This window comes from Zalophus californianus, chromosome 1 (genome assembly GCF_009762305.2).
Source record: "Zalophus californianus isolate mZalCal1 chromosome 1, mZalCal1.pri.v2, whole genome shotgun sequence".
NCBI lineage: Eukaryota > Metazoa > Chordata > Mammalia > Carnivora > Otariidae > Zalophus > Zalophus californianus.
The window spans coordinates 111,111,322-111,688,037 of record NC_045595.1 but is presented as its reverse complement, the minus strand read 5'-3'; the positions used below and the strand labels follow the sequence as shown (position 1 = coordinate 111,688,037).

At 39.7% G+C, this 576,716-nt stretch overlaps 3 protein-coding genes and 1 pseudogene across 9 annotated transcripts; 2 read left to right on the top strand and 2 right to left on the bottom strand.

Moving 5' to 3' along the window:
- Positions 1-192,474: 192,474 nt before the first annotated feature.
- LOC113917900 (V-type proton ATPase subunit G 1-like) lies at positions 192,475-212,705 on the bottom strand. 5 transcript variants are annotated; one of them, XM_035722214.1, is made up of 4 exons: positions 212,583-212,596; positions 208,542-208,583; positions 195,716-195,882; positions 192,475-193,823 (listed from the first exon to the last, which is right to left on the bottom strand). In XM_035722214.1, the coding sequence occupies exon 4, from the start codon at positions 193,789-193,791 to the stop codon at positions 193,405-193,407; it is 387 nt and encodes a 128-aa protein (XP_035578107.1). In that variant the 5' UTR covers positions 193,792-193,823; positions 195,716-195,882; positions 208,542-208,583; positions 212,583-212,596; the 3' UTR covers positions 192,475-193,404. The 5 variants fall into 5 exon arrangements, with proteins under 5 accessions (XP_035578107.1, XP_035578110.1, XP_035578113.1 ...); XM_035722217.1 differs by lacking the exon at positions 208,542-208,583 and having other exon boundaries at positions 212,583-212,662; XM_035722220.1 differs by lacking the exon at positions 208,542-208,583 and having other exon boundaries at positions 195,716-195,885; positions 212,583-212,647.
- Positions 212,706-267,879: 55,174 nt separating this feature from the next.
- On the top strand, positions 267,880-497,404 carry VEPH1 (ventricular zone expressed PH domain containing 1). Of its 3 annotated transcripts, none has more exons than XM_027586347.1 (14): positions 267,880-268,111; positions 276,269-276,564; positions 294,267-294,482; positions 306,401-306,575; positions 330,842-331,008; positions 344,251-344,460; positions 371,861-372,081; positions 391,790-391,999; positions 392,829-393,226; positions 450,740-450,879; positions 453,938-454,072; positions 478,185-478,302; positions 491,324-491,460; positions 495,841-497,404. In XM_027586347.1, the coding sequence occupies exons 2-14, from the start codon at positions 276,367-276,369 to the stop codon at positions 496,075-496,077; spliced, it is 2,562 nt and encodes an 853-aa protein (XP_027442148.1). In that variant the 5' UTR covers positions 267,880-268,111; positions 276,269-276,366; the 3' UTR covers positions 496,078-497,404. The 3 variants fall into 3 exon arrangements, with proteins under 3 accessions (XP_027442148.1, XP_027442150.1, XP_027442149.1); XM_027586348.1 differs by lacking the exon at positions 267,880-268,111 and adding an exon at positions 272,074-272,223; XM_027586349.1 differs by lacking the exons at positions 371,861-372,081; positions 392,829-393,226; positions 450,740-450,879; ... (2 more) ...; positions 491,324-491,460; positions 495,841-497,404 and adding an exon at positions 345,682-345,763 and having other exon boundaries at positions 391,790-391,855.
- On the bottom strand, positions 316,629-323,036 carry PTX3 (pentraxin 3). The gene is given in 6 exon segments (XM_027586350.2): positions 316,629-317,848; positions 321,899-321,995; positions 321,997-322,128; positions 322,130-322,302; positions 322,753-322,834; positions 322,836-323,036. Coding segments are annotated over 6 exon segments (1,146 nt in total). The 5' UTR covers positions 322,884-323,036; the 3' UTR covers positions 316,629-317,234.
- On the top strand, positions 484,200-484,638 carry LOC113918140 (annotated as a pseudogene).
- Positions 497,405-576,716: the final 79,312 nt, after the last annotated feature.

The following is a 576,716-nucleotide window of genomic DNA, read 5'->3' as shown; positions in this document are numbered from 1 at the left end:
TTAGAGAACTTTAGGGCAGAATCAGTAGAATAGGATTGGAGTGGCCTGACAGAGATGTCACTGTGTGGGGTGGGGAGGGGTTGGAGAAGGGAATGGTGATAATCAATTGGAGGTGGAGGGGTCATTTGCTCCCAAAGTTTGGCAGGGAAATAAAGGAGATACGGAGGAGAGGAGAAGCAGAGTTTCTGTCCATTTTTAAATTCTTGTTTTTGAGATGAGGAAAACCAGGGATCATGGATAAGTCCCCTCAAAATGTAGTTAAATATTATGCCTACATAAGGCCAGACATTCAGACATTTTTTGACATTGTGCTATCCACCTTTACCTGGAAAATCCCCCTCAGGCACAAATTAGAACTGAATGTGGTAGAACCATATTCCCTCATGAGCTATGACTAAATGCTCTGCCAATAGTCAGTCTAAGGATTATTTTAACCTAGATGGTAACTGCAAGTTTTAATTTATTATTTATGAACCTTTACAGCTGTATTTCCACAAGAATGAATTGCTGGTTCATTTATCAGGTGTGAAGGAGGGGATGTTAACAGGTAGGCCTGAAAACTTGGGAGAAGGGATAACCTATTTAAATCATTGCTGGTGAAGGTGTGGAGAGGTTCCTGACAGGACAGTGAGGTAAGGCGGAGGGAAAGCCAAAAGTTGATTGATGTTCCTCCTTTGGGTCAGAAAGTATAAATTTCTCCCACAGAGATTTTGAAGTTGACAGCATTTGCCCCTCCAAAACTTTATTGGCATGTATGTGAAAATAACTTTCCATTTTGTTCCAGTCAAAATCTTCCAATGCCTCAGGTATACCTGTGCTCAGATTTTCAGACTGATAGACTCCTATCTACCTTCCAGGACCTAGTTGTGGGGCCATGTCCTTTCCCTAATTCTCCCAGGAGAGTCAGTTGCTTCCTTCTCTGTATTTCGTCAGTACTCATGTTGTGTGTACTCTGTGGGATCATAATTTATTTTGGACACAATATCTATTCTGCTAGACTGAGCTCTTCTAGGTCAGGGGTCATGTTTTATCCTTAGCATCCAGCACAATCCAGCCAGAGCAGGCTTTTAATAAAGAGTCTGTTAAATGAATGAAAGAAATGGCAGGGACTCAGCCTGATACAAACTTGGATTATTTTTAAACACACAAATAGTTGATCAATTTTGTTTTTAAGACCACCTGTGTTGAAACACAAGAGGCAATTGTGGAGTGAAGATTAAGGGGGGGAGGAGATAAAGAAGGCAAGCAATGATGCTGCTGGGGAGTTTCAGAAGAAGGAGGCACCAGAAGGCTTGTGGAGTGGGGTGATGGAGACAGAAGACTGGCCAGTGTTTGTTGGAACCCTAGATGGTGTGCCAGGGAGGAATTTGCATGGAGCAGGGATGGGGAAGGCTCTTTCCTGAAGCTGAGTCAGGCACATGCCCACAATACTACCTCTGATGTAAGAAAATGAGCTGTGTGGGAAAATAGACAAGAAAAAACTTGTCTCATTCAGAACAAAACTCTGATTTTCAGAAGACCACCAAAAGATGCATAAGAAGCTTCTGAAAAGCAGATATTTCTTGTAGAAACTTCTGGATAGTAGAAGCTGATCAGATATACTTGCATGTGACAACAACCTCATTCAAAAAATGTTTTTCTTTCTTTTGTTTTCCCTGAGCTCTTTGGTTAAAACTATGGTCTCTCTTCTGTCCTATACTGGAGGACTCTGCCCAGAAAATATAATAACCTTCTGTGTTACTGGAATATAATATTTCATTTGTTCTTAAGAGTTTGCCTGCTTCTCAAAAATTCAAAATTATGAAAACCAGCTAAATTGTTTAAAGGTTGGCAATATAATATTCCCTTTATATGAAAATATAATACACTTAAATGTAAATTCAATTAACCCATCGAATTGTTTATTTGAACAACAACGAAACCTAATGATTTTGTGAGCAAATCAAATTACAATTGATATATTTCATGTTTCATAAACTAATGAGTACTTTTACATTCCTAAAGGCTTAAAAAAGTCTTTTAAACCTTAAATATAAGGTTTACATATATTTTCTCTCTCCAGTTCATTAAATTTCACCATTTCTTGAAATTTTCAGGAGATTTGTCATCACTAATGGGTGTGAATTGAGAAAGGCTGACACATAATTTAGGTGTGGGTTAGTGAAAGAAAGCAGTAAGAATTTCCTGGCCTTGCTAAGGTATTTGCATTGGACAATGAGATCAGGAATTTGCGGACCTGTGACCTAGGAAATCTTTCTACAATGGCTTCTCTGAAGACCTAGGTGTATTTCTGTGTTTAGATGATATGTGGTAAGTGACTATCCCAGCTTCTTGTGGCTGTTCAGAGGCTCCAGGGCAGAAAAAGCACTGGACTTGAGTCCTAGCTTTGTCACCTAGACCCTGGATGACACTAAACAGATGATTTAACCTTTTCATGCCTCAATTTTCTCATCTCCAACACGGGGCAGCTAATGCTTGCCCTACTCACTTCACAAGTATGAAGTCATAAATGTTACCAAATGCTATAACTGAAAGTAAACATATCCTTCAAACAAACTCTTCACTTTCTGGGTCAGGAGTCAAGTGACTTTGGACTAAAGAAAGCAAAATGAGACTTCTCAGCACTCATACTGATCAAAGGTGCATGGCTTCTTGCCAAGGAGGGATCTAGGTACAGTATTTCCTGGACTTTGAGTCTCTTTCTCTGTGGAGCATCTTCTGGGTCTAGTGTTTCAGGTAATATGCTTTGGGAAATGTAAGGGAACTCCTAAAAATAATGGAGGACACTTTGAGAGAAACTAATTTCTGAAAAACAGGCTAGTGACTTATTTGATACTCACAAATGGATGAGGACTGGGTTGTCTGCATTATAAGATAAGAATATTTTTAGTATTAAAAAAAGATTTTAAAAAAGAAGCATTTAGCCATATCTGATGACAACCATCTCCTCTGAATTTTGTGGGAACACAATGGAAAGTATCAGAAGAGCCTACTGTACCATTTAGGCTTTTAAACTGCTGAGTAGCATTTTAATGTTTGAAAAATGCCATTTTTATGGTTTAATGCCATACTCATGGTTACTCTTTCCCTCTTTTTATATGATGATGTCTCCTACCTCAGAGGGACATCTCCGCTCCTTGAACAGTTCTTTTACCTGTCACCATGTGGTGACTAAGCTTGTGAATGGTGGTGATCATGTCTATAAACACTGGATGGAGTCCCCACTCAAAACTCACTGCTCCCAAGGGTGCGGAAGAATAATTCAGTCTTCTATAAGAAATCCATTTAAGATAAAGTTGTTGGCAGTTTGTGTCTTTATATCTAAGACATTTGGAAACTAGGACTCTAGAGAAATGTTGAATTTCAAAAATTGACTTTATCTTTCATTGTTTCAGTTAGAAGGTTGGGTGGTGGTAGTTGAAGAATCCACCTTTGGAACAGGGAAGGGGCTCTTTAATTTTATTCTAGAGCCCATTTATTCTAGAGCACCATTTATTCTAGAGCACCGTTTCCTAACTTGTATTTTTAAAGATGTATCCCTTTTTGATTCTCTTGGAAGCCATGCACCTTCTCCATAGAAAAAAATGCATAGAATTAGTAGAATCTGGTAACTCATAAAAGCCCTGTTTGTGTTTCCTTTTTGTTGAAAGCTGGAGCCCTTTGCATTTAGAAATGTTCTTTGTGTTTCAAAACTCACCTGACTTGTGTTTTATTTTTCCAAAGAGAACTTTAGAGTTTGGCATTAGGAAAATAGTTTGTGGGAATACTGGGGTCCTTCCCAAGTCACTTCTGTTAACTGTATATTGGGACTAACTACTTCATACATGTTCTGGTTTGGACTGGATGCTTGTTTTTGGGTAAAGATAACTTCTTTCCTTTTCATGAGAAAAGAAAGTTTCCCATTGAAAGAAATACCTCTGAGAAAACTTTGGTTGAGGGTTCATTTGATTTTGTTTATTTTATTTTATTATGTTATGTTAATCACCATACATTACATCCTTAGTTTTTGATGTAGTGTTCCATGATTCATTGTTTGCGTATAACACCCAGTGCTCCATTCAGTACGTGCTCTCTTTAATACCCATCACCAGGCTAACCCATCCCCCCACCCCCCTCCCCTCTAGAACCCTCAGTTTGTTTCTCAGAGTCCATAGTCTCTCATGGTTCGTCTCCCCCACCGATTCCCCCCTTCATTTCTCCCTTCCTACTATCTTCTTCCTTTTTTTTTTTTTTAACATATAATGTATGATTTGTTTCAGAGGTACAGGTCTGTGATAGACATTGGGGAGGGTATGTGCTATGGTGAGCGCTGTGAATTGTGTAAGACTGTTGAATCACAGACCTGTACCTCATTTGATTTTGTATTTGCAGGAATAACCTAATATATTCCAAAAGAGAAGATTTGGATTCACCTGTCAGAACAAGGCTGAAATGCTAAATAGTGACTATGTAGGTTTGAAATCATACCATTCAGTTGTTTCTGAAAAGATATATATTAACCATTCCTTTCAAAGAGTCTGCCAACAAATGGCAGGAGGAGCTATAATTTACAGGACCAGAAAATGTTTTAGAAGTAATCAAAGCATCACAGTCAAGGAGAAGAATTTTTGAGATGTCCTTGAGCCAGCATAAACTTTTCTTTCCTCGGCAAGTTAGGATCTCAAGACCACAGGATCATGTTAAACCTCATAGTTCCTGGCATACACCTGGTGTATGTACATTCTAAAAATGAGATCTACTTATGATGTAAAATGGAAAATTTAAGATAAATGTCCGATGTATGGTAATGGACATGGTTGTTTCAGGTGCCACATGTAACTAAGGAAGCATCAGTATTTTACAATATGTTAATACCTACCCAAACTTGGCAAATTTTAGATATAAGAGCATATCATAGCACAATGTGGGAAAGCAGTGTAAGAACTCGGTGTGCTAGGTATGAACTGAGCAACATTACATTAGTGTTGGAGAGACTGAAGAACCCAAGACACATAAAAATGAACTTGGGAACTTGAAGTTAAGTCTAGTTTCAGATACAGCACGCTATAGACACAGAACTAAGATGCAGACCAAGACATTTCCTAAAGTTTTGCTTAATTCTGGGAAAAGTGAAATGTAGAGGCCATTGAGAATTCTTTTTAGGCTTCTCAGTGAACAAACTCCTTTTCTGTGTGAAGAATTCCCCACCTTATGAATCTTAGTGGGAAGTAGAGAACATGTTCCACTATGGGCATAGAAGATGCCAGATGAAGGCTCTGCCAGCGTCCTCGAGAGCCAGCGGTGGACACATGACCATTGTTTGCTGATTTAGATTCAGTGAGTGGTGACACAGAAGCAGGGACTGCTAGAACTCCATTCTGGTGTGGATGATGGACAGGCTCCTTTCAGTAGGACTCCATTCAATGGAACTAGGATTCCATTCTGGCACGAGTGGGGAGTTTAGCTATATATCCCCTGCATCCTGCACTGGGGATGCCAAAAAGTGTAAGGAGCTGGTGCATGGCCAGGCCTGTGCCCCAAAGCAGCAGGGCTCTCACAAGACAGTCATGAAGTATGTTGGGCCGCTGTTCCTAGTTTGTAACCTCAAGTCTGGTTTTTGACTTTCTAGAGAGTAGCCTTTTGAGAATTCCTTTTCTGCCTAAATTAGTCAGAGTTGTTTCTGTTGTTACTAAGGACTCAGGCAAACACAACTCATATTTGATTATGTCATATTTTAAGTTCCCTGCCGAGAAGCCATAAAGCCAGGCTTTTTCAATGCCCAGTACTTAGCATAATTGTCTATCACACAGAGAAGACATTGGAAAACATTGAAAACTTGATTGTAGTGCTTAAGATAACATATCTCTGACTTATAATTTTGACATTATCTCATGTTTGTGTGCCAACATTTCTATTTTGAAGAATATTAGGCAAGAACAAAAAGTTATACTCACTTCCAAGAAAAAGATACACACTTACCAATCAGCAAAAACCAGGACCAATTAATGGCAAAAAAAAAAAAAAAAAAAAAAAAATTGCCCCAAGGTCTTTCCAAACCAGAGTCTTCAACACTGGATGGCCAGTAGAAACCTCTGAGACAGCTTTAAAAAATCCTCATGGCCAGACCCCAGCCCACATCAGTTAAACTGGAATTCCTGGTGTGGGGGCCTAGGCATCGGTATTTTAAAGTTCTTCACATGATCATGGATCATGATCACAGCTAGGACTGTGATCCACTCTACACAGAACCTTTTCCCTAACCCTAGGCTCTGGATGTGGTGTCAATATCATGTGTACAGAGAGGAACTATCGACTTCTCTGTAACATATATTCCCTGAAATAGCACTGACCCTTTTGACTTCCATATCATATTGCCCTGATATCAGATTCAGTGAAATTGGGCACTATCCCTGATATGTCTCCTTTTACCTTGGCTGCTTTCTAGGTTTCTAGGTATGCTGAATCACTTGCTATGGATGCTTATCTGCATATAATAAAATTCAATTCATTTTTTAAACTATATTCCATGGGGTCATTTTCCATATACATTTGTCTGCCTTACCATTTCAAATTTTTCTCTTTGAGCAGTTTAGATAATTGTGTGTGTTTTTTTAAAGGCACAAGAGAATATATTACTGTGTTTAATTTTAGATATCTATTCATTCTGTGTGCTAATAGGGTAGTCTTTTAAAATGTGTCAATCTATCTTTTACAATGATTGGCTTTAGTTGGTTTTCCACTTCAGAGTTTATGTTTGGATTAAAAATTAAATATGCTTTAATTCTTCTCATTATACCCCTTTGCATACATCCAATTAAATTTTACTAATTAGCTTTCTACCATCATTAATGTTTAAATGTTGTGTGTTTAGGCAAAGTCACTATTAACTTCCAACTATTCATATTGCCAATTATCTACAATCAGATTTAATTTCACTAGGTGTTCTTTATATATATATACATATATATATATATATACACACACATATATATGTGTCTGTGTGTGTATTAGATTGGATATTGGGTTGTCTCGACTGTAACTGGAGTGTAACTTGATGTTGAAGCTACATATATAAGATTTATCATTCAATTAGAAATTTTAGAGGGATAAAGATAATGTATCTTAATCTTTGAATGATGAAAAATAAAAATCTCTTTATAGTTACCATTTAACAAAATCAGAAATTTTGACTCAAATGACTCATCTTCTCTATATACATGTACAACACTAGAAGCTCAAGAGAAATTTTATTTTTCACTCATATTTAGAGTTTCACAAAATCTATGTAAAATTTATCTTCTTCTAGATACATAAAACCCAAGGAGTCAAATTCTCTTTCCAACATGGGATACTTTTATGTGGGATGGCTTTTCTCATGCCTGCTTAAATGTTTCAATAAAGCAACAGATTTTACTGATGGTAGGAGCTCTTCAGTAATAATTGAGTGCCAGAAATGAAAATATTTATATTTTTCAGAAAAAAATGAGACGTAAGAGAATGCTCAGTTGGTATTGTGGTGTGTCTTTTTTTCATAGAAAAAGAAAAGCTTTTTAAGTGCAGGTTTAGTTTTAGTCTTAATATACATATGTGTGATAAATGCATCTCGTTCTTTGAGTAATTGCTGGGCAGTCAATTCATATTACAATGCCATGTGATCATTGAAGTTGCAACGAGATGATAAGCTTCTTGAGGATTCAGACTATGTCTTCTCTTTTGCATTTCTTCATCTGTAAAATAACCTCTTATGGTCAAGATGATGGCTAACATCTTGCCCATCTTCACAATTTGAGTTCTTGACCTTGCCCTCCAAAACCTAGCACCAAATTGAACTGTCAATAAATACAAACATAGTGATGTGAATGATGTTACTGTATTTCACTGATTCAAAGATGGACTTTTTGTTTCACATTTATCATCTCTGAAATCAGGATGCATCTTATAATCGATGATGTGTCAAAGTTCAATTGGCAGTGGGTTTCTTGTTTGTTTATTGCCCCCTGTTAGTGGCATAGACACTAATGATGCATCTTACAATAAAGGGAGACAGACTGAATGAGATAGGGCATTTATTCCCACCTTCATAAGGAATGAAATAGGGCATTTATTCCCACTTCTGTCCAAAAATTTGAAGCAGCTTTTCAAAATACATAAAATAAGGTAAAATGAATAGATGTAATATGAAAAAATGTAAAAAGCTGAGATAAGGTAGATTGAAAAAATTAAAAAAAATTTAAAAATCTTGTAAATTTTTAGCTGTGAGCCCCAAATTTAGTTCTGTTTTTTTTTTTTTTTTTTTTTTTTTTGGTATCCAAAGCAAAATGAGAAATAAGAATGATACTTTCTTCCTAGCACAAGCTTAAAGTAGTGGTCTGTATAATAATCTTTAAAACACAATAAATATGCTCTATGGAATCCAATTTCCTGTATCAAGATTTTTTAGAATTTCAGAAACATTCCTTCCCTCTTTTCCCATGCCCTGGCAACATTTTTCTTCCCTTTATAAATTTCTTATCCTGACTACACTATGTCTCATTTGTCACTTCTTATTAATTTCAGCTTATCAAAAACCCAATATTTAGTGTTTTGGAGTAACAAAGCAGTAATTGGAATCGCATGTGCTAGAAGAGCAAACACGTCCCTGACTTTATGGTCTTTTTCTCAACCTCAAATTGATAAGATTAGGATGATGCTATTTTAGGCCTAGAACTCAAACAAATGGTTAATGTTTAGAAATACCTTGACATGTTGCATTTGTTGTAGAGATTATCACAGCAGTAAGTCTATTTAAAATTTGTGGTTATTTTCGTTTCTTTTCCCCCTCCCATCACAGAGTATATTGATATATGTGCCTAGGTTTTGGTGTTTATCATCACCTTGACAATGTCTATTAACAGGCTGTGGAGAAAAATATCCATCTGGATAAAAGTGACAGTGTCACGGGCTCGATCGTGTGGCTCAGTTTTATGATGGAGCAACTGGATTGTTGTAGTGTCGCTTCGGTGAAGCAATCTTTTACTTGCTTAGTTAAAAAAATAAATTTTCCGTTTTCCATGTTAACTGTAATGGAATGGTGGGCTAAATTTATTATTTTGCTCATAGGATTTTATTTGCATTGACATATTTTAAACACCACAAGTAATTTTAAATATTTCTATACAACTTTTGTCGCATCTTTATTTAGAACGTTGATTAGATTTGTCTTTATTATAATTAGATTTAACATGTGACATATTTAAATGCACTCATGTTTTTGTAATTATAACTAATTATATTTCATGTGTACTTTAAAACTTCTTGTGAAGTTTTATGGGAATGCATGGGAAGTTGGTGATGCTGAATGGTACTTAATAAAACTCAACACAAAATAATTGCAACATTTAAGTCATTTTCTTCTATTTCCACAAGGCTTTTTCTGTAGTCAGGATACAATCTGACTGTGGACAACTGTTTCATTCATCTTGATAATAAAGAAATTGAAGCTGCTTTCCTATAGAACAGTTAGTTCTTGTAACAGAAGTATGTGTCAGTTGAAGTACATGGGTGACACAGATCCCGCTTCTGCTGAACATAAGGTTATCTCTGAGTTGTTTTAGCTGAACATGAAATGGGATGTCCATGACAATTCAAGGCCAGCGGTCCATGTGATTCTATAATTACTTTTGCCACTTTGCTTTTGTGGAGTCATTCATTATGAGGGTGGGCTTATCTTGTCTTACCTCCATGTCATTAGGAATGTTTTAGTGTATTAGTGATCAAATGCAGGTTTAACAGTTAGTGATTAGAGTGGGCCAGCTGCCAGCAGAATGAGTGGGCTCTGAAACTTGGTGATTGTTTAGTGAACTTCTATTACTAAAACAATAGTATTGGAATGGTGATAAATGAACTTGTTTTCTTATGAGTAAGTTACATGGAAAGGAACGTGTCCATATAAAAAAATAAAGCCAATAGGATGGTTAACAAATTATAAATTGTTGATATTTTCCAAGTTAAAATAAACTGATGATTTAACATTACCCTGACTTCTCATTGTAAAAATTACCGATCTGCCTAGTTTCAGCTTTCAAAGGGGAAGAGAAAGAAAAAGGAGCCTGAACAAAAACTCAGTGCTAAGATATGATGATTTGATGTGAAATAGCCTCCGTTTAGAGCTCAAGTGTTTTGGATCAGTGGTTCATTTGTGTGAGCTTAGTGTTTTATCCAGTTAATGTTCCTTAGTTTCTCATCCCCCATCCCCTATCTCCATCCCTGCCTTCCCCCGCTCCCCACCAGCCCAACACTTATTTCTCAGTTTGGTCTAACTTTCCCTGGTGAAGGTCAAAGTCATGGTGACATGTTGGGGACAAGGTTGAATTTGAATGACATTTTCTGTTACAAAAATAAGGGAAGTTTCATTTTCTTTTTAAACACAGTTTGTCTTTTTCTGTATAGCAATTGCATTTTCCATCAAATACAAATGATATTATTTGGTCAGGGCTTAAAAAACCCTTAAGTTAGGATATCTCCTCAACTGAATTAAGCATCTTTAGATTCATTTGTTTTTAATGCGATGGATTGTTTTTACTTATGGGTTGGACCGTAAAATATGTAATTAGGTAATTTCATGGTAGCATATTTACAACTCCTTAAAAGATTTATGAAATGTTAGGCCTTTGGTTTCACAATAAGTTATAGGAGAAATAATCAAAATTTTAAATTTAATCATAGGTCAAGAAAATAAACTTAAGCATTCTATGACAACATTAATAAGGTGTTTAAATTGCATGAATATAAAATTTGGAGTGTTAGACATGGAAATGTGAACTTTACTAACCAGCTTAAACAAGATGAACATGTTGCCATTGCAAGGAAAATCAATTCTTCGGTATTTGGGGCTTTTTGTCTCCATTGGCATCTATGAAATCAGATGTTTTCAGGTCACTGGTAAAAAATGGAAGCATTAAATTGGGGGGAAAGAATCGAGTTAGTTCAAATTGAGTCTTAATTAACTTGAAAAGATATGTTAACCCTTTTAATCCATCCCCAACTAAGGATTGCATGTTTTACAGCGTGACTGTAGATTTGAAAGCATTTTAAATTGATGAAGTCATTCCGTTCCATTTAGGAGTATATATCTAACCACAAAAAGTTGATTTAGAATTATATTTTATAAGCTCTTTTTTTGGTAGGAGAAATAAAACACTTAAATCTTACATGAAAGAGGTAGAATCAAATAAGAAACAGTATTTAAAATTTTTGGCTAGAAAAAATGGTTAGCTTTTGCCTTTCTTTGTCATGTCCCACAAATAACCATGAGGTTCACATAAGAGTTTTGACCCTTATGTAATCTAAAATGGAAAAGAATTGACTCAAACTAGTGTCCTGCTGAAAGCAAGTTGCCCTAAATAAAGGCTAAAATCTTGGGGATTTTTATGCATGTAAAATCTCTTAAAGTAAAATCATGTGTTGCATTAAATTAAATGGATGTTGTTTTGACCATTTTTTACATTGGTGAATTTACTGAAAGTTTTATCGTTAAGTATAATAAATGCAATAAATGTTACATCATTTTTCATAGAAGACATTTCAGAGAAAGTTGAGTCCAAATAGTGTAATAATAAATCAAAATGAACAAAAAACACCAAATAAATCTTACATATATAATCTAGATCCAGACTGATGTGTAAAAAGAAAATTATAGAGACAGTGCAATGGGACCATGTAAATCATTTTTAAAGAATCAAGTTCACAGCTGGCTGTCTGGACTTGGGCCATACTTTATTATCTGAGAATGTTCTCTTCTTCTTTCACCAAATTTTGCAAATATATTGCATTTTATTTGTCATTCCTAATCCTGAAAGGCCATCTAAGCCTTGAAATCACCCACATTCTGTCTTACAAATACTATAGTGTGAGTGGGCAAAAGTCTCTGCCAGCAGGTCCCAAACCATGTGTAAATAAGAAAGCAGCTCATTAATAAATAGTGCTTAATTCAAAGGGAGGGTCATGTGTATTAAGGGAAAGTAGTTTATATAGGAGACCCAGCTCTATGGGTTTTGGTGGTACTTTTAAATATGCACACCTGAGTTTAAACAGTAAATAAAACATCTAGAGTTACTTAGCTAGAAGTCTATTTTTATTATTCAAAAATGTGCAGGACTTCCTTTCCTTCCTTTCCAAAATTTATCTATGGGGCTGCAGACATAGTTACGGATTGAACAGAAGGCAGAAAAAAAAAAAAAAAAAAGCAAACGAATAGCAACTTGTACTGAGTTAAAGTGACTGAAAATGTAAAATAATAATAAGGGTAACCGGTTTTTTAGCTAATAATATCAAGTGCAATATTGAGAAAATTAAGTAGAGAAGTTTTTTTTTCCTTATTTAAAAACATTTGTGAAACATACATGTGTTACTAAGAAAATGGAACAGTTACTAAGAAAAAGAAAACTAAGAACAAACAGGTATTCAATTTTATTTATTTATTGTACCAAATTGTATTGGAAATTCTAACTCACGAATTAAGATTATATTTAAAAACGTATCATGAACAATCTTGAATTTATAACCAAACAAATTCATTCCTGAATTATAGCCAAATGTTTGTGTTTAACTTTGAGTAGTTTTTCCAAACCAAACCAAATTTAACAAGGATGATTATCCCTATTATTGTTCTAACATTGTAATGTCCACAAGGGAGGAGAGTTTACTTCATTATAGGGAAATTATATAGAGGAAGTGAATGCACCTGTTAGGGGAGACTGTAAATCTTACTTATCTCTTCGTTTTAGAAGACAGGTACAATGTATACTAACAATTCTCAAACTCAAGAATGTATCAGAATCACTGGGAGGGCTTGTTAATATACAAGACCCATCTTTGGAGTTCTGATTCAGAAGGTCTAGGATTGGGCTGAGAATATGCATTTTTAACAAGCCCCCTGTGATGCTAATTCTGCCGGTCTGGGGAGCACTGATTTATTCTAACTCCTTCACTCTGCACCCTCCTCCCCCCCAAAACAGCGTATTTTTTGGTTATTTATTTATTTATTTAAGTCAAATGATTATTGTTTGAATCTGTCTCTTATGAACCCAGGTCAAGGGTTGGGACTCAATTTAGAACTTCAATTGGCATAATGATATATTGATGTAATCAGGCTTTGCCTGTGGAAAGGGTTCCACAGAATATGAATAACTGTATGGTAATTGTATGTGGCTTTCCTAATTCCTGGGAAGATAATTTCCTATGGGAGATTGCCCATTAAAATATTTTTAGCATGAAATATTTTGTAATAATTCAGTGGATATTTATTGTGCTTACGCTATGTCTCTTAAGTATTTTCTAAGTGTTGCTCAACAAAGCTTCACAATTGTAGATGAAGTAAGTAGTGCACCTCATAGAGGTGAAGTAACTTGTGGTTAGTACATGGCGGGGCTGGGGCTTCTAGCCATTTTCTAATAATGTCTCCATCTCCTTCTGTCTTGAGAAATTAGGTAGATGTGTCTTGGGAAATTACTTAAAATCAATCAAGGAGACCTTGTATTAAAGGGAGTGTATATGCTTCTAGGCTGACTTCTAACCCTCTTTACTAGAGCAGTAGTATTCAAATTTGGGGCCAGCACTAGGTGAGTCACATGAGGCATTGGGAGGTAGAAAAGATATATTAACATTTATATTAATTTATATAAAGAAATTAAATCAAACCACCAGTTATCTAAGATATGGACTTCCCCACCCCACAGCTGGTGATCACGTGACTCCCAAGCGATGGACCAGAAGAGGGCGTTACAATGTTTCCCCCGGGGTGGATGGAGGGGCATGTGGGGAACCCTGACACCTATGTTGGTCTTTAGATGCACTGCTTTTTATGTGTCATATGTATTTATGAATGCTATCTTGTTTTGTTTAAGCCCTCACTTAATAAGTAGTTTAACCAGATTTCTGTAAAGGAATTAGTTTTAATCTAGTACTAAAAATGCACAAGTAACTCACAAGAAAACTGAAGAGCTGACCTCTTCCTTCCTGCCAGATGGACTCTTCTTCAGTTACTTCACACAGTAAAATTGATGTTGAACAAATCATACTCTGACAAGAGGTTTAGCCAAAAATATTCAAAATGATCAGGAAAGCTTGTCATATGATTTACATCTAGTATTTTAAAACCATGAACCTTGCCCTAAGCTGATATTATGTCTTGAAATATTAGCTATTGACAGCAATATATATCATATATTACATAATTTATAATAAATAAATATGTATATATTGTGGGTGTGTGCACAAGAATTTTTCTTTTTTTGTGACTAAAAAAAAAACCTGGGGACCATTGATTGCAATAATGAATTTTGCAGCTAGCGAGCAAAAATTTTCAAGCGTCTGATGTTTCTGGAACTCTATTGATTTTGCTATCTGATAGCAACTATACAGTTTTTTGGCGTGACTGAAGTTACACTAAAGTTGGTTCTGTATGGAAGTCTCCTCCTCCGTAAAATGGGAATCTGCATAGGGCTGTTGCTAAGATTGAATACACTAATGCATGGAACAGGCTTAGCACAATGCTAGCCACATGGTAAAGATGCAATAAATTTTAGTTCCCCTATATCCTCTGTTATATCATTAGAAGAAGAACAAGTTGTATAATTTGAGTAGGAACCTAATAGACAGGTTAGTGGTTTCCATGCTCCAATATTCTTGGGACACCCAGATAGGCTCTGGGAACAAGCCCTTTAATGACTGAGAGTGCTCTGGGTTACCTTGATCAGAGAATTTGTTTGCACTCTCTAATTCTCTGTTTTTACTTATAAAAAGAAACTCCTGAGATGCCCAACATATCCTAACATAGTAATATGTAAGAGAAAAATAGAATATGGAGAACTCATTTAAAGTTATACTATACTTTAAAAGAAATTGTTTCTAGGGGCTTAGAAAGATCTAAAGGGTTATTATTAAATTTCAAAATGGCTAGTACATTTCCATTATGGAAAGGCCTTTTGACACAAGTCTAATAGCTGTCTTTCTTTCCATCAGTTTTAGATTCGCATAATCTGAAAAAGATCAGGTTCTTGCAGAGTAGGAGAGTCCAACACATTGCTATCACATTTGCAACAACCTTGGTGCGAGACATCTTTGCTGATATCAGCCAGACTTAGCTCCATCTGCCGACTTTCTTTTTTTCCTCCCCAGCTTTATTGATAACATTGTACAAATTAAAGGTGTATGGGGCGCCTGGGTGGCTCAGATGGTTGGGTGTCTGCCTTCGGCTCGGGTCATGGTCCCGGGGTCCTGGGATCGAGTCCCGCATCGGGCTCCCTGCTCCTTGGGAGCCTGCTTCTCCCTCTGCTTCTCTCTCTCTCTCTTCCTCTGTCTCTCATGAATAAGTAAATAAAATCTTTAAAAAAAAAAAAAGGTGTATGGTGTAATGGTTTGATGCATGTATATATTGTGACATGCTTAACACAGTTCAAACATCCTTCATCTCACATTATTAACTTTTTTTGTTATTGTTATTATGGTGAGAACATTTAAGATCTACTTTCCTAGCAGCTTTCAAGTATACAATGTATATAATACAGTATTGTTAACTGTGATCACCATGTTGTCCATTAGATCTTTGGAATTTATTCATCTTATAGCTGAGAGTTTGTACCCTTTGACCAACATCTTCCCATTTCCCCCACCCCTGGTAACCATTAATCTACACTCTGTTTCTATGACTTTGACATTTATAAATTCTACATGTAAGTGAGATCATACAGTATTTGTGTTTCTCTGTCTGAATTTTTTCACATAGTTTAATGCCCTCAAGTTCCATCCATGTTGTCACAAATGGGAGGATTTCCTTTTTTAATGGCTGAATAATATTTCACTGTGTGTGTGTGTGTGTGTGTGTGTGTGTGTGTGTGTGTGTGGCATCACATTTTCTTTATCCATTCATCTGTCAATGGATACTTATACTTAGGTTGTTTCCATGTCTTGGCTATTGTGAATAATGTTGAATGACCATGGGAGTATAGACATTTCTTTAAGACAGTGATTTTATTTCCTTTGGGTATATATCCTAAGTTAGGATGGCTGGATCATATGGTAGTTCTACTTTAAAATTTTTAAGGAGCCTCCATACTGTTTCCATAGCGGCTGCACCAAGAGCTTACTTCTTGAGTGGTTTTGACACCTCTCTCAACACTGTGCCATATTTTGTCATAGCTTTTGGAATTTTTATGTGTCACAGCTTGATTGCTTTTATTTCTCATTTGAACTTTAAAAAAAATAGGAAGGCTGTACTTTATTTGCTGTTTAATCTAATACATGTATCTTTCCCTGTCTTTTATATTTGCCTCCAAACAACCCAAAATATTTTGCATCCAAAGAACCTTAAATATTTACAAATATAAGAACTATTGAGAAAATAACTTCGTCACTGTTTGCCTTAAGTGAGCCCTTCCTTTCTGTAATGGATCAAATGCAGGCAATTGTTAACATTTAACATTGGATTGCACTTCAGTGAGTTTACAGCTAAACAGCATAAACCATCTTGTGCCCTACTTAATAGTGTACTGCTGCTTTCTAACAATTTCTCAAATAGTCATATTTTCTTCTATAGCCATGCATACAACTTCTATGCTGGGGTTGATTTTTTTTTTTTTTTACTTCATTGTAAATAGCAAGATAAGAAACCTGTGGACTAAATTCCATGTAAGTGTGCCTACTTAAAGTAGGGTTAAAGAACTCCTTAATGTTGATATTTCTTTAGCTTGGCAGTAAAACAAAATCAATGCTAATTTAATAGGAGCTCACAAACCAAGTTTTGCTTTCATTGCCCTTTTAAAAAGAGTAAAGGGCTGTAGTTATAAACAGAATTAGTAATTGCTTGATTGTTATGCCTGTTGAATAGCAGATGATTTTTATTCAATCTATTCCTTTTAAAATCCATTACCTTAATTTTAGATAGATTATTTGATAACAGGACCGTTGATCAAAATGGTTGCATTAAACCTGTTTATAATTTTGCAAAATGATTTTTAATTTTCCCTAAACACCCTTCCTCCTGGCAGAGGAAAAAAATTGCTTGTGGGTTGTTCAAAATTGGCTCTGTTTTTCTTAGATGATCTTTAATTACACTTTAAAGTGGGATTTCTTTATGGGGAATTGAAATTCTGCTTGTTAGAAAATTACAGAGGGTATTTGGGGATCTGCTATTAGCTGCAGGAACAAATAGAGAGATTAGTAAGACAAATGATCAGTAGCCTAAAAAAATTACCTATGGGAGACAATTATTAGCCCAGGGAAGATCTGGCTGTGGTCATGAAGGTTGCCTAAATGATGAGTTTATCAAACGTGTTTTAGAAGCTGCTGAGAAGAGAACAGGAGGTTTATATTAGCCACTAGGAGTCAGTGGAGGGGTCATCTTGGAGATTAATACATTTACTGTGGTGTGTTTTCAGACCTCGGTCTATACCATCAATGATCGAGGCTGGAGTTAGAGGTAAGGGAAGAGGAAGTAGAAGCCGATGAGCCCAGGCCCATGGAGGAGAAAAGGAGAGAGGTTTTGTGGTGATATTTTGGAACAAGAAGGTAGGATGGAAGGTACACAGAGAGGGTAAAACAAATGGAATGCTCTGTCTCTTTTAAGGAATCCACCCGTGATCAGAATTTGGGGTAACCATCTTGTCACTAGTAATCTTACTGAGAGTCTCCCATGTCACAGTGGCTTAGGACTGAGAGACGAGAGAAATCAGAGCTCATATGCCAAACATGTTGGCTAGCAATTTTATTGAGACAAAATGAACATTTCATAAACTGATTCTTTAGCTTTCTTTACAGATGTAGTATTTCTAACATGAAATGTGAATAATCTCTGGGCATATACATAGAGCTAGAGAAAAAGGAACTGCATGTGAGTTAAGGTGATAAAGCCATTGAAAAAAAGACAAGGAATCCTAGAGTAAGTACACAGCCCTGTTTTGTACCTGACATTTTGACCTTCTGTAAGGTTTCACTCCTGTGCAGCAAGCACAAAGATCACTCAGAGACAGGTTTTATGTCAGACAACCTATCCATCCCTCTGTATGACCATTTGAAAACTTGACACCTTAGTAAAAGATCAGCACATAGTAGGTGTTCAATAAAAATGTGTCAATTCAATGAATGAATCAGTATGTTTATAGATCATTTTGTCAGATGATAGGTATTATTTATAAATTATTTATAAATGGGTTGATTTTGAGAAGTTATGTGTTGAATTTATGTATGTATGTATTTATTATTGTGTTGAATTTTTTGTCCACAGTTTTTTTTTGTCTTAAACTACAAATGGGTAAACCTCTTATTACACAAGAGCTTTCCTCCTAAAATTTGCAACTTTTTTAGTTCTTGTTTAGGTATTTTGGAAAACTCTGAATAGATCCAAGTCAATTTAACTGCTTGTTAAGCAATTCCTCTGGGTAAGGCACCTCATTAGTCATGGAAGGATGTAGAGAAAATAACACTGTTCTGTGTTCTTAAAAAATACACTAGTAATATTTGTATTCCACTTTTTAATTGGAATCATAGCAACTGATAACAGATAAGGCTATGGTGAAAGGTATGGTGAAAGAGATAGACATCGTTCCAGCTATGATCAGGTCAAAAGAATCAATAGTCTTTTTTTTTTAATATATTTTTTTAAATTTTATTTATTTATTTATTTATTTATTTGAGAGAGAGATTGAGAGAGAGAGAAAGGTCAGAGGGAGAAGCAGACTCCCTGCTGAGCAGGGAGCCCAATGTGGGACTCGATCCCGGGACTCCAGGATCATGACCTGAGCTGAAGGCAGTCACTTAACCAACTGAGCCACCCAGGCGCCCAAAAGAATCAATAGTCTTGATCAAAATAATGGTTGATAATGCTTGAGGTCACACACACACACACACACACACACACACACACACACACACATAATCACACCAATACATAGAAGAGACAGAGCAAGTAATGGGGGTGGTGATGGTGATGGTAGAAAGCTGTTCAAGTTTTTTGGGACACTTCTTGTATCTGAAAAATTGCAGTGTCCATGTTTGACCAAGGCCATAATGGTACCCTAGTCCCTAATTGCCAGGTTTATCATTTTATTTTTGAATGGACTTAACTTCTGAATTGGTCAACTGGATAAGCCATTCCTGAATAGGAATAGTCTTACAACCATAACAAGCAACTTGAGCCTCAGGAATTTCAGTCTGAATAGCTATGGGACATTTTCTTTTATGTTACTGTGCAGGAGAACAACAAAATTTTAGTTTAAGCTGTAGCTGGGATTGTTCTTTAAAAATATGACAGCTATGTGCCTACAAATACCTTATTTTAAAGAACCTTGAGACTTAGTTCTATCATTGTTCACTTATTCTGTGCTATAAAAAATTGGACAAATCTAGGGGTAGCAAAATATTATGCTGACAGAAGGCCCGAGACATGGAGTTTCTGGCACTATGTGGTTATGTTATGATACCCACAAACTCTAGTCAAAGGTTCACACTTGAATAACATTCTATTCAAAGTAACCGGAAACAGTCTTAGTTTGGCAATTTAATGACCCTCCAGCAGAGCACCTTCAGATTGACCATGTACATTTCCAAAGTTTGGCAGGAGCTAGAGCTTTGAAGAATCATCTAAAAATATTGAGTCTATCTCCCTGTGAGACCACTATGCATTCATTGTTTCCATTTTTTTTTAAATATCCCAATAGAAACATACCATCTCCAGAAGGCTTTGAGAGTCTTCCTAGCTTAAATGGTAGTGGCAGAAGGGAAAACAAGATACCATGTTTACCATTGGTGATTTCCAAATTGTTGTGTCTTCCAGATGGTTTAGAGGAATTAAATTACTACAGTGAATACCATTTTGAAAATGTTTCTTTTGGTATACAAAGGCATCAAATTAAAATCTTCATTTTGTGGAATTTTAACATAACCCACATTTTGGTGCTGCAGTCTGTGGGGAGGGCATCACAAAGGGTTTTCACTTACTGTTATCTCCAAACTGCAATGGTAACTGGCTGCCTGTGCTGTTGTCTTGGGGAAGATAATGTTTCCCAGCTGTCTCGTTACCACTTCTTCCTTGTTTCTCTTATTTGGGACACCACTTGCTTTCAGTTTAACTAAGCAGTTAAATCCGCGTTGACTATATCACTAGATGAAAAAGAGTAGACTGAGTTTATAGTATGTAGCATCTCTATCAATTAGAAATCAACTCTGAGCTTCAAGGTGACTGTCATCAAGGCCTAGAGGAAGAGAACGGCCACTAAGCCAGCTGCAGAGAGGCATAAGTCTTTTCCTGAAATGTAAAACTCTCATATATTAGTTTTAACCTGGCTAATTAATTATTTATTATTAATGTAGAAATGGAATTATAGCAAAGGCAGATGAGTGCATAGATTCTGATACTGGCCTCCTTTACTCAATGTAGAGTCAGGAAAAGGGACAAGTGCCCGTCAGATCCCCATACTACAAAGGAGCTTTCACATGCACCCGTAAGGGCAGCCCTCCCAATACTCATATTGGCTTTTAAAATATGTCTTCTTAAGGTTCTCACAGGTTTAATAAAACCTCCATCAAATTTTGGTGTTGCAGGAGCCCCAGTCAAATTTTAAGGACTTGCGAGGTCTCACCTGGATTTGCACATCCCCAGAGCCAGACGGAGTTTTTATTAAATCTGATCTCACACTGTTGGAGATGCTTGTGGAGTCAAGTGAATGAGCAAGTGGAATCATTCCACAGTGGGGCAGATCCAATCGGCAACCCTCCTTGCAGGCATCCCTTCAGCATTGCTTTCCTGTTGTATGTTGCAGTGTTTAGAGTTTTCACAGAAGGATTCATTTAGGATTAACCTAATTGAATAAACACAAAGCTGCATAATTTATGGACCAAAATAGTTTTTCCTGGTTGGGTTGCTGACTAGCATTTCCTTTCTGCCTAATGGAATATTGCAAAGCCCCCATATTGTTATAATCAGAACTTCATCTTTGAGTCAATCCAGTTCATTTGCATGATATGATTTTATTATAAGCCAGATGTATAAATAATTGCTCATGAAGAGAGCCTTTTCTTCAAGCGAAGTAATGGATATATATACATGTATATATATATATATATATATATCTCCATCCATATCCATATATATATATACATATACATATATATATATATATATATATATATATATATATATATGTTCTTTCTTTCCCCCAACAGATATGGCTAAGTCCAGTAGCAGAACCTATCATTATGAGAATTATACTGAATTCTTGTTACTGTTTCCAAATAAAGATAACTTAAGAAAATAATAAATATTGTGGCTTAGCTTTGCTAATGAGATAGGATAGAGATAAATAAAAGGGTACATACTGGGAAGATGTGGTAATTTATTTAAGATCCTAGAAAATTAGCCATCATAGTACTTCCCCATTTAAAAATGCACAAGGATTCCCCATTGCCTGTTAGATCAAGTTTGGGCTTCTTATGTTTCAAGAGCTTGCATAATCTGGCTCCATCCTAACTTCCCAGCCTGATGACCTTGCTCATTACTACATGCCCTCCATCAGGGATTGATGAGCAGTGATAATCACTCCCCATGGGCCCCACATATGGCCTCATGCCTCATTTGCTGAAAACACATGATGGCCTTTGCATCTGCTGGTCCCTCCACATTGAATGCCCACCTTCTTGTGCCTGCCAGTTTAAAGCTTAGCCATCTTTACAGGTGCTTCTCAAGACCCATCATCTCAGCAATAAGAAGCAAATGCTGACTATTCTTCCCACGGTAAACTTTTGCTTTTGTGGGTAGGCTGAAAAATGGCCTTTCAAAGATATGCCTGCGTTCTAATCTCCAGAACCTGTAAATGTAATCTTATTTGAAAAAAGGTCTTTGCAGATGCAATTAAATGAGGGATTTTTAGATGAGGAGATTATCCGGAATTATATAGGTGTGACAAGGCCATAGCCGGTGTCCTTACAAGAGGAAGGGAGAGGGAGATTTTGATATACACAGAGGAGAGTGTGGATGGGGAATAAAGCTCAACATCCTACACTGATAGTCTTCTGACAGCCTTTCAAAATGATTCACTTACAAGAAAACTGAATTTTCAAGAATTAATTCCTTAAAGTTCAAGGTTTTGGGCCCCATTTTTATTTGGCCACTCACTGTAACTTTTATTTTGTCACAAATGTAACTCTAAGGGTAGAAAGTATGGGCTGGTTCTATCATTTCGAACTTGAGAACCTTCTCTGAGGTGCATAAACATTTAGGAATCTGAATCGCAGAGGGAAAGTTCGTCTAAAGATTTATCTACAGAACATCTAAACTAGAAAGATTGGTTCACCACAAGACTAATCTCTTGAGACAGAGATGAAAACATTTGATCAAATTAATCGACAACTGCAATTTAAGGATGTTAAATAGTAACCCACACGGTTAGTCTACAGGGAACTTTAATAATGTCTCCAATCAAAAGACTACTAGTATTAAAATAATAGTGACTTCCCATCTGTAGGACAGTTTCGTTACTGTAAAAAAAATAATCACATCCCCTTACTTTGCTATTTATACTGCCCCCTAGTGGGTCCTCTTGGTAAGCCAGTGTGTCGGTTCTGGGATGTTCCTAGCATGGCTTCCATGAGAGTAATCAGGTAAACAAAATCCCCTTGATAATGAGACAGTTTTTCCTGATTTACTGATGCCACAAATTTACATATTTAGAACTAGGTAAACCTACTTATGTAACACTTGTTAATTTCCCTTACAATGAAGAAAATCATTGTAGAGGGAGGTCTTTAGCTGTAAAATGATTTTAATCCCTTTCTGAGTTGATGGCCCAACTCGATTAACTTTTCAAGTGTAGTTAAGGTAGAATGGACACAAAGAGTCAACTTAACTTACAAAGAGCAATAATTTATGGCAACCAGAGTTATCCAACTGTCTTCTGAGTGTGTCCTCAAATATCTAAATTAACTTCCTTCTCAACAAACTACAGGTCTGTTGTTCTATAGGAGGAAGAGGTAGGCTATAGGCATAATAATTTTTGCCACTAATCAGGACCATATTCAGTATAACTCAATTGAAAAAATTAAAAATAATTTTAGACACTTTGTAGCATTTATTGGCTTATCAATGGCCTTTGATTCATATACAGGGACTGTCATTTAGGCATGCCATCTGATCTTGATCTAGCCTTAAGTTTTTTTATAGCATTTGTCAACACACCACATCAAAAATCACAGTGGGCAAAACAAATTCCATTCTTAAGTAGTACAGGGAAGGGCTTCCTGTGTGTATAGTCATTTCTAATGATTTTCTGTGGTTCTAAGATGAATTGGATGCCCACTACTAAATGCAATATATACTTTACTTTGTGCTGATTCCAGAATGTCACCTAGATTTAACATTGCCTTAGGACTCAGGGATGACTTCATAGAGGAGGTGATACTTGAAGAGTGGCTTTGCCAGACAGATGAAGGGTCAGAGAGAACTCTGGTAGAAGAAACAGCATATATATATATATATATATATATATATATATATATATGGAGAGAGCCTAGAACCTTGGGACACTTTAAGTGGTTCCTTATAGCTACAGCCCATTGTAGTCCTGAACTGTAGTCCCAAGCTTAGCTTTGGAAGATCTTAGCCTGCAGCTTTAGCTTTTTAAATAAGTGTTACAGTCACTTGCTTTTTTTTTTTTTTGCCTTTCTTCAAAATTTATTATTATTTTTATATATATATATTTTATTATGTTATGTTAATCACCATACATTACATCATTAGTTTTTGATGTAGTGTTCCATGATTCATTGCATATAACCCCCAGTGCTCTGTTCAGTACATGCCCCTCTTTAATACCCATCACCAGGCTAACCAATCCCCCCACCCCCCCCCTCTAGAACCCTCAGTTTTTTTTCTCAGAATCCATAGTCTCTCATGGTTCATCTCCCCCTCCGATTTCCCCCCTTCATTTTTCCCTTCCTGCTATCTTCTTCTTCTTCTTCTTTTTTTTTTAACATATAATGTATTATTTGTTTCAGAGGTACAGGTCTATGATTCAACAGTCTTACACAATTCACAGTGCTCACCATAGCACACACCCTCCCCAATGTCTATCACCCAACCACCCCATCCCTCCCACCCCCAACCCCTTGCTTTTTAGTTCAGAGAATTGCTTTGGTCTCTGTTGCTCATTTTATGTCCTAAACCTGACTTCACTTTATTTATTTATTTATTTTTGAGATGGGGAGGGGCAGAGGAAGAGGGAGAGAGAGAATCTCAAGCAGCCTCCATGCCCAGTGCAGAGCCTGACATGGGACTCGATCTCATGACCCTGAGATCATGACCTGAGCCCAGATTAAGAATCAGAAACTTAAGTGACTGAGCCATGCAGGCACCCCAACCTGACTTCACTTTTATGTGGGTTCCCTGAATTTTGTTCTTTTGCCTTCAGACAAGCTCATTTCTCCTGCCAGCCTTAGGGACAACAGCTAGCATGGAGGTCTGCCAGGATTTTGATCTAGACTTTCCTTCAAATAATCTCTGGTTTTATTGAGTTCCTGTGGGGGCTGTCTGTAGGTAAGTGACATCAGCCTTGTAGGCTCTGGCCAGGACCTCACCGCTGGTGTGACTGGGATAGAGATCCAGTACCCAGGAAGTAAAATTGATGGAAAAGTCAGATTACTGAGATCCTTTCTTGCTAGGTTAAGGTATTTGGAGTCTATCCATAGTGATGGTGAGCAACTGGGTGAATCTAAGCAACATAGTGAGGAGCTCAATATCCATTTTAGAAAGATGACATTGGTGGTTTGGTAGGTAGTGGATGGGGGGGGGAGAATAGTTAGGAAGTCGTGTCAATACTCAAGTGTGTGTCAATGCTGAAATGAGAATGGAGAAACAAAGGTAATGGCAGAGAGAATGGGAAAAAAGAAATTAAAGAGATCTTAAAATAAAACGTCAATGAGAATTGCTGATTTGGATGTTAAAGTGAGAAAATGGGAAAGGGGGCAAGGCTAAGGGAACTTGGAGGGTAATGGCACCATACTGTAGCTGGGAACCTAGGAGGATAATCAAGTTTAAGAGGACCTAATGGACTTAGTCATATACATTTTGAGTTGAAGATTCCTATAAAGAACCATGTACAGCAGCCCAGGAGACAGCTGACCGTTTGAGGAGAGAAGAGTAAAGGTATAAGTCTATGAGTTGTCATTGGCAACCATATATTTTGGTGGAATGTTTTTCAGTCCTTAATTTATAAAGGCTAAGTAGCAACATTAGAACATGAAAACAGTAGCATATAAAATTGTTTCTATTTTGTGATTTCAACTATGTAAAATTATGTTTGTAAATGGATAAAAGTAAGAAGGGGAAATGGAAAAATTAAACATAGATTTGTTAAGATGGTGGGTTCTTTTAAAATTTAATTATTTATACCCAGCCTCTTTCCAAAAAGAATTTGTGATGTCATCAAACTGTTAATTTTATTTAAAAAATTGCTTCTGTTGTTATAACATTGTTTGTATAATACATTAAAAATTAATATGAGATATGAGAAAGAATTTTGTAAACTTCCATGTGAATTATTATCATAATATAAATACCACTTATTTTTGCTTAATTTTAAAGGAGTGATATTTTCATAATTAACTTCTAGTATTTTCTTCTAAATATTTGTGTTAGTATATGGATTCTCTATATCATTTTGAAGATCACAAGTCAGGGAATTTCCTGAAAACTCAGAATATGAATAAAGCTCAAGTTAAAAAAAAGTGTTGGATGAAATTTGTTCAGATTATAAGATCCATTTATTGAACAGTCTCTATATGCCAGGCATTATGCTGATGATACATAAAAAGAATAAAATATACTCCCTATCTTCATGCATCCTAAAGTTTATTGCAGGAGATGAGGAGTGAACAAGCAATTATTCTATAGTTAATGAATGAGACTGTAAGACCTTACTCATAATTCTAAGGGAACATATCATAGGGATACTTGAGGGCTCTCCCAGGAGAGATGGTGTCTGAATTGAGTCTTGAGCAAATAGGGAAATTGAGTAAAGGGGCAGGGGGAAGTAGTTTCCAAAAAGGGGAGAGCATCACGTGCAAACACTTGAAAGTAAGAAAGTATGACAAGTTAAAGGAATTTGTAGAAGTTCATTCTGATGGAGAGGGGAAGTGAGGCTAAAGGCAGAGAGTAGGTCCTGAATGATCTTATTTGCTAGGCTCAGGATTTTGGACTTGGTCCTGTAAGAAGCAGAGAGTCTCTGGAAGACTTTAGCGAAGGGAGTAACATGGTTAGAAAGATGATTCTGGATGCAGTGTGGCGAATGGATTGGGAGGGATTAGGAGGGGGATCACAAGACCTGCAGCCATTGCCATGATGCAGAAAGAGAAATTAGATCCTAATTAGTAAAGCAGGACTGGAGACAAGGGGGTGGGGAGGAGAGATATTTATTAAGAGGAATCAGCACTATCTGGTGACTGAATGTAGAAGGTGAGGGAAAGAGAAAAGTCAAGGATGACCTCTGGGTTTCTGGCTTGGGAAGGGGGGTTTCCCTCTCCCCTGAGATGGGAAGAACAGGGGGAGAAGCAGACATTGGTGGGAAGATGGTAAATTTAGTTTTGGTAACTTGTGCTGAGGGAGTCTGTGGCATGGCCATGTGATGGAAGTGTCTCATGGGTGATGATATATACCAATCTGAACTTGATGAGAAATATGGGCAAAGATTTCTCAAATGCAGGGGGCAAAATTGGAATTGGAAGTTGAAGGACAAATCAGTGGTGCTCTGTGTCTGGTACACATAAGCTGCAGATATAAATTTAGATGTATCAGCGAGTGAATTAAGGAATGGAGTCATGAATTCTTTGGAACTGGAGAGAACTTCAGGGACCATGTAGTCTATAAGATTACAGATGGGTAGGTGAGGATACTGAAATTACAGAGAGAGGTTTACCCAGTTATACAAGTTGAATTCAGAAACCTAGGCTTTATGAATGTATGTCCAGTTCTCTTTCTACCCTCTTTTGCTACTGGGTGTGGATCAAAAAGAGAACTGAATGAGAAAAATACATGAAGGAGGAAACTGGCTTAGCTAGAACAAGAAGCAAGAGTTTGCCGCCATGCAATGGCGAACGAGGCCACCATCCCTGACCCTCATACCCCATTCCTTTCCTAAAAGGCAGTCGTTCAAATTTTCATGGCTTGGGCACCATCTCGGAGCCCATATTTCTCCCCCTTTCCCTAAGTTAGGGGTCATTTTGCCTCTACCTGAAAATTATGAAGGTTTGCTTTGTTCTGGGAGAAATTTTTATCACCTGTGCAAGTCAAAAGCCATGACTTTCATTGCTCTGTGACCCAGGAAACCTTCGGATTTTCAAACAGAAAGTTGCAGTTGTGTAATAGCTTTTTCACTGCTGGGATGTTTCGGGGCAAACTCACTGTAATGTCATTTCCATGCTTCTGAATTGTTTTTATCGTAGATGAAATGAAATAAAGCTGTTAATGACAAGCCAAATGGGAAATGCATCTGGCAGCTCTGTGTGATACGCATTGGGCTGCCCTTTACTTCGTGAGAGCGACACCTTGCTTTTATTTTGCCCAGCTCTTCAAAGGGAAATGGTCAATAGCATTAGCAGATCAGGTCGGGAGGACTTAAGTCGGCTTTGTAGTGCAACTTGGTGTTTCTTTGCTGTTGGATTTGGCATTTGTGTGAAGTGCCTCGATCTGTTCAAATATCAGAGGAGGAAAGTTTGGATTTGGATAGTACTGACTCTCCCAGGTTGGTGGGCAGTTTGAAGGATAGGTCATTGTATTAAAGAAAAGCGGCCTTTTCTTAAGGTTGGTCTTGCTGAGAGGCCTGGGTAAAAGTTAGGAAGACAGATCTCATTAGGCTGGAAGGTGTTTTATATTATCAGAGCAAGACTTTCCCTACAAAGTTTGTCCTTTGCCCGGGGGGAAGATGAGTTTTCTAAATGACTTAACTAACTTCTTTTTTGGCATACTTTTGCAATTGGTTCATTTCCAGGTACCAGAAAGAATGTAAATATGGAATGAATCAACTTTTTCCACATTTTTCTCTAGCAGTTCTTTTATGAAGAACAGATTTTCCATAGAGGAAATTAAAAAATACATAAAACTGAGAAACTGTGGTGTTGTTGAGAACGGCCTCATTTTCCCCGTCACTTTGTAACTGGCAGTGTATTCAAATGGCATTAATATAAAGTACGGAGTTTGTTTCAATTAGCTTCATTTTTCCTTGAGATGAGGAATTATCATAAATCCCTGAAATAAGAGTTGACTCACAGAGATGCTTGTGTCATTGCATTGGGAAATTTTATGGCTTTTTTTCCTCACTACATCTAGTTATAAAAATGATTAAACTCTGGTTTAATGCATTTGATACGGGCCTTTTGCCTAAATTGGGAATAGGGAGAGAAGGGCAATGGTATAACTCATTTCTCAAAGACAGACAAATTATTCTTTTTGCAGTAAATTTGGGTAGAATGATTTTTTCCATTTTAGAGCATTTTTCTACATGAAACACAAGAATTTTCATTAGCATTTGGTTCACATTTTTTCTTGGATGCCATTCTTTTGAATGATTTGAAAATATTCTTCTGGTGCATCTGTAAACATCTGAAAATTAGATATTTGGTAAAAGACAATTGATCTGGACAGCTCAAAAAGCCAGAACTTTATGCAAAGCGGTATCTGGATTGCCATCTAAATGAAAACCGCATGTCAAACAGATGTCATAAATATAAATTCAGACAAATGCCCATTGATAGTTTTTCCGTGGTGCGTCTTAGATGGTTCAGCGAGTTACAGATCTGGCAAAGTGCAGCCTGTTTGGTATGCTGAAGGCAAGTTAAAGTTCTTTTCCTTTCTATTGTGACACTACAAGTCTAACCTTTATTGTCAGGGTCTCAGCTGAATTTTCTAACAGCAGATGAGTGGGAATTCATGGAAATAGCATGTGTTTCACCAGTTTCCTTTATTTCTCCCTCAGGACAAGCAGCTGTCAGGTCAGCCCCCCATCGCAGAGCTTGAAGCCATCAAGAGCAGGGATATATTTGCCTTGTTCTGAGGGCAGCCTTTCTGCCGACTCGGGAGATCACATAAATACCTTCAGGCCAGCATATCTGAGTCATCAGTGAGTGACCTCCCTGACAGGCTGAAACCACAAAATGCGACTTATGGAGCCGTCGGAGCAGGCTGCCCAGCTCTGGGTTCAGCTGAAGCAATAAACAGGAAGGGATGAATTCATTCATGTTCACACTCCCATTTTTCTACATGGTAGGAAACTAATTCCAGAGACTAATAGTAGCATAAAAATGCAGCCACATAACTTTTATAACCTCGTTTCCTCGAGTGCTTTACAATGAAATCCAGAGTCTTTGATAGAACTTGCTCTATATCCTAAGTTCTTAATGATTACAGCTAGGCATGGTTTCGGAGCGGAAACCTGACTTTTTAAAATATGAATTTGATGTCTTTTAATTAGCAGACCTCACGTGGGCAAGGCAAGGAGGGCCAATTTTGCTAGTAACCTACCTCCCTTCTCTGGGTCCTGGGAGGTAGACTTCCTGGGATGAGGAGGGAGGAAAATGCTAATCTTTGGTTTCAGGTATATGTCATTCTTATGTGGGGACAGAGAATTTATTTCCTTTGTGTCTTTTAAGAGTGTTCGTCCTTCCGTTTTTCTTCTCAATTTCTAACATTTATTCATTGCTAATAATTCACCTAGATCATCGCACTGACATCTTCAATCAACCTTATCAGATTGATATTAATATCAGTGGACTTGGGGTGAAACCAAAGCCAATGGGATAAAGCCAGAAGTTCTGCTAATAAGGAGTAAATGACCAATTTGAATCCTGACCATCTGACTGCAGAGCCTACGTTCTTATTCATTCCTTTACCAAGGCATGAAAAAATGTGTGAGCCAGCAGAGGGATATACTAATTCTCCTTCATAGCACAGGGTTATTAAATACCTGTATTTGTTATGTATATTTATTTAGTACGTTATCATTTAAGTTTTTGGTGCTTTATTAATTTATCCAACAAGTATTTATTAAAAACCTTCTATGTGTCAACATTCCATGAGGTGCTGGGGATATAGCTATGAATAAAACAAATCTAGTCCCTCTTTTTGGGAATTCACAGGTCAGTGGGAGACAAGTGCCATCTGCACTGCCAAAGAGGAGCCCCGAGGATGGGGTCCCTAACCTGGACTGGGGAGTCAGAGCTGGGCCTTTCAGGATGTTTAAGAGTCTGCTATGTGTTCAGGGTGGCAAAGAGCATTTTAAATGAGAGAGGACTCATTTGGAAACTATGAGGAGTTTGGGTAGGGATGAAGTGTAAGGGCTCCCAGAAGCTACCTACTTTTGCCCCTTAGTTTGGAATCTCCCTGTGCCATCCTCCCACAACACACATACTTTGCCCCCACTGCCCACTTACCTGGTGGATACTTCCATAGCCTTCATGTCTTGGTATAGATGTTACGTCACCTGAGAAAACTTCCCTACTTCTCCCAATACTAACCAGATGTTCACCCATAACAATCAATGCTTCTCACTATTCTAACACTGATGACACTATTATTTTAATTGCTTCTTTACCTAGCTGTCTGCTGCTTTAAACTGTAGACCTTTTGGAGCCTAGCACATAGAACGTCCTAAATAAATATTAGTTGATGAATGTGTATGGGAAGGAGATACAGATAAGGCATAAGCAGGAACAGATCATGAAGGACAGAGCAGAGCAAACAGGTGCTCTTCCTGTGTACACCCATGGCTAACCAACAGACATTCCCAACCCCTTTTCTTTTGCCACCTCTATTCAGAGGCTACAAAAGTGAAATATTCACTTTCCCTGCTTCCCTTGTGGCAAGGGATAGCTATATGACATGGTTCTGGTTAAGTCCTATGCAAAAGCCTGCTGGAAGGGCTCGCAGAAAGTGCTTGCCTTCCTGATAAAAAGAGAGTATTATATTTAGCATGGTCCTTCACTGCTTTGAGTGAAAAAGTAAGAGTTGGGGTTAGATGTAGCAGCTACCTTGTAGCTATGGAGGAAAGGCCAAGAGAATCACAAAGACTTTGGCTTTGATATCACTGAGCTGCTGAGCCAGTGCCAGAAACCTTCTGGACTTCTCCTTGTGTGAGAAAAATAATCCTCTGCTTCAGTTGTCTGTAACTTACAGCCAAACGCATTCCTAATTGCAATACTATAAAATGATAATAGTAGCTATATTTATTGAACACTTACTGATTATATCACAGTTTCAAATGCTTTCCCTATGCTTATCTCAACTAATCCTCACAACAAGTCTACATGGAAGGTACTATTATTATCATCAACTCCATTTTGCAGATGAGAAATAGATATATTCACCCATTCAAAGCTCACTAGCCAACAAAAATCAGAGCCAAAATTTGAACCCAGGACATCCCACCTTACATTTGTGCCCTTGACCACGGTACATAATGCCAGATCAAGGAGCTTGAACTCTATTCTGAGGTTGGTGAGGTGGTCTGGTAGGAGGAATACTGACTTCCCCCAGATGTCCATGTCCTAATTCTCAGAACCTGTGCCATATGTGGCACAGGGGAATGAATGCTTCAGATGGAATTAAGGTTGCTAATCAGCTGCCCTTAAGATGGGGAGATTATCCTGGGTCATCCAGGTGAGCCTAATGTAATCATAAAGGTTTTAGAGGGGGAAGAAGGAAGCAGTAGAGGAGGTCAGAGTGTGTCAGAGAACTCAATCTACTGTAGCTGAAGATGAAGGAAGGGGCTCTGAGCCAAGGAAGGCAGATGACTTCTAGAAGGTGGAAAATGCAGGGAAATGAATTCATCCTGGAGCCTTCATAAAGGAATAAAACTGCCAATTTCTTGATTTTAGCCCCGTGGGACCTGTGTCAGACTACTAACCTACAGAAATGAAAGATAGTAAGTTTATATTGTTTGAGGTCACTAAATTTCTGGTAATTTGTACTCATACAGGTAGCACCAAAGGATTTTCCACAATCAGATCTGCTGTCTTTGTGATATCCCTGTGTTAACTATGTAGAGTCTGGATCATTGGGGGCAGAGAGCTGAATTAGGAGGCATTGCAAAGGCAAAAGCAGCAGAGGGCCCAAGTCTACCTGAAGGCAGTGGATGAGGTTCTGTTTGCTTGTTTTTCAAAGTGTTTGTGGAGTAAATGTTGTAAAGTTGAAGAGAAGTCAGAGATGAATACACTTTTAAAATTTAAGGTAAAGAATAGATACTTGTTGGAACTCGGTGTTGGAACAAGTAGGAGAAGGGATGGATGTTGGCCTTTGGGATGGGAGCGATGTGTTGATAGGGAGAGTGTCACACAGTTTCTGGTGGTATCTGGGAACAAAAGTGGTTGTGGTGTGATGGTGGAGAGGACAACTTTGTGGAGATGGTAGCTTTGGGCACAGGTAGAAGGAAAGGCAAGCAGCCTGGCTTAACAGCTTCCATTTTTCTTTGTCGACAAGGAAGAGAATCCATCAGTGGAAGTCGGGTGAGGTAAGGTTCAAAAGAGTCCCTCTGCAGAATGGAGGGAGGGGCAGTCCAGATGGGATTAAAACTTTACCCGTTTATGGTACCATGTTTTAAGGTTGTGTTATATTTGGAGTTGGAGCCTTGGAGTCGGAACAGAGATGGGCATATTAAGGAGTGGGGATTTGGAAGAGGAAAAAGGAAAAGGAAAAGGAAAAACCATCTCATTTTGTCTGAAGCTGATTTCATGAATCCCCAGCAAGCACATCCCTCCTACCATTCTCTACAAAACCTCCCTCATTCAGTTCAATAATACCTCCTCCTAGTATTGCGGCTAGATCTTTCCTTCAAATCGAGGTCATTGTGTCCTGTTAAGGCAGATGTCTCAAAAAGAGGGGCATAGCAAGTCGTGCCAGCCTTTGTACAAATGAGTCAGCTCCTTTCCCGGGAAAAATGTAACTGGAGTAGGAATGAGGGGGAGGACCACAGTGAGTTGGGTGGAAGGAGGGCTTCCATGAGGGGGTAGGGAGGAGTGAATGGCTGGAGGTCTCAAGGTAAATGCTTTCTCAGCCACTTATGTCCAGCTTCCTGGTTTCCAAAGGGAGTGCCTGGGCCTAGATGGGTATAAGGGGATGGCAAGACCCTTTTTTCCATGGGATACATGGATAGTCTGTGCTCTGTCAAGGTTTGCTTACACTTCGAAGAGTGTCTGCAAGCAATATTTTGGCTTTTGGGAGGCAAAGGTGAGAAACAACAGGACAGGTACAGGGAAGGCACACACACTCCCTCTGGGTCTGGAAGCAGATGTCCCTCACACCTTCTGGCAATGGAGAGAAGGGATGAGCAGAACTAGTGCCATCTTATATCAGGCGAAGTCAGGGGGATGAGAAGATACAGCGTTCAATCCAAAAGGTTCCTTGAGGGCTGGTAAACCTCTTTGAGAGGAATATCCTACAAAGAATGCACAGCTTGCTAGGTTTAGAGTTCTGTTTATTATCAAAGGAAACCTTTCTCATCTTTGAAAAAATTTTTAAAAAGAGAGCCTGTAATCCCCAGGGCCTCAGATTTATGTTTTCCAAATGTGGACCTCTATTTCTCCATGTGCTCAATATCTTTTTAATGGACTACAAATATTTGAAATGTGTAAATACACCATGGGAGGATGAGTATTTTAAGCGTGTAGGGATGTGGCTGGATTAGGAGAACTAGAATGTCATTATGAAAAAGGGAAGCAGGAGATGAGATGTCCCAGCAGTCTGAATTGGTGGACTGGAGCATGCTTTTAGGGCAGGCAAACTGGAAACATTCTTGCACTTGAACTTTTAGACCAGTCACCTGGACAAAAACATGCAGCATCTTTCTTCTTGGAGGTATACTGTCTTTGGACTTTATCCTTTATCTGGGGGGAGAGGGCTTGTATCGCCCTTCCTTCCGTACTGGCCTACCTTCTAGTGGAAGTGGGGTCAAGTGTGTCTTGGAAATGCTCCCCTGGTAATGCTGATATACTCTTCTCTGCTTCCCCCCACCACCCCAGTCCTTCCCAATGGGAATTAACAGGTTCACAGCCAAATACTGACATGATCAGAAAAGATCGCTCGTTCTAAATAGAGTGATGTGTTTCCAGGCGGAATAATCTCTGGAGTCTTCTCTGTGGTTTTCCTTAATGGACTCTATTTTCCAGACATACCTCCACCGGAGATCTTCTGTTTCCCCAGGTGCAGAATGGGATGAGGATATCCTGCATGATGTTTTGGTGAAGATTAAATGAGATATTAATGTAGGTGAATCACTTGCAAATGGAGAACCCTCAATAAATGTCAGTTCCCTTCCTCATCATATCATCAGTTGATAATGAATTATTTTCTACTTCTCCTAATGCTTATTAATGTTTCCACGCATTTACGTACATATTAGAGAATTTAGAACTGGAATGGAGGTCCATCGGTCTCAGCTGTCAGCGTTTTGTTTGCTGACTTTTGGTCATCGAGTACTTGTTGGTAAGTGGCAGGATGGCATATGGTGAGAATATGGCCCCTAGAATCAGATTGACGGGATTTGGATCCAAGTTCTACCCTTTTAACTGCACCATCCCAGGCAAGTCTCTTAACTTCTTTGTGCCTCAGTTTCCTTATTACAGTGTAGGGGGGGGATGATAATAATACTACTTGCCTCATAGGGTTGTTCGGAGGATTAAATGAGCTAATATATGTGAAGGATGTGAATCAGGGCCTGACATCAAGTAAGACCTGTAAATTGTGATTGCTGTTACTGGTTTTTGGTGACTACATATAAGGCATTTATGATAGTGTTCAATACATGTTAGTTATTGTTTTTATTATTATATGGTCAATAAACATGGTCAGAGATCTGCAATCCAAGAAACTAAATTCCAGCTTGTTTTCTTTTCTTTTTAATTTTTTATTGTTATGTTAATCACCATACATTACATCATTAGCTTTTCATGTAGTGTTCCATGATTCATTGTTTGTGCATAACACCCAGTGCTCCACGCAGAATGTGCCCTCTTTAATACCCATCACCAGGCTAACCCATGCTCCCACCCCCCTCCCCTCTAGAACCCTCAGTTTGTTTTTCAGAGTCCATCGTCTCTCATGGTTTCTCTCCCCCTCTGACTTACTCCCCTTCATTCTTCCCCTCCTGCTATCTTCTTCTTTTTTTTCTTAACGTATATTGCATTATTTGTTTCAGAAGTACAGATCTGTGATTCAACAGTCTTGCACAATTCACAGCACTCACCGTAGCACATACCCTCCCCAATGTCTATCACCCAGCCACCCCGTCCCTCCCACCCCCGACCACTCCAGCAACCCTCAGTTTGTTTCCTGAGATTAAGAATTCCTCATATCAGTGAGGTCATATGATACATGTCTTTTTCTGATTGACTTATTTCACTCAGCATAACACCCTCCAGTTCCAACCACGTCGTTGCAAATGGCAAGATCTCATTCCTTTTGATGGCTGCATAATATTCCATTGTGTATATATACCACTTCTTCTTTATCCATTCATCTCTCGATCCATTCATCTTGGCTCTTTCTACACTTTGGCTATTGTGGACATTGCTGCTATAAACATTGGGGTGCACGTACCCCTTCGGATCCCTACATTTGTATCTTTGTGGTAAATACCCAGTAGTGCAATTGCTGGATCATATGGTAGCTCTATTTTCAACTGTTTGAGGAACCTCCATACTGTTTTCCAGAGTGGTTGCACCAGCTTGCATTCCCACCAACGGTGTAGGAGGGTTCCCCTTTCTCCGCATCCCCGCCGACATCTGTCATTTCCTGACTTGTTAATTTTAGCCATTCTGATTGGTGTAAGGTGGTATCTCATTGAGATTTTGATTTGGATTTCCCGGATGCTGAGTGATGTTTAGCACTTTTTTATCTGTCTGTTGGCCATTTGGATGTCTTCTTTGGAAAAGTGTCTGTTTATGTCTTCTGCCCATTTCCTGATTGGATTATTTGTTCTTTGGGTGTTGAGTTTGTTAAGTTCTTTATAGATTTTGGATACTAGCCCTGTATCTGATATGTCATTTGCAAATATTTTCTCCCATTCTGTCGGTTGTCTTTTGGTTTTGTGGACTGTTTCTTTTGCTGTGCAAAAGCTTTTTATCTTGATGAAATCCCAAGAGTTCATTTTTGCCCTTGCTTCCCTTGCCTTTGGCGATGTTTCTAGGAAGAAGTTGCTGTGGCTGAGGTCGAAGAGGTTGCTGCCTGTGTTCTCCTTTAGGATTTTGATGGACTCCTGTCTCACATTTAGGTCTTTCAACCATTTGGAGTCTATTTTTGTGTGTGGTGTAAGGAAATGGTCCAGTTTCATTCTTCTGCATGTGGCTGTCCAATTTTCCCAACACCATTTGTTGAAGAGACTGTCTTTTTGCCATTGGACATTCTTTCCTGCTTTGTCAAAGCTGAGTTGACCATAGAGTTGAGGGTCCATTTCTGGGCTCTCGATTCTGTTCCATTGATCTATGTGTCTGTTTCTGTGCCAGTACCATGCTGTCTTGATGATGACAGCTTTGTAATAGAGCTGGAAATCCGGAATTGTGATGCCGCCAGCTTTGCTTTTCTTTTTCAATATTCCTCTGGCTATTCGGGGTCTCTTCTGGTTCCATACAAACTTTAGGATTATTTGTTCCATTTCTTTGAAAAAAGTGGATGGTATTTTGATGGGGATTGCACTGAATGTGTAGATTGCTCTAGGTAGCATTGACATCTTCACAATGTTTGTTCTTCCAATCCATGAGCATGGAAAGTTTTTCCATTTCTTTGTGTCTTCTTCAATTTCTTTCATAAGTATTTTATAGTTTACTGAGTACAGATCCTTTGCCTCTTTGGTTAAATTTATTCCTAGGTATCTTATGGTTTTGGGTGCAATTATAAATGGGATCGACTCCTTGATTTGTCTCTCTTCTGTCTTGTTGTTGGTGTATAGGAATGCCACTGATTTCTGTGCATTGATTTTATATCCTGCTACTTTATTGAATTCCTGTATGAGTTCTAGCAGTTTTGGGGTGGAGTCTTTTGGGTTTTCCACATACAGTATCATATCATCTGCAAAGAGTGAGAGTTTGACTTCCTCTTTGCCGATTTGGTTGCCTTTGATTTCTTTTTGTTGTCTGGTTGCTGTGGCTAGGACTTCTAATACTATGTTGAATAGCAGTGGTGATAGTGGACATCCCTGCCGCATTTCTGACCTTAGGGGGAAAGCTCTCAGTTTTTCCCTGTTGAGAATGATATTCGCTGTAGGTTTTTCATAGATGGCTTTTATGATATTGAGGTATGTACCCTCTATCCCTATACTCTGAAGAGTTTTGATCAAGAAAGGATGCTGTACTTTGTCAAATGCTTTTTCTGCATCTATTGAGAGGATCATATGATTCTTGTTCTTTCTTTTGTTAATGTATTGTATCACGTTGATTGATTTGCGGATGTTGAACCAACCTTGCAGCCCAGGGATAAATCCCACTTGGTCGTGGTGAATAATCCTTTTAATGTACTGTTGGATCCTAGTGGCTAGTATTTGGGTGAGAATTTTTGCATCCATGTTCATCAAGGATATTGGTCTATAATTCTCTTTTTTGATGGGGTCTTTGTCTGGTTTGGGGATCAAGGTAATGGTGGCCTCCTAAAATGAGGTTGGAAGTTTTCCTTCCATTTCTATTTTTTGGAGCAGTTTCAGGAGACTAAGTATTAATTCTTCTTTAAATGTGTGGTAGAATTCCCCTGGGAAGCCATCTGGCCCTGGGCTTTTGTTTGTTGGGAGATTTTTGATGACTGCTTCAATTTCCTTAGTGGTCATAGGTCTGTTCAGGTTTTCTATTTCTTCCTGGTTCAATTTTGGTAGTTGATACATCTCTAGGAATGCACCCATTTCTTCCAGGTTATCTCATTTGCTGGCATAGATTTGCTCATGATATGTTCTTATAATTGTTTGTATTTCTTTGGTGTTGGTTGTGATCTCTCCTCTTTCGTTCATGATTTTGTTGATTTGGGTCATTTCTCTTTTCTTTTTGATAAGTCTGGCCAGGGGTTTATCAATCTTGTTAATTCTTTCAAAGAAGCAACTCCTAGTTTCCTGATCTGTTCTACTGTTCTTTTGGTTCCTATTTCATTGATTTCTGCTCTGATCTTTATTATTTCTCTTCTCCTGCTGGGTTTAGGCTTTATTTGCTGTTTTTTCTCTAGCTCCTTTAGGTGTAGGGTTAGGTTGTGTATTTGAGACCTTTCTTGTTTCTTGAGAAAGGCTTTTATTGCTATATACTTTCCTCTCAGGACTGCCTTTGCTGTATCCCAAAGATTTTGAACAGTTGTGTTTTCATTTTCATTGGTTTCCATGAATTTTTTTAATTCTTCTTTAATTTCCTGGTTGACCCATTCATTCTTCAGTAGGATGCTCTTTAGCCTCCATGTATTTGAGTTCTTTCCGACTTTCCTCTTGTGATTGAGTTCTAGTTTCAAAGCATTGTGGTCTGAAAATATGCAGGGAATGATCCCAGTCTTTTGGTACCGCTTGAGACCTGATTTGTGACCTAGGATGTGATCAATTCTGGAGAATGTTCCATAGACACTAGAGAAGAATGTGTATTCCGTTGCTTTGGGATGGAATGTTCTGAATATGTCTGTGAAGTCCATTTGGTCCAGTGTGTCATTTAAAGTCTTCATTTCCTTGTTGATCTTTTGCTTAGATGATCTGTCCATTTCAGTCAGGGGGGTGTTAAAGTCCCCCCCTATTATTGTATTGTTGTCAATGTGTTTCTTTGCTTTTGTTATTAATTGCCTTATATAATTGGCTCCTCCCATGTTAGGGGCATAGATATTTACAATTGTTAGATCTTCTTGTTGGATAGACCCTTTAAGTAAGATATAGTGTCCTTCTTCATCTCTTATTACAGTCTTTGTTTTAAAATCTAATTTGTCTGATATAAGGATCGCCACCCCAGCTTTTTTTGGTGTCCATTAGCATGGTAAATGGTTTTCCACCCCCTCTCTTTCAATCTGGGGCTGTCTTTGGGTCTAAAATGAGTCTCTTGCAGACAGTATATTGATGGGTCTTGTTTTTTAATCCAATTTGATAGCCTGTGTCTTTTGATTAGGGCATTGAGCCCATTTACATTCAGGGTAACTATTGAAAGGTATGAATTTAGTGCCATTGTATTGCCTGTAAGGTGGCTGTTACTGTATATTGTCTGTGTTCCTTTCTGATCTATGCTGCCTTTAGGCTCTCTCTTTGCTTAGAGGACCCCTTTCAATATTTCTTGTAGGGCTGGTTTTGTGTTTGCAAATTCCTTTAGCTTTTGTTTGTCCTGGAAGCTTTTTATCTCTCCTTCTATTTTCTTTTTTTTTTTTTTAAGATTTTATTTATTTATTTGAGAGAGAGAGAATGAGAGATAGAGAGCACGAGAGGGAAGAGGGTCAGAGGGAGAAGCAGACTCCCTGCTGAGCAGGGAGCCCGACATGGAACTCGATCCCGGGACTCCAGGATCATGACCTGAGCCGAAGGCAGTCGCTTAACCAACTGAGCCACCCAGGCGCCGCTCCTTCTATTTTCAATGACAGCATAGCTGGATATAGTAGTCTTGGCTGCATATTTTTCTCGTTTAGTGCTCTGAAGATATTATGCCAGTCCTTTCTGGCCTGCCAGGTCTCTGTGGACAGGTCTGTTGCCAATCTAATGTTTCTACCATTGTAGGTTACGTATCTCTTCTCCTGAGCTGCTTTCAGGATTTTCTCTTTGTCTCTGAGACTCGTAAGTTTTACTATTAGATGTCAGGGTGTTGACCTATTTTTATTGATTTTGAGAGGGGTTCTCTGTGCCTCCTGGATTTTGATGCCTGTTTCCTTCCCCACATTAGAGAAGTTCTCTGCTGTAATTTGCTCCAATATACCTTCTGCCCCTCTCTCTCTTTCTTCTTCTGGGCTCCCAATTATTCTAATGTTGTTTTGGCTTATTGTATCGCTTATCTCTCGAATTCTGCCCTCGTGATCCTGTAGTTATTTATCTCTCTTTTTCTCAGCCTCCTTATTTTCCATCATTTGGTCTTCTATATCACTGATTCTCTCTTCTGCCTCATTTATCCTAGCAGTTAGTGCCCCCATTTTTTATTGCACCTCATTAATAGCCTTTTTGATTTCGACTTGGTTAGATTTTAGTTCTTTTATTTCTCCAGAAAGGGTTTCTCTAATAACTTCCACGCTTTTTTCAAGCCCAGCTAGTATCTTTAAAGTCATGATTCTGAACTCTAGGTCCAACATCGTACTAATGTCCGTACTGAGTAGGTCCCTGGCAGACGGTACTACCTCTTGTTCTTTTTGCTGAGGTGATTTCTTTCATCTTGTCATTTTGTCCAGAGGAGAATAGATGAATGAGAGAACAAAATGCTAACAGGTTAACAACATCCCCAGCAAATATGCTGTATACAAATCAGAAGAGACCTGACATCCGGGGAAAAGAAAGGGAAAGAAAGAAAAAAGAAAGAGAAAAAAAAAAAAGAAAGAAAAAGATAAAAACAAACAAAAACAGAACAAAATAGAAAAAAGAGAATACAATCAAATATGATCAGGCTAGTGCATAGATCAGTGCCACACACTAGATTTGGGGCATATTTTGGTCTGTTAGAAGGAAGTGCCTCCTAAAATTTTAAAGGAAGAAAGACTTATATAAATACAAAATAAGGGTTGATAGAATGAAGGGATGGAAGATGATTGTAGAGATGAAAATTATAAAAGATTTTATAAAAAGAATTGATAAGATAAGAAGTTGTTTGAAAAAAGAAAGATTTAAAAAAAAAGAAAAAAAAGGGAGAGAATGTGTTCAGGCAGGAGACTAGAATAAAGCCATATACTAGTGATTTAGGGTATATTTTGATCTGTTAGAAGAAACTGTATCTCAAAATTTTAAAGAGAGAACAACTTATATATATATATGCCAAAAATAAGGGTAACTACTATGAAGGGATAAAATATGACTCTAAAAATGAAAAATAAAAAAAAGTTTTTTAAAAAGGGATTGATAAGATGTTGGTTGAAAAAGGGAAAAAGAAAAATTCAAAAAAAGAAAAAAACAGTTAAAAAATTAACTTTGAAAAACTAATGATTCATGGTAAAAAAGCCATGAATTCTATGTGCAGTATTCCCCTAGCGCTGGAGTTCTCCTGTTCTCCTTGATTGGTAAACCTGGTCTTGGCTTGCTGGCTGTTCCTGCTGATCTTCTGGGGGAGGGGCCTGTTGCCGTGGTTCCCAAATGTCTTTGCCAGAGCAGGAATTGCCCCACCCTTGTCGGTCTGGGCTAAGCAAGCTGCTCGGGTTTGCTCTCGGGAGCTTTTGTTCCCTGCAAGCTCTCGGTACAGCTTTGGAGGACGAGAGTGAAAATGGCAGCCTCCCAATCTCTGCCCCGGAGGAGCTGAGAACTCGGGGCCCCGCTCCTCAGTGCGCCCCCAGAGAAAAGCAGTCAATCACTCCCATCTCCCCGGTCTCCGGCCGCACTCCGTGCTCACCCGGCCTGTGACCGAGCGTTTCTATCTCTGGCACCCGACCGCGTGTGGAGTCTCCAAACCCAGCAGATCCCTGCGGTGCGCTCCCGCACCGCTCCTCCCTGGGGAGGAAGGGGAGTCTCCCCGGCTCTACCGCTTGTTGGGTCCCTGCTGGAGGAGCAGTGGCCCGACTGGTCCGCGGATCACACTTTATGGCAACCCCAAGCTGAGAGCCCGCACCTCGGCTCCGTCTCTGCAGCCGGCTTCCCCTCTCCAATACCTGGGAGCTCTGCTGCCCTCAGGCACCCCCAGTCTTTCTGTGACCCCGAGGGTCCTGAGACCACACTGTCCCGTGAGGGTTCCACCCCCCGCTGAGCCTCTGGAGCGACGTCCCTCAGTGGAGCTGACTTCTAAAAGTTCCGATTTTGTGCTCCGTGGCTCTATCACTTGCCAGAAGCGGCTGACAGAGGCCCCTCCCCCGCCGTCTATCCTCCCGAATATCACCTCGGATTCACTTCTCTGCACGTCCTACCTTCCGGTAAGTGGTCGCTTTTCTGTTCAGAGTTGTTGCTATTCTTTTCTTTGATCTCCTATTGAGTTCGTAGGTGTTCAGAATGGTTTGATCCCTATTCAGCTGAATTCCTGAGACCAGACGAAATCCAGGTCTCCTACTCCTCCGCCATCTTGCTCTACCCCTAAATTCCAGCTTCTTGAAAATAATGAGACTCAGAATGATTTCTAGGACCAGAACTGGGAATTATTAGTAGTAGTTAAGGTAGCAACAAAATACAGTCTGTAGAGGGGGATGGCCTGGCTGGCAGGGACTTCAAGGCCTTATCCAGAGCTCCCTGTGAACAGCAGAGGATTATTTGTTTCTGAAATACCATAAACTGCACTTGCAATCTTATGATCAATGGACACAACTGTACCCATAGACACAAACCAAATAAATTAGTTGCCACTATTGAAAATTTGGGTGAGGGGCACCTGGGTGGCTCAGATGGTTAAGCATTTGCCTTCGGCTCAGGTCATGATCCCAGGGTCCTGGGATCAAGTCCCGCATCAGGCTTCTTGCTCCTTGGGAGTCTGCTTCTCCCTCTGCTTCTCTCTCTATCTCCCTCTGTCTCTCATGAATAAATAAAAAAAAAAAAATCTTTAAAAAAAAAAAGAAAATTTGGGTGATTTCACATAAAACTCTGGGCTTCCTGCCTTTCAAATAATTAGAGGGTCTACAACTCTGGTCTTGCTCTCCTAAATGATGACATCTGCTTCATATGTGTAGAACTGCCCATTTTAGATTGCTCATTCACTTTTCATTTTTCCGCAAAACCTACTATTCCATATTGTATTACATCTGGCCCATTTCACTCATCAATGATATTGAGTAATCTCAGTAGGTCTCTAAATTTGCAACTCCTACTGTAAACTGATAAGAAAGAAGTGTTCCTGAGATTCAGGGCAGGTGGTACATTTCTACCATAATGTGGAAAGAGATACTGTTCATCTTGATTTATGACATGTTCTCTCAGCCCACAAATGGGCCACTTTATATAAACTATTACCAGTGCCTCTAAATGGAGTCAGTTCTTACATCTCAGGTGTGCTAAGTGTGCTTATTGATGTCCATCAGTGGCAGTTACTACCAGAAAATGTTCATCATAGATAGAAAAAAATCAAGAAGTGGTACCAAAGAGAGTAGCCTGGGTTAGCATCATATTTCCACAGTTACACAAAATACGTTTGAAGACAAATATTCTTTTTTTTTTATTATGTTGTGTTAAACACCATACATTACATCATTAGTTTTTGATGTAGTGTTCCATGATTCATTGTTTGCGTATAACACCCAGTGCTCCATGCAGCGCATGCCCTCTTTAATACCCATCACCAGGCTAACCCACCCCCCCACCCCCTCCTCTCTAGAACCCTCAGTTTGTTTCTCAAAGTCCATAGTCTCTCATGGTTTGTCTCCCCCTCCGATTTCCACCCCCCTTCATTTTCCCCTTCCTGCTTTCTTCTTCTTCTTCTTTTTTTTTTGAAAACATATAATGTATTATTTGTTTCAGAGGTACAGGTCTGTGATTCAACAGTCTTACACACAAATATTCTTGGTAATTATGGTTTTGTTACATAATTCTTCTGGAAACAATGGTTTTCTTGAATACCAGAAAATGAAACAAAGATATTTGAAATCCAACTGTGGAGACATCTTTAGAAGTTGGATATTTGAAAACTTGGGTACCAAGTTCCCATTTCTGGAATTAGAAGCAGGAAGACTAAAGAAGTAGTATGGTTATTTCTTTGGTATATCTAGGAGGATGGGGGATATATTTTAAATCTTACGTGTAATTGTGTTTACTACCACCAAACCATCACTCTGGTCCTGGCACCTCCTTTTGAAACAAGCCATTGAATAGAAGTGTATCTTCAAATTACAGTTGTACTGAAAGAAATATTCTATCATTTAGATTAGTCAGAAACCCACAGGTATGTGTCAAGTGTGCCTAGGTAAAAGATGTATTTTTCAGAAGTAGGTGATGTTCAATCATCAGATTGAAATTGTTTCTCCTTCACTTGCCAACAGGGAGAGGGTTCAGAAACTGTTGCCTCAAGGCTTTCTGGACCAAGTAGAAGACCATCACTGTCAGAGTACATAGTCATGTTGCATCATGCAATGCAAATTGCAAGACATGCTTCTTTATCAGCAGAGCTTTATGTTAATGTAACTGTCACATTAAATATTTGCTGCCGTGACTCAGTTAATGACTGTCATAAAAGTGCGGCAGTATCTGGCATTTTAAGTGTTTGTGGTGCCCAATGTACAGCTTACTATTGTAAATAGGTCACACATTCAGAACGAATTACATGCAAGCTATGGTAGCAGGTTTATATTTTACAACTATCTGAGCTGTGATCAGCACTTACAATCACAAAGCAAGGAAAAAATAGGCAGTGACAGCAATACCTTCATGTTGAAAGCAAATTCTTGTTCTGAAGTGTTATGAAGTATTAAGTATTTTTCAGTAGAAAGTGAATACGATTAGTCAGAAGCAAATATAATTATAAAATAACCTGGGTCTGGTTTATATACTATGTTTACATCCATACACATTTTTTCTTTAAAGATTTAGCCAGTCCAGTAAATAACCCAAATTGTATCATTCTTAAGGCAATATATATATGTTTTGTTTTTTTTCTAACTTCCAAGCATCAAGGAAAGGAAAGTTGCTGTCTGAGTCTCCATGATGTGTTGTTTTCTGTTTTCTGTGTGATTTTTAGCTGAAGCAGAGCTACAAACTGGGTAAAACATAAAGGAGGCTGATAAACTTTGGTTCCTCCTGGCTTAGTAATGCCTCGTATTTGGGCTGCAGTCCTGAGCATTTTCCAGTGCTATCCTCCATGTCTGAAATAAGAAATCAGAGGTTTCTAGAAAGTAGTTATAGACCAGGGAGTCTTAATATGGAATCAGTGGACTCTCTGGGGTCCATGGATGGGGTAGGGGGCTAGAGAAAAGCCGTAACACCCAAAATGCATACAAAATTTTACAGGTATGTCCCCCCCCCCCCCCCGGAGAGATTTTCCAGAGCTTTCTTCAGAGCCTGAGAAGGAATATTAAGTATCACCAATTTTTACAATTTGCTTAGACCACATGATGTAATGAAGAAATGGTTCTTGAGAGACCACCTGGTGTTTGCAGTCCTGAGGATGTTAAGACAAAGCAGCTTGTGATGATTGAGCAGGACTCTCCGAGTAACTGCCACCAATTTTTAGAAAGCCCCAGAAAAACCTGACTGCTGGGGTCCTCCTGAGAATGTTGGAATGGGTCCCATTTTCCTCTTCTCAAGCACAGTGCTGGGACCCCAGCAGGGGTATGAGAGAGGAGGTGGAGAGGAGGGAGGCAGCCATGACAGTGAGGTAACAGCCCCTATAGCAGTGGCTCACCAATCCCCCTTTGGTCCAGTGTCCAGCCTGGGAAACCAGTGCTTCCCTGGCTCTGTGGGAAATCTCTATGCAATCCAGTGGGAATTGTATAACTGACTATGCTGGGCCGCTTCTGGGTCTCAGGCAGATGGAGACTGGGGCTTGGGACTGAGGGGAAAGATTGTGGTCCAGGAATCAGGCCGGAGCTCTGAGGCAGGCTGCTGCCTGGCCGACAGGGATGGTGACAAAGGCCAGGCAACCCGCAGAGGATTGAATGGAGACCCCAAATCTCTTACATTTCCTAGAATCTACATTCCTTTCTTTTCCTATGTCTTCTCCTTTCCCCTTGCTGCTTCCTGTGCAGACACCTGAGCTCAATGCAAATGCTCCTCCCTGTTAATTCCCTGCTCTCCCTTTTCTGCTCTCCGTTTCCTATTTCTTTTAAAACATGTTCCCTCTGTCTTTCTCTCCTTTCACTCTCTTTCCTATTGTTGTTATATCTTACTAATATCCAGACCTTTTGGTTCTCCTTATCTTTTTGTCACCAAATGCAGTTTTTTGTTTTTTGTTTTTTTTCTGGTGCATTCTCTCTCCCTCTATCCCTCCCATGCTTCCTCCCTTCTTCTCTCTTTTTGTGTTTTTCATTCAGGGGAAGGAGCAGATGGCACAGATGACCTTGGGGGTCTTTGCTCTTTTAAAATGATCTGAAAATTTTGAGCACAGAGCATCCTTATTTTATTAGCATAAAGTCTAAAATATCCCAAGGATGATGAGATGAGAATGGTTTTTTTGGTCTATGGGGATCCCTCCTGGATAGAGCAGACAGCCCACCTTGTGAAACAGAGTCCATCTACCCTCTGCCCTGGCTCAGCAATAGCCACGGCTCTGGCTCAGGGTGATTTGGGGTGGCACATGGATTCCCTGGAACCATCACTGGGAACCCAATGGTAGACTTTATTGCTTGGTTGTCTTTATGCAAGTCAAAGAGTGACATTCTTTGTGAGCCTGAAATCTTCCACCTGCATTTCTACTGAAAACTAAGTTGTATCTTGGAAAGATTTGTGGGGACTTAAAGCTCTCTGGCTCAGTCTTGTTCCTAATTAGATTTCTAGCTACATTCAAGCCCATCTTCCCATCTAACTTCCTCTATCTTTGACTTTGTTCCTTGAAGCGGTCTCACAATTTCATCTTTTGTGCCTCTGCTGCTGGTCTTCTCCTCCATCCACTTTATTGAAACCCTTCTCCCTCTTCACCACCACCTGCTCCATGAGGCCTTCTTAAGTCCTCAGCCAGGATGAATGTCTCCCTTAGGCTCTATGCTCTCATAGACCCTTACCTGTGTTTCTGTACGTATTTATCACGGTTTCTTGAATTATAACCAGGTATGTACCTCAGGAAACAGAAAAATATGAGGGGAGGGACAACATCTTTTTTATCTTCACTGTGCCAAGGACCATACTTCGGTAAATCGTCATTGAACTGACTTGCAGTGTGGCCAGTGAGGACATTTATCAATACTCCTCTGCTTATCTTTCATGCATGTCTAATAGAGATTCTCTATGATAAGATTAGTGATGTTCACCACAATCATTAGTATATCTGTGATATCTTATGGGTTTCGATCCTCCCATTAACCCTTTGAGGGAGTGGATGGTCTCCACTGCACAGAGGAGGCTGGATGCTCATCATGAAGCCAGCATTCTCATGCTTGTCACTGCTCTCCGAAGTCCCTGCCCTTTCTACCTTATTCTGAGGTTTCTCTTGGGAAGGGAAAGCCCAGGAGGCATATTTGGATGGTCTCCACTTTCCTGTAGCCATTGTGCTGTCTGTGCTTCTCAGCCATGCTGCCTTCCCCTAGGAGGACATCATAGCTGGGTTGGGGCACCTTGCTTGGTTTCTTTTCTGCGGGAGCAGACACCAGTCCCTCTGTACAAGGCTCTGGGCTGGGTGTCTGGTGTTCTCTCTGGCTGAGACAGCAGCATGACCGTGCACATGGAAAGATCACAGTGCTTGTTTGCATACAGCTCCCGCTCTCAGGCTGCTCTGGGGCAGAAGCCTGCTTTGATCCCTGTAGAGGCCTGGGAGGTTATGGCCCTAATTAATTCATGCATAACAATCTGAATTTCTTTTTCATTTGGCAAATAAGTGTAATCATTTCAAAACTTTCATAATGCTGGAATTCTTAAAACTCTGATTGAATCTTGTTTTTGTAAATCTGGTCAGGGTGATCTACGGAGAACACTGAAACAAAAAAGATAATGGAAAAGTGTTTCCCTTAAATTACTGAAAACTATTTCTGTTAGAAGATAAGTTCTTGTCATCAGGCAAGATTTCAGAAAAAAAAAAAAACTTATAATAAGCAGTGGAATGTCAACAAACTCTTCATCAGAATCCGGTTTTGTTACGTGAATGCACCAGCTTACTAATCCACTCTGTTCAAGGGAAATGTCATATAAATTGAAGGAAAATAAAGAGTATGAGGGAGGCCATGGATATGAAAGCACTTCGTAAACAGCAATGTGCTTTATAAATGTGACATATTATTATAGCTCCACTTCTGCAGTTCCCTTCCCCATGGTTAGAAAATATTAGAGGTCCCCTGACTCCTGTCAGATGCCTTTTTAATGATCTTTAAACCTTATTCCTGAAGGCAGGACAGTGATAATAGCAGGAAAAGTGCTTAATAATTTGTTTATGGTAAAATGCTATCCTAATTAGTAGATCTCATTAATTTCAACAAGGCATCACCCAGCATTTTCTCTCACCCCCTGCAGTCAATCAGCCAGGAAGTCTTCCTGCCTTTGCTGAGATCCCCCTCTTACCTGTTTGCTTTGTCCCCATGGCCACCACTCGAGTTTGTGACCTCTCATGTCACACCTGGGCAGCAGCAATAACTCCTACACCCTCCTATATTCCACCCTCCCCGGAGTCCGAGGGATCCTTTAGAAACAAGTCGTGATGGTCACCCTCTAGCTTCAAACTCTGCTATGGGTTCCTTTACAGGGTCCACCCCTGGGTGCTCTCAACCTCTTCCTGTACCGCCTTCGTCCTCCCCACTGGTCTTATTTTTCCATCCCTCAAATACTCAATGCTTCTTTCTGCCCCAGGCTTGGCCTCTGCTATTCCTTCTGCCTGGAATGCCATTCTCCCAGATCTTGGTGCGGGCCGGCTCTTCACCTGTCAGTTCTCAGCTCCGCCGTTCCTTCCTCAGGGAGTCCCTGACCTTCCATCCCGCAGTGCCTGCCTGCTGCCACTAGCCTCCCTCACCTGATTCTGTCACCTCGAACTTTCCAACCTTGTCTTATTTATGTAATTGTTTATTTATTAGTCATCTCTTTCTGCTCAAATATATGTTTCACAAGGGCAGGAACTGTCTCTCTTGTTCTCTGCTATTTCTCCAGAGCCTAGAATAGGGCCTGGCACAGAAGGCCCTCCCGTTTATTTATTGGACAAATGAGTGCTAACTAAAGGCAGAAACTATTGAGTGAGGGGGGGGGGGGAAGGAATGTTCCAATAAGGTGATATGGTTTATGTTGACAGTATGTTAAAACAACTAGTGAAATTCAATTCCATGAAGAAAAATAGTCAAAATGACTGTTCTCACTAATTATTGATTAATTCAATTATAGAAGTAACTCATTGTTGATAAAATACAGCAGGTATTATAGAATTCGACAGCTATCCATATCTTTTGGTTAAACTAACCATAACTGCTTATGATGCATATGATTCTTGGGATGCTTCTCATTCAAATTTTAAAAATGAAAAAACTATAGGACTCAGATCATCTATTTTTCCAGAAAATAATTATTTCTGGGAAAAGTCCTAATGCCCAATCTGAAAGGTTTGAAATGATGATTTTATTCTTTTCATATGTCTTATTCATTTATTCTAGGGTGTATCACCTCATGATAGAGTGTGTTCACTCTACAAATAATTTTTGTGACCTTCCTGTGTGCCAGGCTCCTACCTCGGCAGTGGAGAGCTCGTTTGGAGCCAGACACATAATAATGTCCCTGCTCTGGTAAAGGTTGGCTAATGAGTTCCCCTCTGTAGGAATTTAGGATGAATACATACTGCCACGTGCTGCCACTTCCATGGAGTTTCAAGGAAGACAGACAGTGATAGTAGGATGGTCTAGAGGTTCCAGGAAAAGTCCTTGTCCTTACGAAGACCCAGTGGGAGAGTATCTGTGAAAGAGAAAGAAAGACTAGGTCAAACGTTCTTAAAATGAACTTTATAGTTAGGTCATGACAACAGTCATGCTCCCAGTAGAAGCCTGCCAAGTAGTCTGAGTTAAGAGAGAAATTTGGGGCAAATGTAGAGTCTTTTCAAACTCCCTGGGCTTCATGTCTAAAACCACATTTGGGCCTTTTCAATGTTGGTATCTAGTCACCGCTAAAGGAATGCCTAGTTGAAAGATAAATGAGTTTATAGAGTTTGGGTTAGATGGAAAATAACTGGAACTAAACTGTATTCTGTTGAATTTCAAAATGACTCAGGAACAATTGGACCATATTTTCCTCAAAATTAACATCAGTAAAACAGATTAAGCAAAATAAAACCCTCCTGGGGGAAAAAAAATTGTAAACTGAGATTTGCTCAAACCAAACTTCTTCCAGTTCTTCCATCCTTGGTTGACAAAGACATAAACTTGGGAGTGTGGGCAGATTTCTAAGCCTTTAAGATTATTATGAAATCAGAGTTCCAAGTTTTGGAAATGTTTAAAGAAGAGGTTTTTTTCTTGACATTTCTAATTTCTGCTAAGTATTGAAATATACCACCCATATAATAATTACAGGTCATTGGATTTCAGAGCTAGAAGGAACCCTGGAGACAATTTAGACTAGTCTATGTGTTTCTGCGGAGGTGAGGACAGACTCAGGGAGGCAAATGGACTTGCTCAAGGGTACACATGAGCCTGTGACAGAGCTGGGACCCAAGTTCCTTTCATCTTATGGAAATGCCCATATAGGACAGATCCAGCCTCATCCTCCTATTTAGGAAGCTCTGTACAACCCCTGGAATTTTGGTGTGCTAAAAATGTGAGATTTTGATGGTCCGATAACTTATGGGTCAATCTTACGATAGCCTTGCTTTTTCCTCTGAGATGTGGCTGTTCAGAGGTAATGGGCACTGAAGATGCTCGTTAGAAATGGAATGTAAAGACGTAGGGAGGTGGAATGGGACAGAATCAGTGTGTGGCATGAACAAATTGTGGTGGGAACCCATTCCTTCACTCTGCAGTTCCTTCACACTGTGATGCATGCTCTAGTCATGGTTAAGTTTTGAAGCCCACATTTTCCCCACTGCCTAGTGGGAAGCAGTCCACAGCCTAAAAGCAGAGGTGGCCTAACGAGTGAAACATCTTTGTGAACTTCTCTTTTTGTTAGAAGGGTGTGTGCAATTAGGATCCCTTAGTTTCTGATTTCATTGCATGCTCCTGACAGCAAAGAGCTATTTTTACACTAAACTGTAAGAATGGAAAGCAGGGAGAGAGTGCTTTTGGTTGCAATGGGACTGCCCCAAGCCTCTGTGATGGGGGTGAGGTGTTAATCATCAGCTTTCTTTGAATGCCAAAGTCATGTCACACTAATAAAAGAAGGATCCTATATGCCTTTAATACAGAATGACACTTCTTTCTCTTTCATCTTTTTTTTTTTTTAATATAGGAAGGCTCAGCTATAGATTCCTGTAACCTGTGCCCCTCACAACCCCCTTATATGACAGCTGTGTCCAGACAGAGATGGGTATGGATGTAAATGAGAATTTAAAAGGTACCAAGTGAGGAGGAACTTCGGCAGGGAAGGATGGGAAAGGGTTGTCTGAGTGGTGATGGTCTGACTCGGCCCTTTGAAAATACTTAGGAGTCACCTAGTTGCAACCAAAGTTTTGTTTTTTTAAACTGTTTTAACTGTTTGAGGAAAACAGCTATCTTGCTTGAAACACCCTCAGCACACACACAGCTTACAACTGTATTTCCTGAGGTTGTGAACTCCTCAGTTTTTACAAGCCAAGAAGAAATTTAGCTAGTTGGTAGTTGGAAGGCAGATCTGTATGGAGTAAATAGCAGGAGTAATGAGTGGGCCATATCCTTTTCCAAGATGTTTCCAGCTACTTTTGGACCTAGGCCTGGGAAAAAAATATTATGTGAATTTCCCTTGGAGACACTGTTAAAATGTATTTTATTAATTAGTGTCCACTTAAATTTGAGTCAATACCCAGGGAAATCAGTATTGTTCTTAAATCATACCAATACATAATGATGATAATAAAACAATACTTTAATATGTATAATGTTTATTGCCAAAAGTGCTTACTTACCTCTATTGGCTTATATATTGCCTTATATATACCTTCCAGAAGACTTCATTAGTCGATTTTTTTGATGATAACATGAAATTCACCATTTTTCTAATATTCAGATGTACTTATTAAGTACCAATTACTTATAATACCAACAATACCAAGCTCATTTGACTTAAGTGAAGAACCACAAAAGAAGCTTCTATTTCGATGAAGTTTATCTTTCTGACATTTTCCACTTTGTGTTTAAAAAAAGAATGGGCAAAACCATTTGGGTATCAGAGTTTAGCTGGATGATACACATTCCACTTGTGGAATTGGTCAAGATCAGAGAATGTCTTCATTTCTTGTCGCTTAGAAACTAACTTGTTAATATAGTTATTCTCTCTGGCATTTAGATCATGAATTTTTCACAGACCCACATCAAGGAGAAAAGAGGCCTTTTCTATGTTACATTTGCAGAATGACTTCAGATGTTTTGAATGGATAGCTGCAGAACAGAATGGAAACAGTGCAAGTCGTGTTGCCTTCCAGAATCCACTGGGCTCTGTTATTGTCAGTTATCTATTAGAGTATCACGCTATGGTCCTTAGCCAGTGTGGTTTGGCTTTATTATTCCTCTTAAGATCTTGTTAATGTTTAGTTGACCTGTTTTATATTTCAGCAGAGCCAGTAAGATCTCCTATCAGTATCTCCTATCTCAAGTAGGAAGAAAAAGTTGGTAGGAGTGGTCTTTTTTAAATTGGGACTTGTTTCATGTAAACATTCTACATGGAAATACATGTACATAACCATCCTCACTTTCTGTGGAGAGCATCAGAATTATCTTAGGAAGCTTGCCTTATGGGATCATCATGGCACCTACACATCCTTTTGATGAGCAGTGCTATAGCCTCTGAAAAACTGAGAAGCTGAGCAACTGTCCGCTCTCTCTTTATTCAAAAACTGTGGACAGAGCACCCGGTGGGTTGTGTGGAGAGGATATAGGGTCGGATAAAAGATGACTTCTGCTCCTCACTGATTTCCTTTATCTCTTAACTGCAAAGAAGTCTTGTCCTTGAGGAAACCAGCATTGTGTCGTATCCCAGGTTTTTCCAGAGAGTCTGTTCTCTGAGGTTAATTTTGGCTGCGTCCAGAGATATATTTGAAAGTCAATATTACTTAAATTTTCCGTATTGAGTGAAGACAGCTGGGGAGGTGGTGAGTAGGGTACAATGTGCCTGTATCAGCCAACATCAGTGCCTTGCAGAGCCACAAAGAGACCTGCTCCAGATTTTCTACTTTTACTTGAAATTCACAGTTTATTCACCCAGGCTGTGTGTATGAGCAGGGCCCTCAGATGGCTCCTCTTTTCCCACCTCATCCCACCTGAAGAGAACCAGCACCAAAGAATTGGCCATGATGGCCAGGCATTCCCTTAAAGCTACCTTGCTTCTTTGTACACACTCAGAAAACGGGCAGTGCCGAAATAGTATGTCTCTTCCTTCATCTCATGGGTGTTTTTTTGGGTGAAATAATCTTCCTACTGTTCCTTATCAGTGCCATTTGTATGAATATTATTAGAGTGTAGTCACACGTGGTTGTCTTATCTGGCCTGAAGGTAAGGCCTCATTCTCTGAGTAGGGAGCAGCAACATGTTCTCGGACAGAGATGGTCAGCTCAGGTTTTAGTCCCAGGGAAGAGGCCTAACCTGAGACTGGACACCAGAGCTCTGGACAATACTCTTCCTTCAGTTTTTTATCTTGGGTTTCTTCTCTCAGGAACTGAGATGTTTTGGAATGTACTCTGGGACGGTGGGTACAAAGATGGTGTCCAACACAAGAAGCCAGATCCAGGGCTGGGGTGGGATGGGTCTTGAACCCAGGAGATCTGGTTACATGTTTGAAGACAATAGTCTGTATTTAGCCTCTAGAGAGAAAGTGAACCCATAGCTCTACATGATCATCATAAATAGGGATATTTTTTTCTTAAAGACAAAAATTAAGAAAACATGTATTATATTGTTTGGAGACAAGGCAGATCATAGATATCTATCAAATGTCATCTGAAATGATGAAGTTGTAGGTCAAAAGAATAGATAATGGAGCTTTTTCTCAGCATCTATAAATATGACCTCAATCATAAGACCACTCCTGTCCAACCCAGCAGTATGTGGAAAGTTATCCATGATGGCTAATGTTTAGGCTGACCAAAATGATTCACTAACATGCCTCTAGGTCTGTGGTTTGAACTGAACCCAACACTTAAGTCACCCTAAAGTAATTCAGCTGCACAGCACCACCTGTAGGAAAACTATGTGTGGGTGTTGCACAACACCCCGACATAGGGTAGATTTCACTTCTAGAAACCTGATCATTTATTTTCTTTACTTTTTGAATTGAATGAGTATAGCATGTTCAAAACTTTTTTTTTTTGAGAACTTAATGATAATAATGCTTTCTAGGCATAGCACTGTGACTCAGAGTTTTGGGGCTGAATATGTCTCAAGTACTCTTCTTAACTGACCAGCAAAAAACAAAACAAAGCATATTACTAACACAGGTACTTACATTAACTGGCTTCTTTCGCTTTTTAAATTAAATTGTTTTTTTCTAGAGTCATTTCCTACAGCTTCAGTGAGGCATTAGATTTGGCATTTTTACGAGACCAGAAACTCTACAGAGATAGGACCAGATTTCTGCATTGTTCACCGATGTAGGTCTTGCACTGGGCACAGTGCTTTGCACATAGCAAGTCCTCAGCAGATATCTGTTGAATGAATGGATATACATTGTCTCTTCACCTGCCCCTATTTTAGGGTATGCCGATCATGGTTTCAGTTCCAATGCCCCTTCTTTGTAGAGCCTGACTTCCTAATACAGAATAACCAAGTACTGGTTATTTCTTTCATAGAAACCAGATTTCCCACCCCCCAAAGTACTTTTTACATTGATTTATTTGTTGTTCATTTATTTTATGAATGTCCCATCCATTTGACAGGAAGCTCAAAGAGAATGAAGCCCAGGCTGTTTTGTTCTTCATTCTAGCACAGTGCCTGACACAGAGTGGTGCTTAATAAATAGTAGATGACTGGATGTATGAGTGAATGTTGTCTAGCCACCTGCACATCTGCAGTGACAGTCGTATGATGGCCCTCTTTTACCCTTGAGTAATAAAGAACAATTAAGAACACCACAGAGAATGCCCGTAAACACATCTTATCTCAGCAAATTGTTAGAGATTGAGTAGCTAAAAAGGGTAAATTTTATCCTATAGTCAGATTAGCTGCAGGGTTATCTGGTTTGGGACAGAGAATGTGTCTGTTTCAATGTATCATAATATGGCCTTAGATAGGCCCTAGATGCAATTCTGTCTCTAAGAACAAACTGTGTGGTCTTGGGCAAATTACACAACCTTTCTGAACCTCTTTTCCTAATATGTCCACGTGGAACACAAAAAGTCCTGACACCCTGTGGTTATTTAGAGAATTAAACAAGATAAGATATGTTGAGGATGTAGTTTAGTGCCTGGCACAGAACAGGGAATAAGTACTGAATAAAAGTTATTATTAAATTAATAATTCCATTTGAAGTCCATCAGTGAGCTAGCAGTGTCCCAGGACTCAATTTTATTGTAATTAAATGTATTAAACAGTATCTTAGGCTCAACTTCAGTGAAAGGAATTATTGCTTTGCTTTTAATGGCTATAAAATTCTACTTAGCTAAATAATGGAATCAGATGAATTCTCTACAGTCAAGGCTAGATTTAGTAAGATCTGGAAGGTTATGGCACAAGGCACACAGTCACTGCAGATTAAACCATCTCTGCACCCCAACTATTACGTTATTTAATAGCATGTTGGATGGTCTCTTAAAATTTCTCTGACAACAAGAAAATTCAACCCCATAAGATAAGAGTTTAAAAGAAATCTACTTCCATAACCTCACCGAAGTGTGATATAAGCAATATCCTGTGGTAAAAATAATTATGTGAATATCCTTTTAAAAACCTTTTGTCCAAGTATTACCAATGTATTAGAGTTTTTTAGAAAATAAATATAGTCTTTGAATATAAATGTTGAAAAATATTTAGTCTTATTGACATGACATAATTTTTTGTATATATGTATGTATATATAACAATTTAGATTATTTGCATTGACAGGTAAGGCCTAAATTACAGGAACCAGAAACCTAATTATTTCAAATTGAATAATCTTGCTAACCAGAGTCACTCATTTCAAGGGAACAAAGGCAATGGCTTTTTAAAATTTCTTACTTATCTTAATAGTTCTGTTATAATTTCCTATTAAATTATATCAGAGTTCTTATACATCACAAAGGCTGCAGAAGCTGGGCATTTATTTTTTTTTATCAAATGCAAGAAAATGCATCCATTCTGCCTAGTCCCTTTGTGTATATGTGGGGATCAGTGGAGGCTCTTATTCTACAACAGTCAGCCTACAATCTTCTCATCACTTTTCAATTCGGACCAAAAAAAAAAAAAAATACTATTCAGAAAAAAAAAACTCTCACATTTCAGAAGTTATGGTAGATGTGGGTGGTATATTGTAAAATAGTTTTTCTCCTGGTTACTCATGCCCTCGAGTTTTTGACAGGATAAAGACTTTAGTAAGCCACTAATCTCTTGTGTTTGTCATCTCTTTCTTTTTAAGGGGTTGACAGGGTGTGTGTTTAAGAGGAGAGGGTTTAGGCTCTGGAATTCTAGCTCACAGCTTCTGAGGCATGTTGGAGAAACCACCTCACCATGCTCTTCCTTTATGTCTCTGGAACATCAAATAAGCAGGCTGTCTTCAGGGATGGCAGAGGGTAGTGATACCAACAGCTGTCTTTATTATTACCAGATTTGCTGCTACCCACACCCTGTGAAAAGGGCTATGAACTTAAGACATGGGTGAGAGTGATAGTGAAATAATTGCTTTTTTTAGATTGGGAAGATCTCCTTGACTGAACTTGTATTTTAATTCTATTCAGGGTAATGCCAGGCAGATTCTACCCTTAAAGATTATATATTAATGTGCTTTCTAAAACAGTTTAATATTAGGTAGGTTTATGCTTGCACATGTCTCATGCATAATCAACCTCTCTCTTCTTCTCTTTCTCTCTGTCTCTTTGACTCTCTCTCTCTCACACACACACACACTGACACACAATTTTCCATTGGCATACCCATCTAAAAAACAAAACAAAGAACGAAATAAGAACATAATGTTCATCAGATACTTCTCCATTCTCTTCTCATCCTAGCAAAACTCATGGAAAGAATTGTCTATATTTTGTGTCTCCACTTTCTCACCACTCTATCCCTTCCAAACCCACATCATCCTAGTTTTCATCCCTATCACTCCATTAAATTGGCCCTTATCAAGGTCACCTGTATCTGACTGAAGCCACTGGCCAATTTCCCCTTCTCATCTCACCCTTTCAATAGTAGTTGACCTTTCTGACACACTCTTCTTTCTAAACACACCCTTCTCTTCTCCGTCTTCTGTGGCATCATTCTCTTGGTTTTTCCTAGGTCAGGGGGTAGCCCTATCTCATCGCTATTCCTGGTTGCTCCTTTTCTACTAGACATGTAGGAGGGCCTGGAGCCCCGATGACAGCAAGCTCCTCTAGCTGCACCTTCTCTGGTTCCATGATATTAATACCTCCATACACTGACACATCTCAAATGTGTATCTCCAATCTAGCTCTAGACTATTTATCCAACTGCCTACTAAACATCTCCATCTAGATGTCTAAGGGGCACAAAGAGGAAGGGGAGATAAGGACCAAATTGCAGTCCTCTCTCTATAGATAAGAGAGAGTTAACCTTATTTCTTGAAACCAAGAGAAGAGTGAACTTGAGTGAATTCTTGAGATGCAGCCAATTGAACTATATTCTCAATTTCGGACACATTCCAGGGCAAAGAACAATTTATAGTTGCAAATATAAGTGACTCCTGAGAAAAGTGGGGGTTAGGGGTGCTGGCCCCCTGCCTAGTCAAAAATCCACTTTTGAGTCCCCCAAACCTTAACCTACTGTCATCTAGAAGCCTTACTGACAACATAAACAGTCTGTTAACACATATTTTCTATGTTATATGTATTACATACTGTATTCTTACAATAAAGTAAGCTAGAGAAAAGAAAATGCTATTAATGAAATCATAAGGAAGAGAAGATACAGTTACTGAACTGTACTGTGTTTATCGAAAAAAAATCTGTGTATAGGTGAAGCTGCGCAGTCGAAACCTGTGTTGTTCAAGGGTCAACTGTATATACTTAAACTGAAACACCACTTAGCTCCTAGATAATCTCGCATGCCCTGGACACCTCGGAATGCCTTGTCCTAAAACTGACCACTTACTCTTGGACTCACAGTCTTCCCTGGTCTCACCTCCACCCTCAGTGCCTAAACTTTCACATACTTCTAACCAGACTAACATTTGATAGTTCAGCTCTTCAAATTCTCTCTGTGTGCCTGTAGTAGCCATTAACCCCACTCCTCCAATGGTCCCGGCTTCACACCACTCAACATAATTTCCCCTCACTCTTATTCATGAGACAAAAATAGTGAATATTGATATCGTCCTAAAGGGCTCCTCTCAAATGATCCATTTTTCTACCAGTCAGGAATTTTAAACACATGTGAGAATCAAATGCTAAACTTATAGAGAAAGATCTAATTCTTTATTCCTTTTCTTATATCCAGTGATTGTTTCTGTCATCACAATTATTTTAAAAGCATCTGGGAGTTAGTGCTTTAAAGGAATTCACTCTGCCAGCTTCAGACATAGTATTCCGAATGGTACTGATTCACAGTTTTCCACATTCTCCGCTCCATCTCATGACCACCCAAAAAGAATATTTCAGTCTGTAAAGTGGTAGGGAGGGTCCTTTCTACCTCTCCTCATATTTCAGCCTTGTTCATGGAAGAAACTTCCACTTCTCCCATCCCAACCATCCATAACTCACTCTCCCTCAGTGGAACAGCAATGCCTTATCTGACTGGTAAGAGTCTAACATTCACTGGGCCACCACCAGTGGGTGGTGTCATTATGCTCTCAATGGCTACACGTCCCTCCTGCCCTTGGCAGTAGGAGCTTCTTGGTGGCAGCATGCTTAGGCAGGGCCATGGTCATGTTTTTTAGCCCTTTGTCCCCAGTTTCTGAAGAGCTGTAGGCCCATTCTCAATCAGGAAAGGAAGACATAGGATGTTCCAAGTTGGCCTCAAGTCTAAGCTCTATTCTTGGATATGAGCTTCTCAGGAAGCCCCTGCTTCTCCAGGGTTAGCAGTACTTGCCCAGATTAATAAAATAGCACTTCCTGTTTCATGTGGCTATCAACCCTTGGGCAGCTCCTCTGCCAGAAATGACCCCTGAGGAGGAAAACAAGAGAAGAGCCCTAAACTCCTAACATAATGATTGAAACAATTTAGAAATTAAAAGCAGAATCTCAGTTGAATCAGTTTTCTATTACCATTAGACCAAATTACCACAAGTTTAGCAGGTTTGAACAATACCAGCTTACTGTCTCTTGGTTCTGTAGGTTGCAAGTCTGGGCACAGCGCGGTTCAGCTACTTCTCTGCTTATAATCTTGCAAGGCTGAAGTCAAAGTGTCAGCAGAACTGTTTTAGTTTGTGGAGGCTCTGCTTCCTAGTTCATTCATGTTGTTGGCAGAATTCAGCACCATGAAGTTGTAGGACTGAGATCCCTGTTGCCTTGCTGGTTGTCATCCAGTGGTTGTTCTCAGCTTCTGGAGCCTGCCCGCATTCTTCTCTCATGGTCCCCTGTCTCAATCTTCAAAGCCAGCCCCAGCAGGTAGAATCCTTCTCAGCCTCATATTTCCTCTGCTGCATCTGTCTGCCTTCCTCTTCTCTTAAAGGTGATTAGATTGGGCCCATTGGAATGACCTGGGAAACGCCCTATTTTAGGCTCAGCTGATTAGTATCCTTAATTCCATATGCAATGCCTTTTCACAGCCATGGCCTAAGTGAGCGTTTGGTTGAACAATCGGGGGATGGAAGCAAATCTCAGCTCCTCTCACACTCTCAATTCTGACTAAATTTTCATGTTTGCCCCAAATGTCTAGGCATCAAATTTTACTCACTGAAACCCTTCTGTCCCAGGGGCAGCCACTCTCCAGCACTGTCTGTGTATCATCAGACAAGTCCCTAAACCTCTCTGAGCCTCACTTTCTTCAAAGATAATAGAGATTTCCTATACTACAGTATTGTTCCAAGTTTTAAAGGAAAATTTATGAAGTGAGTAGATTTCAAAAACTATAAAATGAAATGTGAATGTCTGTTGTATCACTCTATGTTCTAAAAAACATATTTTAAAAAATATTTTTAAAAAACACAATGGAAAGTTTTTTAAAAGCAACCAAAGAAAGTTTTTTAAAAGAAACCAAAGAATAATAACTGGACCAGCACATATATTTTGATATGATGATTTGTAAACCTAATTGGAACTGACATCAGAAAACATGGGCTAGAGCCCACTCATGAGCTGGGTGACCTTGGCCATGTCATTTAGTTTCTCTAGGTTTTTTTTTTTTTTCTCGTCTGTGAAATTAATGTGTTTAACAAGAGAACCTCCCCATTCAGTTCTGAAATTCTATGCTTCTATTTTATGCTCTCTCTTCCAGATGCACTAAGAATCAGAGTTGCAAGAAGCAATCTATTTATAGTGAGCTCTTCACAAGATGACTGTAAAATGCCAGAGACAAGCTCATAACACCTGGACTAGAAATCTCTTCTAGGATAACCTGAAATATGTCTGTAAATCCCCGCAGGTTTTCAGTGCTTTATCATTATAATCAAGCATGTCTTCAGCATCCAATGCCAAAATATTTCAGCTGAGGAACAGTTTCAGTTCAGAAATTCATATTGTTTAATTGACTAGATCCTATTGTTGTTTCAGAAAAATATGAACTATAAAGCACTAATGAAAAGAATTTTGTTTCTATAGGAAAAATCAAGCATTACAATAACATCTAATTCAACATTTGTGAAATTCTGGATTTCTCCAATTTTTCAAAAACTGCACATTAATTTTATAACTTAAATTGTAAAATCTGCCTTTTTTTCTCCATAAGAATTCTGCTTTTTATTTCAAACTAAACTGTGAAGATTGAGCTGTGTGTCGTCAGTGATGGTCTCGAGAGTCGCGAATGAATGCATTCGCTTTGCTGAGTGCTAGTCTATTCTACATCCCGGATCTGGAATAAAGACTATTTTTTTTTTTAATGAATTTTAGTTTTGAACTTTAAAAAGGAACCATTTTCTTCAAACTCCCTTTGGGTGGGTTTTCATTTCTATCAGGGTATTGGTGCAGCTCTGTCCCTGGACTCAAAGGAGGGGGCTGAAAGAGTCCCAGAACGAGGCTGTGAATTTTCAAGCCCCTTTTCATCTGATAGGAAACTTGGAGAGCCCCGCTCCCTGCGGGGGCCGGGCTGGAAGCAGGAAAATGACAGGATCGGCCGAGTGTGAGCACACGTCCTTGTCACATTTGAGTTAGTGCTTCTTAAGGGGGAAAAAATGAGTTATTTTGACCACACTGTGGTGGTCAACCAGCCTTCACTTAAAGAAAATAATTTTCTTTGCCATGGTAATCTCCTAGGTTGTTGTAGCTGGCTGGAGCTGAAGTTCCACAAGATGAATGTGGTGTGCAGTGTGTATAACTCTAATCAGTTGCACGTGTGTGATGGCTTCGGCCCCATGGCTCTGCCTCTGCCGCGGGTGTGAGCAGAGACGTCTGCCGGACCGCTGCGCCGAGCCACGTGGGAGCTTGGGTGGGTTCGCACACTGTCCTTGCAGTCTCTTAGCCAGAAGCTGGCAGACTTCACCTGGGGGTTTAGAAACAGCACAGAGAAAGAAAAGACAAGAGAGAAGTTGGGACTGTAAAAAGAGAGAGAGAGAGAGAGAGGGAAGGATGGAAAGGTAGCAAAATAGTAGCTGACTTTGAATTTGTTCTTGGAGTTGCAAGAAAAGAAGAGAGGAAAAAAGAGATGCATAGGATAGAGCACTTGTTGATTCGTTTATTATTCATTGTTGGTGACCCAACAATGAACAAAACAGACACTGTCCCTGCCCTTGAGGAGCATATGGTCTGTTGGAAAGGCCAGTATCAAAAGTGTATTCAAGTCCTACTTACATGCCTAGCTTTGCTCAGAAGGAGAACTCAGCTGACCAGGTACATCCTTCAAATCCTCCCAGAACCTATTCCTGTAAGCAGTGAGTGCTCCTCCCTGAGCCTAAGGTACTCCTGTTAGACCCACCTCACTCAGTTCCTCAACTGCAGAAGCTATGTGTTCGAGGAAGCACTTTCCAATTTTCAGTTTGGAAGACTGTTGGTAAGTCACAGTTTGTGGAGTTTTCTAGTAGACAGATTTGTTTGTGTTGGGGAAGAACAATTATGGAGTGACATATGTATTGTCCTTGAGTGGGGTTGGAATACTTCTGCAGCATAGTCAAAGTACTTAGTACCTGGCATAAGAATGGGTGAGAACAAAGCTGGACAAAATTGGGAAACAAGCTTTAGTGACTTTCTTTTTGCCCCTCTCTGGTCCTCTTCAAACTCCTACCCTATTGAGGGCCACATGGCGCTGCCCTCCGGGATCAAAAATCCTTTCCACAAGTCCAGCTTTATTTGTCCTGTATCTCAGTTCTGGATCTTGCTTGGCAACAGGAAGCATCAAATAAACTTATTCATCCTGAACTGTCTCTAGCAGATACCGGGCCAGGAGTAACTTGTCCCTCTACTAGCCAACCGTTAATGCCCGCGTGGCTCAGATGAGTTAGTGACAGGAGATTTCAGACACTCTGCCAGGGCCAGGGTAAGGGCAGGGCCTTTGGACTCTACTCAATTCTTTGCTTATCCTGAAAATGCATAAATCTACTGGGGAAGGTTCTGATGTCTCTGTGACCGATGGGGAAGAAGGTAGAAGCATCTGGGGGCAGTTCTGGCAAAGCTGCTCATTCTTCACACATGAAAAATCACTACTCAGATCTTTCCAGTAGAAATTCTAACAGCTTAGAACCAAATTCTGACTTGAATTAAAACATGTCTTTCATTCTAAGACTGGGTAAGTACACCTCATATGTAATCGCTTTTGTCAGATCTTCCCGCATCAAAAAGTGTGGCTTTTTAGGCCAATCCCTGGATGAAAATTGCTTTGAGTTTGAGACCCATCCCCCACCCCTTTCACCACTTTGCTGTTAGCTGCCATGAGAGCCACTGAATGGGGCAAAACATCTGCAGCTCTGTCCCTGGACTCAAAGGAGGGGCTGAAAGAGTCCCAGGTTTATTCTTCTAATCACACATTGTTTAAGCAATAAAGTTTTGCTTACTTATTGTGTATTTTTTAGTCTTTTTTTCAATGAAAAGATAAGAAATTGAAATTTGAAAAACTGTGTGGCAGTTGTGTTTATAAATCTATTTATCTACATGCCTATCCTAAATTTAATACGTTTAAATATTATTTTAACTGCCACTTATGGGGTATTTTACCATTCCCAAGGTCTTTCATAGACATTTTCCCATTTCTCAAAGTAGCTCTATGGAGCCCGTTACTGCCTTTCCCTTATCTCCCAGGAGGAAGGAAGAAAAGGTCCACGTACCTTCTCCCTGGATTGCACTAGTCACTTTTATAAATATCCAATTCATATGTATATTCATACCGTTCTTACTGTGAAGTAGGTATTGTTTATGTTTATGTCTTTGCAAGTGAGACTCACCCCGCTTTTAAACAGAGAAACCAGGTTTGTTGGGCCTCGAAAGCCCTGTGCTCTTTCTCTTCCTCCCCCAAGCTCCCCCACCGAGGGCTGGCATCGTTTATTCTGGCCCTGGTGGCTATTTCCTCTCCAAGCACCACTAACCTCTGTCTGCAGAAACAGCTGGCTTTGATCCCAGTCATGGTAGAGGCTCGGCCTGCTTGGGAGGGACACAGGCCAGTATGGCAGGTCCTGGGTGGATGCTTCTCCTATAGCACCCCCATCCTCTGAAATTCCGTGGTGGGGACAAGAAAAGGTGCTGTTCGATGCCTCACTTACCAAAGGCAGACATTGCTGATTTTACCCATATGCAATCAATTATTGCTTATTGCCCACCCATCACCTCCATCCCATTTCTCTAAAGTCACTTCACTCTGACCCAGCACCTGGGAACCACAGGCCTGGAAGCTGTGGATTTCCGAGTTACTCTTTTATGTCATTCTGTCTGCTTCATCCCACTTAGTAAAATGTAGATTTTGTGCTCCCCACCACACTCACGCATCTTGTTTGCTTCAACTCTTTTCTAAAACCTAGAAATGTTGGCTCCAGTCAGGATAGAAGGCAGGGGATATAAAGGGAAATAAAAAAAAAATTAATGCCAGCCTCTGGCTATCATTTAAACAAAATAGAATCAACTTCTGTGGTCTATGGCCATACCACCCTGAACGCGCCCGATCTTGTCTGATCTTGGAAGCTAAGCAGGGTTGGGCCTGGTTAGTACTTGGACGGGAGAATCAACTTCTGTGGACATCTGCTATTCTTATGCTAAATTATGGTGTTAAAAGACTTGAAATTGAAGAACGTAAATGACAAAATCTGTTTTATAAGTGATACTTCTGTGATTCCAATATTTAAAAAATACATTCAATCCCTTCTTTCTTTTCCCATTCTATAAAACTAGGAATAGCCTAGACCTGCTAAAAAACTCATAAAAAATATACCTGGATTAAAATGCAATAACCCATTTCAAAGCCCATGCAAGTAAAGGCATTTTGCCATAATTTTGGCTATTTCAAAACAAACTCTTGCAAATGTCAACTTCAGTCTTCACTGAACATTTCAACATGGCGCCCGGAAGGAGCTTTCCAACCTGACAACCATTTCCTATTTGTCAAGAATAAGAAGGAAAGGTTTTAAAGAAAACAAGGTCTCCTCCTTTCCGATGCAGAAATAATAATAAAAATGACTCTATATTCTAAAGGGTTGGCTGGGAGACACATCCAAGCAGAGGCAGTGTCAGGACCTAATAGGTCATGACAGCTCAGATATAGAAGTTATCTACCCGCGGTAGGGGTGGCCTCATTACCCACTTCTGGTTTAGTTTTGCTGCAGCAGAGATGAGTGATGAGGCCACCTTATCTCACAGAGATGAAGCCCATATTCTCCATTACCATGACATGTTCTTTCTGTGTAACTACTTATGGCACAGATTTCATTTCCCAACTACACATGTGCATCTCTCTCTCTCTCTCTCTTTCTCTGACACACACACACACAACCGAAGAAAGAACTGCCTGTCTTTAAGTGATGTTGAAAGATGAATGTGACACTACGGACATTTTGAACAAGAACTCCCCCTTCCCCAAAACTGTAGGCACTTGAATGACTTTCAAAAAAAACCCAACTCCCCTTTCTCCAATAACATGGTTTTCATACCAGTTCAGCTCCCTATGCCAAAACATTTTAGAAATGGCAGCAACACATATTAAAAGCCAAAAAGTGACACCACCTGTCTGTGCAGTAGAAAGCAAGCAGACTCCTTGTCGCTAAAGTCCCAGTGTATTGGATCATCCCTGTCCCATGAGTCATTGGTGTCATGAGGCTGACAAAATGTACATACTCAGGTCACTTCTTTTCTAGAGCGGGGCTCCTGGTGGGAGGCCTGGGGACATGAAGAGTAAGGCTTTGCCCTGCTTAAATCAACTGATCGTTCTATATTGTGCTTTCTCTTTTTTGTTTTAAATTATTTATTAAAAGACACAATGCCTGTTAGTGCAACCTCATCAGGATGGGGAACATGGATTCAGTGACTTGTGCATAAAATCTGCAGCTCAAGTGAAAACTGTGGGGAAACTTCAAACAGTGACAGAGAGAAGCAACTCGAAAGTAAGGTGCTCCCCTTTCTGATTTCAGGTCAGAAAAAGAGATGGCTTGTAAATATTTTGGTTTTATTCTCCACACGTCTTTCCCCCGCCTTTTAAGGGTAAAATGCTTTTAGAAACTCCCAACTTGGCTTTTCCTCGTAAAAACGCAGGGAACCCTGCTTGGCATTAGTTTTGTCCCTCCTTCAGGAGGAGGTGCATGAGGGTTGGTTGGGAGGTGAAGAAGGGCTCGCTGCTCTCTTTTTCTTTGCTTTGATGGATTCCTCCCCTCATAAACCATTGCCCAGCTCATAATTATAATGCAAAACAGCATCCCCACAGCTTGCTTGGTGCATTTCAAATCTGAAGTTCCTTGAAGTTCTAAGGATTTTTAAATATTGATACTCATTAATCGCATGGCTTTTTGTGACATAAGTGCACATTACATACTTTCATGTGCTGGAAACAGCTAAAAATGCCATGTCACAAATGTTTACATGGCTGTTATGGAAAAACGGTACCATGCTAATATATGTCTGCTTCTTAAATTCTGTTAGCAGTTGTAAGACAGTCAGATACCACCCGTGGGATCTTGTGCCCTCATGAAACACAATTACAATGAGAATATCTCATTATCTCATTGGCTTTAGCTTACTGCTCTGTTACCATGGTTTCAAATACACAGAGGAGTCTGAAACTAAGAGTGCTGCTAACAAAGAACATATCCTTGTACAATGACATCAGATCATGTTAGACAGAATAGACTTAATTAAATACCCCCTGATGGAGGCCAAAATACAGAAGTTGGGTCTACTTTTTAAAAAAGGAAGCCAGCCATTTCAAAACATTCCGCTTAATTTACTTGGGAATTTTACATTCACTTCTAAGAGCAACTGCAGTAATAAAAACAAACTCAGATCCCTTCTGAGTTTCACCATTCACTGCTGGTGATGAGAAGTTAAGGAAACGGTGAAGAAAAAGACAACTGTCAGAAGGGAATGATGTCAAATGCGTGTCTGGCTCCTGAGCCCGCCAAACCTCAGACTGAGCAATTGGACCAGTTCTTGAAGGTGCAAACTCTTGGCCTCGCCGCTGCTCATGTTGGCGGAATTCAAAGCACAAATTCTGGCCTTCCTAAACGAGAGATCTGGAACTCATGCCTGGGTTCTGCCAGAGCCGCCTATGGCATTTCACCCTCTCTTCTGACACACCGGGTGTCTAACTCTGCAGAACTGGAATTTTACTATTTTTCTTGATGGGAAACAAGTTGACTTTATGAGGAGACAGCAACTTCGGACTCTGGGATTTCCAGCTGCTGAGTAGCGTGTTATGCCTGGATAGATTTCCAGCCTGGGGCTTACTCTGCATTGAGGAAAGTGCCTCATGACTCTAACCAATGTGGCTTTTGTTGAAGCAAATCTTTAAAATACACTTTAGGACAAGAAATCATTTAGGCCTCCGAGTTAGGCTAGTGTATGACCATTTTTTACCCAAAGACCAGAAACAGGGGCTTGCAGATTTCTCTGTTGTGAAATTAATTTCCTTATAATAGAAATCTCCCTTGTCAGTGTGAAGCTTATCCCCCCTCTGTCCAACGCACACACGCACGCGTGCATGCACACACACACACACACATACACATCATAGCAGTAAGAAAAAATTTAAATCACTTATAGGCCCTGGAGACTATCGGGTGACATAATGTGACAATAATGACATCCCTAGTGGTGTTAATTGATTTTGTCCTGGTGGAGGGTAATTTGGCCTCTGCAGTGACTGCTGGATCATGGACTTACTGATTGGTCTGTCTAGGTAGTATTACCATTAATGAACAGAAAACACACTTTCCTTCTTAAAAGATACTGGTAATTATGGGGAAGGGAAGATGGAAAGCTGTAGGTTCTTAATCATTTAAGGAGACTTAATTCTGAGCTGTTTACATTAAAGGGGATATATGGTAAAAGACTGTGAATTAGCAATTCAGAGTCTTACTCCATAAAATCCAGCCGCTTTTATGCTACCTTAGGAGGATCTGTGAAAAAGTCAAATGATTTGTAAAGTGCGCTTTCCCAGAAAAAAATAGCAATTGGCAGCCGCATGTGCTGTGTGATTAAAAGTGATACATCATCTGTCAAACTGGCTTACTTTATTGGTCTACATTCCTTTCTTTATGGCTTCTAATTGGTGTGATTTTAAAAATATTTTAAAAATGAAAAACACATCTCATTCTAAATTGTGTGTGCAGAATAAGATACTGAGATAATTCTGTGATTTTCAGAAGAGTTGGAGAGATTTGGGAACCACTCATGCTAAAATCAAATCAAATGATCGATTCTGTAATAGAAATGATGTTACCCATATCAGTTAAAGGCACCGTTATTCTCCATGTCACTAAGCTTGGAAACTTTGGAGGGAGGCATGTCAATTAATTTCTTACCCAGTGGGTTTGGCCGGTTATCAAGTTCTAGCCATTCTCCCATGCCTGTTATTACTCTGCCTGTAGGCACTAGTCTGCTATAGCAGTGGCGTATGGCTGGTCTCCATTCTGATGGGTCAACATCTGTGCATACTAGCTGTTAAATATTTTGTATAGCATCCCTGCATCCTACCATTTACATGTCTTTGGAATCTGCCCCATTTTCTCTGCTGCTGTCCTAGGTCAGATTTTAGTTTGCTCTAACCTGACTCCAATAACAGACTTTATTGATTATGAGTTAGTATTTTTTTTTCCTCTAGGAATAGCCTTTCAATTGGTCCTTTTTTTACTCCAATCTCCCCCTACTGTAATCCATGGTCCACACTCCAGCCACAGTTTCTTTTTATATTTATATAAACTATTTTTTAAAAGAGAAATATGGAGTGCCTATAGAAAAGCACACAGATTGTCTACAGCTGTATTGTTTTAGAACAGGGTCCCTAGAAGCAGAGCGTGAGATAGGGATTTTTATGCATGTGATTTATTGAGGGAGTGCTCTCAACTGAAGCCTAAAAGAGAACAAGTGAAGCAGGAGAGGTGGGAGAAGATGTTGTAAAGAAATGTGAAGAATCTGAGATTAGACTCTGCTTGCAAGCTAACAAATTAGCCGGCCAGTTTCATGGATGCTGCATCAGATATAAAGGGCTTTATTCCTGACAGCAATAGCACCAGCAAGAATATCAGCAATTGTACTGGTTTCTGGAGCCATAATTCCCACAAAGAGATACAAGAGGGCCAGGTAATGTTGCACAAGTAGTGGATTATGTTACACAAGAGGACTCTGACCTCCAAATTTTTTATAATGGCCAGTAACCTGTCTGAACTCTGCCCTGGAAGGAGGCATTTTCTTTTTTATACTGGACAGTAAACAAACCGACCTTCTGCTCGAGGGAGATGGTATTTTTATCTTTCAAGGCTATTCACTATATAGACATCCTTGTAAGGATCATGCAGAACAAAGGCATTCAGTGCCTCTATTTTACAAGATGTGCAGAAATGTGGAAGACCCATAGGGAATTGTCTCCCAACAGAAGAATAGAGGTTCAGCTCAGGTCGAGCTTTGTCGTGATTCTATCGGGAGCTCCTTGGGAAAGGGGCTGAACTTTTGCACTTCCATATCATTGGACTGTGGATCACCCTGATAGTAAAGCATGACCTAGAGAATATTTCCGAGGGAAACCACTCCCTTTGGCCTAGGTTAATTCTCAGAACAAGGGTGCAGCTCTGAAGTGCTAGTAGCCGCCACTTAACAGATGAGGAAAGCATAGATTAAGTAAAGGGGATCTGGGTGAGGCATCAACAGGGTATACCACATTAATTATCACAAAACAAATATACTCATGTAATTACAATCCAAGATAAGAAATGGAGCATCACCAACTCTCAGAAGTCCCCTTTTGTATCTCCTTTTGGTTATTATCTACCCACTCCTCCTTAAATATAACCACTATCTTGACTTCCAGCACCATGGATTGGTGCCGGTTGTTGAACTTTTACACACAAAGTCATGCAATATGTACTCCTTTATGTGTGGTGTTTCTCACTCAATGTTATTTTTGTGAGAGTCATATTGATGTGCCTAGCATTAGCTCGTTCATCTTCATTGCTGTATACTATTCCATTTTGTGAACATACGACAATTTATTTATTCTTTCTTCTCTTAATGGGTATTCTTCTCTTAATAATTCATTCTAGGTTTTGTCTATTGTGAATAAAGCTCTACAGTATTCTTGTACATGACTTTTATGTTCACCTTTCTGTAGAATATATACTTTAGAATGGTCTTGTTAATTCATAGGCTATTCACATGTTCAGCTTCCATACCTGCTGCCAACCACTTTCCCAACATGGTTGTCCTAATTTATACCCCTACCAGTAGAGTAGTAAAGTTTCACTTACCCCACAGCATTACCAACCCTTCAGCTTTGTCAGTCGTTTATATTTTAGTCATTTGGGTGGGTATATAGTTATTTTTATTGTAGTTTTTACTTTGTATTTCTCTGATGACTCACAAGGCTGAGCATTTTTTCACCCTTTGGGTATCTTTTCCTTAAGTGCTTATTTCAAATGTTTTGCTCATTTTTCTATATTGTCTTTAGCTTACTGCTTTGTAGGAATTTATTATATGTTTTAGATGTAAGTTCTTTATCAGATATAGGTATGCAAATAGACAAATAAATGTCTACTCTCACTCTGTAGGGGCTTTTTCACATTTTCAGCAATGTCATTTGTTGAATAAAAGTTCTTAATTTTAATGTTATCGAACTTGTTAATCATTTTAAAATGGTCAGTGCTTTTAGTGTCCCATTTAAGAAGTCTTATCTACCCCAGATCATAAAGGAATTGTGTTCTTATCTCTGAAAGCATTATTGTTTTACATTTCACATTTAGATGTACAATTCATCTGGAATTGTTTTTTTAGTATGACATGATGCAGAACTCTGTTCATTTATTTCCCCATATGTGTATCAATTAACCCAGTACTGTTTTTGAAAAGACCATCCTTTCCCCACTTACACTTGTTGTCACCTTTATTGTAAGTCCAGTGACCATAAATGTATGATCAGTTTCTGGGCACTATATTCTGTTCCATGGATCTGTTTATCTTGCCTATACGTATCTGGCCAATTTCACATACTCAATTATTGTAGCTTTGTACTGACTTGATATTTAGTAATGTAAGGATTCTAATATTTTTCTTCTTTGTCAAGGTTATTTTGACTATTCTTTGCCCTTTGTATTGGCAAATAAAATTTAAAATTAGCTTGTCAATTTTTAATAACAAAACTGCTAAAGACAAAACTCACAAACACAACCAGAAATAATGTCTAATCTGACCAGCCTGTGGTCTAGTCAAGCTGATACATAAAATTAACCAATCATACATGGTATAGAGTTTTAATTTTTCTATCATTCTTTATTCTTTTGTTTAACATCTGTCATTTGTAATTCACATATAGTTACATTTTTATTCAGTCTGAAAAATTTGTCTTTTAATTGGAATATTGAGTACATTTACATTTGATGTAACTACTGATACAGCTGTATTTAAATTTGCCATCCTCCCTTTATCTATGTGTCATCTAGTTCTGTTTCTTTTTATCTTTTTTCTTTTTTATCTTCTTTTTATTAATCCCATATTTTTGTTATTCTGTTTCTTTCTCATTGATTATTTGTTTTTACATTCTTTTACTATCCTTTGAATGATTATCTTAAAATTAAAACATGTATTCCCAGTTTATAAATTTTAATACAAATTAGTATTTTTACATTTCCTGAAAAATGAAAGGATTTTAGAACATGTTAATTCCATCAACCCATGCCATCTTCAATCTGTGGTTTCATATTATTTTTTTTCTCTGAAGAACTCTTCTTTTTTTCCTCTGACTGACTTATTTCACTTAGCATTATACTCTCTAGATCCATCCATGTTGTTGCAAATGGCAAGATTTCATCCTTTTAATGGCTGAGCAATATTCCATTGCATATATATATGAATATATATGAATATACATATATATATATCATATCTTCTTTATCCATTCATGGACACTTTGGCTGTTTCCATAATTTGGCTATTGTAAATAATGCTTCAATATACATAAGGGTGCATTTATCTTTTCAAATTAATGTTTTTGTATTCTTTGGATAAATACCCAGTAGTGGAATTACTGGATCATATGGTAATTATATTTTTAATTTTTTGAGGAATCCCAATGTTGTTTTTCACAGTGCTATACCAGTTTGCATTTCCACCAGCAATAACTGATGAGAGTTCCCATCATTCCACATCCTGGACAGCATTTGGTGTCAGTGTTTCAGATTTTGCCATTCTAAAAGGTGTGTAGTGGTATCTCATTGTTTTAATTTTAAATTTCCTAATGATGTATGACATTCAGCATCTTTTCATATGCTTATTTGCCATCTGAATATCCTCTTTGGTAAGGTGTCTCTGCAGATAATTTGTCCATTTTTAAATTCAATTGCTTATTTTCTTATTGTAGAGTTTTGAAAGTCCTTTATATATTTTGGATACAGTCCTTTACCAAATATATGCATTGCAAATATCTTCTCCCAATTCTCTGCTTGTCTTTTCACTCTCTTAATAGTATCTTTCACAGAATAAAGTTTTTAATTTTAATGAAATCCAACTTTTTAATTTTTTTCTTTCATGAATCATGAATCATATTTTTGGTATTGTATCTAAAAACTCATCATGAAACCCAAGGTCAGCTAGGTATTTTTTGCCTTTTATCTTCTAGAAGTTTTATAGTTTTGTGTTTAAATTTAGATCAATGATTCTACTCAGCTTTTAAAATTATCTGACTACACAGCTTACAAATACCTCGACAACCTTGATAAGAAAGGATTTTAGACTATTGTTTTCACTTCTCTGCAATCCTCTTCTCTCCAGAATCTTGACCCCTCAAGTCTTGACTGCCTTGGTTTCCCTCAACTTCGGTTTTTGTCTCTTCAACCCTGTAAAAATGACTGAAAGCTGTGCTTAGTTTCTGTTTTTTAGCATCTGCTTTTTCCTCTTCACCCAAGATGTTTATGAACTGGAAGAACCTTGAGGGAAAGGGAAGTGTAGGCAATCATAGTCACCTCAATGAGTTTCTTTTCTCTTGACACCTTAGTTCTTCAAGTCCTCAGTGGTTTGGTAATTCCACAATGTGTTCAAAGTAAATTTAAAAAATACTAAATTTATCTTTTCAGCTGCTCTTGACAAAAGGGCTGATCTGCTATGAGTCAGTCTTCCAAAACTGAAAGCACGGTTAAAAACATAGTTCATACACAGCGTTCTTGTTTTTATTATTATGTTCAATTTGCCAGCATATAGTAGATCATTAGTTTTTGATGTAGTGTTCAACAATTCATCAGTTGCATCTAACACCCCATGCAGCTTTCTTGCCTAACAACCTCTGAAGTCTTCCCACTGCCCACAACCTGGCATACATGGGGTAGCATAACCTATTATCTTTATATTGTGGTTCATGCCTATGTTTCTGGGCCCAATCTCCTACCTGCTGTTGTCAAGCAATATCATAATTCACAGTGTTTTCCCATCCTTTGGGGCCTTTGCCTGTGTTCTTCCTTCTACCTATACCAACATTCTTCTGATGGTCCTCCAAATTGCCTAATTACTCAACTATGTGCCCCAAATCAAATGTCACCTTTTCTGGGGACTATTCCCTGACTTCTCTTCCTAGGTAGAATGAACAGTTTTCTCCTCTGTATTCTCACTGACTAGTTTACAAACCCCAATCACGGTACTTTTCACATTTCATTTGATTAATTTTTTGTGTTTCTATTTCCTACTTTTTAGAGCTTTTCGATCATCAGTGCTTACTCCACAGTAAGACATGGCCTATAATAGGAGCTCAATAGCTAACTGTGGAGTGAATAAGTATTCAAACTATTAAATCTTCTGATTTATCTCACTACCATTTCTCACTTTCTTATGTTTTCTCCAAACATTTCTCAGCAATAAAGTTAGTTCACTCATTTAATTTTTTTCATTTACTCATTCAACAAACATTTGCCAATCACCAATCATGTATCAGGCACTTTACCAGGAAGCACAGGAAACACAATAATGAATAAGATAGAATCAGTTATTGCCCACATGGAGCTTCTAATCTAGAGATGTTAAAGCATTTCTTTTGAAAACATGTTTCTCACATTGTTTGGTAAGAAGTAGTTTCAGCCAGAATGCTTCCTTCTTGGCTTTCTTTTTTTACTTTGTGTCCTAGATCTGTTAAGCTAAATGTCATTATTTGCAGTATTTCATACTCTTATCTATTACTGCACCCTATCTACCATGGAAAACAGAAGGGCTCACATGCTGAGACTTCCCATCTCAAAGAGCAATTAAAATATTTTAGGTAGATCCTGCCAGTCAAGTTACAGAGAGTGTTTCATTAAACAATATAATCATTTTATCTTCATTTTAAGTGACAAGAATGTCAAATCTTTGATGTTAATGATATTGCCAATTGAAAGGTTGTTAAAATCTTTCATTTGATGCCAAATAGCTATTTTGATGTTCGAACCTTTTTTTTTTCATTGAATTGATTCATTTTGTGGGGTGAAGGCTTGGAGGGTGTTGGATATCTGAACTCTGTAGTAAGTTCATGATATGTGGCAGCTGGAATAATATCTTGAACATATTATTTCAAATACATGATAGTTTTCTACTGGTGATATTGTAATTTTCTTTTTTCTATTTACTACATTTATCTTTATCCCTGGAAATGAAATAGTCCCTGGAAGTAAGGATTGTAGGCTATGAAAGAATTTTTTCTAAAAAGATTTTCCTAATGTTAAATTTAAAGCTCCTAAAATTTAAATTGTGATAAAAATTCTTACACTTAATAATTCTTATCCTGTTTTATTTAAATTGACCGACAAATTTAAAAATGATCATTGCTTTTGTTTTTTTCAGATCTCCATTTACCACATTTATAACACATGAAGCAAATAGAGCCTGGGAAATTTATAGTTTGGCTATACAAACTCGACATTGTCTAAGCTAAACTTCTCATTATTTAATAAAAATTATGCTTAGGATTTTCAACACTGTGAAAAAAATACTGAGAACTTTAAAAGATATGTTTAGTGTGAGTCAGCACACTAAAAGGGCACACAAAGGGCATCTTTTAACAGGTTGAGGAGAAGACAGTTGATCCTCGAGTTTGTAACATGTTTACTTACATTAAAATATTAAACAGCTGTCTAGGGGAGAAATAAAAAAGTGGATCAAAATATTTGAGGAACAGGGGGTGCCTGGGTGGCTCAGTCGTTAAGTGTCTGCCTTTGGCTCAGGTCATGATCCTGGGGTCCTGGGATCGAGCCCCGCATCGGGCTCCCTGCTCAGGGGGAAACCTGCTTCTCCCTCTCCCACTCCCCCTGCTGTGTTCCCTCTCTCGCTGTCTCTCTCTCTGTCAAATATATAAATAAAATCTTTAAAAATATATTAAAAAATATTTGAGGAACAGAAAATAATGGGTGTTGAGAAAGGAAACAATTCTGGAAGGAGTAAGATGTCTCTAAAACGCATACGAATAACACCTTTCTTCAGATTTTATACTAATCATCCAGGGTAAGTTAACAATTTGACAGTACATTTCCCCATGACGACACTTCAAAGAGGGGCAAGGAATGGGACCCAGTTATTATAGTGGAGGAGATGGACCTAGAGTGAGAGCACGTGAGTGTGTGTGGGGGGGTGCAATTCTGCATGCAGATGTATAAGAATGAGATCAGAGGGCAGGAAGAATACAACTTACACGGAGCACAGAGCAGTTCACTCCTCAGCTGCGAGACAGCAGCAAAGCCTGATTTGGCCACAGGGATACTCAGTACCAAAGAGCATGTGTAGGCCAGGGAAATCAACTGGCAAGCATTGTTTAGAAGCAGCAGAGAAGATAATAGACTGTGACTTCTGGAATATTTACAGTTCATCTTGGGCTTTCCGTAAAATATAAACTTTTCTCTGCTTGAACCTGGTGAGGGATATAAAGAAAGCACAAAATTCCAGTGGGATATTAGTTGAGAAGACTCATTCTCTCTAATTACTGGAGGGTAAAAAAGAAACCCCACAACTCAGGATCAGCTTTCTGGGAGGGAATAGGTATGTGGAAAAGTTTTAGAGTAGGGAGAGGATACTTTGCTGGGATAAAATTCAATACCCTTATTAACTTTCCTCCCAATTCAAACTAAGCTTTGTTCTGGGACATTAGGACCTGAGGCTCATGTTCTCACTCATGTCAATATTGCTCACATTTCCTGGCTTTTCCAGTTCTGGGGTTCCAGGCTACCTACCTCCTGATGGCCTTGCCCCTCCATGCCAAGCACCTCTGCTCCTGCCCCAAGGGTCTCCCTGTGAATTGACAAGCAGAATCTGTGCGCCTGTAGTCATGCTGCTCCTTCACCAAGCTGCTTTCTCCCCAACCCTCTGGAAAGCCACCCATTGTTCAATATGGACCTCACTGCCCTGTTTCATGACCTGCCACTTCCCTGTGTCTCTGAGTCTTTTGGGCTCCTATGGCTATGATCACATTCTGCTGTATTCACAGTCAGTTGTATGCACCTCTGACTCTCCTCTCAGATTGTAAGTTCCTTGAGGGTCTGGACCATGACTTGCACATATCTGATTCACTCATAGTATCCAGCAAACAACTACATTTATATGGCACTGTGTAATACATAGCACTCACATACCTATTCATTTGTGCTTTACAATGATCTTGTGAGGGCAGTAAGATAGACAGTGATTTCTGTAATTTGCAAATCTGAACTTGAGGTTCAAAAGATTAAGTAATTTATCTTCAGTCATGCAGTCAGGAACTGGAAGTTTCTAGACTTGAGTTCAAGTCTTTTGACTCTGCATTCTAATTTTTCCTTGCCCTATTCCACTTCAATAAATGACTGTGAAACTGAAGTAAAGGAACCACTGGCCTAAGCCCAACAAGAAGAAAAATAAGCTCCAAATAACTACTTATATGTATGGTCAAGGTGGTGAATGAGCTTGTGGAGAAGGGCCTTGCTTCATGGTTTGGGATTTGCAGCTGCCCCAAACCTATAACTGAATTTGACTTCGAATCAGTCAAAATGGTATTTTCAGCTTCATTTTGCTTGGGGTTTGTGTGATCGCTGATTAAACACAACCAATCTCTGCTTTTTTCTATTCATCTTGTCAAATCACAGGCTTTCCTTTTCTCCCTGAGAGGAACACTTGAATCTCATCAAAGTAAATGGCAGGGGTTTTACTTAACACACATGGCAAACCAAACAGAGAGGGCAGGAGATCTCCAGGAGTGAATCCAGAGAAGCTTCTAACAAAGAGAACAATTTGTGCCGGTAGGACTCGGGGAAAAATCTTCAGCAACACTGGCAGTATCAACTGAGAAAACACCTTGAAGGAGATAAGCTGTGGCCTCTTGGTACCTTGTAGCAGAATGTAGCCAACACAGAATTCAGGAAGAGGTGCCCACGATGCTCTTCCTGGGTGCAAGTGTGGCAAGACCCCTTCCTTCTCCGTGCTCCTTTGTATGGAGTTGGTAAAGCTAGAGGGCGCTAGAGGGCGCTCTTTTTAGGAACATATTTTGATCCCCTTTTATTGGAAACTGCCCTCAGACAAAAATAAGAACACATCCTCTTTTGATATTAAACATCTGACTTCTCCAGGATGTAGGTTCTAAGTTAGAATGTTATGTCTTTTATTTGCCAATATGAGTTTCTGTTGGGCTGATACCACATCAGTGAAGGCACAGTTGATGAAAAATTTTCAGCTAACAATTAGTAACAAAGCAATTTAGAATATTTGCTTCATGGCTCTTTGACCTTCGGCTTAGATCTGGTTTAGATACCACATAGAAACATTTTAGTAGTACCAGATACAAAGTTGCCAGGAAAGTTTTACCATGTCTGAATATCATCAATTAATTCTTTTTTTTTTTCTTTTGTGCCTATCATTTTTTCAGTCCTGGGTACTATCACAAAAACCCTGGGACCCCAGGCCACCCCAGCCTGGAGTTAAGAGGGTCATAGGAAGAATGACAATCTTGCCTCTCACCTGTTCATGCAGGACCATCAGCTGTCCACGAAGTCTGTTCAGTGATTTCCAGGAGGGCTCAGCTCTGTTCATGAATATTCAAAACCAGTATCACAGGGCATCTGCTGGGCCTTGCTGCCTCTTCAGGGCCTTATTTCATTGTGTACTGGTGTGTCTTGTTAGGTCTCCTGCTATATCTACCATGTAAATGACCATATCTTCTGGGCTCCACCATTTATGCCTCCACGAACCCCGGGCACCATGGCCCAAGTCACTGCCAGACATCTCTGCAGGCTTTCTGAGGTCCCACAGCCCTCTGCAGTCACCCCGTGGCTGGAGCACACAGTGGACAGGTCTCCGTGCCCTCCTGTGTTACACCCTGCTCGCAGGGCTCCGTAGCTATGCTTCTTTGCACCTGCTGCCTTCTGGTGATTTTCTTTATTGAAAACAGTTATTTCAATCATTACTTTATAACACCAAACAGCTCCTCCCCAGGGGCTAGACTGGGAACAAAAGCCAGGGACAAACACCACGTGTACTCTTCCTCACCTCTTCCCGCCTCCAGCCCATCTATAGTTCCATCACGAGGCTTACACGGAGCACAGAGCAGTTCTTGCCTGCCTCATTCCTAAAACACAAGTTCCAAACGTATTTAGGGAGATGTTAAGGATCACTTTCTTTGGGTAATTTGTTTCCTATTGCCATTGTAACAGATTGCTCTAAGCTTAGTGGCTTAAAACAACACAAATTTATTGACTTATTGCTCCAGAAGTCAGAAGTCTGAAATGGATCTAGTGGGTTGAAATCAGGGTGTTGGCAGGGTTGTGCTTTTCTGGAGGCTTTCGGGGATTTTCTTCTCTTTTCCCACATCCAGAGGCTGCCCTCATTCCTTGACTCATGGTCCCCTATCCATCTTCAAAGCCAGCAATGGATTTTCGAGTTTCTCATGACACTCTCTCTCTGGTTCTTTCTCTTCTGCCTCCCTTTTCTATTTTTAAGGACTCATGTGATTACAGTGGGCCCACCTGGATAATCCAAGATAAGCTCTCCATGTCAAGGTCAGCTGAATCCTTAATTCCATCTGCAAATTTAATTCCTCCTTATCGTATAACTGATTCACAGGTTCCAAGGATTATGGACATGACATCATTCATCATTCTATTTAACCCCAGGTAGATAGAAAAGCATAGTTTAGTAGTAGCTACTCATGAGGGCTATGTGCATGTGCAGTGGGCAGGATGTGCTGGATGAGTGAACATGGGTCAGTGTGACTTGGGGTTTCTCCGTAGATCTGCCTTTATCCCTGGAGCATATATCAACCACTACTACACTAACTAAGGTGGCCACATTTTGTTCTTGCAAAGACTCGTTGTTGGCACACATAACCTGCTCTTTCTTTCTTGGGATCTTCTATTCCCCCAAACCCTCTGATGCCATAAATCTAATTGGCTACTATCCTGATTGTGGTGGATCTTTGTCAAGACCTCCAGACCCAAACCGATACTCTCATCCACATATTAGATGCCAACAGGTAGGTCAGCATGTTTTAGGAACAATTATCGTGACCTGGAATTATCACATTAGTTACATCAAATGGTCCTTACCTTGTCCTTGCACCGACCTTTCTCAGAAAGCAGGCATAGCACTACTGGGGTTTCCATGCTTTCTTTCCATTGATTTAAAGACCTACAAATTTCCAGGCCACTTGCATGGACCTTCATCCACTCTCACCTCAACACAAGAGACCTTCATGGCAGAGGTTAACAAAGATGGTGCTTACGGAAACCATGACAGGTAGGTGGGGTCAGAGTTACAAGTCAGCGGGATTTCCCCCCCACAATCCCTGCCCCGAGCTGGAGATCTAGGTAGTTTACCTCAGTCCCAAGGACCATTCTTGAATCAGTGATATTTCATGAAATATTTATGTTGCTTACATGTACAGGCTCTCTACCTTTTGATGTACAGAAATACATTTTAGGTTTGGTTGATGAGGTACACTAACTGGCTTTCCCTTGCACCTTCCCTGAGATTTTTCATTTTGTTTCATTTCTGTATCTGTTTGGGTTTTGGTGTGCACACACACAAAACACTAATACCAGGGTTAGTCCTTGGTAGCATATGTTAAAACAAGCTCCAACCAAACAAAATACCAGCAAGTTTCCCCTGATTCCGAGATGGGCAGCTCATTTTCTGTGAAAGCACATGATATTCAGAGTAAGCATCTCTTGAGAATACCAGAAATCTTGCAGAAATTCCTATCTTGGTATAATTTTGATCTAATTTATATGGAAAATATGAGAACTTTAACTTAAGATGGAAATGTAACCCATTTACAATATCTGTACACCCTCGATGAATAATAAGTTGTCACTCTCATGTGGTGCAAATGTGTCCCCCAAGTTTGAATTTTGAGCATTTCTCATTTTGCAAATCCCTTGAGTAGGAGCCTCTCAAGAGGGAAGTAAGAGACAGCAAGAGGCAGCAAGTGGTCCCTGCACCCTGCAGCTAATTGAGCATCAGTGATAGCCTAAGCAGCATCCTGCTGTCACCTGTAATGAAGAACATGCTTATCTCTAATTTGTAGCATTTCTCCCCTTCCTGATTATACAAGATGGGTTCATTCATTATTAATCTGGTTTGTCAGACAGCATGGCCCTCCAAGTGTCAGGCTTCCTTGTTTCCAGGCAGTGAGTTTGTGTAGGAGCAATGAAATTTCAGAATGCGCAGATCAGCAAGCTCTTGTCTGCACCTGATTAAAGTTAGATAGACCAGCTTAACAACCTTAAAATAATTCTACATGAAGCAGCAGGATACCTTTCTATATTTGTCCTTATTATTGGAAAGGAAATAGACTAAAAAAATCATTACTTTCCTTCCAAACTGCACATTATTTGAAAGGGAAGTAAGGGAAAGAAAATGATCCCTCTGTCTACACCAAGTAGCCTAGAAATAAAAAATAGCAAAGGAGACATAACTCCAACTTTGCTGTAAAGACAGTCAGTGTCATTTTAGCACGCGCGCGCACACACACACACACACACACACGCACACATGCACACACGGACATTCACATACACACCATGGTCCTTGCTTTGTGGAGCTTATAACTATGTTAACCAGAACATGATGTCATGTTGTCAGTGAAAAGAGTGCTGGACTTGCCAGATGAAGATTTGGGTTGATATGATTCTCAGGGAAGGAGCCTGAACAAGCAATCTGGTCATGGGTCATATGACTGGGCTTCAGGGCACAGCTGGAGAGAAGGAAAAAGTAATGCATTATGGGAAACAGATACAGACACCATGCATTTTAAAACAGTAATTATAATGTAAAAGACTAAGAAGTGGATTCTAGCTGATTTCCAAGTCATTTGGATGAGCACTGGAATTATTTTTCTTTTGTAACCACCTAGCTTTAGAGGAAGTGGATAAATAAAATGGCAGGACAATAAAATCTTGAACTAAATACAATGAACACATTTCCATCTATGCCTGTTGAGAATTTTTTGATAAAGGTGTCTCTTGACCTTTTTTTTCTTTGTACTCATCAGAAATTCAGTACTTTTGTCAACCAAAAAATCTCTGGGCTGTTTTTTGCCCCTGGGATGGAGGTACCCACATATGTGGCAGGAAGACCATTCACAATTAGGACTTTTGGACTAGCAGCCCTTGCCTGGAGAGTGTTTGGGAAAAGAAGAACAACAGTGTGTGAGGGCTATGGGGGATTACTTGTATGGACTTGCCAGCCAGAAAAATTAAGTAGATACTAGGTAGAGCCTGAAGCTGGTACAGGGACAAAGAGGGCAGATTGCAAATGTTGGGGATATGCTGGAAGTCTCATTTGCCTAAAGAGTGTAACTGAGAAATCCACGACACAGGTTGCCAAAAATTTGATTCCCCAAATGTAGAGGAAATAACAAAAGTAGTTTCTACTTTATACCAGTGGTTCACAACGGGGAAAGGGGGAAATTTTGTCTTTCAGGGGACATTTAGCAATATCCGAAAACACTTTTGGTTGGCACAGCTGGGAAAAGGAGCCTTGCTCGAAGCAGAGAAGGAAAGAAAAAGGGGCTGGGGAAGCACTAGCTAGTCTTTGCCACAACCTCATTGAACATCAGTGCTCTCATCTTATAGTACTTATTTGGTTATTGTAAATATTAAATGAGATAATGTAAGTAAAGTACTTATCATGGTGCCTGACATAGTCATGCCTCAACAGATGATCACTATTATTATTAGCATTATTTTTTTAAGATTTTCTTTTTTATTTATTTGAGAGAGAGAGAGAGAGAGAGCGGGGGGAGGGGCAGAGGGAGAGGAAGAAGACTCCTCATTGAGCAGGGAGCCTGACGTGGGGCTCGATCCCAGGACCCCAGGATCATGAACTAAGCCAAAGGCAGATGCTTAACCAACTCAGCCACCCAGGTGCCCCTATTCTTAGCATTATTATGTATTTTTAGGAATAGAGTTTCATTATCAAACCAAGGGAAAATAACTTGAGAATTTGGGGGGATATTTAAAAAGAAATTTCTGACAAATCCCAAACAAAGGATGCCAGTAGAAAAGTAAGTGAGGAGGGTTGGTGTGCAGAGCTCATTGTGGCAACAGGGGAAGCTCCTGACTGAATTCTATTTCGTAGAACGCACACGAAGCATAAAAGAACATATTACAATGAAGTGTTTTTTAAAGGAATGTAAAACCGAGAGAACAATTTTAATGACTAAAGCCTGAAGTAACACTGTCCAATAGAAATGTAATGGGAATTCCACTTGCGATTTTAAATTTTTAGTAACTAAATAACATATTTTATTTAACCCAACATATAAAAATATTATCATTTCAACATGTAATCAATATGAAAATTATTAATCAGTTTGCATTCTTTTCATCATGAAGTCCCCAGAATTGAGTGTATATTTTAGACTTACAGCACATCCCAGTTTGAACTGGTCATGTTTCAAGAGCTTCATACCACATATGGCTAGTGGCTACCATATTGGACAGCAAATATATAGAAGATGGTTGTAAAAATGTTAGGAATGCCAAAAATAAGTCTTTAAAGCTATATCCAGAGTAAGGAGGGTAAGAAAGAAAATACAAACCTGCTGATATATGAAGATAATTTAATGTTAGCACCCCTCACTACTTTTTTTTAAAAAGATTTATTTGAGAGAGAGAGAGAGAGAGAGCACACAGCAGGAAGTGTCAGAGGGAGAGAGAGTCTAAAGCAGATTCCACGCCAAGCCTGACTGAGATCATCATCTGAACTGGAACCAAGAGTCGGAAGCTCAACTGACTGTGCCACCCAGGCACCCCTCAACTACTTTTTCACTTCCATCCTCTCCTCCATGAAACTTAATTCCTGGTACAGTTAGACCTCACCTTAGTATAAGATATTTAAAGGCCAAAGTATGTGATAAAATATGAAGAGATCGTTTTGAGTGATAATAATAAATTAAAATATCTTTTACTGGACTAAGTATGTTTTAGGGAACTGAGAGATTCTTGAAAAGTTGGAGGAATTGTGAGTGGCAATAGGAGTGTGGAGAAACTAATGTTAAAAATAAGCAAGTAATGGGGTGCCTGAGTGGCACAGTCAGTTAAACACCGACCTGTGGTTTCAGCTCAGGTCCTAAGCTTAGGGTAGTGACATTAAGCCCAATGTTGGGTCCTGCCCTCAGCATGTAGTCTGCTTGGGATTCTCTCTCCCTCTGCCCCTCCCCTGCTTGCACTCTCTCTCTCTTTAAAATAAATAAATCTTAAAAAAAAAAAAGCAAGCAGTACTTTAAAAGGAGGAGGGCCTGTGGGCTCCTGGGAAAACTTGATATACCCTTTTGTGAAAGCCAACCTACTCCAAGTTTGAATCAAATGAATTCCATGGTGTCTTATGTTCTAACAGCCTATGAATCTGTAAGATTATCCAGAGTTGGCTTTTGAGCATTGAGGAAGAAAAGAGATGATCAGTTGGGTCCAGCAATACTTGATGAAAAACACCAGCCTAACTTCATTTCCTCTTCTAAAAGGGTGTCTGGTTTTGCACTGTCAGGTAAAGGCTAGGGTCATAGCGCATCCGGATTTTAGCAAGAAGTGTGGATCATATGTTTAATGAGCACCTATTATTCATATAACATTAATTCAACAGATATTTATTGAGCATATACTATGTTTTAGACACTAAGGCTATGACAGTAGATAAGATATTTCTGAAGAAGTTAATTATACAAGGGGGTGTCTGGGTGGCTCAGTCAGTTGAGTGTCTGACTCTTGATTTCAGCTCAGGGCATGATCTCAGTGTCGTGGGATCCAGCCCTGAGATGGGCTCCATGCTCAGTGGGGATCTGCTTCTCTCTTCCCCTCTCACGGCCCCTCCCCCTGCTCCCACCTGTGAATGTTCAATCTCTAAAATAAATAAATAAATCTAAAAAAAGAAGCTAATTACACTAAAAAAAGAAACTACATCATGGGACAACATGGAAGATGCAAGGGACATTGATTGGAGGGGTCATTTAACTCAGCCATGAGAATTTACAGGAGGATTTCTCTAGAAAATGGCATCTATACAGACACATAAGGGTGTTAGTCAGAAAAAAAATTTGCAGTGTGAGATCAGGAAGAATATCTCAGGAAGAAGAAACAGTAGGTCTGGAGGCTCAAAAGTCAGGACAGAGCTAATGCATAGAAAAGCAGTGCTTCTCAAAGGTTAATGTGCACAGGAATCGTCTGAGGAATCTTGTTAAAATGCAGCTTCTTACTCCAAAAGTCTGGGGTGGGGTCTGAGATTCTTTTTTTTTTTTTAAGATTTTATTTATTTATTTAATTGACAGAGAGAGAGAGAGAGAGAGAGAACACAGGCAGGAGGAGTGGGAGAGGGAGAAGCAGGCTTCCTGCCGAGCAGGGAGCCCGATGCGAGGCTCGATCCCAGGACCCTGGGATCATGACCTGAGCCGAAGGCAGACACTTAACAACTGAGCCACCCAGGCGCCCCAAAGGGTCTGAGAGTCTAAATTTCTAACAAGCTCTGCTGATGTTGCCAGCCTGTGGACCTCACTTTGAGTAGCACCAGTGGAGAGTACACAAAGGGAGTAAGAGAGAGTACTAAAGAGGTGGGCATGGCTTGGACCATGAAGGACATTGTAGGTCATGTTGAGGGATTTGAACTAATATTTCAAGGGCATTCAGCAGAGACAAAACATGATGAGCTTTGTGCTTTTGAAGGATCACTCTGGCAGTAGTGAGGAGTTGAAATAAACAAATCTGGAAGCAGTTCTGTTGAGAGTTGAGAGGATCTTATGTGAACTCCTGGAGAGAAGATGGTGATATTTAGGAGTTGAGAAAGAATGATAGATTCAAGGAGGAATTTAGGAGGCAAGATCGACTGGACTTGACAAGGATAAACTTGGCATGGTAGCTGGAGGGACAGAAGGGATCAGGAACGAGATCCTGACAACCAGCAGGCTCAGCTTGGACAATGGGAAGGAGGTCAATTTACTGAATGGGAAAAACAGGAGAAGGAGAGGGTGTGAAGGGGACTGTGGGTAATCGTACTGAAATGGAAGTGTAACAGCACAACTACATGGAGATGTCCAGTAAGCAGATGAATATGCAGGCCTGGTACTCAGAAGAGAATATGAGTTAAAGATATCATTAAGAATCATTAGCATAAAATGAGTAATAAAAGACATAAAGAGAGAATGAGATTCCCCAGAGGAAGGGAGAATTTAGAGGCTGTCCTCAAATGCTGAAAGTGCTGTCATGTGTTTAAGAGTTATTCTGTGTGTTTCCAGATGAAAGAGTCTGGGTTAAAATGAGGATATTTACAAGGAGACTTTGATTCTTTATAGGGGCAGAAATTTCTCATGGTATTTGCTGTCCCATTAAGGCATAGGTGATCTTATGAGGTAGTGAGTTCCTCATTTATGGAGGTATTCAAATAAAGGATAAAAGTCCACTTCCTAGGAGTGTTGGAAAGAACATTCACATGTCTGCTAAGGGGTTGGACCAATGAAAAAGATATATGCACTCCCATGTTCATTGCAGTACTATCAACAATAGGCAAGATATGCGAACAACCTAAGTGTCTATAGATGGATGAATGAATAGTTTGTGCGATATGCATTCAGAAAGAATGAAATCTTGTCATTTGTGACAACACAGATGTACCTTGAGGGCATTATGCTAAGTGGAACAAATTAGAGCAAGACAAACGCTGTATGATCTCTCTTATAGTGGAGTCTAAAAAAGACAAAAATAAAAACAAAAACAAACCAAGCTCATAGACACAGAGAACAGATGATTGGTGGTTGCCAGAGGGAGGAGATGGAAGATGGGAGAAATGGGTAAAGGGGGTTTAAAAGTGTTTTAAAAAATCTCTCTAGATGATTCTATGTGCACCTGGGTTCTTAAACTTAGACTACATTGCCTCTCAAATCTGAATTTTTGAAGTAATCTTTTTAAAAAAATATCATACTCAGGATCCTAATGTGTACATTTGTGAAGAGTCAGCGCCCTCCCCCCAGTGTCATGATGAGACATTTCCTAGTTTTCCAGCTTCCACTTTGGGGCCTGGCTTTCTTTTGCAGATGCCCCCTAATGGGTAGCCAACTGTCTCATGTTTTCTCTATGCATATGAGTTGATGTGATGGGTCTTACCAGGAGGGCTTGTTAAATGGGAAAGCCATGCTATTAACAAGCACAAGACTCAGTGGCACAAAGGTCACCAGCTTTTCCTTAATTGAAGAAAAAGCAAACATGCATGTTTCTTATATAAACACTGATATTTAACATTTAACTCAACCCTCATGATTCATTAAGAAAAGGAAATTCAATAAAGTTGGGCAGATATGACTACAGAAAAAAAAAAACTATCCCGCTGTTTCTAGAACTTTGAGTAAAAGAGAAATCAATTTTTGAAATAAATGCTAATACAGACAGTGACTATCATTATAAACATTATTTTTTGTTTTTAGTCCTATAGTGACTATCTTTTATATCTTACACAACTGGGTTTCTTCATTCCCTTGGAATACTTATTAACGAATCTCATTGTATGCGAACTTTAAACTCTTAGGTCAGAAAGTGAATTGTGATAGCTAAGATCCTAGTTATTTCTGATTTCCAAAAACAAAAATTGATTTTTAGGAGACTCATTTTGTGGGTCAGAATTTGTGGGAAATGAAGTAGGCACAATAAATTGGCAGCAGAGAGGAGGCAGAAAATAATAGAAAACAGACATAAAGCCTGGAAAAGTATGGCCATCTGGGACCATTTAGTGAAGGGGTAGACAGTTCTACACACCTCAACAGTCCCTGGGGCATCCCTGGGGCAAAGGGCATAATCTATTTTATAAAGCTTTCCAACCAAATAAGTTTTAAAAGATGCCACTAAATAGTATTTGTGCCTATAAAGCATAAAAGATGCCTTGTAGGGAGTGAACAAGGGGTGCTTGGGAGGAGAGAGACATTTGGGGCTTAAAAAACCCAGAAATTTTCAGATGGAGATGGAAACAAGAAATGGTCCATGATGTTATTTTCCAAAGTCACACAGCTCTGGGCACACTATTTTGAACAATCAGTTGTGGGAATATCATAAAGAACATTTAAAAAAGTGCGATCACACACTGAAAAGTGGTAAAGTTTCAGTCTAACTTTCTGCCTGAATGGGACCTAAGAAACGAGAGTGGCAGGTTTCACACTGGCTTTCTCCAGGTTTCCCTTTGGAATTATGGCAGCAGCCCCACCACTTCCTCTGCTTGGCCAAATAAATGCCACTGAGGTCATTTTCTTTTTCCTTTACTCTAATGCAGTTAGGGACAAGAGGGTGTGAGCTTGGAAGATGAAGGCCGACAGCTGAAGTCTGAAGGACTCTGTCAAGACAATGACAGTGATGCCGGTCTACCAAAAAGCAGGTCAGAGACTTAATACAGAAATAGAAGCAATCCGCCAACTGACGGTTAAGGAAGTGACAGTGAATGGGGACCATGGCAATCGTCCCATCTACAACATGAACTCAAGGACCATTTAAAATAATGCTTATTGATTCCTCCATTATTAGATGGTTTTGTGCAAGTTGTGTCTTCCTAGCTAATGGAATAGGCAAATATTCTAAACAATGTGATTAGGATCATTATAGTTCATTGTAGTTAACTATTCTATTGTTTCCACCAGAGGCACATCATACTTAACAAAGTTCTTAGTTGCCCTAAGAAAATATATATGGTACTTTTGTTTAATTCTGGTTCAGAAGTTCAAAAACCATGGGGGCAAAATTGGAAGGGATCTTAGGACCACATGAACAGGAATATGGTTGAGTGCTTGATGTACCACATGCCCAGTGTTCCTGCTTTCTTTCTGCTTAATTTGCAGAGGGAACTGTTATAAACTGGTGTGTCAGGATTCTTTGTGACTCAGTTATGCAACAGTTAGAATATTTTAGTGAATTTGGGGATTCATTACTAGAGTAAAAAGAATGAAATCCTCTCTCTCATTCTCTCTGCCTCCTTCCCTCCTTCTATCCTTCCTGCCTTCTTCCCTTCTTCTCTTTTCTCCAATTTTTTTGCACTTTTGCTAAACAATATGCTCAATCTAGAAGCAAAAATCTAGGTCTCTGAGTCAAGATCCTGATATGATATGATCAGACTTGAGTTTCATGGGTTGTGGCCCTATAGGGGGTAAAGCTATAAGTTAAGCTGGGCTAAGATAGTCAGACCTTAATGCTATGCCAAGGAGTATGAACTCTCCCATCTAATGTCCAATAGGGAGTCATCCAAGATTTTTTATGCAATGCAAGTTATTATATTAGACTTAGATTTTATGACTTTTACTCTTGGAAGAAACTTAGAATCATATAATTGATGTTCAATTCATGCTTTGTTATATATGCTAACAAGAAATGCTATATACAAAGGAATAAAGCATTCTTTTTTGGTATAAGTTTTCCAAGGCATTTCACATTTCACCCATATATTGACATGCTCCATGAGGTTAACTATGGTAAAGTTAGAAAAATCTGCAGCAATTGGATTTTGTTATCAATGATTTACTAAAAAAATTGTTATGCATTTTCTCCAATGTTGAAAATAACTATTTCTCAGGGCATCATTAACTGGTTAGATATAGCTCTTTGGTTATAGAGAAGCAGCAAAATTTGGTGGGAAGGGCATGGGCTTTGGACTCAGCTAGACCAAGTTCTGAATTTTCTATTTGATCCTAAGTGAGTTACTTATATTATCTGAGACTTTTTTTTTTTTTTTTAGCTATAAAGCTGGGATCAGAGAGTCATTCTGAGGATTATATAAATTTATTTATATAAAGCACTTAGCACAATGTTTGGCATATATACTAGTGATGATGATGGTGACAATGGTAATGATGGTGAGGATGGTGATAATGTTGATGGTGATGATGGTAGTGATGATGTTAGTGAGGATTATGATGAATCTTCTGGGAGGTAGTGTGGTATCAGTATTTAAGAGCACAGATTCAGGAGCCATATTTTTTAGGTTCAAATTTTGGCTCTGCCACTTACTAGCTATATAAGCTTGGGTAAGTGTGTTAGCTATCTTTTGCTTCATAACAAGTTACCCTAAAGCAAAGTGCTTGAAACAACATATATTATCTCATGGTTGTAGGAGGTTAGGAATCAAGGAATGATTTAGTGGTGTTTCTGATCTGTTGTCTCTCAAAAGACTGCAATCAAGGCTTTGGCCCAAGGTCTGTGATCTCATGTGAAGCTTGAATGGGGAAGGATCTACTTCCAAGCTCAGTCATGTGGTTGTTGACAAGATTCCATTCCTTGAGAACTGTTGGATTGAGAGTCTAAATTCTTTGTTGGTTGTTGGCTGGAGGTTGTCCTCAGTTCCTTGCCCATGAGCATTTCCAACATACCAGATATCAAAGCCAGCAGAAAGAGTCTGCTGGTAAGACAGATATCCCAGACTTTTGTAATCTAGCCATGGAAGTGATGTCCGTATTTTTTTGTTTTTGTTTTTGTTTTTTGTATTCTGTTCATTTGAAGTGAGTCATTAGCTTCAGCCCACAACCAAAGGGAGGGAATTACACAGAGTGTGACTGCCATTTGGGGAGCATCTTAGAAGTCTGCCTCAATAGCAAGTTATTTAACCTCTCTGTACCTTAGTTATTCCATCTGTTGAATGGAATTAATAATCATAACTACTTAATTGGACTGTTGTAAAGATTAAACAAGTTAACAACTGTAAAGTACCTGTGTCTGTCACATAGTAAACAGTCAATAAATGACATTATTTTTCTAAAATATTAATTTACAGCTTTTTTTTTTTTTTACCTGTTACCAAAGCATTGGCCAAACCTGTTTAATAGCCCTTGTCACTCTGTGTCAAAAGGTGGTTATTGCATCACCAGTTTATACAGGGAAATGACAACAAAGTTCAGGGCAAAGTGTGAGAACACCAAAGGAGCACTGTGGAATGAGGATCCAGTTCAAGTTCTGTTTTTCTTTTAACAAGATGGGTAGTGAGGGGGCACCCTGTGGGCTCAGTTGGTTGAGTGACCAACTCTTGGTTTGGCTCAGGTTGTGATCTCATGGATCATGGGATGGGGCCCACCTGGGGTTCTACGCTCTGCGGGGAGTACGCTTGAGATTCTCTCCCTCTGCCCCTCCCCTCACTCTTGCTTTCTCTCTCTCCCTCAAATAAATAAATAAATCTTTTAAAAAAAGAAAAGATGTGTGGTGTGGACAGGTCACTTTATCTCTGGGTCACTGTGTGTTTATCTGTGAAACGAGTGCTTCAGGCCCTAACAGCAGTGATATTCATGATATTTAGCAACTGCTTGGGGTCAGGCACTGGCCAATCAAAACAGGGGTCTTCACAAGTATGGTATGGTTTTGCTCATGTGGACTGTTTGCATGACAGCCTCAAAAAGCTACCTTTACTGTCCCTTCTAGCCCCAGACATCTATGATCCCATGACCTATTTCCAAATCTCTTAATGATTTTGTGGTCTACACAGCCCTTTAGTTTTGTTTCTCTAACTTTTATAACTTTTTTTGCCAAAGTGGCTTATAAGCCAGGATACTAAAACAATCTAAATAAAAGGCCATTTAATGTGATATGATTACCCTGTTCTGTGGGTTTAAACAGTGTGAGTAAATGTATCTAAATATAATCACAGTATTTTGTTCAGGAGCTAATCCCATTAAGTGTGTTTTTAAAGCTCAACAAATGTTATTTCAGACTCATTACCAGAATGAAAATTTTAGTCTGTTTGTTTCTGGCAGACCTTCTGGATCCTCCTCAAGAAGCTCACATATGCCTTCAAACAGAAGTGTCACCCAGTGAGGTAACAATGTCCTTGCTCCTGTCTGTAGTTTTCCTGACTCCCTGTGTGACCTGCCTCTTTCTTAATGCTTGCTAAGTACCTGATACTTTCCTATGCAGGAAGCTTATTTGAACTAATTAACATTTAATGAGAGGAAACCAGCTGATTAGAATGCTTTTCGTGGTACTTTAGCTAATAAATGTTGTATATAGTTTTGACTACATCTAGGCAGCCTGTGGCTTCCTCCTCCCAGCTGTACCCCTTCTTTTTCACAGCTCTGTCACACTCTAGGGCTTTTTGCAGTAACCTGGCTGAACAGTTTGCCTTAGCTAATTTGAGGAAAGTTTGGACCAAATTATTGAGGTAAATATTTTGATTAAGTTTTGCTTAGAGCAGTAAGTGAATGAAGCTTCTGAATCCAAATCAAGACCAAATCATTCCAACCATGGTTGATAGAGAACAGCAAGAGTTTGATGAAAAGCAAAATCTGCCCAGCAGAGTCCCAGGCAGCTGAAAATGATTTTGCTTGTGTTTACGAAGGCAATTAGGGCTGCACTAGTGCAGCTCGGGAGGCCCAAAGGGAGGGGTGGGGAGGGGTAACTTCAGAGGCTCAAGCATTTCCCATGGAATATCTGGATCTAGCTGTTCAGTATCTTCTAGTCATTTCCGAATTATGGGAAGTGCCCTGACTGGGCCAGATTAAGGTCTCCTATATCAGGGGTGTCCCATTTTTTTGGTCAGGTGTTATTATCAGCAAAAGGTTGTTGAGCAGCACTTCCAGTATATTTATAAATCATCTACATGTGGTTCAGTAATTAGTTAATATCTCAGAGAACAACATATACTTGGATTGAGGTACATCACTGATGACAGTGGATAAATCCACATTTTAGAGAGTCTTGATGATTTCTGTTATATTTAAATAAATCCTCATGTTTTTAATTCTTTATTTACTTTCAATTTAGTTAACATATACTGTATTATTGGTTTCAGGGGTAGAATTTAGTGATTTATCAGTTGCATATAACACCCAGTGTTCATTACATCAAGTGCCCTCCTTAATGCCCATCACCCTGTTACTCCATCCTCCCACACACCGCCCCTCCAGCAACCCTCAGTTTGTTTCCTTGAGTTCAGTGTCTCTTATGGTTTGTAATCCTCATGGTTTTCTCATGAGGTGGCTGGGATCAAAGCAAATGTAAAGGGTGCCATAAGTAGGACATGGGTCAGCTCTGTCATTTTCTTGTTTGCCTGTGTTTGCCTCATTAGTATTATCATCAGCATTCATATACTTTGGCAGGAATATTTTAAGCCATGTGACTACTTTACTTTTTTGAAGATTGGTTCTGTTAAAGCCAGGTAGCAACTGATTTTGTTAAAACCAGTGTGATAGTTAATTTTATGTGTCAATTTGACTGGGCTAAGGAATGCACACATAGCTGGTAAAACACTACTTGTGAGTGTGTCTGTGATAGTATTTCTGGAAAATATTAGCATTTGATTTAATAGACTGAGTAAAGAGATTCGCTCTCACCAGTTTGGGTGGGCATCATCCAATCTACTTAGGACCAGAATAGAACAAAAAGGCAGAAGAATAAATTTCCTCTCTCTTTTCTTGAGCCGGGACATCCATCTTATCCTGCCCTCAGATTTTGGAGCTCCTGATTCTCGGGCTTTAAGACTTTGGGACTTACACCAGCAGCCTCTGGTTCTTAAGCCTTTGACCTCAGACTGGGAGTTACAGCATTGGCTGCCCATGTTCTTGGGTTTTCAGACTCACACTGAATTACACCGCTAGCTTTCCTGGCTCTTGAGCTTGCAGATGGTATACTGTGGGACTTCCCAGCCTCTATATCCCCATGAGCTTATTCCTATGTTAAATCTCCTCTTATATGTGTCTCTCCATGTCCTATTGCTTCTGTTTCTCTGGAGAACCCTGACTAATGCAACCAGATAACATATAAATCCACTTAAACAGGGCATGTAAGTTGCAATGTGTTGCAAAAACAACCAAGTGAAAGAATAAGGGCTCTGCTCTCACACTGCTATGCCATGGAACTGCCATTTTCCCTCAAGACATGGCAGATGTGATATTTGTCCTGTGTGACATAAGGAAGGAATGAAAGTGCTGGTATGAGCCTATTTATTAGGTGTTAGAAAACCTTAATTTCTTATTTTAAAATAGAATTACTACATTAAGAGAAGTTCTCATATTTTCTTCTCATTCCCCAGTAGATTTTTATGAGCATCCCCCTCAAAGACCATTGGTTTAGATTTATGCCTGAAGGCATAATCTAGCCAGTTCTGTTTATGCTGGAATAAGTCTCTAATAGTCTCATTTATTCCTGTCAGCTCCCAGGTCCTTGACCAAATTTTATAGAGCTGTGCTGGGCATTCTCCTTAGTTGAAAGTCTACTTATGCACCACATGCATAGCAAATGGTAGTTGTAGCCTCCACTGAGATGTTCAGTTTAGTTCTGATATCTCTTGTTTCCCAAAAACCACAAATGAACTTAAAGTTTAGCATGGCTCAGTACACAGTGGGACCTCTATGAATAGGTACCCTCTTATATGAGGTGATCTGAGAGCTCTCAACAAGTCTCTTTAGTGTATAGAAATCTAAACTTCTTGCAATTAGACATTTGGTCTTTTTTGCCATTGGTAAGGAGCATGATCCTGCAAAAAGGGTATGGATTTAGTCATCAGAAAAATGTGAGGTCCAGTCCTGGTTTTGGCATTCTAGCTGTGTGACCTGGCGCAAATCCTGACCTCTCTGAGCGTCAGTCTTTTTTATCTTTTAATGAGTATAATAATATCTACTTTCCTTGACTTTTGTGAGAATTAGGGATAATATATGTTTGATGGTAGGCATTTAGTCAATTCTAACTGTTGTTACTCATTATTATTATAATTATTTACATTTTTTTCTTGAAAAGAGAATGTTTTTGCATATATTAAAATGTTTGCCAGAAATAAATTTTATTTGTTAGATATTACTTACATCCTAACGCTGCTATAGAACACAGATCATATACAGGTATCTATAGGAGATTTGTGGGGAAGGACTGGCTGTGGTGTAGGTCCCAGGGGCTTGGGGGGACTCAGTTACTGAAAGGCATTGATCCAAGTGTCTGAACATAATCGAATAGAAAGTCACCAAAGCACAGAAGCGCAGCTAGGCTGTAAGGAAAGCTGAGCCTCATAAATTGCTCTGTGGATATAGAACTTAGTGCTTTTGGGGTGCTGTGTTATAAAGGAGTTGGAATAAGGCCAGAGGCAGGAGAATGGATAACCTTACTTTGGAGTTCACTCTTTTATCTGCCCCATGTTAGTTAGAATAAGCAAAACTAAGTGATATAACAAACAAACTCCCAGTATTGGTGGTTTGATACAAATGGTTTGTTTTTCACCCCTCCACAGTTCAGTGTGGCTAGATGAGTGAGCAGCTTTCCACATAAATATCCAGGGCCTCAGACTTCGCCTGTCTTGTAGATTAAATTACAGGTGAGGAAAAAGCAAGAATTATGTTTGGGAAGTTTTCATGGGAAAATTTGATAGTATGGATGGCACTTCTATTCACACTTCTTGGCCAAAATTCAGTCATATGGGTGCACCTAACCATAGAAAAGGCTTAAATGATCTAACCGTGTTAGGAGGAAAAAGGAGAAAATACAAATATTGATGAATACTTGTACTTTGCCTTAACTGGCTTTCAAATTTTTTGGATTACAATCCATAGAAAGCATATCAATACCCAACACACACACACACACACACACACACACACACACACACACACACACCCCACTTGTCAGAAAATACTTGATCCTATTATATAGGACATCCTTTGATATTTTCTATTCTGTTGTATTTCACTTAAAAATACTGATTGTGCCACATTAAATCAATTTCACAATCTGGCAGAGTGAAAAATACTAATCTTATACTAATTCGGGAACGTAAGCCTTAATATAATAGCCCACTAGTTATCACCAGAGCTATCACCAGGCCCTGCCTACCATGATCAGGATGTAGGGTGCCTGAGAGCACTTTCTGGTGGGCCCTGTGAAAAAAATCTGATCAATGGGTCCAAAGACAGCAGAACTCTGAGATAACACCAATGTAGTACAGGGTTCAATCTGGGATGAGACACAGCATTCAAATGTTTCCCTTTCAATACAACAGCCTTGAAATACAGTTAAAAATAAAGGGAGGACAAAACTAAACATAGAGCCCTGATGCTTGGTGAATGTTTCTCCTTATCTCCCCCAACATGTGCAAGTTGTGAAACAGAATGCCTTTCTCATTAGCTGTACTTCATAACCCCATATCTTCCCACCCCATGCAAGTAAAGAATTAGTATCTCATACTTTAGATACCACTATTTTAAGAAAGTGACCCATGGGCAAGTGAAACTGGAAAATTCCTCCCCTAGGGTGAATAATGGATATATATTATTTGTACTTGGATATTTGCATTGCTATATAACTATGGACTCCTCCATATCTCCTTGCACAGGACTGGCTTGGTATTACCGTGGTACTGAATTTGCACATGGGAATTGAGGTAGAGAGCTTTATTGATAAGGGAAGACCAAGTCAGGCATACTGAAAGACTTCATACATACATTTTTTCTCTATGCAGAGAAATTCTAGGAGGTACCAAGTGCCATTCACATCTCCAAATCATATAGTGCATGTAAAGTGAGTTGTGCGTAGCATTTAATCTAGGAATATTCTTTCCTAACCCTTCTTGCTGTCCTGACTCCATCGATTATAGAACAAAGTTTGTTTTTCATAGTGTGGCTACAGTTTATTGTTTTGAATATTAAAGTAACCTGGTTTTATATATGGGTTGCTGGATTTTCTAATATTTAGAAACCTAATACAAAATGAACTAATAGGTTAAGGGCAACATAAAATTGGCTGTATATTAAGGACAACAGTGTGTATAATGAGTATAAATTAGCTTTCATTCAACAAAATTTCACTTTCAGGTGTGTATTTAATGAGTAGATGCCTTATATCAATAGAAAGAATAAGAAGTGAAATTTCAAGTGACCAAGATAATCAACCCCCATGATCTGAGCAGAGTCCCCTGAGAATGCTGTGACACATCATTATAGGCTATGGGTTCCTGAAATGTATCACCAGGCAAATACTTGAGTTAGATAATTCTGATATCATTTTTATATTAGATTTAATGTCATTGCAAATTGGTACTAAATATTTTGGCCTTGGTAAACTCTGTCTCTCTGTAGGCTTACTTCGGTTGGACCAGGTTAAACTTCAATGCCTGGGACTTTGCTTTTATGATTAACAGTATTATATTCAGGGCTAAATTGGCCCAGGGAAAGCTTTCCCCAGTCCCTTCCCCCACTGAGAAGAAAAAAAACAACCACTGGACACTTGTTTTTATCGATGGCAACATAATTATAATGAGAACTGTGGAGTCTTCAGTTTAAGTGAAAACCACACAGACCTACATTCCCTTACTTTCAGAGTCTTCAAGGAAAAATAAAACAACTTGAAGGAGTAGCAGGTGATAATTAAAACTTCAGAGCTTTGATAAGTGAATGGTATTTTTTCCAAGTGATAAAAAGACGTTAATACATGCTTTATCAATGAGCCCTTCAACTGTCTGATTTAAGAAGTGAAAATGTATTAATATTGTTAAAGTTATATGTTGATATTTTATTATCCCTTTGTTTTCAACTATCTATTAATTTATTTGCTTATTTGACAAATACTTATAAAGCTTACAATGTGCTAGGCCCCACTCTGAGGGATATATCAGTGAACATATCAGACAAAGCCCTTGCCCTTCAGGACCTTATACTCCAGCAGGAAATAAATGAGCAAATAAAATGTGAAATGTGTGAGTGCTGAAAACTGAGGAGAATAATAAAGAACAGAAGAGGGAGAAAAAGTGGCAGGGTTGGGTTGCAATTTTAGACAGCATGTCCAGAGAAAGATTCACTGATAACATGACAATTAGGTAAAGGAGGTGAGAGAGCCAGCCATGTGATATCTGGGGGGACAGAGTTCTAGGCACAGGGAACAGCAGGTGCAAAAACCAAAATGGGAGGATGCCTACTGTGTAGAGGAACATCAGTGAGAAAGTGGTCAGGTAGGTAGAGTGGGGGGGTGAGTGGAATAGGTGAGTGTGGTAGCAGAGTGGTGACTGGGGCCAGACCACATGGGGCTATGTAGAATGGGGTAAGTGCCTTGGCTTTTACTGTGAGTGTGACAGGGAGCCAAGGGAGGGTTTTAAGCAGAGAAATAACAGAGATACTTAGTTTTTAAGAGTCACTCTGTCTACTTGTTGAGAATGGACCAGTTAGGATGTCTGTGCAGTAGTCTAGGAGAGATGATTATGGCTAGGACCTGGAAAGTGTGGATGTGAGTAGTAACTGGATTTTGGAGAAATTTGGAAGGTAGAGCTGCTCAGATTTGCTGATGAATATGGGCTGTGAGGGAACGAAAGGCCTTGAGCAAGAAGGGGGTTTTCTGGGTGGGGAGACTATGGGAGGAGCAGGTTTAGAGCAAGAGAAAAGCTCAGTTTGGGTCCTGTTAAAAATTGAGTGGAGATGTCAAGTAGGTGGCTGGCCATATATGAGTCTGCTGTTCAGGGGACATTAAGGTTTACCTCCAGGTTTTTCCAATGCTCCCATGTATTGGAAACAGAGCTGTCATAAATTAGGAGTGGGGCAGCTGCATCCGCAAGGAAAGATGGTCTAACCTCTGGTTAAAGGTCAGGTTTCCTTTTTATAAAGAATAATTGTTATGTAGGGTACTTTTCTTAGGATTCATCTTCATAGCAGCCCCCTGCCAGTTGCATAGCCATAAGGTTCTCTTTTTCTGCAGTCTTTCTCATGATCAGTGGGATTTGCTTCTGACCACAGCCAAATTAGCAATTACTACTTCAGTTATTGTTATAAAGATCTGTAACATACATTAAGCTCAGGGCATAGCCTCTTTGTCCATGATGTGATAATTATGCATTAGATCGTGACTTATCAGAACCTGTGAAGGGCTGTTCTTTTGGGTTTCTGCAGGGTTGTGGCCAACTGCTAATTGAAATATAGTTAGCACCCCACAACTTGTCAAGAAAAGTGTTCTGTTCTAAACTGAGCCAGTCAGGGCACCAAATGTGGGCATCTGAGGTGGCTGAGAATGCACACTCAGAAACATCAGAGAACCTGGGCTCAGCCTTGATGATAACACACAGCACCAAGCAAGCCTTGCTATCTTGGAGAGTGGATTTTTTTCTTTTGTGTATGATAGGAGGTTGATGGATTGTGTCTGTTGCAGAGACACAAGGAGAAAAAGGTGACTCAAATCCCAAAATAGCCCTTTTGAATGCATTAAGAAAAAGCATCCCTAACACAGACAGGAAGAAAGGAAAGAGGGGCCAGCAATCGGTGACAAAATGTTCATAGTGCGTTGGTCACCAGCATTGATTCATATTAAGTTATTGTCCTCTGCTAAGAATGACACTGTCCTTTGCTTTTATGTTAAATTATAAAAACCCTCTAAAACTGTACAATTGTCTGAAGATTAAATTGATTGTCCATTATCTGTATTTTAACAATCTACTTGGTAAGTGTTTCCTATCATTTCTTCATCACTTCACACCCGGTTGGGGTTTGGAGTGGGTCTTATGCATGACTCTATTTGATAATGTGGTGGTTACATATCTGAATTCTCTATAAAAGTAAGAACATCAGTATTGAAGTGAGACAAGGGAAAAGTCTCATTTAAGTTTGCTTTAAATAGACAAATAATATCTGAAAGAAACTTTAGTGGAAGAAATTATCCCATTCATAACAGCAGCAAAAACCATTACGCATCTCAAATTAAACACAATAAGAAATGTGCAGAAATAATAGTAAGGGACATGAAAGGAGACTTAGTAAATAGGGAGAAAGACTCAGTGATGTAAAGTTGCAAGTAATTTCTAAATTGATCTGTAAATTTGATGCAGTCTCAATAAAAATCCCACTTGAGTTTATTTTCTTGTCTTTGTTCATTGCTTGCTTATTTTGGAACTTGTCAAAACTAGTGAGAAAAAGTAGGAAAAGAATATTGAGGGACACCAACTTTACCATATATTAAAATGTATTGTAAAACTATAATAATTAAAACTGTGCAGTGTCAGCACAGACTAGAATGATTATACCAATGAAACAAAATTGAGAAATAGACCTAACTTTATATAGAAATTTCATATATGAAAACCCATGATTTAATATCAGTAGGAAAAGTGGATTTTTCAATAAGTGGTTTTAAGAAAACTAAACCTCTGGGAAAAGAACAAAACTGGAATTACTTAATCTTCCTCCTAATAGAAAGATGAATTGAAGATTTAAACATTAAAAAATGAAACCATAGGAGTACTAGAAGGAAACATGAGGCTTGTATAGAATTTTGAAGTGGCAAAAACCCTTTCTAAGGAAGAAAACAAACCCAGAAATCATAAAGTTAAAGGCTAGTAAATTTCACTATCTAAAAACTAAATGTTCTGCACAGCAAAAATACCATAAATACACTCAAAAGACAAATCACCAACCAGAGAAACATTTAGAATATATATTACTGACAAATGATTAATTTTTTCAATATATAAAGCGTTCTCTCAACTTGATAAGGAACAGGAACACAAATTCACATTTTAAAAAAAGGTTTATAAATACATGAAAAGATTCCCAATCTCACTAATATTAAAAGAAATTCACTTTAACAGTTAGATAATATTTTGCAATTTTCAAATTGAGAAAAAAAAAAACAAGGATCTAAGCATGTTCATTCACTGTAGATGGGAGTATAAATTGGTTTGCCCTTGCGATGGTCTGAATGTTAGCATCGCCCTCCCCACTACCCCCTGTCACTGCCCAAATTTGTATGTTGATAGCCTAATGCCCTATGTGATGGTATTAGGAGGTGGGGCCTTTGGGAGGTGATTAGGTCATGATGGCAGAGCCCTCACAAATAACATTAATACTCTTATAAAGCAAGCACCAGAGAGATCCTTTGCTTGCTTCTACCCTGTGAGTATATGAGAAGTCTAAAGTCTGAAAGGGGTTTCTCACCCAACCATGACCATGGTAGCACCTTGATCTTGGACTTACCAGCTTCCAGAATTGTAAGCAAGACATTTCTGTTGTAAGCTACATTACATATAAACATTCTGTTTATAAGCTACCCAGTCTAAGGTAGTTTGTTATAGCAGCCTGAATGAACTAAGACAGCCCTCATTCAGAGAAGGATTTGGTAATACCTACCAAATATAAGGTGCACACACCCTTTTAGTCCAGCGGCTAACACCTTGCGGAATTTGTCCCATGTTATATTCACACATGTGCAAGAAGTATGAGGGATATGTTTATTATAGCATTACTGGTCATAGAAAAAGATTGAAAAAATTGTCAACAAGTAGGCTATTTGTTTAAACAAATTATGGTGCACACATACAATGGAACACTGTACAGTTATAAAAAAGAATGATGTAGTTCTATTGGTAGCATAAAGTTCCAAGATATATTGTTTAGTTTAAATGCCAAGCAGTGTATGTAGTATGCTCTAATTGATTAAACATAAAACAGGTTACACATGTCTGTATACTTGTATGTATTATGTATGCATCACACATGCTTGTATATGCCTTGCATGCTTGGATATGCCTAGAACATTTCTGAAAAATGGTTCCCTCTGGGGAGGGGTGCTGAGGAACTGGAAGGGGTTGGTGGTAAGAAGGAGATTAATTATTATATATAGTTTTTGATGCTTGTGTCCTTTTTTCATGTACATATATTATTTTTACAATAAAATAAGTCTTGTAAAAATAAATTCTAAATATATGGAATTTTATAGTATATAAATGTAACATTTCAAATTAATAGGGAAAAGATGAACTATCCAATAAATAGCATTGGCCCAACTGCTGGCAATTTAAAATAAAGTTGGATACACCAAAATAAATTCTAGAGGGATCAAAGTTTTAAATGCAATAAAAAATAAAACCATTAAGGTTGTTGAAGAAGATGATGCTATTATTTTAAAAATGTTTGATTGGGAAACAACTTTCTTTAAAATTTTTTTTGTTTGAGTATAGTTGACACACAATGTTACATTAGTTTCAGGTGTATAACTTAGTGATTTGACAAGTTTATACATTATGCTATGTTCCTCACAAGTATTACTACCATCTGTCCCCTTATAATATCACTATTATAGTATCATTGACTGTATTCCTTATGCTCTGTGCTTTTTATTCCCCTGACTCACTCATTCCATAACTGGATGCCTATTATCTCCCTCTCCCCCTCACCAATTTTGCCCAACCCTCCACCCCTGCCCCTCTGGCAACCATCAGTTAGTTCTCTGTATTTATAGTTTTGATTCTGCTTTTTGTTTGTTTATTCATTTTTTTAGATTCCATTTATGAGTGGAATCATATAGTATTTGTCTTTCTCAGTCTGACTTATTTCACTTAGCATAACACCTTCTAGGTCCAACCATGTTGTCTCAAATGGCACAATCTTATCCTTTTTATGGCTATGTAATATTCCATTGTGTATAAATACCGTTTTTTCCTTATCCATTCATCTGTTGATGGACACTTACATTGCTTCCATGTCTTGGCTATTGTAAATAATGCTGCAATAAACATAGGGTGCATATATCTTTTCGAGTTAGTGTTTTCATTTTCCCTGGGTAAATACCCAATAGTGGAATTATTGGGTCACATAGTATTTCTACTTTTAATTTTTTGAGGAACCTCCACATTGTTTTCCACAGCAGCTGCACCAGTTTGCATTCTCACCAAGAGTGCATAAGGATTCCTTTTTCTCTACATCCTCACCAACTGTTGTTTCTTGTCTTCTTGATTTTAGCCATTCTGACTGGTGTGAGGTGATATCTCACTGTGGTTTTGATGTGCATTTCACTGATGATGAGTGATTTGAACATCTTTTCATGTGTCTGTTGGCCATCTGTATGTCTTCTTTGGAAAAATGTATATTCAGGTCCTCTGTCCATTTCTTAATTGGATTGTTTGGTTTTTTTTGGTTTTGAGTTGTATGTATTCTTTATATATTTTGGATATTAACCTCTTATTGGATATATCATTTGCAAAATCTTCTTCCATTCGGTAGGTTGTCTTTTGGTTTTGTTGATGGTTTCCTTCACTTTGCAGAAGCTTTTTATTTTGATGTAGTCCCAATAATTTATTTTTGCTTTTGTTTCCCTTGCCTTAGGAATCATATCTAGAAAAATGTTGCTATGACCAATGCCAGAGAAATTACTGCCTGTGTTCTCTTTTAGGATTTTAATGGCTTTACATTTCACCCTTAGGTCTTTAATCCATTTCGAGTTTATTTTTGTGTAAGGTGTTAGAAAGCAGTCCAGTTTCATTCTTTTACATTAGCTGTCCAGTTTTCCCAGCACCATTTATTAAAAAGACTGTCTTTTCCCCCCTTATATATTCTTGCCTCATTCCTTATACATTAACTGGCCATTTAAATGTGGGTTTACTTCTGGGGTCTCTATCCCATTGTATTGATCTATGTGTCTCTTTTCTTTCCATTTTTTTATTATGTTCTGTTAATCACCATACATTACATCATCAGTTTTTGATGTAGTGTTCCATGATTCATTGTTTGTGTATAACACCCAGTACTCCATGCAGAATGTGCCCTCTTTAATACCCATCACCAGGCTAACCCATCCTCTCACCCCCCTTGCCTCTAGAACCCTCAGTTTGTTTTTCAGAGTCCATCATCTCTCATGGTTCATCTCCCCCTCCGATTTACCTCCCTTCATTCTTCCCCTCCTGCTATCTTCTTCTTTTTCTTTTTTTTTAACATATAATATATTATTTGTTTCAGAGGTACAAATCTGTGATTCAACAGTCTTGCACAATTCATAGCACTCACCGTAGCACATACCCTCCCCAATGTCTATCACCCGGCCACCCCATCCCTCCCACCCCCACCACTCCAGCAACCCTCAGTTTGTTTCCTGAGATAAAGAATTCCTCATATCATACCATCATATGATACATGTCTTTCTCTGATTGACTTATTTCGCTCAGCATAACACCCTCCAGTTCCATCCACATCGTTGCAAATGGCAAGATCTCATTTCTTTTGATGGCTGCATAATATTCCATTGTGTATATATACCACATCTTCTTTATCCATTCATCTGTCGATGGACATCTTGGCTCCTTCCAGAGTTTGGCTGTTGTGGACATTGCTGCTATAAGCATCGGGGTGCACATACTCCTTCGGATCCCTACATTTGTATCTTTGGGTAAATACCCAGTAGTGCAATTGCTGGATCATATGGTAGCTCTATTTTCAACTGTTTGAGGAACCTCCATACTGTTTTCCAGAGTGGCTGCACCAGCTTGCCTTCCCAGCAACAGTGTAGGAGGGTTCCCTTTTCTCCACATCCCCACCAACATCTGTCATTTCCTGACTTGTTAATTTTAGCCATTCTGACTGGTGTGAGGTTATATCTCATTGAGGTTTTGATTTGGATTTCCCGGATGCCAAGCGATGTTGAGCACTTTTGCATGTGTCTGTTGGCCATTTGGATGTCTTCTTTGGAAAAATGTCTGTTCATGTCTTCTGCCCATTTCTTGATTGGATTGTTTGTTCTTTGGGTGTTGAGTTTAAGAGGTTCTTTATAGATTTTGGATACCAGCCCTTTATCTGATATGTCATTTGCAAATATCTTCTCCCCTTCTGTCGGTTGTCTTTTGGTTTTGTGGACTGTTTCTTTTGCTGTGCAAAAGCTTTTTATCTTGATGAGGTCCCAATAGTTCATTTTTGCCCTTGCTTTCCTTGCCTTTGGCGATGTTTCTAGGAAGAAGTTGCTGCAGCTGAGGTCAAAGAGGTTGCTGCCTGTGTTCTTTTAGGATTTTGATGGACTCCTGTCTTATATTGAGGTCTTTAAAGCATTTTGAGTCTCTTTTTGTGTGTGGTGTAAGGAAGTGGTCCAGTTTCATTCTTCTGCATATTGCTGTCCGATTTTCCCAACACCACTTGTTGAAGAGACTGTCTTTTTTCTATTGGACATTCTTTCCTGCTTTGTCGAAGATGAGTTGACCATAGAGTTGAGGGTCCATTTCTGGGCTCTCTATTCTGTTCCATTGATCTATGTGTCTGTTTTTGTGCCAGTACCGTACTGTCTTGATGATGACAGCTTTGTAATAGAGCTTGAAGTCCGGAATTGTGATGCCGCCAGCTTTGCTTTTCTTTTTCAACATTCCTCTGGCTATTCGGGGTCTTTTCTGGTTCCAAACAAATTTTAGGATTATTTGTTTCATTTCTTTGAAAAAAGTTGATGGTATTTTGATGGGGATTGCATTGAATATGTAGATTGCTCTAGGTAGCATTGACATCTTCACAATATTTTTTCTTCCAATCCATGATTATGGATGGGAGATCTATGTGTCTCTTTTTGTGCCAGAGATTGCTTGGATTACTACAGCTTTGTAGTATATCTCAAAATATGGAATTGTGATACCTCCAGCTTTGTCCTTCTTTATCAGGATTGCTTTGGCTATTCACAGTCTTCTATGGTTTCATACAAATTTTAGTATTACTTGTTCTATTTCTGTAAAAAAATGTTATTGATATTTTGATAAGAGATTACAATGAATTGATAGATTGCTTTGGATAATATGGACATTTTGACAATATTAATTCTTCCAATCCAATCCATGAGTATGGAATATCTTTCTAGTTGTTGGTGTCATCTTCACTTTATTTCATTAGTGTTTATTTTTTTTATTTTTTTATTTTTCAGAGTACAGGCCTTTCACCTCTTCAGTTAAGTTTACTCCTAGGTATTTTATTCTTTTTGATGCAATTGTAAATGGTATTTTTTAAATTTCTCTTTCTTCAACTTTGTTGTTAGTGTACAACACTGCTACCAATTTCTGCGTATTAATTTTGCATCCTAACATTTTACTGAATTTGTTTATTACTTCTAGTAGTGTTTTGGTGGAATTTTTAGGATTTTCTGTGTATAGTGTCATGTCATATGCAAATAATGACAGTTTAATGTCCTTTTTACCAATATAGATGCCTCTTCTTTCTTTTTTTCTTTTTTCTTTTTTTTTTTGTTTGATTGCTGTGGCTAGGACTTCTAGTACTATGTTGAATAAAAATGGCAACCTTAGAGGGAAAGCTCTCAGTTTTTCACCATTGCGTATGATGTTAGCTGTGGGTTTTTCATATATGGACTTTATTATGTTGAGGTATGTTCCCTCTAACCTCATTTTGTTAAGAGTTTTTTGTTTTTACCATGAATGGATTTTGAATCTTGTCAAATGTTTTCTCTGCATCTATTGGATGATCATATGATTTTTATCCCTGGTTTTGTTGATGTGGTGTATGATGTTGATTGATTTATGAATATTGCACCATCCTTGCATCCTGGGAATAAATCCCACCTTATCATGGTGAATGATATTTTTAGTGTATTGTTGTATGCAATTTGCTAATATCTTGTTGAGGATTTTTGTAACTATGCTCATCAGGGACATTGGCATGTAGTTTTCTTTTTTGTGGTATCTTTATTTGATTTTGGACAGGGTAGTGTTGGCCTCATAGAATGTATTTGCAAGCTTTCCTTCCTCTTCTAATTTTTGGAACTGTTTGAGAAGAATGTTATTAACTCTTCTTTAAATGTCTGATAGAATTCACTTGTAAATCCATCTGGTCCTGGACTTTTATATTTTGGTAGTTTTTTGATTTGACCAGTTCAATTTCATTACTTGTAATCAGTCTATTCAGATTTTCTATTTCTTCCTGGTTCAGCTTTGGAAGATTGTATGTTTCTGGGAATTGATCCATTTCTTCTAGGTTGTCCAGTTTGTTGGCATATAATTTTTCATAGTATTCTCTTACAATCCTTTGTATTTCTGTGGTATCAGTTGTTACTTCTGCTTTCTGATTTTATTTATTTGGGTCCTATCTCTTTTTTTTCTTGATGAGTCTGACTAAGGATTTTTCAATTTTTTTAAAGATTTTATTTATTTATTTGTCAGAGAGAAAGAGAGAGAACGTGCACAAGCAGGGGGAGCAGTAGACAGAGGGAACGGGAGATGCAGACTCCCTGCTGAGCAGGGAGCCTGATGCAGAGCTTGATCTCAGGACCATAGGATCATGACCTGAGCCAAAGGCAGATGCTTAACTGTCTGAGCCACCCAGACGACCCCGGATTTTTCAATTTTGTTTATCTTTCCAAAAAAAAAAGCTCAGCTCTTGGTTTCCTTGATTTTTTCCCTATTGTGTTTTTGTCTCTACATCATTTATTTCTGCTCTGATCTTTATTACTTCCTTTCTTCTACTCACCTTTGACTTTGTTTGTTCCTCTCTTTCTAGTTCCTTTAGGTGTAAGGTTAGATTGCTTATTTGAATTTTTTCTTGTTTTTTGAGGTAGGCCTATATCACTATATACTTCCTTCTTAGAATTGCTTTTGCTGTATCCCAGAGATTTTAGACTGTTGTGTTTTCATTTTCATTTGTCTCAATGTATTTTTAAATTTCTTCTTTGATTGCTTCATTGATCCATTAGTTGTTTAGTATCATGTTGTCTAGTCTCCATGTGTTGGTTTTTTTCTAGTTTTAATCTTGTGATTTATTTCTAGTATCATACCACTGGGGTCAGAAAAGATACATGGCATGATTTCAGTCTTCCTAAATTTATTGAGTCTTGTTTTATAACCTAATATGTGATCACTTGTGGAGAATGTTCCATGTGCATTTGAAAAGAATGTGTATTCTGTTGGTTTTGGTTGAAATGTTCTATATATATATCTGTTATGTCCATCTGGTCCAGTATCCAAAGACATTGTTTCCTTATGGATTTTCTGTCTGAATGATCTTATTCATTGCTGTAAGTGGAGTGTTAAAGTCCTCTACTATTACTGCATTACCATCAATTTTTCTATTTTTGTCCATTAATATTTGCTTTATGTATTTAGGTGCTCTAGTGTTGGGTGTGTAGATATTTTTCATTGTTATACCCTCTTGTTGGATTGGTCCCTTTATCATTATGTAATGCCCTTCTTTGTCTCTTGTTACAGTCTTTGCTTTAAAGTCTATCTGTCTCATATAAGTATTGCTACTCCAGCTTTTTTTTTTTTTTTGGCTTCCATTTGCTTGGTGACTGTTTTTCCATCCCTTTACTTTCAGTCTGTATGTGTCTTTAGGTCTAAGGTTAGTTTCTTGTAGGCAGAATATAGATGGGTCTTATGGGGTTTTGTTTTTGTTTTTGTTTTTGTTTTTTATCCATTCTACCACTCTATGTCTTTTGACTGGGGAATTTAAGCCATTTACATTTGAAGTAATTATTGATAAGTATGTACCTATTGCCAATTTAAAATTTTGTCTTCTGGGCGCCTGGGTGGCTCAGATGTTAAGCGTCTGCCTTTGGCTCAGGTCATGATCCCAGGGTCCTGGGATCGAGTCCCACATCAGGCTCCCTACTCCTTGGGAGGCTGCTTCTCCCTCTGCCTCTCTCTCTCTCTCTCTCTGTCTCTCATGAATAAATAAATAAAATCTTTAAAAAAATTAAAAAAAATAAAATTTTGTCTTCTGGTTGTTTTTGTAGTTCTTCTTTTTTCCTTTCTTCTTCTCTTGCTCTTTTTCTTTGAGATCAATGAGTATCAATAGTGTTTTGTTTGGCTTTCTTTCTCTTTACTTTTTGTATATTTATCATAGGTTTGGGGTTTGTGGTTGCCATGAGGTTCATATATAACATCTTAAGTAAATAGCAGTCCATATTAATTTGATGGTCATTTAAGTTTGAACACATTCTAACAAAGAAAGAAAAAAAACAGGAAAAGAGAAAATCTTTCTTTTTCTTTTTTACCTTCTCTGCCCTTTTTACTCTTTTCTCCACATTTTATGTATATGTTGTCATATTTTACATCTTATTAATATTTTTCTTATGTCTAATTATGGCCATTTCTTTTCCACTTAAAGAAATCCCTTAACATTTTTTTGTAAGGCTGGTTTATTGGTAATAAACTCCTTTACCTTTTGTTTGTCTGGGAAATTCTTTATTTCTCCTTCAAATCTAGTTGTTAACCTTGCTAGGTAGAGTATTCTTGGTTGCAGGTTTTTTCCTTTCAGCGCTTTGTTTATATCATGCCACTCTCTTCTGGCTTGCAAAGTTTCTGCTAAAAAATCAGCTTATAGTCTTATAGGTTTCCCTTGTAGGTAACTTTCTGTTTCTCTCTTGCTGCTTTTAGGATTCCCTCTTTATCTTTAAGCTTTGACATTTTAATTATTATGTTCTGTGGCGTGGACCTCCTTAGGTTCCTCTTGTTTGGAGCTCTCTGGGCTTTTTGGACTTGGATGTCTATTTCCTCCTTAAGTAAGGCAAGTTTTCAGTTATTATTTCTTCAAATAAGTCTTCTATACCTTTCTCTTTTCTTCTTCTGGGACCCTTATAATGTGAATGTTTGTTTGCTTGATGTTGTCCAAGAGATCTCTTAATCTATACATATTTTTTTAAAAATTATTTTCTCTTTTTGCTGTTCAGTTGTGTGCCTTCTATTATCCTGTCTTCCAGATCACTGATACATTCTTCTTCATCCTCTAATCTACTGTTGATTCCCTCTAGTGTATTTTTTACTTCAGTTAATGTATTCTTCAGCTCTAATTGGTTCCTTTTAATATTTTCTATTTATTGAAGGTCTCATTGAGTTCTTCCATTCTTTTCTCCAGCCCAGAGTAATCTTTATGATCATTACTTTAAATTCTTTATCAGGAACATTGCTTGTCTGTTTCATTTAATTCTTTTACTGAGGTTTTTGGTTATTGTTGTTCTTTCTTTGGAGCATTTTCCTCTGTCTTCCCATTTTGCTTGACTTTCTGTGCTTGTTTCTATGGATTTGCTGAAATGTGTACTTCCTCTAAAGTCAAAGGAGTGGTCTTGTGCAGGTGATCCCTATACAGACTGTGTTGACCTTGATGGCTGGCTGGAGCTCTTCCTGTATATACTTGTTACACTTTTAAATCATGGCTTTTTACAGAGAGAATAAAGAAAAAATGATAATAAAAGAAAAGAAGAAAAGAAAAAAGAAAAGAAAAAAAGAAGAAATGAAAAGAAAAACAGAACAAGAAAGAAAAGAACAAAATCAAACAGAAAAAATAAAAACAAAGAAGACAAGACAAATTTTTTTAAAAGATTTTATTTATTTATTTGAGAGAAAGAGAGAGGGAGGGAGAAGCAGTCTCCCTGCTGAGCAGAGAACCCAACTTGGGGCTCGATCACAGGACCCTGAGATCATGGCCTAAGCCAAAGGCAGACGTTTAAGTGACTGAGCCACCCAGGTACCTTGACAAGACAAATTTTAAAAAGTAAAGTAAAATAAGACAGTAAAATTTAAAAACAAAAATACCACCCACACACAATACCATGACTTGTCTTCTGTGCCCTGGCACCAAAGTGTTGCTGGTATGGGCTTATGGACCTTGGACTCAATGTAGTCACAAGCTCACTGAGTCAGACCCTGCTCCAGTCTGGGCATTTATGGTGGAAATGCCCAGTCTGGGCATTTTAAAACCTGGAGCTTTCCTGTAGCTCCTCCACTACTTGGCAGAGTTCTAGTGTTGTCTCTGTTGTATGCTACTTGCTCTTTTAAACACCAGCCCTTTTAAAACCTGACTTTTTTTCTGTGCCCCAGTGTGACCAAGGCTGGTGTGGACTTTAGGACCCTGGGCTTGCTGAGGTCATAAGCTCTCTGTAACAACTGGACCCACTAGTTATGGTGTTGGGACCCTCCAATTATGGCATCTGAACCCATCATTTATTACACCACAACTTTTTTTTCTGTGACTCTGTGGCTAGGGCTGGTGTGGGCTTGTAGATCTTGGGCTTGCTGATGTTGCAAGCTCCCTGTGATAACTAGATGCACCCATCATGGTGTCCAGATCCTGCTCCAGTCTAGGCTTTTAAGATGGAGTGGGAATATAAACCATGTCATTCTCCAACCCTTCTGACCCAGAGAGCTTTCATGTAGCTCCTCCACTACTTGGCAGAGTTCTAGTGTTGTCTCTGTTGTATGCTACTTGCTCTTTTAAATCATGTTTTTTTCCCTGTGCTCAGGGACAAAGAAATATGTTCCTAGTCCCTCAGTGCTATCCCTCCCCACTGGCATTGACAGCATCAGAACTGGGGATTCCCTTTGTTACCATGTCTCTGTCTATTTTGCTCTTCTCTTGCCCTTCTGTCTGTCTTTGGTTATTCAGCCAGCGCTCAGTTCTTCAGGAGGAATTGTTCTATTAATAGTTGTAATTTGCTGTGTTCTTTTGAGGAGGTGAATTCAGTCTTCCTACATCACCACGTTGAACTGGAACCAGGGAAGAACTTTCTAATTATGTAATGAAAACTCATAAAGTCAAGCAATTTGACTACATAAAGTAAACTTTGGCTCAGTTAAAAATATAAACAATGTTGAAAGACAAGCAAAATGGGAAAAATATTTGTAAGACAAATGATACATCACAAGTCAATATTATTGACTAAATATTCTTACAAATCAATAAGGAAAAACCTGAGAAAAAGAGCATATGATATGAACAGACAATTCACAGAAGTAAAACTTTCACACATGAAAAGATTTCAACCATGCTAGTAATCAATGGAATAAAAACAATAAATTTTGCTTTCACCCAGAAAATGGACAAAAATAAAAATTTTCGTTTTTTCAAGATTTTATTTATTTATTTGAGAGAGAGAGAATGAGAGATAGAGAGCACAAGAGGGAAGAGGGTCAGAGAGAGAAGCAGACTCCCTGCTGAGCAGGGAGCCTGATGTGGGACTCGATCCCAGGACTCCAGGTTAATAAAAATGTTGAGCAAGAGTTCTTTCACACACTTTTTGGTAGAGATAAAAACTGGTATCTTTCTGAACATCACCTTAATCATTAAAATGCACAATATATGTACTATTTATTCCAGCAATCCCTCATCTAGGGATTCACTCTGAAAAAATAATCATTCAAGTTCAAACTGAGAAAAATTTCAGTGATGTTCATCACAATGTTGTTTAGGATCGCACATACACATACACACACACACACACATGAAATAATTTAAATGTTCATCAATGGGGTATTTGTTTTGTAAATATTGGCACCTACTACAATGGAATGCAATGTAGCCCTTTAAAATAATATGGAACTACATGTATGGACTTGCAATTTTCTCCTTGACCTACTGTCAAGCAGATTACAAAACATCATGTAGACCACAATATACTGTACAGAAAGAAAGCTCTCAGGAAGTTTGTTCATACAAATAGTTACAGGGGTTTTTATTAAGTGGGAGGAATTTAGGTAATTTTTACTTTCTCTCTCATACTCTTTAAATTAAATCAGAGCATGTACTATTTTACCCCACTCTCTAATTAAATTAATCCTGTACAGACATTAAAAATAATGTAGAAAAAAATTGAATGGAATGAAAAGACGCTTACAATTTATTAAGTAGAGAAATATAGATTATAAACTAATATGTACAGCACTATTCCATGTTAGAATATACTGTAGAACTATACATCCACATTACATACATTTGTGACTGGAAAAATTAGTTCAAATATGTTAGCAGTGGTAATCTGTGTGGTAGAACTTTGGCTGAGTTTTTAGAAAATATTTTCTGTATTTTCTTCAATGAAACATCACTTTTTAATGGGAATTATTACAGTTACCTCTTTAAGAATGATCTTAGGGATGAAAATGTAAAAACCTAGGCTTAGTGAAAACAAAGAATCATTCTCTCTTTCTGCTTAACCCCATATTTAAAAGCCAGGTTAGAAAATGGGGAAGAAGGGGTTGAATGATATAGATGGTGAAAACTGTATGACTGAACGGCTGTCCATGATTCACGGATTCACTATCAGAAGATTAGCCATTATGGCGTTAAGCCTTTTCCATGATTATTTTTTTAAGCTACCTTATGTTATGTACAGATACAATTATCACTTGGATGAGCTCCCTTCCAAAATGGACAATCACATGTGCAGACAGACTTCCACCTGGGATTGCTGAACAATCAGATGTCTCTCAAAACACATGGTCACATGAGCCCTCCTCAACATCATGAACCAAGAAGAATAAAGGGTTAAATCTGGTCATCAAAACTGAAAAAACCTGGAGTTTGTTTTCATACCAGATCCTTAATCTCACTCTGTTGTAAACTGGCATTTGAGCAGTAGAAGCCCTTTTTCATAAAGAAGCATGGGTTTTTAAGTTCTGATTTTATTTCTGATTTGTTTTTCTTTATTTCCTGGAGCTATTGATGTTTCAGAGGCAGTGGAGGAAGTGAGAAAGCCCTGGGAGAGTTTCAGTCTTTGAATTTCGGAACTCAACCATTCAGAAGTTCATACTCATGTTCACAAAAACAATGTCACAGGGTCACTTTGGCCAATGGAGTGTTTTGTACGAGGGCTGGCGCTCAGGTCCTGTGCGTGTTTGCTGAAGCAGCCTTTCACCCCTTCTAAACTTCCCTTTTTCTCTTTCTTTTTCCCTTTATATCAACATGTTGTAGCCTGTGACACCAGCTAAATTAATCACTCACTGCACTCAGGGAAGTCACCGCAGGATATAGAATAACAAAGACAACAAAATTATTGCAAGGCTGGAGAGAAGGGACTGGATTGTGAATAGTGCCAGCACACCCTCACCAGCTGTGTCCTCACAGGGGCTGGAGCAGCAGATTAAGTTGGGACTGTTTTTTATTCAATTTATGTGGATTTGAGAATGGCTACAATACAGTGCCAAGGGCCCCTAGTGAAGGGAAATCCCTTCAGAATTCTCAGCCTACTGTCAGAGCAGAGGCTTAGGGCTTCAGCATTGCCCAGGGGTGTCCCCTTGGGCATGCTTTGCTTGAGCAGATCTAGCTGAGTGATTGCTGAGCCTCCAGGATGCAGAATATACTGGGTCTTTAAGTCAGAGCCAACAGAGAAATAAAATCTCCAGTAGCCTAAAGATTGTGGTTTGAGTCCTAGTGGGCCAACCATCTGCGTAATAATGAAGAAAAAGATGGAGAGGATGGACGCTGTCAGTTTCTTGACCCAGGGGATAAAAGAACCCCTGATGAAAAACGTCAGCTGAATGACAGGCAGTGTGGTGAGTTCACCAGTGTTCTATTCCATACCTAAATTCATGGACCAGCGTCAACCTACAGGGGGCTGTCCCAGAGTGACCTGGAGTTCTGTTGTTCCTTTCCACTTAAAGATGTCTTCCACCTTAGTTAAGGCAGAGAAGGCATAGTCATACATTGGACATAGAGCTGAGAGACCTCACAAGGTTACAGAATGACACCTTTAAGGTTCAGAACCTCTTTAAAGCCACAAACAAGAAGTAAAAAATAACAAGAGGAAGTATAATGAGGATGATAATAAACATGTATTTTACAATCATCAACAAAAACGAATGTAAGTATAAATGATTGCATTTGGGCTCAGAAAATCAACTGAATGAAGATAGAGTAAGATTTAACCTAACAGCAAAATCACCCCAAAGAAGTTCTAGGGTCATGAAGAGCTCGCTGAGTGACATAGGTGTAAGGTTAATGCCAGTGGAAGAATAGAGTTTAGAACAAGGGGAGTAAGGGTTGTATGCTCCTCAGCACTGCTCAGACCGTATCAAAAGAAGGCCTACCTCTGGATTACTAGTATGAGCAGGAAAGCATGCAACACATTCTGGGGACCAGAGAGAGCAGAACTAGGTCCAGTATAGGAAAACTGAGGAGAGCAAAACTGGGACTTGTCACAGGCTGAAATCTGTCCAAGTTCACATGTTGAAGCTGTAACTCCTAGTATCTAGAATGTGACTGTATGTGGAGATAGGGCCTGTAAAAAGGTGATTAAATTTAAATGGGCCATTAGCGGAGGTTCTAATTCAATCTGACTGGGTCCTTATAAGGAGAGGAAATTTGGACACACAGAGAGACACCACAGGTACATACACACAGAGGAAAGGCTGCAAGAGGACACAGCAAGAAGGTGACTATCTACAAGCCAAGGAGAGAGCCTCCAAAGAAACCAAACCTGCCAATACCTTGAACTTGGACTTTTAGCTTCCAGGACTGTCAGAAAATTTTTCTTTAAGCCACCCAGGGTTAAAAAGAAATAAATGTTTTCTAACAAAGTGGCAGAGATAATCTAGGCTGTGGTAACAAATGACAAGGACTCTTTCCTTGAGCAAACTTTAGCGGGCTCCTGAATCCTCTACTCAGCCGGACCTCCGCCTTGGCCCTTTGAGCCCCATTTTAGCAAAGAATCCAGCTAAGCCAGTTTACTAGGAATTCCGTCATCCTTGATATCTAATGAAGTTCCTTTTAGTAATTTTCCATCCACTGACACCTTCTCTGTGCCCACTGGTTATATATCCCCAGTTGTCTTTGTTGTATTGGCTCTTGAGTTCAGTTCTGTACTGGTCTCTTTCCTCTATGGCAGTAGCTCAGATAGAATCTGTCTTGCCATTTTTAACAAGTGTCCCAGACAAAATTTCTCTTTAATGCAAAGAACCTCAAAATGTCAGGGTCTTAAGAACATACGCTCAGTACACTTTCCTGCTACTCATGGGTGTGGACCAGCCATGGATTCACTGCCATCACTCGAGGAGCAGGGCTCATGCTGCCCCATGCTGAAGTGTGCTTCCATAGTCCTCATGTCAGGGGGCAGCACTGGGCTCTTAAAGGCTTCTGCCCAGTTGTGATCTTCACTTCTGCTCACACTTTCTTGGCCAAAGAAAGTCACATGGCCACACCTAACTTCAATGGGGTTGGGAAATAAAATTCTACCGTGAACCTAGAAGGAGGAAATTTGAAATGTTTTTAGCCCTAAAGTCTATAGTTTGGAAAAAATGAAATTAAGTCATGTTTTTTTTATGAATTCCTCTAGAAAGTGGTTTTATGAAGATAACTAAGATGTGATGATGCTTATGACCTAGTAGAGGAGACAGACATGTCTACTACTAACTTTGTCAATGTGGTACCTAGTGTTTTACTGTCAAACTTATCACCCTGTGTCACCTAGAGAATCTGTTTATTCCTAGGTCCCTGAAGAAATTGCCTTTGACCACCACTAATTGAGCCAGGAGTAGGCACCTCATGCAAGGTGACTTGACTAGACTTAGTCAATTAAATTTTTATTCTTGCAAGTTTGAACTAAAGAACAGAAAATCTAGCTACTTATTTGGGGGCTGTTTCCTTTTTGCTGATAGGGTGCTTTTGGGAACTACAATCCCTGGAGCTGGCCTCCATGGCTTGGGTCCAGAACCCCTTTCTGTGTGTGGCTCCAACTCCCTGGGCCCAGCCAGCAGGGGCCTGATCTGATTTGTGTGGCTTCAGAAAAATGCTACCAAATGATGCTGGGACAGGGCTGTTATAGAAAGTGTTCTTTAGTTGGGGAGGCAGTTGGAGGAGGCACTCTGAGAGTGTGGATACTATTACTCAGACCCATTACCAGAGTTGAATATGTGCTAAGATTAGATGCCCACATTTGTCAGATGGAACATTCCTCTAAATGGTATTCACTTCAAATTCTTATATTCCTATAACCTGGGTCTCTGTGTCTTGTCACTGGACTGAGTTACCTTCAGTAAAATATAGACATTTAACCCATGCAATGGGAACTTGGAGGAAGTTACCAGGTGTTTTTTTTTTTTTTTTTTTAATTTTCAGGGAGTATCAGGAATATTAATGCTCACTTTCCTGGGATACAGGCCATTGATCAGTCTGCACAGTGTGAAATGGTATTTGTGTGTGTGTGTGTTTGTCTTTGTGTGTTTAGCTCTGTGACTGTTTTGCCATCAACACCACCTCCCTCTCTCTCACATGGCTTGTTGGAGTCCTTTTATGTTAACCCTCCATAAGGAGCCTTCGGTTTGTCAGCACTGCTCACTCCTAAAAAATGCATCAGAAAATAATGCACATCCCTGCCCACTGGTAATCAGAGAAATTACTTAACAAGCACATCTCTATTTCCTCCAGGGTGGACTAATTAAAAGGCTTCCATGCTGTTGTCATGAATGGACAGCGAGTATTTTGTTTTACTTTTTGGAGAAGCTGAAAGCTAACATTGAGTTTTATATGGAAACATTTTCAGCATTACTCATAGGATTCCTCTCATCTCTGCCCTTCTAGGGAAGGCTCAATTGTTGGCCATTGATTGAAAAGGCAGGGCAAACAGTTTGTATGTGGCTTGCACCCGTTATTTTGAAGACAGGTGGTCTTGAGCTATACAGAGGTAGTTCTCAACTTCAGCACCCTTCAGAATCTCCTAGAAGGCCTATTAAAACACAGCCTCCTGGCCCTGCCCCAGAGTTTCTGATTCACTAGGCCTAGGATGAGACCTGAAAACTTGTACTTCTAATATGTTCCCAGGTGTTGATGCTGCTAGTGGGAGACTACTTTGAGAGCACTGCTACAGAGAAGATCTTTTCTTCTCCAGCTCCTACCACTCCTCAAGAAAGCAGGAATACAACTCCTCTAGGGGAGCTCATGGGAGAGAATCAGCCTTAGACACTGTTACTTTGCAAGATGGAATAGATGTTAGTGGACACTTGCTTCCAGTGGAAGAGATTTAAACTCTGGGTTCAAATCCCAGGTCTGCCACGTGGAAGTTTTGTGACCTTGTGAATTGATTGCTCAATTCTGTGATTCTCAGTTTCCTTCTCCATAGAATGGGGGCATGCGTATCACAAGATTGTTATGCTACATGGAGTCATTAGTGTAGGATGGGACATGCCCTTTGTGCCTAGTGAAGGAAAGGCCCAAGTTGGTTTCTTCCTCTCACCTCTTCCTGCATTTCCCTGGGGAGTTTAGAGTGATGTGACTAATTCCTCAAGGTTCACGTAATGCTCACGTGATAAATGTCAGGCATAGTTTACTTTGTGTGGCAGTGAGTTAGTTAAAAAGATTTGCTTAAGGGGAATCAAGTCTTAAGAAATAAAGGATAAACTCACTTCACCAGACTTTGCATGCAGAGAATTTTTTTAATAAACAGAAAAAGAAATAAGAAGCTCCAAAATTTACTTTCTTCCATGGAAACATGTTAGTATAGGGAGAAAAAAATATATTGATGTAGTGCTACCTTCTAAACTTGTGCATTGAAAGCTTAAACACAGAGTCAATTTAAGCCCAAAGACTACAGTAAAACATTTTAAATGCAACAGGCCAGTGATGAAGGAAAGTTCTGGAATGAAGACTGTGAAAGGGTATGGAGTCATCTAATTCTCTATGTTCATATCCTCAGGCTTCTTAAATCCAGTCAAGATTATTATTGCTGCTCTTGGTGCTGGTAAAATAAAATTATCTTAAAAAGAACATCTCTCAGGGCACCTGAGTGGCTCAGTGGGTTAAATGTTGGACTCTTGGTTTTGGCTCATTACATGATCTCAGGGTAGAGATGTTGAGACCCATGTCAGGCTCCACACTCAGTGCAGTCTGCTTGAGACTCTTTCCCCCTCCCTCTTCCTCTCTATCTACTCTTCCCCTCCACTCCCGCGTGTGTGCTCTCTCTCTCAAATAAATAAATAAATAAATAAATAATAAAATCGTTTTTAAAAAAATGAACATCTCTCATACTTACTTCCTACTGAGCTTACTCAGAAACCAGGACAGTTTTATAATCATAACTTTAAAGTCTTTATCAACAGCTCTATTTTACTGAGCCATTATTATGTACCAGACTTGGGGCTATGTACTTTGCATACATTATTGGATAATGCCCACAACAATCTAGTAAAGAGGTACTAAAATTTTCCCCAATTTATAGAAGAGAAAACAGAACCTGGAGATGGAAATGCTTTGTCCAAGTTTGTAAGAACTAGAGGGCTTGAAACTTGGGCCTGCCTGACGTTTGAACATCTACAAAGCCTTCCTAACCTCCTCTGATCAAAGAACGCCAAATGCTGAAGAGGTAGTTCTATAAAATTGAAACAAATCGCATCCACTTGTCAACTTTTTCTCTTAGCACAGGCGACCCAGTTTTTCATGAGTCTGGAAAATATGTCCCAGTGAAAACTGAATATGCCCAAAGGTTAGAACTGTATGCAGGGTCTGTTGGAAGAGGCATTAGATAAGAGATTTCTCATTCACACCTAACTATCTCCAATCTCCACCAGGGCAGTGCCTGGCATTTTCTGAAGAGAATACCAAACAACTGAAATTCAGTGGATCTCTTCTAGTCTGTAACTTCTTCTGTTAGGGAATCTAACTCTTAAGAGTCAAGATCTTGAAACTAAAGTGAAAAATGGAAGTTGATATCTAGAGCTACTTAGTATTCAGTGACATAACTTCCCCAATACACACAAATTTAATGCACTTTTGATTGAACCCATAATTACAAAATTTGTTTAAAGCTGTTATATTATCTTCTTATTTGACACAATATGGCACAATTTTGTTATAGGATTGAAAACCAAATAAGACAACTACAGTTGGTAGCATTTCAAAGAAATATTCCCTTTAAGATGAAATCAATCCTGTTTCAAGTTTATTCCCCTGCTTTATGGTTGAGGCTCTAGGGGTGTATTTTGCTGAAAAATGTCTTTTTGATTTTTTAGAAATTCTTTAGATTAATATGCAGCTGTCATTGCAAGGCAAATCTAGATCTGCTTTTATGTTTCCTCTTTCCCCAGGCTGCAACTAGTGTCTGCCTCTCCAGGAGAGACAGTCCACTCATTTCTGATTGGGGTTTGATATTCTGGGTCAGACAGCAAAGAATTCATCAACTCATCATCATTTAGATCATGTCACACTTGTCTATTTACATTGACTGAATACATTTCTTTGCTTAATATGTCCAATATCTTGGTCTTAACATTCTGTTGTTGTCTAATTTTAATTCCTGTTCACACACACACACGCATGTACACACATACACATTCCTACCCACTGTGCACCATACCATATTATCACAATTCTTAACATAGTAAGAAAAAATTCCGTGCTTTGATGTGTTTCTGAGTATGCTTTCTGCACTTATTTAATTTTATTCAAGGTTTTTCTTCCTGTTTTCCCTTCTATTCAATTAAAGGGCAATGGGCTTTCCTGCATGATTTCGATTCTCCCCCTCTCTAATTCCTCTTTTATAGATGTAAGCTTGTTTATCCACACATTTTAAGTGTATCTCCCATCGGTAGATTTGTGCCCTTGATTCCATGATATGAAAACACAAGGAGGTACAGAATAAAATGAAATTTTTCTGAAACCTTTTTGTAATATGTTTGTAACAAAATAATTTTTTAAACATCTAAACATAATTTAGCTGCCAGTCAGTTCCATAGCACTCAAAGAACACACATTTGTGTTGACTATTTAATGAGGGAGCATCTTCATCTTACTTCTTTAGCTTGAAAGTGGATGTGACTCATTGGATTGAACAGGATGTGTTGATGACAGAAAGATTACGAGCTTTGTTTGTAAGAAATGGGAGTGTCTTTCTTTGATATTAGTTACCATATAACCAGGACCAACTGTTTGTCTTTTGCTTCTTTTAACACTTGTAAAGAAATCTGGAAAATATGGATTCCATTTAGTCAGTTATCAAGAGAAAATATTAAAACACTGGATCTGGTCAGCACACTACAGCCCACAGACCAAATCCTGCCCTCCTACTTTGGTAAACACGGTTTTATTGGAGCATAACCACACCCACTGGTTTTCATATTGTCTGGATGCTTTTGCTACAGCAGCAGAGTTGAATGGTTGAAGCAGAGACTTTATGGCCCACAAAAGCTGAGATACTGATGAACTGTTCCTTTAAAAAAGTTTGTCAACTCCTGATATAGATGTTCAGAGGTGGTGATATTTTATTTATTTATTTATTTATTTATTTATTTATTTATTGAGGTGGTGATATTTTAAAGCCTTTCTTTCCTCAGAAGAGGGTCAGTCAGTTTTGTTCATGGGTCTAAAGAAAACATGGGTTATAAAAGATGTTGTTTTAAAGGCTCCATTACAAGGCAGACTATTCCCCCCCCAAAATGATTTCTGCCTGAAATTTATAAAGACATCCCATATTATTCAACCAGTACAATAAAATGTCTCTAAAACAGAGTAAGCATATAATTTATCATCCAAACCAGGATGCTTTAGAAAGTAAAAAGGGCTCTATTAATAATTATGCTGTCTGAGACAGCAGACATAAACTAGGACTGTCCCAGGCAAACCAAGATGTGTGGTCACCCAAAAAGTTCCCCAGATTCATAAAGCCATAATATGTAAGATAAATACATATGATTTTAAGTTCATTTCTTCCACTGAAGCATATTCATCATCAAAGCCTTCTTTGTAACTGGAATTTCTCCCTAACTGGTAGGAATCAAATGGGTGTTCCCAATTCATTTGGGGAGTTAACATAAGATCATTGGACCATCAGAAAACATTATGCAGTAATTAATACAGCTTTTGAGGAGAAAATTGAGCTTGAATAATTCTTGCTATGATTGCTCACCTGGACAACGAGGAAGTCACAGAAATAAGTTATCTCGATTTTTACTGACACTTTCAGTTGTGTCCTGCATGACTGGCAAGCTATAAAAGAATGACCTTGACCTTTCTCTCATGCTCTTCAAGGGCAATGTACTCAGATTCCACTGATCCATACCAGCATAGTATGGGAAGAAAGGAGAGAGAGTACAAAGATCCTCAGATTCATTGTTTAGAGTTCAAGATCGTAAATGTTTATTCCTTCGACACCTAAACAACTCGAAAGCAAATAAAAAGATCATAGCCTAGGACCATTATACTGATTCATTTGTATTTTACAGTAAGGTCCCTAATTAAATATTTATTCTACCCTCAAAAAAGGTAATAGAAGATATTAGAAACTACCATATGTTCGAATCTTTAAAATATCCTCTCTGATAATTCTATCCAATATCTGTTTGGATAAAGAAACTTAGAGTGTGCCTCTTACATGTGAAGATTCTAATAGTATTCATAACAAACCAAAATTTGTGTGGTGCTTTATCTCATACAAAGTACTTTCGAATGTATTCTCTTAACTGAGTCTTACTACATGCCAGTAAGTCAGTTAGGCAGGATTACTATTACCCCTTTTTGCTGTGGATAAAACAGTCTCATAGAGGTTAAGTGACTTGCTCTGAGTCACACAGCTAATGAATACTAGATCCAGGATTGGTCCAGGACTTCAAACTACAAGTCATAAGTCATTCACCTCTACCACATTATTTTCTAAGTTGTTAGGAATTAGTAATATTATTAATACCCCTGAAAAGATTAGTTCAAATGGAAATGACCTTGATGTGTGGGAGAAGAGGCCAAAATGAGCATGAAATTTAACACAGGCTAGTTACAAATACTAAAAGAAAAATATAAATATTACAAGTGAAGTGTAAACCATCACTGTAGTTTTACTATAGTCTATGTCAACATGATAACAGAGATGAAAGGAAGCATAATATATAAGTGATTAATGAATATACCCTAATTATTAATTAGAATTAAAGTTTAATACATATTTTGTTTACTTGAGGTTGTCTTCTGGGCCTGAAAAACACAGAATAAAAAGCGCCTAAGTAACAGTGGCTTAAACAAGACACATGTTCATTTCTCTAACAAGGAAAGCCTGGATGTAGGCAGATGAAGCCTGCATAGAACCTCAGCGAGTCACCCAAAGCCCTTCCAGCCTTCTATTCTGCCATCTCTACTGTGTGACCTGCATCCATGGAGTTCAGAATAGAAGCAGAAGCTCCAGCTATAACACCTATGTTCTAGGCAACAGGAAGAAGGAAAAAAAAGAAAGATGTTCATTCTCCTTTTGAGGAGACCTTCTGGTAGAAGTGACATGACCCCTTGGCTTATATTTATCAGCAGCTTTTTTTTTCATATGGCTATATATAGCTGCAAGAGAAGCTAGTAAATGTAGTCTTTAGCTGGGCCAGCTCAAAATTAGAGTCTTGTTATTGGAAGGGAGCAAGAGGAAGGATGCAGGTTGGGATAGGGAAATAGCAGTCTCTGCCATGCTCCCTTTTAAAAAGAATGGAGTGACTTGGAAGTTTTAGAGGATAGGAATACAATTTTGTTGTGTTTCAACTTACACCAGGCTTTTTACCTATGTTTTACAACCCTGAGGTCAGCTTCATTAGCCCATATTACAAAGAAAAAACTAAGCCACAGAGAGGTTAAGCAACTTGTTCCAGTTTGTAGAACTGATAGATGTGGTGCAGAAGCCATTTGTTTCCACAATACCTCCTTTCCTCCCGAGTTTTTATAATGAAGAATTAGTCATGTGAAAAAAAATTGAGGGAAATTTAATAACTCGGTCAAGAAACAGGATTTTGAAGGGGTTATGCATGCATTTGTTTACTTGTTCATTCAACAAACATTAATGGCTACTCCTCTATGTCAGGACTTTTGTTTTTAAGTAGAGTTTTTTGCTTTTTAAGAGAAGCCAAAATGTCAATGAACAGGAATCAGAATCTTTGAGGTGGAGGGTTTTGTAGATAATCTTGTCAGTCTTCCTCATTTTATAGTAAAAGAGATGAGGTTTGGCAAGGTAACATCATGGTCTTCTAGTTCTCAGAGGAACAAAAGACAGGAAATGGATCTGTCTTTAAGCTAGAACAGATGAATTGTGTCCCAGGATCATGTGATACTAGAATACGTTACTGAAGAAGGTTATGGGATCTCAAATCCGGGAGGTCTTCAAGAAAAGACTGGAAAAGTTCCTCTTCTAGAAGGTTCCTATTTACTTGGGCCAAATGAGTGCTTCAGACCACTTGCAATCCTATGATGCCATGAGTGTAGGAATTTGTGAAGGGACTAAAACCCCACTCAGGTTTAAACTAGGAGTTTAAACCAGGTCTTGGTGTATTCAAGGACATGACAAGAAAGATATTTTCAAATAGAAAAAGACCGAAGTAGGAATCACTTCCTTGTCTCATTTGTAACAAATACATTGCTGGAAGTGAGAAAACTATATTTTATGATTAGAATTTCACTCATTAGGGAGATTTCCTGACTCTTCTCTTTCTTTGCTTGGCTCTGTTTTTAAGCATTTAATTATAGGCTTTATTTTACTGTAGTTATCACAGTTGTTCAATTTAGACAGAAGTTGATGATCCTCTGTGTAATTCTGTGGCCCTGGGTATCCTATTACTATAGAAATCACGTCTGGAGCTGGCAATTTACCAAAATGTCTTTCCACCAAGAAAGGCAGAGCAGGGGTGGGTAGAAGAAAATTGTAGCAGTGGTAGGAACAGCAGCTGCTGCTAAAAGCAGCAGAAGGGTTCTGCCGAAAGAGGGGAAATTCAATCTGTATATTTATACTAATGGGACATAAGCAGGCCATGCCAAACACAGAGTCACCCTTTTCTCAATGTTCAAAATAGAGCATACTACACATGATGCCATGATTCGTATCTAATTAATAGATATATTTTAAGAAGTCCGATTCTGTATCAGTGTTCCTATTTATATACTTATGTTGTTTTAATTGTCCTGGCATTGGCTACTTTACTGTATAAAAATGAAGGGAGGGAAAGAAAGAAGGGGGGGAGGGAGGGAGAAAAGGAAGGAACAGGCAGAGAAAAAGTAGAAAAGACAGAACTACCAAAACATGTAACTTTTTGATTAGAGGTGTTTATACAGAACTGAATAATTCTGATTGTGTCTCTTCTTCACAACCCTTCTGAACCCAACAGCCTTCCTCCATAGCTGGAGCCACACAGGGAGGAAGACTGAGTGTGCATATAAATAGAGGCCTGCTACTTTGAATTTCGTACACAAAAGTAGTCCCCTCAAGTTCTTCTCGCTTCCCATCTATGTTCGCAGTTTGATTTTCCTGTTTCTCATCTTCCTGCCTTCAGGGCAAGCGCTGAGAGATGGTTGGGGCCATGACAATGCCATGTAGTAAGAGTCTGAGTTTAATGAGGTTTGAAAATTTGAATTTATGACAGGTGACATCAGCTTATGAAAACGGTGTTTGTTATTTTCAAATCACACTCATTGAAAAATATACTGGAGTCACAAGACATTGAAAACAAAGCGTATTTGATCCCTTTTAAATAGGAAAAAATGCAATCCTGGGCATTTTTGTAAACACTCCTTCAAAATCTGGTAAAATGACTTAGAATCCATGTGTCAAGAGATGAAAAACTGGAAACCACTTACTTTTTCGTCTTGGATGAGAAATATGTAAAATATGGCAGTTAAGTGAGCTGTTGATATTTATTTTAATTCCGGTCTAATATTGCTGGGAAAGAACGAGATGGTAAAATTGACAGTAAATATATCTATTCCTCCCTGCCACCCCAGTTGTTTCCAAGTGAAGTTCAGTGTTCCCCAAAACCCCATCACCCTTTCTTACTTCCTAAGAGAAGGTGTGACCACTCTCCCAGGAAATCACCATTCTGAAGCTCCAGGAGATATCTGCTTAACATGTTTATTTTTGTGTGTTGAGAAAAAAATACCTAGAGAAATGAACTATTGAACCAATCCTAAACTCCCTTACTTTTCAGTTCTTTTCCTTGCACTTTATCTGTTTGGATTAAGGAGGCAAAAACATTAGGGAGATGGTGTTACCTAACTGAAAGAAAGCTAATGGTGGCTATGTTCTCATATTACCAGAGGTTAGCAGAGAGCTACTTTAATATGACAGCTAGTATAACTCATTGATGCAATTACTCAAAAAGAAGAATGCCATTGGTGTCCAGTTACATCCCAGTGGTTACAATTAGATAGGCCAGATGGATAGGGTCCAGCGAGACAGACTGACAAACCTGCAGACAGGTCAGCAGGGACATGACTGGGGCAAGGTGGACTTCATGAATCAGGCAAAAGAAAAGGTGCTCTAATTAATTATAGGCTTTTTAATCCTGAGGTTCTTAAATAAGACCTGGAGAGAAAGGACTAGCTTTTGGGTTTATTTGCCAACTCTAAGCTAAATATTTTGAATAAGCAGTTTCCTATAATGGATGATGACTACTGACCATTAAAGTCATCTTAGGTTAACTTTAAAAATAATAAAATGTAAACTTAAGGCCTCCTTAGAAAAGCAGGTTACTGTTCTTTGAGCAAGTCTGTGGTTGTGAAATTACCCTGCTCCCATCAGCAAACATAGTCAGAAAACAGTAGGGCTGAAAGGGACCTTATGGTTCAACTTGTCTGAACCCTTTATTATACATATTAGACAAGCCTACCAGACAGGGCCCTCATAGGATGTAGACGGCAAACTGGAAAGGCTTACTTTAAGGGAGCTTTTGGAAGGGACTAATCCAGAGGTCTTGGCAGAATTAGGGGTATTGAAGCACTGCAAGACTAGCAATAGTGGGAAGCTTTGACCATTCCTCAACTGAAGGGGCAAAATGGGGGACTGCTTTTGAACCTGGCAAGAGCTGAAGCTGTGGACAGGGGTCTCCTAATGGGAGCAGAAGTCAGAGACACAGCCACTGGCAAACCATTGCCCTACCAAGAAGGAGGGAGAGACAGACAGACAGACAGAGATAGAGACAAGGACAGAGAGACAGAGAGAGAGTAGGGGTAATAATGAAATCTCTCTCCTTGCACCCTCTGATCTCCTGCAGGTGACTCCCTCTTGCCAAACCAAACAAGAAGCCACAGGGCAAGAAAGGTAATAAAAAGGGTCAGCTCCCAGAGCCCAGAGCAGGGAAGAGCAGGACAGAGAACAAAGAGAGGGGGAAATCAATGGATAATCACCAGCTCAGCAGCCAGAGAGGAGAAATGACCCCTCAAAGCCTACTTGGTGTATGGTTAAGACTAGAATCTAGTCTTTTGATCTTCACATACTGAAGTTCTTGGCATGAACCACCATACTTTTAGCTACAGATGTCCAGGCCCTCCAAAACTAAAATGAGTTGCAAAGAATAGGAGAGACTCTGCTTTGGATACTCTTCCTGAATGTAACCAGTCTGGGAAGAGCCTGGCTTGTCTAATAGCAGATATTTGAACCTTAGGCCTGAGAGGTGTGAGGGGTGTGTGCTCCCTGCAGAGCCAAGCAAGAGGCAGCTATTAGCAGCAAGGGGGGCTGATGTCAAGTTATGATTTAATGGAATTGCTTTTACTAATCACATACAAGGATCAGGATTTCCAAATGAGCACTGCACCCTTCTGTGAGGTTCTGTGAGAGACCAACATTGTCACACTGATTCTGCTGTTTCTCAAGTAGCTTTTGAGCCTTCTCCCTGGAAATGATCTTTGGAGCCAGTCTATGTGTCGCATAAGAAACTCAGGGTCTCGAGTCCCGGGATCGAGTCCCACATCGGGCTCCCCACTCAGCGGGGAGTCCGCTTCTCCCTCTGACCCTCTTCCCTCTCGTGCTCTCTATCTCTCATTCTCTCTCTCTCTCAAATAAATAAATAAAATCTTTAAAAAAAAAAAGAAAAAAAAAGAAACTCAGGGTCTCTTGGGTGCCTGGGTGGCTCAGTCGTTAAGCGTCTGCCTTCGGCTCACATTATGATCCCAGGGTCCTAGGATTGAGTCCCACATAGGGCTCCCTGCTCGGCGGGAGGCCTGCTTCTCCCTCTCCCACTCCCCCTGCTTTTGTTCCCTCTCTAGCTGTGTCTCTCTCTGTCAAATAAATAAATAAAATCTTAAAAAAAAGAAAAGAAAAGAAAAGAAACTCAGCGCCTCAAGATGCTACTCACCAGCTGCCTTGCTTCTTACTTTTGCTGGATTTTCTTACCAGCTTCAATATTATTTATCAAACTTGACACAATGTGATAAAGTCCAAAAATGAAAGCCACCCTCAGAATAAAGGACTTATCACGTGTGAGATAGATCAAAAGCATAACAGCAAGCTCAAAAGTTGTTGAACAATGACAGCCTTTTGGAATAATTAAATAATTGCTTCTCTAGGTATTTGGGTTGGAATGAGCAAGGTTAATTTGATTATAAGTAGCTCAGTATTTCGTGTAAAAATATGTAACAATGTTACATGAATACATGAATTGGCAAGATTTGTCTTAGAAGAGAATTGTAGCCATGTAAAATATTACATAGGCACATGGACAGAGATGGGAGGGAAAGGAAAAATGAAAGCATGATTTATTGAGAAGTGGAATTATGAATGGCTTTCCTTCTCTTTTGAAAATGTCTGCTATTGTTATGCTATTCCCAATACATGCAATTATAAAACCATAAAATAAAAAGAAACATTGTCTTATGGAGACATTTCATAAATGCTATGAAAGGAGATGAAAACAGTTAGAAAAGTGACCACATTAGCACAGAGCCTAAATGTGTATACTGCACACATTATGCTTATACTTTGCTCAAATATAGATATATCCTTATTCTTATTGATGTCAGTCATAGAAATATTGCATATGTTTGCTCTTAAGACCTTTCTTGTACTGGTGTGCCTGGGTGGCTCTGTTGGTTAAGTGTCTGCCTTTGGCTCAGGTCATGATCCCGGGGTCCTGGGATCGAGCCCCAAATTGGGCTCCCTACTCAGTGGGGAGTCTGATTCTCCCTCTCCCTCTGCCCCCCCACTCATGCTCTCTCTCTTGCTCTTTTCTCTCTCAAATAAATAAATAAATAAATAAATAAATAAATAAATAAATAAATAAATAAGGCTTTTCCCAACCAACCTTATGAAACAATGGAAGAAAAGATGCTGGAGAGTCTTTGGAAGGGGCCCTTGCATAGTGCGAAGAGATTATGGAAAGGATGATTTGGAAGAGGGAATAAATGGATGGTTGGAATGGATGATGACTAACTGAACTTGGGCATAGAACTCATTATGTAAGCACAGTTCCTAGAAACCCCATAAATTTGATAGTATTTATGAACTAGTGTGTTTTAATTACTATTACATGTTGACAAAGTCGACATTCATGCTGAACTTTTATCACCTGCCTTCAGCAAGTTTTGCACTTCATTAAATTGCTTAGAATTATTCTAGTAATCCCTCCAACGCACAACTCAGAGATATGGATATCGGTTTTATTGTTTTGTCATTTCTAAAGCCAGAAAAAGAGAGTTCAGAAGGTTTTATTTGTTTTATTTCCTTTTGTGAGCAGATGTTGCTGTGTTTTAAGAATCTCATTGTTCCTTTTAAAACATATGTAGCCTGACCTTCTAACTCAAAGATTTGGACTGTCTACAAAATTGAAATATCCCATTTTCCCGAATGGGCTAGGTTTAGCAAATCAATTCCCTATTTACAATGTAAATTAACAAATATCGGGTAAAGCCAGTAACTCAACATGACCCTTTGCCGAGAAAACTGGTGACCTGTCCCATATCGCTCCTTCAATTCTCCCCACTCATATGGAGATGCTAGAGCTTGAACTTGGGACACGTAAGCAGTGAGCGGAGGTTTACTTATAATAAAGTTAAGTGCAGCTCATGCCTACATGAGGTCAAGTAGGAAGAGATGAACGTGTTTAATAATTACTTTTTAGGTGATATATCCTTGGCAGATATTGACAGTGACTTTTGAAACACAAGTGTAAATGCTCATCTCTGGTTGGTTAGATAAAGTGGACCCTGGCAATGGCAGCAATGAGGGGAAGAGCCCACGTGGCTGGAGTGGAGGACTGGAGTCACACCAGGGTCCAATCCTGACACCACTGCTCACTAACTAGGTGCTCTTGAGCACAAAATCCCTCTGAGCCTGATTGTCTTCATCCATAAACATAGAAATCACCATCATAATACTTCCGAAGGTGGTTGTGAGGTTCAAAGAAGGTAGCTTGCATCAATGCCCTGCTATAGGTAGGTGCCACTAATCGTTTTTTAAATAAATTATAAACAGTATTTCTGTTCTTTCAGATTTTAGGCTTAACTAGGTGATTCCACATGCAGAAAGTTATCCCAACTAGTTTTCCAACTGGGTTTCCTAGAGACTACCGGATAAACACTGCATTTTTTTCTCTGCTACACCTGCTGAGAATCTATTCTGCTGTTGCCTGTATCTCAGGGAGGGTCAAGCTGGATACAGGGGAACTGAATCATTTCTCAGAATGATGCCAAACAACAGATATTGATCCCAAAATACTGGGGTGGAGGTGACGGTGGTCCCAAGATCCAGTTCTAAGGGGAAGCCATCAGAGCTTTTGCCCTTGGGAAGCTGTGTCCAAGGCACTAGCTGGAGAGGCTCCACAGGAATGTAGACGTGGCAGCCAGAGGGCTGGAACATAAGGGAGATGGGCAGGAAAGCCCTGGGGACAGACCTTCATGAGCCATTGGACCTTCATGAGATGAAGCTATGAGACGGGCACTACCTTCTCAGAGGATGCGCGCTGTCTGGGAAGACTGCAGAGGCCGGAACCACCCCCGGGCCTTCCACATCTAGGCCTCTCAATTCATTCTCATCTATTTTGAGTTGTCCATGCAAATGTCATGTATTTCCCAGTCACTAAACCTGCATAGGCCGGGGTGAAAATTGTGTTACAAAGACATAGTGAATAAAAGCTTTTATCGCTCTTTCAAAAGAACTCATTTTTGTACTCAAAAGGGAGTTTGATGAGATATTTAACAAAGCTGCAGAGATGATTTAGGAAGGCCTGGGACCTGTGTCCTATTGCTGCCTTGTACCACTCATGGGCAGAGGTTGCCATAGCCGAGCCTCAGTTTTGTTACCTCTAAAGTGTGGATAAACAGACAACCTACAGCATTAGGTTGTGAGGATTAAATAAATTAATATATTCTGTAGTGCTTTAAGATTCATAGATGTTGAGAAAAGGTAGAATAGTGCTGATAAGCCACTTCTCATGCCCTGCTCACTGCCGGCAGCTGATAGAAGGTGCTGGTGGCAGCAATGATATCTTGCACTGAACTGTCCCTATTAGCTCCGGTGCTATGTATGGCAGAGTAAAACAAACTAACTAACTAACCAACCAACCAGCTAGCGAAGTGCCTAAAACCTGACTTTTGCTGAGGAAGAAAGGAAAAGGTCCCTGTCCTTCCTGCCTTCTCCCAGAGCCCACACATATGCCCTTCCCGCTCCATACCTGGTGACTTCTCCTTTAGCATGGTTCTAGATCTGAATCTTATTCATGTGGCTGGGATCCTTACTTCATTGTGTTCTTCCCCTGAAGTCCAGCTTCAGTCTGAATATGTATTCTTGAGCTCTTCTGACTTATCAATCAATAAATGCATATGAAAGTTCAATTCTGCTCCAGACGAAGACCAAGAGGTAGAAGAGGCAGGGCCACAGTCAGGGAGCCTAAGGATGCTGAATGGCATTTAATCAGATCTACAAAGTGAATTAAGTGCTAAGAAAGCAGTACAGGTGATGCTAGAGGGGAGGAGGGTAGCTCTCTGTGTGGCAGAGTGGTCAGGGGGCTTCCACTGGTCTGTCTTCTGGACAGCCTCTCCCCCCGGGGCCAGTTTTAAAAGAAAGCAAAATCTCTGTGTGTGGGATTGTTTTAAAAACAAGCTCACCCTGCACCCTGGGTCTCACCTTCTGGGTGGACCCAAGGAGATGGGGCTGAGCACGGAGAACAACCTTTCTTGGTCCACATATCAGAGACAATAGCTTTGTTCCTTGTTTTCATATCTTGTGCCCTCCCACACATTTCTCATATAGCAGGATTCACACACTCACTTTGTTTCCAACTCTTATCCCTACATTGGATTTTACTGCTGTCACTTCGTTATTAAATCACTGCGGAGTTTGCTGCATTAGAGCAAAGGAGGAAATGGATTACAATGTAGAGGATAGCCTTGCAATTTCCAACAGGAGCTGTCTGAATGAACACATTGTTTCTTACTATTTCTCTGGAAAGAGCCCACATTATAATCACTATTTACAATATACTGTGTAAAATGATCTTCCTTTGTTTTCTACAATGGATATTGTGTCATTTAATTAATTTAGACTAAAGAAAAGCAATCGACATGCAGTAACAAATTCCCTTCGGGGATATAAATGAAAATTTTCCCATACCCTACACAGCAGTGCAAAAAAAGGAAGTGCTGATATTTATTTATGAACATCAGTGCTCATAGTCGCAAGCAACAGAACCCTGGCTGGTTTCAGCAGTGATACATGTATGAAAAGGATATCAAATACTTTTCAGATCACCATGAGGGCTAGAGAAACACACTTAAAGCTAAGTTTCCAGAGACAACAGCCACAATCATGCCAGAGAGCAGGCCTGAGGTGGAAAGTCCACCACGCACCTGATGATGCCATTTAAAGCACTTCAGCACCTAAAATGCGGTGGCATCGCAACCACCCACCACCACTGCCACCAGAGGAAGGATCCATGCAGTGCCCACTTCTCTCTATCTTTGGCTTCTCGTTCTGTTTGGTATGGTTGAGTTGACTCTCAGAGGCCAGTTCATGAGATCATGTCCTCTCTTGCAAGGGAGACCAGGAAAGTAAGGATGTGAAGGTTTTCACTTTTAGAGCTGGGGTGGACTCTACCTGTCTCTGAATCTTAAAAGGTAAGAAGTCTCCAAGTGTATGAAGCACTTGGCAGAAAAAAAAAAAAAAAGACAAATGATCCCCCCTAATCAGTATTGCCAGGAATAGGACCTCTAATGCCCTCAATCATAGCTACAGAAATATGTCAGGCCTTCTCCTCGAACTACACAGGTAGCCCAGCATCCTGGCCCTCCTTGGAGAAAGGGACGAACTGCCACTGGTAGGGAAAGATGCAGGAAGAAAATTTTTTTTTTACCAAATATTGTACTTGACCAAACTTAGTGGAATGGAGTCTGAGGTTCTCGTGTTAGAATTCTTCATTTTGAGTCCATCTTGATCAGATTTTAAATTGGGTGGAATTTCCTATTTTATGCCTTGTCTTTATTTACTAAGAACAGCATGTTCTTTTGATGGGCCCAGGAGACTAAAGACTTGGACGTGCAGCTGTGGTTTGAGAGAAAACTAAGAAAATGTGATTTTTTAAAAGAATATTTATTTGACCATTAGAGCTTTAACAACAATTGGTTTGGAACACCAGTGGAAATAAAAAATAAACACAGGGCAAAGAGAAATCCTGGCAGTGGGTAAAAGGACCCGATAGCCTACCAGGCATTTATACAGTGCAAGTTCAAGATTCCAAGATAGGGGATAATCAAATAAACAGCTGCCTTTTCCGTAATTGCATTTTAAAATCTCATTCTATCCGCACAATTTTTCCCCTCCTGTCTGATGCATGCCTGGGTTGATATGATTTTTTTTTATTAAGATAGATTGATTGGCAAAAGTTTTAATTTTAATCCCTGGGTTTATTTAAAAGAAAGCAATTTAGCAATCCATGTCGTTAGGGATGTTTATGGAAGATGAGGCAAAGGAGCAGAGATAGCCAGGAGAAAAAAACCTCTGCAGTTTAGCATTCTTGTCCCTGTAGGATCTTTTCTTATATTATGGAAATTTCTGCAGACCTTAGGCCATGAGTATTGAACAGATCTCACCCTTCCACAGCTTCTCATTGACCTACAGCACAATATAGGGTTTTTTGAACATGAAAGAATCATTGACAACCTCTATGTATATTACTCTAAGAAATTGTTCACCCATGTGATAAAAAAGCCTCTCAAACTTCCTTAATTAAAAGTATGTTACATCGATGACCCACCTTCCTGGTGGAGAAGCTGAAATCCACCAAGTCTCTTTCTCCCCTACCGGTTAGACCACTTCCTCAGTTTGTTTGCATCTCTGTTCCCACTAGGTGTGTGCTCTCACAGGGATGATGCCCCCCCCGCCCCCCCGCCCCGCACCACATGCTGACTGACTGTGGAGCCTTGAAGGTCTCTGGGCAGCTGAATATTTTGCTTTTGGGGTTATTAGTTTGTCAGCACACTATCTGAGAGGAGTTTGGGGGAGGAAAGAGTGAAGATATGTCTGTCTGTCCTGCTCTTTTCAGCCTACCAAGCTGGGTGGAGACTAATTTCCAAAAAGGGGGCAGACTTCAGTGTCCCTTCCTTTTATGATGCTGTGTTGGCTCCCACAATTTCAGTGTTCTTGCAAAGGATAACGTAAACATGTTTACAAGGGAGAGAAGCAAGAAAAGAGGTCGAAAGAACCAGAAAAGGAAAAGAAACCCTGCTGCATCCATCCTTGGGGAAGTAATGATCATTTTGCACAGATGTGTGGATTTCTTGGAATAGTCAGCCAGGCAAAGCTTTCAGACTGCTAGGAATTTGCAAGGTTGCTTTAATTTGAAAAACAATTAAAAATCAAAAGACAGCATAAAGAAGGCAAGCAAGAAAATAGCTGTTCTGTGCATTAGCATTACCTGACTAGTTGCTAGTGTCATTCATGATATTTCTCTTTTTACAAAGGCATTCAAAATTCAGTGAACTACAGTTGAATGTAGCACTTCTTTTAAAGGAAGAGATTTCTTTACATAGGGGCAGCAGAGAAAGAACTCAAAAATAATTGGATTATTAAATAATTTAACTACTATAAAGCTTAGTTACCAAGGGCTTATTTTAATTATACAAATAATACATCTTTTTAGACTTAAAGAAGTTTTATAACTGAATGGCTTTTTTTTTGTACAAGACCAAATTGGCAAAATAATAAGCATCCTGTTCAATAAGCCATCCAATCATCACCAAATATCTGAGTGTTTTCTCTGATCATGTAGATTGCATCCATTCATTTAACATTTAATGAAATAACATCTGTGTTCCAGACACCATGCTGGGTGGGGGTGTGGGATGCAAAATGAGGAAAGTATAATACCCCGGCACAACGGAGCTCCATCTAAAGAGAATTTGAATGCATTCATTTCCTAGGGCTGCCCTAACAAAACACGACAAACTGGATGCCTTAAAACAACACAAATTGATTCTCTTACAGTTCTGGTGGCTTGAAGTCCAAAATCAAAGTGTCAGCAGGGCTGGTTTCCTTTGGGGACTCGGAGGGAGTATATGTTCTAGCATTTGGTGGTTGCCCACAGTCCTTGGTGTTCTTTGGCTGGTGGCAGCAAAGCTCCAATCTCGGCCTCTGTCATCACCTGGTGTTCTCCCTGTAAGTGTCAGTGTCCAGATTTCCCTTTTCTTGTAAAGACACTGGTCACTGGATTTAGGGCCCACCCCAGTCCAGTATGATCTCATTTTAACCCGATTACATCTGCAAAGACCCTATTTCCAAATAAAGGCACATGGAGGTTGGGACTTCGGCATATCTTTTGGGGGTGAGGGCAGGAGGGAACAGATCACAATTAAACCCATAACACCATCCAGAAGACCCCATGTAGTGAAGAGGCCTCAGGTGAACAAGCCTGGAGGTGTACTGCCAGTGTGCAGGGACTGCAGGGGGGCATTGCGAGTGACCTGTCTTAGATGATGCAGGGAAATGGAAGATGGGGATGAGGGCCAGCCAAAAGAAAGAGTTCGCTTTAACCATCTGTTCCAGCAGGATGAACCAACGCCATTTAAAGGCCAGTCAACTTTCCTGCTTACTCTCCTCCAAGGAGTCAGAAACTGAGACCACCATACTGCATAAGGTGGGGAAATCGAGAGATAGACCACAGTCCTCTCTCTTACCACAGGTCTGAGATCTTTTGAGGGCTGAAGTGACCAGAGGATTTATTAGCCAAGAGCGGCCAGAAAAGTCATGGGCGTGGCCGTTTCTCATCCTGAGGAGGCGGCAGGGGAAAGAGCTGCCCTGCAGAGTGGGGGGGTTGGGCAGGCACGAGGAGCGAAGAAAGATGTTCTCAGTCACACCCGACAGAGCCCAGCTTGCTCCACACAAGCCGCACCACTGAAATGGGTGCCTGATGTGTTTGGGCAAAAAGGATGTCTTATGTCCTGAAATAGAGGTACACCTATGCCCTCCTATCTCCCACAAGGCTCTGTCAGTGCTGGGACCCTGGAGAACACAAAAAAGGTTTCCAGGACCACTGGTGATGGGCTTGAAAGGTAGTTGAGGTTTGAAGGAGACATGCTCTTCTTCATGGTGCTGAGCTGAGGTGGAGGCTCCCTGCGTCCCAGGCTATGGGGTGGTTACCCCGAGCTGCAAATATGATTGATGCTGACTCGGCTGAGCCTCAGAAGACCAGCAGCTGCAAAGGGCCCCAGCCAGAGTGGGGGGATGCCATGGAACTGATCTGCACATGGGGCCCCCTCTGCGCCTGTGATAGGGATTAGAAGTCCTCTGTGCTGACAGTTCAGTGACAGCAGGCTGCACCGCCTGAGAACGTCAGGACCAGAAGTGAAGCCTGACATCGGAAGGGAGGTGGATCAGGATGGACAATCCACACCACGGCGCAGTGTGAGGGGGACTGGGGAGGGATTAAGGAGAAGAAGCCTCACTCCAAAGTCAAGGCAGCCATCTGTAGTCAGACACTCACCCCCTAAGGAAAGAGGGGAAAATTTTGAGTTAAATCTATTATCTGGTCCAAGGACACCATCGGAAGGAACTGAGTTGTTCGACGATTAAGTCTTTAGCTGCACATGGAAACGTGGCTTTAAGAGGTACACTGAGTTAATTCAGAGAGAAACAGACTGTTCTATTCAGGCACATCTATGTTATGGTTATGTATTTTCATCCTGCTAACTGAAATACTTATTTTGCTTAAAGAGAGTGGGTGGAGCAGAGAGCGGCAAGTGGATTGAAGGGACACCCAGTGAGTGTGGGAGGGTGCATTTAGGACAACCCAGATCGGCATAGAACAGATTCGTTCAACAGAAGAAAATACTTTCACCGGCTAAAAAAATCAAAGTGTGGCATTAAAAAGAGACTTGTATTTCTACACTAGCAAAGTTAAGTGCATTATTTGCTCAAAAGCTGCAGGGAACTGTCATTTCTGACTGATACCAGATCTGTAGAGTTGGGCAGGCAATATGGATCATAGGCTACTCTAAGCTTCCCTGGGATGGGTGTGCCTTGTGGCCGTGGAAGTTGATCACAAACACCCCAGGAAACACCATGCAGATGCCAGATTTGCTGCCACTTGGCCCCCAATTGGTGTTAAGTATGTAGAAATGCAAACATGCGATTATAAGGTATTGGTATAAAAGCAGAGAAAAGAAATCCCTGGAATTCTCTGGGTCTTGGTCCCCAGGTTTACTCCTTTCAAAGGTGCATTTCACCAGTGTGAAAATAGTCATATTTTGAATGCCAGAATGAGACACTATAATTAACAAGTATATAATGTTTACTAGTACCAGGCACTAGTCTATGGGCTTTATATAAAATAACTCATATAAACCTTACACCAACCCTATAAGGTGGGTACAGTTATTATCCCCCCATTTCATGTATGAAGAAATGTAGGCACAGAAAAGTTAAGAGACTTGCCCAAGATAATTGAGCTCATTAAGAGCAGCTCTGGGAATCACACCGGTAGTATGATAAACAAGATGGAAACACAGACTGGTCTTGGGTAAGTGCAATTTGCTAATACTCTCTTCTTTGTGAATTGTAGGGAAGGGAGCTGTGACCATTTCTCCTCCTCCCTCCTTCCCTCTTCCTCTGGGAAGGGCCCACCTTCTAGAAGCTGAGTGCTGTGGTTGCTTAGCAGCCTTCACCTACAGAGGTCCATCTGAAGCTCTGACACATCATTTGTTTCCTGAAAGGATACTACAGAATAGGAAGGAAGAGTTTAGCATCCAGTCTCAGAAAAACACTCATCAATTCTTCCAGAAAGTACAGAAGAGAAATTAACAATGATAGCCGGATGTAGCTCATTTGCTATCTGCCTTTTAAAAAGCTGGTATCTCCATGGATTTTTTTCCCCCACAATTATTGAATGACCTGTGCTTATTCTTGGTGAGATGAGATGCAAGTAATGATCCAACTGGACAATAAAGTTAACTACACAGGCCAGGAGAGGCTGAGTCCGGGTGAAAGGAAAGTGTTTTAAAACTAATTGTGAAATACAAAAGAACAGTGTGTTATATGTATGTAGTTGCTCGTTTTTCTTTATTTTCTCCTCTTCAGGAAGACAAACTCCCCAGAACCATGGCTGTGGTTCCAGTCGGCAGGCCATCTCCGGGCTTCCAGGAACCCAAGGTTTTGCCAGGCTCGTCCTGGTCCCTTTCGGCTCAGAGCTTAGCCAGGGTAGAGCCGGAGGGCGGCCTTCCCATTTTTAACACTGAAGTACAATATTCATCAGAACAAAAGCTTCTGGTCTGCGTTGCTGGGTTCAATACAAGTGGTTTGCCTGACCCACATATTGCAGATCCCTTCATATTGCAATGATGCCGTAATAGCTCGTGTTGTACATTGAGGTCGAACTTGGCTATTGATCTATTTAGATATAAATACTATGATTAATTAGAGATGGGCTAGGACTAAAATGGCTGACCTTCCCGGGTTCTTGAGAGTATCACTGGGATAACCTCCAATAAGAGACAAAGAGTCTGAAAAGGGCATTTACCCAAAGAGGTTCTCGACAAATGACTCCATTGGGCTGGACCAAGGATTTGCTCCATCAGTATTCAGTGAATTCTATCGGCTTCGCCTGAAAAACAAAAACAAAACAAAACAAAAAACCAAAAGCAAAAACAAATGCCCTTACACCCCGGAGAAGCTCAGGATGGCTGAGGGACAGGCTGGTGAGGAAAAGGCTTGTTTCTGGAAATATATATGCTAAAGCACAGAAAGAAATACAGGCAGATTTTTCACTTGACTTCAAGCCTCCTGGAGTCTCTGTCACCTCCCAGTGATGGATGGCCACGTGGGGTGGGAAGATGGAGCTCCGTGCCATCCAGAGAGCTTCATTCATATTCTAGTTATCTTAGCAGAAATCAGGGATAGAACACAACAAAAATGAAAATGGACTCCAAGACCTTCTCCCTCAGTGGGAGAGCAGGAGCAGGCATGGGGTCTCCCAAACTCTCTGAGCACAAAGGAGTACCTGTGTGTGTTGCCCACAGTGGCACCTCGGGGCTTTTCACTGGACCGAGAGCTAGTTGACTTTCTCATGGCAGCCAGTGAGGCCCCGCACGATATGGCCCCAGTCTTTCTCTTCAACTTCATCTCATGCCCCCATGCTTAGCTCACACCGTCCAGTTCCACTCCCTGTGGTTCCTGTTCCTCAAATGTGACAGGTTTCTCCTTCCTCAGGCTGTGCTGCTGAGGTTGAGTGGGACCATGGGACACTCTGTCCGAACACTTTCCCCGCCTGGTCCCTCCTTTTCACCCCTGTCGCCGGATATCAGTTCACATGTCCTCCCTGGCCACCTTCTTTGATGTGGCCTTCTCACCCAACTGCTCTCATTTCCTGATGTTGTTTTCCTCTTGGCACTTTATTATTGAGCTTCTCCTGCTTGTTTGGTCCTTATTTCTTGTCTCCTTCCTCTATTCTGGATGAGACCTTGATGAAAATCGAGAATTTAACTCTCCTTTTTAGCACTGCTGAGCACATAGAAGGTTCTCAATAAGTACATTTTGCATAAAGAAAGGACTACTGAGTTTTAAGTGGTGCAGTGACAGTGGGATTTCCTTCTCAAGATTTCTTCTTCCTTCTTAACTTACCAGGCAGGACTGAACTGTAAGTCACCCAGCTGAGACCTGTTGCCCCGGATGATATGGCAAAGGTGATTCTAGCATGAGACTGGCAAGTGGGATAACACTTATATTTCAGAGTCTCTAGAGATGCAGGCCATCTTGGTGACATTTTGGAATCTCCTCCAGCTCCCAACCTGTCCATCGGGCAGCCAGGGCCTAGAGGCACCCAGATGGCCAGGCAAGGCCCCCGTGCTCTGGCTGCTCTGACCCCGTTATTCCTAAGGCTCGGTTTTCACCCTCGTTGTGGCCACCAGCCCGAGAGGCTCCCTGTCTTATGCTTGTACTAGCAGCACAAAACTGTCTTGGCTGTTTGCAACGATGTGGATGGAACTGGAGGGTGTTATGCTGAGCGAAATAAGTCAATCAGAGAAAGACATGTATCATATGACCTCACTGATATGAGGAATTCTTAATCTCAGGAAACAAACTGAGGGTTGCTGGAGTGGTGGGGGGTGGGAGGGATGGGGTGGCTGGGTGATAGACACTGGGGAGGGTATGTGCTATGGTGAGCGCTGTGAATTGTGTAAGACTGTTGAATCACAGACCTGTACCTCTGAAGCAAATAATACATTATATGTTAAAAAAAAGAAGATAGTAGGAAGGGAAAAATGAAGGGGGGGAAATCGGAGGGGGCGACGAACCATGAGAGACTATGGACTCTGAGAAACAAACTGAGGGTTCTAGAGGGGAAGGGGGTGGGGGGATGGGTTAGCCTGGTGATGGGTATTAAGGAGGGCACGTACTGCATGGAGCATTGGGTGTTATATATGCAAACAATGAATCATGGATCACTATATCAAAAACTAATGATGTAATGTATGGTGATTAACATAACAATAAAAATTTTTTAAAAATGTCTTGGCTGAGGGCCTGGCTCTCCCTTGAAGAGTACTGGCATCCAGGTGTCATTTTGAGCTAAACTGTGGTTGAAATGCTGGTTCTGCCACTTATGTGCTTTGTAACCTCAAGCAAGATACTTAACCTCACTAGATCTCAATTTTCCCCATTTGTAAAATGGGAATAATATAATAAAGTTGTTTTGAGGCTTAAGTGAGAAAATGATATATATAAATACTAGGAAGACTATCGGGTGCTGTGCGTCCCTTTGCATTCTCTCATCATTTAGCTTTAGCTGTGATGTCACCTCGCCCTTGAGGCCCCCTTGACCTTGACTAAAATAAATCCTTGCTCATGCTTCTCTAACCCAGAACCTGTTTTGGTTTCCTGGTAGCAGTAATCACCAGCAGACATGATCTGGTTGACTCCTATGTTTATAGTTTATGGTCTGTCTGCCCCCACCAGGATGAGAACAGGGTCCGTGTCTTTCATGCTTGCTGCCCTGTCTTCCGTGCCGAGAACAGTGCCTGGCTCATAGTGGATGCTCGACTAATGCTTGTTGAACAAATGACTGAATGTTCCAGCTGCTTCACATATGCCACTTCAATTAATCCCAACAATTCAGCACGATATATTGCCATTAAAGATAGTAAAAACAAAACTGAAATAACTTAAATTATGTAATCAGTACTATTTACTGAGTGCTCACTATGGGTCAGACACCAAGCTTAGGGATCTTCAGTGATTATCTCTTTATTAAGGAAGAGAGACAAATGAAGCAGGATGAGCCCAGAAGGACATCTAGGACTGACCAGTTCTACTCTGGGCTCAAGACTTGTTTTAAAGAAAATTACGTCAAGAATGGTGATCGAGTTTTCTTTGACCCTAAAATGTTCTGGAATCCCACCCCTACCCACATGGCAATTACTTTAACTGCAACACAATTGGAATGGACATCACTTGTAATTGTATCAGGCTGTCGGTAACAGAAACCCACTTCCAGGGCTTTAACGTACTTTTTATGTTTTCGGCTATTGGGAAGTCTAGGGGTAGACAGTGCAGACCTATTTAGCAGCTATGTGATGTCACCAATGTCTCAGTGTCCTTTTAATTTTGTGTTCTGTCCCTCTCGGCATTGGCTTCTTCTTCGTGCTTGCTGCCTCATGGTTGCAAGATGGTTGCTGCATCTAGGATTCACATCCACATTCTGGTAGCCTGGAACAGAGGCTGGCATATTGCATTATTTTGGGGGGCACGTTAGCTTGCAAGGAAGAAGAAGAAAGTAGCTATTAAGTAAGAAACCACAAAAATGATGACTAGTTCAGCTGACACGATGACAAATTGCTCTTTAATAAGTATATCAGATAATCAGAGATCAAAATGAGTTAAGGGAATATAGTTAGTTTTTGGCATTTAAAATCACCAGAGAATCAATTTGCATTGAGTCTCACAAAATATTCAGAGCTTTAAAAATATGTTGATGAGGGATGCTTGGGTGGCTCAGTTGGTTAAGCGTCTGTCTTCGGCTCAGGTCACGATCCCAGATCCTTGGGATGGCGCCCTGAGTTGGGCTCCCTGCTCTAAATGCCCTTTGAACCAGATACTCTCAGATACTTGCAGGATGGGAGGTAGGCGTTTTCCAAAAATGTGACAGACCCTACTCTTACCTTGTGCCAGCTACAAGGGCCATCCACCTGAATCTAGTTTACCCTAGTGAAAACTCAATATGGAGAGTGCCCCATGGAGAGTTTAGTCCAGGCCAAGGAAGGCCTGGAGGGGGTGGTTTGGTAGAGGTGACGTCAAAGCTGAAACTGAATGATGAGAGGGCACAAAGGGACACAGAGCAATCGGTAAATGGTCATTCTGGGATTTATTTACATTTTTTTCTCACTTAAGCCTCATAACAACTTCATTATATGATTCCCATTTTACAAACGGGGAAAATTGAGGTCTAGTGAAATTAAGTATTTGCTTTAGATTACAAAGTACAGAGGGGCACCTGGGTGGCTCAGATGGTTAAGTGTCTGCCTTCAGCTCAGGTCATGATCCCAGGGTCCTGGGATCGAGCCCCGCATTGGGCTCCCTGCTCAGCGGGCAGCCTGCCTCTCCCTCTGCCCCTTCCCCCATTCGTGCACACACTGTCTCTCTCTTTCTCTCAAATAAAATCTTCAAAAAGAGAGAGAGAGATCGAGATCACAGAGCAGAGCCAGCACTTGAACCAGGATTCCTCAATAGTCTCAAGTAGGTGGGGATGGGAGCTAACACCTGTTGAATTTGGCAGGCACTGTAAATTGCCTCCCCAATAGCCATCTCTATCCCTTTTTCCCAGTAACATAATCACAGTTTGTTCAGTTACTGAGTAGTTCAGTTACTTAAGCTCACAGAGTGTAGGTCTCCAACCCAGCTCCAAGGAGCAAATCATGATTAGTCTAAATTAGTCAATGCAAACTCCTTACCCCTCCCCCCCCCCCCCCCCCCCCCCCCGGACTGTAAAATGATCTGTGGCAGCCAGAGGGAGGGGTGTGCCCAGTTCCGGCCAATGAGAAGGAAAGTTTGCTGTGGTGGTAGTGCCTGTGGAGGGAGGGGACTAGAAGTGGGGTGGGATATTTCCCTTCCCCCAAAGACAAAGACTCTTAAGGAGGCAGTCCTTTCTCTCCCAGCTCTGAAGGTACATGTGTCACTGGAAATGTACCGCCATCTTGGGAGACATCAATTCTGGTGTTGTTTTGTTGCTGAATAAATCTGAGCAACTACTACCTCTGTATTTCTTGCATTGTGAGAAAAGGACATCACTATTTAAAACATCGGAGTTTTTTTTTTTTTTCCTCCTATTACTTGCAGCCATACACAATTCTAACTCACTCTGTGTCAGGCAGAGAAGTGGTGCTTTACCCCCCAGTTCTATGCTTTCTGACTGTGGACTTGACTTCAGTTTTCAGTTCTGTAAAACCAGACTAATAAAAGCAGCTGCGTCATCGACTGTAGTGAGGATGAAACGAGCAGCCCTTGTGAAGAGCTCATTGCTCATCCTGTCACACTATAAGCTGTCATAAAGTGCTAGCCGTCATTATTATTCAAGGGCATTTGCTTTTAAAATATTTTGGGAACTATACAAGGCTGGCTGGCAGAAAAGGAAAAGTAATGAGAGGGTCAGCAGTGGAGCTGCTGGGGGCCAGACAGGGCTGAAAACGTGGATTAGGAAACTCCATGAGATTGTAACAGCTATGAAGCCTGACTGGGAAGGCAGGCCCTGGGAGGAAGAGAGGGAGCAGAATGGCTGAGGCAAGGGAGAGAGTCACATAGTCTAGCATTGTGAGCATGTCAGACAGACCTACAAAATTGCCAAATAAGCAAAGGAGGGCATACGTGTATGTGTGTGATGGAAATGGGATCATGAGACAATGTGCTTGCTGCAGTCAGTTAGGACTTGGGATAAATAATATGATTTTTCTTGCTATACTTTTATTTCCAAGTGCTCTGTGTATGGCTAATAGAATGGAATATGTGCTAAAACAAAACATGCAAAAACAAACAAAAAACAGAGACAGAGAAAGGAAGTCAAGCCTAGTGGGGGAAGAATGGCATCATCTAGGTGGCAGAAAGGCCTCCTGGAGGCTTTGAATCATTTCTTTTTCTTTTTTTAAATTTTATTTATCTATTTGCCAGAGAGAGAGAGAGAGAGAGAGAGAGCACAAGCAGGGGGAGGGGCAGGCAGAGGGAGAAGCAGGCTCCCCGCTGAGCAAGGAGCCTGAAGCGGGACTTGATCCCAGGACCCTGGGATCAGGACCTGAGCTGAAGGCAGACGCTTAAGCAATTGAGCCACCCAGGCACCCCAACCTTTGAATCATTTCTTGTTGATGTTCTGTTCTGCCAGCATTTAGGGTTAATTCTCCCTGATCGGAATTACTCAGAAATTTTGACTCACCCTTAGGTTCTTACACAGAAGGCAATGCAACCTCTCAAACCGATCGTCCCCAGTTTTAGCTGATTACCTTGAACCACAGAGAAGCAAGTGTGTTCATCTTAAAGATGCCCCAGCTGAAAGTGCCCAGACAGTAATGCTGACCTCTTTCACTTTAGGGCTTTCAGCATAAATCCCCGGCAGATCTCAGACATGAATCAATAGTGCTACCAATCCCAGGTAGTTGGAACACACCCCAATTCTGACCTGTCTTGGGCACAAAGCATAACGGTATTTCTGCTGGATGTGCATAGCAACCTCATTTTCCCGTAGAAATCCTCAGGGAAAGCCAGTATCTTGGAACCAAGAATCATGTGTAAGTGTTTATGTGTACTTGAGTCTTCGTCGAAGGTTTAGTGACTGAAAGGACACCTATCATCACTAAAGTATTCCTTCGACTGTCTATTAGGACCTGAAGATGTTAGTTTCTCCTTTTGTTCCTGGTGACTCTGGGAACAAACCCATGACTTCATGGGAATTTTATAGGCCACAACAATTTTGTTTGGCAGATATGAGCCCATATTTTGTACATAACAGATTAACACTTGTGTCTATATGTGTGTGTATGTGCATGTGTGTCCAGCCTTCCATCTCTCATCTGGATTATTACTAGGAATTACGGTCTACTTTACTTTGCCAATCCATCCTCCACAGTATAGTCGGAATAAGCTTCCTAAAATGTAAACCTGCCTCTTCTCTGCTTAGGACTCTTCAAAGGCTTGTCCATAGGATAATGTCCATATGATGGCTTGTTAGTCAGATGACATTCTCCCTCCTCTCCCTGGGATAGTCCTGATTCATGCCTTATACTTATTAACAGTAAGTATTAACTGTATACTTATTAACAATGTCTCATTTCACTCCCCAAAGTAGTTAGGTTGGGTAAATATGGTGGAAGATAAAGTATGTGGGTACCCTATTTATCAGGCCCCAAACCTTCCAGCTTTAGTTACCCCTACTCTACTCTTCCATCTTCCATTCCATGCTTTAAAATGCAAATGTGTCACATTTCTCCTCGCCTAGGACCCTTCTGTATGCATTTTTTTCCTTGCATAAAACATTACCCCCTCCTCCATCCCCATCACTTGGCCAATCTCTACTCATTCTGGGATGCGTTCCCCAAGTCCCCACTTCTATTGGAGTTTTACGGCCCTCCTTTGGCTTCCCATCATACTCTAAACTTTCCTTACTTCAGCTTATCACATCATCTTGAGAATGCCCACTGTGGGACAAATGCTACTATCCCTCTCAGTTGTTCACTTGCCTCTGTATAAGGATTATATATATATATCCCTGTCTGTTGCCATGTAACTTGCCAAGTTTGGTGGAGGAGTACCCCTGCCTGTCCCATGGATGGCAGGTTTGGCTGTGTAACCTGTGGTAGCCAGTGAAAGGGAATCCAAGGTATGTTGTGTCTAATGGGGGCTTTTCAAGCCATGGTGGGCCTGCACCAGCCCAAATGCTTTTCCTTGACCACCGGGACAGTATATCTTATGTAAAGAGTTGCCATTCAGCCTGGATCTCAGAATAAAAAGACTGTGGGTTAAATCACAGCCAACATCATATACCACGAATGGAAAAAAATAAAGTAGTGATTGTAAGCCATCTGAAATTTGGGGGTTGTTACTGCAGAACCCTGTGAAGGCCAACTGCTCTGTGTAATCCCCTTCATCTCTTAGGCAGTAAACACCCTGAGGTCAGGGAGCATGCCTATCTGCCTTACTCTTATCTCACTGTTTCCTAGAGCAGCACCCAGCACTGGTCATTCCTCATCAGGTTTTGTTTAATGAATGTATGGATGTGTATCTTTGGCTTTCTGGAATACTAGATTGAAATAGTAACTCTTCCAAGGTCCAGATTGGTCACATCTTTAGAAAACAGCATGCTTCTCACACAACATTCCCATTTCCTACCTCATTCAAGTTCACATTCAATTCTGTGAAAGAAAGAGGTGTTACCAGTTTTGCAAATGAGAAAACTGATGCCAGGGAGATTTTTGCCTCTAAGATCACACAGCAATTTAGCAGCAAAGGAAGAATGAAAGTTTTGACTTTAGGGTGCCCAGTTTAGGGTTCTTTTCCATACTGTCCTTGACCCAATCCCAGAGAAGACAGGAAATAACTGTTTGTCTTCTCCCTAAACCTCCTTGGTGTCAGCTTTCATCCATTCACCATGACCAGTCTTATGGGGAGATACATCGAATCCATCATCCCTTTCTTTGTGATTAAGGGGGGCAGTTAACTAAAATGTCTTCTGTTTTAAAAAGAAAGCATTTGAAGAATAGAAAGGAAGAGAGAATCACCCAAATTTAGTTCCTGTCTTTTCTCTGTAGATTTCAGGAACAAATTCTGAGCTCCCACAGAGTGAATGAGGTTTTTTGTTCTCCACAAAGGTTGCGTTCAAGAGAACAGCCTCCAGTCTGCCTCACCAATCCACATTCTCTTAATATTTCAGTAAAGAGTAACTCTTATTTTTGGTGGTTTATTTAAGTCAAAGCTGATGTTTAAGTGTCGCATCTTCCTACAGCAACAAATATTTATTGATTATCTCTATGCACAAGGCATTGTGCTAGTGGGAGTTGAGTTAATTTTAAGTGCTTCCTAATTGCCCTCTGGCTGGCTGAGGTTAAAGTAATTCTTAATCAAAACCTTTGCATCTGTCTTTACTGAGGAAAATGTAAGGGCAGTGCTTCTCTAATTGGCCGCACATTGGAATCACCTGGGGAGCTTTTAAAAATAGTGGTGCCTAAGTCCCACCTCCTGTGTTCTCATTTAATTGGTCTGGGATGTCACCTGGACATTGGGATTTTTTAAAAGTTCCCCAAGTAGATCATATGTATAGGCAACGTTACAAACCACTGAGTTCAGGAGTCCCACCCCCAAATTGCTTCTTGTAGACCAGTGATCAGAATCATTAGCTCAAACAGTGTTATGTTCTGAAGATCTTCCTGACCCAATTCACCAGCTGGATTTGAGACAGGCTGGGGTGGAAAGAGACTGCACAGAGAGAGTGGTCAAGAGATCTGAGCTCCAGCTCTGGCTCTGCTGCTCACTAAAAATGTGTCTCATCTTGACTTGAGTGTTCTGGATCTCAGGTTTCTGGTCTGAGAAATGAAAGAATTAGACTAGACCAGTGTTTTCCAAATGTTATCCTCAATGGTCACCTTTTAAGCCCCTTCTTTCCAAATGGATAAAATGTTTTTAAAAACTCCATCTATCAAATTCCATTTATTATACTCCCTCCTCCAATTAAATAAATTGGAGATATTGTCAGAAGTTTAAAGAAGGGGTCTAGCGACTAAATCCTACTACCTACCATTTTTCTTTTCCACATTTTGGCTCACCCTGGATAAATGCAAAATACTGAGTTGAGTGGGTATCAAATGTCACCCTTTTTTTCATCTTAGAAAACATGACTGGGATGCTCACTCCCCAACCTGGGAACTGGGGATGGCTGGGCCATCCTTACCATCCCCACTGCCCGCCCCAACGTTTGCCAGTGACCGTCAGGGAAGCCTAAGAACAGTGGGACCTCTCTTCTTACCTCTTGGGGTAACACAGCAGCTCAAGAAGGAAGCACACATGGGATCATACTTGCAACGGTACAACATTTAATGCACTAACTCTGCCCAACAGAGAGAAGAGGCCCTGGAAAATACTAGGCTCCTGCCAACCTCATCAAACAGATTCCCCTCCCTCTTTCTGTGGAGAGGAATTAGTAAGAGGATGAAAGGAGGGATGGAAGGATGGGTGGAAGCTGCCTCTACAGCCTTCTGCAAGAGAGCTACCCTTAGCAGAAGGTCTTTTTTCTGGGGACTGAGGCAACAATGTGGGAAGGAAAGAAAAATTGGGGCTTCTTTGGTTATAACTGCTCACAAGATACTCTGATAAATGTAAAATTGTCAGTGTTATCATTGAGCAGATAATGTTTAAGCCTAAAGCAAAGAGAACTGGTGAGTTAGCCTGCTTCCGAGTTTTAATAGAGATAAATGTTGATTTTGGTTAGGGATTTTTAAACAATAAAAATAGCTTACAGATCCCCATGACTAGCTTTGAAATGAGGGGATGGCTGAGACTGCTGAATTCAATAGTTCTAAGATTCTTCTAACACTATAAAACAAAAATTCTATCATTTAGCAACATAAATAGAAGGGAGGGGTTTTTAAATTCTTGGTGGTGGTAAAGAGGGATCAATATTAAAGAAAAATTATAGACTTTGTTTTAACCAATATATATGCTTTGAAAGCACTCAAAGCCAACAGTGATTATAAGGGGGAATGTTTTGGAACTGGATATGTGCATTTTTTTTGAGACAAACCACTCAGAGAATCCCATGTATGTGGGAAAAGCATTGCGTTTTTAGCTGGCACCTTTTGTCTACTCACCTTAAGCCACCGAAATGGATGTTGAACAAACTAAACATAGGCATTACATAGTATTTTTGGTACTGCATTAACTTTTGATTATTCAATGGCTAATTATTTCATTAGACAAATGCCAGAGACTCCTGCTTCCCTCAAACCTTACCTGGCTATTATTTTTTAAGTACTATAAGCCTTCACTATTTCGCTTCTTTCTGATGAGTGGGAGGATAAATCCGAAAAGAGACTAAATGGATCCAGTGTTGATGCCTGTGGGCATCTCCACAGTAAGTATGTCTGGTATGCATGTGGTGGTAGAATGGGTAAACTTGTCATTTTTCCAGTCATGCTTGACTTCTCTTCTCACCCAGACTACCCTGTGTGCACGTGTAGGGCATCAGTCCTTCCTTATACATGAACAGACGGACCAGCATTGATTGCACCAAGGGAGGCAGTTGATTAAAGGAGAACAAAATATTGGTTGAGTTAAACCAGATTTTTCTTTATAATTTGAACCAAGAGACACAGAGACAGTAACTGAAGAGTGGTGTTCTCTAGATCTCAAAAGTCATATAGTCAGGGCCAAAGGTGACTCCAGTCCAGTCAAATTATGAGCTGAAGTCCCAAGGAAGCAGAAACTACAAGGCCTGCAGAGGAAAGCAGTGGTCAAGACAATGGAGCAGAAACACACAGAAAAGCAAAGATGAGAGATGATGTAGCCACACGAGTGAACAAATATTTAACAATCCACTATGTGATGGGGCGCCTGGGTGGCTCAGTCGTTAAGCGTCTGCCTTTGGCTCAAGTCATAATCCCAGGGTCCTGGGATTGAGCCCCACATCGGGCTCCCTGCTCCATGGGAAGCCTGTTTCTCCCTCTACCAGTCCCTCTGCTTGTGTTCCCTCTCTCGCTATGTCTCTCTCTGTCAGATAAATAAATAAAATCTTTAAAAAAAACAAAAACAAAAAATCCACTATGTGCTAAGAATCTTAAAATGAATAAGAAAATACCTCATGCTTGAAGGAGTCTATAGTCTGAGGAGACCACACGTACACTATTAACAATTATATTCATCAAATTCATCCCTCAAAATTTTGTTTAACCTCATTATGCATTCTCTAAATAGTCTGTGGAAAGTTCTTTGGGAACAGAGAGGACTGTGGTAATTCTGGCTGGCATTGAAGAAAGCCTCACAGAGGTAAGAACAAGCATTGAAAGTATGTCTAGTATACCATGCTTTCCGAAGTGTTCATGAGATGTAATCATTGTTAGTGTGGATGGATGGATGGGTGGATGGATGGACAGACGAATAACCAATGAACAAATAAGTTTCAGAAATGCTTAGTATTATATGTAAGTGATGAATCATTAAATTCTACTCCTGAAACTAATATGTGTGTTAAATAAAATTTAAATAAAAACTTGAAACAAAAAAAAAGAAAAAGAAATGTTGGGTTTAACAAAATTCACTGTTTGTTTATTCATTTATTTATTTAGTGTAAGCCTTCTCAGGGCCTTTAATATTCAAATGTGAATTCTGAATCTTCAGGAGAAACTTATATTACATTGCACTGCCCCAAATTACTGGTTTACGAAACTCTTTTTTCTTTTGAGCATTTTATAGGGACCAGGGTTTTGCAGGTATAGATGGAAAAAATGGATTTTGCCCACTTCTGGTTATTTCTGATCTTTATTATCTAGAATGGTTAGGATATAATTACCATTATGCAGTCATGACAACATTTTTTTTTCTTGTTTAGTTAATATTCTTTTTTAAAAATTTTTATTGTTATGTTAATGTTTTTACTGTTATGTTAATCACCATACATTACATGATTAGCTTTTGATGTAGTGTTCCATTGTTTGTGCATAACACCCAGTGCTCCACGCAGAATGTGCCCTCTTTAATACCCATCACCAGGCTAACCCATGCCCCCACCCCCCTCCCCTCTAGAACCCTCAGTTTGTTTTTCAGAGTCCATCGTCTCTCATGGTTCGTCTCCCCCTCCGACTTACTCCCCTTCATTCTTCCCCTCCTGCTATCTTCTTCTTTTTCTTTTTTCTTAACATATGTTGCATTATTTGTTTCAGAAGTACAGATCTGTGATTCAACAGTCTTGCACAATTCACAGCACTCACCGTAGCACATACCCTCCCCAATGTCTATCACCCAGCTACCCCATCCCTCCCACCCCCCCATCACTCCAGGAACCCTCAGTTTGTTTCCTGACATTAAGAATTCCTCATATCAGTGAGGTCATATGATACATGTCTTTCTCTGATTGACTTATTTCACTCAGCATAACACCCTCCAGTTCCATCCACGTCATTGCAAATGGCAAGATCTCATTCCTTTTGATGGCTGCATAATATTCCATTGTGTATATACACCACATCTTCTTTATCCAGTCATCTGTCGATCCATTCATCTTGGCTCTTTCTACAGTTTGACTATTGTGGACATTGCTGCTATAAACATTGGGGTACACATACCCCTTCGGATCCCTACATTTGTATCTTTGGGGTAAATACCCAGTAGTGCAATTGCTGGATCATATGGTAGCTCTACTTTCAACTGTTTGAGGAACCTCCATACTGTTTTCCAGAGTGGCTGCACCAGCTTGCCTTCCCACCAACAGTGTAGGAGGGTTCCCTTTTCTCCACATCACTGCCGACATCTGTCGTTTCCTGACTTGTTAATTTTAGCCATTCTGACTGGTGTGAGGTGGTATCTCATTGAGGTTTTGATTTGGATTTCCCTGATGCCAAGCGATGTTGAGCACTTTTTCATCTGTCTGTTGGCCATTTGGATGTCTTCTTTGGAAAAGTGTCTGTTCATGTCTTCTGCCCATTTCCTGATTGGATTATTTGTTCTTTGGGTGTTCAGTTTGATAAGTTCTTTATAGATTTTGGATACTAGCCCTTTATCTGATATGTCATTTGCAAATATTTTCTCCCATTCTGTCGGTTGTCTTTTGGTTTTGTGGACTGTTTCTTTTGCTGTGCAAAAGCTTTTTATCTTGATGAAATCCCAAGAGTTCATTTTTGCCCTTGCTTCCCTTGCCTTTGGCGATGTTTCTAGGAAGAAGTTGCTGCGGCTGAGGTCGAAGAGGTTGCTACCTGTGTTCTCCTTTAGGATTTTGATGGACTCCTGTCTCACGTTTAGGTCTTTCAACCATTTGGAGTCTATTTTTGTGTGTGGTGTAAGGAAATGGTCCAGTTTCATTCTTCTGCATGTGGCTGTCCAATTTTCCCAACACCATTCGTTGAAGAGACTGTCTTTTTTCCATTGGACATTCTTTCCTGCTTTGTCAAAGCTGAGTTGACCATAGAGTTGAGGGTCCATTTCTGGGCTCTCTATTCTGTTCCATTGATCTACGTGTCTGTTTCTGTGCCAGTACCATACTGCCTTGATGATGACAGCTTTGTAATAGAGCTGGAAGTCCGGAATTGTGATGCCGCCAGCTTTGCTTTTCTTTTTCAATATTCCTCTGGCTATTCGGGGTCTCTTCTGGTTCCATACAAACTTTACGATTATTTGTTCCATTTCTTTGAAAAAAGTGGATGGTATTTTGATGGGGATTGCATTGAATGTGTAGATTGCTCTAGGTAGCATTGACATCTTCACAATGTTTGTTCTTCCAATCCATGAGCATGGAACGTTTTTCCATTTCTTTGTGTCTTCTTCAATTTCTTTCATGAGTATTTTATAGTTTACTGAGTACAGATCCTTTGCCTCTTTGGTTAAATTTATTCCTAGGTATCTTATGGTTTTGGGTGCAGTTGTAAATGGGATCGACTCCTTGATTTTTCTCTCTTCTGTCTTGTTGTTGGTGTATAGGAATGCCACTGATTTCTGTGCATTGATTTTATATCCTGCTACTTTACTGAATTCCTGTATGAGTTCTAGCAGTTTGGGGGTGGAGTCTTTTGGGTTTTCCACATACAGTATCATCATCTGCAAAGAGTGAGAGTTTGACTTCCTCTTTGCCGATTTGGATGCCTTTGATTTCTTTTTGTTGTCTGATTGCTGTGGCTAGGACTTCTAATACTATGTTGAATAGCAGTGGTGATAGTGGACATCCCTGCTGCGTTTCTGACCTTAGGGGGAAAGCTCTCAGTTTTTCCCTGTTGAGAAAGATATTCGCTGTACGTTTTTCATAGATGGCTTTTATGATATTGAGGTATGTACCCTCTATCCCTATACTCTGAAGAGTTTTGATCAAGAAAGGATGCTGTACTTTGTCAAATGCTTTTTCTGCATCTATTGAGAGGATCATATGATTCTTGTTCTTTCTTTTGTTAATGTATTGTATCACGTTGATTGATTTGCGGATGTTGAACCAACCTTGCAGCCCAGGGATAAATCCCACTTGGTCGTGGTGAATAATCCTTTTAATGTACTGTTGGATCCTAGTGGCTAGTATTTGGGTGAGAATTTTTGCATCCATGTTCATCAAGGATATTGGTCTATAATTCTCTTTTTTGATGGGGTCTTTGTCTGGTTTGGGGATCAAGGTAATGGTGGCCTCCTAAAATGAGTTTGGAAGTTTTCCTTCCATTTCTATTTTTTGGAACAGTTTCAGGAGACTAAGTATTAATTCTTCCTTAAATGTTTGGTAGAATTCCCCTGGGAAGCCATCTGGCCCTGGGCTTTTGTTTGTTGGGAGATTTTTGATGACTGCTTCAATTTCCTTAGTGGTTATAGGTCTGTTCAGGTTTTCTATTTCTTCCTGGTTCAATTTTGGTAGGTGATACATCTCTAGGAATGCACCCATTTCTTCCAGGTTATCTCATTTGCTGGCATAGAGTTGCTCATGATATGTTCTTATAATTGTTTGTATTTCGTTGGTGTTGGTTGTGATCGCTCCTCTTTCATTCATGATTTTGTTGATTTGGGTCATTTCTCTTTTCTTTTGGATAAGTCTGGCCAGGGATTTATCAATCTTGTTAATTCTTTCAAAGAACCAGCTCCTAGTTTCGTTGATCTGTTCTACTGTTCTTTTGGTTTCTATTTCATTGATTTCTGCTCTGATCTTTATTATTTCTCTTCTCATGCTGGGTTTAGGCTTTACTTGCTGTTCTTTCTCCAGCTCCTTTAGGTGTAGGGTTAGGCTGTGTATTTGAGACCTTTCTTGTTTCTTGAGGAAGGCTTGTATTGCTATATACTTTCCTCTGAGGACTGCCTTTGCTGTATCCCAAAGATTTTGAACAGTTGTGTTTTCATTTTCATTGGTTTCCATGAATTTTTTTTTTTTTAATGTTTTATTTATTTATTCATGAGAGTCAGGGAGAGAGAAAGAGAGAGAGACAGAGGGAGACTCCCCGCCTAGCAGGGAGCCCGATGCGGGACTCGATCCCAGGACCCTGGGATCATGACCTGAGCCGAAGGCAGATGCTTAACCATCTGAGCCACCCAGGCACCCGGTTTCCATGAATTTTTTTAATTCTTTTTTAATTTCCTGGTTGACCCATTCATTCTTTAGTAGGATGCTCTTTAGCCTCCATGTATTTGAGTTCTTTCCGACTTTCCTCTTGTGATTGAGTTGTAGTTTCAAAGCGTTGTGGTCTGTAAATATGCAGGGAATGATCCCAATCTTTTGGTACCGCTTGAGACCTGATTTGTGACCTAGGATGTGATCAGTTCTGGAGAATGTTCCATGGGCACTAGAGAAGAATGTGTATTCCGTTGCTTTGGGATGGAATGTTCTGAATATGTCTGTGAAGTCCATTTGGTCCAGTGTGTCATTTAAAGTCTTCATTTCCTTGTTGATCTTTTGCTTAGATGATCTGTCCATTTCAGTCAGGGGGGTGTTAAAGTCCCCCACTATTATTGTATTGTTGTCAATGTGTTTCTTTGCTTTTGTTATTAATTGCCTTATATAATTGGCTCCTCCCTTTTTAGGGGCATAGATATTTACAATTGTTAGATCTTCTTGTTGGATAGACCCTTTAAGTAGGATATAGTGTCCTTCTTCATCTCTTATTACAGTCTTTGTTTTAAAATCTAATTTGTCTGATATAAGGATCGCCACCCCAGCTTTCTTTTGGTGTCCATTACCATGGTAAATGGTTTTCCACCCCCTCACTTTCAATCTGGGGGTGTCTTTGGGTCTAAAATGAGTCTCTTGCAGACAGCATATGGATGGGTCTTGTTTTTTAATCCAATCTGATAGCCTGTGTCTTTTGATTGAGGCATTGAGCCCATTTACATTCAGGGTAACTATTGAAAGGTATGAATTTAGTGCCATTGTATTGCCTTAAGGTGACTGTTACTGTATATTGTCTGTGTTCCTTTCTGATCTATGCTGCTTTTAGGCTCTCTCTTTGCTTAGAGGACCCCTTTCAATATTTCTTGTAGGGCTAGTTTTGTGTTTGCAAATTCCTTTAGTTTTTGTTTGTCCTGGAAGCTTTTTATCTCTCCTTCTATTTTCAATGACAGCCTACCTGGATATAGTATTCTTGGCTGCATATTTTTGTCATTTAGTGCTCTGAAGATATCATGCCAGTCCTTTCTGGCCTTCCAGGTCTCTGTGGATAGGTTTGTTGCCAGTCTAATATTTCTACCATTGTAGGTTACATATCTCTTCTCCCGAGCTGCTTTCAGGATTTTTTCTTTGTGTCTGAGACTCGTAAGTTTTACTATTAGATGTCGGGGTGTTGACCTATTTTTATTGATTTTGAGAGGGGTTCTCTGTGCCTCCTGGATTTTGATGCCTGTTTCCTTCCTCACATTAGGGAAGTTCTCTGCTATTATTTGTTTCAATATACCTTCTGCCCCTCTCTCTCTTTCTTCTTCTTCTGGGATCCCAATTATTCTAATGTTGTTTTGTCTTATCATATCGCTTATCTCCTGAATTCTGCCCTCGTGATCCTGTAGTTGTTTCTCTCTCTTTTTCTCAGCCTCTTTATTTTCCATCATTTGGTCTTCTATATCGCTGATTCTCTCTTCTTCCTCATTTATCCTAGCAGTTAGTGCCCCCATTTTTGATTGCACCTCATTAATAGCCTTTTTGATTTCAACTTTGTTAGTTAGATTTTAGTTCTTTTATTTCTCCAGAAAGGGTTTCTCTAATAACTTCCACACTTTTTTCAAGCCCAGCTAGTATCTTTAAAGTGATGATTCTGAACTCTAGGTCTGACATCTTACTAATGTCTGTATTGAGTAGGTCCCTGGCTGACGGTACTACCACTTGTTCTTTTGGCTGAGGTGATTTTTTTTCGTCTTGTCATTTTGTCCAGAGGAGAATAGATGAATGAGAGAACAAACTGCTAACAGGTTAACAACGTCCCCCGCAAATACACTCTATACAAATCAGAAAAGACCTGAAACCAGGGGAAAAGAAAGGGAAAGAAAGAAAAAAGAAAGAGAGAAAAAAAAAGAAAGAAAAAGATAAAAACAAACACAGAACAAAACAAAACAAACCAGAATATGATCAAATATGATCAGTTTAGTGCATAGATCAGTGCCACACACTAGATTTTGGGCGTATTTTCGTCTGTTAGAAAAAAGTACCTACTAAAATTTTAAAGGAAGAAAGACTTATATATGTACAAAATTGGGTTGATACAATGAAGAGATGGAAGATGACTATAAAGATGAAAATTATAAAAGATTTTATAAAAGGAATTGATAAGATAAAAAGTTGTTTGGAAAAAGAAAGAAGATTTAGAAAAAAAAAGGAGAGAATGTGATAAGGCAGGAGACTAGAACAAAGCCATACACTAGTGATTTAGGGTATATTTTGATGTTAGAAGAAACTGTATCTCAAAATTTTAAAGAGAGAAAACTCATATATATATATGCGCCAAAAATAAGGGTAACTACTATGAAGGGATAAAATATGACTCTAAAAATGAAAAATAAAAAATGTTTTTTTTTAAAAAGGGATGGATAAGATGTTGGTTGAAAAAGGGAAAAATAAAAATAAAAAAAACAGTTAAAAAAATTAACTTTGAAAAACTAATGAATCATGTTAAAAAAAAGCCATGAATTCTATGTGCAGTATTCCCCTAGCGCTGGAGTTCTCCCGTTCTCCTTGATCGGTAAACCTGGTCTTGGCTTGCTGGCTGTTCGTGCTGATCTTCTGGGGGAGGGGCCTGTTGCCATGGTTCCCAAATGTCTTTGCCAGAGGCGGAATTGCCCCGGCCTTGTCAGTTCGGGCTAAGCAAGCTGCTCGGGTTTGCTCTCAGGAGCTTTTGTTCCCTGCAAGCTCTCAGTACAGCTTTGGAGGACCAGGGTGAAAACGATGGCCTCCCAATCTCCACCCGGAGGAGCTGAGAACTTGGGGCCCCACTCCTCAGTGCGCCCCCAGAGAAAAGCAGTCACTCCCGTCTCCCTGGTCTCTGGCTGCACTCCGTGCTCACCTGGCCTGTGACCGAGCGTTTCTATCTCTGGCACCCGACCCCGTGTGGAGGCTCCAAACCCAGCAGATCCCTGCAGTGCGCTCCCACGCCGCTCCTCCCGGGGGAGGAAGGGGCATCTCCCCGGATCTGCTGCTTGTTGGGTCCCTGCTGGAGGAGCAGTGGCCCGACTGGGCGGCGGATCACAGTTTATGGCAACCCCGAGCTGAGAGCCCGCGCCTCGGCTCCCTCTCTGCAGCCGGCTTCCCCGCTCCGATACCTGGGAGCTCTGCCGCACTCAGGCATCCCCGGTCTTTCTGTGACCCCGAGGGTCCTGAGACCATACGGTCCCGCGAGGGGTCCACCCCTCGCTTAGCCACTGGAGCGACATCCCTCCGCTGAGCCAACTTCTAAAAGGTCCGATTTTGTGCTCCGCGGCTCTATCACTTGCCAGAAGCGGCCGACGGAGGCCCCCTCCCCCGCCGTCTATCCTCCCGAATATCGCCTCGGATTCACTTCTCTGCACGTCCTACCTTCCAGAAGTGGTCGCATTTCTGTTCAGAGAGTTGTTGCTATTCTTCTCTTCGATCTCCTGTTGAGTTCGTAGGTGTTCAGAATGGTTTGATCCCTATCCAGCTGAATTCCTGAGACCAGACGAAATCCAGGTCTCCTACTCCGCCGCCATCTTGCTCCGCCCACCCTCATGACAACATTTTAATATCAAGACTACATAGGGAAGCCTTGCTTATGGAGTCCTAAAAATATCTATCAACAGTTCACAAAATCTGTTTTATTTTGATAAGAAATTGACATATCTGATAGAGTATTCATAATATATAAAGAACTTATAAAATTGATCACCCAAAAAACAACCCCAATAACCCAGTTAAAAAATGGGCAGAAGACATGAATAGACACTTTTCCACGGAAGATATACAGATGGCCAACAGACACATGAAATGATGCTCAACATCACTCAACATCAGGGAAATACAAACCACAACTACAATGAGATACCACCTCACACCAGTCAGAATGGCTAAAATTAACAACACAGGAAACAACAGGTGTTGGCAAGGATGCAAAGAAAGGGGAACCCCCTTGCACTGTTCAGTAGGAATGCAAACTGGTGCAGTCACTCTGGAAACAGTATGGGGGTTCTTCAAAAAGTTAAAGATAGAACTACTCTATGACCCAGCAATTGTACTACTAGGTATTTACCCAAAGGATACAAATATACTTATTCAAAAGGGCACATGCACCCCGATGTTTATAGCAGCATTATCAACAGTAGCCAAATTATGGAAAGAGCCTAAATGTCCATCGACTGATGAGTGCATAAAGAAGATGTGGCATCTATCTATCTATCTATCTATCTATCTATCTATCTATCTATCTATCTATCTATCTATCTATACACACATGGAATATTACTCAGCTATAAAAAGAATGAAATCTTGCCATTTACAATGATGTGGATGGAGCTGGAGAGTATTATGCTAAGTGAAATAAGTCAATCAGAGAAAGACAAATATGATTTCATTCATATGTGGAATTTAAGAAACAAACTGATGAACATGGGGCTGGGGAGAGAGAGACAAACCAGAAAACAGACTCTTAACTATAGAGAACACACTGAGGATTGCTGGAAGGGAACTGGGGAGGCGATGAGTTAAATAGGTGATGGGGATTAAGGAAGGCACTTACTGTGATGAGCACTGGGTGTTGTATATAAAGTGATGAATCACTAAATTCTATACCTGAAACTAATATCATACTGTATGTTAACTAACTGGAATTTAAATAAAAACTTGAAAAGGGATGGGGGAGAAATTGACCCAATTTGACTAAGATGTTTTCTTCAGATTTTTAGATCATCTTCCTTCAGCAAGTTTCTTGAAACTGTCAAAATCACATTTCAAGGAAAGCAGTGGGAAGCGAGGTCCCATACACCTGGGCAGCTCTGGACCATGTCAGTGTGCAGCTTGGAGTGCACACACCTCCTTGCCTACCTGTGTGGTCAGGCTGCAGTTAGCATTCTAGTGTTATTCCTGCAACCATACAACTGACTCCAGGGGGCATCCTGCATGTTTTTCAGCTCAGACCAGAGAAAGTTGTTGCCTCAGAGTCAATAGAAATTTAAAGTCCTGACAGTCTTGTGTCTCAGCATGTTTAAGTCTGGCTACTTAATCTGAATCTTTAGTTTTCTTCAAGGTTGTGTTTGTTTTCCTTCTTGCTAATTTTAAGCTATAAAATCACCTCCTCAAAAGCCTTCATCTGAACGCTCATTAAAATTCTAGGAAGTCTTTCATTTTCTTACTCCTTCACAGACATTAATTTGCTTGGCCCATCATAATAAGAGGGTGAAGGAGAACTTGGCAGTACTTCATACAGCATTTCCCTCCCATCCATTGCTACTAAACAGGTCAAATCAGCTATGTGGGCCCATGCTACCATTGGCCATCAGGCTTCTTGTCTCTCTTGCCATATTTTGTGTCAGTTATTAAAGAGAACAAGACATGCTTTGGAAAAATCACTGTCTTCTTTGTTTGCTTGTTTGTGTTTTTTTGGTTTTTTTGCACATAAGACAGAAGGCTAACAAGGCAGCTTCTGTAGGAGCCTTGTTAGCTATTTGGTTTCAGTGAAACTTTATAGGTTTTATGCTTTTTACTTTATAGTTTTCAGATTCTCATCAGATCGGCTAGAGCTACCAAAGCAGTTGTTTCTTTCCCACTGAAAAATTGAAAAGCACTACACCTTGACATCTAAAGAGTCTTATTTTTTTATTATGTTTCCTATTCTTACTTTAGGACCTTTTATTGTTTCACAGATACAATTATTTCCTTTATCTCACTGGGGATATTAAACTTATTTTCAATTCTTGTTCTGACTATTTTATTGACTCTGTTTCCTTGTATGTAGGTAGATTCCTTTGTTTATTTGTTCTGTATATTCTCTCTTTTAAGACATTGACTTTCCTTTTTTTTTTTTTTTTTGGCCATAGATTTCTCCACTGACCAACCAGAATGGAAACTTCATGTTGTAATTACTTAAACTTGGTATGTTTTTCTTAGAGATCCTCGTAGTTTCTGGTCTGCTGACAGTCCTCCCTGTGGTTGAATGTCTGAAGGCATATATTGCAGTGTGTGCTCACTCTACCACCTTGTCCTAAAACCAAGAGTTATTTTCATATGGGCTCTTACTTCCCTGGGAAATCTTATGTAATGAACTTTAGAAAAACAGTTTTTTTAATTCAAGGTTTGCCCTATTCTGAAATTCTGTGGTCACCTTTCAGATTAGATTTTTGCTATGGCATTCATTCACATTTTTAAGCAACATCTGCTTATCGAAGCCCTGGTGTGTGTTTTGGAAGCACTGTTGACTTCCCCACTACCTAGGACATGTGGCCTTGAGCTCCGTAAGTCTGTTTTTTCTTCAGTGAAATTGGGATCTATTTCCACCTTTTAGGTTAATGTAAGGATATGAGTTATGTGTAGAAAACAACTAGCAGTCTGCCACACAGTAAATTCTCAAACAAAAAGAAAAAAAAGGACTTTACATTTTTTACCCATATATTTACCAGTTCCATTGTTCTTCATTTCTTTTTATGAACCTAGATTTTTACCTAGGAATGATTTTCCTTCTGCCTGTAGGATTTTTAAAATTTTTTTTATTTTTAAGTAATCTCTGCACCCTAGGTGGGCTTGAACTTACAACCCTGAGATCAACAGATGCATGCTCTACCAAGTGAGCCAGCTAGGCACTCTAGGATTTTCTTTGAACAATTCTTATAGAACAGGTCTGCTTGTAATGAATTCTCTCAGCTTTTGCATGTTTAAAAAAAAAAGTCTTTATTTCACCTTCATTTATGAAAGATATTGCTAGGTATAGGATTCTAGAATGATAATTTTTTCCTTTAATACTAATAGATGTTAATCCACTGTCTTGATTTGCATTATATGTAATTTGAAGTTTGTCATCTTTCTTATCTTTGTTCCTTCGTACATAACAAATATTTTTTCCTCTGGGTGTTTTTAAGATTCTTTCTTTATTACTATTTTAAGGCAATTTGATTATTATATGCCTTGGAGTATCTTTCTTCAAGTCTCTTGGGCTTGGGTTTGAAGGTCAACTGAGTTATTTGAATCTACAGGTTTATGGTTTAAAATTTTGAAAAATTTTAGCCATTATTTCATCAAATACTTTTATCCCCACCCCTCCTTTGGGAACTACAATTACATGGATAGCAGGCTCCTTGAAACTGTCCCATTGCTCATGAGACTCTATTGATTTCATTTTGGTTTCTTTCTGTTTTTCATTCTGCATAGTTTCTATTGCCATGTCCTCAAGTTCACTGATCCTTGCCTTAGCAAGACCTAGTCGGATGTTAATTCCATCCAGTGGACCTGTCCTATCAGACATTGTAGTTTTCATTTCTAGAGGTTCAATTTAATTTGCAGCATTTCTATATCTTCCTGTACTTAACATACTTATGCTTTCCTTTATTTTTTTGAACATATGGACTCTAGTTATAATGATTGTTTTAAAATCCTTGTCTACCAATTTTTAAGAACATTTTTTTAAAAGTAGTTTCCATGCTCAACATGGGGCTTGAACTCACAACCCTGAGATCAAGAATCACAGGTTCTACTGACTGAGCCAGCCAAGTGCCCTCCTTGTCTGCTAACTCTATCATCAGTGTAATTTCTGAATCTTTTCTATTGATTGTTTTTTTTTTTTTTTTTTTGTCCTTATTATGAGACTTACTTTCTTCTTTGCATGCTTGGCAATTTTTTGTTGGCTATCAGACATTGTGACTTTTACCCTGCAGCTTGCTAGATGTTTTATATTCCCCTAAACATTCTTGAGCTTTTTTTTCCCCCCTGAGATGCAATGAAGTTATTTTGGAAGCAGTTTGATTCTTCCAAGACTTGCTTTAAAGATTTGTTAGGCCAGGCAAGAACAGCCTTCAGTCTAGAGGTAATTTTCTCCACTACTAAGTTGATTGATACGCCTCTGAGTATTCAGTCCAATGCTCTATGTATCACAATGTCTTTCTACTCTAGCCAGTGAGAACATGAAGTTATTCCTAGTCTGTTCTTTTCCAATATTTTTTCCCCTCTTTGGGTGGTGTCCTCAGTGTGCACTGATGAGTACCTAGCTGAGGACTTTGGGGAAACATCTGCAGATCTCCAGAGAGCTCCCTTTTTGTGCAGCTCTCCCTCTTAGTGACTCTTCCCTGAGGATTATAGTCGCTTTGGCCTTCCTGAATTCTCACCCTTGTCTCTCAGAGAGACCTCTGGGTTCTGTTTGGGTTCTCCCTCCCTACACTGAGGCGTGGGGACTCTCTAGGCAGTAAGCTGGGCCAATCGTACGGTTCACCCGGTTTGTTTCCCTTCCCTTAGGGACTGTTGGACATGCAGCCTGTTGCCCAATCTCTGCAGATCATTGTTTCATATATTTTGTTTGTTTCATGAGTGGTTTAAGGCAATAGAGTAACTCCAGTCCCTGTTATTCCATCTTGGAAATCAATGGAAATGCTCAATAAATCATGGGTGTTCTTTCCTTGTTTGTTTGTTTTAATTTGTGTGTATGCAATTTTTTCCAGCTTTACTGAAGTGTGATTGACAAACAAAACTTGCATATATTTAAGGTATGCCAGGTGATATTTTGATATATGCATACATTATGAGATGAGTACCACCATCAAGCTAATTAACACATCTTATCACTTCACATGGTTACCATTTTTTGTGTGTGGTGAGAACACTTGAGATCTACTCTTTCAGCAAATTTCAAGTATATAATATCTTATTAACTATCGTCACCACACAGTACGTCAGTTCTGCAGAACTTATTCATCGTATAACCTAAAGTTTGTACCCTTTGACCAACACCTCCCCATTTCTCCTACCCACCCTCGCTGCTGACCCCTGGTAACTACAAGTCTGTTCTCTGTTTCTAAGTGTTCACCTTTCTTTAGAGTCTACATATAAGTGGGATCATGCAGTATTTGTCTTTCTGTGTATGACTTATTTCACTTAATATGATGTCCTCCAGGGTCATCCATGTTGTTGCAAATGGCAGGATTTCTTTCTTTTTTTTAGGCTTAATAATATTACATTGTGTATATGTATATAGACACATTTGTTCATTAATCTGTCAGTGGACACTTAGGTTGTTTCTACATCTTGGCTACTGGGAGTAATGCTTCAATGAATATGGGAGTGCAACTATCTCTTCAAGATATTGATTTTATTTATTCCTTTGGAGAGAGAGAGAGAGAGAGAGAGATGAGGTTGTTGGATCATATGGATTAAAACGGATAGGATATTGATTTCTTCAGGAATCTCCACACTGTTTTCTATAATGGCTACACCAAATCATGTTATTCTTATTTTTGACTTTTACTATTTACCCAACACTATATTTAGGTCCTATAGATTTGAAAAAGTACACAACAAAAATGGGAACTTTCTTTTTTTTTAAGATTTTATTTACTTATTTGACAGAGAGAGACACAGTGAGAGAGGGAACACAAGCAGGGAGAGTGGGAGAGGGAGAAGCAGGCTTCCCCCAGAGTAGGGAGCTCAATGTGGGGCTCGATCCCAGGACCCTGAGCTCATGACCTGAGCTGAAGGCAGAAGCATAATGACTGAGCCACCCAGGCGCCCCTAGAAAAGTACTTAGTATTATCACTAGCTGTTTGGTCTTTGGCAAACAACCCCTCTGGACTTCAGTTTACTTATCTGTAATATGATTATTTGATCCTTTTCTAAAATTCTACAAAGGCAATGAATTTTTTTAAAAAAGATTTTATTTACTTGAGAGACAGAGAGAGCACAAGCAGGGGGGAGCAGCAGAGGGAGAGGGAGAAGCAGACAACCCACTGAGCACGGAGCCTGATGTGGGACTCGATCCCAGGACCCTGGGATCATGACCTGAGCCAAAGGCAGATGCTTAACCAACTGAACCACCCAGGCACCCCTAAAGGCAATGAATTTGTACAAATGCCTACCATTGGTCTCACTGACACACTGAGAAGATATTTTAGAACCTCTTCAGAGCCAAGTAGTTCTCCTTCCTTATCCTTGATCTGGTCTTGAGCTTAGGCTGTTCTGAAATACAGTGGGGTTCTTCCTTACCTGGAAACCTGGAATTCATCAGGAAACTACCCATTGGCCAGTCATCCCTCAACAGCTGCCTAGAAAGTTGGGCATCAGCTTGGGAGAGCTAAAAGTTAACACATGAAATAAATAAAAAACCCCAGACATAAAACATTCTGTGGGTAGAAGATAGAAAGGGAGTCATCTCCTATAAGAATAAAAAAGATAACTTAGATATTTTTATTTTCTGAGTTCTAGAAGTAATTATTTTTAAAATTTCATAAAATGAGAACTTCCATACCCTACTAAATATAAGGTTCCTCTCCTGTGAGAATTTCTGGTGGTCAAGAAAGCAAAGAGACCAATAAGAACAGTTTTAGCTTATGTCAAGGCAACCTTTAGCATGGAGACCTCCCTTCCTGGCTGCTGAACATTGAGAGAAAGTTCTCCATTATTTCTTCCTTGTTAGCACACTTTTCTCTTTCCTAAATCCCATGCTCTGTGTTTTACAAATTCCAGGTACTTTGCCGGTATTATTGAGCACATAGACACTGGGAGATCTTTATGAATCACCAGATCCAACCCCTTTACTTTGAAGATAAAAATGCTGACACCCAGGTTTAATAACAACAACAAATAATAATGATAATAATAATAATAAAAAAACCAAAATACTCAGTACATGTGGCTAGAAAGAAGGAGGAAGGAAGTGAAAGCATGACTGTTCTTCTCTGCTCAGGATCTAACCATACTTAGGAAACATTAGTCCGATTTGTGAGCTATTGGATTTGTGCTGTCGTTAGGAGCAAAGGAGATCACTTTTCAGCATTTGGGTGAATCTGAAGTTTCAGACCAAGATCACATATTGCTAATTGCTCTTTATTCCTTAGAGGTGGGACTCAAGGTCTTTAACATTGCCTGCTATCCAGTTATACTGACAGCTTTTTAAAAGGTGAGTTTACAAACTCTTTTAAAAACTTACCTTAAATAACATTGTAACAACGAGTCAAACTGATATCACATGTCCCCTGATATGATGCCCTCACTTGGACATAACTCTACTTATGGAGAATTCCTGCCTGAAATGCATAACCTGAATCTAATCATAAAGACACATCAGACAAACCCAAATCAAGGCATAATATACAACACAACTGACCTATTGTTTTCAAAAATGCCAATGTCAAAAAAGACAAAATATTTAAAGGCTGAGGTACTGTTTCAAATTAAAGGAGACTAAAGAGACATGAAAACTAAATGTACTGCATGATTTGTGCTGGAAAAAAGGCTAAAAAGAACATTATTGGGACAATTAATAAAATTTGAATATGGGCTACGTTTATATAATAGTATTGTATTAATGTTAAATATCTTGAATTTAATAATCATACTATGATTATGTAAAAGATTATTCTTCTTTTCAGGTAATATACACCGAAGTATTTAGGGGCAGGGGACTTAGTGTATACAACTTACTCTCAAATGGTTAAAAAAGCAATTTTATGTGTGCATGCGTGTGTGTGTGTGTGTGTGTGTGTGTGTGTGTGTGTACATGTGTATATATATAGAGAGAGTGAGGGAGGAATAATAAAATGAGGCAAATGTTAATAATTGGTGAAGATATATAAAGGGTATACAAGAGTTCTTTATATTACTTTTGTAACTTTTCTTTAAATTTGAAGTTAAAATAAAAAGATATCCACATTCTAGCAATAAACAAGTAGAATTTGAAATTTAAACCACAATGTCACTTACATTTGCACCCCAAAATATAAAATACTTAGATATAGATCTTAAAAAATACAAGATTTTTATGGGGGAAAATACAAAATTGTTATGAAACAAAACAAAGAACTAAATAAATAGAGAGATATTCCATGTTCATGGATAGAAATATTCAATACTATCAAGATGTCAGTTCTTCCTAATTCAGTCAATAGATTCAATGCAATCTCAATCAAAATCCCAGCAAATTATTTTATGGATATCAACAAACTGATTCTAAAGTTTATATGGAGAGGCAAAAGGCCCAGAATAGCCAACACAGTACTGTAGGAGAACAAATACAGAAGACTGACGCTACTTGACTTCCAGACTCACTATAAAGCTACACTCATCCAGTGTGGTACTGGCGAAAGGATAGACAAATAAATCAGTGGAACACATTAAAGAGCCCAGAAATAGACCCTTATAAGTATAGTCAACTGATCTTTGACAAAAAAGCAAACGCAATATAATGGAGCAGAGATAGTCTTTTCAACAAGTAATGCTAGAACAACTGGACATCCACATGAAAAAAAAAAAAGAATCTAGACGTAGACTTACACCCCTTCATAAACATTAACTCAAAATGGTTCATAGGCCTGATTATAAATTACAAAACTCTAAGATTCCTAGAAATTAATAGAGGACAAAACCTAGATAACCTTGGGTGTGGACATGACTTTTTAGATATGACAGCAAGGCAAGATCCATGAAAGACAGAATAGATAATCTGGACTTCATTAAAATTAAGGCCTTTTTCTCTGTAAGAGGCACTGTCAAGAGAATGAAAAGACAAACCACAGAATGGGAGAAAATGTTTGCAAGAGACATATCTGATAAAGGACTGTTACCTAAAATACACAAAAAACTCTTAAATCTTAACAGTAAGAAAACTAACAATCCTATTAAAAAGTAGACAAAAGACCTTAACAGACACCTTGCCAGAGAAGATGAACAGATGACAAATAAGCCTATGAAAAGATGCACAACACCATGTGTCATAAAGAAATTGCAAAGTAAGACAATAATGAGATACCACTACACATCAATTAGAATGGACAAAATCCAAAACCCTGACAGCACCAAATGCTGGTAAAGATGGGGAGCAACAGGAACTCTTATTTATTGCTGGTGGGAATGCAAAATAGTACATCTACTTTGGAATACAGCCTGGCAGTTTCTTGTAAAACCAAGCATACTCTTTCAATATGATTCAGCAGTTGTGCTTCTTGGTATTTACCCAAAGGAGCTGAAAACTTACATGCACACAAAAACCTGTACATGGATGTTTATAGCAGTTTTATTCAAATTGCCCAAATGTAAGCAATCAAAGTATCTTTTAGTAAGTGAATGGATAAATAAATCCAGACAAACTGTGGTAACTCCAGACAACACTAAAATGAGCTATCAAGACAGAAAAAGACATGGAGGAATCTTAAATGCATATTACTAAGTGAAAGAAATTGATCTGAAAAGACTACATACTGTATGATTCAACTACATGTCATTCTAGAAAAGGGAAAACTATGGCGACAGAAAAAAAAAAAAAAACTGTGGTTTCCAGGGGTTGGGTTGATGGTTGGGTAGGGGGAGAGATGAATAGATGGAGCACAGAGGATTTTTAGGGCAGTGAAAATACTTTCTATGATACCATAATGATGGATACGTATCATTATACATTTGTCCAAACCCATAAAATGTACAATACGAAGAGTGAAATCTAATATAAAGTATGGACTTTGGATGATTATGATGTGTCAGTGCAGGTTCATCCTTTATAACAAATGTACTACTCTGGTGCAGGGTATCAGTAGTGGGAGAGACTGTGCATATCTGGGGCCAAGTTCATATAGGAATCTCTGTACCTTCCGCTCAATTTTGCTGTGAACCTAAAACTGCCCTAAAAAATAAAGTCTACCGAAGGAAAATTGAACTTAAACCTTTCAGTATCTTTCTAGGGTGGGTGGGGTCGGGAGATGAAAAGACACACATATGTACACGTGGAGATCATCGACTTGTGTCATGATACATCAGCAAGAGCAGGAAGAGGGGGGAGGTGATACAAGAGTGAGGTTGTTCCTCGTGTCTTTGGACAAATGACTGGGTAGCGGCTGATTTGCAAACAGACCCTTTCCTCTAATTTTATTTCACTAATATTTCAAATTACCTGCTGGAGTATCTACAAACCAAACGGACAAAATGGCCTCTTTGTTGAATTCCCCATCCTTTAAAAAGGGTCACATGTAATCGACACTCTCAGTACTGTGTGTCATGTGCCAGGCACATACCAACTCATAAAAATGTCCTAAGGCCTTAATTATCACAGCTAAGAAGAGTAAAGACAGCAGCTCCTGCTAATTGTCAAAATCCTCTCTGTGACTGCACACTGCCACACACTCAGTCGGTGCTTAAGAAACTCGAATTGGCAATGAAAGTTGCTATTCTCCTTCCTTGCAGGCCACAGCGGTGATTAAGGTGATTAAGTCGGGGCAGGGGAAGGTTCACCTCAAAATTCCTCCTCTGCCTGCTCAGGCTCAAACACCCCAGCAGCACTTGGATCCCAAGCCAGTGCAGCCGCCCTGCAATAGTGATCAGCGATTCGGTTTGATTTAGGAAGTGTTAATCAATAGCAAGTTCACCTTTGGGCACTGCACCGGCTTAATCATTTTGTATCTGGCACCCGGGACTGGCACACCCCAGCTGGAAGGGAGGGAGAATGACGGGGAGGGAGGGAAGGACAAGCCTGGGTGTGTGTGTGTGTGTGTGTGTGTGTGGTGGGGGTGTGTGGAATGAGAGAAAGGAGTTCATGAAAAACCCAGTAAACCTCTTTCTTGAGTTAAAAATCGTTTCAACTTTCAAAGGCGAAATCTCACCCCCAAGTGAAAGACATGACATAAATGCAAAGGCAAGTGAAGATAAACAAAAGGCCCCGCTCAGATGTTCCCGAGGTTATCCGTCATTGTCAAGGAATTCTTTACACATCATAATGATTCCAAGCACCCTGCCAGGTTGTCTCAAATTCTATTTCTATATCGTGCAGGAGTTTTTTTTCTTTTCTCCAGTAAACAGCAGTTTACAACATAAAGTTTGACTGTAATTTTCATCAAACTGCAAGTTGTGCAGGTTTGTGAGAGATGCATTATTACTTAAATCCAGCTGTAATGCTCTTTTACCTTCAAGGGCCATTCCTTTTATACATTCTGTCAGCTGAGGGTGGCCGATAACAATTAGCCTGAAAGTCTATCCACTGAAACGAATAATAAAATGCGGGAGGATTTCGGGCAAGGTGTGTTCAAACTCCCCTCTGGTGGATTCAGGGTGTGTCCATCCATCCCCCTCCCCCCCCTCGGGGCCCCATTCCCAGACACAGTGTCCCAGGAGGCTGGACTGTGAGTTTGATGATGGAAGGGAAGAGGCAGGATGCAGATCCAGCCCTGGGCTGCAGCCATGAGCCATCCATGAGCCCCCCACCCCACCCCCCCAACTTAAATCACTGCTGTGGTCTGCAAGAAAGAATAACAACTTTCATTGCCATGGAGGCAAATCTGCACTGGAAAACTAGGCTGATGGTCCAACCAGCTGGCCGTCTGAAGAAGCTGAGCACTGGCTGAGACACAGGCCCGTGGTGAGGCAAGTGGATGGAAAATTGAGAGCAGGAGACCTGAACAAGAGGGTTTAGAATGGAAGGCCAGAGGTGGAGCCTGGTCTGGTTTCCTGAGCCGCTGGGCCTCCCCCAGTGCCACAGGCTCATGTCACAGATGCCCCTGGCCACGACTGAGAGGAGGAAGGCAGAGAGGGTGGGAGGGAGAGTTTGTAAGGGCCCTGGGGAAGCCAGGATTCCGATGAAGACAAAACAGTAAACTAAGTTTTCTTGGCTACTTCAATGGTAATATTTGGGGGGCTGGCTAATCTCTCTTTGTGAAAATGAAAATGAACCTACTTATATAGTAATGATGCTTGTGACAGTTTTCTTAGGTTTTGGTCAAACTGGTTGTTTTCTTTTACTTTCCTCTTTTTCTTTCTTTCTTTCTTTTTTTTTTCTCAAAATTGATGACTTTCATGAATGAAAAGAAGACATAAACAAGTAGAAACAGCAGATATCATTGCTCACCCATCAGGTTGGCAATGGAGCTCTTACTCCCTGCTGGGGGAATATAAATTAGTCCCTCACTTGGAGAGCACCTTGGCAGTTCCCGTCACCACTAGTGGATCAAGTTTCATTAGTTCATTGAGATGTCTGGTCTCACTGGGTGATGAACATGGCAAGACTTTATTCTCTCTGACAAATGCCCCACTGTACCAGGCTGAGCCTCCCTGCCAGCTGAGGAACAGGCTCCCTTAATATCCTTGGCCAGTTGCTGCAGCTTTAGCCACTTTTACTTATTAGAATAGTCTCACTGATGTGTTTGAACAGTCCTGCTTGTTTTAAAGCTTCGATCTCTTACCTGGGGCAAAGCATTTTTCCTCCTCTCTCTCTCTTTCTCTCTCTTGGTAGAAGCTGTAGTGACAGAGGCAGAGATCACAGAAACTCTCAAATACCATCTTCTTCCTCCTCTCAAGTTGGGTGGGGAAGAGGAGCAAGAAAATGGCAGAGTTCCTTCTCGCATGATTGAGTGAGCGAGCAGTCTTCACTCTGTCAAATTATCTCTGTGGTTTCTGCTATTTCTCTGGCCCACAGCAAGGGGTTGATCTCCCCTCCACATTGTGGGGTCCAAATACTAGGCTGTCATGGGGCACATGTGTGGATTCTTTGAAGGGCTCCATGAGGAACTGTCATGAGATAGTTATAGTTACCTGACATGGGATTTAATCTGTCTAAACTTCCACCTGGCCTCAGTGTCTCCACAGAGCATGACCTTTCCCCAGAGGATGGCACTTCTGTGGGAGTACCACCAAGATGGCCCAAGAGCAGCCACCTTCTATGGCATCTCAGAAGAGAAGACATAGACCAACCATGGTATATTTGTCATGCCAAATGGTGGGACTGCCCACTGCCCCTTTCTCAGTTCTGCCTCTCCTTCTGCATCTTTCTATACACCCTGGCAACATTAGGCCTTCTGCAAGACCGAGTCCTCACCCAATTTCCATAAGACAGGACCACCAAACCCTGACTTAGTTTATGTATGGAAAGGAAGGGGCAGGATTCTGATAGGTGCCCAGAAAACTTTTATCATCAATTATCTTTGGTCTCTCTTCCTTGGCTTGCATGGCAAATTTTATGGAAGTGTGAAGAGACAGATTATCCTTTCTTCATGAACTTGGTATTCTCCAAAAGACCTCCTCCTCTCTGCCAGTTCTCCCCTTAGGTTGACCCTTGGGGGAGTGGTTAGAGAAGACTTATTCTCAGCATTTGTGTCTCCCAATATGCCTTCCTGGGAGGTAGCTGGTCACAACTGCTATGACATCATGGTGGTTATATGGAATGTGGTGTACTTAACATCTTTTGTCCTCAGCTTTAGGCCTTTGCTACAATTCTGATACAATATTAAAATAAAATAGAACATATGTGTAGCAGACCACCCATCAATTCTACTCCTAAGTGTGGATCCAAAAGAAATTCTCACAGATGTGCGTGAAGAGATGGCTATAAGAATATTTCTAGCAGTATTGTTTGTCATAGTGAAAAATTAGAAACAATTTAAATTTCATACTAATGAATGGGTAAATAGTGTGGAAGCTGGTTTGGTATTCAGCCAGGTACACACAGGGTACACTGAAGTAGGCATATGTACCCGGAGGTTCAATTGTTTATGATGAATACCCATGTATGTTGTTTGATGCCAGAGCCATGCCAGTTGTTAAATATTTTCCATATCACTTCCTGATCATTTGATTGACTACAATTATAGTAGCAAAAATGAATGAACTAGGCAAATACCAATCAGCATGGATAGATCTCAAATGTGGACTCAGAGGAAGAAGTGCAGAAAGAATAATGATACTATTTATATGCAACTTTAAAAGCATACAAAAGAATGCTATTTATTGAATATACAACATGTGCACATACATATAAAATATATATAAAAATATATATTTTTAAAGGTATAAAACATGGATGGCAAATGGAACACCAGATTTATGATAGAGGTAGCCTCTGAAGAGGAGGAAACAGTAGAGAGGAGACAGCAGAATTATCATTATATTCTATTTCTTATCTTAAAGAAGATCTGGACACCAAAAGTAAGCACAACAAAAGAAAAATACGTAAAGCGACTTCATCAAAATTAAAAACTTGTGCTTCAAAAGACATTGTCAAGAGAAAAAAAACCTTTTTACAGAATGGCAGAAAATATTTGGAATCACATATCTGACAAGGATTTTACATCTAGAACATATAGATAACTCCTATAGTTCAACAGTAAGAAGATAAAACCTAATTTTAAAAAAAGCAAAGAACTTGAATAAACATTTCCCCAAAGAAGATCTACAGATGTCCAATAAACACATGAAAAGATGCTCAGCATCATTAGTCCTTAGGGAAATGCAAATCAAGACCACACTGAAATACTTCACTTTGCACCTACTGGAATGGCTATTGAACAGCAAAAAAGGGAAATTAACAAGTGTTGGTGAAGATTCGAAGAAACTGGGACTTTCCTCCATTGCTCTTGGGAACGTAGACTGGTGCATCCACTATGGAAAACGGTTTGGCAGTTCCCTAAAAAAGCTAAATATAAAATTGCCTATGATCCAGCAATTCCATGCTTAGTTATGTGCCCAAGGGAATTGAAAACAGGGACTTGAACAGATACTTGTATGCCAGTGTTTGTTACAGTGTTATTCACAATAGCAAAAGATGGAAACACCCCAAGCGTAGATCAACAGATGAACGGATGAAAAAAAAGTGATATAAATATACAATGGGGCTATTACTTAGCTGTAAAAAGGAATGAAGTTCTGAAACATGCCACAACATGGATGAACTTTGAAAACATTTTGCTAACTGAAATAAGCCAGACACAAAAGAACAGATATTATTCCATGTATATGAACTATCCGGAATAGGCAAATTCATAGAGACAGAAAATCGATTAGAGTTTACCAGGGACTGGGGCGCAGGAGAGCGAGATTTATTGTTCCTGGTACTGAGTTTCTGTTTGGGGTGATGATAAAGCTTTGGACATAGATAGTGGTGCTCATTGTACAGCATCATGGATATAATTAATGTTGTCAAATTGTACACTTAAAAATGGTTAAAGTGGCAATTTTGTTTTAAATTTTATCACGATTTTTAAAAATGAATAATATATCAGAACCCACCAAATTGTACACTTTCAATGGGTGAATTGTATGGTATATGCATTATAACAATAACACTTTTTTAAAAAGATCTGAAGTAAATATGGCAAAATTTTATTAGTCCTTGGAAATCAGCATAAGGAGTTTTTTTGTATTGTCTGTATTTGTCCAATGTTTGAAAACTGTTTTCTAAACAAAACAAAACAAAACAAAGCAAGACAAAAAAACAGAAGACAAGAAGCAAGTGGGTGAAGAGTGATATCTGAAAGAGAATGTAGATAAACATTTAAGAAGAGGAAAATAAAACACGCATTTCCTCCTTATTGTGGTGATGTCATCACTCCCACCACTGCCCCACTGAGTATCCCTGATCTAGAGCAATGCTTCAGTGAGACTCAGCTCAGAATGTCAAATGCTAGTCCATAGACTATTGAAAAAAAAGGATAAATCTGCCTATCATTCTGCTTGGAAAGGTAGGGTGAGTGGGCAAAAAAATGGTGCTAAAGGAGAAGCTGTCTGAAAGGAGATACCGTCTAGTCAAATGCAGAGAGTCCATGGTACACATGAGAATGAGTCAGGTTTGGGTTTGGGATTAAAGGTTAAAAATGCTCTACCTCCGGTGTTCTTGTAGGATCTTCAGAAAACTCCTTTTGTGGAACCTGAGATCCTCTGAGCAAGTGCCATTCTGTTCTGAGACTACTACTTCTTCCTCTCCTTCCTCCTTCCTGCTTCCTTCCCCTCCTCCTTCCTCCTTCCTGCTTCCTGCTTCCTTCCCCTCCTCCTTCCTCCTTCCTGCTTCCTTCCCTCCCCCTTCCTCCTCTCCTCCTTCCTTCTTCCTTCCCCTCCCCCTTCCTCCTTCCTGCTTCCTTCCCCTCCCCCTTCCTCCTCTCCTCCTTCCCCTTCCCCTTCTTCTTCTTCTTCCCCCTCCTCCTCCTCTTCTTCTGTAATTTGCCTTTTTCCTAAAGCGATGGAAGCCTCCAGATCTGAAATATAGAGCTTGTTGATACAACCTGATTATGCTACACCAGTCTGAAGCTAGTTGCCAATGCTGTACTTGAAAAGTTAGTTTGATTGGTTGTTTTCTGTATGCCTTGAGAGGACTGGGATTTATTTTGGCCTAAGAATTCTCGCTCCCCCTGAGCCTCACTGATGGGCACGGAAGAACCTGGTTTACTTGGAGGTCGTGAAGCTGCCAGATGGGGGCTTCATCCTCCCCGCCCTCCGTGACCACCGCCGGACCCTGTCCCCTGGCAGAGTGGAGAGAAATCACACTCACAAGAGCCCCTCTGTGCTGGATCCTCCTCTGCCATCTCCACTGGCGCTGAAGTCAGCTCATGTGTCACCACGGCCCTGGGGCTGGGGTCCATCCTGTGGCCCACTCCTTGAGAAGAGAAACAGTTGACAGTATAGCAGCAAGGCCTGGAACTAAAAAGTCAGTCCTGGGCGCCTGGGTGGCTCAGTCGGTTAAGCGACTGCCTTCGGCTCAGGTCATGATCCTGGAGTCCCGGGATCGAGTCCGGCATCGGGCTCCCTGCTCGGCAGGGAGTCTGCTTCTCCCTCTGACCCTCGCCCCTCTCATGTGCTCTCTCTCTCTCTCATTCTCGCTCTCTCAAATAAATAAGTAAATAAATAATAAAAATCTAAAAAAAAAAGTCAGTCCTTATTTGTCGAGACGAAATGTTCTAAACTTCTTCAAATTTGGAAAAGTCAATGATGGCGCCAAAGGCCCACATTAAGTTTATTATTTAATGTCTAGCTGCTCCCAAATAAATTAACGTAATGTGTAAGTTACAAAAGCCTTAATTGAATATTAAATTTTTATGTGTGTCTTAGGAAACAAGAATTAAATCTTTTAAGAGGGGCAGTGTACACTGAAAATAAAATCTCCAACATCTGAAAGTAAGAATAATTTTCCCCGGCTCTGCTATTTGTCCCAGGAACGCAATGGGTAGAGGGCTCAGTGACAATAACAAACATCTTCAGAGGCCTCGTCAGAGGAAGCAAATTCAATTAGTCTAGCCAGTATATTTCAAATATTTAACTGATTCATGCATAATTTCACATCACTTTGCTGACATCAGGGACACTGCAGGATATGCCAGGAATTGCCCGCAGTTTATGGGTCTTTGTTATTTTAGGCACTGAGAGCTGCTCAGTGTGCTGCCTCACGGTCCCCCCACCTGTGGACACGAGGCTGTAACACTTACTCCCGCAGAGTTTAAACTACAGGGAGAAGAAATCAAGTTCACAAAGCCATGTGTACAATGATATGGCAAGTGTTAGGCAAAGCATACAGTTCCTAGTGTTGGACCTGGGTCTGAATGCGGCACTCATCGCTTACTAGCTAGATGATTGTGGGCAAGTTTCTGGTATAGAATAGAATTAATATTGTATCATTTCCTAGGGCTGCTATAACAAAATGCCACAACCCAGGTGACTTGAAACAGCAGAAATGTCTTCTCTCAGTTGAGAAAGCCAAAAGTCCCAATTAAAGGTGTTAGCAGGGTTGCTTGCTGACTCTCGCCTCACCTTAATCACATCTGCAAAGATCCTGTTTCCACATGGGTCATATTCACAGGTACCAGGGGGTTAGGTCTTAAAACGTATCTTCTTGGGGGACACAATTCAACTCACTACACCATGGACTTGTACTTAGTATTTTATTTGACAATTCAGGCAAGCATTAAACACAGTGCCTGGCTCACAGTACATACTGAAGAAATTCTACTTCCCTTCCCCTGATAATGTGACCCCCCTTTTTTTTTAAGTGCTTCTTTGACCTGCTTCAGCAATCAACATAACTATTAGTTTGTGTTTCCAAATCACAGGCATAAAACTTTTATTTGATTGGAAATCTGTGAATTTCCAAAGCATTTTTTTCATCTTATTCAGGGACTTATGGGAAAGCTACACTAACATTTAGAGAAATAGCTGAGACTCATCTATTCCTTCCAGTGGAAGGAAATTGCCTTCAACTTGGAGAAACAACATGCTACAAATGTTTATTACAGCAACCATCTCTGTCACGGGAACAAATCTGGCCCTCGGCGTCTGTCTACTTATTGGTAAATATTGAATGGCAGTTAGTCAATGAGACCAGTGGTGCTTTAATGGTAGTCAGGAAAAGCTACTTAGGAGAAACCGTAGAAAAAGCACATTTTTAAATGTTCATAAGGGGTTAAGAAACCTAGTGGAGGTATAAAAATTTCACAATCACACTTGATATTGGAAAAATATAGGCACCTTCTCTTAACATTTCAATTGTATTAATTCAAAACCTTACCCAGAATAAGAAGAGAGCAATATACCAGATTCTTTGGCTAAATCCTTCATTGTCATAGTCTTGAATTATTGCAACGATCTCAAGATTTCAGAATAATGATGATATAGAGCAGTAACTTTCTATCACTGCACAGAATGTACAGAGCTATAAATCTTATTATAATATAACATAGAGTTCCAAAAGTGCTTAAAATTCTAGTTGTTAAAACGTAGCGTCCACAATTTGCTGGTAGAAAAACTGAGGTGAATGACCTCACTATAATCACGGAAGAGAGAAGGGTGGATTTGCTTAGCTAATTACACTACAACAAGTGATCTGGTCTACAACCTCCTCTGTAATATTTATTTTTAATGAAATATACAAAAGTTTGCAAACATCTTGTCTGCCTTAAAAGTATTTCCCTCAGGACTATTTAAAGATCAAAAAGGAAATTTCAAACGTGAAATCTGCTTAAAAAAAAAAAAGCAAGCAAATAAACAGCAAAATAAGCTCTCTATCTTACAGTAGGCAACCCACCAGCTATTCCACACCCTTCACCCACTCCTTCTTTCATTAGGCCAGTTATCCAAAGGATACCTTGAAATGATGGGCCTGGGATAATCCACCTGCTCCTTTCTTCTTTTGATACTTTCTTTCCAGGCTCGTGAGCTCCCTCCGTTTAGCACAACCATTTATAAAGTTTCCAAACTACCCCATCCCTTCACATTCTCATCCTCACCCCTGTTCCTTAGCTGTCCAGCACCAGGTAGACACACAATCAATACCACTTATCAATGCTGATGATTCCTGGCTCTCTCAGTTTGTTCCTTTCTCTTGCTTGGAATACCACTTCAGGATACAGCTCATCCAGGGGAAATGTATTCGGCCTCTCACCTTGCCCTGCTCTTATTCAGACCAGCTAAAATCAATTTAAGATGATGGTGAGTTCGCCAAAAATTTGAAGACAATGGTTCCCCGAAAGGGAACCATTGTTGAAAAATCTTTGAGAATGAAATACAGCCAGCACAAGACGGCTTATCGTCACTCTTTACCTCGTTGCTCCCATCCCTATCTTTAAGGATCAATCCAATGGCAACAGAAAGTTTTTTTTGAAGGGGGGGTTTTCAAAGCCCAAGTCTGGTGATTCTGTCTGGTAGGCATTTTTTTTTTTTCCTGGGATTTCAGTTCATAAGCACAACATCAAAAACAACAAAACAAAAGAAGAAAACAGACCAAACCCACCACCACAGAAAAACTAGGCTCCTGGAGGCCTCACCTGACTCTGTGTGTGTGGGAGGAGAGTATCTCCCAGACATGAGTAGAAATCCCAACCACCTGTCTAGCACCAGCTTGGTCTAGCACCAGGTGTTGGGTAGCTGCTTGAAGGGGGCTGGGCCCGAGCAGCTGCCCCCGCTGTGCTTGGAAACGGCTCTTCCTTGAAGGTATGGCCTGGAATACTTCAAGTAGATATAGCCCTTCAGGTCCTGGAGCCTCAAACCTGAGTTGGGAATGAGGTCATGACAAAACTGAGCCCCGAGATGTGGGACATGAGTGAGGAGTAAGAACAGGATCAGATGACGGTGAAGTCAAACTCCTGGCTGGGGAGGGTTGGTGTGAAGGAGTCCATTTTAGGAGGATGACCTGGAGGTCCGGCAGTTTGCCCTGGCCAAGGGCTTGGGGGCCGTGGGGCGGGAGGAGTATGCTTCATTGCCCTCTTGGGTGGGACGCTGCAGTCCATCGCCCCCTTGGTGGGACACTGCAGTCCATCCCAAGCTCCCCCGATTGGGTTGAAAGGGAATGAGGGAATATCCGAATATGGAGTAGACACAGGAATGGGAAGAATGCTGGGGACCGGACGGGGCTAGGCCTCCGTCTCCTCACCTGCGTGTTAAGCAGGCTATGCAATGCATTAAGCTGTTATTCTGTTTCCTGATGAGAACGGTGACAGAGAAAAGCAAGCATTAGGAAACCAGAGATTTCTTTTAGTATATTCCTTTTCAGAAGCTCTGCCTGCCACAAATCCTGCAGCCCAGTGAATGGGACTATCCTCATGCATATTTTGCACCCAAGTTCTTGACATAGGAAGAAGATGCTATTCCCCCGGTGTCGATAGATCTATGTGTGTTGAGTTGTTTTTTTTTTAAAGATTTTATTTATTTATTTGACAGAGAGAGACAGTGAGAGCAGGAACACAAGCAGGGGGAGTGGGAGAGGGAGAAGCAGGCTTCCCGCTGAGCAGGGAGCCCGATGTGGGACTCGATCCTAGGACCCTGGGATCATGACCTGAGCCGAAGGCAGACGCTTAACACTGAGCCACCCACGCACTCTATGTGTTGAGTTTTTGTTGCGGATGGGGCAAGGAACCCTGATCACCCGTTTATACCCTCAATCCTAGTTCTTCTTGATCTGGGGGCCTTCATTTAAAAAGAACGTCTGGGGGTGCCTGGGTGGCTCAGTTGGTTAAGCGACTTCTTTCGGCTCAGGTCATGATCCCAGGAATCCTGGGGTCGAGTCCCACATCAGGCTCCCGGCTCAGCGGGGAGTCTGCTTCTCCCTCTGACCCTCTCTCCTCTCATGCTGTTTCTCTCTCTCAAATAAACAAATAAAATCTTTTTTTTAAAAAAGAACGTCTGGTTGGCATAAAGGCTTGTGAAATAGATTGAAACAAATTGTTTAAATATTTACATTGAAATTACTCCTTTGAACAAATTAACATATTCCAGCTAACTAAACTTATCGACCATGCGGTTTTACAAATGTATACTGTTTATAATGTTTTTTAAACACCAAACAGCTAATATCTTGAATTATTATACCAGACCGATGTTTAGCCCTCCTTTACTAAGGTTAATTGTTCGTTATTCCAAGGCAATTATTTATGTGCTTGAAAGTGGGTTTGCTAAGCCTGAGTCCTTAGCGCTATGTGTTATGATTTGTCAGAGGCAAATACACTTGCATAAAGGCAAATTAATTATTTAGGGAGGAAAGGCTTAATCAAGGCAGTGGGCCCCTATAATAATTAGGTTTCAGAAAGAGAAAGCAAACAGCAACACAATCCATGATTATTTATTATTCTTCCTCCTCTCCAAATATCAGAATTAGATCTCTAGGCCTGAAAATACTCAGAAAATAGCATATACACCCACGTGTACCTGCTCCTTGCCCTTCTGCACCACCTCTTTCCATTACTATAGCTGAAGGACTGTGAGAAACAGATCACTTACAGCATTTTAGAGCAAATAATCCACTCGGTCATTCCTCAAGGCTCCAAAAAATAGACCTTTGAACAATGAGAGCTGGAAAATCCTGAGGCATCAGACATAGCTAATAGAGGATTCCGCTCCTGTTTTCCAGAGTCTTTGAAAACCAAAAGGCATGGTCCGCAGCACAACATGTGACAAGGCATTTATTTTCATCTATTTGCTGTAAGCTGTTGAAAACTAGAAATATCAAATTAGATCAAATGTTTTAAAATAGGTTAAAATCGATCCTTTCTTGCATTTGGGGTTCTGCCCAAACAGTCCTCAGGTTAGGGCCTCTGCAGCATGAATATACATTGCAACATAAGAGGGAAAGAAAAGCCATGAATGGTGATAATTACCATTGCCAAACTAGAAGGCTAATTGTCAGAGGAGCTCCCTTCTGTCTGGGTGGGTGGTGGGATGTGGTTCCCTCTGCTGCAGGGCGAGGTGCGAACCAGCCGTCTCTGGGCAGAACTGTTTTTCCTTTCCGTTCTTTCATGATGTTTAAAAGCATTTCATCTCTAGCACAGCCCAATCAGGTAAAAATCCAGTGAGAATTTTGTCAAACAAAGGCTTTATTGGGGATTTTTGTTTGGTTTGGTCCCTGCCAACCCTCTTTGAGAAATGGAAAATGTGGAAGCCCACAGGACACAGAGCCCTTGTGACTTTGGCCGAAGTTGCTGGTGTGTATTTATTCTACTGATCTTTATGACTCTGATCCAAGGATAAGCAGCACCTTCCTTAAAGAAACTCCAGGCCCTTAACTGCTTTTCTCTCGTCATTAATCCTCACAACTTCCTGGAGAAGGAGAGAAGAGACAGCTCTCGGCACCCCCCTTTTATAGCCTGAGAAGCTGAGGTTTGGGAAGGTTAAGTGACTTGCCCAAGGTTATTTAGCAAATTAAGAGAGGCCACCTGGGAATAGAGCTCAGGGTTTGTAGGTTCTGGGGCTGCAGCCAGGAAACACCAGCCACAAAGAAGCTCTTTTGTGCTTGGTTTTGTTGACATACCTATTTGTATAGAGAATAAGTCAATGTTTCAGTTCTTCTGCTCTGTCTTCCCCTTTTATGCCACACCAACACACACTGCTCCCCCCTTGCCCTTCATTAGCTGCAGGGGCAAAAGTATAGCTCTGGATTAGAAGCTGCAAATAAGTTCGCTCATTTGCTGCAATGGTCTCAATGTAGTCTATTGTTTTAGGCCCTATTGCTTGGAGGTGTCACTCCTACTTCCTCTCCTCACTCTGAGGGCTGGGCTCATATACCTCATTATGGCCATATTAAAGAGCTCGTACAAGAACAACTACTCCATTGATATGGACTTTCTTTAAAAAAGAAAAAAAACAAACCTTTAAAGAAAATTTATTGCTATCATCATGAGGGAGAGTAAAGGTAATTCAGGGAGAAGAATGAATGTCCTACAAACCAAGGTGCATTTGAGGGATGTATCAGATTAGCATCCAGTCGTGGGACTTGGAGAAGTGGTGCCTTACTGCTCAGGAGTGAGTCGTGCCGAGGTGGGGGAAAGAAAGAAACCACATCTTAAGGAATCCATTTTTCTGCCTGGTCACAGGGCTCGGCATAGAAGGATGACTCGCTAGAAGTTTCAACGGGTGAACTCATACGGAGACACTGCCTGTGGGGAGAAATGACCTGTCCTGAGGAAAGAGGGAGAGGCATATCAAAGTCTAGGAGGAAAGAAAAGAATACCATCTTCAGGGCAAGCAGTGCCTTCTCATTTGCGTACCCGCTGGTTTGTAAGTACAATAGATCCTTTGGTAAAATGCTTGTACCTCCCGGGCTCAGATTTTTTTAATTTTTGAATTGCAAGTGCTCCATCTAGTGGTTAGTTTCTAGAACAACAAGCCCGTCGTGTTAACTGATGTCATCCTTTGGATGCAAATTATTTAGTTTAAGATTTTTTTTTTTAAATGACTAATGCCTGCATCAATCATAGCAAGCTATTGAGAATTTAACTTCCGGCAGGCACAGTTGGCAGTGGCTTCCAAGAACTAAAAGTATCTGTATATTGGCAATTTAAATCAAGCATTTTTCCACTGCTGAGATCAACTTCCCTGATTCATTATTATCTAAAATTTAATTATCTTGACATTGTTTCTGGGGTGAACAAGATAGTCCCTCAGAAAATTTACCAAAATTTATGCTTAAATTCCACATTTATTCTACCACGTAAAAGGAGGAGAGTCGGGCATTCATTTAGCATTGGGTGACCAGCAAATGCATGAAGCTCTTTGAGTGTCTCAGCCTTGAAGGACATTGCTGCACAGAGAGAGGGGAGGAGTCTGCTGACATCTAAGTCACAGAGGTCTGGTGTGGCAGCATTGTGGACCGCAACGGTCTCAGAGTGGGAGAATATCCTACCGATGGTATTTGAGAAAAATTCTTCTCGATGATATGAAGATGGCATTAGGTAACATCAAAATCAGATCCAGAATCCATTTCCAAGTGTCCTACTAAGGCTTCAGCACCTCTGAAGACTTGCCAATCATCCTTTATAATCAAAGAGAGCAGACTTCCAGCTTATTTTCTTTTCCCAGACAACAATACCTAGTTAGAATTCCATAGAATTACATTTCACGTTGTCTTAATTTATAGCTTTCTATCAATGGCAAGTGATACTTTTTCATTAGGCAATTATATAAAATTTCCCTTTGGGCTCCTGGGTGGCTCAGTTGGTTAAGCAACTGCCTTCAGCTCAGGTCATGATCCTGGAGTCCCGGGATCGAGTCCCGCATCGGGCTCCCTGCTCGGCAGGGAGTCTGCTTCTCCCTCTGACCCTCCCCCATCTCATGTGCTCGCTCTCTCTCATTCTCTCTCTCAGACAAATACATAAAAAAAAATCTTTAAAATTTCCCTTTAAAAGAAACTTATCTAAATAAAAATGTGACACAATTTGAAGAAAAAGTATTGGACAAACAATAATACAGGAGGTAGATGGATAGAAGATGGATATGAAGGTTGACATGGATGCAGGACGATTGGAAACATAATATGAGGACAGATCATGCTCTGGGAACACCTGGATCTGTTCTCTCATCTGGAACTGCCACCTGCCCTCTGTTATTACTTGCGCATGCTACTTAATCTCCTTTGACCTCCATTTTCCTTACCTGTAGTATGAGGGTTGTGTTTTAGGTGAACTCAAAGACACCAATCAAACTAGAGCTCCTTTAAGGAATTTTTAAAGTGGAATTATCTTTTACCTGAATTCAAAAGATGGGTGGAAGATAGGAAAGGAAGCAGAAAATCGTAAGAAAACCTTCATGAAAGAATGAAAGGGGACACATGGAAGACCCAAGAGTACAGAATGGTGGTGAATTATGTCTGGTGTCTGAGTTGTACTTAACCACAAGCTGCAAATTATAGTCATGTTCTCCAAAATTCTAACTCATGCATACTAAGGACCCATCAAATCAAAGAGCTATCAAAATATATCATTTCTTATTATAGGGTATCAGGAAAAGAGCAATATCTTGCCCCTGAAAGCCATGCAAAGGACTGTCCAGTGGGAATACAATGCATCTTTCAGCCTACTTTCAGACAGGCTTTTTAAAAATTTTTTTAAGATTTATTTATTTCAGAGAGAGAGAGAGAGAAAGAAATCACAGTGGGGAGGGGCAGAGGAAGAGGAAGCAAGAAACTTAAGCAGACTCCATGCTGAGTGTGGAGCCTTCTGTGAGGCCTGATCTCATGATCCTGAGATCACAACCTGAACTGAAACCAAGAGTTGGACGCTTAACCAACTGTGCCACCCAGGTGCCCCTCAGACAGGCTTTTCTTGATGCAGAGGGACAGCTTGCTGGAGAGTGTTGGGTCTAAGGGGAACAGCTAGGTCTGGAGACATGTAGCCTAAGGCCTTTAATAACAGAGAAGCACCAGGTGCGAGCAAGGAAATGTCCAGTGTGGGTTAACAAGGCCTCCTGGGGCCTGAGATGTGGCTCCTTCTTCTCCCAGTGGGCTGGGACTCACTGAGCACCGAAGGCTGGGCCCTGTGTTCATGGTCCGCATCCATCCAGTCCAGACACCAGCCCTGCAATGCAGGTGTGTTACTCCATATTGACAGATGTGGAAACTGGGGCTCAGAACCAGTAAGCTCCTTGCCAGAAACCACCTAGCTTTTAAGTGGCAACACCAAGTTTAGGTCTCTGTGATCCTGGGAATGCTGATTCCAACACCAGGCGGGACAGGAGGCCTGGATTCCACTTGGGGAAGCCATGGCTCCCCATCTTCTGTACAAGGGACAGAAGCAGTGGGGTGCAGAGAGACTGACCTTTCATCTCTCTGGGAGATGTAACTGTTATTAAGTTAATCAGTCCTGATTCTGCACTGGTCTTGTTGATCAGCCCAAGTCTCTAGTATTCATGCTGTGGTGCCCAGAGTTGTGTACTCTAGCCTTTCATTTTCTTCCTCCTTACCCTCCTCTAGCCATTCACTCCCATGAAGAGCCACTCCCTGCCTAGGTCTGAAGAACTGAGCTACTGGGTTATTTGCTGTCCTGGGTCACAGATGGGCACACGGAAGACTGACACATCCCATGAGGAGAACAGATTCCCTCCCCTTCTTCCCTGTCTCTCTCAGTTAGCCTACGTGATGTTTCCTTCTGCAAGGGCAGACGGGCCTCCTTTGTTCACCTCAGACCTAATCTGTGGAACATAAAAGACAAGCCACCAGGTGAGAACAATAGCTAATTGCAAGATAACACAATGAGCTGAATTCTCGCACCCCTCTGAATCATCACCCAATGTACTGAGCGGGTACCATGCATCAGGCACTGCACGAGGCAGGGTGGAGCAGAAGAACATGAACAGAATCCTCCTCCTGCTCTCAAGACCTATCAGGGAAGATGCAAAATGGATAGACTTACTACAGTAGACAGTGCAGTAAAGTGTCTTGTTACTTCTTTGTGTCTCCATGTTCTTCTTTCTTTGTAAAATGGGGATAGTAACACCACCGGCCTTGGAGGGTGGGTTTGAGGGTTAAGCAGAAAAACCCACACACTTAACACACTACCTGGTATGTAATAATCAATGTTATGCCACCAACAGCCTCCTCATCACCATCATTTGGAAAATGAGAGTGTCAGACTTCGGGTGACATTTGGGGTGAACTTGGATGGCTGGCTTTTGGCCTGTAGAGATCTGTGGGGCGAGCAGGGTGACATTCTACATGAGGTTGCTTCTCTGGAAAAAAAGCAAGGGAGTGAAAAAGCTCAAAAGAGAAAGGGTGAGTTTAGAGAACTCTAAGAAATATGGCTTGGCAGGAGGGCAGGTCTGTGATGGGAGGGTCAGCCTGTGGAATGGAGAGCCGGCACCTTGAGGCCAGAGTTGGTTTGAATTGGTAAGGGGAGACCTATCTCATTTGGCTCATGGATAGAGTGGGGTAGGAAACGCCTAAAGCCACAAGCCATCTTCACATCTATGCATTGGTTAATTTTCACTTGGAAAAGAGTATCAGTACCCCCCCTCCCCTGCTGGGATTTGAAGTCTAAAATAAAATGACAGCCAGCGATTACTTTAAATCACTGCTCCCCACCATTTCTGTCCGATAGAATCAAATACATGAATTGTGATGCCAGCCGATGTAGCCAGGGAGGGGCCCCTCACGGGCAGAGCTGGGGGCCCCTCGTCAGGCCATTTTGCCTTGGGCCTTTTGATAGGGGAAAGGGGACCAGTCAGGTGGCAATTACAACATCCAAATGACAGGTAGGCACATTGATCTGGTGTGTCCTGACCAAGGTGACTCAGGAATGTATACACCATTACTCCCTGGTCTTTCTCCTCTGCAGCATGGCTTCTACTCAAGCGGAGAAATGGGAATCCCCATCATCAGAAGCCCAACTCACATGCCCTTTGCCCAATGCTCCCCACAGGAGAAACTGAAAGAAAATCCAAGTCTATTCCTTTTAAGACTGTGGCTCCTAGCCCTTCCTACAGGCAAAGTTTGGATGAAGGTTTGTAAGCACTGTTGGCCTTTCCAAATGCAATGGGGATCTCAGTATAAAACCAACTCCTGGTCTGAGGACAGCCTGTCTCAGGAGACCCCCTTTCTTCCTTTCACCAGGTTTGGGATGAATGGGCACAGCCTGAGACATAGCTGGTTGGACAAATCACCTCAGGAGGGGATGGAGAGGGGCTTCTGGAGAGGCTGGTCCCAGAGCTGTCTCCCCTCCCAGTTGCCTCTCCTCTGGAAAGTCTGCTGGTCTCCCTCTGGCCCAGCATGGCTATTGAGATAGGGGGATGAGTCTTTTGACAGAATCCATCACAATGCTTACAACACATGGGTCAGTCAATGCTCTATGCTTCTAATATGGCTCATGAATAGAGTGGGCTAAGAAACGCCTAAAGCCAAAACCCATCTTCACATCTTCACAGCATTGGTTAATTTTCACTTGGAAAAGAGTATCGGCAACACCCCCCCCCCCCCCCCGCCCCTTGCTGGGATTTGAAGTCTAAAATAAAATGACAGTCAGCAATTACTTTAAATCACTGTTCCCCACCATTTCTGTCCGATAGAATCAAATACATGAATTGTGATGACAGCCGGTGCAGCCAGGGAGGAGCCCCTCATGGGCAGAGCTGGGGGCCCCTCGTCAGGCCATTTTGCCTCAGGAGTTTTATTTCTTCTTCTGCATGGCAATGGGGGGTCTGGGGGCCCTGACAGTCTCAAATTCAATTCCAGTCTTAGAAAAAGCAAGCGCCGGGCATAGTCATATGGTCAATGTTAGTCTTACCCCCAATCCTTTTCCCTTGCTGATAACTCTGGACAACAGATTCAGGACTGTGGGAAAGGAAAACATGAGTCAAGGGAACATGCTAGCTGGGAGCCAGGAGCTGCCCTTGGGCGTCTGGGGCTAGCACAGGCGGGCTTCTAGCAGACGGAGAGGGAGAGGCAGCTCCCTGAAGGGACAGCCAGTGGTCAGATGCCTTTCCTTTCTGCTTGATCCACAAACCACAGAGAAAACAAACCCTGTGACTCTCTGGGAAATTGTTTCCTGGGCCAATTATCATCATCATCAACATGTTTATCAAATAAAAAATCATGTTAAAAAATATCTCTGTCTTATTAGACTTTTATGAATATGTGGAGGATGGTGCCAGGAGCTTTTTATAGGGGCTGAGCCCAGAGGTGTCTGTGGCCACACACCCTTGTCTGGCCCTCTCCTAAGTGGTGGGAACAGTTCTCAGACTTAGAATCTATAGGGAATGTTGCTGGGGACACTTGGTCTGAGGGACACTTTCTCAGAATATGGCATTCCTGGGCATTCAGTCACATCCTGCCTGTCCTTCACCTAAGTGGAAAAAACAAACCATTGAGACATGATCCTGACCAGCCAGTAAGGCCCACTGACTAGCAGAGGAACTCATTCCTGTCTCTCAGCGAGACGGATTCAAATCTACCCCCCATCAAAATAGCCACGGTCCTTCCACAGTCCCTACTGTGTGCACCAAGGACCCGCTGCCCTGTCTTATTCCGTGGGGGGGTGGTGCTGCCAGGGTGAATGTCTCGAAGTCCTTCCCACTGACTCGGCCGAAGCCCCTTAGCTGCCTGGTCCATGCTGTGCAGGAAACATGGTCCACGCTCTGAGCGTTCGACGGGCCTGAGGCAGGGATGAGGGGGAGCAGACTCCTTAGATGCCCCATTGCTCCCTGGAGTACAGAGCAGAAGAGGCCCTACTCGCTGGGCTATAGCAGGTGGAAAGGAAGCCCACCTGTGAGCAGCCTGGGCCTGGACAGCGTTGCAGGCTCCTGTTACTCATAATCCTCTAGGAGTGTTGATCTCCTTCTGCAAATAAGCCTGTTTTCTGAGGATCAGTTCTGAGAGGGTGCCGGGAAGATTAGGAGAGCTTCCTTTCGTTTTCCTTTCTCCCTCAAGGCCGCCTTCTGGAACAAGAAGCTGTCACCAGCCTTACCTGGATTCCCCTCAAGAAGAAAGAGATGGGGTACTATTTCCTCCTTCAGGATAAATATTTTACCTGACGTATCAAAGCCAAAATCTTTGGCCCCTTCATCCCATGACGTTGAGCCAGGGTCTGTCCTTCGTACAAACCTGATACTGGATTTAAAGTTCAGCACGTCTTCTTTTGTGGTGAGGGCGTAGGGCTCTCGGACAGGAGAGTGAGAGAGAGAGAGGCATAGGGGCTATTTACTTCATATCCCCTAGAAGGAGGCTTTGTCACTACTCTCTAGAGAGTAATCACTATTGTTTTTACATTTGGGGCCTTAATCAGATGCTCCAGTATCTTTCTTTTATTGCTCGTCCCCTTGTCATCCTTAATTGAGCCTGCCATTGCATTAGATAATTACATTCAGCCTCCCCGGCTCCCCCTTCACAAGCCTTCTTGGAAGGCTGAGCTCATGACTCATCTTTCTCTGATATAAAGTGACTCTCTGAATTCATCAATACCTGACATGGGGCTGCCCCCATCCCCATTAGGCACCACATCATTGACTGGTTGGTTAATTTCAGGACTTGGTTCAGGGTCATAGGAATGGTTGCAAACTTTTTGTGACATCAGGCTCTTGCAGCCCATCAGCTCATACAGGACCCAGGAGTAACCTCCAATATTTAGTTTAGTCCTTGCAAATTCCTAGGTGAAGAGCGCTGGCCTGGGAATGAGCCACAAACAGGGCCAGTGCTCCTCCTAACCAACATCTCCACGTTGTCTTCATAGGGTCAGGCTGCTGCGTGTTCAGGGGGCTGTCATGAAACTATTGCCTGCCCCCTCTTCTGGAAATGTCTGTCCCTCTACTCTTACCTGCCATAAACCACTGCTACTGGGGTCCTCATCTGCCTCAGCTCTCTCTCCTCTTCTCTTCCCTTGGAAAGCCACAGAATTCTGAAGACTAGAGGTGAGAACCCCAAGGCTGACAGTGAGGACTTCCTTCTTGTTATTGGCAGAGCCTACACATCTGGGCTGTGCTGACCCCAGACCCTCTCGTCCCACAGGTGTGGTGTGGTGAATCTGGAGTCTCCACCTTTCCTTTCCATGCCTCCTGGCCTCCGGACCCTTCACACACTGGGGTCTCCATCCCGCACTCCTCCAGCCCCTCCCTGCAAGAGTCCCTGGATAAGTCAACCCTGAGGGATAAGAAAGTCTTATTTTTATAGGGGCCATGTAAGGAGCGAGTTGACTTTTCACTCCGTTCAAATTCAGAGTGTGTTCTCTCACTGAAGCAATGTTTTCAAAGGAATGCGTGTTGTTTATTACTAGGAGGAATATAGTTCAGCTCTGTTATGGTATCTGTGAAATGGTCTAGACAGCAATCCATTAGCGAGCTGAAAGCTGTCTATAACCCAGTTTTGCACGTGAGCCCAACATTCCTCCTGACCAAGCCAAGCTTCTGCCTTCTACTTGACAGAAGCAACCTTTGGCAGCACAGGGTATGGGCTAAGACACCCCCCTGGGACCCCCACTGCAGCAGAAAGGGTCCTGGGACCTGGTACCAAAAGTCCGGGTTCCACTGCTAATATGTCCACCTTGGACACTGCTGTCCTCTGGGAGACTCTGTCTTTCCTCAAGGGCAAAACAAGAATGGTATGAAGGTGAGGAGACGTGATCATTGCGAAGAACCTTGGAGACAGTAGGTGTGCAAGAACTGTTGGTTGAATATGAATTCCAAGCAGAATAATAAGAGATGCCATGAGCTCCTAAGGTCATTTACAGTTTGTGCAACTCTGTCATCACTCTCTCGGTTCCCAAAGACTGTTATCTCCCCCCCGCCACCTTCAAATCTCACTCTCTTAACTTCCAACATCGCCGGCTCCTCCTCATATGACTGGGGACATTCCCTCGCCTTAAGTCTTACACCTTTTGCTTTGTGTCAGAGACACTGGCATGCTGGAGACCAGAGCAGCCACTCCGCAGCCCCACCCTTGACTCAGAAAGGAGATGTGAGGAGCTTTGCTAGATTTAGCAAATGCAAATACAGGGCATCCAGTTAAATCTGACTTTCAGTTGAACGACAAATATTTGCACAGGACAGTCTTAGAATTAGAAAAATGACTCATTGTTTATCTGAAAATCGGAGTTAATTGGACACCAGGTATTTCATGTCAGCCATGACAGTTTGCACAGAGTGTGTTCGTATCATGTACGTGATGGGTCAGATGCCCTCAGGACAGCGTCACTGGGGCCGAGGAATGATAAAACTCTCTTCAACTCTGAGCAGATTCAGGATGTCTTGGGGGCCAGGCTTGTGTCTCCCTTCCCCCAGGGATAGCCCTCAGCCAGCGATGGGTGGAAGTTGGAGGATCAATATCTCAGCCTTTTCGTCCCTGGGTGAGGGCAATACATCAGAGGGGCGGCTTCTCTTCTACACTGTCCCCAAGTTCTGCAGTGGGACTGAGCCATGAATGCCCACAGGGGTAACCACGAGCAGTGAACCCCTTATAGGCTTCTCTCTTCCCTTCTCTGTCTCACTTCCTGACTCTCCTAACAGTGCTATCCGGGCCATCTCCCAAATAAATTCCCTGCCCATAGACCCATGACTCAAGGCTGGCTTTTGCACAACCCCCACCTAAGACAAAGCTGAATGTTCTTTCTCTCTCTCACGGCAGACTGTCCAGCCACCTCAGCCCTCAGAAATCACCAAAGGTTAAACTCATAGGGTACTTGCAGAAAATACAGAACCAGGGACCCAAGGATGATATGAGGAGTGCTAACACACTGGTTGGCGAGGTCTGTAGAGATGCCAACAACCAAAGGAGACACTTGTGGGAGAAGAGCTCAGCCCTGCTCTCCCGTTACCAGCCTACCACACCAGGAGCTGTGGAGTGGAAGAGCCAGTGTTCTGTGTTCATGGAAGAAGGTTGGCATCCCACTTCCCGTCCTGTCCTTCTGAAGTTAACCCTGCAGCCCAGTCACAGATTATCACTGCCAAGACCATATGCTCTCCAGGAGCTGTCCTGTGAGAAGATTCTAGGGTTTGGGGGTGGGGGTAGCGGGCGCGGGTCAGCTGTCCTAAGACACTGGGAAAGGCAAGGGTTTGAAGCCAGAGCAATCTGGGCTTAAATTGTGGTCTGCCTCTCCCTACCTGTGATCCTGGATGAACAGCCTGTTTGCTCACCTACACAATGAGAGTGTGATGACTCTCTTGGGTGAATTACATGAAATAATGTATGTTGGGGCCAAATGCTGTGTGGCAGTCAGTAAATTACTCCTTCCCGACTATAACGTACCAGCAAAACCAAGGGGACAAGAACGTGCTCTAGTATAATGCTGTCAGCGCCCCGGTAGCTTTCCAAAGCCCTGTCTCTCACTCAGGCTGGAAGTCAGGCAGGTATCTCGTTAATTGACTCAGCAGCCTTGTCCTGCTCAGCTCTTCCTCCCACCTTGCCTTTCTCCTGGCTATCAAGGAGGTTCTGCAAAGATTGCCACCAGCAAGGCTGTCCAGCCTTATTCTAGAGCGGATCCCACCAGTAATTTGCTGTGATGGATAGTGTGCCTCAAACTGCCCGTGTAATTGTGGAGAGCAGGCAGAGTGGTGGAGCCACCGTGTTTAGGAAATTCAGACTTGCAGGGAACACGGCGCTGCCTAAGCCACAGTCATTCCAAAATTAGACCTTTCCTCTACTCCATCATTACATGGGTAAGCAGTCAGAACACTTCCTGAATACGAACCACATATCAGAAGTGATTTATGGAAACATCCACATGTGTGTGGATGGCTGGCAGAGGGAGGGAGGGAGCCTTGGGGTTGGCCCCAGACCTCACCGCCACTGTGCACATCTCTGCTCAGACCAGGCACCAGTCGCCTCAGCTGCAGCCCTAGCAGAACGATGGCTGCCCCTCTACTGCGGGGACAGGGAAAGGCCACCGTCCACTGGGGACAAGAAATGAAAAGTCCTTTCAGTTCACAGACTGGCATTGCCAGACCATAAGCCCCCTCGCCATGCATGTTAATAGTTCAGATGCCCTGGGTCCTGCCCTAAAGGCATTGATTCAGTGGGACTAGCTTGGGGCCCGGGCATCTGTGCTGAACAGGGTCCCTCAGTTAGTGGTTCTCAAACCATGGCTGTACATTAGAGTCACTGGGGAACCTGCAACTATCTGGTTGGTGCCCAGGCCCCAGCCCAGACGGACGACGTCAGGGCTGCCGGCTGTGGGACCCAGGGATGGCGGCTTTTTAAAGAACTCCAGGTGATGGCAATGTGTGATCCAGTTTGAGACTCAGTGCCCAGATAATTTGTAAAACAGACACGTTTGGGAAATACAAGTTCAGGGACAAAAGCCTAACTAGGAGAACTGAGCGCTTTATTTATTTGTCATCAGCAAACTGTAATTCTCAGCCTCTGATGGCTTCAGCAGATAAAATCAAGTTGTGGGGGCTGATTCCAAGCAGTTGTTCTGAAACCGGGCTGATCCTTAGACTCACCAAGTTTATACATTTTTCTAATACAGTTCCCCAGATCTCAACTCCCATAGCTATATACATTTTAAAGGTCCCGTAGGTCATTCGGATGCTCCTCAGGATCTGGGAACCAGTGGCTTCAGAGAATCTATAAAAGGTTTAATCTTTTGATTTATAATTATGTAGGAGACATGAGGGTTTGAGCCACAAGGAAATTTAATGGTGACTGAACATTTCTAGACATATTATTTTTTAAATTTTTGTTAAACAAAAAGATGTTTGGTTGATGACTAGAAATCCTAAAATAGATGTCATGCTCTAAATTTCTAATTTGGTGTTTCCTTAATCTGGGGCCCTCAGATAGAAGCCGTGGTAAGGTAACTCCACTGCTCAAGTTGATTTTCCCATCTCGGTGCCAATTCTAGCCAAAGCAAGAAAAGGCTCGAATTTCCTCCCTTCCCTGTCCAATCGTCACAAGGGGGGGGGGAGGGTAGGAAATTACCGAATCCGGCGATCTGTGAGGTCCCCAGAATCATCTCCTGAGTGCTGTTGCAGGTCAGTTATTTCCTGGGGGTGCGCCCCCTGGTGACAGCGTGCGGGATAACTTCTGATTAGTGCACCAGGAGGGCCTTTGTGTGGCCTCCTCCAGGGGTCAGGGTGTGTGAGGCTTGGGTTTATCTCAGTCAGGCTTCTCTGAGCCACGCATTTCTCCGCGAGTCTCCCGAATTTTATTTTCAGCCCTGCCAAGGGCAGATTAAATGGCTACATGAATGGGAAAATGCAGGAGGCTTTGAAACAGATGGTTGGCTGTGCAGGCTCAGCGACTTGCCAGGCCCTGGATTGTGCTGCCATATAAATGAAAATCCCACCGTGGCTGGGTTTTTATTTCTCCAACCTATGGATGACAGCCGCTCCCTGGTCCCCCTGGCAAGGCGGCCTGCAGCAGTTACCTGCTATTATTTGCTTCCCAACAGGGCTCAGCTTCTCGCCTCTCTGGATTTTCCTGGTTCCTTTCTCTGAAAAGGAGTGCCATTCTAGACTAATTTCCTGATGGTGTAAATGATTTAGCAGGGCTGATGAATATCAATAGAGCTGCAGATGGGTTTAAGGCTCCTAATGAATGTGACAGTCACCAGTGCCAAATATTTTTCCAACTTGCATTTAGGATGAAAACAAGCTTGAATAGTGCCCACAAAGGTTACTTCTTTAATTATGCATTATACATTTTAAAGTCAGGAGACAGGTGTCAGCAAATTATGTCACAGATGAGAAGCTGGGTACAGGGCCGGGCGCTGAATGCACGGGAGCCACAGAGCGCTGGGTTCAAATCCCAGCTCTGCCGCTAACAAGCTGTGTGAATTTGAACAGGTTATGTAAGTTCTCAAAACTTGATAGCAAAAGGCAGATAATACTTGCCCTTAGGTATTTTAAAAATAATGAGCATGGGGACATGTAGCATGACTGGCATTCATAATTCAACAAATAATTATTATGTCCTACTATGCAGAAAGGGGTGCACTGCGTGCTGGGGAGTCAGAAGACTCTGGAAACTCATAGGTGAAGGAAACAACTAGATCAATGGTATGCCAAGGGCAGGACAGAGAGAGCCCCCCCCCGCCTCAGGCAATAGGGTGTGTGTTGTCTGCAGAGAATTTAAAAACAATAAGAGTTGATCTGCTTTTTATTATCAACATGTTCCAACAATTCTAAACAATATCAGTGATGAGATACTCTTTCCCGCAACAATTTATTTATTTATTTATTTATTTATTTATTTATTTATTTTTGTGGAAATGCATGACAAAGTCTTTACTTTCGGGGAGACTGGGTGGTTCAGTCGTTAAGCGTCTGCCTTCGGCTCGGGTCATGATGCCAGGGTCCTGGGTTCGAGCCCCCTCCCTGCTCAGCAGGAAGCCTGCTTCTCCCTCTCTCACTCTCTGAGCTTGTGTTCTCTCTCTCGCTGTGTGTCTGTCAGATAAATAAAATCTTTAAAAAAAAAAAAAGTCTTTACTTTCAAATGATTATCAGTACACCAAGTAAGAAATGCATACAAGTTCTTGAATTCTATCATCTAATAATTTTGGTTAAGAGAAACTAAGAGCAGCCCGAACAATATATACCAGTATGCGCTGTTCCACCCTTAGCCGAAAGGACGACTTAAGGCCGGCTGCTGCTTCACACAATTTACAGTAACTATTTACTACTTTTTCATAGAGAAAGCCCCTGACCTTCAAGAAAGCTTTAGGGGAAAAAAAAAAATTTAATCCCTTTCTTTCTTTAAACAGGTTTTTTTTTTTACTACATCTAAGAAAGAAAAAGTACTGATACATATGTTGCTTGAGCTAAAAGGCATAGGAAAACAGACAACATACACACATTAAATTTCTAAGAAACATGAGGTAAAAGGAGAAAATCTTTGGATAAGCTCTACGTTTGTACAAAGAAGCTAGATTTGCTATTCTCCAAGAAGTGAAGGGACCTACTACATGATATACAGAAATAATTTAATGCCTTTTCACAAGGATGTAACTACTCAAGCTTTGCTGAAGCTTCGTATTCCATGAAGGCATCTAACATGCAAATCTGCACGCAGAGCTGCTCCTTCCTCCCCTATCCATTTATGCAGTAGTTTTCATGGATTTCTGGCTGGATGTCACAGACAAAGGCCAGCAGGTTATCCAGGACTTCATCCCTGTTCTGCTGGAAGTAGGCCTGGAGGATGGTCATCTTCTCCTGGGTCTCCTTCTCCACTTCGGTGCTGCAGCTGCCATGGGATCCCAGAGCCACAGCTTCCTTGGCCTTGAACTCCTTCTCTCTTTGCAGGCGGTATTGTTCAATTTCAGCCTGAGCTTCTTCTTTGGCCTGCTTCAGCCTCCGGTTCTTTTGCTTGCGGGCCTCTGACACTTTCTCGGCGGCCTGCTTCTCGGCCTGCAGCAGCTGCTGAATGCCCTGCGACTGGCTGGCCATGGCAGTGGCGAATCTGAGACCGAGGGACATGGCCTAAATTGGTTCGTGCGGGTCCCTCGGTTCTGCAACAATTTAGACCAACAAAAAAATCACTTGTTGGTCTAAGTTCTAGAGAGCTATTGTGGTTATTACTGGGTATAAATACTATATATGTAAGCTTTGGAGTTTCTCGTTTTTAAAATTACTTATTCTCTAATAAACATTGTATTATATCTGGAAGTTAATTGGAAGAGCTGCCAATTATACAACGGGCCTCCCCGCCCTCGCCCCCCAACATACGTGGACTCAGCCCCAGAAATTGGTTCTAGAGCAAGTTTGCAACCATTGGAAACTGTTGGAGCAACTGGCTCTAGAACAGGTTTTGCCTCCGACCCTGGTGGTAGCATCTTTTCCTGCATTTAAACAGTAGATTTAAAACAAACAATAGCTGCTAAGTGATTGCAAAACCAAACATATAAAGATCTTTGACGTATATCGATTGTGTCATTTATGCAGAGATTCTGTGTTTTAAATTGAAAATAAGGAAACTGAACGGTGAGGTATGATATTTTGTTTGGCAAGTGCACATTTTAGTTCATACCTGACATGTACTGAATTCAAATTCTCTTTAAATTTGCAATTCACTCTTCTTTTTCAATTATTATTTAAATTATTAATTATTTGCTTTAAAATTAAAGAACAAATCAAGAAAATGATTGCAAATTATTGTGATAATTGCTGAAATTAATTACTGAAAATAATTTTATCCTACAAAGAAGGGAGTGTTAAGCAATGATTCACTCCAGATGTCAAATATGCAAGGTACCTCACTGCGATGAATTAGACGGTTCATTTTTTAAAGATTGTAAATTGACATAAATGATGGTCTTTCCTCTTCCAACATGGCCCTACTCAAAGACAGAAGTTCATGATGGAAGAACTAAGGTGTCTGTAGTCCTTCTGAAGATCTGACTCTGGGGCCTTTTATGTATATCAAGCCTAAACCTGGCATCTTACAGACATTATTTAGGCTTCTCAGTGGTACAGTGAGATGCGTATGACTATCCCGATTTAAACAATGAAGAAATCAAGGCTGGGAGTGACACGGCTGGAGTTGAGACCATGGATTACCTGGTTCTGAAGCTTGTTCTCTTAACCACCACGCCATCAAAAGGAGGGACGCAGATGCTAACATTTCATTTCTTGACTAGATTGCTGGAGAGGCTTTAGGGCAATGAGATGCTAGACTTTGCCTATCTAAACAACCATGCAATTAGACAAGACACTGATGCTCACAAATCAAATCAGTCTCCCAGCTGAAATGCCGCACAGAAATTATGGAGAACCTCTTCATTCACAGAGAACAAAGCTGAGGCCCTGAGAAATTCTTGCACTAACAATCACACAACTATTACTGGAGCAAGAAACCAGGTTTCTGTCCACCTACACCATGCTGCCTCTGGGCCTAAATTACACACAATAAGCTCTTTTTCCCTTTCCAATTCTCTCACTCTTATTTCCACAAGTTTGGGCTTGGGAAGGGGAGACTCTGGATGCATGACGCTTTAGCTTTGAGAGAGCAGGATGACAATGTTGCCGATAGAAAGGAGAGGTATGTGGACCAGAGTTACTGCAGCTACCTTGGCTGGGATGACTTGGGGTATCTACTACTCTCCTTGGGATCTACTCTTCAGCTTCTCAGACACTGCTTGATATTGATGGTGATAACCTGCTTACACCTGGAGAAAGCCTCACCTTTCCTTTCCATGTAGAAACATGGGAGGGGCTTATGTAGAACCATGCTCTTTCTTCTCTTCCTGAGTTGTTTGGTCCTAAGAGGTTTTACAACATTGTTGCAGCCCAGTTCATTGCCTGCAAGTAAGTTTCTCCATATAGAAAATATGAGCCCCTAGCTTAATCATTACAAACTTTGAATGCACATGATTATTGCTAAATACAAGTTCCCAAGCCTCACCCCAGATGCTCTGATTCAGTAGGTCTGAGTGGGGCCCTTGAATCTGCATTTTCAATGAAGGTTTGTTGCAGGTATTCTATAAACTCCACTTTGAGACGCTCCGAAACAATGACATTGTTCTTCAATTCTTCCCAGCTCTTTTCGAATGACGAGTCCTCAGTAAGTGTCTGCTGATTGAAAATTAAGGCCACTTTTATCCTTCTACTACACATATACACTATTTGGAAAATTTCATGACTACCTCAGGCTAAGCTTATTTTAATGAACACTGATGTTGATTCTAAAAACCATCACTCTCAGACATCATTCATAGTGGGCTTTTTTGTTGTTTTTTAAAGAATCCTAAGGTACTGTGTTAAAGGAGAAGTTGCTTAATCAGTAATCTGATTTAGAAAAGCATTGGCAACTTTTATTTCATTAACTGTTAGGAAATAGATTGAAAGATAGAGTAAGAAATCATAATCCACTTGTAGGTACTTTTAACAACAAAAAAGATTTAGCTTAGAAAAAAAAACAATGTATTTCCCTTTCCTGATAATATAAAGTCCTCATAATATTTGCAATGTCAAAAAAAGAACTGATTAGCAAGATTCAGAGAACCCAAAGTCAAAGGAAACCCAACAGTCATTTTTGCAATAATGAGACCTCCCAAGCATAATAGAGGTGGCAGAAATTGGAACCTGATAGAGTCTAGGAAATCTAGGATATTCTCTTAAAAAAAAAAAAAAATCCTAGGGTTCTTCTGCCAGTTTTTGTGAAACTCATTATTTTTACACTTACATCAAAATTTTAAAAGATGAGTAAAACAATAGGAAGCATATGTTTCTCTAACATTTGTCACCAGTTTGTGAGATGAGGACTTGGTGATTTGCTCTATAAGTTATTACAGGGCATCAGACAAGGTCTTTACCAATTATTATAACACTGCCTGGCTTTAGTGGACTGCTGGAGGGGTTTACCATTATTTTCAAGAAATTCTGGTTGGAAATCCATTTGTCATATGTGACTTCATAATCAAATTATTGTAGAACCTGAAATTGAGCCACTTGGAAGTTTGGTGAGCAAAGTAAACTTACTTCCTGTTTTAAAAGAATTTCACCTAAAAGCTAAGGCAAGCCGTTCTAAACCAACCATCTGTGTCTAATTTTAAAATAAGGGTAATTCAAAATTCAAAACTCTCAAGAGCCTTCTTTATCATGCTCTTCCAATCATGCCCTGTCTAAAGCTCTTTGAACTTTGCATCTAAATTCCTTAGAGGTGGGACGCCTGGGTGGCTCAGTCGGTTAAGCGTCTGCCTTCTGCTCAGGTCATGATCCCAGGGTCCTGGGATGAATCCTGCATGGGGCTTCTTGCTCAGTCTGCTTTTCCCTCTGCCTGCTGCTCCACCTGCTTGTGTGCTCTCTCTTTCTCTCTCTCTGACAAATAGATAAAATCTTTACAAAATAAATAAATTCCTTAGGGGTGCTGCTATCTCTTGAAATAGCAGAGACATGTTCCCTGGTCATCTGCTAGGCTCAGTCTCAATTTATTCTGACCAAGTGAGGAGTCAGCTTAGGACCAATAACATACCTTGAAAAGAACATCTCTAAATCCCGAGGTAAAAGAGTGAAGACAATATAACATTTTAATTTCCCTTGATATTAAAGAACATTCTGAAGATGCCGGTTTAAAAAAATTGAGCGACTAAAACTTAAACAGATTTACATTTTTCAAAATGAACCACAGTGGGAACAAAAATAGAAGAAAAATCAACTTCAGGACATAATCTCTTTGGCCCTCAATTTCTCTAGATCGGATCTCCTACAGAGTGGGGGAAATAGCTTTCTTCATAAGAAATGGTGGCTAACTTAATTTTTTTCCACAGTAATGCTGGATGTGAAGATCTCTGTCACCCACATTTTCAGGAAAAAAGAAAATGGAACACAGGAACATTATCTTGTGTTTACATTTCATGATGACTTGTTCTTCAATTTACTTGAATTTACAGACAAAACAGCCCTTCGGCAATTCATTCATCTAAAGCAATGAATTGTTCCCACAGTAGACGACCAAAAAATTAAGTGGTTCCAAAAGACTGTATTTTTATTCAGGCTTTTAAAATGAGCCCCAAATGGATGTGGAGTCTTATGGGGTGTGTCCCTCTTTCTTTAAGCTATTAAACCCAATCTTGCTCTTCCCTGATGTTTGCAGATATAAGAGCGTATCAGAGGCCTTGTTCAGACATACCTGCAGGCTCTCCCTGTCTGAAAAGTTCCAGACCTGGGCCGGTGGAAATCACAGCAGACTGGGGGTCAGGGGATTCATTTTAGGCCTTCTGCTTTATCTGTATGACTCTGTCTAAGTCATTTAACCTCAATGTCCACATCTATAAAACGGGGAGATTAGCTCAATCCTTTTAGCTCTAGCTTTCTAGGTTGTATGACATATCACTTGCAAAGTGCCTTCACTGGTCAAAATAAAGATACAAACCTCCAAATAACAGGAACCTGAATGATTGATAAAGATAATAGCTAACATTCACTGAGGCCCTGCGACGTGCTAAACAAAATGTTAGGTGCTTCGCACTTACCACGGTATTGGAAAATAAAAAGTTTTTGTTTTTTTTTAATTCTACACATTTCAGTGTAGAATGCTCCAGAAGATTTAATTGCTTTTATATACACTGCTTGACTCAGCCAATATAAAAATCACAGTTATGTTATGACATTTATATATCAACCTGACAAGATTGAAGGCATCTATGATCAAGGTAAATCTTCAAAGTGACTTATAAAAAGAAATCTCTTTTTATAAATATTCAGTGTAACATGGTATAAACACATTTAATATGCAGATATGCCAATTTCACTTATCTGAAGAATATGAGACATATAAAGGGTGCAGGGCCCCCACAAGTGACAGTCCAAACTTCTCCCTGGTAATGAATTTGTTGAGGTTAGAGCATCCTGAGAATGGGAATATTGATAATAAAATATCACCCAATGTTTACACTTCAATTTCAGTGAATGCTGGTTTCCATCTCAAAACAGAATACCAACTTGCAAAGTCTTGCCAATATTCCATGGAAAACTTGGTGAACTAAATTTGCTCAAGTCCAAAAGATCTCACCCTTTTGTGACTCTTTTGGCATCTGCACCTCCACCCACTTGAAAATGTGTACTTGAGGCAACCAGCACACAGCAGGATGAGACCAGCTAACTTTGCACATTTAAGGTATTTCTGGTAGCCAACATGTTGCTAATGGAAACTTTTTGATCCTTGAAAAGCAAATTAACAAGTTATAATAAATCATAAATACATGTGATGATAATTATCAATCAAAATTCTCTCATCATGAATTAAAGAAAATGTGTTGTAGATATAGAATGTTCAAAATTTTATAAGTTGTGCCTGAAATGTTGTCTTTTACACTAAAAAACAACAAGAACAACAACTAAAGATTGTGGAGTTCAACTTCATCATGAAAGAAAGTGAAATTCTATACCTAGAGGAGGCATTTAAGATCATCAGTGTTAATCTAGTTTCAAAATTTTATTAAGCAAAAAGCAATGTCTACATACAGGAGTATGAACGTGCCCCTCACCCCTGCCAAACATGAAACTTAACTCCCTACATGCAAAGCTGTAGTATAATGAAAAGGAAAAAGGTTAGAATTATTGTTATTCTTCCCAGAACTTTTAAACTTCAAGATATTTAAATTAAAATTCAGGTCTGAATGTCTCGGGGGCAGAATTGGGTCCTTTTATAATGATCCAATATAGTTGCATCTCCACCTTCTTCAATCTCTGGCAGACATGTGACCTTGCAGAAATATACTACAAAAGGGATGAAAATTATTGAATAGAATGTTTTCTTGCTCCTTTCCTTCATGCCTCACCTACACAATTCAATGACCATCTACATACCAAAACTATGTCAACTATTCACAAGAAAATATTTGTAGTGTCCTAACAGACAGAGGGATTGAGCCTACCTACTCAAAACTGGGCGGATACAAGCGAGCTTGGCACAGAATTCTTGTATCACACCAGTAAGGTGTGTAGTTTAAGGGATCTAGGGAAGGGCTCTTGCTCTAAGAATCGCCACTGTTAATGTACCTTTGTACAACTTTGTATACCTTTGTACTCAAACCTGACATTTTTCTAACAGTACTTTCAAAGATACAGGGTGAAAGTCTGGGAGAATCCATTCATTCATTCTTTTTTTTTTTTTTAATTTCAACAAGTATTTATTGACTGCCTACCATTCCTTTAGGAGGAAGTCCTGGGGATACAAGAAATAAACAACGAATAGAGAAAATGTTTGCCCTTGTGAAATTATATAACAATGGGGGAGACAAAGGTGGTATAGGATATAACCAATGCATTCATGTGAATGAATTTTACCAAGTTACTTTCTCCTATACTGGTAACACCTGGGATACAAAGAGAGAACTGGGCACTTGACTGGGGAAATGAAATATAACTGTGTCCTCATTCCTTAACTTTTTTTTGGTCTATGTCCTCTTCAATGGTGTCACTCTAAAGTTGTGTATTTGCCAGTAAGACATGTTAGAAAGACATTTAAACTTTTATGCAGAATAACAGTGCCAAGTATTGATCCGTGGTTTTTTTCTCTTGGTGTTTCCTTTTTTCACTAGTAGGGAAAAACTTGAATTCACGTTGCTCTTTAAAACTACTTTCATTAGAGTCTTAGAGTTTTTCATAAAGCTTTATGGGGAGGAAGCTAAGCAAAGGGCTTGATGTTTTTTTAACTAAATGAAGTCAAGGCTCTTATATAAGAGTAAAGTAACAGAATGAAGTTAGAGAGGCTACAGAGCTGGTGTGTACATTACAACTTTAGGTGAGTGAACTTGATTTCTAGCAATAAACATTCTATCAAACTCAATTTCCTTTCACAAACTTATAGCGAGTAAATGCAATTTCCCATTCCAAGCAAGTATGTCTCTGAGATTAAGGATATAGTCCAGAGAAGATAACAATAAAGTTTAGAGTCAGTATTTCTCCAAGGAAATTCTTGCAAACTAGTCAGAGAATGATTTAATGGCAACAAGATACGGAATAAATATAAACATGGGGGGAAAAGACGACCTTCACTCCAACCTTGCTGTTTATATTCTTAGTGTGTTTAAAGTAAACATCTTACATTTTCTGGTCATTATAGATTAAGATGTTCTGGCTAACTCAGTGCTTTGTATTCGCCAAGCACTGTGCCAACATTCTTCAAAGTTTTTCATTAAACTGATCACTAAAGCTTGTGATCCTCTAGCTTTGATCACAATTTCAGCCAAAGCTAAATCAAATAAGTTTCAGAGGTCTAACTTTCTATTTCCATTATTCCTTAGTGTCAACCTGATGCTTTCAGCTGGGTGCTTATTGCCTCGGGGAACAAGTGATGGTGCCTAAAGAGAGAAACAAGGCATTTTCTCTGATTTGTTCCAAGGTCCAACCCTCAAAGGAAAACCCAAAGGATGCCTGTGCAGAAACAATGTAACAGACTTGTGATCGTGTTTGATTCTGGAAGTACAGGGCTTACTGCCCCAGAGGTTGGAAAAGAGTCCCTGGAGCAGAGTGGGGGGGGGGGGGCAGTGGGGAGGAGATGCTTGGAGCGAGGGAGGGGCGCCTGCAATCACAAACACAGGGGAATGGAAGAAACCTATCCCTCCTTCCTGGGCACTATCTCAGAGTGGAAATGGCTACCCCTCATATCAACATAAATTTGCCAGAGGCAACCACAGGGTGTGCCCCTGCCCAGGGTGGGGTGGAAGCAGCAGACTCATGCCCTTATGCCCAGGAGATGCATGAATTAGTGGAGACACACGCCTTGCAGTGGGGTGTGAGGATGACATAGCAGCAAGGACCAGACAGGAATGAGGTCATTTCAGGGATGCCAGCAGGAACAGAAAATCTCATGGATAACCTCCTCGCCACGGCTCCATCCCTGCGCCTCGGTATCATTTAAATTCCCAATAACTTAGGGCAACCTCTGGGAAAGAGGTAGAAAATACTCTTTATTGACTAAGGCTAAGATTTTGCCACCCAATGGGATGGAGCATGAAATAGAAACTGAGTTGAGTTATAGAAAAATAAAGCTCCATTTCGTGCACACCTAAAGTTATGGACAGTATCCTCACCTGATATGTTTCTCATAAGGAGATCGGTATTTCAGCGGAATCAGGATTAGTTGATGGTGGTTCTAGGCAGAGACTTGTTTTAGTAAACGGATTTTCTGTCTTTTATTCACATGGTTTTGTTTTGTTCGGTTGGTTTGAAGGAATCAAGAGGAAGGGAAAGGGATCTCTTTAAATTAGAGTGGAAAGTAGGAGTGGCTTTTCTGAAGTTACCAGTTTGAATCTTAGATTGGCAAAGCTTTTACTAGATAAGCTAACAAAGTCTGATAAAATTAGAATCGTGGGGATTAAAATTCTTTGGTATCAAATTTAACCTTGCTCTCAAAACTGTTATAAAAGTTTGAAAAGTTGACAGTAATCAGTGACTTTGCAACCTTAGCTATACGTCAAAATCATCCACAGGACTTTCTGTAAATAGATATACCCAGGACCTACAGAATCAGAGTCTCTTGGTGGGGCCTTGTTCTTAACTAAGCCTTTCTGAGCAGCCATTTTTAAAACTGTCATAAGGCCCTAGAACAGCTAGTGTAGTGTCAATGGAGGTGTGAGAAACCTCTTCTGATCCAACAGGCTACAGGTATTATCAAAAGCCATGGAAAAGGACATTAGTGCATTTAATTAAAAAATTTATTAAGCACCAATAATCTGATGGGCTCTCTAGCAGTTAGAATGTACAGATAAATAACCTTTTAAGACTTGCATGCAAGATAAAATGCTTTCAGCTTCAACACCTCAGTGGGAGCAGTGTCACATAAAACCAAAGATGAGCTGAAGTTTAGTTTCCCTGCAAGAGTTGAGCTGGGACTCTCCTCAGAAGCCCAGAACCAAGCATGCCTCCTGAATTCTTCCACTCACGTGTCCATTCCCTGCTCAACTCAGAAGCAAATAATTGTCAAGAAGCCTGGCAACTCTCTGTTACTGGCAGGGGGTTGTCAGCGGTGTGGTGGTAAGAGCTGGAACTTCAATAAGCAGTGATGCTTTCTCGCTCTCATGCAGTGGTGAGTCCTGACTCTCTCCCACCAATTCCACTCGCCCTGAGTAGTATCGTCAGCCACGTCTGGGATCCCGTCATGCTCCTGATGCTGACGGACACAGGGATTCAGCAGGTGTCAGACCTTTTCTGACAACTGCGTACGAGATAACGTCTCCGAAGTGCTGCACTGACCGTGTCACTGTTCTGGAGCCTTCAGTGGGTCCCCACTGCCTGCAGATGACCCTCAAGACCTTGAAGATCTGACCTACCTGTTCTAGGCTGTCCTACTTCAGCCCAGCAGTAATACTCCCCTAGTCAGACAGTCCTATTATATCTCAAATACCTATTATATCTCAAATACCCACCTCTAAGCCTTTGCTCTTGCTTTTACATCTGCCTGGAATTTCCTTCCTTTTATCTTGGCCACTGATAAACTACCCATTCTTTCAAGCCCGTATCAAATGCTCCCTCCTCCATAAAGACTTCCATATTAGCTTGCTTGGGCTACTGTAATGAAGTACCACAGGGTGGTTTTAGAAATGATGTTTGTTTTCTCACAGTCCTGGAGGCTGGAAGTCTGAGGCTAAAGTGTCAGCAGAGTTGGTCCCTTCTAAGAGCCATGAGGACAGGCTCCGCGCTAGGCTTCTCTCCCTGGATTCTAGATGGCCCCTTTCTCCATGTCTTCACATCGTCTTCCCTCGGTCCATGTCTCTATCCAAATTTCCTCTTCTTATAAGGACACCAGTCATACTGGATTAGGGCCCCACTTTACTGACCTCATTTTGACTTAACTACTTCTTTATAGATGCTATCTCCAGATACGATTACATTCTGAGGTATTAGAGGTGAGGATTTCAACAGATGAGCTTTGGCGGCAACACACTTAAACCCCTAACAACTGTATTCTGGTTGCTTATTCCACCCAGAAGTAACCTGTCCTCCCATGTGCTGACTGTCTCTACTGCACATAACACTTAGCAGCAACTGGATTTTATCTTTGTTCCTCAACTAGGGACGGTCACATTATACTCTACACGGTGAGCATTTATTAGAGTAGAAGCTGCTTCACAGCCCCCACTCACAAATTCCACAGATGGGTGGTCCCTTACAGCCTCTGCAAGTATCCCCCTTCCCTGCCCCAACTCTGAGAGCTGGCAACGATCAGGCCTCTCTCTAGAACCAATGGGCTTCTACTCTGAGTTATGAGTTCACCAAGAATCTGTTGTTTTTGAGCCCTAAACTATATATGCCTTGTTGGGCTTCATCGACGTACACAATTTAAGAATTACGTGAAGCAATGAATTATGAATGCAAAGGGAAGGGAGCGTTTATGTGAAAATGAGTAAGCCTGCTTTGGAAAGGCTTGTCAAAAGGGAGCTCCGCAAAGTAGTGCTAAATTAAGCGTTGAGTGAGACAACCATAAGAGTCGAGGAAGAGGGGCGCCTGGGTGGCTCCGTCCTTAAGCATTTGCCTTCAGCTCAGGTCACGATCCCAGGTTTCTGGGATCGAGCCCCGCATCAGGCTTCCTGCTCGGCGGAAAGCCTGCTTCTCCCTCTCCCACTCCCCCTGCTTGTGTTCCCTCTCTCGTTGTCTCTCTGTCAAATAAATAAAATCTAAAAAAAAAAAAAAAAAAGAGTCAAGGAAGAAATAATTACAATCTCAAGGCCTCGTTCTCAGATGACAGTACGAGTTTTTAAGTTCTTGTAATTAAGACATAGCTTTAAAGAAGCCAAAAACTGGATATTGTAGATGGTGCATTATAAATGGGGTTTGTGAAAGACAGCTCCAGTATCAGACCCAGGTTCAAAAAAAAGACTTTCCTGCTCCTACATCAAATGATTCCTGAATGAATACACTAATTTATATTTTAAGTTGAAAGAAATGTTTATGGCATGTATGTCTTATCTTTTAAAGATGACTCTTCATTTTTTTTACTTTATTTTTTTAATTAAAAAAAATTTTTATTACGTTTTATTAGTCACCATACAGTACATCATTAGTTTTTGATGTACTGTTCCATGATTCATTGTTTGACTCTTCATTTTATGTAACTTTTCCAATCAAGGATACAACTCCCCATGCCTTTTGCACAAGCTAGGAGGGACTCCGTGTAAGCTGACTTGTCAATGAAGGATTGTATGGAGGTGTGGTTTTTGTAAACAAAGAAGGCACAAGAGCCACCTACAGGATTTGCTAAGCTTGGGGCTGCAGGTGATGGACCTCAGGCTTGAGGAATGACGTTTCTTCCCAAAGAGCTCAGGGCAAATGGCCTCAGAGGCAAAGTCCTAAACAGAGACACTGTCTGGAGACACTGCAGGGGTCATCACAGCCCATCACCTCAGGCTGGGGAGGAAGGTCTGCCCTGGGCTCTCCTCCTGGCCACACCCACGGGCACAGGTCAGTCCTCTCCACAGCGTTTGATCCAATGTTCATTAAACTCCTGCTCGCACCAGGAAATTCTGTTTCGAAAATGCTTTGCAATCTTTTCCACAACCAGTTCACTCCACAGATAATCAATATGTTCCTCGCAGCCCACAAGGAAATGGAACATTTTACAATTATCCACAGCAGAAGGCTAACACTCAACCCCTGTCTGCTTTAAGAGACCAGGGTATCACCCAGAACATACCTGAGTGGGTTTTTGTTGTTGTTGTTGTTATTCTGTACATTAAAGAAATAACAACCACTGCTGACTACTGAATGAAGTTAGGAATAGAGATAGTAATTCCTACAGATTTTCAGATCAAGTAAAATGTAGCCAGTTGCGAAAAACCTTGGCGGGAACCAGATTCTTCATTTTGTAACCCATTGGTTAATGGACCTGGCTGGGGCAGAACATAAGGGATGGTATGTGCTAAGATGAGCCTGTGAATTATATAAGACTGTTGAATCACAGACCTGTACCTCTGAAACAAATAATACATTATATGTTAAAAAAAAGAAAAAAAGTTAGTAGGAAAAAAGATATAGGAAGGGAAAAGTGAGGGGGGGGGGGAATCGGAGGGGGAGATGAACCATGAGAGACTATGGACTCTGAGAAACAAACTGAGGGTTCTAGAGGGGAGTGGGTTGGGGGATGGGTTACCCTGGTGATGGGTATTAAGGAGGGCATGTTCTGTGTGGAGCACTGGGTGTTATGCACAAACAATGAATCATGGAACACTACATCAAAAACTAATGATGTAATGTATGGTGATTAACATAACATAATAAAATAAAAAAACAAAAATGAAAACGCTGTAGGGAGGAAAAGGCAGGAACCTGTCCTTGCCCCCAAAGAGCGTCAACAAGAGGACGTTCCTCCCCACACCGTCGTGGACAGAGGCCGAGGGTCAGCTTTAGGCTTTCAGAAGTGGATACCTCTTCATGAACTAGTAATGGTTTTCCTTCCAACACCCCCCAACTGGGCTGTTGTGGTCTCTGCAGTACAGAATGAACTGTGCAGTCATCTGGAATGTTTTTCTTAAGGTAAAAGTTAAAAGGATTATTAATTTTGACACTACTTACAGAATTACACTGCAAATCATCAGCTATTTCCCCCTTGTATTAAATCTGAGATACGGGAAATTAACCCACCTCCCACAGTCCTGTCACCCCATTACTTATCTGTAAGCTTATTTCCTTTCATTCTTCTCCAAGTTCTTTCTCACTCTTATTTCCCCTTCCTGATGTTTGCCTTCCTCGCCTCCTTCCTGGCTCACTTGCTTTCCTTGATGTCCAACCCCCAAAGGAATTAAACAAACAAACAAAGAAAGGTCTTGAGTTGAATATAGAGAAGAGACAAAGAATTATAAAGCTGGAAAGGCTATTATGGATGTAATGGAACTCCTCCCATTATTGACAGGCACGTGCAAAGACCCTAAAGCCAGTTGAGGCAGAATCTTTGGTTCTACAGTTCGGGTTGGAAGCTCTGGGGGGGCCTTGTGCAGGGACTCGCTCAGGCAAAGACCATGTCCTGCTCTTTGAACCCCCCGAGGACCTTCCCTCAAAAGAGCAGCAAGTCGGAGATGCCATGTGTGAAACTGCTGTCAACTGGGAAACATTTTAAACGGTTCAATGTTTTCAAAACTCTGTGTATCACCAATAGACTGTAGTGACATATCACCCGCCTTCTGAAGTCACATCCAAGCATCATGAGGGCTGGGGTGAAAACCTCATTTAATTAGGTCTCTGGCTAGGGGTGCCTGGGTGGCTCAGTCGGTTAAGCATCTGCCTTTGGCTCAGGTCATGATCCTGGAGTCCTGGAATCGAGCCCTGCATCAGGCTCCCTGCTCAGCGGGGAGCCGGCTTCTCCCTCTGCCTGCCAGTCCTCCTGCTTGTGCTCTCTCTCTGACAAATAAATACATAAAATCTTAAAAAAAAAAAAATAGGTCTCTGGACTGCTCGCCCACTGGAAGGGCTTAAACGGACTTCTCTGTAGGATGTGCACTTAAATCCTCACACTTAAAATAGCCCAGAACTCTCAGGAGAGTGATAATAAAAAGAAGGGTACCACATGCTAGGACTGTGTGTTATTCTTGTCAGCACCTGGAATCACATGCGAATCCATTCTCTTATGGAGGATGGACATTTTTCTTAGGTTAAGCAAGAATAAAATTCATCTTTTGAATAATCTGAACATTTCCCATTTTTTATCTATTTATTTATTTATTTATTTTTATTTACTTACTTACCTACTTACTAATTTACTTCATATTTGGCCTAGTCACTTCCTACCTTTGTCACTGAAGTTCTCATCCAGGAGATATTCTGCCTTTGGCACAGGAGTTTGTAAAATGAAGTTCATGGCCGGAGTGTTTTTCAAATATAAAATTCTGTATTACGGCACAAGTAATGAAAACTACTAGAGCATGCCTCCCCCTTTCATCTGGTAATCACCCCCAAGGGATACTCTATGCATGGCTCTTATTTCTTTCACATAAAGGATACATTTTGCTATTAAATGCAGTGCCCTTGTACTAACTTCTCTTCTTTCTCTCTCATCTAGGTTCACATCAACCCTGGAGAGGGTCTATGCTCTGGCACCTCACATTAGTTTGGATCAGGATGACTCACTGAGAGCGAGTGTGAAGAAAGTCATTCCTCCAAGCCGGTACCTTTGGGGTCCTGAAATCCTTCTGCCCTTCCTTAGCGGGACCACAACACCCTGGCATAACATGGACCCCACAAGGGTCTCAAGACTCCCCAGGGCCAGGATCTACTTCCACAGAAGGAGGGCAGGTGGGGCACTAAACACAGGGTTCTGACCTAAAGATGAGGGAGGCGTGGAATGAACACCCTTCATCTCGGCCGCTGACTGAATCAGGAATCAAAGCAGAAAGAGGAGGAAAAGGAATCCAAATCTCATTCCTTTTCAATCCAAAAGAATTTTAAGAGAGTTTTCTAAGAGCAGAAACTGCCACCAAGGCTGTAGGAGTCAGGCTAGCTGTGGTCTGTGACTGGTCTGACAAAGGCTAACTCTTACCCAGATGTCCAATAAAAACACTTAGCAAGGATCATTTCCATAAGGCTTTGTCTACTCGAAACACAAGCCAATTGTTTGGGTCCAATTTATGAAGCAAGGTCTTTGGAAGGTTATGGGGTGAGGAGGCCTGATGACAACTAAATTGCCTTAAATGGAGCTCAAAATACCACCTTAAACATTCTCCTCTCCTAAGAAATGCTTCATCATAAATCAAGAGGCTCAAAACGTATTAAAAATGACAAATAGAGCAAGCACTTACATTTCATTTTTTTCTTTTAATTCACCAATGCATCAAAGATTTCTGAAGGATATTATTCCGCACAAAAGAGATGAAGTGCACCAGGAATGCAAGATTTCAGGGATAAAAGAGGAGATTAAAAATCAAATGGTGGACCAGACTTAATGCTGAAAATTATTCTGAGAATAGACATACTCATTTTAGCACCAGGACATGAGGATGGTCTGTTCCGAACTTGTAAGGCGTGGTGAATCTCACAATAACTGGACACATGTTTTTCATCTTAGAAGAACTTATGAATCCATTTTAACGCATTAAAGTTCATGGGTACTATTTGTCCACAAGTGAGCTTTCTCCTCCCTTTCCCCACCATGCATACTTTAATGGGGTTTTGATTCAATGGGGGGGAAAAAACCTTCCAAAACTCACTAATGTTTCCTGAATTGCCATTAGGCTAGCTTTATAAGGAGTTTTATAGCATGTGTTAAATGAAACTTTCTGGGCAAGAATCTTTAATATTCTCCTACTTTGGGATAACAATTTATTTTTTATGTGTCCCTTCCTCTATATATAGAAATTCATTCTCAGCAATGAGAATTATTAAGTGCCTAACATAGGATGCCAATTTGTCTTGAGCTAGAACAGATTAGGAAGTGGATCAGGCAGAAAAGCCCAGCTGGGCAAATCATAACACATCTCCTCAAAAGGCACTGGTTCTGAGCACTTGGAGGGTTCAGTACGGAAGGTGGGAAGGAGAAGAGCAAACTCCCTGAGAACAACTCTTATTTTGCCTCCCTTCCTGTTGATTACAAATACCTGAAAAATTCAACCAATCCTAAAGGCAGTGAACCTGATTCCCCCCCCCCCCCACAACTTTTTTCAGTCTATTTGGGAACATCTGTTTTTAATTGCATTTGGATTTGAAAACTAATTTCAGGTGAGATTGAGTTCAGGCTCCAGTCAAGTTGGAACCGAGAGATTATTGCTTATCCACGCATCCCAAAATTCAGGGAGGCTTGAGGCCAAGGATACCACAGTTTCTGAATGCATGCATGAGTCCCATATGTTTAGAAATGAAAAAGGAATGGCCTAATTCTCTCTGGGAAACTTCTTTAAGGCCATGATTGGGGGTTTTAGGTTACAGCTTTTAGATTCAGGATTCGATTTTGGGAAAGGTCATTGGGAGGACAATAACCTCCCAGGCATTCCAATACATAGAGCAGGAGATTAAGCATTCATATGATCAGTTCAAAATACAAATAGTATTTTAGGTTGTTCATTGAAGAGATCATAAATCCACCCCACACACCCAATATGAAAGAAAGTGAAATAGACATGATGCTCCCTAACCATAATTTCCCTGCTACAGTCTTGAAAAAGCATGGAGCCCCTCTCTGCCCTCCATCATATTAGAAAGGTGAAGAAAGGACTATGACTCAAGAATTCTTCTTTGTACAGGTTCTAGGACTGCCTTTCCCACTCCAGAACCTGCTGAGACCAGGGGCTTAGGGGCCGGTCTCAACCCTGTTATTTACTCACAGTGTATTCCTGGGCTCTCAGCCTCAAAGTAGGCAATTTTAAATGAGGCTCTTATTTCTCTGTTTCACAAAAACATTTTGGGAATACTCATTACTGGTCTGTCATAAAGTACTAAAAATCATATAGATCTGCTAAAGTGCAAGAGGCTATTTTGATTTTCTTTAGTGGCTGAGTCTAAGAAATAAAAGTAAAATTCATGCTTAGAATCCTAAAGTGATTGTTTGATATTCTGTATGACAATCCAGAACAGAAGACTTGGTTCCCTCACTTTGCAATATTCCAAATGACAACTAGTGCCAGTTTTATATAGCTGATTAACAAAAAACACCGTTTTGATTTTTAAAACTGAAAGTACCAATGAGTAAAAGAACATAGCAATCTATTTCAATTTGACTATAAAGCTATTATAAATTTTAGTAAGCTAAGATACTGAGAACACAGAGTGCCCTCATATTTGTTCCCCACATTCTAAGGATGCAGGTAGGCTTAACTTAAACACTATTGTTAATTTTCATTAAATTTATTAGGCAATTATTACAAATGTTTTACATACCATAAGCTATTAATTCGTAAGATTCACTTTTATGGATGAATGGCAGAGTACCAGTTACCATTTGTTAATTGTTCTAATGTTCTAATTCTGAGGGAGGATCCACCACAATTTTCCCTGAAAAAAGCGTTGTTTCCATGAAGCTTCTTTATTCTTATTCAGAGTCTATGATGTGCTTTTTTGTTGCTGATTATTGGTTTATTTATTTCTCTTGCTATATATTTATCGAAATACTAATACATGTATATGTTGTTTTTAAAATTTTACTTTTGTAATACTTCATATCAAATTATTGACATAGATGTAAGAATATTTGGACTCTGGAGATTCAAAGGCATTAGAGAAAAATATGATTTTACTCCCATTAAACATTTAGAAATTCAGTTGGAGGTTTCGATTTCTAGGACCTGACAGAAGGAGAAAATACAGTATCTGGAAATTCACAGAAATCATGGATGGCCAAAGAATCAGAAAGATAAAGTACACATCTCCAAGTTGGGTCCTCTCTAGGTTGCCACAGTAAAGTAGATTAGTTGCAAAGTGCAAGGAAATAGTGACTTTTTCACAAGTTGAAACAACCACAATATCTGTGGCAAATGCTTTGTATAATTTATTGTGACTTCAGTAAATTGATGTTAATATGCAAGCCCCACAAAACAGATTTAGCAAAAATGCTGGCTGATCTAATTCTGCTGCCTAAGCTGAAAGGAGTTTAACAAATAAATCTGAGCAAGAATCATTTCAGCACTGTGACTTCCATGTTGCTGGTCCCAAAAGTACTTCTTAGAATTCTAAAGCATCTTCCAAAAGCAGACAAAAAGACATAAGAAGCACTTTTGATTGATCAGAGCATAAAGAGCCAACAATGTACCTGCATTTCTATATAGTTGGGGGACTCAAGATCCTAAGTAGAATATACAATATATGTAGCCACAGATAAAGTCTGACATTCCGATTTGCTAGGAACGTCCTAAAAGCAGCAACACAGAAAGAATGAGAACATTAAGAGGCAATTGAAACATACCTTAGGATCTGAATATTTTAGGGGAAACTGGGAATTGTTAGAGAAAGCTGGGATAGAAGTAATTTTTGTTCTGTGTCCTTGTGAGTTTGGAGACCAATGAATATTAAACATCTCTTTCTAGGGTGGGTAGTGTCCCTAATCAGATAGCAAAATCATGTATCTATACAGTCAAATATGCTAAGAGGTTTTACATAATGGCAATATAAAAAACATTTTCTAGGGTGGCTCAGTTTGTTAAGTGTCCGACTCTTGATTTCGGCTCAGGTCATGATCTTGGGGTCCTGCGATGAAGCCCAGAGTCAGGCTGTGTGTGCAGCAGGGCATCTGCTTGAGGATTCTCTCCCTTTGTCTTTACTCCCGCTCTCTCTCGCTCTAAAATGAATAAATAAATCTTAAAAAAATTTTTTTCTAAATAACTTCAGTAGAGATTTATTTATCTAGTTTCCAGAATTTCTGCTTCAGCCCCACAGAACTCCTTCTCTGCACTAAGAAATCATCTGCCGCTACGAGGGGCCAAGTGGGATGGGTCTCCTCACTTTGAATCAGGCCTTTCTGCCCACCAGTCTCTGTCCCATGAGTGGAAAAGGTGCTTTCTGGATTTTCATGTACACAGCTCTTACCAAGCCCAGATCAGTTATGGAATGCTAAAGTCTACCACCTGTGAAATCCCAAAGGCTTAAAGTTTCTTAGATGTATTTCAAAAAGTTAATAAAAACACTTTCTTCAACTTTCTTATTGGGAGAACGTGGAGGGGTGGGGGATTGCTTCCTAGCACACTCTCATTTCTTTTTCGAGATAAATTATTTCCTAGACTAACATTAGCACATGGACACTATCTTTGTGAGGTTATAAAATTAGCAACAGTGAAAGACTCGACAAAAATATTTCTTAAGCGACCTCCCAAAATGGATCTAAAAGACAGAGTTTATTGCTCTCAAGTGATGATTACCTTTCTCAATTCTGTTCAAGTCCCACGTTGATTCTTCATCAGTACAAACTCCGCATTGCCCCGATGGCGCAATGGACACCAGCACCTTGAGCACGCATGCGCGTGCAGCACCCGCCCCTCCCCCCGTCCTGCTGCATACCAAACAAACAAGGCAACCGGGAGCAAACGCCACAAACGCCACAAACCCCTGAATTGACACCCACTGACACACTGAAAGAAATTATTGCGGCCGAATAGCACTTATTTGGTATTCAATCTCCCTAATACTGGCGTTTCTGGAATGGCTCCCCAACAAAAGGCACCAGGGGAAAACTTTGCCCTTTACTTAGAACTCAGCATCCCCAAGTGCTCTGAAAGGACCGCCACAGGTAGAGTCGGATGGACTGTGGCGACTGGCGGAATCAATTCTAAGACAGCCATGTAGTGTTTTCATTGCCACCCCCCACCCCCCGACATTGATAAGCTCAATGCGTCCACACCAGCGCCGGCCGACTTCAGGAGCGGACAGCCGACAAGAAAGAACACTGCAGAGATGAAGTAGGAAGAGACGGCAGAGGAGGACGGAGGAGATTAAAAGCGGTGTTAGCGGCAGCAGGAGCCAGCAGCATTAAAAGCAGGAACAGGGAGGGTGATCCAGGCCTCTGAGAGGAGAGAGGCAGCAAAAAGCCCTGCACCTGAGCCAGACGAAAAGCAGAGTGACCGAGAGAAACCCAGGCCCCACTGGAACGTGTCAAGCGAGGGTCCGGCGACGGGGAAAAGAGTTGTCATTTAATCAACACGTTCTTGATGAACACCTACATCTCTTCTATCTGCGTGTAGCAGTCAAGGTTAAGTCAGTAGTACCGGGCCAGGTACGTTTTGGGAAGCTCTCCAAGGGAAAAACAGAAAGCAGCTGGCCCATAAACCGTTGACTATGGCAGAGCAGAAGGGCTACTTCTCCCCCGGCATTGGCCGGCTGTATTCTAACTCCAGCAGTAGTCATAAAAGCCGGAGAACTTCCAGGAGTGATGATCAGACTGAACACTCTTGTTTAGGGAGCTAGAAATCCTGGGATGTAGAACCTTAGCAAATGCGAAAGGCAAAGCCAGAAACCCAAACGAATCATGCAAAAACCGAAGTGGAAAACGGGGTCCCGTAGGATTTAGATCATTGTTCGCCAGAGCAGGTGCGTGCAGTTTTAACCTCTGTATCCTATTTTTAATTTTTCAGTTATGTTGCATCAGCATGAGGGTTAGTAGTAGGGGACACTAGACACACAGACATCTGACTACAAGATTCTGGGTAAATCATTCCCACTTGTTTAACATCAAACTGATGAAGCTTTTATTTTAAACCATTTGTGGAGTTATAACTGCAGAGGTAGAACTCCGTTTCCTACACATTACGGCCACATGGTAAGACAATAGACTTCAATAAAAAATTACCTTCAAACACATTTCGTATTTGGGGGATTTGCTTTATCCTATAGTGTTCTGGGCTAGAGAGACCATCGAGCACACGTTCCTTTGCAAAACTTAATTTTCTTTTGAACCCTGCATTGACCTTAAGTTTAACATCATTCCAAATCCAGTCTACTTGGCCCACACAAGATATTACAGCTAAGCAAAACTGTTCCGGAAGCCTCATAAATTGTATGAGCTGCTCATTTTATCCCTGAGGGAGTAAATTGAAGAGAGCTAGTGTGTCATATTGTTTTAGACTGTTTGCCACAGAAATTCAGGATTTGTTCTAGATTGATTGAACGGTTATGGTGGCAACGGTGTGTGTGTGTATGTATTATAAAATATATACGTGGAATCCATATTCCATTATCGTAGTGACCTTTACCAAGTTGTACCTCTATTTTAGTTCTTGATGCCATGCTTTATTTAGCACACTTAAAGTGGGTTTGGTGTTGGGAGGGTAGGGGAGAAAACTGATTAAGGTGCTCCCCAAGTACCAAATCCTTCACTGGGGATGACCATATATTTTATAATTCATTCTATTCTACCACTATTTACTGAATGTCTGCTATGTGCTAGGTGCTTAGGACTCCTTATTGAAGAGACAAGCCCTCTTCTTATGAAGTTATTATTCATATGACACCAAACTTTTCATCAGTCAGATAAATTCCTGACATCACCTAATGTTGATTCAGAAACCTAATGACCTTGGTTCAGTTCACAGACACCTCAGTTTTATCATCCATACAATTGGGGCTGCTATGAGGAATATGTGAGCGAGAAGAGCACATATAAAGGGACACCACTGGGAGGTGTCCCCATTCCTTCTTCTCAACAGTACCCAGTGGGATTTGGAGCTGATTGTGTAGATTTGTGTAGCAGCCCTCATCCTTGTCATAGTTGCAGCCAGCAGGGGGCAGTCGGAAACGTGTCCCATCAGTGGTTAAAAAAGGAGAGAAATGGGGCCACTTTCACCCATGCAGAGCTAAAACCAAATTTCATTTTTGTGCTGGTTCTCAGGAGACAAATGAAGAAGCATACAGATTAAACAGTCTTTGAAGAAATGGTAATCAGAGCACAAGTAAAAAGAATGATACTCAGTTATTCAATAAATCTATGGTGAGGGCCTATTCTGTGCCAGCCTCCGAGGATAAAAATAAGACCTACCCTCTGGAGTGGTGCAGGGATTAAAGGCTAGTACTGACACACAGTACACATTGGAACTATTGGCAGTGATTAATTTGGGGAGGAGGTGTTTTTAGAGCAGCCAGGAGAGGAAAAGTGGAACTGTTTATCACCTAGGATATTTCACTTTCCTTGCCAATCTCTCCCTCACGTAGAGGGACCAAAAGTTTATAATTATACTTTCTGTTCACTTTTCAACCACACAGACCAATTGAAATAAAAGGTAATAACATGGCATCTGAACGTGCCACAATCAAAATTTCCCAAAAGACTCATTGGGATGAGTGGGAGAAATGTTAGGTCTTATCAAAATATGCCTTATCTCACTGAAAATAACGCAAAAATGTTCTGTTGGTTTTTAAATGAGAACACGTCAATTACAAATAGAAGTCTATTAGAATAAATGATTACCAACCTCACATTTTTCTTCTGATTCTTTAACTTGTAGTATATGAATTGTGAGAGCATGCTTATATCCACATTTATGTAAAGATCTAGAATGGTAAATGAGGATGGACATCCATGAATATAAAATCCAAAGCCACCATCATCCAACATTATAATGTGATGTATGAAGATGACCGAGTCATTTACATGTTTAAATACATTAACATGATATTTTAAAGCTTACAAATCTCCCACTTTAATTTTTTTTTCCCACTTGAATACTGTCACAGAGATGTTTGCCTGTGGCCACTGACTCTGTTCTTAATGATTACTCTCATTGTGGACTATCTGTCAGCATCTGTGGATCATTCTTCAACCTTAGTATAGAAAAGAATAAGATATCCTCCAATGGCAACATATCGTGTTCAGCTACCTTGAGGCAAGAAAATATTAAAAACCGGATGAAGACAAGAAATTAAAACTGGATGTAGATTAAAAAAAAAAAGAATATCTGAAAACAGACTGACCTCTCTTCCACTCTTTACCAGTTTCAACATGAATACAGACGCTGGATAAAATACAGGATTTTCATGCAGTTGTTAAGGCATGCCCGTACTAATCATTTAATCATCGTTTATTTGAAAACCACACTTACCTGGGTGTCCTGCATTTTTGTTTGCTAAATCTGGCAACCCTGCACATGAAGTCCCCCATGTACATATAACACAGAGCCCTCCTCCCCTCTTTGAAGATAATCCTAGGCAGTTGGTTAGTCAGGGAGCAGCCTATGAAATTTGCCAGGTCCCCACCTGTCCAGCACATCAGGAAGTCTGGAGAAAGTGCTTCAACCCCTGTTCTAGTTCTGGAGGCCATGCAGAGGTGGCTGCAAAGTGACAATTGACAAAAACCCAGATAACAAGACTTAAATGAGCCAACTTAGTACCAATTACAAACAAAACTGATGGTATAACAGCCATGAAACATGTCATTTACTCCCTAGTCAAGGCTCCTGGACTGTTCTCTAACTTCTCTTCCTTTATGGCGAGGAGCAAATACATTTAAGAGCTAAAAGAAATCCAGTGGCGGTCCTAAAAAATTAATCTGCCTCTTCTCTCTGCCTTTTCTTTGACCATTTATATGGAAGTTCATACACATGTCTTAAGCACATGCTGTGCTTTCTTGGCCTCATAATGGGGGAATTCATGAAGGCAGGGGATTAGAGAGACTAGACATGTCCCTAAAACATAAATAAGAGCACAGTTTCAAAATTTCTATCAGTGGTTAGATTTTAAACCAACATCTTTTTTACAAAATAAAATCACTTTTAATCAAATTGCTCATGTGCACTAGTGTAAGTAGGGAAATGAATGTGAAGATCTAGTTGACTCTTGTGTAGAATAGTAAAAAAAAAAAAAAAAGCTTAGGTTCTGGGGTCCAAAAGACCTGAAGCCATGACTTGTCACCTTTGGGAAACCAGACATCTACTTAACGTCTCAGAAGCTCAGTTTCTGTGTCTATACAGTGAGGTTAAATGATGACGATCATAAGCCAATGGTAGAACTGGGCATCACCCTATCTCCCGGCTCCCAGTGAATCTTCCAGTATGACAGAAACGAATGACCTAGCAGTGAACATTCCCAGCACACGGATCTGAGACCATACACCTCAATGCTGAGTCATGCCTCCACTGAGCGCTGGTGCATGGGATACCAACGTGATTTTCAAAATGCACTTCCTTCTGTTTTGTATTTCCAATGCATCTGAGGACTGACTCCATTGTGTACTTTTCTACAATATTTTATAAACAGATGACCTACCTAGGTATGTGTAACATTTTACAGCTTCCCTAGAAGCAGCTCTCACTTATTAGAGGTTTTTTCTATAGTAGATATGGTTGGTGTTTGACTTGTAATTATAAATATGATGGGCAACTTTGTTCTGCAGAGCTATCCTTCTCAGACTCTTCTTGAAAAGTACTCCCTTGGGGTGCCCAGGTGGCTCAGTCGGTTAATCGTCTACCTTCAGCTCAGGTCATGATCCCTGATCCTCCCAGGGTCCTGGTATGAAGCCCCGTGTCAGGCTCTCTGCTCAGCCTGCTTCCCTCTCTGCCCCTCCCTCCTGTTCATGCTCGCTCACTCTCTCTCTGAAATAAATGAATAAAATCTTAAAAAAAAAAGAAAAAAAGACAAGTACTCCCTTGTCCACTACAAGAGAATAGCATAATGCAATATCTGACCAAAGGTGATTTAAATTTTGCTCTCATCAAAGAAGACATTTAAAAGGAATTCAATATAGAATAGTGAAGAGATAAAGTACATACACTTTATTGTCATTTTTTTTTTACTAAATATAAAAGGTTGGTACTTCTGAATCAAGATAAAGGCAGTCAGGGGTGCCTGGGTGGCTCAGTCAGTTAAGCATCTGCCTTTGGCTCAGGTCATGACCCCAGATCTCTGGGATCAAGTCCTGAGTTGGGCTCCCTGCTCAGCGGGGAGCCTGCTTTTCCCTCTCCCTCTGCTTCTCCCATCTTCTTGTTCTCTCTCTCAAATAAATAAATAAAATCTTAAAAAAAAAAGAAAAAAGAAAAAAGGCAGTCAGTGCCTTTCAAAATGTTTTAGGATAATGTTTCTCTAGTACATTCAAAGTATACTATACAAATATAGAACCTTTGTTCAATAGCAAGCCCAATAGGAATATTTTGAATAAGACCACTTAAATATTTGAAAATATGTACAAATATGGACAAGAGTATTAACTTATGAACCTGAAATCCAAGATTCTTAACTCATGGTAGAGTAGCAAACAGAAAACAGACAATGGAAACCAGTCCTATAAATGTGCTCCAGTATTCCCAGGAATTGGACACACATTCCAATAGGAGATGTCAAATCAACGATTTGACATTCATACAACCCTTCCTGTTCTCTGCTGAAGAGATGCTGGCAGCAAGCAAGTGTCCTAGAAATTCCATCATTAAAGCATGGATAATTGATGGTTCTGTCTTCTAGAAAATGCAATTTTAATTTCAGAATGATGCCTTGCCTCCACAGAACTTGCTGGGAAGGTAGAAAGGAGCTAGGAAAGAATGCTATGGGAGAACTCAGTGTGAGCAGTTTACCCGCTCTGGGCCCAGGGAGTGAGACGGGGTGGGAGGGAGATGTATATGCAGGTGATATGGTACTTAGAAAAGGCTCTGCAGGTTCTGTGTCCAAAACACACAACTTTAACAAGTTGAGTGTAACTGCAGAAATATCTAAGCTTCTACTATGGACAAAACTCTGTGCTAAGCCCAGTGAGTGATAGGGATACAAACTGTCTACATAAATTGAATTATAAATTAAGTTTAATGAAGAATAGGCAATGGTCAAGCCTCTTAAAGAGACACAAATAAAATAATGTGGGAGTGAGGAACAGTGATCACAGCTTAGAGTTCCAGAGAAGAGGGAACAATGTAGAGAAAGAGAGCTCCATAAGTCTGCATAGGGGTCACCTGGAGTCTTTGGTTGATTATTGATTCAAAGTAGAGCAAGGCTCTAGGAGGCCAGGCCAAGAATAACTACTGGGGAAAGCAAAACTCCTGGAGCTCACGCAGGACTAGAAGACATTTCAGGTCTGCCTAGGCAGGGCAGAGAGACCTTGTTGAATACCAGGAACATTCAGTAGAGATCCCAGAAAGCCATGCCTTGGAAGTAGGGGTACCTTGCCTTAGAGGATGTCTAAAATTTAAAAGTTTGACCATACCAAGTTTCAGTGAGGTTGTGGAGTAACTGATTCTCATACATTGCTGATGGGAGTGTGAGATGTTTCAAGCACTCGAGAAAAGGTTTGGCTTTTTTTTTTTTTTAATAAACTTAAATACACATTTACTTCATGACCCGGCAATTCTGCTGGTAGGTATTTACCCAAGAGTGATGAAAACATGACCACACAAAGAGCTGTACAAAAATGTTTATGGGAGTGTTTATTCATGATTTCCAAAATCTGGAAACAGCCCAAATGTCTATCAACGGATGACTGCATTAAAAATTTGTGACTTAGTTGTACAATGAAACCTACTCAGGATTTAGAAAGAATGAATTACTGATACACTAACAAAATGGCTGTGCTGTGTAAACATTCATAAACATATCCACTTAAATTGAGTGCATTTTATTGCATGGATATTGTACCTCAATAGAAGTGTCTTTAATTGAGGTAAAATTCACATAATTAATTTTATATTAACTATTTTATTTTATTTTTCCCTTTTAAAATACTTTTATTTATTTTTTATTAAGTTTTTCAATTTTAATTCCAGTACAGTTAACATACAGTGTTATATTAGTTTCAGGTGTACAATAGAGTGAGTCAACAATTCCATACATCCTTACTCAGTGCTTATCATGATAAGTGGACTCTTAATCCCCTTCACCTATTTCACCCATCCCCCACCCTCCTCCTCCTGTCTGATATGCCTTATATTATATATGAGCTATTTTAAAGTGTAAAACGCAGTGGCTTCCAGCACATTCACAATGTTAAGCAACCACCACCTCTATCTAGTTCCAAAACATTTTCATCACCCCAGAAGAAATCCTCATGCCTGTTAAATAGTTACTCCCCACTGCTCCCTCCTCTTGGCCACTGACAACCACCAATCTGCTTTCTGTCTCTATGGATTTACCTATTCTGGATATTTCATATCAATGAAATCATACAATATGTGACCTTTTGTATTTGGCTTCTTTCCCTTAGCATATGTTCTCAGGGTTCATCCGTATTTCATTCCTTTTTATAGCTGATTAATATTCCATTGTAGGTGTATACCACAATTTGTTTGTCCATTCATCTGCTGATGGACATTTTGGTTGTTTCCACCTTTGGGCTCTTGTGAACAGTGTTACTATGAACATGCGTATGTATGTGTTTGAACACATGTTTTCAATTATTTGGGGTTTATACCTAGAAGTGGAATTTCTGTGTTATGTGGTAATTCCACATTTGTTTTTTTGAGGAAATGACAAGCTGTTTTCCAAAGCAACTTGGACCATTTTACATTGCCACCCCTAATGCGTGAGGGTTCCAATTTTTCCATATCCTCTCTAACACTTATTTTCCTTTTTTTTAATTATAACCATCCTAGTAGGTGTGAAATGGTATCTCACTATGGTTTTTTCTGCAGTCCTCTAATGACTAATTGTGTCGAGTGTCTTTTCATATGCTTGTTTTCATATCTACATCTGCTTTGGAGAAATGTCTATGCAAGTCCTTTGCCCATTTTTTAAATTGGATTGTTTGTCTTTTTGTTATTGAGTTGAAAGGATTCTTAATATCGTCTGGATACTAGACGCTTACTGGGTAGTATATGATTTGCAATACTTTCTCCCATTCTATGAGTTATCTTTTTACTTTTTTACAGAGTCCTTTGATGCACAAATGTTTTTAATTTTGATGAAACCCAATTTATCTATTTTGGTTTTGTTGCTCATGTTGTTGGTGTCATATCTACAAAGTCATTTCCAAATCCGAGGTCATAAAGATTTAACTTTATGCTTTCTTGCAAGAGTTTAACAGTTTTCATTCTTATACACAGGTTATTGATCCATTTTGAGTTAATTTTTGTATATGTGTGAGGTGAGGGTCCAACTTCACCTTTTGCATGTAGATATCTAGTTGTCCCAGAACCATTTGTTGAAAAGATTACTCTTTCCCTATTAGATGATCTTGGCACCCTTGTAAAAAAATCAATTGCCCAAAATGTATGGGTTTATTTATGGCTTTTCAATTCTATTCCATTAATTTATATGTCTATCCTTATGCTAGCCAGTACCACACTCTTTTGATTACTGTGGCTTTGTCAGAAATTTTGAAATTAGGAAGTGTGAGTTCTCTAACTTTGTTCTTTTTCAATATTGTCTTGGCCATTCAGGGCCCCTGGCAAGTCCATACGAATTTGAGGATCATCTTTTCCTTTTCTGCAAAAAACGGCTGTTGGAATTTCGATAAGGATTTCATTGACTGTGTATGTAGATTTCTTTGGGTAGTATGTCATCTTAACAATATTAGGTCTTCCAGTCTAGGAAAATGGATATTTTTCAATATATTTATTTAGGTCTTCTTTAAATTCTCTCAGCAGTGTTTCATAGTGTTCAATGTACACGTCCTTCACCTCCTTGGTTAAATTTATTCCTAGTTATTTTAGTCTTTAGGTGCTTTGTAAATGCAATTGTTTTCTTAATTTCCTTTTTGGATGGTACATTGCTGGTATATAAGAAACACAACAGATAAAAAAAAAAAGAAACACAACAGATTTTTATGTATTAATCCTGTCCCCTGCAACTTTGCTGAATTCATTTATTAGCTTTAATGGTTTGTTCTTGTTGTTGCTGTTACATTTTGTTTTTTTTGTTTTGTTTTGTTTTTGGACCCTTTGGGATTATCCCTATATAGTAATATGTCATCTGCGCCTAGAGATAGTTTTACTTCTTCCTTTCCAATTTGGATGTCTTTAATCCATTTGTTTCACCTGATTGCTCTGGCTAGAGCTTCCAGTACAATTACAAATACTAGTGGCGAAAGCGGGCACCACTGTGTTGTTCCTCATTTTAGGAAGGAAGCTTATAGTCTTTTACCATTGAGTGAAATGTTAGCTGTGAATTGATGTTTGTTGTAGGTTTCTCATAAATGCCCTTTTTCCCATTGAGGAAGCTCTTTCAGTTTCTAGTTTTCTGAGTATTTCATTATGAAAGGGTGTTGGATTTTGTCCAACATGTTTTCTGTGTCAATTGAGATGATGTGCTTTTTCTTTCACTCTATTAATGTGATGTGTTACATTGATTGATTTTCTCATGTTGACCCACTCTTGCATTCTTGACATAAATCCCACTTGGTCATGTGTATAATCCTTTTAATGTGCTGTTGGATTCAGTTTACTAGTGTTGTGTTGGTGGTTTTTACACCTTTATTCATAAGGGTTATCACCTGTAGCTTTCTTGTGGAGACTTTATCTGATCTTGGTTTCAGAGTGAGTAGTACTGGCCTCACAGAATGAATTTGGAAGTCTTCCCGCCTCTTCAATTTTTTAGAAGAGTCTGAGTAGAATTGGTGTTAATTCTTCTTTAATTGCTTAGTAGAACTTATCAGCAAAGTCATCTGGCCCTAGACTTTTCTTTCTTGGGAGGTTTGATTATTGAGTCAATCTCTTGTTATAGATCTGTTCAGATTTTAATTTTTCCTGAGTCAGTTTTGGGTATTTCTAGGAATTTGCCCATCTCATCCAGGCTATCTCATTTGTTGGCCTAAAATTGTTCATACTATTTTCTTTTAATCCATTTTATTTTCTGTAAGGTTGGTGGTAACAACTTACTTTCATTTCTGATTTTAGTTATTTGCATCTTTTTTTTTCTCAGTAAATCTAGCTAATGTTTTGTCAGTTTTGTTTTTCCAAAGAACTAACTTTGGGTTCACTGACTCCCTCTGTTGTTTTTCTATTCTCTAATATAATATATATATATTTTTAATGCTATGAAGGATATCGATGACAGAGAAATCAATTTTAATTAAGGACTCTTGGGAGGGTTTCTTTGAAGGGTTACAATAGAATTTGGCATTAAATTCCTAAAAAGCAAATGTATTTCACAGATCTTTCCCAAATTGAGAAAAAGGCCTGGAAACAATTTTCCCCTTTTGAAGAACTGCTGGTTTAGGGAAGGTGATGTACTTGGCAAACCTTATGTATTTATTTGATGTCTTATTTAGTGGCTTTTTGGGTAATGGTTAGCTTCTGCATGCTAATACTAAGAAAAAAAAATCATACAAGCAGCTTATCCTACTGTTCACTGCTTCTTCCCACTTCCTGATCCTCAACAGCCTAGAACATAATTACTTTGAAATCTGAAATGATACAGAGGTCTATCTTATTTATTAAAGCTCTACATGCTTAGATCCTGAAGAATGTGTTTTTTGAAAATGAATGTGATCCAAAAAAAGCTTAAAGGTAAAGCCTACCCGTGTTTCAAAATCAATGAAATGAGGGTGGGAAAAACAATTCATGTATAAGTATCTCGCAAACCTTCTCTTAGAATTTGGAGTTTTAAACCCCTTCTTTTTGGCCATTCCCAAACATGCCACTTCTTTAACATATACATTAAAGAAGAATGTAGAATAGGTAGGAAAAAAAATTGTTTTTTTTTCAAAAACAATTTTTTAAAAAATGTTTACACTGGGGTGCCTGGGTGGCTCAGTCGGTTAAGCAGCTGCCTTCCGCTCAGGTCACGATCCCGGAGTCCCAGGATCGAGCCCCGTGTCGGGCTCTCTCTGCTCAGCAGAGAGTCTGCTTCTCCGTGTCCCTCTGAACCTACTCTCTTTCTCATTCCCTCTCTCTCAAAAAGAAGGAAAAAAAAGGTTTACATGTTTCATCATTGTATTTCTCATTAAATTTACTCTCCCACACACAAAATGCAACAATAAGCCACTAATCACCTTAGAGATGCTACCAACTTTATTAGTATAAAAATTCAGATCCTATCTATAAAATCCCATAGGATTTCATTTGAAGCTAATCATCAACAGCTATGTTTTCTTTTGAGATCACATTTAGCTTTGAGATACGAACCCGCACCCCCTCCCCTGCTCTCCATTTTCCGCTTCTCAGTAATCTTCTATTGTAAAAACAAAACTGTTTGAAAATGGGAGTCTTCAGTGTAATCTTTGCAAACTATTCTAATTTGTCCTCTAAGAAAAGTACAAAAGGAGAAAGCTCACACACCTCACAGAGCTGCACATGGCTATCGATCTATCACAGCCGGTAAAGCTTAGTCACATGTGGCAAATACCACCCAGTATGTCATTAGTGGGCTCTTACTAATATTTCAAATGTGTGGCTCTAACATCATTCTCCTGTGCTCAGAAATAAATCCAAGATGGAAATTATGCATCAAAGAATATATACCTGTATTTAGGTCAGTCCAGCTTTCTGACTGACCAGCACTAAACTATAAACTAGGCAGCTGTCAGGTAGGGTGGCCCAACAGATTTTGTTGTTGTTATGGATACTTAATATAATCTATATAAAAGAACAAACAAACAAACTGCTGGCAGTTCAAGTGTGAAGAGGTTTCTGTAAATATCCTAACAACACTCTCTCAACAGTAATGTCGAGCTGTGACATCAGTATTTGCCCAGAGGTTTTAAACAAAACCCAATCTTGGCAGATTGCAATCATTATATGAGTGATCAAAGCTATTCAAACATCTAAAAAGTACTGTTCACTGGAAATTCTGCACTGATCCTTTTACCCACTTGAAGAACACACTTTCACAATTTCCTCAGACCAGATAAGCACAGTGAACTAGACTCCTTTGAATGGGAGATACCTATTAAGACAATTAGAAGTTTCAGGTAAAGAATTTCCAAAGCAAATATTTCACACTCTGTTCTTCATCTGCTCTATGCCAGTCAAATACTTTATCACACCCTTTTCTCTCACAGTGTCTGAAGTTAAAAATAGGGTACAGGCTTGAGACCTGGTGGTGTCTGATTCCCACGTACCAACTGCCAAGCAAACCGTCGTCATGGCCCAACAATGTGGGGCTGGCGTCGTAATGTTCCTCCTCCAGCACTTAGTGATGCCACATATAGGGCCACAGACTAGCATGAGGGACTCATCCGGACAGATGCCATTTTTTTCTCATTCCCAGGTGCCTTGGTACGTGCCTCACGACCACCACACAAGCTTCCAGGCTAGTGATTTTGGGTCTTGAAAGGGATATAAAGATAGCACATGTGCCTGAGAGGACTGTCGGCTGGCTTGTTGCTACAGGGCCTCTTCTAATGTCACACAAGTGGGATGGCTGCCTTGGGGCCCACGTTGGGTAGAAGGGGTGCTTGCAGACCAGGATCTGGGGCAAAATGTCCCCGACAACTGAGAAACAAGCACTGGTGGCCCCAGAAATCCCAGGCCATATCCCTAAGGTCCAGCCCTCAGCCTCATCCTTCTTGAACCTCTTCTACCAGCTTCAATTCCTTATCCATCTTCTAAGATCTATTTTGAGGGCATGATACCAGAGACCTGTGGCCAAATGTAGCCTGGAGCAGGAGAATTGTTTGGGCTCTAGACGTAAAATTTGTTTAAGTTGATGCCAACATTTAAAAACAAAAAGATTTCACATAAAAGTAGAGAATTTGAGCCTTTCTTAGAAATAAGAAAATTTGGCAACAGGAGCAGCTTTCTCCATGACAGTGGGCTGAGCTGAGGGGCGGCTTCACCCTCTAAGACAGGACAAGCACCCTATGCAGCTGTTGACATTTGAGTTTGCAACTCTGACTTTACAGCTCCCCACAACTTTTAAAGCATGCTCCCAGATTCTACAGCATGAATGCTGTGTTACTTTCTGAATGGGAGGCATGGTTTTGTGTGTGTCTGAGTAAAACTGGTCCATTATGACTCTCCGGTCTCCTGTTCCTTGTGTTTACTCGCTTAAAAAAAAAAATCTCTCTGCTACTTGCTTGAGGAGCATTTAGCATTTTTGAACTTTTTGCTCCTCAGTTCATTAAAGCCGTTTGTTAAATGGCTGCAGATACCTTTCCTGCTCTCTCTCTTGCCTCGAAGCTATAATACTACCTACCTCTGAGACATTCATTGTTGGTGGAATGAGCAACATCAGCATCACCTGGGGGCTTCTTAGATATGCAGAATCTCAGGATCCCACCCACACCTACAGATTTGGAAGCTGCATTCTTAACAAGATTCCAGATGATTCCTGTGCACATTAAAGTGTGAGAAGCACTGCCGGTAGCTCACATACTTGTCAATTGGGCACTTTATTATCTCTGTTGAGGATGTTTGTCGAGCACTTTTTATGTGCCAGGCTACTGTGAGAGATACTGATATTCTCGAATCTTCACAAAAGTAGGAATTATTAATGTATATATGCTCAAACTGAAGCTCAGAGAGTTTGAGTGTTTTTCCTAAGAAAGACAAGTCAAGAAGGATTTGGGGGGCGTCTCTCCAACAGGACTTTATCTCCTCAATTCTATAGCTGAGGCTTTCAAATGGGTTTCGGAGGCAGGGCCTGAAAGTTATGGTAATCACTCCGAAAAACACTTTGAAATATCAGACGTATAATTTTATCACATGAATGAGAAGCACCTCTACTAGCAGGATATAGGTCTAAATTATGTGTTTGCAATATAAAAATCACAAGCTAGAGCAAGGGATGGGGGGAAGCAAGCTGTCACACTCTGCAGTTAGCTGCTTCTGAATTTTGCCATTAATATTCATCTGCTCCCAGATCACTTACTTTGCCTTCTGCTCACACTCACAAGCCAACAAGCTGTAACAGCCACCAAAGCTTTAGAAAATGCATATGAGGAAATACTTAAAGATAAGACCATTTTGTTAAATTTTCCCCCTGTGATTTGGATGAAAACCGTGCCTAGCCCATTTAGGCAGTCAGGTATTGCCTGGTGTAGCTCCTCTTATTTGGAGGGAAGGAAGTTTGAGAAGTGCTGGTTGAGAAACTCTACTTAAGCAGTTTATGATACAGAGAACCAACCACACCGCCTCTTTGGTACTGGAAAGCCTTCCTCCCAAATAGATCCACACACAATCACCTATTTTCTGCACATCCCCATCCCCTCAAAGTACCCACAGAGACCTTCAAGGCCTCTTCCAAGGCCCTGGTACATGCCGCATTTTTTTTCCAGCCCATCGTTGGTGGATGAAATCTGGGCAATGGTTGCCACCGAGTGGAGCCGGATTTAAGGGATTGTCCAGCCCTTTTTTTTTTTTCCTCCTGGGCTAGCTCCCTGAACCCAGCCAGAAAACCCAGTGAGCGCTCCGCAGCCCCGCCGTAATCCCAGTCTATCTGTGATCCCCGCCCAAGGCCATGGCTCCCCCACTCCGCACCTGGACAGTGTGGCCGCTGGCTCCCTCCCACCCACCGGGGCTGGGGGAAGCTGCTCCTAGGCCCACAGATCAAATGGCCCCCAGAGGGCTAGGGAGTACAGGGTGGTGCTACGCTCGGCCTGGACAGTGACCACTGCAGGCGGCAGGACCACAACCCTGGCCGACAGCCAGTCTCCTGGCCCTCGCTAGTGTAAGGTGCTGCGCGCTGGGGTGCACTCCAGGCTCACACCAAATATAGGCACATGCACTTCCACAGGGGCACACACACGCACGGCCGCGTGTACACTGAACTCACACAGAAACGACACTCAAACGCACACAGCCACACGCACAAACTCAGTCACATGTACAGATGTGCACTCATACGTTCTTTCACGCACATGGGGGCACACACGGGCACTTTCTTACACCCACACCTATGTCCACACACAAACACATGGCAAGCACACACATATGCTAACATGTAACACACAGTTGCATGCCAACACACTTTTTACTGCACAAAGTAAAAAACTAGGCCTTCAGTGGGGTAGATTTAATGCCTACCCATCCCCACCCCCCAAGATATCCAGGTTCCTGGAACCTGTGAATGTTACCTTTTATGGCAAAAGAGGATTTTGTGAGTGACTAAATTCAGGTTCTTGAGATGGGGAGATTATTCTGAATCATCAAGTGAGCCCTAAATGCAATCACATGTATTCTTATATGAGGGAAGCAAAGGGAGATTGAACGTTAGAAGAGGAGAAGGCAATGTGAGCAGGAGGCAAAGTTGGTGATGTGGTCATATCCAAGGAATGCTAGCAGTCACCAGAAGCTGACAAAGTGAGGAAGCAGCAGAGCCTGGGAGAGGGAGTGCTACCTGGCAGACACCTAGATTTCAGCCCGGTGAAACGGATTTCTGACTTCTGGCCTAAAGAACTGTGAAAGAATACATCTGTATTGTTTGAAGCCACCAAGTGGCTATTCGTTACAAAAGTCATTGGAAAAGAGTACTCTTATTCATACCTCCCACCTGCAGTTCTGCATCCTGGAAACTCTGGAGTCGAAATCAGGATCATGCCATTTATAATAGTTCTTTCACTTTAGCCAAGTTATGGAACCTTTGGCAGTCTCAGTGTCCTCATCCTGAAAACCTGGACAGGAATGCCTACCGAAGGAGCTGGGTATTGTGAGGACTCACTCATACATGCATTCTTGCTTTCCTTCCCAACTAACCAGCCACTTTCTGCCTTGTGCTAGGCACTGCTCTGGGGGCGGGGTTAAGTGAGACTGCTGAATGAAGGTACAGGGCATAACAAAAGCTCTTGGAACCATACCTGTCTGGCATACAGATGTTACAGTCATCATTATCAGAGTCCAAACCCCCAGCCTCAGTTTAATGGGAGTTCACGCCAGCACCTATGGAGAGAGAATCTAAAAGTAACAGTAATGAAAAAAGCCCAAAGAGGCTTCTTACCCTCAGAACACAATAACTGTTCTCTCCGCTTTCCTTAAGTCCCAGTCACTTTGCGCCTTTCCTGCCAGCAATGCTACACATGCTTCCGTTTAAGACTGAAACATCTGGCGAGCAGGGTCTGTGATTGACTATGAGTGGCTCTCTCTGCCGAATAAGCTTCATTTTCATCCCTTATCATGAGCCCAGCCTATATCTGCACAGAGCTACATCTCTCCTGAGGGGACTTCCTCTTCTCTCCACAAGTGGTTATTCCATCTCAGACTTGAGCAGTTTTCATAACTGAACTTGCGCTAGCCTGGCTTGTAAGTGGCAGAACAGTACTCAGGCAGAAACCTTCCAAATCCAGAATTTATGCTCCATCGAAACTACTCTAATCGCTCATTCTTAGCACACAAGTCTTTTCTCCACACTGACATGTAAGCCCAAATAGAAGGGACAGCCTTAGTCTAGTGCCGCACAGGGACACCACTGGATTTTTGAATGGGACAATTCTTCATGGCGGTCAGGCTGACTTGGGCATTGTAGAACATCTAGCAACCCTGGCCTTAATCATTTAATTTGTGTGGTACCCCAGGATTTGTGACAATCAAAACTGACCACACATTTCCAAACAGGAGTGGGGAGGTGAGGCCATGTGTGTGGAACAGTCCTCATTTAGTTCAAATTTTTCAATGAATTTGGCCTTCATATTTTCCCCATTACATTTAATAGCTCCTTATTTAACAATAGGTATGCATAATTATAAACAAATATGCCAGAATATGCAGTAATTTTTAAAACAGAACATTTCCAAGGAGTACAATGTGCTCCACCACAGTGATCTCAGGCAAGTTGCTAATTTCTCTATGCATCAGTTTCCTCTGCTCCCAAATGGACATGATAAGAACATCTCAAGGACACACAATTCTAGTCCCCCTTCCATAGTGTAGAATTGTTCTGGGGAGTGACTTCCTGTGGCCCCTATTGTATCGAGGTGGGACTGTGAGGTTACTCAATAAAATGTGAGAAGTGATGTGGTTATTCAATAAAATGGGAAGTGATGTGTGTTGTCAATGTGCTTTGGAAATAGGTGCACCTTTGCACCTGTTTCCTCATTTGCCAGCTAGATGTCAGCATCCAGAACATCCTAGGAAGCCACACCTTGGAAATGAAGGAGCAACAATGTGGAAAGAGCCTGGGTCCCCTGCATCTTCATTTAGAGGATAACTGCCTGCCAATCAGGAATACTCATACTGGACTTGAACGGACAAAGAAGCTTCTATTGTGCTTGAGCCATAGTACATTTGGGATTTGTTAGAGCAGGTAACATCGCCTTAACTAATGCAAATACCCTGTTATGGGGGGGTACCAGAATGATTAGCACCCCCTTGACCTTGAAAAGTTTGTGGTAGATTAAATAATGTAAAGCACTAAAGAAAGCTCCTGGTATTTAGTAAACATTCAATAAAAGCTAGCTGTAGTTATTATAATTATTATTGTTGTCTCCCTATATTATTTAGTGGGTCTGAAGGTACTAAAGTCTCCTCCACTGATTGAGGGAAATTAAGTGTGTAGGATGCTTTTGGATGCAACAGAAAACTCACCCTGAAAATGGCTTAAATGATCATAGCACATAATATCTCTTTTTGTAAATTCTGGGTTGGTGGTTTCAGGATTGACTGGACGATATTGTCACAGACCCTGTTGTTTGTCTTTTTCCCTATCATCCTGGTGTGTGATGTTGTCTATCCTCATGGATGTCAGGTGACTGCCATAGTTTTGGGGATTACATGCAGGCAGAGAAATGGTCAGTGAAGAAAAGGGGATTTCCTTCTAATTAGTGAAGACCTTTTTCCAGAAGACCCCAAACTCCTTCCCCAGGATTGGCTTACCTCCCCATGACAAAACTAGTCACTAATGAAACCATCATCATTGGTCACCTTCCCTGAGCATATGGGAGGGTAAGAATTCAAGATAAATCGAGACTCTATAACAGATGTTGTAGGTGCCCTCCTCTTGCCCTTACCAATTTAGAGCATGCTAGCTTGACTTCTAACTCCTAATGCCTACATTTTGGGGGCTTTCTCTGGTGTCCAGAGCCTGCTTTACTCAAACTTTCAATAGGATGAAGTGCGAGAGGTTAACACTCCAGGAGCAGTCCTCAATTAATGGCTGATGGAGGTTGGGTGTGTAAATACCCAACTCCCCCTCACCTTTGAGGAGATAACTCTGAGGTACATGACTACCCCTGTTCCAGTGGGATTAAACTGTAGTCCCCCATGGTAGTAATCTTGCTAAATAACAAACTCATTATTAACAATTTTCCCTTCCTTGTCTTCCCCCAATTCCATATCTATGTTTTCTGGAATAACCTCCCAAATAATACTTATACCAAAGTTATACTAAAGCCGTTGTCATAGAATTTACTTCCAGGGGAACTAAACTAGGACAGCTTGAAAGAATAAGTAGGGGACAGAGCAATCAACAAAGTCTACTACAGTTAGCTTCTTCAAACAACACTTTCTTAATATCTCTCCCTTATTAAAAAAATCCCATTGGCTTTTTTGGTTGAATGGAGAACTTTTCAAGGTCAAGGAGGTGCTAATCATCCTGGTACCTCCAGTACCCAGCACAGTGATGTATAGGTAAGTGCTCAAAAATGTTGTTTATGGAACTAAATTGGTTTACTAGGTTGAGGGTGACCAACTGCCCTGGCTTACCTGGAACTGAGGTGTTTCCTGAGACGCAGAACTTCCAGTGTGAAAAGTGAGGATGAGTTGGCCACCCTATCTAGGCCCTCTGTAACCAGTTTCCACCCTACTTCCCCTCATGAGTTTATGGATAGGAATGATATATTTTCTGTTGAGCCTGTAAGTTTTGGTATAGTGGTTTGATAAAGGCAGCTGGTTTCATCTGAATGAGAACATTCATTTTTCTCTCATCATAACCACTCTGCCACTTGTGGAATGGTCAGGGGTAGACAACAGATAGAGCCACCTTCTGGGCCAGGACCAGTGCACGTGGACATCTCTAAGTGGCTGGCAGAGACTCGAAGGCTGATATGAGACACAGGCCTGGGGCTCTGGCTGGGGGCTCAGGAGGCTACGTGTCCCTGCCCTCTGGGTCTACAGCAGGTGTAATCTCAGAATGGTGTAAAGCTTGAAACTGAAAAGAATGGGATCCATACTTTATAGGCCCACATTTATTTACCTCTTTGATTGCATTTCCTTTTATTTTTGTCTACATTTCATACTTTGTCAATTATTTCTGTGAATTTCAGTTGATCTTGATGCATTAAAACAGAAGTTTTGTCTACACTTGGGCTAGCATTTTGAATTAGTGGAGGATTTTCTGGCTGGAAGACAATGGTAACCTACATAAGGGAACTCCAAGGGGAAGGGGGTACACCATGGGAAAGGTCAGAACTGTTTCACCAACCACCTCTTCCCATCGTCTAGGGCTAAACCTTGATGGGGTATGCATTTTGTTTTAATCCGGGTAACAATCTCCTATCCCCTACTGCTTAATAACATGGACTGTGGAGCCAGGTTACATGAATTCTTAGCTCATAACATACCACAGACTGGGTGGCTTAAACAACAGAAATTTACTTCTCATTTTTCTAGAGGCTGGGAAGTCCAAGATCAAGTTTCCAATAGCACTCAATTTCTGGTGAGGACTCACTTTCTTGCCTGCAGATGGCTACTTCTTGCCATGCCTTCACATAGCCTTTCTTCTGTGATGCAGCAGAGAGAGAGAGATGGGGGGCAGAAAAAGAGAAAGAGGGGTTTCTTTTGTGTCTCTTCTTATCAGGGCACTAATTCCATCATAAAGACCCCATCCTCATGACCTCAACTAAACCTAATAATCTCCCAAAGGCTTCAACTCCAAATACCATCACATTGGGTGTTAGGGCTTCAACATATGGATCGCGGGGTGGGAGGGTGGGCATAAACTTTCAGTCCATAACAAATTCAATTCTGGTTCTGCCATTTATAATCTAAGTGACCTTGGACAAGTTACTTAACTTTTCTCTATCTCAGTTTCCTCATCTATAAAATGGGGATTTTAAGAAAGGCCTCTTAAGATTATTGTGAGGATTAAATGATTTAATAGATGTAAAGCGTTTAGAAAAGTGTTAGTTGTTATTAACATTACTATTTCCCCAAAAGGACGCTTTATACTTCTAACACAAGACTATTTTACTCATCTTGCAAATATCCTTTATCACATTTACCTCTGGACCTTTGCTCATGCTCATCATGTCCCCTGGGATGGTGGGGAGGGGGGAATTGGAGGAAGGTGGTCAAAAGGTATAAGCTTCCAGTTAGAAGATAAATAAATACTAGGGCTACAATGTACAGCATGGCAACTATAATTAACACGGCTGTATGATATATAGAAATGTTAAGAGTAAATCCTAAGAGTTCTCATGACAAGGGAAACAATACATTTTTTCTTTTTTTTTCTTTCTTTCTCTTTCTATGGTATCTACATGAGATGATGACAGCAACTAAACTTATTGCAGTAATCACTTCACAATATAAGTCAAACCATTATGCTGTACACCTTAAAATTAAACAGTGATGTATGTCAATTATATCTCAGGAAAACTGGGGAAAAAAGAATATTGAATCTTCTGATCCATGAAAAAAATCCTCATCCAACTTCGTGATAGATATTGAGCAAGTTATTTAATCACTATAAATCTAGGTTTTCTTATCAATGAAATGGGAATAACAAATTGCTTTACAAAATTTACCTGCAATGGTATACCCATTTGGAAAACAAAGAATCACCACCACATAAACTTGATTTGTACAGTGTTCATCCATTATTGTACCTCAATAATCACTCTCAAGCACTGATATACCCCAAGGTGGCACCGCTGCACCAAGAATTTAAAAATGGCAGGTTCCCAGGAGGTAAAAGGACTCCCAGTCATTCTAGATTTCACCTGTAATCATGTATTTCCTTCTCCAGAAAAATGTGTCACCATTTGTCTCTTCTCTGCATAGAGATCCAGGGCATTAAGTCACAAAGGGGAAAAAAGACAGGGAGAGTGGATTTAGGAAATCACTTAGTAGTTGCCTTAGGACTTGCACATAGAATATACAAGATGAAAGAAAGTGAAGACACAATCACTTTTAATAGTCCCTTGGAAAAGCTCCATCCCCAAGTGTCTTTCATTCTTGTTTCTATTTGTTGAAGGTTTGCAAAGCTGACTCAGAGTGTTTTATGCTAATTGGCTTTATCTGACATCCCTTTATCATTTGAAATTAATAGACAGCCTAGTAGATACAAGGTTAATGGAATATCTTCTCCACCTCAGATTTGCAACTTGGCGTTTTCCCCAAAACACCACTTTCATCTTTGTATAAACGGTCGTGTCTATAAAGTCTTCTAAGAAAGGCATGCTGTCTAATCCCATCAACCCATTTGTGAAGTGTTCCAGTGGGAAACTGTTACACTGTCATTGTAGAAGCTGTTCTGTTCTTGGCATGCTCCTAAATGCCCAACAGATTTGACATTGTCTTAGCATGGTAGGGAGACAGTGGCCTGATGGGCCAAGCACTAAGCAACAGCTGGCCCTGCCGCAAAGCCTCTTCTTCTTCAGCTCTTTGGAATGATTGCCATCTGAGAAAAGGAACGCATAATGTGAAGTGCAACCAAACTCCACCCCAAGATGCAGAGATGGTAGATGCCCTCTCTCCTCTCCTCCTGCTTCTCCCTTTCCAAGATTCCAGGCTGAAGTGACACTTGGAGAGGAAGTATGAAGAGGTTCCAAGACCAGAAAGACTTTGGCTGAAGGAAGGCTTCTCTGAGTATCTGTGAGGAGCAAGTGCAGAGGAGAGGAGGGGAAGCAGAGAGGGTGACTGCTTTGCCCTTCCAGGGAGTCAAGAAAACCAGCAGGTTGATTTCTGTTTGTCCAACTCGGGTTAGCAAAGGGAAAGTAGAACCAAGGGAAGCGGATCAAATCCAGGGTCCATAATAACTAACTCTGTATGCTTTATGCTCCAGAGTCTCCAAAGTCTTAAATAGCACTATGCCGGTGTTTAAGACACACAAAAATGTATAAAGAATAAGGCAAAACAAAGTCAATACATGTTTATATGCGTCTCCTGTCTCCTCCCCCTGCATCCCACCCCAAAAGTAATCACAGTCCTGAATTTGTTGTTTACCACTGCACACTTTTCCACACCTTTGCTACATGCTAATTGCTTTGCGAGTTTATAAATCTTATTTACATCTCTATCAGATGTAATAGAAACAAATGGGTGCAGAGGATCATAGGAGAGGAGAGGAAAAAATGGAACAAGATGAAACCAGAGAGGAAAACAAACCATAAGAGACTCTTCATCATAGGAAACAAACTGAGGGTTGCTGGAGGGGAAGGGTTGGGGGTTGGAGTAACTGGGTGATGGACATTGGGGAGGGTATGTGTTGTAATGAGCACTGGATATTATATAAGACTGATGAATCACAGACCTGCACCCCTGAAACAAATAATACATTATATGTTAATTAAGAAAAAAAAAAAACAAATGGGTGTAACAGACAAAAAAATAAAAAAAGAAAGCTGCTTAAAAAAAATACAAGTTTATTCCTCTTTCATGTAAAAGAAATCTGGAGGAGGCTATCCAGGACTGATACAGTGGTACCTGGGAATCTGTTTCATCCCAGCTCATGCCTTCCATTTTCAACGTCACCTTCTAGTCTAAAATTAGCTTCTGGAATTTCAGCCAGTATGTTCACATTGCTGGCTAGAAGAAAGGGAAAAGGCAAAAAGGCAAGAAAGGGTCATTAACAGCTGAGTACAACTCCTTTAAGAAGTTCCTGGAAGTCATGATCATCATTTCCAATTACAACTCATTGGCCAGAACTAAATCACATGACCACACCAAGCTGCAGGGTCCCCTTTATTCCGAGAAACTATTGGCCAAGTAATATCGGTGTTCTATTACACAGAAAGAAGTAGAGAACGGCTTATGCAATTGTAGTTTCTGCAAAAGTCAGTGGTCTGTATATGCTTTTTTTGGCTTAGTTGCATTTGTTGAGATTCATCCACGTTGAATGTTATACTCTAGCTCATTCATTTTCACTGCTGTATATTATTTCATTTTGTGAATATCCTACAACTTATTTATCCAGGCTCCTGTTTATGCTTTTTTTCCTCTCTCTTTTTGGGATGGTGAAAAGAAAGGTATATGGAAGTAATGCTGTGAACGCTCTTCTATGTCTCCTGGTTCGTATATATAAGTATTTCTCTACGGCTCCTACTGGGGAGTGGAATTGCTAGGTCAGGGGTATTTACCTGTTCAACTTGACAAGATATTACTGAATTTTTCTCAAAAGTGATAACACCGTCTTATGCTCTACTAGCAGTCAGTGGGGTCCCTTGCATTCCACTTCCTCAGCAACATTTGGTAGTTTGAGAATTTTCAGATTTTTGATGAGTGTAAAATAGCTTTCCATTGTGGTTTTTTTTTCCCTTGCATTTTCTTTTGTTATTAGTGTAGGTGAGCATCTTTGTTGTGTTTATTGGCCATCCATGTTTTATCTTCTATAAACAATCCAACTTTTTTGCCCATTTTTCAAAAACTGGGTTGTTTGCTTTTTTCTTTTTGATTATTTATATGTCCTGGCTATTAATCCTTTGCCAGATATATGTGTTGAGAATATATTTTTCCCAGTTGGGATTTTTCCTTTCACCGACTCTATGGTATCTTTTGATTAACACAAATTTTAAACTGCAATATACTTGAATTTATCAAATTTATTTATAGTTTATGTTTTTTCTTTTAAGAAATATTTTCTACCACAATTCAAAATCTTTCTCTAATTTCTTCTAAAAATTTTTAAAGTTTTTTTTCACATTTTAATCTTTAATCTCCTGAAACATAAATTTTTTTTATGATGTGAGCTGAACTTCCAAGTTTGCTTTTGTTATCTGACTAATCATTAGTCCCAACATGACTTATTAAATAGTTCTTATTTCCTTCATTGGTCAGCAATGCCAGGTATGAAATACATTTTTTCCAAATACTGATAGGACTTCTTTTGGCTCTTTCATTTTGTTTACCAGTTTGCTTGTCTATCACAGTCAAGAAGACACTGTCTTAATTAGCACAGCCTCCACCATGAAGCTAGCATGGTATGAACAGAGTGTTAGACAAATGAAGCAGTGAAACAGAATGAAAGAATCGGTGTTCTTCTGTGTTCTCTGTTCTTCTAAGTGATGGTCAGTCAGGTGCAGCCAGGAGACATAGGAGAGCCTCAGAAACGCAGAGTTTATCATACTCACAGGTCCTAGAGAGGGGATCACCACAGCCCCCACCCCTCGGGTACTCAGTTGGCATGTTCTAGCCACCTTGGCCTCTCTGAACTATAAGCTCCATCTCCTGAACTCAGAGAGTCCACCTGACTCCCCTAGGGTTTTCATCTCTGCAACATGGTATGGAAACTCTCTCAAGGCAATAATCTGGGGCAAGCAAAAGGCTCATCTAATTTGTTTTCCATATTTCAGGAGTTATTGTCCTTCATTGCCTGGTCTTCAATGTCATGAAAACCATTTTTTCATATATTTTGTCCATTTTTTTTTTGTTTTTGTAGGTATAGGATGAATCTGGTCCTTGTTAGACCAGCCTGACTAGAAACAACAATCTGATCAATTTCCATTTTTGTCAACATCCATGAAAACACTAGTTAGGATTTTGATTGGAATGACAATGAATTGATACAAATGACACTATTGTGATACTGAGTCTTCTTATTAGTGATTTGAAATACATACAAGTAACTTCATTACAAACATGGTACATCTTTCAACTTCTAAAGATTTATAAACAAATTTTTATAATTTTATCCATTAAAGTCTTGCACGTTTTTGTTACATTTATTCTTAATACCTTGTATCTATCTCTACTATTATAAGAGCTATTTTAATTGTTTTTAAAAAATGTAATTCTGCATTTTCGTAGTTAATGTTTTGGAATACAGTTGACATATATATTGTTCTTAAAATCTAGCAACTTGCTAAATTCTCTTTTGAATTATATCCAGAGAGTCTTTTGGATTTTCTATGTAGATAATTGTGTCATCTGTGTAAATAGTTTTCTCCTTCTTTCCAATCTCATACTTTTTCTCTCTTTTATCTCTCCCCTTTCCTTCCTTCCTTTCTTCCCTCCCTCCCTCCCTCCCTCCTTCCTTCCTTCCCTCCCACCCTTCCTTCCTTTTTAGTGATTCCCCCCTCCCCTCTGACCCCCTGCCTTCTTGATCACATTGCACTGACTTAAATATCCACTTCAGTGATCAACCCTGAATACAAGTGGAGGTAGCAGGTCTTCTTGTCTTGTTCCCAATTTCAAAAGGAACTCTTTTTTAACATTTCACTAGCTTGAGGTTTGCTATAGGTTTTTGTAAAGTTTGTATTGGGAGTTTATTTCCCTCTCAGCTTTAATATCTACCAAACAGTTGCAACATGAAAGGAGCTGTGCTAGGGGCTACAAAGAGGACAAAGATATACAGGACCTGATTTCCACCCCAGGAAACTGACTGGTTCATTAGTGATAGGACATAAATTCAAATAACTTTAATACAGAGCAGGCTGAACAGGAGCAAATGAAAGATACAGATCAATAGTTTAGATGTTGCATCATCTCCTTGAAGGTTTCAACTCCATAAATAAATATTGAATACCTACTCTGTGCAAGAATTAGGGAGGCCTATATAAAGAGGTTATTTAAATCTTAGAAATCTTTCTAAAAATTAAGTGAATAAACTCTTAGGCTAGTAGTAAGAATCAATTTGTGTTCCGTACTTTATTTAATGATTCAGCTTTTAAAGCCCCAAGGTTTTAAAAAGAGAAAAAGATCAATTGTCTCCCCATGATAGTGCTAAACTCTAAAATGTGTACTACAAAAAGAAGAAAGACATCTTATATGTCAGTAGTATGGGAAATATTGAGTTGGGAAGAAAAAATACATTTTTGACACAAATTTAATAAATAGAGTGGAGATACAAAAGGTACAGTGCTATCTTCAGAGAAGTAGAGACAAAAAATACTGCCCATAAGTAATCGCTTTTAGTGCCTTTGGAACTTTTTTTGTAATTTTGGAGTTAAATCCAATTCAGTAAGTTGCAAGAAAAACATAACCTTCTAGGGCTTGGATAAAGCCAAGTATTTTTCAGTATATTTTTCAGTATATTTTTCTCCTTGTAAGTAGAAATAAAACATGATTGTACCCTCTTCTGACTATCGTAAAAAGAAGTCAATATTCATTTTCCTAAATCATTTGTACTTGGCAATGTTACATACATATTAACACATAGGGGAAAAAAGACTTATTTTAACATTTCCCTGTGCAAAACATACATCTCTCTTATTATTGTTGATATTTTCTAGCTAAAATCTTGTCCGGCTCAGTTGTGTATGAAAAGTCAGCAAAAGCAGTACCTACTTCTCTGGTGTAAAGTCTACTAATAATATTGGAGAAACAAAGAAAAGAATGGAGAGAGTGATCAACAGGTGCTTGTATCAGTGAGATGAAGAAAGATGTCTGAGAAGCGTCTGTTTGATGGGCTCAGTAGGGAGTCATTGGTGATCCTATCCACACCATTTTCGTTGAAGTGATGGGAGAGGGAGGACCCTAACCATGAAGGATGAAGGGAAGGTGAGGGAGAAGAAACAGCGAGTATCAACAACTCTTTCCAGCAGGGAGTCTGCTGCTGTATGTCAAATTGCTTCAAGGGAGTTGGAATCCCAAAATCAATGGCTCCCAAATACCAACTGCTGTTCCCATAAAGGGGCATAATAGAATTTTCACTGGTCCAAATCGAAGTGAGAAAGATATGGACCACACAGGAAGTTGTTCATAAAACTACACTTACTCAGTTTAAAAAACTGGCTCATACTCAGAGATAATGATCTACCAAAGTATCCCCCATTTCTTGGTGGAGATGGGGTGGGAGTAGAGGTGCAGAGATTGTGTGAAACACCATTTCTTCTATGAAATGTTGGGGAAAGTAGATAGAGATTTTTTACTTATGGCTTTCTTTTTTTAAAAGATCTTCAAAATTTCTTTTTAGAGGGGGGTTGGACTGGCAGAGGGAGAAGGAGAATCTCAAGCAGATTTACCACTGAGCGCTTACCCCATGTAGGGCTCAATCCCACAACCCTGAGATCACGACCTGAGCTGAAATCAAGAGTTGGACCCTTAACCCTACAGAGACACCCAGGTCCTCCCCCCACTTTTTTTTTTTTTTGTTAAAAATGTTCTAACTTAGTAAAAATTTAAAAGTTGGTAGTTGTATATTTGTTTTCCTTCATTTTTGTTGTTGTTTTGATTTTGTTTTGTTTTTTGCTCTCCTAGGATTTCGAAAGTCTTGGAATCAAATTTCTTTTCCTGGAAGAGGAACTGCCCTGGATAGACCATTACCACAGCAACCCACCTGGGATACTACCCAGGCTTCCTCTCAGATGCCTGTCTACTTTTTCCCCAAATCTGTTTCCTGCACTGCCCTGACTTAGGGAGCATACAGGGCCCCAAATGGAGGGCCACTTCCTTTTCTCCTCAGGCCAACTGCATGGAGCAGTGACATAGGAGAGAGTGTAACCTTACCTCTGTAGTTGTAATATTGTTAACTACCAATGCTGAGCATAGTCTTGATCAGGGCATCTGTTTATAGCAGTTGTGCCAGGTGTGATACTATTTTTAGTCATGTGCTGTGGGTGGTGAACTCCTACAGAGTTCACACTATGATTAGTTTGGTAGACTCTATAGGTTCTTTTATTTCTTCTCTTCTGCTAGATGATGATGATGACTGGAGTTCCATGGACAGAAAGTCCTTTAACTTTATAAATCATGCTTATTCCTCATTTACCAAAACAGTTTTGCTCAAGAATGACAAATAGCAAGAATAATGTGCACATGTCACAGCATTTGTCACATGTTGGAAAAGCAGTTCTTTTTCTGTTCCTGGCTCACAGAATCTCTGAGCATATTAGAACGTTTGTTGTTTTAAGCCACTAATTTTGGATGGTTTGTTATGCAGCAATAGTTAAATGGCAAAGAAGCTTGTTGTTTTATTATGAAATAATAATAAAAGCTAACATTTATTGGGCCTGGCAGCAGGTAAGTAATTTACAATACTTTCTCATGCAGTCTTCAAAATGAGCCCTTGTAGTAAGCATTACTTACTATTAATCCCATTTTATAGATGAGCAAACTGATACATAAAGGCATAGATGCAACCTCATGGAGACAAATATGTTTTATATTTTCATAAGTAGTGCTATGTTATTTCTCTATAAGTTTTTTGGCTTTTTCCTATGTGCCAGTGACAAGGGATCACTTAATGTGAAATCCTTCTCCTCTCTTTTTCAATTTGAACTACTTTTGGAAGACACTAAATTCTGGGTAAATCTTGAAGTAAATCTATGAATGCAACCTCATAGTTTGCATTGTCTTGTAAGAGAGGTTATAAAACAATTTAATGGAAGAATCCTGGCAAATACTTTGCTCATGGAGAAGATATTATAATAAACTGATTTCTGTAAAGAATCCAAGCCGTTATATTCTTATATTTTATTATAAGGAGCTCAAAAAACTGCAAAGTGGTTATCAGTATCTGTCAACCACATCAGCCATAATTCTGTCTCTATTTGGAAGGCTTAGAATAGTATAATTAAATGAGCTGGGAAGGGATCAAATGCTCAGCAGGAGGGTAGGGTGTAGGACTTGGACCTCCTAATTTGTGTTCTGGCCTCTCTTATTTACTCAACTGCAGCTTTCTGACATTGAGCACATATTTATTCAGTCATTCACTCATTATTAACTTTTAAATTTACAAATACCTATTCTACCCCAACAATGTGCCAGGCACAGTATAGTAGTGTGATGGAGAAATATTTTTGAACCATTATCTATTAAAAAAATGCTTTTCCCCTCCTCTTTTTTCAGCTCTTTCCCTGAATCAACCAGTTAGATTTTTCTGGGTTCATAGATTTAGGAAAGTGATATGGAAAAAAAAATTTTTGTCTGCTTTGAGTTTCAAAAGATTAGGCCCTTAGAGCAACACATAGGACCCTATATAGAAAAAAATGTTTGAGAAAGGGACTCAAAAATAAGGGCAAGGTTCTATCTACCCATCTCTTGTTCCTTCTAGGAAAAGTTTCTCTGAACTGAGACAATAGAGGAGTTGGAGGAAGGTAATAGTGCAGACATTGGTGGGTCCTGGAAAAGGGGCCTTGTGCCCGTCCCCAAGCAGGAGTGATTTCAGGGCCAGATTGAGACAGACCAAGCTTCAGCCAGCAGCAGACTGCCCAGGACCCAGCACGGTGTCAGAACTGTAGAATGACTCGTTTGCACCTAAAGAAAGCAGTAGTGAAAACCACTGGATGGAAGGGCCTTGTGTTTAGGAAAAGGAGGCCTCTCTGGTGGCCTTTGTGAAACACCAACTGGGGCCTGGAAGGACAACATGTGTGCGGCCAGATGTTAGTATGGACAGAGAACATGGAGATCTTGAGGGGCACCCATGTAATTCCTCTACAACTTGGGTACACCCTAGTGAAGTGGATGGGGGTCCACTTAGATTTACATTAAATTTGTCTATCTATCTTGGTAGAATGGGAATTTGTAAACAAAAGTGAAATATTTAGATAGTCCTATTTTTATACACCTATATTATGGACAGTGATTTTTATCGACTGAACCAGTTTTGGGAATTACATAGTTGGAGAGAGAGATAATAAATAAGCAAGCAAATAAATTAATAAAATAATTATAGGCTGCAGGGGCGCCTGGGTAGCTCAGATGGTTAAGCGTCTGCCTTCAGCTCAGGTCATGATCCCAGGGCTCTGGGATCGAGCCCCGCATCGGGCTCCCAAGGAGCCCGCTTCTCCCTCTCCCACTACTGTTACCCCTGCTTGTGCTCTCTCACTCTCGCTGTCAAATAAATAAATAAAACCTTAAAAAAAATAAGTGGGCTGGACTGTCAGGAAGAGGGACAAGAATGGAGTGGGGGTCCAGTGAGAGGTTCCTACAGTGGTCCAGGCCAGAGTCAACAGAATCTTGAACTGAAGTGGAAAATGAACTGGAAAGAAAACAGTAGAAATATGTAAGATATCTTTTCAATGTAGAATCAAGAGGAATGGCTGATGCATTCGAGTTTGAGGAAAGGCAAAGGTGGATGTCAGGATGACTCCACCCAGGATCTGGTTTTAGAAACCAGGTGGGTCCTAGGGCCATTTCTTGAACTTGGGGAAAAAGTGATGCCTTTTTGGGGGTTGTGGTGGGAAATCAACTGTTCCGTTAGGACTTGTTCAATTTGACGTGGCAAGAAGCTGTCCACATGGAGTTGTCAGTTGTCAGGAAGGTATTTAGATGTGAATTGGGTTCAGAGGGGAGGCCTGGGGAGATAGACGTTTGAAACTCATCACTCTACAGATGGCCTTCAAAGTCATGAAAATGGACAAGATCTATTAAGGAGAAAACGTGATGGAGAAGAAGAGAGGGCACAGACAGTTTTGCTTCAAAGTGAGAAGTGTTATTTACATTTCTTTACTCTTTTTTAAATAATTTTTTTATTATGTCACGTTATGATAGCTCTTGCTTGCTGAGTAATGCAGCATACAGGGGACCAAGCAAAGGAGGCCTCTTCCTCCTATAGGACTCCCTCCTCAGGCTCCGAGTAAGTCCCCTCAGGTATTCGTTTCCTTAGAGACACAAAAAGGCCCCTGTGGTAGCAGCCACTACCTTCTTACATGGTTTGGTGAGAAGTGTCAAGATGGAATTAAACTCAGGCACAAAGATTTACATTCAGATGCCAGCCATTTTCTCAGGTCTTTATGAATAGTCCAGACTTTGTATTTTAGGCCTTTAGAAATACTAATAATGCAAACGGAATCAAAATCATCATTCATATTATTAACAAGCAGTTTTGAGTAATGTTTTGGGTAAGTGCCTAATAAAGTTTAAGAAATAAAAGTAACTCATGTTTATTAAAGAAGAATTACTAGGTCTCCATTCATAAGCTTCAATATCCTGCTTAATGGATTCCATACAACATAACATAGAAACCCAGTGAATGAATTATGGAGAAACAGTCTACAAAAATTATATGGTTTCCTTTTTACTGCTGCTCCCTCGCCATGAAATAACAATGAGGAGTGTAGTTTGAATAAAGCCATTTCTTGTGGCAGAATGAAGGCATTAGGGTGACACTGGTTGTATTTCAGCTGACCAGCGGGGACATCCACAGCTTTGTGGTCAGAATGTGCCCCCTTGTGGAAGATGTGAGTAAGGATGGGTGGAGAGGAAATAGCATTGCTCCCAAGCTCTTCTGAGAACTGAGGTGGGGAGAGACCTAAGGAGGCAATGAATAAAATGCTAGTTGACCACATTTTGTAAAGAGCTGTGTAAGGAGGAAGGCACTTCATCACATAAGCAAACGAGTGTAGCCGGATGGAATGGAGAGCCTGGGGCAATTAAGCTTGCAGTCTCAGGTTCTAGAAAACTTGAATCATTTATGATGAAGAGTAAATGGAAAAGCCACTGAATGAATTGTAAAGTGGTGGAGGAGGTCCTTGAGTCTGGGCTCCCCCTGACCGGATGCAAATCTTGGCGCTGGTGGTAGCTGCGTGATTTTAGGGAGTCATTTAGCTGTCCTCTAAGCTTCTGTCACCCGTCTGGAAAGCAGAATAATCAGGGTGCCCTGTTAGGTGGTGGCTGTTGCTGTAGATCCGGGTTGTTGTGAGGAGCAAATGAATGAAATAAGGTATAGAAAGTGTGGTTAGCTCAGTGACTGCGATACAAAAGTAGGATCCCTACCACACCTGCCAACGTGAGCATTTAAAGTCGGAGAAAGACACGCGGGGATCTGTTTTCAGAGATGGCTTCCAGATACAGACATTTGTCAACTACAGAGGGAAGCTCTGTGGCTCTGTGAAAGTTGTGAGACTGAAGGTGTTTGAACCTCTCTGAGAGGTACACCAGCTATGGCAAATCAGGTTCCACTTGCTCACCGGCTCTGTGTGTGTGTGTGTGTGTGTGTGTGTGTGTGTGTGTGTGTGTGTGCATGTGTTTTGTCCAAGGTGTCCAGACACATTTGGATCAGTGTGGCCAATTTGTTTTTACTACAGTTGAGGTGGGTCAGTCAGGGCTCTTTGGGTGGGTGGCTGGGGCTGGGGTCAAATTGCAGTGAATGACAGGTGAGGCATCCACAGGAAATCAAGCCAGAGCCACAAGAAGGGCACAGATTGGCTGGAACCTGGAAGAGTTGTACCCCAGGAGGACAAAAAGAACACTCTCGGGGCAGTAACCATTTCCTCTCAAGTGGCAGCATGCTGCCAACGAGCAAATGAAAGAATAGCAGGATAATTATAAGACGTTTTCTGAAACTTGCTTTAAACAAACAACAAAAGTGTTTGTCTTTTAATTCCCTCAAATGCGCTGCCAAAAATGCAAGTATTTGAAAATGTCAAGAGGCACTGATGCAACTAAGACTCTCAAGCAGGGAAGAGAGGTTGGGTGGTGTGTGCCTGGGGTCTGAGGACGGTGCACCAGGCTGAAGGCTCTCCTTTACTGGGAGGCCTCAGGGAGGCCTGCTGATGGATGGCTCTCCACCTCTCTCTCATTCGGTGAAGAAGTCCATAACCTGGATTTTATTTTATTTTATTTATTTTTTCACAACCTGGATTTTAAACGCAACTTCTGTGAAAGAGTTCTCAAACGGGAAACTCCATTTGAATTAACTAACATTTGGAAGCCTTTTGCCTCTTTTTAATCACTATAAGGGATAAGTTTCTCCTGTTTTTTCGTATCACAAAATGATAGTTCAGTGAGCTTTGGAAATTCATTCTAGTAAATGTTGGGAAATGAAACAAAACCAGCTTAATGATTCTAATGTTGAAGTTGGGTGTCTCCCACCTTCCCTGCATTCACACCATCCTGCTGGCTTGACTTGGCTGTCTCCTTGGCCAGGGTCGTATGTTTACTGTCCCCGAAACACTCTCACTGGCACCTACAGTCCTTCTCCTCAATGGCTTTCTGCGAGTCCCACTTGCCAATTCACACCTCCAGGTCACTCACACTTTCCTTTTTGCCTTTTCTTGATCTGGGCTGACAAGTATTACTTGGGGGAAACATATCCCTAACCAGTGCTATTAGAGTCCATCATGGTTTTGTGCTCCCAAAATCTGACCAGGGAGCTTGAGGCCTCTCTCAAATTGTTTCTTCGTTCCTCTTGTTCCCTGCCAGTCCCCACAGTGTCTGAGTCAGACCTGGTCCTCTGCCCTTGGGTTCCCAGCCCCGATGCTGCCACTTCTCACTCTCAGTAATCATTTTCAGTCTTTTACTTTTGAAGGAGATCGAGGGTAATTTTTCTTGCCCCTTCTTTATCCAGCGAACTAATTTTTTGTTGTTATTGTAGATGCTTTCTTCTGTGTCTCAGGGGGATGTGGCCCTTCCTTTCTGCCAAGGCTGATCTTACTTTCTGCTCTGGATCTCATTCTCTGGGGACCTCTTCAGCGCCCTGTTCCATCAATTACCCCCTTTCTGTCCCTTTGTCAGTAGCTTCCTATATACTTTCTTCTCTGTCTAATCCATCCCAACTATACTTACTTACCATTCAATTTCTATTTCTCTTTCAAACTTCTTCAAATAGATCTCTGTGCATATTCCTAGCGACCATGGTCCTTATTACCTAGGCTGGCCCTTATCTCTCTATTATGATGCTTTCTTGGGGGCCATTGATGACTTGTCTTCAGAACTCATCTTTCGTTTTTTATTGTTTTTTATGTTTCAAGTTTTTATTTAAATTCCAGTTTGTTAACATATAGTGTAACATTGGTTTCAGGAGTAGAATTTAGTGATTCATCACTTATACATAACACCCAGCGCTCATCATAACAAGATAGCCCATCCTCCACCCACTACCCCTCCAGCAACCAGCCCTTGGGTTTTCCTCTATAGTTAAGAGTCTCTTATGGTTTGATTCCCTCTCTCTTTCTTTCTCCCTTCCCCTTTGTCTCTTAAATTCCACTTATGAGTGAAATTCACCTATGAGTAAAATGATATGGTATTTGTCTTTCTCTGACTGACTTATTTCTCTTAGCATAATACACTCTAGTTCCATCCACGTTGTTGCAAATGGCAAGATTTCATTCTTTTTGATGGCTGAGTGATATTTCATTGTATATACATATATACCACTTCTTTACCCATTCATCAGTTGATGGACATTTGGGCTCTTTCCATAATATAGCTATTGTTAATAATGTTGCTATAAACATCGGGGTGCATGTGCCCCTTTGAACCAGTACTTTTGTTTCCTTTGGGTAAATACCTAGTAAAGCAGTTGCTGGGTCACAGGGTAGCTCTATTTTTAACGTTTTGAGGAACTCCATACTTCTTTCCAGAGTGGCTGCACTAGTTTACATTCCCACCAACAGTGTTAGGGGACTCCACTTTTTCCGCATCCTCGCCAACACCTGTTGTTTCCTCTGTCGTTAAATTTAGGCATTCTGACAGGTGTGAGGTGATATCTCATTATAGTTTTGATTTGTATTTCCCTGATGATGAGCGATGTTTAACATCTTTTCATGTATCCTTTACAGACCTTATCTTTCTTACCCTCTCTAGAAGGTTCCATCCTGTCTTGATACTCTCTCCTCCCTGGTCACATGCTTTTGCCTTCTCTTAGTGTTTTCTTTCTTCCTTTTTTAAATATTTTATTTATTTATTTGGCAGAGAGAGCGAGAGAGAGCAAGAGAGGGGACACAAGCAAGGGGAGTGGGAGAGGGAAAGCAGGCTTCCCACTGAGCAGGGAGCCCGATGCGGGGCTCGATCCCAGGACCCTGGAATCATGACCTGAGCCAAAGGCAGACGCTTAACGACTGACCCACCCAGGCGCCCCTCTTAGTGTTTTCTTTCTCCTTTTTAAAAAAAAAAATTTAAGATTTTATTTATTTATTCATGAGAGACAGAGGAGGAGAGAGAGAGAGGGAGAGAGAGAGAGAGAAGCAGAGGGAGAAGCAGGCTCCCAAGGAGCAGGGAGCCCGATGCGGGACTCGATCCCAGGACCCTGGGATCATGACCTGAGCCGAAGACAGACGCTTAACCATCTGAGCCACCCAGGCGCCCTAAAAATTTTTTATTGTTATGTTAATCACCATACATTACATCATTAGTTTTTGATGTAGTGTTCCATGATTCATTGTTTGTGTATAACACCCAGTGCTCCACGCAGGGCGTGCCCTCTTTAGTACCCATCACCAGGCTAACCCATCCGCCCACCTCCCTCCCCTCTAGAACCCTCAGTTTGTTTTTCAGAGTCCATCGTCTCTCATGGTTTGTCTCCCCGTCCGATTCCCCCCCCTTCATTCTCCGTGTGCTGCTAGGCATTCCATCTAGAGCACATGCTATTCTTCAGCTTGAATCATCCAAACCTTATTTTAGGATCAACCCCGAATCTTCAAGATGGTTCATGAAGGTCTGCCACCTCTTTAGTCTCTCTCCTCATTACTTCCGTCCACTCCTTAATCCTGTTATCTTGAACTCTTCTCAGCCTGTTTCCTCTGATTAAACACTCTCCCCTATCTTTCCCAGTGTGGCCTTCACCTGTTATGATCCCCATAACTCACTAAGTCCTACTAGCTTTTCATATTTCAGTTCAGCCACCACTTCCTCATAGAAGCCTCATCTGATATCCCATGTCTCCATCAGATGTCTCTGTGCTCCTGAGCCTGCCTGTCTATAGAGGTGGTCATGACCTATAATGATCTCTGTCCTCATCTCTCACTCCCACCATTCTGTGGGCTCTGTGACAAGAAGGCTCTGGTTGGTTGGGTCACTCCTGAAGACCCAGATGCAGCACAGGAAATGACAAAGAGTAGAGGCTTAATAAGTATTAGTTGAATCATCAAGACAATGAATTAAAGGAATTATATAATCCAAATAATAACTAATAGTAACAAAAGTAGCCAACATTTTCATAGAGCTTAGTATGTGTGAGTCATAGTTCCAAGGACTCCAGTACTATTTAACTCATATAATTCTCCTGACATTCTTACAAGGCAGGTACTAATAGGTTTTCATTTTACGGAGGAGTAAACTGAGGATGATAGAATACTGCTTTAGACCGATGGTTAATGAACTACAGCCCTTGGGTCAGATCTGGCCAGCTGCCTGATTTTGTACGTACAGTTTAATTGGTATATGGCCACACCCACTTGTTTATGCATCTTCAATGGCTGCTTTCCCACCACAAGAGATTTGGATAGTTGTGACAGAGACTACATCGCCCACAAAGCTGGAACTATTTGCTATTTGGCCCTATATAGGGCATTTGGGGCATGCTGAAAATCATGTTTATTTATGCTCTCTTATTGTGGACATCCTGAGAAGACAACCTCACATTCTCAAACCGCATTTTAATTTTTAATTTTCCATTTTTAATTTTTGATGTGTTTTGATAGTGTATTAAGGCAAAATCTATCCGTCTATAATATGAAATATTTTCCCTTGGCGGAGATGTTTTTCAAAACCCATGACCTGGCTCCTCCTACTATACAGAATTTAGAAATCAAAGATGACTGTTGCCTCTCCCATCTTTTTTCAAAAAAAAAAAAAAATTGGGAAATGAGGTCTGGAGACCCTGATTTATTTCCTAAGAGTCATATGAATAGCCAAGTGAAGGTCTGGACAAGAGGTGCTGGCAGAGGCCCGGGCAGCTCAGCTCTGCCTCCTCATCAGCAGGGCTCCCAGAGCACCCACTCTTCCTCAGGGACTCAGTTTGGAGTCCCTGATTTGGGACAGAGAAGCCCAGTTGGACTATTTATTTTCCAAATGCAAGGAGTCAATTCTGAGCCCTCAACGTTCACAGGATCTGGAGAGTCTAGCTAAAGATTATTGTGATCTTTCTGTTTTCCTTTATTTTCTGTTATCATTCTGACTTATTCCCTGATTTCTTTGTTTATCTCATTTATGCGTGGTTGTGTGTGTGTGTGTGTGTGTATGTGTGTGGGGGGGTGTGTGGGGGTATGTGTGTGCGGGTGTGTGTTGGTGGTGGTGGTGTGGAGTCCCAGTTTTCATGACCAAACCTTAAGGAAATGAGAAAAGTGCCTTAAGGTCTAAGCAGGACAAATGCGACTCTAGTAAATATTGGTTTTGATACCATCTGAGCCCTAGGGTACAGAATATTAAAATTTCAAATGGTTATTATTCAGATCAATCAGGAAAGAGCACATTAATGTCTCGGCAGAGCCGCACGGCTCAATTAGCACACACAGCATCCACTCTACGCTTCTTGGATGCAGCTCACATCACCGAAGACCCTGTGTGAGCAACACCGTGGTTAAGGATATGTCACAGCAAATCAACAAAATATGCAGTTTGATCAGCACGTTCTGAGAGCAGATCATTAAAATATGCAACTAGATCCCCCAAGTGCATGAAAAATTAACTAACAAGTTTTGTATCTTGATCAGTTTAATGAGTGAGAAGTTGCTGAACAAGAGTGTCAAATTGTACAGCCCAGCAAGGGGCAGATGATTGTCTGAAAGGAGAGGGGAGGGCCAGAGCCAATACTGTTGGTTTTCAAAATACCAATCCTTAGAATTCAATGTCAGAGAGAGCTGATTAGTATTAAGATGTTGTACAGCCTGTGTCCACCAGGATGTGATGAGATGTTGAGCCTTCTGATGTAAATGAAACATTGATTCTCCTTTTCAGGCTTCACTAAATCTTAATGGACCCAGCCATGCGCCTGGAAGCCCCTGCCAATGGCATCAGATACACATGTGTGGGACTAAGAGGCAGTGGCAGCCTTCTGGAAATATCTAAACCATCTGACCTTGAAGAACAGCAAAAAAGAAGAGAAAAAAAAAAAAAGCTCTTTAATCGAACTAGGTCAGAGCTGCACCATGCCATGAAGAAAGAAGCAGGGCTTAATAAGCCAGAAATGCCCCGGCTAGAAATTTGGTGAAGAATTTGAGTAAATGAAGCCCAAGTGGTGGATGATCACTGAGGAAACATGTGAATTGGATAGTCACAGAGGACTATGGGGGCTTCTGTCACCCTGCTATTGGCAGGCTGCGGATGGGGACATGGACAACGCGCTTTTAAGGCAGCCACACATGCCCCCAGTGACTTGGCCCACATATGAACGGGAACTTGAGCACCAGTCTGCTAATCCTGCTCTGCTACTTTATCTTGGCCGACCGGCTGACACTGCAGCTGCGGCAGTGTCGGTTTCCCAGGGCATAAATTTACCCCCTTCTATAATGAGCTGGGCAAGGGAAAGATGGCAGTCCCAAATAAAAGACAGAAAGCAAATCCAAATGGGAAACATGCAGCAGACAAAGGAGAAGACTGGCAGTCTGGCAAATGCTGAGACTGGAGCTGGCTGCCAGTTGCCCTTCTGTAGAACGTGTATCTTGGGGGCAGAGGAGGTGGGAGAGAGGCAGACTTTTTTTTTTTTTTTGTCTTTTTAAACTTCATTATATTTTCCCAAAATGTAGCACACGGATGTACCTAGAATGCGTTTTGGTCAAGTGTGTTGTATGGACAAACTTTTAAAAATAGTAATAGTTATGATTCTTTTTGGTGAACATTAGATAAAATAGAAATAGCACATCAACTTCATGATTTGTCTAAGATCATTTTTTAGAGTGAGGTAAAGATAGCAAAAGGGAGTCAAATTGAAAGGAAAGTACGACTTATATCATAGGACATGGGATAAATGATTATCTCAAAAATCATAAAGGGATTTTCAAATGGCTGAAGTTTAGGAAAATTCAGGCTAGAACATGTTCCTTGGGTAAGAAGTTTTCATGCAATTCATCCTATCAGACAGTTCCGTGTATGTGTTGAAAAGATGTAGGTTGCTGTTTAAAATGATTTTAAGCAGAAGTGGAAGAATAGAGGATAAGAATAAATCATGGGAATAAAAGGAAGATTTTAAAATTTGTCACTTATCCCATTTTCATTTGTCAGATGGGCTAAGGGAAGTTCTCCAGCCAGAAGCCTGGGAGGAGAAAAAAGTTAAAGCCCAACAGATTTATTTTTCCACACTGTGTTTCAATGACACACAGTGTACACTGATCAGTGCTTCCATGGCGGCCAGACCCAGGTCTGCCTGAGGACCTTGCAAGGCTCTGTGAATCTCTTCGTTAGAGCAATCAGAAAATGTTAATTTCAAAAATTTACAATACACAGGCGAAAAGATCTTAAAGCCCGTCGCTGGGGTTAGTAATTACCTCACCGTATACAGAGATACCAAGAAGCTCAGACCCAGAACACACTCTTGTGCTGTCATAAAACCATGAAAATATTCTTTGGAGTACCAAAAAATAATTTTCACCTGTTAAAAGTTTAAATTAAATTTTTATGAAGATTTTTAAACAAATTATAACATGAATCAAAGGTATGTATACTATCTATGTATGTATGGTACGTGTAGTTATACACAGACATATTTATGTATATTTTAAAAATAATAGGACATGTGAATACCACCCAGCCAGCTTAAGAAATAGAAAATAACTAGTATTTTGAAACTGCAGTATGTCTTCACAGCAGCAATCCTGTTCAACACTCCCCGTCCCAGATACCCACTTTACTGAGTTTCATGGTGATCACTCCTTTACCTTTATAATCTTACTGTGTGTGCATGTACCCCAAACAATATATTATCTCAATTTCCTGAACTTCAGTTTTATAGTAAAGGCATCACACTGCATGGGTTCTTTGTAGCTTGCTTTTTTCACTCAATGTTACGATTTTAGCATTGACCCACGTTAATAGGCGTAGATTTAGTTTATATATTTTCACTCCTATGTACTATTTCAGTGAATATACCACAATAACTTATTCACCATACTTATCATGGACATTTGAACTTTTTAATATCATGAACAATGCTGCTTTCATAGGTCTCCATGACCCATCTCTTGGGGATGCACTTAGGGCTGGAATTGCTAGGTCACAGGTAATGTCACGTTGTTTTCCAAAACAGTGTATCAGTTTATACTCCCACTACTTCCAATAGCAACAAAAATAAAGTCACTGGACCTTTATCTTACTAAATACACAAAAATTAACTCAAATTGTTAAAACCTAAATATAATACCTGAACTACAAAACTCTTTGAAGAAAATATAGGGAACGATCTTCCTGACATTGGTCTTAGCAATGATTTCTTGGAAATGACACCAGAAGTTCGGGCAACAAAAGCAAAAATAATAAGGAATTAAAAAGCTTCTGAAGAGCAAAGGAAATAAGCAACAGAATGAAAAAGCAATGTATAGAATGAGAGAAAATATTTGCAAACCATATATCTGATAAGGAGTTAATGTCCAAAGTATATAAGAAACTCTAACTACTTAATAGCAAAACAACAGCAACAACAAAACAAATAACCCAATTAAAAAATGGGCAAAAGATTTGAATAGACATTTCTCCAAAACGACATACAAATGGCCACCAGGTACATACAAAGATGTTTAGCATCACTAATAATTAGGGAAACACAAACCAAAACCACAATGAAATTTTACCCCCACCTGTTAGGATCTGTATTATCAAAAAACCCAAAAGATGGCAAAAGTTGACAAGCATGTGGAGAAATCGGAACCCTTGTGCACTGTTGGTGGGAATGTAAAATGGTGCAGCCACTATGAAAACAGTATGGAGAGTCCTCAAAAAATTAAAAAAAGAACAACCATATAATCTGGCAACATCACTTCTGGGTAAATAGCCAAAAAAATTGAAATCAGGATTGCAAATAGATACCTGTGCTCCTATATTCATTGCAGCATCATTTACCAAGCTAAATATGGAAGCAATCAAAATGTCCATTGGTGAATTAATGGATAAAGAACTTGTGGCATATACAATGGAATATTATCAAGCCCTAAAAAAGGAGATAATCTTGCCATATGTGACCACATGAATAAATTCAAAGGACTCTATACTAAGGGAAATAAACCAGTCATAGAAAGACCAATACTGCATGATTCCATTTATATGGGGTATCTAAAATAGTCCAACTCACAGAAGGAGAGTATAGAATTGTGGTTGCCAAGAGCTGGGGGCAGGAGGGAATGGGGAGTTATTTTTCAATGGGTATAAAGTTTCAGCAACGCAAGATGAGTAAGTTCTAGAGATCTGCTGTACAACATAGTCCCTCTAATTCACAATATTGTATTGTGCACTAAAAACAATTGTTCATAAGGAAGATCTCATATTAAGTATTCTTACCAAAAAAGCTAAACCAAAAACAAAGGGGTACAAGAAAACTTTTAGAGGTGATGGGTACGTCTATAGCTTGCCTGTGGTGACAGTTTCATGAAAGGGTGTATGTGTATGTCCAAACTCCTCAAATCATATACATTAAACAGGTGCAGTTTTTGTACATCAATTATATATTAATACTGAAGTGTTTAACAGGGGCACCTAGGTGGCTCAGTCAGTTGAGCGTCTGCCTTCTACTCCGGTCATGGTCCCAGGGTCCTGGGATCGAGCCCCACATTGGGGTCCCTGCTCATCAGGGAGTCTGCTTCTCCCTCTGCTCCTCCCCCTATTTGTGTGCTCTTTCTCTCTCTCTCTGTCAAATCTTAAAAAAAATAAAGTTGTTTAACATGTTTAAAAATGTACAACTTGTATATGAAAAAAGGAATTTATTGGAAAACATTGAAGAAGATATAACTTTGAAGTTATCATATGCTATGGATGGGAAAATTCAATATTGTATAAGTATTGATTCTCAAATTAACTGTAAATTTCATGCGATTCCAATCAAAATCTAAATAGTGTTTTACATGGAAGTTACAATCCGATTTTCAAATTTATGTGGAAATTCCAAGGGCCAAGAATAGCCAGTAGAATTTTGAAAAAGAAAGAGTTGAGGCAAGTTGCTCTATCAAATACAGTAATTAAGACAATGTGGTATTGGTGTAAAGATAGACTGTACATAAACAGGACCTTCCCTAGAAGGAAATGGTATAGATTGCTATGGCAGTGTGGATTACTGAAGAAGGGATGAACTCCTGTGAACGGTACTCTGGCTCTTGGTTGACTATATGATGAGATAAAACAGATCTTTACATACACACAATAATCAATTCCTTGTAGATTAAGGGCTTAAATGAGAAATGTAAAACTTTTACAGCTTTTAGGAGACAGTAAAAGAGAATATATTTATGATCTCTGTGTAGGGACGGATTTCTGTAAGAAACAAAAAGCACAAAGCAAAGCAGCAACTTCTTCCTAGAAACATCGCCAAAGGCAAGGGAAGCAAGGGCAAAAATCAACTATTGGGACTTCATCAAGATAAAAAGCTTTTGCACAGCAAAAGAAATAGTCAACAAAACCAAAAGACAACCGACAGAATGGGAGAAGATATTTGCAAATGACATATCAGATAAAGGGCTAGAATCCAAAATCTATAAAGAACTTATCAAACTCAACACCCAAAGAACAAATGATTCAATCAAGAAATGGGCAGAAGACATGAACAGACATTTTTCCAAAGAAGACATCCAAATGGCCCACAGACACATGAAAAAGTGCTCAACATCACTCGGCATCAGGGAAATCCAAATCAAAACCTCAATGAGCTACCACCTCACACCAGTCAGAATGGCTAAAATCAAGTCAGGAAATGACAGATGTTGGCGGGGTTGCGGAGAAAGGGGAAGCCTCCTACACTGTTGGTGGGAATGCAAGCTGGTGCAGCCACTCTGGAAAACAGTATGGAGGTTCCTCAAAAAGTTGAAAATAGAGCTACCATACGACCCAGCAATTGCACTACTGGGTATTCAAAGATACAAATGCAGCGATCCGAAGGGGTACATGCACCCCAATATTTATAGCAGCAATGTCCACAATAGCCAAACTGTGGAAAGAGCCAAGACGTCCATCGATGGATGAATGGATAAAGAAGATGTGGTGTGTGTATATATATATATATATATATATATATATATATATATATAATGGAATATTATGCAGCCATCAAAACGAATGAAATCTTGCCATTTGCAATGACATGGATGGAACTGGAGGGTATTACGCTGAACGAAATAAGTCAATCAGAGAAAGACATGTATCATATGATCTCACTGATATGAGGAATTCTTAATCTCAGGAAACAAACTGAGGGTTGCTGGAGTGGTGAGGGGTGGGAGGGATGGGGTGGCTGGGTGATAGACATTGGGGAGGGTATATGCTATGGTGAGCACTGTGAATTGTGTGAGACTGTTGAATCACAGACCTGTACCTCTGAAACAAATAATACATTATATGTTAGAAAAAAGAAGATATTAGGAAGAGTAAAATGAGGGGGGGGAAATCGGAGGGGGAGACGAACCATGAGAGACTATGGATTCTGAGAAACAAACTGAGGATTCCAGAGAGGAGGGGGTGGGGGGATGGGTTAGCCCGGTGATGGGTGTTAAAGAGGGCACATACTGAATGGAGCACTGGGTGTTATACGCAAACAATGAATCATGGAACACTACATCAAAAACAAATGATGTATGGTGATTAACATAACATAATTAAATTTAAAAAAAGCACAAAGCATAAACAAAAAGACATAATTTTGACTATATTAAAAACAGGATCTCAAAAGACATTTGAAAATATCATAAAGGGGGTGAAATCCAAACCACAAACTGGGAGGGCATATTTGTGATACACATATGTATAAAAGAACTCATATCAAAAATACATATAAAGAATTCTTCTGAATAATTTTAAAAAAGATAAATGGCCAAATAATAAAATCAGGAAAAACATAAATAGGCAGTTCACAAAAGAAAAATATAGATGCTCGATAAATATTAATAGATGCTCAGACTCCTTGGTAACCAAAGAATTGAAATGTAAGACCAGGGTGAGATACAATTTCACACATGGGATGTATATATTCTTAACCACTAACTTCTTTGTTTTTACAGTCTTTTAATCTTCACATAAATACATCAGACTGGCAAAAATTACAAAGTCAAGCAGTATTATTATCTGTTGGTGATGATGTAGCACTAAGAACTCTCACCCATCGTAGGTAGGAATGTACATCAAGATTTTGGAAAATAGACATTTTCCAGGACAGTGGGAGAGTCACATATCCCATGACCTAACAACTCCACCGTTAGATATATACCCAAGAGAAACACTTGCACATTTGCATGGGGAGACATGCAAAAAGATGCCCAGAGCCGACCCTCTGTCATAGCAAAAACAGAACAAGTTAGACAGCCATCAGCAAAGAGAGGTTGAATCAGTCGAGACAAAGGCATGAAGTGGAATACTATACAACCATAATCGACCACAGCTCCATGACTGAATCACAAAAATAGAATGTTGAGTAAAAACACTGAGTTACAGAAGAATATATATTATCCAATGAATGTTTCAAAAACGTGAAGTATTTAGATAAACACATAGGTGATACCACTCTACAGAAAAGCAGGAGAATGATGATGATGTACAATTCAAATAGTGCATTATTTCTAGATGGAGAAAAGGAGGGAATATTGGGGAGGGGCACACATGTTCACTTCGGTTACTGTTTATTTCTTAAGCTGGATGGTGAGCACCTGAGTGTTGATTTTATTATCATCCCTTAAATTGCATTTTTAAAAAATATACATTTTTTTCTTACTCTTTTGGATGTATCGTAAAATTCACAATTTAAAAAAGACAAAAGAATTCTATATATGGTGAAAGTTGTGAGATATCATTTGATCGATCACATTCTGTGCAGGGAGAGAAGGGGGGTATGACTGCAGTGCATGCCATGCCGAAGGTCCCGTTAATTCTTTTTTTAAAATTAATTTTATTTTATTGTTTATGTTATGTTTATTATTTTGTTGTTATGTTAATCACCACACATTACATCATTAGTTTTTTTATTTTTTATTGTTATGTTAATCACCATACACCACATCATTAGTTTTTGATGTAGTGTTCCATGATTGATTGTTTGCGTATAACACCCAGTGCTCCATTCAGTACGTGCCCTCTGTAATACCCATCACTGGGCTAACACATCCCCCCACCACCCTCCCCTCTAAAACCCTGTTTGTTTCTCAGAGTCCATAGTCTCTCCTGGTTCATCTCCCCCTCCGATTTCCCCCCCTTCATTTTTCCCTTCCTACTATCTTCTTCTTCTTTTTTTTTTTTTAACATAATGTATTATTTGTTTCAGAGGTAGAGGTCTGTGATTCAACAGTCTTACACAATTCACAGCGCTCACCATAGCACGGTCCCATTAATTCTTTCAGGACACTAGTACATACATGAATATTGGGCACCTGGCACATAACAGATATTTAATACAGTTGGTGAAAGAAAGAAAGGAAGGAAAGGAGAAGGGAGAGAGAGAGAAGAGGGCAGGGAGACCGAAGGAGAAAAGGAAGGGAAGGGGTGGGGAAGGAAGAGGGCTGGCCACCTTGGATTTGTGAATAATTGATTCTATACAATGAGTAGATTTCCTGTTGTTTGGCAAGAGTTCAGCCTTGTCTTGATGGAGAGAGAACGCTCTTCTCTTGCAGAATTCAGCCCGTCGTGTCTTCATGTTCCTAATGGCTGTACTGACAGCTATAGTACACCGTTGAGACTTGCTTGTCAAACATTAACTACTATGCCATGTTGTTATAGATTTTTTTCTGATGAAGTAATCACTACTACTTATGCGCAATGACAGAAGTTGCCTGATAGTATTTAATCTAATCCGAAAATACAAGAAATAGCCCAGCTATGTAAGACGTAGAAAGAACCCAAAGGGATTTTTTTTTTTTTTTGGAACGTCAGGGCAGGAAGAGAAGCATTAAACACATAACTAAACTCTGACAGACTGTAGCTTTTGCTTTAGTTTCATGAGAATTGGGGCAGTAGGTAAATAATTCAGGATGTTGACTGCACGCTTAAATCTGCATTTTAAAAATTAATTTTTAAAGGTTGAATAAATACAAAATAATATTCATAACAGTTTTAAACTATAACAATCATGATAAAAAAACAAAAATTTGTGGACACACCACACAGCTTTAAAAAAATTGACCCTGATGCAGTCTTTAGAGGTTCTTCCCATGTCTTATCCCTTCCACTTTCCAGCACCCCATGGGAAATAATGACTATCCTGAATTTTATTTATATTATTGCATGGCTTTTGTTTATCCTGTTACATATTTGTATATATTCTTAACCACTAACTTCTTTGTTTTTACAGTCTTTTAATCTTCACATAAATACAATAAAGCTGCATTTTTTTCTACTATGACTTGGTTCTTCATCATTCAACACTCTGTTTTTGAGACTTGTCCATATTAATAACATAACATGCCTATACTTTACTCATTTCCATTGCTCTTTACAATCACATTGTATGGATATCACAACATACATACTCATTTTTCCTATTGATTCAGACTTAAGTTGTTTCCAGTTTCTTGGAACTGTTATTATGACACCAGGAACTTTCTCGTGTATGTCCCCTGTTTTACATGTGCAAATTTCTTTGTGACTATACCTAGGACTGGAATTACTGGGTTAGAGGGCATGCACATCTGCAACTTTACTAGATAATCATTGCTTTCTAGAGCAGTTGGTTAATTTGCACTCCCACCAACATTAAAAATTCTTATTGCATCTTATCTTCACCTGTCATTTTTGCCACTCTATGGATTAGTATTCATCAAGCTCTCTGATGTGCCAACTTATATCATACCTTTAAGTAACTGCAGATGTGATTCAGTCAGTATCCAAACGATACACTTAGATCTATGCCCATGATTTGAAGTTAGTGGCCCATTTTGAATTGAGCCATGGCCTCATTTGGACATTTGTCAAAAAGCAGGGCTTAAAAAGGAGAACAACTCTGTTGTTTTCTCAATAAAGTGCTGATTGACAAATATGAGGAAAAAATCATGATGTTAGTGGTAGAAATGAAATATTATATTTGGCATTGTTGGGAAATCACCCAAGTTTTGTGGGTTTCTGACTTCATAACTACAAGATATTTGGATCAAAGTATACTTACTTTAGGTGACATATGAATTCATAATCCAAGGGAAAAAGCCTCATAAAAATAACTCAACATTAAATATATCTTGCAAAAGAACCATTTAACTTGGAAAAATATTAATGAAATAAAACACATGGGTTAAATTTCCCTTCTAATACACATAGGAATAAAATGTGCTCAACAAAATATGCATTGGCTTTTGCCAAACTAGAAACATCTGAAAATAACCTAAGAGATTTCTCTAAACCACGGCATATTTCTGGCTTTGTTCACCATTTAATTAAGTGTTGTTTTAATAATGAAGCCCATTAGGGATGGGGGTTGTATCCAACCTACAAACCATTCTTTATGGGGTAGTAAAAAAATGGACAATAGTACTGACATAAAAAAAATGTTTAATTTCATGGTCTTACCTTCTTAGCATATGTTTCATATCAGCCTTACTAGTTGTTTTCTGAAATCCCCTTCAGTTAAGAAAGTTAGCCATTGTTTTGTCCTTGAAAATGTAGGTGGAAATCTATTATGAGGGCTCAAGGACAAAGGAGTTAGGTAAGATGTGTCCCTGGCAACTGTGAAACCATGGTTTATAAAGAACCAAATTATGTATGCTGGTAAATCATAATTGCAGTTCAGGCATTTTTCAAGGCAAGTTATTGCTTTATTCAGTGTCTTCACAATATAAACTCCTGAACCTTTAAAACTAAGGTTGTAGAAATTATACAAAAATATCAGTGAATGCCATTTTAGTACAATCTCAGTGTATGTAGACTAATTTTCTAATCTTATGAAAAAAACAACACATTTTAGAGATAAAAACATAACTGTTTTAGGCTTCCACTTTCTTGGTCTAGGTAAATCTGATCAGTCCATCTGCTGAGAACAATAAAATCTGGACAAAATATATATTTTTAGGTATTTGGAAAAAAAAGTATTTCAAGGCATTGAAAAGACACTAAGATAATAAAGAATCAAGGTGTGAGCCAAGATGTGGAGGTACACACATGCATATGCGCACACACACACACACACACACACACAGAGGCATTTTTAAATATATATATATATATAATAGTACACACCTATACTTATTATACTCTTTAAGGAAGAGTAAAAAATAGTATGTGAGTATATAATTTCCAAGCTTACTGAGGAGAAAAGAGGAATAAAATATGTCCCATCAAAATAAGAGCAAGAAAAGAGAAAGAATCATAAAACAAATAGAACAAATAGAAAACAAATACTAAGATGATAATTTTAAACTCAAATATATAATTAGATGAAATGAAAATGGTGTACATGCTCCTATTAAAGGACAAAGGTGATCAGACTGAGGAGGAAAAAAGCCATGTGATGTAAAAAAAAGACGTATCCAAAACATAAGGATAAAGAGAGGTTGAAATTAAAAGAGATAGAGCCTAACTTCTGACCCAGAAATTTCATTTCTGGTATATATCCTAGGCAAATCCCTGCAACTATGCACCAGGAAGCACTTTCAAGGATGTTCCTTTTGTGTGTATTTAACAAACACTCATGTAGCACTTACTACATTCCAGGCATGTTTCTAAGCACTTTACAAATATTACCTCAGATAATCCTCATAACAACTCTAGGATGTAGGTACAATTAATACCCCTATAGATTAGGAAAAAAAAGAAAAAAGCCTGTTCATAAAAAGGTTAAAATTGTCACCCTAAGTCACGTGGCTAGTAAGTGCTAGGACTGTATGTGAACCCAGGCAGCCTAGATCCAGTGTGTTCTTTCAACCCCAACCCAACAGTCTCTCAGTAAATTCATGCTCAGCACTGAGAATTTCATCAACAAGAGAATGGATTAACAGAAAATGCTATATTTGTTGGATAAAATGTTACCAGCCACAAAAAGGATACATATCTGTATGTTTATATACCTATAGATAATATATATACAAACAGCTTCAAAGCATCTTATTGTGAAATAAGATAAAATTTCTGTAAAAATTTGTATGCGGTTCATATTCTTTACTTTTTCTTTTTGAGAGAGAGAGAGAGAGAGAGAGTGCTGCGCGCAGTGGTGGGGAGTGGCAAAGGGAGAGGGAAGGAGAGAATCTTTTAAGCAGGCTCCACACTGAGTGTGGATCCTGAGATCATGACCTGAGCCAAAATCGTCAGATGCTTAACTGAGCCACCCAGGTGCTCCATTATTATTTACTTCTTAAGTGCTTCGTATAATGTACCAGTGAAACTATCTGGACCTTGAATTTTCATCATGTGAATGTTTTTAACTGTGATTCCAATTTTGATTTTAAAAAATTTATTGACTTTTATCCAAGTATAATTAACATACAGTATTATATTAGTTTCAGGTATACAACATAATGATTCAACAATTCTATACATTTCTCAGTGCTCATTGAGGTAAGCATACTCTTAATTCCCTTTATTTTACATATTCTTCTTGCCCCCTCCCCCTGACAGCCATGTTTGTTCTCTGTATTTAAGAGCCTGTTTTTCTGCTTGTCTCTTTTTTTTCCCTTGTTCATTTGTTTTGTTTCTTAAATTCCACATATGAGTAAAATTATGTGGTGTTTGTCTTTCTCTGACTGACTTATTTCACTTAGCATTATACTCTCTAGCTGCATCCACATTATTGCAGTTGGCAATATTTCATTCTTTTTTATGGCTGAGTGATATTCCATAGTATATAGGTTATATATATAATATATATATGTATAGATATCACATCTTCTTTACTCATTCATTGATAGACACTTGAGGTGCTTTCATATCTTGGCTGTTATAAATAATGCTGTATAAACATAGGGGTGCACATATCTTTTCGAATTAGTGTTTTGTATTCTTTGGGTAAATATCCAGTAGTGGAATTACCAGATCATATGATAATTCTATTTTTAATTCTTTTGAGGAAACTCTGTACTGTTTTCTACAGTGGCTGCCCCAGTTTGCATTCCCACCAACAGTGGGAAAAGGAACCAATAGGTTCCTTTTCTCTACATCTTCACTAACACTTGCTATTTCTTGTGTTTTTTATTTTAAGCATTCTGACAGATGTAAAATGATATCTCACTATGGCTTTAATTTGTGTTTCCCTGATAATTAATGATGTTGAGCATTTCTTCACATGTTTCTGGGCCATCTGTACATCTATATTCTGTCTGTATGTTGGAAAAAAATGTCTATTTTTTAGGTCTGCCCATGTTTTAATTGGATTATTTGGGTTTTTTTGGTCTTGAGTTGTGTAAGTTCTGTATACATTTTGGATATTAACCCCTTATTGGATGTATCATTTGCCCCATTCAATAGGTCACCATTTTATTTTGTTTATGGTTTCCCTTACCATGCAGAAGTTTTTAATTTTGGTGTAGTCACAATAGTTTAATTTTGCTTTTGCTTCCCTCGCCAGAGGAGAGATATCTAGAAAAGTGTTTCTGTGGCTGATGTCAAAAAAATTACTGCAATTTGTTTTCTTCTAGGAATTTTATGGTGTCCAGTCTCATGTTTAGGTCTTTAGTCCATTTTGAGTTTATTTTTGTGTGTGGTATAAGAAAGTGGTCCAGTTTCACTCTATAATTCCAATTTTTAAGTAAGTAAATATAGGGCTATTCTGATGATCTATGTTTTCTTGAATGAGTAGTGACATTCAAGAAGTGGTGGTCCTTCAAGGAATTTATTCATTTCATTTAAGTCACCAAATTTATTGACATAAAATTTCCACAATATTTCCTTCTTCTTCTTTTATTATAGCTGTAGAATCTATAGTAATGTCAACTCTTTTATTTGTGATATTGGTAATTTGTGTCTTCTCTCTGTTTTTCTAATCAGTCTTGTTAGAGTTTTTCAGCAAAAGGATATGTCCCTTTCTTCTTTACTACTACTGGGAAATTAAAAAAAAAATTGTTACCAACTTAAAAAGAAAATAATTATATCTCAGCCAAGTGGATTTCTTTGCCATCTATCTCTTTATTTCTGAATTCTTTTCAATTGTATAATTTTTATTTTATTGATGCTTTTCCATTGTATAATTATTATTTTATTGATGCTTTTATAAAGAAAAGCTTCATTCATGAAATTTTGATTGAATTCCTCCTTTGTGCCAGACAATAGCCTCATAGCCTAGTGCTGGAGTTCCTCAGATGAATTAAAACCTTGTCCCTTTGTAGCTCCAGTGTGGCTGGAGCAGGGCGACCAAAAGCAAGAGCGGTAGGAGATGAAGTTGATGCCATGGAGGGAGAAGGGAGAAGTTATCTTATACAGGGCTTTGCTGATCTTGAAAGAACTTTGGCTCTGACTCAGGTGAGATGGAGAGTCCTCCATTGCAGAGAATTGGGCAGAAGGGAGTAAGTTCTGACTTGTATTTTCATAGGATTATCTGGATGTTCTGCTGAGACTGTATTTTAAGAAGGCAAGGGCAAAATCCAAGGAGCTATTGCAATTATCTAAGTGAGACATGAGATGATGGTGTTTTGATCACAGTAGTAGTGGTAGCAAAGATAGTGAAAGGTGATGGGCTCCTAGATATGTTCTGAAGGTATTGGCCCAGCTGCACAGGGTTGTGTGTACATGAGTGGTGGAAGCAGAGCTGGAGAGGGCTGGGGGCCACATTACAAAATCCTTTGTGTGCCAAGCCAAGAGTTTTTTATGACATCCTCAGGCAATGTGTTGCCACTTATTAATTTTAAGTAAAAGAGTTACATATCATATTTTATTTTAGAAAGCTGATTTGATGGCAGAGTTGAAGGGGCTGTGTTGGAGGCAGTGAGACCTGCTAAGAGAGTCCTGTCAAAATCCAGACAAGAGAGAATGAAGAAGTTAATGGAAAAAATAGCTATCTAGCTATCCCAGTGGAGAGAGGGGAAGAGTCATGTATTAGTTTTCTATTGCTGTGTGACAAATTATCATGAGCTTAGTGGCTTAAAATGACACACATTTATTATTTCACATTTTCTGTGGGTCTGGAGTCCAGGTAGGCCTAGATGGGTCCTCTGCTCAGGGTGTCCCAAGTTTGCAATCAAGGTATTAGTTGGGCTGTGTTCCCATCTGGAGGCTTAACTGGGGAAAGAATCCTCTTCCAACTTCATTCAGTTTGTTTGAAGGATTCCTTTCCTTGTGTTTGTAGGACTGAGGACCTTGGCTTCATGCTGGTTGTTGGCTGGAGGCCACCTTCAGCTCTTACAGGCTGCCCCTAGTTCCTTGTCATGTGGGCTTTCTCAACATGACCAGTTATTTCATTGAACCAGCAAGGAGACTCTCTAGAGGGCATCTGTCAGCAAGATGGCATCTTATATAGCATAAGGTGATCACAGGAGTAGCAGTCCATCATCTTTGTCATATTCTATTGGTTAGAAACAAGTCACAAGTCCCACCCACATTAAGGGGGAGAAAACCCCAAGGTATAAATACCAGAAAATGGATCCTTGAGGATCACCTTAAGATCTATCCACTGTAGATCATGAATAATGCTGAGGACACAGAACAGACAGGATCTAAGATGTGATGGAATCATTGGACATGAGTGGGAAAAGAAAGGAGAGAAATAGAGGATGATGTGCAACTTTCTAGTTTGTGTGCTTGGTGGATGGTGAGGGCCCTTCACCAAGATAAGAAACAGAAGGAGGAGCTAATTTAGGAAAATAATGAGTTCTCTCAAATTTGTGAGTAAAAGATATTACTTTTACTATCATATTTTTTAATCAAATTCTTTATTATAATGAATCAAACTGAATAAATCTTAGCCACAGTTCTCTATTTCCCTGTTCTTAAACAACAACAACAACAACAACAAAACAAACAACACTTGATTCTCACAGTCCAAGCTGTTTGCTATTTTGCTGAGCTAAAAGGGAGTTCCTGGATATGCCTAGGTATTTCTGTGCCTATAATGAATTTTTGCAAAGCTGGAAGGCTGAACACAGAAATGGTGTACCTGAAGGAGTGTCACTGGTTTCCGGTAGAAAAACCATTATAGAAAATGAAATCATCTAAAAATTCGGTGCTTATATGTAATTTACCCATTTAAAATTGCTTTAAAATTTATGTATTTTCTATAAAGGAAGCATCTTAGTCCAACTTTGTGGTTAGAGAGAATGCTCTTTATTTCAAGTTTATCAAAGAGGACTGGGGAGGGTAGTGATGGGAGTTGTGCAGAAACAGAAGGGGAAAAAGAATAAAGATAAAGCTATATTCTGTGCAACTAATTACCCAAAGGAATTTATGAAAATTCTGCATGGATGGATGGATTCCGTGATCAGGTTCATTGAGGTCAAACAGAAGGTGGCTAGGAACTACCAGACAAGTTTTGGTGGGTAAAGTGGAAGTATTTGGGGAAGTGAACATGTTGGTTAAGAGAATCAATTTGGAAAGTCACACTTTCAGTTACACTGAATGACTACGGTCTTTCCCAGGCATTTCCTGCCTCTACTGGCTGTCCGTGAAAGCCTGTGGTTGTCATGAAAGGGACTCATTTGTCATAGTTGGTCCCTAATGCACCTCCTAGTCCACTTCCTTTGCAAGGAGCTGCACTGGGGGGACCCAGAAAAGCCCTCTCACAAATGGGGATTCGGCTAATTTAGCCAAACAGAACTTTTTCAATGGCAAATGGCAGAAAACCCAGCATAAAATCACTTAAGCTATTAAGGAATTGGCTTACGAGAAAGGGTGGGTCTTGTCAACTTCAGGGACAGCTGGTTTTAAGTGGCTCAAACAAAGTCACTAAGGTTTGGTTTCTTGGTGGCAATGTGGCAAGGGCAGCCATACCTTATAACATCTTGTCATCAAGTCTAACAGGAAAGACTCTGTCCTCTCAAAGCCAAACATTCATCGTTCTCATGACTCCCACTGGCCTGGAAGGGGTCATTGCTCATTCTCTAAATCAATCACCATGGTCAGGAGAATGCGGTCTTTCTGATTGGCTGAGACCTAATGTGTTTATGTGAGTGAGCTCTGCCCAAAGAACATCGCCTCCAAAGAGAAATTTGGGTACAGTTTTTACCAGAAGTGGGATAAGTGGATGTTGGGTAGTAAATACAGGAGAAAGTCCCCTTCATCCCAGGAGAATGCCTTTTAATTGAGCCAGCAATTTATTTACATGGCAGCACGATTGCCTAACGACATAGAAATACTGATATGTATACCTTATACCTTACTCTTCCCCACTGCACTGCCCCACACACTCACACTTAGTTTGACTGAAAGCTAGTTAGAAGAGTCTCAGAAATATCCTATTGCTTTATGTGTAGGCGAAACCTCAAATCAATAAGGGGAGAAAGCCCATGTCATACACATAAAAGGGGAGAGGAGAGCCTCCAGATATATAACAATCCACTGGGTACCACCAATTAATTTATGCATTAGAGGTTTGGAGAGCATTCTCCTTAAAAGAGAGAGAGATGTTAAGACGGCTCATAAGGGATCCCCAGTGTATTAGGCCTGAGAGGAGGAGTTCTATATTTGGATGGTAAAAGGAAGTGAATTAGCAATTTGGATTGGCATAAGAAAGAACAGTGCTGGCTTGGAGAAATCCCCAGTGCTAGTAGGGATGCTTCATTCAGTCGTTCAGTGTTAGTCAGTAACAATACCAATAGCATAGTTAGACTTTGCTCCTTTACACTAGCCATTTTGTTTCTCTCCTGGTGTTTTCTTCTGTGTGTTTGCTTTAAGTATTATCTCCTTCCACTGCTTCCATCTTTCCATTCCTCACCGAGCCTTTCACTGATGCCTGCCTGATAAAAGGCTCCACATCTGATATTAACCTAAAACTTCCTCGATCCCTCAAAGTGAGTTATTCATTAACAGAAACTAAGTTACCGGCTGTTAGGCAAATCTTCTAATTCTTGCAAACCACTGATCTGCTCAGGGAAGCTTCTCTAAATCTACTGTAGAAATAAGTGAAGCTTTGTGCCAGTTGTTCGCGCTAAGCAGAAGGTTGGGGGAGAGAGGAGCAGTTAGTTGTTTGCCCGATCGCACACGGCGAGTCCAGCGGAGGGAATCAAGTGTACAGTCAGCTGGCTTGACGAGAACCTGCCAACAGGACCGGACGGGGCAGGAAGGGGCAGGGGCTTCCCGGCTGCCTGCCTCTGAGCTCCATCATGGGTGCCAGCCGAATTACTCTAAAGTCAAGCATTTTGCCTTCTATTTCTTATGATGGCCAGAGTTTCCTGTGCTAAGAGGTATGGCTATCTTTTTCCCTGTCCTTTTGTTCAGCAAAAACAAAAGCTAATTAAAGTGAATGTCAGAAGCTGCAGTGATGAAGGAGTGGGCTGTGGGAGTGGGGCAGAGAAACTTCCAGGGGCTGGTTGATTATGCAGATGAAGCACATTGGGGAGTTGTGTGTCTAGCCCCGTATGCAGGCTTTTCGGTTCTTAGGGTAAAAAAGCCACCTCTCTGTGGGTTATTAAAACATGTCTCTAGGCCTCAGGAGCAGAAAATTGTGCTTCTAGATTCATAGTATGTGCATTTTTGTTTTACTCCAAAACTGTCTGGACTCATTTCTGTTTCACACTTTGTTTACCTCAAGAAATATCTTGCAACCTGCAACGAGACTGGACTGGCCTTGCCTATGATTTTCAAAGAAAATGCAACAGCATCATTCCAGGCAGTGGGTTGAGGAGGCGCCATTACTGTTTATTGTTGCTCTCATTTTTCCTTTTGATAGTTTAGTTATCTTACAAATCGTAGTTGAATCGAACTATTTTTTTGCTCTTTCAAATATATATGTAAGTTGCTATAGTAATCAACTATTGGATTCCATGACATTATAAACTGAAATGTGGAGGTTTTCAATTTAAGGAACAGAAAAAATGCCTAAGGCATCATTTGAACTGGTCAATGCAGGTGCTTAATATATGGAATTTAAATGTAAATACAGACATGTTAAACATTGAATTTTCTTTGTAATTTGAGAGTTTGGGTATGTTTTCTGGAAAAAGAAACCTACAAAATTTGAGTTAAAAAAATTTAGCAAGATTTATGTTGATTATTAATATTCATATTGACATAAGATTTAGTCAGTGTATACCAAGATTTATATCAATTAAGAAAAATATGACCTGCAAAGTCAAACTTTGTGAAAATGGATACACTGTGAAATCATTATTACAGATCACAAATTCTCAGTTAAGAAAGTTTGTTAGACTTGAAGATATTTCCCTCATTCCCAAAGAAAGAAAATATTTCCTGTCTGTATTTCAATAAATCGCAATAGGTATTCAAAATTAAATGTTTCTTGAGCTCTTGCCTAAACAGGTCACCAAACCTATTTTTTGTATGTGCTTATGATAATTAACCTGCTACAAATTTAGATTGTATGAATTCTAGAAAAAGACCAAGGGCTGAGTCCTTTTGCGTCGTTTGAAATAACGCAGCCTCGGAGGCTTTCAGGAGAAGTGAATGAAGCAACATGTCACGGCAGAGGAAACTGAGAGACGCACAGGGAACAATAGACATCTTGTGGGAAGGGCTGAAATGTGTGCAGCCAATTCCCATGGGAACGCCTGTAGCTCTTTCACACTGTGTGAAAAAGATGCTCCTTGAAAAGAATCTTTAATCCTTTCTTTCAGGGGAAAATCTGAGAACTTTATTGAAAGTTTCTAGAACCCAAACGGGTCTAAGTTAGTCAGTGGGTATTTATAATACAGGTGAATAAAATAAGATTTTGATGTGCAGTAGTGTTGTCCAAAACATAACATAAATAAATGTTGCTGTTCTGGAATTTTCTAAAGTGAAGAAACCTGAGAATACCCTAACCCCACGTTGGAAGCTAGAGGCTAATTTTCTCAGAATAAGTTGGCTTTCTGACTTAATTATGTTTATTGAAATTCCCCCAAAGAGTTTCAACTTTTTCCACAGGTGGTATCCTAATAGTGGGGCAATTAAGTCCACTGGTTCATGTGTATTTTTATTTCATAGATCTACTGATGAATAATAGAGTAAACCAGCAATGTTTTATTAGTGCCCATTGAGTGCAGGTCGCCTTGAAAAGTCATAAAGAACTTTTCCCTCTGGTGCCCTGGAGGGAATTATACACTCCATTCTCACTAATAAATGTGGGAGTGAGCACTACACTTACACAGAAAACTCAGGTATTTGGATTATCCAGCCACAAAAAGTCTGAGATGCATTGTATTTCAAACCATTTCCACCCTAAAAAAAAAAAAAAAAAAAAAAATCCAGTTACTGTTTAGCCATGGGTGGGGGTAAGGCTCTCTCCAGGGAACAAGTTTGCCAAAAAATCAATAGGGACCCTTTCAAGATAGTGCATAAACTACCCAGATTTAAGTTTTGGCAGGGAGTACAGCTAGGGTATAAATATGACCCAGACAGAAAAGACCCATGCATCTTTAACATGAGAACGCAGCGTTGGGCAGAAGGTAGCGGTGTGTATTAGCTCTTGAACGGGATGGCCTAAGGACATGGTAACAGGAAAATGATCTACAAGAATAATGACATCATTAGGGATATGATTGCTGTTAACTCTTGAGTGATTGCTATATGCTAGGTTCTATGTTGAAGGCTTTATATAATCTCATTAAATCTCCCAACAGCCCTCATCACAATCCTCAGGTACAAATAAGGAACCTGAGGCTCAAGGAGGTTAATTAATCGGTCCTGATTTACACTGCAGGTGATGGCATAGCTGAGCCCAGGTGTGTCTGGGTTCCCACCTCTCACCACTCTGCTCTTCTTACTGGGTTCCTAGAAAATGTCCAGGTCTGGACCCTATACTCCTTTAAAAATGTAAGAATATTGGATAAAATCGAGCAATAAGAACCATTAATAATGAATAGAGAATGAAGAAGAGGGAAACCTAAAGAAATAGAGTCTGTTCCTTTAAAAGAGGAAACTGCATCACCATCTGTAAGCCAGAAAATTACCAATGAAAGGCTACACCTACTCATGGATGACTGGATGCCCCATTTTTATAAAGCAAACTCTTCAAAGGAATTCTCCATATGTGGATGGCATAAAAATGTGATCGATCATCAAATGTCTGGGAAGGTCATTCCCCTGGAGCATAGGACCTTGTTCAATGGCAGGTGTGTCGTCACTTGGACCACAGGCCTTTGCAGGGTAGCACTATTGGGATTCATATCGTCGTGATCACACAGATGAATTTATCTGCAGCTCAGCTTCCTGTACATTTTGCCAGCAGATAGGTCGTTTGATGGGCAATAGACCCTCTATAAGGACAAATTAGAGGAAGAGAGTAATACAATTGAAGAACATGTTTTCTTTAAGATTTATTTAAGAGAATGCAGGTGCGAGGGGCAGAGAGCATCTCAAGCAGACTCCACGCCGAGCACGGAGCCCTACAAGCGAGATCACAACCCGAGATGAAACCAAGAGTCCAACGCTTAACCAACTGCACCCCCCAGGCGCCTCTATAAACATGTTTTCTTAATGCACCATTAATCGTTGACATCTTTAAGTGTTGAGAGTTTCAGGATCTTTTCCTTCTCTAGAGTGTCAGTAAGATGAAGCAAGACAAACATTTTCTCTGAGTGTCACTGCAATATTTAACGTATCTGACTTAAAGTGCAAATCCAAGTGGATTTTTATGAAGAACCTCCCAGAAAATAGAGTGGAAAAAAAGAAGGTATGCATTTTGGTTTAGTGATTTGTTCGTATTAGTAGCAACTTCCTGCATCCTTAAATTTACAACAATATTAATCTAGAGGCAGAGCAAGAGGATCACTGCTTTAGGAGCTGTGACTCACAGGACAAACGCTCAGTGTTTCAAACTCTGGGTGTGAAATCTTGAGAAGGAGGGAAGCGTTCATGAAACTGCAGTCCTCTCTTCCCCAGGCTTTGTGAAATGGCTCCCAATAGCCATTCCATTCACCTGCTGAAGTTTCTGTTGAAACTGTTTCCTGTGTGGCTTTTTCGACCCCCCCCCCCACCCCATTCTTCCCAGGGAAAGTATAGATTTTCACGAACACAGGGGGTTTTGTGTTTTCTGTTAAAAACAACTTTACTTTACCGGGGCAGGCTTTCTGTTTTCACCCCCGGAAACAAGAGCATTTCTCTGAGGCAACTCTCCACTGGGTGAGGTGCAGCCTGTCACCTGACCACTTCTGGAGCTGCCGGTGGCATTGGGCTGCATTCCTTGAATTCTTCCACCCGGCACCAGCAGCACAGCAATGAGCAACTTCAGGTTCACTGAGCTGAGTGGATTCCACTCGCTGTGCCCTTGGATGGAGTCCGCTGCTCGAATCTCCCGCCCAGTCTCAAAACATACAGCTGATTAACAGCAAGCTGCCTGCCTTTGAAGAGTAGCACGCAGGTAAAGCCGGTTTGTGGGGGCAGCTGGGACTCCCTGAAGGGTGCCAGGCGTGGCGCATAATCATTTTTGTGTGTGGTGTCTGCTTCTCCTTGCAGAAACTTGACTTGTCAACCAATACCTGCTTAAAAAATAGATGCTTATATTAAATAAGGAGAAAGTGGGCTTCAGATTAAGGTCCCTTAAGGATTAGGGAGGGAAATTAGGAGAGCAAAAGCTGGCAGTAAGAAGGAATTTTATAAGCCAGTTTTTGTAATTCCAAAAGTATGAGCTTTGAGGCTGACCTATCTGGATGTGAATTTTGGCTCTGTGTGTAACCTTTGACGCGATGCCTCACCAGTCCTGTTTCCTCTTTGGTAATAATATCTACCTGCCAGGTTGTTGGGAGAACAGAGAAGAAAGTATCTAGCAAAGAGCTTCGTGCATAGAAAGCATCTGAGATGCACACATATGTGCATTCGTGTGTGCTTGTGTGTATTCGGTGGGTGCATCTGTATATTTGGATATAGGCCACAGGATTATGGCATTCGTAAGGGTAGGGAGTTTCGCAGAGGATGAGGTTGAACTTGATCTGTCTCCGAACTTCTCTGCCGTTGCAGAGAGATCAGCCTGGGAAGCCAGACACCTGAGCAAAACATTGACCAGGGCTGCTGAAAAATAAATAACATGCCTTGCTGATCCTTATCCAGGAAGGGGAGGTATTATGTACCATGTGGGGTGCTCTTTACGTGAAGACCGATGGAAGCAAGGCAGCTCAGTAATTATCACCCATGGTTATGTATGCAACTGACAGGGCTTTGTTCTGGGAGACCAACTGCCTTCAGTTCTGACTCTGCAGCTTACTCTCTGGGTGTTCCTGGGCTGGTTACTTTCCTCTCCTCCGAACATCAGTTTCTCATCACATGGAATTGTCGTGAGAATTAAGTGACTCAGTGCTCAGGAAGCACTCATAGTAGTGCCTGCCACATGGGAAACACCTGCTAAACATTAGTTGTTGGTGTCATTATTTGACAAAGGGCTCTTTTATGTGTTATTAGCTTTGATCTTCAAAACAACCTGGTGAGGTAGACGAGGCATGCGTTAGCCCCATTTTGCAAGTAAAGAAACTGAGGCTCAGAGAAGGGAAAAGCATGAACCAAAAGGTCCAACAGCCATTGAGTGGCCAGGCTAGGCCTTGAACCTCAGTCTGCAGACCAGCAGCTGACTTAGTATATCTGCAGAATATGTGCACTGAATGAAACCTAATCCTAAAGTGTCTGGCCCGAACACCATTTCCTTAACAAAGGTATTCCTTAGCATCTTCCCCTAGGAGAGATCTTTCTTTCCCTTGTACTTCCCCAAACTTCCTTTTATAGGACAGAGGAGATTTTCTCTGGGTCATCCTTGTATTGTAGGATGTTTGGTGTAAGTCTCAGCTCTCCCTACCCCACCCTTTGAGGTGTGAAAGTTCTCACGGACAGCGGTCTTTTGAACAATACTGTTTTGTAATGATGGACACTCAAGAGTAACAGCATGAATGTAACAGCATGAATGGAGACTCCGTACCAGGGGTCACTGTAAGTGTGGAGAGCAAAGAAGGAGCCCACGGAAAGCCTGGGGTGCTCCTCTCCACCAGCACGTATTTCTGCTCATTCTTGGAGCTCCAGCCACACTATGTCTGGGGCAGCTGACTCTGCTTCAGGAATGACGAGATATCGACCAACAAGCTGGCTGGTCAAGGTGAAATCATTTCCAATGTCCAACCAATGTCTTATTTTCCTGAATATTATTTCACTGAGACCCTGTCACTGCAAATGTCGGAGGCTGGTGGGGAAAAATGTGTTCAGGGAAAATTCAGGAAAACATTGTCCTATCTTTCCTGTAGATACTGTATTCCACCCTTCCGCATTTGCAAGGGTGCGTTCTACTTTGTAGGACTCTCACTCTGCTCTCTCTCCACCCCCCAAAACTACCGCCCCACCCCATCCCCAGCCAACTCTCCTGCTTTTCTTTTCCTCTAAGCTTCTCTTCCTTGTGACTTTCCTGCTGTCTTGTTGGCCTTAATCCCAGGGCATAGATGGGCAAGAATGCAGGGTCCCTCCTTCCCTCAGTGTCAGAGGGAAGAGAAATTCCTTTTCATGCTTTATCACCCTACCCATATCTTCATCTTCAAATGTTAATAATGCTCTGAGGGCTTTTACTCCTAACAGTAGCTGCACGCGGAGCCCTACATGGAATCAACATACCATAGTGGTTATGAACCTGGAGCCTAATCCTGGAATCTCTGGGTCCAAATCCCAGCTCTCCAGTTTGCTAGCTGTGTGGCTGGGGCAAGGTATTAATGCCTTGGTTCCTCACCAGTAAAATGGGGATGAAATATCCTCATATAGTTATCATGAGGGTTAAGTGAGTTAGTGTTTGCAAAGCACCTAGGACAGAACCTGGAACAAAGGCAAGCATATGCAAGTATTGTCATTTTTCTAGAGCTGGTGGTTAGCACAAAAGTTTCATGTAGGTAATATTACCCTTGACACAACTTCAACGGCTACAAAATGCACTGATAACCCCTTATTTAACTGAGCGCCTGGTGAAGGATTTGGCTTGTTGTGTGTGTGGTTTTTTTTAAAGATTTTATTTATCTGAGAGAGAAAGAATGAGACAGAGAGAGCATGAGTGGGGGGAGAGTCAGAGGGAGAAGCAGACTCCCCGCCGTGGGGAGTCCGATGCGGGACTGGACCCTAGGACTCCAGGATCATGACCTGAGCTGAAGGCAGTCGCTTAACCAACAGAGCCCTCCAGGCGCCCAAATGGCTTGTGTTTAGAGACCACATTGCGTGGGGAGTATGTATCTTTAAGCTTTAACATTGCATTCAGCACGCAGAGGTGCCTGCACAGTGACAGCTCAGAGGGGAGGTCTGACATCACCTAAGGGAGCAGCAGACGACTCCCCTCTGCCTTTCACACTCATCCTGGAGAACACATTCCAAGTGAAATGCTGGGCAGAATTGCCTAGTGCTTAGATGCTTATATTAAATAAGTCATCCTCAGCTCTCACTCTCTGAACATGTGTCTGCATTTGTAAGTTACATGAGCTGACTCCACTTCATTGTAAACCAGGGAGGAAGCCCACTGGCCTGAAATCAAGAGAACAGCACTGCTGTAGTTACCGTGGAGCCTTTGGGAAGTCATTAAATAAATGATGGCTAAGGTCTCTACCAGTGCAAATGGTCTGTGATTTTATTAGGTCCATAAGGGAGCTGATGAGAAAAATCAGATATTTAATTTGTGCCATTGCCCTTCTCTCTGTGGACTGTTAATTGAGTAAGAAGTATAGTGGGACTTTATTATTTCAATTGTGGGAATAGAGGGAAGACTGCCTGATCCCAATGCCTTCCCTCTTTAGCCTGCATTGCAGTGCTATCACTTTCAAGTTGTGTTCAAGCTCAAATTCACACTCACATTCAGCAGAGATCTATGTAGCCTCATACTCCCAGGCAGAATCCTTTCTTTAGAGAGTATATATGAATAAAGCAAGTATTCAGATCACCTATTGGACGTAGGGTTGGGAGAACTTCTGTTGTCAGTATAGGAAAGAAATCCAGCCAAGGAGGCAAGCACTGGTTTCCCTATCCAGGAAAAAAGAGAAAACCAGGCAGTAGTTCTAAGAGATGTTTTCTGTGTTCCCTCTTTCCTTTCATTGCCCTTTTCTGTTTGGTTTCCATGGGAATCTGGGGTAAATCTGGTGAGTGTTGGGCATATCAGTTGCTCGTCCACTTGTTTCCTTGTGGCATGGAGAGAAGGGGGTGGATATAGAAAGGAGAAAAGTAAGTGTGAGGATTAAGCAGCTTTTTAAGGTTCATAGTAAATTCTAGAGAAACCTAATAATTTTTTACAAGACATTTTGAAAAAAAAAGGGAAGAGCTCATTTGAAGGTCATCAAGTCAGGATCTGTTACTCTATGCACATTTCCAAATGTCTTTTCCCCCCCTCTCTGCTGGGCATCAAGTTCATATTCTGAGCTCATGCCATTCTACTAGCAGTTTTATCCTATCATTTGTTTCTTTTCCAGGGAGAGTCAAAGAAGACCTCAAATTCTGGAGAAAAATGACCTTTCAAGGAATACAAAGTATACTTCCTGCCGCATGTTTTTTGTCTTACTAACTCCTGATGACTGAAACATATGGTCCTGGGCCTGCAGAAAGTCCATTGATTATCAGACTCCTCATCATGCACCAACTGTTCAGACTGGTCTTAGGACAAAAAGATCTTTCACGAGCCGGGGACCTCTTCTCCTTAGATGACTCCGAGATTGAAGACAGCCTGACAGAAGCTTTGGAGCAAATTAAAATAATTAGCTCATCTTCAGTAAGTAAACCAGTTTTCAAACCAGACACCCGAAATGACTTATTCCAGAGCTGAATGACTGTACATATGTTGGGGGAAAGGATTTTTGCATGGGGAAAGAGGAAGGACCACTTAATACTGGTTCCTTTTAACCCAGCTCTGTTGTTTAGTTTGGCATCTAAGAAATAACACAAGGGCAATCATTGACTTAGGAGGGCAGTGAGGCTGCTCCCGCCCACTCCTGGAGACCAGAACTCTGGAAATTTCAGACCAGAGTGGAATTATCACAAAAGGCTTATCTAAGGGCTGTTTTTCTATCCTTGAAATGACACGGAGAGGAGAGGGAGCAAATCCTGGGAAAAGCAGATGGGCCAGGCTATACAACAGCATCAGTAAACAAAGCAGGGTGTGTGGAGGAGGGTGAATAATGCAAGAAGGCAGGGTGACACCTCCTGACATACAGGTAATAGGAGACAAGGATCACTCTGTTGCCAGAAGTGACAGTTGCCCAGGGCTTGATAACACTGATTCTATGTATTTCTGTATAATCGCCATTAAAAAAAAAAATCTCTCATTTTACTCCTTTTTCTATACCCACCCATTTAATTCAACTCACCCATCATTAGCCCCCAGTGTGATCAGACAAATTTAAAATCCCCATCAACGCTCCCATTCCTTTGTTTCTCCTCAATGTCAAGATTATATATTCTGAAAGCACTTGCCAAAGTGGGTGGATGAGCATGCCCAGTGTGGTTTGCTTTTGCCCTTCTTCATTGTGCTCGGACCCTACATGACATTAGTCCCATTTCAAAGGCCAACTCTCCTGGGCATCTCTTGCGTCCTCCCAGCTCAATAGCGTTTGCTAACACTTGGCACCAACAGCCTGCCGGGCAGAGGAAAGAGACGGGACTTGAACCATAAAATACTGAATTACCAAGTGTGTGCACATTTCACAGATCACAGCTTTCTTCCATGTTTTAATGAAGAGGTGTTTAAAAGGCATACCAGCAACCAGCGCAGCTTCCTCCCCAAGACAGTCAGCCTGCTCACTTATTGGCTGCCATGAACACACCATGCCCCCCGTGTGGCCAATGAAGTCATTGCCCAAACACTCTTTTCGAAGCTAATGTCTTTGACAGCAATTATGTGTCCACATTTTTTTTTTCCCCAGAATGTTAATCAGCTTAGTCTGACTCAAAACACAAAGTATTCCTGGTACATTTCCACTTTCCGGGCAGGATCTGTGTGCTATTTCCAGCAGCCCCATCCTTCACACTCTTGTGGAAACGAATTGGCTGAATATGCCACTGATTTTCATCTTACCTAATAGAAAAAAAAAAAAAAATATATATATATATATATATATATAAGCTCCCTGAAGCCTATTTCCACTAGAGGTCACTACTGTCAGTGATTTCTTTAGTTTTCTTCATCAATTGCTTATTTTAACAGATGTCAAATTCAGAATTTTAGGACCGGTAAGTTTTGTTATATATCCCCACTCTTAACCATTCAGGCAGGCAGCTCCCTTGTCCTCAGGAGCACTGTCTGTCCTTTAAGGCCTCCGATCAGTGTCCCACCAGACCAGCAGGGCTGGAGAGCTAGTAGTTCTCCTGTGGTCTTCACCTGCTAACTTCAGTCACCTCTCACTTCTTCCATTTCTCCACCTGTAACAGGGGCATGAGCAGATGGGTGGCAGAATAAAAAGAATTCGTTTTTAGAGGGATTAGGCAGATCAGTCCATTTTTCTGTTTGTTACTCAATCCTAGTTATAAGTATGTCTCAGGATGGAATTCCTTCTGCCGCTCCATTCCTTTTAAAGCCAGTTCAAGTTTCATTATTCCTGAAATGGCTTCTAGTGATTCTAGTTCTTAGTGATTACTTCTTCCTAAAAATACATAGTTGTCCTTTGGCATTACACTCTGTTCTTATAGAAAGTCATCCATTCATATGACCTCCTCCAGGGCAACTTCTACACTAGGGAATCCCAGATCTGTGTTTTCAGCCTTGGATCTCTCCCTCAGCCTCAAGCCCGTACCTCAAGCCTCAAGTTGATATCCATGATCTCAAAACTGAATCTGTCTGAATCGGAAGTTATCATCTCTCTTCCAGCTGTAATATCACTTTCTTAGATCTCCAGGTTTGCAACCTGGAGTCACTCTTGACTTTTTCTCACTCACTCTCTCACTTCTCTCACTCTCTGTTGTTCTGTGGACACTGCCTGAGAAATGCCTCTTCACCGGCTCCTTCTTTTCCCTTCCTGCTGCCATCCCCCTGGCTCAGGCCATCAAAACAGTTTTGATCTTCTTGCCTTTGGTCTTACTGTTCTCTGAGTCAATGTACTAACAGTTACCTGACTAAACTTCCCAAAGATTTTATTGCATGTACCCCATTGTTCAAAACCTTTCCATGAAGCTTCAATGCCCATGACATTCAAATGACCAAGGCCAGTGATTAGTCCACTGCACGGCCATGTCTACTCTATGGCTCACTTCCCTGTTATCTGTATCCCATCTTTCCCTTATTAGGGCTTTCCTAATGACCCTGGATCTCAGTAATCAATTCTACTTCTCAATTACCCTGGATCTCAGTAATCAATTCTACTTCTCAATTCCTCTTTACAAACAAAGAACTGGAAGGGATCTTCTAAATCATCATTTCCAACTTCTTTCCAGCACAGAAATCCCTCCTTTAGGATTCCTGACAAACAGGTGACCTCTCTTTCTACTCTTGCAATGATGAGAACATAGTAAGTTTCTGATATTTTTTTTTCCTGCTCCTCAATTTTCCTTTTATAAATTTCCCCTTGCCATTTCATGAAGCCTCGATGGACCCTTCAGTCAGTTTTCTACCTTGTCCTTGCCAGGAGAGCAGAGAGGGAAAAAGTGGGGGCACCTGACTATGCCAATCAGACCTTCTTTCCTGGTAGTTCTAGAAAAAAGGCAGCAGAGGGTTGTCATGGCGATGGTGCTCCAAAGAGATAGTCCTTTGTTACGGTTAGGTTATCCCAACGTTTTCTGTTGCTTATCACCAATCCTAACCTACAAAGAGACCATTGCTGCACTGTCAGAATTTTAAAATTGTTAGTGTGCTCCTCCTTTCAGCCAGATGAAATCTTACTCTTTGTATTTTCTATACATTGTTCTTTGGTCTGTTCATTGCCCCAACGATCAAAAGAGGGTAACTCTATTCCTATAAGAACTTTAAACATATGAAAATAGGTATCAGGGATCGCCTCTAGCTTCTCTCTTCTCAGCTACACATCCTCAGGGTCCTAGTGGCTGCATGACAAAGAAGGAGCCTATGGCAGAGAAAGGTTACACTACCTCACTTTTCCAGACTTAGGTCTGGAAGCTCAATTTTGTCAGTACATGACAAATGCTATCCTCGTGATGCTATCCAAATGCAAGACTGAGTGCTGGTTTATCTATTTACAATGCAAATTATAATTCAAGTCAGTCAGAATTTGTGTGCTTCCCTCTGGTCCTCACCAAGTCTATTTACCCAGTCTTTCTCTAGACAATGGATACTATCATTGATTAGGTTTCCTCCTCTATTAAAATCACATCCAGCCCTATCTCCCTATATTTAACTCACCTGTAGTTGTGCGTGTACAGATAGCATGCTAGGTTAGCCCAGTAGCTGGCTAATCCCACTCATGCCAGTGGATTTTTTTTCACTTAATCCTCAAACGGCAATCTTGTTTCCATATTCTTGGAGGACGTCCCATTGTAGCTCCCAAGTACTGCCTACACTCTCAACATTCTGGTTTCTTTCCCCTGGAATCTTCCTAATTCATTATTGTAATTTATCAAGGCCAAGTACTGAAACCAGCTGCTTGGAACAATTGCTGATAATAGTCAGATACTCTGTTTCTAAAATTCCTTTTCGACAGTAACATCACAGAATTGGTCACATTTATCCTGCCGTGTACCAGAACCCTCAGTTTGAATCAAGACCTGTAATTAGAGAACTTGAAAAATAAATTGTATGTGTATCGTGTCACATTTTAAACCAGTGTAATAATATTCTTGTCTTCAGGCCCTCATTCCAGGATATTCATACCTTTTAAAAATTGTGATTCTGTCCAATATATTAGTTCTCATTCCCATCTTTGTAGAATCTGAAAATTTAGCAAGCAAGTCTTCAATCCTTTTCCCGAAGTCACTCCCACAATCACTGAACCTTCCTAGATTCCATTCTACAGTCCATGCCCTCTTTTCAACTAGTTAGTCCAAAACACTGCTGGGAGATAGTTTGTCCTTATGCTTTGCTTTGAAAATGCGACTGCTCACTCAAAATTCTCTCCAAGTTCCCCAAAGTGCCTTTAAGTTTTGTCTTTTCATGTCAAGTCCTTTCTGGACTACTTGCATCTCCTACCCATTTCTTCTACTACCTTGGCTCTCCTCCCAGACTACTTCATCCCTATCTGCTCATTCTCTTTTCCCACTCCTTCCCCACCACGTTCCCTTTGCCTAACCCATACACCCACCTCTGGTTCTCTTTACTGTTTTTTAAAAACCAATAAAAAATGGTAGGCATACACCAATTGCCCAGTTTTAAAAATTAGAATTGAAATCACCTGAATGTTTCTCTCTGCTTCAAATCTCCTCCCTTTCCTCCCTGAGTAACCAATATCCTGACTATGGTATTTATCCATGAATGTTTTATTTCTTTGCTACACATGCATATCTCAAACATTATTTGTAGCATTGTAGTCCATGTTTTTAAATTTTATATAAATGGTATCATAAGTTTCAATATAATGTTTCTGAGGTTTATGAGGGTACAGGTATTCCCAATTCATTTCTTTTTTGAGGGATGGGAGTGTTCCACTCAATGACCATGCCTCAGTTTGGTTATCCATTCTTCTTTTGATGGCCATTTACTACTTAAACAGTGTTATAGTGACCAAACATCCTTATAATCAGCGTTTTCGGCAAATGTGCTAGTATTTCTAGCAAAGACAACTAGGAGTGAAACAACGTTTTTGGGGTTTTATATACTTTCTGATATGCCACCAAATTTCTCTCCGCTATAGTTCTACCTACTTACACTCCCATCAGCCATGCTTGAGGCTCCCAGTGGCTTACATCTTCACCAATGCTTGCTGTTATCAGATTTTTTAAGTTTTTGTCAATTTAAGTGAACCATATCTAATTGTTCTTTAAATTTGCACTCCCTTCATGATTGGGAAGGGCAACAGATCATTCTTTCGTGTTTATTTGCTATTTGTCATTTGGGCTTCCTCTTCAGTATAGTACCTGTTTATACGATTTAAGTTTTTTTTCTTTCCATTTTTCCATTGAGGTTTTTAAAAAGACTTTTCTTATTAATCTGAAGGAGGTTTTCTATATTCTTGTACAGACCCTGTCATGTATGCATGTTGCATGTCTCCTATTCCTAATGTAGCTTGTCTTATACCTTTTACTGTAATAAGTCCTGGTATCTGGTAGGACAAATATCCCCAAGCTTCTTTAAAATATTAGTTTCTCAATTTTGATGAATGATTCTGTCACTATCTTTATAGAAATTTTACTATATCTATGAATTTATTTGAAGAAAATTAACATCTTTATGTTACTGTCTTCTTATCTGTAGTTATTATATATCTATATATTTACTTAGATTTTCTTAAATATCTTTCAATAAAGTTTATGATTTTTTTCTTAAAGATCTTAAAAGTCTTATAAGTCCTTCTCCCCTTTTTTATTTTATTTATACAGAATTAGCCAACATATAGTACATCATTAGTTTCAGAGGCAGTGTTCAATAATTCATCAGTTGCATATAACACCTAAGTCCTTTTAAAAATATATAAGTATTTTAGATTTTTTTTTGCTGAGATTATAAATGCATCCTTTAGAAAATTATTTTCCAATTATGTTTTTCAGATGATTAAAACAGAAATGATACTTGCATCATGATCATATATCCAGTAAACTTACTCAACGCTCTTATTAGTCCTAATGTCTTGTTTTTCCGCACTTATTCAGCAATACTTGTTAGGCACTTACTATATGCCAGATACTGTACCAGATGCTGGGGATACAAGAGTAAGAAAAATAGAGAAATCTCTGTTCCCTTTTATTCCTGTTTTTCTAGGAATTGATTGATTTTTATCAACTGCTTTTTCTGCTCTTTTGAAGTAATCCTATTTTCCCTTTTAATCTTGTTAATGTGGTGCATTATAATAATCAATTTTTAAAATATAAAACCATCATAACATTCTGGGATAAAGTGAAGTTTGACATTAATTTTAGTACATTTCCTGATTTGGTTTGATATTTTTAAAGAAGCTTTGGAACCATGAGATTGGCCTACAATTGTCCTTTCTTCCACTGTATTTCCTTGGCTATGGTATCAAGTTATATGTACTTGGTCATAAAATGAGCTGGGAAAAGTTTCCACATTTCTGTTATCTATAAGACTTTTATAAGATTGTGGCAATCTATTCCTTAATTTCATAGAAAACTATAAAACCCTCTTGGCACCATGCAGGGTTTTTTTTGGGGGGGTGGTGCTGGTCAATTTTTAAATTACTGATTTCATTTCTTTGAAGAAAATTGGGGGGGCTTGCTTTAGTCACTTTTGGTAAAATATCTTTTCTAGGAAATTGTATATTTTATCCCAGTTTTCAAATGTATTGGCATAAAACTTTTTTTTATTTTTTTGTGTGTTCTGCTGTATCTGTATTTAAGTTCTCTTTTTCACTGATTTTTTTCATTAATATATTCAGAGCTTTGCCTTTTTAAAAAGCTTTTAGTTTATTAATCATTTGTATAGGGTCTTTTATTCTATCTCATTAATTTCTTTTTAAATGTTCACTTGTTTTCCTCTTTGATCTTTTTCTGGTAGTTTTCTATTCTTTTTCTAATCCCCTCAGTTCTATGATTAGCTTATTGTTTATTGTCATTGTTGTTTGTTTTACTTTCTTATTTTCTGGTATAAGCATTTGAGACCCTAAATTTCTTGCTAAGTACCACTTAATATCATCCCACAAGTTTTTGAGATACAGTATTTTCATTACGAATTCTAAATTCATATTTTGATTGTGATTTCCTCTTTGACTCATAATAACTTAGAAGTTTGTGCTTTAATTTCCTGAAGAATTTTTGTAATCTTTTTGTTGTTAAGTTAAAATTTAGCTGCATTGTAGTTGGACAACATGAATGGCATGATACCGCTTGTTTAGGAGTGGTCCAGACTTGCTTTGTAGCACAGTTTGTGCCTAATCTGTGTAACTAATAATGTAGCACTTACTATGTTCTAGGAATTCTCCTAAGAGCTTATCACGTTAATATATTTAGTCCTTTCAATAAATTTCAGAGATAAGTGTATAATATTATCTCCATTTTATAGGCAAGGAAACTGCAGCACAGAGAGGTTAATAATCTAACTTGTCCAAGAGTATATAGCTAGTGAGTAACTGCGCCAAGAATCAAGCCCAGGGAATTTGGATTCGGAAACCTCTAAGCCACCACACTGTCCTGACTCTTTAGATGTACTATTTGTGTCTGAGAGGAATGTGTATTCTCGAATTAGTGAGTATAAGGTATTAAGTAAGTTGATGAAAGAACTCTTTTTGATTGTATTGTCTATGTTCTCTATATTCTCAATAAATTTGTGTTTGCTTAGACAGCCAAACGCTAAGGGAGGTGTTTGAAAATTTCCCACTATAATTTTGGGTTTGTTGATTTCTCCTTGTAATTTTGTCAAGAATCCTTTATAAATTTGGGAGCTTTTTTTAAAAATTGAAGTATAATTAACATACAGTGTTACATTAGGTTCAGTGTACAACATATTGATTCAATAATTTTGTACATTACTCAGTGCTCCCTACAGTAAGTGAAGTCACCATTTGTCAGCATACAAAGTTATTACAATACTGTAACTACATTCCCTATGTTGCACTTTTCATCTCTGTGACATTTATTTTATAACTGGAAGTTTGTACCTCTTAAATCCTCTTATTTTACCCATCCTCCCACCCAGCTCCTCTCTAGCAACGACCCGTTCTCAATACTTAAGATTGGTTTTTTGTTGTTTGTGTTCATTTGTTTAGTTTTTTAGATTTTACGTGAGTGAAATCATATGGTATTTGTCTTTCTCTGGTTTATTTCACTTCATCCATCCATGTTGTCTCAAATGGCAAGATCTCATTCTCCTTTATTGCTGAGTAGTATTCCTCCGTGTGTGTGTGTGCGTGTGTGTGTGTGTGTGTGTGTGTGTGTGTGTATTATGTATTAGTAAGTTTAGGATTGTGATTTATTCCTTGCAGAACTTTTCCTCTTATTATTATGTACTGTGCAACTTTATTCTGATAAGTTTTGCCTATTTTCTTTGGAGTAGTTGCCTATTTTCTCTTTTTCTATCCTTTTATTTTTTACCTTCTCATGTCCTTATGACTTAAATATAATTTGTAAGCACCATATAAGTAAATTTTTTAAATAATTCAAATTGAAAATCTGTCTTTTATTGGTAAATTTACTTAATTTACATTTATCGTGATAAATTATATATTTGGATATATTTCTCCATTTTATAGTTCCTGATTTTCTGAATTTCTCTTTATCTTCTTTTCTGCATTTTTTTAATTGAGTGAAACTTTATCCTTTCATTTTCTACCTCTATTGGCTCTGTTGGTTTGAAAGTTACATTCTATTTCTATTTTTTTTAGTAGTTACCTTTAAAATTTTAGCAAGGGCACCTGGGTGGCTCAGTTGGTTAAGCGACTGCCTTTGGCTCAGGTCATGATCCTGGAGTCCCGGGATCGAGTCCCACATCGGGCTCCCTGCTCAGCAGGGAGTCTGCTTCTCCCTCTGACCCTCTTCCCTCTCGTGCTCTCTATCTCTCATTCTCTCTCTCAAATAAATAAATAAAATCTTTAAAAAAATAAATAAAATAAAATTTTAGCAAATATAGTCGCCATGTATTATCAATTCCAAGACAGTTTTCACCTATTTATAACTCTGAAGCAAGTATATATTTTATAATTGGTTACAATCTTACAATCCCTGTTGGCCAGGTATTAAGCAGAATAAAGTTGCCAATGCTTACATGTGCATAAATTTTCCGTAGCTTTTCATATTAACATTCCGACTGAATTAGGTACATTATTGTTACTACCAGCACTGGGTTAAATGTCCACTTAGAATGCTTCCAAAGCTTCTAGACTATAATGTGGTACTGAAACAAACACTTATTGGGTATGCAGGGAGGCATAGAAGGAAGCACTAGAGTATAAATTTTATATTAGTGAACAAAATATTCATCATTGCAGGAACGATAGGAATTCCATGTTTTCTTGCATAATAATAACCGGGAGCTTTATAGAACCTAAAAAAGGATGTACCTTTTTTTGTTACTGAGATATTTGTAAAATATTTTCTATTATACCACAATAAGTAATGCAATTGAAAGCAGGAAAAACAGGCAATTCTCTTGGAAGACATGAAAGAAATTTCAAAGAAATAAGAGGCTAGCCAGAACTATCAATTTATGTCTTGCATAGAATTCTCTTTAAGACCTGATATAACCCACAATTTAATTGGCAGTCTTCTCTCTTTCTTCATAATGGAAGATCTTATAATTGACACCATCTTACATTTGATGGATTACGATGATGTCTAAAGTTACATTAGGTTTCTCTTCTCCTATTGGCATCAGGACCTTGGAATACTTTCATGCCCCTCTTATATATTAGTGTTAAGCAGCTCTTTTTATTTCACCTTAATACCCTTGAAACTATTCTTTAAAATTACTGATGTTTAAAAAAATTCACCCAATGTTTGTTTCAAGCACCTAATATTTCCCCATTTTTTCCTTACTATTCTTTTTTCCCCATTGTCTTCCTCTCTTTTTTTTTCTGCATCCAAGTTTCCACTTTCTGAAGTATACATATTAAATATCCCTTCAGCGAAGATCTACTAGTGATAAACCCTCTCAATGTTTGTCTTTTCCGAAAAGTTCCTTGTTTGCCCTTAACTTTGAATGATGGTTACCTGGGCATGGATTTCTAGCTGGGTCATCTTTTTATTTCTCAGTAACTCCTACCATTGCTGTTATAAAATCCTCTGTCAGTTTGTCATTCTTTATGCCTAATCTACTTTTCTATGCTTTAATATTTTCTCTGTCTTTGGTGTATTCTATGGTTTCACCATTATGTGTCCAGATGTGGTTTTATTTGTATATCCTTACTCAGTTCTCATTGCATTTTGTGAGTTTGAGGTTCATGTTTTTGTCATTTTTGGAAATTAAAAAAAATCTTATATCAAATACTCCTTTCCATCTCATTTTTCCTTCTGGAAATTCTACTCACTCATTTATGCATTCCACAAGTATTTTTGAGTACCTATTATCTTCTAGACATTGGGAATATAATCATAAACAAAGCAGACAAAAACCACTACCTTCACATCCTTCATATTCTCTGAATTTATCCTCCATGCCTTTTGACCTCTTGTATTTTCCATCTCTATGAGATACATTATGTTTTCATTTCCTCAGCTCTATATTCCAATCCACTGAGTCTTCTTTTCAGCTGGATCTGATCCACTATTTCATTCATTCACTGAGTTTTTCATTTCTAGAAGTTTCATTTGTTTCTTTTTAATATCTTTCTGTTCCTCTTAAAAAAGACTTGGTTTTTGTTTATAAGAAGAATTTTCCTTGATACATTGAATCATTTTGAACATCTAAGTGCATAATTTGAGGTCAGTAATTCCATTATCTGGTTTTTGACTGTCTAATATGCCCCAAGTTGTACATGCCGACATGTGCTCATATTGTCTTGGTTCCAATGTTTTATAAGTTTGGATTTTTGATTTTGGTTTAAATAGAATTTTATTCATGTGAGTACTGGATGGTTTTACCTGAGTGTTCACCCCTCAAAGTAGTTTTATGTTTGTTTCTGCGGGGAGCCCCAGTGACGATATCAGCTCTGGGATCATTGGTTCTGCTGGTGGGGGTGTTAGTGCCTCCACTTTGGAGATTCTTAGAAAGATAGAATAAGTAAGGTATGTATACATGCGTGCTCTTGAAAGCACAAAAAATGATACATATATAAATATATCATTAGTATGGATGCCACGTAGAATGTGACAGTAAGAGGAGAGTAAATATGTGGTCTTTTTGTGCTGTACATTATGAAGTGGTTGTGAAATGAATGTATAAAAAATTGTACACATAAGGAAATATTTGTAACTCACTGTATGTCATAACATCTATCTGCACTTACTATGTGCCAGATACTGTTGTAAATCCTTTCCCTACATTAACTAATTTAATCCTCACAATAGTAGTAAGAGATAGATATTAATAATATCCTGATTTTAAGGATTAGGCAACTGAGGTACAGAGAGATAAGTGATTGCTCAAGATTGCAGAGCTGGTAAGAGCAGAATATGACTTTGAGCACAGGGAGTCTGACTCAAGAGTCTATACTTTTTTAAAAATTTTATTTTATTATGTTATGTTAATTACCATACATTACATCATTAGTTTTTGATGTAGTGTTCCATGATTCATTGTTTGCGTATAACACCCAGTGCTCCATTCAGTACGCGCCCTCCTTAATACCCATCACCGGGCTAACCCATCCCCCCCCTCCCCTCTAGAACTCTCACTTTGTTTCTCGGAGTCCATATCTCTCATGGTTCATCTCCCCCTCCGATTTCCCAACTGCTATGATATGCTGTCTCTCAAGGAAGGGAGGGAGAAATGATCCTCAAGACGTTTTCCTCTTCTCTTCCAACTTCTACTCTTATGCCATTCCCACCACTAAATACTTTATTTCAGATGTTCCACATAACCTTTAGCCAGCAGGTCATCCCCTGAAGACTGTTTACAGCATAAAGAAGTCTGATTGGTTTATGGTTTATGGATGTTGATGTGGAGGTGTGGTGTCTGTAGCTGGGTAGGGGTGACCCATCCTGGTAACTAGACTTGGAGCAGCACAATGTGTTGATTTTTCATTGTCCCACCCTTATAATTTGACCTCCCTACCGCTTTAGGGTAAATTACTTAAAAATTAACAATGACCAAGTTACTGTGAGAATGAACCTCTAAACCCAGTTTGATGGGTTTGATACTAAATAGATCTGGTTCTCAGAAGTTGCTGATTTTAATACCACAGGTACTGATTCAATGTTCAACTCAAACATAAACACATATGCATGCACACATATATATTTCCTAAGAACAGGGTGGAATGTGAGTCAGGAAAACCCTAATTGCAAAGCTGATCCCATGCCAGAAAGCTTTAGGCTATTCAATTACATGATTAATTTTTTTAAAAAATTTCTTTTGTCTTTTGAATATTTGTTGAAGGAAGCAATTAACAGCTTTTTGGGTTTTCGACATTTTTTTTTTTAAAGATTTTATTCATCCAACAGTGAGAGACACAGCGAGAGAGGGAACACAAGCAGGGGGAGTGGGAGAAGGAGAAGCAGGCTTCCAGCAGAGCGGGGAGCCCGATGCGGGGCTCGATCCCAGGACCCTGGGATCATGACCTGAGCCGAAGGCAGACGCTTAACAACGGAGCCACCCAGGTGCCCAACCTTTTTTTGAGGAAAACTCCTTTTTGGAGAATGCTTTTCTTCATGTCATATGTAGGAATTTAAATTTATAATTTTTTTCAAGTTAAAAAATCTTTTCTTCTTAGTAAAGTGAGGGCATGTCATAGGAAACTCTTATCTGCAAGAGATTCACAGTAATATCAAAATTCATAACTGATGCACCTATGCCTAATATATTAATATGTTCACTAAAATTGTGACCAGTGTACACTGATTTATCCTTATGGACAGCTGCTTAACTCTTCTAGTTAGAAATCTTAGAATCAGGATATATGCCTTTTGTTAAACAATCTTGCTGACACACTAATCTCTCTGTATACTCCAGCTTCATTCCAGAGTGCTCCTGTCTGAATTCTCCAACAAAGCAGTTCTCTTTTTAGCAGGAAACTGGAATCTTGGTGTTCATGAACAAAGACACTTATGTATGTCATGTACTTTTCACTGCGTTGCACCTTCCACTTTTACTGAGGCTTATTTCATCCAAATGGAAATCCCTTTGCTATTTATTGTTAAACTGTTGTTTAGATATGGTTTACTATATTTCCCAAAGTCATCTATATAAACTCTGTTGTAATTGGGTTCCCAGGAAAGCAGATTTCAAAATGGCTGTTCCAAGGGAGGGACAAACCCCTGAGAGGGGCCATTCCCTTTGACAAAGAACAGTTTCTGCAGGCAGGCTTGGGTCTGGACTGACAGCAGAGAAAATGAGTGCCTTTCTCCTAAAGGGGTCTATGGGCAATGTACCATAGTATCTACTACAGCCTATTCCTCTCACCATTCAGATCTATCTGCTTTGTGTAATAATTTCATTCTGTATGGAAACAGCTTCTCTGAAATGCTTTTCCTAACAAAATTTACAAGAAGGTTAGTGCGAGGATCTATCATCTCTACCATACCAATTGCTATCAAGGCTGCAACTGGTACTCTGTGGTAGGCTGGATAATGCCCCCCCCCAAAGACATCCACCTGTAAATTTTATTTTGCATAGCAAAAGGGATTTTTCAGATATAATACAGTGAAGGATCTTGAGATGGGGAGATTATCCTCTATTATCTGGGTGGGCCCAATATAATTATAGGGGAGCAAGAAGGTCAAGGGCCTTCTTTGAAGAAGAAGGAGGTGGGCTGATGGAAGCAGAGATTTGAGTGATGCACTTTGAAGATGGAGGCTCATGGAGGTCATGAGCCAAGGAAAGCAGGGAACCTCTAGAAGCTAAAAAGATGTGGAAATGTATTCTCCGCTCAGAGCCTCCAGAGGAACCAGCCCTGCTGACACCTTGAGTTTTGCCCAGTGAGACTAAGTTTCAACTTTTTACCTCTGGAACTGTAGGTAAATAAATTTATTAACACAAATTCTTGAGCTGCTAAGCATGTGATAATAGGTTAGAGCAGCAACAAGAAAGCTAATACAGTGTCTCTCCTCTACCACCTATTTTTTTTTTTTTTTTTGCTGGTCTTTTGATACAGGAGCTCAAAGTGACTGAGTTCACAGGTTCAGTATTCTACCCATAGGGAATTCAACACCATGTAATAGTCATTGTTTTAGTACGTATATTGCCTTTTAGAGGATTGTTCCTCATCCTCATAAGATATTAGGCTGAGTTGCTTCTTTGAAGACCTGTTCCATCGAACTATTAGTCCAGCAGTTTCAGGGCAGGGGAAAGAGATGTTATCATATGTGATAGGACTAATACATCCCTGATCAGATGCCCACTGCTCTATCTCCTTTGCTATAAAGTGGTTCTGTAGTCTGAGGCAATGTTATGTGGGATCTTGTGTCAGCACGCCAAATACTCTGTGATCCTTCAAATAGTGGCTCAGGCTTAGGTCCTGTGGGCAAGAAAGTCAAACCCAAACCTGGATCACAGGTAAATTCCACTGAGTGTAATTGATGTCCCTTCCAAGGTGGAAAAGGTCTTAGGTAAATAACTTGCACCAAATGATTGATTGGTGTTCTTGAGGGATAGTGCCATTGTGGGGGCTCAGCATTGACCTCTGTTGCTAGCAAGTTGCATGTTTAGGTAATAGCAATATTAATAAGATCACCTTGGTGAATGGGAGCTTATGCTGTTGGGTAATGCATAGCTCTTGTTCCTCACGCCAAGATTATTCCGTTTGTTCACCTCTTGGATCACCTTAGGGTGGTTATAATAAAGCCTTGGCTCATGTCACTTGGAATATAGACTTCCTTTTGTCAATGGCATTGGTTCTCTTTTCTATCTATCCTTATGTATGTATTCTCTTTATTACATAAAATACTCTTTATTACACATGATGCTGCTTGATATTTGAAGATAATGCCATTAAAATAACTTCTATTTACAAGGGCAATTGTGACGAAAGATAAGTGATTTTAGCCCAAGAGTATTCTCTGTTATTTTTCACCCTGTGAATGGCTTTGGCTTTTCTATTGCTGCAGAGATTTTTTTTTTTTTGAAAAGTTAGAACCATTTTTTTGCACATTCATATTCTGTTTTGTCTCTATGACTTGGCTCCATAAGAACCTATTTACTGCATAGCAGGATTCTGTTCTGGCGTAAGTAATAATTCTGCTGCAGTAAAATAAATAATACAGTCACAAACAAAGGAGGAAGGTAAAAGAGAATATTCTAAAACAGTCTGCCAAACCAAGTGGTGTTCATTCAAGGAATGTGGGGGATGGATTAATATCTGGAAATTTCAAACTATACGTTTACATAACACTCACATATGTATGCTGGCTAAGAAAACATGCTTGGTTATCTCCATAGATGCTAATAAGACAGTTAAAAATTAAAACAAATATATAAACTTTGAAAATAGGAAGAAAGTGATGCATCCTATATGATTTTAAAATATTTACAGCATTTTCTAGCTTTTGACCATAAAATTTTAACTCAAAAGTCAAGAACTAAACCAGTATTCTTGCTTTTATCACTTTTATGTAAAATAGCTTAGGAAATTCTAGCCAACACAATAAGCCATGGAATATATAAAAGATATGGATCCAATACAGAGATATTACTGGAACATCCAAGAAAATGATCTGAAAAAATATCACAGTCAAGAACACAGCTGGGTACAAAATGAATAAAAAAAATGCAGTTTGACTTAATCAGCAATACCTAAAAGTTCTAATGAAGAAAAAATACAGATTTTGTTAACATCCACAACAGAGACATAAAGTACACATCTTTAAAACTTTGTGGGGTTTATATGAAGAAAATGGCAAAATTAGTATTGTAAAAGAATTGGAAAATGGGACAAGCAAACAGAAAAGACAACTCTGAAATACAAACTGATGTGTATGAAACAGTAACTGGAATGGAATTATTCAATAAATGATGGTGGGAAAATTGATTAGCTATTTAGTAGAAAATGTTCATCTTTACTTCTATACACAGCAGATAGATTTAAGAGCTAAATGAATAGTTAAAAGATTAATTTCTAAAGTACCATATGTTAAATGTTTTAAGTTTTTTTCTAATCTAGAAAAAATGCAAGAGAGTTTTTATTAAACCTTTGGATGAGGAGTGTTTGAAGTTAAAAAACAAAGCCATTAAATGAATCACAGGAAAGCAAGGAGTACATATAGGGGGTTATTTGCATGCTTAGAGTCTCTATGCCAAATACATAGAAACTGTGAACATGGTTTTCCCAGGGCAGGGAACAGGGGTGAGAGGGAGACTAACTTTTCACTGTGAACCTTCTTTTATATCTTTTGTTTTTTTGTACTGTGTTCATGTATTACTTTTTCAAAAAAATAAACAACTCAAATTTCCAGTTTAAAAAAGAACAAACAATGAAATCCCAAAAGGTTGACAGATTTGGCTCTTTGAAAACTTAGCACATCAATAGATAACAGCAAAGAAACTAAAAATAATGAAACATGGAGACATAGTCACAATTAATATGCCAAGTGTTAACTTAATATCCTTCGTAGAAAAAGATATCAAAGGAGGAGCCCAAAACTTGAAGTCATCTCAAGAAAAACTGACACAGGATACAGTGGGCAATTCCCAAAGGAAGAAATACAAATGGCCAATAAGCATGTGAAAATACTCAACCTCACTTCTGATCAAGGAAATTCCAAGTAAAACAGCAATGAGATAACTGTTTTTCACTGATCAAATTAGCACAAATTAACAATACTCTGTGCTTGCAAAGGCAATGGGGAAAGCATGTTTTCACCCAGCTGATGGGAATATATATACATCAGTAACACCTTTCTGGAAAATAGTTTGGCAGTATGTATCATGAGCCCTAAAAATGTTCCTGTCCTTGGTCTCAGAAATTTCCACTTCCTGAAAATCTAGACCATAAAAAATCTAAGTATGGAGAGGGCTTCATGCATAAGATGTTTACTGCAGAATTAGATACAATAGCTAAACCAGATTGTTAGGCTGGAGCTTTCAGTAGGGCAGAGAAGCCCCATCACTTCCCATCTCGAACAACAGTACATGATGGTGTAAGGATCAGATTGCTTCACTGCTTGATTATATTTTCATTTTTGTCAGTCTGCCAGACCACGGACCGACCAATTTTCCAAATTAAAGTGATGAGCCTATTTTTCACATTTAGATGTTTTGGAGAGTCATATTACCTCCCAATAAAGATGATTAGATATTTGAGGGAGAATTAAATAGTTGAATGAAGGGAAATTTGGTTGGGGAAAGCTAACGTGGATTTGGTAGTTATTTGAACCGAAAAGAGAGAGCTGAGATGATGTGTTCTGTTGTGTAGAGAAAGAGAAGGAATGTTTATGAGGCGAAATTGGAGGATGATTTGAAACATTTTACAAAAATCACTGAAACGTCAGAGGAAAAAAAGTCAACCCTGACCTGTAATGGACTTAGAAACCGAAACGGCCTGAAAATTAAACCCACTTGGCAAGTGAATAATTAAGCTTCTTTGGACTATCCCTGCTCCCTGGATGTGGATCTGTGACAGCAGGAACCTGCTGTTTCAGCACATTTGCATATCACCTTGTCCACCAGATTCTCATCTCCAAGGAAGAAGGCCCTCATCATACTGGGGCTTTCAACCTCACCCCTTAGGGCACGGTATGGCATACCCCTTTGCTAAGTGAATAAGTTGGTATGTTGTCGGTTCTTTGAAAGATAACTTTCCAGAGTGTTATTTAACATGAAGGTTTTCTTTCAACTAGGATTACCAGACCAATAACAATGACCAAGCAGTGGTTGAAATCTGTATCACTCGAATCACGACAGCCATCAGAGAGACAGAATCAATTGAAAAACATGCCAAGGCCCTTGTGGGGCTCTGGGATTCCTGCCTGGAGCACAACCTGAGACCCTCTGGGAAAGATGAAGACACTCCCCATGCAAAAATTGCTTCTGATATCATGAGTTGCATTTTACAGGTATGTCATTGTTCATCATCATGCTATTTGATATTGGCTTTGCAACTTCAGTGAACATGGTATCTCTGAACCAAGAGCTAATGTTTCTCTAGCCTTTAGATCCTGTAAAAAGATACCACAAACCATCAATAGCTGAGCCCCACAAGGCTCTAGAGAGCCTCAGCTGTCTGCAAGACACACTGTGGGGAATTCAGAGTCATACCGCAGCAAGTTTCAATCTATTTAGAAAGATAAGACATGTGCATATCAAAACCTAACATTAATGTATGCCAAGATCCAAATGATGAATACTGGAAAATTCAGAAAAAAAGACTTCTTTTATCCAAGGAGACCAAAGAGGGGGTGGAGTCTGAACTGAGTGACCCATGAGCTTGGAATACGTGGAGAGAAGTGACTAAGTCATTTTTACATGTACTTCTATATGCATTGTGAATTTGCCATGATAATAATATTTGCCTATTCTAACTGCCTGGCTGCCTCAGTCGGTAGAACATGCGACTCTTGATCTCAGGGTCGTGAGTTCGAGCCCTATGTTGGACGTGAGGCCTACTTCAAAAAAAAAAAATTCCTTCTTCTGGTGTAAACATGAATTTGGAATTTGGGCTCAGCCACAAACCAATCATGTAAGATTGAAATGCTAGGGAAGTCACTTAACTTCCCAAGCCACAGTTTCTTGCCTATAAAATACAGATGAAATGACATTGTTTAGGACAAATTTTACCAACCAATAAATGTTGGTGATATTGATAGGTGTTTTTCAAAGGAGAATTCTGTGATCAAATAAGTTTGGAAATACTTAACTCATTTTTTCCCTTTTGGACTATCATATGTTTCATAGCATATTAAAGGCTCTGAAAAGTCCTGCAATTAAGAAAGCTGGTTAATTTTGTTTAGTACAGTACTTTTGATTCTGATGTGCCCATGAAACTTCTTTTCCCCTCCCTACCCCCAAAACAGTATTATGAATACCTCTCAGAACTATGGTTTCTGAGCACAGTTCAGGAAATTCTGGTTATGTGGGAGTGTTGCACTGGGTCGTCTAATATTAGCCTCCTTTCTTCTTCCTCCTCCTCCGCCTTGTTCACCTCTCCCTCCCCCCTCCCTCCCCCTCCTTTTCACAGTTGTCTATACTTAAGTGGACCATATTCCATTTTGTCTGTCTAGACCAGACACTGCTCTACTGAACAAAAGACTCTACACACCCTGTCACACTGTTTTTCCTTTGTCCCCAGGGTTAGAGATAGGAGGGGAGGAAATGGGGATTTCAGAAAAATTAGTGAAAGATGCATGCTGCATGGAGATACAAAACAAAGACCTAATATACCTGTTCTTCACTGATTATCTAACACAGATTATCTTACTCCAAAGTGCCATTCCACAGACATTCAGACAGAAATTCACAAATCATCCATACTCTCTAGCTCCCACTGTGATTTCAAAACCATTTTTGAGTCTGGACTCTAGAGTGGCACTATCCAATAGAAACGGACAATAAGCTACAAACAGAAGCCACATATGTAATTTCAAATTTTCTAGTAGCCACATTAAAGAGAAGAAAAAAGGAACAGATGAAATTCATTTGATAACATATTTTCCTTAACCCAGTATATCCAAAATATTATTTCAACACGTAATCAATATAAAAAATTAATGAGATATTTTACTTCTGTTGTATACCAACTCCTATAAATCTGGTGTGTGTTTTAGCACGTTACTTCAGAGTGGTCACGTTTCAGGGCTCAGTTGCTTCCCATGCGTCATGGCTGCTGTGTCAGCAGAGTTCTAGAGAGTCAGGAAGTCTTCCTGGATGGAGACCACATTTGAAATGGTTATGAGCAATGAATGGCAATTTCACCAGGTAGGAAAGGAGGACATTTCAAGCAGACAGAACATTCCAAACTTGTGCAAAAGTACAAATTTGTGAACTGAGATCAAGGTCAAAGAATTTTAAGTAGGCTGCCCTTCAAACTTCCCCAAATTTAAACATAAAGGGGATGTTTCATTCTGGGCGAAGGCATTAGATCTCCTACTTAAAAAGGGGGTTGGAGCACTGGGTGTTATCCACAAATAATGAGTCATGAAACACTACATCAAAAACTAATGAAATAGGGGCGCCTGGGTGGCTCAGTCGTTAAGTGTCTGCCTTCGGCTCAGGTCATGATCCCAGGGTCCTGGGATGGAGCCCCGCATCGGGCTCCCTGCTCGGTGGGAGGCCTGCTTCTCCCTCTCCCACTCCCCCTGCTTGTGTTCCTGCTCTCGCTGTCTGTCTCTCTCTCTCTCTCTCTCTCTGTCAAATAAATAAATAAAAATCTTTAAAAAAAAACAAAAAAACTAATGAAGTACTACTGTACAGTGACTAACATAACAATAAAATAAATTTTTAAAAAGGGGCGGGGTTTGGAGGTGGGGGGCAAATAAAACACTAAACTTAATGCTGACCAGTGACTCCAAGGAAATGAATGTATAAGACTATTGAGAGCAGGGCCCTAAGCACAGGCATTGATATTTTGGGAAGGGACAGAGAATGGGGCTACAGGATAAGCCTCTTGGTTGAGAAGGACAAGTAAGTCACATAAAGGGGCAACTCCAGGGGTGCCGGGGTGGCTCAGTTGTTAAGCCTCTGCCTTTGGTTCAGGTCATGATCCCAGGGTCCAGGGATCAAGCCCCGCACTGAGCCCCGCATCGAGCCCCGCATAGAGCCCCACATCGGCAGGAAGCCTGCTTCTCCCTCTCCCACTCCCCCTGCTTGTGTTCCCTCTCTTGCTGTGTCTCTCTCTGTCAAATAAATAAATAAAATCTTAAAAAAATGGTGGGGAGCGACTCCAGCCTGAAGGGCCAGTGTGGACACAGGCTGTTCAACTGTGCGCCCTCGGAGGAGGCAGAAGGTATTAAAATGGAAGGCAGGGAGCCCTAAAGGCAAACTTGCTTTTTGGCAAAGTTCAGTGATCTGTGCAGGCCACCCCTGGGGATGTGGTTCCAGAAAGTCAGCCCAAGGAACCAAAGGCAAGGCTGTGGTTGCAGCTTTGCTGTGTAGCTTTGATCAAATTTTAAGGGAAAATTTTTGGCCTGTGGTAAATATCAAAAACACGATGTTGTATTACATGTAATTTAGGATCTTGTGAGAACCATGTAGAAATCCAGATGGCTCATATTCGGTTCTAGTTTTTCAGTCAAATAAAACAGTAGATCAACTTTAAAGCCAACCGCTTAGCATTTGAGCTTGCACAAAACCCAAAAAACAACAAAACAACAAAGAAAGAATGATTCCTTCTCCGCCCATCTACATCCCCAGATAAGCGATGCCAGAATCACACTATCAGGTGCAGACCTACCAGTTCTTCCCACATCCTTGGCCATTTTAACTCGATTTTTTTTTTTTCTGGCCATTTCACTATCATTTCAAGCTAAATATTTTCACACACATAGAAACCTTCTGTCTTTTTTCCCCCACATTGCTTTTTTAACCTACACTCCAGACCTACTTCAGGTGACTCCTTCCTTTTCCACTTTTAATTAGTAATTATATATTTAATTATTTCTTTTCTTGACCCCTACATTTATGAACTTGCCACATTCACCTTAAAGTAGTTTTTAACATTCCAGTATTCACCTTCCATACATTCCTCAGTCCAAAATCAGTACCAGTACTCACATGCATTTTGAGTTCTGGTTTCTTTTGCCTTGGGTGATATGTTTTTACAAACCTACCCCATGTCCTTAAACAAGTCTCACAACCTGTCCTTTATAAAACAGAGGATGAACCAGATGATCTCTGAGCTCACCTTCCGGTCTAAAATTCCGAGTCTTGGAGGAGATGCTGAGAGGTAGATTAGCAAAGAGCTTTGGAGCTTGAGGGACTTCCAGTCAAATGCTCTTGGTCTTATATAAATGAGAGCTTGGCCAGTTATCAGAAATTAATTATTTTTCTTTTTTGTAGATGGACCAACTGTCCATTCACCTTGATTCTACACTTCAATTTTCTTATTTCCTCTTCAGGTAATGCTATATAAGATTCAAAGTCTGTCCCTGGCTGGCCTTGAATGCGAAGTGACCTGGGCATTTTTGAGAGCATTTCCTTTGCAGCTCTTAGAGGCAGAATTGGTTATCTTGACCCAGAAGTTTACTCAGTAGGCAATCCCAGCTCTACCATTCACTTGCAGTGTGATCTTGGGCAATTTTATCTTTCTGTGCCTTGATTTCCTCATCTGTAAAGTGCTGCAGCTGTCTCATGAGTTTGTTGTGAGGATTACATAGTCATTAGATAATAGATGTAAAATATTTGGGACACAGGAAATGCTGCATGAGTATTAATTCTGGTTGGCATTATCATCATCTGTAGAAAACTCTAAAATAGCACTCAGTGCTTTCTAACAAGCTATTCATTTCATTATTTATTTTAGCCATTGTTCATTGCTTGTCTCCCCCTCCCCAGAATAGAAGCTCTGTTTTATTGATGTAGTCCCAGCACCTAGAATAGTGAATGGCACATAGTAAGTACTCAAAATAATATTTATTGAATGAATGAATGAATGAAGGAAGGAAGGAAGGATTGAATAGATCAGGAGATGTGGCTGCCCTCTGGATTTTGCAGAACAGCTATGTTTCTCTCTAGAGTGGGTCTCAGTACTTATTGGTCAGTTAATGCCACACAAGACAATGGCAAAAAATTGGGAGGAGACTGGGGCACAACCTCCCAGGTTACTGAGACCCACTCCCTTATTACCTGTCTGAAAACACAGTGGGAAAATTTAGGTGTATGTGCCATTTATATTATATGTATACCCATGCTGCTAAGAACCAAGCATTTTATATATAAATCCAAAATTTGCTTGTTTGATTATCTGATCAGTGATGCAGGGTGAAAAGCCATAAAACAGTGATTTAAATAAATGACACTTAATATTTCTTGAGATTGCTCTTCCAGGGCTTTTAGTTGAATTCAAAGCCCAAGAGCCAAAGAGCTTTTTAGTTGCTATCATCTCAGATAGATATCTTTTACTTCGCTTTATACTTTTCAATTTCAAAACTATGGGAAATGTTCCCAAAGCACATGTTTTCAAAAGGAAAACCTGCACCAAAAGCTCAAATTGGTGCTAATCTAGTTAAGAAATATAATTCTTGGCTAGAACAAAGATCTTTTGTTCTGCTTCTATAGCTAAAAATAACTGTCCCCATGAGCAAGTTTTTTTTTTTTTTTTTTTAATCTATCCTGTACCTCACTGAATGTGTTCCCTGAGTACTGGGCACTGAATTGTGTGTGAGATGACATGTGTACCAACATGCTCACATCTGCACCAAGAGGCAAGGACCATCATAAGCTCCAGCATTAACAGCTGCTATTAATGTGGTTTATTTGTACAAGTGATCATCGGGCTTTCTCTGCGTGGGTACCATCAGCATTCCTGTGATCTAAATAATCCTAAAGATAACATAAATTAATGGGCCTGAGATCTACTGTGTTAGCAACTCCTTCTTCACTTGAGAGTGAAGTTCAGCCATTAGAAGGAGGTTGTATGGTACCTGTTAGGTCCATTGGACCTGTGTGTTTCTAGCCTCTTCTTGGCCTCCCAGGCCCTCACTCGTATCCTGTTTCTGTCATTAGTGCCCATGGCTTCTTGGTACCCTAGAAATGGTCTAGACACTAGTTACAGATTGAAAGCCTTTGGCAGTAATTCCATGGTGTTTATACAAACAATTTGCTCTTTGCTTAATGTTTTACTCCTGCTGTCATTTGAGAGATACCCAAATGACATATGTGGGAGGAAAATAGAAAAGTTGAGTGTGTTAAAGTTTTGTTTTGTTTTTTAATAATGACATTATACTTTTTTTATATTTGACTTTATTTTATTATTTATTTAGTTTTATTAGTTTCAGAGGTTGGATTTAGTGATTCATCAGTTGCATATAATACCCAATGCTCATTACGTCAAGTGCCCTCCTTAATGCCCATCATCCAATTACCCCATCCCCCCACCCACCTCCCCTCCAGCAACCTTCAGTTTCCTAGAGTTCACCATCTCTTATGGTTTGACTCCCTATTTTCATCTTATTTTACTTTTCCTTCCCTTCCCCTATGTTCATCTGTTTTGTTTCTTAAATTCCACATACGAGTGAAATCATATAGTATTTGTCTTTCTCTGACTGCCTTATTTTGCTTAGCATGATACCCTCCAGTTCCATCCACATCATTGTAAATGGTAAGATTTCATCCTTTTTGATGGATGAGTAATATTGCATTTTATCCATTTCTTCTTTATCCATTCATCTGGCAGTGGACATCTGGGCTTTTTCCATATTTTGGCTGTTGTGGACATTGCTGCCATAAACATCAGGATGCAGGTGCTCCTTCAAATCACTATGTTTGTATCCTTTGTATAAATGCCTAGTAGAGCAATTGCTGGGTTAGAGGGTAGCTCCATTTTTAACTTTTTGAAGAACCTCCATACTGTTTTCCAGAGTGACTTCACCAGTTTGCATTCCCACCAACACTGTAAGAGGGTTCCCCTTTCTCTGCATCCCCACCAACATCCGTTGTTTCCTGAGGTCATTTTAGCCATTCTGATAGGTGTGAGGTGGTATCTCATTGTGGTTTTGATGTCTTCTTTGGAGAAATGTTCGTTCATGTCTTCTGCCCATTTCTTGACTGGATTTTTTGTTGTTTGGGTGTTGAGTTTGATAAGTACTTTATAGATTTTGGATGCAAGCCCTTTATCTGATAAAACATTTGCATATATCTTCTCCCATTCTGTAGGTTGCTTTTTAGTTTTCTTGTCTGTTTCCTTTGCTGTGCAGAAGCTTTTTATCTTGATGAAGGCCCAATAGTTGATTTTTGCCTTTGTTTCCCTTGCCTTTGGAGATGTGTCTAGCAAGAAGTTACCAAGTCTGAGGTTGAAGAGGTTACTGCCTGTGTTCTCCTCTAGGATTTTGATGGATTCCTGTCTCACTTAGGTCTTTCATCCATTTTGAGTTTATCTTTGTGTATGGTGTAAGAAAATGGTCCAGTTTCATTCTTCTGCATTTTTAAAAGTATACTGTCATTATTAAAAAACAATTACATACTTTTAAAAAAATTTCACACATTTCACTTAGAATCACACTTCAAAGACTTTAATAGCTGCCTACTATTTTTTTCTAGAACATCTAGAATTGTTATAAGCAGAATATGATGGAATTGGTTAAGACAGCCTGTTCTTTCGTGGTTGTTGGCAAACATTATCTCACCCCCAAGGTTTAAAAAATATCAGTTGCTGGGAATACCGATTTTCATTGATCTTTCGCTGTCTGTGTTCACAATTAGTAGGAACATGAGTTGTATTTTCCCAATGCTACCATCTGTGGTTTCTAAGCAAATTACAGGTAAATGTGCTTGGGGATGTATTCCTCTAATGGAAGATGGGTACTTCTCTAGCTGCAAGTTGTTCTTGGCTAAAGACTCAAAGTAGAAAAAGTAAACCTGGGCACAAAGTTCTTTGTTGGAAAGCTCTGAGAATTGTGTGATTGTGCTCCACTCTCAAAACTAGGGCTTTGATCAGCGCTGACAGGGATAAATGTGTCATCTAAAAGTTAAACTAGCAAAAATCTATGCATAATGGAAAGATTGGCTGTCTGTAGGGGCAACCTAAAAAATTGTATAGGTGAGACTGAGGGATTTGGGAAATATCCAAATGCTATAATTGAAGTAACTTAACTATTACCTCAAGGGAGCAGGGATAAAATAAGATTATAATAGAGAAAAAGGACAAATGAATTGGCCTTGGTAAATAACACCACTTCCTAAACATACTCTAAAGAATATGTCAACAAAAAGGAGGCTGCTCAGTAGGGGGTCATTATTATGGCACAACTAGCAAAATTACCCAGCGCTGTTTTGTGTGTGTGTTGGTGGGGGGAGGGCATAATGGGTAGAGACTGAATCTGATGGACAGGAAAGTTCCAGTCAGTCACTAGAGATGGGGATTTGGTTATGGGGTAGGATTGTGATTTTAGTCGGGTTTCACCATGGCCTGAATGACATAACCCTCAGGATCTCTCCCTGCTCTTATCTGATTTTGTGCCCATCAGTGAACATTCTGGTTAGTCATCTGGTTCCTGATACCCTGATAATGTGAAAGAGTCTGACCTAGGAAAGACCCTCACTGTAGATGAGTAAACTGGCATGCCTGATTATGCACCGAGCTTTTGGAAAGCCCTTGGTGTGAGTTAGCATCAGTGGATCCAAACAATTCTGTCTGGCCTGACTAAGTACACACTCAGACTTCTAAATCTGAAAGGCAGGGGGCAGCCAGCCTCCCAGGGAGGCCTCACAGCTCATCACATCAGTAATGGCCCAGTCCAATCAGGCCTAATTAAACTCACCAGGAGAGGAAATACTCTAGATAAAGTCCAAGCCTGGTATCAGAGAAGTCTGGCTGCAAGCCATTGTCCCAATAGGAACCATGTTAGGAACTCTAAGAAGGATAGGATAGAAACGTAGTGAGTGGAACTGCCAGAGAAGCACAGATTTGTCACAAAGGGATAGAGTCAGAACTTGCAAGATGGCTGACTTAAATATGGGATATCAGGTTAGGTTTTTGAATACTTACTTTCTCTGCTCAGGAGTCAGATTGACCCTTGAATCTAGAAAACGGGTGGAACTACAGAAATGGATTAAAGCTTTATAGGTCTATTTTTGTTTCTAAGGACTGGGAGGGGAAAAAAGTTTAAGCACAAAAGAGTTAATTGACTCACTTGGAAAAATTGGAGGCTAATATTGGCCTCAGGCACAGCCTAATGCATGGGGCACAAATGATGTCACCAGGACCTATTTTCTCTCAACTTGTCTCTCAAATAGATGCATGTTGCCTTGACTCTCATACAGATTCTCTCTTACTGAGGACACAACCTGGCAGCAGCTAATCTTGGTCTTCCATTCTCAACACTTTGGATTCAGTAGAAGAGAGAATCTCTTTCACAGAGACTTTTAATGATTCCTTAACTGTAAATGGGTAACTTGCCCATTCTTGAACCTACCATTTGGACCAAAGAAATGTGATTCTCTGATTGGTCAATGTCTGAGTCATTTGATGACTCCTGAAGCCAAGGGTGCAAATGCCCTCATTAGAAAGAAGTATCATGGCACCTTGGCCATAGAAGTATGAATCTGCTAACGAGTGTGTAACAACTCACCTGCCCAATCAACTAGGACTGAAAATGGATGGCATTGGAGGTTCAGACCCATACTCAGCCATCGCTAGCAGCAACATGAGTGAGAGACATGGGAGCAAATGAGGCCCCCTCCTCCGTGCCTCCCTTCCCATCACATTATGTTCCTGATGACAACTATCACAATAGATTTACATTTTCTTCATTAGTTATTCAGTTCTCAGATGTTTATTGAACATCTACCCCAAACCCAGAATTGTGGGAAGTGTTAGAGGGAATAATCCACAGGTGGAAAGATATAAGCACTTTTCACATGAATGGTTACAGAAAAACAACTACCTTTTATTTCTGATATAATAATATTAAGTCACACATAGTGTGCAGTGTGCAACCTTTGCCTTATAGTTAGACTAAAGGATGGGGTTGATGGTCAGAATAGTTGATGGTAGTGAAGACAAACGATTCTTTTTTTTTTTTAAGATTTTATTTATTTAATTGTCAGAGAGAGAGAGAGAGCACAAGCAGGGGTAACAGCAAACAGAGGGAGAAGCAGGTTCCCTGCTGAGCAAGGAGCCTGATGCGGGACTCGATCCCAGGGCCCTGAGATCATGACTTGAGTCGAAGGCAGACACTCAACCCATTGAGCCACCCAGGCATCCCAAACCATTTGTTTTTAAGAAAATAATTTGTATTTTTAACTATTCCCTAATTGGTCAATTAAATGTTGATGGTACTATTTTATGTATAAGGATATTGATGACCAATCACAAAGTAAATCAAAAAGAGAATTATTTTAGGACCCAGAATTTCTTTAGTTTTTAGTCTTATGTTCATTCACTTTTTTCTTCTGAATCTCACTGGCTGAAACTTTAGCTTTTAAGATATAGTCAGAAAGCAACAGTCAACAAAACCAAAAGACAACCGACAGAATGGGAGAAAATATTTGCAAATGACATATCAGATAAAGGGCTAGTATCCAAAATCTATAAAGAACTTATCAAACTCAACACCCAAAGAACAAGTGATCCAATCAAGAAATGGGCAGAAGACATGAACAGATATTTCTGCAAAGAAGACATCCAAATGGCCAACAGACACATGAAAAAGTGCTCAACATCGCTCGGCATCAGGGAAATCCAAATCAAAACCTCAATGAGATACCACCTCACACCAGTCAGAATGGCTAAAATTAACAAGTCGGGTAACGACAGATGTTGGCAGGGATGCGGAGAAAGGGGAACCCTCCTACACTGTTGGTGGGAATGCAAGCTGGTGCAGCCACTCTGAAAAACAGTATGGAGGTTCCTCAAAAATTTGAAAATAGAGCTACCCTATGACCCAGCAATTGCACTACTGGGTATTTACCCCAAAGATACAAATGTAGGGATCTGAAGGGGTACGTGCACCCTGATGTTTATAGCAGCAATGTCCACAACAGCCAAACTATGGAAAGAGCCAAGATGTCCATAGATAGATGAATGGATAAAGAAGATGTGGCATGTATATACAATGGAATATTACTCAGCCATCAAAAGGAATGAAATCTTGCCATTTGCAATGACGTCGATGGAACTGGAGGGTATTATGCTGAATGAAATAAGTCAATCAGAGAAAGACAAGTATCATATGATCTCACTGATACGAAGAATTTTTAATCTCAGGAAACAAACTGAGGGTTGCTGGAGTGGTGGGGGGTGGGAGGGATGGGGTGGCTGGGTGATAGACATTGGGGAGGGTATGTGCTATGGTGAGTGCTATGAATTGTGTAAGACTGTTGAATCACAGACCTGTACCTCTGAAACAAATAATACATTATATGTTAAAAAAAAAAAAAAAAGAAGAAGATAGCAGGAAGGGAAAAATGAAGGGGGGGAAACCGGAGGGGGAGACGAACCATGAGAGACTATGGACTCTGAGAAACAAACTGAGGGTTCTAGAGGGGAGGGGGGTAGGGGGATGGGTTAGCCTGGTGATGGGTATTAAAGAGGGCACATACTGAATGGAGCACTGGGTGTTATATGCAAACAATGAATCATGGAACACTACATTAAAAACTAATGATGTAATGTATGGTGATTAACATAACATAATAAAATTAAAAAAAGATATAGTCAGAAAGCACCTTGTTCAACATTCCTTGGGTTGTCAACTCAAGTATAAATCTGATGAGTTATTTTTGTCATCACTGACTCCTGATCACCCTAAAGATCAATTCCAAACTCCTTGGCACGGAATACTAGACCTTTCATAATCACGCCTCTTTTACTTCTCCTGTCCCTATGCTCACCTCCCTACCCTAACGTTCCCATATGTACCACACTCCCACTGTGCTGAACTAGTCACGGTTCCAATGGTGCACGCTCATCATCACCTCTGTGCCTCCACACATGCTTTTCCTGCTGTCCATCCCTTTCCTTGCCATCACGCAGCCATCTCCTGTTCATTCACCAGGTCCAGCTAAGACATCACTCCCTCCAGAAAGTCTTTTCTTGACACCCTCCAGGACTGGGTTAGGTGTTCCTCCTTTATTCCCTCAGCAACCTGCACTTTGCCTGTCTGTGCCCTCATCAGCCTGGGCTGTTTGCTGCCTGTTTCCCTCCAAGGCTCCCCAACAAGGGCAAGAATTCCCAGAGGCCCAAATACAATGAAAACAGGGTGGGGCCTGTGTTTTCACAGCTGTACTCTGGAAATTAGCTCAATAAATATTTTTGGGATGAATGAATAAATGAATGAATAATGAGCCACTTATTATCTGTCACTTTCTTATGTTTCCTCAGAATTACAACCGACCCCCTGTGATGGCATTAGCCATCCCCATAGCAGTGAAATTCCTCCACAGAAGCAACAAGGAACTGTGCAGGAATATGTCCAACTACCTGTCCCTGGCTGCAATCACCAAGGCAGATCTCCTGGCTGATCACACAGACGTTATAGTAAAGAGCATACTCCAAGGTATGGTGCAATGGCTGAGCTTGGGGATGTTTTTTTAGGAGTGGTTTTAAAGTATTTTCATGAACCATTTTTATGGTTTGTGGAAAGGGAGACCTAGAGTATTGAGAAGTATGTTAGATTCTCTGCTTTGCCATTAGTTGGCTGGTGAACAGAGGTGAGGTTTCTTGGGCGGGCTGAGTCTATGTCTCTTCACTGGGCAGATGAATTATTTGGATTCACAGGGGAGTTGTAAGCTCTCTCTCTTCTAACTATATGTCTCTCAATTTGGAGAATGGTCTTTTCCATGCTTCTGGTTACCTTGTCCAGCTACCAATTGTGAAGAACGTATCTGTCTGCACTGAGTAGAACATGTCCCACTGTTCTCAGTGGCAGGGGGAAAACCTTTTCTGCCTTTGGTTTCCAAAAGCAAGGAATGTTAGATAAAACATGCCAGAGAACACATGAAGACTTCTTAAATGTTAACATGTTGGGACTAATTTGTAATTGTGTTAAATACCACCATAAAAAAATCAAATTAGGACATCTCTGTTAACTGTTTCACGTTTGCATGAAAGAGATCAGGTTAGTCCAATCAAAATATTCTCTTTGTCTTAAGTTTTTCCTTTGGCTTTAGATCTATCAGAAACCATTTTATTTTTGTTTTTTAATTTGGGATCAGAGAACAGTATATGGTATAATGTGATATGCACCCAATGTCCCCAGTTCTCATTAATAAAAATGTATGAGGTCCATGAGTATCTTGGCCCACATTTTACTGTCACATACCCCATGTGCTCAAGTTGAACATCAACCCTCCCAGACCAAGTATTTCTTAAAGTCCCCAAGGGTCCCCACAAATGTTCTCTTTCTTGGTATCCAGACCAGTCCATAAACCCATGCTGTTATTGTCTCCATGCTTCCTGGCACAGCATGCTGTGGTGGTGTCCACTTCCACCACACTAAGCCCAGCAAACTCTGTGGCTGTTACCCTGGAGGGCTCAGGAATGGATTTTACTGCACACTGTCTTGCCAGGGATGGCAACCTCTGTTCCTTTGTGCTGCTACCCCCGAAGCTTCAGTCGGGGTACATTAATTTCATGTGGCAGCCTGTGGCAGGATGGGGAAGCAGGGAGAAACACCTGTCTTTCTCCTTGGTGTTACACTTTGGTAGAGAGGCCCCAGAGTGGAGTTGCTTAGCTCCCAATACCAACCTGGTCCCAAGTTTGCAGGAAAACGTATCCATCTGTCCTAAAATGGTCTCTCTCTTTCCTGGGCTCACCTATCCAGCTAAGAGTGAGGCTAGCAAGAAATCAGTCATCTAGTTCTCAAAATGACTATGGCCCACCAAGGACTAAGGTTTGTTTCATTGTACCAGACATTCCCAAGAAGAGTTCTTGGCAGAGTTCTCTCCAGAACATCTGACCAGCCACCCCAGTGGTCTACCAGATGCCCAGATATGTCTGAACCCCAGCCATGACAGTGGAACTTCATCACTCTACCTGTGTTCCCTTCTAAAGATCTGTCATTGATATTACTAGTCAGTATCATTCATTTCTCATTTTCTTTGGCTACAGGATTGAATTGCTAATTTAACTTTTAATCATGAAACAAAATTTTCTAAAAGTCCAGAAAAGCAGTTATACATTTTTCACCACCTTGACTACATATCTGGAACAGATTTTATATGATATTACAAACACGTATACACACCACACATTTTAAAACCATGATAGTTAGACTTGCAAGTAACAGATATATTGAAAAACAAAACAAAACAAAACACAAAAATGAAGTGTTTCTTCGCGGCTGCCAAGAACTTAGTTCATGTATTTTTTTTTCTTTTTTTGAAATGCACTTTCAATGACAAAGAAATCTTTTGAAACACAAAATGCACTTTCTGAATTCACTGCAAACATTTTAAATAAACAAATGATTTGGTTTATTTGATCTGGCGCTCTAAAAATTACCATAAAAATGATAATTTGACTAAAAGAAGTTGGGACTACATATTTCAGGGCTTAGATTTAGACTAATGTGTCTGTAAAACTACAACCGTTCACATGAGCCCATCAACCTTAGACCTGCAAAGTACAGGGGATCTTACTGTCTCTCAGTAAGTTTTCTGCTCTGCAAATCTTTGTCATATATTCCCTGCAATCAGCTTTAGAAGCCATCATTAGGATTTCTTTTTTTCTTTACCTATAGTTTTCTCCCCTTTAGATCTTCCTCCTTGATTTATATTACCTTAATCTGCATTCTCCCATTTTTCTACTTCTACAAAAAATGCTAAAGTATTGCAGTTTCTTGATTTGATTTTTTTTTTACAAGACTAGAATTAAAAAATTGTAGAATCTTATGTTGGGACATTAAACATGGTTTAGCTCAAGTATCCAGGCAATGCTTAAATCCCCACCTAATGGTCATCCTCTCAATGATAACAATAATGATTATAATAACAATTACAACTACAGTGGCTAAAACTTATTTCATGCTCTCTTTATGTCAAATACTGTATTAAGCACTTTATACAGATTATAGGATTATATCATTTAATCCTCACAAGAATTCCATAACAAAAACCCTATTATTATCCCATGTTACCCATTAGTAGTATTTTAAGCAATAGAAAACCCAGGTAAAAACAACTTGATGATGATGACAATGATGGTGATAATGAAGATGAGGAAGAAAAGAAAAAAGAGGAGGGGGAAAGGGGGGTAGGAGGAAGAGGAGGGGAAGGAGGGAGAACTTCTTACCAGAACACAGGACTGATAAGCGCATAAGTATATCAGGCTTCCCATATAGTTTGACTCAGGGCTCAATGGCAGTCGCAAAAGTCATTACTCAGCTCTGCTTCCTTTGGGTTGGATTTTCATGCTCCATGTTATGGCTCTCTGCAGCTTCCAACTCACATCATCATGAATACCAATTAAGCAAAAGAAACATATTCAGTCTCGTTGTCTCTCTTTGACCTGACATGGGTCACATGCCCAATTCTGAAGCAATCCATCATCGTTGTCAAGGAATACAGTATTTCAGTTGACCAGGCTTGGATAATGAACTACCATCAAAGCAGGAGATGGGGGTCAACTGCAGTAGAACCACATGAATGGGGTGCAGATCACCCCCCAACCAAATCCAGGGCTGTTGCCAGGAATGGCTAAAATGAATACTGGGTACCAACAAACAGCTTTATGTATTTACTTTTATCCTTTTATACTTTCTATTTTAGAGATTCAGCCCATTGCTTTGGCATAACAAGACCTTTTTTTTTTTAATTTTTTTATTGTTATGTTAATCACCATATATTACATCATTAGTTTTTGGTGCAGTGTTCCATGATTCATTGTTTGTTCATAACACCCAGTGCTCCATGCAGAACGTGCCCTCCTCAATACCCATCACCAGGCTAACCCATCCCCCTACCCCCCTCCCCTCTAGAACCCTCAGTTTGTTTTTCAGAGTCCATCATCTCTCATGGTTCGTCTCATTGAATAACGATTCTTCCATCTCAGTGTATCTGCAGTTCTTCCCAGGTTCTTGGCATCTGTAAATTTTAGGAATAGAACCACTCTCCCTTCATTTTAAAACACTAATGAGAAAGTAGATCAGATGGGGCCAGGCAAGACTTGTTGTATGCCAGTGGTGACTCCTCCTTATACTTGATTGATATTACTCCATTGATTATATTTTTCAGTCGTTTTATTCAGATGTCTGTCCCTGATTGCAAACGAAATGCCTCCTTTATGCTTGTAAGTCAGTCATGAGAGACTGTTAAATGAGCTTATGTATCTATCCTTGAAGGCAAATATTTCAGTAATTCCAAGCCAATTTTTACTACTTTTCATTACTAATAATTATATATAAGTAATAATGTTGACTTTTACATCAAATGTAAATAGAAATTGATTTTATTTAAATTGCTTAGGCTCCATTTGTCTGTTTTGTATTCTCCAAATTCTTCCAGTGAGAAGGGAACTGTGAAAAGTCCTTCCATTTGGAGAAAAGATTAAAGGCACGGGTAATATTGCCTTGGTGCATACTTTGGAGCCAAGGGGTTAGAAAACCTGAATATACCTATAACAAATAAGACAATTATATCAGTATTTTTAAATCACCCCCACCCCCACAAAAGAAAAAAAAAGTGTCCAATTTAGTTTTATATGCAAGTAATAATTACAGGCTTGACTATACTTTTTCAGATAATTAAAAAACATTCTCCAACCAATTCTGTGAGGCTAGTATATATGTGATATCTAAACAAGAACAGGACAACATAAGAAAGGAAAATAAGGCCCATCTTAATTATGAACATTGATGCACAAATCACAAATCATGAATCAAAATGACTGCAGCAATGCTTAAGGGAAATAATAGTTCATATTTGCTGAGCACTTCCTGTGTACCATTTTCTGGTCTTTTAAGTCATGTAATTGTCCCAGTATCTTATGAGGGAAGAACTATTGTTATTCCCATTTTATAAAATTCATAATGATTCAGTTGAGTTTATGCTAGGAATGCAAGCTTGTCTTTTTTTTTTTTTAAGATTTATTTATTTGACAGAGAGAGACACAGCGAGAGAGGGAACACAAGCAGGGGGAGCAGGAGAGGGAGAAGCAGGCTTCCCGTGGAGCAGGGAGCCCGATGCGGGGCTCGATCCCAGGACCCCAGGATCATGACCTGAGCCGAAGGCAGATGCTTAATGGCTGAGCCACCCAGGCGCCCCTCAGTTGTGCCTTTTACAAATATTTTCTCTCAGTCTGTGGCTTGTCTTCTCATTCTCTTGTCACTGTGTTTCACAAAGCAGAAGTTTTTAATTCTAATGAAGTCCAGCTTATCAATTCATTCTTTTTATTTTTATTTATTTATTTTTTTAAGATTTTATTTATTTATTTCACAGAGAGAGACACAGCGAGAGAGGGAACACAAGCAGGGGCAGTGGGAGAGGGAGAAGCAGGCTTCCTGCTGAGAAGGGGCTCGATCCCAGACCCTGGGACCATGACCTGAGCCAAAGGCTGACAGGGACTAGCCACCCAGGTGCCCTGCAAGCATGTCTTAATATTCAAAATGTAATTCCCCCCCAGTAAAAGACTAAAAGGTCAAAAAGTCATCTGATCAGTAAGAGCATTGCATAAATTCAGTGCCCATACATGAAAAAAAAGTTTTTTGATGGGGCGCCTAGGTGGCTTTGTCAGTTAAGCATCTGCCTTTGGCTCAGGTCATGATCCTGGGACCCTGGGATCGAGCCCACATGGGGCTTCCTGCTCAGCGGGGAGTCTGCTTCTCCCTCTCCCTCTGTCCCTCCCCCCAGCTCTCTCTCTCACTCTATTCTCTCTCTCCCTCTCTCAAATAAATAAAATCTTTAAAAAGAAAAAAGTTTTTTGAGAACTAGGAATTTTGGGGAACTTCCTGAAACTGATTAAGGGGATATTGTGTATGTATATATGTGTGTCTATAAAATTATTACATATAATTAAGAGAATATAATATATATACACCAATATACATATGTATATCCTCTTCTTTTGTAAAATTCCAAGTCTGTTCATGACCAAAAAAAAGAAAAAATCTCTCCACAAACTAGCAATAGAAGGGAACCTCCTTAATCTAATTAAGGATATCTACAAAAACCTACAACTAAAATCATACCTAATTGGAAATATTAACTTCTTCCCTTTGAATTAAAAAATAAGACAAAGATATCACTTACGTAATAAATTTGTTTTCTGCTTAAATAATAACAGAAGTAATTTAACATTTTGTGACATCACCACCTTTTCAGAGTGAGAGTCATTTTTCAGTATTCCTGAATAGTTCTCCAAACTTGTTTTTTGCCATGTAGATGCTTGTAAAACCTGCCCAGTGTTGGCATACAAAAGCACAACCAGTGCTTACTACAGCATAATGTAGCACATCTTTTACCCAGGAAGCTGGCAATGTTATTGGAGATCCTGAAAATGAGGCTATCTCCAACTGTAAGGGATTATTTGAGGACTTATAGGGAAACACTTTCCAAATTTTGGTTTGGAACTCTGTGATGCAATGCACATCACTGCTATCAAAACTCAAAGCAGTGATGTCTCTTCCCTTACGTTTCTGAATCAGTGGTCATGGTAAGGAAATATGCTTCTCTGTCAGTATGCCTTTTATATGGCCCTCTGGCACAGATCACAAGATGACCTCAAATGATTGGAAACTTAAGTCAAAAGTCTTTGGAAAGAAAATGTAATATTGTCTCAGCAAGAGTCCAAATTCCTTTCTGAGTTATTGGCAATAGTCTAGAAGAGACTGTCTAGTTAATTATGATAAATTCACTTCATTTCTTTCTCTATGTGAGACAAAATTCAAACCACTGATGGGTGAGCTGTCTCAGAAAATAGAGAGAGAAAATTAACCTCTCATTTATTATGGTAGTAATAATATGTACCACATAGGGTGAGGTGAGGCTTAAGTAGATAAAGCAGTTATACTTTGCACAATGCCAGGCACGTAGTTCGTCAGTGCTTATGATGATTCTTCTTATCGTCATGATCATAATCAACATCATTGTCATTGTCATCCCTAATTGAGCATCTGCCATGTACCAGACCCATATTAAAATATTAAAGGCAGAACCAGATTCATCTGTGGAGTTTTATACTCCCTAGGGAGATACTTAGCCATTCAAAATTCATGATACAATTATTCTTAAGAACAAAGTTTTAAGTTTACTGTATTACAGGTTGTTGAGAAAGAATTTATTAATCCAATTTCTAGGAAACAGGCTACTAAGCAATCTTATTAAGAATATTCAAACTGAATAATAATACACATAGGGAAATATTAAAAATGATATTCTAAAAAACCAACGCAAATGTGGATCAAGAAAAAGAGACACATCTTGAAACAAAAGAGGACCTCTTCTGAATTGTTAACTAAGTCTGGGATCAGTTGTACTCCTGAGTTTGCACCTTCTTGACTCCACCAGCAGATGTTGCTGTGAAGTAAAATAAGGCCTGCACAGAGAGGAACATCCCCGGGCTGGCCTCTGAGAATGGCTTACCCACAATATAAAGGAATCGTTATATTCGCTTATTCGTTTGTATTTTTGCATGTTTGCTTCTTTTTTATTTAATGCACTGGGAACAACTTGGAAAAACTTTTTTTAAGACAACTTTTGTTTCAAATATTATTTTATGCTTTAGAAAGTACATTTAGATACATTATCAGTTTTTTGTCATTGTCATAATAATCCTTCAGCAAGGGAGGCAAGTCCTGTTATCTCTAATTTCCTGGCTAATGTGAGACCCATAAAGATTAGTTGGCAGGCCCAACTTCTTGTAGCTGGTAGGTGATGGTGCTCTAGGGTTCATATGGTGAATTTCTGAGCCCAAGACCAGCACGTTTTCTTACACAGTCCAGATTTATAAAACGGAATGCAAGCCTCAGTAATCTCAGTTTTCCAGTTCATTGAATCCATGAATATAGATGTGAATGTTTATAATTACTTTGACCAAGATTTTTAACTTTGTGAATGCTATTTATTAAGTGGCTAAAAGAGAGTTCTGGAAACTTTTGGCCTCAGTAAGCTTCTCAAAGAAGAGCTTCCTAACATAAAATTTAATAAAAAAGTAAAAATCAATGATTTCTTCTGTTTGCAAATGTAACTGTTAAAATGAAGTTAACTAAGTAATTGTAAATACCAAACTCTCAAATTCTACAATATATACTTAGTAGTAAAACGTTCTCAATATATTTTAAAGACATTAACATTTCACTAAAAACCAATTTATATTGTAATAGACAAGGAAAATATATCAACTCTATTTTGTTCATATATTCATATATACCTCTGCAAAAATATTGTACGTATGTACTAGAGTGACAAAGTGACAAACTGTCACTTTGCCTAGAAATGAAGATTCTTCACACTCTCAGTGCTAAAGCTAGGACAATCCCAGGCAAACCAGAACAGTTGGTCACTCTAGCACACACATACCTAATACTTTATACTTTATATGTATATATAATGCATTTTTTCCTCCTAATAAATTGAGTCATCTTGCACAATTATTTTATAATGCCATGCTATAGTGATGCCTTTAATGGCCATTGTGGTGAACGAAACTCTTTGCCAATGTGCCAGACTAAGCCAGCATGCTGATATTTTTTTTTAGATATTTTATTTCAGTTTTACACATTTCTTACTTCTTCCTTTTGCTGACACTATGTATTCCGAGACTCATTAAAAGCTATTAGGGAAAAAAAAGCCAGAGAGCCAACTTCCTGAGAATTTGGAAAACTAAAATATATTTTCTAAGTATAGCCTATGAATGTTTTGAGGAAATAAAGTGTGTGTGGTCTTTTCAATTTTTAAAAAAAATTGTTCTACTGGATCAGATTAGGTGGTCAAACAGTAGTGGATTTAAAATGACAGAAGTGTGGTTTTCTTCATGTTAGAGAAGTGCAGGAACAGGCAGCCCAGGACTGGCAAGGCAGCTTCAGAGCACGGGAGACTCAAGCTGCTTCTATATTGCTACACCGAATTTCATGATCTGAGGTGGTTGCTGAAACTCCTGCCATCACAACCATATTCCAATCAAGTGGAAGGAGGAAGGGAAAGAGAATCACGTTCAGTATTTCAACATCAGTTAGCACTTAGTCATCTGGCCACACACAGCTGCAACTGATACTGGAAAATGTAGACTGCGCTCTGAGTGGGCATACCTACCATTGAAACCGGAATGCTGTTCCTTTGGAAAAGAGGGAAAATAGGTATGAGGAAACAATCAGAAGTCCCTTGAAACACTTATCTGGATTTATTGCTGTAGCAGATGAAATTTCTACTTTTGTAACCTAAGAATTACTTATTTTTCTTCTATTTTCTTCTTATTTACCCTCAATGTGTAATTCCCATAGAGAAATTAAAAAGACCCTTCTGTTTAACTCTGTCAGCATCTGTGAGTTTGCATGTATTTTGTCCTGCATCATGTTGGATCTTTTGAACAGATCTAGTTCATGCTGAGATGTAGAAATTGAAAGCATGCCTTACTCTCTGCTTACAGTTGGATCCAGTATTTCATCTTCCAGTTAAGCATTCAGGTCATAGAGATAAATGGATAAAGGACTTACATATCGCCACTGTGCCCGCAACCTTGAGTCATGTAATCTCCAAGGGTCTGCGACTGGCCTATGACCTCATAACAGTGAACACTCTTTTTCTCTAAGAATCAGCCTGATTTTGTGGATCTCACAAATGGGATGAAGCTATACTGATGCCACGATCAAAGATTCCTAGATTCTTGAGATTTTATTGCTAAAGGCACTGAGAGACCAAGTCCCTTCTTTTACGGAGAAGACCCGGAGAAGTTAAGTAACTTGTCTAAGGACACTCGACTAGTTATAAAATGTAGTTTGGTAACTACTCCTGGCCCTATTCTCCAAACCTCACAAACCAGAGATGACCCATGGTTGTCCAGGCCCTATCTTTAGGTGGACACATTATCCCTGTGGCTCTACCGCATTTGCTGCTGACATTCAGAAGCAGCTTTGTGGATGGTCTATTAGCCCTGCATAGCCTTTACAGGAGAACACTAGTGTCGTTGAGAGGTACCTCCCCATCTGCAGGGTGAAGGACCTTAACTGCCCTCTCCTTCAGGCATGGGTAAGAGAATGGGGTATGTTTTAAGGGCAGGAGTCACTGTTTTTCCAAAATCTTAGATCTCCCTAAGGAACAGTCCTCGTCATGTATATTTGGGGAACTCTGATAGTTTGATTCTGTGTTACATATGACAGAACATTGTATATGATCATAGAAACATCAAATTGGGACTTAGAGATCAATATTTCCTCAATTCCTTGATTTCTCAGTTGAGAAAACTAAAACCCAGAGATGAATTGACTTAGCCAAGATCAAATTTCTTGCTCATGATTTATAGGAAGCCAAAGTTTAAAACAACTCTACAGTTTATTTCTAACAATATTAACTATTACTATTTACACAATAGATTAGTATCTGAAAACTAGTTCCTAACTTAAGAGTGTAGATTTGCTCCAAAACATCTTTTAAATTTATAATTAGATGACATGGGGTAATTTTATAAAATATTTTATTTACAGTAGAGCTTTAAAAAAATAGTCTTAATAAAATTAATACAAAACCATTTACAATATAACTTATATAACTATCTTCTCAAAAAAGTGACACTCGATTATAACACATAAACTACATTTGCATTTGTTAAGTCACATTGTAGTATAAATATGTTTTATCATTTTTTAATAAGGTACATACCAATAACAATGAACAATGGACAGCAAGTGTTATTTTATTTTTCTTCCAATGTAAAAGTCATCTCTGGCCAAAACAAAAGTAACCAAAGAAAAGTAAAACAATTGTCCTTCTGTTCAACAATACAGTCCTTTTTAATTATTTGAGAGTCTATCTGACAAAGACACAGCATTAATCTCAGAGCACCATGGCATAAAATCTAGTAACAATATCTGGAAAAGCATTCTCCACTGTTTTCTCTTCAACTGTTTATTCGGTATTTTGCCAAGATAAATAAAGATTGATCTCAACTCTCCCCTTCATTAGTCTCAAGTGTTCTTAATATGCACTGAGGTTTTTAGACTGTCCCAACTGGCACATGTTTAAAATGTGAGTTTCTTTCTTTGGCTTCAAGTAGAGTTTCACAACACTTATGAAACATACTGAGCTCCTCCGTGTGGCTGAATCTCTGTGACTCCCCACCCAACAATATTTCCCCGGATGTGACAAGACTCTGCTCCGCTGGTCTCTCTTATCTCTTCATTGCTGAGAACGCGATCCCAGATATTGAAGCCTGTGAGTCTTCCAGAAAAGGCTAGGGTTTCATCAAAGCCACCACCCACACAGCAGCCATTCTTTTCTTGGCCAATCTGCAGGATTCCTCCCTCGGGAACAATGTGACCTGTGGCCATCTCGACTGTGGTAGCCATCAGCTCACCGTTTACCCATAAGGATGTGCGTCCTTTCTCAGAATTCCAGGTGCTGCACAGATGGGTCCACTTTCCCAGGGAAATCACAGTATTGGCAATCAGTTTGTTCTCCACTCCACCCACCACAAACACTATGGACTGATAGCTAAAGTACAGCTGGATCTCATATGGATTTCGCTTTGTGCCATAGGAAAACAGGATGGTTTTGTTTAATACATCTGTGGCTTTGACCCAAATGCAGGCACTAAAAGACTCAAGCTTCATTGGTGTCACTGGATGTACACTCCCAAAAATCTTCTTGGAACGCATTGGGAATAAAATTGCTATTTCACAACCTAGAGGAGCAAGAAAGTGAGAAGGATATGAGAGAAAATATAAATTCATTCAGAGATGATTCCAACGTTTAGGTATTTTTACCATAGGCACTTTAACGACCACAACTGAAAATTATATGCTGTATCACGTTATGACTTGAGGAGCTTCAAGTGTGATCTCGGTAGCACAAAGAAAATGGGAATAAAGAAAGTCAATTGTCAGGCTTACTCAATGAAGCATCTAAGTGAAGGAGGCATGCAGAGTAACCAAATTGTCCAAACTCAGAAAATAATGGAAACCATATTTTAACCACTACTTTCCCTCACAAGTAGTTTATTTTCTGTTACTACTTTTTTTATCTAAAAATGTTGAGGTCACTACGCGTTAACTTCAAACAATGACGCTGTTAATTTCCAAGAACTTAGAGCCAGACTTGTTTCCCTCTTCTTGACTTCACCAAACTTCCAGAATAAAAAACAAACAAACCTATGAAATTCAATGGACCTAGCTCACCCATTTACCCATCATCAACATACGTTTTTAAATGAAACGCTAGGGACATATGTTGCTGTCCACAGAATTATAATTTGTCTCTTTGTCACTCACATTGAGGATCTATTGTATATTTGATTTTATGCTTTTTCAGTCTCTGAAGCCGTAGTGAATATTCAAGAAAATATGCTCAGCACTGATAACAGTCCTCAAACATTTAGGAAAGACTGATACTCTGGTACGGTTTCTGAATTTTAAATGAACAGATTCCTGTTTAAATAAACCCACCATATATTTGTAAACTTTGCAAAGTTTGTAGAAAACTACCTTTGAAAGGGCAACAATGTATAATAATGATGACTCACTCTTATTGGGTATTCACTGTGTACCAGATATTGTTCTCATCACTCTGTATCATTTTAATCCTACTTACCAACCCTAAGAGATGGTCTTAATATTCCCATTCTACAGATGAGAGAACTGAGGCATAGAGCACCAAGTAACTTGGTTCTGCTTTACTAGCTGGTTAAGTGGTAAAACTGGGGGTTTGAACTTGGGCACTGTGGCTGCAGAGGCCACACCCTTAACTAAAACACTGCATTGCCTCTTAATGGGAAAAGAACCCCTCGATTTGGCTAGGAGAGATAGAATTCAGTTTGTTTTACTATTAGCAAGCATGCAGTTTTTGATGAGCCCCATAATTTCTCCAGGCTTTCCTGGTATCTATAAAGCCCCTTCCATTCTCCTTCTAATATTCTATGAGTGTGTAAGCAGGAAGTATGTAGTACTCCAGAAGAACTGTGTAGACCAAGGCTATTCTCAAAAACTCTTATTCTGTCCACATGCTTATAATTACTATTTAGGCAGCAATAGAAAATCTTTAAGGAAGAGTGAACTCTTCCAAGGGGCCTGGTGGAGAACATATTTCTGCTAAAGAGCACTTAGAAGACGTTCAGACACCGGGGTGGGCGCATAGTAAACTCCTACCTCAGTTCATCTCCAGGTCATATGTTTGGTCAGGGAGCTAGAGATGCGAAGTGAAGGCCTCTTAGGTGTGCTGGGAAATGTGCTAAAACCTTTCATAGGTGAGCTCTGCTTTGTGATAACCTCATATGTTTATAAGAGACCAGAAAAAGAATTTAAAAAAAAAATCTAAATGAGGGCTAGGTATTCACTTTATAACAAATTAAAGATTTATCATAAAATAGCTCTGACAAGCAAGCTTCCAGAGCCTTTAAGGACTAACTGGTGAATATAGGAACTTGCAGGCACCAAGCATCCATGCAGTGTGTTAAACCTACGCTAAATGCCTGCAAGTGATTTGAGGGGACTAGGCTCTGTCCTAAAAAATTAAACAGATGTGGACCTAGAAATAGTCAAAGAAATACTGAGATTCAGAAAATCGTATAAAACTAACTGCAATACTAAAGCACAAATTGGTCCTGTCACATTTTGGTATTTGCTTTTTCACTGAATCATTTGAATTTGAAGACTTTTAAGATTCATTCTTAATGAGGCATTCTTGTTTCAAATGAAATTGTAGATACATTTTTTTTTCCTAGTTGTGTTAATTAAATCAAACAAAGATCACGGAACAAAAGATCACCATATGCACGACCATTTGAGATAGTCTCTGAATGTCCCAGTAGTGTTCAAGAGGCGGCCTACTGCAGTTCAATGAACTGACTTCCTGTTTAAAATAAACCCAGGCAGTCAGGGACTGCATTCCGAAGCATTCTTTGATTGCCTCTCAGAGACCCAGCTTCCCCTGCAGGCTACACTGGCTATGTGAGTTCATGGAGTTGGAATTTTCGTGTTCACAGGTTTTTTGTTGCTTTTTGGTGGGGACCAGTGATTGAGGCTCTTGATACCTCTTTAAAATGTCAGAAATGTCAGAAACTCTCTCATGAAATGGCTTTTAGCTAATAGGTTTTTCTGATTATATTATCAAAGACCAAACAAAATTAAAACCAGGTTCTTAGGAGGCTGACAACAGAATAATTAGGAATCCCTTAGGAACCAAGCTGGCAGGAAACCAAGAAAGGAGAAATCAAACCATGTGGGTAAAATATATATGTAATAAGAAATTAACATTTTAGAACTCAGAAATACATCCCTCTCTGCTCTAACCAGTATACAGAGGTGAGAGTGAAAATTAGTGTTAATCCTTCATTTTTGGGGGTACACTATATGTACAATCATTTCTAATGGTTTGCCAAAGACAATTTCATCCATTAAAATAGCCACAGAATTATAATTTGTCTCTTTGTCACTTACATTGAGGATCTATTGTATATTTGATTTTATGCTTTTTCAGTCTCTGAAACCGTAGTGAATATTCAAGAAAATATGCTCAGCACTGATAAACAGTCCTCAAATATTTAGGAAATGCTGATACTCCGGTATGGTTTCTGTAATTTTAAATGAAACACGCTCTCACACATGCTTATGATTCTTCCTCCTACCCCACCAGATGATTTGCTTTATTGTGAATATAAAGAGGGATGGCACTGTTTGTAATGTTTTCTGTTCATGAGATTCTCAGGAACAGTGTAAGTTATATTTCTAACTAAGTCACAGATTTTCTAATATAACCCACAAAAGATTTTTGCACTACTACCTCATAGAAATTTTGATTTATAAAGGAGGGTTATTTGGCTCCAAATCGTCTCATTTCGTTTAACTGTCTTTCAAATGTATTATTCAAATGTATTCTTTCAAATGTATTATTTCGGGCCCATGTGTGTTTGGAGATCATTCATGTCACAGGGACTTCAACAAGTTGTATCTGGTTTGAACCCGCCTCTCTCCTGTTTGTCCTGACACCCCCCCCCCAAATCCCTGGGGAGGAGGGTTACCAATTTGCTTCTACGTCAGACCATTTCACTGTGGATCCCGCCCAGCAGGTTTATCCCAAACCTCACATACTCAAGAGCTCCCCTCTAGCGGGCTAATTCCACAGACCCCAGGGCTTGGGGGACCCCTCAGGAATTCCACTAATCCTTCAGGAGATGAGGTTCAATCTCAAGTCTCCAGCCAGAACCAGCGGAGATGAGGGCCGGCCCAGGGATAGGAACGTGTCCCTAAAAATTAGGCTGGGCCCTGAAATAGCGCGGGGAACCAGAGCTCCCCTAAAGAGAGAGACAGGCTAAAATTAGAAGTGGAAATCCCTAACGGAGGGAAGCCGGGCAGCTAGAGAGGTCACGGTTATAACCGGCCATAGAGCTCCTGCCCCGCCTGGTCGGATCAGGTGTCAGTCAGAGGCCCCTGATGTCTATTTTCAAGACTGCGATGTTTATGTCTATAGCTCTCTTCTGGGCTCCTCGAGGCTGGAGAATACCTTTTTAAAGCCAGTTTTTGCGCCTTGTATGGTGTGTGTCTGAGCCCTGTTAGCGTCCATGGAGAAACAGAGGTGTGTGTGTCTCCACTGAAGCAGCTCCTAGAGGGAGCTGCCTAGAGGGCTAGAGGGCTGCCACCAGGCTTCCCGCCACGCGCGTTCCGAGGACAAAGACGCAGGGTGTGTGGGGGCGGGGGGGGGAGAGGTGGGGGGCGAGGGCCGCTCCGCGCGGCGTCCTTACCTGCGGGCAGCCAGCGCCCAGCAGCCCAGCCCTGCACAGCGCGGAGGTCGGCTCGCATCCGCCGCAGCTCCTCGAGCACGGCGCCCAGGGCGCGCCCCCGCCTCCTCCGGGCGCGGCGTCCCGGCGCTCTCCAAGCGCGCCAGCCTGCGGCCTGCGTCGCGGCTAGCCTGCAGCAGCTCGTCCAGCGCCCGGGCCAGCCGGGCCTCCGCGGGACCCGGCGGCGCGCACGGCCCTCCCCAGGCTGCCGGCCAGGCGACCCAGCTCCGTCCGCAGCCTCTGCAGCTCGCCCCGGAGGACGTCGTCGGTGGCCTGCAGCAGCATGCCCTCTCTCATCTGCGAGTCCTCCAGCATGATGAAGAGCTTGTCCCACTCGGTGTGCTCCCGACGGCAGTCACACGGCGTGGCTAGAGCGAGGGGACACACACGTTACCGATCCGCCCAGGCCCTCCTTGGGTGCGCTTTGTACAAAGGTGACCTCCCTCGGTGGTCCCAAGTTCCTGCCCATCCCCAGCACTCCCTTCCCTTTAAGGACACCTCGGAAAAACAGCGTGTGAGTATCTCGACAATGACAGGACCCGTTCCTGCAGGTATATATTACGTGGAACTTTGTGAAATTGCCGTCCGTGCGGCTCAAAACAGGCCAATATCGGCGATTTCATGCGGTTCAAGCCATTATGTATCTGTGACAGAAATAACTGTTTGAAACCTCCCCCTTTCCTAAAGTGCTTCTTTCTTTTGCAAAACAAACTATGATGTTTAGCAGATTTCCTTGGCTACAAAGTATATGTATAATATTTAGACCCAAAGAGGTGGATATGTAGTTAGGGTTAGCAGAGAAACAGTTAAAAACTTACGGTCCTCCGTGGGCTGGAGTCCATTGTCTATTTCATTGTCCAAATTCACATACATGAGTTCATAATCATCTGAGGTCTCCGCCGACAACCGCAGACCAGAGAGCGCAAAACAGAATCACAGGGAGATGCATTGCTGGAGAGAGACAAAGTTCTTTCTTCTGCCACTTCCCACAGCTGGCCGTAGGGGACGAGGCGAGAAGCGCTCAAGTGAGCGGTGTTTGAGCAGAGGAGAGTGAGAGTGAAAGGCAAGAGCCCAGAGCCCTTAATAAATGCTGGGGGAAGCCTGAATGGAGATGAATGAGTAATGCCGGTGGCACTGCGGTAACGGGAGTTCCCCTAAATTTGGAGGGGAGGGGGCTGGGTGGGAGGGCGAGGGAAACGTGAACGTTGCACAATAATAGACCGCAAAGTTTTACGCTGCAGTCAGATTAATTGGAGGAGGGTCAGAGGGGAAAGAGGTGGGGAAACTGGGTTAAGACTGTCCCCCTGAGGATTAGCGGTTGTAACTTGAATTGGTAGCACTGAGGGATGAAAGGGAGGCAGGGGAGGTAGGGGGAGAAATAAGTCAGCGGGCGGAGAGGCATGGAAGCAAGATCATGGTTGCAGCATTTTGTGTGGTGCCTTTACAGTTCCACGGTCCTTTATGTATAGAAAACTTGCCCCACTTTTCCTTTGTACACAGTTTCAGAGGTCTAAGTTGTGAAAGTTACTCCCCTGATTCCAAGATAAACCAGCTGAGAGTAAGAATTTTGATTGCTCTAGAAACCAAGTCCATTCCTAGTTATTCCATCTTTAATCCTTTTGGAGTTGCAACTATACTTTTATGAACACACTTTTAAAATGACAGACAGCAAAGCAAAACTGGTAAGTCTAAATTAAGAAATTGCTAGGGGAGAGGAATAAGCTGATTTGAGGAATGTTTCTTTTCATAAACTGGTATTATGTGGAAATTGCATTATTTCACTAGGTGTAGAGTCAAAGATCATGTTTTTAAAGTAAATTTAGGCATTTTTGCTTCCTTCCACATCTCTCCTGCACAAACACTTAGAAATGCGTACATTATAATAATAACCTTAAATGTACAAATGAACTACCAATAAAGTAGGGAAGTATCAGGGGCCAACTACAGGGGGGAACCAAAACCAAACTTGTAAGCCTGAGAGCTGATGCTAGGGCTCCCCTGGAGGGACATAGAGGGAAGTAAGGGTTACCAGTTCTGTAGCAACCAAGTGTTAATGACCATGTGGGAGCAAAGCTTAGGCTGGATTAGGAGTTGGAAGTAAGAGCCTCACCTAAAGCCAGACCCTCAGAGAGTTACTTATTGCATTTCAGTGGATATAGCCCCACCCTCTGTCTTAACACAAGTAAGTGAGAAGTAAGCATGTCTCTCTTTGACTGAACCCTGCAGGGTCCCTAAGAGTTTGTGGTGGTGGGTCCGCCCTCACACACATGTACAAGATTCAAATGTATACTTTCTGCCACAGTAAAAACAAATTCACAATAAAAATATTTAAACGTATGAGGAAACAACCCACTACAGATGAGAATCAGCAGATACAAAAAAAGGATTAGGTACCCTTCTCCCAAGAACTTCATTTATTTAAAATACCAGCTAGGAACTAGAAAATAAGTGTGTTTAAAATTATTTTAGACCCACAAGGAGTTGGAAACATGAAACAAAGAAAAAGACATTATCAAAGAAAAAGACTAGGCAGATTTTTTAAAGGAACATATGTAACTTCTACAAATAAAAAAAAATTAATTGAAATTTTTAAAACCTCAAGGAATGGGTTAAATGGCAAATAGGCAAAGCTGAAGAGAATATTAAAGAACTGGAAGAGGGACCTGAGAAAATCATCCAAAATGTACTCTTTAAGTCCAGTGAAGTATTCTCAAGTCCTTTCATTGTTCAGGAAGATGATAGAGAAATTAATTTTGCTTTGTTAGTTCCAGAATGTTTATCTTTTTAAAGACAGCCATGGAAACCAAAAGGAAATAGAATGTTCAAATAGAAGAAATAGAATTAAACAAACCTTTTTCAATAGAAAGCAGTAAAGAAGGGGAAACAAACATAGACAAAGCAAGATGAACAAAAAACAACACAATATAAAGATAAATCCAAATATACCAATAATCATCATAACTATTAATAAAACAAACTTTCCAGTTAAGAGAATGAAGACGTCGAGTAGGAATATTTTTAAAATCCCGGCTATAGGTCACTTAGAAGAGCCACACATAAAACATAAAAATCTAGAAATGTCTAAAGGAGCAGGGAGAGAATATACCAAACAAGTGCAATTCAAAAAAGCTAGGATAGCTATAGTTGTATCAATTGGAAATAACTTTAAGGGAAAAGAGGATAAAATATAAACACTTTATTTAGAATTATTTAGTAACATAGTTTCAAATTCCAAAAAAAACTGCTGAAGGATACAAAAACTTAAACTACACAAAGTTTGAAATAATGAAATATATAGTGCACTGTCCAGAAAGTTTGATAAGCAAGTTCTACCAAACATTCAAGGAACATATAAACCTCACCTTTTTTTTTTAAGATTTTATTTATTTATTTCACAGAGAGAGACACAGCGAGAGAGGGAACACAAGCAGGGGGAGTGGGGAAGGGAGAAGCAGGCTTCCTGTTGAGCAGGGAGCCCGATGTGGGCTGGATCCAGGACCCTGGGACCATGACCTGAGCCGAAGGCAGACGCTTAATGACTGAACCACCCAGGCGCCCCTAAATCTCATCTTATACAAACTGCTTCTGAGAATAAAGTGTGCAGGAATGTGCTAAATACTTTCTATATGTGTAGTAACTATGATACTAAAAAGAGACAAGGACAGTACAAGAAAAGAAGGCCAACCTCACTCAAGAACATAGATGCAAGAGCTCTAAATAAAATATTAGCCAAACAAACTTAGTAACATATGCATAAAAATACATTATAACCAAGTTGAGTTTATTCCAAGACTGCAAGATTGGTTAAACATTAGAATTATCTATTAACTTATTACATTAACAATTTAAAGGAGAAATCATAATCATGTCAACGAATGCAGAAAATCATTTAATAAATGCAACACTTATGTCCAAACTAGGAAACAGAAACTTAAGCTAATAAACAGAAATACCAAAATTGAAAGAAATATATATATACATAATGATGAGTCCTTAGAAACTTCTTAAAAATAGGAAAAACAAAAGGATACCTTGGACACTGGTTCTGTTCATTGAAGTATTGGATGTTCTAGCTAGTAAAGTAGGACAAAAAAAAGAAGCATAAGATATAAGAACAGAAAAAAAAAAACAAAGCTATCATCAATTATTATGAGTTGATTACCTATATACAGAAAATCTAAGGGACTCTGAAGACAGATTGTTAATAAGAGAATTGAGCAAGTTTTGCTGGCTGAAAGATCAACATAAACATCAGTTGCTTTCTTAATACCAGCAGACAATTGATAATACATTTTTATAGTTTCTATTTACAATAGCAACAACAAAAATGAGATACCTAGGAATCAATTTAATTAAGAGATACATAAGACACAGCTAATATCGATGGACATCTTGGCTCTTTCCACAGTTTGGCTATTGTGGACATTGCTGCTATAAACATCGGGGTGCACGTACCCCTTCGGATCCCTACATTTGTATTTTTGGGGTAAATACCCAGTAGTGCAATTGCTGGGTCATATGGTAGCTCTATGGATAAAGAAGATGTGGTATATATATACAATGGAATATTATACAACCATCAAAAGGAATGAAATCTTGCCATTTGCAACGACGTCGATGGAACTGGAGGGTATTATGCTGAGCTAGATAAGTCAATCAGAGAAAGACATGTATCATATGATCTCACTGATATGAGGAATTCTTAATCTCAGGAAACAAACTGAGGGTTGCTGGAGTGGTGGAGGGTGGGAGGCATGGGTGGCTGGGTGATAGACATTGGGGAGGGTATGTGCTATGGTGAGTGCTGTGAATTGTGTAAGATTGTTGAATCACAGACCTGTACCTCTGAAACAAATAATTCATTATATGTTTAAAAAAAGAAGATAGCAGGAAGGGAAGAATGAAGGGGGGCATATTGGAGGGGGAGACGAACCATGAGAGACTATGGACTCAGAAACAAACTGAGGGTTCTAGAGGGGAGGGGGGGTGGGGGATGGGCTAGCCTGGTGATGGGTATTAAAGAGGGCACATATTGAATGGAGCACTGGGTGTTATATGCAAACAATGAATCATGGAACACTACATCAAAAACTAATGATGTAATGTATGGTGATTAACATAACATAATAAAATAAAAAATAGGATTAACTGAAAAAAAAGTCACAGCTAATATCACAAAACGTTATTGAAAAACATTTTTTAAAACCCTGCATAGATGGAAGGACATATGTTTTTGAATGGAAAGACTCAATTTCATAAAGATGTCAATTATCCCAAATTAGTCTGTACCTCCAGTGGGGGCGGAAAATAACCTCGTTTTTCAAGGAAGTTGACAAACTAATGGTAAAATTTATATAAAGGAACCAAGAGGAATTTGAAGTAGAAGATAATTTGCCCCATGGGATATAATGATTTATTATAAAGTTATTATAATTAATAAAATGTATAATTGGTAAAGGTATGATAAATATCCAGAAACAGACCCAGACATATGAGAAACCTGGTATGTGAAAAAGGTATTAAACAAGCAGAAGGGAAGCAACTGACAACTTGATAAATGCTAGGACAATTGTTTATATACACACAAAAAAATCCATTCCTCATGTACAAAAGTAAATTCCAGGTGGATTAAAGACAAATAGGAAAAACAAAACCATAATGCTTTTAGAAGAAAATTTTTGTGAACTTAGGGTAGAGAAAGCTATCTCAATAACAAAAAATTATAAGCTATAAAGAAATTTTAAAAATTGACATTGACATTGCAACTTTAGATGTGATTAAAAAAACTAGTGTCTAGAATAAATAAATAGCTTTTACAAATCAAGAAGAAAACACAAACATCCCAATTGAAAATAGGCAAAGGATACAAATGGTCAAATCGTGGAAGGGGAAATGACCTGTAAACATATTAAAAGGGTGCTTAACTGCACAAGCAGTTAAGGAAATAAAGATGAAAACAACAACAAAAAAATGAGATACCATGTCACACTCCACCAGACTGGCAGTAACCGATGTCTGTCAAGACCAAATATTGGCAAAGATAGGAGCAACAGAAACACTTATGCTGCTGGTGGGTGTGTAGATCATTATAATCATGATGGTAGGCAGAATAATGCCCCCCAAATGTTCGCGTCTTCATCCCCACAACCCGTGGACATGTTATGTTTCATTGCATTGAAAATACAATTAAGGTTTCTACATATAATATGGAGATAATCCTAGATGATACACATGGGCCCAGTGTATTCACAAGCATTCTTTAAAAGTGGAAGAGAGAGGCCCAAGGGAGAATCAGAGGAAGAGATATGATGATAGCAGCAGAGTCAGAGAGGTGCTCGCTCTGTTGCTGACTTTGAAGATGGAAGAAGGGAACTCCAAGGAATGCTGGTGGTCTCTAGAAACTAGAAAAGTCAAGGAAACCAATTCCCTTCTGCAACCTCCCAGAAGGAACTGAGCCCTTCCAATGCCTGGATTTTAGCCCAGTGAGACTCACAGTGAGACTCACAATAAGAAATTGTGTTATTTTGGGCCACTAAGTTTTTGGTAATTTCTTACAGGAGCTATAGAAAACTAATATAACCACACTGCAAAGAAATTTTGGAAGATCTAGAAACTTAACTCCCAGGGACATAGCCTCTGCTTTGCTGCTTAATTATGTGGTCCAGGGACCATTAGCATCACCTGAGAGCTTGTTAGAAATTCAGATTCTCAAGCCCTGCTGAATCAATATCTATGGTTTAACAAGATACCCGGGTAATTTCTAAGCACACTAAGCTCAGAGGCAGTACCCTAGGGAAGATCTCCCACTTATGAACAAAGAAATAAGTATAAAAATTGCAGCACTATTGGTAAAATCATCATCATCATCATCATCTTCATCATCATCATGGTAATGTCTTTCAACCATAGAGTATATGAATAAATTGTTGCCTATTTATACAATAGAACACATACAGCTGTGAGAATAAGTGAAGGAGAGCTTCTTAGAGCTAAAACTTCAACACAATGTTGAATATAAAAAAATTAAATGTTGCAAAGAGATTTATACAGTATGAAAACTAGTGATATAAAATTTTAAAGCATGCAAAACAACACTATAAAATGTTTGTTGGTAGATACACATGCAAGTAAAATGTAAAAACATTCCTGAAGATGATGAATACCAACTTTAGGATGGTGATTGCCCTTGGGGAGAAAAGCAAATGAATGAGTGGGATAGGAAGCGATTTTGGCACGAGGTTGTTTTGACAAAGCTGGCTGGTGGGCACAACTTTATTCTTTATATTATTGCCTCATTTGTCTAATGGCTTCAAATATTCCATAATTTAAAAAAATGTTAGTTTATAAATGGAATTTATAGGATTTCTCTTTTTTCTCTGAATTTATAGGATTTCTACATGAGTGTCTTCATCAGTTTCTAACTCAGAAAAAAAAATTTTATGCATTTATTTTTGCATCATTTGATCGAAATTCAAGTCAGCTAAAAAAATGACTAATCTGGAGTTTTTCCTTTCAAGGCTTTCAGGGTGTTTAATGAGTATTATACCAAAAGTCTTACACCAGTTTCCTGTCTTCAATTCCAAAGAGAATGTTATTTATCATGAAATTCTTGAGAGATTGATCAGTATGTCTGCATAGTTAAGTTCTAGGACCTGTTGTACCCTGTACAGACTGGCTGGGCATTACATTTAAAATTCCTGATCTTTTAAGGAAAAGCTCTTGGTTAAAAGAGACAGAAAACAAACAAAATAAAGCAATGTGTTGTGTATGGACACAACATTTTTTTAAAAAAAACCCTGAGTATTTCTAATACTTTGCACTCTGTGGGCATATGACCGAAATCTGCTGGAGACTAATTCTATGAACCGCATGTGGGAAAAGGAATTCTCATTATTTATCATCATCCATATACATTTAATTTGATCCAGAATCACCCTTCTATTAATTTTAGTCACTGATATTCTGAAAATGATAGCCTTTTGTTCTATTCTCATATCTAAATGTCCTTTATATATGGACATGTCCCTTCTGTTTGAGAAAGGTCTATATATGTGTAATCACTGCTGCTTATTTGATTCCTTCTGTGTCTTTCTTCTATATACAAAGCCAAATTTAAAGTAAATAGACACCAAAAAAAATTTCAAGAAATTCCTGGAAAACAATTCTCCTGGGACATTTAAGTACTTGAGAGGATTTTGAGAAAAAATCCATACTAAAGTGATAAGCAGATGTTTCCCATATGTTGTTCACAGATAAGTCCCTATAGCTTAGGCAATATCTTTTCTTGAGATTTTGCCGTTTTAAATCAAGTTGTCCATACGTGTCTTTGAGGCAAATCATGTGTGACAAACAAGCTGAGTCTAAACTTCTGTTGAAATAGTACAGAAATTGGGGATTTAAATTTGCATTGCTACTTTTCTAACTATTCATAAAAATAAGGCAGTGTTGCCATATGTCAGTTGTCTAAACCATGCCTCTGTATCTCTCAGGAACGTGAATACATTCCTCTGCACTTTTTTTCAGTTCAGGTTCATCCTTATGGCACTGCTTAGTTTTCATTTAAACAGCATCCAAATGTTTCTCGTCAGGAATTCTTTATCAGAATTGTTTCCTTCTTAAGGGTGTGGTCTGGTTATTGTCAAATTTTCCTTTTTCCCCATGGTGCATTACTCAGGAAAACTTTTTCATTAGATAATAAATAAATAAAATATTCCCTTTTATGGAATCCATTTAAGTCATACTTTAGTGATTTTCCAGAATAAGATGCTGTGTTATTTTTAGCGGAGGACTTGGCCATCACTCCACACTATTTAATGAATAAGCACAAAGATTATTGCGTTGACAATAAATGTGTTTCTACTGCCTGTGAGCTAATACTCATCATTCCCGGTATTGTTCCTTCAACAGGCAATACCATGTTGTTGAGGGTGTTGCCCGCTGTGTATGAAAAGCAGCCTCAGCCAATCAACAGACACCTGACAGAACTCCTGGCCTTGATGTCTCAGCTAGAACAACCAGAACAGTACCATCTTCTCCGGCTTTTGCATGTAGCCGTGAAGAGAAAGCAACCAGAGGTAAAAAAGCAAAAGCACATCACATATTTGATGGTCCACACAACCAGGCATGTTTCTGGGTATGAGGACAGGATGTGTGCTCCAGATTTCCTCCCTCCTGCACCCAAACACACCCATCTTTAAATGAAAGCCCTCATTCACTTTTTCTAGAACCGTGAAAGTGAGGAGGTGACGGCAGAGGTTGGGTACTGTGTTATGGTTCCCCAGAGAAACAGAACCAATAGGACACATATATCGTGAGCAACTGGAATTGGCTTATGCGACTATGAGACTGAGGAGTCCTGCCGTACACCATTTGTAAGCTGAGGACACAAGAGAACGAGTGGTGTAGTTCCAGTCTGCGTCCAAAGGCCTGAGGAGTGGGAGAATCAATGGTGTGAGCATTGGGCCAAGTCTGAAAGCTTCAGAACCAAATGGCTGATGGTGTAAGTCACAGCCCAAGGGCAGGAGAGGACAAATGTCCCAGCTCAACCCCTCATATTCAGGCCCTCAGCAGTTTCAAGGAAGCCCATCCATACTGGGAAGGGCAATCTGCTTTACTCATTCTACCAATTTAAATGCCAGTCTCATCTGGAAACACTCTCACAAACACAGAATAATGTTCAAGCAAATGTGTGGGCACTCAATGACCCAGTGAAGTTGACACATAAAATTAACCATAACAGGCACAAAAACAGAACAAAGGTAAAACCTGTCACTATGGCAGAAAAGCTTGAATTGAAGTTGAGTGTGGCCATGCAGTCCCAGGAATCTGGTTTCTCAGAAAGGGCCAAGGAAATGACCTGCACGTGGGAAAGTCAGCCTGGAGTGAGAGCAAAGGCTCATTTTCTAGATAGCAAGTTAGTTGTTGGTTTTTTGGAATCAAATACAAAATTGTAATAATTAGGATGATTGTGAGGATCAGTCACAGAATACCCAACCCATGCTGGTTTAAATGATAAAAGGAATTTATTAGCTAATGGAATGGGGAAAAATACCTTCTGATGAGGTGGTTGATCCAGGAGTCAAATAATACAAACAGAACAGTTTTCCTTTTCTCTATTTCTCAGATTTGATTTCTGATTTTTGGCTTCCATTTTCAGCAGGCTTTCTCCTTGTGGGTTCCATAGAGGTCCAAGGGGCTCTCTAGGCACCATGCTTCTACCTCCTCTCCCCACCCCACCAACATCCAAACAAAAGTCCTGATATTCTCTGTTTAGGACACACAGTGTACCCCTGGTGCTTCTGCTGAACCCCTAAGATATTCAGATAGAGTCTAAAGACTGCCAGGAGGGGGAAAGTAGAAATGGATTATGGAAGGTACCCAAACATGTGCACAAGTGAAGATTAAAGGTCAACCCAAGGTTTTATCAGTTATGGTTGCAACTCTGTTTCATTTCCTGAGTGAACATTAAGGTAAATAATGGAACATTTGAAGTCAACGTTCAAATTGTTCAAAGGAAAGCAGGCAAGAATGGTCATATGCATGACTAACCACAATAGGCTACAAATGCCTGGTGGTAAGGAATGATTTCTTCTTTTCTCCTGTATCCCAGACCTTGGCATAGTATCTGATAGCACTCAGTAAACATTCACAAAACCAAACAGAATAAAACAGGGTGATAAATATTCTGCAGATGGTATAAACAGAAGGAGGGGCAATGATTTCTGCCTTAGGGAGAAATAGGTAACATGAAGATTCACAATGGGAGTGGCATCAAGGCTAACCTTGAAGAATGGGAGTTTTGGTCCAGGTGGAACAGACGGGCAAAGGGCCTTGAGGAGATGGGGACAGGGCTGGGAGTCCTGGACACTGGAGTGTAGACTTGGGGCCCTATCCCTAGACACTTCTAATTCAGTAGGTCTGGGAAGGAGACCTGGATTCTGCCCTTTTCCAAGTTCTCAGGTGATGCTTTTCCTGATGCTTCAGACCGCACTTTGAGTAGCTAGGTGGGAGGTTGGGCTGAGGACCGGGGACATCTATGTTACCTGGTGTGCATTTTTGCTTTTGCCCTTAGAACAATATATTGTCATTATTTTTGCATGACTGTCTTTCCCAGTGCACTCTAAACTCCTTGAGGGACCTGTGTCTGCATATTTACATGCACTCCCTAGCATAGGGCTGCACACACAGTAGGATTTCAATAGAAAGTTGTTGAATTCAGAAATGAATAAATGACCAAAAGAGACCAGATTGGAGACCATGGAGAACCAGGGGAAAGATGTTGCAGTCTCCAAAGGGTGTAAAGTGGCTCAACAGGATCAAGATCTAGAGAAGTAAAGGAGCCTGGAGAGGGGAACTGAACTTAGATTTGGCAACTGGGTACTCCTCAGAGCATTGCCTGGGTGGGTGGGGTGAGGAGTGGTGGTCATCTATTATGGATTGTGTGTGGAGGGAATGTTGGGAACTGACCGCATGACTGTAGAAGTTTAGAGGAAATAAGGAGAACTAAAATAAATCCTTTGGAATGCCTTGATCTGTCCCAATTACTTCTGCTAAACACATACAAATTGAACCTCACAACTATTGACCCTTTTCACTAGTAGGGCATTTTGGGTCTTTTTATTTAACTGTGCTCAAAATCCCAATACATTCATAAAGAAGGGGAAGCAAAAACATATAGTAGGAACTGCCAGATCCTAGGCACTCAATGAATGTTGGTCAAGGTACCAAGATGCACTGGACTCCTGGCTAGGGTTGGAGATTGTCAAGGTTTCAAGGAGGACAGTTTTGCTTTTAGCCATTTTAGCTTGTTCTGAATTTTTTAATTTAAATTCCTAGCTCTTGAATCTCCATATTTCTCATTTTCTTCATCCATAATATAAGAATAATCACCTTCCTGATAGGCCTTGCAAAGATTTTGTGATGTCTAAATCATGTTAAAATAAACCAATCTATGCCTAAAAATTAAAAATAAAATAAAATAAAACTCAGGAACAATGAAGAGATTGAAGATGTGGAACAAAGTACTAGCTGGAACCAGGAGCTAGAGGAAGTTAGAGAATGAATACCAGAGCATAAGTGGAGGAATCCATTTGGGAAAGAATTAAGGACAGAAAGTTAGAGCAAGATCATAGTAGAGTTTGGGCAAGGAGTAGAGTTGAGGGATCACTGGATCACTCAAGCAGAGGCTTGGAGTGAAGGACACAGAAGGGGTGAGGTACTTGTTTCCCATCCCCGCTGAAACAACTGACCATAAACTTGGTTTAAGACAGCACAAATTTATTATCCTCCAGTTCTTGAGATCAGAAGTCCCAAATGGGCCAGCAGGCCTGCACTCCTTCTGGAGGCACTGGGGAGAAATCTGTTTCCTTGCCCTTGTCCAGCTTCTGGAGGCTGGCTGCCCTGCTCAGCTCCTGTCCTGCCTCCCTCTCACTTCTGCTTTTCTCATCACATCTCTGACTCTGAGCCTCCCCCGCCCAAGGGTCCATGTAATCACCTTGGTGTCACCCAGATGATCCAGGATTCTCTCTCTATCTCAAGACCTTAACTTAATTATACCTGCAAAGTCCCTTTTGCCATGCAAGGCAACATCATCATGGGTTCTGGGGATTAGGGTATATATACATCTTTGGGGAGTCATTATTCTGCCTACCACAAATAGAGCCTGGGGACCAGACGATATGGGGGATAGGGAGGGGTGACCAAAAGGCCAAACTTGGTTTCATAAAGGAGGCAACTGGCATGCCATTTTATCTGCAGCCTACAAGCAAGAGCAAAACATAGTTTTTGGAAAGGCAGGTTCAATAAAAATTCAAGGGGGATCTAGTGAGAGTAAATTAATTCAATTAATTTCCCATGGGCTAAGGCTGGACATAAAGGTAAATGAAACCAGCCGGAGGCTCACCTATAGGAAGGGGGAGAGAAAAGACTTGGGGGTCTCCCCACCTAAAAAGATGGAGTCCAAGAGTGAGGGTGACACCACGTGTGGCATTCAAAGAGGTCCCATCAGACACCTAGTTACAGTCCCTCTGTGGCTGAGAGACTCAGGAAAGGACATTCATAATCAGGCCCCTGACCACTGTCTGTTCTCATAGGGTCTCTTTAACTCCCAACACCTTGAACAATTATACAGTCCTAAACACCATAGATGGACACTCTTCTCTCAGTGCACTGAGTTTTTATACATATATTCTATGTTCTTCACCTAGAATGTTCTTCCCTCACCACTACCACTCTTCCTGCACTGACTATTCCTAGTCCTTAGACAACTACTTAGATATCAGTTTCTTGCCAGAAATCTTCTCTGAATCCTTCCTTCCCCGCCATCTCTGCCATAGCGAATTTCACATTGTAATGAATCTGTCTCTACTGTTCTCTCTCTCTGGGCTACCTTGGCTGTGATGCAAATGCTGGAGATGTGAAGACGACCTTATTCACCACCGTGTCCCTGATGCCTTGCATAATATCTGGCATACAGAAGTCACTTCATGAATATTTCTTAGTATTAGTGCCTAATTTTGCAGAGGACTTTCTCATTCATAAAGGACTTCTTTTTTTTAGCATCTAATCCTACCAATTTAATTTACTCCTACCAATAACTCTAAGATGCGTTATTTTTTTCTCTGTTTTTCACCACTCAAAATGGGTATTCTGGGAGGTTAACTTGCCCCTATCACACAGGTAGTAAGAAGTAGGGGACAAGTCCAGGACTCTGACTCCCAACCCCTTTCTCTCTCCTCGGCCTGGGGAAATAAGCAAGCAGCCAGGCATACCTTGTTTTATTGTGCTTCACTTCACTGCACTTTGCAGATATTGTACTTTTTACAAATTAAAGGTTTGTGGCCAACCTGCATCAAGCAATGCTATGGGCACTATTTTCCCAATAGCATTTGCTTACTTTGTGTCTCTGTGTCACATTTTCATAATTCTCACAGTAATTCAAACATTTTCATTATTACTATATTTGTTATGGTGATCCATGATCAGTGATCTTTAATGATACTATTGTAATTGTTTTGGGGTACCCCAAACTGTACCCATGGCAAACTTAATAGGTAAGTGTGTGTGTTTTGGCTGCCCCATTGATCCTCCATTCCCCATTTATCTCCCTCTCCCAGGGCCCCCCTATTCCCTGAGACACAACACAATTGACATTAGGCCACCTAAGAACCCTAGAAAAACCTCTAAGTGTTCAAGTGAAAGGAGGAAAAGTAGCTCTCTCACTTTAAATAAAAAACTAGATTGATTAAGCTTAGTGAGGAAGGCATGTCAAAATCCAAGATAGGTCAAAAATTAGGCCTCTTGTGCCAAATATTGGCCTCTTAGCTAAGTTATAAATGTAAAGGAAAAGTTCTTGAAGAAAATTAAAAGTGCTACTCCATTGAACACATGAGTGATAAGAAAGCAAAACAGCCTTATTACTGTTGTGGAGAAAGTGTGAGTGGTCTGGATAAATGATCAAACCAGCCTGACATTTTCTTAAGCCAAACCCTAATCCAGATCAAGGCTCTAAACTCTCTTCAGTTCTTCAAAAGATGAGAGAGGTGAGGAAGCTGCAGAAGAAAAGTTTGATGTTGAAGCTGTAGCAAGTTATGCAGAAGATCAAGATAAGAAAATTCATGAAGGTGACTACACTAAACAACAGATTTTCAGTGTTAATAAAACAGCTTTCTCTTAGAAGAAGATGCCATCTAGGAATTTCATTGCTAGAGAAGAGAAATCAATGATTGGCTTTAAAACTTCAAAGGACAGGCTTCTCTTTTGTTAGGGGTTGATGCAACCGGTGACTTTAAGTTAAAGCCAATGCTTTAACCAATGCTCACTGACCATTTTGAAAATCCTAGAGCCCTTAGGAATTACGCTGAATCCACTCTGCCTGTCTTCTAGAAATGGAACAACAAAGCCTGGTTGACAGCACATCTGTTCACAACATGGTTTACTAAATATTTTAAGCCCACTGTTGAGACTTACAGCTCAGAAAAAGTGAGAGAGAGCAGGAGAGAGAGAGAGAGAGATTCCTTTCAAAATATGACAGCTCATTGACAATTCACCTGGTCACCCAAGAGCTCCGATGGACAGGTACAATGAAATTAATGTTTTCATGCCTGCTAACACAATATCCATCCTGCAGCCTATGGATCAATGAGTGATTTGAACTTTGAAGTATTACTTAAGAAATACATTTCATAAGACTGTAGCTGCCAGAGATAGTGATTCCTCTGATGGATCTGGGCAAAGTAAACTGAAAACCTTCTGGAAAGGAGTTACCATTCTAGATATCAGTAAGAACATTCATGGTTCATGGGGAGAGGTCAAAATATCAACATGAACGAGTTTGGAAGAAGTTAATTCCAACCTTTGTGGATGACTTTGAGGGGTCCACAACTTCACTAGAGGAAGTAACTGCAGATAAGGCAGAAATAGCATGAGAACTAGAATTAAAAGTGGAACCTGAAGATGGGACTGAATTGCTACAACTTCATGATAAAACTTTAAGGTATGAAGACTTACTTCTTTTGGAGGAGTAAAAAAGTGGTTTCTTGAGCTGGAATCTACTCCCAGTGAAGACGTTGTGGAAATTGTTGAAATGATAACAAAGGATTTAGAATCTTACATAAACTTAGTTGATAAAGCAGCAGCAGGGTTGGAGAGGATTGACTCCAATTTTGAAAGCAGTTCTACTGTGGGTAAAATGCTATCAAATAGTATTGCATGCTACAGAGAACTCATTTGTTAAAGGAAGAGTCCATCAATGTGGCAAATTTCATTGCTGTCTTATTTTAAGAAATTGCCACAGGACCCCAACCTTCAGCATCCATCACCCTGATCAGTCAGTAGCCATTAACATAAAGACAAGACCCTCTGCCAGCAAAAAGATTACAACTCATTGAAAGCTCAGATGATGGTTAGCATTTTTTAACAATAATGTATTTTAGCTAAGGTATATACATTTTTTAGACATAATGCTATTGCACACTTAATAGACTACAGTAGAGTATAAATATAACTTTTATATGTACTGGGAAACCAAAAAAACCATTTGAATCTCTTTATTGTGCTGTTCACTTCATTGTGGTGGTCTGGAACCTCTCCAAGTTACTCCTGTAGTGTTCCCAGCTGGTTACAGGAAGCAGAGGAGGGTAAACAAGGGGCACTAATAGTGGTTGAACTAATGTCAAGTTCCGGACACTGTATAGGTGTTTTACAACATTATCTCACTTATTCCCCACAACAGTCTTTCCTTTGGTAAACAGAACAGTCAAAGTTTGGAGGGGTAACAACTGTGGTGGTACAAAGGAGTGACAGTGAAGTGGCTTTTCACACCCTCTTCGTCTTTACCAGCCCCTCCAATTTCCATATGGGCAATGTCTGTGTCTCTCACAGGTCATTACAGCCACATTGCCCTCCCTAAGACTGCCACTTACAGAAAATCTGGGGCTGTCACTGGTTAGGTAACTTTCCTAAAGTCATACAGATAAGGCTGGGCTACATCACAAACCCAGTCTAATTCTAGCCGTTGAGACTTCTGGCCTCAACACCCTGAAAAATTGAGGCTGTAAGGCTGTGGTTTGTGAAGCAGATGGGAGTTCCAGAGGGCACAATGGACAATGGCAGTCAGAAAGGTGAGCTAGATAGGAGAAGTAGGAATGGGGAGGACTGAATGAGGAGGAGAGAGTGAAAGAATTGTGGGTGCTGAGTGTGGATCCCAGAATGAAGAAGTAAGGGTTTAGGAAATAGCCATGGTGATGTGAATGGACCCTACCTGTGCCAGGGCCCTAGTGGGGGAAGAAGTTATAGCAGGGGAACGACCCAAACCTTTGTTTCCCATCAGCGCTCCTCATCATGTTAAAGCAGGCCCCACCTGCCTCCTATGGCTTATCACGCAGCTCTTTGTAAGCTCACACTTGATTACTGAAGTGTGCAGGCAGTGAGCCAGAGAAATGCTGAATTCACCTCCTCTCTCTCATGTTCCTTAATTAGGCAGTGGGCAAAAAGGAAGCAGGGCAGGGGTGGGGGTGGATGTTGTGGCTGACCAGGCAGGTGGGTCCCCTTCCTCCATCACTGCCCTCTGGGTATCTCTCTTTCAGGAAACCATCCTTCCTAGCTGGAGGGAGGCAGTTCCTGGCTAGTGATTCAGGCTGGAACCTCCAGAGAATCCTCAGGGTCCATTTATAGGAAAAGGCTGGGTGGTCAATTTTCCAAGTGGCCTTTTGGGGCTAAGTCTGTATTCTTGGCTGCCATAAACCATGCTGTAATCTAGCCAACAAAAGAAACAGAATTTAGTAACGCATAAGAGCCCATCTGTTATTATCCCCAGGACTTGGGCCTCTAGCCCCAACCATACAGGGATGAGTGGCAGAAAATAGCAGTGTCAGCCCTCTGTTAATGTCCAAACCCAGAGGAACTGCTTTTGTGGTCTGGTCCCTAGAGGAGAGAGTCATTTTCTTGGATTTTCTCTCAACAGCTTAGACCATTCTTATTCACATACCTAATCCTACAGCACCTAACCCAGCATCATCTGGCTGACAATACTCAGAGGTCACTTTTGGTATTTATTTAAAATAAGAAGCCATTTGCAGAACATTAAGAAGATGGAGTGGTGGAATATATAGACTGTTTCACGGTGGTCTTTGGAGCAGATGCATGGCTTTAAGAATATATATTTTGGGGGCGCTGTGGTGGCTCAGATGGTTAAGCGTCTGCCTTCGGCTCAGGTCATGATCCCAGGGTCCTGGTATTAAGCCCCTCATGGGGGGGGGGTTCCCTGCTCAGCGGGGGGCCTGCTTCTCCCCCTTACTCTGCTTCTCCCCCTGCTCATATTCTCTCTCTCTCTCTGTATCTCTGTGTCTTGAATGAATAAATAAAAAAAATTTTAAAAAAGAATATATATTTTGTCAGTATGGTAGGCGTACTTAGCAAATGAAGAGTGACAGTTACTACAGAATTTTGGAGATTAATAGATTGTTAATGCTGGCCAAATTAATTAGAAGAGAAAATTGAGCCTGAGGACTAATTTAAGAGGGAGTACATACATAACCACACATATACACACGTGTGCACACACACAAAAGCTCTACCTTTTATTCTATGCATAAGAATTGAAGTGTCATTTGCTGCCAATTAAGTTATGGTGCTATTTGTTCAGATGGCCCTACCCTCAAGGTCCCCATGGCCTGGGGTGATGAGATGCATCGACAAAACTTCAGGTCTATGACAAGATGCTAAGCCTGTCAGCATACTGCTTTGGGATCACAAAAAAGGCAGTGATTAATTCTGCTCTGGAAGGAGTGGAGGAGCCAGAGATAGGTGGCTTCCCTGGGCTACTTACTTTAGAGGATCCTGGTCTGGCCCCCATCTCCGTGTTCTCCCAGTTTCCATGCATTCCTTCACCTACTAAATGTAGTCCAGGTAAGTGGGACCTTGGAATCTTTTCCTATGTATCTCCTTCCTGCCCCCAGGGCTTCAACAGGCCTGGTCCCTGGATCTGTTCTCCCAAGGACAGGCCATGCCGACAGTGTGACCCCACAGGCCTGAGGGGTATCCCAGATGAGCTTGCATATGTGGGCTGGGGTATTCACATACATGCATGAGAGACTCCTTGCAGCGCAAAGCCAGGAGTAGAAAGAGAAAAGGGGGGCAAGAAATGGGGTCTAGGGGTCATTTCTCTCTGTTCCCTCTATACAGGCCAAAAATTCCAAATTCAAATCAGGCCTCCTAGATTGTTATAAAGGTATATGTGTCAGGCAGAGGCATAGCTACTGAGTATTTGAGTGTGTAGTGTGGTGACCTTTATTTGTCATCTAGCTCCTGGTCCTGCACGTGTTAGATTGGGGTATGGGGAAGGCCTCCCAGAAGTAGAGCCATTTGAGATGGGCTTTGAAAGCATGAGCATTCTCTCTGTTCAAGCCAACTGTGGGTGATCGGTGGCATGTCTCTGGGTCAGAGTTCATGGTGGAAGAGGCAGCAGATATGGCCGTCAATGAATGCCATGGCACTGGGACTCCAGCCATAGGCCATGAGAAATCTTTGAAGTCTTGACGTGATTATAATGGGGTTTTAGGACAATGACAGCAGAATAAAAGGAAGAAAGACTTGAGACCAGGAGGCCAGTTGGGAAGCTCTTTCAGAGGTCTGTGCCATGAGGCTTATGGCCTGAATAAAGGCCATGTGGGCTTGCTCTCCGCCAGCCATGGGTGCTGTCTTAGTGGCTACTCTGGTCTCAGTGATGACACGGCTTCCTCTGAGAGATGAAGCAGCTCCCAATGAAGCAGCATGAAAGAGAGCAGCCTAAGGAAATGTCCTGGGTTTAGAAAATAAAATTCCTTCTTATCCAAGAATAATCTATCTAAAGCCCAAAGCACCACTTGCCTTTCATGTGTGTGATAAACTGCAAGAAATATCTATCCTTTCTATCACCATCATAATAAGCTTTGGGCTATCAGGAAATTGCAAAATAATCAACTTTTGTTTAATTGGGAAAATTACTTTGTTTATACTATTCAAGGCTTCTCTTTGCTTCTGTGGATTCAACTCTGCCTAAGCATATATATTCACCTTGTGCCAGCTAGCTTGCTTGCTTGCTTGCTTGCTTGTTTTTTTCTTTTGTCTTTTCCTTTATGGGACATGGATACAATATTCTCTTGCATGGCTTGGGATGTATGGCTGGAGTTTAAATAAAATTGGCATGACTGGAAGCACATGTCACAGAGACCTTCATGTTCCAGGAATAGGACATGAAGAGTAAGGACTAGGAAATAGAATTTTATAGAATGGGGCAGGAAATGTGTAAGCATTTTCCATTCCTAGAAGACTCAGGTTAGGTATGCTGCCCTGACCCGGAGCAGCTGGCTGACACTTCTGCTTTATGTGCCAGGGATCTCTTGTGGGTTCTCCTGAAGGACATACAACCACTCCCAAATGCACAGGAAGCATTTATGGAACTGTTCATTCATATGTGCCATATACCGGAAACTAGCCATGGCCCTTCCAAGTACTGGATATGAATATCAAGTTTAAATTTATATGTAGGATAATTTTAGTCATCTCAAAATGTCTTTTTTATGTCCCTATTAGTTATCTTGTATATGACATGTGACAATATGTACGTTTAAACATTATGTATAACTATTCAACACTATGGGGAGGAGTGTGGAGATTATTCAAATGCTACCCTATAAATACATCTAGACTTGTCTTCCTTTGATTTGTTCCTCAAATATTTATTGACTCATCTTCTGGCCAGGCTCTGTGCTAGGCTTTGGGTATACAATAGAGTACAAATTAGAATTGAGTCTTGACCTTGTAGAGTTTTTAATCCAGCCTGCAAAACAGACATCTAGACCAGCAATATGAAGAAAGTGTGAGAAGGGTTTGCTGGGAACCATTTAGGGTATGATAGGGGCCTCAGCCAGGACATTGGACTGAGTGGGGAGAGAAGGGAGTAGAGGAAGGCTTTTAAAGGAAACAGCAGCTAATCTGAGGCCTCAAGAATGAGGAGTGTCCAGCAAAATAGGGGCAGTAAGAATTGTAGGCGGAGTGGATCACATGAGTAAAATACTAGATGCAAGAGAAAACTTAGCAGGTCCACAATTTTTTTTTTTTAAATCAACAAGGTTGAATATGATATGTGATAGAATCTGGATGGGGAGGGTAGAATAAATAAGTCTAGAAAGGCTGGATAGGAGTCCATTCAGAAAAGGTATGTTAAACCTCTATCTGGAGAGCAATGGCAAATTAGTGAAGTACGTTAAGCAGAGGAAGGGTCGCCATCGTGGCCACAAAGCAGAAAAGGAATTGAATGGATGAAATTGAAGGCAGAGAATAATTAGAAAGCTGTTGGAATAATTCAAGTTTGGGATGATGGGATCAGTGGTCTCAGCTTAGATGTGCCTGCTGAGAGAGTACTTCCCTGACCCCAGCCTAAACTAGGGCCCCAGGACATTCTCTCACAGTTACCTTGTATTTCCCCGGTATGGCATTTATTAGAATTTATGATTATACTTTTCCTTTGTAATTATTTGTTTTACCAAATGTCTCCTTTACTAGACAGTGAAGTATTCCACATAGGCAGGAACCTGTCAGATTTATTAGCAGCTGTAACATTGGCACCAGAACACTCCCTTGCTAATAGGGAGGACTTGATACATATTTGTGAATGGATGAGTTCTCGGAGAAATGAATGAAAACGAAGGGAAGTGGAGAGATCTGTGGGATACTTGAGAGGTGGAATCAGTAAGACTTGGTGGTTGCTCGGATGAGGCTGCTGAAAAGGGAGAGACAGCAGTCAAGAGTAACTCCCAGATTTCTGGCTTGAGTAGCCAGGCAGATAATGGTGCCATTTATGGAGAAAAGGGATACTTAAGGCTAGAAAGGGAAGTGGGAGAAGTAGGTTTTTGGCAGGGGGTGGATTATAAATTTAGCAGGTTGAGCTGAGTATCAGATTCTCTTTTAATACTGGAAGCTACATTTCAGGTCGACCTTACCAAAAAAAGTAACAAACTAAAAGAGGAAACCAACATCAAAAAAGAAATCAGCAGAGTAGAAATATGGATGGGCAAATTGTTTTTACTTTATTGTTCAGTTTTCCACAGGTCATCCTTTCTAATTATTTTATTTTAGCAGACAAAACAATTCATTAAATTGTCAGCGTGCAACGTGTCTATGTACTAACATAGTGATTTTATTCCACAAAAGGTCACATTTTCTTTAATATGAATTATTACATCTTTGTATTCACAAAAGCATTCCAAGTCAAGAAAGCAACATTAGGGTATCAGGACTATGGTAGAAATTGTTTTACTTTGGTAATTTTTTTTATCTTAGTACATTTTTGTGATCAAAATGGAAAATTGAAGAAAATGTAAAAGCTCTTTCTTGCTTTCTTATTTTTATTATTAAATATTTCCAAGGCATACTTCTCCAACTTGAAGGCTTTCATTAAAAGTCATCAAGGATCTTTGACATACTTGTATCATATTGCCCTTTAAATTACAGCTCTCATGGTGGGTTAGAGGAAATGTAATATTCCTGGTGAGGAGATAACACATCAAAACTTGATTTATGATTAGCGGTATCTAAACATTTTTGTAAACTTTACTCTTCAATAGCAGAGCACAGATGAAAAGAAACTGAATCCTCTGAAACTTTATTATAAATTTTAAATTCCAGACTTGGGGAATATGCTTGAGTTCCAGCAAGGGCAATAATCCCAGAATGTGTTGACTTTAGATTTCATGCAAAAAATATTAGACTGATTCTGATTTGATTAATTTTCCTCCTTGTTTCTCTTTCTTCTCTTCTCCTCTCTTTTCTTTTTGTAGGTGGCTCAAAAGTGTATTCCTTTCCTAATCGGGCATCTGAAAGACTCAACCCATAATGATGTCATCCTAAACATCCTCACAGAGATAGCAGGCTATGAACCTGTGGCTTTGAACAGTTTTCTTCCAATGCTGAAAGAGATTGGTGAGAGATTCCCCTACCTCATCGGGCAAATGGCAAGAATCTATGGAGCTGTGGGGCATGTGGATGAAGTAAGTTTGACTTTTTTTCTGTCCATTTCTCTAAATTCCATTGGTGCTTCATCCACTGGGGCTCTCTGACCTCCAAATTTGTCCTGGAACTTCTGAGAGTTCCCATTTTCTCTTTTAAAAACTTTTGCATGGACAGTGGCCTTTGGATCAAGGGTGCATTATAGCAGGGCTAGGTGGAAGGTTCAGGAAGTAAGGATCTCATTGCTGGCCAAGTGTCACCTGAGGAAGGGGAAGGATTAAAATGGAGGGGGCACTATGACAGATTCAAGACCACTTTGTAATAACAATAACCAATAAAAGCGTTGTGTCTCATTTCTGGTTGCAGTTTTGCTCAACTGAGGAAACCATCAGGAAGCATAGGGTTAGGTCTTAGACATACCTATTAATAAGATCATAGCTATGCTGTCAATAAATGCCTAGATTCAGTATCATTTGAGCCCCCTGGATGATGTTACTTGGAAGAGTGAAATAAACGTTCATGCATGCTTAAAAGGTCTAGCCTAAATATTTGCATAATAGAATCTTTTGGCAGGAACAGCAGAATGCCATCAGTTTGTGGGGGTTAGGCAACCAAGAAACCATTTCCAGAAATTCAGGTTCTAAAGGGTGTGCATGCGTGCATGTGTCTGATGATTTTACATTGGGATTTAGGATTTTTATCTTTTCAAAATAAAAGCAAATATAAAATTGATAGAAGGAAGCTTTTACTTTCACACACTTACGTATAATGCAGTTTCCTATAAGATAAATATAAAATTGTACAGCTCTTAAAAGGGAGTTCACAGTTCATCAAGTTCAACCCCTTGATTCTAAAAACTAGAAAAGTTGAGTGGCTTACCCAGACTGAGACTGGGTTAGTTGGTGACCTAGCTGGAGTTAGGTCTTTGCTCTTCTTGGCACTCTTTGCAAATTTGTCTTAGAATAGATCTTTGGTTCTGTTTTATTTTATTTCTGCTGAGATTTGCCAATGGCCTGGTGAATGGAGGCTTCCTTCTGGTGGAAGGCGTTTCTCTAGCTTCCCAGAAGGTGGGAGACCAGAGCTGCTAAGCAGCCTGTAACTGTCAACATGGGGGGAGGGGCGGAATCTTGTAAAAGGATTACTTTGGTGTGGACATGCTGCTTAATATAATCCGTTCTAGCCACTGCTGTTGAGAATGTCTCACACCTGCCACGATCTGCCTTCTGGTAACACTTTGCCATGCCTGTCACCTTTATTGCCAGGAGAACCTGCTGGTGTGCCCAAGTGCTTTTAGAACAACTTCAGCTGACAGCTGTTTGACTGAATCTGCTGACCTTGCATTTTGTAGGTACCAAAAATTCAACCTCTGATGTGTGAGGCCCTGGAATCTTGCAAAAGTGAACTCTTCCTGCATGTTAATAATAGTTCTTTTAATCACAAATACACTTATGATTCAGTAATGTGTTGTAATGCACACTGGAAGTGAATCAACCTCCCACAGAAAATGTAATCTGTTAAAAAAAAAAAAAAACAGCAAAACACCAGACACATACAATTATATCATTGAAGTTTACCTGAACTAAGTTTAACCTGATAGAGAGTGGCCTGTTAGGGTGACATTTGCATGACTCTGGTTGGGTGCAGGGAGAAGGAGAGGGGATCCAAAGAGCCTAAGGAATCATTTATTTCAGAATTCAGAGTATCAAAATATTTGCACCTCACTCTTCCCCCAGTCTCTCATTTTCATGTGTCCATGAAGGCATCTATGTTTGAGGGGGAAAAATTTTCTCTGGTGGTTCTGACTCACCTCCCTAGTAAAGAACAATTCTAGATCAAATGTCTTCCAAATGTACCTGGATGTCAGGATTACATGGGGAGATTTTTTAAATAATATAAGTTCATGAGACTCATAGAAAATCTGTTAAATTAGAATCTCCAGGAAAGGTTCACAGGAATCTGGATTTGTAGGACCCTTTGCCAGGTAATTCTTTTTTTTTTTTTTTAGATTTATTTATTTATTTATTTATTTTACAGAGAGAGAGAGAGACAGTGAGAGAGGGAACACAAGCAGGGGGAATGGGGGAGGGAGAAGCAGGCTTCCTGCGGAGCAGGGAGCCTGATGCAGGGCTCGATCCCAGGACCCTGGGATTATGACCTGAGCCGAAGGCAGACATTTAATCGACTGAGCCGCCCAGGCGCCCCACTGTGCCAGGTAATTCTGATGTAGCTGTTGGTGGATTAGTATTTAAGATCCCTTGATGTAAAGTATTTAAAGCATTTTCTGTCTTAGACTTAGAATCAGGTCTTGTCCATCACTCTTGCTGCCTTCCTCCACCAAGTCATGTGAATCAATTAAAACTTTTCCAGACTACTGATCTAGCAGTTTACATTAAATATGGTTGAGAGTAACACAAAAATTCAACACAATAGTGGCTTAAACAAAGACTGTCATTTCTTTCTCTCACACTTAAAGAAGTCTAAGAAGCAGTCAGTCTAGAAATCTACGTTTCAGGGACCCATCCTTGAGCACACCAGAGAACACGTAACTTGTGTGTCATGGTCCAAGGTGGCTACTTATCTCTACCCATCAAGTCAGTATTTCAACCAGCAGGAAGGTGAAAGGAAAGAAGAACTCTTCCAGATAGTCAAACACAACCTACTATTCATATCTGTTTGGCCACATAGAACCAAACTGCATATGACCATACCTAGCTGCAAGGGAGGCTGGAGCATGTAGTCTGGATTCAGCTGGTTACATAGCAAGAGAAAAGGGCAGAAATAATAATGCAGGGCAAATAATGCCTCTGTTGAAGCTTGGCAAGTCATTTCATTTCTCTCGGTCTCTTTTCTGTCCTCAACAAGAACATCCTTGCACAGGTTTACCTCCCTTCTGCTCTGATATTCTTGATTTCATTATTCTATTTCATTTAAGATCAGCCTGACCATATCACCTATAAACATCAGTCAGCCTCCTTTACTGAGAAATAATGCTCCTTTTATTTGTTTCTAACACCTAAAATACCACCATTAGAAAATCTTTCTTTTAGCTTTGAAGAACGATAAAGTTCAGATGTTCCAAGAATAAGTGTAGTCGTCCAAGCAGCTCTTAACAGATTCATTTGAGTGAGCCTGTTCAAATTCCTAAAAATCTTATGGAATCATATTCCCAAAGACAAAAATCAGCAGGGAAGATATATATGTGTGTGTATTTCTACCCAGCCTCGTTCTAAAAGGAAACATGAAGTTACTGAAGTACATTGCCAGGTGGGTCTGAGGGCAGAAGTTAGGGTCCTGGACACTTATGGAGGAGGGAATTGCAGTAAAGAGGGAGCAACAGGAACTTTGTCCCGAAAAACACCCACCATTTTCTGTGTGGAGAACTTGGTCTATGGAGATAAAGAGACATGGTAATATATGACATGGAAATATTTAGGGTATTAATGATAAGACAGCCATGGTACCTCATGGCCTCAGGCCCTAGGATTCTCTCTCATCCTGTGCTGTCTAAAAATTGACTTCATCTAGAAATTTTTCTCTTTGCACCAAGTAGGATTTTTGGATATATTCAGGGTTTTCAAGTATCAGATGATGACACTGCTAGGATTTAAATGATTTTAGAAATGCAGAAAAGCCAATCCAACTTTGAGAATCTTGCTCCAACTTTTGAAATGCACAATCTGTGACTGGTTGGAGCCTACTGTTCCATCCCTCCCTTGTTGCCTGGCCTCCAGAAAACTGAATTGTTAGATCCTTAAGAGGAAAAGGTGAGTCTCCTGGGAGTATGCAGTCATCCTGCCAGGGATAACGTTGGAGTAAATCTAGCCTGGAATCAATTGCATGAATTATTAATTACCTTATGCCTCAGCTTCTGTGCTTGCATGAGGCCAGGTGTGAGAACTGCAAGGCCTGCCTACAGGGAACCAGACCAGATGTGCCTGTCTTTCATATCAGGGTCCATGTGGGTGGGTACAGTGTTTTCAGCAGCTTGAGATCAGTATCACAGTGTTTCCATCTACTTTGCACAGAGCAGAGGAGAGTGGTGTATACAAACCAAAAACTAAAACACTATAGATCCTTATTCTTTCTCCCAAATTACCTCAGGGATCTCTCTCTTTTTTTTTTCCACCCAAATTTAAACGAAGAACTCAATAACTGAAATGTTTAAAAATATAAGAGGAAATAAATAGTAGACTAGAGGAAGCAGAAGAACAGATCAGCGACCTGGAGGACAGAGTAATGGAAAGCAATCAGGCTGAATAGGAGAGAGGAAAAAAATAATACAGAATGAAAATAGACTTAGGGAACTCAGTGTCAGCATCAGGCATAATAACAGTCACATTATAAAGATCCCAGAAGGAGAAGAGAGGGAAAAGGGGGCAGAATATTTATTTAAAAAAATAATAGCTGACAAATTCCTGAATCTAGGGAAAAGAATCCAGATCCAAGAGGCACAGAGAGCACCTGAAAAATCAACACAAGGAGGCCCAGACCAAGACACATAATAAGTAATTAAAATGGTAAAAAGTAGTGATAAAGAGAGAATCTTAAAAGTAACAAGAGAAAATAAAACAGTTACATACAAGGGAAACCCCATAAGGCTATCAGTGGATATATTTTAGCAGAAACTGTGCAGGCCAGAAGGGAGTGGCATGATATATTCAAAGTGCTGAATGGGAAAAATCTGCAGCCAAGAATACTTTATTCAGCAAGGCTATCATTCAGGAAGAGATAAAGAGTTTCCCAGACAAGCAAGGTTAAAGGAATTCATGACCACTAAACCAGCACTACAGGAAATGTTAAAAGGCACTCTTTGAGTGGAACGGAAAGACCATAAGCAGGAGAAAGAAAAGTAGAAAACACAAAAGCAGTAAAATTAAGTATATCTATAAAAATCAGTCAAGGGATTCATAAAATAAAAGGATGTACAGTATGATACCAGATACCTAAAACATTGGAGAGGGGGAGAGGAGTAAAGAATGAGTTCAAACTTAAGCAACCATCAAGTTAATATACACTGCTATATGCAGAAGATGTTATATACAAACCTAATGGTAACCACAAATCAAAAACCAGTAATAGATGTGCAAAAAATAAAGGTCAAGGAACCCAAATATATCACTAAAGAAAACCAGCAAACCATGAGAGAATAGAGCAAGAGGAGAAAGGAACAGAGAAGAACTACAAAAACAACCATAAAGCAAGTAACAAAATGGCAGTAAATACATACTCATCAATAATTACTTTGAGTATAAATGGACTAAATGCTCCAATCAAAAGACATGGGGTGATGGGATGTGTTAAAAAAGCAAGACTCATCTAAATGCTGCCTACAAGAGACTCATTTCAGAACTAGAGACACAAGCAGATTAAAAATGAAGGGATGGAAAAGCATTTATCATGCAAAAGGGGGTTTAAAAACAGCCAGGGTAGCAATACTTATATTGGAAAAAATAGACCTTAAGACAAAGATTATAACAAAAGATGAAGAAAGACACTGTAAAATCATAAATGTAACATTCCAACAAGAAGATATAACAATTACAAATATTTATTCATTCAACTTGTGAGGACCCAAATACCTAAAACAGCTATTAACAAACATGAAGGAAATAATAGATAATAACACAATAATAGTAGGGGACTTTAACACCCCACTTACATCAATGAACAGATCATCCAAACAGAAAATCAACAAGGTAACAGTGGCTTTCAATGAAAAGCTTCCAAATTCATTTTTTGAGGCCTGCATTACCCTAGTACCAAACCCAGAGAAAGACACTACATAAAAAAGAGAATAACAGGCCAATATCTCTGATGAATATAGGTAAAATCCTCAAGAAAATACTAGCAAACTGAATCCAGCAGTACATTAAAAAAATAATGCACCACCATCAAGTGGGATTTATTCCTGGGATGCAAGGGTGGTTCAGTATTCATAAATCAATTGAAGAGGTACATCACATCATCAAGAGAAAGAAAAACTATATGATCATTTCAACAGATGCAGAAGAAACATTTGACAAAGTATAACATCCATTCATGATAAAAACTTTCAATCAAGTAGGTTTAGAGGGAACATACCTCAACATAATAAAATCCATGTATGAAAAGTCCACAGCAAACATCATACTCAGTGGTGAAACACTGAAAGCTTTTCCCCTAAGGTCAGGAACAAGACAAGAATTTCCACTCCCACCACCTTTATTCAACATGGTACTGGATATCATAGCTACAGCAATCAGACAAAGAAAAGAAATAAAATGGGGCACCTGGGTGGCTCATTTGGTTGAGCATTTGACTTTTAGTTTCAGCTCAGGTCATGTTCTCGGGGTTGTGAGATCAAGCCCTGCATCAGGCTCCATGCTTAGTGGGGAGTCTGCTTGAGATTCTCTCTCTCCCTCTCCTTATGCCCCTCCCCCCAAAATAAATAAATAAATAAATCTTTTTAAAAAAGGAAAAGAAATAAAAGACACCTAATTTGGTAAAAAAGAAATAAAACTGTCACTATTGCAGTTGACATGATACTATATATAAAAAGCCATAAAGACTCCAGCAAAAAAATACTAGAACTCATAAATGAATTCAATAATGTTGTAAGATACAAAATCAGTGTGCAGAAATCTGTTGCATTTCTGTACACTAATAACGAAGTTGTAGGAAGAGAAATTGCAGAAAACAATCCCATATACAGTTGCTTGAAAAATAATAAAATACCTGGGAATAAACTTAACGAAGGCGGTAAAAGACCTGTAGTCTGAAAACTATGAAACACTGATGAAACAAATTGAAGATGACACAAAGACATGGAAAGATATCTCATACTCATGGATTAGAAGAACAAATATTGTTAAAAAGACCATACTACCCAAAGCAGTCTACAGATTTAATGCCATCCCTATCAAAATATCAATAGCATTTTTCACAGAACTAGGACAAATAATCCTAAAATTGGTGTGGAACCACAAAAGACCCTGAATAGACAAAGCAGTCTTCAAAAAGAAGAACAAAACTGGAGGTATCATAATCCCAGGCTTCAAGATACACTACCAAACTATAGTAATCAAAACAGTATGGTACTGGCACAAAAAATGGACACATAGATCAATAGAACAGAATACAGAACCCAGATAGAAACCTACATTTATATGGTCAATTAATCTTTTCTTTTAAAGATTTTGTTTATTTGACAGAGAGAGACACAGTGAGAGAGGGAACACAAGCAGGAGGAGTGGGAGAGGGAGAAGCAGGCTTTCTGCTGAGCAGGGAGCCCGATGTGGGGCTGGATCCCAGGACCCCGGGATCATGACCTGAGCCGAAGGCAGACACTTAACGACTGAGCCACCCAGGTGCCCCTATATGGTCAATTAATCTTTGACAAAGGAAGCAAGAAGATGCCATGGGAAAAAGACAGTCTCATCGATAAATGGTGTTGGGAAAACTGGACATCTACATGGAAAAGAATGAAACTGGACCATTTTCTTACACCATACACAAAAATAAATTCAAAATGTATTAAGGACCTAAACATGAGACCTGAAATCATAAAAATCCTAGAAGAGAGCACAGGCAGTAATTTCTCTGAAATTGGCTGTAGCAACAGTTTTCTAGGTATGTTTCCTAAGGCAAGGGAAATACAAGCAAAAATAAACTATTGGGACTACATCAAAATAAAAGCTTCTCCATGGCCAAGGAAACCATGAACGAAACTAAAAGGCAACCTACTGAATGGGAGAAGATATTTGCAAATGACGTATTTGATAAAAAGTTAGTATCCAAAATATATAAAGAACTTGTACAACTCAACACCCCAAAACCAAATAATCCAATAAAAAATGGGCAGAAGACATGAGCAGACATTTCTCCAAAGAAGACATCCAGAAGGCCAAGAGACACAAGAAAAGATGCTCAACATCACTCATCAGGGAAATGCAAATCAAAACCACAATGAGATACCACCTCACACCTATCAGTATGGCTAAAATCAATAACCCAAAAACAACAGGTGTTGGCAAAGATGTGGAGGAAAAGGAACCCTTGTGTACTGTTGTAGGAATGCAAACTGGTGCAGCCACTGTGGACAATAGTTTGGAGGTTTCTCAAAAATTTAAAAACAGAACTACCCCGTGATCCAGTAATTCTACTACTGGGTATTTAACCAAAGAATAAGAAAATATAGATTCAAAGATATGTGCACCCCTATGTTTATTGCAGCATTATTTATAATAACCGTATTATAGAAGCAGCCAAGTACCCATTCATAGATGAGTGGATAGAGAAGAAATAGGATATAAAAATATAATAGAATATTACTCCACCATAAAAAAGAATGAAAACTTGTGATTTGCAGCAACACAGATGGATCTAAAAAGTATAATGCTCAGTGAAATAAGTCAGAGAAAGACAAATACTGTATGATTTCACTTATATCATGAATTTAAGAAATAAATCCAATGAAGAAAGAAGAAGGAGACAAACCACGAAACAGACTCTTAACTATAGAGAAGAAACTGCTGGTTCCCAGAGGGGAGGTGGGTGGGGGGATGGGTGAGATAGGTGATGGGGATTAAGAGTACACTTATCTTGATGAGCAGCCAGTAATATATGGAATCGTTGGATCACTATATTGTACACCTGAAACTAATATAACACTGTATGTTAACTATACTGGAATTAAAATTTAAGAATAAAATTAAAAAATATTTTTTTTTCTGTGTAAAAATAAATAAAAGGTCCAGTTAACCCTCTCAAGATGAGAAATCTTGCGGGTAGGTGTTTATTTTCTATCCATGTTAGTCCATGTATAGTCACCAAACAAATATTTCTCTGATTCCCTGGAACCTAATCACATTTCAAAAATGAAAGATACCTTTACTTTTGAACTTTATTTCAGAAATTTCTATAGCTGGGATTATTGAAATTTAAAAATGTGTAAGGCACAGAGTATATCCCAATATGCATTTATCAGACATGGAGCATTACACAAATTTTTAAATCTCAAAACATATGACTGTTAGATGAATAATTTCTCACAGTTTCACTAGTTTTTTTTTCTTCATACATAAAGTTCTGCATTATAACAATAGTTAAAGTAAAGCATTTTTTGAAAGATTTTTTATTTATTTGAGAGAGAGAACATGAGCAGAAGGGAGCTGCAGGCAGAGGGAGAGGAAGAAGCAGGCTCCCTGCTGAGCCGGAAGCCCGATGCGGGACTCAATCCCGGGACCCCGAGATCATGACCTGAGCTGAAGGCAGACACTTAACTGACTGAACCACCCAGGCAACCCAAAGTAATAGCTTGTTCTTCCAAAAACTTCAAATTTCGTGTGATTACAGTCTATCTTCCTAGATAGTTTCATTGGATCAGTTTCTGAATCTTTAATTTTTTTGACTTACAGATACCTTTATTTTTTTGTACTCTTTATATCAATTTCCCTATCTATAAAATGGGGGGAGTAACTGTACTTAACTCATAGTGTTGCTGTAAAGATGAAATGACAGAATCAGTGTGAAGCACTGCTCCTAGCACATAACTATGCTTGGGGATTAAAGAGTGCACTTATCATGATGAGCACTGAGTAGTGTATAGAATTATTGAATCATTATATTATACACCTGAAGCTAATATAACACTGTATTAGTTAACTATGCTGGAATTAAAATTAAGAAGAGTCTATCTACAACCATACACCCAGATAATTCATATAAAGCCTTTAGCACAGAGCCTGGCATATAGTAAGTTCTTGACGATACATTTCAACGAATAATATTAACAGCAGCAAGTTGTATCACCTCTCTTGGCTCAGTTTCCTCGTCTGTAAAATGGGAATAGCAATATTATTCACCTCATAGGTTTTTGTGTGGATTTAATGAATTATACCGTATGGAACAGTGTCTGGCAAATGGTGAACAGTCGATAAATACAAGCAATCTAATTAATTTATTATTTCCTCAATGTTGCTCAAGTCTTTCTCACTGCATCTTTTTGGAGATAGACTGAAGCTTAAGCCTAACAGACTGAAATTAGGGAAGACAGCAACCAGGGAAATGGCTTGCCTCTTCCCTGCTTCTCCAGCAAAAGAAGCTGAATGGATGCGTATCCATGGCACAAGTCCAAAGAAGGACAGATAGGAAAGGAATGAGTTACCAAAGGTAACTGCATGTATCTGAAAGGTGCAAAGCAGAATTGACTGTATCTTTTTTTCTTTTTTAGAGAATAACTGGTCTATGTAGATATTTTTTTCTGAGCGGAATGTATATCTGCTTTATATTTTGCAGACAGTTATTCCTGAGGGGAATAAGAGTAGCAAAAACAATAAAACCGCATTTTGTAAAAATTTTATAATTTAAGATAGGCCGTGTATTCTTGGGGGCACTGGAAGTACACTGCTTTTCATAAAGAGCATGTCGTCCCCAGCTCCTCACCTATAAAAACAGCGAAAATAATTTTGCAGCATTTTTTTTTAAAAAGCTCTTATTAACTAAATATGAAGTGGTTTAAATTAAACCCAGGCCAGATTGACTTTTTTTTTTTTTTTTGTCCGTGGAGAACTGAAATAGAATGTTTCAATTCTAGAGGCTTTTATTTTTTCCATCATTTTCTTGACTCATTGGACTGTGTCAGCCATGCAAATGGCCTCAGCCCCCTAGGTTGGGTACAGCAGTTATTATAGACCTCTTTCCTAACGTGGGTCAACATGGAAAAGAGACTCCGTTAGGAATGGCTTTGATTTTTTTTTTTTTTTGAGAAGCTGAATTGAATTTATGTGCTCTGCCTATTTACTTAAGGCTCAAGTAAACAAACTGAAAACAATTTTAGTTTACTTGTCAAATCCTAATGTGGAACCCAGCCTCATTGGAAGGTACACGCTGGTATATAGCACACACTCTATAGCCATGTTTTTTTTTCCCCGTGCCAGAGCCACAAGGCCCCAGATCGATGTGGTGGAGACAGAGACGGATGCTTTAAAGTGCTCTTTAAAATGATCGAGCACTTGGAAGGATGCTATGGCCAGTTGTTTTCCTTAGCTCGAGACCAACAGTCCGCACCTGTGAAGAATCAAATGGCATGCCCTCCCAGTGCAGCCGCTGCCATGTGGGTGTTAAATCCTGTGTCTTCTGCCTTGTTTTTCTAACTGGCTGGAATATGCTGGCCAAGCATCACGGTGTGTTTATTACATCCTCTCTGGGCTCAGAGTCCTGGACCCTTTTCAAGTAAAGAAGAGACACACATCTTGCCCAGGTCGCATTTCTGTGACATCCGGCAGGGTTTCCACAAAAACACTTTCAGGAGGAAAAGGGAAAGAATGACAAAGTCAACTGACAACCCCATTACTGTCCTCATCCTGACTGTGGAAAAACATCCTGGGAAATAGGAGCTGGATGGTTGATTTGCTCCTTTAACTTGCAAATCAAGACTAAAGGATCTGGGGGGCCACTCTACAAGAGGAAGAACCTGTGACTTAAAACGACACTTTTCCCAAAGATGGAGAATTTAGTTAAAACTTTGGTAGTCTCAGTAACGTTGGAGATTCGTTTTCTTAAGCCTTGGTTGGTGCCAGCAAGCTGCTGCTGAACACTACAGAGTTGTCATCAGTTGGGGAAGACATTTTCCCCCCAAAATGCTTTATTGTTTTTTATATTGTGAAAAGATGACATGCTAATTGTAAATAGTATCAATAATAAACCTCTTCCGAGTGTAAGGAAAACAAAACCAAAACAACCTTTGAGTATATACAAAATATACTTTCAAATAATGGTGCTGATATTCCACATCCTCCCTCCCTCCGTGGTACGGGTTTGAGTTGCTGATTCCTTCTGAGTACAAGTCCCAGTGCTGATGACGGGGACACAGAGAAGAGGAAAATGTTGTCCTTGCCCTAGAGGGGCTCTCAGTGAATGTGGGCCAGGGGAGATGTACAAACAGATGATTTGAATTTAATTTGGTGTGTGTTACTACTTCATTCTGAACTGGATCAAGAAGGAAGCAAATAACTGCATGGGGGAATCTAGGAGAGTGTTATATAAGCTTGGTTTGTCAGATGCTAGGATCATGTCATGGGAGGAAGAGGAAGGTAACCACGGGAGTACACAGCACGTGCAATAGCAAGCAGCTGGGGAAGACCTTGAGTGTCTTGGAAACCATGAAGAATTCCGAGTGCCTGGAGCACCGAATGAATTATGGAGGAGAAGCTGAGGCTGGTCGGTAGACTGGGGCTAGATTATGAAAATTCCTCATTGATTAACAGATAGTTCCTGTCTTCTACCTTGTCTCTCCAAAGTTGTTCATCACTGGTGCTCAGATGGCCTTGGAACCGTATTTTGTTTCCCTTCATATTGCCGACAAGTAAATGAATACTGTGTACCTCGGAGTTCCCAAGAAACTAAAGAGCCTGGTAAAAGGACAAACAGTCCCCACAAATAGTTGCAAACGCAGAGTAGTAAATAATGGTTACAAAAGTTACATGTTGCAACAATTTTCAACAATGTCTTGTAATTACCAACTGTAATTTAGGCCAACTGACCAAATCCACAAAGGGCTCTCAGTTCCTCTGTGAGCTGGGCAGCTTGACAAACCTTATGATACAGCAGCAATACCTAGAAGTTACATCTGCCTGACCAGTCTCCCCTTAGGATCGAACCCAAGAATGGCAGCCTGGTCCCCACAGATCTGATCTCCTTTCTTCCGAGGGGGACATTTGACTTTCTTGCAGAGATATCTGTGAGGAAGTAGGTGAGTGTATTTGCCCCAGAAAAGTAGAAAACTCCCACCCAGTGACTTTCCCTTTAGCCTTGAACTCAAGAAGTGATGGAATCCTGGGTTCACTAGAAGGACAACTGAGCCTTGGCAGCAGGGGGGTTGAGAGGATGAAGTAGTTGTTAATTCCAGCTCAAATCCTGCTGCTCTTTTAAGAAGGCAGCAGCAGTCCTGACCCTATCCATTTCCCCTCAGACTTTAATCACTTCAGCTTAAGCTGGCTACTTCACCTGCCCACATCTTCATTTCTTTGCCTATGGCTTTCCTCACCTTCACAAGCCACTGTGCTAATATGCATGACAGGATGGAGATGTGAGGAGTCAACACTCCCTCAGCAGCGCTGAACCAGTGGTTGAGGTATATGCCTCAAATGAGATCTCCTTTCCCCAGAATTCCCAGGTGCCCTTTGTGAGCTACTTTCCTTCTGTACTTCCCTTCTACTCCAGTGCTGATCTCCTGCAGTTTCCAAGTAGTTGATTGGCACTTCGATCATCTCAGGGATCCCGGTCCAAGGAAAAGGCATTTCCATGCCTCCCCAGGCCATCGGGATCTCCTCTGCTCTGAACACATCTGTAATGTGAAGGTTAGCATTTGATTTTTTTCTGGTTGCATTTGCTTTTCATTCATTTAGACTGGAACTTGGCTTAGCATCAGTATCTTTTACTAGTAAATGGCAGCTGATGACATGGCAGGTTGTGTTTAAGGGGGGCCAGGAGATCTATAGGCATTGGGTTCCAGTCATGGCTGGTGGCTACTGGTTTTCAGAATCTGTCGGTGTGCTTCCTGTGTGGTGGCCAAAGCATGGTCCCCAGACTAGGAGCATTGGCCATCACCCAGAAATCAGAATCCACAGTTTAGATCCCCAGGTAATATGTACGCACGTGAAAGTGTTAAGAGGCACTGGTCTCAAGGAGCCAGGTCCTGCAGGATTTATCTGCTGTAAAATCCCCCAGAGATTTGTTTATCAAAAAATTTAAGCCTGGATTTATTTTGTAGCGACTAGGAGTTGGGACCTTGATATTGGTTCATATGGACTGAGCTAAAGCGCCTGAGAAAAGATACATCTGACAGCTGACTGAAGATGGACTGTACACTGAAATGTTCATGTTAGAGTTCTTAGCATTAACCAGAATGATACTTGTTATCTACATGAATATAAAGACATAGTTGTTGCAATTTAAGACTGGTACATTTGAGATGACTGGAAAATAAATGTTCCCAGAACATGAGTAAATGGAAATGATCAACCATCAAGGCTGTGTAGATCCCATAGAGGTTCAAATATCTGGCATTTCACCCAGAAAAGTGGAAGACAAATTTTCCTAACTATCTCACATCACTGAAATCCTTATTTACTAAGTATGGTTGATTTTAGAAATCCCAGAATTATGCTAAACCCCTACTGCACTCTCCATTCTCTTAGACTATTTCTTGTACCGACTTCTGCTTTGGAGGGCAAACTTCCTTCAGCTGCAGGTAGAATTCTTTGTGATGAGGGTCCCTATCTCATTCAAAAGTCCCTTTCTTCCTTCAAAATCTTCCCAGAGCCCACCTTCTCTATGACAGTTCTACATTCCTGAAGCACTACTTGATTACAAACCTTCTTTCCTTCGCATCACATCTCGCATCTCGTAGATACAAATTCAATTGGCAGGGAAGGAGGGTGATGAAAGGAAACAGTAGAAGTTACAAAGATTTTCTGAAGGAAATATTCTACCTTCTTTCACTTTGGAGAGTGAGAACGACCTTGAAAGCAAGAAGCATGGATTTTAGTATCTCATTTAGTAGATAAAATGGACACAGTAGATACGAGGTGACTCTTTCTGTTCTGCTGTTGAGAAATGGCGAGATTAAACCATGCTATGATCTGAATGTGCAGCCCCCAGCCCACCCAATTCATATGTTGAAACCTAACCCTCAAAATGATGGTATTAGGAGGTGGAGCCTGGGGAAGGTGATTAGATCATAAGGATGGAGACCTCATGAATGGGATTAGTTCCCCTATAAAAGAGGTCCAAGAGAGCTCTCTTGCCCCCATCCTCCATGGAACCAAATACCACATCTACCAGCACCATGATCTTGGACTTGCTAGCCTGCAGAACTGTGAAAAATAGATGTCTGTGGCTTCTAAGCCACCCAGTATGTGATGTTTTGTTATAGCAGCCTGAACGGATTAAGACAAAATATGAGTCCATCAAGATCTCAACACAACCCCATCTAAAAATCCTAAAAGGCTGTTGTACTCTTTTGCCACTGTTGCTAGAAGTCAGCTCACAAATAAGTGGAAAGGAATTTGGAAAGTTATCCTTTTCTTCAGTCCAGTGATTTTCAAACTTTTGGGCACACCATGGTCTGACATACCTTCAAAACCCCATCCTATTTGCTTCAATTTGTATTTTTATTTACTTGTTTATTTATGCCAGTTAAGTTTAAATAAATTAAGTTAAATAAATTTATGTCAGCAAGAAGTTGAGGCAGTTCACAATGAAAACTATGAAAACATAGTTGCTATGAGACCAAAAATAATTAACCCAAGGCAAAATCCAATAACTGAGAGGTAAGCATTGGGAGGATGGGGAGCAGGGTACCAGAAAAATGAGATCAAACTCTCCTGGCCAATCTCAGGCAAGATTCACACTTTTGCAAACTGCATTTTTCCATTTATTTTCTGCCATAAGTAATGAAATAATACCCATTTCTGTCTAACCTGTATTTTAGGAGTTAATCTCAACTACCATGAATAAAACATCTTGGCTATTTCTTATGAAAATAAGTAGGTGCAAAGAAAGATAGGCATCTAGTGTTTAATTATATAATGAATAAATTATGTAATGTAATGAGTAAATTATGGAAAGTTCAATTGTAGCTGATGTGTAGTTCAACTGAGTTAAATCTTACCATATTGTTCCTTTTCTAATGAACAAAAGCATTTTTTTTTCCTGGCAAAAGTCTCAAACACAATTTCTCTTTTTTTCTTTTCCTTTCCTTTCCCTTTCTCCTTTTCTTCTCCTCTTCTCTTCTCTTCTCTTTTTTCCTTTCTTTTCAGGCCCATAATAAGCATCTTTCTTCAAAATGGTTTCCATGATTGGGCCAGAAGGTCTGTGGTTACTTTTTCTATCATTTTGTGATTACACTACATTTGCTAAACAGCTACTGTGTAATTAAAGATGGGCTGCTTCTTGAGTTCTCTAGAAATGTTTCAATGTTAAAGGTCCAAGTGGTCTTTCAAAATGTTTGCTTAATTGAAGTGAAAGAAATAGTGGAACCATTGTTCAGGGTAATCAGTGAAAGGTCATTTACATGAAGGGACCATGGGGTAGTGAGAAAAGAAATCCTGGCTCAGTATAATTCATTCTGGGTCCCTTGAGTCCACACAAAAGATTTACCTTTAAGAGGCTAAGTTCCCAAGCCCCCAGTTTTTAGAGTAAATCCAAACTATAGAACCTCTAAATCTTTTATCAACCCACAAAATAACACTATGTTAGAAGCTCAAATTAGAAGGACTTCTGCAAGCTTTAACATCTGTATTTGGGGGTCAGTGCAAAGAAAAGATGCTGGAAAATAAACCCTCAGGACAAATGGAGACCGATTTGGGTTTTCAAATATAACTGTGGCCACACTGAATGCTATTTTGGGAAAAATAAATTTATTTTTAAATTGGAAAACTTTATCTGACAGCAGATCGTGCCCAGTGTTTTGCCCTTAAAAAAAATCAGTCATACTAAAAACATAATTTATTTGGCTACATTATTATCTCAAGAAGCAAGACATAAAGATAAGCTACCTTTCACATTCTCTGATTTGTATTTTAAATCCTAAGTCTTTCTAAGGAAGACATAGTAAGTTCCGCATTTAAATAAAAGCCATAATTGGTTTATAAATACAAAAATTATACTTTTTTTAAACAAGGGTGGGGTTTACTTTAACATTCTGTGCCAAATGCATGCAGTTGAACTGAGTCCAATTGGTCCTTAATTTTTGCCATGTTACAAAATTTGAGGTTCATTCAAAACAAAGGATACATCTGTTTTCATCAGCTGTTTCTTGACTTTTATTACGGGGATTCATTTTTTAAAATTATTTTGCCTAGATGGCATTGTTTTTTACTAGGCATGATTTATTACTCTCCCATGTGCCCACAGAAACTATGTGTTCCTGAAATAATGCAAACTGAATCAAAAATGAGAAGAAAAAGAGGGGAACTTATTTCATTTACATTGGATTAAATAATCATTTAGAATATGTGAATACATTTACATTGTAATTGAGTTTTTACTTATCAATGGGAACAAAAATATGTTCAATTACTCCAAGCTGATATACAGAAAAATTGAGGCATGATCAGAGGACAAAAGGAAGAATTGAAGAATGTGACTCTTTTTGGAATGCTATTTAAAAAATCAGCTCAAAATTGAGGATTATCTGCCTAACAGAACATTAAAAATGTTTTTATTTATTTATTCTCTACTTTGTTCCACAAAAGAAGATTTCAGGCAGCTTGCCCTCTCAATGTTCTGCTAAAAAATGTATTGAATTTTAGCTTTTGATATTTATGAACTAACGACATTTGATGCCTACTTACTGTGCAAGCATTATGCTAATTTTTAAGGCTAGAAGGGCATATCTCTGGGTAACAACATTTAAAGAGTAAAATTTATTAGTTGTACTGTTATCTTGGCATTTATAGATTACTGGATAGCTTGACCATTACTGCCTTGCCTACTTCAATAACAGTAACTTTTTGCAGGTTTGGAAATGTTTAAATAGTAGAATATTTTTACGTTAGACACAGGAAGATATTGAAAAAGACTGGGGAATAATTGCAAAGAGAAAAAGCTCTAGATAACTATAGATGATGAGCTAAAACTTGGCTCAAATCACTAAGAAAATCTTTAATTGTGCAGTTTTTATTTAATCATGTAACATCTTAAAAAAGGGAAACAGACTTTTTCAGTAAAATGTAGAGCGTATTTCACTTCTAGGTAAACTTTTTTTGTAGGTTACTGGTACACTGGCTCATATTTGCTGATACTGAGCTGATATTGGGGTTTTAGACATTTCTAGAACTTCCAAACCTTTGTCAGCTCACAAAATAAGTTAACCAGGAAAATTTGAGGAGATATATTGCTTCTGAGACAGCTTGTTTTAGTTTTTGCGATAATTAAAATATGCCTGCATTTGCATTTACAATTTTTGTCACTCAAGCAATAATAGCTAACATTTATTTAGCATTCCACCTGCCAACCATTGTTCTGAATGCTTTGTTTTTAACCGATTGAATCCTCATAGCTGCTAGATGGGGCAGGCACTGCTTATTAATGTTTTATAAACCAAGCCATGGAGAGTTAAGTAACTTGCCCGAGGTCCATGACTGGCCATCACAGTGCCAAAATTCAAACTCAGGAAGGAGCCTCTGAGCCCACTTTGTGACCACCACGCTACCACCCATGCCTGCTCAGACAAATGAGGTATCACTGTGCAGGCTTTACGTGGTACTGCCACCAATCTGTTCTGTGAGCGTGGGGCTTTCTCTGTGAATATTTATCCAAAGAAAATCTTGCACATTTATTGACAATTTAGACAGTCAACACTCTTCTTATTTGCCTTGCTAGTCTCTTACATTTCTATTTTACATGAAGGAAAGAAAGCTTCTGGAAAGCCAAATACTTAATGAGTCCTTTTTTCAAGAGATTTTAGGCAGTGAAACAATTTAGGTCGTTGCTCGAAGACATCTCAGAAAGAGCTACGAATCTCCAGCTATGGCTGGAATGGAGAAATTTAACACATTGCTCAGGCAGACCAGCTGAATCCAACAGAAAAGCTATGCAAACAGGTCTCTTATGACTTGGACTCAGTCACCATTTTGGATTTTCTAAAAAGGGTGATTATAAACTCATCAGTGAATAGAATATTTGGAATTTTATCTTAAAGGTTAATACCTCAAATTCCAAATAGAAAACAGAATAGAAGATACCAAAAATCTTCTAGTATAATAGGACAAAGAACCATATACCGTCTTCCTGCTCCAACGTGATTCCCACTGATTAAATTTTTTTCTCATAAATGAGTCATAATTCTCATTCAGGGAGGGCTCCATAGTGTAGTATCCCAAACCAAATGGATCTCTTTTTTTTTTAATGGCATTTTTCTAACATCTTTTTTTTCCTTTTTATATGGAGAACCAAGAAAGATAGAAAAAAGGATTTTGGAATTTCAATGTTACCCATATTTTCATCTTCTTCTATTAGTAACTGAGTTATAAGCAAAAAGCAAATGGCTATCCCCAGTCTTCAATCTGCACACCCGCGTTGGGTCACATATATAAAACAACTTATAATGGGGAGAAGAATTAATATGTGGTGAAAAACACATTTCAAATAGATTTGGATGTGTAGTAACTTGCTACTTAAAGAAAATTTCAATGAGTTTAAAGGCAATAAGAGAATCTGCTGATGATGGAAGTACAAGGAAAGAAAAACTGGGAGATGTGCTAGAGACTAAACTCCATCTGACCTTAGTAAAGGTGAACTAGCATTTCTCTGGGCATGATTGCAATGGCTTATGCAAAGTCTTGCATTAACAATTTAGAATGTCTTTCAACTCTGACCAACCAAGGTAAAAGCAGATGTTTCCTTTTATAGGAGATCCACAAAGATCTGAGTTAAATTGATAGATCTTCCTACCAACCTCCTGACCTATTTTCCTTCTTCCCTCCCTCCCTCCATCCCTCTCTCCCTTCCTTCCATCCATCCATCTTTCTATCTTCCTCATCGGTTTCATATTTCTGAATTCACCCACCTGTAAAATGTGTTTGTAACACCAGATCAATACTTGAGGTGCTTCTGAGGTCATCCACAGACGTGCACAGAACAGCAAAAAAATTTGAGTCACCGACACACAGGTTCCCAGTTGAGGTGGAATAAGGTGCTGTTTTGCCTTCTTGTTTCAACTCTCATACTGTAAACAAGTGTCTGTTCTTTTCATGGTCTATTTAGTGCCACATGTTTCTCATCTTTGTGTTTTTTGCTGGTGATTTTGCTGTTTAAAATGTCCCACAAGTGTAGTGCTAAAGTGCTGTCTAGTGTTCCCATGTATAAGGAGGCTGTGATGTGCCTTATGGGGAAAATGCATGTGTTACAATAAGCTTCATCCAGGCATGAGTTACAGTGCTGTTGGCTGTGAGTTCAATTTAAATGAATTAACAGTATATATTAAGATGTCTTTAACACTGTAAAACAAGGCTATGTACTAATCAGTTGATGAAGATGTATGACCAGAGGCTTATGAGAATCTAACGCTATATTTCCCCTAGAAACAATGCTTCTGTATTTGCTAATTCAGTGTTCACACTGACTTTAGAGAATATAACTACCATGAAAAATGATAATTGACTGTGTGTATACACACAGAGATACACACACAGAGAGAGCTATATACAGTGATATATCATCATATCACCAACAATGTGAGTCTATGGAGCAGAATCCTCTGAGCTGAAATAATTTCCCACCTTCTCTCAGACTGCAGAATAAGGTGACCGTCTCAATTTGCCCATTTGCCCTGGACTGAGGGGCTTCCCAGGATGAGGGACTTTCAAGTGCTACACCTGGGGAAATCCCAGGGCAAACTGGAAACAGTTAGCCCCCTACTCTAGAATTTCTCTAAGCCAAAGAATTAGGGTGGGCGTGGGGCCTATACAAACCCTTCACATCTGGCTCTGGAACTAGTAACCCCACCATCATTAGGAAAGAGACTCATGAAATAAATATACCCCAAGACATTAAGCACCCCTGGCCCCACTCATGCTTCTAAGGGTTCATGAGCAAAACCTGAGGCCTCTCTGGCAAAACTTTACTGAGAAAGCATTAACAATAAGTTCATTTGATTTGCTTTTCTAATGGCCCTTGTGTCTCTTTGGTGTGTAGAGACTTCAGAGTTGAGCTGTGAAGAAATACAATGCCTTGACCCAATAAAAAAGCAAAAATAGCAGATGCCCAAGAAACTAAATATTTTCTTTTTTTTATTATGTTAATCACCATACATTACATCATTAGTTTTTGATGCAGTGTTCCATGATTCATTGTTTGTGTATAACACCCAGTGCTCCACGCAGAACATGCCCTCTTTAATACCCATCACCAGGCTAACCCATTCCCCCCACCCCCCTCCCCTCTAGAACCCTCAGTTTGTTTCTCAGAGTCCATCGTCTCTCATGGTTCGTCTCCCCCTCCGGTTTCCCCCCCTTCATTCTTCCCTTCCTGCTGTCTTCTTCTTCTTCTTCTTCTTCTTTTTTTTTTTTTTTTAACATATAATGTGTTATTTGTTTCAGAGGTACAGATCTGTGATTCAACAGTCTTACACAATTCACAGTGCTTACCATAGCACATTCAGGCAGCTAACTATATCATTTTCCATTACTTTCTGTACACTGATAAATGATAGAGGAGAGAAAGTGTGGATTTTAGGATTTAATCCACATTTCCTAAATCAAAAAATCCTCAACTTTTCAGAGATTTGTGGCTCTATACAGAATAGTGATTCTCAACCCTGAGTACACCTGAGAATTATCTGGGAGGATTAAAAAATCCTATGCCTGGACTCCACCCACTACAATGAAAGTAAATAAGAATGGAGGTGAGGTGGGGGTGTTACTGGGCATTGGAATTGTTCTAAAAGCTTCTCAGGTACTCTAATGTGCACCCTGAGCTCAGAAGCACTCACAGGGAAGACAGTGTTGAGAAAAGGTCTTGGGAAGGTTCTACGTTCAGCAGAGAAGAGCACTATAATCAACCGACAGTGCCTGCCATGGGTGGAAGAGGCTTACAGGGAAGGTTACAGCACACAGGACTGCACTACACACCATCTTTTTCAGTCCAGGTGAAGTGGAAACATTCAAACTCCGGAATCAGGCAGTTCTTGATTCTCTGTTGGCTCTGCTATTATGACTTACCTGTGTAATGTCGGTCAAGTGATTAGCCCCCTTGTCATCAGTATCCGTCTCCTGATACCATTTTGCAAGATTTGTTTTTTTTTTTTTTTAAAGATTTTATTTATTTGAGAGAGAGAATGAGAGAGAGAGAGAGCACATGGAGGGGGGAGGGTCAGAGGGAGAAGCAGACTCCCTGCCGAGCAGGGAGCCCAATGCGGGACTCGATCCCGGGACTCCAGGATCGTGACCTGAGCTGAAGGCAGTCGCTTAACCAACTGAGCCACCCAGGCGCCCACCATTTTGCAAGATTTGTTGTGAGGATTGAGGAAGCACATGCCAAGTACCTGGCACACGGCGGATGCTTAATAAAGAGAAACTATCGTCGTCACTACAGGCACCCACACTCTCATTTTTGGCGACTTTCTGAGCTGCATTCTGTGATCCTGACAAAGAATACCAGAGGAGCTTTATGAGGTGGGAGTAGAGTTATTTTAAAAACAAAATGAATAACACTGATAAAAGTGAATGGTATGGCCAAGGCAATTTTGTAAGCACATAATGTAGTTCAGGGGTCAGCAAATGACTGCCTGTGGGCCAGATCTAACCATACCCATTCATTTACTTATCGTCTGTAGCTGTTTTCCCATGACAGAAATCATATGGCCCCTAAAGCCAAAAATATTTACTATCAGGTCCTTTACAGAAAAAGTTTGCTGACCCTTGATTCTAGTTCATCAATTCTCAGTGTGGTTCCTGGACCCCTGAGCCCCCCTCAGGGGATCTGTGAGGTCAAAGTTATTTTCACAATAACACTCATACATCATTGACTGTTTGCACTGTGTTGACATTTGTGCTGGAAGGACAAGAGCAATGGCAGATAAAATGCTAATGCTAATAAATGCTAATGCCTTAGCACCCATCCGGACAAGGGCACCAGAATGCGCTTTATGTTCTTTACCAGCACACACTCGCAGGAAAAAGCAAACAAAAAGCCAGTTTCACTTAACTCAGGGTTTCTTAGCTTTGGCATTATTGACATTTTGAGCCAGATAATTCTTAGTGGTGGGGGGCTGTCCTGTGCGATGTAGGATGTTTATCAGCCATCTCTCACCTCACCCATTACGGACTACCAGTCTTTCCTCTCATTCCTCAGCTGTGACAACCCAAAGTGCCACCAGACGTGTTTTTTTTTTTAAATTTCTCAGTTTTAACTGAATACATGTGACAATAGAGGGCACATAGGAATAGATAAAACTCAGATAAACAAAAATTCGTTGGGTTCTCCTATAATTTTTAACAGACCAGGAGGTTCAGAGACCAAAAACTTTGAGATCTGCTGCTCTATTTTGTATTCACAGTGCATTTTTGGTGTCTATGTCACTAAATCAAAAATAACAAAAGGAAAAGGACAGCATAACTGATGATGAAAAGGATGTAGAAACAAAAAGTAGAAAAATAAATGTGTGTTGGGGGGGGTTGGCGTTTTTTGACGGGAGGGGCTGCGTGTATCACCAGTGAGTACACAGCTCTTAGAGACAGAGAAGGCATACGTGACCTTGAGCAAGTTAGTTTTCTGTTTGTGCCTCAGTTTCCTCCTTATAAAATGGCAGTGATCACAGTACTCACCTCAGAGTATTATTGGGAGGATTCCATGAATAAACACATAAAAAGTGTGCCAAATAGGCTTGGCACTTAGATTAAGTATACCCTGTGGGTCAGCTATTATTATTTTTATAATAAATAGTTTGTCAGAAGGGATGAGTTCAGGCCTGCAATTGAGGCATACAGGTGCTGCTGACCTTACCCCCAGTGGAATGACTGAAAGCAGAAAAAATGAAGTCACTGGTTCCCCAGAGATAAAATATCATGGAGCTGAGAAAGAAATCAGAATCTCCTAACCCCCTTCCTACCCTAACACCACACTTACTAATCCCAAATCACATCTGTTACCCCTGTAAGGTACATGGACATTCTCCAAGATTTCAAAACAAACGATGTGAGGTTGGCTTGGTTTCATATGTTAGTTCCAGAGCAGTTATAATTTTTCTTGTTCCCATACTGTGATTAATTTTCCCTTCAGCTCACTTTGGCTGTCAGAAGATCATCCAGAATTACGTTGGTTTCAGCAAATACCCACACAGTCCCTTTCACTGTTAGGAAGACACATGCTTTAAAGAAAGGGCTTGCTAGGGGCACCTGGGTGGCTCAGCCAGTTAAGCCTCTGCCTTTGGCTCTGGTCATGATCCTAGGATCCTGGGATTGAGCCTGTGTCAGGCTCCTTTCTCAGCCGGGGGTCTGCTTCTCCCCCTGCCTTCCACTCGCCCACTGCTTGTGCTCTTCCTCTCTCTCTGACAAATAAATAAAATCTTTAAAAAAAAATAAAGGGCTTGCTAATTTTTGTAGTGAGAAGAATCCTTAATAAAACCATAGGGACACTTCTTGGATAAACAAATGAAATGTTTGTGACATAGTTTTAAAAAATGCTGAAGAAGAATATGATTCTGAAGGTGAGGAAGGAAGTTGCTTGAAATTTGAAATTACGTTCTCAGTAGTAAAGTGCCCCATCTCCCGAGTCTCATATCTTCCTAGCCTCCCTGTATCAAACAGGACAATTTTACTGTAATTGTTTCCTGTGGCTACTGAGAATGTTGGGTTTAGATTCTAAAACCCAGTTAAATCCAAATGTCACCTTCTCTGTGAGATCTGACCGCCCTACACTATTTAACCTTGACTCCCCTCCCTGCGACTTCCCATCCTGTTTCATTTTTCTTTGAGGAATATTTCTTCTTCCAACACATGATATATTTTACAAAAGTATTTTGTTTATTGTCTGCTTGCCTTACTGTGATGGCAGGGGTTTTTATCCTTTTCCTTCAGTATTGTGCTCCTAGCTCTTGAAACCGAGCCTGGCACATGGTAGGGACCCCCACATTCAGGTTTGCCTTTAAACGGGAGATGGAAAATGTCCCTGTGATGCATTGCATACTGTGAATTCACATATGGAGACCTTGCATGAATTAAAGTATCTATGTTTTGCAAAATAACCTATTAGACTCAAGAGCATTTAACTGTCATTCTGCAACCTGGCAATTGTATGAGCCAAAGTATAAAATGGGCTGTCAGGAACTTGTTCCAATGGTCTCTACTTTTTAGTCATCTAATATTCTTATCCTTTAATGAATAAATGTCTCTTCATTAGATGTCCTGCTCATGAAGTGTGAGCCTCTTCCCATACACCCAGATGGAGCACTGTGACTTAGTGGTTCTTAAGAGATAATTATTAAGGGATTGATTGGCAGCTGTACTCCACATCCCCAAGAGATGTGTTCCAGTGCAATTGTACATGAAATCTTCGAAACCCTAATTAAGTATTAAAGACTAGGGAACTTCACTACTTAAATCTGTTTTGTAATAAGTATTTCTTGTAAAGCACAAAATTCCTTTACAACTACATATTTTATTTGTAAAGTCATATTTTGGCATTTAAGTTTTGCTTAAATGAGTGAATCAAGACTTATACACTGTGTGTAGATGCTACAGGCTCAATTCTGTGCCAGGCTGATGATTGATGTTGAGAAATAGCCCCTTTAGGAGACCTGACTGGTACATATAACCATTAGTGAATTATAAATGGAAGAGGGAATTGCAAGTCCCTCCAAGGCAGAGTCTACCTCTTATTCACCGTTGTCATCTAGAATCTAGCACAAGCATATTTTAGGCATGCAATACCTATCTGGTGATTAAATTAAAACATGTGTACACAAATAATCAAGTGCAAAGTACTAATGAGATTTTTTAAAAGTCTATAATACAGTGAAAATTCAGACAGAAAAGGTCACTAGGAATGGCTTCGTGGAGGAGATAGGGTAGGAGTTACGTCTAGAAAGAAATTAAGGCTTCAAGTGCTAGAATAAAAGGTAGGAGGGGAATATCTAGATAGAAAAGTAATTTAGGCCTATACACCTATCAGTCAAAAGGATTTTGAACATCAACTTCCAGCATATATTTATTTAAAATTGTATTTATATTCTATTACATTAACATAATGAACAGTTTTTTAATACATTTAAAAATAGGATTTTAAAGGGGAAATTAAAGATGAAATAAACCATATTTAAAATTATCTTTATAAATTGTATATCATCATTTATATTGGGTACAAATCTACGATTCATCTATGCTTTGATAATTTTGAATTTTTTGGCTAACTTCCAGTCATGTTGGATTAATCATGGTGCCTTATGGTTCATGAAGAGATAGATATAAGAGACCTATTGGCTAAGACATTTGCTTATTACTCACTCATGCCTGCATTAATCATATTGTCTTTCATCTTTCGTTTCTCTGAAGGAACCAATTTAACTCATTTGTGAACATTAACTTGATTAAAGGTAGATAATATGATCTGCTCACTTGACCAGGCACATGGAATCCATAATATGTTGAAAGATCCTTAAAATGAACAAATGAGTGAGAATACCTTGTGGAGAGGAGGTAAACCTTGCACACCATGGCACCATCTGACAGAAGGATGGATTAAGGGTGCCACTGACCAACCTCCCCCTTGCGGGCAGAGTTATTGAGTCAGAGACATGGAGACTGGCCTGAAGACACAAAGCTGAGGAGAGTAGAAGTGTGGGGTGAGACCTTCAATGGTATTCAAGAGGTTTTGACCTGACAAGATAGGCAAATGAGACTACTGATGTATTTTTAAGAAAGGAATAATTAGGGAAAAGTTTTAATTTTAAAAAAAGTTTGTCCTGAAAATCAGGAAAAAAGTCAAAATCTCAAAAAAGCCAATTCAGAGGCACTGTGAATGAGACATTATTTAGCTTTAGCTAGCTCTCTCAACTCCGCATAGAAATGTCACCTGCTGATCAGGGGACTTTGTTTTTCTTTTAAAATACAGATTTTTGTTTTTCGTTGTTCTTTTGTTCCCCTTCAGCCTTAATTGATGTATAATTGACTGGTACAATTGTAAGATATTTAAAAAGTGCAATGTGATGATTTGATATACATATTCATTATGAGATGATTCCCCCACATTGAGTTAATTGATGCATCCATCACCATACATATTTACGTTTTTGGGCGGGGGTGGTAAATGAGAACATTTAAGTTCTACTCTCTTAGCAAATTTCAATTATACAATACAGAGTTATCAACTATAGTCACCATGTTATACATGACTTTATTCAACTTATAGCTAAAAGTAAGCTTGCACGCTTTGAACAACTTCTCTCTATTTCTCCCACCCACCCCAGTCCCCTCAGTCCCTGTTTCTATGAGTTCAACTTTAACTTTTTGTTTGTTTGTTTCCACATATAGATGATACCACACGGTATTTGTCTTTTTCTGTGTGGCTTATTTTACTTAGCATAATGCCCTCCAGGTTCATCCAAGTTGTTGCAAATGGCAGGATTTCCTTCTTTTTTAATGACATGATTATGGATGAATAGTATTCCATTGTGTATATATACCACATTTTCTTTGTCCATTGATCCTTTTATGGACACATTGGTGGTTTCCATGTCCTGGAATTATTATGAATAATTCTACTATGAACATGGGAGTACAGAAATCTCTTTGGGATAATGATTTTGTTTCCTTTGGATAAATACCTAGAAGTGGGATTGCTGGCCATATGGTAGTTATATTTTTTTCATTTCTTGAGGAACCTCCATACTGTTTTCCATTATGGCTGCACCAGTTTATGTTCCCACCAACAGTGCACACTGTCCTTCATTGTTCTCGGCAGGAGAGAGCCAGGAGCTGCCTGCCATTCCTGGTGAGTCAGTTGGCCAACATGGAACATTCATTTCATCATATTCTCCTGCTGGAGATTAAGAGCATCACTGACGCTTTCTCCTCCATCCTGGGCCCTCAGAGCAGAGATATTTTCCGCATGAGCAACAGCTTCACCACCATTGCCAAGCTCCTTACCCAACAACTGGAAACTGCCAAGGCCAGAAGCAGCAGGTGAGCAGGAGTTCCTGTGTACCTCAGGGATATTTCATAAACCCATGGAGGTGTAGCACAGACAGTAGGCACTCAACTTCCCAAAGAAAACCAAACCCACTGTCTCAATGCAGAGCAACTTTTGAATAAATTATGGCATTTGCCAGAATTTTTTCTAAATCTGTGAAAACCAGAATGTAACAAAAAAATTTCTAAAAAGTGCACAAAACGTGGCAAAGGAATAAGAATTAGTACAAATAATGCTTATATCACTCAGTCAAGAAGCATTTAGCAATTACTTACTCTTGCCAGGAATTCTTCTAGAAGCTAGACATATAGAGAGAGATAAAACAAATTCCTTGTACCCAAAGAGCTCACTGTCTAGTAGAGGAAATAAATATTTAAGTGGGTAACTAGAGAATAGTAGGAAGGTCATGCTTAATCAAGATGTGGCCAAGGAGTCTGGGGACACACAAATAGGTATATCTACTTCTGCAAGGAATGAAGAGAAATAGGGAGCTTAGATCAGGGAAGGCTTCCCAGAAGAGATGATATTTTGAACCAAGTCCTAAAAGATGACCAGATTGCTCCAGGCTGTCTTTTGGGGAGCATGTGAAAGAACACAACACTTTCTAGAAACAGAAGTCATTTTGTATGGGCAGGGTATGTGTTAGAAGGAGAGCAACATTAGATAATGCCAATGAAGGGGTAGGCAGGGACCGCATGATTGTGGGCTTGACAACTTCCTAAGGAGTTTGAATTTTACTCTGTAGGCTATGAAGAATCACTGTGGGGTTTTATACATGGCAGGATATTATCAGAATCCATGTTTCAGGAAGCTCACTCTGATTCCAATGAAGAGAATGTCTCAGGGAGAGGCAGACTGAAGTCAAGTCCAGTGAGGGAAGGACAGAAGAGTGTCCATGGGTATTAGCCATAAGTATTGAAAATGTGGTGAATGAACCACCAGTGGTATGGGTGGAAAGAAAACAGAATGCTTGGGTTTGAAGGGAGAGAGTGGATACAATGCATCAACCTGGCCAAAGTTTGCGAAAAAATTTGTGGAAAAAAATAAAGATCATGTGAGATTAAGGGAGGGGCTGTATTTTAGTTTCCTCTATTTTGAATAGGGAAGCACTTGGAAAGTTTTATAACCCTTAGAAGCTAAAAAACAGTTTCCAATATGTACTCTCATTTGATCCTCATGACCACCCCACAAGGTAAGAAAAGCAGGTATCTTTAGTCCTATTTTACAAAAGAAAAAATACTTCTATTTTTGAGGTGAGAGGTGAGTTAAATGTCTTCCCACAGTTAAATAGTGACTAGGTGATAGAGGATGGACTCAAACCTTATCTTCACACCATGCACTGGAGGGTATTCAGTTCTAGAGAAGGGGCAGGGCCCATTTGAGACCAGTGTCAAATTTTGTGAGTTTTTGGAATATCAAATGATGCCTACCATTTCCAGTGTGAATCAAGGATTCCAAAAACGTAAGAAGTCACCTTGACAAAATAGTGAGCATTGAATCATCAGGGTCTACTTTATGTCCAGTTTGGCACAGAGTCTGGAGGTTCCAAGAGACATAAGACACCATCCCTGCCCTCAAGGGATTCACAATTAGGTATGTGAAGGGATTTTGGTAGAAGTGCATACAATGGGCTGTGGAGCATGAGAGATGTATTAACTAACAGCCAGGAAATTATAGAATGTTTTACAGAGAAATTGAAATTTAAGTTCATCCCATATTTATTGAGTAGCTTCATGGGCCAGGCATTTCTCTAGGTACTAGATTAAGTTGTACAAGATGAATGAGAGTTCTTCAGATAAGGGTAAAAGGAGACTTCAAATACAGAGAATAGCATGTGCAAAGTTATGGGGGCTTAAGAGTGTGTGACCCAAACTAAGGAAAAGGGATTGATTCATTGTGGTTGGAGCAAGTACATCAGGGCAGGGTGGGAGAGTAAGCTGAAATGTTAGGTCAGAGGCAGATTATCAGAGTCTTTTACGTGCTGTGTCAGGAAGTGAGGGGCTCATCCCTTAAGCAATATGGAGGCTTAGAAATATTTTAAACCAGGGAATGATCACAGCTCCTAACAGAATAATTAGCAGATAGGCACTTGATAAATGTTTCTTCACTGAAGGACCCGGTAAATGAGGAAGCGGCTAAAGATGTGGAACACTGAATGGATCTGGCTGGAGCAGCAGGATGGCAAGAGAGTGACCAGGATGTATCATTGGAAACTTAATAAACAGGCTCTTTCAACTGTGATAGAGGCCTGAACTAAACCGGTAGTATTTAGACTAAGAAGTCAGGGAATATCATTATAATGAGGAGAGCACAGAATTATGAGGAACTGATTACCAACGGGAAGCAGGGTGAGGAGAAGGGGAGGATTGTGGATAAAACCCAAAGATATATAGTTGGAATGACTGCATACTCAGTAGGAAGATGATGCTAATAACCATGAAAAGAGGAGCAGGAGGGCCAAATAGCAGGATCTGTTAGTCCACTATACAGAGAATATTATCTGGCTAATAGGGTCATCAAAGTCAACAAAAGCTATTCATCCAAAGAAGACTGCTTGCAAGTGCCCTTTTGCTCTCAACACCATAGTTTTGATTTGTTGTTGGCTGGCTCAATGTATAAATGCCTACAAACCAGGGTTTCTAATTTTGGTACTATTGAAAATTAGGCCCGTTAATCCTTGGTTATGGGGCTGTCCTGTGCCTTATAGAATATTTGCGAGCATCTGGACTCTACCCAGTAGATGCTGGTAGCAGTCCTCCCCCTCAGTTATGGCAACCAAAAATGTATCCAGACATTGCTAAATGTCCCCTGAGAGACAAAAAATCTCTTACAGTGAGAACTGTATTCTATTCAAAAATAGTATTTTTACAGACCCATGACCTGCCTAGCAACAGCCTAAACACAGCAGTATCCAAGAAATCCAAGGCCAGCATCATGAAGGGGTGATTTGTCATTTGTATGCAAGCACAAAGTCACTTTTGGCCAATTTTCATGATGATGTGGTTTTAGAAATTTGATTTAGAGCCTCTACAGCAGGTGTTTGGGGGAGCCGTTTTGTATTCTGTGCATAGCCAGCCTGCTTAGTTCTTCTTCCAGTGATGAGCGACATGTGCATCAGATGTGAAAGCTTAGGCACATGTTCTGGCCAGTGTTCTGTGCACTCTCTGTTGCCTCTGCAAATGCAAAGTTGCAAGAGGCCAGTTGGCATCTGCAGGAGTATATATGTGAAAAATATTTACATAAAGGAAAAACATGTTATACAAGGGTGTTACCTTGGGCATTCTAACAAGAAAATTGATCCTTAACAAGTAGGCACAACCCAGTTAGCAATAAACAATTTCCCCATGAAAAAAAGAACTTAGGAGATATATACATAGGAGGAAAAAAGATTTTACTATTAAAGTATGAATCTGTAGGTATGAGAATGCATTTAAGTTTTCCTCCTGTTTTTCTGGGGGAAAAAACACAGAGAAATTAAATGTAAAGAAATAAAAATGTCACCACTCACCTCACGTACCACCACCACCACCACCACCATCCCCACTACCTCAACCTTTCTCAATTCAAATTACTCACTTTACCAGTGCTCAACACTCACTGTCAATCTCCTTCTAGTTGATTGTAATTATTCAGTGGGAACCTCAAAACACTGGTGTGGACAGCCAGCCTTTTGTATTAGCTGCTCATCCTCTCTGGGATGGTTGCTAAGGCTTCTCTCCCAACATCTTTTTCCTAAATAGCCTTCATTGTGACCACTTAGCTTCAGTAATTTTAATCTGTGTCCCCCGAAGAAGAAAGATCTACACTTTTGTCTAAATCACCCAGCGAACTATGATCCTTACAATTAAAGGGGAAATGAATAAGTGAAGAGAGTTGGAAAGAAAATTAAAGATGATAAAATTCAAAACAGATGTCATCTAATTTACAAATCTGACACATAGCCCAGCAGGTCAGATTTTAGACTTCAGGCCGAAAATACAAGATTATCAGAAGAAAAACAATTAGCATCCTAGAGAAAATGAAAACTGAAGCAGACAGGAGACTTCTTTGTGCCAAGCCATTCTGAATTAATTGGGTGAGTTTTATTAGATGCACCAGGTACACACTTGTGCTTTTCTTGTTCCTGTGTTTTAGAAAGAACATTTATATCTAAACAATAAACCAACAGGACAGTCAAGAAAAGCATTTAGATTTTGAAACTAATTCTGGAGAAGCAAAAAGAAGTAACGGCAATTGTGGGTTAAAAAGGAAGTGACAAGATAAGGGAAAAGATCTATACCTTTCGGAATCGTGGGAGCCCTAAGTAGCCTTCTGAGCAGCCACTAACCATCGGACCTTATGCCAACCAGGGCGATCTGGGGAAGGAGAGGGCGCGCTCCCGGCAACTGTGTGCTGACTGAGCATTCAAATGGTCCTTCGACTAGAAGACACCTTTGCCCAATGCATGTGGTTCCAGGGAGACTGCTCTAATCAGGCACCAATGATTTGGGGGCAGTTTATCACAGGTGGTCTTAGTAGGTGGTTAAGCTCAGGCCCCAGTTGGGGACGGAAACTTCGAGAGATGGAAATTGTGAAAAGAAACAGGGGTTGAGGGGGTCAATAGGAGAAATGAGAAAAGACAGGAAGAAAGGATGGCTATGGGATAAAGGCCTAGGGAAACCAGAGGACATGGAGGAAGGGCACCTGCACACAGCCCCCCATCCCAGGCCTGCGTGGGGTGTGTGTGTGTGTGTGTGTGTGTGTGTGTGTGTGTATCAGAGGGTTTACAATTCCCTCCGATCCAACTTTCAAACTCTAGCCAAAGCCATCAAGTCACTGGGGGGGGGGGGGGGGGCGGCGAGCGGAGTTGCTTATAAGAAAAGTTTTAACACAAAGCATGTGGTTAAAGCTTTCCCAAACCTCTGGCTTGGTTAAGTGGGTGGTACATTCTTTTGTTGTTTTGGTGGTAATGGTGGCAATAGTGGTGAGATTTTGTGTTTATTCTTTGTTTTTAAGAATCAAGTCTGGGGGTGGGGGGAGGGGGAATGAAAGGTAAATTATGGTCAAAACAAAATGGGTAGGTATAAATCTGATTTTGGTATAAATGGAAAGAGGTGACACCACGGAGGGAAGGCCATAAAACAACATGTGTCAGGGAGAATTAAAGGAAAACAGAATAAGGAGATGATGTTCATAAGGAATGGCTCCAGGAAATCTATCCTCCTTGGAGGGGCCCCAGAGTTTTGGTTTATCCTAAATTTCATGCAATAAACATCAAAGAAATGGATTACAGAGAGCCCTAATGTGTAGCCAAGCAACATGGCCTGCAAAGACTCTTCAAACTGTGAGACCTTTTGCCACCTGTGTTCCTGAGTTCCCATCTTGATATCCTGAGGATCACATCAGAACCTCCCCCTGATGTACTACACAGTCCCTAAAGGCATTGCCCAAGAGGCTGAGAGTGATGGCTTTTTACTGGGTCCACAACAGAAATTGCAGAGAGGAGGGGGTCACATTCTTTACAACTTTGCAAAACAGGCTGTTATCTGTAGGTCTGACCATGCCTTTAACCAGCTCCTACCACATGATAGATTTTGTGCTAAGGGCTTTCGACTATGTTATACTGTTTAATCCTCACAACAAAGTCTTTCAGTATGTATTGGGACTACAGAGGCTTCACGTTAAAGTGTAATGGAGTAAACCTTGTGGGCAGGTGAGACTAGAGGAGCATTTTCTATCCAGTCCTTTCTCCCCTCTTGGTCCATGGTAGTTCTTGCAGGGGCAAGAGGGCAAATGCCCAGACATGGGCTCATAGAATTTCCAGTCATTTCTTCCTTTGGTCTAGTCCAGTAGATCTCAATTGTCAGTGTGGATGAGATTTACAGTGCTCGCAGTACTTCATGGATAATTCAAAAGAATTTTAAAGGAACATCAAGGGTGACTTTTGCCTATTCCTCCCCAAAGTGATACCTCCCTAACCTTTATCATTATCTTCCAGAACGCCCTCTTCCTCCCTCTTTTCCCTTTGAAGGCTTCCCTTCTCTAAGACTCCATTTTGGTACCACTTTCCCAAGAGGGGTTCCCTACCCAACCCTACTCACTCTGACCTTCTCTCCTCTGAGCTACTACAGTTCATACTGCCATTCCACTTCTCTGCACCCACAGTCCTGCCCTGAAGTGTTAGCTATCTTTCTGTGGGCCCCTTTCGTCTCCCCTGCAAACTTGAGAGAGCTAATATTCACAGCCTGTGCTCTGTGGAAGGAAAAATAGAGTCTTAAAAATGCTTATAAGAGTTCCCACTTTTTTAGGCAAGACATGTTTATACAAAGAGAAATTGATTCTTTGAGAGCAATGGTTGGCTCAGGGAATATGAGGAGGTTTAGGATCATAATTAAAAACATGTGATATTCTGGTCAGCATTGCCCCCTGCTTAGGAAAAGTTGAATGTAATTTCGCCCCACCAAGGTAACCAGAGTTTTAATAAAACAAACAAACAAACAAACAAGTATATCTTTTCAATCTAGAGAGTTCTACACTGGTCATCGTATAAAAAGTGAATTGTAACAGCTATTTGTGACAGTGGCTGTTGTTACTCCATACATAGGGAAGGAAGGGCTTTGGGTTCTTTTTTTGCCCCTCTTCTTACTGAGGAGATTAAGTCTGACATGTGGTACCATTTATGCTCCATGTGTTGTTCATTTACTCCACCACTTGTCCTTCCTTAAAGCAGCATTTATGGTGATGTGAAGGTCTGTAAAGGTATTTCAGGAATTCGTTTATCAGCAAGAGATGTAGGTGGGAGACATCATTGTCAGCTTTGGAGACAATGAAGCAAGCCCAGGGAATGTGTGGCCCCAGAGGGGCTGGCTTTGTGAGTGTGGACAAGGAGGGGTAGAGATGGGAGGTGGGGCAGCCCTGCCAAGGGGTGTGAGCCCTGCAATTGCAGCTTAGCCAGGGGATCCAGGCTCCTGGCCTGTAACACAGAAATGTTTAAAAACACAAGACACACCAAAAAGGAAAAGAGCTTTTCATCAAGTTCCTATGGCTTGGCTTCCTATTTCAAACAAGGCAGGAAACACCAAAGCTTTAGCCTGGAGTAAGGGAAAAAGTGCACTTGTAGAAGAAGAGGTGAGAGGGACTTGACCCTCGATAGCCTCTTGCAGGAGAGATAACACTCCCCGGTTCCTTTTTGGGATCAACCATAATTGAATTCGGAGTTTGCTATTCGCATGACATTTTCTGAGTTTTCAACACCTTTTTAGTTTTGGTTAAAGGGGATGCCAAAATTCATTTTTCGGATCCCTGTGAAAGTTGTTCAATGATTATATGTCAACTCTGTTCTGGTGTCTATTCCCATGGGATGTTACTCAGAGATATGAGGGTACAATGACTCTTGTTGGTGACTGCATTACCACCAATGCCATTATATGTATTACTTACTCCTGGGTTAGATTCAGATGCAACCTGAACCAAACACCTAAAGAGAGGCAGTGGGAAAGCGATGTGACGCGGGTGTGCTCTGGAGGCAGATACTTCATGCTGGGTTTACTTGTCGACCTTCAGTAAGTTACTGAACTTCTCTGTGCCTAAGCTTCTCCATCTGTAAATGGAGACAGTAATAGGACTTGCCCCACTGGATTATGTAAGAAGTAATACATGTAGCAAATTTGAACGGTGAGTGGCTCATGCATAGAAAGCCCTCAGTAAGTATTAACTCTGTTCCAGGTGGACATTATGGGAGGTGCTTTCACTTAGCACGTCCATTATGCCAGAGCTACTGAAAGCATAGTTCATGAACCAACATCAGTCTGCAAACTGTTTCTTACTAGCCTGTGACAAGGTTATTACAGTGATTGAAAATAAGAGTTTAGAACTTTTATAGCAATTTGACTTTGCTGCAACATCCAAATGAATGATCAGTGGGCTTATACTCTGTATGTCTTTGTTTGTGGATCTTGAACTTCTGCCTCTCCACAACGTGCAAGGTGACACTGATACTGCTGGCCCTGTGAGTCCACTTTGAGGGCAGGGGCTTTGCCTTTTTGCTCATCCTTTTTCCATATCCCATTCTCTCTCATGCTGGCTCAATGAAAAGTAAGCAAATGGCTGAGCATCTGTGTAGAGCAGTCACTTCCTCATATCATGGCTTTTTATTTTTTTTATTTTTTTAATAATTTTTATTGTTATGTTAATCACCATATATTACATCATTAGTTTTTGATGTAGTGTTCCATGATTCATTGTTTGTGCATAACACCCAGTGCTCCACGCAGAATGTGCCCTCTTTAATACCCATCACCAGGCTAACCCATCCCCCCACCCCACCCCCTCTAGAACCCTCGGTTTGTTTTTCAGAGTCCATCATCTCTAATGGTTCGTCTCCCCCTCCAACTTACTCCCCTTCATTCTTCCCCTCCTGCTATCTTCTTCTTCTTTTTTTTTCCTTAACATATATTGCATTATTTGTTTCAGAAGTACAGATCCATGATTCATCAGTCTTGTACAATTCACAGTGCTCACCATAGCACATACCCTCCCCAATGTCTATCACCCAGCCACCCCATCCCTCCCATCCCCCACCACTCCAGCAACCCTCAGTTTGTTTCCTGAGATTAAGAATTCCTCATATCAGTGAGGTCATATGATACATGTCTTTCTCTGATTGACTTATTTCACTCAGCATAACACCCTCCAGTTCCATCCACGTCATTGCAAATGGCAAGATCTCATTCCTTTTGATGACTGCATAATATTCCATTGTGTATATATACCACATCTTCTTTATCCATTCATCTGTCGATGGACATCTTGGCTCTTTCCACAGTTTGGCTATTGTGGACATTGCTGCTATAAACATTGGGGTGCACGTACCCCTTCGGATCCCTACATTTGTATCTTTGTGGTAAATACCCAGTAGTGCAATTGCTGGATCATAGGGTAGCTCTATTTTCAACTGTTTGTGGAACCTCCATACTGTTTTCCAGAGTGGTTGCACCAGCTTGCATTCCCACCAACAGTGTAGGAGGGTTCCCCTTTCTCCACATCCCCGCCAACATCTGTCGTTTCCTGACTTGTTAATTTTAGCCATTCTGACGGGTGTGAGGTGGTATCTCATTGAGGTTTTGATTTGGATTTCCCTGATGCCGAGCAATGTTGAACACTTTTTCATGTGTCTGTTGGCCATTTGGATGTCTTCTTTGGAAAAATGTCTGTTCATGAAAACAGAAGATATCATGGCTTTTTAAATTTTATTCTAACTGCAGGGAATTCTCCTTGTCTACAATTGCTCAGAATTTATGCTTACAGCACCAAGTGGTTGTTGTTGTTTTAAACAATTTTATATCCCAGTTGCAAGGGCCACTATCCTTCAGTCCACACTCTTTAGGATGCTGCAGGGGTAAAAGCATTGTATGTCCCCCTGGCTCTGAGCAGGAGAAGCTCATCTTCCAGGTTTCATATCACCTACACAAGCTGCCTTCTTTTGGTGTCACGTGTCCACATGGGGCAGCAGCCCCCCAGGATTTAACCATTTGACTTTTTCATACCCATTCTGTATGGGCTACGCTGTCAAATCCATTATATAATGCTTTCAGCAATCTGATGATGCTCTATCATTTATCCCATTTTTATATGAGAAAAATGAGACTTAGATTTATCAAGAGATTTACCACATCACGAATAAACAGGAAATTGGAGTCACAAACTTTCCCTGTAAGGCTGTGTTCAGCTCATTTCCCCACAACCATCTCTTTTTGAGAACCCTTTAAAAAAAATCTTATGTGAATGAAATAAACCATAGAGTTGTTTCATTTTAGGCAAAGTTGTACCAGGGGCATGACTGGTCCCCATATAACTGGGCATCTACTGGTCCCTGCTCTTGCCCATGGAGCAAGCAGGTCAGAGGCAGACAAGAATATCAAGACCCAGACTTATCATTGTTCTTTCCCATAGTATTTGAGTGTGGCTGTTCTAGCACTGTTTACTTATTACAGTCCCCAAACAGATGACAGCACTGTGGAGCTAGGGAATCCTCTGTCATTCTCATGATGACCGATGAGCCAAGAAATTGCTGAAGAAGAAGGAACATAACATCCTAAGAATTTAGGATTCCAATGAGGATTTGATCCATCATGTTCTCCTACTTCTCTTCTAACAAACTTAACTTTGTAGGAGTACATATTCTGGACATGGGATCATAAGCCAAGATCATCAAATTTTAACTAACATTATTTTTCTTTGACTTAAGGAGCCAGGAAGAGAGGCTGCCAGTCTCTCTACCCCTGCCAGCTTCATAGTCTCATCTTCAGGCTTAGCGAGAGCAGTGAGCTAGCTGCCCAAGGGCTACTTTGTTTCCAAGGGGAGTCCTGCTCACACAAGAGGGAGGTCATTAGGCCTCCCCCTGAGCATCCCTAGAGGTACTTCTAAAAACTTTACTTTGGCAACAAGACCAGAAACTGTTCAGACTGGAAATCATCTGAGCCTCTTAAATGTGGTATGTTGAGTTAAAGCCAAGTTAATATTTAGGGGATTATAGAACTCTGACAAAGATTTCTGTAAAATTACCTCTGGAGTTAAAAGTGACAAATGGAAGAGAAATAACAACCCCCTGCATGAGCCCAACCCACCGGCCCCCACCCCCACCCCCCACAAGTAAACACATACAGGACCAATGGCTCCACCAGTGCTTTTGCATTTGGGATGCATTTCCTTGCTCTCCAAGGAAAACAGAGTTTATCTCCAGAAAAAGTTTTGGTTCTGAACGAATTCTCTCCTGTCTTTTTAGACCAAATTTAAAAACTAGGAGAAGTGAAGAAGCATGAATGTTTATTATAAACTCAGACTTCTGTCTACCATTTCCTGGACCTTCCAACCTTTTGGAACCAAAGCGTGTCCTAACTCCCTGCCAGCAAAATTCTGTAACAAAACCCAGGTGGATTGATGACCAGTGACAGAACGTTCTCTTTGGTCCGTCTTGTGGCTCTGGCTGCCTTGGTGACTCTTCCTTACCATCCCTGTCCCCTGACTTCTGTGTAAATAAATCTCCAAATCATAAAAACAAGGAAAATCATGTATAAAAGAAAGTCTTTGTGGTGAGAATTCTACTTATCAGTAATGCTCATCAGCCTCATATGTAGAGATCACTTCTCTGGCCCAGATATTTTATTGTCATTTCTTCACTCTTATTTACAAATCCATCATTTTACTCCTACTCTTGCTCCCTGCTTCTCTACATTTGATATTTACCAAATGATATCACCCCACCCTCTACCCCCTATAGGCCAGGAGAAGTGGCCAGTGCCTCATGGGCATCTAGTAGAACTCAGGAGGTTTTGGGGGCACAGAGAGTAGGCTGGCTTAGGAAACCAGGGTGGTCTGAGTTCATTTATTCCACAAACACTTCAGGTACTTGTGTGTGTCAAGCACTGTGCCAGATACAAGGGAACAAAGATGAACAGTATAGGTCCCTGCCCACCGAGTAGCAGAGATTTACCCCAGACAGATTTAACAAATAGAGGTACAGGACACCTAGTTGAATTTCAGATAAAGAACAAATAATTTTTTAGTAAATCATTTTAGTATAGTATAACACACTTTTTGTTTATCCCACTAGGGGTATACTTATACTAAAAAAATTATTTGTTGTTGATCTGAAATTCAAATTTAGTTGAGTATCCTATATTTTATCAGGCAACCCTACCCTAAAGGCACCTACTTGACCTGCCCCCCTTGGGGTCAGTGGATGTGTAGGGATAACCCATAACTTCTTTCATGCCCAAAGTAACTCCGAGGGATGTTACAAGGCAATCCAAGAATGAAAGAAGGTATGCTCCCAGCTACTAGAGGTTCTGACTCAGGCCATGGCTTCATAGCCAACACCTGGTAACTAGAGACAGGGTCAGGGAAAGGGAGCTGAGTGTCCTCTCCTAAAGTCTGATGCCATGGCATTCTCCAGGGAACATTAGTTCCCTCCAGGATATGGAATATTGGTCTGTGTCTAGACCACTGATGTGTTCTCTGTATATTAACACAAGACAATGCTAATGAAGTTTCTAAAGGAATAATAATAATATCAATTAATAATAACAATCATACTAATAATAAAATCTAACATCTATTGAGCAGTGTGTTATCTGTTAGGAACAGTGCTTCACACTGATCTGTCATTTCATCTTTGCAACAACACTATGAATTAAGTACAGTTGTCTTCCCTATTATATAAATAGGGAAATTGATATAAAAAGTACAAAAAATAAAATGAAGATCTCTGTAAGTAAAAAAAATATATATTTTAAAAAAGCCAGAAACTGATCCAATAAAATTATCCAGGAAGATTTACTATAATCATATGAAATTTGAAGTTTTTTAGAAGAAAATGCTATTAACTGTTGTTATAACCCAGAGCTTTATGTAGAAAGAAAAAATAATTGTGAATTTGTGAGAAATTCTTCTTCTAACAAGTCATAGGTTTTCAGATTTTAAAATTTGCATAATGCTCAATATCTGATGAATGCATATTGGGTGTATTTTATGCCTTAAAAATTTTTTTTAAAGATTTTATTTATTTGAGACAGAGAGAATGAGAGAGAGCACATGAGAGGGGGGAGGGTCAGAGGGAGAAGCAGACTCCCTGCCGAGCAGGGAGCCCGAGGCAGGACTCGATCCGGGGACTCCAGGATCATGACCTGAGCCGAAGGCAGTTGCTTAACCAACTGAGCCACTCAGGCGCCCCGCCTTAAAAAATTTTTAAGCTTTAATAATCCCAGCTATGGAAATTTCTGAAATAAAGTTCAAAAACTTGAACTGAGTAATATTCTATTATATGTATATGTATATATACATACATTATATATATATATATATATAAGTATATATATATATATGTATACACACACCACTTCTCTGTCCACTCATCTGTGGGTGGATACTTGGACTTTTTCTATAATATGGTTATTATAAATAATGCTGCAGTAAACATAGGGGTGCTTATACTTTTGAATCCATGTTTTCTTATTCTTTGGGTAAATACCCAGTAGTGGAATTACTAGATCACATGGTAGTTCTGCTTTTAATTTTTTGAGAAACCTCCAAACTTGTCCACAGTGGCTGCACCAGTTTGCATTCCTACAACTGTTCACAAGCGTTCCTTTTCCTCCACATCTTTGTCAAACACTTGTTGTTTTGGGGTTATTGATTTTAGCCATACTGATAGGTGTGAGGTGATATCTCATTGTGGTTTTGATTTGCATTTCCCTGATAATGAGTAAAGTTGAGCATCTTTTCTTGTGTCTGCTGGCCTTCTGGATGTCTTCTTTGGAGAAATGTCTGTTCATGTCTTCTGCCCATTTTTTAATTGTATTATTTGTTTGATGTTGAGTTGTATAAGTTCTTTATATATTTGGGATACTAATCCTTTACTGGATATGTCATTTGCAAATATCTTCCCCCATTCAGCAAGTTGCCTTTTAGTTTTGTTGATTGTTTCCTTGGCTGTGCAGAAGCTTTTTAATTTGATGTAGTACCAATACTTTATATTTGTTTTTGTTTCCCTTGCCTCAGGGGACACATCTAGAAAAATTTTTCTATGGGAGATATCAGAGAAAATACTGTCTGTCCTCTCCTCTAGGGCTTTTATGGTTTTAGGTCTCATTTTAAGTCTTTAATCCATTTTGAGTTTATTGTGTATGATGTGAGAAAGTGGTCCAGTTTCATTGTTTTGCATGTGGCTGTCCAGTTTGTTCAAGAGACTTTCCTATTGCATCTTCTTACCTCCTTTGTCAAAGATTAATTGACCATATAATTGTGGGTTTCCTTCTTGGCTTTATTCTGTTCTTTTGATGTAAGTGTCTATTTTTGTGTCAGTACCATACTGTTTTGATTACTACAGCTTTGTCGTATATCTTGAAAACTGGGACTGTGATACCTCCAGTTTTGTTCTTTTTCAAGATTATTTTGGCTGCTCCAAGTCTTTTGTGGTTCCATACCAACTTCAGGATTATTTGTTCTAGTTCTCTGAAAAATGCTATTGATATTTTGATAAGGATGGCATTAAATCTGTAGATTGCTTTGGGTAGTATGGATATTTTAACAATATGTGTTCTTCCAATCCATGAGTATGGAATATCTTTCCATTTATTTTTGTCAACTTCAATTTCCTTCATCAATATTTCATAGTTTTCAGAGTACAGGTCTTTCACCTTAGTTAAGTTTATTCCTACACATTTTATTGTTTTGGTGCAATTGTAAATGGGATTGTTTTCTTAATTTCTCTTTTTTCTACTTCGTTATTGTTGTAGAGAAATGTAACTGATTTCTGTATATTGATTTTGTATCCTTTGCCTTTATTAAATTCATTTATTAGTTCTGGTAGGGTTTGTTTGTTTTGTTTTTTATGTTTTCTTTTTTGGTGGCATTGTTAGATATTTTTATATATATAGTATCATGTCATCTGCAAATGCTTTACTTCTCCCTCACTCCTACTTATGTCTTTTTCTTTCCACTCAGAGTCCCCTTTAACATTTCTTGTTAGGCTGATTTAGTGGTCATGAATTTCTTTTACTTTTGTTTATCTGGGAAACTCTTTATCTCTCCTTCTATTCTGAATGATAGCTTTGCTGGATAGAGTACTCTCAATTAGAGATTTTTTCTTTTCAGCACTTTGAATATGTTATGCCACTCTCTTCTAGTCTTCCAAGTTTCTGCTGGAAAATCAGCTGCTAGCCTTATAGAGTCTCCCTTGTATGTAATGTTTTCTTTTCTCTTGCTGCTTTTGAAATTCTCTTTATCACTACTTTTTGCCATTTAAATTACTATGTGTCTTTGTGTGGAACTCCTTGGATTGATTTTGTTGGGAGTTCTCTGTGCCTACTGGTTTTGGATTTCTGTTTCCTTCCCCAGATTGGGAAATTTTCAGCTATTATTTCCTCAAATAAAATTTCTGACTCCTCCCCGCCCTTTTCTCTTTCTTCTCCTTCTGGTAGCCCTATAATGTAAATGTTACTGTGCTTGATGGTGTTGCAGAGTTCTAAGTCTTTTTCACTTATTATTTCTTCTCTCTCCTCTTCCGCTTGATTGCTTTCTATTACTCTGTACTCCAGGTTGCTGATCTGTTCTCCTGCTTCTTCTAGTTTACTATTTATTCTCTCTAGTGTATTTTTACTTTCAGTTATTGAGTTCTTCATCTCTGATTGGTTCTTTCTTATGTTTTCTATCTCTTTGCTAAGGGTTTCACTAAGGTCCTCTACTCTTTTCTTTCCTTATGAGCATGACTTTCAATTATCTATCAGGCATATTACTCATCTCTATTTCATTTAGCTCTCTTGCTGTGATTTTGTCCTGTTCTTCCTTGGGAACATATTCCCGTGTCTCCTCATTTTGTCTAACTCTTTGTGCTTTCTTTCTTTCTTTCTTTTTTTTTTTTTTAAGATTTCTTTATTTGAGAGAGGGGAGGGGCAGAGGGAGAGAATCTTTCAAGCAGACTCTCAGCTGAGTGTGGAGCCCAACATAGGGCTTGATCCCATGACCTATGAGATCATGACCTGAGCCCAAAACCAAGATTGGACACTTAATTGACTGAGCCACCCAGGTGCTCCTCTTTGTGCTCTTTCTATGTGTTAGGAAATTCAGCTTTATTTCCTGCTCTTGAAAGTAGTGGCCTTATGAAGAAGAGGTCCTGTAGTGCCCTGCAGTGCAATGTCGCCTGTTCACCAGAATCTGTTACTTCAGGGATATCTCCTATGTGTGTTGAATGCCCTCTACTATTTTGCCTGAGCCACTTTTGCTTTCAGCCCTGTCTCTCTTTGCCTGTTGTGGGCAGTGTTTGGTCCCTGTGTTATTATTGGGTCAGTTTGGGTCTGCCTTGGTCTTGAGATGAGTCAGACCAGGAATTTACCAGAGATGCATTAGAACTGATCGGCAGTGTGCTTTCCCTGTGTTGTCCCTTGAGATGGTTTATTGGCAGCTAGGGCCTGCATTAAGACTAGATGTCTGCCCACAGCCCCCTGGGGATAGGTCTGCAGGAGAATGTGGGGATGGAACTTGTGGTTTTAGCATGCTTCATGCAGGAGTGTTGTGGGAATGGACCTTGAGTTGCTTTAGACAACTGCAGCAGGACTAGAGGGGGTGTGTCTACAGGAGAACACAGGGGTGGGGCACATGGTCAGCAAAGTAGGTGAGAGTGTTTGTGCTGTGCTGGTTCCCACAGGTGTCCATGTGTCTAAGCTGGGGAGCAGGGGAAGGAAATGGTGCTTGTAAATTCCTTTGTTCCTGGGGAAATCTCCTAAGGATGTCTGTCCCTCCAGCACATGCTCTGAGATTAGTAAATAAATCTTCCCATATACCCCAAACGTTTTTCAAATTGCTACTTCTAGGCTGTATCTCTACAGAGCTGTTTGTTGTGCTGTCCCTTAAGGGCAAGGAATTTGTTTCCTCTTGCCCTCTGGCTCTCCCAGAGTGGAGCCTGCTGATTTTTAAAGTTCCAGGTGTTAAGCCCCCATTGTAAGAATTCACGAAATTAGTCCCCTGTGATTTCCAAAGCCAAATGTTATGGGGATTCATCTTACTTGTGTGGATTTCCCATGCCTGGGGCACTTGCTGTGATGGTTTGTTTCTCCTCTTGACGCCCATGGTGTCCCTTCCTCCATGGACAGACCCATGGGTCCATTTAGCCTCCACCATGTCTCTACCCCTCCTACCCTCTTCAATGTGGCCTTTTCTCTACATTTAGCTATGGAGAGTCTGTTCTGCCAATCTTCAGGTCATTTTCTGGGTTATTTACATCGATGTGGGTGTTATCTAGTTGTATCCTTGGGACAAGGTGAGTGTAGGATCTTCCTACTTCACCATCTTCCCCAGAAGTCCCATTGGATCTTTTAAAAGTAACCTTGATAATCATCACGGTTTGTAAAATACCATCCAGTGATAGTACCATCTTTGTTTCATTTGTAATGGGAGTAAAAGTTCAGGTTTTAGAATTATCTGGCTGGAAGATGTCAAAACCTCCCATCTGTTTGTGGGTAGCCAGTATCTTATGTATCATAAAGGGAAACATGTTTGTGATTAGCCTTTATTCCCATGTACTGATTCTTGAAATCTACTCGTATATTTCAGTGAAGCATGGTATAGATAATAAATTTTGCATTATGTATGCAAAACTATAGGAAGCCTATAAAAATTATATAGATATGTATTTAAGTTTTCTCAGTAATAGTTTATTAGACAATAAACAATATCCTGGTTACTTAAGTGATGATCTACTTGCTTTCCCAGTGGCACCATTTACATCTGTCCCTGGCCTGAACTAATGGGAATTTTAAAAACTGAGGGCCCCAAAACTATGAACCCTCCCTCAAAGCCAGTACCCCTCTCTGGGCCAGCCAGGAAACCTGCCAACCAACCTCTCCCAGTGCCCACCACACACATGGCCCCAGAATGGGTGGAATATAATTGAAAAAACTATCACCAGCACTTTTGTGTTGGTTTTCCCTAAAAAGCAGTGCCATTAGAAAAACCAGAATTGTATTTTCTCATTCCCACCTATGTACTATACCACGTTTACCTTGGCCCTTAGGGGAAAATAGCCATATGCTTGAAAACGCCACTGTTTTGTATATTTGAAGCCCTTTTCATCAACCTCTAGGAAAAATAGTAAAGAGGGCCAGGTAAATACACACAGACAAACCAACAGAATTATTAAGCCATCTTGATGAATGGATTTTTAGGGATTATTAACCCTTATATTTATAAAGAAGAATAACCCTATATTATATTGATAGTGATTAATAGAAATTTGGGACCCCTGGGTGGCTCAGTTGGTTAAGCATCTGCCTTCGTCTCAGGTCATGATCCTGGGGTCCTGGGATTGGGCTCCCTGCTCAGCAGGAAGCCTGCTTCTCCCTCTGCCTGCCACTCCCCTGCTTATGCTCTCTCTCTGGCAAATAAATGAATAAAATCTTTAAAAAAAATTAAAAGTAGCTCTAGGCTGACTCAGGCAGGTAAGGGAAGATAAATACACACTACTTCTCTGTAATCATTTAGCACCTTAGCATCAAGTGAACTATTTCTGCAGCTTATCTGTAGGCTCTAACTATATCTAAGGCACTATGTTAGTCCTTAGAGGGGTTCCAAAGTTATTGTACATATAACCCCTGCCTTAAAGGAGGTCATTTTAATGACTCACCAGTGCTTTATAAATTCCATAAAAAAGATAGTTGGAACTATTAATATCAGTCATGGAAAATCTCTTCCCTCCAACATATTAAAAATCAAAAAGATTTTTTTTATTTCGTAATATAAAATAATCACACTGATTGACATAAAATCAAGAAAACCATGAGTTTATACAGTCCATTTGAAATGTTCTATCAATTTCAGCACAAACAAATTGCCTCTTAACAATTTTCCAAAAAATGTCTGGTATGAATTTCATGTGAAAGCCTTGCTTTTGTAGAACTGGATAAGAATATGGTAGATAACCATACAAACTGCTTTTTATTCTCTGAATTCTTCAACAATTCCTTCTAATGTAAAGTTTGCACACACACACCAATGTTTATAAACTTCTAGCAGAAGAAGCTATAGAAACAATTTCAAAGATCTATGTCCATTGTTCACCTGAAACTAACGTAACAATGTGTGTCAACTATACTCAAATTAAAAAAAATTAAAAAGAGAAGGAAGTTTAGCACACAGGTCAATTTGCTATTGGCTGCAACAAAGAGCCCTAGAGTGTGGGTATCAGTGCAGGCGAGATTGAGCAAAGGGTTCAGATCCTACGTAGAGTGATCTGTGCTGTTAGGGCTAATCGGAAGCTGAAGAGGATCTGTGTGGTTGCATGAAGAAAGTCTCCCACCCACACCACTCCCGTTAGCAGGCCACACATCTGCCAGTTCATGATGATTGTATAATGCAAGGGCTTACAAATGGCCACATAACGTTTGTAGGCCATCACACTAAGTAGGATGACCTCAGGAACTCCAAAGAAATGTTCTCCAAAGATTTAGGTCATACACCCATTGACTAGAATGGTCTTTTATAGAGTAAATCTATAATCATTTTAGGGGTATTTATAGAGGAATAGCAGGCATCAGTAAAGAAGAGATAGGCCAGGACGCCTGGGTGGCTCAGTCAGTTAAGTGTCTGCCTTCTGCTCAGGTCATGATCCCAGGGTCCTGGGATTGAGCCCCGCATCGGGCTCCTTGCTCAGCAGGGAGCCTGTTTCACCTTCTGCCTCTGCCTGCCTGCCACTCCCCCTGCTTGTTCTCTCTCGCTCACTATCTCTCTCTGTGTGTCAAATAAATCAATAAAATCTTTGAGAAAAAAAAGAGAGAGGCCAGAAAAATGTACATGGGAGACCCCAGTGATGGGGACTACAATGAGCACATTTCCTACCACAGAAATGATGTAGATGACAGAAATTAGAACAGATATAATTTTCTTAAAAAAATGGGGGCACCTGGCTCAGTGGGTGGAGCATGCAGCTCTTGATCTTAGGGTTATGAGTTCAAGCCCCATGTTGGGTGTAGAGATTACTTAAAAATAAAATCTTAAAAATAATTAAAAACCCTATGTCCATTGTAGTTACTCAATAAACATTTGCTAAATGACTAATAAAAAATTTATCAGGTAAGTTTTTCTGTTTTGAATAAGAAGCAGTTAAATAGAGAGTAACCCTGTCTTGAGGGTACATGTGACCACTATCTAATGCAATGATTTTTATTCCTTTAGGAAGAAACCAAGCACTGAGGTTGAAATCCCTGAGAAGCTGGAAGAAATCAAGCTCACATTGACTGAAAATGAAGACCATGAAAAGCTACAAGTTAAAATACAGGCTTTTGAAGACAAAATAAATGCCGAGAGCAATACTCCTAGCTCTATCAGAAGATATAGTTTGGGCCAATTTTCTAAGGAAGAAAGAAAAGACATTAGATTTAACAGGTATAAATTTTGCTTGGCTGGCTTTTTAAAGTATGCACTTCATGCTTGCTATTAGTTTTGTTATCACACTGTTATGGGGTGGTTTTTAAATATCTTTCACCTATAGCATCCAAAGCCCCATCTTTTCATGAATGAAATGGCATTCACCTGCTTCCATTATCCAAAGAAGCTTTCTATAATAAAAGGAGAATACAAATGGAAAACAAACCTATGGCTTATTTTTTTTAAAAAAATACTTTAAATATAGATGTGCTATATATATATTTTAAAGATTTTATTTATTTATTATTTATTATTTACTTATTTATTAGAGAGAGAGAGAGAGCGCAAGCAGGGGGAGCAGCAGGCAGAGGGAGAAGCAGGCTCCCCGATGAGCAGGGAGCCCTATGTGGGGCTCGATCCCAGGAACCTGGGATCATGACCTGAGCCAAAGGCAGATGCTTAACCGACAGAGCCACCCAGGCGCCCTATGGATGTACCATATTGAGAATGACTGTCAAAAGCCTCTCTTGCTTTCTGATGAAAAAGCAGAAGCAAAAGTAGAAAAAAAAGAATATAAGTATGTAAGTCTACTATTTTCCAGTTAGTTTTGCCATGAAATTGATTTTTAAATCTCTGTTTTTGGAGGTGGCCTAGATCTTCCAAGGTTTGGCTTATTACATAACTTGTTGCTGCTCTATGTTTTTGTCAAATCTGTTAATAGCACCAATTTTCGGTTTCACACTCTAGAGGAAGTCATTTTTCCCCACCGTTATTATCCTTCCTTTTCCTTCTCAGTGGATGCTAGCTCAGCTTCTTTATCTGTCTTGGCTTTTTGTTTGTATTGCAGGTCAAAGAGTTTGGCTTTGCACACTGCGCTGACAAAGAGCATGAGTTCAGATGATGGGGAAGTTGTAGAGAGTGAAGAAATGCCAGCCAGCACCTTTCTTTCAGAAACAGACCCACTTAGCCAAGGAAATGACAAGTTGCCCTTTAAGGCAAACTCTGACAGATCACAGCTGGGAAGTTCTTCAGTTTCACACCCAAGTATTATACATACAGAATCAGCGTATTTGCCAGAAACAGTTAAAGCAAACTGCCAGGAAGAAACTCCAGAAACAACGGCAAGTCCTGTAGAATACCAAGATAAACTCTACTTGCACTTAAAGGAAAACTTCAGTAAAGTAAAAGCATACGCTGTGGAAATCGGAAAGAAGATTCCGGTCCCCGATCAGTGTACCATTGAAGGTATGTGCCCTGAGCACCCTAAACTGGAGAAATTTCTGTCATTGCTGGGGGGGAAAAAGGCTCAAATCATAAAAATTGCCATACCCTGGATTTTTTTTTTTGCAAAATAGATCGTTTGAAAACACCCTCACAGTATTTTAATTGCTTTTTCCCTCCTAATAAGTTCAATCATCTTTTTTATTTCTATTTGAATCTACTTAGGTGTACTTAAGTTCACTGACTCTGATTTTTTTCAAACCTCAAAATATATTGTTCCTGGTTCTCTGTCCCTAGTGTTTAGGAAGCTCCTGAAAGGGGTCCATGTTCCCTAAAGCAGGCTCTGGGGTAGAGGTCCAGTCAGAGACATTTTTCTAACCACATAATCATGCAAGGAAGCCATGCACAGCATTGAGCTCCAAGAGATTTTTCTCTTAATCATTCAGCAGCATGTATGAAGCAGCTACTGTGTGCCAGGCAGTATGCTAAAAAAAATACAGCTTTGTGTGAGATTCAGCTGTGACCCAAACAGACACAATTCCTGGCCTCTTGGAGATTGTAGAAAGAAACGAGTGAAATCACAGTCAGGAGGTGATATATGTCAGGAACCAGTGAGAGTGAGCTACTCAGAAAACAGAGAACAAAGAAAAAGATGTCAGGAACTGGGACTTCCCTCGGGTGTACAATTTAAGGAGGTGCCAAAAAATTTTAAGTAAATGTCTTGCCAAGCCATATTGGAGCAGAGGCAAAAGGAGCGAGAGGTAATATTGATCATGTTTCCACTTATAATTTTGATTTTTGTTCATCATGAACCTTTTGTATTAATTTTGATTTTTTAAAAATATTATGTATTTTGACTACTAAATTTTCTCATGCTTCTTAAATTTTGTGCCCTGTTCCTGGAAAAGAGGATAGGTTTGAGGCACAGATACTAAAATGGAAGTGTGCCGGGGCAAGTTCATCCTTCTGGTAGTGAGTTGAACAGATTTGGATGTTTTGAAGGCACTGTCGGCTAATTAGGTTTCTCTTGCAGTCTCTCTCAGTTAGCAGCCATGTTATTCCCTTGAGATCAAGATGAAGGTCCTAGCCCTCTTGCTGGACATGACAGCTTTTCACAGGCTAGACAGCGCATCTTCCAGAAAGAAACAGTGGAAGGATAGTGAATCCAATTCACATTCACCCATGCACTGACTGTCATCCCCCTCAGTGGATGGTACTAGGAGGGTCCCATTTTCTGTACTCTACTTACTATCCCTTCTCCCACTCCAAAGCAGAGAAAAGAATGTATTCTCATGCTAACAAAGGGAAAGGGGGATTCAAGCATTTGGGAATGACAAATATTGTCTGCATGTCTGTAGAATCTGACATTTCCAGAGGTGTTTATATTAATTCATTGATTAGGATTCTTAAAACTCTTTTTCTAATGGTGACAAAAAAAAAGTGATATTGCTCATATTCAATATAAGTTTTGGATAATTAAGTATAACAAGATTTGGGAATAACTAAAATCAATAAAACTCAACACAAATTCTTTACAATTTCATATTTCATTAATACTCTATGTATTTAATGCACAGGTTGGAGAATTTAATGTAAAAGAGGTTAAATGAATTTCCCAGCTTAAGGGAGGAAGTTTGTAGCAAATGTAAAGTTAGACATATTTCCATCTGCTAGAACAGTTTTGTTTTTTAAGTTTAGCTTAAAGCATTGAAGCTGTGCTATTTAGCTTAAAGCATTGAAGCCTTGTGAAAACCCGTGGAAGTCCTGCAGTTACTTAAAGCATCTAGTTGTCAAAAACACATGATATTTCTTACTGCCTTGAATTATTTTGGGAGTTTGAGGGTGACTTGGGTTTTTTTTTCCAAAATATTGAATGAATCCATCATCTTTACTCAAAACAAACAAAAATCAAAAGGTATTTTCTTTTGATGTTTCCTACCGGGAATGGCCTAGAACTGAGTATATATATTTTTTAAGTTGACATTTTGGAATTTATTCACATTTTTGTAATTTCCTGGAAGTTCCTGGAAAATTCCTTGTGCAGGGATATGTGTGAGGGATTGAAGATTTATATGACTCCCTGTAAATACATCCACTGAGAAAGGACTCGTGCTGACTGCAGGGGACGTGTTGTTATTCTTCCCGAGATTGTGTTAACCATTCAGGAGAAGGCCAGCAGTCATCTGGCTGACACAGTTCTGCTTGCTGTCATGAGACCCCTCAGCTCAACAGTATCACATTTCTTTTCTTAAAAATTTCTTGAAGAAAGATTTAGGCTTAGAAACTGTGTTATGGTTATTGTGGTGTTGGTGTAAAAAAAGGCACATTTGGCCTTTCTTGTTGAATTATGCAAAGTAATCAAGAAACAAAGGGAAGATAGAAATCATAGCATAGAAATCACTTCCACAACATTTAGAGTTAAAAAGAAAAATAGCCAGCAGGAAACAAGAACAACAACAACAATGGGTTAGGACTAATTTTAGACTGATGTCATAATGCCTATACCATAAGAAAATGATGAAATAACACTTTAAGGAAGTTCTTTTGGTATCCTTTTGAATTGTATGGAAAAAACCAATACTGATATCTGACTCCCTTACTTTGACTTACAAAAATGTCGCTTTCATCAGGCTCAACCTAATACTTTAGTAATAAACTGTGTTGAAAGAACAGGAACCTTACTAGTCAGAGTCCAGCAGAATTCAGTATTAGGTGAATTAAGGTCACAATTACCATTCTTATCCTCAGTCAGCCATGTTATTATTACATGATATTAATCCCAGAGGGGGCAGGTAATGGAGTATAAATACAGCAGCACAAATCTGTCATCATGTCTGGAAAAATTGTCAAACCGCAGGTCTTATTGAGGTTGGGTCAGCAGTGTCATTTGGGGTATGAAAGAGCCTGTTATTCCCAGGTCAGTAATTCTCTCCTGGGCCTCTAGGCCTCTGGTGCGGGTGCAGGTTAGCCAACCATGGAAAGTTAGGTATTCATATTCAGAGTGATGGGCTGACATCACTGCCTGATTGTATTTATGTACAAGACTGAAGGAATTTAGTTCATCAGCTAAAGGGCATTTTAAATATCTGAATCACTGGAATTCCTTTATGTGAACAAAAACGATTAGAGGTTAAAAAAAAAAAAAACCCTAAAACACATGCTATTGAAATAAATCCTTGAAAACCTGACCCATCACTGGTGTTCTATAAAGGATGATATAAAAGCTTACAAGAACCCATCAATGCGGCTTTGGTTTGCTTTGAAGTATTCCCTGATTGGGTGAAAATACATCCCATCTGTAGAGCATATCAGCAAGCCTAACTTGCAGAAAGCTAATTTTAAAGCTAGTAATGTCGTCCTTTCTCTAACAGGCTGACATGAGGTGATTTTTCAACTTGAACAGATATAAGAATATACAAAAATAAAAGTTCATTTAAAATATCAAGAAACAGGTGCTGTTTCATAATTAATTACAAATAAAGTTTTCTTATTGAAATTTTGCATGTAGTCAAGTCCAACCCCATGCCGGGACGACCAAGGAGGCAAAGCCAACCCAGGCCTTACCTCTTTCTCCTTGGTTGGTCTCATCTGGAGGGTGATACAACACTCATTCATTGAGTGGTTCTGGAGGAAGTGTCCTTTTTTAAAATAGGTTGGTTTAGCTGTAGGATTAGGATCATTTCTCCTTAAGGAGAATTGTAAGATTTGGAAGCAGACACAAATCCTCAAGCTTTTCCACACGATTTCAGAGGAAAAAACAGCGAATAGTTAAGATACAAATTCCCTGTTGCCTCATTTCATTGATATGGTCCACTGGGCTCCTGTTTGAAGAACACTAGTTAGGGAAAACTTTTCTAGAGAATTTTTCTTGGTGCTTGGGAATTTATCATGGATTACCTATCTGCCAGTTCCCATTTCTCCCGAGTGGGTTTTAGTCAAAAGAAGATAGATAAAATAGTGGCCAGGTTCTCCCCTTAACCTTATCCTGCCACTCATATCCTGGCTCCAGTCATCCTCAGTTTCCCATGAGAAACATTTAAATAAAAACAATTAATTAGAAAACATTTAAATAAGTAAAAAGAAGACCTACAAACCCTTTTGGAAAGATCCCTTCCAAACTCTTCTATTGAGTTAACATCAGATTATTGCCCTTGTTCGTCCCCAACTGCAAGGTCACTGGTAAAGATGTTACACATTAAATACACACCTTAACTGTTTGCAGAGTTCCACTAGAGAACATCAGATAACTTTATTTCTCATTAATTATATTTGCAAAAGTTACTTCTAAAAATAAAGAAAAGAAAAAGTTTGATTTTCTTTAAACATTCAAATAGATAAAGAAAAATGCCCTAACCATGCTATTGAACAAAAGGGTGTGCTGATTATCTGCATGTTGGCTTATCTGATGTATATCTATGAATGAGAAGTATATTCATCCACCTAGGAAACAGTACAAAGTAAAATTGGCGAGCACATGTACACGAGGGCCATTTTGTATGGAAATCCAGGAGTGATTATCTGCCTATAAATCAAATGAGTCATCTAGTCCTCCTAATATAGTGCCCATCTTGGATAGGCTTAAAGAGACATTGTTAATAAAAAAGAGAAGTAAAAGCAAATACATAATGGAGCAAAAATGCACAGGAGTTCATTTTGGCATATCCTGCCCTAAAGGCAGACACATTAAAAGAAGAAGGAGGAGGGGAGATGCTTAGGAGCAGAAGTAGTTTGCTTGAATTTCATATTCTTAAATATATTCTTCTAAATGTATTATTTTTACAGTAGAAAGATATGGCATTATGTTCTCATATCTGTAGTTAGCATTTTTTAATCTTTTTTTTAGTGCAGTTCATACTCAGAGATTATTATTAATCATCCCTGATTTTTGTTTGGGGGTTGTCTTTACTCCAAAGCGTACAGTGCTGTACGAAATGATCCTGGACCATGGATGGTCACCAGCACAAGAGTACATTCCAACCCAGCTTGCTACAAACCAAACTTCAGGAATGAATGTTATTTTTCCATTTGTTTCCATTATGAAACTGGCAGTATATGCCCTATAGGGAAACAAAATGGTCCCTGGATATCATCAAATCTCACTTAAAAACTGAGCAAATCTGTATTTCTGAGCTCTGTTGATGATAAAGAGCTGGTAGCCAAGGAAACTGAAAAGAAATTATACAGCTGGTAAAGAGTTTTGATATAGCATAGGAAAAGGCAAAAAAAAAATTAATTTTCTCTTGTTGGATCCACAACAGCCATCAAACCCTCAGATGATGGAGTAAGATTTTAAAGTTATTTTTCCAAAAACACAGGCAACTACATAATTGACGATCAGGAGTTCAGGTATTGATAATTTGGAAGGTATTTATTTGTGTTACAGTCTATTTTCATAGAATTATATGTTTACAAACAGTAGATAAGTCTGTCTAAAGCAGACAGAGTCTCATGTCATGTGTTGGCAGATCCATTTGGAGTGAATAAAAAAGAGTTACAAAAAGAACACCAAATTCCTGTTTCTTCTGTTCACATTTTTGCCCTATCCATATTAGAGACCAGTAAGAAATTATAAAATGAAGATTTTCTTCTTTTTTTAAAAAAAGATTCAGTGAACTTTTAAAAATAAATTGCTTTATGGGAAACATCATTTTTCATATGAAATCTTCACATTAATTATCCAATAGCCATTAAAATATGTCACCATTAAAACAAGCCACAAATGTGGGAAACATAATGCCATTTCAGAAATTCTGAGTATGATTCTGTTTCTCATATCAAACTTCTTAATTTCTTTTTTTTTAAGATTTGTTTATATATTTTAGAGAGAGAGAGAAAGAGAGCACAAGAGGGGGAATTGCAGAGGGAGAGGGAGAGAGAGAGAATCCCAAGCAGAGCTGGCGTGGGCCTCTGCATGGGGCTCATCGTGGGGCTCGATCTCATGGCCCTGCGATCATGACCTGAGCCACAGTCAAGAGTCTGATGCTTAACGGACTGAGCCACCCAGGCACCCCAAACCTCCTGATTTCTAAGTAGTCTTTTCAGATTGGCTTCTTGCATTTAAGCTTCCTTTACATCTTTTTGTGGTTTGATAGCTCATTTCTTTTTTTGCATAAATAATATTCCATTGTTTCCATATTCCATATTCCAATCTACCATTGCAGAATCATAGAGAATAGTTTCACTGCCCTAAAAATCCTTTCTGTTCTGTCTGCTCATCCTGAATATTCATTCTTCATTAATTCTACAAATATTTCTGAATGCCTACTCATGTCAGCATCCTTCTAGGAACTTCAGAAATGTCAGTGAACAAAACAGGCAAATATCCTTGGGTTCACAGAGATAATTCTAGTAGTGAAAAACATACAATAAATAATAAGAATGATAAATAAATAATAGGGTGTTAGAAAGTGTTAAGTGCTATAATAAAAGAAAATATAGAGCCAGCTAAGAAGAACCAGGACAGAAAAGATTTACATATATGTATATACAGAAGGGGGTAGTTCTAGAAGAACACATACCAAACTATCACCACTAGTTTTCTCTGAAGAATCAAATTGGGGATGGAGGTGGAGGGGAAGTAGAGGGTGAAGGTGAAACTTGCACATTTTTAAAGTACACATTTCTGTAAAGTTTGGAATTTTGCGAGAGTGGTTGACTTCAGTAATAAAGAGAGATGCTGGTAACTTAAAATAAAATAGGCTTAACTTAAAATTAAACTTAACTTAAACTTAAAATAAAATTAAATAAAAGAGATGCTGGGTGATAATTCCAGATTCCCAGCATCCTGCTGAACCAGAGTTTATAGAACTGAGCTTCAGTCCCAACTCTGTTATTGGGCAGTTTCAATTCCTCAAACAGAGTATTTCATCTCCATGTACTGCCACCTCCTCACCCTCATTCCAAGAGTATATTACCAGCTCCTGGGTTCTTAATCTGTGCTCACTAAAAACTGTCAGGGATCCCTTCAAAGAGCCCCAGATCCCCTCTTTCCTCCTTTCCTTGCCCTACAAGCAGAGCAACTGGTGTTACACAGTGGCCTTCCTGATAGATATTTAAACCAAGAATTCCACAGCTTAAGGACACTTGAAAAACACTCAGCTGGATCATTTTTAAGGTCCACTTAAAGAGTTTTTTATGCTCTAAATTAATTGATTCTAAGTGTATTATGTCAGAGCTGGAAAAATGCAAATGTTTGTTATTTGGCCAAGTTTTTCATCAGCCTCAACTTAATTGCTAATTTTATATGTCTAATGTAAAGTTAAAAAATACCTTTCTTTCATGTTAATTTCCTGTCCTTTCTCCAGATATCTGTATTCACCAATTTACAATAGTGTGTTGGGAGAAAATCGGCCAGATTCTTCAATAATTTTGAAGCTGGTCTCACTGTCTGTCTGGATTTATTGATATCTATCAAACAGCAAATGACCAACCATGATTAACAAATTAATGCATTGTGCCTGTACAGACTGGTCTATATATTTTTTTACCTTTCTTTCTATTTTAATTCCAATATAGTTAACATACAGTGTTATATTAGTTTCAGGTGTGCAACATACTGATTCAGCACTTACATACATCAACCAGTGCTCATCACAAGTGCATTCCTTAATCCCCATCACCTATTTCACCCATTCCCCCACAACCTTCCCTCTGGTAACCAACAGTGTGTTCTCCATAGTTAAGAGTCTGTTTCTTGGTTTATCTCTCTCTCTCTTTTTTCCTTTGCTCATGTGTTTTGTTTCTTAAATTCCACATGAGTGGAATCATATGTATTTGTCTTTCTCTGACTTAATCTGTTTAGCAATATACTCTGTAGCTCTATCCATGTCATAGCAAAGGGCAAGATTTCATTCTTTTTATGGCTGAATAGTATTCCATTTTATATATATATATATATATATATGGGAATACATATACCATTTACCAGTGGTATATATATGTATATACCACTTCTTCTTTATCCATTCATCTATCGATGAACACTTGGGCCCTTTCCATAATTTGGCTGTTGTAAATAATGCTGCTATAGTCATAGGGGTGCATTTATCCCTTTTAATCAGTATTTTTGTATTTTTTGAGTAAATGCACAGTAGCATCATTGCTGAATCATAGGGTAATTCTGTCTTGTTTTGAGGAACCTCCATACTGTTTTCCACAGTGGCTGCACCAGTTTGCATCCCCACCAACAGTGCAAGAGGGTTCCTTTTCCTCCACATTCTTGCCAATATTTGTTGTTTCCTGTGTTTTTGATTTTAGCCATTCCGACAGGTGTGAGGTAATATCTCATTGTAGTTTTGATTTGCATTTCCCTGATGATAAATGATGTTGAGCATCTTTTCCTGTGTCTGTTGGCCATCTGGATGTCTTCTTTGGAAAAATGTCTATTTATGTCTTCTGTCCATTTTTTAATTGGATTGTTTTTGGGATGTTGAATTGTAGAAGTTCTTTATGTATTTTGGATACTAACCCTTTATCAGATATGTCATTTACAAATATCTTCTCCCATTCAGTAAGGTGTCTTTTACTTTTGTTGATTGTTTCCTTGGCTGTGCAGAAGCTTTTAATTTTGATGTCGTCCCAATAGTTAATTTTTGCTTTTGTTTCCCTTGCCTCAGGAGACATATCTAGAAAAATGTTACTATAGCCAATGTCAAGGACATTATTGCTTGTGTTCCTTCTAGGATTTTTATGGCATCAGGTTCCACATTTAGGTTTTTAATCCATTTTGTGTTTATTTTTGTGAATGGTGTAAGAAAGTGGTCCAGATTTCATTCTTTTCCAGATAGCTGTCCAGTTTTCCCAATACCATTTGTTGAAGAGACTGTCTTTTTCCCATTGGATATTCTTTCCTACTTTGTCAAAGATTAATTGATCATATAATTGTGGGTTTATTTCTGGATTTTCTATTCTGTTCTGTTGATCTATGTGTCTATTTTTGTGCCACTACCGTACTGTTTTGATTGCTACAGCTTTGCAATATAACTTGAAATCTGGAATTGTGATACCCCAGCTTTGCTTTTCTTTTTAAAGATTGCTTTGGCTATTCAGGGTCCTTTGTTGTTCTATACCAATTTTAGGATTGTTTCTTCTAGTTCTGTGAAAAATGCTATTGGTATTTTGATAGGGATTGCATTAAATGTGTAGATTATTTTGGGTAGTATAGAGTTTTTAACAATATTTGTTTTTCCAATCCATGCGCAGGGAATGCCTTTCCATTTCTTTGTGTCATCTTTGATTTTTTTCATGAAGTTTTATGGTTTTCAGAGTATGGGTCTTTCACCTCTTTGGTTAGGTTTATTCCTAGGTATCCTAATATTTTTGGTGCAATTATAAATGGGATTGTTTTCTTAATTTCTCTTTCTGTTGCTGCATTATTAGTGTATAGAGATGCAACAGATTTATGCACATTTATTTTGTATCCTACAGCTTTACTGAATTCACTTATCAGTTCTAGAAGTTTTTGGGTGGAATATTTTGGATTTTCAATAGGTAATATCATGTCATCTGCAAATACTGGATGTTTTACTCCTTTCTTAGCAATTTGGATGACTTTTATTTCTTTTTCTTGTCTGGTTGGCTAGGACTTGCAATACTATGTTGAATAAAAGTGGTAAGAGTGGACATCCTTATCTTATTCCTGATCTTAAGGGTAAAGATCTCAGTTTTTTCCCATTAGATATGATGTTTGCTGTGGGCTTTTTATAGATAGCCTTTATTATTTTGAGGTATGTTCATTCTAACCTACTTTTTTGAGGGTTTTTACCATGAATGGATATTGTACTTTGTCAAATGTTTTTCTGAATCTACTGAAATGATCATATGGTTTTTATCCATTCTCTTACTAATGTGACATATCACATTGATTGATTTGTGAATATTGAGCCACCTTTGTATACCAGGAATATATCCCACTTGATCATGGTGAGTGATTTTTTTTTTTTTTTTTTTAGTGAGTTGTTGGATTTGGTTTGCTAGTATTTTATTGAGGATTCTTGCATCCATGTTCATGAGAGATATTTTCCTGAAGTTCTCTTTTTTTGTGGTATCTTTATCTGGTTTTGGAATCAGGGTGATAATGACCTCCTGGAATGAACTTAGAAATTTTCCTCCTTCTGTTTTTTGGAATAGTTTGAGAAGAATAGATATTAACTCGTCTTTAAATGTTTGCTAGAATTCATCTGTGAAGTGGTCTGATCCTAGGCTTCCATTTGTTGGGAGGTTTTTTCTTTTTATTACTGATTCAATCTCCTTGCTGGTAATCATTCTCAAATTTTTTATTTCTTCCTGCTTTAATTTTGGTAGACTATGTTTCTAGGAATTTATCCATTTCTTCTAGATTGTCTAATTTGTTGGCATATAGTTTTTCATGATATTCTCTTCAGTTATTTGGGTTTTTTGTTTGTTTTATTATGTTATGTTAATATTTCTGAGGTGTTGGTTGTTATTTCTCTTCTTTCATTTGTGATTTTATCTTAGTCCTCTCTCCCCCTCTGTGTGTGTGTGATATGAGTCTGGCTAAAAGTTTATCAATTCTGTGGATCTTTTCAAAGAACCAGCTCCTGGTTTCATTGATCTGGTCTATTATTTTTTAGATTCTGTATCACTTATTTCTGCTCTAATCTTTATCATTTCCTTCCTTCTACTGGTTTTGGGTTTTGTTTGTTCTTCTTTTTCTAGCTCCTTTAGGTGTAAGACCAGGTTGTTCATTTGAGATTTTTCTTGCTTCTGGAGATAGGCCTGTATTGCTATAAACTTCCCTCTTGGAACCACTTTTGCTGCATCCTAAAGATTTTGGACTGTTGTGTTTTCATTTTCATTTGTCTCCATATATTTTTTTAAGTTTTCTGGTTGAATTCTTGTTTGACTCATTCATTGTTTAGGAGCATGTTATTTAACCTCCATGTATTTATGTTCTTTCCAGAGATTTCTTGTCATTGATTTCTAGTTTCACAACGTTGTGGTCAGAACAGGTGCATGGAATGACTTCAATCTTTTTGAATTTGTTGAGACTTGTTTTGTGGCCTAATATGTGATTTATTCTGGGGAATATTCCCTGTGGACTTGAAAAGAATGTGTATTCTGCTGCTTTAGGATGTAATGTTCTGAATATATCTGTTAGATCCATCTGGTCCAATGTGTCATTCAAAGCCACTGTTTCCTTGTTGATTTTCTGTTAGATGACCTATTCATTGATGTACATGGAGTGTTACAGTCCCCTACCATTATTGTATTACTCTTGATGACATCTTTTATGTTTGTTGTTAGCTGCTTTTTGTATTTGGATGCTCCTATGTTGGATGCATAAATATTTACAACTGTTTTATCTTCTTGTTGGACTTTTCCCTATAATTATATAGTGTGCTTCTTTGTCTCTTGTTATTGTCTTTGTTTTAAAGTCTATTTTTTCTGACATAAGTATTGCTGCTCTGGCTTTCTTTTCACTTCCATTTGCATCATAAATATTTCTTTATCCCTCCACTTTCAATCTGCAAGTGTTTTTAGGTCTGAAATTATTCTCTTGTAGTCAGCATATAGATAGGTCTTGCTTTTTTATCCACTCCATCACCCGGTCTTTTTATTGGACCACTTAGTTCGTTTACATTCAAAGTAATTATTGATAGATATGTATTTATTGCCATTTTGCTATTTGTTTTATGGTTGTTTTCAGTTTTTCTCTGATCCTTTCTTCTCTTTCTCCCTTTCATGGTTTGCTGGGGATGTTTTTAGGTGAAATACTTGGATTCTTTTCTCTGTAGTCTTTGCATATCTGTTACTGGTTTTTTATTTGTGGTTACTGTGATGTTTGTATATAACATCTTCTCCATATAGCAGTCTATATTAAGTTGATTTTTATTGCTTAAGTTCAAACCTATTCTTTTTTTTAGAGAGAGAGAGGAAGAGAGAGTGAGTAGGGAGGGGCAGAGGGAGAGGGAGAGAGAGAATCCCAAGCAGGTTCTACGTCCAGTGTGGAACCCAACATGGGACTTGATCTCATGACCCCAAGACTGTGACCTAAGCCAAAATCAAGAGTCAGCCACTTAACCAACTGAGTCACCCATGTGCCCCCAAAACCATCCTTTACTCTTCCCCCCTCATATTTTACATCCTTTTATTTTGTGAATCCCTCAACTGATTTTTTTTTACAAAAATACTTATTTTTATTTCTTTTGTGGTTCCTAATTTTCATTCTCTCACTTATGGTCTTTCCTTTCCACTCAGAGTCCCCTTTAATATTTCTTGTAGGTCTGGTTTAGTGGTCATGAACTCCTTTATTTTTTGTTAGTCTAAGAAACTGTTCATTTCTTCTTTTATTTCAAATGACAGCTTTGCTGGATAGAGTGTTCTTGGCTATAGATTTTTCCCTTTCAACACTTTGAATATATCATGCCACTGGCTTACAAAGTTTCTGCTGAAAAAACTGCTAATAGTCCTATGGGGTTTCCCTTGTATGTAACTATAACTATCTTCTTTTCTATTGCTGCTTTTAGAATTTTTTCTTTATCATTACTTTTTGCCATTTTGATTGTGTCTTGGTGTGGACCTCCTTTGGTTGATTTTGTTGGAGGATCTCAGTATCTCCTAGATTTGGATACTTGTTTCCTTCCCCAGCTATGGGAAATTCTCAGCTATTATTTCTTCAAATAAATGTTCTTACACTTGATGGAATCACTGAATTCCCTAAGTTTGTTCTCATTTTACAAAATTCTTTTCTCTCATTTGTTCAGCTTGATTACTTTCAATTACTCTGTCTTCTAGTTCATTAATTTGTTCTTCTGCTTCTTCCAGCCTGCTGTTTATTCCATCAAATGTATTACTAATTTCATTTATTGTGTTCTTCATCTCTGTTCATTCTTTTCTATCTCTGTGTTAAATATCTCACTGATGCCCTCCACTCTCTTCTCAAGTCCAGTGAGTATCTTTATGACCATTATTTTAAATTTTCTATAAGGCAGGGGTGCCTGGGTGGCTCAGTCCGTTAAGCATCTGCCTTCGGCTCAGGTCATGATCCCAGGGTCCTGGGATCAAGCCCCACATCAGGCTTGTGGCTCAGAGGGGAGCCTGTATCTCCCTCTCCCTCTGCCTGCCTCTCCCCCTGCTTGTGCTCCCTCCCTCTCTCTCTCTCTCTCTCTCTGTATCTCTGTGTCTCAAATGAATAAATAAAATCTTTAAAAAAAATAAATTTTCTATCAGGCACGTTACTTATATCCATTTTGCTTAGGTCTCTTCCTGTAGTTTTGTCTTCTTCTTTCATTTGTGACATATTCTTCTATCTCCTCATTTTGCCAACTCTCTGTGTCTATTTCTATGTGTAGGAAAGTCAGCTTGCTCTGAAATTTAGGAAAATTAGGACAGTCTCTTGCCCTTGAAATTAGTGGTCAGGACATGAACCTTTAACTAGGTGGCACAGGTCCTCCTCCACAGGGAATGTGCATCATGGTGGAGTCCAGGCCAGCCAGGGCCACTCCACAAAGCATGCATGGGAGGGAGGTGCAGTTTTAACAAGTGCACATATCCTCAGTGGAAGGTCAGGAGATAGTGTTTGCAAGGTTTGTGCAGGTCTTCTGGGGGAGGGAATCCCTGGTACTGGGACTGTGGCAGGTCTGCCTGGAGCGGGGGGCAGGGGTGGTATAAGCAAATTAAGTAGTGAGTACAGGTGCCATGCTGGTTCCCACAAGTGGCTCTGTGTTTATGATGGGGGTCAGGGAGGGAATTGGCACCTACCAGCTTCTTTGTTCCTGGAGAAGTCCCCTAGTGAACTTTGAGATTAGTAACTAACACTCCCTCCTCTAAGTCCCAGGTACCTTTCAAACTGCTGCTTCCAAATTGTATCTCCACGGGAAGTTTGCTATGTTGTCTTTTTAAGGACAGGGGTTCAGCTTCCTGTCACCTTCTGGGCTCCCTCAGAGCTGAGCCTGCTGAATTTTAAAGTTCCATACTTTAAGTCACACTGGTTGTAAGCACTCACAAAATTCAGCCCCTCTGATTTCAAAGCCAAATACTATGAGGATTTCTGTCCCCCTTTTAGGAGCCCCAGTGTGCTAGTTTGTTACGCATCCTTCTCCATGCATGTGGCTCTCTCGTTTCAGTGGCAGACCTGTAGGGTTTGGGTTCCCACCAAGTCTTCAAGTCCTTGCCCTTCTACCCTCTTCGATGAGGCCTCTTCTGTACATTTAGTTGTAGAGTTTGAGTCCTCTTCTGGGTTGTTTGCTCTAGTGCTAATTTTATCTAGTTGTATCTGTGGGACAAATGAGTTTAGGGTCCTCCTACCCTGCCGTCTTCCCCAGAAGTCCCCTGGTTGTTCTATTTTTATTAGAATTGTTGGTTTGCCTCATTTAAAGGAAACCAATTTTATTTCAAATTGTATATGAAAGAGCCTATGAAAATACAAAATAAAAAGAGGTGATTTACTCAATGTGAGGGGGGAAAAAGAGAAATAAAATAAATCTAGTAGTTGAGTTATTTTTTAAAAAAATTTATCCCTGTAAATTTTCATATTTGCTAAATGTGGTTTGCAAATTTACTTCTGAGCACCTTCGTGGCTAGTAAGGAAGGAAATAAAATCAGTGAAAAATCTAGAGTGTCCATAAATAAAAATATTATAATTGCTTAGAAGGGGGAGAAAAAAAAGAAAGCTGTTTATTTATTTGGTTAATGATGCTGTATTCACTGAAGCTAGTTCATCAAAAGAGGTGTTTATATTATACAACGATCATTTACCCACTAAACATAAAAATAGAGCACTGGTTCTCAACTGGAAGCGATTTTATCCCCAGCTTTGGGACTTTTGCTAATGTCTGGAGACATTTTTGGTTGTCATGGGTGAAGGAGTGGAGGCAGGCGCTACTGTCATCTAGTGGGTAGAGGCCAGGGATATGGTTAAATATTCTACAATGGACAGGACAGCCCTCTGCTCAAACAAAGAATTATCCAGCCTGAAATATCAGTGGTGGTTGAGAAACCCTGCAACAGACCCTTGCTTCTCAAAGTGTGGTCCATGAACTAGCAACAATGACATCACCTGGGTACTTGTTAGAAATTCAGATTCTCAGGCCCATCTGAGACCTGCTGAATCAGTATCTATAGTTTAACAAGATCCCTCAAGTAATTCATATGCAATTAAAGTATAAGAAGCACTGCTATGCAGGAATGAGAAATTCCAGTGGCTCCCATAGTAGGGAAAATAATTTTATTCCTTACAGTGAATTTGTGATTTAATTAAGTGACTTTTCATTTAATAATCACCTCTTAGTTGGGGAGATGACTATTCTTCTCAAGGACACTCAAGGTTACAGGCCTCACACATCTGGACTAGTCACTGAATTTGTGGTTCCAGTTGTCCTTTGATTTTTTTCTCATGGGATAAAAGGTTAGGAAAGGATGAATAGGCTTGTAAGCCAGGAAACTCTTCTCCATGGTGTATGTTTGAATTTGCATTGTGTTTGACCTTCTGACTTTTTATAAACATGGAATTTAGTTCCTTATGGAAGGTAGTTTTAATAGCTTCAGAATATCTTGGGGATCAGTGTATCTTCAATGATGATTAGTAAAGTTGTATAAATGAATTAGAAACATATGGAATATGTTTCCCTTAAAATATGCAGAGAATTTAAATTAAGCCAAAGTGTGCTGGAGGCAAAATATGCTTTCTTAAACCCAAAACATTGAAAAGTGGGTTGAGACAACTATCTTCATGTGACCTTACCTATCATTAATATTTACAGATTAATCCCGTTGGCCCTCATTCTTTTTAATAGGAAGTGATATAATTGTACTTTGGACCATGTTTTCTCTACTGAATCTACCTGATTTTTTTTCTAACTTCTTTTAAAAGGAATCTTGAAAATATTTTTCTTAAAAAGCTCTTTTCCAGTAAATGTAGACAGTTAGGACATTCCTACATCCCTATTGTGTCTTTCTACTGACTTTTTAGTTTTCAGTCACACCAGTTACACCCATGTGTTTTTTGTTTTTTTGTTTGATTGTCCTTTTAACAAATCCTTTGAACTCTTAAAAACAATTGAATCTATAGTAAAAAAAAATCCAGACAAATCTTTATATTCTAACAACACTGAAATTATATAATCTTTCCATAATTCCAATGTCAAATGTACATTGAACACTTGAGATGTTTGCTAATGTTTTCAGAAATTTTATCATGTTTAACTTTGCATTTACTATTGTGTATTTTTAATTTATGTACAACAGCAAGAATAATTATTCTGTCTTCATAAGTAATTCAGTAACTTATAAATTAAAGTGTTTATTTTTAAGTACTGAAATACAAGGAAATTTCCAAAGCAAAGGATAAAACAATAGCATATTGCTATCCTTGGTTTGTTGATGTGGTATCTGTGAATACCTTTAATGTAAATTATAGTGTCCTAATGTGTAAGGGGACCCATCTAAGTTCAACTTAGAAACTGATATTTCAAACTCTTGAGGCTTAAGAAATTTCCAAATGCTTTTAGTCAAGCACTATTATTGTTAACTTTTGAACTCATGCACGTTTTAGGGAAACGTAATCCATGTGTTTCAAATTTATTTTCACTTTATCCATCAAGATAGGGTTTGGTAAACTCTTCCTATCCTTATGAGGTGTTTTACTGATAAAAATATCATCAGAAAAGGACCTTTGCTGGTATTAAGAAGAGACCTATACCCAAACTGCCTTAATAATGACCCCAGTGACTTTTGAAAAAAACTTTTTTTCTAGTTTTGGTCACACTTCTTACTGTTAAACAGACAGACAAATCCACATATCTTAACATGGGATCATGGAATCAGCTAATTGTGGGCAGGGTTTGTACAGGGAGAATGTGGATAGGCTACTTTGCCCATTCATGTTAAGCAAGGCTGAGCTTGGAACTACTGCTACAATAAAGTAATGATGAGAGTTAGATACAATAAATAAGTTAAAGGGTCTGAGAAGAATTCCCCTTCTCTTTTTCAATCCAAAGTCTGTACTACCACCACTTTCTTGAGCAGGTGCCTCAAATAATTTCTATTAGCAATGCATTTCTCTGTGTTATCACCCTTTGACCCTTTCCTCCAGACAGAGTCAGCTCACATTCTCCAGCCAGATGAGGGATTGGAGACATAAGAACCTAAAAGGGAGAATGTGGGGGTGAGGTGTCCTGAGTGAATGGTCCAGTATGATAAGAACAGTTGGAGCCCTCAGCTGACTTTGCATGTGCTCACTCAGTGCTTGACCACACCAGCCCAGGAGGAAAAGCGGGGTTGACATCTTTGGTGGGCAGCTGACCAGGAGAGAGAAACCCATGCAGCGGTGAGTCCCACCAGAGTCAGCCTTTGCGGCCATTGTAGGCCTTCTCAGGTCACAAATCGCTGCCTTTGTCAGATAAATGACTTTCCCAAAATACTTGTTTGTGTCCTAGAGTTTTCCACTACCCTTGCATGAGCAAGCAGAAACCCAGGGCACCAGACATGGTCTTCTCAGCCCCTAGGGTCTTAGCCAGGCCCAAGGTGGGACAAGAATAGCGCTTGGGACCTGAAGAGATTCCCTGGGCCCTGGAGTAGGACGCAGGGTGCCTTTTGTTTCGGTTTCCAATAGCTTGGCTTTTAGGGCTCTGGCTTAAGTAACTCAGTTATCTACTATCCTGTACACTTGCACACCTTGTGAGATACCTGCCGAGAGTGTCAGAGTTTGGAGTCCCAGACACAGAGAGATAGAGTGGGACTCTAACCGCAGCAACTAGAACGAGAAGCTGTTAGCACCTTGGGTCTGAGTCTATATCCCTGTGACATCCCTGCAGGCTCTAGACCTTCTCTGTCCCCAGTGCCTAGCATAGTGCAGAACAGCTGTTCCACATACATGATTGAATGAATGAATGAATGAACGAATGAGCGAATGAACAAATAAGCCAACAAGTGGAGAACAAGGAGCAGTGTGTGTACCATCAATGTGCAACTGAATCACAGTCTTTGTCAAGGGGATTTTAACATTGCGTGTGACTTTCCACTTACGGTTAGGTGGATAGCCTTTATTTAATTAGGAAAAGAAAAGTTAATTATCTTGGGCAACACAAAAGGTTGAAAACAGCGATTTCCACAAATAAACTATCTCAAACTCAGCTTTTAAAAAGAGGCAAAATGGTTAGTCATTTGCTGGGAATATGTGCGTGGTATTTTACAACACGATATACTGAAGAATATTAGTAGAAATTGATAACTGTTAGTTCTTTTAATAAATGAGCTTCATTATAGTTATTTATAAAATCAGGGAAGAAGTTCAAAAGTAAGGCAATTGGGTGGAGTGGTCAGGAGCATGGGCTCTGGCAGCCAGAGTAGGAGCCAGAAGTCTCTCTTCTACAGTAATGGCCTGATGCATCACATATCTGAGGATTAAATATGATAAGCATCCAAAAATTATTACTCCTAAAAGCTTTTAGTATTTTTACCTGAAATTCAGTCAGTATTCACACTGCAGGCTCCAGCTATCATGGACATTAATTACATATGGATTTTATCTGTAAGAAAATATGGAGTGGGGAATGATTGCACAGTGCAACTCTCTGCAACCCTCCCAACCTCCCATATCCAGGAAAGGCATGGATTGAGCTGTGGATGAGGCAAAGACTTTTATTCTCCAGAGCAATTCCATAGGCTGTGTTACCTGTGGGGAAGATGATGCTAACCCCCAAACTAAAATTGGGACATGTGAGCTGAAGAAAACAAAACAAAACTGAACTAAATGCCAATTCATTTATGTCCAATGGTTTTCATACACAATTCTTAGTCTCTGAGTATTTTGCACCTCTGAGACTGGTATTGACTGAAACTGTTTTATCTACAAAACAAACTTAGCTCATCATTTATCCCTCAGAAAGCTAGCCCCCTGTGATAATGACTTTGTGACAGCTGATAGATAACATTAATTTATCAACTAATGGCACAACCCAATTCTAATCCGCTTCCTGGTAGAAAAAATTCCTTGTGAAGTGAATCTTTTTTCTAATTATAAAAATGTAATGTCCACTATAAAACTTTGGGAAATAGAGGGGCAAAGAAAATTATCCTTAATCTTACCATTGTTACTACTGTTAGAAATTTTATGTATTTTCTTCCGGGACTATGTTGAAGTATTTTGACCTTTCAGGGAAGGGCTATCACTTCTTAAAGGACGATCACTTTTTAAATGCTTTACTTTTTAATCATAATGGTGAAAATTTGGATTTGAAAAATGTGGACTAGTTTACAAGTACAATTTAAAGATCTAAGCCAACAATGTGCAATTATAGCTACTGTTTGCTACAAAATTTTAGCAAGATGATCTTCTAAACGGAGTATTTTTTCTTGAGGCGCTAGAAACAATAGGCCTGCTAGTCAACTAACAATTCTTTAATTTAATATGTAGAGTTGCCAGGTTTCCCTCTATAAGTAATATTATCTCACAACTATAGCAGATACAAGATATTGAACCTAGATCAGTACTTTTCTTTAAAAAGATATTCTTTTACCATACCTTAGTAAAAAATATTTCCTTCCTGCCCGTGGCATTCACTTTGACACTGAAATTAAATGTAATAATTCCAAAAATTTTAACATTCCTCAAACAAGTTTGAAATAAAGAAAAACATTTACATCGTCTTGCAATATTAAGCATTGTTATCAGCCTGCATTGTAGGCCAGAGTTTGGCAAACTTTTTCTGTAAACGGCCAGATAGTAACTTTTTTTGGTCCGAGACAAACCATTTGGTCTCATCTGCAACTATTCAACTCTGCCATTGTAGTGTAAAATCATCCGTAGATAATACATAAATGGATGGGCATGACTGTGTTCCAATAAAACTTTATTTACACAAACAAGCAGAGGCAGACTTGGCCCACAGTTACAGTTTTATCAAGCCTTTTTCTAGACAGTTTTTACTAGCTGCTGCATTCACCTGGATTTTTATGTTAGATGGTGTTTAAGGGTTTCTGACCCTCTCCCCACTCACACCCCGCCCCCACTCACAAACACACACACACACACACACGCGCGCGCGCGCACACACACACACAAGACTTGCAGTAAACACAGCTGGTTGAACATATGTTTATCTCCACTATCACTAAAATTCCACTTAAATAATAATAAAGAAATTAAAAGGTATAAGCTCAGGAAAATGGAGGCACACAAAGGATGTCATGTCAACAAAGTGGCAGAGTAAAGGAGATGCAAAGTTGGCACTAAACGGTGGCGGGTTAGAGGTCCAAGAGAATCGCCACATAGGAGGGATTTTGTACAGTTCTGCTGAGATCTCCTGGTGATCTAGTGTGGGAGGTCCAGCAAACTGTTTCTCAGGAAAGCTGGTCCTGACCTGATGCAGTCACTGTCAGAGCTGCCACACTTAGTGTATTTGTAAAACTCAAAGTAACTGATAGGGGGTGAGGTTTGAGGTCTTGACTTCAACTGTAAACATTCTGGTATTCAGTGGGCCTTTGGAATGAGAAGAATAGTGTTAACAAGAACCAGCAGTTTGACTACTAGTGCTCTTACCGCTATTAAGCTATTTTGAAACCCTTTCTCTCCCGCCTTCTTTCTAAGACCCAAGGGAACTATTTGCTCATATTTGCAGAGTCACTCCTAGTACCCATTGACAAGATTCCGTCCTGTGAGGAAGCATAGGACAGAAAGTTGGAAGGTAAGGAGTGCAGAGAGGAGGCTTCTGATTTGGGATGCTGATTTGCATGTCTGGGTCTCTGTCTGCAGAAGCAAGCGCAGACAGAGGCAGGCTGGTAGCTATGGTGCTAGTGGGCTATTCAGGTGTCTCGCTCCACAGCCCCGCATGAGTCCATCAGATGAAGGCAGTGTATAAGGAAGCTGTGTGCTGTGTTGCGACAGATGCAAACTTCAGGGGTGACTGGGGTCAAATATAATAGGCCTCACTAACTCTAAGCCAATAACTCCCGTCTCCTTTTCCGAGCAGAGTATTTGGAGAATTGATGAGAAAAAAAAATGCACAGTTGACTGAGTGGGTTTTTGTTTTGTTTTGTTTTGGTTTGGTTTGGTTTGGTTTTTTTGTGTGTGTTTTTTTTGAGACAGACACTTTTTGTGTTCTGTTCTCCCTTTTGTCCCGAAGCAGACACTAGTTATATTCAGGTCTTGTTTGCTCTGTTCAGAGAGAAAAATTGGACTTCTTGGTTTATTACTACCACCATCACATTATTGTCTTTCCTTTGATTTGATTTCCTTTCCTCATAATAAATCTTCCTGTCTTCTCCCTCTTTGATGTTCTCATCTCCGGCTCAGTTCATTGTATTTGCATTTCCTTATTCCATGCTCATTCCTTTCATTCTTTAGGTTGGTCTACTCTCTTTGAGAATGTCAAAGAAAAAATATCCCTCAATACCCCATACACACAAACTTCAGGCTTTCCAATGGCAGCTTTTCAGAGAACATGGCATTGAGCACAGAGCATCATAATATTGATGAAGGTGATTAGGGGAGTGGGCTGGTTACTGATTTTCAGTTTTGATAGAGGCAAAAATAAAATCAAAAAAATTCAGCAGCCCTACAATCCTCACATAGATTAGGAAAGGCATGATATCCAAGGAACCATGTATCTTTCCTGGTCGTGGAGTACTATATCTGTCATTAACTTCCTGCCAAATTCTTTGTGCTCACGATGGCATCTGGTTCTCCAGTCCTCCTGAATTTTACATTATTGTGGATACCTGAGGCATCCATATAGCCAGGACTCTATGTGAGGACATCTGCAGACAACCTATAGTTGTTTACCTTTGGATTTATGTTAAGTGATACTTGTATTTGGAGAAAGGATGAATCAGCAAGTTTAGAGGGAGGTAAACAGCCCACATTTGCCATGTTGGACCTCTGTCCAAAGAGCTTTGGCCATCTCACTTTAAATGAGGTGCATAGTAGTTCAAGCCAGGGGAAGGCAATATATAATTGTGGTAAAAATAAAATTAACCCTACCACATGTTGTTACACTCTTTATTACCACTTTATTCTCATAGCACAATATAGTCACATTGTTTCTTCAATTCACTGAGTCTGATTTGAGTTGCTTTTTAAGACTGTGATCTCTTGAAGCCAGAGGGCCTTTTAATTTTTTTTTTTTTTTTAGTTTTTTAAAAGTAAAATCTCTTTATTTATTTATTTTTGATGTCTGTTAGCTGACATGCCACTTTCCTGCCCACAAACACTTCTGGGCACTTGATGCTATAACTCTCTCACCCTTACACAGAAATTAAAATCAGGCCTTCTCATTCAAATGAGAGCATTCACTTCCAATAATGGTTATGTTCCTCCTATCAGACTAACTTCCACAGACAACAACTATAAACTCTGGGAAAAATATAAAAATACAACTAACTAAAGGTACTTGGGAGCAATCAAAAGCAAGCAGATTCTGGAGGGGAATCAGCATTTGGAAAAAGGGAATACCTGCTAGGTTGGTGGGTTTTTTTAATTTTTTTAATTTAAATTCAATTAATACATAATGTATTATTTGTTTCAGGGGTACAGGTCTGTGATTCATCAGTCTTATACAACACCCAGTATGCACCATAACACATACCCTCCCCAATGTCCATCACCTAGCCACCCCATCCCTCACCCCTCTCCCCTCCAGCAACCCTCAGTTTGTTTCCTATGATTAAGAGTCTCTTATGGTTTGTCTCCCTCTCTGGTTTCATATTATTTCATTTTTTCCTCTCTTCCCCTGTGATCCTCTGCCTTGTTTCTTAAATTCCACATATCAGTGAGATCATATGATAATTGTCTTTCTCTAACAGACTTATTTCAGTTAGCTTAAGACCCTCTAGTTCCATCCACATCATTGCAAATGGCAAGATTTCATTTTTTTGATGGCTGTGTAATGTTCCATTGTGTGTGTGTGTATGTGTGTGTGTGTGTGTGTGTGTGTGTGTGTGTGTGTGTGTGTACCACATCTTCTTTATCCATTCATTTGTCTATGGATATCTCAGCTCTTTCCATAGTTTGGCTATTGTGGACATTGCTATAAACATTGGGGTGCAGGTGCCCCTTCTGATCACTGCATTTGTATCTTTGGGGTAAATACCCAGTAGTGCAATTGCTGGGTCGTAGGGTAGCTCTATTTTCAACTTTTTGAGGAATCACCATATTATTTTCCAGAGTGGCTGCACCAGCTTGCATTCCCACCCACAGTGTAGGAGGGTTCCTCACCAGAGGGCCTTTTTAAAGTCATCCTTCTATGTATGCTTGAGGATTAGAATGCCTCTGTTGCCAGAACTAATATTTGAATTTCTATTATAAGAATTGCCAATGGATTTCAAAGATCGTTCAGGGCAAGTTGGCTTCAAAGTCATCTATTGTGGTCAAGGTTTATGCAAATTAAAAAAAAATATGTGTGTGTGTGTGTGTGTGTGTGTGTGTGTAGGCTACCGGGTCTGGCATTATCTTTGAAAATTGTGTATATCAGGCCCATTGCCCAGGTTCTTTCCCACCCAGGGCCAAGACCTCGACCACTTTGCCTTCACCCTGTACCTCGTTCACTCCTGCCTGTCCTTGATGTCTCAGCATGAACACTGCTTCCTTGGAATAGCCCTCTCTGACCCCCAGCCCAGTCTAAATGAGTTGTTCCAATACTGTTCTTTGGGGAACTTTTACTGTTTTTTTTTTTTCCTTCAGAGCATTTATCACATTCACTTTTTTGCGTGTATTATTCTTTATTGTCTCCTCCACTAAACAAAATAACACTTATTTTATTTACTACTGCATATTCAGTGTTTATACTGTAGGAATTCAGTAAATGCATGCTGAATAAATGATCTTTTGAAAATTCCTATAAGTCTATGTCTATACTATGTATTTTTTATACTATATATTTTTTTAAATTTTACTTTATTATGTTAATATTAACCCCCCATTTTTTTTGGGGGGACACGATCCCAGGACCCCTGGATCATGACCTGAGCTGAAGGCAGATGCCTAACGACTGAGCCACCCAGGCGCCCCAATATTAAATCCCTTTTAATACTTGTTTTTTTACTGCTTAGAAAAACAAAATCTTTATAAGCTCTATTAGCACATGCTAACCTTTGTATGTCTGGATACTTTGGATTTTATTTTTATAGCTTTGACTACATTCTTCCCAGCCAGGCCCTACCTTTGTAAAAACAAACAAGAAAATAGGGAATTGCCTGTAAATTATTGAACAAAGGAATATACAAATTATAAACAATAGAAATAGACCACAACTTGGTTTTTGCTATTGGTTTTTCCTTGTATCAATGTTAGTATTTAGGGGCTACCAATTGATGGTGACTGTCATTTGTATTTAGATGCAGCTTATGCCTCTAGTTTCAGGCTCCAGTAATTTCCCACATGGACTTGCTCTTTCCAAGTGAATCAACTTATTATTTGTAAGAATAGCTAACTTTATTAAGTGTACTATAAGGAATATTAATTGAATAAAAAAACTGAATAAATTTATTTATTTAACCATGATGAAAAGCCTGCAATCTAGTTATGATTGTCCTCATTTTATGGATGAGAAAGTAGATTCAGAAAGTCAAAAAGCCTGCCAAAGTAATACAGCCAATAGGGAGAAGAGTCAGGACTCAACCCTGGATTCAAGGCCATGTCACTGCCAGTCTATCCCACATTGCCTTTTTGGATGTGCTGTTTCCATCCACACCTCTATGCCTTTGCCCATATTATTACTCCACTAGGTGCCCTCTGTTCCATTTCTCTAGGCTCAACATTCATCAAATCTGGATCAAGTTTTACTTCCTCTGTCCCCAGTGATTCCAGGTACTACCCATCTTGTACTTTACCTTGGATTGCTATCTTTCTTTTATATTCCTATATTCCTAATATCTCTTTTTAAAAAGTGATAGGACTCTCAATGAGTCTTCTTATAGTTTCAATACCTAGATCAATGTTCCATACCTGATAAATTGCCAAAATATTTGTTAATGATGATGACGATGCTAGGTGTTTCCTTTGTACAGAATAACAAATGAAATCAACCTTCTTTCCAAGTTTAAAAGCTATCTATATTGTTACAGTAACTACACTAATGAAAGGTAATCTGTAACATGTTTCAGAATTTATGCTCTAAGAGTATAGTTCATATGAAAATGCCTTCCTCAAATGCTTTCAGTCATACTTACAGACTGCAGTATTGAGTTTCCCTTAAGACTAGAATTATGTTCTAAAATTAGCTTCCAAATTCATGGTATATCCCCAGAACTGGTTGCACAAAATTAGCGGCTTTCTATTTAGTGAGTCCTCATTTAGCAGCAGTTAATGAAACAAAGTGCTCTCTAATTTTCCCATGTCAGACACATGATTATGAAGTCAACTTAGAATAAATCCCCAGTGGACATCCTAGGAAAGCCAGGTTTGGCTAGGAGTTGCTAAAGGCCACTTCTTGAAAGAGCTTCAAAGAGTCTGAGGCAGTTGATACATACTCTGTGGAGGTACCATATATCTTGCACTAACCTATCTGACATCATCAAACCTCTTAGAAAATACGTATCACTCTCCCAGGAGTGTTCTCATGAGGCTGATCGGTGGTGGCTAGGCTAGAAGGTCTTAGTTCAGAACTGCCAGCTGGAGAGCAGAAAGATGGATGACTCGCATGTAGACAATCTTAGGCTTGTCCTTCTTTCCTCTGGGAAAAAACATGTAAACAGAGTCATTTTAGTGGAGTTTAATAATAAAATTTCCTAAAATTTTCTGTGCCTTAAATCTGGTTGCTGTTATATATTTTGCAGAATCGCAAAGTAATTGGTCGCACATGGAATGGTACCTGCAGGGGATCAAGGCTTGCCTGCCTTGTTTGCCTTTGCACAACTTTTGATAAATCTCTGCTTGGTAGAGCCAAATGTTTATTTATAACACATGGGCTTCCACTGACTCAGTGTTACCACAAAGTGACTCTGTATCATTGCCAGAAATCAACTACATTAGCATCATAAAAATAGATATGTATGTATTTGATTTAAAATTCATATAAATTCCAAAATTACTTCCACTTCTGCAAATTGTGCTAGCTTCTATGAAACTGTCCCAGATTTATTTCTGACTGTATTAATGTTGACTACTTTGTATTCTTACTGTTTGGACATCTAAATTGTTATTTGGCGACTGTCAAGGGTGCATGGTAGGAAACAGTTGAGCTCTCCCTAATGAACTTCCCCCTGGAGGGTTTGTGATGTAAAAAGGCTCACATTCCTCCTCCCAGAGCTGAGTCAAACTCATTGTCGTTGGAGGGTGCATTCTTTGTAGTAGCAACCAAAATTTCATTGGAGAAGTAATGAAAGTATCAATATAGCCATTTAAAGGTAAGCTCAAATTTAAGTTAGTTTCATAATTTTCAATTTCATTATTCCTACTTTGGGAGAAGTATTGGCTAAATTCCTGGAAATATTAGAAACAATATTGAAATTAACACAAAAATATGAGTAATGTTACTACAATAACTTTTTCTGTAATGATAAGCAATCAGTCACCTGATTAGAAATAATCCCAATTTGAGGACTGCTTGAAAGAGTTGCTGCTCATCTGTCTGTTCAATCAGGGGACCAGGAAAGTGACTGCAGATGTCACTCTCTAGGTGCATCTCCTTCACAATTAATATGATGGTTTTATTGCTGAGTAAAATATTATTATTCCTGAATTATAAATGCAGAAGCTGAAATATAAAAGAGAAAACAAAATTTGCCCCATATCACATTACTGGCAGATAGATGGTAGACCAGAGATTGATCCTAGGTTGCCTAGCTGCAGAATCTGCACTGTTAGCTGCTGTGCTGTTAGGCTGAGCTAATCTTGTCCTGTGATAATAAAACTAATGTGCTTATGGCAGCATGTTCTCAGGTTCTCAGAACAATGCTCATGAAGTTTCAGTTCTTAGCGAACACACTATTTTTATTTGAATCTGCAAAGTCCAAGGATATTTCTATTGGCTTTATTATTTATTTGCCTAATTACCATTAAACATACACACATATGCCATGAAATAACTATAAGAAGTACAGTTCCCTTTCAGTGCAAATTCACTATGCTCTGTAGGTGATTTGCTGTGGTCAGAGGTATCCTATGACTTTCTGCAGTCTTCTTCTGTTGGAACAAGAGATCTATGCAGTTTTTCAAATATATTTCTCCCTCCCTGTCTTTCATTCCTTAGTAAGCTAAATTAGGTTTGGTTGAATCATAAACAAAGGGCTTGGCCACAAAGCATGTAAGAGGTTGAGAGAAGTAAAGAATATCATCAGCACAAAGAATGGGAGTCAGAAGTCATGAGTGAGAAAAAACTTAAAATAGAATGTCAGCTTCCTCCAGGGATCTCCAGACCACCCCAAATGATGCTATCCAAGGAGTGTAGCTCATCCCGAAAGCCCTGGCCTGTGCATTGGTCAACTACAGAAATGAACCATTTAAACTATGGCCTGTGAGAACGATAACCCCTGGACTCATGCAGTACAGAAAGCCTGTGTGGTTATAAGCAGTGGCCCTTCAGATAAGGCCTAAAGTCACATCTTAAAGTATGAGGTTTGCAGGGCAACCAGAACTCTTGGACAGATGCAGTTCCTGGCAGCAAATGAATGTCAAAGGCACGTTTCCATCCTAGTCCATTCAAGTGGACAAAGGAAATCCACGAGTAGGGCCAATCTCCTGATGGAAGGGCACTAGCAGCAGTTAAGCAAGATTCAAAGTCAGCTCCCATTACATTGAGGAGATGAGATGGGTCCCAGCAGTGGGAAGAAAGTGAAGACCCATGGCTTACTGTTGATGTTTCTCCATCTTTGTTCATCCCAACCTAGACTCTTTCCAGCCCAGTAGCATTAGTGGTGACAGAGCCTCCTGGTTAACCACCAGGTCTGCCTCCCTTGGTTCTGAAAGTGGCTTAGGCAAAGCCTGTCAACAGAGATTGTTGCTCTTGATAGGTGGGCCAGGCATAGTCAAGCGCAAGTTCTGTGATATTTGTACCAGGAGCACTGTGGCCATTTCAGGCTCCTCATAAGTGCAATCAGAAACAGCACATTCGCCCCTTCTTGCCTTTTTGCCACCCAAATCCTGGAAAAGACCCTTTGTCATTTATCCCACCTGCCCTTTTTCTTCTGCTTCTCTCAAATCAGGAGACCAGCCCAGCACTCAACAATAATGAAATGTTTCCTTATAGAATTTTTCATACAGAACAGTACCAGACACTGTATGGTTGCTCAGGTGATTGTGAATTCATGAATGTGAAAAGTCCTTTCTTGGGGACACCAGCCCAACTGTTCTCTGCTAAGAGATTTCATTTGAGAAAGACGCTATCACACAATATAGATAGGTTTTAAATATCTCAACTGTTTTCAAATACCTCCCATCTTGACTTTCTGATTCTCAGATTCCCCTTCACAACACAGGGCTTTCAGTGAAGGAAAAAAAATTGACTATAGAGGCCTTGCCAATGTAGAAACATTTAATTTCAAAATTAAGCCATTATGATCTAAATGCATGGGAAAAATTGAATTGTGAGCTTTGCCATGCTTTCAAGTGTGTTTGAATCTCAAGATTTTAAAGAGAAGAATAGTTTTCTGAGCTGGTTCCTTTGCAGTCCTATCTTAGAGAAAACTACAGCTCTGGGACTTTATCAGATTTCCCACACAAGGCAAATATTTGACATGCCAGAGTTTCTGAGGGCAATAGGCCACTCCTGCAGTCTCTGTTGAATGCATGCTGATTGTCTTCTCGCCTCAAAGTTTATGGCTACCCCATGGATTACTGAAAACTAGCCAATTGAGCAGGGATAATTCAACTCTATTCACTCTCACTTTAGTTCTTCAATAAATCTTTCTGTCTTCCTCTATGGAACAAAATATATAACCAGCTGTTCCACATTTACAACTAGAAGTTTGAGTTTCTGGAAGCTGAATAATATTGCTACTCTATGATATAACTTTATCTCTAGGCAGCAATAAGAAAATGAAGATAGAAATAATTTACCAGAAAGAGTAAAAAATTGACTTTCATTAATGTTAATTATGATGATTAACGTCATTATCCCTGGTTTTTAGGTTACCTAAGAATCAAACAGGTTGCACTTAAAATACAACTTGAAAGAAACAATAGAAGAAACTAAGGTTTTCAAAGATATATTGACCTCTGTCATGTGTAACACTGATTTATAGAAAAATAATTTTTTGATTATGACTTTTGCTTCTACTGTAAGCTTTCCAGTTTCCAAAGCTAACTTGACAGAGGCAATTTATCTCCTTGACTTATTTCTTTGATTGCTATGCTTCCAGTTCAGATGGCTCCCATTGGGGAACGGTAATATCTTGAGCAGGGATTTCATGGCTCAATCATGTGTGCATCCTTCAAGAGAGGTGTGAGCATGAATGGGAAGGTACCACATAACTCATCTAATAATACTATAAAGGTCAAAACTGCAATCAAAACTAAAAATTGACTATCAACAGATCTCTAAATACTGTGTAAATGAAAATGATACACAATTTATAAGATTTACATAATTAAAAATGCCTAGGTATAAATTAAATCCCTCTTTGACTTCAACTGTTATTAATTGCTGTTTTATGTAAACATAATAAATTACTTAATATCTTTGAGCCTCAGCTTCTTTCTGTAAACTGGAAGTATCCATATTACAGGATTGTTGTGAACGTTAAGTGGGAATACACACATAAAACTCTTAGAACAGTGCCCAACGCTCCCTGCTCAACGGGAGCCTCCTTCTGCCTCTTCCTCTGCCCCTCCCCGCCCACATTCGTGTTCTCACTCACTCTGCTCTCTCTCTCTCTCAAATAAATAAAAAATCTTTAAGAAAAAGAACAGTGTCCAACATATAAAAACCAGCCAATTAATGTTAGCTATTTTTTCCTTATTCTGCTGCAAGAAAGTCTTCCTCTCACTTTGCTTTGCAAACAGCAAACATCAACCTTTTCTCAGAGCTTCCTGGTGGCATTCTTGCCACATTTCTGTGCTTCTGAGCCTCAAAATAGCATTAGCATAAAAAGCCTCACTTGCTCCTGTCTGGAATACTAGAACTTTGAAGATTTCAGAGACCCTAATGGATGACTTCAAGCACTGTTGCTAGATCTTCCTTCTTGCTAGATCTTCTTCTGTCACGTCTCCAGAGAAATTTATTTCAATTATAGAGAATTTTATTTCAGCCTGCACTTCAGTATTAGCTCTGTATTAAGTTCTTTTATTTAAATAAATGATTAGCCAAAAATTTCAGGACACTTAAGAGACCTGGAGATTCCAGGGGTCATTATTCAGCCCCTTTAATCCAAATAGAATTATAGCAATGTTTAAATACTCCACTTGGCCGAGAAATCCTCTCCTTTTATATTCAATAGTACTAGTTGTAATAGTGATCATGATAATGGTAACAACCATTACTAAGCACTTGCTCTGTGCCAAGTACACTTCTGTCAGAGAACTTCTTGTGACTTAACTCCTTTGTCCTCATATTAACCAGGGTGACCAATGCCTCTTTGTCCAGGACTTTCCCAGGCTTAGCATGGAAAGTCTCAAGTCCCAGCAGCCACCTCAGTTCCCAGCAAACCAGGATAGTTGGTTACCCTAAACAGCCCTTAGAATTAGGTGTTCTTATTCCCAATTAAGTCACAGAGAGGTTATATAGCTTTCCCAAGGACATAAAGCTCTTAAGTAGGAAAGTCTAGCTCAGAATCTGTGTTCTTAACCACCACCTTGGAGAAGGACTGGACTTTGGATGAGGGGTCAGAACAATTGGCCCTAGAATGGCTTCTGAGAGGGGCTTTTCCTCCCTGTGTCAGTGTGGACAGATTGGTTGTATGCGAGCATGCAAGGTACTCCATCACCTGAAAGTTAATGGGCAAGTTTCATTCTGTTCTTTAATAGTAACATGAAATAGTAAGCGGGTATAATTTCTGAACAGTTTTCACATAAGAAATTTGCAAGCATATATGCACCAGAGACATTAACTACATTCCACTGTGTGTGATTGGATTTCAGCCCTCATGTGCCAAGTGTCCAATATCCTTCCTTAAGCCAACTCCCTACCATCTATCCTTTGCTGCGTGACTTTTAATAAGACTTTCTAACTTTCTATTAGGACAAGATTTCTTTCTCCACCTGAGTCTTCTTACTCAGTGTACTTTTATTCTCTATCATTACTTTTCATTTATTGTGATATTACAAAATTTCACAGTATAACTCATACTTGCAGAGAAGATATACTATCATTTTGTCCAGAATTCATAAGGAGTTACTAACCACTGTCTAGTGAGAGGGGAAATTAACTGAGTCCTGTTTAAATTTAATCCCATGTGATCCTAACATTTAGGAAACAATCTCTCATTTGGTTGAAAATGTTCTTTCTCCTACCCCTTCCTATGCTTATCTCCCTAAGGTGGCATCTGGGGATGCTCTTTCTGTGTGGTGGTGGGAAAGCACGGGGCCTGGGAGTGGAGGGTGGAGAAAGAGTATCTTTTTGCCTAGAGGATAGTGTCCTTTGTTTGCCTGATCACCCTCTCCCAGTTTAAGTTTAAAGTGATGTAACATTATGTAGGAACTGTGCACAAGGACAGGCCCATAGTTCTACCTGGCCACTCTGACCCCATCTCAGCACCCACTGGTGCTATGGCCTCTCCAAGATCTGCCTTGGACGGTTCTCCCTGCAATCCACCATACAGAGCTTTCCACCCTCACCCACATTGTAGTGATTTCTCTGAAAAGCTGTCCAGTAACAGTCTCAGCTCCTTCTTCCTCCTGTCCACTCAATAACAGAGGCAAGGGTGGCCATGAGAGTTGAATCTCAGGCCTTCTTTGCTTAGCTCCATGAGCTGTGCTTGTGACTAAGTTGGCTGTCTTATATCAGTGGTGAGTGCCACCTGGGAATGGATCTCCTTGGTAAAGGTCACCATTGCCCCCAGTGTTACCATAACTTCTCTAATATATTCCCTCTTCCCCAGACTGAAGCCCAGAGATTGGGAAGTCAGAACCTTCATCTGAATGCTTCACACTTATCTCTCTCCTTCTCTCCACAATCTCCCTTACCAGAACTGAGAAGCCTTCTCTTTTATGTTCTCCCTACCAACCGTAAAACTGACCTAGCTGCCTTTTGCTCCATACCACCAATCTATAAGGCAAGTCCTCCAGGCTCAGGGGTTGATAGATTAAAGGGAGATAAATAAATTAGAATATCCTTCATCAAGACAAAAGTTTTGCTAGCAAGGCTATTGTCATGCTACATAATCCAATTTTGGCAACAGAATTCTATTTTACCTTGATCTTTCTCTTTGTACTTCTATCATTATCTAATGTCTACCCCACGACCACTCTCACACCCATCTGACTGACAAGTATGTGGAGGTTCATGTGGATTAGGACAAAGTTTGTGAACTCAGGAAGGCATAAGAGAAAAATATTCTTAAAACTACAAATATTGGCTCCATTGCATGGTAATTTGCTGAGATATTATTTAAATCACCATATTTAATCAATATCCACTTTTTCATTGTGTATGATTTTTTTTCTTTTTAAATTATGTAGGTACACATGAATATAAACCCACGAGGAGACAATTACAATAATAGAAGTATATGGAATAAAAAGTGTATGCTCCCTATGCCCAATCCCACTTCTCAACCCAGAATAATCACTATCAGTGATTGATCTATAGCCTTACAGATCTTTCTCCCATGCATTTATATCAATATATATGTTCATATATGAATATATAATTTTGCCCTTTTTTCCCCAAAACCAGGGTAAGAATAGGACTTTGTACCCCTATGGTTTGTATATTTCTGATCATGCAATTATCAAATTTCCCTTTGCTTCTCTGAATTTTATTTGTATTATCACTTGCAAAATAACTTTATTTCATTTTTTGGATGATTCCAAATAAAAGCTCTGTCATGCTTGTTTGGCAACTGGCTAGAATTTTTGCCTTGAGCAAGAAAATGAGCCTTGTACTTTGGCTCTGGGAGGGGATGTCACACACATGTGCATGTGTTATGGCCAGTGGCCAGCCAGCTGCTGAGGAGACTCTGTATTTCTCAACCAATAATGTTGTAAGTAGAACTTAGTGAAAATGAGACACAGTCTCCTTTCCCATCATTTCCTGCCCTAGATTCTTCATCAACTGAGAAATTTGGTAATTTTTCCTTAAGCATACATCAGTTCAACAACTCACACTTCTGAGCACCTGCTGCAGAACCAAGCTCTGGAAATACCACAATGATTAGAGCAATGTCGACTCTGAAAGAATTATTATTAAAGCAATGTATACTCATTTCAAAGTCATTTCAGAGATTCATCTTTGTTTTTCAGAGTCTAATTTTTTATTATTTATATAATATATATATTGTATGACATATAATATATATAATAATATCATTTATTATTACCTTGGAATATCTTTTCTTCTATTTCCTACATCAAAGTTATAAAATAGTGGTTATCCTGTTCAAAACATGTAAATTTTAATTTGGGAGTGATAGTACAATGTTAGTCTAAAATAAATATATGTATTTGCAAATCATATAGAATTAAAGTTTAATAAGTGGTCCATACAGGTTATTAAGCCTTCTTCCATTTTTTTCAAACAAAAGCAAAATTATTTTATTTTTTTTAAAGATTTTATTTATTTATTTTAGAGAGAGTGAGGGAGCACACAAGCAGGGGGAGGGTCAGAGGGAGAAGGAGAGAATCTCAAGCAGAATCCCCCCTGAGTGCGGAGCCCCACATGGGGCTCAATCTCCCAACCCTGAGTTCATAACCCTGAGTTCATGACCTGAACTGAAATCAAGAGTCAGACCCTTAACCGACTGAGCTACCCAGGCACCCCAAAAGCAAGAGTAATTCAAAAACATGCTTTATTTTACCTGCTTTGGAAAAGCTCCCATGAAACAAATTACCAATTTCATTTCCTCCTACTTTTTTTCTAATTTAGGATATTTACACAGTGAAATGACAGCATTATTTTTTTTAAAGATTTTATTTATTTGAGAGAGAGAATGAGAGAGAGAGAATACATGAGAGGGGGGAAGGTCAGAGGGAGAAGCAGGCTCCCTGCTGAGCAGGGAGTTCGATGCGGAACTCAATCCTGGGACTCCAGGATCATGACCTGAGCCGAAGGCAGTCACTTAACCAACTGAGCCACCCAGGCGCCCGACAGCATTATTTATAATTCTGATTTAGTATTTTGAATTTCACGTCTTTGAAATACATCAGAGGAGAATGATATGGGAGATAGAAGAAATGGTATCAGTGGTTCCTGTCTGTCTAGTATCACGTAGGAGCAGGAAATCTCTCACAGACCCTGTTGCCATCTGTCCTGCATTGAGTACTGAGAGCAAGTCCTGATAGCCCTGGGCAAACATCCAACCTTAATTTGGGAAGTCATCACAGATACCTTCATGGGCTTCTGTAGCCCTTCACTGAATCATAGAATTTCAGAGCTAAAAAATACATTCTAGTATGGCGGTTCCCCAAAAATTAAACATAGAATTACCATGTGACCTTGCAATCCCACTTCCGGGTATGTACTCAAAAGAATTGAAATCGGGGTCTAAAAGAGATATTTGTACACCCATGTTCATAGCAGCACTATTCACAATAGCCAAAAAGTGGAAACAATCCAATTGCCCATCAGTGGATGAATGGATAAACAAAATGTGGTGTATACATACAATGAAAATTATTCAGCCTTGAAGAGGAATGAAATTCTGATATAACCTAGAACATAAATGAAACTTGAAGACATTATGCTAAATGAAATAAGCCAGACACAAAAGGATAAATATTGTATGATTCCACACGAGATACCTAGAGTAGTCAAATCCATAAAGACATAAAGTAGAATGGTGGTTGCCAGGGGCTGGCGGGAGAGGGAAATGGGGAGTGTCAGTTGGGGAAGGTGGAAAAGTTCTGGAGATGGATAGTGGTGATGATTGTACAACAATATGAATGTACTTATTGCCATTGAACTGTATAGCTAAAAAATGGTTAAAATGGTCCATTTCATGTTATATATATTTTACCACAATAAAAGAAGCTTTACCCTCATAGAGCTTATAATCTAGGAGAGAGAAAGATAATAAGCAAATAAAAATGTAAAATTTAAAAAGTACTTTCTGGATCAGCTTTTGGTTGGCCCCCGTTTTACAGATAAGAAGCCAGAGGACAGAGAGAAAAGATAATAGGAGGCTACCCACTAAGACACTGGTGGTCTGACTTCTAGGCCAATGATCTTTCCATTGAACCATACTTCCTTTTTGAGGTACTTCTATTACTTCTGTTTTATCTGCACCATTCAATAATATAGTGGAAAGAGAAGGGCTTTGGAACCTGGGTTCAAATTTCAACTCAATTGCTTCCTGGAAGTTTGATCTTGAAATTTCCTTCTCTGTAAAATGGGGATAACAAGATCTACTTCATAAAGGCTTGATTTGTTATGTACACCTATGTACAAAGTAAGGAGTCAATGAAAATTAGCTCCCTTGATGCTAAGTCCTTCAAAATGCCTTCTCTCAATTTGTTGCATATTTATGTTATATTTGATGTGTGAATACTTTCAGTCTAGCAATTTCAGCAAATATATTCTTGTGTTTGAGTTTTTACAAATAGTTCTAGAAATATAGTTTGGATATGGAGACAAGTGGCTCAACTAAAATACCTGGGAAATGAGCCAGATACATTTATTTGATCCTTATTTAGCTGGGAGAGAAGTTTCAAAGTGGAAGTTCAGTAAAGAATTCAAAACAAGAGCTAACTTATTCTTTTTTCTAAAAATAAAGCCAACTCTTTGATATTTCTACTAGCTATATAAAAAGGAAGTCAAAGCTGTATTCTTTATTATTCTTAAAAGGCATTAATCTCTAAATAAAAAGTATATAATGGCATAGATTATATATAAGAACCACCCTGGGTGACGCATTATAAGTATCTAGTCTCCCAAGAAGAATGACGTGTTTCTCAGATCCAATATAGATATTTAGAAAAAGGTCGCACTTGTCAGCTGCTAGCAGAGGATCATGGGGCATTAAAGTTACCACCACAATCCTCTTTCACCTGATTCCACAGTTTTGTCCACCTCAAGGAACCCTAAGCAAAATCATTTTAATTATTCCAATGGGGTTTAGAACCTCTCCTGCTTATTCTCAGCACATCTGAAGATAAAAGAGACCAATTATTCCCATTTTACAAAGGCCTGTGAAGAACTTCTCTTTATAGATTTGCCACAGCTCTTTAGATTTATGAAGATTTGTCCTACTTCCAGGTTAGAAAATTATGTTGACTATATAGTAATGGCATAGAAATTAAAGCCTTAGGTTACATTTCTAGAACTGGAAAACTTATGTGGTCTTGTTAAAAATACTGGAAATTTATTTTGGATTGTTCATCCTGTCCCTGCAAAAATTAGATAGCTCAGCTGTGGAGGCAGATTCAAGTCTATTAGACAATGTGACTTTGAAGGAGGTAGTATCTCTTTTTTATTATTTTTTATTGTTATGTTAATCACGACACATTACATCATTAGTTTTTGATGTAGTGTTCCATGATTCATTGTTTGTGCATAACACCCAGTGCTCCACGCAGAATGTGCCCTCTTTAATACCCATCACCAGGCTAACCCATTCCCCCACCCCCCCCAGAACCCTCAGTTTGTTTTTCAGAGTCCATTGTCTCTCATGGTTCGTCTCCCCCTCCGACTTACTCCCCTTCATTCTTCCCCTCCTGCTATCTTCTTCTTTTTTTTCCTTAACATATATTGCATTATTTGTTTCAGAAGTACAGATCAGTGATTCAACAGTCTTGCACAATTCACAGTGCTCACTATAGCACATACCCTCCCCAATGTCTATCACCCAGCCACCCCATCCCTCCCACCCCCAACCACTCCAGCAACACTCAGTTTGTTTCCTGAGATTAAGAATTCCTCAAATCAGTGATGTCATATGATACATGTCTTCCTCTGATTGACTTATTTCACTCAGCATAACACCCTCCAGTTCCATCCACGTCGTTGCAAATGGCAAGATCTCATTCCTTTTGATGGCTGCATAATATTCCATTGTGTATATATACCACTTCTTCTTTATCCATTCATCTGTCGATGGACATCTTGGCTCTTTCCACAGTTTGGCTATTGTGGACATTGCTGCTATAAACATTGGGGTGCACATACCCCTTCGGGTCCCTACATTTGTATCTTTGGGGTAAATACCCAGTAGTGCAATTGCTGGATCGAATGGTAGCTCTAATTTCAACTGTTTGAGGAACCTCCATACTGTTTTCCAGAGGGGTTGCACCAGCTTGCATTCCCACCAACAGTGTAGGAGGGTTCCCCTTTCTCCACATCCCCGCCAACATCTGTCGTTCCCTGACTTGTTAATTTTAGCCATTCTGACGGGTGTGAGGTGGTATCTCATTGAGGTTTTGATTTGGATTTCCCTGATGCTGAGCGATGTTGAGCACTTTTTCATGTGCCTGTTGGCCATTTGGATGTCTTCTTTGGAAAAATGTCTGTTCATGTCTTCTGCCCATTTCTTGACTGGATTATTTGTTCTTTGGGTGTTGAGTTTGATAAGTTCTTTATAGATTTTGGATACTAGCCCTTTATCTGATATGTCATTTGCAAATATTTTTTCCCATTCTGTCGGTTGTCTTTTGGTTTTGTGGACTGTTTCTTTTGCTGTGCAAAAGCTTTTTATCTTGATGAAATCCCAATAGTTCATTTTTGCCCTGGCTTCCTGTGCCTTTGGTGATGTTTCTAGGAAGAAGTTGCTGCGGCTGAGGTCGAAGAGGTTGCTACCTGTGTTCTCCTTTAGGATTTGGATGGACTCCTGTCTCACGTTTAGGTCTTTCAACCATTTGGAGTCTATTTTTGTGTGTGGTGTAAGGAAATGGTCCAGTTTCATTCTTCTGCATGTGGCGGTCCAATTTTCCCAACACCATTTGTTGAAGAGACTGTCTTTTTTCCATTGGACATTCTTTCCTGCTTTGTCAAAGATAAGTTGACCATAGAGTTGAGGGTCCATTTCTGGGCTCTCGATTCTGTTCCATTGATCTATGTGTCTGTTTTTGTGCCAGTACCATACTGTCTTGATGATGACAGCTTTGTAATAGAGCTGGAAGTCCGGAATTGTGATGCCGCCAGCTTTGCTTTTCTTTTTCACTATTCCTCTGGCTATTCGGGGTCTCTTCTGGTTCCATACAAATTTTAGGATTATTTGTTCCATTTCTTTGAAAAAAGTGGATGGTATTTTGATGGGGATTGCATTGAATGTGTAGATTGCTCTAGGTAGCATTGACATCTTCACAATGTTGGTTCTTCCAATCCATGAGCATGGAACGTTTTTCCATTTCTTTGTGTCTTCTTCAATTTCTTTCCTGAGTATTTTATAGTTTTCTGAGTACAGATCCTTTGCCTCTTTGGTTAAATTTATTCCTAGGTATCTTATGGTTTTGGGTGCAATTGTGAATGGGATCGACTCCTTGATTTGTCTCTCTTCTGTCTTGTTGTTGGTGTATAGGAATGCCACTGATTTCTGTGCATTGATTTTATAGCCTGCTACTTGACTGAATTCCTGTATGAGTTCTAGCAGTTTTGGGGTGGAGTCTTTTGGGTTTTCCACATAAAGTATCATATCATCTGCAAAGAGTGAGAGTTTGACTTCCTCTTTGCCGATTTGGATGCCTTTGATTTCTTTTTGTTGTCTGATTGCTGTGGCTAGGACTTCTAATACTATGTTGAATAGCAGTGGTGATAGTGGACATCCCTGCCGCGTTCCTGACCTTAGGGGAAAAGCTCTCAGCTTTTCCCCATTGAGAATGATATTCGCTGTAGGTTTTTCGTAGATGGCTTTTATGATATTGAGGTATGTACCCTCTATCCCTATACTCTGAAGAGTTTTGATCAAGAAAGGATGCTGTACTTTGTCAAATGCTTTTTCTGCATCTATTGAGAGGATCATATGATTCTTGTTCTTTCTTTTGTTAATGTATTGTATCACGTTGATTGATTTGCGGATGTTGAACCAGCCTTGCAGCCCAGGGATAAATCCCACTTGGTCGTGGTGAATAATCCTTTTAATGTACTGTTGGATCCTATTGGCTAGGATTTTGGTGAGAATTTTTGCATCCATGTTCATCAAGGATATTGGTCTGTAATTCTCCTTTTTGATGGGGTCTTTGTCTGGTTTTGGGATCAAGGTAATACTGGCCTCATAAAATGAGGTTGGAAGTTTTCCTTCCATTTCTATTTTTTGGAACAGTTTCAGGACACTAAGTATTAATTCTTCTTTAAATGTTTGGTAGAATTCCCCTGGGAAGCCCTCTGGCCCTGGGCTTTTGTTTGTAGGGAGATTTTTGATGACTACTTCAATTTCCTTAGTGGTTATAGGTCTGTTCAGGTTTTCTATTTCTTCCTGGTTCAATTTTGGTAGTTGATACATCTCTAGGAATGCACCCATTTCTTCCAGGTTATCTCATTTGCTGGCATAGTGTTGCTCATAATATGTTCTTATAATTGTTTGTATTTCTTTGGTGTTGGTTGTGATCTCTCCTCTTTCGTTCATGATTTTGTTGATTTGGGTCATTTCTCTTTTCTTTTTGATAAGTCTGGCCAGGGGTTTATCAATCTTGTTAATTCTTTCAAAGAACCAGCTCCCAGTTTTGTTGATCTGTTCTACTGTTCTTTTGGTTTCTCTTTCATTGATTTCTGCTCTGATCTTTATTATTTCTCTTCTCCTGCTGGGTTTAGGCTTTATTTGCTGTTTTTTCTCCAGTTCCTTTAGTTGTAGGGTTAGGTTGTGTATTTGAGACCTTTCTTGTTTCTTGAGAAAGGCTTGTATTGCTCTATACTTTCCTCTTAGGACTGCCTTTGCTGTATCCCAAAGATTTTGAACAGTTGTGTTTCCATTTTCATTGGTTTCCATGAATTTTTTTAATTCTTCTTTAATTTCCTGGTTGACCCATTCATTCTTTAGTAGGATGCTCTTTAGCCTCCATGTATTTGAGTTCTTTCCGACTTTCCTTTTGTGATTGAGTTCTTGTTTCAAAGCATTGTGGTCTGAAAATATGCAGGGAATGATCCCAATCTTTTGGTACCAGTTGAGACCTGATTTGTGACCTATGATGTGATCAATTCTGGAGAATGTTCCATGGGCACTAGAGAAGAATGTGTATTCCGTTGCTTTGGGATGGAATGTTCTGAATATGTCTGTGAAGTCCATTTGGTCCAGTGTGTCATTTAAAGTCTTTATTTCCTTGTTGATCTTTTGCTTAGATGATCTGTCCATTTCAATCAGGGGGCTGTTAAAGTCCCCCACTATTATTGTATTGTTGTCAATGTGTTTCTTTGCTTTTGTTATTAATTGCCTTATATAATTGGCTCCTCCCTTTTTAGGGGCATAGATATTTACAATTGTTAGATCTTCTTGTTGGATAGACCCTTTAAGTAGGATATAGTGTCCTTCTTCATCTCTTATTACAGTCTTTGTTTTAAAATCTAATTTGTCTGATATAAGGATTGCCACCCCAGCTTTCTTTTGGTGTCCATTAGCATGGTAAATGGTTTTCCACCCCCTCACTTTCAATCTGGGGGTGTCTTTGGGTCTAAAATGAGTCTCTTGCAGACAGTATATTGATGGGTCTTGTTTTTTAATCCAATCTGATAGCCTGTATCTTTTGATTGGGGCATTTAGCCCATTTACATTCAGGGTAACTATTGAAAGGTATGAATTTAGTGCCATTGTATTGCCTGTAAGGTAACTGTGACCATATATTGTCTGTGTTCCCTTCTGGTCTATGTTGCTTTTAGGCTCTCTCTTTGCTTAGAGGACCCCTCTCAATATTTCTTGGAGGGCTGGTTTCGTGTTTGCAAATTCCTTTAGTTTTTGTTTGTCCTGGAAGCTTTTTATCTCTCCTTCTATTTTCAATGACAGCCTAGCTGGATATAGTATTCTTGGCTGCATATTTTTCTTGTTTAGTGCTCTGAATATATCATGCCAGTCCTTTCTGGCCTGCCAGGTCTCTGTGGATAGGTCTGTTTCCAATCTAATGTTTCTACCATTGTAGGTTACATATCTCTTATCCCGAGCTGCTTTCAGGATTTTCTCTTTGTCTCTGAGACTCATAAGTTTTACTATTAGATGTCAGGGTGTTGACCTATTTTTATTGATTTTGAGAGGAGTTCTCTGTGCCTCCTGGATTTTGATGCCTGTTTCCTTCCCCACATTAGGGAAGTTCTCTGCTATAATTTGCTCCAATATACCTTCTGCCCCTCTCTCTCTTTCTTCTTTTTCTGGGATCCCAATTATTCTAATGTTGTTTCATCTAATCGTATCACTTATCTCTCGAATTCTGCCCTCGTGATCCTGTAGTTGTTTATCTCTTTTTCTCGGTCTCTTTATTTTCCATCATTTGGTCTTCTATATCGCTGATTCTCTCTTCTGCCTCATTTATCCTAGCAGTCAGTGCCCCCATTTTTGATTGCACCTCATTAATAGCCTTTTTGATTTCAACTTGGTTAGATTTTAGTTCTTTTATTTCTCCAGAAAGAGTTTCTCTAATAACTTCCACACTTTTTTCAAGCCCAGCTAGTATCTTTAAAGTCATGATTCTGAACTCTAGGTCCGACATCGTACTAATGTCTTATTCTGCACATATGTAAGTCTTTTTTCTTCTTTCTTTTTTCAAATAACTTCTTATCTTATCAAAATCAATAAAAGTAGGTCAACACCCTGACATCTAATAGTAAAAGTCTCCCCGGATCTGCCGCTTGTTGGGTCCCTGCTGGCAGAGCCATGGCCCAACTGGGCCGTGGATCACAGTTTATGGCAACCCCGAGCTGAGAGCCCGTGCCTTGGCTCTGTCTCTGCAGCTGGCTTCCCTGCTCTGATACCTGGGAGCTCTGCCACACTCAGGCACCCCCAGTCTTTCTGTGACCCCGAGGGTCCTGAGACCACCCTGTTCCGTGAGGGTTCCACCTCCCGCTTAGCCACTGGAGTGACGTCCCTCAGCAGAGCCGACTTCTAAAAGTTCCGATTTTGTGCTCCGCGGCTCTATCACTTGCCAGAAGCGGCCGACGGAGGCCCCCTCCCCCGCCATCTATCCTCTTGAATATCGCCTCGAATTCACCTCTCCACGTGTCCTACCTTCCAGTAAGTGGTTGCTTTTCTGTTCAGAGAGTTGTTGCTATTCTTTTCTTCGATCTCCTGTTGAGTTCTTAGGTGTTCAGAATGGTTTGATCCCTATTCAGCTGAATTCCTGAGGCCCGACGAAATCCAGGTCTCCTATTCCTCTGCCATCTTGCTCCCAGAGGTAGTATCTCTTTATGAACAAAGCATGGGTTTGGCATTATAATAGGTCCAAATCATCGTTCCACATCTTACTTGATTAAGTCACTTGACTCTCTGACCCTTTAATCTCTTTAAGTGAAAAGAGATAATCATAGATAATTATAAGGATTGAATGGTTGATTGAATTATATAAAACATCTAACGAAGTGATTGGTACAAGAGTAAATACTCATTTAATTATTTCACACATTGACTTACTCTAATATTTCATGTAATTCACATATACTCACACATGCAAACTAAAATCTAATGTTTTTTTTATTATAGTTTTGCTTGATTTAGAGTTTCCACTAGACTTTTAAAATATTACTATAAAATTATAACTCCTTTCTGAAATTTCAGGATGTCATTTAGGATCATTTCTAATTTTATGTTTTCTAAAATGTTAATTGGTATACTTTTTAGATTTTTTTTAGCATTTTACAACCATGAATCAAATAAGTATTTATTTACCAAGATCATAAGATACTGGCATCTGGAATAAAGCTAAAATACAAGTGGCTAAACTAAGGTAGAATGTTCACATTAACAAATGTATCTTTCATGTTAGATATGACATTATGGATTGTTCAAAGTGAAATAAAATTTCAATGTAGAAGTTAATATTGTATTATTACTGTTATAATTTCTCATTATGTTCATGGGGTTATCCTACTGGTTTTATCTTTGTTGTTCAAGAAGGAACAGAAAGTGTAATAAATTATCATTGTTATGCTTTGAAGTAAGCTCTCTATACCAGGTGCTATAGTAGATGCTAAATATACAAAGATTTTTAGGAAAGAAAGAAAGGAGGAGTGGAAGGGAGGGAGAGACCTCTACCTTCTCTACTAGACAGATAAAAATACTAACAGAGTGAGAGCCAGGCACCTCACTGTTGAAGTGGGCATTTTCAGATAAGCAAGGAGAGGAGGCTAGAATGATCCATATGGTAATGAACTGAAGTCATTGGTATGAACCCATGTTTAGTTTAACATAGATGCAGATGGCTATCTATGGAAATACTTATAGACATATATAAATACCCAGGTTAGTGTACACACATAATTTCCTTGTTTTGTCAGCTGAGAGGGCCAAGGAGCAATGACAACCCAGTAGCGAAAGATATCCTAGTACCCAGATCTTAGTTTTTAACACTATTCTCCAATAAAAAGGACTCCTTAGAGAAACAGTTTATTCTATAACAGGGCAGAAAACAATCATGATGAGCCTAAAGCATCTTTTAGTGCCAGAAAGTAAGGAAGTGCTCAAAAACAAAACAAAACAAAACCACACACACACAGTGATGGGGACACATCAAATGAACACAGGAGCCAGCTGAAAGAGCTGCCAATGGCCAAGATTGAAACAATTAGAGCAACAAAATAAATAAAATAGTACTGAAATATAAATATCCATGATTATATACTGATAGAATAATTTAATAAATCATTTGAATGAAATAACTGAAGGAGGAAGACACAGATATGTGCAGAATAGCTACATAAGCTATTCTGCCCACAAGGAGGTGGAGCTGACTCCACAATCCTTAAGTGTGCACTACACAGAATGACTTGCTTTCAAAGATTATAAATTGGAAAGTGGGGAGAAAAAAGAGTAACTTTAGAGAAACTGGTAAACCTTACCTCAGCCAGGTGATCAAGGTCAACATCAATAGTTATTAAGTTATGCTGATCAAATATACTCTTGATATGATATCATGAAAATAGCAGTTTACCTCTGTGGTCTTCCTCCCCAAAACTCAAAATTTCAATCTAATCATAAAAGAAAAACAGCCAAACCCCATCTGAGGGACATCCCAAAAAATACATACCAAAGGAACTCCTCAAAACAGTTGATGTCATCAAAAACAAGGAAAGTCTGGGGCTCCTGGCTGGCTCAGTCGGTTAAGTGTCTGCCTTCGGCTCAGGTCATGGTCCCAGGGTCCTGGGATCGAGCCCGGCATCTGGCTCCCTGCTCTGTGGGAAGCCGGCTTCTCCCTCTCCCACTACCCCTGCTGTGTTCCCTTTCTCGCTGTGTCTCTCTCTGTTAAATAAATAAAATCTTGAAAAACAAACAAGGAAGGTCTGAGAACTTGCCACAGCCAAGAAGAGCCTGAAGATACATAATGAATAAATGTCACACAGTATCTTGAATGAGATCTTGGAACAGAAAAAGGACATTAAGAATAAACTAAGGAAATCAGAATAAGGAAATCTGAATAAACTATGGACTAAAGTTCATAACAGTGTATCAAAATTGGTTCATGAGCATGGGATATCTTTCCATTTGTTTGTGTCGTCTTCAATTTCTTTCATCAGTATTTTATAGTTTTCAGAGTGCAGGACTTTTACTTCTTCGCTTAAGTTTATTCCTAGGTATTTTATTCTTTTTGGTACAATTAATAAATGGTGTTACTTTTTAAATTTTCCATTCTGTGGCTTCATTGTTAGTGTATAGAAATGCTACTGATTTCTATGTATTAATTTTATATTCTGCCACTTCACTGAATTTAAGTATTACTTCTAGTAGTTTTTTGGTGGAATCATTAGGATTTTCTCTATATAATATCATGTCATCTGCAAATAGTGAAAGTTTTACTTCTTCTATACCAATATGGATGCCTCTTATTTCTTTTTCTTGTCTGATTGCTATGGCTAGGACTTCTAATAATATGTTGAATAAAAGTGGTGAGAGTGGACATCCTTGTCTTGTTACCTGACCTGAAGGGAAAGCTCTCAGATTTCACCATCGAGGATGATGTTAGCAGTGGGTTTTCTATATATGCTTTATTATGTTGAGGTGTGTTTCCTCTAACCCCATTTTGTTGAGAGTTTTTTTTATCATGAATGGATGTTGAATGTTGTTAAATGCTTTTTCTACATTTATTAAAATGAACATATGATTTTTATCCTTTGGATCTTTTGGGGTTTTGTTTTGGGTTTTTTGGGGGGTTTTGTTTTGTTTTGTTTTTTGCTTGGTTTTTTAGGATTTTATTTATTTAAGAGAGGGGAGTGCATGGATGGGGGAGGGGCAAAGGAAGAGGGAGAAGCAGACTTCCCTACTGAGCAGGGAGCCCAACCACGGGCTCCATCCCAGGACCCTGGGACTACGACCCAAGCCAAAGCCAAATGCTTAACTGACTGAGCCACCCAGGTGCCCCTTATCCTTTGTTTTGTTGATGTGGTGTATGACATTGATTTGTTTGTGACTATTGAACCATCTTTGCATCCCAGGAATAAATCCCACCTAATTGTGGTGAATAATCTTTTTAATGTATTATTGTATGCAGTTTGCTAATGTTTTGTTGAGAATTTTTGCATTTATATTCATCAGGAATATTGGCCTGTAGTTTTCTTTTTTTGTGGTGTCTTTGTTTCGTTTTGGTTTTGCGGTACTTAATGCTGGACTTATAGAATGTATTGGAAGCTTTCCTTTCTCTTCTATTTTTTGGAATATTTTGAGGACAGTAGGTATTAACTCTTCTTTGGATATCTGGTAGAATTCAGTTGTGAATCCATTTCGTCCTGGACTTTAATTTTTTGGTAGTTTTTTTTTTATTATCAGTTCAGTTTCATTACTTATAATCAGTCTGTGAGATTTTCTATTCCTGCTTCAGTTTTGGAAGATTATGTTTCTAGAAATTTATCCTCTTGTAGGTTGTCTAGTTTGTTGGCATATAATTTTTCATAATATTCTCTTATAATCCTTTGTATTTCTGTGGTGTCAGTTGTTACTTCTCCCCTTTCATTTCTGATTTTATTTATTTGAGTCCTTTCTCTTTTTTTCTTGATGAGTCCACTTAAGGGTTTATTAATTTTGTTTATATTTTCAAAGAACCAGTTCTTGGTTTCGTTGACATTTTCTACTATTTTTTTATTCTCTATATCATTTATTTCCACTCTTCCATCATTTATTATTTCCTTTCTTCTACTCACCTTGGGCTTCGTTTGTTCTTCTTTTTCTAGTTCCCGTAGGCATAAGGTTGATTGTTTATTTGAGTTTTTTCTTGTTTCTTGAGGTAGGTCTCTGTTGCTATATACTTTCCTCTTAGAGCTGCTTTTACTGTGTCCCAGAGATTTTGGATCCTTGTGTTTTCATTTTCATTTGTCTCCACACATTTTTCGATTTCTTCTTTGATTGCTTCATTGACTCATCGGTTTACTATCATGTTATTTAGTCTCCACATGTTTATGTTTTTTCCAGTTTTGTTATTGTGATTTATTTCTAGTTTCATACTATTGTGATCAGGAAAGATACATGGTATGCTTTCAATCTTCTTCAATTTATGAGGCTTGTTTATGGCCAATATGTGATCTATTGAAGAATGTTCCATGTGAACTGGAAAAGAGTGTGTATTCTGTTGTTTTTGGATGGAATGTTCTATCTAGATATCTGTTATGTCCATCTGGTCCAATGTGCCATTCGAAGACATTGTTTCCTTATGGATTTTCTGTGTGGATGATCTATTCATTCATATAAGTGGACCGTGAAAGTCCCCTACTATTATTGTATTACCATCAGTTTCTCTCTTTATGTCTATTAATATTTGCTTTATATATCTAGGTACTGCAGTGTTGGGCATGTAGATATTTAAATTGTTATATCCTTTTGTTGGATTGATGCCCTTCTTTGTCTCTTGTTACAGCCTTTGTTTTAAAGTATATTTTGTATGATATAAGTATTGCTACCCCAGCTTTTATTATTATTATTATTTGCTTCCATCTGCATGTTGAATGTTTTTCCATCCCTTTACTTTTGGTCTGTATGCATCTTTAGGTCTGAGGTTAGTCTCTTGGAGATGGCATATATATGGGTCTTATTTTTATTTATCTTTTTATCAATTCCACCACTGTATGTCTTTTGATTGGAGCATTTAGGTCATTTACATTTAAGTAATTATTAATAGGTATGTACTTATTGCCATTTATAAAAATTTTGTCTTCTGGTTGTTTCTGTAGTTCTTTTTTCCTTCCTATATTCTTATTTTCCTCTCTTTCTTTGTGATCAGAATAGCTATAGTGTTATATTTGCATTTCTTTCTCTTTATTTTTTGTGTATTTATCATAGGTTTTGGGTTTGTGATTACCATTAGGTTCATATATAACATTCTGAGTAAACAGCAGTCCATATTCATTTAATGATCTTTAAGTTCAAACACATTTAAGAAAAAAAAAGGAAACAGAAAAAATAACACTTTTTCTTTTTTATCTTCTCTTCCTTTTTTACTCTCTTCTCCACATTTTATATATATGCTGTCATATTTTACATCTTTTTATTATGTCTAATTATGGCCAATTCTTTTCCATTAAAGAAATCCCCTTAACATTTCTTGTAAGGCTGATTTAGTGGTAATAAATTCCTCTATCTTTTGTTTGGGAAACTCTTTATCTCACCTTCAAATCTGAATGTTAACCTTGCCATGTAGAGTATTCCTGGTTGTAGGTTTTTTTTTTTAAGATTTTATTTATTTATTCATGAAAGACAGACAGAGAGAGAGAGAGAGGCAGAGGGAGTAGGTTTTTTATTTTCAGCACTTTGAATATATCATGCCACTCTCTTCTGGCTTGCAAAATTTCTGCTGAAAAATCATCTTATAGTCTTATAGGTTTTCCCTTGAGGTGACTTCTTGTTTCTCTCTTACTGCTTTTATGATTCCTTCTTTATCTTTAATCTTTGACATTTTAATTATTATGTGCCATGATGTAGACTTCCTTGAGTTCCTCTTGTTTGGAACTCTCTGTGGTTCTTGGACTTAAATGTCTATTTCCCTCACTAAGTAAGGAAGTTTTCAGTTATTATTTCTTTTTTTTAATTAATTTAATTTTATTATGTTATGTTTGTCACCATACATCATTAGCTTTTGATGTAGTGATCCATGATTCATGTTTTCATATGACACCCAGTGCTCCATGCACTACGTGCCTTCCTTAATACCCATCACTGGGCTAACTCATCCCCCCACCCCCTCCCCTCTAAAACCCTCAGTTTGTTTCTCAGAGTCCATAGTCTCTCATAGTTCGTCTATCCCTCCAAATCCCCCCCTTCTCCTAATGTCCTCCATGCTATTCCTTATGTTCCACAAATAAGTGAAACCATATGATAATTGACTTTCTCTGCTTGACTTATTTCACTTAGCATAATCTCCTCCAGTCCCATCCATGTTGATGTAAAAGTTGGGTATTCATCCTTTCTGATGGCTGAGTAATATTCCATTGTATATATGGACCACATCTTCTTTATCCATTCATCTCTTGAAGGGCATCTTGGCTCTTTCCACGTTTTGGCTATTGTGGACATTGCTGCTATGAACATTGGGGTGCATATAGCTCTTCTTTTCACTACATCTGTGTCTTTGGGGTAAATACCCAGTAGTGCAATTACTGGGTCATAGGGTAGCTCTATTTTTAATTTTTTGAGGCACCTCCACACTGTTTTCCAAAGTGGCTGTACCAACTTGCATTCCCACCAACAATGTAAGAGGGTTCCCCTTTCTCCACAACCTCTCCAATATTTGTTGTTTCTTCCCTTGTCAATTTTTGCCATTCTTACTGGTGTAAGGTGGTATCTCAGTGTAGTTTTGATTTGAATTTCCCTGATGGCTAATGATGATGAACATTTTTTCATGTGTCTGTTAGCCATTTGTATGTCTTCTTTGGAGAAGTGTCTGTTCATGTCTTCTGCCCATTTTTTGACTTGATTATTTGTTTTTGAGAAGTTCTTTATAGATCTTGGATACCAGCCCTTTGTCTGTAGTGTCATTTGCAAATATCTTCTCCCATTCTGTGGGTTGCCTCTTTGTTTTGTTGACTGTTTCCTTTGTTGTGCAAAAGCTTTTTATCTTGATGAAGTCCAAAAGTTCATTTTTACTTTTGTTTCACTAGCCTTTGGAGATGTATCTTGAAAGAAGTTGCTGTGCAATGTCCAAGAGGTTACTGCCTATGTTCTTCTCTAGGATTTTGATGGATTCCTGTCTCACATTGAGGTCTTTCATCCATTTTGAGTTTATCTTTGTGTATGGTGTTAGAGAATGGTCAAGTTTCATTCTTTTGTATATAGCTATCTAATTTTCCCAGCACCATTTATTGAAGAGACTGTCTTTTTTCCATTGCATATTTTTTTCCTGCTTTGTTGAAGATTATTTGACCACAGAGTTGAGGGTCCATATCTGGGCTCTCTATTCTGTTCCATTGGTCTATGTGTCTGTTTTTGTGTCAGTACCATGCCATCTTGGTGATCACTGCTTTGTAATATAGCTTGAAATTGGGCAACGTGATGCCCCCAGCTTTGTTTTTCTTTTTCAAAATTTCCTTGGTGATTCAGGGTCTTTTCTGATTCCATACAAATTTTAGGATTTTTTGTTCCAGCACTTTGAAAAATGTCATTGGAATTTTGATCGGGATGGTGTTGAAGGTATAGATTGCTCTGGGTAGCATAGACATTTTAACAATATTTATTCTTCCAATCCATGATCATGGAATGTTTTTCCATCTTCTTGTGTCTTCTTCAATTTCTTTCATGAGTGTTCTGTAGTTCCTAGAGTATAGATCCTTTACCTCTTTAGTTAGGTTTATTCCGAGGTACCTTTTGGTTTTTGCTGCTATTGTAAATGGAATCGTTTCTCTAATTTCTCTTTCTACAGTTGCATTGTTAGTGTATAAGAAAGCAACTGATTTCTGTGCATTGATTGTGTATCCTGCCACATTACTGGATTCCTGTATGAGTTCTAGTAATTTGGGGGTGGAGTCCTTTGGGTTTTCCACATAAAGTATCATGTCATCTGTGAAGAGAGAGAGTTTGACTTCTTCTTTGCCAATTTGAATACATTTTATTTCTTTTTGTTGTCTGATTGCTGTTGCTAGGACTTCTAGTACTATGTTGAACAATAGTGGCAAGAGTGGGCATCCTTGTCGTGTTCCTGATCTTAAGGGAAAGGCTCTCAGCTTTTCCGCATTGAGGATGATATTCGCTGTGGGTTTTTCATAGATGGATTTTAGGAACTTGAGAAATGTTCCCTGTATCCCTATGCTCTGAAGAGTTTTAATCAGAAAAGCATACTGTATTTTGTCAAATGCTTTTTCTGCATCAATTGAGAGGACCATATGGTTCTTCTCCTCTTATTAATGTGTTCTATCACATTGATTGATTTGCGAATGTTGAACTACACTTGCATCCTGGGGATAAATCCCACTTGGTTGTGGTGGAAGATCCTTTTAATGTATTGTTGAATCCTCTTAGCTAGGATTTTGTTGAGAATTTTGGAATCCATATTCATTAGGAATATCGGTCTGAAATTCTCCTTTTTGATGGGGTCTTTGACTGGTTTGGGGATTCAGGTAACCCTGGCCTCATAGAATGAGTCTGGAAGCTTTCCTTCTGTTTCTATTTTATGAAACCGCTTCAGGAAGATAGGTATTATTTTTTCTTTGAATGTTTGGTAGAATTCCCCAGGGAATCCATCAGGCCCTGGACTCTTGTTTTTTGGGAGTTTTTTGATCACTGCTTCAATCTCGTTACTGGTTATTGGCCTATTCAGGTTGTCGATTTCTTCCTGTTTCAGTCTTGGGAGTTTATAGGTTTCCAGGAAGGCATCCATTTCTTCCACGTTGCTCAATTTATTGGCATATAGTTGTTGATAATTGTTTCTATTTCCTTGGTGTTAATTGTGATAGCTTGCCTTTCATTCATAATTTTATTAATTTGGGTCCTTTCTCTTTTCTTTTGGATAAGTCTGGCCAGTGGTTTGTCAATCTTATTAATTCTTTCAAAGAACCAGCTTCTAGTTTTGTTGATCCGATCTACTGTGTTTCTGGTTTCTAATTCATTGATCTCTGCTCTAATCTTAATTATTTCTCTTCTAATGCATGGCTTAGGCATCGTTTGTTGCTTTTTCTCTAGTTCTTTAAAGTGTAAAGTTAGTTGGTGAATTTGGGATTTTTCTATTTTTTTTGAGTGAGGCTTGGATGGCTATGTATTTCTCCCTTAGGACCCCCTTTGCAGTATCCCATAGGTTTTGGACCGATGTGTTTTCATTTTCATTGGTTTCTATGAATTGTTTAAGTTCTTCTTTGATTTCCTGGTTGACCCAAACATTCTTGGGCAGAGCGGTCTTTAGCTTCTAAGTGTTTGAATTCCTTCCAAAATTTTCTTGTGATTGAGTTACAGTTTTAAAGAGTTATGGTCTGAGAATATGCAGGGAATAATCTCAGTCTTCTGGTATCGGTTGAGACCTGATTTGTGACCCAGTATGTGGTCTATTCTGGAGAAAGTTCCATGTGCGCTCGAGAAGAATGAGTATTCTGTTGTTTTCGGGTGGAATATTCTGTATATATCTGTGAGGTCCATCTGGTCCAGTGTGTCATTCAAAGCTCTTGTTTCTTTGTTGATTTTCTGCTTAGATGATCTGTCCATTGCTGAGATTGGAGTATTGAGGTCTCCTACAATTAACTTATTGTTATCAATATGACTTTTTATTTTGGTTAACAGTTGGCTTATGTAGATGGCTGCTCCCATGTTGGGGGGCATAGATATTTACAATTGTTAGATCTTCTTGTTGGATAGACCCTTTAAGAATGATATAGTGTCCTTCTGTGTCTCTAACTACAGCCTTTAGCTTAAAATCTAATTTGTCTGATATAAGAATTGCTACCCCAGCTTTCTTTTGAGGTCCATTGGCATAGAAGATGGATCTCCATCCCTTCACTTTCAGTCTGGATGTATCTTTAGGTTCAAAATGAGTCTCTTGTAGACAGCATATGGATGGGTCCTGTGTTTTTATCCAATCTGCAAACCTGTGCTGTTTAATGGGAGCATTTAGGCCATTCACGTTGAGAGTGATTATTGAAAGATACGAATTTATTGTCATCATGTTGCCTGTGAAGATCTTGTTTTCATAGATTGTCTCTGTAAATTTCTGTTCTATATCACCCTTTGGGTCTTTCTCTTTTTATAGAACCCCCCTTAATATTTCTTGCAGGGCTGGTTTAGTGGTCACATATTCTCTCAGTTTCTGCCAGTCTTGGAAGCTCTTCATCTCTCCATCCATTCTAAATGACAGCCTTGCTGGATAAGGTATTCTTGGCTTCATGTATTTCTTGTTAATACCCTGAATATGTCTTGCCAGCCCTTTCTGGGTTGCCCAGTCTCTGTGGATAGGTCTGACGTTATTCTAATGTTCCTCCCTCTGTATGGAAGGAATCTCTTCCCCCTAACTGCCCTTAAGATGGTTTCCTTGGTTCTAAGATTTGCGAGTTTTACTATTACATGCCGGGGCATTGGCCTGTTTTCCTTGATCTTCAGAGGGGTCCTCTCTGCCTCTAGGACATGAATGTTTGTTTCATTCCCCAGATTAGGGAAGTTCTCTGCTATGATTTGCTCAAATATATCTTCTAGTCCTCTCTCTCTCTCACCACCCCCTCAGGGATCCCAATAATTCTGACATTGGATCATTTCATGATGTCACTTATTTCTCTGATTCTATTTTCATGGATTTTGAGTTGTTTTTCCCTGGCCTCCTCTTTTTCTTTCTTGTCTATTAATTGGCCTTCTAGATCACTAATGCATTCTTCTGCCTCACTTAGCCCAGCTGTTAGATTATCTAGATTAGATTGGATCTCATTGATAGGATTTTTAAATTCTGCCAATTCAGCTTTCATTTCTGCCCTTAGAGACTTGATGTTGTCATTGATTGAGTTCTCCATTCTAGCTATTGTCTTGACAATTGCTACCCTGAATTTCATCTCTGACTTCTTGGTTATATCTGTATCCATTTGTAAATCTGTGGCAGAAGTCACAGTCTCTGAGTCTTTCCTATTTTGGGGGTTTCTCCTCCTAGTCACTCCTTTGAGGGGTGGTTGCGGGAATGTACAGAGTCCAAATTATTGACCACAACCCAAGCAAGATGCACCTGTTTTATAGGGACCTTAGGGTTCCTGGCCTCTTGTTCTCCCAGCCTGTCTTCTGGGGGAGGGGCCTGCTGCACTGTTACTCAGGTAACCCTATTTGGGCTGAGTTGCCCTGCCCTCTGGGGGGGGGGTGGGCTCAGTGAAATCCGGTTTTTGGGGGCTTTTGTTCTCTGGTGGCTTTCCCTGGCGGATTTCTACATCTCTTCGGAGAGTCAGAGCAGAAGAGATCATTTCCAACCCTCTGCCTCAGAGCAGAGAGATCACAGTCTGTTCTTCAGTGAGCTCTCCAAGCCACACTATCTCCGTTTCTGTCTATAAACTGCAGCATCCTGGGTTGTGCACCCTTCAGCAGGGCTCCCAGTCCTCATCTCCAGGTCCAGGAATGGGGGCACGTCTCTGCCCTTTGTGCTTCTAAAACTGCCGGCCATCCCCAGTTTGCAAGCCCAGCCCCACCACTCCGGGTTTCAGTCCAGGGGCTGCCCTAAAGCCCTTTCCCCATCGCTAACTACTGGTTTGCGAGTCTGCGCCCCAACCCCAGCACGGGAGGCTATCACTCACCGGTGGTGCAGGATCACCACAGCTCCCTCCCCCTGCCGTTTATCCTCTGATATCTGCCCAAGGAATCACGGCTCCCCACTTCATACCTCGAAACCAACCGCCTGTGATATTCTGTTTGTAGAGATCCAGATCTATCTTCTTACATCTCAGGCTGATTTTGTGGGTGTTCAGAGTGGTCTGGTAGATATCCGGCTCAATTCTGGGGACCAGTTAGAATAGGTTCCCCTACTCTTCTGCCACCTTTTCCCCTCAGTTATTATTTCTTGACATAAGTTTCCTACACCTCTCTCTCAGTTCTTCTTCAGGGACTCCCTACAATGCGAATGTTTGTTGGTTTGACATTGTCCAAGAGATCCCTTAATCCTCATTTCTAAAAATCCTTTTCACTTTTTGCCATTCAGCTTGTGTACTATTCCCATCTTCCAGATTGCTGATACATTCTTCTGCATCTTCTAATCTACTGTTGATTCCCTCTAGTGTGTTTTTTGTTTTAGTTATTGTATTCGTCAATTCTGATTGGTTCTTTTTAATATTTTCTATCTCTTTATTGAAGGTCCCACTTGAGTTCTCCCACTCTTTTCTCTGGCCCAGTGAGTATTTTTGAGATCATTACTTTAAATTCTTTATCAAGCATATTGCTTATCAGTGAGTTCAGGGCCTTCTTATGTTGCCATCTTGAACTGCAACCTATTCTTGTATTTTGTATCACACCTTTAAATCTACCCATGTGTGTGATGTATACATTTTGGATATTTCAATTTATAATATTATTATATTATACAATTATTGATGTTCATGTTAACTTCAATGTTTATAAAGACCACAACAAATCCTTTGATTTTTACAAAGATAGGCTGTTATCTACCAAAAGAAAGAAATAATCAGATTTGGTGGAATAGGCAAAGCATTCTATATTTAGCAAAGCATGACCTTCAACATTTACTCTATAAAAATAAATAACCCTTTGGACATCAATTGTATAAGCAAAAAATATCATAATGACCCAGATACACTTACCTTACTACCTGGAATTACCTTAAACTTCATGCCTTATATTTTTTTTTCTGAATATTCCATAACTTAAAATGCTTTTCTCCTCCCAACTTTTTCAGTTCAAGATTGTGGTTATCTTTCAAAGTGACCTCAAATATTTCCTCTTCCACGAAGATTTTCCTTGTTCCCCAATTAAAAAAGCTGCTCATTTCTCTGAGCAGTCAGAATTGTGTGTCCCTCCATTATCCCATGGACTTAAAACAATTTATGTTTTGTTTATAGATGTCTCTCCAATTTGTCTGTAAGCTTCTTAAGAGCAGGGTCAACATCCTGGCCCTTCTTGCTCTCCACATAGTGTTTGACATTCATTCATTCATTCATTCATTCATCCAAAAACCATTTATGCATGCCTACCACTCAATACCACAGAGTGAACATGAGGAAGAAAATTGCAGAGAAAAATCAGCAATTAAATGTTAATGTTGTGGGGAAAATTTTCCAAGTTAGGAAAGCTCTGAAAAAAATGAGGAAAAAATATTGCTACAGATCAGGTTATGGAAAGCATTAACAGAAGATATCACAGAACTGGTTTATTTTTATAGCTAGCATATATGCTTCTAAGTTAAAGGCCTCTGTCTTCTACTGCTTTGCCCATTTTGTGTGATCTGGGACCTCTGTGGGTTGTGTATAGAAAACTGGTAGACTCAGGGTGAGTAAAATAAATCTAATCAATGTTCATTTGCAAAAGAAAACATGAATGAGTACTGAGAACATTTAAGGAAGAGACAAAGACAAAAACTTTTTTCATGGCAGAGGCCTGAAGTCCAACTTGTGACTGTCAAGTTACTGCATAGCTTGTTAGAAAAGAACTTGTTTTCTTTTGAACCCTTCTATTAAAGGAAAACATACTGCTGTCTCAGAGTATACATCACATCTAGCTTTATTTCAAATACCATTTTTGTGTGTGTGCCATTATGAAATACTTGATGTCCTGTTTCTCTACTATTGATTAATTTAAATCCAATTTTCCAGAACATCTGTACCAAAAAAGGATTTTTAGTTACCATTTCAAATAATTTCTGATAGGGCAATTTTAAGCTAATATTGTGCCCAATTCTATACATTGAGATCTTTCTTTCTCAATGCAGGACCTCCTGGTCTTTTCCACTGAACTTTCAGTCATTCTTTACATCTCATAATCCATTCACCCACAGAATACAGAAATGATTTCTGATTTTATACAAGGATACTGAATGCTCAACCCCATTTTTTTAATTCCTCCAAACAATTAACTTCACAAAAACATCCTCTTCCATACCAGTGTTTCAGAATCACAGATAGTTGTTAATTGTTAAGATTTCTGTATGTATTTCTAAACTGATGGGTGGCTTTATTTTATTTTCAATGCATTCTCCTCTAATGTGTCATTGGTCACTCTTCCTTAATTTTTCTAAGCTCTTCCTGAAAAGCCTGTTATTCCTTCACACCTGAGTCCCTATAGTGCACAGATAGGCCTCCCCAGTTCTCTAGGGAACCCAGGGCACTCTCTTAGGTGGGGACTGACTGCTACCTTATTAGGGTCCCCATCAACTTTATTAATAAGCTGTAACCCATATTCCATTTTTAAAAGTAGTCCATACTAAAATCTATTAATTTTCAAAATATTTCATTTAAATTATCAGCTTAATTCTTTTTTTATTAAAATATCAGCTTTGTTCTGAAAGAATAAAGATATGACAATATGACAGATCTAAAAATTCCCAATATGGTAGAGCCTAAAACATCTTAATGTGGCATCAGTTCAGCTGAGTTCAAATCCTGGCTCTGCCACAGATTGTATAGACTTAAGGAGTTTTTCTAGATCCCTGAGCATCATTCATTTGTCCAGATGCTCTCTTGAGCATCTCTTGTATATGTCACATGCCAAAGTCATGGTGGTGAACAAGGCATTCATAGTGGTTCACTAAGATGACCCGCTAATGCAGTAAGTTTCCTCATTTTTAAGATAGAAATAATAACACCCATCTTGTAGGGTGTAAAAATTAAATGGCTCCTCCTACCTACGGCTTCTTACCACTTCTGCTCCATGCCACCACCACTACCCTCCCCCACTTTCTTATCCCTAAAAAATGATCTCATTAAGTTTCCCTGCTTTGAACCTCTTCAATATACAAGATAAACTTTTCAAACCACACCAGGCCAGTTCACAGGAATTCACACCACTGGCAAAGTTATTCTGGAGGCTGTCTTTGTGGCCCCTGCACAACCAAGAGAACAATGTTACTGGTTCATGGCATACTATCCACTGCCCAGGAGATGCCTGGGTTTCCTCTATGCATTTGCTTATCCTTCCCACATTATCATTTCAAAGTGCCCAATCAGATAGTAATAACACTGCATCTCCCTTTCTTTTTTTGGGGGGGGGTGAAAATTTTTTATTATGAAGATAGAGCTCTAAGAACAGAAAGATATTACGTGCTGGCATCTCCCTTTCTATTGGTGAGAAGTTTTCTTTCTTCCAGGTGAGTTCCTTGGAGATTCCTAATGCATTATTAATGAAAACAAGGGAAAGATGGATAGAAAGAATATAATTTGTTGAAAAATCTTTAGTTAAATCTACATTCCATGAAATGGATCCACTCCCCAATACACAGTTGTTTGGAGTTATTCATTTGCAGACTGAAACTGAAGAACGTATTTCCAAAGATGTTTCTATGTTGAAGTATAAAGTACAACTCTGGAAGAATCTATGTGTAATGCTGTATATATTCATTTCTAGATTCTGTTAGAAGTTGTGTAGCAAAGTTGTTCTTTACCTGCTCCCTGAAGGGTCATTACTGCCTCTACAGTAAATCCAGTTTTATTCTCATCAGCCAAGAACCTCAGCCGTGGATCCAGATCATGTTCCTTTTTCAGCAGGTGTGTATATGCATGTTCATCATGGCTCCTTAGTGAGTTGGTGGGTTATGAGTTTATAATCACTTTTACTGAATTCTTTGATTAGAGTTCCTATGTAAATAACAGCAATGCATACACATTTCACTAATAATTTTTAACATGGGTTTTCTATATTTTAGGGTAGTTTCTTTATGAAAGACCTTGGATTAGTATTAAGGAGGCCAAACCTAGTAGTATCTTGAATGTCCTTAGCTTTAAAAAAAAAAAAAAAAAAAAAGAAGAGACTGTGCTTCTCTTAAAAAAAAAGAAAAAAAAGAAAGTATTTTTTGTTAAATGACAACAAAAACAGCTTATTTGGAGGAATAGCTTTCCTTATGTAGGGCTTGTCCTTATTTCTCTATAGCCTTCCACTCTCCAATTAATTTTAGTGTCAACATATCCTTTTTGACATCATTAAAATACTGGAATGCCATTTTTTCCCATAGAATTTATGTATATGGGTAAAGTTACATAAAGAGGAACTTTCAACTTAATGAACAACTTGATGCAAAGATTTTTAACATCGGCAGAGAGTCTTGAATATTTGGAAATACTTATCTTGAATGCATTAAACTTTCACATAAAAGTTGAATATAGATTATAAAATGTTAGTAATGGAATATCAGACATCATTTTTACAGATAAGTAAATTAAAGGAAGAATACAGACCACCTGCCCCCGATTCAGTGGTCTTTTCCTAGTAGCACATGTGTTAAAAGATGAAATGAGGCATTTCAGAAAGAAGTAGAGAGGGCTGAGGCAGAAAAAACAGATTATGAATGTTATAAAATAGGTAAAAATTAGGCCAAGTGATAGTATAGTTTGTTTCTATTAATGAAATATTTCTATAAAAGCCCTACCAACCAATTACATTCTTTATAAAGAAAAGGTAAGCTTATTAAGAAAGGATGCATTTTAATGCTGAATAGATCATAATCATAAAATGGAGCTATAGTAATTAAGAAAAGAGACCGCTTAGATGTACCTTAGGAAAACCGCCTTTTCCTATAGGAAGTCTTTTTAAGAACACTTAATAATATCTCATAAAGAACTCACATTTTGATGTGAATCAAATTGTGAGTATAAAAACTAGCATTGATTTTTTTTCCCTTTTCTTTTTTTTTTTTTAAAGATTTTATTTATTTATTTGAGAGACAGAGAGAATGAGAGAGAAAGCACATGAGATGGGGGGAGGGTCAGAGGGAGAAGCAGACTCCCCGCTGAGCAGGGAGCCCGATGCGGGACTCGATCCAGGGACTCCAGGATCATGACCTGAGCCGAAGGCAGTCGCTTAACCAACTGAGCCACCCAGGCGCCCTTTTTTCCCTTTTCTTGAAGTGACCTTATTTTTCTTCTACTTTACTTGTTTTTCAAATAGTTTCCATCAGTGAGTTTGTATTTAGTTTCCTCATTGGCTTTGTTCTTTACTTGTCAGTTTTCTGAAAATAAACCAAAAAACTTGATTTATTGTTGTCCCTTCAGTCATATTTTATTGACTTAGTCTGATTCTTTTTCTCTTTAAGCAAAATCACCCAAAATCATCTGTTTATGATGCTTTTCTTCTTTGTTCATTTTACTATGTTTCCTTTCTTTTTCTACACCCTTGATATTGTGTAGTCTGGGTGAATCCTGACTTTGGGGTCAAGAAAAATCAACTCTTTGACTTGATCATTACAAACCCAGTACTAGCCTTGTATGCTGGGTCAGACTCTTTGCTTTAAGAAAGCAAAGTTAACACATTCATGGAATTCAAGTAACACAAAGTTAACACAAAGTTAACCGTCAACACACTCATGGAATTCTCAAATTCACAGATTCCAGTCTAACTGGTCCTCTTTGGAATGGTGATTAGTTAAATCCGGTCCTGTTCTTCTTTAAGTGAAAAATCATATGCTGTATAAGTTTCTGATAATAATCAAGAAATTCCCAGATATGTCCACATTATGGGTGGTATAATCAATCTATCTGTTACTGGCTCTTGTCTTTTTTAATCTATGGACCACTTACTTGAGGTATAAGATCCTCCACATTTCCCCACTCGGCATAAGAAACAAGTTTATCTTGATGATGATAATAATTAGATTTTTCTGGAAAAAAATTATTAGTTTTCATTTACTAAATAGATACTTCATACACACAGACCACCTAAATTCTCATAAACTAATGCTTGGACAGTCATTGACACAAAAAATAAAATTTTGTAAGTCAATATTATTATTTTATCATACCTCACACATAAAGGATAATATGTATGGTATTATATGTATGTAAATAATACTTGATGCCCTATATTATGGTCTATGTTTTTATACAATTGTTCCCTTGAATTAAAATACTTCTCACTTTATAGATATCATGTCACAATGTTTAAATGACTATTAAACCCATGATGGATTAATAAATATACAAACACAATTTAAATCTTCCTTTGAAAATTTTATTGTCGTTGACTTGAATGAAATACATGTAAATGTGATTTTCTTTACATGAATAATCTTTTTATCCAAAACTAGAGTATTAGCTCTGGGAATAGTCACCTCTTATACATTTTAGGATTAAAAGTGTTTTTGTTTCCCCACCATCCATTCACACTGTAAATATTTGAGTTGTTGAATAGTGTACTCTTAGTTATTTAATTTCTAACCTTCATCATCTACTCTGTATAAACAGACTTGATATTTATACTCTAGTTTTAATTTTATACCATAATTCTCAGATATTTGAAAAAATAAATATGAATATATTAACCATTTTCCAATTAAAGGAAATGATCGAGGTAAACATTACATTACAAAGGTTAGGCATATTTAGAGATCAATATCAACTGGCTTGAAATCCTATTCCATAATTTTACTTTTCCATTAAAAAAAATGAGAAGCCTAAAATGTATCATATGTTTGATCTTCAAGATAGATTTCTTTGTTGTTTTATTTAAATTTAAACCTGGTTGAATTTCAACCCAAATAGTACCTTGTAGTTATCAAACAATATTGTTAGGACAAGAGATAATGTTATGGTTTTCTCATTATTGCCCTTTCAGAGCCTGTTTCCTGAGCCCCTATCCATACAAAGTCATTCTGTACAATTTCTCAGAGCTCTGTGGGATAAGACCCAGGCAGAGGGTGCTCACAGCTTTGAAACAGCCATGATGGAGTCCACGTTTCCACAGCAGAAAGTAAGTCTTTCTTTCCTTGGACATGTTATTTTAAACCAATATTCAAGATTGTCTTGAAACAGTTTGCCTTTTTCTTAACAGTTCAGTTTTTTTCTTTCTTCCTTTACCTTCTTTCATCATTATCAAAAAACATTGATTAATTAATGATTTTCATGTGGTAATCATTGAAAAGACAGAGTAATATTGGTAGATAGGATTATTGCCTGTTATGACTATTAAATTAATATTTGTTAAATGGAACACAGGGTGCCAGATGGTGAGTCCCGGTTCAACAAAACACCACAAGAGAAATTTATTACTCACAGGTCCTGGAGGAAGTACACAGCACACCTCTAGGGGCTACAGGGGGAGGTCAAAGCAAGGTGCAGGCAGAGAGAGAGGCTGGACCTGGGACTTATGCCTTTATTGCTGCTGTGGGTGGAGGGCTTTGGGAAGTTCCCAGGCTAAGGCCAGATCGGTCAATTCAAACCAAAAAGAGCAGTTTTCTGTAAGCCTTGCCAGAATCTATCTAAAGGGCACACCAGGAGAAGGCCCTCAGAAAGAGAGGAAACTGTTGATCACAAAAGCTATTAGAGGTGTCATATCAGGAGTGTGTGTTTGCTTGTGACTCTGCAGGGTGCTATCTAGGGCATGAGTGTGCACGAGGGGATTAGTGTCAGTTTAAGGCCTCTGCAGCCCACCTGGCCAAACAAAATGGATGCCGAGGCAATAATACTATGGAGTAGCTTAACCAAATTCTCAACAGTGTTGTTTGAGGCTCACGGATTGACATAACACAGCCCACTCAGAGACACACAAAAACTACACACATGGTGTGTAATAGAAAACGTTTTAGAAAAACAGACCATGGACTCTGGGATTGAAAGGGAAAAAGCATCAGGAATTGGGCTCCAGTTCCTTGGTGGCTTTCATTTCTTCCTTCCATACTTCCCTTCATCCCTTTGACCTCTGCAATTGCCACAAAGTAAAAAAATGAAAATAAGGTGGGCAGAAGAGAGAGAGCATGGTCAGGGTGAGAAAGAGCTCTATTGAGACAGGCAAGTATGACTTGAAACAGCATTTTAGGGGTGTGGAAATACGGGCAACACTCTCAGGACATAATTGAGAATTCCTGAGCAGACAGCAAACTGGGAAAGGACCAGAATATGGAACTGCACCCATTCACCAAATAGAGTGAAACTGGAAGTGTATCTACACTGACATGATCAGATTTGCATGAGAAAAGTCATAGGCCTGGGTATGGAGAAAACAATTCAAGTAAACCTGGCTGGAGATAGGAAGGCTACTTAGGAAGTATTACTAGAATCAGGTAGGAAATGAAGGTCTGAACTGAAGTTGGAAGTTGTAGGGAGAGGATGGATTCAAGAGCTATTAAAGAAGTAGAACCCACAGGACTTGGTTCTTGATAAAGAAAGTGGAAGAATCAAGGATAACTCCAGGTGCATCATATGGCTGAGTGGATGATGACACCCTTCTGAAAAAGAGACCACAAAGGGAGCTGAGGTGGAGGAAGAAGATAAAGTATTTTGAGTCTGAGTTATCTGTGTAGATAATCAGGTGGTGATGGTGGCTGAAATGCCTGTGTGGACCTCAGGAAGAAGGCCATTATTGGAGACATGGATTTAGAAGTCATAAGGTAGCACTTGATGTCATGGCAATAGATCGGATCACTCAGGGATAATATGTATAATGAGAATAGAGAATGGTTATTGATCTCTCCTTAGTAAATATAACCAGCTTCTCTAAGCTCTTCCCATACTCAAAGATTCTGATTATTCTTATTTTGCCTTCAAGAAAGCCCAGTAATAATTATTGGATGCTTACTGGGCAAACCAGAGGTTCTGAGAGTAATGATCATGTTTTACTATTTTTACTATCCCCTGTTTTACTATTAGAAGGGGAACAAGCATACCAATACTAAATAAATTCAAAGTACAGACAAGCAGCAAATTAATCATTATATCGTGAAACAACTCAATACCTCTTAAGTGTGAAAGGATTGGGTTAGCCCAGTGATGGGTATTAAGGAAGGCACATACTGCATGGAGCACTGGATGTTATATGAAAACAATGGATCGTGGATCACCACATCAAAAACTAATGATGTATTGTATGGTGACTAACATAACATAATAAAATAAAATTTTAAAAAAAAGAAAGAAAGCATTGTAAGAAGGATGACAAATGGGTGTGATTAATCAGAAATTTATTTGGAATGGTCTGAAGATGCATCCAACTATTGCGTCACTATTTTTTGGCTTTGGTTTAAGAATTAGACTTGCAGTATTAAGAATAAAGGAAATGCCATAATTGCATCAATGTAAAGTAGAATGGATTTTTTTGCATATTTCACTCAAATTTTAAACTGTTGCATCATGTTTAAAGACAATGCCTCAAATTCTTATAAATTTTTCATGTGAACTGTATTTTAACTACAGGCAACTAGTAAATTAACACTTGGAAGGCTGCTTCAAGTCCTGAGAGATTTTTTTTTTTAATTGGCAAACCAGTTTTGTGCATGCTCACAAATATACTTCTTCATATTTCTTCTATTTTGTATCAATAAATATTCCTCTAGGGAAAAATTAACTGCAAATCAAAATGGTTTTGAAATCTTTAGTTTTGTAAATTTATTCATAAGTAATAAAAAAACTCTCTGATATCTGGAATGTCCATTATGTAGCAAAGTTATCTGCCCAGGTATTTCTCAATCAAATTGATTTTCTTCTGTTTTTTTTATGAAGTGTTCTGCCCACTAAATTCAAAATAGCTGTGAGAATAGTCCAAAGTCTGCTTTATTTTCCCCACATATGCCAGTATGCACGTACACCAGCAATTTGAAAGTGGTGTACATGTGTGTATCTGTTGCTGGAAATGAGTTAACACTGCAGCCAAGTTCATGTACACCAAAAAGGAATAAACTCCTAAGAAAATGCCTGAGTCTCTAGAATGTAATGCTCTGGAAGGTTTGTTGTTGTGATTGCCTTTTAACAGAGTCTTGGAATTTTAGAACTGAAAATCAACAGTAAGGTAGCTATTAAATTGCCCCCCGCTTGGAGGCAGAAGTTACACCCTGTTTATCATTGCATTTGCAGGGTCACACGGTGCCTGGCATACACTGGATTCTCAATAAATAATGGGTACCAACTGAATAAATAAGTGAATCCTGTCATTGTCCAGATATTAAAATTAGAAGCAAAGGGACCTGTTGAAAGTCACACAGCTAGTCAGTGGCAGCAGTAGAACATGAGCACATGACATGGTGATATCACAGCTGTCATGGATGTTCCTGGTTCCTTTCTACTCTGGGCACATAAGAAGGTTACGTTTCCCTGCCTCTTGAAGTAAGGCTTGGCCATGTGACTTGCTTCATCCAATGAACTATGAGAAAGGATACATGTCCCTCCAGGCAGAAGCTTAACAACTATGTGATTCTCTGTTTTCCCTCTCTTCACCTACCATAGTGACTATAGAAGCAAATGTTGATTTTAAGTTGCCAGCACATGGGCACAGAATTCTGAGCCACCACACAGAGGACTGGTGCTCTGGAGAGCCACCCAGACCCACTACACACTTCCCATGAAGAAGAAACAATCTTTTGTTTTGTTAAAAACTAAGGTTTTGGTGTGATTAACATAACATAATAAAATAAAAATATTAACAAAATTAAAGAAAAAAAAGAAACAACGCAACATGCCGAAACCCCCCCCAAAAAAAACCCAAATAACTAAGGTTTGGGTATTACAGCAGCATAACCTACTTATCTTGACTCATCCACCTACCAGAGTAGGTAAGCATGGCTCTATAGCCAGACTTCCTGGGTTTAAAATGTGGCTCTGCCACTTTCCAGCTCTGAAGCCTTTGGCTCTGAACTTCAGTTTCTTTATCAATATAATGGCTATAATATCTGTTCCTACCTCATAGAGCTGTCTGAGGATTGAATAAGTTAATACATAGTTCTCAGAACAGTGGCTGCCATTGTGACTTCTCAGTAAAGGTTAGCTAATATTCTGATTTCTGGCCAACATTTCTCTCTCTCTCTTTCTTTCAAGAATAACGAAGACACTGTTTAGATAACTAACTCTGGGTGGATTAAAGGCCTACATGTGATCAATGAAATCTTATAATTAGAAGAAAATATGAAAAGTCTTTATGACCTCAGGATAAGAATTTCTTAAGATATATAAGCAGAAATCATGAAAAAAATAAATATTTTTGACCACATAAATGTTTAAATTTCTGTATTGCAAAATGCACTATAACAAAGTTAAAAGATAAGCACAAGGTGTGAGAAGGTATTTGAAATATGTATAATTAACACAAAAATCTCCTAAATCAACAAGGAAGAGACAAACAACCCAAGACAAAGCTGGGCAAAGAATGCGAACAGAAAATTCACTGAACAGGAAACTCAAATGGCCTATAACATAAGAAAAGATGTGTAGTCACACTAAAAATCAGTGAAATAATTGATTTAAATATTTAAAAATGATATGCCTTTTTACATGACTGGCAAGGATAAAGAATTGTGACAATACAAGTCTTGGCAAGGGGCACCTGGGTGGCTCAGTTGGTTAAGCGACTGCCTTTGGCTCAGGTCATGATCCTGGAGTCCCAGGATCGAGTCCTGCATAGGGCTCCCTGCTGAGCAGGGAGTCTGCTTCTCCCTCTGACCCTACCCCCTCTCATGCTCTCTCTATTTCATTCTCTCTCTCAAATAAATAAATAAAATCTTTTTTAAAAAAAATACAAGTCTTGGCAAAGATGTGGAAAAGATGAGAATGTTCATATACTAAGATAAGAATATAAAAGTTTAACCTACTTAAAAAAGAAAAAAGTACTTAAGAAAAAATATATATAATCATTAATTAGATTCATAAATGACCACTAGCTGACAATTGAGGTGGGTGAGTAATTAGCTTTCCAGATTCTTAATTTCACTTAAAACTTATCAGAAAAATGCTTAAGCATTGTATCATAAATGTTTATTTTTTTATCACAAAGAGGTTTTGTATTACAACATACAAAAATCTCCTGTCCTAAACAAAGTTTAAGACAAATTTTTCTTTATAACCTTAAGAAGAGCAATCTGGCAATAGCTGCTGGTATGATAAATTCCTGTACCCTATTATCTTGCGATTCCATTTCTAGGTAAAATTCTCACATACCTGAACCAGGAGACAAGTACAGATGTCAACTGAATATTATTTGCACCAAAATATCAGGAGCAATGCAAATGTTCATCAGTAGAGAAACAAAGAAAATGTTGTGGTATAATCATGCTACACAGACAGTGAAAATGAATTAATTAGACCTATATGTAATAACATGGAGTCAGTCTTGAAAACAGGAGATTAAGTTTTAATAAGCAAGTTGCAAAAGTATAACAAATAGTATGGTAACTTACATAAATTTTTATAACACTCTAAGCAGTATTATGAATGCTTATGGGTACATATACCTGGGGTAAATTTACAATACCATATTTGGAATCACACCAAAATTCCTGATAGTCTTGCCTCTGGATAACAAAGAAGTACGTAAAGGAGAGGGAAATGTTACTGGAAAGGGAATTAAGGAGATCTCAATTTCATCTGTAACTTTGTTTTTTAAAAAATCAGAAGCAGGGATGCCTGCATGGCACAGTCAGTTAAGCACCCCACTCTTGGTTTCGGCTCAGGTCATGATCTCAGAATGGTGAGATCGAGTCCCACATTGGGCTCAGCACTCAACATGGAGTCTGCTTGAGATTCTCTCTCCTTTTCCCTCTGCCTCTCATGCTTGTGCTCTCTCTCTAAAATAAATAAATAAATCTTTTAAAAATCAAAAGCAAAATATCAGTATTTATTAATATGGCGAGGACATAGGTATTTGTTACATTATCCTTTGTATATGCTTTTCTTTCTTTTTAAAAAATTAATTAAACCTATAAGTAATATCTAAGAATAGAATGTTGATAGGTTCGACTATATAAAAATATAAAGCTTATAAAAAACAAAACCCGTCATGCCCACTAACTTAAAATGAAAATATGTGCAATAATTATGAAAGACAAAGCTTAATATCCTCAAAATACCATAAGTTCATGCTAATCAATGATCAATGGGCCAAGGACATAAGCAAATAACTCAAGGGAGACTCAGTTCAAAAAAAGTATTCTGCTTCATTAATAGTCAAAGATGTAACAGTTGAAATTAAAATAACATTAACATTACCCTTTTTAATCCATTTTTAAAAAGAATAATCAGTTCTGGCTACAGCAAGGGAGTTTAGACACATTCACACATTTTTAGTTGGAGTGTAAATTATTTCAACACTTCTAAAAAACAATTTAGCAATGCAGGTCAAGAGTCTTAAAAATGTTCATATCCTTTAACACAGTGATTCCATTTCTAGGAATCTATTCTAAAGAAATAATCTGAAATGTGTACAAAACTTAAGATATGCACACCAAAAAATATTGTGGAGTTATTTATAACTAGCCTAAATGTCTCAAGATGGGAGAATGAAAGTATACACATACATACTTTCCATCCATATGGAAGAATATTGAGAAAACATGCAAAATCATGTTTATAAGAAATGTTTCGTGACATGTGAAACAATACTATGTCAAATGTCACATTGCAAGATACAAAATTATTTATATAAAGAGGATTATTTGGAAGATTCCATTAAAGCAACCAAATGGAGATCTACTGAAATGTTAGCAATGGTTAGTTCTGGTTGATGGAATTAGCATTTTTGAAATTTTCTGTTGGAAGTATGGTTTCTTTTATAATCAAGGAATAACAGTTACAGAAGTACTACTTTTAGTTACATTGCTTTATGTAAGTAAATGTAAATGAGCAGTTTACTTAAAGAAAAATCCATTTTAAGTTCATCAATTTTCATTATAAAATAAAGATTTTAGAAAAAAGGCAGAAAAATCCATTAATTTACTTAGGAAATGAGGAGGATGGACTCTGGGAGCAACTAGAGATACCATTAATAATTTCATTCCAGTGCATGTGTTGCCCAGCCCTTCAGAGGGAGTGGCGCTCTGATTATCAGAGTAACAGACAGTTGACAAAGTTGATCCAGGATTGCTAAAGGACTGGAATTTGAGAGAGAAATCTCCTTTATTGACACACATGTTCCAGTTCCCAAAGCATGGAGAAATTCCATATGCCATAGAAATGAAGTCTCAAAACTGCCCATTATGGAAACAACAAAAAAAAAAATTAAATTTACTGCTGAAATAAAATGTATCCCATCTGGCTAACATTTGGAGATTTGTTTTCAGTCCTCATTGCTACAAACACACTTGACAGTTCCCAGGGTAATTGGCTGTAGTGTCAAAGCATAAATAAAACTGAAGCACCAATTCTGGGTATAACAAAAAGGAGACCTTCTGATGCTCCCTGAGACTTAGATTTAAAGTACTGAGTTGCAGTGCTACTATGGTGCTCCAGGAAATAAATGTATAAGTAAGGAATGGGCTATTATATATAAAAGCTGTAACTATCCACATTCTTTTTTTAAAAAAAAATTATTTTATTTTATTATGTTATGTTAGTCACCATACAGTACATCATTAGTTTGTTTTTTTATTTTTATTTTTTTATTTTATTATGTTATGTTAATCACCATACATTACATCATTAGTTTTTGATGTAGTGTTCCATGATTCATTGTTTCATATAACACCCAGGGAAATTCAAATCAAAACCACATTGAGATAACACCTTACACCAGTTAGAATGGCAAAAATTGACAAGGCAAGAAACAACAAATGTTGGAGAGGTTGTGGAGAAAGGGGAACCTTCTTACACTGTTGGTGGGAAAGTAAGTTGGTACACCACTTTGGAAAACTATCCACATTCTTAAGAGAAATTTAAGTCTACATGTGTGATGTATGTGACAAGTGATGTAGGTCAGCCTCCAGGGAGAGCAGGGTGAATCACGGTGTTGGAGAGAGAATAGTTTTGTTGAACCCTCCCTTTCAGAGCAAGCTAGGTGAGAATGGGGTAAATGGGAATCGGTTTGTTGATTTCAAAAGCCTAGATTAGGGTGGGAACTTTCAGGCTGCAAGCTGAGAACCAGGAAAATCTGATTGGCACTATCAAAGAAGCAAAGGTGAGGTCAAGAGATAAAAAGAAGGTCTGAATAAAATCTAGTGATTAAGAGAGAAACTCCATGAGAATATCATTCATAGTAGGAAGCTGAAGGCAAAGGGGTTGAGAGGGCAGATTGAGGGTGGAATGTAGATGCAAATGTCTGGGACAACCCTGGCTCAGAGAGAGAGCTGGCTGGGAGAAGGGTAGACATTAAAATAGAGTCTGGGCTTTTAAATGAAAGAGGGACAGGTCTTCATGTAAGGAGGATGACATGAGGAAACATGGAGGAAACAACAACAAAAAATCACAGTGAAGTCCCGATGAATGGAACTGTAAGTTCATTCATTAAGTTACAAATACTTTTTGCGAATGCCTGCTTTATGCCAAGCTCTGTGCAGAGACCAAACATAAATAATCATGCTCTGCCCCAAGGAGACAAGCAATCTGCAAGTAAAGAAATGCACAATGCCACACTGAAAGATACTGTAAAAAAATAAAATGCCTAGAGGAAGAGATGAAGAACAGCAGTGTTTGTTGGGTGGTCAGGACCTTCTCTGACCTGGTGTCAGATAAGTTTTCCTAGCAAAGAGAATAATTTGCACAAAGGTCTTGAGACCATATAACAAAAACAAAAATAACAGATAAATTAAAAAAAAAAAAAAGGAAGACTGAGAAGAGAAAGACAAAACTTTGGTGCATTAGAGCATTCTCCTCCAAATTTAAATCACACATCCCATCAGAAAAAAAATTTGAACAAGCACCGCCCATGTTTATATTTATTTACTTATAAATAATATGTATTATTACACTCATTTTTATTATAAAAATATTCAAAAATAAAAACCTTAAAGGATGGGATGAAAAGTAAACAAAAAGTGAGAGTTCTAATATTTTCTTCCTCCTACAACACTGGGCACGCCCACCCCAGGAATGAACTCTCTCCCCTTCCACATTGTTCCAAGAAGTAGAAGAATCAGGGTGGAGCCCAGTGAACCAAAGGGAGAGTTGGTCTGGGGTAATTTACCTCTGCTTTGTAAGCCATGGCAAGGAACTTAGATTTTCTTGCAGTCTATGGGAGGTCACTGAAGAGTTTTGAGCAGCAGACATTATTACCCAGCCTATTTTGAAATGATCGCTCAGTACACTATGTGGAGGCTAGATTAGAAAGGGGCAAAAGTGGAATCGGAAAGACCATGAAGACTATTGCTCACCCAGATGAGAGAAGAAGATAGTTTGAGTTGGAATAGTCCTGGTAGGGATAGAAATGAATGACACATTCAATGTAAATTTTGGAGGTAAAAGGGACATAGCAAGCTAATGGGAGAGTGTAAGGGTGAGGGAGACTTTTGAATACCTTAAATTTTAAAATGTCTGTGAGATGTCCCAGTGTAATTGTCTAGTAGGCAAATTTGTGGTTTAGGCCACAGATGAGGCCACTCTTGGCACAGAGGTGGCAAAAACCATGGGAAGATTAAAGCAATCTGAGAAGACAGTCTAGAATGTCAAAGGACCTAGTATAGGATTGAGTCCGGAGAGCAGCCAGAAGACAAAAGGAACCCAGAAAGTATAGAGATCACACATCTCAAGAGAGTCCAAGAAAGAGAGAGAATGGAAGTGGATGGGATCTGGCAGCCAGGTCAAGGCAGCAAAGTACAGAAAAGTGCCCATCCAATTGGGCAACTTGGAAAAGGCAGTTTTAGTGGTGTTTTAAAGGTGAGGTTCAGAATGGAGTAGGTGAGGAAATGAGGAGAGAATGAGGAAGGAGACAGCATCTGTAGAGAGCTGTTGCAGAGGTTGGTGCTGAATGGGTTCGTCATGGAGGAAGTATGGAGATGCTTTAGAATGGGAGCCCCCAGCGCATGTTTTCAAGTGTTGGGATGACACAACAGAGAGGGTGAGGATGGTGAACAGATGAGAAAAAGCGATTGCACACAGACCCAGACCAAGAAGTAGAGTTGGTGGGGGGAAAGATGAATGAGTTCTGTTTCATGGCTTTTCATCTTTTTCAGTGAAGTAAGAGGTGAGGCCATCAGCTGAAAGTGTGATGGGGTGGGGGGAGGGATAGAATGTAGGAGGTTTGAGGAAAGAAAGTCTAAAATGAAATTCTTAGACAAAGGAACTATGTACTTACTAGAGAAATATAGCAGGACTGTCAGGCAATGAGAAACATCCATTTGGGATCCGAGATAACAGACTTAAAGCGGAAATATGATTTCTCCAGTAGTGATCAGCTGTTTAGGTGTTATAATGGAATTCATCCAAGCCTGAGCTTTTGTCTTTTGGTTGGGTGGTAATTAAATTGTGGAATATTTCAAGGTAGGGGAGATCTGTGTTTGAGAAGGTAGAGGGTCAAGGTGCAGACCAAAAGAAAAGACTTGAAAGACCAAAAGAAAACAAGGAAACCTAATTTGAGAAACAGAAAGATAGTCTTTAGAGCCCAGGAAGAAAAAGTTATTTTCTGAATGAAGAAGAGGATGGATTTGTGTTGAGCTTCTCTTCACAAGAACCCTCAGCTGCTCTTCTCAGCCCCAACCCATGCTCTACTACTCACCTTGGAAACAAGGACACAAGCTCATTCATCATGCTGCTGACCAAGGCTAAAGCAGACAGCTGGTGGCCACCAGGCAAGATGAGGCTGGCCGTGACTGTGGCTGAGGGTGTACCCTGCTGTGCGTGTGAGATTTGTGATGCTACGGAGCACCAGAGAGTGTTAGCTTCAGCACAAGATGAACTTTTATCATAGATATGTGCTATCAGTGGACCTGCACTCCCCCACATTATAGTTCATCAGGGACTAATGTGATTAACATAAGAGGACAGGCTCCGAGGTGAAAAGAGTCCTTGAGAACAGACACATCCTCTGGAGACTTGTACAAGCAGGACTCTTATTGATGCCGTAGGACCAGAGTTTAGAAGTCCAGCCAGATTCTCAACTTTGCCTCCCTAAATACTGTCTCTACCTTCATTCAGATTCTTTTTTTCCCCTTAACAGCTATACGTTTTAACAATCTGGAGGACCCCTCATTTAAACAATTCCATACACACAACTCATACTAAGTGATTGCATATGACTTTACAAACACAATGAACCTAAGTGACTATTTGATTCACTGTTTAAAAACTAGAAAATTGTTATCCTTACACTTGGCTAATTAATACACACTATTAGTATCTCCCTAACAACCAGCCACACATATTATACTTATGTTGTACATAAACGTTTTTTAAAGAAATTAAAATTGGCAGAAGAAATATTTTCTCGGCTTAGTTTAAAACCAGGTTGATCACGTGTATTACATTTCCTTCGTTTTTCACAAGCCAGACTGTCCTATAATGAAGCATGTCAATTTTACTACTGTAGTGAACATTCCTTCACAGTCAGCCAGGTGTTCTGCATCAGTCAAGGAAATTAAAAAAAAAAAAAAACTTTAGAAAATAGTTAACAAAATAACTCTATTCCTGGGGGAACAGAGGTACATAGCTCCTCCGAAATGTCTATTCCAATCCAATAGTGGTTTGGGTTCTTTTCTGAAATGATCAGTGCATGAGTAAAATAGTATACTTTTTCCCCTCAGTGCTATAAGGGATATTGTGTGAATGCCTACAAACCCTGGACACTAAACTATTAGAATAAATAGCACTTTATTTCTTTTTTTTTAAAGATTTTATTTTTATTTATTTATGAGAGAGAGAGAGCACAAGAAGGGGAGCAGCAGGCAGAGGGAGAAGCAGGCTCCCCACTGATCAGGGAGCCGGATTCGGGGCTCGATCCCAGGACTCCAGGATCATGACCTGAGGCAAAGGCAGATGCTTAACCAACTGAGCCACCCAGACGCCCCTAAATAGCACTTTATTTCAAGAAAGGTGGAAGTGTGGTAGTTAGAAGCTCAGGCTCTGGGTTTGAATGCTGACCAGCACTATTGGTTCTTTGATTTAAGTCCTCCGTGCTTCCTCTTCCTTGCCTGTGAAGTGCAGGATACACTTCACAAGGATGTTGGGAGATGTAGAACACATAATACATGTAAAATCCTTGGACCAGCAATTGGCACACCGTTAAGAGCTCAATCAGTGGTAACTAGTATCATTTTATTGTACTTCCTCTGCAAGACCCCTTCAACAAAGTGAATGACAAAGGTGTCATCTTTTGAGAATGAGATCGATTTTCACAATAGCCAAAAAAACTTATGTAGGCCAAGGTCTATTATAAAAGGAGACGACTCAAACTGAATCATAGTTAAAAGCCAGCTTTCACTAAAGTAATGAAACTTTTTCGTATGTGGCTCATGAATATACTCTACAAGACAGTTCTGGGAGAGACTTCTAAAAATGTTTTGAGCAGAGATTGTGTCACTAAAGTGTGAGTTGTCATCCAAGTTTAACACTCATTTCAAATATAGATTCTGGTTTTTTTAATCTAAAAAATCATAGCAATTTAGACATTTCAATACTAGACATATCAAGAAAGAGCACAGTCAGTGGCACTATTTGCTTTTTTTAAAGATCCTGTATGTTGTATGTAGATTAGCAAACTTTTGATTCTGGGGACACATTACCAAATTACTCTCTTTCCTTTAGGGATTATGGAGTAAACTTTATTTTTTTTTAATTCAGTATACAAACATTTCCTAAAGTCTACTTATTTTCAATACATTATTGCATTGTTCTACTATCTTCATTACAATTTGGGGTTCCTATTGAAGACCATTCTGAGAGGAAGGGGCCTTTTTAAAAAAATCTTTTGCTAAATACGGTCAACAGAATCATCTGATGCCTCATTCCAAGGTCTGATAATTCCTTCTGTAGTCTCCCTTGTAACCAACTCAAATTGTTCATGCTGAGTGTAAGCCCCTTTCTTCATGATCTTTTACCAGAGTTGATGAGAAGCATTAGAACACCAGGCTCTAGGGCTGCAGAGTAGTTCCCAGACCTTAGCACATGCAAGAGTCCCAGGAGACCTTGTTTAAATGCACATTCCTGGGACCTCTGTGGATTTTGCAAATGGTAATCTTGGGGGTGGGCCTGTGACTCTGACACAAGGATCCAGGTGACGGTGAGGCAGGAGGTCCCACTGAGTACTCTTATGGAAATACTGAAAGAGAGGCAAAGGCAACTGGAATCCACTTGATTTGACTTGAGTCACATCTCTACCACCAACATGTTCTGGGAATCTAGGCAAGTTGGTTAATCTCACTGAAACTTAACTTCTTCATCTGTAAACTAGGAACAGATCCACCTGCCTGACAGTGTTGCTAGGAAGGCAGTACAAGCTGATTCATTTCATTAAACACCAGGAAGAGCTGCTGGTGCAGTGAGTGCCCCATAAACAGCAACTATAAAACCATTGCTTCATAAACTTTGAGGCTGTGGTGAAATCACCTGTTTGGTTTTCTCTTTTTGAGATTTGTAACAATTTAGTTATCTTTATGGCCCTGCTCTGAATTTTTTCCATTTTCACCTACTTCGTAAGAACTGAATGCTGTGGCCTGTGTCTGATCAGGGCCCAGGCACCTCATTAAAGGCCTATATTTGTGTCTAATCATTCCCTAAATGGGCACATCTTGTTGCACCCTTTAATTTCAGCATCTTGTTAGCGTGTTCCATTTGCCCACCTTGTTATTTCCCATCCCCTCAACAATGTCCCTTTTTTTTTTGCTCTTCCTTTCAGTGCTCACATCTTCTTATGCCCATTTCTTTATTCATGGTAGTAAATCCTTCCTTTTATGCTTGTCATGATTCCTTCCTTTCTGTATAGCTCATTACATCCCTCCATCTGTGAACCTCATTATGCCATCCCATTTTTATCTCGTTACATCCTCATCGTGCACATATTATTAGCTCCTCCATTCATGCGCAGCACTGCATTCTTTCTCTCTGCTTCTTATCATGACCTGCCCTTTCCACCCTTCCCATTTAATGCTTCCATTTATAAATCACATTACATTCCCCCCAAACGCTTTTATCATTACAGCCATCCATTTATGCATCTCATTACACTATTGCCCATGCACATCTCTATGTGCATTTCTATTTGTACATCTCATTACGGCCCCATCAAACATGCACATGGCATTACTCCCCTTTCAAGTGTTCACGTTGCATTACATCCTTCTATGTTTGCATCTTATTACATCCAATATTCCGAGGTTTGACAACAAACAAAGATAAGTATGTTACTTGCTTTTAGAAAACAAAATCTGTTTCTCAGGCATCTAACATCAGTGTTTCTTAAACAAGTCTTTCATTTTGGAAAGATTTACATATTTATCTAGCTAAGAGACCAAAAACCCTATATTTCATGTGCAAAAAAACTTACCTCGTTTTATTCAACTTGTCATCGTTATTACTACTTTGTATTACTTCTCTACAATGTATAAAGTGGTGCGATTATCCATGAATTTATTTGCAGTGGCAAGTCTCTGCAGGAGACGGCTTAGGAATCACAGTCATTTTACAGATTGAGAAGTGCATTGAAAGCACCAAGAACTTAAGTTATTTCCCAAGAACTGCTAGTGAATGGCAGTGGCAGGGCTCAAACTCTCATCTTCTGGTCCCAAAACCTACTTTCTTTCTGCCATATCACTCTCCAGCAAAGCAAAACAAAACAAAAAACACCCTTATTTCTAAGTATCACTTGCATCATTTAAGCCATTCCATAACACTTCCCTAGGACAGAAGTTGGGGTTAGCATGCTTTATGTTTGCTTTGTTTTGTTAACAAAACAATGTAATATCAACACTTTGAAATCACTTTGCATTTCCTGTTTATCTCTTTATCTCTGAGTTGGAAGAGCTAGATTAAAAGAAACTTTAATGTGGAGCCTCTCCCCCAACAATAATAAATGCACATAGAATAAAATGCAAAAATCAGGAGAAAGAGATGGTCCTTTACTGATCTTCACCACCAAGGCCAGCCTCACAGAGGCAAAATAATAGGGACTTCCTTATAAGGGAATTGAGGGGTACCAAGGAAGCCCCCCCGCCATACACAGAACCTTTCTTCCTTACAGACCCTAACCCTGGCCAGTCTCTGCTTCATTGAACTGTGTCCTCTGCCTCACTTTTATTTTTTATTAAACTATGAAATAGCTCATAGATTCAGAAAAGTGCCGAAAGATGATGCCCATTGCCACCACAAGATAGAAGAGATGTTTACATTGCTTCCATGTTTACTTCAAATATCCCCCTTGACAAAAAGAAAGAAACTGTTGCAAATAGTCTCTTGAGGTTGGTGTGTATTATTTCCATGGATATTTTGGTACTGTTGTTTTAAACTTTTATATATGTGTTATCATATTGCACATATCTTTTGCAGTATCCTTTCTCTGTTTACCATTAGGTTTTAAAAATATATCTGTTCACACATGTGGAGCTAGCTCATTCATTTTAGTATCTATAAGGTTTTCCATTATGTAAGTAGGCCAGAGTTTACTTTATCCATTTCTCTATGAGGGATAATTCAACATCACATCTACCTTGATCTCTTATTACTTCATCAGTGCTTAATGCTATGCTCTGCCCTTTAAATAACTAAGTGGAGACATTTGAAATTCCCACATCATGGAAAGCAATGCCTTCTCCATACATCCATGGCAGAGTCAGTTATAACCTCTTTGTAACCGCTCCAAGTAGTCAACACACCAACAAAATGATAGTTCTTAAATAAAACTAGACCCTGGCCAAATTTTGATATGTGCTAGTGTACTAAAATAATTGTACCTAAAAAGGGTGGTCTGATTCCCAGAACCTGGAATGCTTCTTATGATAGCAAAAGGCAGTAAAAATGAAGAAAAATGCAATGTTTGCCACAGAAATGTGGTTGATTTTCCCCCTGGTTTAAGAGGCAATGGTTTATGGTTTAGTCACAGGAGCCTACTGCTAGTCCCCGATGCAATCAGACCAATATGACTGTGGTCACCAAAAGCATGGCCTAGTTCAGATATAAGAAAAGACTGTTAGATAGTAATCCTTCCAGAAGTTTCAGAGCCCAGAAAGGCCTTCCATTGTGATGCAGGAAAGGAATTCTTCATACTTTGCTGGTGGGAATGTAAATTGGATCATTGAGGAAAGCAATTTAATAGAACTTAGTGAAGTTAGGGATATGAATAATGTTAAATTTTTAATGTCTCATGCAGAGCAGATGACTTACAGCAAATAACCTCACCAACTCCCCTTTGCCTCAGTTATTAACCCTGGGACACACAATGAGAGCCCGGTGTCATCCTACACATACTAGGGTCTGTACTGTAGGTAAAAGAACCCTGAGAATATGGATCTGGATATTTATATAGGGGAGGGCCAGCACCCCCACTCATCTGAGAGAAGGGGAGAAAAAATTTTGTTCGTTGGGAAGGATTCTTGGTTCTTCTATCTTGTGAGATATAAATAAATCTCTTCAAAGGGAGAATATGACGAGTGTCTCCAGCTTGACAGCTTAAAGATGTCTCTAAATCCTGGGTCTCATCCCCACCTTGAGCTGTAAACACATACTTCTGGGAAGATAAATCTCTCGAGATGGTTTCTTACTTTCTAATTAGTCATAAATTAACTTCTCATGCTTATTCTTTTAGCCCAAGTCCAAGTTTTAGTAAAATTTGTTCAGAAAGCCTATGCAGAAACATAAAATAATCTTTTCTCTACAGTCTTAAACATACCCTATGATCCAGCAATTCCACTTCTGAATGATTATCCTAGAAAAATTCTTACTCACATCACAAGGGGCTATGTATGAGGATATTCATTGTTGCATGATTTACGTAAGTGCAAAGATGGGGGCTGGGGGGACGGTTAAGTAAAATGTGGGGGTGGCGGATGTGCACTATGAAATCACTCTATAGCAGTGATGGCAACAAACTAAGTACACATACGATGCCATGTGCAAAGCTTAAGAGACACAAGCGAGAAATAGAATGTGGTCCATGACAGAAAATCATTTATGAAAATGAAAAATACACTAAACATTGCTCCATATTTTTCAAGAATCCAGACATGTTCAAAGAAATAGAGCAAACCGAAAAGAATGAGAACTTACGTAAAGGGGGGGTGGGAGGAGCATCTGGGAATGAGAGTGTTATCAGGGATAACCGGGGAAAAATAAGAGAAGGACCTTGCCCCCAACCCCCAACCAAAGAACCTACGTGGCTGAAGAGTATGGTTATCTCACTAATTGATTTCCAGAGGAGAAAAAGAAAGCCCCTTCACTGAGCGTGTTCCCTATCAGCAACCAATGTGGTCTAGTACCATGTGGTAGCACAGTAGTACCCCACCCTGCTTTATACTGGGGGATACGTTCCAAGACCCCCAGTGGATGCCCTAAACCATGGAGAGTACTGAACCCAATATAGACTAGGCTTTTTTCCTATACACACACACCTATGATAAGGGTTAATTTATAAATTAGTCATAGAAAGAGATTAACAATAATAACTAATCATGAAATAGAATAATATAATGATGTACTATAATAAAACTTATATGATTGAGGTCTCTCAGAATATCTTATCAAACTGGACTCACCATTCTTCTTGTGATGATGTGAAGTCATAAAGGGCCTTGTGATGATATGAAGTCATAAAGGGCCTAGTGATGAGATGAAGTGAAGTGAAGGACGCGCACAGTGTGATGGAATAGCATTGGGCTACAACTGACCCTCTGATGATGCATCAGGAGGAGGATCATCTGTTTCCAGACTGGGGTTGACAGTGGGGAACTGAAGTTGTGCAGAGTGGAACCACAGATAAGGGGGGACTACTGGACATTGTGGTGTGAGATGCTCAGTACACAGTTGTCATATGCAGGTGGCAACCATCAGTTAGGGGGAAAAAAAAAACACTGCAATTCTTTGCTTTCCAATATGAAAGGAGATCCCAGGTGAATGCTGGCTGTCATGCCAACAGTTCCAGTGATTACAATTTACTTCTGCCACCACTGTAGAAATGTCAAATTTTCTTGAGATTTTTGAACACTGGTAATCTTTTGCCTTTGCTTTCACTCTGATTAAAAATATTTGCTGGCTTTAATGGGCTCAATTTTAGAAGAAATTTGATTCCTAAAGAAAGTCATTATGGGTTTATCAAACATTTATAAAGCTTCACCCAATTTTCCACCTTTAGTTTCCACTCCACCGATACATTTACATTAGCTTTTGCAAAAACCTCTTTATTTAAACACTTGTAACATTTATTGCCAACATTTTATAATCACATTATTTTTTCATGATCCTTAGGCAAGGGGGAAAACTTGACTTTTTGAATCAATTTAAATATTCTATCATATTTGTTGGTTCTTACATGACAGACTTCTTCAGAACCTCTCTGTGAAATGAATCAGACATGTTTTCTTCCAGCCACTTGGAGCCAGACTCATGGTTAGAACCACCACGACTTGCCAAGAAGCGATTCAGTTCTTCCCAACACGTGGGTACTCAAAGGATAGGAAAAAAGTCAAGTTTATTTTGTGATCTATAGTAATAGTTAGAAGCTGGCCACACTGACCTCCAACTCTTGTGTACCTAGAGTTCCCTTATTAATCTGGGATAGAAAAAGGAGAAACAATGGAACAGGTCGTGCGTGACATCCACACTGAACACTGGATCACACTGTGTGTTCCTCTGGGGCAGCACCCTCACTGCCTCTGCTCAGAGTCTGTCTCCCACCTGTTGCCCACCCTTTCCCCACACATCCCAGCCTTCTGCCAACTTTCAAATAAGCCCCAACAATTTCAATTTTCACGCCTCTTCTCTTCCTTCCAAGTTGCACAATTTGGAATAATAATGTCTCTGATCTTCAAGAATGGAATTTTTGCTCTTGCAACCAGATTGTATATTCTGTCATTTGAAACCAAACTGTTGTGGGGAAGTATGAACATATGCACATGAGGATTGAAAAATCCCTCAAATACCAATTAATGGAAACAAATCCATCATCCTCATCTGTTTCCAAGGATGTAGGATTAATTGCCAGTCATTGCACATCAGAATAACCTGGGAATTTGTTTAGAAATGCAGATTCCCAGGCACAAACAGACCTATTGGGTTAGGCTTTCAGGGATGGAACCTGTATTTGATGTTTGTAACAAGTTTCCCTGGGATCCCGGCTGCTGACACCTCCTGAGAACTGGTGATTTGGAAAAGCTAAGAACAAGCAGTCAACATGCTGTTATTGAAGGATTTAGACAAGCATTCTTCAATTACTAACATTTTATTCTAGAAACTTGTTTTATAAAATTAAATAAAATGAATTCCTATAATACACATAGAAATATAGGTGTATTTTTTAAAAATAAAAATGTTCTGAAAGGGCTTAGCGGGCATAATTGACGTGAAAATTAAAAATCTAAATGCTAGGGTGCCTAGGTGACTCAGTCAGTTAAGCATCCAATTCTTGATTTCAGCTCAAGTCTTAATCTCGGGGTGGTGGTGAGTTCAAACCCCGCACTGGGCTCCACTCTGGGCATGGAGCCTACTTTAAAAAAACAAAAACAAAAAAACTAAATGCTACTGTTGATATAAATTACAGATAAAATCTGTGTGTCTCAATTAGCAAAAATTTAAAAAGATTCATTGAACATCTCTTATGGGCAAAGTGCTATACTTAGTATTTTCAGAAGCTACAAAATAACAAATAAATTAGTCTTCTTGCCGAAGGGCTTTAATCCAGTTGAGAGCCAAAAGAGTCACACCAGAAGAAGATTAATAACTACCACAACTAAACACAAATAAAGATGTATTCCAGCTTTCCTCTGTGAGGAATACTATGGACCCAGTGCATTACTGTCTCACATCCTGGAATAAAGATGATGTCTCCTTCCTCTATTTATCCTTGGTTCCTGACACTAGGTGCTATAAATACTAATTGCTATAAGTTAAGTTCAGTAGTAATATTTTTCAGAAGTTGAAACAAATTTAAAAAATTAAATTATAGCATAAATATTCTTTAGAGTTTCTTTCGCTAGTTTTTTCAGTATGTTTCTTGCAAGATACTATGCTTGCACAATGTAGGACAATATAAATAATATAGAGATAAATTGTATAAGGATGCCCCATTAATTTTTTTTTCCTTCAATAAGTTTATTGCACACCCTGGACTCCATATAGTTAGAATTTGTGTACAAAAAATAACCATAAAGACATAAAGCCCTCTTATTATGTGAAAATATTGGAGATCATTAAAAAAGAAAAAAACCTCTTGTTTACATTTCTTAAAACACACTTGAAGTATGTGCCTAGAGTTGATCCTATTAACCATAGGCACACAGAGCACATGAGGCAATCCTATGTTTTGTATCTGTGCAAAAATAGCTTTAAACAGAATTTAAATGTACCAGAACCCAAAGTTCTTCCAGATGTATGCTTTCACTGATTTCTCGAAAATTGCTTCCCCGTACCCTTTCACAGTACACTGACCACTTTATAAGATCCAGAGGCCACTTTGCACTTTTACGGAATCCATAGCATTTACTCATGCTGTCACTGTCATCAAAATAATGTTGTAAATATCCTCTCATCTTTCCATGCTATCTGGCTTATTTTTCCCCTAAGAGGCTTGGCAAGAGACTTTTTATATAGTTCTACAAATTCCTACTCCCATTAATGATTAAAAAAAAAAAAAAAACAAGACAAAACTGGAGAAACATTCATTTAATCAGCTGTTTAAAAACATCATTTTTCCTCCAGGGGCTTCTATCCCTTTTGAGTTAGATGGTGTTTATCAGGAAAATCTTTCTTAGTATATCTTTACTATGATTATATATCTTTCTCTTTATCTTCTTCTGGTTTTATTGAGACCTGATTTGGAGTGTTCTCAGAAGAATGTGACCCCTCTAAGTAGACTCATCATTTTCATTGAGAATTGGCCAACAGGATATCTGTCACCTTCCCTTCTTCATGGCACAATGTTGGTATTGATTCTTAATGCTTCATAACAAAGTACCAAAACCTAGCAGCTTAAAACAACATCTATTTGTTATCTCAAATTTTCCTTGGGTCAGGAGTCTGCTTGTGGCTTAGCCAGGTCTTCTGCTCAAGGTCTCCCAAGGCTGCAAAATCAAGATATCAGTTGGGCTGTGGTCTCATTTGGAGGTTTGAATGGGAAGGGTCTGCTTCCAAAAGTGCTTAGGTTGTTGGCAGATATCATTTATTTGGGGTGGTAGGACTAAAGACCTGGGATTCGTACTGGCTATTGGCTGTCCTAGAGGCCACCCACAATTACTTGCCATGTGTAACTCTCCATAGGTATTTCAAAACATGGCAGCTTGCTTCTTCAAGGCCAGCAGGAGAGTCTCCCTATGCATCTGCTAACAAGATAGGTCTGTGTGTGTGTGTGTGTGTGTGTGTGTGTGTGTGTGTGTGGTGTGTGTACATAATAACATAAACATGGGATTGATATCTTGCCATCTTTGCCATTTTCTCAGAAGGAAGTCATAGGTCTCTCCCGCACTTAAGGAAAAGGGATTAGATGAGGGGATGAACACCAGGAGATGGGAATTATTGGGAGGGGGTCAAACTAGGGTCTGTCTACCATAATTCCATTGAACTAAAATATTCAGAGAGGGACGGTACTTAGATATGCATGCTTTTTATTATTCTTCTGGAGTCTAGTTGTTTTAAAAGAAGCATGTAATTCTCTAAACAAATCAACTTTAGTTCTCTTGTATTAAAAAAATAAAAAAAGCCATATAAGCAATCTTGGGCAAGGCCTAGGAAGCTATAGGACCCAGAAGGGTAAAGAAGATAAGGAGGAGAGGGAAATAATGACTCAAGTACAGTCAGGAAACCAAAATTCCAAAAATTTAGGTATCACGAGTTGGTGGGGTTTTTTGGCTTATTTTGTGATTGATTTTGCTTTGATTTTCCAACAATATTTGGAGATATGTGTGTTTCATCTGTCTGTATTCAAAGTTGGCTGTTATTGCTGATTTCAACAGTTCATAGAATTACCATCCTTCTTCTTCAGTCAATTCCCTTTGCACAACACCTAAATCCTCAGAAGAAGTAAGCCTGCTTTTGACTTCAGAGCTTGAATACTGGGATGTAGCTTGCCATCTGTCCTAAACTTTTCAAGTAACTTTTTTGCCAAGACAAATGTGGATTATGGGCAACAACCTGGGACATTTCTGGTCTCAGAACAGGAAAAATAAAGGAACCCTTACATATTAATTTAAGTACTTTGTTTGTTAGCAGTGTTTGTGTTGAATGAAAAATTGATCCTTAGTTGTGTGAGAAATAGAGAAGTGATCTGCATGCCAATGGCCAAGTATAGACTTCAGAGACTTAGCAGTTTTGAAACTGATATTTATGAACATCTGCTTTTTCCCCATAAATTTTAATATAGATTTCATCCTTTGAAACCTGCAAAACTTCCAGGTGCTTCTTCACTCTTTACCTTGGGAACGTGCTTTTTAAAAAAAATGGTATTAAACGTTAGCAACAAAATGCTGTATTCAGCATGTTGAGCCTCCAAGATGTCCAATCCTGGAACACAAGCCATAATAGTCTTAATAAAGAGTGCTGAAAAGTATTTATTTCTAGTCCTAGTTTATGCCTTTCATTATTCCACAAATATTTATTTAATGCCTGCTTATGTGATAGGCATTTTTAGTGCTGAGATCATAGCAGCCAATATAACAGAGAAAATCCCTGCCTTCATTGTGTTTATGTTCCAGTGAGTATAAATGTTCTTTTAAAAGAATCCCCTTTAAATGTTCATAATACTTTCATATAGTTCATTGGAAAACTTTGCATTGGGCTTGCAAACCGATGCTGTTATTCCATTCCTGATGTTGGACTAGATTCTGGGGCTACAACTGTGAACAAAGTAGATGTCTATTCTCTCAAGGAGCTTAGAGTTTAGCATATTTCTCACCTCTGTCAAGAAATGCAGACCCGGAAATGCAGACCTGGCAAACAGGAACTTTGGAGCAGGAACTAAGGAGCCACTTGCCCATTCTCTATTTTAGATCCATCATAAACTGCACACACAGTGCCTCCATCCCTGGGCTCTTGGGCTTACTAAGCACTGTTACTCTGGGTAGAACATCTGAGTGTGTGGACCAGAGGAAAGGGAATAAAATCTCAACTCAACAGAGGACCAACACGTCAGTCAGCTGGGCACGTGTAAGGCTAGCTGGCAAAGACATTAAATCCGTCTTAGGAAAGCAAGCTTTTAAGAGTGCGGTTCTGACCACCCTGTAGCAGAGGCTACAAGTCATTTACATAATAGGAAAGCCTCAGGAGGACAGCAGAGCTATTTAATTTAGTTAGGCTAATCATATGCCATCCATTTACAGTGTAATGGAACCTCTCTCCTCTGCCTCTTAAACAGGAACACATTGGCATGATGCCACAGGGCACATAAGACGGGGATGGTCTTCTTGGTGTGTCAATTCAACTCAGCTATTGGGAGGGGGAAAATTAATTAATTTACTGATAAGGAATTTAAGACATTATTTTCCATTAAAACCGATACAGCCGTATCACGGAATATAATGCAAGATTTGCAGATGCTTTTAAGATAAAATGTAGAACTAAAACAGTGCCAGAGCCAAGGATTAAGCCCTCTCCCATATTTCCCATCAGCCCCCTGCAATGCCAACCTAACAAAAATAATTTTTTTGATATGGATATGCGATTTTCAATTTTATGCAAAGTGTAAATAAAAGACAAACTCCCCTGCAGCATTCCTTTCAACCACACGGCCACATGCCTACCCCTCCTTTTTTAGAAATTCTGGAGATGCCATTAGATGCAAGAAAATGCTGGGCCACTTCAGGCCTCACCACCCACCCTGGGGCTCATGCTTACTGCCCTCTGCATTTCAGAGAACTCCCTCAGAAGGGTTTGAGGTGGCTGCTCTCATGCAGGATGGGCCCAGAGAGGTTTTCTCAATGCTCCCTCCTTGTCCTTAGCACTGAGTCTGAGCACTGGCCACCCTACTCCCATATCCCTTCTTTTAGTCCCAGAATGCTATGTAGCAGGCCGATCGGCTTATGAGTTCTTTGTGCTTTGTGTTCCTGGAACAGGATCTGGACCAGGTACAGCTCCATCTGGAAGAAGTGAGATTCTTTGATGTATTTGGCTTCAGCGAAGCAGCAGGAGCGTGGCAATGCTTCATGTGCAACAATCCTGAGAAAGCGACCGGTGAGAGACCCCTCCTGTCCACTTGCTGCTCAGAATCGCTTGTGCCCCTGGGATTCAGAGGGACCTCTGAGCCCTGCTGTTCTAGTTGGCCTTCTTCTCACATCCTAAATTGTAATAATGCACAGAGAGATGCCTGATCACCTCTGCCTCATGCTGAGAAAAGTATCTCACCAAAGTGAGAGTGAAAGAAAGGGAAGGGGTGGAAAGGGAGAGAGACATAAATCAGAAACGAGCGAAAGAAGAAACACCTTACCTATATGTAGTTACCAAGAAAGCAGTACTGGCTGTTTTGCCCTGAAAGCATTCGTTTCAGCCCAGATCACCCTGAGGGTTAGAGAAAAACAAGCATCCTCTCAAAAGCCCCAAAGGAAGGAGACCACAGTGAAGGAGTGAACGCATGCGCAAGCCCAATCATCTTGTGATCGTCCCTCACGCTCCTGCTCCGTAACGGAGCTGTGTAAAAAGGGAGACATTTGAAGAGTGAGGAATTATTTGAGGAATACCTTCATAGCTATTACTCGCCCTCTCCCTCCCTTTCTGCTGCCCAAGGAATTTGGTCAGTAACCTTGCCTAAAAATAATAATTACTGGGGCGCCTGGGTGGCTCCGTCGTTAAGCGCCTGCCTTCGGCTCAGGTCATGATCCCGGGGTCCTGGGATCGAGCCCCGCATCGGGCGCCCTGCTCCGCGGGAAGCCTGCTTCTCCCTCTCCCACTCCCCCTGCTTGTGTTCCCTCTCTCACTGTGTCTCTCTCTGTCAAATAAATAAAATATTAAAAAATAATAATATTAGTAGTAGTGAATATGAGCCACGCCCTATGCTAAACATGTCAGATATATCTCATTAACCTTTACAATGATCTTATCAGGTTGGTACTAATATTATCTCCATTTTACTGATGGGGAAACTGAGGTCCAGAACAATTTGATTAACTGAGGTCACAGAGGTAATAAATTAACAACAGCAGGATTTGAACCCAATCTGACTCCAGGGCCCATGCTCTTAACCATTCCACCACTCTGCCTCCTCGTTACACTTGTCCCAATCTGACCAGTGGAATTAGGTTAACGAGTCTGTCTTCAGAAAGTTCCTCTGTCCTTGGAAATGGAATATTTCATCACTCATTTGCCTTCTGAGAGGACCCAGAGTTCTCAACATGGCCGCTGCTCAGGAAGTGCAGTTTCAACCAAGAGAACCTTGTTCAAACCGTGTTGAACACAAAGCCACTTCGTAGGCGAGCCATTCTCTAGAGAGCCGCAGATGACACCCCCTGTACCCGTTCCTTTTATTTTAGGATTTTGGGGCCTCTTAAAGATTACCCATTGTGGCAAGTCTATTGTCATGCTAACTGCCAAGAAAGTAAGGCTGAATGGAAAAAAAGTGTGTTTATTTGGCCAGGTGGAGGTGAGAGGGGCGCGTGGAGAGGCACCAATTAAAGTGTCTTACCCCACGGAGAAGGTGGGGCAAAAAGAAGCTGGCAGTGAGGGACGGCAGCCTCTGAGAGGCACAGATTGCTGGCTGAAGACAGAGTGAACACCCCGATTTTAAAAAGTTACTTTGAGCAAATAAGGAATTGGGGAATTGGAAGTCTCCATTGTAAAACTTTCTAATTAAACCTTATTTCACCTATGAAAAAGACAGTGTGAAAGAAACTTTATTTGAGAGCCTGGTGAAGTAAGGCACCTATCTCAGAGCACTGAGAGACCCTTAAGAATTCTCATTTCAAGTCAGCTGAGTCCTTAGTTCAATAAACATTTCATCCTTTCTGGCCAATGGAGGCCTCAGACAAGGGCCTGGAAGTTAAAAGCACAAAGCGTTCCTTTAATATATGTTTTCTCAAATTTGCTGCCATACACTTGAAAAGAACATTTTGCAATTTACTCTTTCTTACTTATGTTTCTCACAGTTAAATATAGACTGAGAACATACAGCAATAAAGATTCAAACAAGGCCAAATATTTTATAGCAGAACATATTGAATCAAAATGCTTGGCCCTGAAAACTTCACTGTACTTAGATTTCTTTGCTCATTTCCTTCTGCTACATGAAAGGGGATGCAAGTCTGCAAGAAATCCTATTTTAAACTGTTATTGTCCCCAAAAACTCTTGATTCCCTGAAAAATTTATGGAGGTTGTTGATCTCATCTTGTTTTTATATAAGCATATAAATTATATATTTCATATAAGGGAAAGGTCTAACATAATACTGCTGACACATTATTCATGGAGACAATGTCTGCATTCATGTTCTTAAATTTTGAGTTTAAATATGATCAAGGAACAAATAGGATTAAATATTTTATTATTTGGTTACGCACAACAAGCATAGTATCTGCATCCCACGGTTCATTTATGTAATGTACGTTTGTTGCATTGGTTGAAGGTCTTCTACAGGCTGAGGCTTGGGATAAAATATGAGTAAGCTGCAATATCTCTGCTCTGAAAGGATTCATAATCCAGTTAGGGCCAGACGGCATATATGGAAAAGTCTAGCACACACCCTTGTATGTTTATAGCAGGCAATGAATACTTGCTGAGTGAGTGAATGAATGAATAATATTTGGGAATGGCAAAATCAAATATGCCTCGAATGTTAAAATAAGATGTTTCAAGACTGTGATTATGTGTTAATCAAATCAAATATATCACTATACCACACCCAGTGCATTGTGAATCTGGTAAATGGAGATTGGTGCTTCTTTCCTCCTTGAGAGAAGTCACTATATGTAAAACAAATGGCCCACTTCCCTAACTTAGCACCTGACGTACTGTGCCTGAGTCTTGTTACCATTCTGGGTTTTAATCAGTGCTCCCATAGGATCCAGATGCCCCTCACAAGGTTTAGTCTCAGAGAGGAGGGGTTTTTAAAGAAGCAGGACTGGAGTCTAAGACAAAAGAAATTTTAAAAATGGATTTGGGTGTTTATTTTTTAAGTACTGACAAATGATACAATAACTGCTGTCAAGTATTCATTGTTCCAATATAAAATAAAAGATGCCGTCCAACATCTCCATAAATGAGGAATAAAACATGAGGCATTTAGAAAATTTCAATTAGACATCAGGAAAGACATCCTAAAATATAAATCCTTCTTAACAGTAGGTACCCTAAACTATGGGACTCGTTCAGAAATTGACAGCAAAGCATCTCGTTTACACAGTCACCTGAGTACATTCCCTTCTTCAGATCAAAGTCTTATCACCCACCAACATCCCTACCAATACACAGAAATTCACAGGCATTTAGTATCTAGTAGTCAGTAAAATACACTTTGAATCCAGTTAGGTACAGATGAACTCAGAGGTAAATGAATGCCAGAATAGTCTAAAGGTCCTAAAATTATTATAATTACTGTTGTTTATCATGCTAACTCTGAGCTAAACATCTTTCTCATTATTATTGACTCCATTTTACAGATGAGGAGACTGAAACACAAAGAGGTTAAGTAATTTTCCCAGGGTCACACAGCTACCAAGAGGGTAGAACCAAGATTTAATGCAGATTAATTCCTGAATCTGAAATTGCCACCTCTTGGGCAAATCCAAATTAAGGACATGGACTATTTGAAATTCTAAGACCAATTATTCCACAGTGTTATAATATCTACCTCCCTGCTTATTCCATTTAAGGAAGAACAGGGGCTTTGGTAGGATCATGTATGGGAAATGATTACGTGAGGGAAATGGTTACGGTGAGAGCTATTTCCAATCTCTCCAATTGTTGATTCCATTTCTGATAATCATTTTATAAAAGTACAGAGTAGAAGATTAGCAAATGACTGAAGTAACTCAGGAATCCTCTGAGATTTGTCTGGTGGTGTTTATTGCCAATCCCATTACTCCACATGAATGAGAGAATCGAGATTGAGCAAGCGAGTAGAACAGAACAGAACTTCCTTCTGGAAAACCAAGCAAATCCCTTTTATCAGTTGGCCTCATGTCTTGGAACTGCTAGTTCGTGTTAGCAGTAACAGTGAGTCAGCTGGACCATCCTGGAACGCATCTGGCTCTCTGTTCAGTCACATTTGTCAAAAGGAGGAGGAAGAATGAGGTCGTGACTTTCACTCTTATTTCTTCAGACACATGGGATGCCTTTGTTCTTACACCCTACAAAAAATAACTTAGAGACATCTCAGTTTTGGCACCGGGGTCCTCCTCTGTAAATCGGAGCACTCCCCCGTGTGATTGCTCTCTTAGTCACTCGTTATTTAGTTGTTGAATGTGGCTGTCAGTAGGAGTTCTCCATAGCATCTGAAAGAAAATGAAAGCATGTTTTTTTTCAGACGAACTTCTGTCAGGATTCTTTTTTAGAACTTGATTTCAAATATCTGTGCTATAAAAGCATGCTGTCCATTTTATCACATGGGCAAATAGAGATGGTTTCAAAATGGTATCAAGTCAAGAAAGGCCTCTGTAAGGAGATTTTCTTCACACCCTGCTGCCTAACTGGCCCTCGTTTGCTGGACACCTTCAGTGTGGGCTGGATAACTCTCCCCTCCAGATACCAATGTGAGAACAGGCCCAATGGTCTCTGAGGACACAACCCAGAGGCTGCAAATAGTTTTGTGAGTCCATTAAATGAAACTTTTCCACTGAATTTCGTTGTTGGCTTTCACAGTACTTCGGAGGTAACAAAAAGAAAACCCCATTTTGCATTTATGTGGTGGCTAGGTTTGTCATGTGAGGCCTTCCCTCCTACTACATATGTTCGAACATTGTTTTACGTGCTCAGTGTTGTTAGAGCACCAAAAGCAGTACGGTGCTTGTGTTCATATTTATATACTGCTAGTGACTACTGAATATGCATTCCTTATGTAAGATGGAACCCCAGCGTGTTGTGCAAAGATACTTTCATTAATGACAAAATAAAGACACATATATTGACTCAGATAAATCATTATCCTGAAATCATTTTCCTTTTCCCCCCTCTTCCCATTTTCCTGTTTTATGCCTTTCTGGCATGGGCATGCCTCTCTCTTTTAAACCTTCCCACACACTCACATCTCTCTCTCACAACACACACATGCTTGCACGTGGGCACACTCACTGGTATACACAGACACACCACCACCCCTGGATAATAAATTCCTCTCCTCTGTTCTTTCTGTTCTCTGCCAACACTTCTGGGTATGTTGTTAATCATCTCCCCCACTAGACAGTGAACCAGAGGAGATTATTGTTCCTTATATGCCCTACCCAGTCAGTACCCAGCATACAGAAGTGTTCAACAAGTATTTGGCATATGGATGGACTATTGAGTAATTCGTGGATAACCTAAGGGATAGGATGACTATGGAAGATGCAGGATTTGTTTTGAAATGTAACTTTCAAACCTAATACTTTCTCAAAATTAAATAAACACTGAACTGAAACCTTAAAGGAGCAACTTTTGCAAAATAAATGTTTATAAGAAGAAATGTTGTTGTGCACAGGATTTTAACATACCCAATTTTAATATTTTACTAAAAGGTTTCAATACACACATACACATAGAGTCCATAGTAAACTTGCTAGTAACACGTGGGAAATAAACTAAGATCAGTAACCTAGTACCCTTCAGGGGTAATTTCTATTCTTTGTCTCCCATCACTTCCTAATCCTTCTGCCTTTTCATATTGGGTTACAGTCTTACCTTGAAACAGGATAAAAGTGTCTGATAGGCCTTATACTGGCAGCCAAACATTAGTCACCTCGTGGTTCTCCACAAAAAATCATTGTGCATGGAAATGTGTCCTTTTCCACTCGGAGAATCAGTTCAGTCCAGCCAATCTATGGAGGAGGAGAAGCATGCTTTCAAAAGGCAGACTAGAGTGAGTAAACCAGTCTCTTACCCCTATACAGGCTTAAGATAACATTGATTTAGCCCTCTTGTGGCCATCGCTGAAGCGCCAGCGGCCAAAATGAAGTTTAATCCCTTTGTGACCTCTGACCGGAGCAGGTACCAAAAATGGCATTTCAATGCACCTCCCACATTTGCAGGAACATCATATCTTCCCCTCTTTCCAAAGAGCTGAGACAGAAGTACAATGTTCGATCCATGCCCATCCGAAAGGATGATGAAGTGCAGGTTGTGCGAGGACACTGCAAAGGTCAGCAGATTGGCAAAGTAGTCCAGGTTTACAGGAAGAAGTACGTCATCTGCATTGAATGAGTGCAGCGAGAGAAGGCAAATGGCACAACCATCCATGTGGGCATTCACCCTAGCAAGGTGGTTATCACCACAGACTAAAACTGGACAAAGACCGCAAAAAGATCCTTGAACATAAAGCCAAATCTCGCCAAGTAGGAAAGGAAAAGGGCAAATATAAGGAAGAAACAATTGAGAAGATGCAGGAGTAAAGTAATCTTATATACAACTTGAAATAAAAACTGTTAAAATGAAAAAAAAGATAACATCGATTTAAAGAATTTTTATGTAGCTCCAAAACAAAGCACTAAATATATTTCAAAAGAACTCTAGTCATCACCTTTCAGAGTAACTCTAACTTTTTATTTACCTATATAAACATATTAGGAAAGAAATATATTTTTCAGCCACAAACTCACCTATATAAAAGACATACAGGTGCTTTTAGCAGCCACGGAGAATAAAGTCATCAAATATCTCAAGAAGGTGGTAATATTTTGCATAGGATTTCATCCTTCCCACCTTCTCGTATACATTACCCTTTCTTACCTATTCTGTTTCTTCCTCCTAACTGAGTCCTCCCATTGGCTTGTTTTAACTTATTTTATTTAAACTCAATTAGTTAACATATGGTGTATTATTATTTTCAGATGTAGAGTTCAGTTATTCATCCACTGCATGTAATACCCAGTGCTCATTACATCACGTGCCCTCCTTAATGCCCATCACCCATTTACCCCATCCCCCCACCCACCTCCCCTCCAGCAACCCTCAGTTTATTTCCTAGAGTTAAGGGGTTTCTTATACTTTGCCTCCCTCTCTGATTTCGTCTTATTTTTCCCTCCCTTCCCCTATGATCCTCTGTTTTGTTTCTTAAATTCCACATATGAGTAATACTATATGATAATGGTCTTTCTCTGATTGACTTATTTTGCTTAGCATAATACAATCCAGTTCTATCCATGTCATTGTAAATGGTAAGATTTCGTTCTTTTTGATGGCTGAGTAATATTCCATTACACACACACACACACACACACACACACACACACATCCCTTCTTTATTCATCTGTTGATGGACACCTGGGCTCTTTCCATAGTTTGGCTATTATGGACATTGCTGCTATAAACATTGGTGTGCAGGTGGCCCTTTGAATCACAACGTTTGTGAGTAAACAGGGTATTCAGCAACTATGTTTAAATAAGTTATAAATGGCTAAAGACATATTCAGAATTGCAAGAAACCTTAAAACAAGATGGAGACCTTCAATCATTGAACTCTAGTTCTCTTGAGATAAAAAGGGGTTATGTGACTACAGAAATTATTATTTTTCATGATGTTCTATTACAAAGCCTTAGAGTCCACTCTGCACAATGTCTGAGGATCCTTAGGACTGGTCTCTCCTTGACTTTCACACCAACTCTGGTCCTTCAAGTCCCACCAGGCTCCCATCACATAGAATGAGTTAGTTTCTAGAAGGCATTGCACAACCCCTCTCTAAGACTTAGCCTTTTTCTTATGTTTTTTGTTTCTGTTTTTGTTTTTTCAGTATACCTCTTCTCCCTTCACCTTCCTCACTGTTATTTGTTCTTCAGAATTTGGCTCTGACACATTTACTCCAGGAAGCTTTCCTGCTTCCTCTGCCCTGTTAAGAAGAGGTGGCTCTCCAGTGTGTTCCATTCTCCCTTACCTCTGGCTTTCAGTTATAGTTGACCACTAGCAATAAAGGCAGAAGATCAGAGGGAGGGAGCAGAGTGAGGTTGGATTATTTATTCCCAGCTTCCCCTCTGCTTGGTCGCTGCAGGTTGACGGTGTCCTATGCCCAAGGCCATAGCTCCTGTCAGTCAGTGTTCTCCATACAGGTTTCCCTCTGAGTCCTAACTGTTCTCTCTGCTCTCTTCTTCAGGCAGAGGCATGTTATGGCTTCCCATGGTTCCTGGCCCCAAAGTACTATGGTGCTTTTTCTACACCTTGCTCACATCTGTGTAAATAGTCCCTTTATTAACTCCCCTCAATTACCCAGCTTGAGGTGTCCTCTGCTTCCTGCTGAGATTCTCTGTGATACATAACTGATCCCATCTGGGGCCTAAGGGGGGCTTCGTGCCTGCCCTGGCTGGACCTTCACAGGCTCTAGGCTCCTGCTTAGTCCTTAAGAAAAGCAAAGTCCTTTCTAATGAGTCTTCAAAAGGACCTTCAATTAAAGTCCAATATGACCTCACCATGACAGTTTGTTACCCAATCTCTTTCCTGGATCTTACACCTGGAAAATCTTACATTGCCTTCATACCCTCAGCCCTCCACGCATGGCTTTGTCCCAGAACAACTGCTTTACGAAGTTGCTTCTAAGTTCATGGATCCTTCCAGATTCTTACACATCCCTCTTGTACCTCTGCCCTTTTCTGCCCTCTTCCTAAATACCCTTTTTGCTTCCCTAGCCCAGGCCCAGCTCCCATGTCACCTCCTCCTAGCCAGAAGTAGAATTTCCTTTCTTTGAGTGTCGTGGTGCTTGGCTTTTCCTTCTCCGGTGGCACTTGCCAAACTCCACATTGAACTGTAAAATTTGTTAAATGCTTGACCTCACCTACAAGATGATAAATCCAAGCTCCCTCTGTACCGAGCATTGTAACCTCCTCAGATCCAAACACAGTGCCTTACAGCTTATCTGTGCTCAAAAGTACATGTGGAATGGCTGGACGGTTGACAGATGAACAGAGGACTATTATTTATTGCTTTGCTCTTCCTGCCATGGGGCTCCTCATCTTTAAGGTCTTTGTCTGGTATTTCTTCACTCTTATTCACCAACTTCATGCTGAGTAAGATTAATATCTTCAAAATTTATTTTCTAGCAACATAAATATCTTCAGCACTTGGTGCACAAAAGAAATACAATTAATGTATAAACATTTGTATTGACACTCAGAAAGACCTTTAATTTGGTAAACACAGTAACAGTTTGGGCTCCAATTGCTTGACAGAATTCAGTTTAATACTCCATAGCTTTTCAGCCAACTGACAATTAAAGAGAAGAACAGATCCAGGTTGGTAGAGAATGTCTTAGCCAAATTGTGGCACTTTAAATGAACTAATGCATTAATTGGTAAATGAGAAAATACTTATCTTGCATGTGTTATGTGCTAACAAGATAGTTTCAGACGCGTGATCATTCTCTCAGTCTCATTCCACGTGTTATTTTTCAAATAGATTATGATCATACCTAGAAAGAATTAGTTCCCTGTTTTGATCATGAAGACAGTGTTATCATGCGAATTATTGCTTACAAGGATATGATATGGGCAATAGACCTTTTAAAATGAAACATGGCCTCTCATGCATATGCTAGATATAATTGCAAAAAAAATTAAGAAATGGGATAGTAAGTGGAAAAATTTTAAGTCTCTTTATTTTTTGCCTTTGAAACTATTTTTAAATTAATCCTACAGCTACAAATAGCCTGGCTTTTACAAAATTATCTGAAGCTGACTGATGCCTAAATTGGGTCCTCACATGCAGCTACTTTAAAGTTCTGCTAACATTTCCTTCCTCCAACCCTTTCCATGGACTTTTTCCCTGGCATAATTTTGGCTGAGCTATACAGTGATAGCCTCTGCTTAGCAGCATTTCTCAACAGTCCTTCAACTTTTGTGCTCCAGTAAGCCTGTCATTTTGTCTTGAGTCTTTCATGGTCATTATGGTCATATGGTCATTATGTAAGTCTATGGGTATGATATCCTATCCACTCTGTGTCTCAAGCAATTCCTTCAGCTATTTTGCCAAGTTCTCCTTGCAAACTTTTGTCACATACTCTTCAAGTACAACATTTGTAAAATCTTTTTTTTTTTTTTAAGAGAGAGAGCAAGTGAGCATGTGGGCAAGTGGGGGAGGGGCAGAGGGAAAGGGAGAGAGAGAATCTTAAGCAGGCTCCATGCTCAGTGCTTGGGACCCAATGTGGGGCTGGATCTCACGACCCTGAGATCATGACCTGAGCTGAAATCAAGTCGGATGCTTAATCAACTGAGCCACCCAGGCACCCAAGTGCAACATTTGGATCTGCCTTGAGGAGAAATACTTGAAGCTAATTCCTTATGTCAGATCCAGAAGGATCCATGGGCTTAAATATTACCTAAATCAACTATGATTTCTAATCAGCTCAGGTATCATGACTATTTCAAATGCCTCTTTGAGTAAATATAGAAGATTGAGACTAGAAAAATGTACTGTTATGAAGCCATTACATTAAATCATCTTACCATTAAAACCATGGCGAGAAAGCAATGTGATTACAAACTATGAAGTCTAATAAAAGCAGAGGATGGAGGGGGCCATAGTGCTTACTTACCTAGTATCTTCACATAAGTTTCTTAATTTTGACTTTTGATCTCATCATCTTTGTAAAGCAGGTGGGATCTTGCTGATCAGAAAACTATAGTTAAAAGGACTCAAATCTAACTCTTCTGAATTCTTATTAAAAAAATCCTTGACCATCATAATTAGATTAGCAATTTTTTCTCATTTGAAAGCATAGGAAATGGATGTTTTAGGAAAGATTTTAATGTAAGTCTCAGCCTGGGTCTTTCATTGTTTGTTTGTTTAGAGTTTGTTTTCTTTTTATCTTGGGATCTCCCTTTGGACCTTCTGTTCCTCCTCTCAGACAGACTGCTGCTCCCTTCGTGACTCAAGAGCACACTGTTAGTAAACACTGAACCCATGGTCCGGGCCAACAGTGTGAGGCTATTCTGGCTCTCTAGGACATACAGCCCAGGAAAGACAGAGCATCTGTCCTAAGTGTTTTATCCGAGGTAACTGCGGAGTGTAGAGGCCGCACAAAGTAAGTGAGCATCATGTTTATGAGACAATTAAATTTGCAAAGAGCTTTACAGTCTTTAATACTCTAAATCAGATGATTCCTAAGTAAAGCAAAGCAAAACACTGAAATCATTTTATTTTCTTTTTTTTAAAAGATTTTATTTATTTATTTGAGAGAGAGAGCACAAGTGAGAGGCAGAGGGAGAAGTAGACTCCCCCCTGAGCAGGGAGCCCGATGCAGGACTCGATCCCAGGACCCTGAGATCATGACCTGAGCCGAAGGCAGACACTTAACTGACTGAGCCACCCAGGCGCCTCTGAAATCATTTTCTTGAAATTGATAGTCAATACTTCTTGAGTTCCTGGTTTCCCTATGCTCTGCTGGGCATGATACTAGCTGCCATGAAGCTTCTCCAAAGATGGGAGACATTTCTCAACACTAAAGTCTCAGATCAAAGATACCTTCAAATGTCCAAGCTCTTTCCTGACCACCTATGTGAGTGTGCACCAACCCCCAGGTCACTCCCTACTTCATTGTCATCATAGTCCTGTCACTATCTAATAATATATTTGATAGTATTTTCAGTTTTTAGCTTTAATTTGGGGTTGACAATAGAATATTCAATTGAATAGACATCAAATGGGGGTACGGGGGAGGCCAAAGTAGCCTTAGTAAAATTTTGTTTATGAAAACTATACATTTCACTGGAGGGCACATTCTGCGTGGAGCACTGGGTGTTATGCACAAACAATGACTCATGGAACAGTACACCAAAAACTAATGATGTACTGTATGGTGATTAACATAACATAATAAAATGAAATTAAATTAAAAAAAAGAAAACTATACATTTCATCATTCTTAGCCCGAAAATGCTGTCAAGGTGGACAAATACTCCTTGTCTAAAGTAGTATTTTTACCTATATTAGAAAAGAGAAGTGGTAGGATGGGAAGAACAGGTTGTGTTTATACGGTCAAACAGGCGCTGTCTAAATTTCTAAATGATGGAACACATTTCATTACTTCCAAAGTGCTGTGAAAATTGAACGTAATATATGTAAGTAAATATTGTCATAATCCCCAGAAATCAGATGCTTACCTATGAATTTGGAGAGTAAATCTTAGGTAGTTGACAAAATGAATGAAATTCTTTAGTTCAACATTATAACTTCTGACTTTTGACATTGTAACACATCTTCTAATTCTATGATTCTGTGTGATCATACACACTTTACTTCACTGTAAAATTAAACTTTTCACTCAAAAAATGCTTACAGATTCCCTGTATTTGCCAGGCACCATATTAGTTGCCTGGTGATACATCGGTGAACAAAGCAAAGGCCCTCATGGAGCTTTCAGTTCAATGGGAAAGACAGACATGAATTAGATAAACACCAATAACTATCTACTAATGATGCTTGATGTAAAAGAAACATGCCAGATGCTATGAGAACATATGGCAGATGAAGCCACTCTGGTCTGAGTTTGGGGAAGTTCTCCCAAAAGAAGCAACATTTGAGTTGACTCGTGGAATGATTAGTTGTTGATTGGGCAGAGATGGGCATATGCAGAACGGAGAGGGAGTATGTGCGTTCCAGAGTGGAAATAATCATGTCCAAAAGAGTTGGGCTTGTCTTTGCAATGTTGTGTCTTCAGGAAAAATACATCTTTGGGGGGACTGCTTTGACTTTTGCTGCCAAATAGTTAAATATACTTCGTTTGTGATTAGCTATAAAGCTGTGCTTCTAGGCAGTTCATCTGTATAGACTATCCTGAAACAAAAGAGTTAAGAAGCACAGAAAGCTGGATATCTGGATACGCCTTAAAAACTGCTAACCAGATCCTCTTTTTGTGAACTATATTCCTTTTGAAAATCTCAGTGAGGGCTTTCAACAGGTTCCCGTTATCATATCTAAATTGTGCATTCCTTTAGGGACAAAGGGGGGAAAGGTTAACCAAATTCATAATTTATTAGCACACTTTCCAAATATGCCTACTGGGTTCTCATTCATTGTACAATTCTGACTTTTGATCGCTTGCCAGATAAATAATGTGGAAATAAATGGTTTGATCATTCTCTTACCTTCAACAGTTGTAAATCAAGATGGCCAGCCTCTCATAGAAGGAAAACTTAAAGAGAAGCAAGTCAGATGGAAGTTCATCAAAAGGTGGAAAACTCGTTATTTTACGCTGGCTGGAAATCAACTTCTGTTTCAAAAAGGAAAGTCAGTAAGTTTCCCCCTTGTCTTTTACACTTGTATTTTTAAGGTCTTGATCTACATCAACCAGGTAGGCATTTTGTCCTGAGTTAAAAGGCCAATAATTTGTCCTTTTCCATTAATAATTTCAGTGTCATTTTTTTTTTGCATATGTCCCTTGGACTGTCTATTCTGTTCAGTCCTATGTTAGTTGGTTTACTGTCTCTCTTCGGTTTATTACGGGAGATCTTTTTTAAAGTTGACTTAAGTTTAGAAGATGAACTGCCAAAGGACTACCCAGTGAGCTTGATTTGAACCGTGTGCCTTTTGTTCCCTTATAGATCACCTACATAAATTAATAGCTTATGATATTGACCCTGACTTCCTTTATAACTAAAGGTTATATTTAGGGACCCAGGGAAGAGAGACAGCAGGCTGGGAGAAAGAAACAAAGCTGATTTATTTTAAGTACTTTTTATAGTCAACTAAGTTCAGTGCTGGTTAGGGAAAACCATTATCATCTTGCAGTCATTTAATACTCAGTTAAATAGAACAGAATTCTAAAAGAATTAATAAATATTCATTTAATGTAATTTTCAATCTGAACTAGGATGCTCAGTAAATATCTGTACTCTGAAATTTCAGTGAGAAACTTCTGAAATAGCATTTTATTCCAATCAGCAATGCAAAGTTATTCCTTTCTTCTCAAGTCAGTTTTATTTATCATTAAATTCTATTCATTCAGGATCAGGGAGAAAGAAATCTTGACCTACCTCTTGGATATTTTGAATATAATAATAATAGCTTATCACATGCCTCCCTGGATTGCCTTAAAGAATCCTCAAAACAGTCCTTTGAGGTCAGCACTATTGTTCTTGTCATGTTACATATGGGTAAATCTGGGGTGCCTTTCCCTCCCTCTCTCCCTCCCTGCCAGCGGATGGAAGCATATTCCTCTGGGCTGGGTGATCTTGGTGGCCTTCTGCACAGTGCACAGGCCCTGAGAGCTGGTGTCTTTCCCAGGATGGGCAGGCACCAGGTTAGGTCTGACAGAAAGAAAGCCTTGTGGAATCTGACTTGAGTGGGAAGTGGGGGCACTTTTGGTCTTTATCTTGCCTGCCAGGCAAGCCAGGAAGAGCAAGACCCTGGCCTTTGGATTTCTGTCTTGTCCCACTCTTACAGGTATTATTTGAGTCCCAGAATCAGAGTGATGGGGAAATATGTGCATATGTACACATGGTCATCCATCCACTCCTGTGGAAAGATGCCCAGAGAACACGCATACAACACCCTGCTGATGCCTTTACACCCACTGTGCCCCACTCATGGACTTTGGGACCCAGGGTCTGTCAGTCATCACCAGGAGTTGGCCTTGGTCCTAATCAAAGATATCTGGGAAATACAAAGGAACTAAAGGTTCTGACAAGTCCTGCAGGAAAGAGCCCACTTAATTTTGTTTAACTACTATATCTCAAACTTGTTCCACCATATGGTACTTTTACATCATGCAACATCAGACCCTCTCCACTCCCTTCCCCTTGTGAGAGAGAGAGAGAGACAGAGACAGAGAGACAGAGACTTTGATTGGCTTGACCAAAGATAGAGCCAGTAAGGTTAAAAGGGATAAAACTGGAGTTGGGCACAGGCAGTGTGACATCAAAGCTTGTTGTTAAATGAGTGTACTGTCCTGCTTCCCATGAACACTTAAAATACAGAGCCAGTGGCAAACCAAACTGTGTTTGAATGAATTAACGAAAGATTTTAAATTATTTAAAAATCACAAGTCACTAAGAACATATGCACTATGTCTTTAGAGTACTCATTATAAAATTTATTTGAACTTTTTACTCAACAGGAATAAAGTATGGTATATCCGAATTATGACAAATTTTGATGAACGCTTTTTTAATTAATAAAACATCATGTTAACTTTTTGAATGAAAAAAAAGCCCTAAGCTCATGCTACTTTCTTCATCTGCATGTATTATGAAATATACAGATGGACTTTTCTGTGGCTGAAGATCTTTTTGAGAGGGAAGCATAATGGTGTACTCAATTCAGACAGTTATTGGAGGTTTAAAGAAACTTTCCTTAGCATAGCTCCACACTGAAGTATTTTTAAAGTGTTTAAAATGACCATCCGAATTTCCTGTTTTTATTAAAGAAATCAGAAGTTAAGATGCAATGATTTCTCGGATCCCTTGAGACAGAGCGGAGTTAGTGCATAGGAATATTTTTCCTGAACTCAAATAATGACCTTTATACTTCTTGATTTTAATAAAGCTTAGAGTAAGCTATTTTATAATTGGCTAACTTGTTTGATATCTTTATAGGGAAATAATGGTTTCACATTTCAGAAATCTGACAGAACATGTGGCTCAAATATTGAGAAATAATATAATATACTATAAGGATCACAGCAAATTCCCTCTCATCCCCAGGGACACAGTAACCTAGCAGGGGTCACCAGTCCAGCTGAAGCTTCAGCCCCTTTCTTGTAAATGAGAAAAATGTGCATTTTTAATAAGGACTGAAAGACTATAGTGTTATTTTTTTACTTTCACATTTGTAAGGTTTTGATCTCTACCAACCAGCTAGGCAATGTTGCCCTTTGACTTCCTGTCCACTTCTCTTGGGTAATTCACTGTCCCTCTTTAGAGAACTATGCTAACTTTTTGTTTTCTTGATCAGTTCCTCCATGTATCAATTTCTGTTCTATAGGCTAATTCAAAGAAATACAATCTTATTACCGTCAGATATTTACCATAAACCAAATTAAGCTAGCAAATTATTATCTAGTGCAGGTATCTTCAAACTTTATTCTGTCTATTCCCTAAAAGAATTTTGAAAATCAGTGTAATACCTTGCAGCATTTTAAGTTTATCATAAGTTTAAACAGTCCGCAAACTGTAATTTCTGTTGAATTGAAAATATTATCATTTTAAAATAAAAAGTTCACACCTCTCCTTTAAGTATAACCATTGGAATAAGATACCGTAGCAATTTGACACCTAACACCATCCATTAAAGAAATACATAAATTAGTTCATCTTTATTTTTTTTACTATGTTGTTAGCCAGCACATAGTACTTCATTAGTTTTTGATGTAGTGTTCAGTGATTCATTAGCTGCATATAACACCCAGTGCCTATCACAACACATGCCCTACTTAATACCCATCACAATGTTTACATGGTATCATTTTTCTTTGAAATCATATTGTTTTCTACCAGTCCCACAGCATTTTATCCTGGTCACCCAATCATTTTTTTACTGCAATAAAACTATGTATATAAATTGAAATTTAATTATTTTAATATTTTGTGACTATCAGTCTCTAAATGTTAGATATTTTATTACTATATTTTTAAAATTATGTCATTTATGAAAAGTCATAAGTATAACACCAAATGTAATAAATAGTTACTAAACACTAAAAAGTGAAATGCTATTGGAAATGCATCTCTTAATGAAATAGCTGAGGAGTGACTGTGTTGCTTTGTTTGAAGGACACTTCCCTCGCATCAGTATTTTGAGTTGTTTTTTTCATTTGTTTGATCCTCCTGAGATTTTTTCCAAGTTGGATGATACACCATGGTAACTTTGGGATGAGTGAAAAGGGTGCCTTTCCATTGCAGAGTGAAAGAAGGGTGGGTTGTGTAGGGGAGATGGAAAAGGAGAGTTGGCAAGATCCTCAAGCACAGGCACATCCTCCAATAGACAAAAGAATTCAGGGATGTTAAAGAAATTGCTGTAAAGAAGTATTTGATCTTTTGAAACTATTCATACTAGCCCATTGGGATGACCCTCATGTTGCATTGGTGATCTGTAAGCCTCTGTTTTGATGCCAGAAAAATGTAAATCATTAAGTATTCTTTCACTTAATGTTTGTAGACAAATCATACTTCCAAAGTTCTGGTGTGTTTCAAAAACAGTTTGATCTGCTTAAACATTAGGACCCTGTTTATTCAATTAATACACCCCTCTCAGAGATAACACGAAGGAAAATTCAATTTCATGCTTCCCAAATTATTTCAGATCCTGAGTTAATAGTACTCCAATTGTACTATTGCATTTTGCTCTATTGATACAGTGTTAATATCAATCAAACATGACATAAAATCAAAGAAATATGAATTAAACATTTTCCCAAATCCCACCTAATAATAATTTCTTATAAATTGGCCATCTTGTGCCAAGTTAATATACTGTAACATAGGGCTAATTGCTCACTCCCTCCATTGTTCTAATGAATGACTCACTGAGGCCTTAGCATTCAAAATAACAAAAGTTATGAACCATATGCAGTGAAAGGATTCTGATCCTCTTGGAAAATTCTCCAGTTGCCAGAGATCTTTTCATGCTCTCTCCATGCTCAGCTCATGTTCTCTCCTTCCCATATGCATTTCAGAAAGATGATCCTGATGACTCCCCAATAGAACTCAGCAAAGTACAGAGTGTGAAAGTTGTGGCCAGAAAACGCAGGGACCGCTCCCTCCCTCGAGCTTTTGAAATCTTCACAGACAATAAAACCTATGTTTTCAAGGCCAAGGATGAGAAGAATGCAGAAGAGTGGCTCCAGTGCATCAATGTGGCAGTTGCCCAAGCAAAAGAGAGGGAAAGTAGAGAAGTAACCACATATCTGTAGGGATTTGCAAGCCGACCTCACACTGACTGTATACAATGGGCATTGCATTATCATTGCCAATGTCAAGAAAAAGAGATAAATTCACCAAGTCATGTTGTGTTTTTCTAAATACCAGTGGAACTGTTTTCTCTAAGAAGCAGGACCTAAAAGTGGCAGGATTTTTATGCATTTCATATTCTAATGGCGCCTGCATTAACTCCAGAACATCTGTGTGATGCATACAGGAAAAGGAGCTACAGATGGTACGGGGCAGAAAGGGGAGAGTGAGCGATCTAGGAACCTCTGTAGATATGCCATTGTACGTTGTAAGAACACAACTTTACAAGATACCTGAAATACCTATCCTGAGGAAAGATTAAGCACTTCTGATGAAAACCACAGTCTGCCAAAAGTATTAGAAGAAAAAAAAAAAAAAAGCCCTATCGGGAAAAGTCAAAATTATTGACCCTGAGGGAAAACATATAACTAACTTATACAGACATACAACTGTCTTCTTTCTCTCTAATGCAAATGAGGCAAACACATGGTAAAATGGTCCTCAAGTGAAGATAGTTATATAATTAAATGTCTGTCTTTCAGAACAACTTATCTGATTATTCCATTTAGGTTCATATAATATGATCTAAAGTGTAGGTTCTTGGATATATCTCCTGCCCAAGGCAGTAAGTGTAAGCTAGGATAGACATTGAAACCATTTTCACCATCTTCAAAATATGGGTCATTTCCATTAAACTTTGAGATGTTAAAGTTCTATACCTTTCTTCTTTATATTCAATCTTTCAATATCTCAAAATTACATTTAATGGATTTTCCCATAACTCATATTTAAAAAAAATTAAGCTGTGGCAGGCAGAATTACAGAATGATTCCCAATGGCCTACACCCTGACCCTCCCCTTGAGTGTGGTGGGACTTATAATTTGCTTCTAACTAATAGAATATGGCAGAAAGAATAGGATAGTGTCTCCCATGATTATGTTACATTACATGGCAAAGGTAAAGAGATTTCTGGTTCTTAATCAGGTGACTTTGAGCAAGTCAAAAGGATATGACCCTGGGTGGGCCTGACCTCATCAGACAAGCCCTTTAAAAAAGAGTGAAAAAGTCAGAGACTCTCTCTTCCACTGGCCTTGAATAAGCAAGCTGCCACGAGTTCTACAGCTTCAAGGGAATGAATTTTGCCAACAACCAGTGAGCTTGGAAGAGGATCCCAGCCCCAGCCAACACCTTGATTGCACCTTTGTGAAACCCTGGGCAGAGGACCCAGCTAAGCTGTGCTTGGACGTCTGACCTAGGGGAACGTTGAGATAATAAATACGTGCTGTTTAAAGCCGCCACGTGTGAAAATTTGTTTCGTAGCAATAGATGATACAAACACTAACTTGGTATACATATAAAGGGTCATTATTTTCTTTAAAATTTATTGACCATATAGTCTAGTATAGAAAACTGGAAAAAAATCTAAGTAGTCAGTATTCTTTTTTTTTAAGATTTTATTTATTTATTTGACAGAGAGCGAGACCCCAAGAGAGGGGGAGTGGGAGGGAGAGAAGCAGGCTTCCCACTGAGCAGGGAGCCCAATGTGGGGCTTGATCCAGAACCCTGAGATCATGACCTGAGCCGAAGGCAGATGCTTAATGACTGAGCCACCCAGGAGCCCCAGTAGTCAATATTCTTAATTCTACCTTGACTCTACTGCCAACTCACTAGGATAGGAAATATATAAGAGGCCAAGTTTGAGGAGAGAAACAATTGAATTTTAACATGTAAACTTTGAGGTATTATGGGTCACAAAATTTATTACAAGTTGGAAACAGTTCTGAAGATCAAGATTTTGCCTCACTGGATATATAGATGGTCACTAAAGATATGGAACTAGCTGAAGTTACTCAGGGAGAAGAAGACAAAAGAACAAATAAGGGCTTCCTTGGGATACCCAACATTTAAACAATGGGCCGCTGGATTGGCTGGTCAGTGTTCAGAGATGTTAGAGACCAGGGGAAACAATGTCACAAACACCAAAAATAAGGTTTAGGAAGAAGGGAGAGATGAACAACGTAAAACCCTGGAGTAATCACTTAAGATAAAGAGTGACTTTTGCAGTTAGGAAGCAATTTGTATCATTGGTAGGAACAATTTCATCAGAATGTTGAAGTAAAAGTCAAATTTCAGTGGGTTGAAGAATCAACAGGAGGTTAGGAGTTTAAAGCAATAATTGGACAATATTTTCAAAAAACTGGGGCTAAGACACAGAAAGTGTTTTGTTGTTTGTTTTAAAGATGTATTAGACTTAAGGGGGAAGAATCTAACATACAGAAAGAAAGAAGAAAAATAACTTTGCTTGAGCACAGTTTCTAGAAGTGATGGAAAAGGATTAAAATTCATGCCACAGCAATTTATGGAACAGCACAGCAAGTAACAGGTCCCATGTTTGGCCTGGAGATACAAAAATAAAAGACCCAGCTCCTTCCCTAAAAGAGTTTAGAGGGTAGTGGAGGAGACAATCATGTGAAACAAAAATTGAAATGCTAAGAGGCAAGTGCCTGCATAGAGGTTTGCCCAGGGGCCTGTGGAAATGCAGGAGAAGGCACCACTGTCATTAACTTGGAACTCAAAGCATGGGCTCCCTCACTGTTTCTCAGAGCTGTTAGAGAAGGGACTTGTCCTAAAGAACTAAGTTAAGACGGTCGTGGGCAGATGAGAAGATGGCCAGTCGAGGGAACCATGCTGCAAAAGCACAGGCAGGAAAGGGAACAAAACCTGGTCCATTTGCAAAACAGCAAGTCCTTCTGTAGGATTGGAACATAAAGGGGCTGTTGAGGAATGGTGCAGAATGATGCCGGAGAGGTTTACGGGGCCACAGTATAAAGGGCTTGGTTCTATGCTAAGGATCTTGAACTTTTTTCTTAAGATGTTGAAGCACCTTTAAAGGTTTTAAGATTTGCATTTAGAGAAATAATTTTGATAGTGGTATAGAGAATGGATTGTATGGATATAAAAAATCATATCAGGGAGATCATTTGGGAGGTTCTTGGAAGTAGTGAGGTCTACTAGTAGCAGAGGAGATAGAGGGGAATGGAAATGCAGGAAAAACATTGAATTACTAAAACAGATTGGACACTGGTGGATTGGATGGAGCCTAGGTATAGGAATGCGAAGGAGAGTGTCTCTGATGATCCCTGGGTGCTTTCTTGGGAAGCTTGATGCATGATGGTAGCATTTACTGAGAGAAAATTCTAAAGCAACAGTTTAAGAGGTGAGCCAAATGGTAAATTCAATTTCAGTGTATACATTTAGAGTGTAGATTGGTGATTCATTTTGGACTAGAGAGACATCTCCTCCTATGAAGTCAGGCAGGAAAAGGCAAGAATAGGTACAGTTGTAAATGAGTCTTTAAATATTGTTTTGAAATCTAGCAGCCCATTCTTAAGAGGCACTTGAGTAACCCTAGCTGTTAATTAGAAAAAACTGGTAACAGACAAATAGAATATTAAATGACACTGCATTAGTTATTAATCATTTAAATGCCAACAATGTGCTGAAATCTTTCATAGCAGAGAGATTACAGTAAAACTCAACCTGGTTGTATACCAGTTCTGTTTTCACTGAATGCTTGTCCTAAGAAAGAAGAGAATGGCCCTACTAGCTCAATTTGAAAGAAATGAATTATTTTTGTTACTTGTTACAAAGTCCTTGTGATTTAATTAACTGGATGTGTCTAGTTTAGAATGCCACTCTCAGAGCCTTTGAACCAAATCTAAAAAGAAATAAATGTATGAAGTGTGAATATGACTTTTCTGGTTTCATTCCCTGAGGTAGTAGTCATTCCAAATGCAAGCAAATTCTCCTGGGTTTAGAATCACACAAGAATCTCAGACTCATCAGCTACCCCCTGACGTTTCTGGCACTTCCATCCCTGTTGCCAGCTAGCTTACCACAGACCGGCCTTTTCCAAGAGGACTGTAGTTCCTGATCCTGATCTAAGAAGAAACCACTTTTCTAAACATGTTTAAACCTTTAAAAATGTTGGGATGAATACAATTATAATCATGGTTAGAAATTCAAGTGGTTTTCATTTTTATTTTGTTTTGGTTCTTTTTTCCCCTCTCAGAGAGCCATGGAAACAAACGTTTATATGTGAGACTCTCATCTGGTTATTTCTTGAGAACCTGGAGTTTGGTAAAAATAAATGTTCAGTACTTCTCTAACAGGAGTTTTCTGGAAAATCCTTGGCTGTTGATATTGAGAGATATATATTGGGTTATCTTCAATCCACCTACTTTCTGTCAGCACTTTTGGGCCTATTATTGTAACTTTATTCTCAGGCATAAATAAAGAGCACCCAGTTGAAAAACTACCTTTGAGAGATTTATCTTTAAATTTAAAGGTAAATTTACATTTACAAATTGCCTTTAGGAAACCATTGCAAGATGAGGTAAGAGAAGATGTGAGAGGATTTCATGGTACATTGCAGAAAACTCCACACCAGAAGTACCCTAGTCAAGATTTTAAATCCTAGCCTTAAAAGCCCAAGCCAGGATTCCCAGTCCCAAAATCTAAGTTTTTAGATGAAAAACCAAGAAAAACCCAAAATGTCATCTTGTTCCAGAATAGCTCAAGTGTATAGGCTTCTTGAGACCATTCTTCCCCAAAGGTACTTCTGAAGGACAGAGGAGCTGGAAAATTGGGATGATTTCTACCACGGCAGTGAAGGTTAGAGAAGGTGGCACAGGGTCTGGTCATGAGCACATGAGGATTCAAGTCCTAGCTCTACCAAAACTAGATGAGCAACCTGAGTAAATGACTCATCTTTTATCTCTAAGTTGGGGATAATGATGTTGATGGAGCAGAATTGGTGTGAGGCTTAAATGTCAAGTAAAAGCATCCAGCAGAGAATCTTTAATTGAATAGGTACTTGATGGCACACCATTTCTTACACAACACCAAAGGAGGGAAAAATCCTACAAATGAAATTATGATGCCATGTCTTAATAATAGTCTAATCAGTGGTGTTTTACTTCCAAATGTCTTTTATCTATTCTGAGAGTTTGGGCAGTTTCTTCTGACTTTGGGTACCTTGAGTGATGTGTGATAGGTAATTCTTTTGTATCTATTTCAGCAACAAAATGAAACCCAGCCTTCTCTACATGTTGGTATCTTCCTTCATTAGGTAAAACATTCAGTGGCTGCTTTGCAAGACATATGGACCTTCAGTCACTCCTCCAGTGATGGCTCTTTTGTTCCCAAATGTCACATTTCATCCCACTCTTTCTTTGCTTCTCTGTGTACATGGTAACTTTTTGTCTCAAAGTCCAATCATACTATAGTTTTTAAGACATACTAAAGAGCAATTAACACATATAGTGTCAACCATACAGGTAACTCAGTTGAAGTGACAACATGAAGAACTGGGACCCGGTTTGAGTGACACTTGTTCACAGTCATTCTTAGTGAATGACAACTGCCAAACACCACTGATTATAAGACAACTCCCAGTTTCAGAACTGAAAATATGGGAGGAAAAAAAATGTAAGTAAATGAGCAAAAGTAAGTATTAATTTAGGAGTTCTACATGGATTTGTTTTATAGTAATCAAAACTGTATGCAAAAGTTTTTGTGAGCAATACAGCATATTGCATATGTAAGAAATTTTATAAAAAATCTTTTAAAATGGTTAAAATGTGCCCAATGCATCCATTCTCAAAGGTATGGGACCAACCATTTCTGTGAATGCTTACCTTCTGTATTACCAGGATTCTCCAGAGAAATAGAACCAACAGGATATATAAAGATAGATACGTAAGAGGAGATTTATTATAGGAATTGTCTTGTGTGGTTACAGAGGGTGAGAAGTCCACAATCAGCCATCTGCAAGCTGGTGACCCAGGAAAGCCAGTGGTGTAATTCAGTCCAAGTTGAAAGGCCTGGTACCTGAAAGGGAGGTACTGGTGTTAGTCCTAGAGTCTGAAATCCCAAGAACCAGGAGGTCTGATGTCCAAAGGCAGAAGAAGATGGACATCCCAGCTCAAGAAGAGAGAAAGAATCCATGATGCCCACCCACATTGGTAAGGCTGGATCTCTTTACTCAGTCTAATGATTCAAAATGCTAATCTCTTCCAGAAATATCCTCACAGACACACCCAGAAATAATATTTTATCAGCTATCTGGGCATCCCTGGGGCCAGTCAAGTTGACACATAAAATTAACCATCACACACTCTCTTTTGATGGAAATAAAGATTGCTAATATCCACACACAAGCCATGTTCCCGATGCCTCTATTTCTGCCTTCCTGTGTTCTCCTTTATCCAGATTCTCTTTTTTGGCAGGGAAGCTAATAGGAAATGGGCCAAGGTGGCAGGAGTGAGGGTAGGGGGCACTGGTATGTCTTTTAACCATTGTCACAGATTGGAGAGCCTGGAGGTGAAATTAGGATGGTGTCTAAGGAGGAATTCCAGACCAAGCAGGAGGAGCATTTCCAGAAGAGGCCCTCAAGGTCAACCATACCAGAGACAAAATGAGGGAGGCAGGGCCTCGAGCCAGGTTGGAAGCTGGGGAACCAGGGAAGAGCAGAGGGAGGCTCACGGCAGAGCAGATGGAACTGAGGATGTCTGTAGGACCTTTAAGGGAGCACGTTAATTCCCAGGGCTGGCTATTCTCAGGTACTTGCCCAGGCGAGAGGAGTTTTATTCAATGTGCTTTGATGAGACATTTCTCTACCTCCCCGTGTGTGTTTTTCAGTTACCAGATTATGTAAGGCCCTATAGCCATGTATTTGACAGAACAGACGACCAGCTCCCCCAGAGGCCTTAGGGAGCCTGGGTCCCACCATGAGACTCCAGCCTTGCAGAGCACTTTCCATATGGACATTCTTCTCATTCTATACCCCCAACCCAGTACATATTGAACTTGTCTACTTCAAAGAAAAATTTTCTGAGGGTATGGGGAGGGGGAGCTGGAAATCCTGAAACTTTCTTGCCCATTTTTCTGTAAGATGATAATCGGACACATTGTGTTTACATGGTTCCCTATGACTTTGTGGGCAAACCTTTTTAAAAGCTTGCATCCAATAGAAAGAAAATGCCTTTCCTCTTTCAATCAATAAAATGATTAGAATTCACTTTGGTACTGAGAACCTGGAAGAGTTATAAAGAAGTCAAATAATGTAAAAATAGAAAGTACTCATACAAGTGACAGACTCTTTTGTTCATTGGAATAACAGTGCTCCTCAAGATCTCGCTGGAAATTAAGGAATAGGGGGCGGTAATAACAGTGACTTCTAATTTTTCCTTTTTGAATTCCTCTCTGCCTTGTTTTATTCTTTGACTACCAGTCCACTCACATCAGTGATGTCCATAGTACACATTGATACACATATACACACGCATATTCTTTTACGCTGGTGTGATGACAATAACACAATTGTTTTCACACATGCGTTATAGAAATCAATCTTATTATTTCATTATCTCAAATTTCTCTCTCTCTGTCTGTCTAGGCTGGGATTTCATGTAATCAGAAGACTTTTATGTGTGTTCCATTGTTTTCCGGACAGAGATTCACTTCTACAAACCAGATTTCCTCTGGGAGTATTCTGTTCCCTTTTAATTCTGAACTATTGTAATATGGAGGAAATGGTCTAAATGCCCTTTCTCTTGAGAGAGAAAAACAATGGTCCTGTTTGCCAAACTAACCTATAAACCCAAAAATCAGAATGGAGCCCATCTTTTTAATTTAACCAAAACCACAGTTTGGAAATGTCTATTTAAAAAAATTAACCATTAAATATAATACTTAGGGTATGTGTGATCCAAGTGCTGATTTGAGAACATTTCAATCTGGGTTCACTCAAACAGTTAAGACAGATATTTAATGCTTCTCAACACCCCTCACCTACATATTCATGCTCTTGGCATCACTAAATCCTGCTGTATATCAGCCTCAGTTGAATACAAATCAAATTCCACTGCAGCTAATCCTGTCATGGTGAGGTTCCAATGTAAGGAAATACTGGAAGCATGTAAGGCAGTCAAGCACACTAGACCAAGTTCTTCCAAGAAAGGGGACTCAGCATCTGTCATTCAGGCAATAGTATCATGGGCTGGGGGGCCTGGGGAGGTCAGTTGGTTAAGCCTCCATGATTCTTGGTTTCAGAGTCCTGAGATTGAGCCCCAAGTCGGGCTCCACACTCAGCTCGGAGTCTGCTTGAGATTCTCACCCTTCTGCCCCTCCCCCTGCTTGCAGTATCTCTCTTTCTCTCTCTCTCAAATAAATAAATAAATAAAATCTTCGGGAAAAAAAACAGTATCATGGGCTATTGGAGTCAGAAGAATCTTAGAGCATGTGAGCTCCAATCTCTCCCTTCCCAATGGAGAAGTCCCTTCCTTGTCATCATTGGCAGGTGTCATTCCTGGCTGCTCAAACACTCCTAGGGACAGAGAGCCCATTAACTTGTCACCTGTCCATATCTTTTTAAAATAATTTTGTCTGCTTTAGTTATTGAATTTACCTATTTACTGTATATTAAAACAATATAATATTGTAGAAAAATTTAGAAAACACAAGAAGACTACTATTACCCATAATCCCAGAACCCAAACACATTCAGTAGAAGTGTTCGGATGTGATTCCTATTAGGTTAATTTTGTTAGTTTTTTATTAGTATTAGTTTTTGGAAAAAATTCTGCCTTTCCCTAATTTTTGACCTTAAGTCCTGGTTCTTTCCCCTGCAGCCACACAAAATGTCTGTTCCCTCTTCCCCAACCCCCGCCCCGACAACCCTTTAAATAGTTAGATTCAGGCATTCATTTAACAAATACTTAGAGCATCCAACATATGCTACATACTGTGCTAGGGCATCAGGGCTCAAAGATGACTAATAAATTGTCCATGCCTTTAAGAAACTCAGTAAATAAATACATATTTATCCAGTAAGTAAATCAAAACATAAAGCACCTCCTATGTCCTGGACTAGGGATTAGGAATGCTAAGGTGATCCAGGTGTCCCAACTTTTGTGGAATTTATATTCTAGTGGAAGAAAAAGATGTTAAAGTCTTTTCTTAATTAACTATGAAATTGCCATGTGGCCAGTACGACAAAGAAGCACAATGGATAGAGATCCATGAAATGAGACATGTGACCTAGTCAGGAAGTTAGGGACGGCTGACCTGAGATCTAGAAGATGAACAGGAGTTTCTAATCTGTGGGAGAGGTGGCAGAAAAGCAGACAAGAAAGAACACAATGAGAGATGATCCCAAGGAGAAAAGGTGCACAGCCCATCAGAGAAATCAAAACAGGCCACTGAGTCCAGAAAACATCAGCAGGGGAAAGAAAACTGATGAGGGTAGTGAGGCTGAGGAGGTGGACAAGTCATGCAGGCCCAGAAGGGAAGCCATTGACAGGCTTCAAACAGAGTGACACAATTTGATCAGCATTTATTATTATTATTATTACTGCAGTATAACTGACATGCAATGTTATATTAGTTTGGGGTTTATAACATAGTGATTTCAACAATTCTTTACATTCCTCAATGTTTACCGTGGTATGTGTAGTCTCCATCTGTCGCCATGCAATGTTACTACAGTATTATTAACTATGCTGTCCCTATGCTGTAATTTTCATCTCTGTGGCTTGTTTATTTCATAACTGGAAGCTTATACCTCTTAATCCTCTTTATCTATTTCATTTTTGTAAGCCCTCTAGCTGCTTTGTCGAGAATGGGTTGTTGGGAAAGCAAGACTAGAAACTGAGAAAAAGATAGGAGGCTATTAAGATAGTACAGGCAAGCTTTCAAGCTTGAAAGGAAGGAGTGGCATCAGAAATGGAGAGAAATGGAAGGCCAGAGAGATATTTAAAAAAATATAGGGGCACCTGGGTGGCTCAGTCGGTTAAATAATAAGCCTTCGGCTTAGGTCATGATCCTGGGATCGAGCCCCGCATCAGTCTCCACGGGAAGCCTGCTTCTCCCTCTCCCACTTCCCCTGCTTGTGTTCCCTCTCTCGCTGTGTCTCTCTCTATCAAATAAATAAGTATAATCTTTCTATATATATATATACATATATATACATATATATACATACATATATATATATATATATATATATATATATATATATATATATACATTGCAGGACTTGGAGATGGATGAGAACTCACCCTCAGATGAAGGGTAAGAACTCACCCTCAGGATTCTGGCACTGTGGAGGCACTGTTCATGATAAAGAGAACACCAAAGAGGGTGAGGTTTGAGGGAAGCCTTGTCAGTAGAGAAAGCATCACAGCACTATGATGTGGGGGCCATGGCTGAGACAGAGTGGGAAGCAGATGACCCTGCCCCGAGGGAATCATCAAACCCTCCCACTGAAGAGGTGATGATATTCTGGGCCTTGAAGAAGGAATCCACTTTGCTTCTTTTACACATTTGTACTTTCTCAAAGAAAGGAAAGGGTGTTCTAGTCTTAGGGAACAGTATATGCAAAGATTCAGGATCAAAGTTAAGATAAGAGACAACATAAATGGGTGAGGATGAAAACAAGGGTCACTCATTTTTAGCTACTTGTTTTATTTGTGCCCAGTTCCAAAAATTATCTATCATTCTTTTAAAATAAATACTAGATTTAAAAAATAAGTGAGTATCTTAATCCATTCAGGCTGCTATAACAAATTATTCCAGAATGGGTGACTCATAAACAACAGAAATTTCTTTCTCATAGTCCTGGAGGCTAGGAAGTCCAAAATCAAGGTGCCAGCAGATTTGGTGTCTGGTAAAACCTGCTTCCTGGTTCATAGATGGCTGTCTTCTTGCCATGGGTCCTTACATGACAGAAGGGATGAAGGAGCTCTCTGGGGTCTCTTATATAAAGATACTAATCCAATTCATGAAGGCTCTGCCCTCATGACCTAATCACCTCCCAAAGGTCTCACCTCCAGTACCATCACTTTGGAGACTGGGTTTCAACATGTGAATTTGGGAAGACACAAACATTCAGTCTATAGCACTGATGTATCACCAGCCACACCTCCAATGAAGAATTTAGTGCTCTAGCTGCAAGGAGTACTTTTGGTAAACACCCTTTTGCTGTCATTCCCTTCAACAATTGCCTCAGCTTAGCCAATGTCACAACTCTTCCCAGAGTATTTGACATCTAATGAATGGTTGCTGGAGGAATATAAAAATCTGACTATTCATGCTCAATTTAGAACAACCTTGAGGAGCCACTCTAGTTCCAGAGATCCCTTTGAGGTCATCTGAGGCTATTATTGGGACAGCATCAAAGCTCAACTACTTCCCCTCCCCAATCTTGATTCCTTTTCACTCCTTCCATAGGTGTTGATTTTAAAGGGACTCCTTAAGAAACATTCTGCACCTTAAATTCTGTCTCAGAGACTGGTTTCCAGAAAGTCCAACCATATTGAAAGTAAGTAAAGGCCTAGGGCAAAAGGAAACAAGACAGGAAGAATAGTCACCAGAATGAGGTAAGTAGGTAAAATGCATGCCATGAGGTTCTACTCACTAGCAAAAGGTAGGTAAGGTTCAGAGCTGACTCCATACTTTCATGCAAGCAAATTTGAGAGATGTTCGGTCAGATTCATGAGTCACAGTTTTCCAGACTAAATATAAACCAGTTACCCAGAGGAAGAAAATACTCCCAATACTGACACCCAAGAAATTTTTCCCATAGGGCCTCACAAAAAGAACACTGTAATATATCAACAATGGCCTCCACAGCAACTTCTTGCTAGACACATCTCCAAAGGCAAGGGAAACAAAAGCAAAAATGAACTATTGGAACTTCATCAAGATAAAAACTACTGTTCAGCAAAGGAAACAATCAACAAAACTAAAGGAACCCTATGGAATGGGAAAAGATGTTCACAGATGACATGTCAGATAAAGGGCTAGTATCCAGAATCTATAAAGAACTTATGAAACTCAACACCCAAGGAACAAATAATCCAGTCAAGAAATAGGCAGAAGACATGAACAGATATTTCTCCAGAAGACAAACAATGGCTAACAGACACATGAAAAAATCTCAACATTATTCAGCATCAGGGAAATAAAAATCAAAACCACAATGAGATACCACCTCACACCAGTCAGAATGGCTAAAATTAACAACTCAGGAAACAACAGATGTTGGTGAGGATGCGGAGAAAGGGGAACCCTCCTACACTGTCGGTGGGAATGCAAGCTGGTGCACCACTCTTGGAAAACAGTATGGAAGTTCTTCAAAAAGTTGAAAATAGAGCTGCCCTACAACCCAGCAATTGCACTTCTAGGTATTTATCCAAAGGGTACAAAAATAGTGATTTGAAGGGGCACATATACCCCAATGTTTATTAGCAACAATGTCCACAATAGTCAAACTATGGAAAGAGTCGAGATGTCCATCGACAGATGAATAAAGAAAAAGTGTGTGTGTGTGTGTGTGTGTGTGTGTGTGTGTATACACACACACAATGGAATACTACTCAGTCATCAAAAAGAATGAAATCTTGCCAGTTGCAATGATGGGGATGGAACTAGAGGGTATTATGCTAAGTGAAATAAGTGCATCTGAGAAAGACAAATACCATGATTTCACTTATATGTGAAATTTAAGAAACAAAACAGATGAATATAGGGGAAGGGAAAGAAAAATAAAATAAGAGGAAAACAAAGGGAAGCAAACCATAAGAGACTCTTAATTATAGAGAACAAATGGAGGGTTGCTGGAGGAGAGGTGGGTGGGGGATGGAGTAAGTGGGTGATGGGCATTACGGAGGGCACTTGATGTAATGAGCACTGGGTGTGGTATGCAACTGATGAATCACTAAATTCTACCCCTGAAACTAATTATACACTATATGTTAACTAATTCAAATTTAAATAAACATTTTTAAAAATGGTCTTAATATCTCCCTGATAAGGACAGTGGCATGTTTTGTAAGGATGTGTAAGGTACAGACACCAGTTCATTAATTTAAACATGTAAATAACATAACCTTTATTTTTTTGTATTTGAACTTAATTTATGTCTTGAGGCCTGGATCCCATTTCACCTGGTGGCAAAAACTGTAATCTTCATCAATTGAGGAGAAATTCGGTAAACTCGGAGGATTCTCCACTTATTCGGGTTTTTCCTCATCCCCCTTCTCCACGGTACTCCCAAATGTATTATTTGTGCAACAAGGTTCATATCCTTGTTCTTCGGGGTCATGAATATTTTTAACCTCAAAATCTTTCCTTCTGAGACAAAATCCCATTTTCTCCAAGTATTACCTTGGCCGTGAGTCTCAGAAATCTATTCTGAAATTCAAAAGCTGACAATTCACTGTCCTCTCTAACTCCTTTTCAACTCTCCTCTTCTGAGGCAGTGGATAGTTCCAGTCTAGGGTGAATGAGGGGGTAGGGGTGACAGAAAGGACAAAATGGTCTATAGGATTTTTTTAAAGCATATTAGTTAATTGATTGTTACCATTAAAAAATAACATTCTGCAGTGAAAACCAATAGCACAACACTAGTATATGGAACAAATAAAAGTAATTTGGGTGTGGGCTCAGAACTATGTAACCCAGACAGACAGCATCTGTAAGCCATAATTAAGGCAGGAATACATTTTTGAAAAGAGGAATGGACACACTGTACAACTTCCAAGCAACCTTTCACAAGGACCATCCAAGTGGAGTGAGGATTCTTTATTATTTATTTATACAATATTTCCATATTTAGGATATCTGCTTCAAAAAAGCAAAGAGTTACAAAGGTTTGTCTTTGTCGTTTTAAATAAAAGCCCCTGAGAGAAATGTGAGGTTGTCCCCCCAAATGAAAAAGTCATCATGAAAATTTTGTTTATTTTGTTCTCTGCCTCTGCTAACTAAGCCCAGCCAGTTTGTTTTAAATTTCAAACCACAGGAGAGGACATGCTGTGGGGGGACGGGGCAGTGGTAGGTGAAAGTCCAGAGCTGCCGAGGTTATGCTGACGATAACAGAGCAAAGTTCAAGAGGGCAGGGGGCCCCTTGAAGATGGAATTAAAATAGCAGATGTACACAGAGCTCTCTCTGCTGAGAATGCTGAAAACATGAAGAGACTAAATTGATGTTCTGGAACGCGGTGGGAGCAGATACATTAGACTAATATCTGTAACCAAACAGAGAGGTTAAGAGATGCTTTCTGTGGATGAGAATGGATGCCTTGAGGGTAATCTTAAACTAGCTAAATAATGAGTTTGGCTAGTCATTATCTCAGGACAACAAGCAAATCCATATAGCTGAATATTTTGTGGGGGAAGGTGCTGTTACAGAGAATTACACCATTACTCTTGAAGTTCGCCCCTGACTTCGTATCTGCTTGCTAAAGTTGGAATTGTCATTCACCTATGTGATCACTTAACTCCACAGCAAGAAAGAATATGATTGTAGATAGCCTGTTATTTATTATGAAATTCTTCAAAATAGAGCTATAAAGAATAGTACAATAAACTCCTTATAACCACCACTCAGCTTCAGGAAAAAAAAAAAAAGCACTGAAAATGCTTTGGAAGCCCTCTGTGTATCTCCTCCCTAAACGCAATTCCTTCCCTACCTTACAGGTAATGACGTTCTTGAATTTGGTAATTATCATTCCAATGCATTTCTATACAAGCTTACTACATAGATATACATTTCTAAAAAATACATGGTGTTGTTTTATACATATTTAGACTTTACATAAATGGTGTCATATTGCATGAAACTTGCTCTATTTTTAAGTCTCATGTTTGTGAGACTTACCTATCTTGATATATCTCTAACTGATTTTCAGTTTCATTATTCCTTTGCATACCATTCCACTTTTGTATTCATTTTCTGGGTGGTGGCTGTCTCTGGTCTTTGCAATGACCAAAAATATGAAAATACATGAAAATGTCAGTTCTTTGTGTACAAAGTCAAATATTTCTTTGGCCAGTGATTCTCAAAGTGTGATCCAAAGACCCCTGATGAGCCCAGACCCCTTGCCCCCCACCCAGGCAATCCATGAGGTCAAAACCATTGTCCTAATAACACAAAGACCTGTTTACCACTTTCATTGTGTTGTCAATTCTATATTAAAGCAATGGTAAGCAAAGCTGCTGGTGCCTTACACAAATCAAGACAATGGCACCAAGCTGTACTCATGGTCATTGTATTCTTTACCACTGCACACTGGAGATTTTAATAAATCACTTAAGAATAGTAATTTTATTAGAATTCAACTCTTACATACTCATCTATTTAATATTCTGTATGTCAAATGGGAAGTAAGCACAAAGTATTCCTGTTGCCTACTGAAGTGCAATAGTGGCTCAGAAATCACTGCAGTTGTTTGAGTTGCAAGATGAACTACCACTTTGTCATGGAACAGTATTTTCATTTGGAAGAACAATTGGCAGACAAACTACAATTCTTTCAGTCTCAGGTATCTGGCAGACATTTTCTCAAAAAATTGATGACATGAGCTTTCAAGCAAAAATTAGAATTTTTGAAAACTTGATCCAAATGTGAGCTTGACAGCTTCTCAATATTTCAAAAATTTTCTAATGAGATGGTGGTGATTTTCCAATATTGTATAATGTAATTAAACATATCAACATTTAGAAAATCTGTATAACTCAGTAAACCAATATTTTCTTTCTTTTTTTATTATTATTAACATATAATGTATTATTTGTTTCAGGGGTATGGGTCTGGGATTCATCAGTCTTACACCATACACAGCGCTCACTACAACATATACCCTCCCCAGTGTCCATCACCCAGCCATCCCAACCCTCTCACGCCCCTCCCCTCCAGCAACCCTCAGTTTGTTTCCTGAGATTGAGTCTCTTATGGTTTGTCTCCCTCTCTGGTTTCTTCTTGTTTCATTTTTTCCTCTCTTCCTCTATGATCCTCTGCCTTGTTTCTCAAATTGCACATATCAGTGAGATGATATAATTGTCTTTCTCTGACCGATTTATTTTGCTTAGCATAATACCCTCTAGTTCCATCCACGTTGTCGCAAATGGTAAGATTTCATTTTTTGATGGCTGCATAATATTCCAGTGTGTGTGTGTGTGTGTGTGTGTGTGTGTGTGTGTGTGTGTGTGTGTCACATCTTCTTTATCTATTCATCTGTTGATGGACAACTGGGCTCTTTCCATAATTTGGCTATTGTGGACATTGCTGCTATAAACATTGGGGTACAAGTGCCCCTTCAGTTTACTACATTTGTATCTTTGGGGTAAATACCCAGTAGTGCAATTGCTGGGTCGTAGGGTAGCTCTATTTTCAACTTTTTGAGGAACTTCCATACTGTTTTCCAGAGTGGCTGCACCAGCTTGCATTCCCACCAAAAGTGTTCCCTTTCTCTGCATCTTCACCAACCTCTGTTGTTTCCTGACTTGTTAATTTTAGCCATTCTGACTGGTGTGAAGTGGTATCTCATCGAGGTTTTGATTTGGATTTCCCTGATGGCAAGTGGTGTTGAGCACTTTTTCATGTTGGCCATTTGGATGTCTTCTTTGCAGAAATATCTGTTCATGTCTTCTGCCCATTTCTTGATTGGATTATTCTTTGGGTGTTGAATTTGATAAGTTCTTTATAGATTTTGGATACTAGCCCTTTATCTGATATGTCATTTGCAAATATCTTCTCCCATTCTGTCAGTTGTCTTTTGGTTTTGTTGACTATTTCCTTTGCTGTGCAAAAGCTTTTTATCTTGGTCAAGTCCCAATAGTTCATTTTTGCACTTGTTTCCCTTGTCCTTGGTGATGTGTCTAGGAAGAAGTTGCTGCAGCTGAGGTCAAAGAGGTTGCTGCCTGTGTTCTCCTTTAGGATTTTGATGGATTCCTGTCTCACATTTAGGTCTTTCATCCATTTTGAGTCTATTTTTGTGTATGATGTAAGGAAATGGTCCAGTTTTATTCTTCTGCATGTGGCTGTCCAATTTTGCCAACACCATTTGTTTCCACTGCAAAATGTTACAAAATGCATGAGTACAAAGATCCATTCAAAGTGCAAGATAGATCACAGATTTTAATTTAACAGAGTATGAAAAGTTCATTGACATGATTTCAAATTCCAGTTCAACTAACCTTTAAGAAACTACTACTTGTTAGGTTTCCTAGGTGGCTCAGTCGGCTAAGCCTCCAACTCTTGATTTTAGCTCAGGTCATGATCTCAGCATCCTGGGATCAGGCCCCACTTCAGGCTCCCTGCTCAGCGGGGAGTCTGCTTCTCCCTCTCCCTTTGCCCCTCCCTGCACACTCACGCCCCCCCATCCCTATCTCCATCTCTCTCTCTCTCTGAAATAAATAAATCTTAAAAAAAAAAAAGAAAAGAAAAGAAACTACCACTTGTTGAGTTTGGGGTATAGTATCAAAGAAAAATAAAAAAGGCTATTGAGATACTACTCCCTTCTTTGATTCCATATCTGTGTGAGTCTATTTTCTTCACATACTTAAATCAAAACAATACACCATAATAGAGTGAATGCAGAAACAGACTCTAGTTGTCTTCTCTTAAGCTAGCCATAAAGGTATTTGCAGAAATGTAAAATAATGCCACTTTTCTCACTAAAATTTTTGTTTGGGGAAAATATAATTATTTTATAAAAATATGTTATCCCTATTAACATGTAATAGGCTTATTTTGCTTTTTAAATGACTTTTGACTTTAAATAACTTTAAATTTCCTTTTTTAATGTATTTTTAATTTCTTGATTTTATTTTCTAGTATAGTAAATATTGATAGATATAACTCATATAAATGAAAGCTCTTCAGCATCCTCAATAATTTTTAAAGATCTAAGGGTCCTGGGACCAGAATGCTTAAGAACTGATGATGTAGGATATACCCAGGAGTGGAATTGCTGGGTTGTAATTTATCTTTGCTAGGTATTTCCAAATTATCCTTCATAATGATTGCATCTAAATTCCTACTTGCACTATATGAGAATGCCCATTGTTTACATCCTTACCAGCATTTTGAAATTGGCTCAGGCTTAAATCTTTTTTATACCTAATGGGAGTCAAAGTGTTGTTTTAATTTGTATTTCTCCAATTATTGGAGAGATTATGCATTTTCTGTGTATTTATTGTCTCTACAGATTTTCTCTTCTTTGAAAATCCTGCTTATATTTTTTCGCACATTCCTCTATTGAATTGTCTTTTCACATTAATTTTTGAAAAAAAATTCACATTTTCCAGACATGTATCCTAGCTGGTTTCTATCCTTTTTTCACCTTTAAGTTTTTAATTTTTTATTGAGATATAAATTACATGAAATAAAATGTACATATTGTAAGTGTTGAGTTCATGAGCTTTGACAATTGTATAGGCCCATGTTATCGACACCCAACACAAGATATAGAATATTACTCTTATTCCAGAAATTTCCTCATGCTTCTCTGCAGAAGCAACCACTATAGATTAGCTTAGTCTTTTCTATAACTTCAAATAAATAGGATCATATCCGCACATGTTCCTTTGCACCTGGCTTCTTTCTCTCAGTATGTTCTGACATTCATCCATGTGGTTATGTGTATCAGTAGTTCATTCCTTGTTACTGCTGAATACAGTTGTGTTGTATAAATATACCAAGCTTTGTTCATCCATTATTCAGCAGATACACATTTGAGTTGTTTCTAGTCTTGGGCTGTTGCAAGTAAAGCTGCCATGAACATTCTCGTACACTTTTGTTTTGGTTTAGTTTGGGTTTTTTTGTAACATATTTTCATACCTTTTGGGTAAAACACTGAGGAATGGAATGAAACACCTTCTAAATAAATGTTTGACCTACAAATGTTATCTTCCATATGTTTTAATTTTTCTTTTTTTTTTTTTCCCATCTCTTTATACTGTTATACATAAGCTCTTTAGATTTATCTCCCGGCTGCTTATCGCATATACCAAGTTTTCGTTTCAATGTTTATATTATCATTTCCAGGATTTCTTTCACTTATTTTTTTAATCTTCTGGGTATTTTTAAGTAGTATCTTATTCTTTTCTCTTACTGTTTAGTCCATATTTCACTGCCTTAATTATTTAAAATAAAATATCTTGTACTCAATATTTTCATTTTCTGATTTGGGGTGAGCTCTCATCACATTGTTAACTGTTTCTATTAACTCTCAGTCTTAGTAGGTTTTTTCCTCATGGAGCATAAGTTCATGTTGGTAAAGTTTATCTGTGGGATTTATGCTGTTATTTTGATCGTGTGTGTGTGTGTGTGTGTGTGTGTGCACGCGCGTGTGTGTGTGTGTACATATCTGTCTATCTATCTACATTTTTTTAATTTACTGTTTTTCCACCCCATTCTGGAACTGGAGATGCAAAGTGAGGCTTGGAACCTGCCACAGGAGGGTCTCAATCTAAGCAACAGGCAGGATTTCCTAGAGGTTCCCTCCATCCTGGAAGCTTCGTCCCTGGTAGGCAGGGAAAGGGGGACAGTGGGGAGACCAAACTGTCACTTTGACAGTGCTAGTACCCATCATAGTAGCTGACCCCCATTCTGAACACTGGGACTCTGCCCTAACCTAGACTCCCTGAGGACCTGAGAGATTTCTTTGTTGAGAGAAGGGAAGCCTGGGATCTGGCCTTTTTAAGGATGGAGGTGCCCCTAGATTTGAGCTTGGGGATGAGAAGCCCATGTGCACTCCTTCTCCCCTTCCTTTCTATCCACAACGTGGGATCACCACACTCCAGTCTTCATGGGGCTTCCTCAGGGTGAGAGGTGACCAGAATAGCCTTATGGGGGAGTTTTGGTGGAGAACAGGGCAGGGAACCCTTGGTGAACATGTATGGCTGCCAGAAGAAATTTTTTTCACTTTCAAGTTCTACCAATTGGCAGAGGAGCTAACAACCAAGAACCACTTGATTTTAATATCTTAACTCAGGGGCGCCTGGGTGGCTCGGTTGGTTAAGCGACTGTCTTCGGCTCGGGTCGTGATCCTGGAGTCCCGGGATCGAGTTCCGCATCCAACTCCCTGCTCGGCGGGGAGTCTGCTTCTCCCTCAGACCCTCCCCCCTCTCGTGCTCTCTCTCTATCTCATTCTCTCTCTCAAATAAATAAAATAAAAAAATCTTAAAAAAATTTAATATCTTAACTCAGGAATTCTGACCACTCGGGGTGTATAAATTCAAATCTCAAAACCATGTATAGGCACATCTGAATTTTTTTTTTTTTTGACCTAGAGCCCAGATGAAGCATACAAATTGTCTTGTTATTTCACTTTGCCTAGACATCTTTTTTCTGGTGGTATAGGTCTTTGGGAGTCCTAGCAATTCTGTAGAGCCTCACTTCTACCTCCCCACCATGGTTCAAGGCCTTGGCTTTTGTCCCCACATGTCAGAAACACAAACCTCTTGATTGCCAAGATCACCAAATGTCCCCAAAGCAGGGTTAAGGCTAGAATTAGCACCACCTCACCACTTTTGGTGTCTGGAAGTTTCTCCTGTTTTCTTGGGAGCTTGATGATTGTTTTTATTTAAACTTAAGTTAGTTAACATATAGTGTATTGTTGAAGAGCTTGATATTTTGAAGATTATCTGTTACATTTGATCCATCATTTCTAGGTGTTTTGTATTGAGAGGTTCTTCAGGGTACCTAGTCTGTTATGATGACAGAAACAGAAGTCCTGAAGCTGCTGTTTCCTCCCACCAAAGTCATCAATGAGCAATGACCACCATTATTTCTGCAAGTCAGAAATCAACTGCTTTGTGATTAGGAAAGGCACATTATCCTGATAAAAGACATACATCTTCCTCATATCTGAGAAGCTCCTGCCTAATTCCTTTACTTTATCAGATTCTAAGGGTTCCTGGATTAGTGAAAAAGTTGATAAATATGGAAAGCATCCTTTGGGAACATTCCAGGAAGTTTAATTGGGGAACAGCAAAATATGGAGCCATTTGAAGCAATCCCAGTTCTCAAGCAAGTTCCATATTCTTTCAATGTAAGAACACACTCACTTAAAAGATTATACTCCATGTTTGTTTTGTTTTGAGTCAAAGAAGCAGCTGAGCCAAAAAGAAAAAGGAGAAAAGATTAAATCCTACACTTAGGAAAAAAGACAGAATTTTCCTAGTAGATCTCATGAGACAAAATTTGGGAAAGAGAATATTATTATTTTGGAGAAAGTGTGCTCTGTTGAACTTGATCATTTAGCAACATGCATTGGTCTGAGGAAGAAGACTGTGCCATTTCCCTATAATCTCCCACCCCAACACAACATGTTTTCTTTCCTAATTATTGTTTCAAAACCAAAACTTCTGTGTTAAAGGCCTTTTATGAAATGGCAAATAAGAGAACAAGCATAAAAACAAGTGGTCAGAGAAGAATGGTCTTTAAAAGTCTTATTTACACAGGTCTAGAGAATAAGATCAAGCCATTCAGGGCACAAAAACAAAAACAACAAAAACCTGTGACAGCGGCTACTTACTGATAGGAAGGAAGATACCTATGGCAACTAAATACTGGGTTAGACCTGAAGAATATTCAGGGGTAGGAGATGAAATGGGAGGAAACAGAGTAATATCATGAAAACAGTCACTAACCACAGACTACATCAAAGCAATAGTCTGTAAGGAATCACACACTACCCCGGGCTCAACTGGGTAACATTATGATGCTTTGTTCTCAGTGATCCACCTCTGCCCATGCAGAGTTTCTTGCAGTAATTCTCCTTGGTGCCCTCCTCACATACTACTTCCTGCCCCTCCCACCCATCCCACATGCCTTCCTCCTACATTAGAACACTCTGCCCTCCTGACAGGCAGAGGGGCTAGATGATTTGGGGAGATAATCTGGGAAAATCCAGCAGCTGCAACAAGAGGAAGGTGGAGAACTTTATCAGGAGGCTCCCAGAACGGAGAGTAGGCAAACATTTGAAAGGCGGACTGCTCTGCAATCAAAATGATGGCCCAGCCAAAGAGAATAGATTCTGAGACTTTGCTCCCTGGGAGGATTGGTGGTAAGGAAAGCCTGGCAGAACCCCAGTTGAGAAAACAATAGGGACTCAGCAAGAGCAGAGGAAAGGAACTGGGAGGACCAGAAGGCAGTTTACTGAAATAGATCCCTTAACCAGTGGAGTGATCACAAGGTTGGAGATAGCAGTCTAGATGCCAGATCAAGGATTCGGTGTTGCAGGTAACTTTCCGAGATATTAACAAAGACTCCTCCTGAGCATCCTTCCCCAGGGCTTCTTTCTGCCCATTACTCTCTATGATTCAGCAAGAACAAAAATCAAATTCTTGTCTGTGAGTTCCAAAATAGGCTCTTGAAATTCATAACAGAAATGATCTTATTAAAAGCCAAAATATTTTTACTTGTATGAATTGGACTTTTGAGAGACAAAAGATTGTTTTGGTTCCAAAAGTGTGGCTTTGAATATCAGGATCCAACAGCCTGAACGAAAAGTTTTTACTATAGTCAAAGGTCGTACTATAAACAACAGAGTTGGAGAGATTGCAGGGTGATGAATAGGCCATTTTCCTCCTCCCACTGCGGCCATTGTCCCCGCCCCCAAGACCCGCAGAAAATCTCACAGGTTGGAGGAGAGAAGATATTTGGGGAAAGAGAACAAGATATGAGTAACTGCTATGAATTCCCGAGAAGAGGGCCTCCATATCCTGCACATCCCAGGTTCAAATCCATGGCGCTGGAGTCAGCACCTCTAAGAGAAATCCCAGATGGGTTTTTAGGAGGACCTGAAAACACAAGAAATTTCTGCCTCACTTTGCAGGCAGTAGCCCAGAGACACGGAGCAAAGCAAGGCCCATGGCAGGATCATAAGCAGCTGCTTGTGCACAATGATAAGGACCAGGCAAAGTGAGTTATATCTTGGAGATGCCAGCAGAAGACAGACGAAGAAGATGGCTATCAGAAAATTCACTCCCTTCACCAGAGCCAGGATGAAAGAGAAGCTGTTTTCACCCCAACACTGAGAGCTTAGATCGCCTACAGGAGACAGAGATACCTTGAATTGGCTGAATCCAGTGTTCTGCCACAGGATGGACATGGTGCTCAAGGGCTAAACTAGATTCAGCTGGGTGCCTGGGTGGCTCAGATGGTTTAGCGTCTGCCTTCGGCTCAGGTCATGATCCCAGGGTCCTGGGATCGGGTCCCGCATCAGGCTCCCTGCTCCTTGGGAGCCTGCTTCTCCCTCTGCCTCTCTCTCTCTCTCTCTCTCTGTCTGTCTCTCATGAATAAATAAATCAAATCTTTTAAAAAAATAAAATAAACTAGATTCAGTTACAGAGAAATAAAGGTACATCTTTGCCCACCTGATTTTTGTGACTGTGGTATTTATACCCGTTAAAAGATCCAGATCCAGAGTAACATTGATCTGATGCTGGATCTCCTGAATGGGTGTTTAGGGAGCTACACATTGTCTCCAATTAAATTGTACAGAGTTTGGACATACACCTAACCATACATCAGAATTTAACATCAAAAGTACACTTCAGACCAGTGAGGAAAAGATTATTCAGTAAGTGGAACTGGCACAACTAGGAACCATGTGGAAAATAATTAAGGAAAATCTCCATCTTGCTCTTTATACCAAAGTAAATTTCATGAAGATCAAAGATTTAAACTCTGCAAACAAAACAACAACAACAACAACAACAAAAAAAAAAACCCACGCAAAACTATGATAACACTTGAAAACTGGGCATATTTATCTGTAATATTAGAATGGGGAAGACTTTTCTAAGAATGACACAAAACTTAGAAGTATAAAGAAGATTGATAAATTTGACTACAAAAATTTTTTACATTTCTCTACAATAAAAAAGAATAATGAACAAAATCAAAAGACAATTGGTAAATGTGGAATACTATTTACAATCCGTATGGTAGGGCTAATTTCCTAAACTTACAAAGAACAGGTATAACCAGTTAAGAAAAGATGACCAACCCAACAAAGCATTAAACAAAAGGCATGAGCAAGGAAGGCAGAAAAAGATATAAATGGTTAACGCATGGATGAGAAGATGCTCCACCTCATTAACGAGTAAGGAAACGTAAACCAAAATAACAGTTTTTCCCAACAGTGATCATATTATTATTTGTAGGCACAAATGAGTATTCCATGTTTACATGTTGACACTTAAGAGGAAATGGAGAAATCAGAAGTTTTTATTGCTAATTTTCACAACCGTAACACTCTAAGCAAGCTTGAAACACAAATGATTGTAAAAACTGAGTAAAGATTTACGATCTTTGAATTAAAGAGAATTTCTCAGTTTTTGACAAAATGGGGTTACACTACATTTTCAAAAACCATATTATGAATGAATTCATATTTAAAAAAAATCTGCTTACTATGAATTTCACAATGCTATTACAAGTCAATGTAATGCTTCTCAGTTTGGATGCTATCACACAACACACCAGCAGTTCTTTCAGAAATACCTCCTGACTTCTTTTGTGTGTCTAGGCAAATCATCAGGGTCTTACTCCTGGGTCATTGATATTTCCTTCTGCAAGACATACAGAAAAATCCTTAATTCTAGTGAGCCAAAATAACACTTTTTAATCTATGAAATTGGCAAAAACCTAGGCTTGATGATACTTTTGCTAAGGCCACAGACGCCAGACATCTTCATACACCTTTGGTATAAGAATAGTTGCTATGTCAACACCAATCAAGCAATTTAATCCCCCTTTTTACTCAGGAATTTCAGTGCTAGAAACTTACACTACAGATACACTTGAAAAAGTTCACAGAATATGTTCATTGCAGTATTGTTTTTAGTTAAAAAAAAATAAAACGAAAAGGAAATTCTCTTTAAGGAGGGACCTAGGGAAGGGATTGCTCAAAGCAGACTACACCATCGCAGGAGCCTGGGGGGAGGGGAGGGGTCACGGACAGTAAACTTGGTTACATCAAAGTTAAATTCAGTTCTGTTTCTCAGCTAATGAAATGCTCCCCCATCTTTTATTTGTACCATGAGGTTTTCCTGTTCTCTTTTTCACTTAATTCTGCCCTAAAAATATTTATTACAGTCCTACTATGTTCTACACATATTTTATTAGGTCTATCATGGAGCTGGAGCTTGAGGGATTGGTATAATCTGAACAAGCAGAAAAGGCAGGAAAGTCATTCTAGGAGGGGAAACAAGCGGGGGGCCATGGAAGTTTATGATGTGCTTGATGAGCAAAATATGGCACATCTGAATTACAATGTGAGAAGAGAAGTATAGTTAGAAATAAGCCTGTATGGGGACACCTGGGTAGCTCAATCGGTTAAGTGTCTGCCTTTGGCTGGGGTCAGGATCCCAGGATCCTAGGATCGATCGAGCCCCATGTGGGGCTCCCTGCTCAGCAGGGGAGTCTGCCTCTCCCTCTCTCTCTCTCACTCACTCTCTCAAATAAATAAATAAAATTTTTAGAAAGAAAGAAGCCTGTGGCCAGAATGTGCTGCATATCCATTGCTTTATCAGCAAATGATCGTTATCCCCATTTGTGTTTTTTGCAAAACAACTCTGGCAGCCAAATGCAGTGTGGAATGAAGAGGGAAGGAGGCAAGGAAGCTAATCAGCTGGTTGAGGCAATAGGTCATGAAGTCAGAACGAGGTCAATAGAAGTTAGAATGGAGAAGGTTGAGAGGGTTGGAAACAACTTAGAGATGGCTACTTATCAGATGTGGGAAGGGGAGGAAGTGAAGTCATTTGAGATAGCATTAACAGAACCTGGTTGTTGATTGGAGATGGGCCGCAAAGGAGGTGAAAACATTTCTAATTTCGTAGTCTAGGAAAAGTTGATCTGGTTAAACAACATAAGGAGCCAGGAAGGAAGGCATTTTGGTTGAGGGCTGGAAGACACGCTAAATTTTGGAGGTGTTGAGTTCGAGGTATCTATGAGGTGCCCAGGTACAGATGTCTGAGTGATATTTGGAAATATAGTCGGAACCTCCTGAGCGAAAAAGACGGCTCCATGGCTAACACAAGAAGAGAAGAGAGTAGAGGTAGAACTTTGGAGAATTACCTGCATTTCAGGGCTGGGTCAAGGAAGGGGAGTCAGCAAAGGGATTGGAGGAGGAATGGTCAGAGCCCCTAGAGAAAAAGCAGTGCTCCGGAAGCCTCAGGTGGAGGCAGCCGTGAATGCTGAACTGCACAGGGAGCCGCGCAGAGGCCCCCAGAAGTTCAGCTCCTCGAGCTGCCCCCAGCCCCACTCCAATTCTCTCCAGCTGCTCTCTGAAATTTAAAGTACAGCAGTCCCCTCTTCTCCAGCTTCGCTTTCTGAGATCTGGCAGCAGATAATCCTCCTCCTGACGTGTCCTTTAATGTTACAGCACGCTGCCTCTGTCCTTCACCTCATTCATATCGCCACGTGGGCATTTCGTCGGCTCTCAGCATCACAAGAAGAGGGGTGAGTACAGAACAATACGATATTGTGAGAGAGAAAGACCACATCCACCTAACTTTTATTACAGTACATTGTCACAATTGTTCTATTACTAGTTATTGTTCATCTCTTACTGTGCCTAATTTATAAATTAAGCTTTATCCTGGGTATGTGTGCATGGGAAAAAAACATAGTATATATAAATATCATATCTACATATATATCAGTGTTATCTATGGTTTCAGGCATCCACTGGGGGTCTTAGAATGTTTCCCAGGCAGATAAGGGGGACCACTGTATTGTTCAGCTTTTTATATAAAAACTCTCAAACATTTTCTAAAAAAACAAGTGCTGTAATCCCCTTTGTCCCAGGATTCACAAATATAAAAAGATACAATTTCCTTACACCTCTAGGCAAGTCAAGGGCAATGGAGCTCACAGTTCTTCAGGCCTAGTCCAAGGCCACAACAGCCAAAACCTTCCAAGCAAATAAACAAACAGAAGCAACAAAATACACCAGAGTCGGCAGAAAGTCATGCAAATTGAATTACATTTCTTTTTCCATACAAGAAAACTTGCTTCTGACAAGAATATTGAGTTCCTTTCCTAGGTTTTATAGCATAATGTTCCTGTTCTTTTTTAAAACTTCTAAGAATTTCCCAGCAATCTTTATGCTCCTTAAATCCCGACAAAGCCAAGGACATTCCTCAAGGCTGGCTTTAGTTAGAACACCTAGGGGACGATTTCTAGACATTTCGCTTCACTGAGTTTTTTGGGGGTGTTACTAAACATTTAAGCATGTAATTAATCCTAAAGCCCTTCTGATTATTTGCTTGGAAAAGAAATGATTTGGATTGCAATGACAGACTCCTAGACATGCCTTGGAATTTATATAAGAAACCAATGAGTTATTACAAAAACAGTTCAAACCTGTATATTGTTTTAAAGTTGCCAAAACAAACTTAAGATGCAAAGATGTTTTTAATAATGAATGTTTTTAAAAACAGCTGCGTAAGATGTATTTATTAAACAGTATTTTTTTTAAAGTCAGAATGTAAAGCAGGCACTGGAAGTGAAACCAGGCTCAGCAGGTGAAGGAATAGTTGTTTCTTGAAATAAAGTACTAAGGACTCGAGAGCCTAACTTGGAGAACTTTTATAATTTTGTTTTATAAATCAAATTTTATAAGGAATAGTCCTCACATTCTCACAAACTGTCAGCTATTTTAATAACTAGAAAATTTAATTCGGAGCTAATCTAATTTAGAATTGACTTTATTTGGTATCAGCATACTAAAGAAAACTTCAGTAAATTCAAATACATTGAATAATGCCTTAACTCAGCTGCTCCTTCTGGTCTGGAAGTAAGCGGTTGTCCTTCCTTTTAGAGTTAGGCCTTCAGATACCAGACTTTAGATCCAGTCTTTCCATCCTCCTCAAAAACTTACCAACTCCATTGGCACCCTCTTTGTGGCACCTTCATTCTTTGGCTCTACCGAATCCTTCAATTTTGTCTGTAAGTGGTCTCTCTGTCTTGGAAATAAATACACCTGTGAATGTAGTCCTGCAATCCCTCTGGGATCTACTCCTTTCTCTTGTTCCTTTCACCAAACATTTCTTGATTGGCTGTCCTGCCAATTCCATTCTTGTCGGTGCCATGCACTCAGGCCGTTAGCTCCTGCTGCAAAAGCTCCTGTCTGCCATTCTGCTCACAAATTTGTTCATCAAATCAATGGACTTTTCTCAAACATCATTCCTCTTGAACTCTTTACTATCTGGCCAGCCCTTCCTCAATAACAAGCTACCATGCATGGATCGGTGTAAAACAGATCACGTGAGTTTTTGCAATGGTTAAGAACATAGATTTTGTTGTCAGGGAGACCTGGCATCACCATTTTGTAGCTCTTTAACCATTGCGGGAAATTCTTAAATTTCTCTGTCTCAGTTTGTTCATCTGTAAAATTAAGTAACTCTTCCTCCTAGGTAAGGTATGAGGATTAAATAAGAAAATACATGTAAAATTCTCAGTGTACAGTAAGCACTCAATAAAGATTACCTCTACTACTCATCCCATCTTTCTGATGACTCCCTAGTCTCCTTGCTGACTCCTCTTCATTTCTCTGTCTCTAAATGTGGATTTCTCCCAAAGCTTTGTGCTGCCCTCTCTCTACAAGCTCTCCCTTAGATACCCTGTCTCCTCATTGTTTCCAGTATGACCACTACACTATAACCTTCTAGTTCAGGCATGAATTCTATGTCAAGCTCCATCCAGTCCCACTTTCACAGACTGCCCTTAAGCACATTCCTCCCTGAATGAGCTGTCCTCTCTCAAATTCAGCTCATTAACAAAAGGATCTTATCTTCTACCTCCTCTAACCTCCCCAAGTAACATCACAGATGAGGAATCCCGGGGTCATTTTTAAATCATTCCTCTTCCACAACTCCCTGCCCTTCACATACACAATATCCTGTTTTATTTTCTAATCTCTCTTATTTCTGGTTATGCCTTCTCTTTCCAGTGATCAGCACTCTGGCCTAGGTCCTAATCTTCTCACACTTCGATTACTGAAATAGCCTTTCAAATGGTCTTCTTCCACCATCAACAGATTAATTTTCCTGAAATGACAATTCAATAATTGTTCTATTAAATTGTCCTATTCAAAATCCACTGACACTCTTCCCCCCCAACATTGTCTACAAGATGAAATAAAATTCTTTAGTCTTTAATTCAAAGTCCTCCACATGCAACAAAAATCAACCTTTCCAATTTTGCCTTCCAACTAAAATCCTCCAGGTTAGAAGCTATGTCTGATTCATCTTTGTATCCCCCATGTAAATCACAGTCCCAGTCAATAAATGTTTGCTGAACTGAGCTAATATAGCTGATGTTCTCCCATAATTATAGGCATTTGTTGATTGAATGTTAAATTCATTCTTCATTCAATTCATTTAACTAATACTTATTGTCAAAGTGCCTGAAACTATACAAGCACTATAATTACACAATATTTATAATGAGTAAGCATATTAATCAGGATAGGCCACTTGATGCTGTGGTAACAAATAATCCCAAACTCTGGCTTCACATACATATGTTTATCGCTCACACAAAACTGGGGCAGGTGACCTTCAGTGAAACTGCCTTTCATATGGTGTCCTGGGATTCCTGCATACTTTAATTCAATGGATGTCCATATCAAGATATCCTTCCACAGTCACCATGGCCAGAAACAACAGCATGGAAAATCATATGCTGGCTCTTACATACACCTGGAAGAGACACGCAGCATCTCCATTCACATTTCATTAATCAAAGCAAATCTTATGCCCAATGTCAAGGAAATGAAGAAGATATATCCTCCCATTTGTCCAGGAAGGGAAGAACCAGAGGACTGATGCATTAGGAATGAGAACAGAGGGCTAGTCAATGAATCAGAGTTCAATACAGCTGCTCTCCAGCTGTAGCTTGTGTCTGAATCACTGCAGAGTTTGTCCAATCAGAGATCACTAGGCCTCATCCCCAGAGTCTCTGATTCAGGAAGTCTGGGTTGGGACCAGAAATTTTGCATTTCTAGCAAGTTTCCAGGAAATGCTGATGCTGCTAGTGTAGGGACCTCACTTTGAGAACCACTGGGTCAAAATATACCTAAGCAATCTTTTCCTATTTTAAATGGTCCCTGCTCTCAAAGAGCCCACAATTTAAATTGAGTTGGAGTGAGAAGAAAATGTTCCTACTGAGCTGAGATAACTATTGGCTTCAAGTGTTCAGGACTGGCCTAGAACAGTAAAAACAATAGCTCAAGTTGTTGCATCTCACACCTCCTTCCACTTGCTGGCTTCCGCTCTATCTTTTTCACTTCTTCCTTCCCCATTCTCTTCCTCTCTTTTCTCCCCTCTGACAGGGGATTTCTCCCTGCCCTTATTGCTCCACCCTCCCATGGATCCATTTCTAGAGTCCTAAATTTTCCTTCCCAACTGGTCCCCTTTTTCTCTCAGTCACCGTGAGCTCATAGTTTTGACATTTACTCCCACCAATGACCATTCATAAAATGTTTGCTGTTATCACTGAAAACCTAAAAGAGTACATCACTCACTCTGATCAGTTCAGCCTAAGGCCCAACTGGGTGCTTCTGCGTATGAGTTTCTATGAATCACTTTTTCCAAAATATTTATCTCTTCTAACCAGTGTGGCTCTCTCTTTGGGAAAGGTGGACACGAGATGGAGGAAATATGGGAGTGTACAAAACTCAGGACCTGGTGGCAGGGCAGGTTGGAGACAACTCAAGTGAGTAGGCCATCACTACTGCTCCCATGACACCATCCATCACTGATCTTGTGGACCAGATATTCTGTGGTCTTGTTGGAGACTTTCTCCAGTCTCCCTGGAAGGCATGACTATCTGGTATCAACCCAAACTCTGGTCATCTTTGCAGGTGTCAGGACAGAGGTAGTCCAGGTAACAATGAAAACTTTCCCCACACCATCAGTGAGGCACCATCCATGTGCCTCAACCCTGACCTGGAGGGGTGACCAAGCTGCACCAAATGGAAATGCAAAAGTCTTATTTCCCTGTGTTATGTGACTGTACCAGAACTGTGGAGCCTGATTCAGCTCACCAGGGGTAAAAAACTATTGGGTCAAATTGGATGCTCCTGCATTTGAGTTCCCATGAACTCACTTTTCCAAAATATTTAGTTGGCTGCATAATCAGGAGTCAGATTATCAAAATTCAATGAGATCTGTCAAATACCTGAGGAACATTTTCAAATTAAGTCTGCTGCCAGCAGGGGTGCCTGGGTGGCTCAGTTGGTTAAGCTTCTGACTCTTGGTTTCAGCTCAGGTCATGGTCTCAGGGTCCTAGGATCAAGCCCTGTGTGGGGCTTCATGCTCAGCAGGGAGTCTGCTTACAGATTCTCTTCCTTTACTCCTCTCCCCACTCACATTTGGGGGGGGGCGCACATCTGTGCTCTCTCTCTCTCAAAAAAAAATTGAATAAATCTTTAAAAAAATTAAATACATACATACATACATACATAAATCTGTTGTCAACATTAACCTGACCCATAGGGGACACCCAGAACCCCTTCTGCTGATTACCAGTCAAAATCTATCTGTGGAATTTCTGAAGGGTCAGCCATTCCAGATTTTAAGTAGTTTATAAATTTTAAGTTTCTACATTATTACCAACTTGTGATTTTTTAATTAAATTATTGTAATAGCTTTTTATGTTCAGATGTTAACTAAAATTTACTTTCCTGCTTAGTTTTTTTTTAATAATTTTTATTTATTTATTTGACACAGAGCACAAGCAGGCAGAGTAGTGGGCAGAGGGAGAGGGAGAAGCAGACTCCTCGCTGAGCAGGGAGCCAGATGTGGGGCTCAATCCTAGGACCCTGGGATCATGACTGGAGCCAAAGGCAGTTGCTTAACCAACTGAGCCACCCAGGCGCCCCAACTTTCCTGCTTAGTTTTATAACCTTTTTGTCATTTATTTTAGCTCTTGCCCATGAGTATGCTTTTTTTCTGTTTTGTCACAAAAAGTTAATAAGGGACTATTGATATACTTTGCTTTGGTTCTGTAATGTCAAGAATTTTTCAAAAAAAATGTAAAAGATGGGCTAGAAAAGAAATTGAGGGGAAAGTATATATAAATCAATGTAATTCTGATCTAAAAAATAATATTTATTCTCCAAGCCAACAAGTAAAGTTGTGCAGTTGTGTTTTCAAAATGGTGACAAGTAAGGGATAAAATCCACCCTCCTGGTGCCAGTGGGTCTGTGTTTACCTTATGGTATGTAGATGACTTTTTCTGATTTGCCCAAAAATTCCATATAGGCTTGCTTCTTCTACAGATTCAGTCTATACAGATATATACAAAGCAGAAAACCAAATCCCATCCTCCATTCCTCAGGAAGTATCCCCTATTAATACTTTTGTGTATGTGCCTCCAGGTCTTCTTTTTACTACTCAATTATTATATCTGAATAGGTAGATTTTTTTAATAGAACCATACTAAAATAGTCTCCTTCAATTTACTTTTTAAAAAAAATTATAGGTCAAGAACATCTTCCCTAGAAACATGTTTATATGAAACTCTATACCAGGCCTTCTTCTAGGGGCTAGGGATATAAAAGTGAAAGTAAAAAGGAGAGCCATTGAAAAGTGTAGTTTTTAGAGGAGAGGGCAGAAAATAAAAAGCAAAATAATAGTAATAATAACTTTCAGTTAATAGTTTGTATTATGAAAAAAATAGTTAAAGGGATAAAAAGTGGAGAGGAATGGTATTTTAGACAGGGTAGTGTGTTGATCAGCATGCCAGCAGGAAGAAGAACTTTACCCTCAGATGATTCAAATAGAGACTTTGACAAAGGGACTGTGTACAGAGGCATGAAGAGGAATACAAGGCAAAAGAGAGAAGATGACACTATCCCAAGAGGAAAAGAAGGAACAGAGTCACAGGAGAGCCTATGGCAACTGGGGCATGGAGGAGGGGCCTCTGGAGTTGGGGGGGATTACAGCTATGCTAGAGATACAGGCCTGAAGCAAAGGGGGGAGTGGGGAAGAAATACACTGGACTTTCTCTCTTCCCACTCACTGCCATCCTGCTGGGGCCACCCATTAGCTAACCCAGAGAGCATGGGAAATGCTGAGAAGTAATCCGACTTCAGATAATTTGAAGGTAGAGCCAATAGGCTTTGCTGGTTGGATATGGGGAGTGAAGGAAAGAAAAGTACTAGAGGTGACACTAAGATTTTTGGCTCAAGCTACTGATTGAATAGAAATACTACTGTTGAGATGAGGAGGGCTGGGGAAGAAGCAGATTACAGAAGTTAAAAGTTTGGTTTTGGACATGTCTGATTTGAGATGCTTATTAGATATATAACGGAGATGGCTTGTAGCCAGCTAAGTGTATGAGTTCAGAGCTTAGAAAATATATAAATTTGGGAATAATTTGCAAACCGATGACCATGGGGCTGTTTAAGATTGTCTAGAAAGGGTATGACAGATAAAGAGAATCAAGGACACTGTCCCTAGGGTCCTCCAACGTTTAGAGGTCCAGGAGATAGGATGGAACCAGCAGAGATGGGGAAGTGTCCAGTAAAGTGAGAAGAAGCTGGGAGAGAGCAGTGAACTAGAACCCAGTGAAGAGAGTATTTCAAGAAGAAAGGAGTGGTCAGCAGGGGACAAGTGACCTGATGAGGTCCAGTGACCCTGATGAGAATATTTTCATGGAAGCAGAGAGGATGAAAGTCAGATTGGAGAGACTTTTAGGGAGAATGGGAGGTGAGGAAGTGAAGACAGCAACTACAGGCAACTGTTTTAAAGAAGTTTTACAATGGAGAGCTCTAACGGAGGAGAACTTGGATAGAAGGTTTTTTTAGCATGAGAGATCACACATTTGTATGCTGATGGGAATGATCTGTTGAGGAGGTGAAAATTGATAGTGCAGAAGGGAGAGGGCATGATTGCAGAGGCAAAGTTGTCAAGGAGGCAGGACATAGTGGAAAAGTTGTCCACACAGGCATAGAGACTACTGGAATGATTGGACAAGAGGGAAGATGATACAGACATAGAAGTAGAGTTGGAGGTCGAAAGAGAAGTTGGATCTCTCCTGACTGCCTCAATTTGTTCAGTAAGCTAAGAAACAACATCATCAGCTGAGAACGAGGCTGGGGAGAAGATGTTAGAGATCTGAGAGGAGACCTGGACCTGGACGGAAGAAAAGATAACTTACCATACCAGTGTGGTATGACTGTCTGACTATGGCAACAATAAATACTCACATGAGGCCTGCCAGCAGAGTATGAGTTCTCCACCTGTTCCCTCTCTCCACACTCTGCTGCTCAGGGGCAGGTGTGGCCAAGGGAAAGAAATTAGTTGCCCCAGGGTTTTGTGTTTCCCTTTATAATGGCTTCCTGGGAGTCTTCTTTCTGTGTGTAAAATTATTTCAAGCTTTGGCTTCGGGAGTCCAGTTATGGTTTATTTATCCATCATAATAAGAAAGCGAACTGAAATGTTTAAGCAATATTAAGCATAACTTAACCTAGGACTCAATTATATGTTTATATTTAGAGGCTTTGAGACCATTTATTTTGAAAGAACATTAGAAATATGTAAGGTTGATGATGTCATTGTTATATCATTTCATTTTTAAGATTTACACTAAGAAGTAAATTTTTAAATTTTTAAATTTCTTTAAATTCCAGTGTAGTTACCATACAGTGTTATATCTGTTTTAGGTATACAATATAAGTGATTCAGTCATTCCATATATTACTCCCTGCTCATCAAGATAAGTGTACTCTAAGAAGTAAATTTTGAAAACAAGCTTATGAAGTAATTTGTTAGTCAGTGGCTTAGGAACAAACCTTTATATATCCCTACATTGGTCTGCAAGGTGGCTGAGCTCGGAAGTGGGGGGGGGGCAGATTGAAATGGGGTCTTTTGGTTAGTTCAGGCGTACTCCTCAGGTCTTCTTTCTCAGACTGAAGAGGCTGCCGCCATGTATGGCATGTTTTTCTCATGACAATGAAAGAATACAAGAGGTGGGTGCAGAAGCATGCAATACCCCTCAAAGCCTTGGCTCAGCACTGGCACATTGTCACCTCCTCCCACATTCTTTTTTATTTTTTATTTAAATTCTATTTAATTAACATATAGTTTATTATTAGTCTCAGAGGTAGAATTCAGTGATTCATCAGTTGCGTACAACACCCAGGGCTCATTACATCAATGCCCTCCTTAATGCCCATCACCCAATTACCCATCCCCCCACCCACCTCCCCTCCAGCAACCCTCCATTTGTTCCCTATAGTTAAGAGTCTCTTATGGTTTGCCTCCCTCTCTGTTTTATTTTTCCTTCCCTTTCCCTATGTTCATCTATTTTGTTTCTTAAGTCCCACATATGAGTGAAATCCTATGGTATTTGTCTTTCTCTGACTCACTTATTTCACTTAACATAATACCCTCTAGTTCCATCCACATCATTAAACAAATAGCAAGAGTTCATTCTTTTTGATGGCTGAGTAATATTCCATTGGGTGCATGCCTGTGTGTGTGTGTGTGTGTGTGTGTGTGTGTGTGAACATGTACATACCACATCTTCTTTATCCATTCACTTCTTCCACATTCTGTTGGCCAAAGGGAGTCACGTAGCCAAGCCCAACATTAATAGGGTGTAAAAATATAATCTGTGGGAAGCATTTCAAATTTCAATGGCAAATGACATAGGTATATCACGTTACTATAAGAGAGAGTGCAGAGCTGAGAATAATAATCCTTATTACTGCTTAGAGGATGACTTCTTGTCATTGGGAACCACAAACTTCATAGACACATGACTTGGGTTTCATATGTATGAGAATTTGATATTATCTGGGATACAGTCTATCTGAAATCTCATTCTGAGTTCAGAATGATTTGTGGTCTGGACCCCCATCTATCCCTTTCTCAGTCTCCTAAACTGATATTGAAGTATTATCAAATGGGCCCCGGTGGTTTTATATTTGTGAACTGAACAAAAGTTGGCCCTCACAAAGGCAACCCTTTCTTCCTTTTTATTCTGTTTTTTTTTTTTTAAGATTTCATTTATTTGTTTGAGACAGAGAGATAGAACATAAGCAGGGGGAGAGGCGGAGGGAGAGGGAGAAGCAGACTCCCCGCTGAGCAGGGAGCCCGACGTGAGACTCAACCCCAGGACCCAGAGATCATGACCTGAGCTGAAGGCAGATGCTCAACCATCTGAGGCACCCAGGCAACCCCCACCCCCACCCCGGTCTGGCTTCGTGCTTGGAAGCATTCCCCGTTTAAGATCCTTAAGCTTTATAAATGTAAAAGAATTCAGTTTTCTCAGGCAAGCATTTTTTAATTCAGACACAGTTTCAGAATGGGGTCTGCCTGGACATGGTTCAGGAGGTGGGGCGGGGGAGGTGAGGGAGTAGGGGAACAGGGACTTACAAGGAACATTGCAAATGACTGACTTACAATACTGAGCATGAGGCAGTGGCTCCCAAAGTCCACTAAGCCATTGTCAGATACAGCTCTGTCACCGGGTTCTTAATGATTTAAACAAAAAGAAATGAAAGAGGAAGAAGGAAAATTTTTTTCTTGGAAGTCTCAGAGGTGTTTGCTTCTGCAAGCCAAAGTGTTATTCTCGTATCTTAGCAAAGAACTCTTCCTATCCATTCATCACTTTATTGCTTTTCTGTCTCCCCAGAACTCAAATGGGGGGTCTCATTCAGGGGGTAGTAATCTTTTTTCTTGACTATTTCCAGAGACCGTGATCTTTTCATCCTTGTGCATAGTTTCATTCATCTTGTTTCCTTTGATTCTATTATTCGATGCTCTTCAAGGATTGTTGGATCCTTGAAACTATATTCCGATGCTGTTTAATGTTTTTAAATACACACATTCATATAAAGAAAAGTGAAATGTATTTTGATGATGAATCACTAAACATATTGTTGGTATTTTGGTCATTTTCCTTTTCAGAGAGAAATCTTAGCTTCCCAGATGCTGTGTATTCTGCAGAAGCACTTACTTGTGAGGACCCCTCCAGACCCTCTCATTGCATTACCAAGTGCATAACATCTCACTTCTTTTTTGGTCTGTGAATTTATGAGACAACAATTCCAGAATCATGTCTTGCATTAAAGCCCTGCAATTCTTCCATGTTATGGTTAGTAAAAATCCTGAGCCAGAATCCTAAAACATTGCAAGGTTAAGTCAGTCAGAGACAGAAAGCCTGTATTTTCGGCCGTGTTATTATTTCAGGAATTGCTTGGCTTCTTAAGTTTTAAAAGAAAAAGAAAGTAATGGGCTTGTGGCCATTTTTAAACCTTTTGGCTTGAGGACATTCAACTTAATTTGACCTCATTACTACTTTTTATATAGAAAATAGACCTTGAGTATATAGATGCATTTTTTTAAAATCCAGTTTATTAGCTGGATATTAAAATTCTCAGACAAGGCATTGGATTTTTCAACTTTTTAAAAAAATTAATTTGAGAGGTTTGCCATATTAAGAACTTGCATAAATAAAATTGTTATTTATTTCCCCTAAAGCCCCCTAGCTCCCAAATATTAGAAAAACATTTTATTTAATGAACACTTATTAAATGTCTTTTTATTTAAGTGGAAAGAATTGTTCCTCCTCTATTATCTCCAGATATAATTTCTTGAAGGTAGATATTTATATCCTATTCAATTAATATCCAGTATAATATCCTAGACAGTTTTATTAACTCAGTGGTTATTCAATTAATAATTACTAAATGAATTTTTTCAGACTCAATCACTGATCACTTGGTAGTAATTACCTCAATAGAATGGCAAAATGGAGTCAGAAATAACTGTTAGACTTCATCTGGATTAAATCAATAGGGTTTACAATGCATTTCAATAGATAAAGACAAGGATAAATGCCTTTGGGGCAAACTGCAGGAGGAATTAAAGGGAGCAGTGTTGACCCTTATTTTAAACTATAATAGCTTTACAATCTAGTCTCTTCACCAATAATTGTTAATTCCCACCATTTTCCAATCCTTCTGGGCATATTAAAAAAGGAAAGGCTATATATTGAAAGAGACTTCCCTTCTGGCCCCAAGTAAGAATATAAATAAGGAAACTGAGTTTAATTATCCAGCATTACATGAGTCCCCAGAAAAAATATAAATGTAAAGCTTAAAAACATTTTAATCTTTTAGTTTTTTTTTTTTAGAAGACCTAGAGAAAACCTCACTTTTTTTTTTTTTGGCATGGAAAATAAACAAATAGTGTTCATTGTTTTATTTCCTTCACATTTTCTAATTTAAAATACAGCTTACTTTTTTCCCTTTTCCTCCTTGCCGCACCCTCGCATGACAACTCAGTCCTGAAGCCATGAAGTGGGGCAGAATCAAGTAGGCATCTGCGCCTGGCGGGGAGAACCACAGTGCCCAGAGCAGTGTGCCAGCCTCAAATCAAACAAGAGATTGACCACTCAGGATGGCAGCCCCATGTGGGTGTCAGAGTCAGAGCTGGGTAAGGAGGGTATCCATAGAAAAGGGGCAGCCTGGTGTAAGCTGTCAGTGCAAGCAGAGTGAAGAAGGCGTCCAGGGCATGAGGGCTGCCCAACACGGAGTGCTGAAGCCCAAGCAGGGTCAACAGGTGTCCGCGAGGTGGTGACAGCCCAGTATAGAGCAAGGAGAGCGCCCCTGTGGGCAAGAGTATGCCAGCAGAGCTGGGTAGCAGATGAGGAGATTGATGGAATAATTAAATAAATTCAGGATACTAAGAGTCAGCTTCCTCATTTTCAGAGAAAGGAGAAAACTAGAATGAAACCCATGGTGCTGTATTGGAATTGAAGGATATCAGTGTGAACTCATAATTTTCAATATATATATATGGGTATAGAGATACAGAAAAGCCTGTAGATGCATGCAAATTGTCTTTATGTAAAGATGCAAATGTGTCTATACACATCTTTGTTTTGTATATATACTTTATCAAATATCTAAGTCTAATTACCAACTGAAATACAATCTTAAAAGAAGTATTTCTAACGTATCATATATGTGGTCAAATGTGTACACATACATCATATATACATACATACGCTAGCTCTGTCTACTGAGAGGGCCTGGGAAATGACCAAATTCTAATAGCAATGAACACACCCAGCAACCAGGTCTTGGGTTATAAAGATGATTCTCCACTAACAGCAACCTAGATTTCTTGGGGATACAGAAGATTCTAGAGCTGGAGTGGGGAGAATATATGATGAGCCTATAACATCTTATTATATCAGAAAGCAAAGAGATATGCAAAGAATGATGGGGAAATGACAAAAGGATACAGAAGCCAGCTTGGAGGAGCTGTCACTGCCCAAATACCCCACTGCTCAGGGATAATATGGGCATCAAAATAAAAAAAAAAATCATAACCTATTGAATAAAATAGGAAACCATGAATCTGAACAGATTTAAATAATGAATTGAAAGTCTGATGAGAAACATAGTTTCAAAGTGCCAAAGGGAGTAGGAGTGACTTTCAGTGCAAAAGCCCAGCAGATGTCATCAGGTGATCAAAGTGAAATTCTTCAGTAATGAGACAAATCTAAATTGTACATTACCCGATAAAATGCAAGAGAACACCATGATAGTCCTACCAATGATGCATAATCTGAGTGTAATCATGAAGAAACATCAGACAAAATTAAGGGACATTTTATAAAATAATTAGCCTGTGATTCTGAAAAGTGTCAATGTTATGGAAGGCAAAGAAAGACCAAGGGCTTTGTCAAGACTGAAGGAGACTCAGGATGCCTGGGTGGCTCAGTTGGTTAAGCATCCGCCTTCGACTCAGGTCATGATCTCAGGGTCCTGGGATTGAGTCCCGCATCAGACTCCCTGCTCAGCGGGGAGCCTGCTTCTCCCTCTCCCTCTGCCTGCCGCTCCCCCTGCTTGTGCTCTCTCTCCCTCTGACAAATAGATAAGTAAAATCTTAAAAAAATAATAAAATAAAAAAGACTAAAGAGACTAACGTGACTGTTAAATACAACATGGGATTCTGAACCAGAGCCTTTTGCTCTAAAGTACATCATTAGGACAATTGGTAAACCTTACATGGGGCCTGAGGATTAAAAGTTAGCAATGACTTAGCATTTGTTTCCTGATTTTGATGGTTATTTTGCGGTTATGTAGGATAATGTGTTTGTAGAGAAATGTACACTAAAGTATTTAGGGATGATGAAACATCAGGTCAGCAACTTCCTCTCAAATTATTCAGGAAAACAGAGTTTTCTGTCCTGTATTGTACTTGCAAATTTTCTTAAAGTTTCTTTCTTACGGTTCCAAATTTTTAAATAAAATATGTATAAAATTTTATAAAACATTTATTTTAAAAATAAATCTCATTCAGTTTGAACTGTTCCCACTTTTTATTTTTGTACTCTCAATATTATGCCCAATGCACCTGGAACTTCTCAATGGTAAAGACAGCATCTCAGTCAATGTCACCCCCAAAGTGTCCGGAATGTACTAGACACTCAATAGCATTGCCTGGACTGAGAATGAAGAGCTCTCTATTGACCACTTTTATTTATGCTTTCAATTGTTGTTGCTTTTTCCTGTCAACTTTAATGATGCTTCAGGAAAAATATATTAAAATGTCAATGTTCTGAGAAGTATTTCTCATTTTTCCCCTATTGCCTCAATAGATGTCTCATACCCCACATAAAATCAAATTAGGTAATAGCCCATATCCTAAACAATGAAAGTCTTTATTATACTTACAACTTAATCGTTTTGTTGTGGTGGTGGGTTAGATTTCACCTTTAGGCTCTTATGGTTCTCCCTAATCCATCTTCTTGTACATGTGGTCCTCTACTTTCTTAAATTCAACTTCCATATAACTCACATTTTTTTAACATACATTATACATTAGGGCCCTCAAACTAAGTATTGTTGACCACATTCTGAATTTTTTTTCTTGGCTTCCAGACAAACATTTTGAACCATACTATGGGGAGCTGCCTGAGGCCAGTCATCCACTCACTTTGGCCAGCATTTGTCAGTGGAGAGTACTTTCAAAAGAGTTTGACCGTTTTATTATATTTTGCCATTAGTATTTTACAAAAAGTAGTGGAAAATGAGAAAATGGAATGGTTGATATTAGTGAAAAATATAGGTTTCATAAAAGTAATACTATTGAGACAAAGATGGAAATCAGTAGACATGCCAAAAGCTGTAGATTTCAACCTTATTCAGATGTTCACTGGACCTAACCCAGGTAACAGTATGTTTTATTATAGGAGGAAAAACAAGATAAAAATTTGAGCACATATATGATATATTAGAAATACATCTTGAAGATTGTATTTAAGTTGGTATAATTAGACTTATAATGGATGTTTGATAGCCCATTTTCTTTCCCGCTCTCAGGAAGGCTATATATACAAAAGTAGCAGGTTCATGAGAGAAAAAAGTCCACTCCTCATAAAATTCAGACAACTTTCCAAGGTTGTAATTTTTAGCAGCCATGGCCTGGGAACGGAGGGCCCATTGAGAGCAATCACTGAGGTGGCCAAGATGATCACCCCCACCCTCAGCAGTGACACGGAATTATAGATCACCCACCCACCCATAAATCTCATAGACAAGTGTCCAGAAAAAGGACCATTTTTTTTTTTTTTATTTTAGCTGTGGCCCTGATTAACACCAAGATTGTCAAGATTTTATCTAAGTTTTTCACTGGGTTACCAAACTCAAACTCCACTCTAGGGGCTGTATCCTGCCTTGGTTCACCGCAGTTTAACATGTCTAGAATGCAGGGCACATTAAGGTAGAGGAGAAGGAACAGAGCGAGGAAGGAGAAGGGGAGGAAGAAAGAGAGGAGGGAGATGAGAAAGAGACAGAAAAGGGAAGTAAAAGAAAATTGGAGGCAGAGGCGAGGAAAGAGGAGAGACATGCTAATAAAGATAGAAAAGAAAACAAATCTGACTACATAATGTCTAGATCTTGTTGTCAATTTGGAGAGTTCCTTCTAATTCTTCCTCTTTTTTCCTCCTATTTTGCCTCAGTATTAAAGGGCCAAGGGCACATGGTCAAGCCCCCAGCCAATAGGTTCTTGTCCCATCTTCAAGCCGCCCGTGTTAGCAAACGAGGACAGTAGTACTTGCATCTGTACAGCGCGTCGCTCTTTCTGAAGCACCGTTGCTTTGGTACCATTTGTACTTTGTGGAGACTGAAACGTAAAGGGGTTTAATTTTTAAAATGGGGGAGGAGGAAGTGCCAGTTGTGAAGGTCAGGTCTCTGTCCTCGTATGCAAAGCTTTGTTTTTGTGTTTTTCTTTCCATTCCACAGTATCTTCAGAGAGTTCTGTGTATTCAAAGTAAATTAACTTCAGAGAAAATTAATAGTTTTACTTAATCATAAGTAGAGAAACTGCAGTGTTAGTTTCTATGGCTGTGGTTAGGCGACCCTCATAAAACTAAGAAAGTAAGCCAATGCATACACTGCACAAACACATATATTATATACGTATGCATTTCAAAGCTATTGCTCGGTGGTGAGATTTGAGGCCATTTGTCTGTATTTTCTATATCTTCTGCGCTGAATGTGGATCACTTTCACAAATTTTTTAAGATTCTAAAGCAAACACAGGAAAGAAACTTTTTAAAAACCTCTAGCCTCTGCCCTCTTTCCTTTATACACATACTAGATGGTTTAAGAAGAATATTCAAATAAACAACATCAAGTGACAAGCAAAAAGTACTCAGTAGAGTTAAGAAAAATTCTATTTCTGGGATTAAAATATAAACGCAATTCTTCTGGTTAGACATTGGCTATACATCCGCTGGCAAAGTATTATTGCCTCTTTTAATCTAGAAAGACAGTATGTTGCCATCCTCCCTCCCTCAAACATTCCCAAGTCCTGGTAAACCATAAGCAGCTCCACAAATGGAAAACAGCTACCTGGGGAGGAGTATCGAGCAGCTCCAGGGTGCATGTGATTGTGGGACAACCGCGGGACACTCATCACTGTGCTTCCTCAGGAAATAGTGCGGAGAACTTTGTTATTATTCTACAACGCCCTCTTTATGAGGAATTCCTCACTGTTCTTACAATTAAGAGTGGTTTTTCTCCAGCTAAGTCAGTGTGAGGCCTATGTCTCTCTATTTGCTGCTGAGAAGTTTAGAGCAGAATTTGTAGCCCAACAGAGCAAAGAGACCCATCCTTACAGCACACGTTGCATAGGCTGACCACGCTTATCTTTAGCTGGGTCGTTCCTGCCCTCAGTTGGGCCTGATACCTTCATTACTTGTTTTGTGTGTGTGTGTGTGTGTGTGTGTTTAATCTCTCTGTATTGTATATATTTTGGAGAATCTGAAATCCTTTCTGGGATAAGAAAGGCCATAAATAAATATAGGTAGACATTCTAACTCAAGTTTTAATTGTGAATATGTGAAGCATTTACGTTTGGCTGCGTCGGTCATGTTTTTCACACTGTGTCTACCTACCATAGATAGTGCTCAACGAGTAATTCAAATATACTACCCTAAATTCTTGTTATTCATCATCTTTGTAGTCCATAGCCCTTAATATGTCATGAACAATTAGTGGGCAAAGTCATTTATAATCAGAGTAACTGCTTCAAGATCTGAATTCAACCTTATGATCCCTTTGGCCTTGCTGTACTGATTCACACCTATGACTGTGTTAGCAGAATTTACTAGATTGCCCTCAAGAGGAAATAGAAGTATTTCCTCCCTCAAGGTACTCCTTGACTGTAAAGACATCAATGGTTTGTTTCCAAAGTTGGAAGTGGGGGGAGAGCGGGGGCAAGCACAGGAGGCAAATGGGGAGAGAGAGAGTAATTTTGATATAATTCTATCTAATCATAGACATGTGTAATTATTCCTAGTTTTTGAAAAAGAAAACTGGATGCAAGTTAGGTAATAGTAAAATGAAAAAGCATGTTTACCATATTGGTGAGTCAGTAAGTGTTGACATGGGGACTGACCGCAGGAGACCAGCATTTTCCCGAAATATTCCAAACAGAAACAAACAACACAAAACTGTGTGTGTGTAATAGGGCAGGACCAGCCAGGGGAAACGACGAACACAAGACAGTCAAAACTTGTTGTCATACAAAGCCCTTTTTGAGTATAAACAAAATAAGGAAGATCCCCAGCTTAGTGTTCATGAAGAAATGTTTTCTAAGAAAAATATGGTTTTGAAATTTTTAAGCTCTGATGATGACTCCTCCATGGAGCTAACACTCGGTAGATTTATTTCTAACCAGTCTTCACTTAAAATGAATGTTTTTTGAAATGCTTCAGCTCACAGGGAATATAAAATTGTGATCTTAAACCACCTTCCTGAGATGTGGCTGAGGGAAGGGTCCAAGAGAAACTGCTGACATTGCAGGTAGTGGCATTTGCTTCTACTTCCAAAGCCTCGAAAGCTGTCTTGTTCTGTTTTGTTTTTTGTGGTGGCATCTGCCCCTGACCTCAGGGCTCTAGGACAGGTAGCGCAAATGGATATCTCAGAGCTTAGCATGAGTAGGCAAACCTTGAATAGGCACAACGAAATCGTATTTCCTAGGATCATAAGAACAGGGTGCAGAGGGAAATTGGAATCCTAGAATCCCCACTCTGTCATTCAAAGAAAATGTTAAAAATATTCCAGGAAAATGTCTAAAGATATTTTACACAAAAATTTCACAACTTGTTCCACGAGGCACAGAATGAAAAAGTTTAGATTTCCACTAGCAATTAGAGGCCACAGGCTATGTACCTAAAGAAAGTCATGGAGTGATTCGATGCAGCATCACCTGGCTTGGCACACAGTCCCAGGCACCTCCTCCCGCTCTGTTAGCTACCATTTGCTGTGCTGTCCCTGTGTGCCTGGCCCCGGACTAAGCTTGAGGGACACAGAGGTAAGTAAAACTCTGTCCTCAAGGCCCTCATAGTCCAGAGAAAAAAAGACAATTTAACCAATAATTAATACAAGAGACAACAAACATAGTGACTAAGAGTGTAGTTGTAGAAGTCAGATAACCAAGTTCAAATCCTGACTCTGGTTTATGGCTTATAAGGACTGTGTGACTTTGAAAAAGTTATTTAGGGGCGCCTGGGTGGCTCAGTCGTTAAGCATCTGCCTTTGGCTCAGGTCATGATCCCAGGGTCCTGGGATCGAGCCCCGCATCGAGCCCCGCATCAGGCTCCCTGCTCGGCGGGAAGCCTGTTTCTCCCTCTCCCGCTCCCCCTGCTTGTGTTCCCTCTCTTGCTGTGTCTCTCTCTGTCAAATAAATAAAATCTTAAAAAAAAAAGAAAAAGTTATTTAACTTCTGTGCCTCAGTGTCTTATGCATACACATACATATATACATTCAGCTACACGCACACACCAATACTTCCCTCCCACGGTGGTTGTGAGAATTAAAATATGTTCATTGCAGGAAACAATCAACAAAACTAAAAGACAACCTACTGAATGGGAGAAGACATTTGCAAATGACATCCGATAAAGGGTTAGTATCCAAAATGTATAAAGAACTTATACAACTCAACACTAAAAAAACAAACTATCCAATTAAAAAATGGGCAGAAGATGTGAATAGACATTTCTCCACAGAAGACATGCAGATGGTCCCAACAGACACATGAAAAGATGCTCAACATCACTCATCATCAGGGAAATGCAAATCAAAACCACAATGAGATATCGTCTCAAATCTGTCAGAATGGCTAAAATCAAAAACAAGAAACAAGTATTGGTGAGGATGCCGAGTAAAAGAACTCTCGTGCATTGTTGGTGGGAATGCAAACTGGGGCAGCCACTGTGGGAAACAGTATGGAGGTTCCTCAAAAAGTTAAAAATCAAACTACCATATGATCCAGTAATCTCACTACTGGATATTTACCCAAAGAATATGAAAACACTAATTCTAAGGGATATATGCACGCCTGTGTTTATGGCAGCATTATTTACAGTAGCCAAATTATAGAAGTAGCCCATGTATCCATTAATAGATGAATAAAGAAGTGTATATAAAGTGTATGAAGTGTGTATATACATATATATGTATAAAGAAGTATATATCCATATATATATATATAATGGAATATTATTCAGCCATAAAAAATAATGAAATCTTGCCATTTGCAACAACATGGATGAATCGAGAGTATAATGCTAAGTGAAATAAATCAGTCAGAGAAAGACAAATACCATACAATTTCACTCATACGGGAAATTTAAGAAACAAAACAAACAAACAAACAAAGGGGAAAAAAGACAAACCAAATAATAGACTCTTAACTATAGAGAACAAATGGGATTACCAGAGGGGAGGCAGGTGGGGGGAGGGTGAAATAGGGGATGGGGATTAAGAGTAGACTTATCTTGATGAGCACGGAGTAATGTACGGTATTGCCGAATCCCTATATTGTACACAAATATAACACTGTGTTAACTCTACTGAAATTAAAATAAAAAATTTTTAAATAAAATATGTTCATCACTTAGAAGGTTGCCTTGCCCTTAGTAACTGCTCTATATGTTTATTAAATAACTAAGTAGTGAAATTTATTTGCTTTTTTTAAAGATTTTATTTATTTGTGAGAGAGAGTGCACATAAGCTGGGGGAGTGGCAGGCAGAGGGAGAAGCAGGCTCCCCGCCAAGCAGGGAGCCCGATGTGGGCTCGAGCCCAGGACCCTGGGATCATGACCTGAGCCAAAGGTAGACGCTTAACTGACTGAGCCACCCAGGTGTCCCACTAATGCAATTTAAACAAGGTACATAAGAGAACCGTGCATGGCTCCAAGAATGAAAAACAGGTATCTCCACCAGGAAGAGGACATCAGGAATGGCCTCTCAGAAGATACCAGGCTGGAACAGGGTCTATATTAGACTCAGTAAGAACAAGTCCAAGTTAAGTGAGACATGTGGTCCTTCTTAAATCTTCCTCCAGTGTATCTGAAACAGCAAAGGAAGCTAAACTAGAAATAGAGCAACACTTACCCCCAGTTTACAGAAGAAATTTTCTTGTGGTTATAGACCTAAAATTTAAGGGGATTTTACATCCTATTCTCTAACATATTTATGTTTGTTCTAAAATAAAAATAATAGCCTTTATTTCTTTTTTTAAGATTTTATTTATTTATTTGACACAGAGCTCAAGCAGGGGGAGCAGCAGAGGGAGAAGAAGCAGGCTCCCCGCTGAGCAAGGAGCTGGACCCGGGGCTCCATCCGGGATTCCGGGATCCTGACCTGAGCCGAAGGCAGACGCCTAACCGACTGATGCACCCAAGTGCCTCAGCTTTTATTTCTTACTAGTGAGTAAAACTGATTTTGAGGCAGAGCTGCCAAGCCTCTCCTGGGGGTAGATGTGCCCTGATCTGAGAAGCAAGTGACAGAAAGATTAGAAGATATAACAGTATGGAATTATTGGAAAGGGTGACACGTTCAGAGTCAGTATTAGAGGGTAAGGCAGCTGGAGTATTCATGGTTATGGAGTGAGTGCAGGACCTCCGGGCCAATGCCACTGGTTACACCAGATGGAAACTCTATAGCAGGCATCGTCCCAGAAGCTCAGGAACTGCTGTGGGGCAAGGACAAAGGAGGCTGCTAGGGATAACTAAGGATGATTTGAAAAATCCATATAAATACTCTGCACCCAGGCTCTTAGTATTAAAAACCAGGCTAAGATTAGAAAGAAAACTTACATTATAGAACTTGGTGCAATTCTAAAATGGTACCAATTGTGACTGAACAGTTTCACCTCAGAGCTGACTGCCCCCAAGACATGATGCCACTAGGTGGTGTTTCTAGGTGGTTTGTAGATGGTCTTTGTACAGACCCAGAAATGTGGTTTTATTAATACTCTGAGTATGAGGTGACCTCTCTGACTTTGGCTTGCATTAACCAAACTCACAGAAATATCTAAATATCAAGTGGAATGCTAATTCATCAACTGACCATGAGAATAACAACTTTAATCAAATTGGAACACGAAATAATTGCTGAGAAAACTACCTACCAAGCTTTATAAATTTTATTATATTTAATTCTCAAAACAATCTTAAAGGTAGATATTGAAGAAACTGTTAATGCTCATCAATATCTCTGTGTACCTCTATATTTCCCTGCCTCCCTTGCAGCTCTACTGGACAATATAATGTGAGCAATTTGTGTGAGTCACTTCTGGGCAGAGGTGGTTAAGTAGATGATGTACCTTCCCCATGCACTCTCTTTTCCAAACGTGCAGTTGGAAGCAAAGGAAATGGTGGGCCAAAAGACTAGAAGAAGAGAGAGGTGTTAAGGGAAAGGACATCACAATGAGATCCAGGGTGTTCATTTTTCTAAATTCACATTCTCAAGGTCCAAGTCTGGCCCAGACAAGATTGCAGACCCCAAGTGAGCAGAGAGAGAGAGAAGCCGGAACAGACTTTCCACGGGCTACACAAGAAGTGCCAGGGGTGAATGGAAAGAAGAACCATTTCAGAGGGGTTGAGAAATGAGGAGGGGGGTGGGGGTGTTGAAGGAGAAAAGATTATGTGGCCAAAGGAAAAAAAAATGCAGGGGTGAAGTATTTCCAGGTGATGACAAGGTCTAGGGTATGAGCATACCAAGAGTAGGAAGAAGTGGAATAGAGGCCTGGAATAGTCAAAGAATGATGAAGAAAGGGTCTGGATGGTAATTAAAATATCAAAATTTTAAACCCAAGCCAAGGCCTTAGACTTATGAAATCACAAGTCCATTTTTTAACATATACACAAACATGGACATCTGATACACTTGGAATCCTGCCTTAGTTTCATTAGTGACTTTCTGCATCATACCCATGTGTCATCCAGGCTAGTTTATTTTAAATCCTATAGGACATAGTTTTGATACAAAACTTTAATTCAATATGTTTACCCTTGTCAACAAGAATAAATCATACGGAAACTGACAAATCCTTGGAACAAATTTAATGAATTGATATGTTGATTTTGAGATATGTGATCGTGAAAACATAAACTTTGCTATTGTATTCCACCAAGTATTTCCTTTTGAATTTTACCAAAGAATATGGGTAATGTTTCACAGATATAATAGAGCCATTCATTCTTTTAAAACAATGTTCTTAACTAGCCCAGACATTTAGCGTTACTCTATTTTCCAAATTTGCTACTTTTTTCTTAAATTAAATGCCTCTCCCAATATTTTTGAGGTGGAGATACTGAGGAGGAGTTGTGTTGCTAATTCAGTAATGTATTCTCTGCAATATTGCCAGAAAACGTGCTAGTGAAGACTTCTTGGCTTATGTCGTGGAACAGACAAAAATTCTGTTAATAGTTGATCATCTCAAAGTTAATGGATGAATTTCCACTTGATCACCTGAAACTCTTTACTTGTTTTGTACCTGACTTATATAAAGATATATTTACAGACAAAAACCATCAATACTTACAGATGAAGCAAGCAGAACTATACTAGAAAGGACTCTATTTCCAAAAAAAAAAAAAAAAGTTCTTCTTTACTCTCTCTGACTTTGAAATTCCTTTTACTAAGGACAGAGCTTATCTTTCACAAAGAAAGGGAAGGCTTCAAATATAAATACCTCTGGAAAAGGTAATATACTGTCCAAAACTTACAAATTGTATTCTAGAACATTCTTAAGAACAGGTTTAAAGGAATACAAAATTTTTTAGCTGGTACGAAGGGAAAAGAGGCAAAAAATGAAATAAGGTAAAGACTTGTTAGAGTCACATTTCCAGATTTATTTATTTGGCCAATATCTTTATATTTACATACATTTCTCATTGATTCCTATATTTCTTACCAACTACCAGTCTCATTTAGTACTCAACAATGCTCTTAAAAGTTACTTTAATTCCTGCAATTCACTATTTCTACTTACATAAAAACAGCACTATAATAGCAATGCTATTTCTTAAAAGATTTCTAAGATACTTAGACCAAAATTGTTACACCAGTATGAAATATCATAGCAGTGGCTATGCTATGATAAGATTTATTGCAAGGTCAAGTTCCCCAAAATAGATGCACCATTTGAAACTGCTTTCTTCTGTGTTTACAAGATTGCTCTCGCCTGGCCTCAGGTCCAGCTCTCCGGAACTGTCCGACGTGCCCCACCTCAGTGCTAACCAGTCACGTTGATTATACTTCAAATGTGATGTCATCTCTGATCTGCCTATAATGATGGAAAAGACACAATTTCATGCCAGAAGAGATAGGAGGACTCCAGGTAGGTGAACTGTGTCATACTTTTCAAGATGTAATTTATCATTCATGTGATTTAATGAATTTGTGGGATTGGGTGTTGGCAAATGTATGCTGCTAGATGTGTAGATGTATGTGATCTGTGCACAAGCATGTTAATTTTACTCTGAGTCTAATATCACCACAGTGCCCTGGAGACTGAATCTGCCCAGTCTTCCTTCTGTGTCCTCATTTTTTATTTTCTTTCACACTGCATATCTCTGGTTCTCTCTCACCAAGGACTGTATTACAATTAGTGAATTCATTGACATTCCGAAAATAAATAGGCAAACTTGAGAACTAAAGCACACCCTTGACCATTCTCTTTCAATTTTGAATAAGAGAATTAATGGAAAGGAATAAGACAAGAGACGAAGAAATGAAAATAACCAAAGTCGGTATTTAGAGAAAACATTTCCTAATGCCTAGGTACTCCTCAACTAAGTCAAATAATCTACCAAAATGATGCTCACAAACAAATATCCTATCACTTTCCAGTTTTGAGACTGAGTCTCCAAAAATAAACTAAGTCAACTCAATAAAGGGTTCTTTCCAACTCACTTTTGCTTCTAAATGAATATTTCAGACTTTTATATTTGAATTACTTAGATAATCAGCTCAAATTTTCACTTTACTTTGCACTGGTAACACATTCTTAAGCATGGTTTTACTTTTCTTTTGGTCACAAAATAATGTACTTGACATTTCAAAATACCTTTAACCTTGTCCAAAAATTTTGACATGGCCTCCAGAAAGCCTTTTAAACTACTTCTATTCTTTGTGCCTGGGATCATCAGTACTAAAGTATTTGACAATATTCTTGAACATCCCTGGACTTATCTCTAGATAGTCTTTAACAATGAAAGATGCCTCAGTATAGCTAATCCAGTCAGCTTTTGTTTGCAAACACTATGTTCAAGCTTTAAAGCAGACCACAAAATCTACTCTGAGACATAAGGCAATGTATTTTGTACGTTCTGGAACTTTTTCTCCTACTTTTCCACACAGAAAAAAAAAATCGTCTTTAATTTTTTTCCCTGGAAGCTACAAATTTACCATTTCCTTCTTCCCATCTCCTTTTAACTGTATGGAATTTTCCCATTTTCTTATACTGACATTTAATCCTTCAGAATTCCCAATTTGTCCCACGTGGTTGAACGGAATGTTCAGCATTTTTGTATATCATGCCTCATTGGGCAAGTAATCAACCAAAATAGACATTTATGTTAGATTTAGAGTTCTCTTGTTTTAAGTAAACACACACTCTAAACTCTGTAATAAGCCAAACTTCTAAGTATTCACTAAGAGTTTTACACTGAAAATAGACTATCAGAAAAAAAATCATATAACACAAATGTCCTCTAGCCAATGCTGTCACAAAAGGCAGTGATATTTAAGTCTAAAGGAGTTGGAACTACACAGCAGATAGTTTGAAATCACTGGGACCATTATGACTAAAATATGACCTTTTATTTAACCAAGCAGATTGTCTGAAGAAATAAATGTACAGTCATTGAAAGAGATTGAGCATGACTCCCAAGTATAGGAGCCAAGCACTGTGTATGGTGTTTACTAATCCTACTCCAGGCTAATTAACTAAGAGGTACGTGGCAAATCCAGTGTAAGCTAAAGATACTTTTTTATTTTATTTTATTTTATTTATTTGAGAGAGAGAGAATGAGAGACAGACAGCATGAGAGGGAAGAGGGTCAGAGGGAGAAGCAGACCCCCTGCTGAGGAGGGAGCCTGACATGGGACTCGATCCCAGGACTCCAGGATCATGACCTGAGCCGAAGGCAGTCGCTTAACCAACTGAGCTACCCAGGCGCCCTAAGCTAAAGATACTTAAAATTTGACTTGGAAGGAAAACCTACAGCAACCTAAGAGAAACAAAGAAACTGGGGGTATTACAGCCAGAGAAACCTGGAGGCTGATTCCCTATTAGACTTCAGTTTATGAGGACCGTAAGCGAGTCAGGGGCAGACTACTCTCCAATGGAAGGTATGTCATAAATGCAACGTAAGGGAGTAGACACAAGACAGACTTCGTCATAATGGGAGCCTATTAAACTGTAACCTGGGCCAACACTGTCAAAAGTGTGTGACCTAAAGGCCCCCATGTACCAACACGGAGGTATCAGAATGAACACAGGAAAGCAACTGCAAGGGTGCAAAAAGAATGTGTTTCTTGCAGAAGGTATCTCGTGGAGATTAGGATGGTGTCATAGCAGACATCGCGGAACAAGACGACCTGAGACTCCTCTCTGACTTCCAATCCCCACCCCCCAATTCCCAGTCCTTCTGGCAAACACCACTGCTCTGGCGGCTCTGCATCCCTGTCGCCTCCCTCCTTCCCTTCTCTCTGCCCTCCCAGGGCACTCCCTCTCTCCTTCATGTCTCTCTCTCTCTTTTTCTCCTTCAAGCCTCTTTTGACTTCCTCCTTCCCCTTCCCTATACCCTCTCAGTTTCTTTCTCTGCCCACACCCATTGTTCCCATGGCTGGAGAGGTGGGGCACTGGAAATACTTGTAGTAGGATTGGTGTTTTCAGGACACGCTGTAATTTATGCACACCAAAAGACTGTGGCATCGTGCTTTTTTATAAATGATATAAACTTCCTCCCAAGCCCCCTGCTTTGGACTTGTGTGTCCCCACCAAAATTCATATGTTGGAGCCCTCATACTCAATGTGATGCTTATTTGGAGATGAGACCTTTGGGAGGTAATTGGGTATAGATAAGGTCATGAGGGTGAAGCCCCCTTATGGGGGGGGGGAATGGATGATGCTAGATGATGGGGCTCCACCCTCATGACTTCATCTAAACCTCTTCCTCTTATTTTTTTATTTTTTTTAAAGATTTTATTTATTTATTTGAGAGAGAGAGAGCATGAGAGGGGGGAGGGTCAGAGGGAGAAGCAGACTCCCTGCTGAGCAGGGAGCCCAATGTGGGCCTCGATCCTGGGACTCCGGGGTCATGACCCGAGCTGAAGGCAGTCGCTTAACCAACTGAGCCACCCAGGCGCCCTAAACCTCTTCTTCTTTTTTAAAAAGTATCCTTCTAAAAGGATAGTTTGGTGACACTCCAATAAATCAACTCTCTACTATCCTGAGTATCCTTATAAAAAGAGGAAGAGACACCACAGTTCTCTCTCTGTGTCATATGAAGACATAGTCAAAGGAGGCAGTCTAAGAGGAGGGTTCCCCCCAGGAACCAAGCCTGTTGGCCCCTTGATCTTGGAATTCCCATCTCCAGAATTGTGACAAAATAGATTTCTGTTGTTTAAGCCACTTAGTCTATGGTATTTTGTTATGGCAGCTAGACCTGACTAACACATTTCATTCCCATTTCTTGAGGTTGTAGGATGGGTGGGATAAGGGGAGGTACAACTTGCCAGTTAAGAATCAGTCAGCTACTTGGCTTTAAACCGTCCCTTCCAGGTAAATACGCAGCCAGTTTGAAGTTCAAACTCCCTCTAAGATTTGTCGCTCCTCTTCCCTCCCCAGATGGGGACTTGAAGGTAGGACAAAGATTACATAACTCTGGGGACAGAGAAAGGGAATGTTGAGCCCAAGGCTGGCCTCCTCAGAGATGTCCCCTGCATTCCCTGGTCATACCCTGCTGGTGACATCCATGATCAGTTCTTTTGGCAAAACGGGGTTCTCAGGGTCTTTTCTTCTGTTACTGGCTCTACCTTAGCTCAGGCTGGCCCTGTAAATCCTCTTGAGTCTGTTTCCATCTCCTCATCCTGCAGTGCCTGAGAGAGGCCTATGCTGGGGGTCCTCCCGCTTCTTGCTACCACAGCCCTAGCAGGCCTATGGTTTTTCGTTTTTCATTTTTTGTTTTTTAATTGAAGTATAATTGACATATAATATCCTATTAGTTTCAGATATATATCATAGTGATTCAATATTTTTATATATATTTATATAAATTATCCCCAAGATGAGTCTAGTTATCATCTCTTGCCATACAACAGTATTAAATATGATTGACAACATCCCCTGTGCTGGACTTTATATCCTCATGACTTATTTATTTTATAATTGGAAGTTTGTGCCTCTTCATCCCCTTCAACTATTTTGCCTGCCCGTCCAATCCCTCCTCCCACGGGGAACCAACAGTTGATTTCCTGAATCTATGAGTCTGTTTCTGTCCTGTTTCGTTTTGTTTGTTCATTTATTTTGTTTTTTAGATTCACATATAAGTGAAATCACATGGTATTAGTCTTTGTCTGACTTATTTCACTTAGTTTAATACACTTTAGGTCCATCCATGTTGTCATCAAATGGCAAGATTTCATTCTTTTTTGTGGCTGAGTAATATCCCATTATATGTATCACATCTTCTTTAACCATTTGTCTGTCAAGGGGCACTTAGGTTTCTTCCATATCTTGGCTATTGTAAACAATGCTGCAATGAATATTACAGTGTATATATTTCTTTCCATTGGTGTTTTCATTTTCTTTGGATAAATACCCAGAAGTAGAATTGTTGGATCGGAGGGTAGTTCTATTTTTAACTTCTTGAGGAACCTCCATACTGTTTTCCATATTGGCTGCACCAACTGACATCCCCACTAACAGTGTAGGAGGGATCCCTTTTCTCTACGTCTTCTTTACCAATACTTGTTATTTGTTTTTGTCTTTTTGATAATAGCCATTCTGACAGGTGTGAGGTAATATTTCACTGAGGTTTTGGTTTCCCTTCCCTGGATGATTAGTGATGTCAAGCATCTTTTCATGTACTTCTTATCCATCTATATGTCTTCCTTAGAAAAATGTCTATTCAGGTCCTCTGCCTATTTTTTAACTGGGTTGTTGTTTTTTTGTTGTTTGTTGTTGTTATAGTAAATTGTGTAAGTGCAGGCCTCTGGTTTCAATTGCTGCATCAAGGCATGTAAGAACTGCTAGATCTTTCCACATCACACACAAACCAAAGGATTTTAGGGATTCTATATTTCACTCTCTCTATGCTTAAATACTCCATGTTTGGCCATTTCTACTTAGCTGCCTGGATGGTTCCATATTGGATATGATGATTCTTTTAGAAGGCTTGAAATTTTCCCAGCCTGTATCCAGGGAAACTAGAAACAAAACTCTTTGTTCTGTGAATAATACCCCCCACACCACGATAAAAAAGGTAGGGTTATTTCTAACTCCCTCCCTCATTTGGCCATGAAGGTATGAAGTCTTCTTATTTGTCCACTTATTTGACCCTTTATCTCCCTTCCTCCTCCTGTGCTCTCCTTTCTCTCTTTGTCTTGGGTGTGTTGAGTGTGTGCACACGTGTGTATGTCTGACTGTCTCTCCTCCCACTCTCCTCCCACAACACACAGCTTCCTAGAAATTAGAAGTATTATCTACCTTCTCTTCCCATTGGGTGGGAAACAGTGTCACAATTTCCTTCAGAACTTCTTTGATACTGTCCTTTCTCTCCCTGGGAAGGAAGCCTTAATGGTGAAGGGTGGAAAAATTAAAATTATATCAGTTTTTATATAACATTCCCATTAATTACAGACTTATGAGGTCAATTTATCTCTACTCAGTGGGGCATAAATATGAGATAATCTTTTTCCTAATCCCTGCTGTGATATTGTGATTTATAATAAGAAATATATAATTTGGTCTTGTCTAATTCCTGGCATAGAGTTCCTAAAACCCTTGGAGTTTCCTAAATGATGGGAGCCACAAAGGTGTTTTTATTACATTAATGGCGACTTTGGGACGGCACCTCTGGATGGGGCTAGTTGCCAAGGGAACCAACCACGTGATTAGAGGATTGGAACTTTTAGCATTCCCTGCCCCACTTCTGGAGAGGGGAGTGGGACTGGAGATTGAATCTAACACCAATGACCAGCGATTTAGTCAATCATGCCTGTGTAAGGAAGCCTCCATAAAAACTCAAAAGCGTGGGGTCCAGAGAGCTTCCAGGTTGGTGAACCAGAATGCTTCCTTGTGCCACTGTACTAGGCTCCAGAGTCCACAGGGACAGAAGTTCCTTTGTTTGGGACCTAATCTCTTCATCTAGTTGTTAATTCATATGCTCTTAATATCCTTTGTAAAAGACCAGTAACCTAGTGAGCAAACAGGTTTCCTGAGTTCTGTGATCCACTCTAACACATTAATCGAACCCAAGGAGGGGGTTGTGAAAAACTATGATTTATAGCCAGTTGGTCAGAAGCACAGAGAACAATCTGGATTTGTGATTAGCTTCTGAAGTGGGGGCAGTCTTATAGGAACGAGCCCCTGGAATCTGATGTTATCTCCAGGCAGATAGTGTTAGAATTGAGTTGAATTGTAGGACACCTAACTGGTGTCCAGAGAATTGCCTGGAGGTGTGAGGAAAAACCCACACGTTGGAATTGGTGATCAGAATTGTCCCTGCCTTCACCTTCACATTTTCCTTCCCTATCACTCCATTGCATCCTGTGCAGATTGCATCGTTTTCTATTAACTTTTGGTTATTAAAAAAGAGATCATCTAAAACTTCATTTTCAAGCTCTATGTAAATTCCATCTCTTCCATATCCCACAACTCCAGAGAAGGCATGAGTTGGGACCTTGACTGTTTGAAGTGAGATGGGGTTGGAAGAAGTCTTAGTTCTGACACAGCCGTTCCTCCCTGTCCCAGGCCTGGCTCCTCTCCAGTATGGGGATCAGGAAGAAGCGAGAAGGAGAGAATTGTAGCCCTCTCTCTGTTGGTTGCTCTGCTTCTCCAGTGAATCTGAGTGTGTGTGCCAGTATCTGAAGTCTGCCACTTAGGAAGCACATGTGAAACTTAGTCAGAGAGGTCTTCCCACAACACAGTGCCCCATAGGAAAGATTCATATCTAACTGGACTTCTTCTACCCACCCCCTCAACTATCCCAGTAACATACCCCAAGTCACGGTGCACAGTCCTGGGGGGAAGGGGGGCAGGGAAGGGAATTGTACAGTAAGGTGATTAAAGAATAGCTATCTTCTTGTCCTAAGGAATTTCTCGCACCCTGGCCATGACACATAACGAGTGGGCAAGCTGACTGTTCGACTGTCTCCTCTTCTATCTTGCCGACCAGCTCTCCCCGGCTCCATCTTCTCTGCTCTGAGAGGAATGGGCAGCCCCGCAAATCTGCTGCCCAAGCAGAAGCCACCAGAGGCAGTCCCTAAAAGCCATTGTCTTGGAGCCTCTTTCTTCACTTGGCAATGCCAGTCAGAAGACTCTCACCAATGGGAAGGGGAAGAATTGCCCACCCCGCTCCTTCCCTGGCTTCTTGTATAGACCAGTAACTGGGTATTAAGGGGCAGGCGATGGAGGCGGGGACTGACACCCAGTTCTTTAGCCTCTTCAGCAAATTTGGAGAAAGTGTCAGACCCCAATTGCTGCTTTTTAGTTCTGGGCCCTTCTGTCCAATACAGGGCAACAGAAAAGTCCCCCTAGCATGCCATCATTCTTGTAACTGAATTTCCCCTATCATGTTGGAATCCCTTTCTCCCTAATTCTTTGAAAGCAGATAGACTCACTTCCCTAAATGGATGAAATGGGTTCTGATCCGCAATCACTGAGCTGTACCACATGATACTTCAAGGTCCCTTCTAAAGACCCTGTGATCCTATGAAAACAAGGAAAGAAGAAGTAATTTACATTTATGAAATTAGGTAGATGATTAAAGCTATTTCATTATCCTTATTTCTGAGTGAATTTAAGGGGTTTCTTTTTCTCTAAATTTGATCTCTTATTGACCAAATACCCATTTCTACAAGTTGACAACAATTGAATCATTCATTTCACCCTTCTACTCCCATCTTCTCTCCAACTCTGTATTTTGATCAGTGTCTTTACTGCAAAAACAGTTCCTGCCAATTAATCCGGCCACCGTGTATGCCGGTTGTAATTTTAGATGCATTTGATCTGAGTAGGATTTGGATTTTATAACTATCTCAATATGCAAAGCTCTAGTGATATCTAGGAATCTTCACCCTTTTTGGATGTGTGATTAGGTAGCCTATATTTTTTAAAGGAAAAAAAAAAACTTGATAGAATCTTTGCAGAAGCATCAATTTAATAGTAAAATGCTGCCTCCTTCTGGATAAATTGCATTAGGCATGATAAGCTTGTAGAACTGTTACAGAGGTGTGCCATTTTACGAACACAAATTCTTTTAAAGAATTAAAATGCTACTTTCTTAAATTAAAAAACAAAATTAGAGGACTTGAGTAGACCTTGAAAGATTACCTAGATTTTACCTTTGGGGCTGTAGGACACCTCAACTACTTATCCTATATAGCTGATTTGGTTATCTGACTTTCTTTTAAAGATCTCTGAACAGTAACTGAGAAAGGACAAAATAGATGATAAACTTGCAAGTAACATAATTTTCACTTTTACATTAGGCTACCTTACCTAACATTCAGTTGGCCTGGTCATTTATGCATATGCACACATATTCATACCACATACTTAGAAAAATGTGTGTGCTTGGCAGTATGAGATGTGTGTTTGTGCACACGTGCATGTGTGGATGTGAATGAATGCAATAAAATACCTAAGTGTTCTAGTCTTAATTCTATGGTCAGTAGTCATGTGAATTTTGCCACTTAATCTGAGTCCTAGTTTCCTTATCTGTGTACTGAGGATAATAAACTCATTGTTATTAACGTCAAAAACACTTTGTAAGGCTCATTGAAATCAAGGAGGCACTGCGTTAGCTATTAAATTCATTTGGTTATCTTTAAGGTTTTAAATGGTCACATGCCTGAAGTGAAAGAATAGAACCAGATTTGTAACCAACAAGAAGAAAAACGCTTAATGATGTCCTATTTGTTGCATAACCACAGCTAATTTGGTGACACTCAAATAAATCAGCTCTCTACTATCCGGAGTACAGAGCTGGAAACAAGGTTACAAATAACACCAGACCACACTTATACAAAAGTGAATTCTACTGTCCATTCTCCAGGGACAGTTAAGTCCCACCTAGCCAAAAGAGCGGGTGGGTCTATCCAAAGATGATATTGTCAGGAACCCAGAGCTCAGCCTCATTCTTGAGTCAACTCTACCTGGAAACCTAGCCCAAGATGGTCAAGGGCTAATTGTGCCCTGGTTTTATTAAAGGGACGTTCATGACTCTCCAAGGATGCTTCAACCAAAACAGTACTAACCAAAATCCAACCCAACTGAGAGACCAAAGGACACTCTAAATATTCTAATTCCTAGTCAGCCTCTCACTAGTGGGTATGCAATCTAACCACTCTGTACCTCAATTTTGTCTCTAAAATAGGTATTAAAATAATATCTACTTTATTAGGTTGTGAAGATCAAATAAGTTAATATAAGCAGAACACTCAGAACAGTGTCTAGCAGGCAAGGTGTCAATACCTGTTAACTTCTGTTACTACCACCACTGTGATGATTATCACACTAATTTGCATGTCTGTGGCATTCATTCATCAATAAATGATGTGTCTCTCTCATAGCTCTTCAATGTTCTGAGACTGAAGATTGATCTCTTAAATTCTCTGGCCATCAATATTTAGAATTTTGTTCTTATATTAGTTACCTGACATTACTGACATACTTCTTTTTATTTTTCAATTACAAAGTAATAAATTATAATTACTGGTGCTATTTAATGACATAGTAGCCAAACCAAGCCACAACTCTGTTTTGCAGCCATACAAACAGATGCCACTGGCCTAAGAGTTGGGACTTACGCACATTTCAAGCTGTTAAACTTTTTTTTATGATGTGGAAATATGCCAGTTCCATTTCACTCCAAGAGCAGAAGCAGCTATAATATCTCTGACTCAAAACTATTTAGTAAATCACCCCAAGAAAAATATTAGAAGGCACCAGAACTGTTTTGATTGAGGACTAAAAATTACACTTGGCCACTAGGTAGCGTTTAAATTATGTGGCCTGTTTCAGCTCACGTTTGATCTACTTAAAACCTTAATTGGCTTGCACTTGGTTCAAGCACTGGCAATTCATATATTTTGACACTGTGGAAACTCTCAGGAGTTGGCTGAATCTAGGTTTAGGAATATCTCCAGTAGGTCCTGCAGATACAGATATGAAATTCTTTTGGAGTTATGAAAAGAGAAGTAATTTTAAATTTCTGCCTGAAATCTTCAGTTTTTGTTTGTTTTTTCCTAAGTAAATTACTGAGGGTAAAATTGAGAGACTGGATAACTTCTGACTTTTCAATTCACTTGTGTCATGTGAAGTCTTCATAACCACAGAGCAGCATAATTCACAGGCCACTCATCTCAGCTGGCCAGAGGTACCTGCGAGCTTGGCCTCCACCATTTTACCAGGTCTAGAAGCCTAATCATATTTACCATTTCCTTTTCAATTATTTCCTAGGAAAGACCAGCCATGGACCAGTGAAACATCCCAGAGGAGAAAGAAACAGAATCTAATCCTCATTGAATAAAAAGGCTGCTAAAAGAAAGGAGAGCAGGTCAGTTATTTTTTTCATCTCCACGAGGATATTAGTAGAGAAACATTTCAACAGTAAGACTTCAAGATAACCATGAAGATGAAATAAAATGGTTACTAAAATAAACTACAAAATAAACATGTGCCTGTTCTTTCTATGTAATAGAGGACACACTTCTCTTTGGGACGGTTTTTCATAGAGACATGGAGGAAGTAGTAAATGATCCTCTCTAGCTCTTCTCGTAGGTTTCAAAAAGACCTTGTCAGATTTCAAGCCTATGACACTAATTCAAGTTGTCCACTAGATGGCCCTAATACATCCTGACTTCCTGTAAGTGGTGGACCGTTTATTCCTGTGATGAAATAAAGTACCACATATTCAATTATATATGTGATTGAAGAAGGCCTCTTCGAAGGGAAAACTGCGCAGTGATTGTCTAAAAAGTTTAATAACAAATTATTAATTTATCTAAAGAGATGGAGAATTGAACATTCTTTATCTTTACTGTCTCCCAACCTACTCCCCTTCGGAAGACAAAAAAAAAAAAAAAATCATAAATCCACAAGGAAATAAAGAATAGGAAAGATAAGCAGACCAAGTCACATTTTTAGGAAGGTGGCAACCCAATGGCTTAATGTGACTAGCCCAGGAAAAAGCTGAAACCCAAGCACCAAGAGTGGGGGAACCAGTGAGAAGTAAACCTATCACACCCTAGAAACCTGGGTCCTCAGAAATCGAATGTGCTCCCCTGCCCTGCTCTAGGAAGGCTAGGGGTGAACTGAAAACAGAATAAAACTTGGGGAAATATACTTATCTGCAAGACCTCCCAGCCCTTTTGCCCATTCATTTCCCAGATAGCTGTCAGACCAGGCTGATTTGCTCTCTCCAAAGCTAAAGAGTAATGGGTCCTTCTGTGCTCAATACAGGGGCAAGCCTTCTAGAAATTGGCTCACTCCTGTGATCCTCCAGTAAAGCTCACCACTCATCAGGCTTCCCCTTTCCGATGAAAACCAGTTTTTTCCATCCTGACTCTTAGATACAGATAGACAGCCAAGAATCACCTGACATTTAAGGAGAGTTTCCAACATAAGAGACATAGACCAAATTGGGGGGGGGGGGAGGAGAACTTAGAAGAAACAGAGACAATGCAGACAACAGAAGAAAAGAAACTTTTGAGGAAACTAACTAGTATCCTTTGAAAAAGAAGAAAAGTTGTTGGACCCATAACACAAAAATAAGGTGATATTAAAAGGGGTTTTTTTTTTAGAGAAGAAAGAAGCAATCAGAGAAAAAGAAAGGGGTTTTAGAAATTAAAAGTATAACAACCAGGATGAAAACCATTTCAATAGAAAGATTAGTAGAGAATTTTAAGGAAATTGCCTATTAAGAAAGAAAGAAAGAAAGAAAGAAAGAAAGAAAGAAAGAAAGAAAGAAAGAAAGAAAGAAAGAAAGAAAGAAAGAAAGAAAAAGAAAAGAAAGAAGGAAGGAAGGAAGGAAGGAAAGAAAGAAAGAAAGAAAGAAAGAAAGAAAGAAAGAAAGAAAGAAAGAAAGAAAGAAAGAAAGAAAGAAAGAAAGAAAGAAAAGACAAAAGTGATAGGAACATTAGGAGGTAAATCTAGGCTCTCTAACATGAGACTAATAGAAGTTCTAGAATGAGAAATGACAATAAACCAAAAGGAGGAAATTATTGAATAAATAATAAAAGAATATTCCCCCAGATTGAAAGAAATGAGTAAAAGGAATAAGTTTCCAGATTGAAAGCATCTATGTAGTACCCAAGTTATTGAATTTAGAAAAAAAAAAAAAATCTACAGGCCCCTGGGTGACTCAGTCAATTAAGTGTCTGACTCTTGATTTTGGCTCAGGTCATGATCTCAGGGTCCTGCATCAGGCTCCACATTCAGCGCCAAATCTGCTTGAGAGTTTCTTTCTCCCTCTCCAACTTCCCTTCCCCATCTGCTCTCTCTCTCTCTCTCTGTCTCTTTAAATAAATAAATCTTTTTTAAAAATCTAAGGCATATCACTGTATAACTTTAGAACATAAGGGATAAAGCAATAATCCTAAAAGCCTTGGGGGAGCAGTTATATACAAAGAAGGAGTAATCAGAATGTATTAGATATCTAAACCGCATGGAAACAGAAGTCAATAGAATAATGCTTTTGAAATATTAAGGATAAATTATTTTTACACCTAGAATTCTATACCCATCCAAACTCTCAACTGAGTTTGAAGGTAGAATATGTCATTTCAGATGCATAAGTCCTCAAAGAACCTACCTTCAGTGCACCCTTCCACAAGGAGCTACTGGAAGATGTTTTCTACCAAAATAAGGGAATAAATCAAGACAGAAGGAACCTGAGATCTAGGACACATGGAATCCAACCTAGGAGAGAGGTGATGGCAATTCTCTGGTGGTGGTGACAAGAAGTGCCATGATAAAACTGTGTGGCGAGGTTCTAATAGCACCTCCAGGAGGAAAAAAAACAAAAAAACAAAAAAATGGCACTAAGAAATTTTCTCATTTATTTGACCTTGCAGAGAGGCATTTTATTCTTCTCTTGGAAATTATGGGTATGAATTAGTAATAGAAACATTGAAAACCAAGCAAATTTTAAAAACAAGGTAACGTGTGGTCCTTGATTAAATCTTTGATTTAAACTTTTTAAAGCCATAAAGACATTACTGAAACAGTTGAGGAAATTTGAATAGGGAGTATATATTAGAAAATATTATTGTGTCAATGTTAAAATTTTTAAGTACAATAAAGGCTAAGTGTGCTATTGTGGTTAAGTGTATTTAAAATCACCAGTGTGGGTGACAGAGAAAAGAGGCTGCCTAAGGAAAAAGACTTTTCACCTAAAAAAAAAAAAAAAAAAAGTGAGTCTGAAGAAATGAATATTTCCAGGTGGAAAGAAGAGCATTCGAGGCCAATGCCACATGTTGGAAGGCACCGGGAGAAAAGGAAGCATGACCATCTTCCAGTCACTCAACAAACATTGGGTGAAGGCCCACTCTGTGTCTGGCACAGTTCTTAGCAGTGAGATTACAGCAGGAAATGAAGAGACCAGCCTCCCAGCCTTCGAGGTGTGACATTCTAGAGGCAGATGTGGCAGGAGGAAGGAAAAGAAGGAACAGACAATAATAGTGAGAACCCTCCAGGCACAGCAAAAAAATCCCTGCAAAAATGTTCTGAGGAGAAGCACACCCAGGTCTGTTGAAAGAACAACTGGTAAGCCAGAGTGGCTGGTGGGGAGTGGCCAGGCAGGGAGCAGCAGGAGAAGCTTCCAGAGCTCCAGAGAGGTCAATACAGGGAGGCTTTTAGGACATGGTATGGATTTTGGCTCTTAATCAGAATTTATTGTGTAGAGGAATGAAATAATATGATTCAGGTATTAAAAAGATTACTGTGGCTTCTGTGTTGAGAATAGACTACAGGAGGATATGGGTACAAGCAGGGAAACCATTTAGGAGCCACTGTGTCATTGCTGCTGATAGGTCAAGAAAGGTGAGATGTGAGAATTAACCTGTATGTAGAGGTTATTATGACCTTGACAAGAACAGGTTTGGTACATGGCAGGGGGAGACGCGGTTTGAGTTGGGTTCATGAAAGAATGGAAGGAGAGGAGCTGAAGGGATGTTGAGGTATTTGCTATGAAGGAGAGCAGAAAAAATGGAGCAGTAGTTGGAGGAGATGTGAAATCAAAAGGTTTGTTTCTTTTTCAGTTAGACAAAGTACAGATTGTGTACTGATGAAAATAATCCATCAGTTGATAATTTTATTAAGTGATTGATAACTGTAGCTCTTGGGCACAAGCGAAGCCCTGTCCTCAGCTAGGAGCATGGACAGTCCACCCACAGAAACAGAAGGGAAGGCAGAGCCTCAACTCAGATGCAGATGGTGAGTAGCTGTGGTGGTGAGAGCCATAGTGTTCTATTCAGATTGCTTCTCTTTTCTTAAGAAAATGGAAAAGATTAAGGATGGGAGAGGTCCTGGAAGTTAGAAGAAAAAAGGGAAGGTGTAAAAACTAGTGAGCTAGGAGAGGACACACGTTATCCAGAGGGTTACATACGAAGGGGTGAACGTTCCAGAGAACTGTGCGGTTGCCCAGCAGAATCAAGGGTTCTCTTGGGGCTGGGGTTGTGCATTTAGAGGAAGCGCAGCGGGCAGTTTTCTGTTTCTGCAGCTGTGTTATGCTGAGTGGCTCAGGTTGGGAGTGGAGAGTTACACAAGGCAGCGGTTACACAAGGCAGTGGAGAGTTACACAAGGCAGCGGTTAATGGCATTCCACTAATATGGAAGTGAAGCCAGGCAGAGAGAAGAGTGAGAATGTGACAGAGAGAGAACAGTTAGGAGCAGGCTGTGACGACGGGCGGAGGTAGGGCGAGACGTAGCGATGGCTAGGATGGGCTGTGACAACCCATATTGGCCCCATGGGAGTTGAGCAGCTGTTAAGGGGAGGGGAGAGGACGTGATTATTGGAGAAGTCAAAGGAATCATGAGGCCCGGCTACTGGAAGATCATCCACTTGGATATTCAAAATCAGGAGAGCGGCAGTGAGCCTGGAGATCAAAGTCTTCCAAAAATAAAGGGGGAGGACCTAGGACTCCATAAATCACTGCATTATGGAGGCATAGAAGAAGACTAAAAACTGTGTATGGAGGCAGAGAGGAGGGGGAGAAATGGTCTGGAAGTAACCAGGAGGAGAAAAGGCATCCACCCCACCTGCAGACCCAGGGGCAGGGGGAAGCCTCTGATCAGCCAGGCTAGAGTGGGTTGCAGAGACCAGCGTCCTCAGGGACAGCAGGGTTTCTGTGAGAACAAGAAGGTGAAGGGAGCACTTATAGATGAGAGAAAGGATAGAAGGAATTTGCCTAGGGTGACCAAGTTTAGCAATACTAACCATCGAAACAATGTCCAAGTCATGATGACAACTACAAAATTATCTATGATTCATTGTACTTTCTGAGCCAAAATGTGCTTACTCTCTAAACCTGTAACAAAGTCAAAACAATTCTTTTTTTCTAAGCAGATCACGGCCTGCACAATAATCTATAGGAACATCTCCATATCCAGGCTGTTGCCTGCTGATAAAGACCTGTGAACTATGGCAGAGGATGGTGGTCCAGAATCCCGTTTGAGATGGAACCAGAGGGGATACTGGGAGCTCGGAGAGACCACAGTTGAAAGTGACTCTCAGTGGTTGGTTGGTTGGTTCGTTTGGGCAAGGGGGGGAGGGGGGGAGGAGGCAGGGTAGATAATCATGCCAAAAAAGGAGACAGACAGAAAGGACAGACATAAAAGCTTCAGTAAGACACAAGTTGCATTTAAGATGCCTACAGGCTAAAAAGCTGGAATATCCAGGAGCCATTGGAAAAAGGAGTTCTGGAACTCAGAAAAGTAGTGAGGCTGGAGGGAGAGATTTTGGAGTCATCCTGTAGGTATGTTGAAGCTGGAGGAGGTGAGTAGGTGAGACTTCTCGGGAAGAATGCATGGAGTTTTCCTAGTCTGGGACCCCAGAGCCGATGGCCTGGCGGATTCACCTGGCAGTGGCCATGCTTGCTACTAAAATGGGGGGTGCCATGCTGAGCCGTACTGGATCCTGAGGAGCAAGGAAAAATCAGTAATGCTGTCTGCAGTGTTGAATTGTGTCTCTCCCAAACTCATGTCTACCCGGAGCCTCAGAAAATCATTTGAAAATAGGATCTTTGCAGATATAATAAACTAAGATTACTGAATTAGGGTGGGCCCTGAATCCAGTGACTAGTATCTTGACTGAATATAACAGGTTGCTAAGGCTATCTATCACTAAGCAAAGTCCCTTACTGTAATCAGGTGCAAGTGTTCAAGCTGAGCCCTTGGAATATGTGCAGTTTGGCCCAGTTAAAAAGTTCATGGTCCCGGGGCGCCTGGGTGGCTCAATCAAGCATCTGCATTCGGCTCAGGTCATGATCCCAGGGTCCTGGGATTGAGCCCTGCGTCAGACTCCCCGCTCAGTGGAGAGCCTGCTTCTCCTTCTCCTTCTGCAGCTCCCCCTGCCTGTGTTCTCTTGCTCTCTCTCTCTCAAATAAATAAAATCTTTAAAAAAAAAAAAAAATTCATGGTCCCACCAGTAAGGACATGCATAGGTTCATCTCCTTAATGGCTGCCAAACTCCACTTTAAAACTCCCTGACGTAAGTAACCCTATTTCATCTTTTACTGGCATCTACCTCATTTCATGTCGTGACCTACAAAAATGCACATATTTAAAGTTTGTTTGTTTCAAGTAACTTCTACTCCCAGTGTGGGGCTCGAACTCAGGAAGCCCAAGATCAAGCGTTGCACGCTCTTCTGACTGAGCCAGCATGTACTTGTAAGGCAGAGTAGGAAGAAAAGTGCACCACCTTGCCAGAGTGGGGGGCACTCTTTAATAAGAGATACCTGGGAGGCTTGCTTGCAGCAGAGCCCAGGACCCCATCAGGCAGCCAGTCCCCATGGGAACTGATGGTCTTCATTGTGATTTTCAGGAGGCGGGTTTCTTTTGCCCTGGAGGCTATAGAAGTGGTTGGAGATGGCCCAAGCTCCGCAGACCTGGAGGACTCTGGCTGCCCAAGGATGGCCGACAGGGTGTATACTATGCATGCACCGGACACACTCGTCAGGGTAGCCAGGGACCTGGCACAGAGCAAGTGTTGGGAGAGGTCAGGTCAGAGAAGCAGGTTTTTGGAAGTACTTGGCACCTGCCTAACTACAAGCCTTAACCTCCACAAATGCACATATTCCCCTTGGTGGCAGAGCTGGGGGAACCTGGACTGCCCTGAACAAGGCAGGGCTGGATGGGATGGCGGGACACCCTCCAATAAAAGACACCTGGTTTCAACTGCTGACACCTGGAACCCATCAGGCATCGAGTCTAAATGGGGATTGACTGGTGCAGGTTTAAAGCTGCCGCCTCAGAAAGCTTTGGAGAATGGGCTCTCTCCATCCTGAGGCCGGTCGGGCAGCTGGAGTCCAGCTGGAGCTCCACAGATCTGGAGTGACTCCTGCAGCCCAAGGCGGGGTGACAAGAGGGTAAACTGCACGTGCCTGAGCGATGGAGGTCAGGGTGCCCAGGGACCAGGAATGCAGCAATGTCAGGAGAGACTGGGTCACAGAAGGGAGCTACCAGAAGTACCTGATATCTGCCTGATGACACACCTAACCTATACAAATGCCCCTCCCCCCCCCCCCCCCCCCCCCCCCCCCCGAAAGCAGAGCTGGAAGAATCTGGAAGAATCAGGATTGCCTTGCCCCGGGGCTGGGCGAGGAGGGCTAGCTGAGAGATCTCCAGTAACAGACACCGGGGAGCCCGGATTGCTGCACCAGCCTGGAGCTCCGGCAAACAGTAAGCGTGCATGGGGACTGACCATTTCAGTCGCTGCCACGGAGCCGTTTTCCAGGGTGGGCTTCCTCCACCCTTAAGGCAATGAGGGTGGTTGGGGATAGGCCCAGGCTCCATAGACCTAGATGGCCCCAGCTGCCCAAGGGTAGCTGATGGGTTACCTACAGTTATGTGTGAGCTGCTTAGGTCAGGGTAGCAAAGCCCTGGAGCAGGGCAGTATGGGGCCAGGAGGTCCCGGGAGCATGCTATTTTGGGTACTCTGGCAACTGCCTTTTCCAAGCGTTAGCTTCTACCAGGATGCATATTCCCCCAAAGGCAGAGCTGGAGGAAAGTGGGCCTCCTTTCCAGAGTGGGGCCCAGTGCGCTGGCCAACGTGGCCTCAAATAAGACACCTGGGAGCCTTGATTGGTGCAAGAGCCTGGATCCTGTCAAGCATCCGGCCAATATGGAGACTGACAGTCTCCAGTTTAATGCTGCCAACTCAAAAAGGTTTTCGGTGGGTAGGCTTTCTCCACCCTGGAGGCTCTGCAGTGATGGGGGACAGGCCGAAGCTCCATAGGCCTGCTGGGCCTCCCAGCCAGAGGCCTGCTGAGAAGGTGCACACGGCACAGGCTTTGCAGGCCAGGGCGCCCAGGGACCTGGAGCACGGTGCTGTTGAACAATGGCAGCTCACAGGAGCAGGTTCTTTGTGGTACAAGGCATCGGCCTAATTGCAAGGCCTATCTCCCCATTGTGGAATAACCTCCCAAAGGGGGTGCTGGAGGCTTTTCAACTGCTTTCTCAGGGAAGGGCTCAGTCGGCAGGACAGGGTACCCTCCATTCGAAGACATCTGGGAGTCTTGGTTCCTGGAGATGCCCAGGATTCTGTGGGGCAGAGACCATGTGGGGACTGCATGTTATCCATTTGCAGCTGCCACCTCAGGGTGAATTTTCAGGAGTGGGCCCCTCTCTACACTGTAGCACATGCAGGTACCCAGCCTGATCTCAGCTCCACCCCTGTGGATGGCCCTGGTGGCCTCGTACTGAATGAAGGGGATGACTGTGCATGAGCGTGGAGCACCTTTCAGGCTAGCAGGCACCTGGAATGCAGCCCCGGTCTTGCTAGGCTGGGTCCGAAAAGTGGCTCTTGGGAACAAAGTGTATGCATCCTGGAAAGCCTGGACCTACCCAAAGGACAATATCCCCACTGAACACAGAGCTCTAGCTTACTGAACTGCCTTTTCAGGACCCAGCCAGGAGAGCTGGCCAGGGTATTATGTATGTAATAAGAGATTCCTGGGGGCACTTGAGGGGCACAGTTGTTAAGTGTCAGACTCTTGATTTCAGCTCAAGTCATGATCTCGGGGTTGTGAGATTGAGCCCTGTGCTGGGTTCTGCGCTGGGTATAGAACCTGCTTAAGATTCTCCCTCTCCTCCCACCCCCACTCTTTCACACACACTCTTTCTCTTAAAAAAAAAAAAAAAAAAAAAAAAAAAAACAAAAACCTGGGAGCCCTAGTGGCTAGAGAAGCCTCGACCCACTCAGCAAGTCCAAATGGGGGTCGATAGTGGCCACGTTGCAGCTGCTGCCTCAGGTGATTTCTGAAAGTGAACCCCTCCACAGGAAACCTCTGCAGGTGTTTGGGGGCAAGCCCCAGGTATATCAGCCTGGTGGCTCCCAGCTGCCTCAGACCAGCCAAAGATGGGAGCTGCTCATGCCCTGACAGCGCAGTTCAGGGTGGCCAGGAACCTGGGACTAGGTAAGGGTCAGGAGAGGCCAGCTCTTGAGCAGACTCTTGGGGACCCATGGCATCTGCCTAACTCCAAGCCCCAACCTACACAAATTTGTTCCTTCTGAAGGCAAAGGTGCAGCAATCAGGACTTCCTTTCAAGGATGGCGGGCTGGCAAAGGTGTCCTTCAGTAAGAACTACCTGGGAACCGTGACTGCTGGAGAAATCCAGGAACCCCATCAGGCAGCCGGTCCAAGTGCAGACTCTCACCATTTCCGAGCTGCCACTTGAGAAAGATTTTGAGAGGGTGGGGTCCTCCACGCAGGAGTCTACGTGATGGTTAGGCACCCGCCCATTCTCCACAGCGCTAGAGGGACCCAGCCACCTGAGGCTTGCAGACAGGGTGTGTACTCACATGCGTGAGCTGCACCACTTCGAAGCTGGGAACCTGAAACAGGGCAAGTGCAGGGAAGGGCTGTGTCACGGAAGTAGGATCTTCGGGACACAAATGTGCATGTTCTGCAGGAAGACGGAGCTGGAGGATAATGGAGGGTAGGTCTAGGCAGGCGAGCTAGGGTATCTATCATCTAGCTCGCGACCTGGGAGTCCTGGTTGCTGAAGCCCAGGACCCTTTCGGGCTGCAAGTCTAAACGTGACCTAATGGTGGCCACTTTGCAACTCCTGCTTCAGTGTGACTTTCGTGGGTGGGCCCCCTCCACCCTGGAGCTGATTCAGGTATTTGGAGCTGGGCCTCCACTGCCCCAAGTCCACTGACAGGGTGCAGACTGCTCACATGCGGTCAGCACAGTTCGGGGTAGCCAGGGACCTGGAAAAGGGCACTGGTCTTAAGAGGTTGCTCAGAGGAGTGGCTCTTGGGGGATGTCACACTTTAAAATAGCCAGTTCTTTTACCAGAAAAATAAGTTTATTTGGAAATAGGGGAATTGCAGTTCAGGTCAAGCAAACTATGGCAAACCACAGGCAAGACTGAAGAGACAAAGAAAAGGCCAGCTTTGTTGGGTTTTAGGAGGAAATGGGAAGTGTTTTTTTCAACAGAAGTTCACTGGAGGAGAACAAGAGTTTGAAGCTGTGATGATTTCTCATTGACTATAAGCAGTGGTTAGTGCATTGTTGCTGGGACAGGGAGAGATCTTTTTCTTAAAAGCAGAGATTAAATTCTTCTTTGAAAGTGTCCTCCCTTGTCAAGATGAGAATTCTCTTCCTCCTGCTGGGTATACAGGCTGCAAGGAGTGGTATTTGCATGAGAGCTCCCCCTCTCAGGGCTTCCTGACCCTGTTTTCAATGAGGTTTCCTTTACTCACCTTCACATTTCCTGCTCTTGATTCAGATTTTTTCCTGAAAGCATTGCTGGTCAGGAGTCAGGTTCTCTGCAGGTAGTGGTTTTGTCCCCCAGTGCCAGGAACAACCTTCCCTACCAACACGGAAGGGTAGGAGGGAGAACTTTCAGGCATCTTCCACCTAAAGTCTATTATAATCTTAAGGGTATAAGTATTGGAGGTCATCTCACAGCACTGAGCCAGCTTCACCCTATTTGGTGCATCACTTCCCAGAGATTAGACAGGTGATAGGTACAATGTTTAAAACTGATTATACAGAATAAGACAAAGAGCAATATAATGACTCTAGTTTCTATAATCAAAACCAAGGGCCCAAACCAAAGAGGTAACCAGCTAAATAAAGGACCATGGATCATTAGGTGGAATTGGTTGTATCTAATGTGCTTATTCTCTAATTTTATGAAGTTGGGTTTCTACTTCCCAGGGGAATTTATCCAGGTGCAACAGGTACTCGATATTGCCCAGCACCTTGTTGAGCAAGCAAATAATCAAGGGCTATGCAGTTATACAAATTTACTTTAACCAGTGAGTCAAGTGATCATTGTTGGGCTTTGTTGTGGAGTCAGCTAGGTCTCCTAAATTTAGGAAGAGATTTCTGATCATGCATCCACTGGCACGTACTCAGATCCATGGGTGGGAGAAAGGCTCCCCAAATACAGAATCATGTGTGTCTCCTGGAAGATCCTGTTTATGGCAGACAGGGAGGCTCAATGGGGTGGACCTGTGGGAGGCTCCTGATTTGTTATAGATGTTACCAGGGACAGCTAAATGCCCCAACACACATTGACTTCCAATTTACCAACTTTCTAAGCATTCATGTTTCCCTGGGAAATGCTGTCCACTGCAAACAAAAATAAACCCAAGCAGAGCATAGCAGATGCCAGCAAAGGTCTGGTTATTGATAGATTTATGAGCTGGACTTTCCTGACTGACCTTTTTAAGCCATGGGTCAGAATACTTAGGATGACATTCGGTAAGAGGTGATCCCTTCCTAAAGGGGTCTTTTCTAAAAACCTCACAAAAAGGTACAAACTCTGTTGTATTTTCTTAGGGTGTAGGGGAACAGATCATATTTAGAAAAGGAAAAATAGGGCGCCTGGGTGGCTCAGTTGGTTAAGCGACTGCCTTCGGCTCAGGTCATGATCCTGGAGTCCCGGGATCGAGTCCCACATCGGGCTCCCTGCTCAGCAGGGAGTCTGCTTCTCCCTCTGACCCTCTTCCCTCTCGTGCTCTCTATCTCTCATTCTCTCTCTCTCAAATAAATAAATAAAAAATCTTTAAAAAAAAAAAAAAGAAAAGGAAAAATAGATGGGAGCCACTGTTATACAATCTACAAATGTGGAAATGTTTGCACAGTTCTGACTGGGGAAAGGTTGAAACAACAACAGGGTGCCTGGGTGGCTCAGTTGGTTAAGCAACTGCCTTCGGCTCAGGTCATGATCCTGGAGTCCCAGGATCGAGTCCCACATCGGGCTCCCCGCTCAGCGGGGAGTCTGCTTCTCCCTCTGACCCTCTTCCCTCTCGTGCTATCTCTCATTCTCTCTCTCTCTCAAATAAATAAATAAATCTTTTAAAAAAAAAACTTAAAAAAAAAGAAACAACAACAAAAAAATACCAGGTCTTAATAACCTAACCACATGGGTACTATCCATAGGCTTGTGGGTAAAATTAACAGTGGTATTTGGGACTAAAGAGAAATTAGTTACAAGACCAAGTGGTCTCTGACATTGAGAGCAGAATGGAGTCTATGATGACAGAGCCAACAGAGAGGTTTACCACTTTTGCAATACACTAAGAAATGTGGATAAGACCATGCCCTCTCCAAGAGAAGGGGCTGCAGGGGGAAGGGGAGGGCCAGACAAAGTAAAAAGCAGCAGCAGGAAAAGGGTATAAAGGCCTGGTCTTGTAATTATAGGCAAAGCTATCTCCTTCAGCTGTCACTTGCTTCAGTTCCTGGAAATCTTTACTTTCAGGTCACCAGTAGGTTTGTAGGTCCAGAATGGGTTTGGTGCTTTCTTTAGATGTGACACATGAATCCAAGTGTCTATTCCTTGGTGTTTGGCTGTACAAGGGTTGAGTAACAGTACTTGATGAGATCTTTCCAAAGGGGTGGAAGAGAGTCTTTGTAGAGATGTCTTTACCAATGGGTGAAGTCCCCAAGTTGTAAGGTGTGATGTTTAAGGTCTTCATCTCCTGGGAGCACTCCGGGAGAAGAATGCTCTACCACGAGCATGGATATTTTAATAGAAGCAATTAGGCCATTACAATATTCGAGAAAATCTCTTCTTATCAGCTGTGGGTCAAAGAAGCAGGGGCTAGGTGCACTGAGAGTTTTGTTACAAGGAAAACAGATTCTTATTGAACTTATGCAAAAAATGTACATTGTCATGAAAAATAAAGAGTTTCAGAATTCTGGAGGGATCAGGGAGAAAAAGATAAATGCTTCAGCCTTCGTGGTAAAGATATATTTTACCAAATTGTGTGTTCGCTTTGGCAGCACGTATACTAAAATTGGAACATTTTACCAAATTGTTATAAATTATGGAAAGCTTAAAGGAGAGGAGAATACATGGTTTTTGAAGTCTGGAAAACAAAACATTAAACAACCAGTTTTCTATTAAAAGTTTTAGCGGTGGGGGGGAGGGTGCGGCGCAAGATGGCAGAGGAGTAGGAGACCTGGATTTCATCTGGTCTCAGGAATTCAGCTGGATAGGGATCAAACCATTCTGAACACCTACGAACTCAACAGGAGATCGAAGAAGAGAGTAGCAACAACTCTCTGAACAGAGAAGCAACCACTTACTGGAAGGTAGGATGTGCGGAGAAGTGAATCCGAGGTGATATTCAGGAGGATAGACGGTGGGGGAGGGGGCCTCCGTCGGCCACTTCTGGCAAGTGATAGAGTCGCGGAGCACAAAATCGGAACTTGTAGAAGTCGGCTCCGCTGAGGGACATCGCTCTGGTGGCTAAGCGGGGGGGTGGAACCCTCACAGGACAGTGTGGTCTCAGGACCCTCGGGGTCACAGAAAGACCGAGGGTGCCTGAGTGCAACAGAGCTCCCAGGTATCAGAGCGGGGAAGCTGGCTGTAGAGACAGAGCCTAGGTACGGGCTCTCAGCTTGGGGTTGCCATAAACCATGATCCGTGGCACAGTCAGGCCACTGCTCCTCCAGCAGGGACCCAACAAGCGGCAGATCCAGGGAGACTTCCCTTCCTCCCCCGGGGAGGGTTGGTGCAGGAGCGCACCGCAGGGATCTGCTGCGTTTGGAGACTCCACACAGGGTCGGGTGCCAGAGATAAAAACGCTCGGTCACAGGCCGGGTGAGCACGGAGTGCAGCCAGAGGTGGGAGTGACTAACTGCTTTTCTCTGTGGGCGCACTGAGGAGTGTGGCCCTGAGTTCTCAGCTCCTCCGGGCGCAGATTGGGAGGCCACCATTTTCACTCTCGTCTTCCAAAGCTGTACCGAGAAGTTGCAGGGAACAAAAGCTCCTGAGAGCAAACCCGAGCAGATTACTTAGCCTGGACCGACAAGGGCAGGGCAATTCCGCCTCTGGCAAAGACATTTGGGAACCATGGCAACAGGCCCCTCCCCCCAGAAGATCAGCACAAACAGCCAGCCAAGACCAAGTTTACCGATCAATGAGAACGGGAGAACTCCAGCGCTAGGGGTATACTGCACATAGAATTCATGGCTTTTTTACCATGATTCATTAGTCTTTCAAAGTTAATTTTTTTCCATTTTTTTTGAATTTTTTTTTCCCTTTTTCAACCAACATCTTATCAATCCCTTTTCTTAAAAAAAAAATTTATTTTTCATTTTTAGAGTCATATTTTATCCCTTCATAGTAGTTACCCTTATTTTTGGCATATATATATAAATTGTTCTCTCTTTAAAATTTTGAGATACAGTTTCTTCTAACAGATCAAAATATACCCTAAATCACTAGTGTATGGCTTTATTCTAGTCTCCTGCCTGATCACATTCTCTCCCTTTTTTTTTTAAATCTTCTTTCTTTTTTCAAACAACTCTTTATCTTATCAATTCCTTTAAAAAAATCTTTTATAATTTTCATCTTTATACTCATCTTCCATCCCTTCATTGTATCAACCCTTATTTTGTAAATATATAAGTCTTTCCTCAAAATTTTAGGAGGCACTTTCTTCTAACAGACCAAAATAGACCCAAAATCTAGTGTGTGGCAATGATCTATGCACTAGCCTGATCATATTTGATCATATTCTGTTTTTTTTTTGTTTTTTTCTGTTTTTGTTTGTTTTTATCTTTTTCTTTTTTTTTCTCTCTCTCTTTTTTCTTTCCCTTTCTTTTCCCCCGGTTTCAGGTCTTTTCTGATTTGTTTAGAGTATATTTTCTGGGGATGTTGTTAACCTGTTAGCATTTTGTTCTCTCATTCATCTATTCTCCTCTGGACAAAATGACAAGACGAAAAAAATCACCTCAACAAAAAGAATAAGAGGTAGTACCGTCTGCCAGGGACCTACTCGATACAGACATTAGTACGATGTCAGACCTAGAGTTCAGAATCATGATTTTAAAGATACTAGCTGGGCTTCAAAAAAGCATGGAAGTTATTAGAGAAACCCTTCCTGGAGAAATAAAAGAACTAAAATCTAACCAAGTTGAAATCAAAAAGGCTATTAATGAGGTGCAATAAAAAATGGGGGCACTGACTGCTAGGATAAATGAGGCAGAAGAGAGAATTAGCGATATAGAAGACCGAATGATGGAAAATAAAGAAGCTGAGAAAAACAAACAACTACTGGATCACGAGGGCAGAATTCGAGAGAAGCGATACAATAAGACGAAACAACATTAGAATAATTGGGATCCCAGAAGAAGAAGAAACAGAGAGGGGGGCAGAAGGTATATTGGACCAAATTATAGCAGAAAAATTCCCTAAGGTGGGGAAGGAAACAGGCATCAAAATCCAGGAGGCACAGAGAACCCCTCTCAAAATCAATAAAAATAGGTCAACACCCCGACATCTAATAGCAAAACTTATGAGTCTCAGAGATAAAGAGAAAATCTTGAAAGCAGCTCGGGAGAAGAGATATGTAACCTATAAGGGTAGAAACATTAGATTGGAAACAGACCTATCCACAGACACCGGGCAGGCCAGAAAGGGCTGGCATGAGATCTTCAGAGCACTAAACGAGAAAAATATGCAGCCAAGAATACTATATCCAGCTAGGCTGTCATTGAAAATAAAAGGAGACATAAAAAGCTACCAGGACAAACAAAAACTAAAGGAATTTGCAAACATGAAGCCAGCCCTCCAAGAAATATTGAAAGGGGTCCTCTAAGCAAAGAGAGAGCCTAAAAGCAGCCTAGACCAGAAAGGAACACAGACAATAAACAGTAACAGTCACCTTACAGGCAATACAATGGCACTAAATTCATATCTTTCAATAGTTACCCTGAATGTAAGTGGGCTAAATGCCCCAATCAAAAGACACAGGCTATCAGATTGGATTAAAAAACAAGACCCATCGATATGCTGTCTGCAAGAGACTCATTTTAGACCCAAAGACACCCCTAGATTGAAAGTGAGGGGGTGGAAAACCATTTACCATGCTAATGGACACCAAAGGAAAGCTGGGGTGGCAATCCTTATATCAGACAAATTAGATTTTAAAACAAAGACTGTAATAAGAGATGAGGAAGGACACTATATCCTACTTAAAGGTTCTATCCAACAAGAAGATCTAACAATTGTAAATATTTATGCCCCTAACATGGGAACAGCCAATTATATAAGGCAATTAATAACAAAAGCAAAGAAACACATTGACAACACAATAATAGTGGGGGACTTTAACACCCCCCTGACTGAAATGGACAGATCATCTAAGCAAAAGATCAACAAGGAAATAAAGACTTTAAATGACACACTGGAACAAATGGACTTCACAGACATATTCAGAACATTCCATCCCAAAGCAACGGAATACACATTCTTCTCTAGTGCCCATGGAACATTCTCCAGAATTGATCACATCCTAGGTCACAAATCAGGTCTCAACCGGTACCAAAATTGGGATCATTCCCTGCATATTTTCAGACCACAATGCTTTGAAACTAGAACTCAATCACAAGAGGAAAGTTCGAAAGAATTTAAATGCTAAAGAGCATCCTACTAAAAAATGAATGGGTCAACCAGGAAATTAAAGAGGAATTTAAAAAATTCATGGAAAACAATGAAAATGGAAACACAACTGTTCAAAATCTTTGGGATACAGCAAAGGCAGTCCTAAGAGGAAAGTGTATAGCAATAGAAGCCTTTCTCAGGAAACAAGAAAGGTCTCAAATACACAACCTAACCCTACACCTAAAGGAGCTAGAGAAAAAACAGTAAATAAAGCCTAAACCCAGCAGGAGAAGAGAAATAATAAAGATCAGAGCAGAAATCAATGAAATAGAAACCAAAAGAACAGTAGAACAGATCAATGAAACTAGGAGCTGGTTCTCTGAAAGAATTAACAGGACTGATAAACCCCTGGCCAGACTTATCAAAAAGAAAAGAAAAATGACCCAAATCAACAAAATCATGAATGAAAGAGGAGAGATCACAACCAACACCAAAGAAATACAAACAATTATAAGAACATATTATGAGCAACACTATGCCAGCAAACTAGATAACCTGGAAGAAATGGATGCATTCTTGGAGATGTATCAACTACCAAAATTGAACCAGGAAGAAATAGAAAACTTAAACAGACCTATAACCACTAAGGAAATTGAAGCAGTCATCAAAAATCTCCCAAGAAACAAAAGCCCAGGGCCAGATGGCTTCCCAGGGGAATTCTATCAGACATTTAAAGAAGAATTAATACCTATTCTCCTGAAACTGTTCCAAAAAATAGAAATGGAAGGAAAACTTCCAAACTCATTTTATGAGGCCACCATTACCTTCATCCCAAAACCAGATAAAGACCCCAACAAAAAGAATTACAGACCACTATCCTTGATGAATATGGATGCAAAAATTCTCACCAATATACTAGCCAATAGGATCCAAGAGTACATTAAAAGGATTATTCACCATGAGCAAGTGGGATTTATCCCTGGGCTGCAAGGTTGGTTCAACATCCGCAAATCAAACAACGTGATACAATATATTAACAAAAGAAAGAACAAGAATCATATGATCCTCTCAATAGATGCAGAAAAAGCATTTGACAAAGTACAGCATCCTTTCCTGATCAAAACTCTTCAGAGTATAGGGATAGAGGGTACATACCTCAGTATCATAAAAGCCATCTAAGAAAAACCTACAGCGAATATCATTCTCAATGGGGAAAAGCTGAGAGCTTTCCCCCTAAGGTCAGGAACGCGGCACGGATGTCCACTATCACCACTGCTATTCAACATAGTATTAGAAGTCCCAGCCACAGCTATCAGACAACAAAAAGAAATCAAAGGCATCCAAATCGGCAAAGAGGAAGTCAAACTCTCACTCTTTGCAGACGATAGGATACTTTATGTGGAAAACCCAAAAGACTCCACCCCAAAACTGCTAGAACTCATACAGGAATTCAGTAAAGTGGCAGGATATAAAATCAATGCACAGAAATCAGTGGCATTCCTATACACCAACAACAAGGCAGAAGAGAGACAAATTAAGGAGTCGATTCCATTTACAATTGCACCCAAAACCATAAGATACCTAGGAATAAATCTAACCAAAGAGGTAAAGGATCTGTACTCAGAAAACTATAAAATACTCATGAAAGAAATTGAGGAAGACACAAAGAAATGGAAAAACGTTCCATGCTCATGGACTGGAAGAACAAACATTGTGAAGATGTCAATGCTACCTAGAGCAATCTACACATTCAATGCAATGCAATCCCCATCAAAACACCATCTACTGTTTTCAAAGAAATGGATCAAATAATCCTAAAATTTGTATGGAACCAGAAGAGATCCCAAATAGCCAGAGGAATGTTGAAAAGAAAAGGAAAGCTGGCGGCATCACAATTCCAGACTTCCAGCTCTATTACAAAGCTGTCATCATCAAGACAGTATGGTACTGGCATAGAAACAGACACATAGATCAATGGAACAGAATCGAGAGCCCAGAAATGAACCCTCAACTCTATGGTCAACTCATCTTTGACAAAGCAGGAAAGAATGTCCAATGGAAAAAAGACAGTCTCTTCAACAAATGGTGTTGGGAAAATTGGACAGCCACAGGCAGAAGAATGAAACCGGACCATTTCCTTACACCACACACAAAAATAGATTCCAAATGGTTGAAAGACCTAAATGTGAGACAGGAGTCCATCAAAATCCTAAAGGAGAACACAGGTAGCAACCTCTTCGACCTCAGCCACAGCAACCTCTTCCTAGAAACATCGCCAAAGGCAAGGGAAGCTAGGGCAAAAATGAACTATTGGGATTTCACCAAGATAAAAAGCTTTGCACAGCAAAAGAAACAGTCCACAAAACCAAAAGACAACCGACAGAATGGGAGAAAATATTTGCAAATGACATATCAGATAAAGGGCTAGTATCCAAAATCTATAAAGAACTTATCAAACTCAATACCCAAAGAACAAATGATCCAATCAAGAAATGGGCAGAAGACATGAACAGACATTTTTCTAAAGAAGACATCCAAATGGCCAACAGACACATGAAAAAGTGCTCAACATAGCTCGGCATCACGGAAATCCAAATCAAAACCTCAATGAGATACCACCTGACACCAGTCAGAATGGCTAAAATTAACAAGTCAGGAAATGACAGATGTTGGCGGGGATGCGGAGAAAGCGGAATCCTCCTACCCTGTTGGTGGGAATACAAGCTGGTGCAGCCACTCTGGAAAACAGTATGGAGTTTCCTCAAAAAGTTGAAAATAGACCTACCATACGATCCAGCAATTGCACTACTGGTTATTTACCACAAAGATACAAATGTAGGGATCTGAAGGGGTACGTGCACCCCAATGTTTATAGCAGCAATGTCCACAATAGCCAAACTGTGGAAAGAGCCAAGATTTCCATCGACAGATGAATGGATAAAGAAGAAGTGGTATATATACACAAAGGAATATTATGCAGCCATCAAAACGAATGAGATCTTGCCATTTGCAATGACGTGGATGGAACTGGAGGGTGTTATGGTGAGTGAAATAAGTCAATCAGAGAAAGACATGTATCATATGACCTCACTGATATGAGGAATTCTTAATCTCAGGAAACAAACTGAGTGTTGCTGGAGTGGTGGGGGGTGGGAGGGATGGGGTGGCTGGGTGATAGACATTGGGGAGGGTGAGTGCTATGGTGAGCGCTATGAATTGTGCAAGACTGTTGAATCACAGATCTGTACCTCTGAAACAATGCAATATATGTTAAGAAAAAGAAGAAGAAGATAGCAGGAGGGGAAGAATGAATGGAGTAAATCGGAGGGGGAGACGAACCATGAGAGACGATGGACTCTGAAAAACAAACTGAGGGTTCTAGAGGGGAAGATGGTGGGGGATGGGTTAGCCTGGTGATGGGTATTAAAGGGGGCACGTTCTGCGTGGAGCACTGGGTGTTATGCACAAACAATGAATCATGGAACACTACATCAAAAATTAATGTTGTAATGTATGGTGATTAACATAACAATAAAAAATTTAAAGAAAAAGTTTTAGAAATTCTCAGTGTTATAATCTTAAATTTATCAAATCTTCATTCTA

Bases quoted from the DNA above. Each gene is read 5' to 3' on its own strand.
- VEPH1 (XM_027586347.1), top strand. From the start codon at position 276,367: ATGACTGAAACATATGGTCCTGGGCCTGCAGAAAGTCCATTGATTATC. The intron at 276,565-294,266 runs GTAAGTAAACCA...TCTTTCAACTAG, and splicing joins AAATAATTAGCTCATCTTCA to GATTACCAGACCAATAACAA. The intron at 372,082-391,789 runs GTGAGCAGGAGT...TTATTCCTTTAG, and splicing joins GCCAAGGCCAGAAGCAGCAG to GAAGAAACCAAGCACTGAGG.
- LOC113917900 (XM_035722208.1), bottom strand. From the start codon at position 193,791: ATGTCCCTCGGTCTCAGATTCGCCACTGCCATGGCCAGCCAGTCGCAG.